This window comes from Geotrypetes seraphini, chromosome 3, assembly GCF_902459505.1.
Source record: "Geotrypetes seraphini chromosome 3, aGeoSer1.1, whole genome shotgun sequence".
Taxonomy (NCBI): domain Eukaryota; kingdom Metazoa; phylum Chordata; class Amphibia; order Gymnophiona; family Dermophiidae; genus Geotrypetes; species Geotrypetes seraphini.
In genome coordinates, this window is record NC_047086.1 from 68,509,307 (window position 1) to 68,915,829 (window position 406,523).

The 406,523-nt window shown below is 43.7% G+C and overlaps 3 protein-coding genes across 6 annotated transcripts in view; 2 read left to right on the forward strand and 1 right to left on the reverse strand.

The window, feature by feature from the left end:
• Positions 1 to 38,786, reverse strand: part of LOC117357656 (elongin-A-like) — a 108,866-nt gene extending 70,080 nt beyond the window's left edge. The window contains 3 exon segments of the mRNA XM_033938539.1: positions 9,251 to 9,363; positions 12,485 to 12,541; positions 38,535 to 38,786. Of these exon segments, the coding sequence (XP_033794430.1) occupies positions 9,251 to 9,363; positions 12,485 to 12,541; positions 38,535 to 38,612 (248 nt within the window). The 5' untranslated portion in view covers positions 38,613 to 38,786.
• A 22,986-nt stretch (positions 38,787 to 61,772) lies between these two features.
• KLHL31 (kelch like family member 31) lies at positions 61,773 to 88,453 on the forward strand. Its single transcript, XM_033939087.1, has 3 exons — positions 61,773 to 61,899; positions 77,464 to 78,667; positions 83,483 to 88,453. Exons 2-3 carry the CDS (start codon positions 77,496 to 77,498, stop codon positions 84,213 to 84,215), a joined length of 1,905 nt encoding a protein of 634 aa, XP_033794978.1. The 5' UTR covers positions 61,773 to 61,899; positions 77,464 to 77,495; the 3' UTR covers positions 84,216 to 88,453.
• Positions 88,454 to 133,069: 44,616 nt separating this feature from the next.
• On the forward strand, positions 133,070 to 384,656 carry GCLC (glutamate-cysteine ligase catalytic subunit). 4 transcript variants are annotated; one of them, XM_033936645.1, is made up of 16 exons: positions 133,075 to 133,735; positions 153,119 to 153,231; positions 187,256 to 187,438; positions 220,477 to 220,590; positions 244,706 to 244,764; positions 245,161 to 245,297; positions 266,329 to 266,403; positions 291,288 to 291,404; positions 310,484 to 310,622; positions 324,721 to 324,833; positions 346,166 to 346,258; positions 362,624 to 362,728; positions 378,839 to 378,920; positions 379,002 to 379,099; positions 379,181 to 379,301; positions 383,983 to 384,656. In XM_033936645.1, exons 1-16 carry the CDS (start codon positions 133,586 to 133,588, stop codon positions 384,189 to 384,191), a joined length of 1,908 nt encoding a protein of 635 aa, XP_033792536.1. In that variant the 5' UTR covers positions 133,075 to 133,585; the 3' UTR covers positions 384,192 to 384,656. The 4 variants fall into 4 exon arrangements, with proteins under 4 accessions (XP_033792539.1, XP_033792538.1, XP_033792537.1 ...); XM_033936648.1 differs by lacking the exon at positions 187,256 to 187,438 and having other exon boundaries at positions 133,070 to 133,735; XM_033936647.1 differs by lacking the exon at positions 220,477 to 220,590 and having other exon boundaries at positions 133,071 to 133,735.
• Positions 384,657 to 406,523: the final 21,867 nt, after the last annotated feature.

Below are 406,523 nucleotides of genomic sequence, written 5' to 3' on the forward strand. Positions count from 1 at the left end.
CTTGTTTACAGATTTAACATAAGGTTGACATAGGGAGAACCTAGAAGAGACTGAACATTCTGAGAATATACGAGTAGGCTGGGGGGCAGAGGGGGGCAGGAAATCAGAGTCAGATTTCTTTTTTTTTTTTAAATAAATTTCTTTGTGGAAACAAATTTCAAAATTACAGATTTATGACAGTGGAAAACAGGACTTGGGGAGAGAACTGAGCGTGGGAGAATCGAAGTTGATGTTTGACAAAAGTGAAAAAAAGCTTCACTATCTGCTCTGTTGAAAGAAAATGCTTATTAAAAAAGGTAGCAATTAGATGGTATTATACTCCAGAGATATTAAAAGCAAGATTTTTAGAATCAGGCCCTAAGTGATTGTGAGATAAGGCTGGCAAGGAGATATGTTTGTAATCGACTTGGCTAAGGTAAGCTACCTTTATTATGATGATTTTATGTGTATTTGGTTCTGGGGGTTTAGCTGGGACCAGACTGACACTGACTAAAGAAAGACTTTGCCTTTTGAACTGAGAAACTCCTTTTCCTTTTTCCTGAACCTGTGAAGTATCAGGGCTCAAGTTTATAAACTAATACAGAGCTTTGTTGCACCTTTTATGTGCATCTGTCTGTGTGTGCACAGGCTTAACTACAAAATCTGCTCAGGCTCTTTCATACTGTGACAGTGGAGAGACATAAGCTTCCACTACAAAACAAAAAAGCTTTATTCATGCACCCCCAGGGCTGGGGCCTCAATACAACAGAGTAGTTTTGTTTTTTTTTCAAAAAGGAATAAGAAGACTAGCTTTGCCTTGATTTAGGAACCTGAAGTTTAGTTAGAGCTGAACAAGCAGGAAGATTAAAAAAAAAAAAAATTATTTCACTGTTATTGTTAAGTAATGAGAATACTACCATGGCAGTAGGGAAAATCTGGCCTAGAGGGAGGAAGAGAAAAAAGTGCATGGTTGGGCTTCAGAGTAAGCTACAGAAAGAAATGTCTTTGATAAGCTGGAAGATTTCCTTAATTAAATAGTAGATACACTTGGTGAGCAAGTATAGCCTGTAGGCAAATGAATAGCGAGAGAAAGAAAAGAGGAAGCTGGAGAGCCTTCCCTATTAAAGAAGTCTTAACAAGGAAAAATAAAAATTCCTGTAGGATGCTGGTACATCCTATAGAGGGGAGCAGGAGCTAAGGGTGTTGATATAAAGCCAGCTCCTGAATGCACAGAAGACAAGAGGGAGTAAGAGACTCCAAGCTGTGTAAGAGAAGGAAGCTGCAACTAGAGCAGCTGGAAATTCTGGAGTGGAATTGCTGTTAAGTCAGTATTCTAGGTGGGAAACCAGGCTACTTGTGAAGCGAAAAGTGAGACTCAAGATAGGAATCTGGGAGCAGGAATGGGAGGATATCTACTGGGCTGAGTACTCTCTTGAGAAAGCGGATGTGCCTGAAAGGGGGGGGGGAAGCCAGGTACTCCATAAAAGTAAGGAAAAGTTAAGGAAGATAAAGGAATCTCCAAGAAGAATCAGGCTAAGTGGGCTTCAGGAGGTTATGTGCCCTGCCAAAAGCAAAAAGATAGGAGCCAGACAATTGGCTGGGCAGCAGAGGAAAATGGTATCTAAACAAAGGAGTGAGTGGCAGCCTAAGTCCAGAAGCCCCAAGAAGAAAAAGAGGACCTGTTATGAACAAGTATAGATCAAGTGCTTGTCTAATGTGCAGCCCAAGAGGTGGAAGTCAACCATTGTAGTCCAGGGGTGATTGAAGACCCAGAGGGGTTAGGCGACATAGTGTCTCAATCATGGAAGAGATATTACTCTTGAAGATTACCTGACAGAGGTTCAGACACACCTCAAGATCTAGAGAGCAAGTTGGTTAAGGCCGAGCACTACATCAAAGTGCTGATAGAGGAATTGGGACTAGCTGCTAAGTGTGTGGCCCAATTTAGGGAGGAAAAGACTACCCTCCAGAGACAACTGGTAGAGGTTAAGGACTAGTTGCAAGGTCAAGATGGAAAGTGAGAGAATATGAGAGCATATTACAGCAGGTGGCAATAAAGAAGGGGGAGCTCAGGAGAGTCCTTGAACTGAAGATTGAGGAGACAAGGCAACTGACTGCTACATAGAAACATAGAAGTTGACAAAAGGGCTATAGCCCATCGAGTCTGCCCATACCAATGACCCACTCCCTGACTTTTACTCCCCTATAGATCCCACGTGAATATCCCATTTTCTCTTAAAATCTGACACGCTGTTGGCCTCAATCACCTGCTGAGGCAGCTCGTTCCAATGATCGACCACCCTTTCGGTGAAGAAGTACTTCCTAGCATCACCTTGAAATTTCCCTCCCCTGATTTTCAGCGAGTGTTCTCTGGTTACCGAGGGCCCTGTAAGACTGAAGATATCATCTTTCACCTCTATACGCCCCGTGATATACTTAAAGGTCTCAATCATGTCCCCCCTCTCTCTTCGCTCCTCCAGTGAGTACATCCGCAGTTTTTTTAGCTTTTCTTCATACGTGAGATCCCTGAGCCCCAAGACCATCCTGGTAGCCATTCACTGAACCGATTCAATTCTCAACACATCTTTCCGGTAGTGTGGTCTCCAGAATTGAACACAATACTCGAGATGAGGTCTCACCATGGATCTGTACAGTGGCATTATGACTTCAGGTTTTCTGCTGACAAAACCCCTACGGATGCAGCCCATCATTTGTCTTGCCCTGGACGAAGCCTTCTCCACCTGATTGGCAGCCTTCATATCATCGCTAATGATCACTCCTAGATCACATTCTATCGTGGTCCTGGACAAGGTTTCACCATTTAGTGTGTAAGTTCTGTGTGGATTATTTTTGCCTAGGTGCATTACTTTACATTTTTTAGCATTGAAGCCTAGCTGCCAAGTTGATGACCACTGTTCCAGCTGCCGTAGGTCCTGCGTCATAAAGTCAGGCACACTGCTTTTGCCTACTATGTTGCATAGTTTGGCGTCGTCGGCAAACAGTGATACTTTTCCTCTAAGCCCTTGGGTCAAATCTCCTATGAATAAATTGAATAGAATCGGCCCTAAGACGGAGCCCTGAGGTACTCCACTCGTCACAGCTGACGTTTTGGAGGTACCGTTAACCATCACCCTTTGAAGCCTACCATCTAGCCAATCCTTTACCCATGTAGTGAATGTATCCCCTAATCCCATCGATTTTAGTTTGTTCAACAGCCTGCGGTGTGGGACGCTATCAAAAGCTTTGCTGAAGTCCAAATATATCACATCCAGGGACTCCTCGGCATCCAGATGACTGGTCACCCAGTCAAAGAAATCAATCAGATTAGATTGGCAGGACCTTCCCCTGGTAAATCCGTGTTGGTGTGGATCACGTAAATTTTCTTCGTCTAGAATTTTGTTGAGTTTCTGTTTGATCAGTGATTCCATGAGTTTGCACACTATGGATGTAAGACTCACCGGTTTGTAATTTTCTGTCTCTGTTCTGCAGCCCTTTTTGTGGGAGGCTACGTCCCTAGGAGGGGGAGACCCTGCAGAAGTAGAACTATAGCCAAGGCTGGAGAAGCTCCAGACCTTGGAAATTTCCCTGGACTAGAGAAAAAAAGTTGCAGGAAAAGGCAGACAACCTATTCAATGAAGTACAAGATGCTAAAGAGTATACTTGGATAATTATATAGAGGTACAATGAAAAAGGTAACTGGTTGAGTCTAGTCAGTCACATGACCAACTCAGACAGCAGAACCTCATAACAGAAGAGCTGCAGAGGGACAAGGGACAGTTCATGAGTAGCTTTCAAGTGCTCACTGAGGAGAAACTAGAAGGTAAGAGAGATGGTGGAGTTGATTCAGGAACTACAGGGCCAGAAAGAAAGATAGCCCATGTCACTGAATGAGTAACTGCTACTATCCTTTAGGACAGGGGTAGGCAATTTCGGTCCTTGAGAGCCGGAGTCAGGTTAGGTTTTCAGGATCTCCACCATGAATATGCATGAGATGGATTTGCATGCACTGCCTCCTTGAGATGCAAATCACTCATATACATATTTATTGTGGATATCCTGAAAACCTGACCTGGCTCCAGCTCTCAAGGACTGGAATTGCCTACCCCTGCTTTAGGAGAAGCAAATAGAAATGAGGCAAGCACTTCAGGAGCTGCAAGAATTGCTGAAGCAGAGCATCTCTGTTGAGCAGGTTGAGTAGATGAGAAGTGCTTTGACTCATGTAGTACAGTAGAAAGTCAAGAGGCTGGGTGCAGTCGAAGAGCAATTGACACAGCAGCTAGACAAGCCCATGGAGCTCCAGTCCTAGGTGCGCCAGCTGACAGGCCAGAATTTGGTATATCAGAACCAAGTAGAAGTGGCTTGCACAGAAAGGGTACACCTACAACAAGAGCTGGCCAGGGCAGTGCCAGTGGAGAAGAATCTCCAATTGTGGAAACAGCTGTTTAACTTCCTGCAGGAGAATCAGGAGAAGCAAGCAATGATCAGAGTACTAGAGAACAGAAACGCTAAGTCAATAGTAAACAGTAAAAACAAAAGATGCACCTCCAGGAGGAGGTGACGACTTAGCGGAATGCAAGAACTAGAGAATGATAGTGACAGAATTTGTCACCATCCCCATGGTTAACCATGAATGGGCACAGCAAATGACCCTTAAGCCTTGCATTGAAGGAGGACTCAATGCTCGCTGGGCCCTCTCCATAGGTATAGCTATCTCACCAAATTCCTGCCACAAAGGTTTTTGGCAGAGCACTTGCACAATAGCCAGCACATTCCTGCTGACCATTTGCCTCCAGTATTCCAAAAGAACACAATGTTTTGTCTGTCCTGATTTTCCATATACTTCCAATTTAAATAATACGTCATCCACCTGGCCACAAATACTCAATCCTCCACATATTTAATCCAGACCAAGATGAATTGTGCTGATTTTTTTCCAGAATTTCAGTTCATGTAGTTTACCTTTTGCCTTAGTTCACTTAAGTGTTTCTTCAACTGCTGAGGAAGAGAAGTCGTTTGTCAGAGGCTGTATGCTCCACCATCCAGGCCTCTGGTTGTTTCAGATAGCAGCTCCTGCTCTGTAGACACATGATGTGAACTGCCCAATGCTCCTGAGGCATGTGGTGATCCTCGATGTCTCTCTCATCAGCATCCTTTTGGACTTGTGAGCAATTGCAGTAAATGAGCAGGTTTTATGCCTCATACAACTCTGATGAATAGGGATTGACAATAATTTACCTGCACTGATTAGAAGCTAAGGAGCTAAGCAGCCATACCAGTCAAAGATCACTTCTCATCAAAAGAAGCCTTGAGGGCCTTCATTTACTTTAATAAATATTGTCTTAGGAATGGAACAAGCACACTATGGTTAACTTCGTTTACCTTTCATATTTTAGAATGGTAAAATGTTTGTACAGTATTACTAAGTTTATAGAAAACTGCACTGGTTGCCAATAGAAGCGAGAGTCATCTTCAAATTCGCCTGCCTATGCTTCAATACCTTAACTGGCTTGTCCCCGATATATCCGTCTCACCACTTTGTGTTCCCCTGGAACCACTCGCACGCGTAATGCCAATCTGTTCACCTACCCTTCCCCAAAGGGATGCACCTACAAAAGATTCCTCATATGCTGAGGAGAGTGAGATCCTGCTTTCATCATTCTCACTTCGCCGTTCTCGTTCAATCTACCATCCTCTCTAGACTGGATTACTGTAATTCCATCTACATAAGCCTAACTAAGAAAAACCTCCATAGACTTCAGCTAATTCAGAACGCCGCGGCCAAGCTTATTTTCGCAAAAGGCAAGTTCGATCACGTCTCCCCACTCCTCTCCAAGCTTCACTGGCTCCCAGTATACTCCAGAGTCCTCTATAAATGTGCCTGCTTAGTCTTCAAGATCCTACATGGCGTCCTCCCTCCCGTTATCCCACTCTTTTGGAACTCCTCAAACCCACACCCCACTAGACCCTCACAAAAACTGAAACTGTCTTTCCCCTCTATAAAAGGTATATCCCGCGCAGGAAAACTTGGAACATCCCTCCTCTTTAGAACCACAGAACTCTGGAACAACCTCACCCCCCCCGCTCAGAAATTCAAGCTCCTTCCAATCCTTCCGCAAACACTTGAAAACTTGGCTCTTTTCAAAAATCTAATTACCTCCCGTTCTCTAGCAACCGGTCCCTCTCTATCTTCTTAGTCCCTCTCCTTTATCCCCTCATTGTAGTTCCTTTCCTCTTAACTTCTGTAAACCGTGCCGAGCTCTGCGCTTGCGGAGATGGCGCGGTATACAAACCTAAGATTTAGTTTAGTTTAGTTTAGAACTCTCTCGTACCAAGCTGGCAGATGGACAAACTGCCTGACCACCTTCATCTCATCTGCCCCATCCTACTCATCCTTCAGGAAATCTCTCAAATCTTTCTTCTACGACAAATTTCTCGAACCCCCCCCCCCCCCCATCACCAAATAATCAAATACTTCCATCCTGTAATTGATACTGGTTGCTTTTCCTGACATTCACCACCCTGCATTGGTTTTGTACACTGCTTTGTTCTCGATTGTAATGAAAGGAACTGTAGGACTTAGGACTGTAAAAACACCTTTACTGAATATGTACAGTCCTCATTGTATCTTCGCTGTATATGTACAGTCTCTTACACTGTAAACCGCTCTGAACTGTTTGTGGTACTGCGGTATATAAAATAAAGTTATTATTATTATTATTATTATATAAGGAATACTGCTGCAAAAGTTGCTACTTCACCCAAAATTCTAGAATTTCAGATGACGGAATATGGGGCAAGAAAAGAAAGTATTTATACTCACTCTTCTGAGCCAATCACTTAATCCCCCATTGCCCCAGGTACATTAGATAAGAGTAAGAGCCTGGGTTGCCTTTGCTATAAGGTTATGTAGGGTACCGCTCTGTTTTATATGGTTAATAGATTCTCTCTAGCATCGTATAAAAATAGTAGAAAATCTCATGCCCTGTTTACCTTCCCATCAGTACAGGGCTGTAAAAGCAAGAAATTTCTGGACCATACTTTAGCATTCCAAGCAACTTCACATGACAGAATTTCGATTGTTATTGCTTGGAGCCTGTTCATGTAAACGTTTCAGAACTCAACTGATAAAAACTTATCTCTTTTCAAAATACCGGTACTTGGTTAAATAAATTTTCTGTCAGTCCTCCATGCATTGGTCAGAGTTTACAAAGCAAACCAAACCAAAAAAGGAAAAACCAAAGGTCCAACTGTCTGCAGTAAAAAACAATACAGAACAAACAAACCAAAAACTGCAGATTTTGTACACGATGCAGGCAGACTTTATTTATAACAAGTAAATCATTGATTAAAAACCTTTTACCAGGCAAGGGACCCAACACGGTCCGTGTTTCGTACAATCTTCATCAGGGGTCCATTTTTGATAAAAGGAAAAGATATCAAAAAAATAGCCTTGGACAGATAGCGGTAGGTGACACGCTGAGAAAACTGAAACGCTGGGAACACGCTGGAAAAGTCGCCAAGATCACCTTGCCTGGTAAAAGGTTTTTAATCAATGATTTACTTGTTATAAATAAAGTCTGCCTGCATCGTGTACAAAATCTGCAGTTTTTGGTTTGTTTGTTCAGAGTTTACAAAGCAACAGAAATGTGGAGGACTAGGTCAATGATTAACACAAAGGGCTGAGAACTGGGGGAACAGGATTCAGGTTAGAATTTTCAAAAACCCGCGTTAAAAAGCAATGGTCTGCTACCACAGCAGTTTTGATACTAAATCTAAAAACCCGAGACATTCTTTAAAAAATCGCGCATGCAAATAAGGTTGGAAAACAGCAGCGAAGATTTCCTACATTTGCATGTTCCCATGGAAAGAAAAGCACCGTTTAAAAAAACCTCTCCTGCTGCACTATTGGACAACATGCCTTTCTCTCCAATAAACTCCTATAATTCAGGAAAATTTTGTAATTTGTTTTTAATGTAAAATTTAATCAAGACCCACAGCCAGAAACGCACAAGACAAGGGTATCATACACACGCTCAAGAAGAAACAATGGCTTTTAACAAGCACACAAGAAACATGCCTGTGTTTCCCAAAAACTCATAAGAAGCATGATTTTACTACCCTCTACTAAAAATATATAGATTCATTTTTTCGTTAGCCACAGTCAAAACACAAGTGCTGGCACTGTAACGGCACCTCCGGACCAGTCACTGCATTTTGTCGTCAAAAACAGATGCCGCTTTTCAAAAATGCCGTGGCGATTTTTAAGAATCCACTGGAGGGCTCATTTCAATGTTAAAGAGCCCATTTGCATACCATTGAGGGAAACCTCGCTAAAGACAGATAATCCATTTTGATAATCTGCCGCTAAAATGCATGCAGGCTAGACCGCCAGAAAACTGCTTAGCGACCACGTTAAAGTTTTGAGAATCTTGCCCTCAGTTCCTACAATGGTTCTTAGCTACTCTAGGCAAGTCATTGTACTCTACATTGCCCCAGATACAAAAACATTAGATTGCGAGCCTACTAGGGATGAAGAAAGCACCTGTACATATGTAATATGTAAACCGCTTTGGATGTACCACAAAAAGGTGATATCACAAATCTAATAAACAGTTTTATGGCACAATTTGTAGCAGACAGAAGATGGCAGCATCTACCTAATTAGGGCACGTACTGTTATTTGCAAAAGCTGAGGAGGAGGGGGTAAAAAAAACAAAAAACAAAACAAAACCCAAGATGCGAGTTTCTCATTGACCTGTTTAATTTTTCTGGGGTTCACTAGAATACACTTCCCCATCCGAATCCACAGTTTCAGCATCCACAGATTCTGTTATTCGTGATTTTTTTTTTTTAGGGGGGGGGACACGACAACAACAACAAAAACCAAACTTTATTTCGGACCTTCCCCGCCTCCCCCCCGGCATCCCAGCCTTACCTAGTGGTCTAGCTGGCTTTCAGGGCAGGAGCGATCTTCCTACGCTCCTGCCCCGTTCAGTTCACCAATAGGAAATGGCTGCTGTGAACTCCCGTCGTAGTCTCGTCCTATTGGCAATCTGCACGGGGCAGGAGCGTAGGAAGATCGCTCCTGACCTGAAAGCCCTCTAGACCACCAGGTAAGGTCTGAGGGTGGGTCAGAGCCGGCACAAAGTTATTCCCGATTTTTCACACTTCGCAGTCCGGCTCTGTCCCTAACCCCAGTGAATACCGATGGAGAAGTGTAGTCCTATGGCTGTAGCAGTGCAAAGGCAATGCCTACCAGGCTTCCGCCTACCTCTCTCTTCTTTCAGGAACAAGCTTCTTCCAATGGTTTACTAAGGACTTTGCCAAATCTCCAACATCAACATGTTTTCGGAATCCATTAACGGTTTTCCCAATGCCAGTTTCCTGTTAGAAAATTGAAGCCAAGTAAAAAAAAAAATAATAATAATAAAAACCAAACATCAACACAACCGACACCTCTTGGCCTGGAAGTTATTTTCCTCTTTGGATTCTAGTTCAAAATTAAACTAAAGTGCAATGAGAATCTTCATTACCCACATCTAGCTTAATCGTTAGTGTTAATCTTTGACCAGAGGCCACAGATCAGTTGCATCTGAAGTCCACATATTCATTCATTGGAATTAACTGTCTTTATAAGAGATTCACCTAAAGCAGTGAACAGCAGTTTGACATAAAATTTAGAAAAATATCATCGTAACAGTAGTGAAATGATAAAAACACAAGCATGAATGCAATCAATGAGAAACTTGGAAATGGCAAATTGAAGAAACTTGGAATAGTGTAGTGGTCAGAGCTGCTGACTCAGCACCCTGAGGTTGCAGGTTCAAGCCCAATGCCGCTCCTTGTGACCCTGGGCAAGTCACTTAAATCTCTATTGCCCCAGGTACCATAATTAGATAGTGAATCCACCAGGACAGGAAATATACTTAGAGTACATGATTAGATTATGCCATGGATGATATATCAAAAAAATAATCCTGGAACTTGGATATATAAATAGGATTAACATACAGAAATGCATACATTTTTTTTTTTTTCCTTCAATTTCTCTTTCCTCTTATCTTTTCTTTTACTATTTTTTCATGAACAGTCCTAGTACTTTAGATCTTTTAAAACGATTCAATTCTACATTGCACAATGTAACTGAATATTTGTTATACTAAATGTTTTGTTTTATATTTTGATACCATGTACTTGAACTGTTTCTTATATTTTTTCAAAAAAATCAATAAAAAATATTGAACTAAAAAAAAAAAGAAATGCATACATGCACCCTTAAGGGTCCTATTTACAAAAGAGTGCTAAGCAATTAGGGGGAGATTCTATAAACGGCGCCTACATTAGGCACCGCTAAACAGCCTAATTACTGATGCCTAGCAACGCCTAACTAAAATTCACATGCATCTTAAATTGGGGTTTATTTAATGGGTTAAATGGAATGGTATTAAAATCCCATTAAAAAAACAATTTAATTGATCATTTAGGTTGCACATGGATATCTGTGTGTCGCCTAGCAATGCCTAAGTCGAGGCATCCTCCAATGTGGTTATGGGCGGAGACTAGGTAAGAAAGACTTAGGCGCTACTAGGCATCTGAAGTAAAACCTGGCCTAATATGCTGAGCATGGCAACAGTTACCACACAACCTTCAAATACATTGTGATAAGCCAGTGTATCACAAACTGTGTGCCACAAGATGTCGAAAAGAGGAGAGGCTCCAGTTGACTGCTTACAGGATGTGTCTTTCGCGGTGAGAGGTACGTCCTGTAATCAAGTCAGCTGGCGCCTCTGCTCTCTCATCTCTCCTGCAGTACACACACCCTCCCCCCCTTCCCGCAATGGTGGTAATAGGAGGCTCAGGACTACGGATGTCGATGTGAAGACATCATGCATGCACATGACTTCGCGTCAACACCAATGCATTTCCGGGTGCCCTCCAGTCACAGCCGCAAGACTAGTGTGCCACACATCAAAAAATTTGTGACACATTGTGATAAACAGTATATAAAGTAAAGCAGTATAAAAATTAATTAATCTAATTCAATCCTTTGCACTTACTGCATTCATTTTTGTTAGTAAAGCTTTTAAGTACAAAAAATGTTTACCATACTTAGGCCTCTGTCACATCAATAGGTGCTATCATTGATTAAGAGTCAAGGCTACCCATCACCTCTATAAACCAGGGCAATGAACACTACTTCCATATTATTCCCAGTCAGTTTTAATTCTTTGGCCCAGCCCTCTATTTGATTCAGTTTTTTGCACAGTACTATGCCGAGTACACCAACATCTAGAATCTACCTTACAAAGGGTACAATCTAAACTGATTGTCATTGAGCTAGGATGACAGTGCATTTAAGGATACTGTCACTATAGCAGAGAAATGGGAAAGCATTCTTTGCATTAAGAAACCATAGATAAATGGAAAAAGAGCCTAAATGAGTAATTAGCCCATTCTTAAAAGCCAGTAGGGCTTAGCTCCAGAATTCACTAAGTAGTTCTTCCAGAAATTAATCAGGCTGAAAACTATTTTAAGAATGCTGAAAAGCCTGGCGTGGTTATTTGAGTACCCATTGAACTTTGTAAATGCTTTTGTTGCTTTCAACAAGTTCACCAAGACTGAATAACAATACAGGTATCTTAACTGATGCAACTTGGGGCTAGATTCACTAAGGGCACAGATCGGATCCGATCCAAGAGGGATCTGATCCATGTCCAGGGGGGGCTGATTCATGAATTGCCCTCATGCAAATGAGGGTGATCGGAATCACGCCCCCAACAGTGATCCTTGCCCATGCGCTGGCCCTCTGTGCTCGGTAGAGCAGGGAAATTTTTTTTCTCCCTTCCCAAGCCCATGGTTTTAACCGCTTTAAGCCCGCTGGTTAAAACTACAGGCTTGCACTGTGGGGAAGGGTGGGAGAGTCGGTGCTGCAGGAGTTCGGAGCAGAGAGCAGAAAAATAGGACAGAAGGCAGGGCAGTTGGAAATGACTGGTCCTCAGCAGTTTCTTGTTTGTGATTGGCCAGCTCAGTCAGTGTTGCAGGGTTTTTGCTAGTGAATGCCGTTCCCCCTCATTTGCATGCGCGGATCGGAGAATGGTCGGGACACAGGTTAGTGAATCAGGTCGGAGGGCAATCGGGTCGCAAACCGATTGGTACACGGTCAGTTTCCTTAGTGAATCTAGCCCTAAGGGTCTTCAAGAGCCACAGATTATAAAAGTGCAATGGGATAAAACGGGACTGTAGTATTTCAAACAGGGGGGGGGGAGAGAAGACAGGGGAAAAAAAAAAAAAAAAGATACCCCCATAATAGTGAAAAATTGAACTAAATTCCATTCTACTTGTTTCATGAAAATGTTTCCTGTGAAGACTGCACTTGTGCCATTACATTTCAATTTCTTTTGCACTTCATTACCAATTATTTGGAAATAAAAAGTTGACTTTTGCAATCTTTCACAAAAAATATTACAAGATATGTTAATGTTTTAACTGTCTTTCTTCCACTTACCCCAAGGACTTCTAATGACATATTCAGATCCTGCAATTCTTTAAGTGCTTTCATAATCTTGAGAAAAACAAATATATGTCAGAAGCAATCTCCGTGTACTTTATACAATACCTAAAAAAAACAGCCAACTATTTACTTTAACAATAGTAAAGTATATGGATGCAGACACATAGGCAGGCACCTACATAATATATCAGGCCTCATACAGCAATGTCCCTGGTCTTTGGCAACAAATTCAAGAGTTTATTTATTCATTCAATTTTCTAGAGTGTTCTCCCAGGGGAGCTCAAAATGGTTTACATGAATTTATTCAGGTACTCAAGCACTTTTCCCTCTGTCTCGGTGGGCTCACAATCTATCTAATGTACCTTGTGTTCTGGGATCCAATTCAGTTGCAACAATTTCTGCTGGCTAAAGAAATGAAATAATTTCTGTTTACCTTAAATAGAGGATTAAATACAATTTTGCCCGTAATATGTTAGATTGAATTTTGGGTTTAAGTTTTAGACCCACATTTCATTCATTAGTTTACCTTTTTACTTTTTCTGGATATTCAATGTGGTACCCCTGTATTATGGGCTTGAAAAGAAATATTGAAATGATGTGTTTTCTTTTATGTATTTTTATATTCTTTTTTTCCTTATTCATTATGTTTGTAATGTAATGATTGAAAATTCATAAATAAATTAAAAAAAAAAACAAAGACATATCTTAGAAAAGGAACGCCATTAAAAAGATAATAAAAGTATCTCCAAATCATTTAAAATTTCACTCATATATTAACCTCCCCCCCCCCCCAACATTCCCTCCTTTACTTGTTAGAAACAAAGGGCTAAATTCACTAACCTGTCTGATCGTGCCCGATCCACAGCAGGCCGACAAATTCAGAGGGTCAGCATGCTAATGGGGGCGATCAGAGGAATGTCCCCCATCGACCACACGGATCGCTAGTGAGTGATCCAGAAGCATGTGCAGACCATCTTCTTTGTCTGTAGATGGTCTGCGCATGCTTACACAGCTGCTTTTTTCTATATTTTTACTTTTTTATACTTCGCGAGACCGTGGTTTTAACCCGCTTTAAACCCATGGGTTAAAACCACGGGCTCACACTGCAGGGGGGGGGGGGATGGCCAGGAGATTCGGGGAGGCAGAGAGCAGGTTTATTTCAGGGCTGCAGGACAATCGGAAAGGACGCGAGTGACTGGTCCTCAGCAGCCGCTTCTTTTTGGATCGGCCAGCCCAGTTGGTGTGTCTGAGTTGTTAGTGAATCATGTCCTCCCTACTTTGCATGCCGTTTCCCCTCATTTGCATGCACAGCTCAGAGGATGATCGGCACAGAGGTTAGTGAATCAGGTAGGAGGGAAAAAAAAATTGGGTGGCAAAGGGGTCACAAATCGATCCGTACACGATCATTTTGCTTAGTGAAGGTAACCCAAAAATCTCTCACAGGCCTGGCTTTAAGCCTGTAGTTGGTCTCTGCAAACAGGACATAAGAACTGCCATCTCCGGATCAGACCCATGGTCCATCGAGTCCGGCTATCCGCACACGCGGAGGCCCAGTCAGGTATACACCTGATGTAGTTTTAGTCACCCATATCCCTCTATGCCTCTCATAAGGAGATGTGCATCTAATTTGCCTTTGAATCCCAGCACAGTGGATTCCTTAATCATCCATAGGACCTTTGTCATCCATAGCTTCAACTATGCTCAACTTTCTATATCCTCTCAGGAACATTTCACTAACAGGCCAATGTTCAGGACCTATCATTGGTGCTAGAGGCAATTTAATGCCAAACTAGCACTGGTGTTAGGCTGCGCACATGTTCAAAGGGCACCAGCACAGGGCACAGCATGAACGCTTAAGATCAGTGTGCAACTAACATTGTATGAGGATGTAATACAATAAGAACACGATTTGCTGTGCCATTTTCAGGGCAACAGATAAAACTGCAGGAACTTCTAGAATAATAATCATTTGCAGTGGGGAGAAAAACAAGTATTTTATAAATATGACTGCATATGGAACCTTGGGAGAAAATATTTGTAAAAGGTCTAAAAAAACAGTGTGGAGTGCCACTAATGACATGGACGATATGCCCAGTTCTCTAGAAAGCATGGGGAAGGTTGAAAGCATGGGGAAGGTGAGATCAGTAACTATGTCTGGGAATAGCCCTGCAGCGATGGCTCCATTTACCCTGCACTATAAATGGACAATGGAAGTGCCAGCAACTACCCAGGCAGTACAAAAAATAAAAAGCTGACCTTACAATCTGTCCCAGGGCCTAAGTAGAGAATCTAGGCAGTACGAGCAGATAGGACAAAAATGGACCTGCTTAAAACGCTCATACCATAAGAATTGGCGAGTTACAGAATTATAGAAAAAGCTAGATAACATATTATATTTAGTATATTTATGAATATTAGACATATGGTGGGGTGAGGGGAGAAAGGAAGGGGGGAAATCTATGAAATGTGATGTTGCCATCAACTTTTCTATCGGAAAGTTTTTCCATTAGAATGAGGCCCAGTACAAAACTTTTGTAATGGAAAAAAATGACGTGTTAGGAATTTAATAAAATTAAGGCACGAGTTTAAATCCATCTAGCTGTAGGCCAAGTAAAAATAGGGCGCTGCCCAACTGCTCTTTATGAAAACATCCTGTTGATACATGCAAGGGCACGAGCTGAAGATGTTTAAAATGCAGGCTGTGGATCCATCATACACAAATAGAAGTTTCAATTACCCACTCATCAAAAGAACGATAGCAATTGACAGGAAAATAACTAAAGTTTTATTTAAATATATAACAGAATTCAGGTAAAATTAGAATGGATAACCTAAAATGCTCCATTAGCATCCATATTACACTGCTTCCTGAAGAAAAAAAACCCCAAAACAAACATACATATATAGCTAGGCTATTGCTCTTCTGTGGTTTCTTTTTAAAGCAATCATTCTTATTGTATATAAGAATGACCCCCTTGTGTGTGTATATATGTGTGTGTGTGTGTATGTATATGTATGTGTGTATATGTATGTGTGTATGTCTGTCTGTCAAACACACACACAAAGGGGTGCTGAAAAGTTCTCAGACCAACCAACCTCCTAAAGTGCCAATTTGCAGCATCATAAGCCTATGTTTGGACATCGTTTCAAATCATTGTCAACAAAAAAAAAAAAAGTGTGGAATTTTCAAGTGTGGAACTTTGAGCAATCATGAAGTTCCTATTCCTGCAGAAGAAAACTCCAAAGGAAATCCATGAATTTATGATGCAAACACCGAGTGACAAATACGCATCTTACTCCACAGTGAAGAAGTGCCTTGCAAATTTTCAGTGTGGAGACTGAGACTGAAGATGCAGTAAGGTCTGGGAGACCTCATACAGTGTCAACTCCTGAAATTGTTGGCCATGTCCATGTCCTGATTTTGACAGCTCGGCAAATATTGGCTAACACAATTGCTGAGGCATTACGGATATCCAGGGATGTGTGAATGATCTATGAGCAGCTGGGTTTGCAGAAGCTGTAAACCAAGTGGGTACCCAAATATTTGACTGCTGACAAAAGCGACATCGATTCGACGCTTCCCAAGTTGATTTTGGAGTTGATTGGGGGGGGGGAGGGGAGTACGTGGTGCAGCAGTTAGAGCTTTAGCTTCAGCACTCTGAGGTTGTAAGATCAAATCCTTCGCTGCTCCTTGTGATCTTTGGCAAGTCACTTAATCCCCCAATTGCTCCAAGTTCACTAAATAGAGTTTGAGGCCACTGGGAAATATAACAAAATACCTGAATGTAAAACCACTTAGGATATAAGTGGTATATAAATAAAATAAGCATTTTCAGCAAACTGGTGCCAACTTTTTGACTAGTTACTGTTGATGAAACATGGTTACACCATTATGATCCTAAGACAAAATAACATTCCATGCAATAGCAGCATTCAGGTTCTCCAAGGCCCAGAAAATTCAAGACCCAACAGTCAGCAGGAAAAAAAAAAAAAAAAAGTCATGGCCACAGTGTTTGGGTCCACCTATTTTCCGTTTCCAAACCTTATAAAGTTTGAAAGTGCAACAATTTGAGTGATTTGGGAGGTGATTGCAGTAGCAGAGCAGTATTTCATCGACCACACAGAGTATTTTTTGGAAGGGTTACAAAAAATCCAGACACAATGTGCCAAGTGTAGTGAACTAGAGGTGAATATGTTTAACAACTATATATACATGAATTATTTATATTATATTATATTAAATACATATATACACACACACAGTGAACTGAAAAAAAACCCCATGGGCTCTTTTTATCAAGGTGCACTACGGGGGTTAGCATGGACATTTCATCACGTGCTAACCCCTGCGGCAAGCCAAAAAACTAACGCCTCATCAATGGAGGCGTTAGCGACTAACGCGGCAGGCGGTATTCCGCGCGTTAACTGCCTACGGCACCTTGATAAAAAGGAGCCCCATGAAAAAAAAATGTTTTTTGTTTCATCTTCCACAGAGCTCTGAAGATTCTTTTGAAATTTAGGGCTCCTTTTACAAAGCCATGTTAGGCTTTAATCGCTGGCCATGGTGGTATTAGCTCTTGACTCATAGAATTCCTTCATAAGAAAGGGGGGGGGAGGGTGTTAGTGTGTCATGTCCTGAACGAAGTTGATGTAAAATGTTGTAAATATTTCACACCGCACCACAACACTACCTTGTGAAGATGAATTGTTGCTATGGAATATGTGCAGAAGCAGACGATTAACTGCCTATCAAAATGGTTTTCACTGCAGAAGACCTATTTCTGACAAAGAACTTGGTACTGCTTAAAAGTTACAACAGTCGACGATTGTTGAAAGAGTTCCCGCAGAAGGGTTGGAACAAAAACGGCCTTGATGTGCCATTTGGGTACCCACTTGGTCGACAGCTTCTGCAACAGGCACGGTGGATCATAAGCCAGGCAGCGGAACACCGTGCTCGATTTGCACACAAGAGCGCATTGATGTTGTATGTGATCTTCTACCAAGCCAGGAAGACACACCGCAAAAACAGCAAACAACAAGAGAGGCAGCCGCTATACTCATTATATTCTATGGACACATTAGCATTTAGCGTGTGCTAAATAAGCTAGCGCACCTTAGTAAAAGACCCTCAAGATGAGCTAAAGTGTTCCACATTAGTCTTTTTATGTGTGTGCTCTAACTGCATGCTAGATATTTTTGTATTTTTGTTTTGAGGTGGCATGTCAGGGACAGAGAGACAGTGGGTGTTCCTTCACATCTACATTACCATGCTTTAACTGGTTAGCACACAGATATGAGAGCACTTTACCTCCTACAAAATAGGTAGAGGTAAGTGCTGCTGCGGTAGCTTTCAAAGATAGCCACATGATAATGGCAACAGAAATGAAAATTTTTATTTTATTTTATTTGCAGTTAAAATGGTCCTTAGCACATGGGGGGGGGGGAAGGACTTGCATAAGGGCGTGCAAGGGCTAGTTTTTAATGCAGCTTAGTAAAAAGCTTATTGAAAGCTTCTATACCACTACTAATGACAGGGGAGTCAATTCAGAGTGGATTACATTGCTTCTATAAGGTATTAAATACATGAGCTTCTGTAAATGGTGTTACAATACTTGTGCTTCTATGAAGGAGTTATATGAGCTTTTGTAATGATGGTAGAAAAACAGCGAGCGTTTAGGGAGCTTTGCCAGTGTGGATACAGCCAGAGGGGATTCTCGCCTGGTTCCTGGTCACCTACAGCAGCGGTTTGCTGCTTTTTTCTTACAGCCGAGCAGGCACTTACAGAGACGGACCCCTTGATGTCACCGGGTCCGTCTCCACAGCTTTAAAATCAAGCCGCCGCCGCGGCTGAATTCGGGAGCCTTGACAGTGTGGATACAGCCAGAGGGGATTCTCGCCTGGTTCCTGGTCACCTGCAGCAGCGGTTTGCTGCTTTTTTCCTACAGCCGAGCAGGCACTTACAGAGACGGACCCCTTGATGTCACCGGGTCCGTCTCCACAGCTTTAAAATCAAGCCGCCGCCGCGGCTGAATTCGGGAGCCTTGACAGTGTGGATACAGCCAGAGGGGATTCTCGCCTGGTTCCTGGTCACCTGCAGCAGCGGTTTGCTGCTTTTTTCCTACAGCCGAGCAGACACTTACAGAGACGGACCCCTTGATGTCACCGGGTCCGTCTCCACAGCTTTAAAATCAAGCCGCCGCTGTGGTTGCGGCCGCGCGGCCGCAAGGCGTGGCTGAAGGGGCGTACCCTAAGGGGCACGCCAGGCCCCTTGGGAGCCACGAGGAGCCCGGGAGCTGGAAGCTGGTCTGGTAATATAAAATCTTTCTATATACTTTTATTTGACTTTAAGAATATGGGGAAAAGAAAGATAAAACCTAAAAGCTCTACACCAGTGGTATCGGGTCCAATGGACAGACATTTATCATTACTTTCGGATAATCCACCAGTGATACCACCAGATGTAGATTCCTCTTTGTCAGGAGCCTCAATGAGTCCTCTCAATTGTACTCCTCCCCTTCATCTGGTACCCAGTGATAGTGGGAATATAACCCCCACTATATCTGATGCTCAAGTGATTTCATCCACCCATTTAAGTAAATTAGTATATGCTGAAATACCTAAATCTTTGACATTTTCTGGTGGAGTGGATGAAACCACACGAACAGAAGAAACACAGGATATTACCTTCAAAGACTTATGGTTAGGTATATCTAGGGTTGAAGGGTTTCTCAGGACAACGATGAAGCAAATGGGAAATTATTCCCAGTCAGTTTCTTCTAAATTAGAAAATGTGGATGCTAACCTAGGTTGTTTGGATAAACGATTAAATGCGGTGGAAAATCAATGTAATAATTTGCAAGCTGTCTCTGTATCAGCTGTTAAAGATTCAACTGTAATCTATATCTATATATATATATATATAAAATCGGAGGTATGTATGTGTGTGTGTGTATGTGCCGCGATCACGCAAAAACGGCTTGACCGATTTGAACAAAACTTGGTATGCAGATCCCTCACTACCTGGGATGATATGTTCTGGGGGTCTCGCGGCCCACCTGCACACATGGGCGGAGCTACAAACAGAAAATCGGATTTCACCCATTCATGTCAATGGAAAAAATGTAAAACGCTGCCATTCTCACAGTAATTCAAAAACGGCTTGACCGATTTGAACGAAACTTGGTATGCAGATCCCTCACTACCTGTGGTGATATGTTCTGGGTGTCTCCCGGCCCCCCTGCACACGTGGGCGGAGCTACAAACAGAAAATCAGATTCCACCCATTCATGTCAATGGAAAAAATGTAAAAAGCTGCCATTCTCACTGTGACCAATTTGGACGAAACTTGGTATGCAGATCCCTCACTACCTGGGGTGATATGTTCTGGGGGTCTCGCGGCCCCCCTGCACATGTGGGCGGAGCTACAAACTGAAAATCAGATTTCACCCATTCATGTCAATGGAAAAAATGTAAAAAGCTGCCATTCTCACTGTGACAAATTTGGATGAAACTTGGTATGCAGATCCCTCACTACCTGGGGTGATATGTTCTGGGGGTCTCGCGGCCCACCTGCACACGTGGGCGGAGCTACAAACTGAAAATCAGATTTCACCCATTCATGTCAATGGAAAAAATGTAAAACGCTGCCATTCTCACAGTAATTCAAAAACGGCTTGACCGATTTGAACGAAACTTGGTATGCAGATCCCTCACTACCTGTGGTGATATGTTCTGGGTGTCTCCCGGCCCCCCTGCACACGTGGGCGGAGCTACAAACAGAAAATCAGATTTCACCCATTCATGTCAATGGAAAAAATGTAAAAAGCTGCCATTCTCACTGTGACCAATTTGGACGAAACTTGGTATGCAGATCCCTCACTACCTGGGGTGATATGTTCTGGGGGTCTCGCGGCCCCCCTGCACATGTGGGCGGAGCTACAAACTGAAAATCAGATTTCACCCATTCATGTCAATGGAAAAAATGTAAAAAGCTGCCATTCTCACTGTGACCAATTTGGACGAAACTTGGTATGCAGATCCCTCACTACCTGGGGTGATATGTTCTGGGGGTCTCACGGCCCACAACTCTATTTTGCTTGCTCAAGGGTGGGTTCACCCAAGAATTTATATGTTCTTGCTCCAGGAGGTGAAACTAAAATTGTTGTTTATAATCACGTTTTGCATTAGTTGTACTGTATTCATTTTGTCAAATATTTCACTTTATAATTTGAATATTGTACTTTTTATTAAGCTGTAAAAAAATACTTTCATTCACCACTATAAAGTATCTTTATTTGAATCCATTTACAGTGTTATTGCTATAATTAAATACCCGTGCAACGCCGGGGCATCAGCTAGTACATTCTAAAATTGAATCTATGGAGAATATGAATAGAGTGAAAAATCTACGCTTGGTCAATTTTCCAGTAACTCACTTACTGTCACCTGAGATTTTATTAAGGAAATTCTTTAAAGAAGTACTGGGATTGGCCAATTCAGAGAATTTTCCAATAAATAATTATTATTATATTCCTTTCAAAAAACTTGAATCTGCCCAGGGGGAGGACCATCTGATCACACCAGAGGTAAATTTGACTGAATTTCTAGAAGACACACAGGATGTGATTCAGACTCGGTCCACCCTGGTAATAACATGCATGAGCAAGATGGATAAAATGTTGATAATGAGACTATTTCAAAAATAGGTTAACAAAATTTTGTGGGGATTTGGTCAGGATCTTTCCGGATGTATCCAGAACTACACAGTTGAGGAGGAAAGAATTTTTGAAATTGAAGGATAGAGTGTTGGCACTGGATGCATCCTTCTACCTGAAATTTCCCTGTAAATGTATGATCAAACTACTAGATATTGAATATTCTTTTTGGGATCCAATACAATTACAACAATTCTTAATTGCAAGAGAAAAGAAATAGAAATGAGATTTGTTTCACCTTTACTGAGAAAAATGAGGAGAATTAATATAATAGTATCCTAGATTAAGGAATGATTCAGGGTTCATAACTATGAACCAAGAATTACCATTCTTTATATTTCCTGAACTTTATTTTATTAGAAATAGCAAGTTATACTCTCCATTAATATGGGCTTGAAAGGAACTTTGTATGTATGATTTGATTATGTATTATTTTATTTTATGTGATATCCTTTTTTCTTTTGAACTGTTGGATATTGTAAAGTATTCAAAATTATAAAAAAAAAAAAAAAACAGCGAGCGTTTCTGTGATGGTTTACATATGGTATTTACATACAGTAAATACTTAGTATTTACATGGAGGGGCATAATTAAAAAGGTACGTCCAAGTCCATTTTGGGCCTAAGTTGCTAGTCAGACAATCGAAAGGTCCATTTTTGAAAAATACATCCAACATATTTTTTTTCCAAAAATCGTCTAACTGTACGGCCAGCCGTCTGATTGTCCATCTTTATACCCCATTTTCATCCAATTCAAAATGCCTAGAAAAAGACCTTTTGGACGTGGGTGGGGTCAGCAAAGTGATGGACTGGACACCCAAACATTGCACCAGAGTGCTGTAAGCTTCACAAAAAGGGTGCCACATACACATCTCACCACAACAACATTATAGGTCATGGCGAGCCCCCCAAAACACCCTCCCATAACTGACTAGACCCACCTGTCTACCACCCCAATAGTCCTTATTGCTGCAGGTACCACTTATGGCAGTACTTAAGGGTTTTGGGGGGGGTGCACATGTTTTACCATGCATACAGTGGTTGAGAATGGCTTATGGGCCTGGGTCCTCCTCTCCATGGTTCACTAGCCCAACCCCCAAACCACTTAAGCCACTTCTATGCAGCTCTACTAGGCTTTCCTATGCCAGGCTGCCAAGTGCTGATGTTCTGGAGGCAGATATGTAAAGTTGTTATTACGATTTTTATGGCAGTGGGGGGGGGGGGGGGGATCAGTGATTACTGGAGGAGTGTGTAGGGGTAAAGTTGTTATTACGATTTTTATGGCAGTGGGGGGGGGGGGGGGATCAGTGATTACTGGAGGAGTGTGTAGGGGTCTGTACTTTTTCCCTACAGTGGTTATCTGGTCACTTTGGATACCTTCTTCTGACTTAAACCTGGTTTTAGATGGCTCAAGTCACAATGTCCAAATTGCATCTAGGCAGTGTTATAAAACTTTCGGTAATACATGCAGTCCCGCCCAAATCCCGCCCTCACCACTCCTCCTAAAATGCCCTGGGTGTACTGCAGCACTGTGAAGGCCTAAGTCATTTATAGATACGTCTAAAACACGGTTCGATTATCGGCACTTGGACGACTTGTCTCACTGATCGTCTAAGTGCCGGTTTAAGATGTATTTCCATTTTGATTATGAGCCTCCTACTCTCTTCACCCTAAATATACACCAAAAAGTACTTTATATACTGTACAGAGTAAACACACACCTCCATCCTACATATTTATACCACAATACCATGTATATATACACTTAGGCCCTCTTCTAGAACTGCAATAGCAGTTTTTCGCGAGGGGAACCACGCTGAATGGCCCGCGCTGCTCCCGATGCTCATAGGAACTCAGTGAGCATAGGGAGCAGCACAGGCCATTTAGCGTGGCTCCCTGCGTGAAAAACTACTATCGCAGTTTGATAGAAGAGGGCCTTAATATTATGTGCTATGTTTGTTCTAAAATCTACTTAACTTACGTGTGAAATAGCGGTATCATGCATTATGTATCCTAGATATGCACACATCTGATTAATTCTAGATTTGTACTTTGATTTATCATATTCTCAACATTCTGGGTACATATCATCTTTCTAGTAGGAAGCTGTTAGTGATTTTTTTCTATGTTTCTACTTCCCCATCTGTTGCGTTATTAGTTAGTCTATGAAAAGTATAGTCTTTATCCCCTTGAATTGTCCAGTGTCCTTTTATAGTTTTTAATTCCTTCAGAAGGGAGTTCCACCACATATGAGCCATCACTGAACATTCTTGTCCTGATGCTTTTGTATTTGATGTCTCTGAAGGAGGGTTTTTCAAGCAGGTATTCTTGGCTTGAGCACAAGGTGCATGCTGGTTTGTTATATAGTCTGGTTACTAGATATTGCAGTTCTGAGAGATATTGCTTTCGATCAGGAGCCAGTGTAGCTCTGGTGGCAGTCATCTTCCTCGATTTTCCTAGCTGCTGTGTTTTGTACTATTTGAATCTGCCTGATCATGTACTTCAGGGTGCCCAGCAAGATTGCATTGCAGTAGTCAAAGATTGAGGCCCAGATGCACTAAAGAGGATTGGTACGACCGGGTGGATCTGCTCCAATCTGATTTTTGACCGATCCAAAGAGAGCTATTCATGCACTAAAAAGTTTGCATACAAACGATTCGCGCAGAGGTTCTTAGTAATATCGGACTCTCCCGTCTTGATTCAAGAGGGGGGGCTAAACTATGGACAGACAGGTAAACGACTGGTCTTGACAGATTGCTTTTTTTTTTTTTTTGGATTGCTAAAAGCGATCACTTTTTTTTGTGCATCAGGAAGCCATGTTAGAGCATCAATCACTCTACTAGCCTACATGGCATTACAATATTAAATTAACTTATTTGCAAGGTCAGATTGGAGAATGAATGATCATACAGAAAACCATGTGGTGAGCCATTTTCTACATCGGCTCGGCAAATGTGATTGTCGCTAAAGCTGTCAAAACAGGTTTAGTGACAATCGCTGGTTTTAGTGCATCTGGGCCCATGACATTACGTTGAACATTGCTTGATGAGTGAGGTGAGGTAGAGTTTACGTCCTCTAACTCTGAGTTTGTCATACGCATTTTTACGATGTGTTGGATCTGTATTGTCATGTCTAGGTTTGGGTTCAGCTCCCAGGTTTCTCACTCGCTCCATAGATGATTTTATGGTCTTTCCATTCAGATTTAGTTGGTATCTTGGGCTATTTCCTCCCATTTGTTAATTAGAAGTTAATTATAAGGCCTTTGCTGATCCAGACTATACTTAAAATTGAGCTACTGAGAAAAGGTACAAGCTAAATCTTAAACCCAGGATCAGATATGCAAGGGCGAAATCTAGCCAGGTGTTCAGTTAGTTGGATTTTAGTGAAAAAAAAAATCCCCCAAAAAACCAACCCTCCTTTGCCTTTCTCCAAGGCTTGACAAAAAACCATTTGTTACAACATGTTCTTGAAATTGTTTCCGATAGATACAATGCCAGATAATTTTCAAAACTCTACATTTGACATCATACAGGTATGTGCTTCCTCCAGGGATAAAAATTCATTTATTGCCCAACAGATTTAGGAAACAAGACTCCAGCAGGATTTGAGAGAATATAAAAAACAGGTGTGGCAACCTGTGCAATGAGAGGGAAGAAAGTTTTGCAATCACCAACTTGAACACAGGCTTCAGGTTTAAATTCAAGTCAGTGACAGCGGAGTGATGGTAAACAAGAATTTGCACAAAAGAATGGCAAGTAGTGGAGTGCCTCCGTGATCAGACCTGGGGCCAATTTTGTTTAATATCTTTGTGAGCAATATTGCTGAGGGATTAGAAGGAAGTGATCCAAAGGCTGTTAACAAGACACCTTGGAAGAAGTGGAAAGCATGAGCATGATCTACAATATTTAGAAGCTTGGGCTAATGCTTGCCTGTTAAATATTAATGTGAATAAATTTAAGATGATGCATTTGGGGTGCAGAAATCCAAAAGGAGCTGGATACAATAGGAGGAAAAAGGCCAATATGTTCACATCAGAAAAGAGACCTTAGGGTAGCAGAGTCACATTGTTTTGCCACCTTGAAATTAGGCAAGGCAAAAGCCAAACGGGCAGAAAGATGTATAGCTGCATTGAGAGGGGCACAACCAGCAGGGGAGGATAAGACCAGTGGTCCATCATGCCCAGCAGTCTGCTCACGCGGCGGTCCCTAGGTCAAAGACCAGTGCCCTAACTGAGACTAGCCCTATCTGCGTACGTTCCAGTTTAGCAGGAAATTGTCTAACTTTGTCTTGAATCCCTGGAGGGTGTTTTCCCCTATAACAGCCTCAGGAAAAGCATTCCAGCTTTCCACCACTCTCTGGGTGAAGAAGAATTTCCTTACGTTTGTATGGAATCTATCCCCTTTTAGCTTCAGAGAGTGTCCTCTCATTCTCTCTACCTTTGAGAGAGAGTGAACAACCTTGCCTTTATCTACCATGTCTATTCCCTTCATTCTTGAATGTTTTGATCATGTCCCCTCTCAGTCACCTCTTTTCAAGGGAGAAGAGGCCCAGTTTCTCTAATCTCTCACTGTACGGCAACTCCTCTAGCCCCTTAACCATTTTAGATGCTGTTCTCTAGACCCTGGATGCAATAATGCAACTATAGAAGTCGCTGGTGAGACCATACTTGAAATACTATGATAAATTTTGGAGGCCACATCTTGCCAAGAATACAAGACAAATAAAAGTAATTCAGAAGTAAGTGAGCAAATGTTAAGGAGATCATCTATCACACTTGAGGGGGAGGGAAGGGCTGATTGGCCCATTTTCTCAGGCCCACACCAAGTTACCTTCTGTAGTGTAAAGCTGATGGCAAGAGTGCTGATAACAAGGGTTTTGCCTGTTGGAACCTATTTTGACCCTGCAGGTCCAGCCTTGCTCTAGAGCTTAAGGGTACAGGGAGTTGACCACACTCAGTTTTGGTTCCGTTACCGAGACCAGAGATTTAAGCCAGATGCACAGGTTTCTTCTGTGCTCAGAGCCCAAGATATATAATTGGAAGTGGCTAATATGTTCTCTGTGCTTTGCTCTAGCTGCTATAACTTATGGTCCATTACTCTCCTACTACCCTGAACTCCTAAAGCCTTAGCTGTTGAAATGCCAATAGGCAGAAAAGCTTTAATCTTTGACAAAGATGAGTATTTTTCTGCATAGTAATGCGGAGTTTCAAAGTCATATCTATGGTTTATAAATTTAAGGTTGTACTGCCTGATGTGGGGTCTGGAGAGGGGGGGCTGGGGGTAGTAGAGTTCTAAAGGGGTATTGTTACATAAACAGTATTGATGTTAAATTCTTATTAACCACATCATCAAAAAGGAGTCTAAGAGGGAGATCATACGACTCGAATCCCTAACGTACGATTCAATTGGTGGTACATATGGCGATAGACAAAAAACAGATAAAGGTTTGAGAGGAGATCTATTAGCTGATAGTATAGGTCTTCCAAGTGGCTTGGTAACAGACTTATGTATCTTCAATAACATGTAGATCATTGGAGTTACTGGATATTGTTTGACAAGGATCTCACTGTATGGAATTCTTCCTTGGAGAAATTGAAATATCTTGGTTTCTTTTTATCTTCAAGGTGTACAATGTCATTTAGAACACATGTGGAAAAAGCTTCAAATGAGATATTTGGTCTGGGCAGAACCCACCCGACAAGATTTTTAACTATGGACCTATCCACGTAGTTGGTAGATGTGTTTGTAAAACAAAATGTATAATTTGTAATTTGCGAGTGAATTGAAATAAACCAACTTTAGTGTGGCGCAATGGTTAAAGCTATAGCTGCAGCACCCTTAGGTTGTGGGTTCAAACCCATGCTACTCCTTGTGACCCTGGGCAAGTCACTTAATCCCCTCATTGCCCCAGGTACATTAGAAAGATTGTGAGCCCACCGGGACAGACAGGGAAAAATGCTCGAGTATCTCAAATTCATTTAAACCGTTCTGAGCTCCCCTGGGAGAATGGTATAGAAAATTGAATAAATAAATAAATAGCATTGTAGTTGCAAGATGGCACAAAGCTCAAGCCTTTTTTAAGAACCTCTATTTTAATTTCTGTTAAAGTGACAGACAAATAGAAAATGGGAATGTCTAATTCTGAGTTTGTTGGCTGTAATTGTATGTTGCTACCTGATTGCAATAAAACGTCTGTCCCTGTTAGTATGGTCTGCCCCTCCCACTGCCCCTGTGGGGGGGGGGGGGCGAGGAGAATGGTTCCAAGGTTTCTGTGCCGATTGATGTCCGCTCTGTAGAGGTTGATGTGGGGGTCTTCTGCTCCAAATCCGGTCTAAAAAAAAAATGGCCCAACGCCTGGTCCATGTTCTTGCCTGAAATTATCAACAGGGCTACTAAATGGGGAGGTATATGAATCATTACTATTGCAAGGCAAGGTCTTCGCTCTGCTTTTTTGAGGGAATGTGGATAAACATACCTTACTGAAATATAAGACACACAAAGAATGCCCCGTCTCCACGGTAAATACCAGGGCAGCACATTACTGGATAGCATGATCACTTTTGAAGCAGAAATCTGGTAGGAGGGAGGGGGGGAAGAGTTCCAGAGACATGTATACATATGCGTGAAGAAAACCAAAATATAACCAGCAGTATCAGCATCTGTTTTCTACATATAAAGCCTTGCAAAAAATTTATGGGCAGGAAAATTTAGGTACAGAACAGGCGCTGATCTGCGCTTTCACTTTTGGTTTTGTTCGAACCTGCATACGTGTCTTATATCCCCCTCCCCCATCTGCCTTTGAAACTTGCAAGCACTTTCTTCTGGTTACAAAAGACAATAGAACTGGCAGTTACATCTCAAGCTAGCATGAAATCCTCTCTGCTAATCTTTCTATGCAGCCTCAAAAGCTGCCAATAAACTTCCTTGTATTCTGCACGCAATAAAAGCCACGATTTCCTTCTCTGTATTCCTGTAGAATACTTAAAATGTTTATTAAAATTTGATATATTGCTGACGCTTACAATAGATCACAGTAGTCTACAATAAAAACACATACATATAAAGCAAACCAGAACTTCAAAATAGAACATACCTCACCCAACGAAGACTACAATCATACATCAAGCATGAACCAGCTGACGTTCAGGCTAGTATCAGAAAAGAGCGAGGAACAAGAGACATTATTGCCAATGCTAGATGGATACTGGAGAAGAGCAAAGAATACCAAAAGCCCCTATATTTTTGCTTCATCAACTACAGCAAAGCTTTAGACTGTGTGGACCATTATATACTATTGGAGAACTCTAGCACAAATGGGGAATACCCAAATACAACTCAAGATGATAAAGAGCCTACACAAATCAAGAGGCTGCAGTGAGAACTGAATATGGAAACACTGATTAGTTTCCAACAAAACACGGTGCCAAGTGAGAATGCATCTTGTCACCTTACCTGTTCAACATTTGCAGCAAAGCCATCTTCAGAAAAGCAAATTTGGAAGAAGAGAGAGTGTTGGTTTTAAAGTTGGTGGCTAAAATATAAAACAACCTGCACTATGCAGATGATACAGTCGGTGCTCATCACCAGGAACAACTGAGAAAAGTCAAAGCCAAAAGATATAACATGGGATTAGAACTAAACATAAAGAAAAGATCATGAACAGGGAAAATGATGAAGATTTTGAGCCTGAAGGTGATAATGATTTTAATCTCCTGGGCTTCTTCATACACAGGAAAGGGAAGAAATACTCTGCAAAATAGCACTGGGTCGCTCTTCAATGAAAGCTCTTAATAAAGTATTCAAAAGCACAGAAATAACACTCCAAACGATGGTCAGACTTGGCCATGCACTCATTTTCTCAGTGGTCAATTACATATGCAAGAGCTGAACACTAGAGATACAAGACAGAAAGAAGATTGACTCATTTGAGCTTTGATGCTGGAGAAGGATTGTGTGTGTGCCGTGGACCACCAGAAGAACTACGAAATCGATTCTAGAAGAGATCAAACTTGCTATGTCACTTGAAGCCCAAATGTTGAAGTTATGACCGTCTTATTTTGGTCACACTGTCTGAAGAAAAAGATCATTGGAGAAGGATATTATGTTTGGGAAGATCGAAGGAACTAGGTGAAGAGGGCAACCTGCAATCAGATGGCTGGACATGTTCAAAACCATGGGGATGACCTTACCGGACAAGCACATAACTGATCTCTTTTTAGATCTATAATTCATCAAATCGCTAAGACTAACATGAGTCAATGGCACCTAACCTCATCAAGAATCATTCAAAAACATGTTGTGTCACTATTATTAGTAGTTATATGCTGTATACTGCCTATCGATGGGAGGATGCCTAAGCGGTTTACATTCATGTACTGAAGCATTTTTCCCTAACTATCCTGGAGGGCTCACAAAATCTACAATATCTATCTAATGTGTCTAGGACAATAGTGAATTGAGTGACTTGCCCAGGGTCATAAGGATCAGCATGGGGATTGAACCCCCAACAACATCAGGGTGATGAGGCTGTAAATCTTCATACCAATCAATATGTATGATCGATCGCTCTGCGAGTTTCCTTCTCCAAAAGCTAGTTTTAAAAAGTGAGTTTTTAATATAGTGTTTTGGCTTTGAAGTTAGGTTCCAGACAAATTTGCCTAACTACCATACATGTATTCTGCATGAGTTAATACCTGCACTCAGTCCGTCTCTGCATTGCTTAGCACATAAAGCTTACATACAACTTGTAGCAACCACAGAGTAGCTTTCTACATTGGCCCCACATGGCCAACTTTTCAGATGCTTAAGTCAGAAAAATTGAAACACACAGCAGTGACACCTATGCCATGAAAACACCAATGCAGACTAAGAGTTCGTGATCTCACAGAATCACTAATTAGTTAGAACACACCTAAGAACAGAAGCCCTAACCATAATTATGACAGAGGGAAAAAAAAAAAAAAAAAGTGTATACAATTAAAAGCCATAAATCTACGACTACCCATAATGTTCATGTCCATATACTTCCTAATTCTATTGCATGAGCACCTCAATTTATGTGCTATTTGCATACTCTGATTATAGAATACTAGCACGCACATACATAGATGTTACAGATTCATATGAGCGACATTGGGTCTGATGGGATCTGATAAACATTTCTGGGGACCTTTTTTGATTCTTTTTTATATTACTACTTGTGTGTATCGTATTTGTTTGAAGTTTTGATTATAGTGACAGCAGATAAAGATCTGAACAGTCTATCCAGTCTGCCTAATATAGTCACATGCATTATACTGTCATGGATAAATTGTCTCTCTCTTTAATATTTCTGGGTCAGACTAAAACATAGAAATATGATGGCAGATACGAGAGGCCAAATGGCCCATCCAGTCTGCCCATCCGCAGCATCCACTATCTCCTCTTCTCCCCTATCCCACGCTTTCTTGAATTCATACACAGTCTTTGTCTCCACCATCTCTACCGGAGACTAATCCGTGCATCTACTACCCTTTCAGTTTAAAAAAAAGTGTTTATTTAGATTATTCCTGAGCCTAATCACCTCTCCTATGTTGTCTCATTCTGGAGCTTCCTTTCAAAATGAAAGGCTCGCCTCAGGCATATTTATGCCATGTATTTAACAGACCTATCCCACTTAATACTTACAATAAATACATACAATAAAAACAATAAGACACACAAAATTACTTATCCTATTTATCTGCCCCATATTGAATAATACTTCACAGCTCTATTTTAAAAAAAGCTTCCACAAATAGAATATTTTAAACAACAACTTTTAAAGCATTGAATGTTCTCCACTATACTTAACTAACTAACCAGGTTGTTTCATAAGATTACCCCAGCTAATGAAGTGACCTTTACTGATAAACATATTTTACGCATTGCAGACCATGCAATGATGAGATGCATTCAGTGGCATAGTAAGGGTGGGACAGACCGCCCTGGGTGCCAAATTGGTGGAGGCACTGGCACCCCTCCTCCTCTCTATCCCCCCAACCCGCCACGTGCGCACTTCCCCTTCCCTTCCCATGCATGGCATCCGGAAGTGACTTCAGCAGGAGAGCCGACGGGGTCATGAGGAACACATTGACTGCCGCGAACTACAATTTCAACTAGAGGTATGGGGGAAGGGAAGGAGCGGGAGGGTGGTGGAGGGGTGCCTCACCCTCACTTTGCCACTGAATGCATTGCCCTTTCAGATCTTAAATGTTCAAACCTACCACCTCCTTAAATAAGTCATGCAGCTGCATTTTGTATCTCCTGTAGTGCTCTACATCTGGAGGATACCATCCCCAGGTAAAGAGCATTGCAATAATCTTACTTCTGTAACATACTCTAAACAATAAAAAAAATCCTATTTTGATAATATTGGTTTCCGATTTACCGTGATCAAGAAGATGATCTCAAATTTCACCAAGTTAAAAAGAGAATCCCTAAGGAGGAAGAGGAGGAGAAATTATCTGCCTAGAAGTGGCAACCAAGGACAAAGAACTGTGCCTTTTACAAAGACACCGAAAGTAATGGCAGATTAAGATCATACAGCCTATCCTAAAGTGCTACTTTGTATCCCTTCCCCCCTCCCCCCTCCCACACACACACACTTGGCAGATTTCCCATTGGTGGGGGTAGGGCAAAGCATAGTTTTGGCATAGGTCTGTGCTTGTAGGGCCCATGTAGTGCCAATGCTTGCTTAGTCTTCAGGCCAGTCTGGGAGGATGTCAGGGTGGTGGGGTGGGTGGGGGGGGACAACAGGAGCAGTAAGATGGCTCAGTGTGCCACAGCCAATGAAGTTCGTGCATTATCCACTCCTGGCGGAATTCATGCAGAATCCTGCATGCTGTGCGGAATACAGTGCAAATAACACAGGCAATCGAGGAGGAAGTGAACCACTACACAATACATTACTTTCTCCTCCTCTGCCAGCGTGCCAACTGTTTATGTGCACCACTCTCTCACATGCACAGAATTCCTCCAGGAGTAATCACCACCTCCAAGGTCACCAAGGTCTGCACAAGAAATTATCCCTAACCCCCACCCTCTCCAAATGAAATCACAACTTGACACTTGCCAACAAGCCTCCTCCAGAGTGGCCCCACACACTGGAACATACGCCCAGAAAACTTTCAGCTTAATACCAAGACTTATCACTACTTGATGAAGCTGGCAAAAACTCGCTTCTTTCATTAGACTGGGAGAAGAGCAAACTAATCACATATTAGACACACTGGCTGCTCTTCCTGTATCAGGACCTGCTTATCTACTTCTCCCTAGTTAGTATCGTATCCATGTAGCTTTTCTGAGTCACTAACCCCTATTATTTTATCTAATCCACCCATATGTTCCCCCCCTCCATTTACACCCTTTGTTTTAAAGCGTTTTAACATAGGGGAAAGAGGAAAAGCGACTGGGACTTGTACACCATCATTTTGTAGTTCCACAACCACACAAAGCAGTTTACATTTATACAGGTTCTTATTTTGTACCCGGGACAATGGAGGATCAAGTGACTTGCCCAAGGTCACAAGGAGCAGCCCTGGGATTCAATCCCACATCTCAGTGTGGAGCAGGGGTGTCAAAAGTCCCTCCTCGAGGGCCGCAATCCAGTTGGGTTTTCAGGATTTCTCCAATGAATATGCATGAGATCTATTAACATACAATGAAAGCAGTGCATGCAAATAGATCTCATGCATATTCAGTGGGGAAATCCTGAAAACCTCGAGAAGGCTCTTTGACACCCCTGGTGTAGAGGCAGCAGTTCTACCACTAAGCCACTCCTTACCTTACATACAGTATATTGTGTTGACATTTAACTAGCATACCATGTGCATAGTTTGAGCTTTTAATTTTTTTTAAATCTAAATTTCCTATATACTGCCTACAAGGAACGAAAGCTATAAAAAAACAAACAAACCAAAAACCAACAATCTACTTCTCTAACTCTGAAGGGCTCACAATCTGAGTTTGTACTCGAAGCGAAAGAGAGTTATTCTAATTGCCCTAGATAACATGGAGCTTCAGTATGATTTTAAACAGACTCCCCTAATTCTCAGTCTCCTGCTCTAGCCATTATTTAATGTTATAATTGTTTAATATCTATGTCTGGCTTATTCTTGCAGTACACCACATCACGTGAATATCTTCAAAAAGGCAGTAAAGAAACCGTTCAGAGAAGTGTTCAAGTTCACGTTTATTTGATTAATCGCCTATATAAGAAATTCTAAGTGATGTACAGTTAAAACAAATTAAGGGAAGACTAACTGTCTAATTATTAAAAAGTTAAAAAGCGTAAAACAAAATTGTTAACAGCTTATATAAAAAGAAACAAGTTTAAATAAAAACATATATCTCATTAAAAATAAATGAAACAATAATAACCTGCAATTTAAGGAAAACACTGTACTTTTAGTTTTATGACAAACATGACTGAGAGGGAAGGAGGGAAAAGTTACAAATTTTGCTCAAATAGAAATGAAAAACATGTAATGGAAAAAACAAAAGGATGGGGGTAAGAAGGAAGAAAAATCAAGAGACTAACTAATGCGTCGTTGAATAAAAAAGTCTTTAATTGTTTTTTTAAAAGAGATAAGATCTTTGTCCTTTCTAAAGTGCTGTATCTATTACCTCTAGAAATCGCCAGAAGAATGCTCTTTGGTATAATGCAGGGTTCTCAAAGTCCCCCCTTGAGGGCCGCAATCCAGTCGGGTTTTCAGGATTTCCCCAATGAATATGCATGAGATCTATGGGCATGCACTGCTTTCAACGCATAGTCACTGGGGAACTCCTGAAAACCCGACTGGATTGCGGCCCTCAAGGAGGGACTTTGAGATCCCTGGTATAATGCAAGCTTTGAGTACTAGAAGTACATCCGACATGATGATCACATTCATTATACCTTGGGTTTAGGAGCAAGGTTCATTCCTCTCATGGTATGTGCAAAGAAAATCATTAGAAACAATCCTGAAAGTCATATGAGCAGGTTTGACTTGGTTCCAGTATGAATAAAAAGAGCTACACAGCATACTTCAAAGACATTTCATGAGCTCAACATCATGCAACAGCCGCATACAAGTTCCATCTACTGCAGAAACTGGTTGCTAGAAGACAGACCTACAGTACATGAGGGGGGGGGGGGAGGGCGAAGAGTCATATCCTGAATTAGAAGCTACTGTTACTATCTGTGCTGGCACTAAAAACAGTTAACACACAATTGGGGGACCTTGGCAGTTACACTAAGTGAGCCATGTTTGAGCCAAATAATTATGCTATCACATCCCACTCTATAGATAGAGACAAGGGGGAAAATCATAAGAACATAAGAATTGTCATAGTGGGACAGACTGAAGGACCATCAAGCCCAGTATCTTGTTTCCACCAGTGGCCAACCCAGGTCCCAGGTACCTAGCTAGATCCCAAGTAGTAAAATAGATTTTATGCTGCTTACCCTAGGAATAAGCAGTTGATTTCACCAAGCCATCTCAATAATGGCTTATGAGCTTTTTTTTTTAGGAAATTATACAAACCTTTTTTTAAACCCCGCTAAGCTAACCGATTTCACGCATTATGAACATAAGAATAACCTTACTGAGTCAGACCAATGGGCCATCAAGCCCAATAGCCCTTTCTCATGGTGGCCAATCCAGGTAACAAGTACCTGGCCAAAATCCAAGGAAAAGCAATATTCCATGCTACCGATTCAGGGCAAGCAGTGGCTTCCCCCATGTCTCTCTCTCTCAATAACAGACTATGGACTTTTTCTCCAGGAAATTGTCCAAACCTTTCTTAAAACCAACTATGTTATTCGCTCTTACCACAACCTCTGGCAACACATTCCAGAGCTTAACTATTCTCCAAGTGAAAATTTTTTTTTCTCCTATTAGTTTTAAAAGTATTTCCCTGCAGTTTTATCGAGTGTTCCCTAGTCTTTGTCATTTTTGATGGAGTGAATAATCGATTCACTTGTACCAGTTTTTCTCCACTCAGGAATTTGCAGACCTCAATCATCTCTCCTCTCAGCCATCTCTTTTCCAAGCTGAAGAGCCCTAACCTTTTTAATCTCCTCATACGGAGGGGAGTTCCATCCCCTTTATCATCTTGGTCACTCTTTTTTGAACCTTTTCTAGCACCGCTATATCTTTCATGAGATAAGGAGACCAGAATTGAATGCAATATTCCAGATGAGGTGGCACCATGGAGCCATACAGGGGCAACAAATCCCAGAGTTTAATTGCACATTATGTGAATAAATATTTCCTCTGGTTTGTTTTTAAATCTACTATTTAATAGCTTCATCACATGTCTCCTAGTCCTAGTATTTTTGGAAAGAACGAACATGCGAATTACATCTACCCTTTCCATGCTACTTGTTATTTTATACACCTCTATCATATCGCCCTTGAGCTTTCTCTTCTCCAAGCTGAATAGCCCTAGCTACTTTAGCCTTTCCTCATAGGGAAGTCATCCCATCCCTTTTATCACCCTTCTCAGTACCTTTTCTAATTCTGCTATATCTTTTTGAGATACGGCAACCGTCTACGAAGTTTTTAATCTCTTTGTGCCTAAAGTGGCATTGTAAGCATACGAGTTCATACTGTGTGGTGTAAACCAACGATGCTACTGTATACTCAGAGCTACCGAAATATCCAGTTCCAGAAGGGACACTTTTTTGGCTAGCCTTGGTTTTAGTCCTTGATTCTACACCTTGAAATCTGCATTGGAGGTCCTACAGTGCATCAGGATGGGGTTGTCAAGCCTAAAATCTCCCTCTTGGAATTAGATCATGTGAAAGCTCTGGTGTACCAATTATATCTTTCTTTGCAGACATCTGTTCAAAACTATCCATAGAGCCATTTACTACAATAAAACCACATACCACACAGGAAAGCTAGGGACCTCCCTCCACTTCAAAATCACTGAGCTCTGGAACAACCTTACCTCCCCTCTTCGGAACTTGAGCTCTCTCCAAGTTTTCCGCAAACATCTGAAAACCTGGCTTTTCTCAAAAAATGTAAGTCTCCATCCAACTTAGGAATCAAGGAAACTTATATCTTGGCATCCCAAGTCCTGTAAATTTTCTTCACACTTCTACCTCTAACCCTCTGTTGTAGTTCCTTCCTATTTCTCCTACTGTAAACCGCGTCGAGCTCTACGAATGTGGAGATGATGCGGTATACAAACCTAAGGATTAGATTATATTAGATACCGATAAATTGTTCAAATCCATAGGAGGAGTGAGCAACCATGATCCTCAAGGACCACAACTCAGTTGAGGGTTTCAAGATTACCATGCTGAATATGCACGAGATCAATTTGCATACAATGATATACATCAGCAGTCTCAAACCATTTGCAGGGCCACATTTTGTATTTGTAGGTACTTACCTCATGCAAAGTTGTCATTTCTTTAATAAGACATTAACTATTTTTTTCTGTGGCCCTCCAAGTACCTTCAAATCCAAAATGTGGATTATCTGAAATTATCAGAAGCAATTAAGAAAATATTTATAACTATAGTAGATATCTTGAAAACCTGACTGGCAAGAGGGTACTCCAGGACACAGTTGAGAAACACTGCAGTAGAGGCAGTGTATGCAAATCAACCAAATGCATATTCATTATGAAAACCTGACTGGCGGCAAGGGGGCACTCCAGGACCAATTTGGGAAACACTGCTTTATAGTACACAGGCCAAGGCATTTGCTCAAGTTGCGCCCCCTAATATTAGCCCTGAAAATATTTCTACAGGTCGTATTACAGTATATATGAATGAGTTATATCAAGACAAATTACGGAAGAAATAAAAAAACACTACAGTGTGTGGTTTTTGGTTTTAGGAGGGGGGTTGAAGGGTTAGAGAAAAAACTAAAGAGTTTCAGTTCTAAAAGCAAAACTAAGAAGAGACCCAGTTTTTGGAACAAGACTTTTACAAAAAAAAAAAAAAATCCCTCACATGCCAATGTATTATTGGTATTTGTTATAGTCCTGCTTCTTCTATTTGCAGTCAACCTAAATAAGCTTAGTCCTGGTTTAACTTACAAAATACTACAGAGCAACCAAGTTATCCAACTCCACTTTGGCTAGTACCGGTTATAAACTTATAACCCAAAAGAATCTACTGTTTGTAGTCCCATTGGAATCAATACTGCAGGCCCATAATGCAACATGATGAGGTGTCTGAAATCTTGCTTCTGGAACCAGGTAACTTGGCAGCTTTGTATTCCGGGGAACCAGAATTACAATTACACATACACAACAGGGCAAAAGAGCACTACAATTATTCACAAATTAACAGCAAGTATAGGATTGTCTTAAGGTCAAGCAAAAAATAACTGCTAAATTATAATTTTAAAACATTTAAACAAATACCCAAATCACTGTTTCAGCTTTATGCCTCTAAATAAAGGCTTAAAAAAAATTATAGACCCCAAAACAGTTAAGGAAAAAAAAGCAAGATACATTTGATTTTCAGCTTTTCTTTTGAATTCTTGTAAGGTTTCCTTTTCAATGTAGGGCCACGCGATATACAAGTACAGCTCTCACATGAAGGACAGAGATGAGCAGCATTATGGGGCTGTGTAAGGTCACATCTGGCAGCCCTAGGCAAAGCAGTTAATTGACTGCAGCTGAAACGGAAGGGTTGCAACCAAAGTGCCAGGATCAAAGGCAATTTACCTGAGAGAGAGAGCTTTTAAAAAATAATTAAGTAAGAGGGCTAAAAAAAAAAAACCAAACAAATTAAAACAGGTATAGGCTTTAAGGGCTTCTTTTACAAAGGTGCGTTAGGGCCTTAACGCGTGCTAAATTGCCGCGCACGCTAGACCTTAACGCCAGCATTGAGCTGGCGTTAGTTCTAGAAGCGTAGCATGAGTTTAGCACACGCTAAAATCCTGCGTGCGCTAAAAAACGCTAGCGCACCTTAGTAAAAGGAGCCCTAAGTGATGCCCAAGTGCTATATTTAAAGCCTATACTGACCACATACTCTATACCCTCCCCTACCCCATAGGGAAACACCAGACTATATAGAGGGGGGGTTTAAAAAGCAAAACTGCTGCACTTCCAGGTGGCAGACAAAAAGGACTGAAGAAAACTTTTAATATATATATTTCAAATCTTTAAGTCATCAGTTGTAAATACTGTTCCTATTATAGTAATCAGTTTGTAATAGTTTAGCACATATTACCCAATAAAAATGAGTAAAGAAACATACTTCCATTATCCTTAAAGTAATAATTGAGCATATAATTAAAACAACAGACAAACCATAAGTTCCTTAATTTAAACCAACCAAACATAAACTGATTTTAAAAAATACCTTCTTAGGATCCTGGTTTCCACTGAGTCTTTCTTTCAGCTGTAAAACCCGCTCTAGAACACTCTTACAGTCAGCCATGCTGGTGAAATCCTAACAAGATCTCCAAGAGCTATAATTTCTCTACCAAACCTGCTAAAGCTCAAATAGCAAACAGGTCCTAATCAGCTCCCAGAAGACAAGCAAGCCTAAGCAACTCCTTTTATAGCTATGTACTCCTTTCCCTTGAAGTCTTTGAATAAGGCACAGAATATTTAAGGGGGGGATTGCATATAATAAAAATAAAAATTCTCTGTGTGTTAGTTTTTCCAGTCTTTTCATAATTTGTTGATGCAAAGCTGGCAAGTTATCCACTTCCAAGTGGGGGGAATTTCTTTCAAATCAAAACTACAGGTCCCACAATGCACCAGGATAGGATTGCCTGAAATTTCCTTCTTGTAACTTGGCAGCTGTAATGTCTCATCAGGGTTTTAAAAGTTATACACCAAAATGAGCCATCCTTTGGGATAAAATGAGGAACATTCTAGATCCCTGCTCCAGAAGAGTTCCCCTTCCTGGATGTTGCTGATGTGATAATCTGATCAAGAGTAAGACTTTATGTGGTGTTGGAGGGAATTATCAGAAGAAGGACAAGATGAGGTTTGTCTCTCTCTAGAGGAGCCCAAAGATTGATTGATTTATAAAATTTATAATCCACATTATCTGAACTTCTAAGTGGCCTATAAAAGTTGCATGCATAAAAACAAACTATAAACATAATATACATGTACAAACAATACAAACTACTAAAGCTACAAAAAAATCACATAAAAAATCAGAACTTGATTTGCCTAAAATCTGTCATATGAGTTCTAAGGACATTGGTAAACAAAAATCAGATTCTTGCCAAAGGCCTGCTGGAATAAAAATGTTTTCAAGGCTTTTTTAAACATATCAAGAGATTTCTTTGAGTGTATATTGTAAGACAGTTCATTCCACAGTTTTGGCCCAGCTAAAGGAGGGTTTCCCAGATAGTGGCCTTGGAAGAAAACAGTGAGGGAAGGAAGATGGGTGTTCTCCCTTCACAGGAGAGGAGAGAGGAACCCTGATTCCTACAGGAACTACAGGAGCAGGAGAGAAGCCAACAGGCCAAGACCCTTGCTACTAATAAGAAAAAGTGGAGTTCCTCAACTGTGGAATAGTTGGAAAGGGAAAATCAGTGGGTGAATCTTCCCAATACTGTAGCGCAACTTAAAACTATGCTGCAGGGACCTGAACACCAGGAGCATGCTATGTAGCCAGCAAAAAGGGAAGAGAAACAGCCGTGTGTTAGGATAAAACTCAATTCACTATCCCTTGGTGTCCCTTGTAGCTTGCCTAAAAATTGGCACTGATTTGAAACTGCACACAGTGGAGATTGGAAGTTTTCCCTTGTACTGACAAACCCTTGCTTAGTTATCTAGCAGGAGAGCTGACAAACTAATAACACATTATCCACCAGATTCTAGCCACAGAGAGAGAATGAAATACCAGAGAGACAGGAGATCCATAAGACATTAGAAGTTTATTTGTTCCTGTGCAAATTTTTTATTTGGGCTGTCTTTTTACTCAGTTTGATTTTGTTACTGATATATATTTTTTTGTTTGATTGGGGAGTGTCCAATAAAGGGAATTGTTTTAGAAAACAGTCCTCCAAGGGCTCCAGGATCATTTTTATCTGTCTTACCTGCTTGGCCCCGAGGGTGTTCTTTCCTTGTCCCACCACACCCTTGAGTTTCCAGTCTGTGTACTAAAGAAAAGGTAGTGCAGAACTGTAGTCTGGGTCACATCAGACAAAAACGTTTTTTATTTTTGTTTGTAGTGCTTCTAGAGTCACCTTCAGCCCCAAACATACTGAGTAAGGTCCCCTAAGTTTCCAATAGTTCCAAAATCCCATGATGCACAGCAGTAAATCCTGTCATGTTTAGCAGAAATGAAAGTGTCACAGGAAGAGACAGCACCACAGCCATCAGGGGCATTGACTTGCTGGGTATTCACCTCTGTTCTCTTTCTATTAAACCTCGATATCCCTTCATTCCTTCTCCTCCTATTCCAAGGCAACAGCTCTAATGATAGTGCTGGCTAGCTTACAGGGCTACCAAAAGGGCACATCACTTCTTGTCCATGCAGAATCCCTCTTCCTCCACTTTAAACAGGAAGATTGATAGTGTAACCCACATGTTATCTAGGCTGCCCTTGCATCACCAGTGCCAAGCCAGGACCACTGGGCACCATCTCTCCCACTGTGCAGAACACGCTAAGCAGCCATCTGGCATGATGATGTCACTTCCTCATCCTTTGAAGTACCGTAATACTTCTTGAACTCTTAAAGCAAATCAAGGGAGAGTGTGGTACAGTGGTTAAAGCTATAGCCTCAGCACCCTAAGGTTGTGGGTTCAAACCCATGTTGATTCTTGTGACCCTAAGCAAGTCACTCAATTTCCCTATTGCCCTAAGTACATCAGATAGACTGTGAGCCCACCAGGACAGATAGAGAAAATGCTTGAAATACCTGTATGTAAACCACTTTGGTTATATTATAACTACAAAAAGGTGGTATAAAAGTCCCAATCCCTTTCTGTGTTTGTGTACTAAAAAAAGAGGTGGTGTAAAAGTCCCAAGGTGGTATTAGATAGATTGTGAGCCCACCAGGACAAATAAGGAAATATGCTTGAGTACCTGAATAAATTCATCTAAACCATTCTGGGAGAAAAATATAGAAAATGAAATAAATTAAAATAAAGCCTAGCCCTCTGGGTTGTGACTAGAAAGGGAAAAAAATTGTATCCCTGACAGTAGGGGGGAAGGGCTGGTGCAGTAAAAGGGAAAATACAAATATTTTCTGACTGAGGGTAGAAAAAGATAAGCAAAAATCAGATTAAGGTAGTATTTCATAGGTTTAATTTAGGTTTATGGAGATAGGGTAATAAAAGGAAATCAAGACACAGCAATGCAAGCCGGTCAAGGCTGTACAACAAGTTCACATTTAAACCTTTGTACTTTCACTTTTGACTTCAAACGGGAATCCTTTTTTCACAATGAGTGTTTATCAGGTTCACTGGCAGTGTCTCTGGCCCAAAGCAGAATCAATCTTGAATGTACTTATACTGTCATCTTTACTGCTGGAATAAAGTTCTGTTAGGGCCCCTAAAGTATATGTGAGTGTTGAATGTCAAAAGTGAGCTCATGTATCCTTGGAGCCCTTCCGTTGAGTGGCTGTAGTGTTGAATGGATTCTTGGCCCTTCTGACTGGGTGCATGGTTAAGGTTACCATATGGCTCCCGAAAAAGGAGGACAGATTGAGACATCTGGGTTTTACTTCCATCGAATGGAAGTAAATTGCCTCTTAAAGTAACCTGTTTCCAGGGCCGGATTAAAGAATAGGCCCAAGAGGCACGTGCCTAGGGCCTGACATTGTCAGGAGGGCCCCGGGGCCGGCATTATAGGGAGCAAACAGGGCAGCTGGCCTGGGCCCCACAGATCCAAGGGCCCCTGCGGTCCAAAGTGCTTTATTAAAATGCTACATTTTCCTTTTCAGAGGGGTCCAACATGGCAGCCATTCTCACAAGCTGCCGGCGGCTGCCCCGAAGCTTTCCCTCTCTGCAGCGATCTGCCGCGGCAGAGAGAAAACTTCAGAGCAGCCACCGGCAGCTTGTGGGAAATGCTGCCATGTTGGACCCATCTGAAAATGAACCTCCCAGCTGACGCTGCCTGCGCTTCCGCTGCACGTGCCTCCGCTCAGATCAGAAAAAACGGTGGGCAGACGAGACCCATCTCCACCGGCTCTCATGGGTTCCAGTCCTCCAGTACACCCGCCTTCCTGCTGCTGCTGGGGCTCCCAGTTCGGATCTGCACAGGGAAAGGATCTTTAACTGACAGATGCGGGAAAATAAAAGATCATGGGGATGGCAGGTATGTTTCCCTTAAAAGCAATCTTCTGCAACTGCCAGCAAATGAAAATGGGCAGGGTTCTGTTTGCCAGTGACAGGAGGCTGTCCAATGATCCACACACCCTAATCCAAGGCCCACCCCGACCATCCTAGGCCCCTTATTCCAGTCCCCCTCCCTCCCTCCCTAAATTCCCGATGATCTAGAATGTGTAATTGGGGCAGGAGTGATGCCCATTCACTCCTGCCTATGGCCACAGTTACATCCAATATGGCAGCTGCAAATCTTATCACAGATTTATGGTACCACTAGGGGTCTTGATAGTAACATGAGAGACTGTTGTGGCCACCCTATTCAGTGTGTCTGCAGCCATAGGTAGGAGCGGATGAGCATTGCTCCTGTCCCAACATCCGACTAGACCATTAGGGATTCAAGTAGGCTTGGGGGACTTATGCGGAGTGTGGAGGGTGCAGGACTTAGGGCCTCCCTCATCCTTTTGTTGCCAAAAATAATTTTCAGGGTTCCCCTTCCAAGAGCAGATAACCTCCACCTTCTCCAAACAAAATGAACATTCCCCTAGAAGACATAGAAAATGATATGAAGTGAAAAAAATTTGGCTACCCATTCTTAATATGTGCCTGTGAGAAAGGGTTTAAGGGTCTGTACTGGAGGACAGTGAGTGTGTGTGCGTGTAACTTTGAATGACAGAGATGTTGTAACCCGTCTTCACTCCAGGCTACAGGACTTGGGGGATATCTGTTGCTGTTCTCACCTGGTTCCACATGGCCTAGTGCCCATTAACTTCCCTCTCTACTACTTGCTGGGCACCACTGGGCTCTATCCTGGAAAGTGTATAGAGTAAGGAAAGAGGTCTGCAGAGAAACTAAACTGATTGGGGATAGCTCAATAGGGAGAGCTGATCCTGAGTTTCAGAAAACAGAAAGTAACCGAGCGAAGCTACTTCTGGCCTATAGTCCTAACAGGAAAAGGACTGGATGCTGCTGAAAGAGAGAGGAGGTGGGGGGTCCAAGTCTTGGGTGCTGCCTGATGTGCATGGTCTAAGTGAAAAGGAGCACTGGGGAATGGGGAAATGAGGAGGAGAAGGAGGAAGAAAGAGAGAGATTGGAGCTTTCGAAATATAGTGAGAGGAGAGTTCAGGTCTTGGCTTATGCCCAGAAGCTAGAATATAACTGAATGATTGATAAAGAGGAGAGAGGCAAAGCATCACATAGAGGATTTTAACAATTGTCTGTCAAGAGTGAAAGATATGTGATCTTGAAAGTTGCTCTGAGGAGATCAAGAGGTACACTCCTAAAACCTTTGAAACCTTTTGATGCTTTTGCAACTTCTTGTTCTTTATCTACATATTTCTATTTTTAGTTTGTGATTACTTATTCCATACTGGGGCGGGGCATGGCCTGGGGGGCCCAGTGTACTTTTGTGCTTAGGGGCCCTCGAAGAATTAATCCTGCCTTGCCTGTTTCCTGACATAAGAAATTCAAAGGGAAAGAAAATTTTAACTACACTCGGCCTAGTTTATTGGAACCTTAATGTACTATGTGACACTACCCACAAAGAAAATGCAATAAGGGGCTCATAATTGAAACTTAAACACGTCTAAAAAACCTCCCAAGTCGTCTAAGTGCCGATAATCGAAACGGCTTTTTGGACGTATCCAGGGGCCTTTTAGGCCTCTGAATCCCACTGTGCATCTAGAACTGAAAGGGGCGTTTCTGAAGGAGTGGTTAGGGTGGGATGTGGGCCGACCTAGACTTCGCCGTCCTGCAGGAATAATCGAAGGTTTGATGAGACTTGCTAGGCGAAATTTATATGTTGTGAGTTAGACAATGTAAAGACAGGTAAAAGTGCCATATGGGTGCCATCTGTAGCCATAAGGGCTATTGGGGTTTTAGACAGGTGGGTATAATAGGGGGGGGAGGGTTTGGGGTGGGGATCACCATAACCTATAAGGAAGTTCTGGTGAGATGTTTATGTAGTACCTTTTTTGTGAAGTTCACATCAGTGCTCTGTAAGGTGCCCCATGGCTCTGTTGCTATGTCTGAGTGGCCAGTCCTTCACAATGCTGGTCCCTCTCATGTCTAAAAAGTCTTGTTCTGGGCATTTGGGACTTGGACGAATTTTTGGTTGAGAATGTGGTATAAAGATAGACATATTGGCGGTCTAGATGATCAAAAGCCTGGATGAACAGAGAGACGATTTTCGGAAAAAAAAAAATAAATTTTACACATACTTATCGAGAATGGACATTTTTCCGCTGCCGACTTTGGGCAACTAGTGCCCTAAGTCCAAATCAGACTTAAATGTTTATATCCCCCCACGTGTTCCTAACTACAACTAAAATGGGTATATGGCAGTGCAGTCTCTCCTTTCTTGCACTCAAGGGGGTAGCTCAAAAGATGTATTTGCTGACTTCTCTTAGCTCTACAGTCTGTGCACAACATCTCTCTCATGCTGCCCCCAGCAGCTGGGCCCATGAATGGGGGACAAAGAGGGCCAAGCCATATGGAAGGGGCACAGAAAGAGGACAGACATTGGAAAGAATAAGAGAGTGAAGAGAAGGTGAGGAAAGCAGAAACCCAGGGGGGATTGCTTGAGGATAAAGTAGTATTATAGCTGTGTTAATACTGAAAATGTTTATAATATGAAAATGGAAATAAGGTGATCTTTTTATCTGACTAATTTTAATACATTTTGACTAGCTTTAAGAGACCAAAAACCCCTTTCTCAGGTCAGGAGGAGTACTGGCCTGAGGAAGGAGGTTTTGGTCTCTGAAAGCTAATTAAAAAATGGATTTGTCCAATAATATCTAATCTAATCTAATCTAATCCTTAGGTTTATATACCGCATCATCTCCACGTTCGTAGAGCTCGACGCGGTTTACAGTAGGAGAAATAGGAAGGAACTACAACAGAGGGTTAGAGGTAGAAGTGTGAAGAAAATTTAGAGGACTTGGGATGCCAAGATATAAGAGTTCCCTTGAATCCTAAATTGGAGGGAGACTTACATTTTTTGAGAAAAGCCAGGTTTTCAGATGTTTGCGGAAAACTTGGAGAGAGCTCAAGTTCCGAAGAGGGGAGGTAAGGTTGTTCCAGAGCTCAGTGATTTTGAAGTGAAGGGAGGTCCCTAGCTTTCCTGTGTGGGAAATGCCTTTTAGCGAGGGGAAGGATAGTTTTAATCTGTGGGAGGATCTGGTGGTATTAGGGTTTGAGGAATTCCAAGAAAGAGGGATAAAGGGAGGGAGGATACCATATAGGATTTTGAAAGTTAAACAGGCACATTTATAGTGGACCCTGGAGATTATCGGAAGCTAGTGGAGCTTGGCCAGGAGCGGGGAGACATGGTCAAATTTACTTTTAGCGAAGATGAGCTTGGCCGCGGCATTCTGAATCCGTTGGAGTCTGTGGAGGTTTTTCTTAGTTAGGCTTAAGTAGATAGAGTTGCAATAGTCCAATCTGGAGAGGATGATGGATAATATGGTATCTTATTTTCCATTTTTGTTTTTTTCTATATGGTGATTGGTATTTGTCAGTCTTTTCAAATTTACATCTGCTGTCTTTATATTTTGCACAGCATTAGGGGACATGCATCACTGTTTATGTAGCGCTGCATTCTATGTAGAATCTGGCTTCTTAGGATGAAGTTTCATTGCTGTCTATATATTCCATTTTTAGTTTGTAGTTACTTATTCTATACTGGGGGAGAGTATATCTGTGGTCTGGGCGTGCAGAAAAAGACATGCCTTTCTGTTGGCACTGGCTGTGCAGGATCAATTAGTAATAATCTGGCTTGTTTAGTTTTACAATGGGTGTATTGATGTTCTAGTGCTCACTTCAAAGTTTAAGATGCTGCCTTTTCTTAGGTATGACTCGTGGATTATTACTAAAAATATTTTTTACATAGAGAGGAGAGGTTGTTTAAAAATGATTGGTCCTGGGTGTCAAATATGCTAGGCCCTATGCTGCAGTAGTTAGCCCGACAGTTATCATAGATGCACAGCATGCACCAGTAGAGGTCAGCTCAGATCACACCAATCAACTTATCATCTGGTGCATACTGTGCGCAGGGCCGGATTTTCCTATAGGCTAACTAGGCTTCAGCCTAAGGCCTCAAGATCAAGAGGGGCCTACATTCAAATTGTTAGCAAAATTAAAATTACACTATTCTAAAAACAGTGAACACTAAAACACTGAACCGAAAATAAGGAGAAATTCTACGCATATGACTAATAAACAAACATAAAAATGTATTGGTTAAGATCAACGCGTTCGGCTCATTGGGTCTGTTTGTTTGTATATACTAGATTGCACCAAAGTATAGTTCATACATTCACTGATTGCTATGGCAAATATTGACGTGCCTTATGCTACTAAGCTCTGGTTTGTTCTTGCATAAATAAAGTGCAGATTGGTGTAGATTGGAACAGACAAACGAACAGACCTATTGATATCCCGATGTTCGGTTATATTCGTGTTACTTCGATAATATGAAACACGTGTTAATGTTATTAGAAAAAATTCTTATTTTAGGATTGCGTACATGATCATTTGATTCTCGCCTTTTGAGTTCAGTAGGTTCAATACTTTAGTGAAGTGTTTATAGACTATTGAAAAATATTTTTGTGACAATATCTTCATTTCGCAGAATTCTAAGTAAGTTCTTAACATATGTTGTAATTTGCATATTTTAAAATGTATATTATGTGCTTTATTTTATATTTTCATGATTATATCATAAATAATAAAATCCTAGAGCGCGCATGCGCTGTTGAAATATCGTGAGTCCTGGTGGCGTGAGGTGTGCTTCTGTGTCACTCCTCACGGTGCCTGCGCCAGCGACTCATCAAAATTCAGCCGGGGGTGAGGAATCCGAATTGCACCTGTGCTCCAGCTCCGGCCCCGCCCCCCCCCCACACACCCCACCCCTTTCCCGGCTCCGGAGAGGAATCAGTCTCAGCCCCGGGTGATGTATTTTATTATCTCTCATGTAATTTACAAACTTAAAAATGGGAGGTGAAAGGGCCTCATAAGTGGAATAGCCTAGGGCCTCTTTTCATCTAAATCTGGCCCTGTCTGTGCGGTAAGCAAAAACAACCTCCTTTCTCCTCCAATCTTTTGCACTGCATGTAGCCGGCAGCCACCAAGGCCCAAGGAGAGAAGGAAAGATTCAAGAGGCTAGCCAGGATAAAGGAGGGACTTACTGCACAGACAGTGCAGGTGCACCAGTGTTCTGCTGCCTAAGTCAGCCTGAAGTTGGGACAAAATAAAATAATGCTTTCTGTCCTAAGATTAGGGACAACCGAAAGAGGATGTATCAGGAAGTTCCTCCCAATTGCCTGTTCCCTGGGAAAGAGAAAAAGAACATAAGAAATGCCTCTACTGGGTCAGACCTGAGGTCCATCGTGCCCAGCAGTCCGCTCACGCGGCGGCCCAACAGGTCCAGGACCTTTGGATTGGCTGCCATGTCCTCAAGAAATAAACGCCAATGGAATGGATGCTATGGATTTAAGATAAGTAGAGAATATTTGGGGGGAAGCGGTGGGTTTGACTTATGCTCTGCATGTTACTGAGACCTCTGGGGCTGTTTGCTATATGTGACCATTTGCTGAATGTTTTAAAAAATTTGGGAGGGAGAGGTATTGAACCTGACTATGGTCAGGAAAGAGAGTCGGCAGCCGTGGGGAGGTGCAGCAAGGTCCAAGATGACTGTGGCTGCCAGTAAGTGACGTCGGAGGAAATGGACCAGCAGCCATGGGGAGGTGCAGCAAGGAGGAGTACAAGTAGGAGGGGGTTGTATTTTTAACACAATCAAAACTATTTTCTCCAGCTGTGGAAATCACGTACTGATGGCCTCTTTCATAAAGCAGCGCTAGCGGCTGCCGCGCGGCAACAGCCCCTTTAAATCTCTATGGGCTTCGGGGCCGTTACGCGCAGCTTTGTATAAGAGGCCATGAATCTTGTTGGGGATAATTATGCTGATTCATCACATTCTTTGGACGTATTTAGCAAATCTATAGTCTTCAGTAGCAGCAGTGCTCCAAGGTGGGAGATTTTGATTAAGTATATCCATGTTTCACTTCAGGGAATGTCAACAACCACATGGTGCTAAACCTGTTGCAGAGCATATAGATTCTTTGAGAATGCTGAACAAGAACCTGAAGATCTCATGTGCACATCTCAAGCCTGTACTGAATTGAAGCCAGAACAGAAGTACAGTCAATATTTGGATGCATCTTATTGTCATTGAAATAGATGAAGTTACTTAAGATGATTCATGAAACTGATCTTGTGATTGAGAATTATATTGTACTTGACATACATTGTGAAGTGAAAAAAAACCACAACAAAATGTTTTTTGGCGTATCTTCCACAGAACTCGGCCAGTTCTTATGAAATTTAGTGTGTCGTGTCCTGAATGAAGTTGATGTACAATGTTGTAAATATTTCCCACCGCACCACAACATTGCCTTGTGACAATGAATTCAAGCCAGAACATAAGTACAATATATGTCAATATTTGGATGCATCTTATTGTCATCCAAATGGATGAAGTTACTTAAGATGATTCATGAAACTTGTCTTATGATCGATATTATACATCACATTCGCTGTGAAGTGAAAAAAACCACACCAAAATATTTTTTGGCGTATCTTCCACAGAACTCGGCCAGTTCTTATGAAATTTAGTGTGTCGTGTCCTGAATGGCATCTCTCTCTCTCCTCTCTCTTCCCTTTCCTGTTCTTCTCTGGTCTTCCTTCTTTATTTTCTGCCTCCATCTAAATTAAATTCTTTCTTATTATGCATTCCTCAGTTTCCCTCTTTCCTCTGTGTCTACCCACAGCATGCCACCCCTTTCCTTCACCCCTCCACTATTTCACTAACTCTATCTTCTTCTTCCATCCAGCGTATGTCCTTTTTCTTTATCCCTCCTTCCATCCAGTATGTGTTCTCTTTCTCCACTTCCATTCAGTATTTCCTCTCCCTTCTCCCCACTTCAATCATCTGCCCTCTTTTCTCTCCCCCTTCTCCCCACTTCCACCATCTGCCCCTTCTCTCTCTTTCCCCCACTTCCATCATCTGCCCTTTTCTCTCTCTCCCTTTTCCCTACTTCCATCATCTGCCCCTTCTCTCTCTTTCCCTCCACTTCCATAATCTGCCTTCTTCTCTCTCTCTCTCTCTCTTCCCTTCCATCATCTGCCCCCTTCTCTTCATCCACCACAGACCCATCTCTCTCCCTTCCTCTCACCTTTCTTTAAGATTTTGGTAACAAGATCGGCAACGGGCCCCCCCACAATGACACTCAAGATAGGTAACGGGCCCCCGCCAGCATGCTCTTTTTTTCAAATTTACATCTGCTATCTTAAGATAATCAAGGACCCTATAAGACCCCTAAGGAAGGCATTTTTGCCAAAACATGGCCCGTGTTGGGTCATTTTTATTGTATGCATTATTTGGTTTCTCTCTTGTGGGTCACTTGTGACTGTATACACCCTTTAAGGATTGTTTTATGATTATGGCTTTTAAGTTATATAGGTGCATATTAAACCACAAACTGGTACATCCAATCTCCTGTTCCACAATCTTTGTTGTTGTTTTGCTGCTTCATTTCCTTTGTGGAACCTTTTGGTGCTATTTGGATTTTGTTGGTTTATATCTGCTCCACAGTGCAACCTTCAAAGTACACCAATGCTGAAGATCTTGCATTGTAATTCATTGAAAAGCATGGGGGGGGGGGAGGGCAGGAGTTAAGGGAAAAGGACAAGAAATCTGTGTTTTAAACATTCTAATAGCACTGCAGTGCCAGAAGCAAGTGGATAAAGTACATAAAGCAAACTGTGTTTTACTGTTATTTGTGCATCATCTTATATTTCTGCTGCATTGAATCTCCTTCATAGCATGCCTTGGAAACAGTGGTATCTTTCTTTGAACCAGCTGTATCACAAACATTAAACTGGTTTTATCAGGAATCAGAATGACAACAGAGTACTTTTATGCCATTACAGTAGCTTGAAAATATTCATTATAGTTCTCCCCTTCCCTAACAAATACGAAACCAATGACTAATTTCTGATCATAATCAAATATCTGCAGGAACCTTGGGCTCCTTTTATCAAGGTGCGCTACAGGGGTTAGCGCGTCGGACATTTCATCACGCGCTAACCCCTGCGGCAAGCCAAAAACCTAACGCCTCGTCAATGGAGGCGTTAGCGACTAGCGCAGCAGGCGGTTGAACGCGCGGTATTCCGCGCGTTAACCGCCTACCGCACCTTAATAAAAGGAGCCCTTTGTGTTGCCCCTGCTTACCAGAATTTCACGTCTCATATGTTATTATATAGTATAATACAGCATAATAGTATACAGTATTATACAGCATAATATTATTTAGTAGTATTCTACTTGTAGGTTACAATGTCTAAAATTTTAATTTGTTTGTGATATGTATGAGTGCTAATATCTTCTCCATTGATCTCTAGTGAGCTGGAGAGAAAAAAATGTATTTCAATGATGATTATATAAATCAAACAATGTTGGGAGAGAGTCATGACAGGTATTTTTGCCTTCTTGCCTTTTAATCAATGTACTGCTATCATCTTTTTCTCTAAGGGATCAATGTCATCAGAGTAACTTTGCATATCTATAATGAGATTTATGGATAGGGGAAGGAGAATCCATCCCAGGACTTGGAGCAGGATAAACCTCTGCCTCTTGAAATACCCTTTTTGCTATATTCAGTTTTATTCCGTTTCCTCATATGTCATTTCAAATGAATGCACATCCTTAGTTCTGGATATGTTTTTCATAAAATCCATTTGGCTAAGTCTTTCACAGCACAGACACGATGGAAAAGTAAGGTAACCACCTGACCCTTAGATTCTACGGCCTACCCAAGATCCACAAACCAGGAGTTCCACTGTAGCCCATTGTAAATGCAGTTAACTCCCTCTAGCACAGTGGTCTCAAACTCAAACCCTTTGCAGGGCCACATTTTGGATTTGTAGCTACTTGGAGGGCCGCAGAAAAAAATAGTTAATGTCTTAGTAAAGAAATGACAATTTTGCATGAGGTTAAACTCTTTATAGTTTATAAAACTTTCCTTTAAAAGTTAAAAGGAAAGATATATAAACTATAAAGAGTTTTACCTCATGCAAAATTGTCATTTCTTTAATAAGACATTAACTATTTTTTTCTGCGGCCCTCCAAGTACTCTATTTTTTCTGCAGCACTCACATTTAAAGTTTAATATCTTTTCTTTCTCAAAACTTGCACATTTCAATCACTAAATTGAAAATAAAATCATTTTCCTACCTTTGGTAATTTCATCAGTCCCTGGTTGCACTTTATTCTTCCGACAGTGCATCCAATATTTCTTCCCTTCTTTCAGCCTCCTGTATGCTTCCTCTCCTCCAGACCTCATTCCCTCCCCCAACTTTTTCTTTCTTTCTCTATGTCTGTCTTTCTCTGATTCTGTGTCCCATTTTTTGCTTTGTTTCTGGCTCCCTGTCCCCCCCTTCTTTCTTTCTTCCTTCCTGCCCTCCCCCATGCCACCACCACCAGGGAATAGGCTGCTGCTGCTGCTGCCGCCATTGGGAACAGGCCAAGATCTCCATGCTTCTCTTCTCCACGGGGCCGACCGCCCGACGTCAATTCTAACGTCGGAAAGGACGTTCCGGGCAGCCAGGCAGCGATTGGCTAGCCAGAACGTCCTTTCGACGTCAGAATTGACGTCAGGTGGCGAGAGAAGCAGGGAGATCAAAGAGCATGGTGCCGGCCTGTTCCCCGATGGCAGCGGTGAGAAGGGAAGGGAAGCAGGTTGGGCACCACTGCTCTAGACGAGCCGCACTCTAGGGAGAACAGTGGAGGGTGGCCAGCTGTGCGGACCGCCGCCCCTTGGTACGCCACTGGAGCAGCAGCCTGTCTGGCCGGCTCGTTCCGTTTAAAGCCGCGGGTGGCGGCTCCTTGTGAGATCCGCGCCTGCGTCTGAAGCCTCTCTGATGTTGTGATGTCAGAGAGGCTTCCGATGCAGGAGTGGATAGCGCAAGGAGCCTCCAACCCGCGGCTTTGAACGGAACGAGCTGGCCAGACACGCTGCTGCTCCAAAAGGAAGAGAATGATCCAGTCCAGACCGCGGGCCGCAAATAAAACCTGGAGAGCTACATGCAGCCCGCGGGCCATGTGTTTGAGACCGCTGCTCTAGCATGCTGTCTTTAAGAACTTTAGCTGATGGCATTGAACATTTGAGATTCTGCCCATTTCATATAGATCATCACTGGCCTGCAACTGACACTGGTCAGTTTTGTCATAGTTTCCCTATTCACCAAAATCCTAGTGGCTGAAGCAATCCAGGTCATAAACCAGAAGCTAGAGACACATGGACTACCAATGGAATGGGCTAACTTAGCAGCATTCTGTTTAAAGACAACTTTCTTTCAATATCCAGAATAGTACTATGTTCAAACAGAAGGGCACAGCGATGGGCTTCCCCCTCTCCTTGGTGGTAGCCAACATATTTATGGAGTTTCCCAAATCTACCCCACTGGAGAGTGCCAAGCTCAAACCTAAACTGTGGATCCACTATGTAGAAAGAGATGAAAGATGACGGCAGAAAAGGGCTATAGCCCATCAAGTCTGCCCACTCTACCGACCAATCCTCAATAAGTCTAAATGCTAATGACCCAGTTCCTTAACTCGATCTTCGTAGGGATCCCACGTAGATGTCCCATTTATTCTTGAAGTCGAGCACGCTGGTGGCCCCGACCACCTGCACCGGAAGCTTGTTCCAGTGATCTACCACTCTTTCCGTGAAGAAATACTTCCTGGTGTCACTACTAAATTTTCCCCCTCTAAGTTTAAGCGGATGCCCTCTTGTGGCCGAGGGTCCCCTGAGACAAAGGATGTCATCTTCCACCTCGACACGTCCTGTGATGTATTTAAATGTCTCAATCATGTCCCCCCTCTCCCTGCGTTCTTCTAGAGTGTAGAGCAGCAATCTGTTCAGTCTCTCTTCGTACGAGAGACCCTTGAGCCCCGAGATCATCCTAGTGGCCATCCGCTGAACTGACTCGACTCTAAGCACGTCTTTACGGTAATGTGGCCTCCAGAAATGCACACAGTACTCCAGATGAGGTCTCACCATGGTCCTGTACAGTGGCATTATGACTTCTGGTTTCCGGCTGACGAAACTTCTATTGATACATCCCATCATCTGTCTTGCCTTGGATGAGGTCTTTTCTACTTGTATGGCAGCCCTCATGTCTGCACTGATGATTACTCCCAAATCTCGTTCTACTGAGGTCTTAGCCAATGTTTCTCCATTCAAGGTGTAAGTTCTGCATGGATTTCCGCTACCGAGGTGCATGACCTTACATTTCTTAGCATTGAAGCCCAGCTGCCATTTGAGGACCAGTTTTCCAACACAAGAAGGTCCTGTGTCATATTATCCTGCAAATAGCCTTCACTTACTATGTTGCATAGTTTGGCGTCATCGGCGAATAATGTTACCTTACCCTGCAGCCCTCGTGTCAAGTCCCTTATGAATATGTTAAAAAGGAGTGGACCCAAGACTGAGCCCTGCGGCACTCCGCTGGTCACTTCCGATGCTTCAGAGAGGGTGCCGTTGACCACCACCCTCTGATGTCTACCACTAAGCCAATCATTGACCCATGCAGTTATTGTCTCGCCCAACCCCATCGATTTCATCTTGTTTAGAAGCCTGTGGTGTCAAAAGCCTCGCTGAAATCCAAGTACACTATGTCCAGAGACTTTCCCGAGTCTAGCTTTCCTGTTACCCAATCAAAGAAGCTGATGAGATTGGATTGGCATGACCTACCCTTAGTGAATCCATGCTGATTTGGATCCTTTAGATTCCCTTCATCCAAGATCGTGTCCAATTTATGTTTAATTAATGTTTCCATGAGTTTACACACTATCGATGTGAGACTCACTGGTCTGTAGTTCGCAGCCTCTGCTCTGCAACCCTTTTTGTGCAGAGGAACGACGTTAGCTTTTTTCCAGTCCAGGGGGACTCTCCCCGTATTTAGAGAAAGATTGAAGAGCATGGCTAATGGTTCCGCCAGGACATCGCACAGCTCTCTGAGCACTCTCGGGTGCAATTCGTCTAGACCCATGGCTTTGCACACCTTGAGTCTTGACAGTTCGCTGTAGACATCAGCTGGTGTGAACTCAAAATTCTGAAATGGGTCTTCCGCGCTTGACATTGTGTCCAGATGTGGCCCGTGCCCTGGTGCCTCGCAAGTAAAGACCGAGCAGAAGTATTCATTCAGTAGTTTGGCTTTTTCGGAATCAGTTTCCGCGTAGTTCCCGTCCGGTGTTCTAAGGCGTACTATCCCGTTTGTGTTTTTTTTCCTGTCACTAATGTACCTGAAGAAGGATTTGTCCCCTTTCTTAATGTTCTTTGCTAGAATTTCTTCCACTGCAAGTTTGGCCTCTCTGACTGCTGTTTTGACTGATGCAGACCTGGTCCTGTATTCAAAGTTAGCTTCTCCTTTCCCCGTACATTTATATGAAAGAAATGCTCTTTTTTTTTCCTTGACGAGGTACGAAACCTCATCAGTGAACCATTGTGGTTTTTTGTTTCTTTGTTGTTTATTTACCGATTTTATGTAGCGGACAGTTGCCTCGTGTAGGGTCAATTTCAGGATTGACCACATTGCTTCCACAACATCAGTTGCTTCTTGATCCTGCAGCGTCTGATGGACGAAATCTCCCATGCATGCAAAGTCAGTGCCCCTGAAATTGAGTACCCTCGTTTTTGTTTGTGATTTAGGGAAGCCTTTCCTAAGGTTGAACCATACCATGTTATGGTCACTTGTGGCTAGCGTTTCACCCACCGAGACCTCCGAGACGCTCTCCCCGTTTGTAAGTACGAGGTCTAGGATGGCCTTGGCCCTAGTGGGCTCTAGCACCATTTGTTTGAGCTGTACTCCCTTCATGGACGTTAATATCCTCCCGCTACCACAAGTTATCGCTGAGAGTGTGTTCCAGTCTACATCAGGCATGTTGAAGTCCCCTAACAGAACAGTGTCCCCCCATAGAGTGATATTCTCAATGTCTTCAATTAATTCTGTGTCCTTGTCCTCCGTTTGTCTTGGAGGTCTGTATACCACACCAAGGTACAGGTATTTTTCTCCGCCTCTGGCCAGGTTTACCCAGATGGATTCCCCGGTGTACTTGACATCTGTGATCCTGGCTATTTTGATGTTCTCTTTGATGTAAAGTGCTATCCCTCCTCCTAACTTACCCTTCCTGTCTTGACGAAGTAGGTTGTATCCTGGTATAGTTATATCCCACCCATGAGAGTCTGTGAACCATGTTTCGGATATTGCCACCACGTCTAGGTCGGCATTCACTATTTCTGTTTCCAGTTCTAGAAATTTGTTCCCTAAACTATGTGCGTTAACATACCTAGCTCTCCACTCTTTGCGCTTGTTAAACCCCTGTAGAGAGTTTCCCATCTGAGACAAAGTGTCTCCTAGCGAACCTTCTGCAGTGAGGGTACTTACCTCGGACTTAGAAGCGGAGTTTTGGATCATCACATCAGGATTGTTACTTACTGCACTGGTATATAAGTGGGTACCCTCCCCCAACTTACCTAGTTTAAAGCCCTTCAAAGCAGGCGGGCTAATCGGTGTCCGAAGACGTTCTTACCTCTGCTGGTCAGGTGAAGTCCGTCTGGTCCCTGAAGTCCCTGTAGTGCCTCACCATGATTCAGGAATCCGAAGTTCATTTCCCGGCACCATCTTTGTAGCCATTCGTTTGTCTTCAGGATACGTTCGTCTCTATCCCTCCCCTTGCCCCTAACAGGAAGAATAGAAGAGAATACTTCTGCTTCAGTTTTTCCCCAGAGCTCCGAAGTCTCTAGCTATGTCCTCCGGGGTGTTCTTGGCAGTGTTGTTTGTTCCGACGTGGATGAGCAGCATGGGAAAGTGGTCCTGGGGCCTGAGAAGTCTATCAAGACAGGTGGTCACATCTCGTAGTCTGGCTCCCGGCAGACAGCAGATCTCTCTCGACTCTGCATATTGGTCCCTCGGTGCCTCTCAGCATGGAGTCCCCAATGACTATTACTCTGCGCTTCTTTTGGGGGGGGTCGATCCGTTGTGCCTGGAGATGGAGACGTGTGTTGAACCGGATCCTGCTTCACGTCGGTAGTCTCTTCTTGCTTCACGTCGGTAGTCTCTTCCTACAAGACCTGGAATCTGTTCCTCAGGTTAAGTTGTGGAGTCGATGTGGAGCTGCCCTGGTAAGAGAAAAAGGATAAGAAGGTGAAGGGATTGTAAATGGGGGGAGGGGTCTCTTACGTTTACCTGTGGAGGAGGTCACTGATGCCAGGAGTCAGTGTCTCCAGCCATCTCTTGGACTCCAACAGTTGGTTTCAGTGTCGACGGCCCTGGTGTCTCAATGAGGGGCCTGTCACGGGCCTGTTCGGTGATTTGGGACAGCTCCTGCACTAGTCCATCGATATAGTCCTCATCCTCTCTAATGCCTTTCAGGCGTTTCACCTCCTCCCTGAGGCTCCTTAGTTCTGCTGGATGACCTCCTCTGTCTGTGTAGAGGCCGTACTGTACTGCTGCGGGATGGCCTCGGTCTGCACGGAGACCTCCTTCCCTGGTGTTGTGTTCTCCTCCGTCTGTGCGTAGGCTGAGGTCACCTCCCGGAGCACCTCCGTGTAGGGAATGCCAATCTTGTTTGTAGACTTCCCACTTCTTGTTCGCCCTGCCATACTCAGGTATTGTATGAGGTCTGTTTGTTAACGAGTAAATGAGAGAGATTAAATGAGAGAGAGTAAATGAGAGAGAGAGATAATATGAGAGTATGTAAAGATAGGGCGTCTGAAGGATAGAGTTGAAAGTTAGGATGTCAGAGAGATCTAAGCAGTAGGGTGCTTAGAGTGAATGATTTGGAGGAACGATTAGAGGGTGAAAGATGTGTGATGTAAGATTGAGATTGAGATTAGGGTGCCTGGAGGACCGCTAGTTGCCCCACTGTGTCCTGTTGTCCTAAATTGGGCTCTTCTTTAAGGCTCTTTGCAAAGGCGCTCTCGCTAAGGCGAGCGCCTTTGCTGCTTGCCTTCGCCGCTCACCGAACGGCTGCGCGCCGTTGGCTCGCCTCCTTTAATGGAGGAGCCCGGTCGCTGCCTACTGACGTGGTGGGGTGGGCGAGCTTACTCTCGCCGCGACCCCACAAGCCCCCTTAGGAATCTGGCGCTGCTAGCGCCTTGCTCTGCCTCCCGCCGCCTTAACAACCTCCTCTCCTCGCCCTCGCTGATCCTTGTGCTCTCCTGCTTGCCGCGATCAGTGCAGCGCCTGTTGGCTCGCCTCCTTTAATGGAGGAGCCCGGTCGCTGCCTGCTGACGCGGTGGGATGGGTGTAGTTTACTCTCGCTGCGACCCCACAAGCCTCCTTAGGAATCTGGCGCTGCTAGCGCCTTGCTCTGCCTCCCGCAGCCTTCACAACCTCCTCTCCTCGCCCTTGCTGATACTTGTGCTCTCCTGCTTGCCACGATCAGTTCAGCGCCCGTTGGCTCGCTTCCTTTAATGGAGGAGCCCGGTCGCTGCCTGCTGATGCGGTGGGGTGGGCGGAGCTTACTCTCGCCGCGACCCCACAAGCCTCCTTAGGAATCTGGCACTGCTAATGCCTTGCTCTGCCTCCCGCCGCCTTAACAACCTCCTCTCCTCGCCCTCGCTGATCCTTGTGCTCTCCTGCTTGCCGCGATCAGTGCAGCGCCCGTTGGCTCGCCTCCTTTAATGGAGGAGCCCGGTCGCTGCCTGCTAACGCGGTGGGATGGGTGGAGCTTACTCTCGCCGCGACCCCACAAGCCTCTTTAGGAATCTGGCGCTGCTAGCGCCTTGCTCTGCCTCCCGCCGCCTTCACAACCTCCTCCTCGCCCTCGCTGATACTTGTGCTCTCCTGCTTGCCGCAATCAGTGCAGCGCCCGTTGGCTCGCCTCCTTTAATGGAGGAGCCCTGTCACTGCCTGCTGACGCGGTGGGTTGGGCGGAGCTTACTCTCGCCGCGACCCCACAAGCCTCCTTAGGAATCTAGCGTTGCTAACGCCTTGCTCTGCCTCCTGCCGCCTTAACAACCTCCTCTCCTCGCCCTCACTGATCCTTGTGCTCTCCTGCTTGCCGCGATCAGTGCAGCGCCCGTTGGCTCGCCTCCTTTAATGGAGGAGCCCAGTCGCTGCCTGCTGACGCAGTGGGGTGGGCGGAGCTTACTTTCGCCGCAACCCCACAAGCCTCTTTAGGAATCTGGCGCTGCTAGCGCCTTGCTCTGCCTCCTGCCACCTTAACAACCTCCTCTCCTCACCCTCACTGATCCTTGTGCTCTCCTGCTTTTGTCATAAGAACATAAGAGCATAAGAACATAAGAGTATAAGAATAGCCTTACTGGATCAGACCAATGGTCCATCAAGCCTAGTAGCCCATTCTCATGGTGGCCAATGCAGGTCACTAGTACCTGGCCAATACCCAAGGTGTAGCAATATTACATGCTACCAATACAGAGCAAGCAATGGCTTCCCCATGTCTTTCTCAATAACAGACCATGGACTTTTCCTCCAGGAACTTGTCTAAACCTTTCTTAAAACTAACTACACAATCCGCTCTTACCACATCCTCTGGCAACGCATTCCAGAGCTTAACTATTCTCTGAGTGAAAAAAATTTCCTCCTATTGGTTTTAAAAGTATTTCCCTGTAACTTCATCGAGTGTTCCCCTAGTCTTTGTAATTTTTGATGGAGTGAAAAATTGATCCACTTATACCTGTTCTACTCCACTCAGGATTTTGTAGACTTCAGTCATATCTCCCCTCAGCCATCTCTTTTCCAAGCTGAAAAGCCCTAACCATTTTAGTCTTTCTTCATACGAGAAGAGTTCCAACCCCTTTACCATCTTGGTCGCTCTTCTTTGAACCTTTTCTAGCGCCACTATATCTTTCTTGAGATAAGGAGATCAGAATTGAATGCAATACTCCAGATGAAGTTACACCATGGAACAATACAGGGGCATTATAACAGTCTTGTTAACCCTCACTTTTTTAATAATTCTTAGCATCCTATTTGCTTTTTTGGCCACCGCTGCACATTGGGCGGAAGATTTCATCATATTGTCTACGATGACACTCAGATCCTTTTCTTTGGCTCTAATCCTCAAGGTGGACCCTAGCATCCGGTAACTGTGATTCAGGTTATTTTTCCCAATGTGCACCACTTTGCATTTGTCCACATTAAATTTCATCTACCATTTGAATGCCCAGTCTTCCAATTTCCTAAGGACCGCCTGCATCTGGCCCCATGGACGGGAAAACCTCTATAAATTTCTAAATCATCTGAATATGGCTGCCCCAACCTAAAATTCACCATGGAGACCAAGACCAACGGATGCTTCCCTTTCTGGACATAATGATCAAAAAGTGGACAGATTGGAAGCCTGGGGCACACCATATACAGAAAACCCACCCATACCAGCCATTATCTGCATGCAAATCCCATCACCACCCAGCCACAAAAATAGGGGTTCTATACACACTAGTGAACAGAGCATTAAGAGTTTGTAACCTGGGCAGTCTTTAGAAAGAAAAGGATACCCTCCAGGACGCATCTCTTGCTAGTAGCTACAGCAGAAGGGTTACTTCTAAAGCCCTAAAACGTCTGGACAACCTGACCCATGAAGTCAACAACCAACAACAACCATTAGAGGACAATGCTGCAACAGGACCAAAAATAGTAGTGCTCCCCTAAGTCCAAGGAGTAACAGATCGCATAGGAAAACTGCTAAAGAAAAATAACATAAAAACAGCCTACAGTGCACCAAAGAAACTTGCATTCACACTCACACATGTGAAAGACTGGCTACCCCTGCTCCAAACCCCTGGAGTGTACAAAATCCCATGCATTTGCAGCTAATCATACATTGGTGAAACTGGACGCAATTTAAAGGAAAGGCTACAAAAGCGCATGAGACACCACAAGCTAAGCAACCCCCCAAAAAATCAGCTGTAGCCCTCCATGCCAAAGCAGTCATACGATTAGATTTGAGGATACAAAAGTTTTGATGAAAGAAGACAGTTGGTGGCTGAGAAGAATGAAAGAGGCAATAGAGATACCAAGACACCCCAATAACGTCAATGGAGATAAAGGGCTCTCCATAAACAAAGCATGGCAACCACTCATCCAAAAGAAATTTAGCACAAAAACATAGAAGCATAGAAACATGACGGCAGATAAAAGTCTAATGGCCCATCCTGCCTGCCCTTCCCCACCATCCATTAATTTCTCTTCTCCCTAAGAGATCTCACATGCTTGTCCCATGCTATCTTGAAGGTTCGGGGCCAAGGATACATGCCTTTTCCTTTCCTCTCAAAGTTTCCAGCCTTTTTCCTGCCACAATTTAAAATTGTGACCAATGGACTTTCCCATCAAAATTCATAGAAACATGATGGTAGATAAAGGCCATAAGGCCCATCCAGCCTGCCCATCCACAGCATTCACTATATCCTCTTCTCCCTAAGAGATCCCACATGCCTGTCCCACACTTTCTTGAATTCAGACACAGTCTTTGTCTCTACCACCTCTACCAGGAATCTATTGCATGCATCTATCACCCTTTTTATACAAAAAAAAAAGTATTTCCTTAGATTAGGTTGTAGTTTGATCTGCACAGCTAGGGTGAGATTTGATTTGGAGGGGCAGGGAGGAGGAGAAGGAGTAAGAGTATGAAGAAAAGTAGGGGAGGTATGACAACAGTAATGAAGATGGAATGGACTCAGACAAAATGGAGATGATTGAATGAAAGGAAGAAAATATTGAAATTTGAGAGCTAAGGAGAAGATAGAAGACAAAGTGGTTGGTGACGTGATGAAAGCAGAAAATGGCAGTGTGGTCTTGAGCTATGTGATGATCTGAAATGGGGAATAAGATAGGGAAGAGAAGTTTAGTGGAATCATAGGAAAAAGAAGGAGAAAGGAAAACACAAACCTGTGTTACAAAGTGATGTGTATGGAAGGAGCACTGGCTTGCAGGAATGGAAGACCAGATGGCTTGGAGTAGTTGAATGATACAACAAATGCATCTTGCAAAGGTACTATGTGGAAAAGTGATATGTGCAAATGCTCACAGTTACTTCTATTAAAGCTGTTAAATGTATTTTGCCTTTACTTTTTGATTTACCTTCATATGTTAACCAGGTCAGAACTTCTGTTTCAGTCCCTACGTCAGGGAGAAGACCCCTCCTTTGAGGTGGTGCTAAGTGAGAGGAGGTACCAGTATTAAGGAACTCTACATGCATATTCTATCCTTTTCTATCAAGGCTGGCAGGAAAGTATCACCAATGAAAACTCAATTTGTCAGTCTTGGCAGGTGGTGAATGCACTCTGTGTGTGGCTCTCCTTCTGTCCTGCTTCCCAGACAAGCTCAGCACTTCACTACAGAGGGTAAGCTTTCAAGCCATTTACCTTTGAAGAAAGGGGGAACTTGCCGTTGCCTTAATGAACTTTATTTGGGCACTGTTAGGTGTATTTCAGAATGCAGGAGGGAAGTAAAGATATTACTTTCCATTTTGAGATCAAAGTTTCCCCTGTTTCTGGCAAGTGAGCCATTGCTGTCAAATTCAGATAACTTGAGGGGAGGGTCGCAAACTGTTTTTTTCCTTACAGGCTTTAATGCAGCTTAACTCTTGTTAAGACAGATGTATTGTGTTTGAAAGTACAATAGCGGTAGGACGCCAATCAAAATATGGCTGTTGGAGAATGTTCAGAAACAAATTTCATTTGTTCAAATTCAAGAAAGAAAGAAAGAAAATTCAGCTGTTTGCGAACAGAAGTGAAATTCCGTTAGCCACATTTTGGTGCAACGATGATGAACTGCAACGTACAGCATCAAGCCAAGATTTACATTTATTGATGTTTGGAACTCATCAGCTTCTTCATAGGTGGTTTTTGAAGTTTTGACAAACTATATACAAAATCTGTTTAAAAAGTATAGATATTGAAACTGAAGCTTATCTTAAAATGGAAAACTGTGCATGTGCATTCAGTGTTGCTATTTCTAGAGCTGACGGTGATTGGTTTCAACAGATGTAGTATTTGGAATGCAGCACAGGGAGAGGAGGGGGAAGCAGCTGATCCCCCTGTTTGGCAGGATGACATTGTGGGAGAATAGTTGATACTGGTATGTAGTTGATACTGATAGCCAAGGTACATATGAAGCAATTCTGAATTCGGCATCTGCACTTTTAGGACAAAAGCAGAACCAACTTGATACAGTTCCTTCCTATAATTTCATCTAGAAATAGCAGTTTCCAAAGGCATTTACCTGAGCAAATTGGTATATAGTCAAGTAAAATGACCTGACTGAAAACCGCTTTCTTTGAATGGAGCTAGAAATGTGTATGGGTTCTATAATGTTTGCACATTTAGCTACATTTTTTAAAAAAGGTAATCCTGTGGACTTGTTAGGCTGGAGGGGGGGAGGAATTATGACATGCATTCATTTGATTTTTGAAATGTATGTGTACTCAGGGCCAGCCCAAGGATATCTGATGCCCTAGATAAGGAGTAGGCATCCTCCATCCTTGAGGGCTATAACCTAGTTGGGTTTGACAGGATTTCCCCAATGAATATGCATGAGATTTATTTCCATGTTCTGTCTCCATTGTATCATACATTCATATTCATTGTAGAAATCCTAAAACTTGACTAAGGTTGCCTACCTCTGCCCTAAGTGGATAGCGTAGCTTGTGTTAAGAAAGGTTTGGACAATTTCCTGGAGGAAAAGTCCATAGTTATAGTTATTGAGAAAGACATAGGGGAAGCCATTGCTTGCCTTGTATCAGTAGCATGGAATGTTGCTACTCCTTGGGTTTTGGCCAGGTACTAGTGACCTGGATTGGCCATTGTGAGAACAGGCTACTGGGCTTGATGGACCATTGGGCTGACCCAGTAAGGCTGTTCTTATGTTCTTCAGTTGTAGCCCCTCACCCCAATAATTCAGCATTTTTCCTTCACCTCCATACCACCCCCCCCCTCAGGTGCCCAGCATCTTATCTCCTCTACCCTATTTCCATGCCATGTCCAGCATCTATCCCTCTTCCCTTCTCCAGTGGTACTTACTGCCACCACTGCCACTCTTTAGTCCATAAAATAGTGAGCGATAAAAAGAAATATGCTAAAATAAACACAGATCAGGCAATTATGGATCGTAATCATTATAATCCATCCAAAAGTGTGCTTCATGTCTCTCTGAGCAAAACAGTAATTTGCTTACAAAGTTAAGAAATGTCCTCTTATTCAGCTTATTCACTCAGAGAATAGTTACCAGTAAGCTCTGGAATGCATTGCCAGAGGCTGTGATAAAAGCGGATAGCATAACTGGTTTTAAGAAAGGTTTTGACAAATTCCTGGAGGAAAAGTCCATAGTCTGTTATTAAGACATAGGGGAAGCCTCTGCTTGCCCTGGATCGGTAGCATGGAATGTTGTTACTCTTTGGGTTTTAGCCAGGTACTAGTGACCTGGATTGGCCACCGTGAGAACGGGCTACTGGGCTTGATGGACCATTGGTCTGACCCAGTAAAGCTATTCTTATGTTCTCCAGAACAGTATTATACAAGAAAAATCTGATTAGCAACAATTTACAAAACTCAGTCAGCAGCTAGCCTAGTTACTGCGACATAGGAAAAGGGGAAAGGGGTGGGACTTGATATACCGCCTTCTTGTGGTTACAATAAAGTGGTTTACATATTAAATATATATACTTATTTTGTACCTAGGGCAGTGGAGGGTTAAGTGACTTACCCAGAGTCACATGGAGCTGCAGTGGAATTAGACCCAGTTACCCAGATTCTCAATAATATTTATTTAGTTATTGAGATTTATTAACTGCCATTTCATGAAGAGGTTCACCAAAAGTGGTTTACAATACATTAAATAGTAATTTAGTAGCCAGATATCTTGGCCACTATGGATAGTTCTGATGTGGTCAGACATGATATTTAGTGGCACTATCAGAATATCATGGCAGGACCTGGTCAGCAGGAATTAACAGGGCAGGACCTGCTCCTGCCCAATTAACTCCCACTCAGTATCGACTCCTTTGAGTCTCTGTACAGTGCAATGTATTCCAGTTATACTTTAATAATAATTATGAAAATAACATTAATTATTATTATTACCAGGCCTGTATTCAAACTGGGTAACATAATAATAATGGGTAATTTCAACTACCTCGATTGCGACTGGGTAAATGTAACATCAGGGCATGCTGGGGAGGTAAAATTCCTTGATGAAATCAAAGACTGCTTTATGGAGCAGCTGGTTCAGGAACCAACAAGAGGTGAAGCAAATCTAGACCCAGTTCTTAGTGGAGCGCTTGAATTGGTGTGAGAGATAATAGTGCTGAGGACGCTTGATAGCAACAAATAGAATGTTATGAATTATCAGGAAAGCAACGGAAAACAAAGATGAAAATGTTATAATGCCTTTGTATCAATCTATGGTACTGCTGCACCTCGAATACTGTGTGCAATTCTGGTTGCCCAGGGGTAGGCAATTCTGGTCCTCGAGAGCTGGAGCCAGGTCAGGTTTTCAGGATATCCACAATGAATATGTAACATAGTAGATGACAGCAGATAAAGACCCGAATTATCCATCCAGTCTGCCCAACCTGATTCAATTTAAATTTTTTAAATTTTTTCTCTTAGCTATTTCTGGGCAAGAATCCAAAGCTCTTCCCGGTACTGTGTTTGGGTTCCAACTGCTGAAATCTCCGTTAAAGCCTACTCCATCCCATCTAAACCCTCCCAGCCATTGAAGCCCTCTCCAGCCCATTCTCCCACAAACGGCCATATACAGACACAGACCGTGCAAGTCTGTCCAGTACTGGCCTTAGTTCAATATTTAATATTATTTTCTGATTCTAGATCCTCTGTATTCATCCCACGCTTCTTTGAACTCAGTCACTGTTTTCCTCTCCACCACCTCTCTCGGGAGCGCATTCCAGGCATCCACCACCCTCTCCGTAAAGTAGAATTTCCTAACATTGCTCTTGAATCTACCACCCCTCAACCTCAAATTATGTCCTCTGAGATGGATTTGCATGCATTGCCTCCTTGAGATGCAAATCTATCTCTGCATATTTATTGTGGATATCCTGAAAACCTGACCTGGCTCCAGCTGTCAAGGACCAGAATTGCCTACCCCTGTGCTTGCCGTATCTTAAAAAAGATATAGCAGAATTAGAATTGGTATGAAGAAGTGCGATGGGAACAAAGAAGGGCCACAAAAGGGATGGGATGACTTCCCTATGAGAAAAGGCTAAAGCAGCTAAGGCTCTTCAGCTTGGAGAAGAGACAGCTCAGGGAAGATACGATAGAGGTCTATAAAATACCAAATGGTGTGGAAAGGGTAGATGTGAATCGGTTGTTTACTCTTTCCAAAAATACTAGAACTAGGGGGCATGTGATGACGCTGCTAAGTAGTTGATTTAAAACAAACCTGAGAAAATATTTCTTCACTCAAGGTGTAATTAAACTCTGGAATTCTTTGCCGGAGAATGTGGTGAAAGCAGTTAGGTTTAACAAAGGTTTGGATAATTGCTAAAACAAAAGTCTTGGGGAAATCCACTGCTTATTCCTAGGATAGGCAACATAAAAGCTGTTTTACTTCTTGGGATCTTGCCAGGTACTTATGACCTGGATTGGCCACTGTTGGAAATAAGGTACTGAGTTTGATGGATTATTCACCCTTGAGAAGAGAAGACTGAGAGGGGATCTGATAGAGACTTTTAAATTGCTAAAAGGAATCGACAAAAGCTCACTCACCAGCAGGGGGAAAGGATGGAGAGCAAGAAATAGCTTTATTCACATTGGCGAATGTGACCCAGACTCGGACCAGAGGTCATGGCCTGAAGCTGAGAGGGGACACGGCCAGGACAAATGTCAGAAGTTCTGCTTCACACATTGAGTGGTGAACGCCTGGAACTCTCTCCCGAAAGAGATGGTGGAGGAAACTACCATTCTAGGATTTAAGGGAAAATTGGATGCACATCTTCTTGCAGGACACATTGAGGGATACGAGTGACTAATGTATGCACCAGGGTACGCCTGGCTGAGCCTCCGCGTGTGCGGATCACCGGACTGGATGGAACCCAGGTCTGATCCGGTGCAGGCATTTCTTATGTTCTTATGTTCGGTCTGTCCCAATATGGCAACTCTTATTTTTTTATGCATGTATTTACTACTGGGAAACCATTCCCATATCTTTGTATTGTATTTTTAATTACTGTGTATAGGGTTCAACATTCATCAGTCATCATTTTGCTAACTGCTGCCGGCTTTATTCCTAGATACTCAATGCCAGGCCATATCTGGGCACCAGCACTGAACATCTGGACATACACGGCTAGCTAAGCTAGTTTAAGTATGATTTTTTTATTCAATTATTTAACCCGTCCTCCCATAGGAGCCCAGAACGGGTTACAAAGTACATCCACAATATAATCGAGACAGGAAAGAGATGACATAATTTACAATATAGGCATGACAATAAAACATACACTGAGCAGCATCTGGTGAGATTAGGTGGCGTAGGTGCGTTGACTCTGAATGGAATTTCTGGGTGCATGTCCTTAAGGCGCTTAACTAGCTACGATGAACCACTTAAAGATAGGACCATGTTTTATGCAGTCCTCTTTATGTGGTTTTCATAGCTAAGGGCAGAATACCAGATCTTAATTAGTTGTGTCAACTTTGCTCACAGAACAACCTCAGAATGGCACTTAGATATTTTGCTGCCACTTAGGTGCGTAAGTGTACACTTATCTGTCAGTGACAATAATGCGTACCCTCGCACACCCACGTGGCATGCAAATGCAAGCATCCACGTACAGAATTAGGGGGGGTTGATTTGGTATCCTTGATTTTCAATCTATAATTCTATACTTTGCCACAAAGGAGTTAGTGTAGACACCGAGATATCTTGGAGTTGATCCCAGGATAGTTAACTAGAAGGGTCATGTACTGAACTATACCATGTTGCCTGCACTGTGTGGAAACTTTGCCTGCTATTTTTTGCCCATGCAACTGAGCAGAGTAGAAAAATAGCATATGAAATTTCATCCCTGAAGCATATTTCCCATATAGTTTATCTGTGCACTAATAGCTAATGAGCTGCTTTGCATAGTTTTGCATTAGAACAGCTTATTAACATAGTAACAGTAATGACGGCAGATAAAGTTCAGCTCGGTCCATCCAGTCATCCCAGCAATCTCACTCTCATCATCTAGTAATTATTCAATTTACTTGATTATTTTTTGGGGGGAGGGGAGGGCATTTTATTGAGGAACTTAGCAAGACCTGCACTTGGATGATATGAATCTATATATATAAAATCGGAGGTATGTATGTGTGTGTGTATGTGCTGCGATCACGCAAAAACGGCTTGACCGATTTGAACAAAACTTGGTATGCAGATCCCTCACTGCCTGGGATGATATGTTCTGGGGGTCTCGCGGCCCACCTGCACACGTGGGTGGAGCTACAAACAGAAAATCAGATTTCACCCATTCATGTCAATGGAAAAAATGTAAAAAGCTGCCATTCTCACAGTAATTCAAAAACGGCTTGACCGCTTTGAACGAAACTTGGTATGCAGATCCCTCACTATCTGGGATGATATGTTCTGGGGGTCTCGCGGCCCACCTGCACACGTGGGTGGAGCTACAAACAGAAAATCTGATTTCACCCATTCATGTCAATGGAAAAAATGTAAAAAGCTGCCATTCTCACTGTGACCAATTTGAACGAAACTTGGTATGCAGATCCTTCACTACCTGGGGTGATATGTTCTGGGTGTCTCCCGGCCCCCCTGCACACGTGGGCGGAGCTACAAACAGAAAATCAGATTTCACCCATTCATGTCAATGGAAAAAATGTAAAAAGCTGCCATTCTCACTGTGACCAATTTGGACGAAACTTGGTATGCAGATCCCTCACTACCTCGGGTGATATGTTCTGGGGGTCTCACGGCCCACAACTCTATTTTGCTTGCTCAAGGGTGGGTTCACCCAAGAATTTATATGTTCTTGCTCCAGGAGGTGAAACTAAAATTGTTGTTTATAATCACGTTTTGCGTTAGTTGTATTGTATTCATTTTGTCAAATATTTCACTTTATAATTTGAATATTGTACTTTTTATTAAGCTGTAAAAAAATACTTTCATTCACCACTATAAAGTATCTTTATTTGAATCCATTTACAGTGTTATTGCTATAATTAAATACCCGTGCAACGCCGAGGCATCAGCTAGTATGGTATAAAATTGGCATTCCTGCTCCTGATCCATCTTTCCATATACGGGACACCAACTGTAGAAGTCCCTCCGGTATCGGCCACATAAAGTTCAATAACCTTACACATGTGAAAAACAGTACAAATTTTTATTCTTTATGAAGGCAAAAAAGTTTGCAAATAGCATGCTAAAATGAAAACAGTGATATAGTATGCACTAATTCAGATTTTAGCATGTAGAATAGTATCATTTGCAGAAGGTTCCCCTCAAAAATACTTTGACTTCTAGGTTACAAACTGAGAAATAGCAAAAGAAAGTAATGAAGGAAAAAAGAGTTATCAGTGAAGTGCATCAGAAAATAAACTCATTATTTTCATGAGACATTAGTAGGAAAGTTTTGTCTATTTGCCGAAGACACTAAGGGCTAGATTCACAAAGCAAACCAATCGTGTACCAATCGGTTTGCGACCCCTTTGCAACCTGATTTCCCTCCGGCCTGATTCACTTACCTCTCTGCCGACCATCCTCCGATCCGTGCATGCAAATGAGGGGCAGGCACGCGATTCTCTAACCAAAACCCTGCAATACCAACTGGGCCGGCCGATCACCAACAAGCGACTGCTGAGGACCAGTCACTCAAGCCCTTTCCGACTGCCTGCCTTTTGCTCCCCTGCTCTCTGCCCTGTCAACCCCAATCTCCTTCCTGCCCCAAACGCCTCCTGCAGCCCCGACTTTCCCACCGCCCCGACTCTCCCGCTGCCCCGGCTCGCCTGCATCCCCTGGCTAATGGAAGGAGCTGTCTTTTCTCCTGCAGCCCCGACTCTCCCGCTGCTCAACTCTCCTGCTGCCCTCATCTCCTGCCTGCCACGACTCTCCCACTCTTCCCCGCAGTGCAAGCCCATGGTTTTAACCCGCAGGCTTAAGCGGGTTTAAACCATGGGCTCCAAAAAAGTTTTTTAAAAAAAAATCTCTGCCGGGCCCGGAGGTCCAGCGCATGCACAGACCATCTACAGATAGTCTTCGCTTGTGTTGGGATCGCTATAGAGCGATCCAGGCAGGCAGTTGGGGGCGTGATTCCAATCGCCCTCATTTGCATGAGGGCGATTCGTGAATCAGCCCCCTGGACTCGGATCAAATCAGATCCCTCACAGATCGGATCCAATCCATGCCCTTAGCGAATCTAGCCCTAAGGCCTTGATTCTATAAAGTCCGTCTAAAGTTAGATGCTGATATTGGCACTAATCTTAATTGAATACCAGACTTAATTTGTGGTGATACTGGCACTCAACACCTTACAACTGGCTTTAATTGGACTTAAATGAAAGTTAGCTGGAAGAGAACTGAGATTCCTAACAGATCAAACAAAGGAGAGAGATCTAGAAATGTATGAAGAGTGGTCAAGTGCTTGGTAGCTAGAATTTATTGCATTAAGGCATCAGTTCTGTAGGTGCTAGAGCACCCCCAATATTTTTTCCAGCACTACCCAGACATTAGAGCTGAAATCTTCCCCATGTAGAACAACAAGGGAAAGCAGGAAGAAAGGCTGTGTCTCTGCATCTACTGTTTCTGCCTCGCCCTGCAACCTATTGGTCGGATATTCCTTAACCAGCCAATAAGCTACAAAGGAGACAGGACCAGTAGCTTAGGAGACACCATTGGTCAGACATTCTTTACCAGCCAATAGGCCGCAGGGGAAAACAGAAAGGAAGTTTGATGTCTCCTAAACAACTGGTCTTGCCTAGGGTTACCAGATGTCTGGGAAAACCCAGACCTATGTCCTCTATGTAGAGGACTGTCCAGTTGCCCGGAGTCTGGAGGGCCTATGCACATGCACGGCGTTGACAAGATGACATCACACGCATACACACATGCATATGACATCATCACGTTGACATCCACGCATGCACAGAAGCCCTTCAGACACAGCACCAAGCTGGTGAAGAATTCATGAGGTTCATCAAGTTTCAAGTTTTTATTAAAATTTGATTGAGTCGCTTATCCAATTTTCTAAGCGAGCTACAAATTAAAATATAATAAGGAAAACAAAAACATGACTAAAATAAAAACAATGCCAATAACAGGATAATTAAAAGAATTTAAATGAAACATCAAATAAATGGCGTACTAGCAGTTGACAGATTGACAGACAAACATGAGACAGAAAGGAAGCTGGGTTGGAACTACAAGTTATATAGGAAAGAAAGACAAATAAGTAACAAACAAAAGGAAGGGGAACATTGCTACTTGTTTCTTTAGAGAAATTTGAAGAATGAAAAGAGTGAAAGAATCAAATGTTGTAAGCTTCTTTAAATAGGTGGCTCTTGAGTAGGTCCTTGAAACGGACAAGGTTATTCTCCTCCCTTACGGGAGCTGGGAGGGTATTCCAAAGTTGTAGGGCCACCACTGAAAAAATGTCATGCGTGGATGGGGCTGGAGCTGGAGTGGGGTAGGTCTGGATCTGTAGCAGGGCAGGGCCAGGTGTCCTCTTTTTTAAAGAGGAAATCTGGTAACCTAGTCCTGCCTCCTCCTTCAGCCTATTGGCTGGCTAAGGAATGTCTGAACAATGGGCTAATAGCAGAAAGCAGAAGAGAGCAGCAGTGTAGGTCAGACAGGCTTCCTTTTGTCTACTATAGAGAGGAGGGAGAAGTACTGAGGAAGACACTAGGAAAGGAATGAGGAATTGATAGAGAAGCAGAGGTTAAGGAAAGAGTAGCACAGGCACTGAAAGGTTGTGGGAGGAAAAGAGGCTGAGGGGAGAGAAATGGATTGTGAAAGGGAGAACAGAGCTGAAGTGAATGCAATCTGAAGGGACATGGGCTGTGATACAAAGTAAAGTGGGTGAGGTATAGTCTGAAGAAAGAAAAGCAGATAAGGACAAGGAGAGGAACTAAAGCATGTGGTATTCAGAGAGTAGGGGCTGATAAGGGAGATAGCCTGAGAAAAGGATTCTGAGAAGAGAGAGGATCAACGTGGGCAGAAGCACTATTCTCTAAATGCAGTTATATGAACTACTCTAACATATGTTGGGTGAAAAATATATTTTTTCCTATGTGTTTTAAAAGTGCTACCATTTAGCATCATGGAGTGTCCCCTAGTTTTTGTACTTATTGAAAAAGCACACAATCGAATTGCATTTAGCCATTCCACTATATTCAGGATTTTATAGACCTCTATCTTATCTCCCCTCAGCGATCTCTTCTCTACGGTAATCTGAAGAAACCCTAACCTCTTTAGCCTTTCCTCATTTGAAAATTGTTCCATCCCCTTAATCATTTCTATCACTCTTCTTTGCACCTTTTCAAGTTCCATTTCATCTTGTTTTTGAGATGCACACAATATTTAATTTGTGGTCTCACCTCAGAGCGATACAGAGGTAGTGTAACGTGCTGTATTTTATTCTCTGTTTCTTTCCTGATAATTCCCAAACATTCTATTTGTTTTATTGATCTCTGCTACAGACTGAGAAGAAGATTTTAAGTTATTATCCAGGATGATACCTAAATCCTTTTCTTAAGCGGCAATGTTCTCTCTAATTTTTGCTGGCACATGAAAAACATTTTGGGCCTGATTCTATAAATGGAGCCTAATTCTGTAGGCACCCTCTGTGTGTCATTCAGAGTTAGGCACTATTTACAGATTAGCACCTGCAGCACTTAACTCAAGTTGGGCACCAGTAGACATAAAAAAAATGTAGGTGCCGGTATATTAGGACAGGGTTTTCTTGGCCTAGAATACTGGTGGCTAACTCATTGCTCACCCAAATTCTGCCCGTAGCCATGCCTACGTTTTGGTAGACGCCTACATCATGCTTACCCCAAAATTGTTTTTTAATTGTTTTTTAATTAACAGCACCGATTGAACCAATTAAAAAATAAAGTTAGGCACCAAACTGTAAGCGTCTTTTATAGAATCAGGGCCTTTGTGTGCAAGCTTCCAGCCTTGACTTGGTATGTGCAGCATAGCCTGTGGTTTACAACCTAGAAAGCCAGCAAAAGTTTTGTGTGCGCAGTTGCTAATCATATGCTCAGGCACATGCGCAAAGCTTAGAGCTGTACTTCTCAAACTTGGTCCTGGAGACACCCCAACCAGTCAGGTTTTAGAGATATTTGCATGCACTGCCTCCACTATATGCAAATCTCTTTCATGAATATTCATTGTGGATATCCGGAAAACCCAACTGATTGGGATGTCTCCAGGACCACATTTGGGAATCATTGGCTTAGAGAGAACCTTGCTCGGTGATAACTCCCAATATGGAACCAAGCTTCATCTAACTATAATTTCGGTTATTTTTCCAAGGTGCATCCCTTTTGCACTTGTCCACATTAAATTCAGATGTCCTGCAATTTCACGCACTCCACATGTGATTTAACAAATATTCCTAGTGGCATCATATCTACAAATCTGATCACTTCTTATCATTTATAGATATCTTAAAAAACAGATCCTTTTAGTATTCTACTATTCACCTTTGTCCACTTAGAGAATTGGCCATTTACCTTATTCTCTGTTTCCTATCTTTTAACCAGTTCCCATGCCACAACAGAATATAACCTAATATCAGTTAGATTTTAAAATTTTGTCAAGAGTCTTCCATGAAGGACTTTGTCAAAAGCCTTTTGAAAATCTGGATACACTACATTAATTGGATGACAAACTCAAGGTGAGCCAATAAAAGATCAAAGTGTTGTTAATTGGGAAGCCTTCTGAGCTGCCCAGTCCTATTATGGTTTTAGAAGGTGTATGAAAGGGCTTGAAAGTCAAATTTAACATAAGAGTCCTTGTGAATTCCAGCTTTATTAGGCATTCTCAAATTCAACCACATAATTCTTGCATTTTTTTATGATCCAGCAGTTGAGTACTTTTGGACAAAGTCTGACAATTTTGCTTCATTAATTTTTTGTCTAATTTATTGTATCAGTTTATATCTGTGGCTTCCTAGATCATATGGAAATTACACATGGCTGCCAGAGTACTATCTGGTTGTATGGGCCACATGAACATCCATTCAGTCCTAAAATGGTTTCATTGGTTGGGGGAACTAATGATTGTTGTGAAAGTATTTATAAATTAGTAACTCACTTAGGTCCTTGAGGCAAACCATGTTTTAGTATTTGAAAATACATTTAAAAATAAAGAGATGTGTTCCTTGTCATGTCTTCAAATCTACTCAGGATACATTTTTTATATCCCCTCTTTAAGGGAAATTAGATTGATTGTAACTAGAAGTGCTTTTCTGTATGCAATCTTGGCTATTTAGAATTGAATCCCAAAATCATTTGTCTTCAGGATGACCTTATGATCTTCTGCCTGATATTAGAATTTATTGTGGTTCTGAATGGTAGGCTTGGATGAACATTTTTGGGACAGAAAGGTATGGATACATTTTTAAATAGTTTCTAAGGAAGGACCAGCAGGTTCTTAGTGGAATTAGTTCTTTATTTTTAATCTATTATGCATATTACAGATAAAGTATGCTACTGATTATTTTATTCTATATTGTCATGATTATACCTGTTGTATGATTCTTTTCACTGTTTGTAATCTTTGATGGCTATAACACAGGTGCAATATCTCCAGATTGGTTTGCTTTGCACATACCATGACAGCAATAAATCTCACTCTTACGCCAGGGTATATGGAGTATGACTCCCAAATGCCGGTCATAAGCCAAAGAGAGCTTCATTCTGGAGTTGATAAGGTATAACATATGCAACCTACCCAGGTGTGCTTGAAAGTTTCTCACCACTTCTCTATTCCCACTTTTATGAAGAGTGACCACATCAGCCTTATTCCAGTCTTACAAACATCCTCTGGAATCTCTTAAACATATCCATTAGATGACTCACCTTTACCTCTTTGAGCTTCCTCAGTATCCTGAGATGTGTCTCAATGGATTCCATGGCATTGTTCACTTTCATAAGCTGTTCATAAAGGCTTCCATTCATGAATGGAGCAGTATGTGTACACCATCACATATGTATCTGCAGACCTTCCCAGGTTTTTTATTCTGTGAACAATGAATAAAAATATTCATTGATGCTACTGTTTCAGAGCCCAGTTTAATCTTAGGGTGAAACATGAAATGATGCAATCTTCCCAAACCATCTTGCTACTGGTAATAAATACAGCATAACAATAACATCTGATATAATGTTGGAAAGCCATCTTGAATATTTGCCCACATTACATCAAATGTTATTATTAGGCTGTGTTTATTACTGGTGATGAGATAATCTGGGAAGACTGTATCCTCACATATCACCCTAAAGCAAGACTAAATTCTGAAACAACTGCTGTTCAGTGCCATGAATTGTGGAGGTGGGGGTTCCTCCTTTTTTGTACAATTTGAATTACCTTTCATAGCAATAAAGGACAGAAGACAGAGCATATGCAGAACCCCTTCCTCCCCTACATCTATACAGTATTATTGCAATTATGTGTGCTTGGTCCTCCTGGGTCAGTGAATTTTAAAACATTTTGGTTAAAAGGTCTATCTATGGACTAGAAGTATTTATACTGTTGTTCCTAAATGCTCTGGCCCATGCATTAACCTAATATGACCTATATGTTTCATACATCAGAGTTTATATTTAAATAGACATAGCATTTATCAGGTCACTTACATGAACAAGAAAGGGTGACTGGCACATCAGTGTTATGTGGCCCTTTAGAAGGATATCCTATTATGGTGTCCAGGTACTCCTCTGGGTAGCTCTGGATCTTTGAGCACTCCAGTGGCTTCAGCATCATGCTGACAGGATAGCTGGCTGTGCGGATGGGTATGTGTGGTTGACTGGAGAGTGTTTGTTGTGACTGGGATGGTGGTTGTATTTAGGTGCGTGACTGAATGGGGGGGTTCTATTAAAAATGTGAATTTCAGCAACATTGTAGATGGTTTATAGACTTTCACTGGATCTTCTGGTTGTTTTCTCTTGCTTGTTGTTCAGTAATGTTGTTATTTGTACTATTCCTGCTTGTACGATCCATGTTGCAATTGTAAATAAAGAGACATATTTTTAAAAATAATAATGGTAACCACAAAATTTAAAAAAAACACAAAGCACACTGTATGCAGAGAAAATCTTAATTATTATTTATATTCATTTGTTTTTCAAAGAGGTTAAGGCAGATGAATTTAAAATATGCAATGTCACCTCAGTAACAACTATAGAAAAATAGGCAAATACAGTATAATATGCAAAATATAGACACGAGATATAAATTCTCAAAACTGACACATTTCAATCACTAAATTGAAAATAAAATCATTTTTCCTACCTTTGTTGTCTGGTGATTTCATGAATCTCTGGTTGCAGTTCCTTCTGATTGTGCATCCAATATTTCTTTTTTTTCTGCCTCCTGCACACTTCCTCTCCTTCAGACCTCATTCCCTTCACCCAACCAACATCTCTTTCTGTCCCTCCATAAGTCTAACTTTATTTCCTCTGTCCTCCACCCCCATTGGTAACATGTCTCCCTCGCTCTCACACTGTCATTCTCTCATTCCCTCCCTTGCTGCAAAGGGAGTGGGGAAAGATCCAGGGTGCATCTCTCCCACTCCCTCTACTGCCATATACGTTTCTCCCTCTCTCATCCCTTAGATCATGTAAAGTATTTTTCACCACTGCCCACCAGCCTCATGCCCATTTCTCCTTCTATCACCCCCTCTCCAGCACAATGCCACAGCTCTCCCTCAATCACTATGTCCAATATTCCTCCCCACGCATCCCCTTCAATCTGTCTCTCTGTTCCCCCTCCACCACCATAACCAACATTTCTCCCTCTCATCCTTCTATTCCCCATGCATCTCTACCTCACTCCTCTCTTTCTATGCCCAATTTTCCTCTTTCTTCCTTTCCCCATGTGTACCATCTCTTTCCCTCTCACTCACACACTCATGCCCAACAACTCTCCTTTTCTATTCTCTCCCTCCTATGTTCCAAATTAGTGCCCCCTTTCTCCCTCCCTTCTGTGTCCTATATTCATGCCCCCTCCCTTCTGTGTCCTGAGTTCATGCCCCCCTCCCTGCCTTCCAGCCTTTGTCCCAAAATCGTGCCCCTCCCATGTCCAAATGCGATCCTTCCCCCTTTCCTTTCTCCCTTTGTCCCAGATCATGTCTCCTCTCTACCTTACTTGCTTGAGCTACACTCACTTCCTTCAGGGCCGTCCAGCTGGGCTGCTCCTTCTGCCTTCAGTGGCACTTGTTGCAGGGACATGCAGGCAGCGGTTCACATGCTGCACGTGACTGACCCACAAGCTTTCCCTCTGACATCAGCTCTGATGTCAGAGAGAAGGTTTCTGAGTCAGCTATGTGTAGCGTGAAAAATCCGCTGACGTGTCCTTCCAACAAGTGCCACTGAAGGCAGGCAGGAAGGAGGTAACTGGAATCCCTCCTGACCCAGAAGGCTTTCCTCTGACGTCAGCTCTGACATCAGAGGGAAGCCTTTGGCAGAGTGGGCAGGCAGGAAGGAAGGATCCCCAGTGGCAGCTTCGGTGGAGGGGGTGGGCAGGAAGGAGGGATCCTCAGCGGTGGCTTCAGTGGAGGGGGTGGGTGGGCAGGCAATATCCTTGGCAGCAGTGGTGGCTAGTGCCACGTACCCCAAAGGCTACACATACCACGTGTTGAGAAACACTGTTCTAGTGGATATTAATACAATATAAACATTCTTATGTTCACTATGCAAAATCATTACTTTGTTTTTATTTTCTAGAAAGGTCTTGGCTGTGATATTCCGTTGCAGTCATGGCACCTAAAAAGAAGACAGTCAAAAAGAACAAAGCGGATATTAATGAAATGACCATAATTGTGGAGGATGGCCCTCTTAGTAAACTCAATGGTTTGAATAGCCTCTTGGATGGTGGTAATGGCTTCAGCTGCATCTCTACTGAAGTCTGTGACTCTTCTTATGGCTCCAATCTCATGGAAGGGCTCAGCAGAATGAGACAAGATGGCTTCCTCTGTGATCTGACCATAGCTACCAAAACCAAGTCCTTTTCTGTTCATAGAGTAATTATGGCTTCTTGCAGTGACTACTTTCATAACATACTTAAAAAAGATCCATCTACTGAAAGAGTTGACCTCAATGATATATCTCCTTTAGGCCTAGCAACAGTTATCACATATGCTTACACGGGAAAGCTTACTCTCTCACTGTATACAATCGGCAGCATCATTTCCTCAGCAATTTATCTTCAGATTCACACTCTTGTAAAGATGTGCTGTGATTTTTTAATGCAAGAAATTAGTGTTGAAAACTGCATGTACATTGCCAACATTGCAGAAACATATAGTCTGAAGAACACCAAAGAATCAGCACAAAAATTTATTAGAGACAATTTCATTGAATTTTCTGAAACGGAGCAGTTCTTAAAACTTACCTTTGATCAGATCAATGAGCTCCTCGTAGAAGATAATTTGCAGCTGCCTTCTGAAATTCTTGCACTACAGATTGCAATTAAATGGCTAGATTTTGATCAAAAAAGAGTGAAGTATGCAGCTGATCTGCTATGCAACATTCGTTTTGGTACCATCTCAGCTCAAGACCTGGTCAATTATGTTCAAACTATACCAAGAATGATGCAAGATCCTGATTGCCACAAACTTCTAGTAGATGCCATGAATTACCACCTACTTCCGTATCATCAGAACACAATGCAGTCTAGAAGAACAAGAATTCGTGGGGGTTCTAGAGTCCTCATTACTGTTGGAGGGCGCCCAGCTCTAACAGAGAAGTCTCTAAGCAGAGAAATCCTCTACCGAAGTCCAGAAAATGGATGGAAAAGGCTTGCTGAAATGCCTGCCAAAAGTTTTAATCAGTGTGTATGTGTAATGGATGGGTTCCTCTATGTGGCTGGTGGTGAAGACCAGAATGATGCCAGAAATCAAGCCAAGCATGCAGTCAGCAACTTCAGCAGGTAATTTTGTTTTACTTTTTATTGGTATCTCAAATACTATAAGACGAGATCCAAGCAAAGCATAATATTAGCTTTTGCAGATTGGATAACAAGTCTCCACAGATGCTAAAATGTCAATAATGCAATATATTAAGGGTTTTCAACTTATAAACAGACTGATCTAGGCCTGGTTTGCCCCACTGCATGCATGAAAATGTAATCCTACTCTTCTTAAGAAAATCAAAACAACCTCATGAATGCAATGGGGCAAAAACCAGGACAGGTTCAGCTGTTCAACATTTATCTGGTTGAGGTACCATCTCTAACTGCAATAGTTTTATTTTACATACAATAGGTTGTCACAAACATGTATTTCAATCTCTTTTATACTATCTATGGCACTCTGGCTATATTCAGTTTTTAGTCTATCCATAGGGCCAGATTTTGGTATGAAGCACAGGAACAGTAACAAAGGCTTCGCAAAGCCTGATAGTCATAAAAAGCCTAATATTGGGTCAGACCAATATTTTATTGCGTCCAGTATCTTTCTTCATAAGGTAGCCATTCAGTCACCATTATTATTTTTGTTAGCTTTCTCAGTACATTTTTTGGGTACAGAGAAGGGCAACATATTACTTGTGCAGTTTTGAAATAGCATATCTTCTCTCTTAGAATTTAAATTTCTGCAACTTCAGGAAGGAAAATAAATATACTAGAGGCCATATCATGAAGTTACTAAGAACTGTAGGTACATTTAAAATAAACTAGAGAAAATATGTTTGCACTCACCCCCAAATTCTATATATGGTGCCTACAAAATCGGCACTGACCAGAATGGTCCTTAGCGTGATTCTATAAAAGACACTCACCATATATAGAATCACGCTTGGTGGCCACACGCGTAAATAACATTTAGGTGCACCCATTTAAGCCAATGAAAATCAGGTTTAAAAGACATAGAGCGGCATAATTAAAAAAAAAAAGTCTAAGTCCATTTTGGGCCTAGAATGCTAGTCACCCAAAGATGGAAACAAAGTTCATTCTCGAAAAATACGTCCAAAATAATTTTTTTTTGAGAATCATCTGTACTTCTACTTCCAGCTATCTGATCATCCAGACCATTAAGTCGTCTATCTTTATACCCCATTCTCGTCCAAAAATTCATCCAAGTCAAAACAAGAACAAGCCTAGAACAAGACCTTTTGGATGTGGGAGGGGTCAGCAAAGTGATGGACTGGCCACCCAGTCATGGCAACAGAGTAGAGGGGTACCTTACAGGGCACTGCTGTGAGCTTCACAGAAAGGGTGCTAGATAAAAATCTCACCCTAACTCTCTTGCAGGTCATGGTGAGCCCCCAAAACACCTCCAAAACCTACTATACCCACCTGCCTACAACCCCAATAGCCCTTATGGCTGCAGGTGCCACCTATATGGTAGTACAGTAGGGTTTTGGTGGGTACACATGTTCCACCATGAATGCAGTGGTTAGAGTGGCTTATGGGCCTGGGTCCTCCTCTCTATGGTTCACTAGCCCACCCCCCAGACTACTTAAGCCACCTCTGTGCAGCTCTACTAGGCTTTCCTATGCCAGGTGCATGTACATTTTAATTCCGATTTTTATGGCCGGGGGGGTGTCAGTGATCACTGGGGGAGTGTGCGGGTGTCTGTACCTTGTCCCTGCGGTGGTTATTTGGTCACTTTGGATACCTTCTGGGCACTTAGACCTGTTTTTAGATCGCCTGATTCACTACATATAAGTTCTGTCTAGGCAGTCTCGTTAAACTAAGTCTAGGTCAGTCCACATTCTACCCAAATCTCGCCATCACCACTCCTTTAAAACGCCCCTTTCAGCTCTGGGCGTACAGCGGCAGTAAAATGGCTTAATCTTCTTTTAGATACGTCTAAAACCCATTTCGATTATCGGCACCTGGTTGACCTGTTTTTTTGATTGTCCAAGTGCCAATTTAGGTGGGTTTTTAGACATATTTCTGTTTCAATTATGTACCTCATAGTAATATAGGCCTAAATGGGTGTGCCTAAATGTTAGTCACACATATGGTCACCAAACGTGATTCTATATGCAGTGCTCCCCCATGAATTCACAGTCCGCGGTTTGCGGTCACGGTTATTCACGGTATTTTCCAACCGCGAAGGGGAGACAGGAGAGGACAGTTGAAGAGGAAGGAGAGGGCAGCCAGAGTGCCAGCGACAGAAGGAAATCACTCGCTGTATGCTTCGACCGCCTCTTCCTGTACTAAAGTCGGGCCTCACCAATCAGAAGATGCTTTGACACGCAGCTCCTGATTGGTGAGGCCCGACTTTAGTACAGTAAGAGGCGGTCGGAGCATACAGCAAGTGATTTCCTCCACTCGCCGGCTCTCCAGCTGCCCTCTCCTGCCTCTCCAGTTGCCCTATCCTGTCTCCCCTGCCTAAAAACCGTATTCACGGTTTTTCGACATTCGCGGGGGTTCCTGGAACAGAACCCCCGCGAATATCAGGGGAGTACTGTATTGCGAATGCCTTTTATAGAATCACACTAAGCACCATTAGATGTATGCTGTAATAGTGTATCTAACTTTCAGGAGTGCCCACAAACTGCCCATGCTCCTCCCCTGGCCACGCCACCTTTTGAGAGTCGCACTGGATTTTCATGCACCACTATTAGAAAGTTGTGTGTGTAACTTCTAATTAGTGCCAATTATGTCTTGTTAATTGCCACTTAACAGCACTGATAGCTTGTTAAACATTTAAGCTGCACATGCAAATAGGCAGGGTGCACAAATTTGCATGCAAAACTTTGGTTGCATTCTACAGGATCTGTACTTCGGTGCACAATTAAGCTCTAGAATACATTGCAGGGGACTATGGTATAAGCAGTTAGCATAGCTGGGTTTAGAGCAGATTTGGGCAAATTCCTGGAAGAAAAGTCCATAAACTGTTATTATTAAGATAGACCTGGGGAAAGCCAGGCCTTATCCCTGGGGGTCAGCAGCAGAAATCTTACTACTTCTGAGGATTCCACCAGGAACTTGTGATCTGGATTAGCTTCCTGCAGGACACTAGAGTAGATGGGCAATTGCCAGTATGACAAATTTTTATATTCCCAGAAAAAGTGTCAGCCAAAAATAATGCAACAAGTGCTGGGAGACTTTTGCCTAAAAGCCTTATATTTAACCAGCCCAAGATCTCTTTTGTACAAGATCATTCGTTGCCCAATGATATTTTTTCCAAAACTAGGCAAACCAACCAATGGGCTTTTTAATATCATTTTGTTCTTCTTTTACTTGAATCATAATGTAGGTTATAAATAAGGCATTCCATATGTAGCATACACTCCTCTTCTCCAAGCATGAGACTAAAACACCAGCTTACTCTACAGCACCTGGCACTCTCCAGGTCATAAAACGTTATCAGCAGAAAAGTGAAGAACACTGTGGACCTCATTATTGTATGGTTGAGTCATTATTATGCATTATCTGCATCAGGATCCACATCCCAAGCATTTGATACATGCAGGCTTCTACTATCTTATTCCCTCCTGCCCTCCCCTCCCTCCTTCTTTATCTTCCCTGATCTATTTGTACTCTGTATAGTATCAAAACATCTTACATAGCAACAAAAACATCCGAACACCTTTATGTGGATAGGTACAGTCACAGGCGAGTAGAAGAGTAGCAAAACATATTCTCAAAATTAATGTAACAGAAACACAAACAGTCTTATCACAAATATCTGAACAAAATTATCATCATAGTTGGTTAGGTCTTCAACTAATCACATTCTAACCCTTGTTTTAGGATGACTGGACAACATCTTGATTCTCTTCTCTATTTATATGCCTTTTAAGTCCCCAGTGCTATACCCAGTATTAACATAAAAGCCAAAATACCATCCATAGACCTTATGTCAAAGGGGACTGGGCCACTGAAGCCTACCCTACTCATATACTCATAGATAGCTTTTACCCCTAGCCATCAAAGTTCAGAGGCACCTCAAGATGTTTTCAAAATGCTCTGTCCAAATCGCTTTATCCTTGCCCAGCTGTTGAAGCTGATCTACTAATTTAAAGCATATGCTGCCTATTTATTGCCAGGCATTTGAAACATCAATGAGCAGTCTCAGAATTATTTTCCAATAGCCAATGTAGGCCTATTTTTGTCTAGCCATCACTACTTCAGCTATGAAAATCTGAAAGCCTCGTCCATGGCTAGGAGGAGAGAGGAGACACATTGGCTGCCAGAAAAAGTGCCATCCTTCACTAAGAGCCTGTCCTCTTTACATGTACCGTACTCCATCCCTCACCCCACCTTGACTATGGGTCCAGTCAATCTGTTGTCTATCCTCTACCCAAATCCCAGCCACTACCTCCTGCAATCTCTTTCCTTCAAACAATCCTCCCCCTTCCCCTTCCAGTCACCCTCATTCCTTCCTTTTACGCTGGTCTCTGCTGTGTTTTAACATTTTCTCCTGAATCGAGTATTGTCAAGTACTTTTATTTCTATGGGTCCTGTTGCAGATAACATATGATGACAGCATTATCATGTGACAACTGTTAATAAATAACCTATGTGTTGCAGAGAAGCACACTCAAATCTTAAAAACAGAACTTGAGAGGCAAAATCATTCTTACAGGCATATTTGAAGGTAAAGCATGCAAGGATACATGTAAAACCTATAGCGTACAGACTCATTACAGAATAAAAAATACAGCTTAATCTTAAGTGGTTAATAGAAAATAATAAGTTTCAAGTAGTACATTATCCTGTGAAAAAGGCATTTATCATTAAGTAATGTTTGAGGATTTTACTTATTCACCATTTTGGGATATTTTCCAGATATGATCCACGTTTCAACACCTGGATTCACCTGGCAAACATGAATCAGAAGCGTACACATTTTAGTCTGAATGCATTTAACGGCCTCCTTTATGCAGTGGGTGGCCGCAACTCTGATGGCTGTCTTTGCTCAATTGAATGCTATGTACCTTCAACTAATCAGTGGCAAACGAAAGCACCACAAGAGGTGGCAAGGTGCTGCCATGCCAGCGCAGTCATAGATGGTAGGATCTTGGTGACAGGGGGTTATATAAATAATGCTTATTCTCGCTCTGTATGTATGTATGACCCCTCTACTGACAGTTGGCATGACAGATCTGGCCTTAGTACCCCAAGAGGATGGCACTGTGCAGTTTCCTATGGTGACAGGGTCTATGTAATGGGTGGGAGCCAGCTTGGTGGCCGAGGTGAAAGGATTGATGTTCTCACTGTTGAGTGTTACAATCCTCAAACTGGGCAATGGAGCTATGTTGCTCCTCTTCCAACTGGAGTAAGTACTTCGGGAGCTTCGATACTTAGTGGTAAGATCTACTTGGTGGGTGGATGGAATGAAATAGAAAAGAAATATAAGAAGTGCATTCAGTGTTACAATCCAGATATTAATGAATGGACTGAAGATGATGAATTGCCTGAAGCCACAGTGGGAGTATCTTGTTGTTCCATTACCATGCCTAATTGTAAAACACAAGAATCCAGGGCCAGTTCAGTGTCTTCTGTGCCTGTTAGTATCTAAAAATAGTGCCATGATTATGTCTAAATAAAACAAGCAAATATATACAGGCTGTTTTACAAAGCCGCACTAGGAGCTGCCGCGCAGCCACAGCCCTAAAGCCCTTTAAATCTCTATGGGCTTTGGGGCCGTTACCACGCAGCAGCGGGAAGTGTGGCTTTGTAAAACAGGCCCATAGTTTATAGATCTATTTAATTGAAATGGCCATCTAACTAGTGATTTTTAAGTCTACCAAAAGAAGGTTTTAGAATTGGTTTACTGGTAGACATACAAACCAAATTGTTTTTGTAACTTTTGATTAGTTGTTTACATTTTCAGAATGTCACTTCATTTTTTCACAAAATTACCCTCAAATGAGTATATTTGCAGTGTTATTCTTTTATTATTTACGGGAGTTACATATACCTGATTTCCCATGCCTTTTACTGAAAATTTACCCCAAGGATAATTTTTGTCAAAATTATATGAAACATTGAAACTGTCTATCAATACAAAAAAAATGGCTAATATTAAAAAATTATAAAAACAAACTTTTTCATAATCATGAAACCTTCATATACAAATTGTACAGATTTAACTACATAGTTTAGGAGTGTAGTCTGAAAATACATTAGTATCAATGTTTACTGATCCATGAGGTGCCGTACACCAGTGGTCCCCAATCCTGTCCTGGAGGACCACAAGCCAGTCGGGTTTTTGGGATAACCCTAATGAATAAGCATGGGGCAGATCTGCACTCCTATCATCTTCATTACATGCAAATCTCTCATTCATTCATTCATTCATCTCATTCATTAGGGCTATCCTGAAAACCTGACTGGCTGGCAGTCCTCCAGGACAGGGTTGGAAACCACTCACTGCCTTACACAATTCTCAGAGAATGAATGCTTTCCATATTGTGCATTGGTGGACATCCTATAACAAGTTTCCCCTCTATGATTTGGTCCATATTATGGACCACTAGGTTGAAAATGACAGCATTAATACAGAAACTTGCAAACAACACGATCTATTTTTCCTGCTGTTTGTTCGCTCACAGTCATCAAGACAGTTTAACTTCTTCTAGAGTCCATCATCGGAAGGTCAAAAGAATCCAGGGACCCCTTCAAAGTCTGAATCTGTAAATATACAAAAAAAACTAACAGGGTCTTTTTGTAATAGTTATGGGACTGCTATGAACTTAATTTCACATTCTCTTAAAGCAGACACAGCCCACTCTCAATGTTAGCTCTTAGTTTTCCTTCTCCCAGATTAGTTGTGCATTCTCCCTCCCTCTCTCTCTCTCACTCACTCTCTCACTGTTTTCCTCCTTAATCAGTACACCAAGAGTTGAAATATGATCTTTCAATAAAGCCTGAAAAAGCCTTAACTGGCCTTTTCCAGACCCACCATATGATGCTATATCTCCTTTAGGGGGGAAAAATCATACCATATGGTATAGTTTCCTATATCCCGCAATTTTCAACAAGGAATCATTGCAGCTTACAATAACATTTGGGATCCGTTATTATATTAACAATTAGATTCTAGAGAGATTAGATTCTAAAGAGCAATATCTGTAAATGGCTAGTTTTACACATACCACGACAGTAATAAACATTATTCCTATGCCTGGGTATATGGCATATGATCTCATTCAAGTTTCAAGTTTATTAGATGACTTGATAAATCGCTTAATCAAATATTCTAAGCGATGTACACTTTAAATTTAACAATTAGTAAATATAAAAAACAAAAACAAACAATACAGTACATACAATTATTAAATAATGGGTAAGAACTCATGATTATTAACATTGATAAACGGGAAAGAAGGGATGAACTACAATTCATAAAGTAAAGAAGAAACATTCTCTCAGATATATGAGTAACACTCACTGGAGTATTTGCTTGGTAGCAATATAACTCCCTGTACGTAGGCAGTTCTGTTGTGTTCTAACCCTCTACTGAAAATCGTATGTGTGAGGCCTGTCAATGCAATCCACAGCGAGGATAGCATGTACATTATACCGACAGCTTTGACTTTTTAAAGTCATTATTATTATATACTTAAATATGGGTCAGTTAAACATACTCTATTCCAAAATAGCAGTATCAGAAGAAAAAACAGCTAGAAGAAAATAAAAAACCCACTTGTCTGAACACAGAAGTCACACATTTCATATGTAACAAGAGGCCAAAGCCATATTATATATGTGCTACAACTGTATTCTACTAAATAAAAACAGGAGATGTTTAGAATACTGTGTTCGGCGATTTGATAACATATCTGTCTAGCTCAAGTGTGCTAGTTGCATTTATTTGTTTTATTTATTTTACTAAAACTCTTTAATCTGGACTCAGTAAAATATAAAATATAGATAAGGCATACAAGCAAATAACTATAGAAGCACATACTACTCATTAAGCACTTAACATACAGTTTACGTATCATGCATTAACTGTTAGCACAAAACTGTGTAAACCCCAGATTCTTTATAGGTCACCCAAATATGGGTGTGGATCCTAGATTAAGCACTAATCAATTATTGAAGATAATAAGCACTTAATTGGCAGTTAGGAGTTACCACAGATATTCCCTGTTCCATACTCTATAACATGGGTAACTAAACTTCATAGTTCTCAATGCCAAAGAGTCATGGCCATGGGTGGGTTGGGGCATTCCAGAAATGAGGAATAACGTTATAGAATATCTACATTTACGTGTCTAACTGCCATCATTTGGGCGCGAGCATTTATACAAGCTTTTGGCATGTGTACGTGCTTCCATCCAAAGTTACTCTCTTCAATCTTGTGCTGAATAGTGTATATTTTACTCTACCGGCCTCAGACCCACCACTCCACCGCCTAGCAAGAGTTTCAAGCAGGAAGAATTACATGGTTCTTCATCATCGGCCCCAACATTTCTTTTTCCATTTAATCCAATACGTTCTCAATAAATTACTTTAAGATTCAATAAATAAATAAATATCTTTCACTGAAACTTTAAATAACTTTTAACTTCAACTTATCATAGTTTGTTTTTTTACTTATCTTATGCGTAACCCAGGAGGGAATGACCCGACATGTTTCGCAAAATGCGCTTTATCAAAGGTTCCCCACGGCCACTATTGCCATCCGACTCCTAGAACTCTTAAACTCCTTGAAACTTCTGCTAGGCAATGAAGTGGTGGGTCTGAGGTCGGTAGAGTAAAATACACACTATTCAGCACAAGATTGAAGAGCGAATTTGAAGGGAAAGTGCTGAATTTATTTGGGTTTAAACATCAAGATTTGGTGTCCACCCAAAGTTAGGCATAAAAAGTACACCACACTAGTATTCTGTAAAGGGCATTATGTGCAAAGCACCCCTTACGTAGAAAATGCTATCTTAGCATGGGTCATAATGGTGCCTGCCTTTGGGTACAGTTTACTGAATCTAGCCCTAAATAGCTTTCCAGTATTCTTGCAGATAGTGACAAACCATACATTAAGTACATTTTCTGTGAGGGTGTATCACGGAAGGAGACTGGGCATGGAAGCTATTTTGCAGTTAGTGCACTGCAAATACTGTACATTAGCTGACTAGTATGCAGTTAAATTTACCGCTCCCAAACAGGAGGCACAAACCCCCAGATTCTTTATAGACCGCCCAAAGTTGGGCATGGATCCCAGACATGTGCCTAATTAGTCAATTAAGCGCTAACAATCAGTTACTAAAGTTAATTGGAGTTGATTGGCAATTAATTAGGAGTCAAACTAGCTTCTAATTGAAGTGCAGATATGACTAGCCTAGAAGGACAAAAAAAAAAGTGGAGAAAAAAGACCTCAGCTATCAGGCACCCTATCTAACAAATACCATATAAACAAGTGGGAGCCATCAAGAAAAACCTTCATCGGTTAGAAAAAAAACTCTACATAAAATATAATACAACTGCCAGACCAGAGAAAATCTACACCTATGAACAGGAAATATCAGTTCGATCACATCAAAAAAAGGCAGATTTACTTATCTCTGTGCTGATCATAATCCATCAGCCCCTGTTGATAATCCAAAAACAACTCTACCTCTGAAGAAATCCGACAAGGAATTCCTGTTTCACTTCCACTGCATCAGGGGAATAACTCCTGTTCCATGGTCACAGCAAGAGCAAAATGGCACTTGGAGGGAAAAAAAAACACCAATATTTATTTATTTATGTTGTCGATTTTCTAGCACATCCTCCTTAAAGAATCCAGAATGGGTTATAAGTTTACATACATAATGAAAGATTAGCAGCAAGGTTACAAGCTGACATATGAGCAGACATACATAACAGCAGTTAGCGACATAGAATAATTAAGCATAACCATAATATGAAGAGGCTAGATGTTTGGTTAGAAGGAAGCCTGTTTGGATAGCGACTAGATGGGTTCAGGCCTCATATAATAGTAAGGCAATTTCTTTATACAGCATGAGAAAACAAATAGGTTTGAAAATGGTGTACAGCAACAGTAAGATAATTCCTATATACTGCATGGAAGACTGAATATATGTTTGGGAACTAAGTACAGTAGTATGACAATTGATAAGACACCCTATGTAAAGCAACAATAAAATACTTTTGATGCACTTGTTAATGTAGAACTTTCGATGCATTTGTTACTGTAGAACAAAATCTTTTCAAGAGAAAGGAAAATGGTAAAACCAGAGGGCATAATCTGAGGCTGAGAAATAAGAGACTCAAGAGCAATGTAAGGAAATTCTTCTTTATGGAGAGGGTGGTAGATGCCTGGAATGTGCTCCCGAGAGAGGTGGTGGAAAGGAAAACGGTGACAGAGTTCAAAAAAGCATGGGATGAACACAGAGGATCTAGAATCAGAAAATAATAGTAAATATTGAAGAACTAAGGCCAGTACGGGCAGACTTGCCCGGTCTGTGTCTGTATATGGTCATTTGATTGAAGATGGGCTGGGGAGGGCTTCAATGGCTGGGAGGGTGTAGATGGACTGGAGTGAGCTTTGACGGAGACTTTAGTAGTTGGAACCTAAGCACAGTACAGGGCAGAGCTTTGGATCCTTGCCCAGAAAAAAAAATAAAAATTTAAATTGAATCAGGTTGGGCAGACTGGATGGACCATTCGTGTCTTTATCTGCCATCATCTACTATGTTATTATGTCACTAAGTATAGTAAAAGACAATTGTTGAGGCACTCTTGATTTGGGTACATGAAGTAGAGAGACATGTCCATGTGTAGTCAAACGAAAAAATGAATTGTAACTTAATTGCAGTTACAGTTCAAGTGGTAGGGCACTTTCAATAGTTGGTTTAGAGTTTGAAGGTTTTTTTATGGGCAGGAGTCAGGTAAAAAGGTAGGTTTTTATCGCTTTCCTGAAGTTTAATAAACCCGCCAATGATCTAATAATTGGCATGATTTTGTTACATAATTTGGGTAGGAAGTGTAAGTAGACACGTTTGCGGGCAATTTCTAGAAGAAGGGTTTGCGATGGTGGGGTAGATAGTTTTCTTTCGCAGAGGTTGGTTGGGGATGTAGGTTGTAAGTTTCTTTGCTATGTAGGATGGGACCATTCTGTCAAGGAATTTGAAAGCTAGTGTCAGGGCTTTAAAGATGCAGCGTTTCCAGATGGGCAGCTATTATGATGTGATTCACCTCACTGACAAAGGGGGAGTGATAGTAATTTGGGATAAGAATGATTATGTTCAGGAAGCCCAATGACAGCTATCTGATTCATAAAGTTATATTGAACTTTCTCAAGATCCTTCTGAACAGATATCTCAGTTGAGCTTTGACTTGACAAGTGAAGGGAAAACTAATGGCTTCCTGACAGATAAGGAATTTAAATATTTGAATTGTGATAGGTTTAAAATCTTGATTTGCTATCCATTACCGATTGTGTTGGCCAGAGACTCGTTGTTAGAGAGGTCATGTAAATTTATTGATAAGTGCATAAAACCATATCTAAGAGAAGTGAAGTCATATGTTACAATACTACACACTTTTTACAGTTATTGGAATTGATGGAGCCTTTTATTTCTTCATGTTTACTGGTGACTCTTGATGTATGTTCATTATATACCAGTATAGCTCAGGAGGAAGCTTTAGACATCTTTTGTGATTGTGCCCCTATCAAATTCCAATTAAATTTTGGGTGTGTCTCAGTAAGATCACTATGAAGTCCCTGTTCATTAAGGTTCTTGGGGGCTAGGGGAGTCTGTACTATCTTTTGTTTTGAAATATACTTTAAGATCAGATACTATGCAAAGTAATTAGGGTACATTTACCAGTGTTGAAAGCTCACCATACATTTGAAAATGTTTTTAGAGTATTGTTTTCTTTTCAATGAAAATCAAGCTTGGGTGATAGTTGAGCAAATCAGATGTTAGGACTATTAGAAAACAATTGACATTTTTTGGACCATGGCCATAGGAACTGTGGTAATTGTACAGTGTGTTCAGTGATTTATTTTATTTTTAGGTATTTATATACTACCTATCAAGGTTATCTAAGCGGTTCACAATCAGGTACTCAAGCATTTTCCCTATCTGTCCTGGCAGGCTCACAATCTATCTAATGTACCTGGGGCAATGGAGGATTTGCCTAGAGTCACAAGGAGCAACATGGGATTTGAACCCACAACCTCAGGGTGCTGAGGCTGTAGCTCTAACCACTAAGCCACTCCTTCCTCCAGTGATGATGGAAGGCTCTGTTTATTGTTCTAAGCGGATGAGTAAAACTTATGAGTTGAAGAGTTGCATTACATGTGAATCATTGGGTGTGATTTATTTAATTCAGTGCCCATATAAATTAAGCTACGTGGGGCAGACTTCATGGGCTCTTAAGACCTGATTGGTTGAACAGGTAGATTGGAGGTACCTTTGGTAGCTCATTGTCTCCAGTACTTTCATACATTTGATACTTTGCATTGTACGGTGCTGGAACAAGCGCAGCCTTCAACACATTGGGGGAACTTTAAAGGATTCCTGAGAACAGAAGTGGATATTTTTTCTGAACTCAGTTGAATCTAATGGTCTTAATTCACACATTGAATGGTCAGCATTTTTTTAAAATCATGTTTCTGATTACGCTGCATGGATTCTTTTTCTCTCTGGCTATAGCTGAGGGAGGTGGTTTATGGGAGACTTTAAACTTTTGGTGTTGTTTTTTTTTCCCCCCCTGAGCACCATTTTGCCCTTGCTGTGACCATAGAATAGGAGTCATTCCCCTGATGCAGTAGAAATGATTCCTTGTTGGGTTTCTTCACAGATCAAGTTTTTTTTGGATATTCAGCAGGGGCTGATAGACTATGATCAACAAGAAGATAAATAAATCTGACACTTTTGATGTGATAGAACTGATATTTCCAGTTTATAGGTATAGATTTTCTCTGGTCTGGATATGTTTTATGTGTGTGTGTGGGGGGGGGGGGAGGAGAGATTCTGTCGGTCCCCGCTTGTTTATATGGTGTTTGCTAGGTGGGGTGCCTGATATCTGAGGTCTTTTTCTCCACTTTTTTGCTGTTTTTTCCTGCCAGGCTAGGCATTTCTACACTTCAATAAGAAGCTAGTTTGGTGTATTTTGATGTATTAAGTTTCACTCTCAAGTGTACTATGGTTAATAGTAATTAGGAGTTACAAATGTATCTTCTCTACACCCTATTCTAAAACATCCCCACCTACATGTCATAGTGTGCAACACAATAGGGGTATAGCTATGGGAGGAATATGGGTGGATCAGGAAGTGTTCCCAGAAGTTAGGTCTGATGTTATAGAATCATATAATTTCTACTCCTAAGTTGGGCACCAGCTTTACATCAGGTTTCAGTAGGCATAAATCCAGTGCCTAAGATTAGTCACAAGTTCTGCCTTTTGGGGCAGCGGTCGAAAGCATGGACTACACAACCCATCTTATGTATTTCCCTGGCCTTCTATCCTATCAAATATTGTAGTTCGCCCTCTTTCCTCACAGTCTGTAGTGTTTTCTTCACACCCTCCCCGTATTAGAAATGTAAGCTGCCCAAACATATATTCGATGGGCTGGATATAAACTCTTAATAAACTTGAAAACTTTTCTACAACTAACTTTGGGTGCAATTTACTGAGTCCAGCTTTAACAGCTTCTGCACAAACTCCAAGCAAAGTGTCCTAATGAACTTTTAATGTGGAACTTGTAAACACAAAAGCTGAGAACACTTCCAATGATTACTGCATCATATTTGCAGCTATTGCATGATAAAGCCCTACGTTAAGCTATGGTAACTGTGAATTTTAGCCCAGTTTATTAAAAGGATCCCTAGGTGTCCCAAGCATAGGTGCCAACATTTCAAAATGATTGGGTTATCAAACACAATACAAATTACCCCTCCCTGGATGCAATGAAAGAGCTTCCTCAATATTAGGGGAGCTCATAGTTGGGTTCGTAAAATGGTCCACTTTGTTGCATAATAAGGTATGCAGATTTGCAAAAGTCTCTTTTTACTAAATTGCTACTGGATGATCTATCTAAAAAGGCTAGAGCAATTCTTTGAAAGTACATTGTTGAATGGCAAATCTTTCTACACACATTAATAGTTTTCAGCATAAAGACACCTTTTCAGAGCAAACCTGTCACAAATGAGAAATGCAGTTTCTGAAACATTACATATTACCATACCATACCATGCAATGCAGTTTCTTATATCCCACAGTTTTCAGCTAGGAATCATTGTGGTTTACAATCTAGTTATAAGGATATACTGATTGGTATTACGGCATCTGAGATAGGTAGGTTTGAAGCAGGTTATAGAGAGAAAAGATATGTCTTTAACATTTTTCTAAAATTGTAGTAGGTGGGGAGCCATCATAGACCCAGATCTCTGGCTATTTCAGACCTTGGGTCTGTGATACTAGAAAGAAGACTCAAACAGTTTTTTTCCATTGAACTAGTTGGAGAGAAGGGAAGGCCAGTTTAATGCACATTGTTCTAGAGTTATGGAAGGAGTGAGAGAGCTTAATATCTGATATTAGTCCAGTGGCGTTCTCGCCATATATTGCCTTGTAAACCATGCAAGCAATCTTAGATTTAACTCTTTTTTTTTCTTGCAAGCTAGTGTTGATCTGCTAGCAATGGGTTGGCTTTTTCAAATCAGCTTACACAAAAGATAATTTTGTAGCAATTGTAGCCTAATGAATTCCTTTTCAGTCTACCATGATATAAGGAGTTGCAATAGTCTAGGTATGGAAGTAACACTGCCTGCCCAACTATTCTGAAGCTGGTCTGAGTTAGGACTGATCTTATTGTTCGTAATTGCCTTAGTCTGAAGAAGAATTTCTTAACCAAGGAGTCGATTTGGGCTCCGAAGGTTAGATTGTAGTCCATGATGACACCTAGTACCTTTGAAGTTTTCTCAATCTCTAGCTTTTCTCCTGTCTCCAGCACCAAAGATCAGTGCTTGGCAACACCAATCACCAAACCAGAGGATTTTTGTTTTCAGTTTGTTGAGCTTGAAGAAGTTATTCGGTGTCCATTTGTCTAGGTCAGGGCTGCCCAAGTCCGGTCCTCGAGATCTACTAGCAGGCCAAGTTTTCTGGATATCCGCAATGAAAATGCATGAGAGAGATTTGCATACCAAGAAGGCAGTGTAGGAAAATCTCTCTCATGCATATTCATTGTGGATATACAGAAAACCTGGCCTGCCAGTAAATCTCGAGGACCGGACTTGGGCAGCCCTGGTCTAGGTCCTCAATAATGCCCTTTAAGTATTGGGGGGTATCATTGAAGGATTCTTTTTTTTCTAGGCAAAGGAGAAAGATATCTGTGTAAGAGAATGTGGGGATGTGGGGAAAGGAGAAACTGCTGAATAAGGTTCTCAAGTTAAGTAAGGAAGGAGAAAGTAGAGAGAAACAAAAGGTATTTTTCTACCTTTGTTGTCTGATTATATTGGTTTGATCCTAGTGTAGCCTGCTTTTCTCTGTTTTTTTTTCTCTTTCCAGGGTTTCCTATACCTTTAACATTTCTTCTCTCAATATGTCCATTATCCATCTCTCTTCTCTGTCTTTTTCCTTTCTATCCAGTATCTTCCTCTATGTCCCTATCCTGCCCCATGTTCACTATCTCTTCTGTGTCCCTATCTTATTCTGTCCAGCATCTCTCGCTCTGTTGCTTTCCTTCCCCTTGTATCCAACATCATCCTTTTGTGTCTCTGTCTCTATGCTCTTTCCATGCCCATCATCTCTTTGCTATCTCTCTGTCCCTCTCCCTGTTTCTCTTCTTTCTCTTCCCTCCTTCCTGCAACTTCCAGCCCTTACCTTCCCTCTCCATAGACCAGCATCTCTTATTTTACTACCTTCTCTTTCTCCTTGGCCAAGGGTCTTACTCTCATTCTCATCCTTCCTTTGTCCAGGATGTCTCTCTCTCCTTAGTCCAGGGTGTCTTGATATGTGTCTCCCTCCTTTTCTTCCTCCTTAGTCCAGGGGTTATGTATGTGTATGTCTCTCTCTCCTTCTCCCTCCTTGTCCCGAGTGTCTCGCTCTATCCCTCCTTCCTTGATTCAGGATATGTTTCTCTCTCCCCTTGGTCCACAGTCTTGGTCTCTCTCTCTCCCCCGCCCTCCCCCCCCCTTGGTCCAAGGTCTCTCCCTCGCTCTCTCCTTGGCTCAGGGTATCTCTTATTGGTCCATGGTTTCTCTCCCTTTCTCACCCTATCTCTCCTTGGTCTAAGGTCTCTCTCTCTTCTTGGTTCTGGGGTTTTTTTCTCTCTTTCCTTATTCCACACCTCGAGTCCAGCATTTGTTCCTTCTCCTCCCCCTTTCCTTTGTTCCAGGGCTCTCTCTCTCTCTTTCTTTTACCTCTGCTACCCTGCTTAGCTTCATTCCAGCTCTATTACTAAAGCTTAATGCTAATGGAAGATGGGTAAAACTTATGAGTTGAAGAGTTGCACAAGGTGGAGAGAAAGGGAGGGGTCGGCTGTAGGCAGCTCTTACCATTAGGCGGCCCTGGGCATTTTGTCGGGCTCGCTCAAAGGTAGCTACGCCCCTGGTTGTAAGAAAGCGAACGGCACACCTTACTCAGAAGCCCTATTACTAAAGCTTAATGCTAATGGACATTAGTGTGCACTAAGTCCTAAGAATCCCATTATATACCCATGGACTTCTTAGAATTTATCACACGCTAAGTCTGTTGGTGCACACTAAGCTTTAGTAAAGGGCCCATCAGTTTTATTCCTTTTTATGTCAACCAGAAAAAAAGTCATTTTGACTTAAGTTCATATGTTCAGTTTTGTTATCATTTATTTTACTCTTCTTACATTTTACAAAACTTTAGTTTAGGGGTCTTTATATGACTACAGTGCCTTACACAAGAACACAACAGCACCTCATACAGGGTCAATAACTACCGGTATTTTACTTGTGGGGAGGTGACAGCTTATCAGACTTTGGGCTTAGAGAGGAGAGGTGGCAGCCACAGCTTTGTCTCAGCATTTTGCTAATACAATAATATTGTAATGAGGGACACTGTATCATGTAAATGAAAATGTTATAACTAATTTCTGATTGCTTCATGTCACTTTAGTATAGTGCCAACTTCCCTGTCCATTACAAACCCTGCTTTCTGATCCTCAGAGGACTCCCATACATGTGTCTTCTTATATAAGATTTTGTACACATTCCACTGAAAACAGAGAAACAGGCTGTTAATAAATATCTTTTACTGTACTACATCCTACATAGTGAATGAGCTTTTTATGGATTAAAAAAAAAAATGTGTGGGAGATATAATTACAGTATGGCTAATTGATATTTATATAAAAAGTGCAAAATGTAAAGCAAATCTTCTTGGTGCTGAAAGTGCTCTTTGTGAATCTGGTGCAAACAGCACCATGGAAAAACATGGTTTTGGTTTTGAGTTTACACCCACAATTTTAGTGTATCAAGTTCTAAATCTTATGCAGAATGAAATAGAATACGGTAATGGATAGATCACATTCATAAATAAGTAGTAATTATAATCAATAACCAAGCTTGACTGCAGGATTCTGCTTACATTTTCAAATGGAATGTTATTTATGGGCCGTGGGTGACGTGCAATGGGAGTTTGGTAGGTTTGAGAGAAGGAATGACTGGGCTATAAATTGCTTGACTATAATATGTATGTTGAAAAGTTGTGAACTTGTATGAAAAAGCATTTGTTTCTTTAGAAATGTGAAAAATTGTATATTAAATGTTATGGAACAATTTTCTATCATTATCCCTTCTGCTATTTATAACACAAAGCTAATGCTTAGACAAATCATAGCTTAAAGTTTTCTTCAATTGTAGTTGAGTTGTGCCATAATAACTATTCAGAAAAACTGGACGACAGAAAACCACACTGAAGATCATTTATTATCGTTTTTACATTAGAGCAGTATAAACTTAATTAAAGATAAGATAGCCATTAGCTTTTTCACTGGATAGAAGGAACAGCACACTGGAGTTTTTCTGTGGCATTACACTGTGTAGTGTATTAGCTGATCTACTTTAGTGAATCTAAAAGCTGAATTATATTCCTCATGTGCAGAAGACTCCCTGTGATACTTGTTAAACATGAATGAACATCCTGTGGAAAGGGGGTGTAGAACAGACAGGAAATGGTTGGTGTCTGCCCTGGAAGTTAATGAAGAAATTGTTTGTTACATAGATTAGCTGTTAACATGGCAGATAATATGGTGTAGTTAGTTACAGGTTCACCTCCAAATGTGTAGCTAACTACAGGGCCTTTATACTAAGCTGTGTTAGGTGCTAAAGCATGGTTAATGCAGCAAAAATGACTTAATGCAGAACAAGCTAAAATGTTCTATGTTAGATTGGCCATTTGTGCATGCTAACAGTGTAATAATTAATTCTGGGGGTTTTCTTTGATTGGGGGCATGTCAGGGGCAGAGAATGGGTGTGGATGAGTTAATCAACTAGCTCGTGCACACTACACCATGCTAACTGGTTAGCACATCCATAACACGGATCCCATAATGCAGGGTTACCAGGTGTCCGGATTTACCCAGACAAGTCCTCCTCTTTTTAGAGGACATGTCCGGGCGTCCGGATGGCTTTTCAAAACTCGGAACTTTGTCCATGTTTTGAAAAGCTTCCATCTCGGGACCGCATCGGGAGGGCATCTGCGCATGTGCGGATGCCACACGGTGATGCCACATGCATGCACATATGCGTGTGACATCGTGTCACACCTGCGCATGTGCAGATGACCTTCCGACGTGGCTCCGAGCGCAAGGAAAGGTTGGGGGGGGTGGGGCTGGGGAGTGAGGTTGGAATGGGGCATGACCTGAGTGGAATGGGGCAGGACTGGGCGGAACTGGGCAGACCTAAGGGCAGAGCTATGGATCTAGATTTTACAATAGTATAATCGGGTAACTATCATAATGCCACCTAAAGAGGAGGCAGTAAGTACTCCAGCAGTAACTCTTTAAAATAAATGAGAGCTAATTCTTACACTAGTGCATGGCCATTAATGAAGCAAAGGGGTTCTTTTTACTAAAACTTAGTATGTGCTAATGGACATTAGCATGTACTAAGGGCTAGATTCACTAAGCAAACCGATCGACCTGATTTCCCTCCAATCTGATTCACTAACCTGTGTCCCGACCATCCTCCGATCCGCGCATGCAAATGAGGGGGAACGGCATTCAAAAGATGGCAGACAGCGATTCACTAACCAAAGCCCTGCAACACTGACTGGGTTGGCCAATCACAGACAAGCGACTGCTGAGGACCAGTCGCTCAGGTCCTTTCTGACTGCTCTGCCTTCTGCCACCCTGCTCTCTTGCCCCAAACTCCTGCTTTACAGCCCTGCTTCCTGCTTTCAGACTCTCCCATCCGCCCCGATCTCCTGCTGCCCTGATCTCCTGCCTGCCCCAAACTCCTGCAGCCCCGATTCTCCCGCTGTCCTGATCGCCTGCCTGCCTGCCCCGAACTCCTGCAGCCCCGACTCTCCCGCTGCCCCGATCTCCTGCCTGCCCCGAACTCCTGCAGCCCCGACTCTCCCGCTGCCCTGATCTCCCACCCTTCCCCGCAGTGCAATCCCATAGTTGTAACCCACAGGCTCAAAGCAGGTTAAAACCACGGGCTCCAAAAAAGTTTAAAAAAGAAATAAATTTTCTGCCGGGCCCGGAGGTCCAGCGCATGTGCAGACCATCTACAGATGGTCTGCGCAAGCGCTAGGATTGCTATAGAGTGATCCGGGCAGGCAGTTGGAGCTGTGATTCTGATCGCCCTCATTTGCATGAGGGTGATTCGTGAATCAACCCCCCGAACACAGATTGGATCCGATCCATGCCCTTAGTGAATCTAGCACTAAGAATGCCCTCAACAATTAATTAACAGGTTTTCTATCAAATGTGCCTTAACTTTGGCTATTAATGAGTGATATGTAGAACAGTGTTCTTCAACCACCGGTCCATGGACCGGCGCCGGTCCACAGAAATTTCCTGTCAGTCCACAGGGCCGGCATGTGCATCAGGCCCAAAACTGTGTTCTTCAACTGCTGGTCTGCGTTGCGATCGATGCATTGTTAATAAGATTATATTGTGTGTATATATTAAAAATGAATGGAAAAAATAGTGCTACAATTAGGACTATGGGGGTAGGGTCTGGGGTGGAGATCGGGTAGAGATGGGCAGGGTCTGGCCCACGACTTAGCCCAGTGTTCTTCAACTGCCGGTCTGCGGACCAATGCTGGTCCACAAAATAATTCTTTTATTTCTGCCGGTCCATAGGTGTAAAAAGGTTGAAGAACACTGATGTAGAAAACCTTAGCACAGGTTAGTAAATTGGCCCCTACGGGTTTATAACCAAACTCACTAAACCAGAATGCTAATTATAGTGAGCATAGAAGTAAAAAAAACCAAACAAACAAGTAAAGTGCAAGTTGATTAAAAGGACTGAGAGAGTATTGGCCACACTATTCAGTGCACATTTGTTGCCATCTATTTGCCAAGAATCAGTGTTTTAGGCTAACCAGCTTCTCTGCTTGTTGGGAGAGTACAGTACCAGAAATTTCAACATAAGAGAAGAAAAATTATTTAACAAGTTCAAAGGCCTACTAAAAAGTTGGCTGTTTAAGGACGCCTTTAACTGACCCAATTAAAATCACATGACCTCACTCTGGAATATATCTGGACAAGGAACACTGTTAAGTAGAAATTAAGTGGGTAACGTTCCCTAACCTTTTGTCTCTTTACCTATCCTTTTTCATTTATTTTGGAATTGTAATTACTCCAATTTTTTTTTTAACCCCCCCTCCTTAACTACATCTTTATGTTATAATTGTTTTTAGTGTCCCGTTTGTTGGAGTTTTTATTTTTATTTTTTAATCTTTGTAAATCGCATTGGATTTGGATATTGCGATCATATCAAATATTTTAAATAAACTTGAAATTAATGTAATTAAAAAAATTGTGGACTTTGGGATTAAAAAGGTACAATTATTGGGATCTCAAAAATTGTGGATAAGCAGAAGATATTTCTTTAATACAGTTTTGTGCCATGGTCCAATATATTCCTTCCAATGGTATTCACTTACATTTTGAGCAGGATTTTGAATCACAATTCAAGATTTTCTGTCCCCACTGAAATATCACTGGTCATTAGGAAGAATAGGTGGCCCAGGTCTAGAATCTGGGAACAAAGCAGTGGTCATGGTAAGAAGAAGCTAAATCTACCTGAAGTAGGATGTCCAGGAATGACATAAGAGACAAATAAGATAATGAACAGTACTAACAGACAGTATAGGTAGTTAATACAGTATGAGGACTCAGGGTTACAGAATGAGATATGTATGGGTGATTGATGAGTGAGATATAGTTTACTTGCCATTGGTTGATCACACAAGGGGAATGCTATATATTTAGGGGAATACTACATGGAAAAATATTCCCAAGGATTTAAATGGGGACATAGTACATTTTTATTTAAAAAAAATACAATCAATCTGCAAATATTGAATAATGTCATGCCAGTTTAGAATTAATGCCCTGAATTTCAGTACAAGGGAACAGAAAATATTGTAAAAATTAGTGTGTGTTTTTTTTAGTTTAAAAATGTTTTTAGCCTGATACATATAATAGTAGTAGCAAAAAGCATGCTGGTCATTTGTACTGTTTTTCTGTAAACACTTTTAAAATATAATTAAAATGAAAACATGCAATAATTGATTTGTTGAGATAGTATTATATCATTGTTGTTGCTATAGTACTGCAGTATATTCAGAAGCCTAAATACTTCAGTTCAATTAACACATAAATTATTGCAACAAGATACTTGGGAGAGTGTAGCGGAGTGGTTAAAGCAACAGCTTCAGCACCCTGAGGATGTGGGTTCAAACCCACGCTGCTCCTTGTGACCCTGGGCAAGTCACTTAATCCCCCCATTGCCCCAGGTACATTAGATAGATTGTGAGCCCACCAGGATAGACAGGGAAAAATGCTTGAGTACCTGAATAAATTCATGTAAACCATTCTGAGCTCCCCTGGGAGAACAATATAGAAAATTGAATAAGTAAATAGTGTGAAAAGCTTCAGCCTCTGATAACCAGAGCTGGTATTGTGACATCATAATGCCTCATTCCACCCATGCCTAAGAGGCAACCTCATCAGTGATGTCACAATGGCTTGATTGTCCTTCTATACTTGGCTCACTTTTACTATATTTTGATTTCTAGAGTGGTGCCGAAGTTAAAGCTACAGCTTCAGCATCCTGGGGTTGTGGGTTCAAACTCACGCTGCTCCTTGTGACTCTGGGCAAGTCACTTAATCCCCCCATTGCCCCAGGTACATTAGATAGATTGTGAGCCCACCAGGATAGACAGGGGAAAATGCTTGAGTACCTGAATAAATTCATGTAAACCATTCTGAGCTCCCCTGGGAGAACAATATAGAAAATTGAATAAGTAAATAGTGTAAAAAGCTTCAGCCTCTGATAACCAGAGCTGGTATTGTGACATCATAATGCCTCATTCCACCCATGCCTAAGAGGCAACCTCATCAGTGATGTCACAATGGCTTGATTGTCCTTCTATACTTGGCTCCCTTTTACTATATTTTGATTTCTAGAGTAGTGCAGTGGTTAAAGGTGCAGTCTCAGCACCCTGGGGTTGTGGGTTCAAACCCACGCTGCTCCTTGTGACCCTGGGCAAGTCACTTAATCCCCCCATTGCCCCAGGTACATTAAATAGATTGTGAGCCCACCAGGATAGACAGGGAAAAATGCTTGAGTACCTGAATAAATTCATGTAAACCTTTCTGAGCTCCCCTGGGAGAACGGTATAGAAAATTGAATAAATAAATACTAACGTGTGCTTACACCAGTAAAATGCATTAGTCAGTATGGCCTGTTGCACTACATAGGACTTGCGTTACATAATATTGCTGATGAGTGTTAACATCCATGCGTTATTAATCGCCAAATTAGATTATTGCAATATCAGTTACATGGGCACAACAAAAAGTAATATTAGGAGATTACAAACTATTCAAAATACTGCTATTAAAATGCTGGGATTTAAAAGAAAATTTGATAGGATCACACCTTTATTCATAAAATTTTATTGGTTGCATATTTACTATAGGATACAATTTAGAACGCTATCTCTGGTTCATCAGGTTCTGTATCATCAACAACCTGAATATTTATACTCGTTAATAAGACCTTATTATCCCAGGAGAACATTAAGATCAATGCAAGATGGCAGACTAGTACTCCTGTCAGCAGAGTGCTAAACGGGAATTTACTAGAAATAAAGCTTTTTATTTCATTGGCCCCCCAATTATGGAATCATTTACCTTTTATTTTGAGGGATCATTTGGGAAGGACAGTTTATCATCAGAAACCCCTCGTATCTATTGAAGAAAATTGGTTCAGCGCAATTATTTTATTTATTTTTTCTCTATCTAGTGCTTTCTAACTATTGCTTTCCTATCTCTAATGGAATTCCTTTCATATATTATTTGTATTATAATGTAAACCGCTTAGGTCTGTAATATGCTGATGCGGTATAACTAATGCTAATAAAACATAAAGAGAGATTGTTCATCCTCTCCAAGGTGAAGAGAACGAGAGGGCACTCGCTAAAGTTAGAAGGGAAAAGATTCCGTACAAACTTAAGGAAGTTCTTCTTTACCCAGAGAGTGGTAGAAATCTGGAACGCTCTTCTGGAGGCTGTTATAGGGGAAAGCACCCTTCAGGGATACAAGACTAGATAAGTTCCTACTGGAACAGAACATACGCAAGTAAAGCTAGACTCAAATAGGGTACTGGTCTTTGACCTATGTGCCGCCGCATGAGCAGACTGCTGGGCACGATGGACCACTGGTCTGACCCAGCAGCGGCAAATCCTATGTTCTTGATTGCTCTGAGTTTGTACTGGGAAGGTAAATTTCATTCTGACTGCAAATTCAAACATGTCAATTAAATTCAACTGTAGAAAAAAGGGGCTGTTTGCTATTTAAAATAGCTGTTTGATTAGCAGCTTGTTCAGTGCATTGAGAGAAATATTGTTTTTTGGGCAGTTAAGGTCTGGAGGTATATTGCTGTGTGTTTCTTACAGTCTTCATCTAGAACAGGGGTGTAAAACTCAATCACATAATCTGAAAAACTCAATCACAAAATCTGAAAAAAAGGCTAAGCTGCGGGCCAAATTTTTAATTAAGATAATTAGGGGCCCTTTAAGGTACGCTAACCGATTTAGCGCGCACTAAATGCGTACCTTAATAAAAGGACCCCTAAGTGACTAAGGCTTAGTCTTAGTAGAAGTATAGGGTCACAATGTCTCCAACCCCACACCAGCTCTGTGGTGTAAACATAATAAATATTGTAATCACAAAACAGAAAATAAAATTATTTTTTCTACCTTTTGTTGGTCCCAGGCTCTGGTTGTCTTCTGATAACTCGCTTGCCAGGGTATCCTGCCCATTTGTCATTTTCTTCTTTCTCTGTGCTAACTATCCATCTTCTATCTCTGTCCTCCCCTTCTGTTTCCCTTCCCTCCCCTGGAGGTCTGGCATCTTTCCTGTTTTTTCATGTCCATATCCGCAACTGCAGCAATGGACCCCACCATCCCCAGATCCACCATCTGTCCTTTTCTCAACTACCCTTTCATCCAGCATTTCTCCCTCTTTCCCCACCACCCCAGGGTCCACCATCTCTCCATTTCTCTCCCCAACTACCCTCCTATCCAGTATTTCTATCCCCCCTCCACACCATCCCTTGTGTCCAACTTCTCTCTGTTTCTGTTCCTTCCCTCTCTCCATCTCTGTTTTATTACTTCCCCACCCCACCCACCACTCAGTCTGGCATATGCACATCTAGACCCCTTCTTTTCTCCCTCCGGGTACTTCTACATCAGGGTCCGCCCCTGTCCCGAAGGCCTGCATGTTTTCCCCCTTCTTCTTCCTGACCTCACCTTCAGATTTGGCCCGCCGTTCCTACCCTCCCTCCATCCCAGCTTCCTGGTCTCTCTGGCCCACCGGCACGAACCGCTGCTGCTCTTCACTCGTGTCAGCCTTCACCTGGCCTCCTCTTCAAAGCAGCCTGCAGAGGATTGCAGGCCGGCTGTAGCGAACCTCGCAGGTTGCTGTCCACCTCGGCAGCACGTTCCCTCCCCTCCTCTGACGTACGGGATCGCGTCAAAGAGAACGTGCTACTGAGGTGGACAGCGGCCTGAGAGATTTGCTACAGCCGGCCGGTGATCCTCAGCAGGCTGCTTTTGAAGAGGAGGCCAGGTGAAGGCAGACATGAGTGAAAAGCAGCAGCGGCAGCAGCGGTTTGTGCCTGCGGGACAGATTTACTATATAATTTTAAATGTCTGGCAGGCTAGGGTTTGACATGTCTGATCTAGAACAAATTTTTGCGAATTTCTTTCAAGTTGATGTCCTCGATGCTTAAGGTCCCATAGTCCTGGGGAAAACCACGGGAAACGTTTGTGCGTAGAGCAGAGGATCTTCTTTAGAGGGACTGTTTTTTCTTCATGCCATTGTTAGGCATGCATTCCAGATATCAACCTGTATTGACACGGTCATCATCTTTTCATCCTTATGGGAGTTGGACAAGGTCTCAAGGAAATTATCAGGAATCAGATTTCTCCTTGAATTTCCTTCCAAACTTTGCTTGAGTCCAACTCTTTTAGGTAGTCCTTAATAGAAAAATTTGATTAGAAAATGATCAGTCCAGGATAGGAGTTTTGTCTTGATGCTGCCAGCTGCAGAACACCAAGCCTAGCATATGACCCTTTTCATAGGCTGGAGATTTGATCACCTAAGTAAAATCCTAGAATTGTATCAGGGAAGGAAGCAGTGGTGGTCTCTCATGATCAATAACCTAGGGTAGCTCAGGGCTACCAGAGTCACCGGATTCAGCAGTTCTTGCACAGATGATGTGTTGTTATGAGAGATTTTATAGATTACAAGCAGGCACATTAGTTCCTTATCTCCCAGCTGGATTAGGAGGCATTTTGATTCATGATAGGTGGGGGATGAAGACTCTGCACAGTTTGATTGTCTCTCAGATTAGGACTGCTATCTCTGTACCCCACTTTCCTTGTCTTAGTTGGTACAGCATAGTAATTCCTGTGTGGCATAAATCAACCAACGGTATTCTTATACTTTCATCAGGTGGTATTCACTGATGACATCATGGATCATAGGGAATTTTTTATTGGTTGGTCTAGCATTTACTAGGCCCAAGTCTGCAACTAGTGGTCAGTTATTTGTGGTGGTTACATGGTATTCATGTGGGTATAGCTAGATAGGGGTTTGTGTCCTCTATGTGGATGGGGGAGTCAATTGTCTCTTCTTCTCCAATATACTGGAATGTATGAAAACCTTTGGTTTACTAGGCCAAAGCACATTTGTGTTTAAAGTAGGCAAGATTACAGAGCTCTCTAGCTATTCAATATAGCAACAGTGCTTGATGAGAGTCTGCTAATGATGAGCATGAGCTAATAAACTATTGTTCATTCAGTGCCATTTATTTAACCAATTTTTTAGCCCATCCTTCCAAAGGAGCTCAGAACGGGTTACAAATCAGGCAGAACTTACAGGAATGGGGAAGGACAGGGATAGCTACAAAACTTTCGTGGATGGGATGGGGAAATTGAGTTCCTGCGGGGATGGGAACAAATTTGTCCCCATGTCATTCTCTATCCCAGCGAACTCACAATCTATCTAATGTACTTGGGGCAGTGGAGGATTCAGTGTCTTGCCCAGTGTCACAGGGTGCCGAGGCTGTAGCTCTAACCACTACATCACACGCTCCTCCATAGGTATATGATGGGCTGTGTGGCGTTTAGCATGTGCTAATCATTAGCACATGCTAACTCCATTAGCACACCTTAGTAAAAAGACCGTAAAGTAAACTTCATGTCTAAAAACAACAAACTACTTTGCCCTAAAATGACGCAAAAGGAAAAAAAGTGTGTCTGATTTTATTTTTTTCATTTATCCATTTTTCCAGACTAAGGTTCAATCAAAGCAGTGAGCAATAAAAGTCAATAAAACAAATGCAAAACATAAAACACACATTAAAATACACAAACATAATAAAACATCGTAAGAACTATCTAGAACAGGGGTGTCCAACCTGCGGCCCAAGGGCCGCATGTGGCCCTGTGAAGTATTTTGTACGGCCCCAATCAAGGGGGATGCGGTGTTTTCCTCTGCTGCCCCCGGGTGTTTACCATCTTGCCAGCTCCCTCCTCTCTCTTGCTGCAGCGTTTGCGCGTTTGTGTGGCCCCAGAAACATTTTTTTCGGCCAATGCTGCCCAGGGAAGCCAAAAGGTTAGACACCCCAGACCTAGAACTTATACGCATACTGTCATCCATTGGTATTGAACACAAAAATGTCTTAGGAGAAAAGCCTATATGAGTCTAAAGTTTTTCTTGATGTAATTCCAGAGAGAGTGAATTTCACAGTTGAAGAACAATGACAGATAAAGCTTTCACCCAATAATGCACTTCCAGTTGAGTTGACAGCTGTGATTAGACCAAAACTACCTTTCTGTGTGTATGACCTTACCCCATGTTTTACTAAGGTGCGCTATGCGTTTTAGAGTGCGCTAAATATATGCACATTAACCGCTAATGCGTCCATAGACTAGCGTTTCACAACTGGTTAGTGTACCCCATTGTAAAAGAAGCCCTTAGTCTGCCTGCTATATCATATTCTGAATTCTGACCCCCTCTTTTACAAAGGCGTGCCAAGCGTTTTAGCGCCCACTAACTAATCGATTTAACGTGTGCTAAACGCTAATGTGTCCATAGGATATAAAGGACGCGTTAGTGTTTAGCACGCACTAAATGGATTAGCGTGTTCTAAATCAATTAGCATGCGCTAAATCGGCTACCATACCTTAGCAAAAGGAACCATGAGTTTAAATATGTTTACTAGCACTAGCAACTAAACTTAATATGCACTATTACTGGCAACCAATGCAACTTTGCCAATAGAGGATCTGAAGTTGCTGACCATATATAGTACTTCCTATTGCAGGGGTAGGGAACTCCAGTCCTCGAGAGCCGTATTCCAGTCGGGTTTTCAGGATTTCCCCAATGAATATGCATTGAAAGCAGTGCATGCAAATAGATCTCATGCATATTCATTGGGGAAATCCTGAAAACCTGACTGGAATACGGCTCTCGAGGACCGGAGTTCCCTACCCCTGTCCTATTGCTTTGAAAACATATTGGCAGCCCAGCATAGAGGGCCATTCCACACAAAGGTATGTAGTACCACCCAGAGAGACACATAATCTAAGAACAGCTTTAACTGCTTCACCAGACACAACTTATATTAGAGGTCGCTGAAAAGTTCTCAGCCCAACCACGAGAATGATGTGGAGCCACGAAACTTACAAGTTATTCCTCACTTTTCTTGACACTTCATTTCAATGAAATGAAACGAAAAAGTGTCAAGAAAAGTGTGGAATAACTTGTACATTTCATGGCTCCACATCATTCTCTTGGTTGAGCCCTCACACAATATGGCCCTGATTCTGTATAGTGCAACCAAAGTTGGACACGCAATTATGCACAATACTGATTTGCACATGCAAATAATTGTTTAACAAGCTAATTGGCATCAATAATTGGCAATTAACAAGGAATAACTGGCACTAATTGGCACTCCGAATTTGGGTTCACAACTTCCTAAATGTATTTTATAAAGTGGTTCATGTAAATTCTAGGGCATGAATCTCAAAAAGCTAGGCTAGGGGAGGCAGGTTGTGGACATTCCTAAAAGATAGACACACCATTATGGAATACACCTGAGCCATGCACAACTTAGGCACCGATATTTAGGCCTGGTTTTCATTGGCTTAAATGGGTGTGCCTAAATGTTAGTCACATGTATAGGTGCTAAGAATGATTTTATAAATGAGCAGAACTTCAGAGGCGTTCTATAGAATCACGCTGAGTCAACCTTTTAGGCACCAATTGTTTAGAACTCATATATAGAATATGGCCCTATGTTAACACCATAATAACAATATATATTTTTGCTCCATTCACTTAGAGAAGTGCATCTAATGTCAATCAATCATATGCGGTGTTATATAATCACTTTACTCTTCAGGAAAAGGCCTCAGAATTGGAGCCTACGCACAGTCATGAAAAATGGTAAATAGTGAAGGAATTCAGTGATAGAAGAGAAAGAAAGTACATAAATAAGAAAGAAAATTTATAACGAGTAAACTGAATTCCGGATCAGTAAATCAGTTAAAAATAGTTTAAAAAATGATAAAAGAAGTGTACAAGTGATCAGGTTTTTGGCCAATGACTGGAGCAAGGAGCATTAAAACTGCGCTGACCACCTCAGTCTATGACATCACGACTGTGCGTAGGCTCCAATTCTGAGGCCTTTTTCTAAAGAGTAAAGAGTATATAACACTGCATATGATTGATAGACATTAGATGCACTTCTCTAAGTAAGTCAGTGGAGTAAAATATATATTGTTATTTTGATTATCTACACCACTTGGTGTTAGTTAATTTAAGTTGTATCCTGTTAACACCCCCAAGATCTGAGGTTCCCAGGTGGCATATGAGTCTAACAATCTTTAACAATCCTCCATTGACAAAAAAATAACCATAGTTTTCATGGCTATTGACTGCCAGTCCAACCTGTCCAAACAGATAATTTATTTTCTGCACATTGAATACCAACCAGCCCATTAATTCTGACTGAGAAAAGATTAACTGCCACAGCCTTAGCAAGACTTTGTTGCCTAAGTGGAACAATACCTGAATGTCTTCAGTATAAATATTCATTCAACAGATGAAATCCTCCTACTAATAAATCAAAAACAAAATTTTGATATATAAAGGAACTTAGTGGCTACTCTCAGAGGATCCAGATTTATCCAAACTGAGTTTTTAGCATGCCATACGTGTTATTAGTCCATAATCAACATCTTCTATATTCAATTTTATTGTTATAAAGTCATGGCAGAATAAAAATCGCTAATGTTATGTAATGTAATACTCATCTTTAGATTCTTCAACCGTTGTTTAGTTAAAGAGGTACTGGGGACTACCGACATGATACCACATATCACCAGAAAATGGCTGTTTCAAGGTATGCCCCCTTAAATTTACATGCTAGTCATCTCAGCATCTTTACTCTCCCAATGGCTGCAGAGCAATAAGAATAGAGCAAAAAAAACAAAACAATGGAGAATAAAGACACTGAGGTGACTAGCATGTAAATTTAAGGAGGCATACCTTGAAATAGCTATTTTCTGGCAAAAAAAAGTGGTATCATGTCAGCACAGCAGTCACCAGTACCTGATTGTACTCATCTTTAGATTCTTCAACTGTTGTTTAGTTAAATTCATGAAATTGTCAAGGATCCAATTTTATCAAACTGAGTTTTAAGTACGCCAAACTCATCATTAATCCATAATCAACATTTTTTATATTCAATTTTATCATTAAAATAATTGCACTGATCTTTAGATTCGTCAACCGTTGTTTAGTTAAATTCATGAAATTGTTAATTTTTTTAATGATAAAATTGAATATAAAAAATGTTGATTATAAACTAATGATGAGCTTGGGGTACTAAAAACTCAGTTTGATAAATCTGGATCCTCTGAGGGTAGCCACTAAACTCCTTTATATATAAAAAAAATTATTTTTATTAGTAGGAGGATTTCATCTGTTGAATAAGTGTTTCCATCCACCCCTTATTATATATTTCATTTAAAAAGTGTGCTTTAGACTAGTGTTTCTGTATAAATATAACATTTACATAGGCATTCATTTGCAACAATATGGAAAAAGTTAATGGCATAACTGCTGTTGTTGCATGTCTCTTTATAAATGAAAATGAGCAGAAACAAACATGAAAATTCATAGTTTATTGATTGCTGATAAATAATAGTGTGCACTGTGCACTCTTTTGAGAGACAGTGCACTAGTTACAAAGAGGGTGCCCATTGTACATGTGTGTATGGTGTGCACTTTTCAGAAAGAGTGCACCCTCTTTGCACAATTGTGCTCCTGTGGCAAAAATAAAAATAAAAAATCAATTCTGGAAACAAACATTTTCTGGCTGCCTAAATAAAACTAACAAATCCCAAAGACCTAATCAGTTGGCCCAGGGACTGCTAAAAATTATTGAATAACAGCAGGGAATGAGCAGATCTCTAAGAAACCCAACATCCTGGCAAATAAACTGCAGGGATTCCGTGCTATTATAGCACTCTCATGTTCTACAGAGGACAGAATGACAATGCGCCTTGTTAAGTTAGATTGTAAGCTCTTCCGAGCAGGGACTGCCTATAAATGTCAGAATGTACAGTGCTGCATATGCCTTTCAGTAGCAGTAGTAGTAGTAGTAATTGACTTTATATCCAATATTAAAAGAAGTCATTCTTATCACACAGGGTTAAGGATTGATATTGTGTCAATTTACCATAGTATATATTGACTGAGTAGGCAATCTCTGACATCTCTCTCCAGTTTTTATACACAAATTATTGCCATTGTGTGTAGATTAAGTATTATTATCGTGTTGGATGCTCTGCTGCCATTTATTACAGTGTGCCTTTGGTCTACTTAATATTAAGTAAAACACCGCAGATAAAAATTTTGAAGCTTTAAAGAGATGATTGAGGACAATCAGAATAAGGTGACAGAGATGCCATGATTTTTAGAAGTTAGGTGTAAATACATGAATGTAAATAGTTGTAAAACTACCTATTTATACCACATTCTCATAAGCTTGCATAGCCAGCTTTCTTTTGCTCTAGAATTTTTATTTCCTTTAACATTTCTTGCAGCTAATATGTTTTAAAGGTTGTAGCATAGTGAATGATGGATGATAAAGGCCAACATGGTCCATCAACAGTAGTCTGCCCAATAGAGTTGTACCTGTTGCTCTGTGCAGGTAACACCTAGATGTGCAGATGTCTGGATTTACCCGGTGTTCTGCCATGTATTTATCTAGCAAGGGTATGTAGAAGTCACCTCCAACAAAGCTTCAGAGTAATATGATTCTTTATTACATAAACATCAGATAATATACAAATAATGCAGTTAGACATTAGATATTATACAAGATATCAGCAGAGAATATCTATATACACCAAATAGAATACTTAACCATGTCTGGCACGCCCCCTTCCAATACTGATCGGGAATCTGATCGATCAAGGGAAAGGACCCAATCCACGGCACTCCCAAGGCTGCAGCAAGATTCAAAGTCCAGTTTGTGACTCTCAGTCTTATATAGCACAGAAAGTGCTAAATCTCTTACACACACAGACACTGCTGTTTCTGCAGTAACAACAGGTGTCTCCCTTATCTCCTAACTTTCACAGAAGGAATGTTAACCGCTGCTCGAATCATCCCTCTTCCTCGGCAAGACATGAAACAGTATAAGATATATGACACAAGCTGATAACAACTTGCTCTCACAAAAAGGCTGCCTAATTGTCTGGCACAGGTGTAAGGCAAGGATTGGAGCTAAAAAGCAAGCAGACATAAAAAGTCACACCTATTAGCCAAAGTAGCCACATATAACTGCCAAAGGCTGCCCTGGCCAGCCATGGCATAACACCCAGACATGTCCTATTTTTAAAGGACATGTCCGGGCATCCATACGGCACTTGTCTGGGTTTTGAAAAGCTTCCACCTTGGGACCACGTCAAGAGGGCATCTGCACATGCACGAATGCAATGTGATGATGTCACATACATGTGCTCATGTGTGTGTTGTCGTCGACGTCCCAAGGATGAGAACAGGTTGAGGGGTCAGGGCTGGAGGGACGAGACTGGGGTGGAATGGGGCGTGACTTGCATGTAATGGGGCGGGGCTGGGAAGAACTGGGAGTACCTGGGGCGGGGCTATGGGTCCGGATTTTATGGGAGAAAAACCTGGTTACCCTAGTTTCACCCCTTCCAAAAGATTATACAGAAGTGCAACCTACAAGGAGTGACAAGTACAGCTCTAGCCACCTTTCTGGGCAGACTAGACAGACCATGCTGTCTTTATCTGCCATCATTTGCTATGTTACTCTTGTTAATATCTTTAAAATATCTTAACTAGAAGAAATGTTAAGGAAATAAAAATCCTAAAACAATGGTAAGCTGAGTGTGCAGGATTAAGAAAATTTAGTATAAATAGCTATCTTTACCTTTAGAGATTAAACCAGAGTAGAGCAAGTAGTTTGAAAAATCCTTTCTTCTGGGTTACATATGAAATGCATGGAGGAAACACAAGGAGCCATATTCTATAAACGGAGCCATAGGTTAGGCAGCAGTAGGAGTGCTATTGCTGCTAATTTAATTGGCTTTAATCAGCGTGGTAATTGACCGTGTCATTTAAAACCAATTAGAAATGCGTCAAAAAAAGTAGCCACCAGGAGGCACTGGAATCGCATCTACAGCAGGATGCCTAACAGCGCCTTAAGCTTAAGTGGAAATGGCTAAGGGCAGAGTGGGGATATAGGCGCAATTCATTAAATAACTTAGACATCTGTAATGTAGGCAATTAAAACCTTGGCCTACGTTGCAGATGCCTAAGGGCCTTTTTGAGAAAGCCGCGCGGCAGCAGCCCCGAAGCCCTTTAAATCTCTATGGGCTTCGGGGCCGTTACCGCAGCGGCCCGCGCTAAACGGCTTCGTAAAAGAGGCCCTGTCTTCTGGTAGGCGATGTTAGCCGCGATCCTTTAAACGGCGCCTAAGCGCGATTGACATGCGGCCGGCACTGTTTTTGCAGGCAGCTGCCGATTTAGGCAACGTTTACAGAATCTGACCCAAGGTATGTGTGGCTTTCTCTGCAGAGATTTAAAATGATTTTTATTACTGTTCATCTCACTATCTATAACAGTAAACATCTTTTTCTCTGTATATTCTAGTAGATGTCCCCAAATGTAAACCAGTTGTTACAAGTACTGTTAAAATTAATTGCCAAGGCAATCCAGATTTGAAAAAAAAAAGTTTATAATTGCTTTGTGAAAATTCCACTACAATCTTTAGGATGTTCTGTGATGTATATTTCTCATATTGCCTTGTTTAAACACTTCTTATTAAAGCTGTATTAAAAGATGAAAATGGTGAATATTTTTTTGTGAATACAAGAACCCCGTCTGCTTTATTCGTGCTTAATCTGGTTTCCATACATGTAGTGTTGACACATTACTGTTACCAATTAATGCACCCTTTTCATACATCCCAGAGAATCTCTATTTCTGGCATGGAGTTTAAATATTGACCTGGAAGCTATTATTCTCTTTCATTCCATTTAAAAAAAAAAAATATCATAGGATCTGATTTGTAACACACAAATTATCTTGGGATGAAAGCATAAATTTATTTGCATTTATAGCCTGTCCTACCAGAAGAGCTCAGAGAACGGGTTACAAGTTTGCACACATAATAAAACATAGCAGGGTTTACAAAATAAAGTAGAACAAGGTATAGTAAGGTAGAGCATGACGGTACATTTTAGGTCATGACATGATCGGACAATACATAGGGGAGCATGAGAGGGGACGATGTGGCTCACTAGTAGAGCTGCTGCCTCTGCACCCAGAGGTTGTGAGATGAAATCCCTGTGCTGCTCCTTGTGACCCTGGGCAAGTCACTCAATCCTCCAGTGCCCACCACTTTGAATTCCAAAGCCACAAAAAGGTAGTATACTGGTCGACAAGTCGATGTAGCTGTCCGCGCAATGCGTGGCGGAGGCGAAAAGGGCAAACAGAATGCTTGGAATGATTAAGAAGGGGGTCACGAACAGATCAGAGAAGGTTATCATGCCACTGTACCAGGCCATAGTACGCCCTCACGTGGAATACTACGTCCAGCACTGGCTGCCGTACTTGAAGAAGGACACAGTACTACTCAAAAGGGTCCAGAGAAGAGCAACTAAAATGGTTAAGGGGCTGGAGGAATTGTCGTATAATGAGAGATTAGAGAAACTGGGCCTCTTCTCCCTTGAAAAGAGGATACTGAGAGGGGACATAATTGAAACCTTCAAGATAATGAAGGGAATAGACTTAGTAGATAAAGACAGATTGTTCACCCTCTCCAAGGTAGAGAGAACGAGAGGACACTTTCTAAAGTTAAAAGGGGATAGATTACGTACAAACGTAAGGAAGTTCTTTTTCACCCAGAGAGTGGTGGAACACTGGAACACTCTTCCGGAGGCTGTCTTAGGGGAAAACACCCTCCAGGGATTCAAGACAAAGTTAGACGAGTTCCTGCGGAACTGGAACGTATGCAGGTAAGAAACATAGAAAGTGACGGCAGATAAGGGCCGCGGCCCATCTAGTCTGCCCACCCCAATGACCCTCCCCTATCTAACTCAGCGTAGAGATCCCACGTGACGATCCCATTTCTTCTTAAAATCAGGCACGCTGCTTGCTTCGATCACCTGAAGTTGAAGTTTATTCCAGCGATCAACTACTCTTTCGGTGAAAAAGTATTTCCTGGTGTCACCGTGCAATTTACCACCCCTGATTCTCCATGGATGTCCTCTTGTCGCCATCGGACCTTTGAAAAAGAAGATATCCTCTTCCACCTCGATACGGCCCGTGAGGTATTTGAACGTCTCGATCATGTCTCCCCTCTCTCTGCGTTCCTCGAGTGAGTATAGGCGTAATTTATCTAGCCGTTCCTCGTACGAGAGATCCTTGAGTCCCGAGACCATCCGGGTGGCCATCCGCTGGACTGACTCAAGTCTCAGTACATCCTTGCGGTAATGAGGCCTCCAGAATTGTACGCAGTACTCCAGATGGGGCCTCACCATGGATCTATACAACGGCATGATGACTTCAGGCTTACGGCTGATGATCTGCCTAGCCTTAGATGAAGCCCGCTCCACTTGATTGGCAGTCTTCATGTCTTCACTGATGATTACCCCTAAATCCCGTTCCGCAACAGTCCTTGCTAGGATCTCGCCATTTAGGGTGTAAGTCTTGCATGGATTTTGATTGCCAAGGTGCATGACTTTGCATTTTTTGGCGTTGAAATTCAGTTGCCAGGTCCTAGACCATTGCTCCAATAGGAGTAGGTCGTGTATCATATTGTCCGTTGTGCTCTTACCTATTATATTACATAGTTTGGCGTCATCGGCGAATAACGTTATTTTACCCCGAAGCCCCTCAGCCAAGTCCCTTATAAAGATATTGAAAAGGATCGGGCCCAAGACCGAGCCCTGCGGTACTCCGCTGATCACTGCAGTCGTTACGGAAGGGGTGCCGTTCACCACCACCCTCTGAAGTCTACCACCAAGCCAGTCTCCAACCCATTTTGTCTCGGTCTGGTCTGGTCTCAGTTAGGGCGCTGGTCATTGACCTAGGGTCCACCACAGGAGCAGACTGCTGGGCACGATGGATCACTGGTCTGACCCAGCAACGGCAATTCTTATGTGGTGGACACCTGGAATGTGCTTCCAGAGGGCGTGATGGTACAGAGTAGGTTATTAGGGTTCAAGAAGGGATTGGACAATTTTCTGAAGGAAAAGGGGATAGAAGGGTATAGATAGAGAACTACTACACAGGTCGTGGACTTGTTGGGCTGCCGCGCGAATGGACTGCTGGACACAATGGAGCTCTGGTCTGACCCAGCAGAGGCACTTCTTATGTTCTTTTAGTATCCAAAAAGCATGGCAATACTTAATAGGAAATGAGAGTGTAGGAAGAAGATTTAGAAAAATTGGTCACCAGCCATGATCTCTGCTCCATCATGACATATACTGTATACTTGAAAAGTGGTTGTGGGAGGGGTTTTTTTTCCCTACCTACTGTTTTGAACAACTGAGAAAGGTGTGAGGTAAATACAAATCAATTTTCTAGACACACATGTCCTTACTCCAACCACTTTAAATCCTAATTTAACTGACACCAATTATTGATTGTTATCACTAATTTAGACAAATAGTTTGCAAAATTAAGTGCCTAACTTTAGGCAACCTACATAGAATCCCACCATAGGCCTAGATTCACTAACCTTCCCGATCCTCAGCAATCCGTGGCAGGCTGACTGATCCACAACGCGTCCTCATGCAAATGGGGGCGATCGGAGGCACGCCCTCCACCGACCATACGGATCACTGGAGAGCAATCCTGATGCATGCGCAGATCATCTTCTTTGCCTGTAGATGGCCTGTGCATGCTCTTCACGCTGGAAACTTTTTTTTTTTTTTTACTCTTAATAGTTCACCCTCTGCTTAAAAGAACTCGGCGTGCCTTTCCAAGTACAATTGGTCGAAAATCATTTTACAACTTTCAAAAGAAGGGATCATCAAAAGGCAGACATCCATTTGCTTTATTGTCAAAGAAAAATTACTGTTATAGGACCGTACATCAACTACACTCGCAAGCCCGTGGTTTTAACCCGCAGGCTTAAAGTGGGGCTACATTGTGGCGTGTTCTGGAACAGAACAGAACACATCGCAGTGCAACCCCACTTTAAATCTGTGGGTTAAAACCATGGGCTCGCACTGCAGGGCGGCAGACAGCAGGAGAGTCGGGGCCCGGAGACCATGGTGAGTGGCAGTGGCTCCAAAAGCCAAGTTCAAGTACAATTTCTCTGGTCAGGAAAATCAGTTTGGGCTCGGGCTCTTTTGAGGACATTTCCATAACCAACGGTGAGGAGGTGGCAGTGAAGCTGGAGGCCAGGCACCCGCAGCTTCAAAGCAAACGCTTATAAGATTCTGAAGGGAAGGGTGGCAGAGAGCAGGCGAGTTGGGGCGGCTTCTTGGGCAGGACAGTCAGCAGGGCCATGAGCGACTGGTCCATAGCAGTCGCTTCTTTATTGATCGGCCAGCCAAGTCGGTGTTCCTGAAAATGTTTAGTGAATCGCTGCCTTCCTACATTTGCATGCCATTTCCCCTCATTTGCATGCGCGAATCAGATCGAATCGGAGGTTGATCGGCACCAAGGTTAGTGAATCAGGTCGGAGGAAAATCGGGTCAGTATATGATCGCATACACGATCAGTGGACTTGGTGAATCTAGCCCATAGTGCCTTAAAGTGCAATTGCAAAAGGGGCATGCACATGGGCAAGTCCAGGGCATGTCTTGTAGTTGCATGCATAGATTAAAGAATAGTATCACTTACATGCACAATTCCCAACAATTAAGCCCAAGCATTCACATTAATCTTTGATAAGGCATAAGTGCTGGCACCTAAAGTTAGGCGTGTGATTGCCGACTTACTCTAGCATTCAGTAATGGCAATTACACACTGTGAAAGACTAAGGTGTTTTATCTCACTAAGGCTGCAGTTGTCCCGCTGGGCATTAGGGGGCAATAGACATGTGTAGGCAGAACTACCTGTGCTAGAATGCACTGAGCTTTAAGTTTACACTGAGCTCAGTGCTGAGACTCTTTAAGGAAATAATTCAACCATGCTGAGTTGGAGGGGTGGGACTCAAGCAGGGAGAAGGATATACTTCAGTAATTCAGAGAGAGGTCCCATGGGAAGAGGGTTCCTCAATAGAGAGAAGCCCCAGAGAGAAAGAGACTTTCTGTTTCCCTAGCCATGGGCTGAAGCAAAGCCCTGGGAAGTAGACTGAAGCAGAGCGAGTGATGTTTGCATGGCTGAGGTAAGCCACTGATATATTGAAGTGTGGACTCTTATTCTAGCTCTGGCTATAGCTAGACCCTGTGCTGGGCGGTCTATATTAAACTTGCATGTGAGGTAAATGTGAATCTGTGAGATAACAGGAAACTGAAAAATAAAACATTTCTTTTGTTCAATTGTAAAGGGTGTCTTGGCTGTGTGTATAGATCTCTCTTTGCAATCTGACCTAGCTTGTCACTCACAGATAATTACCATTATGGAAACTGATGTTTAGGATTAAATTCAGTAAATGGAGCACAAATTTGAACTCTGATAAAATGTGCTCTGAGTTTGAGGGCTATATATAGAATAGTGTGTAACTCCGGGATCCACACCCAACTTTAAGGCACAAGAATTTACAACAACTGAATCTTGGTGTAAATATCCATGCCTAAATTAGGCGTAGATCCCCTGAATTCTATAATAGTGCACACTTTAATGAACATCACTTACCTGCCCATGAACCTACTATGGCTACACCCTCTTCAGTTGTACGCTAAAGTATTTATGTTCATAACTTTATAGAATAGCACTTAGCAAAATGCATACGTAAATCCAAATAATTATTACTGTCCAATTATTTGTGCTAATAGACTCATTATGCAAATTGTGCATGCAAAAATGAGTACATGCCTAAATTTGCATACCAAATTTTTAGTTCTACTTATAGAACTCTCATGCATGTGGCCAAATATTTGGTGCCTAATTTTAGGTGACCGTTCTTGAATTTACCCCTCTATGTATTGTCTCTTCCTAGGTGATATAATATACAAAGCATTATGTTCTATGTGATACACTGAAAGGTTTGATTGAAAAAAATTTATAATCCACACTATCCCAAAGTTCTAGGCAGTTTACATAAGAAAACATGGACTCCTTGTCAGGTACACTAATGGTTCTGTTTAACTGCTCTTTAAACGTGGGAGTGGTTTTGGAGGGCTAGAAAAGGGTAAAAGTTATTATTCTTTGTAAATGGGGAACTAGGAAGCTAAAAAGTACAAGCCATTTAACTCCAACCTTAGTGGTAGTTAAATTAGTGGAAACCTTACAAAAAGAAAAAAAATAGCAAGGTATCTCAAATCCAGTGGGTCACAGGATTTGAGATAACATGGGGCTAGATTCACTAACCCCCCAATTACATGTCCGATCAGTTCCTGGTTGCATGCAGGCCGATGAATTCACAAAAAGCCTGCATGCAAATGGGGATGATCGTTGATACGCCCCCCCACCCACGGCACGGATCGCTAGAGAGCGATCCTTGAGCATGTGCAGACCCTGACAGTAATGACAGGAGAAGCAGCCTGTCAGGGTTTCTGCCGGCTTTTTTTTTTTTTTTTTAAGTCGGGAAGATATTTATGTGTATTACACACTCAAAATAACTGTTCGATTTAAAAAAAAAAAACAAAAGCCCCCGCAAAGTGCTTCCTCCCTCTCCAAACCCCTATAAAATACTCCCCCCCCCAAAAAAAAAACGCAGCCCTGCTAAAGAACAAAAGGCAGGAGGGATTCCAACTCCCTCCTGCCATCTCAAACCCATCCTGGTCGGGCCGGGCCCACCCCCTCCCCATACTTTTAAAATCATTGGGAGCAGGAGGGGTGCTCAGTCCCTCCTGCTCCAGGCCTCCTCTGGCACCAACTGCGGCCTTAGGCAATGGCCTAGTGTATCATGTGATGCACTGATTGGATGCACTGATTGGCTGATGCACTGATGCACTGATGCACTGATGTGATGCACTGATTGGCTGAGGCGCCTCAGGCTCCTCCCTTGGGAGGGGGCTGGAGCGCTTCAGCCAATCAGGGACTTCCCCCTCCCAAGGGAGGAGCCTGAGGCGCCTCAACCAATCAGGGCCTTAGGCCCCTCCCTGTGCATCACATGATGCACCGGGCCATGGATTAAGGCCACAGTTAGTGTCAGAGGAGGCCTGGAGCATGAGAGACTGAGCACCCCTCCTGCTCCCAATGATTTTAAATGTACAGGGAGGGGGTAGGCCCGGCCAGCCGGCTGGCCTAGCTAAAGATATGGGGAGCGAGGTAGGCCAGGCCCGGCCAGGCCAGGTTTGCGATGGCAGGAGGGAGTTGGCATCCCTCCTGCCATATTCATTCATGCGCGGGATGGGTGGGTAGCGATGGCGGGCATCAGTGCAGGGGGGGATTTTTTTTTAGTTTAGGGAGAGGGGCAGTGTCGGGTTAAAACCACAGGCTTCCAAATGCGTTTTGCACAATATATAAAAAAGGAAAAATTATTCTGATAAAAGCATTGCGAGCCTGTGGTTTTAAAGGGCAGGAGAGTCGGCAAGGATAGAAGAGACTGGTCTTCAGCAGTCGCTTCTTTTCTGATCGGCAAGCCCAATCAGTGTTGGGGAAATTGTTTAGTGAATCACTGCCTTCCAAAATTGGCATGCCATTTCCCTCATTTGCATGCGCGGATCGGATCGGCTGCTGAGGGGGAACTGTCATCGGGGACGCAACAGAGGAAATTAGGCCAGTAGAAGACCCGAAGCAGCGTATTTACTGTGCCTGGGACGCTGCTGGAGCTGCGAGGTTTGTCAGCCGTATAGCAGTGGGAGGGTCGGCTGGGATGGTCAACGGTGGTTTCTGGTGTGTCGGTTAGGGTCGGCGGCAGGGGGGAGGAGGGGGGGAGTCACGGCATGTTACCTGGCCAGTCCTTAGACGTGCGCATGCGCACTCTTACCGCCACAGCCCGACAGATCAGGACTCAGGGAACACGGGATAAGAGTGCGCATGCGCGCTTAGCATTTTATTATTATAGATACCGCTGTACCACAAACAGTTCAAAGCGGTTTACAGAGGAAGAGACTGTATACAAACAGCAATATAACAGAAAGCTTTTTGAGTTTACATTAGTGTGTTAAGATACATTAGTATGTTAAGATTGGTCAAATTTATCTGGAAGTGGTCTAAAAGTACATCAAGGCAGGAGTGGGGTCAGAGAAATTTATCAAAGAGATAAATTTTGATTGACTTCCTGAAAGTTTGATAAGAAAGTGCATTTGAGACAAAGTTGGTTAGACAGTTGTTCCATTTGCCTGCTTGGAATGATAATGTTCTTTCAAGGAATCTCTTGTGAGAACATTATCATTCCAAGCAGGCAAATGGAACAGCCCTTCAAGGATGGAAGAGCGAACAAGTAGGTTCCTGGAAATTCAAAATGATGAAACAGATAGATTGGGGATAATCCTGTTATGGTTTTGAGGCAAAGGCAAGCAAACTTAAAGATGACCCTTGCTTCCACAGGCAGCCAGTGTGTTTTTTTGTAATACAGGCTTACATGGTCCAATTTCTTAAGGCAGGGTTGTCCAATGTCGGTCCTTGAGGGCCGCAATCCAGTTGGGTTTTTAGGATTTCCCCAATGAATATGCATGAGATCTATTAGCATATATAGAGATCTCATGCATATTTATTGGGGAAATCCTGAAAACCCGACTGGATTGCGGCCCTCGAGGACCGACATTGGACACCCCTGTCTTAAGGTCATAAATGAGACAAACTGCAGCGTTTTGAATGATTTTCAGTCGTTTGGTTTTCTTGAAAGATCCCAAGTATATAATATATCAAATACTGAGACAAAACTCTTTAGAGTCCCTCCTCAGGAACTTTTGTACACTAAAAAGAGCATTTTGTATAAAATGCAAAAGCGAATAGGCAGCCAATGTTCTGCATATAAAAGGGGAGTGACCCAATCATATCTCTTCCGTCCCAATAGTTATGTTACAGCAACATTCTGAACCAACTGTAGACGACTGAATTCTCTTTTACAAATACCCTGAAACAGTTACAATAATCTACATACTTAAGCACCAATGCATGTAAAATAATTCTAAGGGTTCCTCTATCTAACAAGTACAGAACTGAGTGAATCTGATGCAGTTTGTAAAAACATTCTGAACCACTGTAGTAACATGGACCTGGAAGGTCAACCTACAGTAGAATCTAACTGGACCCCAAGATCTGAAGTTCAGTACTAATTTGAAGTTGTGTCCCACACAGAGTTAAAAATACCAGGTTAGTAGATTGTTTATTTCTACAAAAGAACAACGCCTTCATTTTGGACATGTTAAGTTGAATTCCATTGTTCTGTAACCATTGGACAATTTTCAAAAAGTATGAATTTAAACAAGACAGCGTCTCAGTGTCATTACTATCAAAAGTGGCCAATATCTGAATGTTGCCTGTATAGATATATGGATTAAGTGCCAGTGACTGGATTAAACTCACCAATAGCACCATGAAAATATTAAATAGAGGACAAGCAAACACCATGAGTGACAACATGTGGGTGGCAACCAAGAAGTTCTTCTGCTGAGAGTTGGTCAATGCCAGAATACTATTTTTTATATTTAAATGTAAAGTGGAGACAGTAAGATATGATGTATATTACCACTGCCATTATAGAGATTTTTCTGACTGTTGAAACTAGCACTTTCTTTCAGATATTGTGATCCCTGAACTATGTAGGTGTTTATGCCAAAAATAAGATGTGTTAAGTCCTTGCGTTTGATTTGTTATCATCTGGTGGATATTATAATTGTATTGGCCTTTGGCCTGTCAGTTTGCTCAGTACCATTGATGAACTTTTGCTTTTATTATATTTTGATTTATTAAAGACTTTTTGGATTGTGCCCCCTAATGCCTCATTTTTGGAAACCTTTTGGTCCAAAGATTTTTGAGGCTTTCTGAAATCATCATTTACATGTGTATGCAATCTATACATGTAATTTCTGCCATTTTCACATTCAGATGCTTCAAAAATAACTTCTATATTGTGCAATAATAACAGTCCTAAAAATTTTGTAACATAATTATGTACCCAGAAAAATTTTGTGATTTTTTTAAAACTGTGAATCTTCTTAAGAAATTGGAAAAATTTTAAATCATATATTCACATACAAAGATATACGAGGACACCACAATGGAACACACTTAGGCCCAGATTCTTGAATAGGCGCCGATTTTCTAGGCATTGGTAGGCACCCATACCTCTGATAAAAATGCCATCCAATTGGCATTTATAACCAAGATTTGAGGTGCATACTGAATGCCATAGTAGGCGTGGCCAAAGCCAGATGTAGCTTTAGGCAGCCTAAAGTACCTACGTAGGTGTGATTTTTACAAAGATAGGCACCAGAAATGTAGGCCCAGAAAACCCTGGCCTACATTTCTGGCACCTATCTTTCATGTCGCCATGATTCTGAAACTAGTGCCATTCCGTGATTGATATGCGATCGACAGTCGTTTTTAAGGCGGCTGTCAATATTGGCACTGGTTTGAGAATCTGGGCCTTAGTGCCAATTCTGTAATGGCAACGAGGCATGCCTAAACCATTATAGAATACTAATGCAATGCCACTATGTAGGTGCAACCCTTTATGGCACTGAGGCAGCCTAAACTATTATAGAATACTAATGCAAAGCCACTATGTAGGTGCATCCCCTTATGGCAGCTCAATGGCTAGTGTAAGTTGGTGCACCTAAGTGCACCATAAAATGCACGCAACATATAATAGTTTATAAGTTGCATGCATCACTTGGTGATACCAGTAGCATAGCCAGACCTCAGTTTTGAGGTGGGACTAGACATAGACTGGGTGAGTATGGCTCAAGTATTTCTCCTCTTCCCACTGTACTCCCTCCCCCAAAGCAGTAAAAATGAAATACCTTGGCTACCGGAGATCCCCAAGTCTTCTCCAGAGTCCCCTCAGCTGTCCTGTCACCAGCACCACTGGGCATGCTCAGTTCAATTAGCAAAGCCTCTCCCCACCCTCAAGAACTGAGCACATGCAAGAGCACTGGTTGAACTGAGCATATGCGGGATGGAAGGTTCTGGTGTTGGCAGATTCCAATTTCCTCTGGGTTGAGACAGCTTGGGATGGGGTGGGGGCTCTGGCAAGGACTCTACACCTGGCAGGGTTTGGGGATCCCTGACAATGTGTGTCACTGCATGGTGGGCCTCAACAGAAACTGGGTGGGCCCCTCTTCCCATGTGGCTATACTGGATGACACACCTGTAGCCCATCCATACTCTACACACATGTATGTCCCATCACAGTAAAATGCTAAGTGACTTTGGCATGTACTTTGCAAGGTGCTGTTCTATAATTACACATGTAAGTGTTAGCATTCTGTGAACTACATGTGTACTTGATGACATGTTATAGAATGAGGGGGGTGGAATCATAAAATAGGTCATATATAATAGAAGGTAATACTTCCCAGATGCAGAAAATGAAGAAACCTTTTCTTCCTAGCTATAGAGAAAACAGAAAACCCAACCATATATTGGTTTGGCACTATTGTGAATGCATCTGAGGTCTGATAGGCAGTAAGAGCTTTGTTTTACCAATAAAATGGCTACTTCAGGACAAACATGCAAACAGATAAGCTGTTCCCTGAAAGCTGCAGCTTTTTTATTCTGGTACTGGGAGTGCATTTTCTGATCCTGTTTGACAGACTGGGATTTTAATGAATTCACCACTTAGAGTCAATGAAGCCATTTGGTTCGTGAAACACAGATTTTAGGTACAAAGTCTGTGCCGGGTTAAACTTTGCCTTGGAACTGCTTTTTTCTTGGATTAATTTCAGACTCATCCATTGCTAGTTCTGCTGGAAGCACTCAAGCCAATATTTAAACTCCATGGTTGGCATTTTATTTAAATTCCAGACAGGGTGTTTGAAGTTATACTCAGTCAGCACTGGCTTTTATCTGGATATTGGCATTAAATATCTGGGCATTAAAGGCAAAGGCATGATTATCTAGGAAATGGCAATACACAGTGCTATTGCTGAGCAAACCAGCAGAATAACTTAGGATTGCTCTTTTGTTGTCCTAGGTTATCTAGATACTGGTGCTGAATAACGCTCTTCTCCATGTAACCCCCAGCTCTGTCTTGATTGATTGTCAGCTCATTCAAGCAGGGACTGTATCCTTTGTTACTCTGTACTGCTAGGGTTACCAGATTTTCCAAATAGAAAATCCGGACCCATGGCCTCGCCTGCAGGCCGGCCCTGCCCCATTCCACCCCCAGCCCTGCCTCCCTCGAACTGCACGAGCAACGACTTGTGGCATTCGCACATACGCTAGTGTGATGCAATGACGTGTCACCGCGTTGCATCTGAACATGCGTGAATGCCATCCCGTCGCTCATTGCCAGAAGCTTTTCAAAACACGGACAGTTCCGGGTTTTGAAAAGCTGTCCAGATCCCCGGACATGTCCTCAAAAGGAGGACATGTCTGGGGAAATCCGGATATCTGGTAACCCTATGTACAACACTGCGTATGTCTGGTAGCACTCTAAAAATAATTAATAATAGTAGTAGTAGTAGCTCTGACCCTAGATTCTAGATAGTGCCAAGACAGTTGCAGAGATGCTCAGATGCATGATCTATCAATTGAAAATCTGGGTATGGCACTGATCGGTGGCACTTCTCTGGGTAGTAGCACCAGTGACTTGGATAAGTACTGCTGAATATTGGGCAGAATATTTTTCAAATGGAATAGACATGTTCTATTACTAATCATTTCTGTAATTCTGTAACATATACAGTGCTGTACATATTATGTGCAGGTACTTTTTCTGTCCCTAGTGGGCTCACAATCTAAGTTTCTTTGTACCTTGGGAAATGGAGGGTTGAGTGACTTGCCCAGGGTCACAAGGAGCTGCAGTGGGAATTGAACCAGCTCCTCAGGATCTAAGTCTGCTGCGCTAACTTGCTGGCTCCTCCCCCCAAATTACATCAGCTTGCATGGAGAAATGGCTGATTCCAAGTGTTTACTGAGAAAATCGCTGATTCCCAGCACTTTCTTCACCATGTTTTGCCTCTCCTTCAGGAACAGGCCAGATCTCCCACCATATTCACGATGGTTTTTAATAGAAAACAGCAAATCTATATATATAAAATCGGAGGTATGTATGTGTGTATGTATGTGTGTGTGTATGTGCCGCGATCACGCAAAAACGGCTTGACCGATTTGAACGAAACTTGATATGCAGATCCCTCACTACCTGGGGTGATATGTTCTGGGGGTCTCGCGGCCCACCTGCACACGTGGGCGGAGCTACAAACAGAAAATCGGATTTCACCCATTCATGTCAATGGAAAAAATGTAAAACGCTGCCATTCTCACAGTAATTCAAAAACGGCTTGACCGATTTGAACAAAAATTGGTATGCAGATCCCTCACTACCTGTGGTGATATGTTCTGGGGGTCTCGCGGCCCACCTGCACACGTGGGCGGAGCTACAAACAGAAAATCGGATTTCACCCATTCATGTCAATGGAAAAAATGTAAAACGCTGCCATTCTCACAGTAATTCAAAAATGGCTTGACCGATTTGAACGAAACTTGGTATGCAGATCCCTCACTACCTGGGGTGATATGTTCTGGGGGTCTCACGGCCCACAACTCTATTTTGCTTGCTCAAGGGTGGGTTCACCCGAGAATTTATATGTTCTTGCTCCAGGAGGTGAAACTAAAATTGTTGTTTATAATCACGTTTTGCGTTAGTTGTATTGTATTCATTTTGTCAAATATTTCACTTTATAATTTGAATATTGTACTTTTTATTAAGCTGTAAAAAAATACTTTCATTCACCACTATAAAGTATCTTTATTTGAATCCATTTACAGTGTTATTGCTATAATTAAATACCCGTGCAACGCCGGGGCATCAGCTAGTAACATATAAAAAAGTTATTTGCGATTTTTCTGTATTCGCGGGTCTGTTAATCCCCTATCACAGCGAATACGGAGGGAGAAGTATACATCTGTTGGAGTAGAGCTTCCTGGGCCCTTCCTAATAGTAAGTGTAAATTATTGAACACAGAAGCTGCAGGGGAGGGCTGAGAGTGCTGGGCCATTCAGGGGCCCAGCAGAAGAAAAAGGCAATGCTGAAGGGGGAGCTTGCTAATCAGGGAACAAGGCGGGGCCTGCCATAAGAGGGGGGCCAATGGAAAAGGAGACAGCAGACAGCTAACCACTCAGACCAGTGCAAAATTTGAACAAATTGAAGAAAGAAGGAGAGTCACTGCCAGTAACAAGCTTGCTCCAATCAGACACCAGGGAGGAGAAGATGAAGGCCCAGAGTGGAAGAGAGTGGAGCCATGCTGCAGGAGTGAGCATACAAGGCTGGTACAGTTTTTCAATCAACAAGTCACGGGACTCACAAACCAGAGGTTGATGTGTCAGAAGTCGATCTGTTAGCCTTGACTCAGGCTGAGTGATACACCTTGAGGAAATAGTACAGTACAGTTGTATCTGTGTAAAACTGTTTTTTGTCAAGCAATGTTTCATAATGTTAGTACAGTGCTCCCCCGCAAATTCGTAGTCCCGGTCATTAGCGGTATTTTCTGACCGCGAATGTCCAGGCAGGAGAGGGCAGCCGAAGCGCTGGCGAGTGAAGGAAATCACTTGCGATATGCTCCAACCGCCTCTTCCTGTACTAAAGTCGGGCCTCACCAATCAGGAGCTGCTTTGACACACAGCTCCTGATTGATGAGGCCCAACTTTAGTACAGGAAGAGGCAGTTGGAGCAAACCGCGAGTGATTTCCTTCACTCGCCAGCGCTCCGGCTACCCTCGCCTGTCTCCCCTGCTAAAAACCGTATTCGCGGTTTTTCATCCTGGAAAGGAACCCCCGCAAATTCACGATTCGATTCACCGATTCGAATCAGGTGAATTGATTCGAATCGATTCAATTTTTTAAAAAAAAAATGGCCTCCCAATTCGATGACCGACCCTTCCCCCGTGCCTCTTGCTGGCCGTCTGCTGCCGTTCCTGCTTAAGGGGAGAAGGTCAATCAGAAAGGCCAGTCAGTTCCCCCCAGCAACAGTGCCAGACACAGGGAAGATATTCACCGGAGGCATAGAAGAAAGCCTTGCAACAGTAAATGTGACGTTGGACATGATATACTTTCAGATTGACAAACTGAAAAGCGACAAATCCCCTGGACCGGATGGAATTCACCCGAGAGTATTAAAGGAACTTAAGGTCGAAATTGGTGAATTGCTACAATTCATAGCTAATATGTCAATTAGAACAGGGCAAATACCTGAACACTGGAGGATAGCAAATGTTATCCCAATTTTCAAAAAAGGATGATGATCGGTGATCCAGGAAACTATCGACCTGTGAGCCTCACTTCGGTTCCCGGAAAGATAATTGAAACACTGATTAAAGACAACATTGTACAACATTTGGAGGATCACAACCTAATAAGGGCTAGTCAACACGGCTTCAGGAAAGGGAAGTCATGTTTGACAAATTTACTACAATTCTTTGAGAAAGTGAACAAACAAGTGGATAGTGGAGATTCAGTGGACATAGTTTACTTGGACTTCCAGAAAGCGTTTGACAAGGTTCCACATGCAAGGCTTATGAAGAAACTACTAAGCCATGGAATAGGAGGAGAAGTGAACAGATGGATAGGCAAGTGGTTGGAGAACAGAATGCAGAGGGTTAGCATAAATGGGAAATTCTCGGACTGGGAGAGGGTGACTAGCAGAGTGCCCCAGGGCTCGGTTCTTGGGCCTATCTTGTTCAATATTTTTATAAACGATCTGGAAGAGGAAACAACTTGCAATATAATAAAGTTTGCAGATGATACAAAACTATGTCGGGCGGTTGACTCTCAAAGGGACTGCGAGGAACTCCAGAAGGATCTGAACAAGCTAGAAGCGTGGGCAACAAAGTGGCAGATGAATTTTAACATAAACAAATGCAAGGTGATGCATCTAGGAAAGAAAAACAAAGAACACGAGTATAGGATGTTGGGGGTGACATTAGCAAAATGCGAACAAGAAAGGGATTTGGGGGTACTGATTGACAGAACCCTAAAGCCTTCGGCACAATGCGCGGCAGCGGCGAAGAAAGCAAACAGGATGTTGGGCATGATTAAGAAGGGGATCACGAGTAGATCGGAAGATGTAATAATGCCACTTTATAGAGCAATGGTCAGACCGCAATTGGAATACTGTGTCCAACACTGGTCTCCATACCTCAAGAAAGATATAACTCTGCTGGAGAGGGTACAGAGGCGAGCCATGAAACTTGTCAAGGGATTGGAGAATTTGAGCTACAAAGAACGCCTTAGGAAACTGGGACTGTTTACCCTCGAGCAGAGAAGACTGAGAGGGGATTTAATAGAGACTTTTAAAATAATAAAACGGATTTGATAAAATAGACCAAGAAGCAGCATTACTAACATTTTTGGATGTGACACGGACAAGAGGTCATAGACTGAAACTGAGTGGCAGCAGGTTCAGGACGAATATCAGGAAGTTCTTTTTCACACAGCGCGTGGTGGGAATTTGGAATGCTCTCCCGGAGGATGTTGTGGCAGAGATTACTGTTCTGGGATTCAAGCGCAAGTTGGATGCACACCTTCTTGCAAATCATATTGAGGGCTACGGTATATCTGGGTCTCCAATCAGGAGTACCTAAATGGGCCGCCGCGTGTGCGGATCACCGGACTGGATGGACCTCGGTCTGATCCGGTGAAGGCTTTTCTTATGTTCTTATGTTCCCCGCTCTTACCTTAAGCAGCTAATACGGCAGCCTGCAGGATCGCTGGTGCTATAGCGATCCCTGCAGCTGCCCGTAGTCCTCACCGGCATGTTCTCTCTGCTATGGTCTTGCCCCTGCTCTGTTATTGTCTACTGTAACTTGTAACTGTAACTTCAATACCTTGAACCCCATGATCAGGTTCCCAGTGCAGACATGAATTGGGATCACTTCGAATTCCCAAACTGGCACCAGTTCCTAAGTTTATTCAACAACTACTCCAAATCTAACTGCCTTCTCGACGAATACTCCCCTACAATCATGACAGTTGCCCCCCCTAACTTCAAAATGGAACTATTCACGTGGTTAACAACTGCCCTTACAAATGGAACATTAAACAAGGATATGGGACACATACTAATTACTCCGATACCCAAAGATCAAAAAACCTCAACAGCACTAACATCCAATTACAGACCCATAGCAAGCATTCCCCTTTTCACAAAGCTACAGGAAGGATTAGAACATAAGAATAGCCTTACTGGGTCAAATCAATGGTCCATCAAGCCCAATAGCCCGTTCTCACAGTGGCCAATCCAGGTCATTAGTACCTAGCCAAAACCCAAGGAATAGCAATATTCCAGGGGTGTCAACTAACAGACTACCTAGACAAATTTAACACCCTCAGTGAACACCAATCAGGCTTCAGGAAAGGATACAGCACAGAAACAGTCATAGCTTCCATACTAAACCACCTCTATGATCTTTTCAGCAAAGGCAAAAGCGCATTGATTCTGCAACTTGACCTTAGCAGTGCATTTGACCTAGTAGACCACGAAATCATGCTACTATGCCTTGACGCAATAGGAATCTCAGGAAAGGTAATGAAATGGTTCCAAGAATTCCTAACAAATAGATCCTACCGAGTAACCAGCAACGGAAATTACTCCAACCCATGGAAAAACCCATCAGGGGTGCCCCATCTACCTCGCATCCTTAGGTCACCTACTACAAAAATTAAACTTAAAACACTATATATACGCAGATGATATATCCATCCTAATCCCCTTAAATGACATCACAAATGAAACTATAGATAACCTCTCACACAAAATGATAGAAATCGAAAAATAGACCACCAGCTTCAAACTAAAACTAAACACAGAGAAAACAAAAGTCTTTTTGGCAAGCCCCAACGACAAATAACGAAAACATTGTTAAAAATAAACAGCCATGAATATCCAATCGCCAAAACCATAAAAATACTGGGCATCACTCTAGATACTCATTTAACCATGACTGACCACACAAATCTACTGGCGAAGAAATGCTTTTACATGCTGTGGAAGCTAAGGACTATTAAAAAATACTTTGACACAACATCATTAAAATTACTGGTGCGGTCGCTGATCCTATCTACCCTAGATTACTGCAACATCGCCTACCTGGGTATCCCAAAAAAAACAGTGCAAAAATTAAGATTAGTGCAAAACACTGCAGTTCACTTGATCTTTGGACTGAGAAAAAAAGACCACATTAGCCCCTGTTACAAAAAATTACACTGGCTTCCTGTGGAGGCGCGAATACTGTTCAGATTTGCTTGTATCTGCTTCAAACAAGTCTGGGGCCTAGCTCCTTCCTACCTGCAAACACACTTCACTCTACACAACCCCACACGTACAACCAGAAACAAAAACATCTTTGCATACACAAAGATCACAGGCTGCAAATACAAATCCTTCCTAGACAGAACCTTCATGTTCCAAGCAAACAGACAGCAATCCTGGCTGGGAAACCACATAAATAAAGCCAGACAGACCTACAACACATTCTGAAAATCAATTAAAACCGTTCTATTTGACAAATTCCTTGCTTAATCAGATGACCTCTCTCAGGTATTCTTTTCCCCTTATAACCCCAATGTATTATGTAATATCTTTCTTCTCTCATGTATTCTTTCCCCATGCTTCTCCAATTTATGATGTAACTTCCTTCTTCTTGCATTTTGTAATTCACTGATTGTCCAGCCTTCTTTCTATGTGAACCGCCTAGAAGTCAGTTTGACTATGGCGCTATAGAAAAATAAAATTATTATTATTATTAGTTGTCATGATTAGTCTGTTTTCAAATGATTGTGAATGTCTACTTGTAACCCGTTCTGAGCTTCTGGGAGAACGGGATAGAAATCGAAATAAATAAGTGCCTGACTGTGCAGCCCCAGTCCCAGTGGCGCTCCAAGCACCTGAACGCACTGCTCCACTCCCAGCGGCGCTCCAAGCTCCTCACCGTGCTGCCTCAGTACCCATTTGCAGGCAGAAGGACCCAGTCCCAGTGTAAAAGCTAGGTTGGAGCAGGGCGCTCCACACAGGTGTCTCAGGGTGAGGAAGGATCTATACTTCTACTAAGACTAAGTATCTTAATAAAAAATTTGACCCACAACTTAGCCTGTGTTTCAGAGTTTGGCCCTTATGTGATTGAGTTTGACACCCCTGCTGTACAGTATATTTCTGTACAGCTGGTTTTGTCAAGCAATGTTTTCATAATGGTAGTGTACCATCTCTTTTTCTTAATTATTATTATTTATTTTGGCATTTTTCTTTTATAAACCAAACAAGCATAACCCAGATACAAAAAATAAAAATATTTTGGTAATTTATAGAAAGTAGGGAGACCCCCCAAATAGAAAACTTAACAATTATTTAGTCCACAAAATATATAAAACCAAGAAGGAAAATTTTAAGAGGCAAATCAAAAAATGATATTATCTAAAGGAGACAGCAAAAGCAGAAACAGTCTAAGGAGCACAGCTGGCAGGAGTGGGTCTCTCTGTGTCCCTCCTGCTCTTCAACTTGTAGGTAAGGGGGGGTAGGGGGGTTTACTTGCCAGCAAGAGAGAGTGGGCATCTCTCCCGCTGGAGGGTGGGGATAGTGGCGGGAAGTTTAGTTAGTGCAGCAGGAGAGTGTAGGCAATGGCATCTCTCCCGCTGCAGGGGGTTAGTGTTGGTGAGGTTTCTAGCAGTCTTGACACTGACTGGCATCCCTGGACCAGTTGCTTTTTTTAGCCACCAATAGCTGATGCTGCTTTTAAAAAATGACTCGGCATTTTTAAAAATTCCACCAGAGATCGAAAGTCCTCCCCCTTCCTTCTCCCTTCCCCCAATGCTTAATGCTGTACACCTCTTACGCACTTTATACATATCCAGCTGTAAACAGCATTGATCTCTAGTAACGGTTCATACTGTACCAGCCTATAACTTACTATAACACCCTGTATCCTATCGTAAACATCCTGTAACTGTTCTCTTGTAAATATCTTGTACCTTTTGTAAACACCCCAGTACCTGCTCACTTTGTTTTATCCTGTATCTTTGTAAATAAACATCCTGTAACTGTTCTCTTGTTAATATCTTGTACCTTATTGTAAACATCTTGTAACTGCTTTCTTGTTATTACCTTATTGTAATCACCCAGTTCCTGCTCACTTTGTATTATCCTGTATCCTACTGGTAACACTGTACTCTCTCTAGACACGACTTTCACTGTAAACCGCTTCGAACTTAGGGTATAGCGGTATATAAGAAATAAAATTATTATTATTATTTCAATGTTAAAGAGTTCATTTGCATGTCAGTGTCCGAGACTGCTAGAAACCTTGCTAAAGAGGGAGATAATCCCTTTTGATAATCTGTCGCTAAACTGCATATAGGCTAAACCGCTGGAAAAGTTTAGCGAGAGCGTTAAAGTTTTGAGAATCTAGACTTGAGGCCGTAGTTTAACCACTACGCCTCACTCATGCTGCTAAAGACCTTATGCACTTTTTCTTCAGAAATCACTCTTACAGAAAAAAAATGGCCCAACCGTTAGGCAAGGCTAAGTGATCGTTTATTTAAAAGCATCATTAGCTTTAGTGGGAGTAAAAGCATAATTATCTTTGACGGGATTAACGGTGGGGGTTTATGGGGGCGCGCAAGCTGATGGTTTTGCCTAGGGTGCCGGTTCTGCAAAGAAAGTTGAGCCACGGTGCATATCTCCTATTATGAAATGCATCTATGCGATAAAGCGTGACTACGCTGTCCGAAGAGATTAGGAAGGTCAGGGATCAATGAAATTCTGCGAGTCTCAGCACATCATTATTCAAGCCTGCAGTGTGCTGCGTCATGCACACCGACAGCCACTAGCTCTGCTCGCCTACACAGCGGTGGGGAGTAACTGTGTTCAGATGTAAGTTGTAGAGTTGTGGAAGGACCCAGATACAAGATAAAGTGCTGAGTCACTACAAGGGCGTGACGTCTCCTGATCGGGGGGGTTGGGGTGGAGAATCGCGCGTTGCGCTCGGCTCTCACCGCCCCGCCTTCTATAACAGCGGCAGTTGTAAGAACTAGTCTGTAGCAGAACTTGCCGGTAGAATACCAAAGAGTAGGTAGGGGGAGAAGAAGAGCTATTCCTAGCACATGAGGGCAGCAGGTTGACGGGTATCTTCACTAAAAGATAAAGAAAACCCCAAAAGAAGTAGAGAGCACGAGGAGGACGTGACGGCAAAGCGCTTCCGCCTTTTCATTAAAGTAAGGAAGGTGGGCAACGGGCTGCAGTAGCAACAAGAGCTTGCCGTGCGAAAGACTCCACAGCCCCGAGCAGCCACATTCCTAACCGTGGCACAGAGGAGATTCGCAACCGCCGGCACAGCCTGGTTACAGGAAACGAAAGCTCTGCCGAGGGGCGGGAAAAGTAGGACGTACTACGCTGCCGGCGCGAAGGAGAAGTACAGCCGCAGCGGTTCTCGCGCGCTCACCATGGGCCTCCTGTCTTTGGGGTCGCCGCTGAGTTGGGAAGAGACCAAGAAGTATGCGGACCACGTTCGAAAGCATGGCATCGCACAGTTTCTTAACATCTACCACAAGGTCAAAGAGCGCCAGAAGGACGTGCTGAAGTGGGGTGATGAGGTGAGTTGGTAGTAAGGGGGCTTGTCCTTACACTCGCCAGTATGTCAGTTTAAAGAGGGTAAAGTGTGAACGGCTTTCAGAGGCTGACGACTGTGTAAGGACCCCAGAATTTGCACCTTAGCTAACCGTCTGGGGCAGGGGGCGCGCGTGTGGAGTCGCACGTGCCTGGAGCCGCCACAGCTTAGTGTAAATAAAAGACCTGTGACGTAAATTGGCTGGGGTGGACCGGAGGAGAGGCAGGGCCGCTCACCATTCTTTTTTCCTTTTACCTTGTTTGTTTTATGTTAATCTGGGGTTATGTACTTCTCCCCTATTTAGTACTTTTAAGTTTGACCTTTTGCAATGGATAACCTTATTTAGTGTTACTTTGTGTGTGGAGCGCTTAAATCGAGAGATGAGGATTTCTTAAGTCATTAGTGCAAAAACATTGTAAAGGGGGGGGGGGGGACGGACCATCCTACACATTCAGCTGTTCCTGTTCAGATTTGACAGTTTCTGAACTTTATCTGAACAGTGAGGTTTCAGTCTTACAAAATTTTGAGACCTTTTTGAGTTTTGTTACAATGTGAGGGGAGACAGAAGTGCCAACCTACTTCCCCCTTCAGTGCATATGAGCCAGTATTAAAGCAAACACAGGAGTCCTGAGGAAGAGATGTCACCAGCTCAAGCATGGGTCAATCAGGAGAAGCTTTATTGATAATTCCAATAGTTGATTCTACACTGACAGTGTTTTGGCAGGAATTGCCTTTATCAAGAGTCTAACAAAGCCATAAATAATTATAACAAGTTAAAACCACATATCTGCATATACAAAAGATAAAACCAAAACGCAACAGTTTAAAATTCAGTTCCACAGCATGAAACATCAAAAATACCTGAAGCATTTAGAATACAATAAAACAAAATGATGAAAACATGCAAATTAAAACTATATAATAAAAGGAGAATAAGTTCTTACTTCAGTTTAAAACTTCAATTTAAAACTGTGCAAAGAAAATGAAAAAAAAATTTCATACTTAAAAGCAAGCCCCCAGGAAAAAATGAACCAGAGTGCGTTCTGTTGTAATGTAAAAGAAGATAAACATACCAAATATCAATGGTCTTCTGGTTGGTAAAATGAAAATTAGCTAAAAGGGATAACAAGAACCAATAAAAATAAAAGCTTTGTGTTATAGCCCTATACAATGGCTAATTGGGTCTGCGAACCAAAAGGTAAATCGAAGATAACAGACAGAGTGCAGCCTACATAAAAAGGGCTATACTGGCTAACTAAAACATAGTAAGCCTGAGACAAACAGCACTTTGACAAGGTAAAATGAAACTATAGACAGAGAAGAAAACCGATGCTAGAAAACAAATGCTATCAACAAGAGGCCATATTAGATAATGAAACAAAAAGGCTCAGCCAAATCATAATAAACCTGAGACAAACAGTGCTCTCTTAATCTAAAGATAGCATTGTTTCTGAAGCCGCTTTTTTATGTGCAAAAGACCTGCAGCGCAACAGCACAGCTGCCCAAGTAAGTGCACACTAAAAATAAAGGTAAGAAACTGAACTGTGCAGCTATAGTATAAAAAGGTTGTACATGTGGCAGCAAAATAGAAAACTTACCCAATATGAAGGAGCAAAATTAGTCAACATGGCAGAAAGCTGCTCAATAGTTAAATGAACAGCCTGCTGATGTCATCAAGTGGCTAAAAAGTGACAAGGAAGCATGCTCAATACCGTGTTTCCCTGTCCTGTTGTATTAATTTTGGGCTCCAAAAATGTACTAGGTCTTATTTTTGGGGTAGGTCTTATTTTTTCATGTACAATTATCGTCTCTCCCTTCCTCTCCTCCACCCCAATTCTTTCTCTTTCCTTTCTCTCCCCCACATGTGCAGCTTCTTTTCTCCCCTTTTCCCCTTCCACCTTCCCTCTGCAGCATCTTTCTATCTTTCCTTCCCCCCTCCCTCCCATCCTTTGTGCAGCAAAACCCTTGCACAGCTTCAATCCCTCCCATCCGGGGGTCAGCTGCGCGAGGGGGGGGGGAGAGAAAGTTGCTGCACAGGGGTGCAGCATTTTTCTATCCCCCCTCCCTTGTGCAGCCAAATCCTAGCTGACCCTTCCATCTGAACCCTGCCGACCACTTGACTGATATACCTTGCAAATAGCAGCATCGGCAGCAATCTAATCAGGCTGCTTCGCAGCTTTCTCCCGCCGGGGTGTTCCTCTGCTGCATCACTGATGATGTCATTAGCAACACGGAACACCCTTGCGGGATAAGGCCGCAAAGCAGCCTGGTTAGATTGTTACCGACACTGCCGTTTGCAAGGTATATCGGTCTCACGGTCTGCGGGGTTCTAATGGGAGAGAGAGATGGAAGTGTTAATGGGGGTGGGTGGGGGGGTGAGTGGAAGCACTTCTGCTGGTGACTAGGGCTTATTTTTGGGGTAGGGCTTATATTAAGACATACCCCTAAAATCATGCTAGGTCTTATTTTGGGGGAAACATGTTAGTTGGAAGTTAAGAGCATCCTGCTGAGGTCAGTCAGCATATCAATTCAAACAACTTTTATCAGATAGCTGGAAAGTGTCCAAAAACTATCCAGCTTAAAAAGCATACTTTGCTCTTCAGTCTGACAGAAACTTTCTGGCTTAAGATACAAGTTCTACTTTTATCATCTAATCAAAGACATTTGAGAGTATAAGACCTGTATAAAAATGTAAAAATATATATTAGGCTTTAAACACTTCGGCTATACAAAAGAAGAAGGTAAAATACAATGGGACAATTGTACATCTTTGTATATTATATGTGCAAAGAGAGGACAATATAATAGAGATTAACACATCACATATAATTCTATATATTGTCTGGTCATCAAAACATCAGATACCCCATGTCTGAAACACATAGGATACCCCATGTATAAAACAGACCACACAATAAAATAATAATAAATGCATATATTTATCCCTGGGCATAGAAAAAAAACCTTCCCTATATGCTACCTAACACATATTATGAATTAGAGATCTATCTAAATGCGGAGTAATTTTGCAAACCCCCCCCCAAAAAAAAACAAAAACCTGTGTAATCTGTTTCCAAATTCAAGCCATTAGGAGTGATGGATTGAAGTTCAAAAGATCTTTGTTCCTCCTGTAACAAAATAGAATCAACATCTATCTACTATCTTCTAGGTCTTAATCACTTTAAACACAAAAAGGGGCATAATCGAAAGGGACGTCTAAGTCCGTTTACGTCCATCTCGCAAGTCGTCCAAAGTTAAAAAGAGCCTAAGACATATTTTCAAAAGAGACGTCCAACTTTTTTTTACTTTCGAAAATCGTCTAATTATACGTCCTGCCAATCTGATCGTCCATCTTTATACCATATTTCCATCCAAGTCCAAAACGCCTAGAACAAGCCCTGTTGGACATGGGAGGGGTCTGCAAAGTGATGGATTGAACACCCAGACATACCACCTAAATAGTGGGGTACCTTACAGGGCACTGCTGTGAACTTCACAAAAGGGATGCCATGGCTTCTCCTCCCATATAGGTCATGGTAAGTCCCCCAAACCACCTCCAGAATCGCCTAGACCCACTTACTACCACCCCAATAGCCCTTATGGCTGCAGGAGCCACTTATATGCCAGTAAAAAAGGGTTTTGGGGGTGTATAGGGCAGTGCACATGTTTAAGTATCAATGTAGTGATTACAGGGGGCTTATGGGCATGGGTCCTCCTCTCTATGGGTCCCTAACCCACCTCCAAGACGACTTAAGCTGCCTCTGGGCTGGATGACTAGGCTTTCCTATGCCAGGCGGCTGAAATTTAAAGTTGTGAATAAAATTTTTATAGGGGTGTGGGGGGGTTGGTAATCACTAGGGTAGTGTGTGGGGGTCTGTATTATGTGTTTGCAGTGCTTATCTGGTGAGTTTAGGTGGGTTTTTGTGACTTAGACCATGTGTTACAACGTCCAAGTTCCGTCGATCCTGGGCTGAATAACTTTCGGTTATACATGCTGTACGACTAAGTCTAAGCCAGCCCACGTCCCGCCTAACTCCCGCCCTCGACACGCCTCCTATATATATTCATTGTGGATATCTTGAAAACAGCTGCCTGTGGTTTTTGAGGACCAAAATTGCCTACCCCTGGTCTAGAGTATGCTATTGTTAGGTGTTTGTCCTTAAAACAAGATGATATGCCAATGCCACCTTCATGATTTTTCTTAAATCTCCTGCCAAATGTGAAAACTTCAAAGTAGAAGTTAGATCTGGTAAGGCCTTAGTGTCGTCCTTCAGCAATTTTTCTGTTCTTATACATTGACTTGTTATGATGCTTCTGAATGCAGTCCTTGGGATAGCCTCTAAATGAGAAACATTGTGACATTTCTGGCCTGGAGTTGGAAATCTCTTCCTCACAACTCCTGTGTTTCCTTTGCTGCTTTTGTTGTAGAGGGGTCATCTACAGCAGGAAAAAGAAACCTTGCAGAGAAATTTAGACAATATTTTTCTAGGCATTTAAACTAGAAGGTGGGGGTGGTGTATGTACGAAGGACAATTATAGAGACCATCCCCGGCAAAAGAAAAGATGTGATAGTAGTAAAGACTGCAACATAAGCAATATCAGCAACTCATTTCTTAGTATTGCAACAGAAAGTGAAACGAAACAAAAATCCATACGAAAAAGGAGATTATCGCTGAAAAATAGCTGGAAAGCGATGACCACAAATGCTCGCAGTCTAAGCAACAAAGTTCATGATCTGCAAGTCCTGATGTTAGAGGCAGATCTAGATATTGTCGCTATCACAGAGACATGGTTCAGTGAATCACATGGATGGGATGCAAACATACCGGGATATAATCTTTTTAGGAAGGACAGAGATGGTCAAAAAGATGGAGGAGTAGCTCTCTATGTAAAGATCAATATCCAAGCGACTGAAATGCAAGGGACCTGGGGAGAGGAAGAAGCGATATGGATTGCTCTGAAAAGAGAAGATGGAATTTCTATCTATGTGGGTGTACTCTACAGACCTCTGATTCAATTGCAGCAAATTGATAAGGATCTGATTGTGGATATCCAAAAGTTTGGAAGGAAAGAAGAGGTTCTGCTGTTGGGAGATTTCAACCTGCCGGATGCGGACTGGAATGTTTCGTCTGCAGAATCGGAAAGAAGTAGGGAGATTGTGGATGCCTTTCAAGAGGCTCTGCTCAGACAAATGGTGACGGAACCCACAAGGGAAAAAGCGATATTGGATCTGGTCCTCACAAATGGAGAGAGTATCTCTAATGTTCGAGTGGGTGCTCACCTGGGAAGTAGCGATCATCAAACGGTTTGGTTTGATATAACGGCTAAAGTGGAGAGCAGCCACACGATACTTAAAGTCCTAGATTTCAAACGTACGGACTTTAACGCTATGGGAGAGTACCTGAAGAAAGAGCTGTTAGGATGAGGGCATAAGAGAAGTGGAAAGACAGTGGTCTAAGCTGAAAGGAGCGATAAAAATAGCTACAGACCTTTATGTGAAGAAAATCAATAAAATAAGAGAAAAAGGAAGCCAATATGGTTCTCCAACCTAGTGGCTGAGAAAATAAAGGAGAAAAAGTTGGCATTCGTGAAATATAAAAAAAACCAAGAAGAGGAGAGCAGAAAGGACTACAGGGTGAAACTGAAAGAAGCCAAGAGAGAGATACGTCTGGCGAAAGCACAAGCGGAAGAACAAATGGCTAAAAATGTAAAAAAGGAGACAAATTTTTTCAGATATATTAGTGAAAGGAGTAAGATGAAAAATGGAATTGCTAGGCTAAAAGATGCTGGGAACCAATATGTGGAAAGTGATGAGGAGAAAGCAAATGTGCTAAACAAATACTTCTGTTCTGTGTTCACAGAAGAAAATCCTGGAGAAGGACCGAGATTGTCTAGCAAAGTTACACGAGAAAATGGAGTAGATTCTGCGCCGTTCACGGAGGAGGGTGTTTATGAGCAACTTGAAAAACTGAAGGTGGACAAAGCTATGGGACCAGATGGGATCCATCCCAGGATACTAAGGAAGCTCAGAGAGGTTCTGGCGAGTCCTATTAAAGACTTGTTCAACAAATCTCTGGAGACGGGAATGATTCCTGGGGATTGGAGGAGAGCGGATGTGGTCCCTATTCATAAAAGTGGTCACAGGGATGAAGCAGGAAACTAAAGGCCAGTGAGCCTCACTTCAGTTGTTGGAAAAATAATGGAAGTTTTGCTGAAAGAAAGGATAGTGTACTTCCTTGGATCTAATGGGTTACAGGATCCGAGGCAACATGGCTTACAAAAGGTAAATCGTGCCAAACGAACCTGATTGAATTTTTTGATTGGGTGATCAGAGAGCTGGATCGAGGACATATGCTAGATGTAATTTACTTGGATTTCAGCAAAGCCTTTGATACAGTTCCTCATAGGAGACTGTTGAACAAACTTGAAGGGCTGAAGTTAGGACCCAAAGTGGTGAACTGGGTCAGAAACTGGCTGTCGGATAGACGCCAGAGGCTGGTGGTTAATGGAAGTCGCTCGAAGGAAGGAAAGGTGAGTAGTGGAGTCCCTCAGGGATCAGTGCTGGGGCCAATCCTGTTCAATATGTTTGTGAGTGACATTGCTGAAGGGTTAGAAGGAAAAGTGTGCCTTTTTGCAGATGATACCAAGATTTGTAACAGAGTAGACACTGAAGAGGGAGTGGAAAATATGAAAAAGGATCTGCAAAAGTTAGAGGAATGGTCTAATGCCTGGCAACTAAAATTCAATGCAAAGAAATGCAGAGTAATGCATTTGGGGATTAATAATAGGAAGGAACCGTATATGCTGGGAGGAGAGAAGCTGATATGCACGGATGGGGAGAGGGACCTTGGGGTGATAGTGTCCGAAGATCTAAAGGTGAAAAAACAGTGTGACAAGGCAGTGGCTGCTGCCAGAAGGATGCTGGGCTGTATAAAGAGAGGCGTAGTCAGTAGAAGGAAGAAGGTGTTGACGCCCCTGTACAGGTCATTGGTAAGGCCCCACTTGGAGTATTGTGTTCAATTTTGGAGACCGTATCTGGCGAAGGACGTAAGAAGACTTGAGGCGGTCCAGAGGAGGGCGACGAAAATGATAGGAGGCTTGCGCCAGAAGATGTATGAGGAGAGACTGGAAGCCCTGAATATGTATACCCTAGAGGAAAGGAGAGACAGGGGAGATACGATTCAGACGTTCAAATACTTGAAGGGTATTAACGTAGAACAAAATCTTTTTCAGAGAAAGGAAAATGGTAATACCAGAGGACATAATTTGAGGTTGAGGGGTGGTAGATTCAAAGGCAATGTTAGGAAATTCTACATTACGGAGAGGGTGGTGGATGCCTGGAATGCGCTCCCGAGAGAGTTGGTGGAGAGTAAAACTGTGTCTGAGTTCAAAGAAGCGTGGGATGAACACAAAGGATTTAGAATCAGAAAATAAGATTAAATATTGAACTAAGGCCAGTACTGGGCAGACTTGCACGGTCTATGTCTGTATATGGCCGTTTGGTGGAGGATGGGCTGGGGAGGGCTTCAATGGCTGGGAGGGTATAGATGGGCTGGAGTAAGTCTTAACAGATTTCGGCAGTTGGAACCCAAGCACAGTACAGGGTAAAGCTTTGGATTCTTGCCTAGAAATAGCTAAGAAGAAAAAATGTAAAAATTTAAATTGAATCAGGTTGGGCAGACTGGATGGACCATTTGGGCCTTTATCTGCCGTCATCTACTATGTTAGAGAATGACACAGTGAAAGTTTCCTGTGGTTAGCCATGGGTAACCTGTAGGAACGGGGGAAGAAATTGACTGGTTGCCTCCCCTAGCAATCGTGAGTGCAGCAGCAGCCCCCCTCTCTCCTTCACTCCCTCCCTATTACGGGTCCAACAGCCCTCGCACCCTCCCTCTCTGGCTCCTTAATCGCCGGTGCAATAAAAAACAACAACAAGCCTGCGCCTCCCGGGGCAAACCTACCAGCCTCACCCTCCCTCCAGTGATAGAGGGCTACCTGGGTCTCTCTTTTTTTTCTTTTTTCTCTTCAAAAAAAAATAAAAAAAGAAAGAGACCATTTGCTATTTATGATTGTGCCTTATCAGGGGTGCTCTACCGGCGTCTGCCAGCCCTGTCAGCCAGGTTGTGAGTATTCCTTTTTTACATTGCTTCTGCGGGTTATATATTTTCTAGTGGTGTTGGAGCTGTGTGCTTTCTTTTGACGTTGTCTTAGACCTATGGGTTTTTGTTGTTGGTTTTATGTTTTGTTCTGGGGAACCTGCAGCTGAGCGGTCACGTGGTTCACTACCTAGATAATTTCTTTCTCAACTGCTTAACTTTGTTGGACAGTGAAAAATGAGCAGTATATGGAGAATGCATTTTTTTTTTTTCTTTTTTGAAAGTGCATAGCGTTCTCCGCGGGCTAGGTTTCTAACGACTTTTAGTTGTTTAGATCACCTTTTTGTATTCTTCAAGGGACACCTCAAACTTATGGCAGCTTCCATCGCTCGATGGGTCCAGGAGGACATTATTTCCGCTTGCTTGATGGCAGGGAAGCGGTTGGCATAAGAACTTCTTGTCCATTCCGCCAGAGCGATGGCTACTTCTTGGACTCAGTCCAGAGGTTTTTTCCTTGGAGGAATTTTGTCTCACGGCTACTTGGTCTTCCGAGAGTGCTATATCTCAACATTACCGGTTGGGGGAGCATGCGGTTGTTGCGTTTAGTGCTTCGATTGTTGCGGAGGCGGCGTTTGCTTCCCAGCCAGATTAAGGATTGCTTTGCTACATCCCATTGGTCTCTGGATTCATCTGCTGCTGTTGCTAAGGAAGGAAAAATTTATGTTCTTACCTGTTTAAACCCTGTACCGTTTTGTTGCTTAAACCTCTCCTGCTCTGTCTCTCCTGACTCTACTTCCAGGTCTGCGCAGTAATCAGCTAAATCTAAAGTCGGGGATACTACCTGGTCCGCTCTTTTACATAGGGGTATATTGTACTTCGTACTTCTCCCTGTGGCAAAACCCAGACCGGACTTGGGTTGGACATAGGAAAACCCCAAAACGGGCTCGGGTTTGTCACACCCCTTATGTCTCTGTCTCTATGCCCCCATGCACATAATTCCCCCATGTATCTCACCTTTGTCTCTGTCCCTATGTCCCCATGTGCCCCCCAGGCACATAATTTCCCCTCTTTTTGTTACTTTCCTGTGTCTAGATTTCCCCTCTCTTCTATTCCACATCAATGTGTCTTGCTCCTCTCCAACCCCATCTAGCTTCTTTCCCTCTTTCTTCCCCTCCCCCTCCCCCCCCCGCTTCCAGCAACTGGCTCACCTGCCTGTCCTCCCCTTTCTCAATATTTGTCTCCCTCTTCATCCACTTGGCCCGCATCTCTTTCCCTTTCACTCCCTCCTTCCTGCTGTGAGGGAACAAGTGCGGTCACGGATCGCGCGGTCCAGCAGCCCCCTCTCGCCCGATCGCCGTGTCCCACCATCTCCCTCCCTTTCCCCTCACCTTATGTGGCAAATTTAATTGTTCTTCTCCCAGCAGCACACTTTCAAGAAATCACGCCCGGCTGCTTCAGTTGAATCTTCTCCTCCTACGCAACTTCCTGTTTCCGGTTGTGTCGGAGGAGGATTCAACTGAAGCAGCCGCACCTGTGCGCTACTTGTTGAAAGCATGCCGCTGGGAGAACTATTAAATTTGCCACAAAGTGAGAGGGAGGGAGGGAAATGACAGGATGCAGCGATCGGGCGGGAGGGGGCTCCTGGACCGCACGATCCATAACCGCATGTCGTGTTCCCTTCAATACAGAGACAAAACCATTCACCGCTCCACGGGGCAGTGAATGGCCTTGTCCCCGCGGTGACTACTATTTTCTCGCTTCCCGTTTCGGCGGGGTACCTGCAGCACCCCGCAGCTAGCCGTGGGTATCAGCCCCACAGTGTCATTCTCTAACTGTACACAGGGGAAGGGGACCATAGAATAGAGAGAGGATGGAAGCAGGGAGATGGGCACAGGGGAAATACTAGAAAGGGATTTATAGGAGACATAGAGAAGGGAGAGCTGACATGTGGAACAATATATACACGGATCTAGAAGATAGATGGTGAGCATTGAGAGAGCAGAAATGTCAAATGGTCAGGAGACCCTGGCAAGTGAATTAATAGAAGACAAAACAGAGATTAACATGATTTCAGAATAAAATAAGACAATAAAAGGTAGAAAAAAAAAATTTGTTTTCTATTTTGTGATTAGAATATATTGGATTTGAAATAGTATACTGCTAGAGCCAGACGTAACTGGGGACTGCAAAGCCCAGGCTGTGCTTTAGTTTCCAGCTGGCTTAGAGCTCTCTGAGCAGGGGGTAGTTACCCTAGTTGCACTCCCTTAACACTATTCCTGCCATGTGTGATTGAAGTATTCTGTTAGTTTGATTTTTCTATGTAGCATTCTGTAGTAACTTAATTTTCTTGATAGCGGAGGGGATATTTGTGAGGGGGAGGAGAGGGGAGACAGATTTTGTTGATCCTTGCTCTGTATTTGTGATTTATAAAATGACAATTGTACAGAATGTTTCTTTTTATATTTTAATAAAATAAGTTCAGTATAAAATCATAATTATTCGAAACTTGTGCAGATGGGATCAGATAGTTTGTGGAGACGGGAACAATTTTTTTCCCCGCATCATTCTCTTTCTGCAGTGTCTTCACACCCCATTATTAAGCCAGTTCCTTCATTTGTACCCAGGGAAGGATAACTTTTATTTTCTTCTTGAAAGAATGCCTGTCTTTCTGTATGCTGGCGCAGTGTTCTCCCCAGAAATTTTTTCCAGCCGGGCAGCATGAAAAAGTAGCCGGGTGGGGTGGGATGGGGAAAATTACCCCCCTCTTTTACTAAGGTGCGCTAGCATTTTTAGTGCGCGCAACCCCCCGCGCTAAGTGGGAAAACTAAAGCCAGCTCAATGCTGGCGTTAGCGTCTAGTGCACATGGCGCATGCTAAAACCACTATCGCAACTTAGTAAAAGGAGCCCTAAATGTGTACTATTTTTTTAGTTTATTATTTTCCAATGGTCAATATGACTTCCTTTTTTAAGGGTTGACACTTCTGCCAGAATATTTTTACTAAATTTAAGAAGTATCCAATTCTAGAAGGGAATAATTAGATATTTGCCCTCTTTCAAATGGTATAGAGGTTTAAAAAAGGGAAAGGCGTTAATGAAGTCATTAGGTTCAATCTAGCCATTTATTTCTGCATGAATTTAAACAACTAAAAAAAAAGATAAATATAGCTCATCCAGTCATACAAGAAATGGCTCTACAGCAGGGATGCCCACACTTTTTGGGCTTGCGAGCTACTTCTAAAATGACCAAGTCAAAATGATCTACTAACAATAAAAATTTAAAAAACATTGTACGCAGAGAAAATGTCAGTAAGGAAGTGGGAAGGGGCACAAACTTGGTATACAGAAGGAAGGGGCATGAACTTGGGACAAAGGAAGGAAGGAGGGTGGGAGCATGAACTTAAGACACAGAATGGAGAGAGGGACATGTTGGGACACAGAAGGAAGAGAGGGGACACAAACTTAAGACAAAGTCTGTAAGGAAGGAGGGAGGGCACAAACTTGGGATACAGAAGGAAGGGAGGGAAGGGGCATGAACTTGGGGCATAGGATGGAAGGTTAGAAGGAAAGAGATGCTGAGGTGGAGGAGGGAATAGAAAGGAAAAATTGTTGAGCATGGGTGTGAGGGAAAGAGATGGGAAAGGAAGAAAGAGGAGAATATTGGGCATAGGAAGAGAATTGTTGGACATGTTGGTGGGAGAGGAGTAAGGTAGAGAGAGATGAGAGGGAGAAATGTTGGATGTGGTGGTGGAGAGGGAACAGTGGGCAGATGCAAGAGGGAAGAATGTTGGACCTGGTGGTGGAGGGAATGGAGGAAGAGATGTTGCATGGTTCTGGAGAGGGGTAATAGAAGGAGAAATGTTGGGCATTGGGCTGGTGGGCAGGGGCAAAAGATGCTGCACACAGTCCAGGGGGGATGAGAGAGGGAAAAATGTTGGATGCGGCAGTGGAAGGAGTTGGAGCGATATATCCTGGGTCCCTCTATCTTTCTTTCCTCACTCCCTTTGCAGCAAGGGAAGGAATGAGAGAGAGATGGTGGACGTTGCACATGGGGGTGGAGGAGAGAGGAAGAAATGCTGTGCAAGGTGGCGAGGGGTAAGAGAGTTTGCTTTGTGTAGTTTAATTTTGTGGTTACCATTATGTATTAATTATGTATTAATGTGTGTATGTGAAAAATGAATGGAAGAAATGGCATTTACAATTAATACTATTATTAGTATTGCGGCTGGGTCTGGGGTAGAACCTGGGCAGTACTTTTGGGCCCCCCAAACAAAAAAGCATTCCACTGACTATGGATGTTGGACCTAGTGTGGTAGAAGAGATGGTAGACCTGCTGAGAGAAGGGGGGACGAATGACCACATCCCAGAAATTTTGGCATAATTTTGCATTTTCAATTTAAAAAATCCTTATCTCCAAGATGCAAACCGAGCTATTTTCTACAATAGCTATTTAAATTTTTGCATATAGGCCCCTTATATTAGCTTTTTCACTCCTTTATATTCATATGACACATGTTCACCATTTTTAAAGTTTTCTCTCTTTTTTTTTTTTTTTTTTTGCACTCAGCATCTTGAATGTCCCTGTTTACTGAGTAGACATACAAATTTTGGTAAAAAATGATTCACAATTACTATCCTACCAAGAGCTAAACAAACTTTAAATAACTTTATAGTAACTTCAAATCCTGGGGGGAAAAATACCACAGTACTACTATACCTGCACAGTTGGTTTTTTTTCCAGTGACAAATTGCTGAATATAAAATAATATCAAAACATATCCACAAATGAATTTTGGCCCTTTGTCAACTAGTGATCAATCATATCAATCATGGAGTTATATGTCACTCACACCCCTATAACGTACAAGTCCAGACCAGTCCACCTGACTTCTACTACCGGCAACCCCCTCGCACAATGACGTCACTTACTTGAGCTCCCGGAAAGATTCTTTGTTCGCTACGAGGTTGCGAAGGACAGTGTAGAAGAGAGTGTGAGGTCCGATTTGTTCAGTGTTCTGTGCTGCGGTGAAGTTTTCAAGCGAGCAAAGGGGAGGCTTCCCTTGCGCCGTGACTTTTTTGCCTCATTAGGCATAGGTCAGCGATGGAGGGAAGCTTACAACTTGCTTCGAGCCTTCCTCGTTGCCGGGTCCTTCCTTTGCGTAAACAGAAAGTAGGCAGGACCTGGCAGCGAGGAAGGCCCGAAGCAAGTTGTAAGCTTCTTTCCGTCGTTGACCAGTCTCCTGCCTTAGCCTGCAGCGAACTCATGCTTTGGGGCTCTAAGGTGTGCTTCCCTTTCCTTCTCTTCCCCCCCCCAACCCGGATGTAACTTCCGGTTTTGGAGGGAAGAGAAGGGAAGCCGGCATGGTTTTGGGGGGGGGGGGGGATTTTTTTATGTTGAGCGGTGGCGGCAGCAGGATTCCCGATAGATGACAGCCGGGCGGTCATCTAAATTTGCCGGGTGGACCGCTTGGCTAAAAAGCCCTGGGGAGAACACTGCTGGCGCTCTTCACACATTTCTTCTTGCTTCTTGTTGAACTAAAATCATCCTCTATCCTAACTCTTAAGCCATAGAACCTATTTTATGCCTCTGGTCAAATATTGGGTGGGGCAAAACTTTGTACTTATGGTGCCTTCAGCTGTTTTTCAGGAGGTACCTGGAAATTTTCAGGGTGGGGGTTTTTTTTTGTTGTTTTTTTGTTTATCTATCTGGTGATACTGGAATTTAACTGAATCACCCTGTACATTGTGCACACAATCGTGACTGTTTACAACTGGTTTAGAAACAGCTACCCAAAACACTGCTGTTTAGCTTGTCCTTATTTGAAGCCCTTTCATTGAACACGTGAAAACTGGTTTATTTGTGGTTTTTAAGCTACAGTTGGAGCCATTTGCAATGTAATTTCCTCTTAACAAAAAATAAAATGGGAAGAAAATAGTACTGTAATAGTAAATGATAGACCCACACGGTCTGTTCAGTGTGTCCAGTATTTTTATATCACTTGTTTTGCCTTCCTTACTTCTACTGAACATGAAATATGAATTTGGCTATTAAAAAAAGAAAAAATAACCCACTATTCCACCCCAAAAAACAACAACCCCCAAAATAACAAAAAACATACTTGATCCTGATCCATCCTTGCCATTTTCAAGGTTCAGACTGTTTCTAGCTACTGGACTTACTATCAAAGCTCTGTCAAACCTATCCTGCTCTGTCTTACCATGTATGGGACACAGACTGTAGAAATCTCCTACATTTTCTTCAGTTCCCCACTGTTGGAGATGGGGGGGGTGGAGTTCTAACTATTTGGTCAGAGGCTTAGTGCCTGGAGTTCCCACTTGTGACCTCTTCCTGGGAGTAGACGCAGATTTGCATTGCAGAAGTCTGCTTCTAGCAGGATCAGCCCTCAGGAGCACCTAGCTACTAGCTAGCCTGCTTTTGTAGTTTTTGAGCTCAGGGGCTGCTCCTGCAAAGCTGCTTGCATCCCTGATTTATTGGTTCCTTCCCAGCTTGGCCGGGATTAATAGTGGGCCGACTGTGTGGTCCTTTCTTTGCGGTGCGAGATTTTCCAAGGGTTGAGGCTTAGTCTGACCTCGGTCCAACTGGCAGCCTGAAGACCAATCTCATCCGGTGAACCTGCGAGGCAGAGTTCTTTTTCCCCAGCTGCATTCCTGAACTGAAGCAGACACAGTGAATAAGGCTATTATAGCCTATGGGGAAAATCGGGGGTGGGAAGAGGGTGCATCTTGGATTTTAATCAATCCCCCCCTTTTTTTTTTGAATACTTAAAATTGACAGGGATGTACACCTCGGACCTTCCTACCCCTATATCATGCTAGGTTTGCGCTGTATGGCTGGTCGAGGAGTGTCCATATCCCACGTGTGACAGAGGGGCGGGAGCCTTGGGCTCTGCCTCCTCAGAGTTCTTCAGGATTAGGGATCTGCAGGAGGCACATTCCCAAGGGAAGAAATCTTTTCCAGAGCCCTCTGAAGGTACATTGGTGAAGCGCAGACATGTAGTAGCCCAGGAGAACTGCCGAGGTCCTCGAGACCCCCACCCACCCCCCCCGTACAAGGCTTCACCCAGGATTTTGTTTGAACTGTCTAGGGTCCTCAGCGTCTGCGTTCAGCTCGACCGAAGTGGTGGTGCAGGATAACTCACCTCAGCATGTGCCCCAGCCAGATGAGAACGCAGAGCTGGACCAGGCAGTTCAGTCTGACAGAGGCTGGGAGGATAAAAAGTCTTAATTCCATCACTATTGTCCCAGGATGCAGTTTCTCTGATTCTCTGACAGAGAAACTGCATTCTCTGGTTCTCTGCATGAGAATAGCAGTCAAGAAGCAGTAGTGGCTCTGGACCAGGGGGAAGACACCAAGGTGTGCCAGCTGTTCAAAGCCTCTGGATTCTTGGGCATTATTTCTACCTTGCTATGAGAATTGAAGCTGGAAGTCTCAAGCCCCCTTATTGCAGTGCTCAATTATGAGCAGCTCAGTTGCTCTGACTGCGTTCTTTCCCTTACATCCAGACATTACAAAGCTGGTCACAGACCACTAGGAGTCGCTGGAAGGGTCCCTGTGAATGGCTGAGACTGATCAAGCTTTACCCAATGGCTCGATATTTCCAGCAGCCGTTTGTTCAGCCAAAGATGGATTTGCTAGTGGCGCAGGTCACCAAACGAACCTCCTTTGCCTAGTAAAGGAGGTGTGATGTTAAAAGATCCTCAGGACCATAAAGTGGATGTGGTCCTCAAGTGGCAATTTGAAGCTTTGACCCTAGGAATTAAGGCTGCAGCTGCGGCTTTCTTTGTGGCACGTGCTTGCCACACCCATCTGTCTCAAGTCCCAGATTCTAAAGACAATGAAGATCCCCAAATGCTCCTATCTGGGGTGGATTCTATAGCGAATGCTCCGTATGATATCATCAGCGTTATTGAGCAAGGAGTCAGCCTATGCTATCTCCGTCTGGCAGATTCTCTGGATCAGACAGTGGGCAGGAGATTCAGCCTCTAAAGCCAATCTGAGTAGGCTTCCCTTTGAAGGACAGATGCTATTTGGAAAGGGTCTGGATGACCTGATGGGAATTTTTGAGGCTGTTGACGATTCCGTCCTGTTAATTACAAAGGGAGTCTGACAGTACTGATGGTTCTGAAGAATGATGGGCTATTTCTGCTGAAAACTTAGTAGGGGAAAGAGAAATTTGGGCCTGGAGGGGAGGGAGGGGTGATTGTCAGGACCAGTTCTGCTGCTTGGGGGCTGGAAGGAGGGAGGGGTTTCAAGTTTTTATTAAAATTTGATTTGATTGCTTATCTTGTTTTACTAAGCAAAATACAATTGATAAAAAAAGCATAAAAAAATATACACTTCTTCCTCCGTATTCGCGGTGGATGCGGGCAGCCAATAAGCGAATATGGAAAAACCACAAATAAAAACATAAGCAGTGCCTCTGCTGGGTCAGACCAGAGGTCCATCGTGTCCAGCAGTCTGCTCATGCGGCGGCCCATCAAGTCCAGGACCTGTATAGTAATCCTCTATACCCTTCTATCCCCTTTTCCTTCAGCAAATTATCCAATCCCTTCTTGAATCCCGGAACGGTACTCTGTCCTATCACACCCTCTGGAAGTGCATTCCAGGTGTCCTCCACCATTTGGGTGAAGAAGAACTTCCTAGCATTGGTTCTGAATCTGTCCCCTCCTAATTTTTCTGAATGCCCTCTCATTCTTGTAGATTTTGAACGTTTGAAGAATTTGTCCCTCTCCACTTTCTCCATGCCCTTCATGATCTTGTAGGTCTCTATCATGTCTCCTCTAAGTCTCCATTTTTGTAGGGAAAAGAGCTCCAATTTCTCCAATCTTTCAGCATATGAAAGGTTTTCCATACCTTTTATCAATCGTGTCGCTCTTTTCTGAACCTTATCGAGAATCGCCATATCCTTCTTAAAGTACGGCGACCAATATGGGACACAGTACTCCAGATGTGGGCGCAACATCGCCCGATACAATGGCAGGATAACTTCTTTCGTTCTGGTTGTAATACCTTTCTTGATAGTACCCAGCATTCTATTCGCCTTCTTAGAGGCCGCTGCGCACTGTGCCGTCGGTTTCATTGTGTTGTCCACTATTACCCCCCAAGTCCTTTTCTTGGGTACTTTCACCCATTACCAGCCCTCCCATTGTATAGCTGTACTTCAGGTTTCTTGTTTCCTACATGCAAGACTTTACATTTCTCTACATTAAACTTCATCTGCCATCTCGTCGCCCACTCTCCTAGTTTGTTCAGGTCCCTTTGTAAATCTTCGCAGTCCTCTTTAGTCCTAACTCCACTAAATAGTTTGGTGTTGTCTGCGAATTTTATTACTTCACACTTCGTCCCTGTTTCTAGATCATTTATAAATGCATTGAACAGCAGCGGTCCGAGTACCGACCCCTGCGGAACACCACTCATGACCCTCCTCCAGTCCAAGTAGTGGCCCTTCATTCCTACCCTTTGCTTTCTACCCGCCATGCAATTTTTGATCCATCTATGTACGTCTCCTTCCACCCCATGGTTCTTTAGTTTCCGTAGTAGGCGTTCATGGGTACCTTGCCAAAGGCTTTTTGGAAATCTAAGTATACAATATCTATGGGGTCCCCTTTGTTAATATGTTTGTTAATACGGTTTTGGGAAAGCGCTATCGTTTTTACTATTGAAATCTTGAATAACTTTTCAACTATTATTCGTGGTTTCTGGGCAGCCAACCAGCGATTTCATGCATGCTGGGAAGAAGCCTTTCTTTTTAGGGATGCTGGGAAGCAGTGTTTTTCTCAGTGCACATTGGGAAGCATGGAAGCAGCGATTTTCAGAGTTACAGTAATGGTAAGTGATAAACTTTTTTATCGGTACTGTACAGTAAAAGGAAAAAACTTTAGTGATGACGTTTTTGGGGGGGCGGAGTCAGCAGCCAAAAAATTGCGAATAAGCAAAACCGCAGATACGGAAACTGAGAATACGGAGGGAGAAGTATACAATTTAAGAGCTAAACCTAACGTAAAATAAACCAAATAAACATACAAACTAACTGGTACAAGAGGGTAGAAGGGGTAGAATTACAATTTTTTTTTTAAGAGGAGAATGTAGCGGCATATATGGAAAGCACGAAAAGGTAGTGGTGGGAAAGGGGGGGAGAAAAGTCCCAAAACACGAAAAAACATGATGAGCTATCTATATTTAAATAAAAAAATGAAAGCATTTTTAAATAAAAAAAAGTTTTCAGGTTATTTTTGAAGTGTGTCAGATTATCTAACTCTCTTAAATGTTTTTGCATAGCATTCCAGAGTTGAGGCGCAGACAAGGAGAAGATGTCTATCTTTGAGTCCCTATTATTTTTAGAGAAGGGACTGTTAACAGCTTTTGATCCATAGACTGAAGTGAGGCAAGATAAATTACTTATCATCCCATATACTATCTATAAAATTGTGGTTCTTTTGAGGACAGAGTTTTGAATGTTAGGAAGGGTTGTAGCTGCTACAGTTTTTTGGGGTTTGTTTTTGGAGTTGTGTGGTGTATTTTTTTTTTTTTTTTTTTTTTTACAGTAACTCTCAAGCATCTGGCATCCACCAATCCCCATGGGTGCTGGATAGCTGAGTGTCTACTGTATGTTAAAAGCAAAAGTTTTGCTAATAATACTTAACTTGCTAATTTCAATATTAAAAAGATATTGTTTCTTCCTCTCCACCATGAGATGCATAGCACCGTCACTCGTAGCATACAAGTAATGCACAATACACTCTTGATCATCTGTATCTTGCTATTTGTGGGACCCAGACTGTAGAAGGGTCTATATCAGTAGCCTCAAACTTGCAGCCTGGGGGCCACATACGGCCCACCAGTTACTATTTGAGGCCCTCGGTATCATAATCACAACAGTAAAATAAAACAGTTTCTTGATCATATGTCTCTTTAGCTATAGATTACAATATTATTATTAAGTCTTAGCCAAAAGGAAAGATTTATAAACTATAAAGAGTTTTACCTCGTGCAAAATTGTCATTTCTTTAATAAAGACATTTAACTATTTTTTTCTGAGGCCCTCCAAGTAACTACAAATCCAAAATGTGGCTCTGCAAAGGGTTTGAGTTTGAGACTACTGGTCTATACCCAATTGTGTTGATAATTTATGATGGGAATAATGTGCTTGCTTGCTTTTTTTATTTTAACTGCTCTTATAATTTGGTTAGAAGATGATATAACTCAAAATAAACTTAATACTTCACGCTTAACTAATGTGTAATTTGGTTCTAGGTGGAATATATGTTGGTATGTTTCGATCATGCAAATCAAAAAGTACGTTTGGCGTTGAAAGGAGAAGAGATTCTGGAAATCCTTCAACATAAAGGAGAAAAGGCAAATCCAAAGTATGGTGACTAAATCTTACAACATATGAAGTTTTGTACTAACTTGCTGTTGCATTTTGACCAGACTTTACAGTAAATGTTTTTGATTTTAATTGTTCTAGCTTGTGCAAAAATCCTTCAGGTTTTTTTATTTATTTTATTTGTTCAATTTTCTATATCGTTCTCCCAGGGGAGCTCAGAACGGTTTACATGAGTTTAGGTAATCAAGCATTATCCCAGGACAAGCAGGCATGATATTCTCACATGTGGGTGACGTCATCTACGGAGCCCCGATGCGGAAGCATTTTCAAGCAAACTTGATTGAAGATTTAAGTTTGCTCTGCTGCTCCACGCATGCGTGCCTTCCTGCTCCACTAGGGGGTGCATCCCCTCGTGGTCTCTAGTTCAAAATTTTCCGCTGAGCCTAGAAGTCGTGTTTTTCAGGCTCTGCCCCAACTGCCTTCTAGCACCGCGATTTTTTCTTGTTTTTTCACAATTAAGTCGCTGTGCGCGAATTTTTTACCTTTTAACTTGATTCCTGCTTCGTTTTTTGACGACCCGGAGGCTTCCGGGTCCCCGTGGCCGCGTGGCTAATCGAGCCGCGGCTACTTTCGATTTAATGTCCCGGCCTTTGACCGGCTTTAAAAAGTGCACCCGGTGTGAGCGGCTTCTTTCCCTCACAGATCCGCATCGCCGGTGCATTCTCTGCCTGGGGGCGACTCATCCAACCGACTCCTGCCCCCAGTGCGCTACTTTCCAAAACCGGGCCCTCCGTCAAAGAAAAGCCCGCATGGCTGACCTCTTCACCCCGGATCAACCCTCCACCTCGGCCTCGAGGTCGGCCCCGGCCTTGACCTCGGCCCCGGATACCTCGGCACCACCTCGAGACTCGACCCCAAAGTCCTCGGGACAACAGAAAGCCTCGGCCCCGGGTAAGTCCCCTCTTCCCTCTTCAGGTTCCGTAACATCGAAGAAGCCAGCCTCGGGGACAACGTCGACGCATGGCGGAAGCCCCATGCTTACAGCCCCGGCTAAGCCCTCCAAGCCTTCGGGCCGTGCCTCCACCACACGGGAATACTCTGATACGAGGTCGCCCCCGGTGGAGTGCACCGAGGCAGTGGACATGCCTTCGATGCTGTCCGTGCCCGTCTTCCAGGACCTACTCCGAGCTATGATCACATCGGAGCTGTCCGCGGCAATGGCCCAGTTTCAATCGGCCTCGACCTCGACCCCGAAGGTGCCAGACCAGCCGGAGCCTCGCATCGAACAACCTAGAGGAAAGGTGCGCAATCCTCGCCGCATCCCATCCTCCTCTGACTCCTCGCCGAGGCGCCCGAGACGTTCTCCCTCCGCAGACCGCCGAGGGGCGAAACGTCGGGCTAAAACGACAGAAACCTCGAACCTCCGTACCTCCAAGAAGGCCAGAGGTTCACCAACCCTACGAGGCCGTTCTCCCACACCTCGTACGGGACCACTAAGGGTGGCTGAGTTATCACTCTCCAACCCGCGCATCCTCCGAACTCCCCCTCGGACCGGGACCCCGACCCAAGGTCGCAGGTACTCTCCGAGGGAGTCCGGATCGAGGTCACCGACTCGACATCGATCGGTACCCCGAACCCCGGCATCGTCTCCGAGGGGCTCCTCGAGACGCCGAGGATCGACAACCCCGGAACACAGCGCTTCCCCGGCCTGGGAGCAGGGATCAGAGCAGGAACCCCGATACTCGAGGGAAGCCTCCCCATCCTTCTCCACCCGACGAAGGTCTCGTTCACCGACCCCGCACGGGGCCCCAGGAACATCTCGCCCATCCTTCACTCGCTTTGTCCAGGACATGGGCCACGCCTTGGACTTAGACCTCCAGTCCGACTCCAGATACTCTAAGGAGTACCTAGCGGAGCTGGATATGCCATCACTGCCCAGAGAGTCCCTTCGATTACCACCTAACCCGGTACTCCAACAGGCCTTCTTCAGGAACCTGGAGACCCCCTACATGGTCACGGCCGTACCCTCCAAAATGGAGGCCAAGTACCGCACAGTACCCTACCCGGGATTCGAACAACCACAGCTCTCCCACCAGTCGCTGCTAGTAGAATCCTCTTTAAAAAAGGCTCACCCATCCCGGGTCTCAGCCGCGGTCCCCCCAGGCCGAGAAGGCCGAACCCTGGACAAATTCGGCAGGAGACTATACCAAAATGCAATGATGGCCTCTAGGGTGCAAAGCTACACTTTCACCTTCACATCCTACCTCAAACACCTCATTGGACTATTGAGAGCCTTTGAGACTGATCTACCGACCTCCCGCCAAGGAGCGTTTGGCCTGCTTTTAGAGTCCCTCTCCAACCTGCGCCTCCATCTATTCCACGCGGCATACGATGGCTTCGAACTCTCCTCCAGAGAGGCAGCCTTTGCTATTGCCATGCGCCGACTAGCTTGGCTGCGCCTGGTCGACATGGACCCCAACTTGCAGGACCGGTTGGCTAACCTCCCCTGCGTGGGAAAAGAACTGTTCGATGACACTATCGAGGCGGCTACAAAATGCCTCTCCGAACATGAACGCTCGTTTGCCTCCCTTGTCCGAAAAAAGCCCAAACCGCCCGCGTCCAGGCCGTATAGGGCCCCCCTGCGCCGCTACCCACAAAAGTCCACCCCTGTCTTCTCGCGGCCCCCGCCCAGGCGTCCGCAAGCCCACCACCGGGCCATGCCCAAGTCCCAACCGCCTGCGACCACCAAACCATCCCCGTCCTTTTGACGGGACACGCGGAAGGGGGCGGGCCCCCTCCGCCATAGTCCCAGGCCTCCTTCCCATCGGGGGTCGGCTCAAAGCCTTTTACCCTCGCTGGGAACAAGTCACGTCGGACGCATGGGTCCTTGGCATGATCTCATCAGGGTACTCTCTCAACTTTCGGGCCATTCCCCCGGACAACCCCCCAAGGAATTGCCCTCCCAACCGGACTCAGCTACCCCTACTCCTCTCCGAAGCTCGAGACCTGCTTCGCCTGAGAGCAGTGGAGAAGGTTCCCCCCGACCAACGGGGGAAGGGCTTCTACTTTCGCTACTTCCTGGTACCGAAAAAAACGGGAGACCTACGCCCAATACTAGACTTGAGACGCCTCAACAAATTCCTGGTACGGGAAAAATTTCAGATGCTCTCGCTACCAACACTTTACCCCCTGATCGACGAGGGTGACTGGCTCTGCTCCCTCGATCTCAAGGAGGCGTACACACATGTCCCAGTGCACTCCGCTCACCGTAAGTTCTTGCGTTTTCAGGTAGGGGACTGGCACCTACAATACCGAGTCCTCCCCTTCGGCCTAGCATCATCACCTCGGGTCTTCACCAAGTGCCTCGTGGTGGTAGCAGCAACCTTACGTTCCCAGGGCCTCCAGGTATTCCCCTACCTGGACGACTGGCTAATCAAAGCCCCGTCCAGGGAAGGGGTTATCTCAGCGACCCAACAGACTATTACCTACCTACAAAGTCTGGGGTTCGAAATAAACTTCCCAAAATCCCAACTACGCCCCTCGCAGTCCCTACAGTTCATCGGGGCCACGCTGGACACGGTTCGCCTCCGTTCCTTCCTCCCCCCTCCGCGCCTAGAGGCGTTAGTAAGTCTGAGTCGAAGGATCTCCCTGCTGACCTCGGTATCAGCTCGACAGATGATGACTCTCCTGGGCCACATGGCCTCCACCGTCCATGTCACACCCTTCGCCCGCCTCCATCTGAGAATCCCTCAATGGACCCTGGCGTCTCAATGGCGTCAAGACCGGGACCCGATCGACCGTCCCGTGACAGTGACACCTTCATTGCAACGATCGCTCCGCTGGTGGGCCGACTCTTCAAATCTTTCCAAAGGTTTGCTCTTCCTCACCCCACCCCACAGCAAGGTACTCACCACGGACTCGTCGGAGTACGCTTGGGGAGCCCATCTGGACGGCCTACGTACCCAAGGAATGTGGTCAGCACAAGACCGTCGCTGCCACATCAACGTACTAGAGCTTCGGGCCATCTATCTCGCAGCTGTAGCCTTCCAACATCTGCTCCACGACCGAGTGGTTCTCATCCGAACCGACAACCAGGTAGCAATGTACTACGTAAACAAACAGGGGGGGACAGGGTCTTGGTCCCTTTGTCGGGAAGCCCTGCGCCTCTGGAAATGGGCAATCTCCAACAACACCTTCCTTCGAGCGGTGTACATACAAGGAGAACAAAACTGTCTGGCGGACAGACTCAGCCGCCTCCTCCAGCCACACGAGTGGTCACTACACTCCCAAACCCTACGAGGGGTGTTCGAACGGTGGGGGACGCCTCAAATAGACCTGTTCGCATCCCCTCACAACCACAAGCTGCCTCTCTTCTGCTCCCGGATATACTCCCCGGACCGGCTCGAGGCCGACGCCTTCCTCCTCGACTGGGAGGGAAGGTTCCTGTACGCGTTCCCGCCGTTTCCTCTGATACTGCGGACGCTTGTCCACCTGAAAACAGTACAAGCCACCCTGATCCTGATCGCCCCTTGCTGGTCACGCCAGCCGTGGTTTTCCCTTCTACTTCAACTCAGTGTCAGAGATCCACTGCCTCTGCCTCTGTTTCCCTCTCTACTATCACAGGGTCAGGGTTCACTGTTACATCCCAATCTTCAATCTCTTCATCTGAATGCTTGGTTTCTCTCCCCCTGACTGCTCTCCCCGTGTCTCAATCAGTCAAGGAGATATTGGAGGCCTCCAGAAAAACCTCGACGAGAACCTGCTACTCCCAAAAGTGGACCAGATTCTCAACCTGGTGCTCCTCCCTCAGCCAGGACCTGGTGTCGGTCCCCGTCCCTCTGGTCCTTGACTATTTACTTCAATTATCTCAGTCCGGCCTAAAGACCAACTCCATTCGAGTACACCTCAGTGCAATTGTGGCTTTTCATCAGCTCCTGGAAGGGAAAGCCCTCTCGCTCCATCCCTTAGTCTCTCGCTTCATGAAGGGCCTGCTGAACGTCCACCCCCCTCTCAAACCTCCCCCGGTGGTTTGGGACCTTAACGTGGTTCTGGCTCAACTAATGAAACCTCCATTCGAGCCCCTAGACAAATGCCATCCAAAATTCCTCACTTGGAAGGTAATTTTCCTACTCGTGCTCACGTCCGCCCGGCGGGTTAGTGAGCTACAAGCTCTGGTAGCGGACCCACCCTTCACGGTATTCCATCACGACAAGGTGGTACTCCGCACCCATCCAAAGTTCTTACCTAAAGTAGTGTCTGATTTCCATCTCAATCAGTCCATTGTCTTACCTGTGTTTTTCCCCAAGCCCCACTCTCACCCCGGAGAAGTGGCGCTCCACACTCTCGACTGCAAGAGAGCGTTGGCTTTTTACCTCCAACGCACTCAGTCACACCGGAAAGTCCCACAACTGTTTCTGTCCTTCGACCCAAACCGGTTAGGTCACCCAGTTTCCAAACGCACCTTGTCCAACTGGTTGGCCGATTGCATCTCCTTTTGCTACGCTCAGGCTGGTCTCGCGCTGCATGGTCGAGTAACGGGACACAAAGTCCGAGCGATGGCAGCCTCCGTAGCGTTCCTCAGGTCCACACCTATTGAGGAAATCTGCAAGGCTGCCACGTGGTCTTCGGTTCATACCTTCACCTCCCACTACTGTCTGGACTCACTGTCCAGAAGCGATGGCCGGTTCGGCCAATCGGTATTGCGAAATCTATTTGCTTAAATTGCCAACTTCCCTCCATCCCTTTTCAGTTAGCTTGGAGGTCACCCACATGTGAGAATATCATGCCTGCTTGTCCTGGGATAAAGCACAGTTACTTACCGTAACAGGTGTTATCCAGGAACAGCAGGCATATATTCTCACAACCCGCCCACCTCCCCGAGGTTGGCTTCTTGGCTAGTTAAGTGAACTGGAGACCACGAGGGGATGCACCCCCTAGTGGAGCAGGAAGGCACCCATGCGTGGAGCAGCAGAGCAAACTTAAATCTTCAATCAAGTTTGCTTGAAAATGCTTCCGCATCGGGGCTCCGTAGATGACGTCACCCACATGTGAGAATATATGCCTGCTGTCCCTGGATAACACCTGTTACGGTAAGTAACTGTGCTTTTTTCCCTGTCTGTCTCAGCAGGCTCATAATCTTATCTAATGTACCTGGGGCAATGGAGTATTAAGTGACTTGCCCAGGGTCATAAGGAGCAGTCTGGGTTTGAACCCACAACCTCTATAATAAGTTCTAACTTGCTCCACCTAAAATGTTAGATAGGACACAAAATAGATACAAGATGAACAAATACTGCCTGCATATGGAAAAGGAGAGCAAAGAGTGAAAAACACAGAGGACTTTAATAGATGGCTCAGAGCCTGGTGTCATCAAGAAGGCTTCAGGTACATAGGAGGATGGGGAAATACATGGAAGGACAAGAAGCTATATTGCACTGATGGGCTACATATTACTACAGCATACTACATACATATTACTACAGCAGGAAAAAGAAACCTTGCAGAGAAATTTAGACAATATTTTTCTAGGCATTTAAACTAGAAGGTGGGGGTGGTGTATGTACGAAGGACAATTATAGAGACCACCCCCGGCAAAAGAAAAGATGTGATAGTAGTAAAGGCTGCAACATAATCAATATCAGCAACTCATTTCTTAGTATTGCAACGGAAAGTGAAACGACACAAAAATCCATACAAAAAAGGAGATTATCGCTGAAAAATAGCTGGAAAGCGATGACCACAAATGCTCGCAGTCTAAGCAACAAAGTTCATGATCTGCAAGCCCTGATATTAGAGGCAGATCTAGATATTGTTGCTATCACAGAGACATGGTTCAGTGAATCACATGGATGGGATGCAAACATACCGGGATATAATCTTTTTAGGAAAGACAGAGATGGTCATAAAGGTGGAGGAGTAGCTCTCTATGTAAAGATCAATATCCAAGCGACCGAAATGCAAGGGACCTGGGGAGAGGAAGAAGCGATATGGATTGCTCTGAAAAGAGAAGATGGAACTTCTATCTACGTGGGTGTAGTCTACAGACCTCCAACTCAATCGCAGCAAATTGATAAGGGTCTGATTGTGGATATTCAAAAGTTTGGAAGGAAAGAGGAGGTTCTGCTGTTGGGAGATTTCAACCTGCCGGATGCGGACTGGAATGTTCTGTCTGCGGAATCGGAAAGAAGTAGGGAGATTGTGGATGCCTTTCAAGAGGCTCTGCTCAGACAAATGGTGATGGAACCCACAAGGGAAAAAGCGATATTGGATCTTGTCCTCACAAATGGAGAGAGTATCTCTAATGTTCGAGTGGGTGCTCACCTGGGTAGTAGCGATCATCAAACGGTTTGGTTTGATATAACGGCTAAAGTGGAGAGCGGCCGCACGATACTTAAAGTCCTAGATTTCAAACGTACGGACTTTAATGCAATGGGAAAGTACCTGAAGAAAGAGCTGTTAGGATGGGAGGACATAAGAGAAGTGGAAAGACAGTGGTCTAAGCTGAAAGGAGCGATAAAAATGGCTATGGACCTTTATGTGAAGAAAATCAATAAAAACAAGAGAAAAAGGAAGCCGATATGGTTCTCCAACCTAGTGGCTGAGAAAATAAAGGCGAAAGAGTTGGCGTTCATGAAATATAAAAAAACACCAAGAAGAGGAGAACAGAAAGGACTACAGGGTGAAACTGAAAGAAGCCAAGAGAGAGATACGTTTGGCGAAGGCACAGGCGGAAGAACAAATGGCTAAAAATGTAAAAAAGGGAGATACAATTTTTTTCAGATATATTAGTGAAAGGAGGAAGATAAAAAATGGAATTGCTAGGCTAAAAGATGCTGGGAACAAATATGTGGAGAGTGATGAGGAGAAAGCATATGTGCTAAACAAATACTTCTGTTCTGTGTTCACAGAAGAAAATCCTGGAGAAGAACCGAGATTGTCTGGCAAAGTTACACGAGAAAATGGAGTAGATTCTGCGCCGTTCACGGAGGAGGGTGTTTATGAGCAACTTGAGAAACTGAAGGTGGACAAAGCGATGGGACCAGACAGGATCCATCCCAGGATACTAAGGGAGCTCAGAGAGGTTCTGGCGAGTCCTATTAAAGACTTGTTCAACAAATCTCTGGAGACGGGAGTGATTCCTGGGGATTGGAGGAGAGCGGATGTGGTCCCTATTCATAAAAGTGGTCACAGGGATGAAGCAGGAAACTACAGGCCGGTGAGCCTCACTTCAGTTGTTGGAAAAATAATGGAAGTGTTGCTGAAAGAAAGGATAGTGTATTTCCTTGAATCTAAGGGGTTACAGGATCCGAGGCAACATGGCTTTACAAAAGGTAAATCGTGCCAAACGAACCTGATTGAATTTTTTGATTGGGTAACCAGAGAGCTGGATCGAGGACATATGCTAGATGTAATTTACTTGGATTTAAGCAAAGCCTTTGATACAGTTCCTCATAGGAGGCTGTTGAACAAACTTGAAGGGCTGAAGTTAGGACCCAAAGTGGTGAACTGGGTCAGAAACTGGCTGTCGGACAGACGCCAGAGGGTGGTGGTTAATGGAAGTCGCTCGAAGGAAGGAAAGGTGACTAGTGGAGTCCCTCAGGGTTCGGTGCTGGGGCCAATCCTGTTCAATATGTATGTAAGTGACATTGCTGAAGGATTAGAAGGAAAAGTGTGCCTTTTTGCAGATGATACCAAGATTTGTAACAGAGTAGACACCGAAGAGGGAGTGGAGAATATGAAAAAGGATCTGCAAAAGTTAGAGGAATGGTCTAATGCCTGGCAACTAAAATTCAATGCAAAGAAATGCAGAGTAATGCATTTGGGGATTAATAATAGGAAGGAACTGTATATGCTGGGAGGAGAGAAGCTGATATGCACGGACGGGGAGAGGGACCTTGGAGTGATAGTGTCCGAAGATCTAAAGGCAAAAAAACAGTGTGACAAGGCAATGGCTGCTGCCAGAAGGATGCTGGGCTGTATAAAGAGAGGCGTAGTCAGTAGAAGGAAGAAGGTGTTGATGCCCCTATGGTGAGGCCCCACTTGGAGTATTGTGTTCAGTTTTGGAGACCGTATCTGGCGAAAGACGTAAGAAGACTTGAGGCGGTCCAGAGGAGGGCGACGAAAATGATAGGAGGCTTGCGCCAGAAGACGTATGAGGAGAGACTGGAAGCCCTGAATATGTATACCCTAGAGGAAAGGAGAGACAGGGGAGATATGATTCAGACGTTCAAATACTTAAAGGGTATTAACGTAGAACAAAATCTTTTCTAGAGAAAGGAAAATGATAAAACCAGAGGACATAATTTGAGGTTGAGGGGTGGTAGATTCAGGGGCAATGTTAGGAAATTCTACTTTACGGAGAGGGTAGTGGATGCCTGGAATGCGCTCCCGAGAGAGGTGGTGGAGAGTAAAACTGTGACTGAGTTCAAAGAAGCATGGGATGAACACAGAAGATTTAGAATCAGAAAATAATATTAAATATTGAACTAAGGCCAGTTATTGGGCAGACTTGCACGGTCTGTGTCTGTGTATGGCCGTTTGGTGGAGGATGGGAAGGGGAGGGCTTCAATGGCTGGGAGGGTGTAGATGGGCTGGAGTAAGTCTTAACAGAGATTTCGGCAGGTGAAACCCAAGCATAGTACCAGGTAAAGCTTTGGATTCTTGCCCAGAAATAGCTAAGAAGAAAAAAAAAAAAATTTTAAATTGAATCAGGTTGGGCAGACTGGATGGACCATTCGGGTCTTTATCTGCCGTCATCTACTATGTTACTATGTACTATGTTAAATATGAAATGCAAGTAAAAAAATCAAACAAAACTAAAGCCCCCTTTTACTAAACCGAGCTAGCGTTTTTTTAGCACAGGGAGCTGCTTTGAATGCCTCGCACTGCTCTCGACATTCATAGGAACTCTATGAGTATGGGGAGCAGCGTGGGGCATTCAGTGCGGCTCCCGGTGCTAAAAAACGCTAGCACCGTTTAATAAAAGGGGGCCTAAACCACTAGCAGCAAAACTTAGACACTGATATATGTAATCTTCCCAGGGAATTAAAGATGCAACTTTTTTAGTTATTTTATTCAGTGTTAAAAACAGAAATTAGATTTCTTTTATGAATTACAAGTTCACTGCAAATGATCCAAGATGAAAGAATGCATAATTCAGTAGAAGCAGAAGTGCTTATGTGAGCTAATAATTAAATATTAATCTTTCAAAACCAGTTACATTCTAGCATTTTAATCTAAATATGCATTTATTTATTTTTTTACAATAATTCTGAAGAAACAGCTTGTTTGTATGGTTTAAAATGTACAAAAGCATTGGAAAGAGACCTAATGTTACATTTATATGGATAAGAAAAACGTTGCACCTAAATAAATACCCGGGACTTCAAGATTGCTGTTGGACTGTAACTTCATAAAAAAAACATCAGGGAGAGGAGTGCCACTGTCCCAGGCACTATTCACCCTCGCTACACCACTGCATCCAATTGGTTCATTGTATGCTGCTTCACCTGCCAACTGTGTCCCTTTGATTTACTTGGATTTTACTGATGGCCAGCTAATTTGCAACACTGAACTTTTGGCAAATTGCCATTATATATGCCATAATAGTACAGTGGTACCTTGGATTACGAGCATAATCTGTTCCAGGAGCATGCTCGTAATCCAAAATGCTCGCTTATCAAAGCGAGTTTCCCCATAGGAAATAATGGAAACTCGCTTTGCTAAGCGAGTATTTTGGATTAGGAGCATGCTCCCCCCAAAGGCCCCCCCTGCGACCAGCACCCTCCCCACCGCGATCCGGCACCCCCCTCTGCGATTGGGTACGCCCCCCCCCCCCCCCCACCGCTGCTTACTGTCATCTGGGCACTGGCACCGGCATCGGCATGTCCTGTGCTTTGGTACTGGTGCCCGAAGATCGGCCTCCTCTAATTGCTGGGCCTTGAGCATTTGCGCATGCTCAAGGCCTGTGAGTTCATGTTCTCTCCGTGAACTCGCAGGCCTTGAGCATGCGCAGATGCTCAAGGCCCAGCAAGAAGAGGAGGCCGATCTTCAGGCACCGGCACCAAAGCACAGGACATGCCGGTGCCCAGATGACAGTAAGCAGCGGCGGGGCAGTGCCCGATTGCGGCGGGGGGGGGGAGGGTGCCAGATCATGGGGGCTTGGGGCGCTCGTAAATCGAGCCATGCTCGGTTTCCGAGGCGCCGATTTTGCGAATGTTTTGCTCATCTTGCAAAACACTCGCAAACTGGTGCACTCGTAAACCGAGGTACCACTGTATTATTGTATTTGCATTTGCTTGGGACTATTTGACTGTTTTTTTCATTTTATGTTACAAATAAACCTGCGTGTTTCCATAAAAAAAAAAAAAATCCCCCCCAAAAACATTGGCAAATTCTTAGTTTGTCCTTCAAAACTTTTCTAGCTTGACCAGATTCCAGTAAGGTTTGCAAGAAAGTAGCCACTACCTAATTTTTTTTTTTAAAGTAAATGTTATAAGTCTCCTAAAGAAAAATTGGCCTTTGGGGCTGACTTCCTAGACCAGTGTTCTTCAAAGCAAGTCCTGCGAGCCAGTGGTGGCCCATGCAGTCTTTCAGACCTTTGTCTCTTTTATTTTTTTATTTTTTGCCAAATGTTGAGCATTTCTCTCCTGCCCCTCCTGCAGGCCAGCACCATTCATTCTGGTCATGTCTCCCTGCCTGCCTCCCCACCTGATGATTATGAGCCTGCTGGGACAGACAGGGAAAAATGCTTGAGTACCTAAACTCATGTAAACCGTTCTGAGCTCCCCTGGGAGAACGGTATAGAAAATTGAACCTGATCCTCTTTCTGGCCAACCATAGGGGCCTTCTTTCTGCAGCAACTCCCGCCAATATGGCAACAGGGATATTAGTGGGAGTTGCAGCAGAGAGAAGACCACTGGGGTTGGTCAGAAAGAGCCTGACTGAAATTGGTGTCGGGCAGAGGATCAAGTTTATAAGGCATAGAGTGAGCCAATAGGAAGGATGGAGGGCTAGGGCACGGAAGGAAAAAGATCTGACCACCTTGGACAGAAGTGTGTGTGTGTGTGTGGGGGGGGGGGGGGGGAGTATGCCAGTAAAGGCGAAATGTAGTGAGAGGCAGGAGTCTGCTTACCATGGGATGCAGACGGGAGAACCTGGACATGGAGGAGAGGGGCCTTGTTTGCTTTAGGATGCAGGAGAAAAGGATAGAGCAGCTTTTAAACTGAGATGGGGGGGATGGAAGTCAACAGTCACCCCAGAGTGGATAATTTGTTGTGGCGTGTCCTTGAAGGATACTATCGAAACGATATTTAGGGAGTCCCAATAGAGAGGTTTCAATAATGATGAAAGAAAGCCAGGATTGTTTAATAGGAAGGCAGAGTAAAGGTCTTAAAAGTACAACCTGCTGAGAAGATGATGGAGATAGATATAAGGGAGGAAAACCCCCACAATTTTGAAGTGTCTGTATACAAAAGCTAGAAGCCTAAAAAATAGAGTTAGAGTATATAGCACTTAAATGATGAGGTAGAAATAATAGTGGAAGGGGCACAGTTACCTGTTGGGGCACTGTTACCCGGGTACAAACTATATTGCAAGGATAGAGTAGATCAAATTGGAGGGGGGGGGGTTGTGTAATGTTAGAAGGAATTGTTTATTTTGTTCATTCTGCATGACATAGATAGCAGCAGTGTGGACTCCATATGGATAGAATCTCATGTGTGAAGGGAAGGAATATACAGGTAGAGTTATACTACCATTCCCACAAGACTAATGAGCAGACAGGCTAATGAGGTTAGGGCTCTTCAGCTTGGAAAAGAGATGGCTGGGGGGAAGATAATGACTGAAGTCTACAAAATCCTGAATAGTATAGAACAGGTACAATTCAAAAATGACAAAGACAGACACTTAAAGTTACAGAGAAATAGGAGGAAATATTTTTTTCTCTTGGCATGGAGGAGGGCATTTAGGCTTCGGTGAGGGAGGAAGGACAAAGGCTGGAAGGCAGTAAGGCAGCAGAAAAAAAAAAGGAGAAATGTTGATGCCCCTGTACAAGTTGTTGGCAAGGGCCCACTTGGGAATATTGTGTTCAGTTTTGGAGACCGTTCCTTGCTAAGGATTAAAACGAAAATCTTGAATTTTCTTTATTTTCTTTGTATCACGGCGGGGCCTGCCTCGCGGCCTCAGCCTGCGGGCTTCGATTTCACCGTGTCTGTTTTTCAATCTATGTTCCGGCTGTCACAGGTTCAAGGGTCGTGTGCCTGCAGTGCTACTCTTCACCCTCGACATTAAACGTAGAGTTCAGATGGAGAAATCTTCAGTGGAAATCTAACCCCGACCTCGACCTCAGCTCCGGTCAAGTCTTCTACAGGGCTCTCACCTTCTACCTTGACCTCAACCTTAATCAAACCTTCCTCGTTTGGAAGTCCTCATCCTCGAGCAAATCTGCCAAGTCTTCTCCTGAGGAGCCACTTTCCTCGCTGTCTTCCTCAGGTCAGGTAGCGCAGCAATCTGTTCCAGCAGTGGTTCTGAAGCTGCCCAAGAAGCATGTCTCCAAATCGAAGCGTCATTTTTCCTCCTCTTCCTCGGAGACTACAGCCACACCAAATGTACCAGATCAAGTCTCTGTTTAACATTTGCAGGCTATGATCCAGACCATTATGCCTCAGGAGTTTGGTAATATGCTTGCCAAACATACTCCTGCCTCGACTCTGCTTTCTGCAGTCCAGCCTGAGCACTCGGCTGTATCACAAGGAGTCGAGTCCTTGGCAGTGCCTTGAGCTGAACCTATGCACTCTATGCAAAGAGTCAAGTCTTTGCGAGTGTCTCTTCTGGATCCTACGCTCTCTGTGCAAGGAGCCGAGTCATTGCCAGTGCCTCGAGATACCTTGACACAAGGAGCTCAGTCCTTTTTGGTCTCTCGACCTCTATCTCCAGCCTCCAGCCCTCCTTTCTCACATAAGGCCCTGCCCTTTTCGAGGCATAGGGTGAGGACTCCTCGACGTTCCTCTCAGCGGGGCCTGCTTGGTTTAAGGTACAGTTCTCCACATCAGTCGAGGTACCCATCGAGGCCCAGGTCCTCTTCTCAAGACAGGCCTCGCTCCTCCAGACCTAGAGACTCTTCGAGGCCTCCAACTCCAAAGTTGAGGACACCTCCTGCAGAGCCTTACCACTATGGTTCTTCTCCTGTGAGGGATTCTATCCATTCTCTCAGTGAGTCATCTGTACCTGTATATTCAACCTCAGGTATCAGTACTCCAGAGAGGCTTCACCTTCGTTCTATGCTTTGGGAGGCACCTCAAGGTCACCTTCTTCCCCTCGAGATCAACCTTCCTTGGAGCAGATATTTTTTTCTTCTTTCCTCAATATTACTTTGGACTCTGATTCCAAATACTCTACGAAGTATTTGGAGGAAATGATTATGTCTCGACCTCCTGCGGAGTCTCTTAAATTGCCCACTAATTGCCTTCTTTCTCAAACTTTCAAGCGAAATCTTGAAACACCTTATTATCCCATTTCAAGCAGGCAGCCTATTCTCACATATGGGTGAAGTCATCTACGGAGCCCGGATGCAGACAGCCTTGCAAGCAGGCTTGCTTGTAGAAACGTAGAAGTTTCGAGTCAGCCACACTGCACATGTGAGAGTGCCTTCCCGCCCAGCGCAGGGTGAGTCTCCTCAGTTTTCCACGGAGCCGAGAAGTCCATCTTTGACACTCTGCGCTAAACTTCGTTACTTGCCTTTTCTCACTGCGGTTTGTGTTCTTTTTGTGACTTATTTTATTTCAGTTAAAAATACTTTTTTTTTTTTTCCTTCGTTTGACTGGCGGGGCAGGCCGCTCAGTCGCAGCCTGTGGGCTTTGACTTCGCTGCGGCTATTTTCCCTCCTTTGTCCCGGCCAACATGCAGACTTCAAGAAGTGTAGCCAGAGCCAGCATGCAATTTCCCTCACGGACCCACACTGTTGGTGCCTCAAGTGTCTCGAGCCTGACCATAATCCTAAATCGTGCGAGCGCTATGCTACTCTTCAACTTCAAGCCCTTAAATGTCTTCGGATTTTAGTGGAGAAACTTTTCGGGATGGACTCTTTAGTCACACCCTCGACCTTGAGCGCTACCTCGGTCCCATTTTCCGCTGAGGGTCCTCCTGCTTCCACGACTCCAACCTCGAGCCTCATCAGACCTTCCTCGTTTGGGACATCTCTGACCTCGAGTAAACCTGCTGTCTCTTCCCCTGAGCTTCCCTCAGGTCAGATACCTAAGCAGAAGGTTCCAGCGGTGGTTTTCACCATCACCTTTTCAACCTGCTTGGCCACCTTAAGATCATCGCATACAATCACACCCAAGTCTCGCTCTTCCGTCTTGCACATAAGTTCCTCACCCCCTAAACTGCATTTCTTAGCATTAAATTTTAGCTGCCAAATTTCAGACCATTCTTCAAGCTTTGCCAGGTGTTTCTTCATGTTATTCAAACTATCCAGCGTGTCTAATCTATTGCAGATTTTGGTATCGTCCGCATAGAGGCAAATCTTACCCGACATCCCTTCAGCAATATCATCATTTTCTAAAAATGATAAAGAACAGGCCCAAGAACAGACCCTTGAGGCACACCACTGGTAACATCCCTTTCCTCAAAGTGATCTCCATTGATCACTACTCTCTGTCGCCTTCCACTCAACCAGTTCCTGACCCAGCCCGTCACTTTGAGAGCTATTCCAAGGGCACTCAGTTTGTTTATTAGACGTCTGTGTGGAACACTGTCAATGGCTTTGCTAAAATCTAAATACACAACATCTAGCGCATATCCTCTATCCAATTCTATGGTCACCCAGTCAAAGAAATTGATCATAAGAACATAAAGAGTTGCCGCTGCTGGGTCAGACCAGTGGTCCATCATGCCCAGCAGTCTGCTCACGTGGCGGCCCTTTTGGTCAAAGACCAGTGCCCTAACAGAGACTAGCCCTACCAGCGTACGTCCTTGTTCAGTAAGAACTTGTCTAACTTAGTCTTGAATCCCTGGAGGGTGTTTTCCCCTATGACAGCCTCCAGGAGAGCGTTCCAGTTTTCCACCTCTTTGGGTGAAGAAGAACTTCCTTACGTTTGTATGGAATCTATCCCCTTTCAACTTTAGAGAGTGCCCTCTCATTCTCCCTACCTTGGAGAGGGTGAACAACCTGCCCTTATCTACTAAATCTATTCCCTTCAGTACCTTGAATGTTTCGATCATATCCCCTCTCAATCTCCTCTGTTCGAGGGAGAAGAGGCCCAGTTTCTCTAATCTTTCGCTGTATGGCAGCTCCTCCAATCCCATAACCATCTTAGTCGCCCTTCTCTGGACCCTCTCGAGTAGTACCGTATCTTTCTTCATGTACGGCGACCAGTGCTGTACGCAGTACTCCAGGTGAGGATGCACCATGGCCTGGTACAGCGGCATGATTACCTACCTTCTCCGATCTGTTCATGATCCTCTTATTATTCCTAGCATTCTGTTTGCCCTTTTTGCTGCTGCCACACATTGTGTAGACGGCTTCATCGACTTGTCTATCAGAACTCCCAAGTCCCTTTCCTGGGAGGAATCTCCCAAGTACCGCCCCGGACATCCTGTACATGTGCTTGAGATTTTTGATACCGACATGCATCACTTTACACTTATCCATGTTGAACCTCATCTGCCATGTCGATGCCCATTCCTTGAGCCTGATTACGTCACGTTGTAGATTTTTCACAATCCCCCTGCGGCTTCACTACTCTGAATAACTTTGTGTCGTAAGACCTACCTCTCGTGAGTCCATGTTGCCTCCAGTCCTGTAACCAACAGGATTCCAGAAACTTGACCATTCTCTGTTTTAAAAAGTGTTTCCATTAATTTGCTTACCTCAGAAGTAAGACTTAATGGCCTGTAATTCCCTACTTCTTCCTTACTTCCACTTTTGTGGAGAGAGACCACATCCGCCCTTCGCCAGTCCTCCGGTACCACTCCTGACTCTAGAGATGCGTTGAAAAGGTCAGTCAACGGAGCTACCAGAACTTCCCTAAGTTCTTCAGCACCCTAGGATGTACGCCATCCAGCCCCATTGCTTTGTCTATCTTTATTATAGACAGCTCCTCATGAACACAACCCTCTGAAAATCGATCAGGGTCTATTACTCTTTCATCCCTATTCACGTTTGTCTTCTGCGTCCTGCTCACGGCACTTCAGCCGTGAACACAGAAAAGAAATATCTGTTAAGCAATCAGCCTTTTCTTTATCAGCTTCTACATATTCCTCCCTTTCACCTTTGAGTCTCACAATGCCACTTTTGCACTTCTTCCTATCACTAATATATCTAAGAAACACCTTGTCTCCCCGTTTTACCGTGGCAGCTATTTTTCCCAACTACAAGACCAGCCTCTTAACTTTTCCAGATTTTTGCTGTCTTTCTCTTTCTGCGCTCTTTTGTAGTTTATGAAAGGTAACCTTTTATTCCTTACCTTCTCAGCTACTACTTTTGAGAACCAAAGTGGCCTACTTTTACTTACTTGCCTCACAAAAATGTTTGTCGCCCTTACTATTGCTACTTTCAGTTTTGCCTACCACATTTCCACTCCTTCCAGACGTTCCCATCCAGACTAATTCCTTGACGTAAACCCCCATCCGAACAAAGTTAGTTTTTTTTAAAGTCTAGAACCTTTGCTTTTGAATGAGCCCTCTTTATACCCATCTTAATATTAAACCGTACCATGCAGTGATCACAGGATGCCAGATGATCACCCACTGTAACATCAAAAACACTTTCCCTGTTTGTAAACACATGTGGGTTCCATTACCAACTGCTGGAATAGTTCTCCTTTTAGAGAATCCAGAATCCCCCTACTTCTAGAAGACCGACATGTTAAAATCACCTATTAGCAAGACTTCCCCTTTTTTAGATAAATTCTGAATGTCTGTTATTAAATTTCTAACTACTTCTTCTGTCTGAAGGAGGTCTGTATCACACCAATGTAAATATATTCACCATTCCCTCTTTCCAATTTGATCCACAGTGCCTCTTCCATGCCCTGCAGATTCTGCAGTTGTGTGGCTTTAATATGTTCTTTAACATATAACGCTACTCCTTCTCCTTTTCTTCTTACCCTGTCTTTCCTGAACAGATTATAGCCCGATATAACTACATCCTAGTCATGATACTCTGTGAACCATGTCTCTGTGACCACCACTATATCCAACTCCTCTTCTTCCATCACAGCTTCTAGATCCAGAATCTTGTTTCCCTTACTTCGAGCATTAGAATATACTGCTTTCCAGACATTGCCCCCTTTTCCCATCTGTGTAGAGGTATTAAGTGATTTACTTACCTGAAGGCTTATACTCACCCAGGAGCTTTGATCACCCTGTCCCATCACTTCTAGTTTAAAGCCCTCTATAGTAGATTAGCCAGCCTGCTGGCAAAGACACATCTTCCCTTCTTTAATAGATGCACATCATCCCTGCTCAGCAGCCCTTGGAAGATCATCCCATGGTCTAGGAAGCCAAAGAGGTCCTGTCAAATTGTTCGATAACAGTACTCCTGCCACTGAGATAATAGAAGTCCTAATTTTCTCATAATTTACAGTTATGAATGGATTAATGGAATTCATTTACCAAAAAAATAAACATTGCATAAATATAAAGCCTCATGCTACATAATTAAAACCCCAATCCTTATTTCATGATAACTTTTGGACTTCAATAGAAAACTATCTTTACATTGATTTTTTTTTCCTCAAAGAAGCATTTTATTTAAAAAAAATTTTCTTTTTTTTTTTTTTTAATAGATTTTTATCCACCCTGGACACTACTGCCTGGTCCTGGTCATCCAGTCAAAGAAATTGATCAGATTTGTGTGACAAGAGCTAGTGAAAATATTGCCTTGGGTCCTGTAATCTATTGGATTCCAGAAACTTCAGTATTCTGTTTTTATTATTAAATATATTTTATTGAGCACAACAATCAGAATCAAAAACAGAAAACAACAAGGTAGCTCAAATTTATATACTAAAACCATCAAACCCACCCTACCAACCCAACCCATCCCCCCACCCTCCCCCTCTCACTGATGCCAAACAAAGTGAGGTAAATAAGAGGACCCTAGCAGTTCAGAATGCGGCTACGAGCCACCGGAGATAATGTAGACCAAAAAGGCTCCCAAATTCGTTGAAAGGCCCGTCCAGGCAAGGAAGAAATGTCTTGAACACCTCTCCGTTCCCAAGAAAGCAACATAATCATATGACTACGCTAAAGGGAATAGTCAGGAGCCTCTGCGTCCATCCACTTAAGCAAGATGCACTTGATAGCAATCACAGCCATCCAACGAAGGAATGCAGAGGCTCCAGGCCGACGAGGATGAAAATGCAAAGAGGCTCCAAATAACACCAGGGCTGATCTCCGAACTGTAATGTTCCAGATGTCATCCACAAAAAGAAAGACAGCATCCCAAAAGGTCTGTATGGATGAACAAGACCAAAACATGTGACCAAGACCAGCATCCGGAGCACCACAGCGCCGGCAGTCCGGCGGGGTAGAGCCCCGCCAAAAAAGCTCTCCGAGGAGAAATATATAGGCGGAGAGTCAATTTGTAGTGTTGTTCCCAAAAGATAGCATATTTACTATACAAAGGCAGCTTTTTAATAGCATTCAAAATTACTTCCTCAGAAAATTCCACATTCAAATCTTACCACCCATGCATCCCGCAATTTCAGACAATCAAGCATAGGGAATTCGTCTTTCAGATGTCTATGGTAAAATTTCAGCGGGACAGGCTGTTGAGAACCAAATGTAAAGGCCTCCATCAACAATTCTCGACAAGAAGCCGAAAGATGAATATTCGACAAAGAGGAAATATAATGACGGATCTGAAGGTAGGCATAGACATCTGTACGAGGTAGAGAAAATTCCTCACAAAGCAGGTCAAAGGGTTTGACCAGACCCTCGTCATCAACCAAATGAAACAAAAAACGAATCCCCTTTGCTTCCCAAAGCACAAAGCTAGCATTGTCCACCCCAGGAGGAAAACAGGCATTATAACGTAATGGTAAAAAGGGAGAGACAGTATTCTGTTTTTAAAACATTTCCATTAATTAATTTACCAGCCTGTAGTTCCCTGCCACTTCCTTACTTTCAGTTTTGTGGAAAGGGACCACATCCGCTCTAGTTCTGTTCTTTTTTTTTTTTTTTTTTTTTTGTGACAGCCTGGTAATTACAGATGCCTTTCAGTGTGAATATTACATCCGACCTGTTCTCGAGAAAAACGCCATCATCTTGACACCAGCTACAGTTGTGTAACATCAAGATACATATCCATGTTGTCTCGGCTTGGAATTTAATTCTGTTAGTTACTGTTTCAGCCTGAGCTTGTCCCACAGGCTGACAGTGAGCAAGAAGGTGCACAATAGGCTGCTTCCAAAAGCTTTTTAAAAAGTTAGGCATGCTTGCTGCTCCATACGCCATCAAATATTCATCCTGTTGTCCCCAGAATACCTGCTATAGGTGAGTAAATTTGCTTTATCCATGTATAATGCAAGGTTTTGTATTGTATTCAGGGATATAAAATATAAAAACATAAGGATTGCTACTGCTGGGTCAGACCAGTGGTCCATCGTGCCCAGCAGTCCGCTCACGCGGCGGCCCTTAAGTCAAAGACCAGTGTCCTATTTGAGTCTATCTTTACTTGCATATGTTCTGTTCCAGTAGGAACTTATCAAAACTTGTCTTGAATCCCTGAAGGGTGCTTTCCCCTATAACAGCCTCCGGAAGAGCATTCCAGATTTCTACTACTCTCTGGGTGAAGAAGAACTTCCTTATGTTTGTATGGAATCTTTTCCCTTCTAACTTTAGCAAGTGCCCTCTCATTCTCCTCACCTTGGAGAGGGTGAACAGTCTCTCTTTCTCTACTAAGCCAATTCCCTTCAAAGTCCCCTCTCAGTCCCTTAACCATTTTTGTCGCTCTTCTCTGGACTCTTCCGAGTAGTACTATGTCCTTTTTCATGTACGGCGACCAGTGTTGGATGCAGTATTCCAGGTGGGGGTATACCATGGCCCAGTATAATGGCATGATAATCTTTTTAGATCTATTTGTGATCCCCTTCTTAATCATTCCTAGCATTCTGTTTGCCCTTTCGCTGCTGCCGCACATTGCATGGATGGTTTCATTGACTTGTCTACAAGTACTCCCAAGTCTCTTTCCTGGGGGCTCTCTCCGAGTATAGCTCCGGACATCCTGTATTCGTGCATATGATTTTTGTTACCGACATGCATCACCTTGCACTTATCCATGTTGAACCTCATTTGCCATTTTGCGGCCCATTCCTCAAGCATATTTGTCTCTTTATAGGTCTTCGCAATCCTTCTGTGTCCTCACTATGAATAACTTTGTATCGTCTGCAAATTTAATCACCTCACTCATGCCAATTTCTAGGTCGTTTATAAATATGTTGAAGAGTACAGGCCAGAGCATCGAATCCTGCGGCACTCCACTTGTGACGCTTTTCCAGTCTGAGTATTGTCCATTCACCCCCACTCTGTTTCCTATCCACCAACTAGTTTTTAATCCACGCGAGTATATCACTCTCGATTCCATGGCTCACAATTTTCTGAAGTAGGCGTTCATACGGAACCTTGTCTAACGCCTTCTGGAAATCTAGATATACGACATCGACTGGGTCACCTTTGTCTATTTACTCCTTCGAAGAAGTGCAGTAAGTTCAGTGTTCTCCCCAGAAAATTTTTCCAGCCGGGTGGCACGAAAAAGTAGCCTGGTGGGGTGCGGCGGGGAAATTTGGTGATGGGGAAAATTAAATGTGCACTATTCTTTATTAGTTAGTTATTATTAATTGTTTTCCAATGCTCAATATGACTTCCTGTTTTAAGGTTTGACACTTAAGCAGTGTTCCAGTAGCATTTAAGCCACCCTTGAAAAAAAAAAGTAAAGCAGATCCTCTTATTCCGAATAACTACTGGCCAGTATCAAACCTTCCATTTCTTTCAAAACTACCATACTTGAGAGAGAGGTATTCAACCAACTTCAAACTCATGTTGAATCAGTTAATGCTTTGCATCCTGCGATAGCAATTCTGCCACAGCAAATGCACTGAATTCCATAGGAATTGAATGGACTATATAGTGCATTTGCCATGGGAGAATCACTACTGTGGCTTTGTAAAAGGGCCCTTACTGAGTGAACTCCATAGTCACCTAGACCAGTGTTTCTCAATTTCTTCAAGCCAAGTACACTCTTAAGTCTAACAAATGCCAACCAAGTACTCCAGCCCAAGCTCCGCCCCTGACCCCACCCCCATTATAATAGTACTAATTGTAATACAGTTTCTTCTATTCATTTTTCATGTACAGACAATATAATCTTATTAATTCATAATGGTAACCACAAAATTAAAAAAATAAACCCAAAGCACACAGTAAGCTGAGAAAATGTTAATTTATATTTGGGGGTTTTTTCAAAGAGGTCAAGGCAGATATGCAATCGGTAACAACTATAGAAATAGACAAATTTAGTGCAAAATATAGACAGCAGATTATAAATTTAAAAAACTGACACATTTCGATCACTAAATTGAAAATAAAATAATTTTTCCTATCTTTGTCTGGTGATTTAATTAGCTTCTGGTTGGATTTCCTTCTGACTGTGCATCCAACATTTCTTTCTTTCTGCCTCCTGCATGCTTCCTCTCCTCCAGACCTCATTCCCTTCCCCAACCAACATCTCTCTCTGTCTCTCCATGAGTCCAACTTTTTTTCCTCTCTTCTTCACCCCTATTGGCAACATGTCTGTCTGGCTCTTTATCGCTCTCGCTCTCGATCTCTCTCCTGCCACATCCAACATTTCTCCCCCTCTACTGCCCTGGATCAGGTGCAGCATATTTCACCACTGCACACCAGCCCTATGCCCATTTCTCCTATCATTCCTCCCCCTTTCATCCCTTTCAGTCTGCCCTCTCCACCACCATATCCAACATTTCTCCCTCTCATCCTTCTATTCCCCATGCATCTCTACCTCAGTTCTCTCTCTCTATGCCCAATTTTCCTTTTTTCCTTTCCCCATGTGCACCATCTCTCACTCACACACTCATGCCCATTAATTCTCCCTTCTGTGTCCAATGTTCATGCCCCCTCCCCGCCTTCTGTGTCAAGTTCATGCCCCCTCCCCATCTTCCAGCTTTGTCTCAAAATTAAGATGACGCTGGGGATCCCAGCCTGCCCCACATGCACTCCCCCTCCCCCAAAGCCCCGGAGATCTCTGCCTGCCCTGCCTGAACTACCCCAACCCATCCACAGAAGCCGCAGGCAATGCCTGGGATCCCTGCCTGCCTGCCCCCTGCTGGATCCCTCCCTCTCTCCCTGCCAGCTCGCTACACCATCCCCCACCCCCAAAGCCGACCCTGTTCCTTCATTTGGAGCCGGACTCTCTCCATCCTCCCCCAGCAGCAACTTTGTGCAGGGACGGCGCGTGTAGCAATTCACGTGCTTCACGTGGGTGGCCCTGAGAGAAGGTTCTGGGTCAGCTATGCAGCGTGTGAGTCACTGCTTGTTTTCCTGCACGGAGTGCTGCTGGGGGGAGGAGGGAGCCAGTCCAGATCCAACGAAGTAACAGGGTTGGCTTTGGGGGTGGGGGGTAGTGCTGCAGGCCAGCAGACAGGGAGGGAGGCAGAGTGAGAGTGAGATCCGACAGCAGCTTCAGCAGCCACTTCAGCACCAAGTGGACAGGGAGGGATCCCCAGCGGAGGCCAGGCCAAGTATCCCCAAGGGTATGCATACTGTGTGTTGAGAAACACTGATTTAATCCTATATTACTCCAGGTACATTAGATAGATTATGAGCCCGCCAGGACACAGGGGAAAATGCTTGAGTACCCTGAATAAATTCATGTAAACCATTCTGAGCTCCCCGGGGAGAACAGTATAGAAAATTGAAAAAAAATATATATATTTCCATCAGCTTTGTTGAAATGTTTCTATACTTTATATTGCTGGAGAGTTATTTTGTCACTGTTTTTCTTTATAGTTGTTCCATTAGATTTTTGGGGGGTGATTTTGTATTTTTGTCTGTTATTTTGTTAAGATGTTTTGGAAACTGCCTAGGTATAGGCAGTATATAAGTTTTAAAATAAATTTATAAAATAAAAAAGCTCACCTTTCAAGGTTGTGTTTTGTTGTTTGTTTTTTGTTGTTTTTTTTTTTTTGGGGGGGGCGGTTTACTTCACTTATACCAAATCTTATTCACATCAGCTAATACAGTACATAGCAATGAACATTTAATGCTCCCAATATGTACCAAGGTAGAAATATACTGGCCATTTAAAAAAGAATCATACACATTCCAAGCAAGGCAGCACTCACCGTTTAAACGCTGCTGCACCTCCTCCTCACTCATGTACACACTAAGGCCGGGCCCGGGGACACTGTGGTAGCCACTGCTTTTACTATACGGAGAGTAACTGACACGAGATCTTGCTTGGCCCCGCACCACAGGCAGGAACTGACACAGCCGCAGATCGCACATGAGGAGCCGAGGATGCCCACAGACAACTGCAGTAGGGGAGCCGGCCAGAAAACTACCCGGCGGACGGAGGGAGAGAAGGGAGGTAGAGAAGGAGAAGCTGGGTTGCACAAAACTCCTTGTTGGGCCGCGGGTTGGACAGCCCTGTAAAGATAACACCGTCCGTGTTGGCTTCCTTTCTCTTCCCTTCCCCCCCTCAGGACATTACTTCCAGTTTCGAAGGCATGCACAGTCTTACCCTTAGAACCCTGCCTGATTTTATTTATATATTTATTTTTTAAAGCGCCAACAGAGGCGGGAGTCAAACATTTAACTTCCAGCGGCTCTTCAGGCTGTGACAAGTCAGCCTGGGGAATTGTGTTTTTGTTAAATGTTTGTTTGAGCAGCAGCGGCAGTAGCAGGATTCGCGACTGAGATGACAGCCGGGTGGTCATCTAAATTAGCTAGGCGGAGCGCCCAGCTAAAAGGCTCTGGGGAGAACACTGAAGTTTATCAAACAAGATCTTCCTTTGCTGAAGCCATGCTGGCTGGTCCTCATCAGTTTGTGTCCGTCAAGGTGAAAGCAAGTAAAATGTTTTGCTTTATGAGACATTAATTGACTTCAACATTAAACTGCAATTTTTTTTTTTCTTTATTCATTTTAAAATCTTACAGCAAGTGTACAAGAATATATCATTAATAACTACAATATAACACTTGAAATTCTTTCTCATATAATCCTAAAAACATAAAAATTATAACCCTTCCCACCCTCCCTTCCACAATTCATGCAACAAAACATATCATATATATATTATAAACGCATTATTTAGTAAAATTTCCATAACAACCCCCCACCCCCCCATGTGTACATATATCTATCCAAGGAAAATTATGTTTACTCATTATAATATTTTTCCAACGGCTCTCAGATCTTTATAAAATTATTATAATTCCTTTTCTGCTTAGCAATTGCTCTTTCCATCTTAAAAATATGGCATAGCGAATTCCACCAAAATGTATAATTAATATTAGTATAATTTTTCCAGTTATTGGTAATATGCTGAATGGCAACCCCTGTCATGATTAATAAAAGTTTGTTATTATGTGACGATATTTGACTTTTTTCTTCATAGACATGCCGAACAGAAAAGTATCATAGGATAGTGCAACATGGTTTTCTAATAGACAATTTACTTGAGTCCAAATTGAATTCCAAAATATCCTAATACAGGGACAATAATAAAGTAAATGATCCAGTGTCCCCGCTTCCAGATTAGAATGCCAGCATCTATTAGACTTTTGTAAACGAACAGGGGTCCAAAATGCTCTATACAACAAAAAGAAACAAGTTTGCCTCAGATGCAGACACTATACATCTCATTCTCCAAGACCAAATTTGTGGCCATTGAGATGCAGAAATTTGCTACTTAATCTCAATGCTCCAAATGTCTCTTAGACCATTTTTGGGGTTTTTATTCATATATCCAGATAGTAATTTATACCACAATGCGGCTTGATGTCCCAGGAAGTCTGCTTGGAAGCATAAGAACTCCAAACTACGGTATATTGTTTATTTAGATTTTTCCATTCAGGGAACCCCACCTGAATAGCTTGCTTCAACTGCAACCATTTAAAACTTTGCAATTTATTAAGACCAAATCTATGCTGCAGCTGTGAAAAATCAAGCAGTTTACCATCTGAAATAACACCATTCAGAGTTTGAATACCTGCAATAATCCAGTTCTTCCATAAGATTTTAGATCCGTCAATTTGAATCTTGGAGTTTATCCATAAAGATTGATTCATTGATTTACTTATTGGAATAGGTGTAAGTTACTAATGTATCTCAATGTTTTCCATGTGTCTGATAGAATTCTGTTCTCTTTATACTTTCTAGGCATTTTAATACTAGGAACATGAGCTAAATTTAAAGGAAACAAGAGACGCCACTCCAAATATAACCAATTTGGAGCATTATCCATGAGTTCTGGAAGGATCCAATACATACCCTGACGTAAAATATAGGATTGATGATACTTATAAAAATTAGGAAAATTTACCCCACCCTCCTTAATTGTTTTTTGTAGAGATACTAAAGCAATTCTAGGCATTTTACCCAGCCAAAGAAACTTCGTGAGGATACCATTAAGCATTTTATAAAAGGACCCATGAAAAAAAATTGGTATAATACTCATTTGATAGCAAACCACAGGCAATATCATCATTTTAATAGTTTGAACTCTCCCCCACCAAGAAAGATGTAAAGGATTCCATTGCTCGCAAAACTCTTAACTCTTTTTAATAAAATTTTTCATTCTCTTTTACTGTGTCATCAAGATTATTTTTAATCCATCTTCTTTCCATATGAATGGAAAAGAATAGTCCTTTAGAACAATGCACATTTAACGGAAGAATTTCTGACTTACTCCAATTTATTTTGTATCCTGAAAATTTTCCAAATGTATCAATCGATTCCAACAAACATGGAATGGTAGTTTCTGGATTACTCAAATAAAGTAGAATATTATCTGCATATGCTGAAACTTTATATTCCCAATCAGAATGAGGAATACCCTGTATCCCCTTTGCTTGTTGAATGGCTAACAATAAAGGTTCTAATACAACATCGAACAGCAAAGGAGATAAAGGACAGCCTTGTCTAACTCCCCTCTGCAAATTAAAACGCTCAGATAAATTATTAATATTCAGTCTTGCAAAAGGGGAACTATACAATGTTTTAATCATTTGTATAAATCTAAGACCTACACCAAACCAATCTAATGCTCGGTACATAAAATTCCATTCAACCCTATCAAAAGCTTTCTCTGCATCCAAAGATACAGAAAAAGCCGGATCTTTCATATTTTTGGTTAAATTTAACATATGAAACGCTAATCTTGAATTATTAGAGGAATGTCTTTTAGCAACATATCCTGTTTGGTGCATATCAGTAATAAGGGAGAGCCTTAGCTAAGCGTAAAGCCAATATCTTTGCCAAAAGTTTTCCATCTACATTTATTAATGAGATAGGCCTGTAGTTCAAAACCAAAGTGGGATCTCTATTTGGCTTAGGCAAAACAATTGTTAATGATTCAGCCATAGTACCTGTAATATAACCTTTAGTAAGTTGTGACTGATATAAATTTAACAAATGAGGTAAAAGGAGAATTTGAAATGATTTATAAAATTCTACTGTGAAACCATCACCACCTGGAGCGGATCCAACTCTAAGAGACTTCAACGCTGTTTCTAATTCTTTTAGAGATATCGGCTCTTCCAAACTCCTTTTTATATTATCTGGAACCTTCGGTCCAATAATTAAGTTTAAAAATTCTAATCCATCTTTTTCCCTGTCTTCATAAGGCTCAGAAGAATTTTTTAGTAATCTGCATCATGGTTACAAGACTATGCAAGAAACTTGGCTGTGGTATTTGAATGTACATGCTGTTAGGAGAAATGTTCATACTCGGGTTCTACTTACAGATAGGATGAAAACTGGAATGTAAACACTCCCACCAGACTGCAGTTTAAATCTTTTTAAAGGGATTCTGCATTTCCCCTACATCTGTTCTGGATGTTGCAAATTATATAACCAACTTTTAAAATATTGCTTAATCTAATTTGTTTTTGTCTTTGATAACAGTATTTATCCCAGGACAAGCAGGCAGGTATTCTCACATATGGGTGACGTCATCGACGGAGCCCACATGCGGATGCCTCACAAGCAGACTTGCTTGAAGAAACTCGAAGTTTCGAGTCACCCGCACCGTGCATGCGCGAGTGCCTTCCCGCCCAGCACAGGGCGCGTCTCCTCAGTTTTCCTCGGAGCTGAGAAGTCCGTCTTTGACTCTCTGTGTTTAACTTCGTTACTTTGTGCCTTCTCTGAACCGTGGTTTGTATTTTTTTCCTCACGAATCGCTGTTCTTATTTTATTTCTTTTATTTTCAGTAAAAACAAAAACATTTTTTCTTCTTCCGTCCGTTTCTTGGGACAGGCCGCAGCCCGAGGGCTTTGATCTTGCGGCGGCTATTTTTCCTTCTATGTCACGGCCTGCCACGAGCTTCAGGAAGTGTAGCAAGTGCCAGCGTGTGATCTCTCTTACGGACCCACACCGTTGCTGCCTTAAGTGCCTTGGGCCGAATCATCGTCCTAGGTTGTGCCTGCCTTGCCAAACACTTCAGCCTCGTGCTTTCAATCGTCATTGTATTTTGGTGGACAAGCTCTTTGAGATGGAATCTTCTAATGATCCCTCGACTTCAAAGGCGTCCTCCACCTCGACTCCTACCGAGGTTTCTCCTGCTTCTACTGCTTTCACCTCGAGCCTCATCAGACCTTCGTCGTTTGCAGCGGCTCTTTCTTCGATGACTTCTGTATCTTCCCCTGTTTCCTCAGGTCAGATAGCTCAGCAGTCGTTTCCACCGGTAGTGATTTAAAGTGCCTAAGACTCCCAGGTCGAAGCACACTCGCACTACACTACCTCGAAGGAACCTCCAGCCAAAGCAGGTGGTCCGGTTTCAGATGCGGATCCATCCTTGCCTGCTTCTTTTCAGACCATGTTAGAGAAGCAGTTTATTCAGTTCCTTACAAATATGGGACCAAAACTGCTTCCTCTTATCCAGCCTGGGCATTCAGCAGACTCCCGGGAGGTCGAGCCGCTTCCTTTGTCTCAGTCTGAGCTTACACACTCTTTGCAGGGAGCAGAGTCTCTGCGAGTGTCTGGTCTGGTATCCAAGCACGTGAAGCAAGGAGCAGATTCTTTGCGAGTGCCTCGGCAGGATTCTTCACACTCTATACAAGGAGCAGAGTCTTTGGGAGTGCATCGAGGTTCTTCCCATCAAGCCTCTGGAGCTTCGATCTACAGCCTCCAGTCCTATCCATTCTTTGAAAGCATCGGCTGCTTCCATCTCCGAGGCAAAGTCTCCTCTATCCTCAAGATCTGCTTCCAGGCACAGTTCTCATCGACGATCGAGGCATCCTTCCAGGCATAGTTCTTCTTCTAAAGAACGACCTTCTTCAACTAAGCCTCGATCTACCCCAACTTCGACTGGACCACCGACTCCTCGTTCGAGGTCTCCAATACCGGACCTCGAGGATATCCTGTTTCGATTGCCTCGTCCAAGTCACCATGTTCCTTCAATGCCTTTTTTCCTGCCGAGGCTTCATCTTCGACCCAAGCTGCTTCAATGTCCTTGAGTCCTTCTCGAGGCAAAGCATTGGTGGATCGGCTATCTTTCTCATCTTTCCTTCGTCAGATGGCTGTAGACTTGGATCTTCAATTAGACACTGGCTCTAAATACTCTAAGGAGTATCTCGAAGTCATGCATCTCCCTCAACCTCCAGTGGAGTCACTTAAGCTTCCTCTTCATAAGCTTTTAAGTCAGACTTTTGGTCGATGCATGGAGACACCTTTTTCCATACCAGCTGTTCCAGGCAAACTGTACATCGCAAAGGGTTTGACAACTCACAGTTATCTCATCAATCCCTGCTTGTCAAGTCCTCCTTAAAGAGGTCCCATCCTTCCAAGGTTTATGCCACCGTTCCTCAGGGAAGGGAAAACTATGGACAAATTTGGACGTCGCATCTATTAAAATGCTTTGATGTCCTCTAAAGTCCTCAACTATAATTTTCAATTCATCACTTATTTTGAATTCCTTATTTCTTTACTACCAAAGTTCTTGAATTATTTGGATACTCAAATGCACTTTGAATTTCAAGAAGTCCTTGCTTCTTTGTCTCAACTCCGTTTGCATCTCCTCTAGTCATCTTATAATGCCTTCGAGTTGTTTGCCCGAGCAGCTGCTTGCTCCGTAGCTATGCGTCGTCTTGCCTGGCTTCGTACCATTTACATGGACCCTAATCTTCAAGACCGCTTAGCTAATAGTCCTTGTGAGGGCAATGACCTCTTTGATGAATCTATCGAGGCAGCCACCAAGAAATTGTCTGACCATGAAAAATCCTTTGCTTCTATTGTCAGACCTAAGCCAAAGCCAGCTCCTGCCAAACCTGCACGCCCTGCTCTTATCTATCAACGGCGTTTTACTCCGAAGCTGGCTCCTTATACTCGCCCTCCTCTTAAGAAACAGCAACCTCAGAAGCAACAGAAACCTCAACCTTCTTCTGCACCTAAGGCTTCTCAGCCTTTTTGACTGTTTTCAACAGAGCATAACCTCCACCGTTCTGTCTCTGTCTCATTTTCCCACTATAGGAGGTCGTCCCCATCATTTTTACCACCGATGAACGTCAATTACATCCGACCTCTGGGTCCTTACCATCATCAGGGAAGGATACTCTCTTCACTTCACTGAGGTTCCTCCAAGAGAGTATCCTTCCAATCCTTCCCAGAACGCCCTTCATCTTCAGGAAGCTCAGCTCTGCTTCGTCTCCATGCCATCAAACCAGTTCCCTTGGAACAGCAGAACAGGGGGTTTTACTCCCGTTACTTCCTTGTTCCGAAGAAGACGAGTGATGTGCGACCCATTCTAGATCTCAGGGCTCTCAACAAATTTCTAGTCAAAGAAAAGTTTTGAATGTTGTCCCTGAAATCCCTTTATCCCTTCCTCGAGCAGAACGACTGGTTATGCTCTCTGGATCTCAAGGAAGCCTACACTCATATACCCATTCACCCGGCCTCCCGTCAGTACCTCAGATTTCAGGTGGGGAATCTACATTATCAATACAGAGTACTACCCTTTGGCCTGGCCTCGTCTCCCAGAGTGTTCACCAAGTGCCTGGTAGTGGTAGCAGCAGCTCTAAGGAATCATGGTCTTCAGGTGTTTCCCTACCTCGACGACTAGCTCATCAAAGACTCCATGTCTCAAGGGGTTATTGTAGCGAACCAACAGACTACCTGGTTCCTACAAGATCAATTTTCCCAAATCTCAGCTTCAACCCTCACAGACTCTACAGTTCATTGGAGCTGTTCTGGACACTGTCCAACTCGGGGCATTCCTTCCACAACAACGACTGGAAGCTCTTCTTCAATTCTGTCAATCAGTGTCTTCCTGCTCTTCCGTCTCAGCGAGACACATGATGGTTCTTCTAGGTCACATAGCCTCTTCAGTACACGTGACTCCTTTTGCCAGACTTCACCTCAGAATTCCTCAGTGGACCCTGGCATCTCTATGGATGCAAGTTTGCGACCCTCCCTCTGGACACATTTCAGTCACTCCTTCATTGAAGACGTCTCTCCGTTGGTGGATGCTCTCTTCCAATCTTTCCAGAGGCTTGCTTTTTGAAACGCCCCCTCATCAGAAGGTCCTCACGACAGACTCTTCAACCTACGCTTGGGACGCTCATCTCGATGGTCTCCGTACACAAGGCCACTGGACCAGTACGGATCGTCAATGTCACATCAATCTGTTGGAACTCAGAGTGATTTTCAAGGCTTTTTGACATCTTCTTCATGACCAGGTAGTCTTCATCCGGACGGACAACCAAGTCGCCATGTATTGCGTCAACAAAACAGGGAGGATCGGGATCTGCCTCCCTTTGTCAAGAAGCTCTGAAAGTTTGGGACTGGGCAATCCACCACAACACCTTCCTCAAAGCTGTCTACATTAAAGGGGCAAAGAATTGCTTAGCGGACAACTTGAGTCGTCTCCTGCAGCCTCGTGAATGGACATTCCATTCCGCCCCTCTTCATCACATTTTCTCACAATGGGGAACGCCTCAGATAGACCTCTTTGCAGCTCCCCACAACTACAAACTGCCTCAGTTCTGCTCCAGAATATACTCTCCTCTTCGCCTCAAGGCAGATGCTTTTCTTCTGGAATGGTCGAATCTTTTCCTCTATGCATTCCCTCCATTCCCTCTCATTTTCAAGACTCTGGTCAAGTTGAAGAACGATCATGCCACCATGATTCTAATTGCTCCTCAGTGGTCAAGACAACCTTGGTACTCCCTTCTACTTCAACTCAGCAGCAGGGAGACCAACCTTCTACCAGTTTTTCCTTCTCTGCTTACACAGAGTCAAAGATCTCTGCTTCATCCCAACCTGCAGTCTCTACACCTGACAGCTTGGTACCTTTCAACATAACTCCTCTTCAGTTTTCTCAATCTGTAAGAGATGTTTTAGAAGCTTCTAGGAAGCCTACCACTCGACAATGCTATCACCAAAAGTGGACTAGATTTTCTACGTGGTGTTTTTCTCATCATAAGGAACCTCAGCATTCCTCCTTATCTTCTGTTTTGGACTACCTTTTGCACTTATCCAATTCTGGCCTCAAGTCTACATCTATCCGAGTCCATCTCAGTGCAATTGCAGCTTTCCATCAGCCTATTGAAGGGAAACCCCTCTCTGCTCATCCAGTGGTTTCCAAATTCATGAAAGGACTCTTCAATGTCAAAGCTCCTCTCAAACCACCTCCTGTGGTTTGGGACCTCAATGTTGTCCTTACTCAACTAATGAAGCCTCCATTTGAACCAATTGATAAGGCTCATTTGAAGTATCTCACTTGGAAAGTGGTGTTTCTCATTGCCCTCACTTCTGCTCGAAGAGTCAGTGAGCTGCAAGCTTTAGTTGCTGATCCATCATTCACGGTGTTCCATCATGACAAAGTGGTTCTTCATACTCATCCTAAATTCCTACCTAAAGTGGTCTCCGAATTTCATCTCAACCAATCCATTGTTCTTCCAGTGTTTTTTTCCAAAGCCTCATTCTCACCCTGGAGAATCAGCTCTTCATACTCTGGACTGTAAACGTGCTTTGGCCTTCTACTTGGAACACACCAAACCACACAGAACTGCTCCTCAACTTTTTGTTTTCTTCAATCCAAATAAGTTGGGCCATCCTATTTCTAAGCGTACCATCTCTAACTGGATGGCAGCTTGTATCTCATTCTGCTATGCCCAGGCTGGATTATCCCTTCACAATAAAGTCACAGCCCATAAGGTCAGAGCTATGGCAGCTTCAGTAGCTTTCCTCAGATCTACACCTATTGAGGAAATTTGTAGAGCTGCAACTCGGTCCTCGGTTCATACCTTCACTTCTCACTATTGTCTGGATACTTTCTCCAGACGGGATGGACAGTTTGGCCAAACAGTATTACAAAATTTATTATCCTAAATTGCCAACACTCTCACCATCCCATTCTGGTTAGCTTGGAGGTCACCCATATGTGAGAATACCTGCCTGTTTGTCCTGGGATAAAGCACAGTTACTTACCGTAACAGGTGTTATCCAGGAACAGCAGGCAGCTATTCTCACAATCCACCCACCTCCCCTGGTTGGCTTCTCTGCTAACTATCTGAACTGAGGAGACGCGCCCTGTGCTGGGCGGGAAGGCACTCGCGCATGCGCGGTGTGGGCAACTCGAAACTTCGAGTTTCTTCAAGCAAGTCTGCTTGTGAGGCATCCACATCCGGGCTCCATCGATGAGGTCACCCATATGTGAGTATAGCTGCCTGCTGTCCCTGGATAACACCTGTTACAGTAAGTAACTGTGCTTTCTAGCTGTGCATATGAATTCCATTTATTCCTGTTTAAGTTCATAAGTCTGTTGAAGGTTTGCTGTCTTGATTTGTGAAATTTAACTTATACTAGTCATTCATCATCTTTTAAGCCATCCAACACTCTGGCGACCAGAATATGGCAGCTACATGATTGAAGGAACACCAGGGCAGCCGTATGGAGGGACCATGGCTGATTTCAACACTGTGGAAGATAATATGAAGAAAAGACGACAGGAGGCATCGTCTTTGTTGCAACAAAATGAAGTTATTTGTACAGTGACATCATTTCCAAGGTTAGACCTACCTTTAATATTTTCCTGTAAGAATCTCATTAAAATTTGATGTTCGGTTAATACTCCATTAACACATTTACACGTCAGACTTTTAAATACAATTTCTGAAGACCTGGAACAGTGGCTAACACTTCACTTATATGGAGATCTCCATTATATTTTAAGCCAAGGCAACTGTTTCAGCTCTTGAGTGTTAGGAGACTTTTGCGGTAGTACCTCTTACAGACCCCAGGTGCTCTTAAGATGTAATGGTTGGTTCAGAGATCAATAGTTGCTGGTCTTGAGGGAGCAAATTGTAGAAAACTGTTTAGTACTGTACTGATATTAGAGAATGGAAGTAAAGGTAAAATATTGGAGGGAGTGTTCAGTTCAGAGAGTAACCAGAGCTGCTGTTTTCCCCAGTTTTAGCTAAAACCAAATCTGTGGCCAAAAATGTATCAGCATGCCTTGACCCATAGGCTTCCCCTGACCTACCTTAAGAGTCTGGTGGCCTTAGGGCATGAGTTATCTTCTAGTCATTTCTGCCCCTGACAGCTCTGCAACCAAATTGACTGGTGCAACTTCACCCAGCAGCTGTTTCTTGGAGCCAGCTTAGTCAGGAGAGGCTTGAATCACTCTGCCTATAACAGCTTCAATCTGAACATGTCTGCCTCCCATGGCAATCTCAGCAGTCATTTTTGACTGCAGAGCCAGTATGGGCATGAGTGCATGAGGGATTGCCCTATTGAGGCCACTGATACACCAGGGTATGTAAGGTAGGTCCAAGGTAGAAACCTGTTTTGTTTTAGAGGAGGATGCGGAGTGGGACTAGTGCTGCCCAATTCAGGAAAAACAATTTCGATTCAATTCAGCCTATTGAATTGGTTTTTTGATTCAATTCGGTTTTCCTGCCCAGTTGGGTGTTTTTTTCAAACATCCTGGTGGGTTTATTTTATAGCCTCTTCACCCCCTTTGCCCTCTCCTGCCCACACTGGCGCTGTGGTGTAAACAAAACAAACAAACAAAAAAGACTTTTCCTCTCTCTGTTAAATCCTAGCTCGGGTCAAGATGGCGGCGATGTGAGGAGCTGTGAGAGAAGCGTTGGGATCTCTCCGCGTTTAGCTGTAGCTCTTGCCTGAATTATTTACCTCGTCTTCTTTTTGCCTCCGAAGAGAAAAGGGGTGGTCAGGGGACCTTCCTCGCCGGCCCTGGCGTCTACCCCCCGGCAGCTAACGATGGAAAGCTTCTTTTCGGCTCTTCCGGCACCAGAAATATCCGGAGTGGAGAGCCCGGCGTTGGGCGGCGAAGAGAGGGAGTCGTGTGCCCTTTTGGGCATAGAAACATCGCTGTCTCCTCCGGTTTCCCACACTCCTCCGTGTCCAGCAACTGCCGGAACGATGTGGCGAGAGACACCCGATCCCGGAAGTGGAGGCGTGGGGTCTCCCGACGAGGGCACATCGTCTGGAGACAGTTTGCTGATGGAAGCCAACAAGAGAGAGGGGGATTTGTCCTCTCCGACGGAGGTTTCCCTTCAAAGCATCTGGTCTTTGCTTCAGCGGATGGAGTCAAAAATGGAAAAATCATCTGAAGAGGTAACAAAAATAGTGGAAAACTTGGACTCGCTGACTAAAACTGTGGAAATAATGAAAAGGGATTCTAGTGCTCAAACTAAGCAGATGCAGGAGGATATATTGCACTTACAACAATTCAAGGTGGCTTCAATTAAAGATAGTTTCCTTATAAATAAGAAATTGGAGCAATTTGAAAATTTTAATAGGCGTTTGAACCTCCGTATTTTAAATTTTCCTCAAATTCCGGGTATATTGCCTTTGGACTTATTAAAAAGATACCTGATTGAAAATTTAAAGATTTCGTCAAACTGTATTCCCCCTATAAATAAAGTCTACTATTTACCAAATAATAAGAAGATACCCGGAAGACAAGAAGGAGATAAGGAGGGAAAATAATGAAATAGAATTTACTAATGTGACTGCTCTTCTTGAACAAACAATTACTATTGATACTGTTAGAGCTACGCTCTTAGTATCATTCGTTTTTGAGCAAGACGTGAACATGATTATGAAACTATTCTTTAAAAACTCACAGAAATTATTTGGGGAGCAAAAAGTTTGGATATATCCTGATGTCGCAAAAACTACACAAGAACGGAGGAAAGAATTTCTTTCTATGCGTCAAGATATTATAAAGCTGGGAGCAACTTTCTTGTTAGCATACCCCTGTAAATGCTTAGTTAGGTATTTGGGAGTTAAATATACATTTTTTTCTCCTAATCACCTGAAGGAATTCTTGGATGTAAAGAAAATCATCAAGGACTGAGGGAAAATAGAAATTAATAGCTGATGTTTAGAACATAAAGCCTAATCGTTTAATTAAGTTCCTCGTTAAATTTCTCTCAAAAAGTTTCGATTGACCATCCCCTTATTATGGTGGTCTAAGAAAGGAAAAATTATTTTTTATAAGTATGAATCTGTAATACTTCTGTATTGTTTTTTCTTTCCTGTATTTAATGTAACAAGATGTATTCTTGTAAAATTTTGTTGAATAATAGAAATTAAAAAAAAAAAAATCCTAGCTCACGTTTGCGGTCTAACACCAGCTCTGGCAGGATACACGTTTCAAATCTGACATATTGTAATCACAAAACAGAAAATAAAATTAGTTTTTCTACCTTTTTGTTGTCTGGTCATTATACAAATCTTTTTGGTCCCAGGCTCTAATAACTTGCTTGCCAGGGTCTCCTTCTTTCTTCATGCTAACCATCCATCTGCCTTCTCTGTCCTCCCCTTCCATTTCCCTCCCCTCCCCAGGAGGTCTGGCATCTTTTCCTTTTTTCGTCTCCCTCCACAGATCCACCTTTTCTTAACTACCTTTTCATCCAGCATCTCTCCCTCCTTCCCCAGCACCCCAGGGTCCATCATCTCTCCCTTTCTTTTCCCAACTACCCTCCTATCCAGTATCTCTTTCTCCCCCTCCACACCATCCCTTGTGTCCAACTTCTCTCCCTTTCTGTTCCTTCCCTCCCTAAATCCCATTGTCCATCATCTCTCTCCCTCTTCTCTATTTTCATACCCATTATTTCTTCCCCCCCCAAAGTCTGGCATATGCACGTCATTTTGAACCCCCCTTCCCTCCCACCCTCCGTGTACTTCTACACCAGGGCCTCCTCCCTAAAGGCCTGCCTGTCCCCCCTGAAGGCCTGTTTCCCCCTTGAAGGCTTGTCCCCCCCCTGAAAGCCTGTCCCACCCCCTACCCCGAAGGACTGCTCACACCCCCGGAAGGCCTGCATGTTCCCCCTGGTCTCCCAATGGTGTCCGGCTTCCCCCCCCCCTCCCCTGGCCTCCCCACACTGTTTACCTTTTGAGGAGCTCCTGCAGACAAGATCGCGATGCTAGCGATCTTTGCACTGCTTCGGAACTGTTTCCTCTGCCGCGGTCCCGCCCCCTCCTCTGACATAAGCAGTGCAAAGATCGCTAGCATTGCGATCTTGTCTGCAGGCTGCTTCTCAAAGGTAAACGGTGCAGGGACGATGGGGGGGGAACCGGACACCAGCACTAAATGGCTGACCATCGCCTTCTAAAGTAGGTGCGGCAGCGGCCGGCCAGCAAGAGCAACACTGCCACTCCTGCTTTAGGGGGCGAGGGGGGAGAGTCAGCCGAATCGAGAACCAATTTTTTTGTTTGTTTGTTTGTTTGTTTTGTTTTGGTTTGAATCGATTCACCCGAAGTGAATCGATGAACCGATTCGAATTGGGCAGCATTAATGTTCCCTCTAAGCTGAGCGCATGAGCGATCGCTCACTATTTTCAGTGGTGTCGCTCATACTTTTTCTCGTGTTGCTCAATCGAGCTCGGGTGGAGGTGAGAGGAAGCGGCGGCAATCTGCCCTGCTCGTGCAGGACCGGCGAGATCAACATCAACAATTTCCTGCCAGTCCACGCAGGACCGGCAAGATCAACGAGCTGTAGTTCACGCAGTCCGACAGTGTGCTCTCTCCCCTCCCCTCCCAACGGCTCTCCTTACTTACAAGCCCAGCGATTCAGGAAGGAAGCCTTGGGGCTTTTGCTGAGTCGCGGCTGTCTCTGATGATGCAACTTCCGCTTTCCTCAGAGGCGGTGCGACCCAACAAAGGACCCAAGGCTGCCTTCCTGATCGCTGGACTGGCAAGTAAGGAGAGTTGCTGGGAGGGGAGAAAGCCACTGTTAGAGGCTGGGAAGCTGCTGGGCCTGGTGAGAAAAAAAGGGACAGCTGCTACTGGGCCTGGAGAGGGATAAGGAGAGATACTGCTGGGAGGGGAGGAGGGAAAGGAGTCTGGGAAGCTGCTGGGCAAGGGGAAAAAGGGGACAGCTGCTACTGGACCTGGAGAGAGATAAGGAGAGATGCTGCTGGGAGGGGAGGAGGGAAAGCAGTCTGGGAAGCTGCTGGGCAAGGGGAAAAAGGGACAGCTGCTACTGGGAAAAAACAAGCCAAAACTGCAGATATGTACAACGATGTAGGCAAAATTTATTGTGACAACCAAACTATATATTAAAACCTTTTTACCAAACAGGGGACCCAACACGTGTTTCGGACAAGAGGTAAGGGAGAAGAAAAAAGGAAGGAAACAGCTGGCAGGGAGATTAGAGAAGGGGAGAGACAGGAATGAGATGGGAAGGGGGGTCAGCAGAGAAATTGAAAGGAGCAAAGATGTTAGATCTGGTTTAGGAGAGATATAAATGAAGAGAGCAGTGAATCTGGAATGAATCATGTAAAAATGAGAGAGGGGCATAGGCTGGATGGAAAGGGGAGAGGGGCATAGAAAGAAGACAAATACCATATGAAAGGGGGAGAGGTCAGACAGTAGATGGAAGAGGGAGATGCTGGATTGAAGAGACAGAGAAGGCAGACGCTGGAAGGAAGAGAGTGAAAAGAAGATGAAAGCAGAAACCAGAGACAACAAAAGGTAGAAACAAATAATTTTATTTCTATTTTGTGATTTGAATATATCAGATTTGAAATATATATCCTGCTAGAGCTGGTGTTAGACATAACTGGGGACTGCAAAGTCCAGGCAGTGGCTTAGGGCTCTCTCTGACGAGGGGGCAGTTGCCCTAGTTGCACTCCCCTAACCCTATTCCTGCTATGTGTGACTGCGGTATTCTGTTAGCATGATATTTCTGTGTAGCATTCTGTAATAATTTGGCTTATTCAGTTTTCTTGATAGTAGAGGGGAAACAAGGGTTTTGTTGATCCTTGCTCTGTATTATTTGTATTTATAAAATGACAATTGTACAGAATATTGTTTCTTTTTATACTTTAATAAAATACATTCAGTATAAAATCATAACTGAGGCTTGTGCAGATGGGATCAGATGGTTTGCGAGGACCGAGCTCATGGAGACAGGGCGGAAACGGGTTTTTGGAAAACTGAAAAGAATCGAAGAGAATATTTGTGAAGATTGAAGAACTGATGATATTACGTAATTAAAAAAACTTTAAGTAAATTGTTTTTCTTCTAAGGTTTGAGTATTTAACCCTCCCACAATCTCGCAGGCACTTGTCCTCCGCACCTGCTCATAAATTTGTGGAGTATGTAACTTGTCGCTCATGCATATTTTTTTTAGCACACACCTCATCAATCTTTAGAGGGAACATTGAGTGGGACCCACTTATAGTGGCACTAATGCATTGAAACAAGGCCAGATTTTGGACTGGTTTGGCAGCCTGTGTTTCAGTGATTTGCTTTTTAACTTGAAAAATTTTTAAGATATAACTGACTAGATAGGCTGAAGCTCATTTGTGGGCAAATAGGGAAAATGTACCTTTGTGATTGGGTAACATCATCCTGAGGCTCATTGATCTGAGATACTTTCTCAAATCTCAGGAGAGCAATGTCCTTATGACATCCTGAGCATATACATAACATACCTTTATTCTTCTATACCGCCACAATCAAACGATTTCTAGGCGGTTTACACAGAAGAGAGCTGGCCAATCAGTGAAGTACAAATAGTTAAAAATACATGTTTCCTATGTATACACAAAGTAAAATTTTTGTTATCCATAAGGCTTCAATTAAGAATGAATTTATCAAACAGTACAGTCTTAATTTCTTTTTGAAATGTGCCATAAGACACCATGGCTCTACTAATATGACTTCCCAACCAGGACTACTGCTTACTTGCTTGAAATGCAAGTGTCCTACCCAAAAAAGACCTATAACTGCAACCAGTAATTTTTTGGATAGGCAAATAAATTGCAATTCTTAATTATCCTCGTAGGGCTGTATAGCATGAAATGAGATAGAAGGTAGGTTGGGGCCAGTCCCCAAACCAGCTTAAAGCAAATACAAGAGAATTTAAATATAACTCGTGCTTCCACTGGTAGCCAATGTAACAGTCGATAGTAGGCACTAATATGATCATTTTTCTTCAACCCAAATATCAGTCTGACAGCCGTGTTCTGTACTATTCTCAAATTTCTCAGAATTTTCTTAGGAACTCCTAATTAAACAATGTTGCAATAATCCAGTATAGATAAGACTAATACCTACACCAGGGGTGCCCACACTTTTTGGGCTTGCGAGCTACTTTTAAAATGACCAAGTCAAAATGATCTACCAACAATAAAATTTTTAAAAACACAACGCTGAATGCCCAGTGCTGCTTTCGACGCTCATAGGCTCCCTGCGCTAAAAACCGCCATTGCGGTTTAGTAAAAGGGGACCATATTGTAAAATATAGACAGCAGATATAAATTCAGACACATTTTGATCACTAAATTTAAAATAAAATCATTTTTCCTACCTTGTCTGGGGATTTCATGAGTCTCTGGTTGCACTTTCTTCTTCTGACTGTGCATCCAATCTTTCTTCCCTTCTTTTAGCCTGTATGCTTCCTCTCCTCCTGACCTCATTCCCCCCCCCCAACATTTTCTTCTTCTCTCCCTGCCCTCTCTTTCTTTCTCTCTTCATGCCCCCTTTCTTTTTTTCTGTTTCTCTTCTTTCCTTCTGTCTCCCTGCCTGCCCTCTTTCTCCCTCCCTGCCCTCCCCCAAGCCACTGCCACTGCCATCGGATAACAGGCCCCCAAAGCTGCCCGCCGCCGGCTAAGCTCTTCTTGCTTCGGGCCCACCAGCCTTCCTCTCCCCAACGTCAATTTTGCCGTCAGAGAGGAAGTTCCGCTGGCCAGAACTTCCTCTCCGACGGCAGAATTGACGTCGGGAGAGGAAGGCTGATCGGCCCAAGATCGACCTATTGGGAGAAATGCTGCCGGGTCCTGCCTTTGAGGAAACAGAAAGTAGGCAGGACCTGGCATCAAGAAGAGCAAATCGCAAGCTTCACTGACCTGTCTCCCGCTTTAGCCCGCGAATGGGGCTCTAACATGTGCGTGCCGGCTTCCCTTCTCTCCCCCCCCCCCCCCCCCCGGACATAACTTCCAGTTTCAGAGGGAAGAGAAGGGAAGCTGGTACAAGCACACGTTAGCCCCCGGAGCATAAATTCTCCAAGCCGGGTTTTTTTTGGGTTTTTTTTAAATGTTGAGCAGCGGAGGCAGCAGCAGAATTCAGGAGCAGGCCAGTCAGGAGGGAAAAAGAGAAGGGAAGAAGGGAACCTGCTCTGCGATTGACTGGGGTCGCCTGAGTGAGCGACCTGTCAATCGCGATCGACGTGTTGGGCACCCCTGGCCTACACCAATAATCTAAAAGATAAAGGATCAAAGTATTTTTTTGATGGTCTTTAGTTTCCATAGTGCAAAAAAGCACTTCCCCACTAAATTCGTGTGTTCTACCATAGTTAAATGAGAGTCTAAAGTGCCTCCTAATACAAGCATTCCTGTATGCCCATTCTGTTCAGTGTCCTCAGTCTGTTCAGTTTTTTTTGCTTGATGATAGAATGCACTTTTTCACTTTTTGAAGAATACAATGATGTGAAAGCAATTACCTCCTGATTTCCCCTTTTATGGCATGTCACACTTAATGGCTTCTGATCTTTAAACAAAATGTAATACAGTATGTTTATTCAGGTTACCTTCATCTAATACATTTTAAAATTTGTTAAGGAATGATTCTATTTAGCACCAATATCATCTCTGTTTAAAGTAACTCCCCTTATTCAAGCAATTGACCAAATTTAATTGATTTGACTTTATTAGAGTTCTAGGTGGATTACAAAAGATCATAGAACCATAGCGACAACTTTTAATTTCAAGAAAGGAAATTACAAAGTGATGAGAGTAATGGTAAGGAAGAAACTTAGGAACACCTCAAATAAATGGCAGACTGTAGAGCAAGCCTGGTCTTTATTCAAGGACAATGGTGAATGAGGCGCAAAATCTACATATACCAAGATTCAGAAAAGGGTGCAAAAAGAATCGAACAAAAGACCCGGCATGGTAAACCAAGAAGTGAAGAAAGAGATAGGTGATAAGAAGAATTCATTCAGGAAATAGAAAAAGGGCAAAACTGAGGAGAACTGGAAAGAGCACAGGAAGCATCAAAAAGAATGTCACCGTGTGGTTAGAAAAGCCAAAAGAGAATATGAAGAAAGGCTAGCCAAGGAAACACAAAATTTCAAACCGTTCTTCAGATATGTTAAAGGGAAGCAGCCGCCTAGGGAGGAGGTGGATGACGGAGACAGGAAGGGAGTGGTGAAGGAGGAGAAAGAAGTGGTGGAAAGACTAAACATTTTCTTTTTGTCTGTATTTACAAAAGAGGAAACATCAACATACCGGAACCTGAGCAAATCTTCAAAGGAGCACAAACAGATAAACTAACATCCATGGAAGTAAGCCTTGAAGACGTACGCAGGCAGTTAGAAAAATTAAAAACTGACAAATCACCGGGCCCGGATGGAATCCACCCAAGGGTTCTGAAAGAACTAAAGGAGGAAATAGCGGAACTACTACAGCAAGTTTGCAATCTATCCCTGTAAACAGGCGTGATCCCGGAGGATTGGAAGATAGCCAATGTTACGCCCATCTTTAAGAAGGGATCGAGAGGTGACCCGGGGAACTACAGACCGGTATGTCTGACCTCGGTTCCAGGGAAAATGGCAGAAGCGTTGATAAAAGACAGCATTGATGAGCATTTTGAAAGAAATAAACTTCTAATCACAAGCCAACATTGCTTCTGCAAGGGGAGATCTTGCTTAACGAACTTACTGCACTTCTTTGAAGGAATTAAACGGATGGACAAAGGGGACCCCATAGACATCGTGTATTTAGATTTCCAAACAGCCTTTGACAGGGTACCCCATGAACGCCTACTTCGGAAACTGAAGAACCATGTGGTGGAAGGAGACATATATAGATGGATCAGAAATTGGTTGGCGAGTAGGAAGCAGAGGGTAGGAGTAAAGGGCCACTACTCTGACTGGAGGAGTGTAATGAGTGGTGTTTCTATATCATATATATTTATAAATGATATAGAAACAGGGACGAAGTGCGAAATAATAAAATTTGCAGATGACGCCAAACTATTTAGTGGTGCTCGGACTAAAGAGGATGCGAGGAATTACAAAGGGAACTGAAGTTCAATGTAGAGAAATGTAAAGTATTGCATGTAGGAAGCAGAAACCCAAGGTTCAGCTATACGATGGGAGAGATGTTATTGAGCGAGAGTACTCGGGAAAGGGACTTGGGGGTAATAGTGGACAAGACAATGAAGCCGTCGGCACAGTGCGCAGTGTCTGCTAAGAGAGCAAATAGAATGCTAGGTATAATCAAGAAGGCAACCAGAACGAAAGAAATTATCCTGCCGTTGTATCGGGCGATGGTGCATCCACATCTGGAGTACTGCGTCCAATATTGGTTGCCGTACCTTAAGAAAGATATGGGGATATTTGAGAGGGTCCAGAGGAGAGCGACACGTCTGATAAAGGGTATGGAAAACCTTTCATACACTGAGAGACTGGAGAAACTGGGGCTCTTTTCCCTGGAGGAGAATTAGAGGGGACATGATACAGACTTACAAGATCATGAAGGGCATAGAGAAAGTAGAGAGGGACAGATTCTTCAAACTTTCAAAAACTACAAGAACGAGAGGGCATTCGGGAAAGTTGGAAGGGGACTGATTCAAAACCAATGCTAGGAAGTTTTCTTCACCCAACGAGTGGTAGACACCTAGACAGAGTACAGGATTCAAGAAGGAATTGGACAGTTTTCTGAAGGAAAAGGGTTTAGAGAGGTATAGATAGAGGACTACTACACAGGTCCTGGACGTGTTGGGCTGCCGCGCAAGCAAACTACTGGGCACGATGGACCTCTGGTCTGACCCAGCAGAGGCACTTCTTATGTTCTTATGCATCATTTAAAGCTCCCAAACAGGTGGTGGTTTTTTATTTATGAAATGACATTTTTGTAAGCACTTTTATTTTTTTTTTTAATTTAATATTTATTGAATTTTTCAATATATTCAAGCATATAACTTGTACAGAAAGGAAATTTAGCAAGAAATTAATACAAATGAAAACATATATCAAAGAATATCGAATATAAGCATAAATTTCTACTCAAGTCCTCAAAGATATCCAAGAAGGGAAATAGGCGAATCAAAGAAATTTAAACCAGGTAATAACTAGTCGGATGAGATTAAGGCACCCTTTCTTAAACTAAGCACTTTCTTTCTCCAGAGATGCAGTTGAGAGAAAAGTTGTCAGTTGAGATGGCTCAAAGAAAACATATTTATGAGAATGATAATTAACAACACATTTACATGGGTGTCGCAAGTAAAAAGTTGCCCCCAGAGATAAAACACCAGGTTTCCTTAACAAAAATTCTCGTCTCCTCTGCGTATCTTTGGCCAAATCTGGGAACATCTGAATTTTACAACCTAAAAATTATTTTTGTTTATTTTTAAAGAAAAGTCTCGGCAACCAGTTTTTATCTGGTGCGAGAGCTACTGTCAAAAGTAAAGTGGCCGGGGTCACTAATTCTCTATCAGACATTTCCAAAATATTAAATATGTTCATTAAATCAGGTCCCAATTTCTGTTGTTGTTGCTGTTGTTGGTCTTGCGGCTTACTTGGAAGATAGTAAACCTGCGTAAATGGTGGTAATGACTCTTCAGGAAGCTCCAATACTTCCGTCATGTAACGTTTCAACATTTCCCTTGGGGCTATCACAGAAACCCTAGGGAAATTTATCAATCTGAGGTTATTATTGCGAGAAAAATTTTCCATTGCCTCCATCTTCCTTCTTAAATTAGTATTGTCTTTGATTAATACCTCAGTAATTTGTTGGGACACTTTAAATTCTTGAGCACTTTTATAATACTTCTAAAAGTTAGTTAAAAACAATTTATAATTTAATTTTGTTACATAAAGAAATCAGAAATATTTCCATAATCATTTTTCTAGTGCAGTTTTATGTCCCTTCCAGATTCAGTATATTAGGTGTTCAATTCCTTACCGCATTCAGGAATTGCAGAAATCCAAACACTTTTCTGAGCACATGCTCCTCCCACCTTAGAGAGTGAGAGCCCCCTGCAGTTTCAATTTGTGCAAGAAATCCATGCAGAAGTCTTTTGGATCTGTCCTGCATATTTTTCCTATTTTTTCGGTTAGTTCGTTTTTATGGGTGGGGGGGGGTTTCAGTGGCTTAAGTGCTGCGAGACCCTGTGCAGCGTCCTCTGCTAGATGAAAGGACGCAGTCCTGAGCCGGACTGCTGCTTCACAGAGAAACTTTGGTGGATACAGCCTTCTTGTGCCACTCTTCTCAGACTCTGGGTCCATTCCCCTGGGAGTTCACTTGCCCTCTGACCCTGTTTCAGAGCACAGGCTGTATTTCCCACCCCCGGCCGCATGGAGAGGTATCCATGGAGACAGAATTTAGTCAACTGGCAGTCAATTTCATCCAACTGGCTGTCCGAAGATCTTCAAGTTTGGTCATTTTGGAGCAGTTTGAAGCAGAAAATCCTTTCCCTCCATTCAGTTGCAATATAATAGAGCTGGCAGGCAGGCACTTCAGGCTGTAAGTACACCTTCATTATTTCCTATGGGAGCTTCGGGTTCAGGTCGCTCTCCTCCCCAAACCCCAAATCCCTTTTTTTTTTCTTCTTTTTCTGATTCTCTTTATTTTTTTGCAGTGTTTAGTGTGAAACAAAAACCCTGATCTTCAAAAAATATATAAAATCAATATAACACATGTCCCAAGCTTCACCTGCAATACTATCTACTCCTTAGCAAATTTGAAAATGTTCAGACTATCCTTATGTACTTCTTAATGTCATAACAATTCTTATGTAATCCGCCTTGAACCACAAGGTAATGGCGGACTAGAAATCACTAATGTAATGTAATGAATTTGCTGGTGGCAACCATCTTGGATTTTAATCGATCTTTCTTTCAAAGCTTGATTTCTGCCTCAAAACCCCTCAATTTTGTTGTAGATTGGTTGGTATGGACTTCTCAGTCACTAATCTTGTCTATATTTGTGGATTGCGCTGACTTGGTGCCAGACCAGTGTTTGTGTACCAAGTGCCACAGTGCGTTGGGGGAGATGCGGGAGCTTCAGGCTTTGCCTCCTCTGGGTCCCCCAGGGCTGAGGAGCTGGCCTGGGTCCATGTTTTGGGCAGTCTCTCCCACTGGCCATCCTGCACACTGGTGCCAAATGCTTGCTTTCTGAATCTGGGGACATCTTTTGGCACAGGTGCCTCAGCTTGACATTGTGTAACCCAGTGACTCAGGAAATAACCAAAGCTGCATAAAAAAATTTCTTTCACTCAAAAATTTTAAATAAAACAAATTTAATTTGCATTTAAAATTAACAATATGATACGGTTACAACGCAGTGCAGAAAAAGTTTCTCTAATTGCCTAGTCCGTTCCTGGTCTTCTAGTAGAAATCTTTCAGCACAGATCACTTCAGATAACAGGTATTTCTTTTTCTCCTCTTCTTTCTTTCTTGCGTGGGCTAGCGGTTGATTGGAGTTCTTGATGATCCCTACTACTCTATTAATAAATCAATAAAGGAAAACCCTAACTATTTCCCAAGATTCCACTGTAAACTAGCTATATAAAAGAATAAATAAACTATACCCACCCACAGTTAACTAATATTTTAATAAACCTCTTATAACCCCAAAACACAAGTGCATGTCACCAAGGTTAAAATTTTGGGGAAAAAACAAACATTGAATAAATGTTTCAGAAATACTATTATTACAACACAAATTACTTCAAACATGATACTGTATTTTAAAAATCCTACCTCTTCCTATTGTGGTCAAAGGCTTTGGCTGTATCCTGACGTCACTAAATCTACTCGGGAGCGAAAAAAACAGTTTTTGGTGATGAGAGAGGAAACTAAGAAGCTAGGTGCCAGTTACCTTTTGGCATATCCGTGTAAATATGTAATTAAATATCTGGGCCTGAGATGTATGTTTTCAACCAGAACACCCGAGATCCTTCTTAGATCTCAACAAGATAACTGACACTGTTTAAAAAAAAAGAAAAGAAGAACAATCCGAGTTATCCATTTTTGCTATTTTCTTTTTGCTATTTTCTCCCATAACCTTTCTTAGTCTTCCCCCCACCGGAATTATAGTGGACAACGATTTTAGCAAAGTGCTTAGCGTATTTAAAGTGCAGTCTTATAAATATATTATAAGACTGCACTTTAAATACACTCCTTGAGGGCCGAAATCTGGACGGGGTTTCAGGATTTCCTCAATGAATATGCATTGAAAGCAGTGCATGCACATAGATCTCATGCATATTCATTGGGGAAATCCTGAAAACCCGACTGGATTGTGGCCCTCAAGGAGGGACTTTGAGACCCCTGGTGTATAATATACCGTGTGTGTTGAAATTTATTGTCCACACGGCTACACCACTGAGGTCTATGAACTATCAGAACCGATTATTCTAAGGTTTTATGGATATGACACCTTAAGTATGGACCACACAATGGCTGGAACAAGAGAAAATCACCAATTTAAGCCCATTGACATTGCTACTCTGCATTAGCAAAATTTCAAGTGACACCAGTTCATTCATTGCCATTGTCTTAGAGTCTGATACTGATCCTGAACATGTCCCTACCTTTCAAGCATTCAGCTTTCAACCTGGACAATACTTAGCTTGCATATATGACAATTCTTGGTGGATTGATCATGTATGTGAAATTTCAATGGATGAATGCAACATCCTGGTTAATTTTTTTGCATCCACAAGGTCCTGCACGGTCATTTCACTGGCATCCCCGCGGAGACATATGCTGGATCTCTGAACAGCATATTATTGCAGGCCTTAATGCACCTATGACCACTTCATCAGGCAGACTATTTTGGCAAACATTGACCAGACTTTCAAAACCATGTGCAAGAAACTGAGTTTAAAAGTTGAATTTATGCGATTTCCTGATCTTTGTCAATATGTATGCGCATTTTTAAGTGTGTTTTTTGCACTTTTCTTTTTTGTCTTTAATAAAGCTTAGAAATTTATATGGTATTATCTGACTATTGGGAATGTCTTTCAGATAATGGATCAATAACTGATAAATATGTGGTCTCGGTGTATAATACACTTGTCAAGATCTTCATGACCAGTGGCAGTAGGTATATGAAAATGCATGGATACAGGGAAGGGGATCATAAAACAGTAACAATCTGAACTTAACTGTGAAACTTCATGTACCTTGTTCATTTGCATACAATATGGTTTGTGTTAAACATGCCTCTTTTCAATATTAAATATTATCCCAGGACAAGCAGACAGGTATTCTCACTAGTAGGTGATGTCATCTGACAGAGCCCCGATGCGGACGTCTCACAAGCATACTTGCTTGAAGAAACTTCAGAAGTTTCGAGATGCCCGCACCGCGCATGCGCGAGTGCCTTCCCGCCCGATGCACCGGGCGTGTCTCCTCAGTTCTTTCCTTTCCGCGGAGCTGAGAAGTTTTGCTTCAACTCTGCGCTGAGTGAACCCTTGTTCTTGCCTTCTAGTGCTCGCGGTTTTGAGTTTATTTCTCTTATCGTATGTTCTATTCTGTCGTTTTATTGTGTTTTTAAAAAACAAACAAACAATTTTTTTTCCATAGATTCGACCGGATCGGCCGCGTGGCTGGGGCCCCGCAGCTTCAATCTAGCGGCGGAACTTTTTCGGCCTATGTCCCGGCCTATTACCAGTTTTAAAAAGTGTATCAATTGCCAGCGCGCAATTTCGTTGACGGACCCGCATCAACGCTGTTTACAGTGTCTCGGGCCTCAACATCTTCCGAAATCGTGCCGGCCTTGTTCCACTCTAACAGCATGTGCTTTCAAGCGTCGCTGTTTCCTGTGGGAGTTGATGTTCGCTATGGAGGCTTCCAAGGAACCTTCAGCTTCGACCAGCGCTTCGCCTTCGACGTCGGCATCTGCTCCTGCTGCATCGGGTCTTTTGAAACCGGCTTCCTTCGTTCCGGTTTTGACCCCGCCTCCTGCTCCAGTGCCTTCTTCGGTCTCCTCAGGTCAGGTGACTCCACAGACCATTCCCCCGGTGGTTTTTAAGATGCCTAAGGCTTCTAAGGCCAAGCACTTGGCCGCCCGGGACCGCGAAGACCGTGCAGGGGGTCCCACTTCAAATGCGGCTCCCCCCCTTATCGGCTTCGATGCGGTCGCTCATGGAAGCCCACTTCCTCGAGCTCATGACTACCATGGGGCCCAAGTGGCTTGCCACAATCCAGCATGGGCTTGCGGAACCTCCTCATGGAATCGAGCCGCCTCCTCCTCCTCCGCCTCGCCGCTCGCTCTCACTGCTAGGTGAGGAGGCTCGGCGTTTGGCTGCAAGTTCATCGAGGAGTGCTTCGCTTAGTGAGATGCCGCCTCTGGAACCCATCCCCACCTCGGACAGAGACAATTGGGATTTGCCTCCGAGAAGCTGAAGCCCTGTGCGTCATCAGGAGGATTTCTTCCGGAGCCCCTTGCCTGCCAAGCCGTCTCCCGACCCGTGGCATGCTGCTCGAGAGGCGTCGACCCAACCTCCTCTTCGCTCTACGGCCTCCAGCCCCATCTACTCGTTGGAGGCCTCTGCGGAGCCATCTTCGCATCGTCGTTCCAGATCTCCTTCAAGACGGAGTGCGGGGCGCCGCTCCAGGCATTCTTCGAGGCCTTCGTCCAGGCATTCTACCGTCTCGCCTCAGAAGAAGCTTCCTCGTATGGTGTATTCATCTTCGGATGTCTCGCCTCCTCCGGGCCTGGAGTTCGAGGATACCATCTTCATCTTCATCGTTCTCTCCTTGTAGATCCCATGTCTCCTTGGATCAGGAGGCCTCGACTTCATCGAGTCCGTCTCAGCGTCCTATGTTGGCGGACCAGCTGTCTTTCATCTTTTCTGCGGCAGATGGCAGATGATCTCGACATCACCTTGGATCCCGCTACTCCAAGGAGTACCTGGATACCATGCATCTGCCTCATCCTCCTCCTGAGTCTCTTCGCCTGCCTCTACACAAGCTCCTCGACCAGATGTTCATACGCTGTTTTGAAACACCGTACTCCATTCCTGCCATTCCTGGCAAACTGGATGCCAGGTATCGCACAGTGCACCATAAGGGGTTTGAGGGCTCCCAACTCTCCCATCAATCCCTGTTGGTCAAGTCCTCCCTCAAGCGATCTCATCCGGCCCAGGTATATGCCTCGGTGCCCCCGGGTCGAGAGGGGAGGACCATGGATAAGTTCGGAAGGCACATTTACCAGAACTCGATGATGGCTTCCCAAGTTCTCAATTGCACCTTCCATTTTGCCACCTATTTGGAGTTCTTCCTTCCAGTGCTTCGGAAGTTTATGCCTTACATCGACTCTCAAGCTCATTTTGAATACGAGGAGGTCGTCGCCTCGTTGTCCCAGCTGCGTCTTCAATTGATGCAATCCTCATAAGATGCATTTGAGCTCTCGGCACGGGCTGCCGCCTGTTCCGTGGCCATGCGTCGCTTGGCATGGCTTCGGACCATTGATATGGACCTGAACCTCCAGGACAGGCTTGCCAACGTCCCATGTGCAGGTGCGGATTTGTTTGAGTCCATCGAGACGGTGACGAAGAAGCTGTCGGACCATGAGAAGTCATTCCAGTCCATCCTTCGTCCGAAGCTTAAACCTACTCAGTCTCGACCTTCTCGACCACCCTTGATATACCAACGGCGTTACACTCCCAGGCAGGCTCCTGCTGCGAGGCAACCGGCGAAGAGACATCCTCCGCAGAAGTCTCAACAAAAACCTCAGCCTTCTGCTGTTCCCAAGGCTCCTCAGCCTTTTTGACTCTCTTGTCGGGAGCATAACCAACACCGTTCTGCTATCCCCTGTCTTTCCAATTGGGGGTCGCCTCCATCATTTTTACCATCGATGGATGGCTATAACCACCGACCTTTGGGTCCTTACCATCATCAGGGAAGGATATTCTCTTCAGTTCCATCGGGTCCCCCTGGACCATCTTCAAAGAGAGTATCCTTCCAACTTGACCCAGACTGCCCTTCTTCAGGAAGCTCAGGCTTTGCTCCAGCTTCGGGCCGTCGAGCCGGTCCCTGTGGACCAACACAACCGGGGGTTCTACTCCCGGTACTTCCTTGTTCCGAAGAAGACGGGGGACCTGCGTCCTATTCTGGACCTCAGGGTGCTCAACAAGTTCCTGGTCAAGGAGAGATTTCGCATGCTGACCCTAGCTTCTCTCTACCCCCTCCTCGAGCAGAATGACTGGTTATGCTCTCTGGATCTAAAAGAGGCCTACACTCACATTCCCATTCATCCGGCCTCTCGCAAATTCCTCAGATTTCGGGTGGGACATCTTCATCTGCAGTATCGAGTGCTCCCTTTTGGCCTGTCCTCGTCTCCCAGAGTTTTCACCAAGTGTCTGGTGGTGGTGGCCGCTGCACTCCGGAACCATGGTCTTCAGGTGTTTCCCTACCTTGATGACTGGCTCATCAAAGCTGCCTCGGCTCCAGGGGTCATCTCGGCGACCCAAAGGACTATTTGGTTCCTGCAGAGTCTGGGGTTCGAGATCAACTTCCCAAAATCTCATCTGCAACCTACCCAGTCTCTTCCCTTCATCGGGGCGGTTCTGGATACTATCCAACTCAGAGCATTCCTTCCTCCACAGCGCCTGGAAGCTCTTCTTCATCTGTCAGTCAGTGTCTTCTCGCCAGTCCATCTCAGCGAGACACATGATGGTTCTCCTGGGCCACATGACCTCTACGGTTCATGCGACTCCTTTTGCCAGACTTCACCTTGGAATTACTCAGTGGACCCTGGCTTCTCAATGGACACAGGTGTCAGATCCTTTGACTCGTCACATCCTGGTCACTCCTGCTCTTCAGCAGTCTCTACGTTGGTGGATGATCTCTTCCAATCTATCCAGAGGTTTGCTGTTTCACACTCCTCCCCACCAGAAGGTTCTCACGACCGATTCCTCGACCTATTCTTGGGGGGGGGGGCTCATCTGGACGGTCTTCGCACTCAAGGCTTCTGGACCAGTGCGGACCGGCTGTGCCATATCAATCTTCTGGAACTCAGGGCGATTTTCAATACTCTTCAAGCTTTTCAACATCTGCTTCACGACCTGGTGGTCCTCATTCGCACGGACAATCAGGTCGCCATGTATTATGTCAACATGCAGGGGGGCACGGGATCGGCCTCCCTCTGCCAGGAAGCTCTCAGAGTCTGGGATTAGGCGATTCGCCACAACACCTTCCTCAAAGCTGTCAGGGGGCGGACAATGCCTTGGCGGACAACTTAAGTCGTCTCCTCCAGCCTCACGAATGGACCCTCCATTCCAAGCCCTTCATCAGATCTTCTCTCAGTGGGGGACGCCTCAAATAGACCTTTTTGCGGCTCCCCACAACTTCAAACTGCCTCAATTCTGCTCCAGGATCTACACTCCTCATCACCTCGAGGCAGATGCCTTTCTTCTGGACTGGAGGAATCTTTTTCTATATGCGTTTCCTCCGTTTTTCCTCTCATTCAAAAGACTCTGGTCAAGCTGAAGTCCGACCATGACACCATGATTCTGATAGCTCCTCGGTGGCCCAGACAGCCTTAGTACTCTCTTCTACTTCAACTCAGCAGCAGGGAGCCATTCCTTCTTCCAGTGTTTCCTTCACTGCTTATTCAGCATCCATCCCAACCTGCAGTCTCTCCACCTGACAGCTTGGTTCCTCTTAACGTAACTCCTCTCCAGTTTTCCAAAGCGGTGAGGGATGTGTTGGAGGCTTCCCGGAAGCCTGCTACTAGACAATGCTACTCCCAAAAATGGACTAGATTTTCTACCTGGTGTGTTTCTAATCGTAACGAGCCTCCCTATCTTCTGTGTTGGACTATCTTCTGCACCTTTCTCATTCTGGCCTCAAGTCTACATCGATACGAGTCCATCTGAGTGCAATTGCGGCTTTCCATCAGCCTTTGCAAGGGAAACCTCTCTCTGCTCATCCTGTGGTTTCCAGATTTATGAAAGGACTTTTCCATATCAATCCTCCTCTCAAACCTCCTCCAGTGGTTTGGGACCTCAATGTTGTCCTTTCTCACCTTATGAAGCCTTCTTTTGAGCCTCTTAACAAGGCTCCGCTGAAGTTTCTCACTTGGAAAGTGGTTTTTCTTGTTGCTTTCACTTCTGCTCGCCGAGTCAGTGAGCTTCAGGCCTTAGTGGCGGATCCGCCTTTCACAGTATGCCATCATGACAAGGTGGTCCTCCGCACTCATCCGAAATTCCTGCCTAAAGTGGTCTCTGAATTTCATCTCAACCAATCCATAGTTCTTCCTGTGTTTTTTCCAAAGCCTCAATCTCATCCTGGAGAATCAGCTCTTCACACTCTGGACTGTAAACATGCTTTGGCTTTCTACCTGGATCGCACCAAACCACACAGAACTGCTCCTCAACTTTTCATCTCCTTTGATCCGAACAAGTTGGGACGCCCTGTCTCGAAGCGTACCATCTCCAACTGGATGGCGGCTTGCATCTCTTTCTGCTATGCCCAGGCTGGATTACCCCTTCCCTGTAAAGTCACAGCCCATAAGGTCAGAGCAATGGTGGCCTCTGTAGCCTTCCTCAGATCGACACTGATTGAGAAGATTTGTAAGGCTGCCACTTGGTCCTCGGTTCATACCTTCACTTCTTATTATTATGTGGATACTTTCTCCAGACGGGATGGACAGTTTGGCCAAACAGTATTGCAAAATTTATTCTCCTAAGTTGCCAACTCTCCCACCATCCCATTGGGGTTAGCTTGGAGGTCACCCACTAGTGAGAATACCTGCCTGCTTGTCCTGGGATAAAGCAATGTTACTTACCGTAACAGTTGTTATCCAGGGACAGCAGGCAGCTATTCTCACGTCCCACCCACCTTCCCTGGGTTGGCTTCTCTGCTAGCTATCTGAACTGAACTGAACGCCCGGTGCATCGGGCGGGAAGGCACTCGCGCATGCGCGGTGCGGGCATCTCGAAACTTCTGAAGTTTCTTCAAGCAAGTATGCTTGTGAGACGTCCGCATCGGGGCTCTGTCAGATGACATCACCCACTAGTGAGAATAGCTGCCTGCTGTCCCTGGATAACAACTGTTACGGTAAGTAACATTGCTTTCGTGCGCATATACAACTAATGCTTATTTTTGAAGCTTTAATTCTCACCAAAGAAAGGTTGGGTCCAAGATGAAACAGGATAGTTTCTGTAGCAAAAAACATGCTCTCTCAAGTGATATAAAAACAAAACCAAAAAAACTACACATTAAAGATATTTGAATCTGAAAAAACAGTGAAAATTTGCATAAATGCATAAAGCCATATTTTTTAGATGGTCATATCTTCAGCTTCACTTGACTATAAAAGCTCATATTGCAAATCTTGGAAGTACCTCATGGTACATGTTGCTGGTAAAGTTGTACCCTCAGCTGACTTACCTACCAGAAGCAGTACGGAGCCAAACTGTGCCAAAGATTTTAATTCGTGAACTTTTTTGCCTACTTTGCTGAACTGTAGAAAAGGAAGCACGTTCGCAAAAGATTTCAATCTTGGCACAGAAACTTGCCCCAAGGTATTGTACCAAACTGCAAAATTTCAAACTCATAGGTAGTTTCCTTCTGCCACAATACTTAAGCAAAGTTGGCGTTTTGATAATAATAATAACTTTATTCTTCTATACCGCCATAATCTTGCGATTTCTAGGCGGTTTACAACTGAAGAGAGCTGGATTTACAGTATGCAGATAGAGAAATTACAGTATACAGAATCTTAGAAATGCAGCAATTATAATATACAGTTTGTTTAGAAATTCAGAGAGGTCCTTTTTGATAAAGTAGTGAATTACATAATACTGTTTGTTTAGAATTTTTTCAGGGGGGAACATATTAGGTAAAAGAAAAAGGAAAAAGAGAGAGTTGGAGTTGGAGTTTAGTTGACATATTTGTCGAATAAGGCAGTTTTTATGGTTTTTCTAAAGGCGACGTAGGTCTGTTTAGCTCCATTTATGTAGTTGTCCAGCCAGTGTTGTTTGTTTGCTTGGTACTTAAAAGTTCTGTCCAGGAAGGTTTTGTATTTACAGCCGGTAATGTTTGGATATGCGAATAGATTACAATTTCTGGTTTGTCTCGTGGGACTGTATAGTACAAAGTGTGATAATAGGTATGTGGGGGCTAGTCCCCATACTAGCTTGAAGTATATGCAAGCGAACTTGAATATTGTTCGTGCTTCGAATGGCAACCAGTATAGTAGTCTGTAGTAGGGGCTGATATGGTCACTCTTCTTTAATCCAAATATCAAGCGGACTGCTGTGTTCTGAACTATTCTAAGTTTCCTTACTGTTTTTTGGGGAATGCCCATATAAATAATGTTGCAGTAATCCAGTGTAGAGAGTACTAGTGATTGCACTAGTAGTCTAAATGATAATGGGTCAAAGTATTTTTTGATGGTCTTTAGTTTCCATAATGTTAGGAAACACTTTTTTACCACTGAGTTCGTGTGTTCAACCATTGTCAAATGTGTGTATAATGTGACTCCCAGTATTTTTATTGTTTTGGTAATCGGATAGTCATGATCTTTTATATGCAACGTTGTTTTGGTGATTTTGTCTGTTGGGCTTGCAAGGAAGACTTTAGTTTTTTCTGTGTTTAGTTTCAGCTTGAAATTAATTGTCCAGTGTTCTATTTCGGTCATAATATGAGAAATGTATTCTGAGGTCTCGTTTGTTATGCTGTTCAGTGGGATTAAAATGAAAATGTCATCTGCATATATGTAGTAGTTTAAGTTTAGCTTTTGTAGTAAGTGTCCTAGTGATGAGATGTAAATGTTGAATAGTGTTGGTGATAGTGGTGATCCCTATGGTACTCCCGAGGGGTTTCTCTAGCAGTTCGAGTATGTTCCATCACTCACCATACGGTAAGATCTCTTTGTTAAGAAACCCTGTATCCAGTTTTTTACTCTTCCGGTAAGTCCTATTGCTTCTAGGCAGTGTAGCATTATTTCGTGATCAACTAGATCAAAAGCACTGCTGAAGTCCAGTTGCAAAATCAGAGCACTTGTTCCATTGCTGAAGAAGCTGTATAGATGATTAAGAATTGAAGCTAGGACTGTCTCAGTGCTAAAGCCTTTTCTGAATCCTGATTGGTATTCATTTAGTATGTTAAATTTGTCTAGATAGTTCATTAGCTCCAAGTTGACCAATCATACGAGGCATTTGTTCAACCACCCCTAGCTCCTGACTAAATTGAGATGGATCCCAAAAATTTTTGCAGAGTTTCATTTGAGACCCTAGACAACACCCCTGTAAAATTTGGTTGGATTTCAAGGGGGTCGAGCATTGGCTCCTGATCCGCTTGACATGGAATGACCCCTATGCTATTTAGGATAAAGTAACTCTCATTTTCTTAGGGCAATTGATGACCAAATCAGGATTTGTGTTTATTCTTTTGTATACCATTGGGTGATCTAGTGTTTCAGGAAGGCAGTTGATGATAAATTTAAAATGCAGGTTTGTCCAAGCAGTGGGGCAAAACCACAGCTGAATTGGCCTATTTGAGGGTGTTGGCAATCTATTTTCTATCTACCAGTCTCTCTACAGCTGGTTTGCCCTACTCTGTGTCCTATGGTCTCCCTCCCATAGGTGTCGCAGCAGGGGAAGACATACAGGTCATGGTATCGCCAATATTTTTCTTTCCCACTTTCCCCTGTGACGTGTTCATTTATCCCAGGACAAGCAGGCAGCATATTCTTAACTGATGGGTGACGGCACCGACGGAGCCCAGGTACGGACAATTTTAGAGTGATTGCACTCTAAGAACTTAGAAAGTTCTAGTTAGGCCGCATCGCACATGCACGAGTGCCTTCCCGCCCGATGGAGGCGTGCAGTCCCCAGTTTCTTAGTTTCCGCGGAGCTAAGAAGACGCGTTTTTTTCAACGGCCGTTGAAAGATTTTTCACTTGCCTTCCCGCTCGCATATTTTTCTTCTTGGAAGCTTATCTTCCTTTTTTTATTTTTCTCTATACAAAAAAAAAAAATCAAATTGATAATTTTTCTCTTATTTTCTCGGGTTCGCCCCGGCGGGGCCTGTTGCCACCATCAAAGCCTCCGCTTTCGATTTGGCAGAGGCCGTATTTACCTTCATGCCCCCTCAGCCAGGATTCAAAAAGTGCCAATGGTGTGCGCGCCCCATATCGTTGACCGACCCGCACAATTGATGTCTGCAGTGCTTGGGTCTGGATCATAGGGCTTCCACCTGCACCCATTGTGCTACTCTTAAGCGCACCTTAAACAGGCAGCTTCAACAAAAACTTCTCTTCGGTGCCGCGATGGCTGATCCCTCGGCATCGACACCGGCGTCGACGGCTTCTCAACCGGCGCCCACTTCATCGACGCCGCGTGACATCGTTCCGGCGTTGCACCCTTCAGTTAAGCCGGCTAAGAAGCCTTCCTCCTTGGAGCGTCCTCCGGTCGCTGTGGCAGAGAGTCCAGTCCTGCCGCCCTCTAGGTGCCCACGTAAACGCTCCGCCCCTATTGAGGTGAGTGCATCCTCCTCGGCCTCCTCATCCTCTGGGCGTCGAGCGGCACCGCAGGTACCTCAGAAAAAGAAAGCGATACCGGTGCCTTCCTTGGATGACCGTATTGCGGCTGTCCTTCAAGTCCAACTGAAAGAGCAATTACAGCAGCTCCTTCCTACTCTGTTGACACCAAACCTTCCAGTTCCGGTCCGGTCTGAGTCGCTGGTACCGGCCGTGGAGCAGCTGCTATTGTCGGCTTCCACTCTTTTGGTACCGGTCCATTCTTCCTCCTCGGCTTCCATGCCAGTATTATCTGCGGAACCGAGAGGCCTCCATCGGGATGTTCAAACGACTGAACCTCCACTGCGGTCTGATCACTCCCGGCACCGGCAACCTCTAACTTCTCCAGGTACCACCTCTATGCGATCTGGGAAGTTGGTGCGCAAAACCCGGCATGCTGAACCTTCGACACCGGACTACCGGGGTCGAGGCTCTCGGGTACGGGATCCTGATCAGTGGGATGACTCTGAAGAGCCTTTGCTGTCTGAGGACGAGGTTTCTTCAGCTGAGGAAGACCCCTCTCTGCGGGAACCTTCTTCTAAACCGGAACATTCCTCTACATCCTTTTTAAAGGAGATGTGTGAGTCTCTTTCTATTCCTTTGGAGACTGAATCCAAGAAATCTAAGGCATTCCTTGAAGCTTTGGACTTTGATCAGCCTCCAAAGGAATTTCTTAAATTGCTCCTCCATGACATTTTGAGGGAGACTTTCTATAAAAATCTCGAGACACCTTTAACCATCCCTGGTGCTCCTCGCAAGTTGGATATTTTATACAAAGTCATTCCAATTCCAGGCTTTGACAAACCCCAGCTCCCGCATGAATCTTTGTTGGTTGAGTCCACTCTCAAAAAGTCTGCGGGCACTATTGTCTATGCTTCTGTCCCTCCTGGCAGAGAGGGGAAGGCCATGGATAAGTTTGGCAAGCATTTGTACCAAAATGCTATGCTTGCCAATAGATCAGGTAATTATGCATTCCATTTTTCCTTTTATTTGAAGCACCTCATTCAACAACTGGCTTCCTTTGAAAAGTACTTACCTGAATGGAAACTGACTTCTTTCCACCAGTACACTTCCAGTCTCTTACAGCTTAGAAAATTCATGGTCCGTTCAATTTACGACACCTTCTAACTCACCTCGAGGGCTACTGCGATGGCTGTGGCTATGCGCCGTCTGGCTTGGCTTAGGGTTTCGGAACTTGATATCAACCACCAGGCCCGCCTTGCCAATGCTCCTTGCCTCGGGGACGAGTTATTTGGTGACTCTCTCGATTCCACCACACAGAAATTGTCGGCACATGAGACTCGCTGGGACACTCTTCTAAAGAATAAAAAGAAGCCTCCACCTGCTCTGCCCTTTTGCCAACAATCGTCCTATCAGCACCACTACTCTGCTAGACCCTTACCATCTGCTCCTCAGCAGCCTAGACGCCAGCGTCAGCAGCAACGCCAACAACCTCGTGCTCCACAGCAGCAACAGGTGAAGCCTCCTGCACAACCGAAGTCCACTCAACCCTTTTGACTTCATTCTCCAGGGCCTAGCCAGTCTTCCACCATCGTCCCTTCTGCCTCAACCCATAGGAGGACGTCTTTCTACTTTTCTCAGCCGTTGGGAGATCATCACTTCAGACCAGTGGGTTCTAAACATCATTCGCCACGGCTATTCTCTCAACTTTCAGACTCTTCCCACCCAAAGTCCTCCAAAAGAGTCTACTTTGAACACATCTCAGTCCTCCCTCCTCCTTCAGGAGGTCCAATCCCTTCTTCTTCTGAACGCCATAGAGGAAGTTCCTCTAGATCAGAAGGGGCAGGGATTCTACTCCCGCTATTTTCTGGTTCCCAAAAAAACCGGGGACCTCAGACCCATACTAGATCTCCGAGATCTCAACAAATGCTTGGTCAAGGAAAAGTTCAAAATGCTTTCTCTGGCCACACTTTATCCTCTTCTCACTCAGGGCGACTGGCTATGCTCCCTCAATCTCAAGGAGGCCTACACTCACATCCCGGTCAATCTGGCCTCCAGACAGTATCTCCGCTTCATGATCAATCGCTGTCATTACCAGTACAAAGTGTTACCCTTCGGTCTTGCCTCCTCTCCCAGGGTATTCACAAAGTGTCTCATTGTAGTGGCTGCTTTTCTATGCTCTCACCATCTTCAAGTCTTCCTTACCTGGACGACTGGTTAATCAAGGCTCCTTCATCTCAGGAAGTGCTTCATGCCACCAACCAGACCATCCTATTTCTCCAACTTCTGGGTTTCGAGATCAATCTGCCCAAGTCGCATCTCATCCCCACTCAGCGGCTTCAGTTCATCGGAGCGATCTTGGATACTGTTCTCATGAGGGCGTTTCTTCCATCCAATCGCCTTCAGACTCTTCTTCATCTCTGTCAGCAGGTGCTCTCACAGCTGTCCATCTCTGCAAAACAAATGATGATACTCTTGGGTCACATGGCCTCGACAGTTCCATGTCACCCCCTTCGCACGTCTTCACCTGCACACTCCTTAATGGACCCTAGCTACCCAGTGGTCCCAGGCGACGGATCCTTGTTCGCGACACATATCTGTTACATCGTCTCTTCGACAGTCTCTGCAATGGTGGTTGAAATCTTACAATCTCTCCAGAGGCCTTCTGTTCCATCTGCCTCCTCATCATCTAGTCATCACCACAGATGCATCCCCATATGCCTGGGGAGCTCACTTGAACGATTTCCAAACTCAAGGTCTTTGGACTGCCCAGGAAAAGAAACATCACATCAATTTCCTGGAACTCAGAGCGATGTTTTATGCCCTCAAGGCTTTTCAGCATCTCCTCTTTCCTCAGGTTTTACTACTTTGCACAGACAATCAAGTAGCAATGTACTACATCAACAAACAGGGTGGGACGGGCTCTCGCCTGTTGTGTCAGGAGGCCCAAAAGATTTGGTCTTGGGCGACAGCTCGGCATTTGTTCCTGAAAGATGTCTACATCCAGGGAGAGCAGAATTCCTTAGCAGACAATCTCAGCAGAATTCTACAACCCCACGAATGGACTCTCAATCCCATGACTCTCCAGTCCATTTTCGCTCAGTGGGGCATTCCTCAGGTGGACCTTTTTGCAGCTCCTCACAATCATCAACTGCCCCAATTTTGCTCCAGACTCTACTCCCATTACCGTCTGGCAGCAGATGCGTTTCTCCTGGATTGGACCAATCTATTCCTTTATGCATTTCCTCCTCTGCCTCTCATGTTGCGGACCTTGTTCAAGCTCAAGAGGGAACAAGCCACCATGATTCTCATCGCTCCATGGTGGCCCAGGCAGCATTGGTTCTCCCTTCTACTTCAACTCAGTTCCAGGGAGCCCATACTTCTTCCACTGTTTCCTTCTCTGCTTACTCAGCATCAGCAGTCCCTCCTACATCCCAACCTGCAATCTCTGCATCTGACAGCTTGGTATCTCTCGGGCTGACCTCAGCTCATTCACTTCTTTCTCAGCCTGTCCATTCTATTCTTGATGCTTCCAGGAAGCCAGCCACTCTTCAATGCTATCAACAGAAGTGGACTCGGTTTTCTTTCTGGTGCCTTCTGCATCATCATGATCCAACTTCGCTAGCAGTAGAATTAGTGTTGGATTATCTCCTTTCTTTGCCTAACTCTGGTCTCAAATCTATTTCTATCAGAGTCCACCTCAGTGCCATTACTACTTTTCATGAGCCAGTTCACGGAAAACCTTTTACTGCTCATCCTTTGGTTTCCAGATTCATGCGGGGACTTTTCAATGTGAAACCACCTCTCAAGCCCCCTCCTGTGGTCTTGGATCTTAATGTGGTTCTTTTCGCCTTAATGAAGCCTCCTTGTGAACCACAGCTCATTTCAAATTTCTCACTTGGAAAGTGGTCTTCCTTATTGCTCTTACCTCTGCCAGGAGGGTCAGTGAGTTACATGCACTAGTTGCCGATCCACCTTTCACAGTCTTTCACCATGACAAGGTGGTTCTGCGTACACATCCAAAGTTCCTCCCTAAGGTTGTATCTGACTTTCATCTTAACCAGTCCATTGTCCTGCCTGTATTCTTCCCGAAACTTCATTCTCATCCTGGAGAACAGGCTTTGCATACTTTGGACTGTAAGCGTGCTTTGGCTTACTATTTAGAGCGCACTAAGCCTCACAGATCGTCTCATCAACTTTTCCTGTCCTTTGATCCAAATAAGTTGGGACATCCTGTTTCTAAACGTACGTTATCCAGTTGGCTTGCTGCTTGCATCTCGTTCTGTTATGCTCAAACCGGACTGACACTGGAAGGTTCTGTCACGGCCCATAAGATTAGAGCTATGGCAGGGTCTGTAGCTTTCCTCATATCAACTCCTATTGAGGAAATCTGCAAGGCTGCTACTTGGTCCTCAGTTCATACTTTCACATCTCATTATTGTCTGGATGCATTCTCCAGACGGGATGGACACTTCGGCCAATCTGTTTTACAAAATTTATTTTCCTAATGGCCAACCTTCCCTCCATCCCTCTTTTTGTTAGCTTGGAGGTCACCCATCAGTTAATAATATGCTGCCTGCTTGTCCTGGGATAAAGCACAGTTACTTACCGTAGCAGGTGTTATCAGGGACAGCAGGCAGATATTCTTACATCCCACCCACCTCCCCGGGTTGGCTTCTTAGCTGGCTTATCCTAACTGGGGACCGCGCGCCTCCGTTGGGCGGGAAGGCACTCGCGCATGCGCGGTGCGGCCTAACTAGAACTTTCTAAGTTCTTAGAGTGCAATCACTCTAAAATTGTCCGTACCAGGGATCCGTCGGTGCCGTCACCCATCAGTTAAGAATATCTGCCTGCTGTCCCTGGATAACACCTGTTACGGTAAGTAACTGTGCTTTCCATCCCTTCCACCCCTATGGTCTGTGCAGTAGCTTCCTCCCTATTCTCCCCTCCCCCTTGATCTTGATTTCCTTTATCTCTCGCAACTGTAATAATTTCCCTCCTTTAGGCAGCCAGCCAGCATGGGACCTTGAGCATCTTCTGATGTTTGAAGGCTTACCAGCTTCAACTCTCTGAACTGTTTTAAAGGGGGCAGACGCTGGAGACCATTGGGGTGGGGAGGATAGTGAGGTGGATAGGATGAAAATCAGCAGCTTACAGGGGAGAGGAAGTAAAGAGACAACATACTGCACACCATGGGGGAGATTTTGAAGTAGGGAAGGAGAGAATGCCGGACACAGGTGTTCGTGGGGGGGGGGGGGTTGGTTTTTTTTTTTTGTTTTTTTTTTTTTTTGGGGGGGGGGGGGGGGTTCTGGTGTATGTGATTTTTATGTCATGTAATCTGCTTAGTTGCTGCCTGAGGAAAAGAAGTATACTAAACTTCTACCATAAGCTGGAGAGGTAGAGAAAGTAAAATGGACCCAGGGAAGTAGGCTTGAGAAGAAGAGGATAGGTACTGATATCAAGTTGGGGTTGGCAGCAGAGCTTGTGGACTCCTTAAACCAGGAGTGTCCAATGTCGGTCCTCGAGGGCCGCAGTCCAGTCGGGTTTCAGGATTTCCCCAATGAATATGCATGAGATCTATTTGCATGCACTGCTTTCAATGCATATTCATTGGGAAAATCCTGAAAACCCGACTGGACTGCGGCCCTCGAGGACCGACATTGGACACCCCTGCCTTAAACTAAGAGGCATTCTGCCTTTGCTTCTACTCCTCTAGCTTTCACATAATCTATCAATCTTAATCTTAGCTTTTTCTTTCTCTCCTATCAAGGTCTACTCTGCTTCTTAAATCTGTGCCCAAATAGCTTATATAACTTTTTATCATACATATCACCATTGAAAAGCTTATATATCCAGTAGCACTATAAAAATAGTCCTTCCTCCCACCCCCCATATTTTTGCTGCTTAGATCCTAAACATATAGGGACTGAGGGCCAGATGTACAAAAGCTATCCATGGTAGTAACTCGGAAAGCAGTCTTATTGTCACTGAAAACTTTCCTGATGCACAAAAGGATTCTCCATGGCTACTACTGATGGTCGTAACAGTCATCGAGAACCTTTTGCAAAAGTATTACAAGGAGCTCAGTAGTAGTCTAATTAGCTCTCCTTGTGATGCACTAAAGGGAAGACCCCCCCACCCCCTTCAATGAAGAATTAGGGACATAATTTACCATCAGCACTGGAGCTGCTGTCTGTGTGTTGTGCACACACAACACATGCACAACAGCTGATTACATATAAAAACAAAAAGCTCTTTGCAGCTGAGTTGGGACTTTTTGGTTTTATTTTAATGGGCTCAGCTGTTGTGTGCTCTCACATCTGGGGCAAAAAAGACACACCTCCTGCGAAGTCAGCCCCGGACAAACTTGGTGGTCTAGTGAACAGGGCCAGATCAGATCCTCAGCTAAAAGACACTGCCCTGGTTAGGATCCTTACCCTGAAAATGCACTGGGTTGGTTCTAAGACCCTCCCCTCCCCCCTCAAACGATCAGTAGGAGGGATGCTCACTTCCTCCTGCCAGCAGGCTCGCCTCTTCAGAATGGTGGGCCTTCCCCTTCCCTGTGCATCCTAAGATGCACTGAGAAGGGCCTTTGGCATCTGAGCAAGTGCCAGACATAGTTCCTCCCCCTTTTACCGGTGATGCTTTGTATGATTAGCATGCATTTAGTTTGCATGCTATTGTGCTGAGCATCACCAGTAAACAAAAGATTGCTCCCACCATATATTTTTTACCGTACATCTGGCTCTGTCTTATTGCCTAGTGTCCCTGTCCCATCCCCTGTGCCCAGTATCACTCCTCTTCCTGAGGGTCAGTACCTCTTTGTCTTCCTCTCACCATGCTATCTACCATCTTCAGCTAATCTTCACATGTCTTCTTATGGCCTGTGGGGGATTAGCTGAATAAAGTATGCATCGGAACAGTAAATGTGATTTGATTTGATTTTTTTTTTAACCACACCAGCAGGGTAGTAAAGTTTTCTCTCACTCATAGTTTTTTATTTATTGTGGATACCCAGTTAACCCATCCCCATGTAATGTAATGTAATGTAATTTATTTCTTATATACCGCTACATCCGTTAGGTTCTAAGCAGTTTACAGAAAATATACATTAAGATTAGAAATAGGAAAGGTACTTGAAAAATTCCCTTACTGTCCCATGTCATTCTCTAACTTAGCTGTCTTTCTTATTTGGCAAAGAACTGCTTGCTACTTTGTGCTTTCTTGCCTTTCCCCTCCAAAGCAGATATAGAGAATAGTAAGGGAGACAGCAGCATCTGGAGATTTTTGCTAAGTATCTCCAGAAACTGCCCCTCCCTTCATGATGCATGGGCATTGGGCTAGATTCACTAAGCAAACCGATCAGGTACCGATCAGTTTACGACCCCTTTGCGACTCGATTTCCCTCTGACCCGATTCACTAACCTCTGTGCCGATCCGATTCTGATCCCTGCATGCAAATGAGGGGAAACAGCATGCAAAGTAGGCAGGGATGTGATTCACTAAACAAGAAGGAAGACAGATTGGGCTTGCCGATCCGAAGTGAAGCGACTGCTGAAGACAAGTTGTTTCACTTCTTACCGATGCTCCTGTCCTTTAAAACCACGGGCTGGCAATGCGCTTTTGCAGAATACATAAAGGAATTCTTCCTTTTTTATATATTCTGTAAAACGCATTGCCAGCCCTTGGTTTTAACCCGCGCCGATGCTCTGCCGAAGAACAAAAGGCAGGAGTGATGCCAACTCCCTCCTGCCATCTCAAACCCGTCCTAGCCGGGCCTGGCCCACCTCCCTTCCTATACCTTCAGCTAGGCTGGCTGGCCGGGCCCAGCCCACCCCTCCCCATACCTTTAAAATCATTGGGAGCAGGAGGGGTGCTCAGTCCCTCCTGCTCCAGGCCTCCTCCGACACCAACTGCAACCTTAGGCCAGGCCCCCGGTGCATCATGTGATGCACGAGGAGAGGCCTAAGGCCCTGATTGTCTGAGGCGCCTCGGGTTCCTCCCTTGGGAGGGGCATGGGGCGTTTCAAACAATCAGGGACTTCCTTAGGGAGGAGTTTAAGGAAGTCTGTCCAAAAACAATGGCCAATCAGGGACTTCCTTAGACTCCTCACATGATGCACCGGAGCGTGGCCTAAGGCCGCAGTTGGTGTTGGAGGAGGCCTGGAGCAGGAGGGACTGAGCACCCCTCCTGCTCCCGATTTTAAAGGTACAGGGAAGGGGGTGGGCCCGGCCAGGACAGATTTGAGATGGCAGGAAGGAATTGGCATCCCTCCTGCCTTTTGTTCTTTGACAGGGCTGCATTTGAAGGGGGGGGGGGGCATTTTTTTTAAGGGTTTGGGGAAGGAGGAAGGACTTTGGGGGCTTTTTAAAAAAAAAATTTTTTTTAATCTGAGCAGTTATTTTGGGTGTGTAATACATGCAAAATATCTGCCTGATATTTTTTTTTTTTTTTAAGCCGGCAGAAGTCCTGACAGCAGTGACAAAAAGCTGCTTATCCTGTCACTACTGTCAGGGTCTGCGCATGCTCAAGGATTGCTCTCTAGCGATCCATGCCATGGGTGGGGGTGTGTGACAATGATCGTCCCCATTTGCATGCAAGCCTTTTATAAATTCGTCGGCCTGCATGCGATCAGACACTGAATCGGGGGTTAGTGAATCTAGCCCATTGTTCAGTGGAAAAGCAATATCCACAATCCCCTTTATCTCTGTATCTATTTCTTATGTGTAATTCAGTCTCATTTTCTCCTACCCTATCCTAACATAAACTTTAATGCACAGCACACACTTGTTTTAAACTTAGTTGTGATGGAGGTAGCAGCACAGTGATGCACCACCACCCCTGACAGTGGCATTTTTGTGGTATTGCACTTTGATTTTGCACTTTTATAACATGAAAATTTTTACAAAATAACAATGCCACTCCATTAACATTGCCCTGTCCTTATCTTCAGAATGGAAAGGCACAGACAACACAAAAAGGATTTTAAAAAATTCCATGAACCATGATCTATATGCTATATCTATTTGTTTCCAAAGATATAATCACCTAAAGGTTTAAATTCAGGATAGCTCAGTTCAAAATATGGCAACTCCTATACTTTTTGTTCCTTAATGTTTCTGCAGGTTGGGATGCCCAGGATTCACACTTCCTGAATATCTGCCCACGCCAGTAGAAAAAAGTGCTTCAAAATCTCTGTTTTTTCCAGATGAAGCAATAAATAGACATCCTAGGTTTAGGTAAGTATATCTTATACATTAAAACATCCAAAACCATCCTATATAATAAAACGCTAGCCGCGCATGCGCACTCATACATTCGTGATCCGTGATCTGTAGGTCCGTGGCTAACGCTCCCTCTCTCGCAGACCGTAAGGTGATGTGCGGTCTTGCCGGCTCTGGCTCCCTTATTTTAAAGTTCACAGCGGCGGCGGTGGCTCCTCTCCCGGCTCCCTTACACTTAGAGCGCCTCCTGCCCCCCTTCCTCTCCGGGACGAACCGAGAAATAGACCAGAGGAGTCCGCGTCCTTTGCGCCCCCCCCCCCACTTCCCTTCCCGCGGACCCAACTACGAACCTGGCGATTCAAGCAGTGTGTGCAGCAGTCTTCACACGCTGCTTCGGGCCCTTCTACTGCCCTGATTTGCTCTGCCGCGTCTCTGATGATGTCATCAGGGACGTGCTAGAGTAAATCAGGCCAGGCCAGAAGCGCAGAGATCAGGAGCAAGCTGTCTGCGCTCCCACCTGGGCCCATGCTGATCTTCAAATGGCTGCAGTCAGGTCTCGCAAGAGCTGACTGCAGCCATTCGGAGATCGGGAGCGTGGAGGGATTGTTCCTGATCTCTGCGCTTCTGGCCTGTGGCGCCGCTGGCCGGGAAATATGCTGGACCACCAGGTACGATGGCAGTGGGTGGGTTTTAAAGATGCAGCGGTGGTGGGTTGTGGTTTGTTTTTTGGGGTTTTTTTGGGGTGGGGTTAAATATATGGCGGCAGGAGTGTATGTGTTAAAAATATGCGGCAGCGGGGGGGCATTAAAAAATATGCAGCGAGGGATTAAAATTTACAGTAGTGGGGGGGTTAATAGATGCAGTAGCGTGCTGAATAAATTCGTATCTTTGCTTCATAAGACACACTTACATTTCCACCCCCTTTTGGAGGGTGGAAAAAGTGCGTCTTATGGAGTGAAAAATACAGTATTTTCTCAAATTCTCTTTTAAAAATCAGCTAAAATAACTTTTCTTTAACTCGGTTATCTAAATTATATTTCTATCTTATCTTTTCAGATACTTATAAAATAACTTACCACACATTAAATTATCCTTTAGTATTCAGCTTCTATCCTTTTCTCATACAATCTGATTTTTAAAACAGACATTCACACTTTGAGGATTCACAAACCTCTTTATATTTCTCCAGCCAAAAACATTAACAAACTGTATTCTTTTAACTATTTTCTAAACTGTTTAACACACTCTGATGATTAACAAACCTCTTCAGGCACCCTCATACTTCTCTAGTCAGCTAGCAACAACCTGCTTCAACTAGCTCCAATCTCCAACTTGTTTGCTGCAACTGCCTCTTGACAACTGAACTGACTACTTTTTAAAAAACCAACATTTACTTAGAACTTGTTCAGATAATATTCCATGGATTAGCCATTCATCTCATACACATGCATACGCCGCACTAACTACATGCATACTTATCAAAAATACATGCATTGCCCACATTTTAGTTATTTAAACACCAAAAATGTATTTAATTTTGCAAGTAACTTGAATTTAAGTAATTAAACAACTTTTCACCTGCTTGCTTTCCTGTCTCATGCCAGAAGTAATGGATGGAAACAACCAATCAAAACACTCCATTTTTCCTGCCATGAGCTTCAGAACTCTCTCCTGCTCTTATACAGATTCCATGCACATGCACACTAACGTGCACGTGCCTAACTGGCACTTTCTTGGAATGCTCACATGTACATTATAATAATAATAATAATTTATTTCTTATATACCGCTATACTGTGAAGTTTGAAGCAGTTTATCGCCTGGAATTCTCACAGGCATTCTCTCAATGTTCAAGCCTGAATAAACTTAGTAATCATTTTAGTATGGAGTTCTTATGCTTTCAGGTGGACTTCTTGGGTCACTAGGCCGCCCAGTGGTATAAATTGCTGACTAGATTTATTAAAAAGAAACTAAACACTGGTCTGAGAGACATTTGGAGTATTGAGATTAAGCACCAAATTACTGCGTCTCAATGGCCACGAATTTGGACTTGGAGGATGAAATGTACAGTATCGGCATCTATGAGACAAACTTGGAGACAAATTCGGAGGGCGGTATTGGCTCAGGCAGGCGGGTGGAAAGCTCGCGCCTGCCAGCCGACGCTGAAAACACCATTCAGAGAGCAGCGCAGACACCGCTGGACCACCAGGCAATGGGAGAGGTTTAAGGAGGTGTAGAACAGGATGGGAAGAGGCGGCACTGGTCCAGGCGGGCGGAGGGCTCGCGCCTGCCAGCTGATGCACCACTGGACCACCAGGCAATGGGGGAGATTTGAAGAGGGGCGGTGGGTGTTTTAAAAAGGGACGAGGGTTAAAAAAGGTACTGGGGGTGTTTTTAAAAGGCCCACCCGGGGGGGGGGTGTTAAAAATTTATATCTTCGCTGCACAAGAAGCATTGACATTTCCACTCACTTTTGGGTGGAAAAGTGTGTGTCGTATGGAGCAAAAAATACGGTAACTCGCTCACTCTCTCTACCTCAGTCTGATCTAGTTGAAAATGCACATTATCCATAATAAATGATACAGAAATTTTATTTTTGGGCAACATGATATAAGGAGACATTGCTAGAAAAGGAATAGCTCAACGGACCTATACGACAACTATAATGGCAGGATTCCAAATATTATAGGTAAACCAAAATTAGGATGATACAAAACACCAAGAACAATACAATATATATCAAGATCTATAGAATGAACAATCCTTAGTAAATAAATAAATAAACAAACTATTTAACTCCAGCAAATATTTTTTAGTCAGACATCTGTTCATGTGAACCATACCAAAATTATTAAAAAAAAAAATTACTGGGACTCAAATGTTATATGTAAAGAATAAAAGAGAGAAATAAAAAGGTATAGTATGCTAGATGACAAATAATACAAAAATGAGACTCTTACAGCCTATTTTACAAAGCCGCGCTAGCGGCTGCCACGCGGCAACAGCCCTGAAGCCCTCTAAAGGACGTTTAAAATAAAGTTGTAGGGGGACATCATTAGGCTCATAGTTCTAGTTATAACATAATTACTTGTAGATGAAGGGAAAGACCTTGGATCCAAACCATGGCTACAATGATGTTCATTGGTTATATCTGGATCAAGTTCTGTTTCATTGGTCAAAAACCTTCAATCTTTTTTTTTAGATGTATTTTCTGGTTTGACTTTTTCTTTTTTTTTATCTGTGCTTTTTAACAAAAATATATGTATTGATTTATCAATTTTCAAAAAATTTCCTTCCAGCAAAAAGCACTTGATATAATGAATCCTACCACTACTGACATGAGAGTGCAAAAAAGCTTTTATGGCTGACAAAACAACTGAAAAAAACCCCTCTTATTTTAATTGCTTTCAGCATAGCCCATTTAACTTTTACAATGAGAAACACTTCTTTGTTGCAATATTAACTGAATACACTCTCCGCTGTAATGTTGCGGTCTTTGTAGTGATTGTAGGTGTCCCAAGTACTGTCTAATCCCATTTTGCCTTGTAGGCTTATTTAAGGTAAGTGTCAGTTTCTAAAAATGGCAAGTGTTTAAATCTCCTCAACTATCTGTTATGATTGTTATGTCAAAGATATTACAAAACTTACAGCTTTTTCATTTAGTGCTATCTTCTAAGCTACAATTCTAGTGAAAATGGTGCCTCCTACTCTTCAATATATATTTTACATGAAAATAAATTCACAACCAATGTTAATGTTATTTCTAGATGTGAAAATTTATGTGGTTTTAATTTTAATTTTTTTTTTTTTTCTTTGAGTCAATGGCACCAACGCTTATGCATAAACTACACTGACATCGATGCTTAGGTATTTCATCGACAATGCTCAGTGTGTGCTGGATATAAAGGGGTTGTTTTGTGGTGGGCAGGAGGGAGTGGGCATCCGTCCTGGTGATTTTGACTAGTGCGGAGGAGGTGGGGTTCCGCGGTGGCAGGAGAGAGTGGGCATCCCTTCTGGTTTTGGTTGGTATGGGGGGGTTTGCAGTTCAAACACCCATATCCCCATAGGAAAAAAAAGAAAAAAAATGGTTCTACCAACCTGATTCTGGCATGCAGGTCTAGGGCATCGATCAAATGCCTGGTTTTAATATTAATGATCTCATTTATTTGCCAGAATCGGAGAATGTAGGACTATACAGAAAACTATGTGGTGAGCCTGTTTAGAGCTTTGGGTTTGCAAATTAGACCGGTCGCTAAACCAGTCAAACCAGGATCATTAGATGATCGAAGGCTTTAGTGCATCTAGGCCTCAGTCTCTTGAGGTTGTGAGTTCAATTCCCGCTGCATCTTCTTGTGACTCTTGGCAAGTCACTTAACACTTCATTGCCTCAGGTACAAAATAAGAACCTGTCTAAAATATGTAAACCATATTGATTGTGTAAGCCACACAGATAAAGCAGTTTCCAGTGCAATAGTGGAGACATTCTAGACAGTGAGTAGTATCCCAATGACTGGATTCCTTTTGCATATGGCACGCAATCTGGATTTTTTTTTTCTCTGCGACTGTCCTACTTCAGTGTGCTCTCTAGCTCCTACAGTTTTATCCTTTCTTCAAGCATGCCAGCAGGAGTGTATGTTCTGCTCCTTCCAGGCTAATCCCAGTGGGTACCTGTCAGCCAGCCTGCATCTGCTTCTGAGGAGTTTGGGCCGTTCCAGTTTCTCCTACTGCCAGACGAAGTTCGGTGCAGACTGTTGTGCATACCTAGGAGAATTGGTGGTGTCTCGTAGAGTGCCAGCTGCATTCCATGCCTCTGCCTGTTCCTGAGTGTGCCTATCAGTCTGCAGGGGTGGAGGTGTAGTCAGGCAGGGAGTCTGACTGGAAGCCCGAAGATCAGTATGGAGGCATTCCAAGCATGAGGCAGTGGTTCTCTTGATTCCAGCTACTGTTAAGAGCTGTGGCAGGCTGCAGCACACTTCCAGCATTTCAGCACAGGTTACAGTGAGTAAAGGCTGTCTCTTGGCCTGTGAGGTGAATCGGGAGGGAGAGAGGAATTTCATTGGGAAGGAACTTAAGGCTCTGATTGGCCCAGGGTTTTTAACCTAGGGATGGGGCCTATGGGTGGAGCCTTAGGCTTCTGGGCCAATCAGAGCATCAGGCCCCTCCCCTAGGATGCACCGGGTGGAGGAAGGCCTGCCATTTTGAAGAGGTGAGCCTGCTGGTCGGATGGAGTAGGCATTCTTCCAGCAGCTAACTAAGTAAGGTAAGGGGGGAGAGGGCGTGGATTGTCGGAGGCAAAGGGGGGTTGCATGGTGGCAGGAGAGAGTAGGCATCTTTCCTGCTGCCGAGGGGATGTTGGGGATGTGTTGCTTGGCGGCGGGAGAAAGTGGGCATCTCTCCCCCTGCCAAGGGGATGTTTGTGGGGGGGGGTTGTTGCTTGGTGGCAGGAGGGGAGATATCTGTTTAAGACATGCGCGTTTAAGACATGCCTTTTCTCCCACAAAACTACTATAAATTCATAAGACACTGCTATAATACATGCGCTCAAGAATTGTGCTTTTACCACTCCCTCTAAAAAAGAGCTATAAATTTATATGAAGCATGTAATTTTTATTTTGTTTAATTAGCCACAGTAACACACGCCACGAGATGCACTTTTAACAGTGCTGGCACTGTACCGACATCCCTGGACCAGTCATTGATTTTTTTTGCTTCCAAAAGCTGATGCCAATTTTGGAGAATGACTTGGTGATGTTTAAGAATCCACTGGAGTGCTCATTTCAATATTTAAGAGCCCATTTGCATGGCAGTGTAGAAAACTGCTAGAAAGCTCGCTAAAGACCGCAATAAGTCATTTTGATAATCTGCTGCTAAAATGCGTGCAAGCTAAACCGGCTGGAACCAGTTTAACGACCGCATTAAAAGCAACCTTGTTTTGAGAACCTGGCCCTTAGTTCTTTAACCCATCCTCGAAGGTTTCATTCCTACTACTGCTGTTTCTATAGCGCAACCAGACACATGACAATTCCAGTTAGCAGGTAACACCTAATTATTCAGTCCTGCTTGTCCTGGTACTTATTTCTAACTGATGTTCTCTGAGAATAGGATTAAAATCTTTATGCACCATGCATGGGACTCCCTAGCTATAGGCTGCCTTAAACATAAAAAGGGAAAGAGGAAAATTAGAGTCATAACAGATGCATATCAATATTTTGATACAGACATTTTCTGAGGATTGCAGGACTTGAATCTACACAACCTCCCAATTTCTCAAGGAGTTGAAATCTACTAGCTATTAATGGACTGAAGAGACCCTGTGCAACACTGACAGACAGGAACTGATGTGGAAAAAGTTGCTGGGCTGCAGATGGCAGGTCTTGAATCCTCATGCATGGGTAACATCTTTGGAGAATACCTGCTATGAGATTAACTTTGATTTATGTGAAACTAAACAGAATGAGGCTTCAAACGAATGTGAACACTTCTAGGTGTCCAGATTTGAGACTTTGAATACTTTTACTTCTACTATGGTAATAAAGAGTCACACCATGAAAGAAATTTGCATGGGACATATAAGATGGCCTTAATGGCAAGCAGAGAGAGATCACAGGCGCTTAATGGGCAGTTCAAATGGGCAGTCTGGGTGGATCAGGAAGTCAATTTAACTACTGATATCTGTAGGTCAATTTTATAATGGAACAACAACAAAAAGGAATCCAACAAAGTCTGCAATATAACAAGCAGCAAGCAAAAACAAACCAAGATTGCAGACTATGTACAGGATGCAGGCAATGTTTATTATACCGATAAAAGCAGTAAATATACAACCTTATTACCAACCAAGGGACCGGACACGGACTGTGTTTCAGACAACACGCCTTCCTCAGGGGTCTATGGTAGATAAGGTATAAAACAACTCGCTATAAAAAGGTATAAAACTTCTTATTCCGCCACTGGGAAACATGCACGACCACCTAGTCTCCAGCAGAAATCCAACGCTGGCGGTCATGTGTGTTTCCCAGTGGCAAAATAAGAAGTTTTATACCTTTTTATAGCGGGTTGTTTTATACCTTATCTACCATGGACCCCTGAGGAAAGCGTGTTTTCTGAAACACGGTCCATGTCGGGTCCCTTGGTTGGTAATAAGGTTGTATATTTTCAATTTTATAGTGGGGCATGTGTAGTTACATGCATCTTGCACAAGTAAGTGGCACTTAAGCACTAAAGTGCATTATCCCAGGACAAGCAAGCAGCACATTCTCACTTGTGGATGACATCATCCATGGAGCCCTGGTACGGACAGCTTTAAAAGTGCATCGTCACTTTAAGAACTTAAAGTTTGCGAACTGCTCGCACCAAGCATGTGCAAGTGCCTTCCTGCCCAATGCAGGCTCGCAGCTCCTCAGTTCTTAGTTTTCCGTGGAGCTGAGAAGTCGTGTATCTGAATGTTCAGTTTTTTGCCATTTGCCTTCCAGCTCATGTGTTGTTTTTTTTGTTTGGTTGTTTGGTTTTTTTTTTTTTGTAAACTTATTTTTAAGTTTACTTCTTTTTAAAAAGAAAAGGAGGAACACTTTTTTTCCTCAGGGGCTTTGGCCACCAAGGTCTTCATTTTTCCTCAGGCACGGAAGTCGATTGGCTGACTTGGTCTTTTCGACCATTTCAGGCCATTATCGGGCTTTAAAAAAAAAAAAAAGGTGCTACAGGTGCCCAAGGCCAATATTTGTTCCCGACAGTTGGTGCTTCCAGTCCCTTAGCCCCGGGTAGAACTTGTGCCTGGTGTTCTACCCTGCAGAAATGTTTGATAATCAGCCGGAAACTTCAACAGGAAAGATTGTTTGGGACAGGCATGGGCATTGATCAGACCTCACAACCTTCGTCGTCGAAGACATCAACACTGTCATCAGGAGACATCGCTTCATCTTATAAGCTAGGTCAGAGACTGCCAGCTTCCCAACCAGCATCACAGGTCACTTTTTGCATTGAGTCTCTTGATGCCGACCAAGCAGCAACGACCACCTTCTGGCTTGCCTCAACCTCGAGGTGTGCATCCTCATTGAAGTCGCCCTCTTCGGGGCATGCCATGGCACAAATGGTATCGGCAGATAAGCCAGAGGTACCAGTGCTTTCCTTCTCAGTACAGCTCGATTTGCTGAAGGGATTTGGGTGATGCATGTAAACTGCTTACCCCAGTATCGAATCCCTTGGTACCAGCTCAAGCTAAGTACATGGCTACCAGGTGCTACGGTACCACAACTGGTTCTCCGGAGCGACATCGATGTTCCATGTCTAGGTATCGATCCTCTCGCTACCAGTCCAGTTCTTTAACGACAGTCCAATGAGCATCGTTCCTTGTCGCATGCTTCGAAGAGAAAACATCGCGCGCTCATGTTCTTCGAAGAGAAAAACGGCTTTGCATCATACCTCTTCCTAGTCAGGAGACTGGTACCGGACTCGAAGTAAACATCTATTTTTCTCAACGCATTTCTTCACCAAGGCCTTCATATCCCTCTGACTTAGTCTGATTCAATTGAAGACTTCTCTGAGTCTATAACAGAGCCTTACAACACTTTGGAAAAGTCCACACAAGTGTCCACCAACTGCTAAATATTCTACTGAAAGACTTTCTTTCACTATATTTGTTAGGCAGTTGGGGAAAGAGCTACTACTCGAGCTAGAAGCTGATTCTGCCTGAATCGTTGGAGGACTTAAATTTTGATCAGCCTCTTAAAGAACTTCTCAGAGACGCTTCAAAAGAACTAGGAAACGCCCTTACCATTACAGGCACTTCCAGAAACTTTGACTGTATGTAAATACCAGTCACTAGTGGTAGAATTGACTTTGAAAAAATCTACTCCATTGAGAGTTTATGCCTCAGTGCCACCATTCTGACCACGCAGATCTCCTCGGTTATGGCTCAACTCCCCCCGTCCTCGACCCTGCTTCCTGTGAGCCAGCCTGAGCGGCAGTCTGAGACCCCGGTGGAAGCACCTAGAGGCAAGCCTCGGAAGTCTCGCCGGTTCTCATCCAGTGACTCTTCACCTACTTGTCGGACACAGTCTCCTCCACCTCGACCGAAGCATCGCTCGGGGAATTCGAGGCATCTCACTTCCAAGCTTCTTCAGAAGACATCTCTACAACAGAAACCTTCGTCTTCTCTGGCTACTGAGACTTCTATGCCTCATTTATCCAAGGCTACTGAGACTTCTTCCAAATCTAAATATAAGTCTCACAAAGTTATTACACCGGCTGCTTCTCCTCGAAGTCCATCGAGGTCGAGGACTCCTCCATCGAGACCGCCTCCGAGGCAGCCTTCTCCTCCTGCCTCAACTCAATCTGTTTCTCGAACCCTGGGAATTTCACCATCGAGGGTTTTGAAGCGCAAACATTCACTGACTCCTCCTCACGCAGGTAGTGCAGCTTCCTCAATCACTGTGCGCTTGGACTCTGAGCCTCTGTCTCAGTATTCCAGAGAGGCTTCTCCCTCCTACTCAGTAGTTCCTCGGTCTCGCACTCCTCCTGAAGATGCCTCAACCTCGAAGTCTGCCTCTTTTGCCAGGTTCATCTTCAACATGGGAAAAGCTCTTCAACTGGATCTCCACTCTGATTCCAACTATATACACTTGAATACTTGGCAAACAGAGCCTCATCCACCCAAGGAGACCTTGAGGCTTCCTATGACTCCAGTATTGAAGCAAACTTTCTTAAGGAATATGGAAACTCCTTATTCCATCACAGCTATTCCATCTAAGCTGGAATCCAGGTATCGCACAGTACCTTGCAAAGGCTTTGAGAAATCTCAATTATCTCATCAGTCTTTGGTGGTGGAATATTCTTTAAAGAAAACTCATCCATCTAAGCTTTACACTACGGTCCCTCCAGGCAGGGAGGGCTGTACCATGGACAAGTTTGGCCGCAGATTATACCAGAATTCCATGATGGCTAACAGAATTCTCAATTATAACTACATTTTCATGGCTTATTTTAACCATTTCCTCAAATTACTGCCTAAATTCTACCCGGCTCTTGAAGAACAAAGTCTTCCAGAATTCAAACATATCATCAGAACTCTGTCTCAACTTCGCCTCTTCATGCTGCAAGCCACATACGATGCTTTTGAGTTCTCTTCTAGAGTTTCGGCCTTTGCAGTAGTCATGCGCCGTCTCGCCTGGCTCCGCATTGTTGATATGGATCCCAATCTGCAGGACCATTTAGCGAACTTGCCTTGCCAGGGAAATGAACTCTTTGATGATTTTATTGAAGCTGCTACAAAGCGCCTCTCTGAACATGAGCGCTCTTTTGCTTCCTTGATTTGGCCGAAGCCTAAGACTCCTCCTGCTCGGCCATACAAGCAACCACCGCGTCGTTATCCCCCAAAAAACGACACTAGCTTTCTCCAGGCCTCCACCTAGAAGGCCTCCACAACAACAACGACAGCAGAAGGCCCAGATTCCTGCTGCGACTAAACCAGCTCAGCCTTTTTGACATTCCCAATCTGAGCATGCCAACCTCCCTGCACCAAAATTCTCTTCTGCCCATAGGAGGTCGTCTTCACCAATTTTATCACCAGTGGGAGATGATCACCTCAGATCTCTGGGTTCTCACCATCCTTCGGGAGGGATACTCGCTTCACTTTCTTCAGGGGCCTCCAGATCGCCCTCCAAGAGAGTGTCCTTCCAATTCGTCACAACTTCCCCTTCTTCAGGAATTAGATTACTGCGATTCCCTTTTAATCAACATAACCCAGAAAGAAAAGAGACTACTCCAAATTATCCAAAACACATCAGTTAAACTAATTCACAAAGCAAAAAATTTGAAGACAAAGACCCTTACGGATCAAAATAATAACGCCTCCCTTTCCCCCCACTGCGGGCGCCTCCAAATGGGAACCCACCCACCAGGTACAGAGCTTAGCATGTTCCGCTGAGGATAAACGGGTCTCCTGTAAAAAGGCAATGGAAGTTTTAGAACGATTCAAACGCTGTAAAATTTTTGAACGCTTTATAGGAGAGTGAATCCCCCCAACATTCCAAGAAGTTAAAGTGTATTCCAGAGTAGTCCACTTAGTAGAAAAATAGAACAATGAAAAGAAACCAGTAAAGTACCAGAGAAGCGTCCCAGCCACCACTTCTCCAGCATCAAGCAGTCACCTGCCCCATGAAGCGAGCCATTCCCCTGCCCCCAATCCAGATCCGAACCCCTTAACCCCCCTCCCCACCCCCACAAGATACCACAAGTAACCCAACCGCAAAATCCCCGAGACCCTGCTCAACCTCCCCCCACCCCCCAACCCCTCCCCTCCCCTCCCTCCCATCCCCCCTGCACAACCTACCCTCACCCAACCCACACCCAAGACGCCCTAAAGAGGGCATCACTTCCAGGAAACCATGAACACCCTCCCACGGGATCACTAACCAATAACCCCCGGGCCGCAGACCCCAGATGCAGAAAATACCAAAGAACAATTCCAGCAGCCAAAGCCCCCCAGAGCACTCAAACCACCCATCCCCTCCCCGATCCCCCACAGCCTCATCACCTACATTCATCCACACGCATCCAGCTAAGTCCCCATGGGAAACAGAACAATATGGGCCAGGAACAGGCCAAACACCCCAGGGAAGACCCCACGGAAAGGAGAGATGAGGAACCAAGAAAAACACAATCCAAAAAGCCCCTTTGCCGTCGCCGGCAGGACAAGCATGTCAAACCCCCCCCTCCCGCCACACACACACCAGCCTTGCCCACTCATAGGGGGACCTAAAGTCCCTAGTCAGTGGAATGAAAATATAAAGAAAAAGCCAGTCCACTAGTCCAAACCCGAACTACAGTGCAGTCCTCAGAAATTAAGATATCTCAGTCCCCGTCAGCTCCCTGCGCCGGATCTTCAGGCATCATCTCCGTCACGAACCGCTGGCCGCCTCCACGGTGTCAAAGTGATGAGCTCTTCCTAGATGGGTCACCCGCAAGCGTGCCGGATACTGCAAAGAAAAGGCAATGTGGCGCTGGTTGAGACGGGTGCACAAAGGTGAAAACCGGCGCCGTGCCTGAGAGACCTCCGCAGAGTAGTTCTGAAAGCAAAGAATGGGTCGGTTGTCATACAGGAGCTTCTTGCCTTGCCGCAACGCACGCAGGACCTCCAACTTATGGTGATAGTTCAAAATACGGCATATGACCACTCTGGGCCGGTCAGCATTCTCTTTCCGTTGCCCCAAGCGATGCACCCGCTCCACCCACAAGGGGCCCGAGGAGGAAGGTAAGGATAAGGACTCAGGCAGCCATCGTTCCAACAGCGCCCCCAGCTCCACGTCCCGCACCGACTCGGGCAGACCCACAAAACGGAGGTTATTTCGGCGGGACCGGTTCTCCAGGTCATCCACCTTAGCTCTCAATGCAGCCATGGCAGTAGCATGGGCTGACTGCTCCTGGGTAAGCCTCTGGACTGTATCTTCAGTAACACTCACTCTCTGCTGTGTCTCCTTTACCTCTGATGTAAGGGAGGCAAAACGCTGGTCTAAGGTGTCCAATTTATCCAGGATGCGCTGCAGTTTGTCCCCAAGAGAACTTTCAAGCGCTGCCTGGACCTCCACTGTCACCGCCGACACCCAAGAAGAATGAGGAGCCTCCGGCGAGGGGGGAGCCACGTGGTCCGCCATTTTTTGCTCTGGCGGCTTGCTCTTCTCCCGCTCCTTTCGGACCGTCTTCGTGGCCATCGCGACGCACTTTTCAGCGCAAACAGCCCGCACACCTCTTGGAAACACTCCACAGTCGTGGGGGGACCCAATCCGGGGGTTAAAGTGCGGTGAAAATGCTGAACCGCGATCGGGTGTTACGGAGCTGTAGTCGCACTCTGTCTACAGCTCCATGTTTCCGCCGGAAGTCAACGAATACATTTTAAAATACATTTATATTTATATTTATTTTAAGGAACCAAAGAAAATGACCTGAAAAGATTTTAATTCTTATATATAAATTATCCCAATTACACATCCAATTACCCTCCCTTAAAACCCCTATATACCCTCCCACACCCATCCCCCATAACAAATATAAGTGAATGACAGCACACATAAAGACCAGGAAATCGAAAGAAATCCCCAACCAGCAAACTATCAATTCATACTATAATAAAATCTTAAAATAATGAATTAAATTAAAATCATTACTTAAAATTACCATAAAATGAAATCTTGAAAATAATAAATTATATTATATAACTAATATCATTTTTCATTATAGACATTAAAACTTATTATATAAAATTTCCAACTTATCCAAACAAAACAAAAATCACAAAAATTAATAAATACCAAATATAAAAAACTAAATGAATAAATAAATTAATGTTTATGATTAATAGATACCCAATAAAATATTAAAATAATAAATATTGAAATATGAAATGTTAAAATTAATATATTAAATTATATAATTTATATTATCTAAAATTAGAGACAGTAGAAATTATTATATAAAATTATCATCCTATTCAACCAAAACATGTAACAAATTTAGAAAAATTAATAAATATTAAAAATGAAGACTAAATGATTAAATAAAATGATTATTACTAGATATCCAGAATATAAATGAACATTAAAATAATAAAAATTCCAAATCTTCCCAACCTTTAAAATTCATATCCATTCATTCCCTCATTATAAATTTTATAATAAAATAAAAACCTAAAATCAGCAAACAAAGAACATATAAGAATAAATATATATAAATACTAAATACTTATCACACTAGAAGAAAATCATATCTAAAGATAAAAGTAATCCATTTATCAACTTATAAAAGATTCAAATCATCTTTACTAAACACTAATGTTACAGCTAGAGGATAAAAAAAATAAAAATAAAACTCATATCTCTATATTATTTATGTTCTTATGGAAGTATCTGCCATAATATTAAAAAACATATATAAATTATAATTAATAAATCAAATAAACATATATCATCTGTTAATCCATAACATCAGAAAAAATAGAATTAGATTTCAAAAAATTGATGACCAGAACAAAATTTCCAGGACAAGCTTGTCAAATCAATATTAGGTTTCATAAGAAGTTGCAAAACCACAGAACCAGTCGACCTCAAAGACTTGTTATATCCCCAGGAAAGTCAGTCTTGTTAAAACCACAGGAAAGACAACAGAAAAAATGCTCAAAAAATTAATAGAACTTTGTAAAAAGTATTTCTTCAGGACTCTTCCTTTGAATGTTAAAATGCCTTGTTATATCGCCAGGAAAGTCAGTCTTGTTAAAACCACAGGAAAGACAACAGAAAAAATGCTCAAAAAATTAATAGAACTTTGTAAAAAAAAGTCTTTCTTCAGGACTCTTCCTTTGAATGTTAAAATGCCTTGTTATATCCCCAGGAAAGTCAGTCTTGTTAAAACCACAGGAAAGACAACAGAAAAAATGCTCAAAAAATTAATAGAACTTTGTAAAAAAAAAGTCTTTCTTCAGGACTCTTCCTTTGAATGTTAAAATGCTTCAATGAAATTACAATTCAGGCAAATTAAAAGTCTCGTATTATATGATGAAGTTGTAATAGCAGTTAAAACATTTCTGCTACAAACTAGTTTGGATTCAAACAAATTGAAAAAGTTAGTAACAAATCATAGCAGTTTTTGTTTAAATCTTGGATAGTTTCCTATTCCATACGATTTTCACAGCCTTCAATATATTGTTGAAGTTTAACAGGATCATCATATTTTATAGTATGATTATCATGAGTTACCCTTATGTAAGCAGGATAAGAGACCATATCTTGCCCCTAATTGCTGTAATTGCGGTCTCAATAATAAAAACTGTTTTCTTTTTTCAGCTGTTTTTGGGGCAAAATCAGGAAGAAACATAAGAGCTGAATTTTTATATTCTATTTTCTTTTTTTCTTTGGCAAGCCGCAAAATTTCAATTGCATGCTGAAATCTGAGAAGTTTTAATATTATAGGTCTTGGTCTAGGCTGCCCATTTAACTGCCTCACAGGAATTCTGTGTGCACGTTCTATTTCAAACGGAAACTTCGTTGAAATTGAAAATAAATTTGGCAGCAAATTTTCTAAAAAGGTGACAGTCTTTTCCTTCCGATCCTTCAGTCATCCCAAGGATCCTAACATTACATCTACGAGAGTAATTCTCATAAGCTTCCATACGTTTTTGCAGGTCCTTAAGCTCAGCATGATCTTTTTTGCACTGCCTCTGGTCCACTTCCATTTTCTCAATGCGGGACTCTAACTGATCCACCCTACTGCTTAGTAACAGTAGAAATCTCCTCTCTCATAGCTGCCATATTTTCTGCGTTATCTTTTAACATTGATTTAATCACCCGAAGTTCCTCCAGAATATCCACCGATACAGGATCTGCACTCTCTTTCGGTAAGGGAACTTGAGCAGCTATTACCGACTCAAGCTTCAATCTCTTTGCTTTAACTCCGGTAGAAAAAGAATTTTCTAGTTTTGTTTGTTTTAATGAAGCCATTTCAGCACTTTCTTTAAATTTTTTTTAAAAATAAACTAATAATATATTCAAAAATAACTGCTGAGTATGAGGAGCTCTTCAATCAGCCAGCCATTCTATTGCACTGACATTCCAGAATCAAAATTTTTTGCTTGTCTTGCCAAACACTTGCAAACCAAGTTACTTGCAATCCAAGGTTTTACTGTATATCTATATGGTTAGCAGTTTGTATCGCTTTCTCGTATGCTCAGGCTAGGCTGCAAGTGGGAGTTGCATCATAGCCCACAAAGTCCGAGCTATGGCAGCTTTACCTGCTTTCCTACACTCAACTTCTATTGATGACATCTGTTCAGCTGTTACTTGGTCCTCAATGCATACATTCACATCTTACTCAGGGCAGGATTAATTCTTCGAGGGCCCCTTGGCACACAAGTAAACTGGGCTCTCCGGGCCCTGCCTCGCCCCCATTTATCTGTTTTTTGTTTTTTTTTAATTTACTTCTTTATTTCCACTTGTGTTTCTTTCTTTTCTTTAATTCAAAACAAAGATTAGCATACCAGTGCACTGTTTTTCTTCTATGAAACCCCCAAACATCTCTGAACAATCCTTCCTTCCCTTCCCACCTATTTATCCAGGACTTTAACTCTGAACCCTTTCCATACATATATAAAAGTGTTCAAATATATTGTAAGCTTACTGAAACTTGGCAATTATTAGTGAATAAATGTTCTGTCCAGCCTAGTATGATCCTAGTTAATAATATGAATAGTCTGAACTCTTATGAAATTTACCTTATTTGCCGGCGTATAAGACGACTTTTCAATACCTTAAAATCCTCCCCAAAGTCGGGGGTCGTCTTATACGCCGGGTGCTGTTTACATTCCCTTACTTTACATGCCCTAACATCTCCTTCCTTACCTCCTGTCTGACTTCTCTGACTTCTAATACTGTTAAAGGAAACCTTAATAACTAAAGGTTTAAGCACTGTTACTAGCGATCCAAGCTGGTCTGACATAAACGATGCTAATTCCCCAAATAATGGAAATCATTATTCACCTATAAATATTAGCAAACAGGAGGATCTGGAGCCAGAATCACGTTCTATACGATACGCCCCTGGGTCGGCTCTGCTTACAAAACCCAACTGGTGTGGGAGGGGTACAATTTGCTGCTTCTTCAGACCAGAGCCCGGGGGCCCCGCCTTCTGCACTTTTCCCCCGCCCACCAGCCCGCCTCACCTTTTGCCTCCGCCTACCACGCAGCGGGCCGTCAAAGCGCAACCAATGAGAGGAGACTTAGCTCGCTCGCCCACCAGTGAGCCCGCGCGATGGATTGAAGTCGTGTTGCCGGCCGGGTTAAGCTCGCCCTGGGGTTTGGAGAGCGAGGCGTGCTACGGGGGAGGGGAGCCGGTGCCGGGATGTGGTGGTTAGACAGAGCGCTGTTCCGGCTCGTCCGGTGAGTAGTGGGTCCGCCGGCGGGCTTTATCCTTTCTGCTCCGCTTCCTAACTGTGGGGGGTCTGGTGATAATAAGGTCTTTTCTTAGCCAGTTTATTTAAAAAGATAAATAAACCAGGTTTTGCTATAGGAATGCGTGCACATGTCGGGTCTGTGCAGCTCTGGGGGGAGGGGGTAAGTAAACATTTGAATTAAAATTGTTGAAATAAATTCTGATGTTCTTTTAAGTTTTATTTGTTGTGCAGAAGGTGTGCGGAAGAAGGGGTAGTCTTATACGGCGAGTATATAACAAACTCTATATTTTAACTGTAAAAGTGGGGGGTCGTCTTATACGCCGGCAAATACGGTACTTATTCAAATCATCTCGTGCTCCAAAAAGACGCCTTAGCCCCACCACTCCACCGCTGTGATAGTTTATACTGCGGGAAGCATATTGTGGTGCCTCATCATTGGCTGTCTATTTGTAATCTTGTTTGTTCTTTTTATCTTTTTTTCAATGTTTTATAGAATAAATAGTTTAAATAAATAACTTCATCACTTCAATGCTGTATTATATACTTCAAGTAATAAATACTTATCTCAGCCAACACCTGGGAGTCAGACCCGACATGTTTCACACTAACAAGTGTTTTATCAAGGGTCTCCCTGCAAAATATAGAACAGAAGCTGTCACATCCGATTGTGTCCTGCCCCTCTCCTATCAAAATTCTACATAGTTGTTACAGTTTCAATATGTTGCACTCACCAAGGCTGCCACTGTCATCCGACTCCAATCTTACAATGAGAAAAGATGGCGGCGGCGTCCTTAGCACCAAGTTTAAATCCTCCCTCTCAAACAAACAATGTACCCGCCCCCTGCAGCTCATTGGTCCCAACCAAAGTTACATCATCGATCCCCACTCGATTTCGCTGTTCAACCCGCGGGGTTCAATGGTATCCAACATAAAAATAAATCTTTGTTCGCTCTCTTTGAGCTTAACCTGATAGAACCTGGTAGAACATTGGTTAAGAGTCAATCACACCACAAATGATTTGAGATGGCGTGTCATCAATAAAGTGGTAGGGTGGGATGGAGGGGGCGATCAGGTTAAGCTCAATGAGAGCGAACAAGGATTCCACGTCTCAGGGAGTCCAGGCGACCCAAAGGATGATCTGGTTCCTGCAGAGTCTGGGGTTTGAGATCAACTTTCCAAAATCCCATCTGCAACCTTCCCAGACTCTTCCCTTCATCGGAGCTGTTCTGAATACTTTACAACTCAGAGCGTTCCTCCCTCCACAACGTCTGGAAGCTCTTCTCCATCTTTGTCATTCAGTGTCCTCTCGCCCGTCCATCTCGGCGAGACACATGATGGTTCTTCTGGGCCACATGGCCTCTACAGTACATGTGACTCCTTTTGCCAGACTTCACCTCAGGATTCCTCAGTGGACCCTGGCATCTCAATGGACACAGGTATCCGACCCTCTGACTCGCCACATCCAGGTCACTCCTGCTCTGACACAGTCTCTTCGCTGGTGAATGCTCTCTTCCAATCTCTCCAGAGGTTTGCTGTTTCACACGTCTCCCCATCAGAAGATTCTCACGACCGACTCCTCGACCTATGCTTAGGGGGCTCATCTGGATGGTCTGCGCACTCAAGGCCATTGGACCAGTGCGGACCGCCTGTGTCACATCAATCTCCTGGAACTCAGAACGATTTTCAATGCTCTCAATGCTTTTCAGCATCTCCTACATGACATGGTGGTTCTCATTCGCACAGACAACCAGGTCGCCATGTATTATGTCAACAAATAAGGAGGCACGGGATCGGCCTCCCTCTGTCAGGAAGCTCTGAAAGTTTGGGATTGGGCAATTTGCCACAACACCTTCCTCCAGACAGGATGGACAGTTTTGCCAAACAGTATTACAAAATTTATTCTCCTTAGTTGCCAACACTCCCACCATCCCATTGTCGTTAACTTGGAGGTCACCCACTAGTGAGAATACCTGCCTGCTTGTCCTGGGATAAAGCAATGTTACTTACCGTAACAGTTGTTATTCAGGGACAGCAGGCAGCTATTCTCACGTCCCACCCACCTCCCCTCCCTGGGTTGGCTTCTCTGCTAGCTATCTGAACTGAGGAGACACGCCCGGTGCATCGGGCGGGAAGGCACTCGCGCATGCGCGGTGTTGGCGACTCGAAACTTCTAAAGTTTCTACAAGCAAGTATGCTTGTGAGACGTCCGCATCGGGGCTCCGTCGGATGACGTCGCCTACTAGTGAGAATAGCTGCCTGCTGTCCTTGGATAACAACTGTTAACTGTAAGTAACATTGCTGTTTGGATATCTTATATTCATGGGAACGATTTTCACTTGGCTGATTGCCTCCCTCTCGTTCTCCTTTCCTCTCGTTCTCCTTTCCTCGGACTGGCCTGGCACAGGGATATCATGTCCCAGTCCCTAAGTTTGAATTTTGGCAGCTTTTGTTGTTTTCCTTGTAGTTACATTACTGAGGAACTCTGTACAGCTGCCACCTGGTCCTCAGTTCATTCCTTCACTTCTCACTATTGTCTGTGTTTTTTTCTCCATACGGTATGGGCACTTCGGCCATTATTACTTTACAGATTTCTATTCCGTTCAAAGCGGATTACAAAAAGAGTTGTGGAGGGAGGATTACAAAGTTAGATCAGAGGTTGTTTCCAAGAGAGGGTTAGGTGGGAACAGGGGTAAGGGAGAGGATGGTAAGAGGGAGGTATTCGTGGTCTTAAGCTTCATTCAGGGATTTCTTGAAGAGTATAGTTTTTATTTCCTTTCTGAACATCTTGTAGTCTGGAGTTGATATCAATAGGTTGGAGATTTGGTTATCTAGGAATAGCCCCTACCTATCTCTTACCACATTTCGAGCTACACATTCCCAATAGGACAACCAAAAACTCCAATCTTTTTGCCTATCCAAGGATCACTGATTGCAAATTCAGGTCCTTTATGGACAGAACTTTGAAGTCTCAAGCTAGCAAACAGCAGACCTGGCTAGGCAACTACATCAACAGAGCTAGGCTGACCTACGTCGCATTTCAGAAAGAAATTAAGACAGCACTATTCAACAGATTTATCTCCTAATCAGTTACCGGTTGTAAACGATTAACTCCATGCTGATAACTTGAGAAATACGTGTACTGTACTAACTGTATTGTATCGTATTGTGTTTTACTAATTGTAATCTGTAATTCACTGACTGTACTGTATCATCCTTGCCATTTGTATTCTGTAATTCGCTGACTGTCCAGCTCTCTTCACTGTGAACCGCCCAGAAGTCGTAAGATTATGGTGGTATAGAAGAAATAAAGTTGTTATTATTAGTTTTTCTGTTTTACTTCTTTGATTGGGGGGTATGTGAATGGGGGGGGGGTTTTTCTATGCCTGGTAGAGGTAGTTTGGATAAGGCGGTTGTTTAGATAGATTGGGCTGTCCCCATTTATAGTTTTAAATAGTATACAGTAGAATTTAAATTGTATTCTTTCCTGGATTGGAAGCCAGTGTGAATCGATGTATGCTTCAGTGATGTGGTCATATTTCTTCAATGAGTAGACGAGTCTCAGAGCTGTATTTGAATTGTTTGTAGTTGTTTAATCATTATTGCCGGGCAGGGGAGGTAGAGGATTGTTGCAGTAGTTCAGTATACTAAGGATTAGTGATTGTACTAGGAGCTGAAATTGTGGTCTTTCGAAGAATTTTTGGACTTGTCTAAGGTTTCTCATAACTGCGAAAGATTTCTGTATTTTGTTTATTTGTGGTTGCATAGTGCAGCCTCTTGTCAGTAGTCATACCTAGTAGTTTTAGGTTGGTTTGCATAGGGTAGTTGATAGTTGATTTCTAAGTTGGTTGTGGTTGGGACTTTGTTATTTTCTAGGAGGATGAATTTAGTTTTGTCTCGGTTGAGTTTCAGTTTGTGATCTTCCATCCAAGTCGTAACTAACTAGTGTTCGGTGTAGTGTGTCTGTCATTGCAAGCTTTGTTTGGTCGAAAGGTATAAGGATGGTGATATCATCAGCATAGCTATAAGTGGTTAGGCCTTGTTTGTTCAGGTAAACACCAAGAGAGGCTGTATATAGGTTGAAGAGAGTAGGGGATAGTGGAGATCCTTGCGGTATTCCGCAGGGGTTGGACCAAAGTTTGGATTTTTCTTTGTCTGCTTTTACTTTGTATGTTCTGGATTTTAAGAAACCTTCAAACCATGAGTATACTTTATCTGAGATGCCTATTGAGTCCAAAATTTGCAGTAGGATGTTATGGTCTACCAAGTCAAATGCCACCGTTAGGTCTAGCTGTATGAGCAGCATTTTTTTTCCAATGCTGAGGTATTGTCTTGCTGTGTCAATAAGGGAGCCTAGTAATGACTCAGTGCTGAAGTTAGTTCTGAAGCCAGATTGCATGGGGTGGAGTAAGTTATGGTCTTCGAGATAGTTGGTGAGGAGTTTGGTTACTAGTCCTTCTGTTAGTTTGATGTATAGAGGTATTGAGGCAATTGGTCTGTAGTTGGATGGGTGGTCTGTTGGTCCTTTTGGGTCTTTTAGGATTGGGGTGATGATGATTTCACTGAGGTCAGTTGGGAAAATGCCGTCTGTGAGCATGGTTTGTATCCATTGTAGGAGTAGGGTACGGAACTTAGTGCTCACTGATGTCAGCAGATATGGTAGGCAGTGGTTGAGTTCACAGAATGCATGGCTGTATTTATTGTAGAGTTTGTTGAATTCGGTCCAATGTATCTTAGGGAATTGGGACCAAGTTCTGTCTTCAGCACATGATTCATTTTCTGTGGGAAGTGTTGTGATATAAATTAGGTGGGATGGGTTATTCTCGAGGGTAGCTCTGGTGTTTGTAATTTTATTCTTGAAGTGTTCTGCTAGGAGGGAGGCTGAAGGGGAGGGGTTATTGTCAGAGGTCATATAGGGTTTGATGTTAGTTAGATCTTTTAGTATTTGGAATAATTTTTTGGTGTCTTGGGTTTCCGTTGCGTATTAGGTTGGTGTAATGTTTTTTTCTCTTTTCTTTTAATAGAAGTTTGTATTGTTTATTAATTTTTTTCCAGGTGGTTTTCGTGTGATCTAGGTTGGTTTTTCTCCATTTTCTTTCCAGTCGTCTACATTGTCTCTTGAGTGTGAGTAATTTGTCGTCGAACCATTGGTCTGATGGTCTGCATGTTCTGGTTTTGGTTCGTAGTGGGGCTTGTTCATCAAGGATGTTATTGCTCAATTTGCCCCAGTGTAAAATAAAGTCTTTGGGGTTATCTTCTTGGATTGTTTCATCTACTTTTGACCAGAATAAGGTGGGCTCGATGTGTTTGTGTGATGTGTAGGTTACTAATTTGGATAGTGGTTTGGTTTTGGTTTTGGTCCAGTTAATGTTGAAGGTGTATGCGTAGTGGTCTGACCAGGTTCCAGTAGACATTTGAATTTCTGAAGTAGATGTTGGATGGGTCATGAAGGCTGCAATATCAAGTTGGTGTCCTTTCTCATGAGTAGTTTGTGGGTTTAAAATTTGGAAGGATAAGGCATTGAGGAAAGGAAGGAGGGTTCTCTACTGCCTTGGATGAATGGTCTTCAAGATGAAGGTTTAGATCTCCTAGGATAAGGTTGTGTTCCTTCGTTAGTGAGTTTTGGTATATGAAGTTTTCAAATTCGGGCCCAACCATGGCCCAGTTTCCCGGTGTTATATAACAGAGCATGCAGCTTAGTGAGTTTTTTTGTGTGGTGGCTGAGATTTGACATGCTAGAAGGTCTATGTAAGGGGTGGATGTTTTTTCCAGTATGTTTAGGGTTAGGGAGTCTTTGATTAGGATTGCTAATCCTCCTCTTCTTCTTTTTTTCTCTCTGCAGGTCACTGTAATTTTGTATCCTTGAGGGCAGACTTCCGTAATTTTTGGGTCTGTGTCCGATGTTAGCCAGGTTTCTGTGAGGAAAGGAAGGGAGAAGGCCGTGTTGGGACTCGCGAGGGAGCACAAGCTGAGCCATGGGTTGGGCACTTTATTTACAGGTTTGCTGCTGCTGGTTAAGAAAAGCAGCAGTGGCAGAATAGGGAGGGTAGTTCAGCGGCTGGGCCCCTCCTGACCATTTCGGCCCTAGGCCCATGTCTGCTGGGCCTACCCTTTAATCCGGCCCTGATCTTACTACTGTCTGAATTTAATTCCAAATAGGAGGGTCATTTCAGCCAAGCAATTTTGTAAAATTTATTTTCTTAATGGCCAACACTCCCTCCATCCCATTCTAGTAAGCTAGGGAGTCCCACATGTGAGAATATGCTGTCTGCTTGTCCTGGGATAAAGCACAGTTACTCACAGTAACAGGTGTTATCCAGGGACAGCAGGCAGATATTCTCACACCCCACCCATCTCCCCTTGGTTTGCTTCTTAGTTAGCTTATAGAACTGAGGAGCTGTGAGCCTGCATTGGGTGGGAAGGTACATGTGCGGTGCGGGCAGTTCGTGAACTTAAGTTCTTAAAGTGGTGATGGCACTTTTTAAAGCTGTCCATACCGGGGCTTCATGGATGACGTCGTCCACATGTGAGAATATCTGCCTACTGTCCCTGGATAATACCTGTTAACGGTAAGTAACTGTACTTCATGTGCTGTTCTATAGAATAGCATGTAAGTGGTATTGTAGCAGAAGTGGAGCACGTGTAGGCTCATGGTTGTATCACCGAGCAAAACAGTGTATAGAATGCTATTATTCACATTATATGGTGCACTTAGTTGGATCAACTTACACCAGCCATTGTAAGTGGTCATATTTAATGTTCAAAACAAAACAGAAAATGGAGTTCGAAATATAGTCCAACCATGGGATAAAAATGCTTTAAAAAGTCTTTATTGATCTCAATAGCCCAATGACCCATTGAGACCAATAAAGATTTTCTAAAGCACCTCTTATCCCGTGGTTGGACTATAGTTCGAACTCCATTTTCTGTTTTGGCTATTTATGGAGATCAAATTCATTTTTTCCTTGCATACTTTGTTCCTCATGCTAATGCATCTTTATACTAGTGTTCTATAATGGTTTAGGTACACCTAAATGCTTTTATAGCATTAGTGCTCACTGCACACACATTGTGGCATCTATATCAAGTGTGACGTTATGGAATTGCCCTACCTAGTATTTTGTGCGCCAGAGTCCCATTAACAAAGACTCTGTATACATTAAGAAGAAAATTTTGAGTTGACTAAATTCTGTTTGCTTTTAGTACCTTAACAAGAAATATTCGACACAGAAGAGGAGAGAAAGTAGCAATAAATATACCAAGTGAGTAAAACTATTCTTGAAATGAGGAAGTGGTGGCTGTGCTGATTTGGTAATTTGTTGGATCTGTTTAGGCTTTCACTACAGTGAATGCCTGTTGGGTAGGATGCATCTGTCCGTCCATGTGTTTGAGGTATATGTGGATTATAGCACTGCTGCCTGTGGTAGGAAAAGCAACTTGTCTGTGCCATTAACCTTGTTGGAGACTGAGTGCTGCAGTGGTGGAAATTACTGCTACCAGAGTTTGATCAACTCAGCTGCTGGATTTTTTTCTGTCTGTGCTATTGAGCTTTGAGAGGGGTGGGCACTAGAGAGGTGAGCAAAGAAAAGTTTTGTCTATATACATCCCATCATGTACTTTTTGCTTAACTTGGATGGAACGTTTCCTTTCTCTTGCAGTATTTAAAGACCGGAATACACAAACACCATTTATAGAGAAATTTGCCAGTGATGATGGTGAAGGAGGAAAGGCAGCCAAACCAGATCACATATACATGGATGCCATGGGTTTTGGTATGGGTAACTGCTGTCTTCAGGTAAAACAGATTAGAAGAGCAATGAATTTTGCAGTGGAATTTCTAAGATAGTAGACTCTTAACCAGAGCTCAAGCAACCAAAACTCTCAAACAACCAGCAAAAAAGAAATACTTTAAATAAAAATGAAAATAAAATGTTCTTCTGATTATAGTTTCATAGTTTATTTAAAATTTGATTTCATGCCTATCAAAATTCTAGGTGAGAATGCAATTTTAATAAAAATAAGGAATGCAATAATTTAAAACAAAAACATCTACAGACTAAGGACAAACCATACTGATTATACTGTTTCAGAATAGCAGCGTGGGTTTAGATGGCTAAACTATGGCCCAAGGTTTAACAACTTCACATAGATGTTTTTATTTGGTCCATTTGTTTGTCTACACAGTTACCAACACACTAAAGTTTTGATCCTTTGTGTGCCCTACACACCTGAAAACCTGTCTTTCCTTAGCATCTCTAGACCAGAGGTTCACAATTGTCAGGGAGTACCTGGTGCTGTATATCTCCCACCTTCCTCGTCTTCTATCCCCAGCCTCCGCCCTCCCCCCCCCCCGACCAGCAGCAGCAGCTCACTATGTGCTTTTTAACTTCTTCACACAGCTGCCGCTAGCATTAGTTTAGCCAGTGATTGCATCAGGCAGCCTCAGGCAGCCTCGGCCCGCCTCCGACAAAAGAGGAAGTTGCATTATCAGAGGCGGGCCAGCCTAGAAAAGGCCTCAAAGCTGTCTGATGGAACCACGGCTAAACTAACACTAGAAGCAGCTGTGTGGGGAAGTTAAAAACACACAGTGAGCTGCCTCTGGGGAGAGGAGAGGTCCTGCTGGACAAGGGGGAGGAAAAGAGAAGGAAGAAGAGGTGCCTCTGGACCTGGCGGAAAGGAAAGGTGCTGCACGCTGGAGGGGAGAGTGAGATGGTGCATGGGGAGAGAGCATGCTAGTTGTGAGTGGGTTTAAGGGAAGGAAGGAAAATTGTTGCAGGATGAGTGAGTGATGAAAGAGGGAGAAATGGACATGGTGTGGATGAGAGGGAGAAATGGCATGGGAAGAGAGCATGTTGAGTGGGGTTGGGGCGAAATGGACTGGGGGTGGGAAGGAGGGAAGTCACATGAGGGAAGGGACGAAGAGAGAGAATGTGTAGGAGGCAGAAAGTGTTGGACTTATGGAGAGAGCAAGAGATGGATGGGGAGGGCAGAAAGGAGGGAAGAGAAATGACACTCGGGGAAGGGGGAGGGGGCAGAGAGTAAAAAGTTGAACTCATGGAGGGAGAGAGATGATGGTTGGGGGAGGGAATGAAGACTGGAGAAGAGGAAGCATGCAGGAAGCAGAGAGAAAGTATGTTGGACTGGTGGAAAGGAGGGAGAAATGTTGGTTGTTGAAGTAGAGGGAGTGGGAGAGATGCGCCCTTTGTAGCAAGGGAGGGAATATGAGAAGGACAGAGAGAGAGAGGGAGACATTGTCAATGGGGGAGAAAGGAAGAAAATTTGGACTCATGGAGGGACAGAGAAAGATGTTGGTTGGGGAAGGGGATGAGGAAAGAATGTGTGCAGGAGGAAATAAAAAAATAAATATCGGATGCACAGTCAGAAAGAAGTGCAACCAGAGACTCTTGAAATCACCAGACAGCAAATTGTTTGAAATTTACCAACCTAGAAGAAATCTAAGGTCTGAAAACACTATGAAATTGAGTTTAGAGGGGAGGATGCCTATTCATGTTAGAATTGGAGCATCAATGATGTCAGTGGCGGGTGTCAAAACTTTGAAATGCTCTGCCAGGCATACTGCGATTTTGTGTTGGAAAGATCAATTTTAAGAAAATGTTGAAAACGCAGCTCTTTGTTAATGCTTTCCTATGAAAATGTTGCTATTTCTGTTCTTCATGTAAGATACAGTGGCAACTAGAGAATGAAACAGTGCCTGTTACTCACGGTGTGCCGCGGGTAAGCCGCCGAAACGGTGGGAGGGGGGGAACAGTGTTTACCGTAGCTATGACGACAAGGCCATTCACTGCCCTGTGAAGCAGTTAAGGAAGGGAACACATGTGGTCACTGATCGCGCTCCCTCCCTCCTTACAGATAGACGCCACCCGAGCATCTCCCTCCCTCCTTACGGATTGCTGCTGCCCGATCACTGCCACCGCCAAAGCATCTCCCTCCCTGCTCCTTACCTTCGCGGCAGGCAATTTCTCTAAATGTTTCCTACAAGCAGCTGGAATGTTGAAATCGCGTGTGGCTGTCATAAAGGTCATCTCTGACACAAGCAGAAGTTGCATCAGAGACGACCTTTCCCGCAGCCACATGTGATTTCAACGCTCCAGCTGCTGGTAGGAAGCACATTTAGAGAAATTGCCTGCCGTGAAGGTAAGGGGCAGGAAGGGAGAAAAGGTGGGGTGGGGAAGAACAAACGCTGAAGGGAACTGGGAAAGGTGGGGTGGGGAAGAACAGACACTGGAGGGAACTGGGAAAGGTAGGGTGGGGAAGAACAGGTGCTGGAGGGAACTGGGGGGGGTGGGGAGGAACAGACGCTGGAGGGAACTGGGCAAGGTGGGGAGGAACAGACACTGGAGGGAACTGGGGAAGGTGGGGTGGGGAGGAACAGATGCTGAAGGAAACTGGGGAAGGTGGGGTGGAGAAGAACAGACGCTGAAGGGAACTGGGGAAGGTGAGGTGGGGAAGAATAGACGCTGGAAGGAACTGGGGAAGGTGGGGTGGGGAGGAACAGACGCTGAAGGGAACTGGGGAAGAGAGAGATTCCAGACTATGGGGGGAGTGGAGGAATGAAGATGGAAGTGGAGGGAGAGATGGAAGGGAGAGGCACAGTAACAGAGCATATGGAAGAGACAGAGAAGGCAGACAGTGGATGGAAGGAAATGAATGAGGAGATGAGGAAAGCTGTTATGCATGATATTACAGTGCTTGAGAATACTGATACACGATTTCATCAATAATTTGACACGGACAGAACGTGAAGCATTGGTGAAGTTGAGAACTGAGACTTTGATTGTAATACGTCGTGCGGACAAGGGTGGTGCTATAGTAGTTTGGGGCCGTGAACAATATCTTTTGGAAGCAAATAAGCAACAACAACAGGCTAGCAACTACCTCCTGCTGGATAGGGATCCATCGAATGATGTGTTTGATCATGTATTGAGATTGGTGAATGAGGGTAGGAGGGCTGATTTTCTGCCAATGGCAGAATATAAATTTTTGACTTTTAAGCATTTTAAGGTGCCAGCTTTCTATCTCCTGCCGAAAATCCATAAGAATTTAGAGACCCCTCCGGGTAGGCCTATAGTGTCAGGGAGGGATTCTTTATTAGAGCGTGTATGCCAGTATGTGGACATTCACCTGCAACCTTGTCTTGCATCGGTTAGATCTCTATTGCAGGACACTATACATTTTTTGAATTTGTTGACCAGCTGGGGGCCTAGGATGTCAGAGGTCACGTTTTTAGTGACATTTGATGTGGCCTCTATATATACCTCTATTCCTCAAGATGAGGCTCCCTCCAACTCTTCCGTAAACATCTGAAAACCTGGTTATTCTCAAAAATGTAATTCCTCCTCTCTCTGGTTATTCTAGTCCTCTAAATTTTCTCTTCATTTTGCCTCTTCCCTCCACTAGAGTTCCTTTCTACCCTAACTCTTGTTAACCGTGTCGAGCTTTACAAATGTAGAGATGATGCGGTATACAAACCTAAGGTTTAGATTAGATTAGATTTTATTACATTTTTTGAATTTATTGCCTCGCCCTTGTGTGGTCCCCCCCAGACTTTTTGCTGAGTTTGACCTCTTTAGCTAGGTGCCAGACGAAAGACTGCTAAGGAAGCTATGGAACCACGGGATACAAGGGGAGGTCCACCGATGGATCAAAAACTGGCTGGCAGACAGGAAGCAGAGGGTTGGAGTAAAGGGCCATTACTCAGACTGGCAATGGGTCACGAGCGGAGTTCGGCAGGGTTCGGTACTGGGACCGCTCCTGTTCAATATATTTATTAACGACCTGGAGACAGGAACAAAATGTGAGGTTATTAAATTTGCAGACGACACCAAGCTATATAGCAAGGTCAATAACATGGAGGACTGCGAAGATCTCCAAAAAGATCTGACAACACTGGAAAAATGGGCCAAAAAGTGGCAAATGAGCTTCAACATAGGGAAATGCAAGGTCATGCATATAGGGAAAAAGAACCCGATGTTCACTTACAAAATGGGGGGTTCACCGCTAGGGGTAGGCAACCTTGAAAGAGACCTGGGAGTGATGGTGGACACAACATTAAAGGCGTCGGCGCAGTGCGCCTCAGCCTCAAGGAAAGCAAACAAAATGTTGGGTATCATTAAAAAGGGTATCACGACCAGGACGAAGGAAGTTATCCTGCCACTGTATCGTGCAATGGTGCGACCGCATCTGGAGTACTGTGTTCAGTACTGGTCGCCGCACCTCAAGAAGGACATGGCAGTACTTGAGAAAGTCCAGAGAAGAGCAACTAAACTAATAAAGGCATGGAAGACCTCTCATATACTGACAGACTGAAAAAGTTTATGTCCCTGTTTGAAAGTGTATGTGGGACATAAATATCGTCAGCTGAAGATCAGATTGATACAGCACAGATCTTGCTTAAACACCCGACGCCTGAAGGAACCTTTGCTAGGACATTGCTTAGATGCCCGGCACAATTTTGGGTCTTTGCGATGTGCAGTGATTGAACACATACCGTTTCCTGTTCGTCGGGGTGATTGGAGATGCCTCCTGTGGCAGAAAGAGCCAAGGTGGATTTACTTGTTGGAATCTGTCCAGCCTGAAGGACTGAATGCCTGGATTGAGTGGGTGGCCTTTTTCGGTTCCTGAGGCTATATGATTGGTGGAATACCGGAAGAGGTGGAGTTTTTGTTAGTCTTTTCAGCGGTGGCTACGGGGTTTTTCCAGCCAGAAGTGAATTTTGAAGTGGAGGGTGAGCCAGAGGAGCACTGATGTGTCCGACTATATGTTTATGAAGCTGTGAATTTTGATACCCCTGACGCAGCACGACAACGCGAAACGGGAGGTTCCCCATTGGGTTTCCTAGCTGCTTTGCCCAGGATCATGAATCTAGAAGTGCCTGGAGAACGGCAGCAGCTAAGTGGTTTTTCTTTTCATGGGCCTCTTTGCATGGGTCAGGACTGTTGTGCTTTTGTGCCCCTCATCCACAGTTTCACGTTTGGGGTTGTATACCCCGGGTGCTATTGGACATTTTCTCTGCAGGCTATTATAGTGCTGTTTGCCTTACAGTTTTTTTGTATGGATGCAGGAGTGTTTGGAGAAGTGGAGTTTTTTGCCAAATGAAGCTGAACTGAGGCTTTTTCTCCACTTCTTTTTTCTTTTTCAAATTTTTTTGTTGGGTTTGGCCTCCTGCTGGTTTAACACTTATACTGTATGAGTGTGTGTGAAAGGCCTTGTAGTGTTGCAGTGGGTGTACTTTTGGTCCATATGGGGTTGTGTGATAATTAGAATAGTTGGCCAAGACTTGCCCAGATTCACAAGGAGCAACATGAATTTGAACTCACAAGCTTAGGGTGCTGAGTGGGACCCGATTTTGAAAAAAAAAATTTGATTAGATTCAGCCTATTGAATTGATTTTTTATTCGATTCATTTTCCTGCCCAATTGTGTGGGGGGGTTGTTTTTGTTTTGTTTTTTTCTTTTTCCAAACATCCTGGTGAGTTTATTTTATAATAATATAGACCAGAGGATAGATTCATATCAAGTTGTATTAGACTACTTTATTAAAGCTTGATAGCATAAATATTTAAATTCATTCTCACAGCACAAGCATTTTACCAAGACCAATGATGAATTTACCACCCCAGTAAGGGCACGAAAAACCATTCAAGTAGTGCTTTGGGTATTTGAGGTCTGGTAGTCTAATACAACTTGACATGAATCTGTCCTCTGGTCTATATTAGTTTTTTGTTTTGGACAAATTCTATACTTTTCTTAATTTTTAGTGGGTTTATTTTATAGCCTCTTCACCCCCTTTGCCTTCGCCTACCCACACTGGCGCCATGGTATAAACAAAATAAAGACTTTTTTCCTCTCTCTGTTAAATCCTAGCTCACGTTCGCGGTCTAACACCACCTCTGGCAGGATACACATTTCAAATCTGAAATATTATAATCACAAAATACAAGATGCAATTATTTTTTCTACCTTTTGTTGTCTGGTAATTATTTAAATCATTTTGGTCCCAGGCTCTGGTTGTCTTCTGATAACTTGCTTGCCAGGGTCTCCTGCCCATTTGTCGTTTTCTTCTTTCTCGATGCTAATCATCCATCTTCCATCTCTGTCCTTCCCTTCCATTTCCCTTCCCCAGAGGTCTAGCATCTTTCCTTTTTTTCGTCTCCATCCCCAGATCCACCTTTTCACAACTACCCTTTCTTCCAACATCTCTCCCTCCTTCCCCACCTCCCCAGGGTCCACCATCTCTCCATTTCTCTTCCCAACTATCCTCCTATCCAGTATCTCTATCCTCCCTCCACACCATCTCTTGTGTCCAACTTTTCTCCCTTTCTGTTCCTTCCCTCCCTAAATCCCATTGTCCACCATCTCTCTCCTTCTCCTCTGTTTTTAGACCCATTATTTCTTTGCTCCCCCCAGTCAGGCATATGCACATCTCTTTGACCCCCCTCCTTCTTCCCTCCTTCCGTGTACTTCTACACTAGGGCCCCCTCCCCCCCCCCACCCAGAAAGCCTGCATGTTCCCCTGTGGCCTCCCGGTCTTACTTTTAATTAATTCCAGCAGTGGAACAGCCTTCAGAAAGGATTGCTGGTGTTAGCGATCCTTGCAGGATGCCATTGGCCTCTGGAGCTGTTTTCCCTCTGCCGTGGTCCCGCCCCCTCATCTGTCGGCAGAGGAAACAACAGCTCCTAAGGCCGATGGCAGCCTGCAAGGATTGCTAGCACCGGCAATGCTTTCTGCCGGCTGTTCCGCTGCTGGAATTAGGTAAATGGATGCGCAGGAGACCAGGGGGAAGCCAGACAGCACTTCCTGATTGACCCTCGCCCCCTAAAGCTGGAGCGGCAGTGGCCCTCCAGCAAGAGGTAGCGCTGCTGCTTCTGCTTTAGGGGGTCAGGGGGAGGGTCAGTCACCGAATCGGGAGACCTATTTTTTTGTTTTTAAATAGATTTGAATCGATTCACCCGAGGTGAAACAATTTGAATCGGGCAGCACTAGTGCTGAGGCTGTAGCTCTAACCCCTGCACCAACTGACATAGCATGTAAAACATTGTCATGTTTTACATAGTACGGTAACACAAACAAGAGAAAAAAATCCAACAGGAACTACAGCAAAACCAAGCGAAAAGCAAAAACCAAAAAACAACTGCAGACTATATACAAGATGCAGGCACTGTTTATTTCAAACTCTAATGGTATATACAACCTTATTACCAACCGAGGGACCTGACACGGTCCGTGTTTCGGACAACAAACCTTTAGAGTTTGAAATAGAGAGCTGCACGGGAACGGGGATGACGTTTTTTGCAATTTTTGATGGGAGTAAAAAATTGATCCACTTGTACCCGTTCTACACCAATCATCAATGATTTAGAGATGGGAATAACTAGTGAGACTAAATTTGCTGATGAGCTATTCAAAGTTGTTAAATCACAAGAGGATTGTGAAAAATTGCAGGAGGCTGGAAGAATGCTCCGCTAATGTTGAAAGCTCCTAGTAGATCTAGAGCTGTTTTTGCTCTGACAAAAAACAACTGTTTTCTACTTCACAAGGTTGTTTACAAAGTTTTACTACTGCTTTAAGTTGCAAGATCTTACCTGGTTGTGTTTTTTTAATAAGGTTGAGAAAATTCATCTGTCTTAAGATCATGAGCTGCCATACTGGGACAGACCAAAGGTTCTATCAAGCCCAGTATCCTGTTTCCAACAGTGTCCAACCCAGGTCACAGGTATCTGCCAAGATTCCCAAGGATAAAACAGATTTTATGCTGCTTATTGTAGGAATAAGCAGTAGATTCCCCAAATCCATCTTAATAATGGCTTATAGATTTTTCTTTTAGGAAATGATCAAAAATGTGTTTGTTTTTTTAACCCTGCTAAGCTAACTACTTTCACCATATTCTCTGGCAACAAATTCAAGACATTGAGTTGAGTGAAGAAAATTTTTTTTTCTGGTTTGTTTTAGTAGTTTCATTGCTTATCCTCTAGTCCCTGTATTTTCAGAAAGAGTAAACAAGCAATTCACATCTATCTGTTCCACTCCTGTCAGTATTTTATGGACCTCTATTGCCTTCCCAAGCCATCTCTTCTCCAAACTGAAGAGCTCTACTCAGTGGTCTCAAACTCAAACCCTTTGTGGGGCCACATTTTGGATTTGTAGGTACTTGGAGGGCCGCAGAAAAAATAGTTAATGCCTTATTAAAGAAATTACAATTTTGCATGAGGTAAAACTCTTTATAGTTTATAAAACTTTCCTTTAACAGTTAAAAGGAAAGATATATAAACTATAAAGAGTTTTACCTTATGCAAAATTGTCATTTCTTTAATAAGACATTAACTATTTTTTCTGCGGCCCTCCAAGTACTCTATTTTTTCTGCAGCCCTCACATTTAAAGTTTGATATCTTTTCTTTCTCAAAACTGACACATTTCAATCACTATATTGAAAATAAAATCATTTTCCCTACCTTTGTTGCCTGGTGACTTTATTTTTCTGTGCTTTCAACTATGTTTCCAGGGCCTTCTTGTCCTTTGACTGTTTTTCTCTCCGTTTTCACTTTCTGCCTTGCATTCATCTTTGGCATTAACTTAATGTTCAATTTTTCTGCTTTCTTTTCAAAATCTACGTTTTCATGTCTTATCTTCCCTTCCTATCTCTCTCTTCTTCCGTCCTATTTCCATGGTCTAGCATCTCTTTCCTTCTTTTCTCTCCCTCCTTCCTTCCTTTCCCCTGGTCTGGCATCTGTCTCCTTCCCTTCCCCCATGCCCTGGCATCTCTCCCTCCCCCTCGATGGTCTGATATCTCCTTTCCTTCCCTCCCTCCCATGAACTTGGCTTCTCTTGTTCCTCTCCTCTCCCTTGTCTTCCTTCCCTCTCTTTCCCCAATTGGGTGCAGCAGCAACAGAAGCAGCATTTCCCTGCCCCCTTTCCTGTGCAGCAGAAGCATTTCTCTTCCCCTTTCCCTGTACAGCAGCAGCAGCATTTCCCTAGGATCCCCCTTTCCTATGCAGCAGAAGCATTTCTCTTTCCCTTCCCCTTCCGTTCTCTTCCTTGTCGAGCAGCAGCGTGTCTGGCCGGCTCAGTTGATCATACCGTTCAAAGCCGCGGGTGGCAGCTCCTCGCGAGATCCGCGCCTGCGTCTGAAGCCTCTCTGTTGTTGTGACGTCGGAGAGGCTTCCGATGCAGGAGTGGATAGTGCGAGGAGCCACCAAACGCAGCTTTAAATGGAACAATCGACTGAGCCGGTCAGACACGCTGCTGCTCCAAAAGGAAGGGAAGGGGGAAGAGAAATGCTGTTTTGATCGTGTCCAGACCACGGGCCGCAAAATAGCACCTGGAGAGCCGCATGCGGTCCGCGGGCCGCGTGTTTGAGACCGCTGCTCTAGCTGTTTTAGCTTTTCCCCTTGAGGAAGTCATTCCATCTCTTATGTTTGTTGGCCTTTTCTATACCTTTTCTAAGTCCACTTTTTTTTTTTTTTAGATGTGACCAGAATTGCACACAATATTTGAGGTGTGGCCACATGATGGAGCAATACAAGGCATAACATTCTCATCTTTGTTTTCCATTCCTTTGCTAATAATTCCTAACATTCTATTTGCTTTCTTAACTGCTTCTTCATATTGAACTGAGGGTTTCAACATAATCTTATTGATACCTAGATCCTTTTCCTGGATGTTGACTCCTAATGTGGAATCCTGTATCACATAGCTATAGTTAAGATTCATCTTTCCTACCTGTATCGCTTTGCACTTTCTCACATTAAACATCTACCATTTTGATGCCCAGTCTCACATGGTCCTCTTGTAATTTTTCCAAAATTCTCTTGTAATTTAACAACTTGAACAACTTTGTCATCAACAAATTTAAAATTACCATGAATATTGTTTTCCTCTAATGGGCTTCTGCAACCACTTCTTTAGAGAAGCATCTTACTTGCCATGGATACTCCACTTCTGATAGTTGAAGCTTGGCTTTATGATTGAAGAGATTGTCAACACATTGTAAAGAAGCTTCATGTGCTTTGGAAGCATGTTTTCTAGTTTATTCTTAGCTCTAAGGTCTTCTCCATCTTGTTGACTGATAAACTTTGCAAAATTGTGTAGCTGAGTCTAGGGTAACCTCCATTTACAAGCAGGCAATTTATTTCTTTTTTGGGGGGAGGGGGTTATTTCAATTTGTGGTAAGCTCTACCATACAATAACTGAGTATAAAGTCACATTGTAATTATTCAAACTGGTGGTGCTCTTGTTTCACATCAACATTATAAACAGATCATTTTGAATTTGTTTGAAGTGAGTCTTCCATATACAGCATATTTAAATGAGAGGTTTAATTTAATCCTTTAAAAATCCATATTATATAATTATGTACCATATATGTTCCATATATGTACCATATATGTACCATCCATGAACCATATATGTACCATATATTTGACCCATATATATGTTGTATATATGGGTCAAATATAAACTGACCCAAATATAAAACCAGGTAACCTTTTACCCCAAAAAAGATTGACTCAAATAAAAACTAGGGGGAGAGGTTTCAATTACCCTGCCCTGCCAGGCTCTGTACCCAGCTCTCCTCGCTGCCAGACTCTTCACATGCTGTCCTCCCCCCACCTCCACCTCCCTGTCTTACCAGGCTGTGCACCCTGTCCCCCTCTCTCCTGATGCTTTGCAGGCCTTCACTGGGCTTGCCATAAGCCCTGGTGGTCCAGGGACTGGAGGGATCCCTTCAGTCTCTTGTCCTGGCTGACTCTTAACCACCTCCTCCTCACCTCCTGCTCGCCTCCCTGATTTAGTAAAAAGTGTATCTTTTAAAATCCCTAGTGGTCCAGCATTGAACCGGAGTGGGAGCGATCATCCTATGCTCTTGTCCCGTGCAGAGCCACTATCTGAATGGCTGCCGTAAGTTCTCGCAAGTTCCCATGGTCTCGCAAAGCTGCTGCAAGAACTTGTGGCTCCGAATGGGCAGGAATGTAGTATGATCGCTCCCACCCTGGTTCACTGTTGGATCATGAGCATGATGACTACCCTTCAGCTCAACATAGTTATGCCAATAACTCGCACAGAGATATATATTTTCATAAAAATTATATTCAATTTATATCAAATTAAACCTGAGGTTAAAATTAGAATTAAAATGCCAATATATGCATTACAACAAAATTAATAACATATAACACTTCAGGTGGCTATTTCTTAAATATCAGTTCAATAGAAATAGGAACTTCTTCCTTATTTCAGCTAGCAACCTGTTCAGTCAATTATTAGGCCCTCAGCGTCACCACTCAGAACTCAAACATATCACCGTTCTGAGCTTTACGTGACAAATCGTCACTGGGTCTAGTTTTTCTAATTTTTCACTTTTACAAGAGCTTTATATGTTTAAATACTTATGACTTTCTTATAATTTTCAATGTAATTTAACTTCATTTTACTTAGCTTTAATGTAGTTGTCTCTAGTAGAGATGTTTTTTAATCAAGCAGGGTGACATAGCTATGTTAGTTTGCAGGCTTAGTTTGCAGGCACCTGGGGGGTTTCAGGGGTGGTTTCCCTCTGCACCCCCTGTGGCTTTGCCTCCCTATTTCATTTGGCATCTCCTCCCTCATCCAAGCGCCCACTGGGGGCTTGGATTGCGAATTGGTGGTTGGAGGAGCGTATTGGCGTGGATGAGGACCTGGCCGCTTTGGCGGGCTTCCAGGATCCTATAGAGGGGACAGCCGCTGGCAGCGGGGCGCCAGGTTTCCCATCTTCCGGCGCAGATGCGTCCGTGGTGCGCTTTTTATTCAGAGGGATGCGCTTTTAGACCTGATTTAGCAGGTGGTCTCGGTGCTGCATTTTTGAAGTTGCGCCACCGGAGACCCCGCGTATGGGGGCCCCTCTGCTTCAGGGGGTCTGTCCTGTTTCCCACTCTTTTCCTGTGCGTCGGAATTTTCGGGACTTTGTGCTGGAGCAGTGGAATACGCCGGAGCGCCATTTTGGTTGGTGCGCGCCTTGGTTCATGGGTATCTCATCCCGGAGGGGGATAGGGCTACCTTAATTTTGCCAGTGGTGGACGCGGTGGTTTCGGCGCTTGCTAAGCGACATACTATGCCTGTTACGGGCGGTTCTGCCCTTAGGGTCTCTGAGGAGCATACGTTGGAGACACTTAAGTAGAATTTTGATGTCTCTGCCTTGGGGGTCCAGGTGGCTATTTGTGTGGGGCTGGTGGCTCGCACCGTGTTTCGGTGGTCTGAGCGTGTCCTGGATCGTGAGTCTGATGACTGGTCCTTAGTGGATCAGGAGGTGGCGAAGATTGAGATGACTGCCTCGTTCCTCTCGGATGCTCTTTGACTTGGTGCGGCTAAGTCTGGGGCTTTTGGTGGCCACACGCCGTACCTTGTGGTTTTGCGCTTGGTCGGCAGTTGCCGCATCCAAAACTGAACTTCCCAAAATTTCCCTTTCGGGGGTCGTGTTTGTTTGGAGAGGACTTAGATAAGTTGGTTCAGACTCTGACAGACTTTAAGGTGCCCCATCTGCCTGAGGTCTGTGCCCGCCCGGCATCTCGGGGTGGCACTGCCCGGGGCATCTGGGAATTTCGTAAGTTTTGCCTGGGGCATAGGGCTGCTTCTTTCCAGGCTTCCGGTTTTTCCCCGTGGTCAGTGGCTCAGTGCATGCCAACTGACCACGGCATGCACTGGGAGTCCCCCCCCCTCCCCGGTTCCCCTGCTGCCCGTCCTGCACGATGGCTCTTTGCCGGTTCCCCCTTTGGTTCCCATTGGCGCCCAGCTGCGCAACTTGTTTCCCAAGTGGGCCGAGATCACGTCCAATCGGTGGGTCCTGGTGGTGGTGCAGGAAAGTTATGCTCTGGAAGGTTGCCCGCTCTCTGCCGTATCATATCTAGCCTGTCTGTGTCAGGCAGCATGGGAGATGCTAGCCTTTTGCCAGACCCTTCAGCGCTTGCTAGATCTCAAAGTGGTTGTCCAGTGTCCCCTCAGGAGTGCGGCACCGGCTGATACGCCATTTCCTTTGTGGAGCCCTAAAAGGAGGGGACCTTTTGGGCTCATCCTCAGTTTAAATAGGGGTCAACAGGACTTTTTTGCATGGACACACTGCAGTCTGTCCTTCTGGCGGTTCAGCCGGGGGAGTTCCTGACTTCTCTCGCTCTGGCGGAGGTGTACTTGCCTGTTTCCATTCGGGCCTCTCATCAGCTCTTTCTTCGCTTTGCGATATTGGGTCAGCACTATCAGTTCTGTGCGCTTCTCTTGAGTCTGCCCACAACTCCCCGGACGTTCACCAAGGTGATGGTGGTTGTCGTGGCAGTTGGAGGGCATTCTGGTGCACCCCTACCTGGATGACTGGTTGATTCGGGCGAAGTCATTGCAGGAAAGCACCCGGGTTATGGCTCGGGTGGTGGAGTTTCTCCGGTCGCTGGGCTGGATGGTCAACCTTTCCAAGAGTCGGTTGGTCCTAGCTCAGCGTCTGGAATACCTTGGTGTTCTGTTCGACACTTCCTTGGGGAAGGTCTTCCTTCCAGAGGCCCGGGTAAGCAAATTGCAATCTCAGATTCACCTTTTTTTTTGCGTCCCGGTGTCCTCGGGTGCAGGATTTCCTCCAAGTCTTGGGGTCGATGGCAGTGTCCCTGGACGTGGTGAGGTGGGCGCGGGCACAGTTTGGATGTCCCTGTCCCTCTGCGAGGCTTGGTGCACTTCAGTCTTCGTTGGTGGCTCCAGACCTCTCATCTGGTTCAGGGGATGAGTCTGGATCTACCGCAGTGGACGGTGCTTCTCACAGATGCCAGTCTCCTCGGTTGGGGGGGGGGCTCAGTGTTTAGGTCACTCAGCTCAGGGCACCTGGCTCAAGGAGGAGGAGGAGGCGTTCTGGTCGATCAATGTGTTGGAGATCATAGCCGTCTGTCTGGTGCTATTAGCCTTCCGCTCCCTCTTAATGGACAAGTCGGTCAGAGTCCTGTCGGCAAATGCCACGGCGGTGGCTTATGTTAATCGTTGGGGCACCAAGAGCGCTCAGGTGACGCAGGAGGCGGCTCGGCTCATGCTTTGGACTCTCACATAGCCGGGGTGGAGAATGTTCAGGCGGACTTCCTCAGTCATCACATCTTAGATCCTAGAGAGTGGTGTCTCAGCCCCGTGGTTTTTCAGTTGATAGTGCAGGCTTGGGGTTAGCCCCTGATAGACTTGATGGCCACGAGTGGCAACGCCAAGGTGTCCCGCTTCTTCTGTCGTCGCAGGGACGGACTGGCCGAGGGTCTGGATGCTCTAGTTCAACCATAGCCAACAGAGGGGCTGTTGTGCGTGTTCCTTCCGTGGCCATTAGTGGGCAGAATTCTTCTCCGTATTGTTCACCATCTGGATCTGGTGGTTCCGGATTGGCCTCGACATCCGTGTTACGCGGATCTGGTGGCGGAACCTTTTCCTGTGCCTCTCTTGGACGACCTTCTGATGCAGGGTCCCATTCCCATGTTCGACCCGTCTCCCTTCTGTCTTACGGTTTGGCTCTTGAAAGGGGTCGCCTTGGTAATAAGGGGTATTCAGATAAGTTGATCTCTACACTCTTGGGGTCCCGGAGGCTTATGTGCGGGTTTGATGCCTCTTTGAGGGGTTGTGCCAGGGGTGGGAAGTGGTCTCTTTTCGCGCTTCCCTGCCTAACATTCTAGAGTTCTTGCAAGATGGCCTGGATAGAGGCCTGGCTTGGTGTTCTCTTGCGGCCTTGTCAGCCTTTCGGGGGTTAGTGACAGGTCAGCATTTGACAGCCATTCCTGATGTGATTCGCTTTTTGCGGGCGGCCAAGTTGCTCAGGCCTCCTGTGCGGCCCTCTGTTCCCTCTTGGGATCTCAATCTGGTTCTATCTGTTCTGGTGCACCCGCCCTTTGGGTTGGGCGGCTGCTCTTTGAAGGACGTTACTCTGAAGGTGGTCTTTTTGGTGGACATTTCTTCCGCTAGGCTTGTTTCTGAGCTACAGGTTTTCTCTTGTAGGGCTCCCTTCTTGGAGTTTTCTAGGAAGCAGGTTGTCTTGAGGCTTGTTCTTCTTTTTCTGCCAAAAGTAGTTTCTCCTTTTCATGTCAATCAATCTGTGGTCCTCCCGGTCTTGGATAGTCAGGAGGGCTCTTCTGAGCAAAGACAGCTGCACAACTTGGATGTTGGTCGGGTCCTTCGCTCTTATATGCAGCGGATCCAGGAGATCAGGAAATCAGATCATTTCTTTGTCCTTCTGGCGGGTCCTCGTAGGGGGGCTGGCACTTCTAAGGCTACTATTGCACGCTGGATCAAGGAGACTATTGCTTCTGCTTATCTTCTGAGGCAGAAGCCCGTTCCGGAGTTTCTCAAGGCTCATTCCTCTCGGGGTCAGGCGGTTTCTTGGGCTGAGTCATCGCTCGTGCCTCCAGTGGACATTTGTAAGGCTGCAGTTTCCTTGCATTCCTTTGACAGACACTATCGGGTAGATGTTCAGGCATATCGGGACGCGGTGTTTGGTGTGTGTGTTCTGGTGTCGGCCCTTTAGGGGTCCCGCCCGTGTTAGGGACTGCTTTGGTACGTCCCATTCGTAAAGATTAACCTCTACTGGTCTGGAGAGTGCTAAAGAAGAAGAAATTAGGCTCTTACCTGCAAATTTACTTTCTTTTAGCTTCTCCAGACCAGTAGAGGTCCCCACCCTGTCTGTTATTGTGTTGGGGCTGTTGCGCGGGCAGTTTTGTTTTTTGCTGAGGGTTCTAGTATTTTTCTAGGGCCGGGGAGAATTGATGAACAGCGGCTGTGGCTTGGCTGGCGAGCTGTGGGGACATTTTTCTTCTGGTATTTCTTCTCTGCATTTTCCAACAGCATTTGGGTATGTTAGTTCTTACTCCTGTTCAGAGTATTGTTTATTTCTGTTTCCAGTTCTTAGTTCTGCTTGGCTATTCGGCAGACTGATGAGAATAGAGAAGGGAATATATTATGTACTATTCCATAGTTTTGTTTTCAGTCTCCATCTGCTGGTCATGATTGGATATATACCCATTCTTAAAGATTAACTTCTACTTGTCTGGAGAAGCTAAAAGAAAGTAAAGTAGCAGGTAAGAACCTAATTTCTCCTTTAGGATTAAATAAAATGATATGATAATATACAGTCAAACCTCGGTTTGCAAGTAACGTGGTTTGCGAGTGTTTTGCAAGACGAGCAAAACACTCCTGCAAATTGTAACTCGCAAACTGAGCATTGACTTGATATGCAAGCCCCCACCCCGGGAACCGGCTTCAAACCCGCCCAAACCCTTACCTCAAGTGGACACCAGCATGCACCAACTCACAGGACACATGCGTGCCCGTGCCTGCTACACCTGCTGCTGATCTATGCTGGTCTACTGTGGAGCCTTGAGAGTCTGCGCATGCTCAAGGCTCCCACCCTCTCCGAGAATCTCGTGAGAATATTGGAGAGGGTGGGAGCCAGAAGGCCTTGAGCATGCGCAGATTCTCAAGGCCCCACAGCAGCCCAGCATAGATCAGCGGCAGGCTCTTTCGGCACCGGCACATATATGTCATGTGGGTTGGTGCGTGCCGGTGTCCGCTCGAGGTAAGGGTTTGGCGGTGGGCCGCAGGGAGTGCAAAGTAGAGAATGACACGGTGGCGGTTACCCGCGGCTGGCCGCGTTTAGCCACGGGTAACCCACTGAAATGGGGAAAGAAAAATAGCAGTCGCTGCGGGGACGGGGACAAGGCCATTCACCGCCCTGTAGAGCGGTGAATGGTCTTGTCTCCGCAGTGAAGCATCAAGGTTCGCGCGGTCCCCGCAGCCCCTGCCCGACCGATCGATCTTAGCCAGCACCCTCCTTTCACCTCACCTTAGTTTTCAGGCTTTCTTTTTCGACGACCCGCACGCTATCAAAGAGCCGCACACGCTACTGCTCAGTGTTCAATCTTCTGCTCTGACGCAACCGGAAACAGGAAGTTGCAACAGAGCAGAAGATTGAACACTGAGCAGCCACGCGTGCGCCCCTCTTTGGGAAAGCGTGCAGGTCGCCGAAAGCCTGCAAACTAAGGTGAGGACGGATATAACCATTTTCTGAAGCTGTTAAAAATGCCAAGGAGATTCTCTCCTCAAAATTCCAGGGCCTGCAGGCTGCTTGTCAATTTGTATGCTGTCAAAATCTTTGATTTACCCCAACTCTTGATGTCGGGCTATGAAAAATGCTTAGCTCAATTTAAGCCTCTCGCAAAAAAGGGCTAACAACTGTAATTAAATCATTAAATTCTTGTCTACACTAATATTTACACACAGAACAGCATTCTAGTTCATGTGTAGGTGTGTGCTGGCACTTTTATTATTATTCTGAATTTTTGGACATGAACACAGTTCAGCTGCAATTACTGCAGAACTACTTATCCGTAGATGATAAAAGATTTGGGGCATTAAGACAGCTTAGAGTTATTCAAAATGGGAGTGAAAGGGAAAAGGATTCTGGGCCAAGGGGATGAAGACGGAAAGAAAAACCCACAGCAGGAAAGAAAGGGGAGGACAGGCAGGTGAGCCAGATGCTGGAAGCAGGGGTGGGGGAAGAAAGAGGGAAAAAAGCTAGATGGGGTTGAAAGAAGAGACACACTGGTATGGAAGAGGAAGTTAGGGGAAATCTGGACACAGGAAAGTAACAGAAAGAGGGGAAATTATGTGTATGGGGCATAGGGACAGAGACATAAAGGGGACATGCCATGGGGATGGTAGTTTCAAGTTTATTAAGTTTATTAGGTTTTTATATACCGCCTATCAGGGTTATCTAAGCGGTTTTTACAATCAGGTACTCAAGCATTTTCCCTCCCTCCTGGTATATGGACACAGGGGGGGGGGCAATGGCAGATACATAGGGGAGATATTAGAAATGGGGTAAATAGGAGCACAGAAGCGAGATGGTTTGTGGGGATGGGACAGGGACCGAGCTCGCAGGCTCCAGCGGCTTGCACAAATTACATTGTAACGTGCCACGAAAATAAGAGGGAGGAAGGTAGATAGATAGGCCACGCGAGAGGAGCTGAAGGGTGGTAGAAAGGAACAGATGGTAAAGGAGGGAGGGAAGGGTGGTGGTGGAAAGGAATAGAACAGACATTGAAGGAGGGTGGAGAGGAGCAGACCCTGAAGGGAAATATGGAAGACAGAGTGGGGAGAAAATGCTGGAAGGGAAGAAGACAGATGCCAGACTATGGGGAAGCGGAAGGAAGAAGATGGGTGCTAGACCAATTGGGGGGCGGTGGTGAAGGGAGAGGCACAGTAACAGCAAATGGAAGACGCAGAGAGAAGTCACACAGTGGATGGAAAGAATTGAATGAGATGTGGAAAGCAGAAACCAGACAACAAAGGTAGAAAAAAAAATTCTATTTATTTTTTTATTTTTTGCTTTAGGATAAAGTAGTATATTAGTTGTGTTGATAAAAATGTATAACCAAAGCTCTGCCAGCTGAACATCTCTTTCTCTAGTTCAGCAGCAGGAACTTTGATTTATAAGAAAGGAATAAGCTAAATATTACAGTACTAAGGCTTATATGGATGCTGCGGGGACGGTGACGGGGCGGTGAATGGGATGGCAGTGGCAGTGATGGGGCGGTGAAAGGGATGGCGGTGGCGGTGAAGAGAACGGCGGTTACGGGGCCGTGCAGAGGATGGTGGGCTGGGGACGGGGTGGTGACAGGGACAGATTTTTTCCCCGTGTCATTCTCTAGTGCAAAGCCTGTTGCCTTGATGGGAGCGAGCAGCACCATGTGGCCTGGGGGGGAGTCTTTTTGGGTTGTGGAACGAATCATCCAATTTTCCCTTATTTTCTATGGGGAAACTCGCTTTGATATACGAGCACTTTGGGTTGCAAGCATACTTCTGGAATGAAATATGCCCGCAAAACAAGGTACCATTGTGACTGGAATTGCCTACCCCTGGCTTAGTATAATAAAGCTGACAATTTACCAAAGACCAAGAAATATGCATTATTGTAGATAGACAATAATTTTACCCTTAGACTAAGATATGCAAACTATTTTGCCTTTATCATTCTGCCCATTGTTTACTAAAGTATAAAACATATTCTAAGCAGAAATACTATTAAAGAAAGAAGGAAAAATCCTTAAATGCAAACTAGATAAAATCACAGTTCTTCTCTGCCTCATGGAGAAATTGAGTTTGTCACAAACACAAAATTAACTAATTTCTTCCTCAATACCTTTGCTTTAAGATCACAAGTTTATTCTATACTAATAAGAGAAAAGATCAGTTTGTGAACAGAAAATATTCTTAAATTTAGGAAACCTTATATTTTAAATTTAGTTTTAAGTCATTTTACCTAACCAGGTCATCTCCATAGCAACCTTTCCTGGACTGGCTAAAGGTCAGATTATGTCAAACTCCACATGTTGCATCTGGATTTTCCAAAGTCTAAACCTCATAAAATATCTAAGTTTTTAGGTGAATATTACACATACAGTCATACAATTGGTCATCTTTCATTCTTGGATCCAACACATACATACATACATATTTCACATATTACATAATTATTAAAGCACATAGAAGAGATTTTAACATATAGACTTCTTCCGCTCAGGAATGTGAAGTCATATATCTTCCTTACAACCAGACCAGAAGCCAGAGGCTCTTACCAGTCTCCTGGGCATAGCAGGTTAAACAAAGAACACAGAAAAAAATGGGAACTTGGTTTGTTCTTTTAAATCTTTACCTCTACAAATGTTTTATGCACTTAATTTTTCCCTAAGTCCTGCTTAACCCGCAAGTTACACAATTATATATATTTATTATTTTATTCTTCCCTCTTTCTATATAATTTCTTGGTCTTTTAAATTATCCTTTTAAGTTTAGTCATGTTTGCTTATATGTAAATATACACACTCTGTCTAAAACTTGGAACGGTCTGTTCCATACCCTGCTATTTGTGCTGTTTATACCAGACAACTCCACCTCAACCACTAGGGATTTTAAAGCGTACGCTTTTTACTAAATGGGAGGCAGGAGGGAGAGGTAAGAGGAGTTTGTTGGCCAGGACAGGAGGCAGAAAGGATCTCAACTGTTAGAGCCCACTGTTGGACTCCATCAGGTTTTAAGCCCAGTGGAAGCCTGCAACAGGTCTTGAAAGGGGGGGGGGTTGTGCTGACCCAAACATAAACACACAACCATTTTTGGGCCATTTTTTTTGGTCCACAAATCTGTTTATATTCAAGTATATATGGTAAATATTCCTGAAAATATTTTGAAGAGAATGAAGCTAATAAGAGGTATGGAGAACTTGGAATATGAGGAACGACTCAAGAAACTGGGACTGTTCTCCCTTGAGAAGAGGAGGCTGCGAGGGGACATGATCGAGACGTTCAAAATGCTGAAAGGCATCGATAAAATAGAGCAGGAAAATAAATTATTTACATTGTCCAACGCAACACGGACAAGAGGACATGGTTTGAAGCTAAGGGGGTTCAAGTCCAGGACAAATGCCAGGAAGTTCTGCTTTACACAGCGAGTGGTAGACGCCTGGAATGCTCTCCCAAAGGAAGTTATTAAGGAATCCACTGTGCTAGGATTCAAAGGCAAATTAGACGCACATCTCCTTACGAGAGGCATAGAGGGATATGGGTGACTAAAACTACATCAGGTGTATACCTGACTGGGCCTCCGCGTGTGCGGATCTCCGGACTCGATGGACCATGGGTCTGATCCGGAGATGGCAGTTCTTATGTTCTTATGTTGACACAAATAAAATGGAGGGCATGTAACAACATTAGTTTTAATTTTTCCTCTACCATATAGTATAGTTTAAAATAGACATTCTACTTATGGCTGTTAATGTTTTTTTCAAAAGGTAACATTCCAAGCATGTAGTATTTCTGAAGCCAGATGCCTTTACGACCAGTTAGCAACAATCTGTCCAATTGTGGTAAGTAATAAACATTGAACGTTCATACCCATTAGAAGGAAACATTTTTAATGTGCCACAATCTCCCAAGTAAATTGTGGACATTTATACTGAATTGGGTTTTGTTTCAGTTGTTTGTTGTTTTTTTTAGGGGGGGGCTCTTTAACTTTTACAGTGGAAAGCTTGAATGAAATTAAAGGGTTGAAGATGTCTGGGGGTGAAATAATATTTGGAGAGATAACAGCACAAGTCTAAATTTTGGCATGGTAGATAAACCATGGAAAAAACAGTTTGAAAATTGGGCCAGATCAGACCAGAGTTTCAAGAGTTGCATAAAAAAATGGTCCAGTTCAGTAGCTGCGATATTTAGGTCCCTTTAGCATAGTAGTTGGGGAATTGTGTTTTCTAAAACTATTCTCCTCTAAAAGCAACAATCTTCTTGTACAACCCCATTCTATTCCTGAGCTTTCAGGTAGTCCATCCCTTCACACAAGAAATCTAGTAGGAAGCTTTATTTGCATACTTTTACTCCTCTTCTCTTCTGGTCTGTTCTCCAATTCCTCAGTTGTCTTCCTGCAAGTGAGATAGGAGCTTTATCCCAGGACAAGCAGGCAGCATATTCTCAACATGTGGGTGACGTCACCAATGGAGCCCCCTAGCAGACGTTTTCGCAAGCAGACTTGCTTGAAGACCTTCAAGCTTGCGATTGGCCCATGCATGCGCATGTGCCCCTCCCGCCCGACCTAGAGCATGCGTCTCCTCAGCGTAGCCTCGTTCTATATTTTCCGCGGAGCCAGAAGCACTGCTCCCTTGCTTTGCGCGATCTCGTTGTCCCTCTTGCAACGCGGCTTATTTGGTTAATTTCAGTTAAGTCTCTGTGCCCTCGTCTTTCTTTTTCTTTCTTTCCGTTCATATATTTATGACCAGGTTCACCGGTTTTTTTCTGGCCGCCTGGCCTTGCAGGGCCACGGCTGTCCTTTTTCTTATGTCCTGGCCTCGTTCCAGGTTTAAAAACTGTACTAAGTGCAACCGGGTTATCTTCATCACCGACCTTCATCGTTGGTGTGTGGAGTGCCTGGGTGCGGAACACTGCGCTGAGTCATGTCCACGTTGTGCGACTTTGCAACCGCGGGCTCTTCGTCAGAAGGTGGCCAAGATTCTACAACTATTTGGCCCCATGGATCCTGCGGGACAGACCTCAAGCTCAGCCTCGGCGCCCTCGTTGGGTGCCTCAGCCTTGAAGTCTCCCTAGGCCTCAAAGGCTCCGGCCTCAGCACCTTTTGCTACTCCAGTCTCGGGTAAGTCTCCTCTTGCCTCTGGTGTGCCGGCAAAGAAGCCTGCCTCAGAGTCTCATGTCAGTACCGCCTCGTCGGCGTCTTCGAGACATCATTCTAAGCGTGCCTCCTCACGTAGGGAATACTCTTCCTCGAGGTTGCCCCCGAAGGAGCGCACTGCTGCACCTACGATCCAACAGCCTTTGGTCTCGGTGCCTATGTTCGAGGACATGCTTAAGGCTATACTTACCACGCAGCTTTCCTCGGTGGTGAGCCAACTGGTCCCAACATCGACTCCTCTAAACTATGGTCTTGACCCAGCCTCGGTCTGACCAGTCTGAGCGTCCTTCTCTCATGTCTCGGGACCGTGCCCGCAAGACTCATCGGGTTCCCTCGAGCGATTATTCATCCCCCGAGTCACCTGTGACTTTGAGGGTTCAGGACAGGGGCCCACTTTTCACCCGCTACTATTACATTACATTACATTAGTGATTTCTATTCCGCCTGTGCCTTGCGGTTCTAGGCGGATTACAAATTATAAGAGATCTGGACATTACCGAGAGAATTGCGTAACAAAGATTATCTAGAGAAATTACATAACAGATTATCTAGAGAAATTACATAACAGTGATTCATGTACTTTACATGGCGTGGTAGAGGATTCAATTATAAGAATTACATATCAGAGAATCAAGTGATAACAGGATATAGTGGAGAATATCAGTATATACAGGTTACAGACGAGAAGTTACCTAACAATGACGTAAGACGTTTGTTGGATAGTGAGGTAAATGCTTATTTAGGAATCTGAGTATTTTTGGGAGGAAAGGTTTTAGGAGTTGACTAATGTGATATTCAAGAGAGGGAGAGCTTGTGCGAAAGGGGAGGAGACTAGTTAGTAAGGACGTGTTTTTTGAATAGAAATGTTTTGATTTCTTTTCGAAACACTTTGATGTCTGTTGTGTTGATCATTAGTTTGGTGATGGTGGGGTCAATTTTCGCTGCCTGTGTCGCTAGAAGGCTGTCGTATAGTTTCTTACGTCGGGTACCATTATGAGGGGGGAAGGTGAATAGCTTTTGAGTTCTCCTTGATCTGGATGAGTGGTAGCGGTATAGGCGGTTGTTTAGGTAACAGGGGGCAGTTCCATGGGTTACTTTAAATAGAAGACAATAGAACTTGAATTGAGTTCTTGCTTTTATCGGAAGCCAGTGAGAGTCTACATAGGCGGGGGTGATGTGGTCAAATTTGCTGAGACAGTAGATGAGTCTGATGGCTGTGTTCTGAACGGTCTGTAGTTGTTTTATCATGTTGTTTGGGCATGGTAGGTAGAGGCTATTGCAGTAATCCAAGGTACTGAGTGTGAGGGATTGTACAATGATCTTGTAGTAGTGTTCTTTGGTAAAGAACTTTCTTATTTTTCTTAGGTTTCGCATGGTGAAGAATGCCTTCTGTATGACTTTGTGTATCTGTGTCTGCATAGTGCAGCGTCTGTCTAATTGTATTCCTAGAATTTTAAGAGTGCTCTGTATAGGATATTTGATTGCGTTTACTTCCAGTTCTGTTAGTGATGGTTTTTGTTCCTTCTCTAGTAGTAGGAATTTGGTTTTCTCCGCATTCAGTTTCAGCTTATGGTTCGTCATCCATTTTTCTACAGTTTCCAGTGTTGTTTTCAGGCGTCCATTGGAGATGGGGTCTTGGATGTCAAATGGGAGAATGATGGTTATGTCATCTGCGTAGCTGAAAGAAGTTATATTTAGGGCGTCTAGGGCAGTGCCTAAGGAAGCTATGAAGAGGTTAAATAGTATGGGCGATAGTGGGGATCCTTGTGGTACTCCGCAGGGGTCGGATAAAAGATCTTTTGACTTAACTCTATATGATCTTGTTTGAAGGAATCCTTGGAACCAGTTGTGAACTTTACCAGTTATTCCTATGGCATCTAGTATCTGGAGAAGTATTGGATGATCTACTAAGTCGAATGCTGCTGAAAGGTCGAGTTGGATGATTAGTAACTTGTTTCCTTTGCTGAGGTGATGTCGGGCTATATCTAGTAAAGATACCAGTAATGTTTCTGTGCTGTGATTAGCTCTGAAACCAGATTGAGTTGGATGCAGAATGTGGTGGTCTTCTAGGTAGTTGGATAGATATTGTGCTACTAGACCTCTATGAGTTTGATGTATAGTGGGATAGAAGCGATTGGTCTATAATTTGTTGGGTTGTCTATTGGGCCTTTGGGGTCTTTTAGTATGGGAGTGATTATGATTTCGCCAAGTTCCGGAGGGAACTGACCTTCCCTGAGAGTGGTTTGCAACCATAGCGTGAGACAAGCTATGAATTTGGTGGATGCTGTAGCTAATAGGTAAGGGGGACAGTTGTTCAAATCACAGGAGGATTTGCTGTATTTTTTGTACAGTCGGTCCAGGTCTGACCATTGTGTCGTTGGGAAGTTGGTCCAGGTCCTATCTGCTGAGATGGCTTCGTCATTTGTGGGTTTTATTAGTATCTTTTCTATGATATTTTGAGAATTGTTGAATGTGGCTCTGATTGTGATGATTTTATTTTAGAAGTGGTCCGATAGTTGTGAAGCTGTTGGAGTCTGGGTTCCTTGGGTGGCGAGGAAGGGTTTGGTATCCGTGAGGTTTTTTACAATGCTGAAAAGTTTTTTTGTGTCTGGTTTTTCAGTGCCAATGAGTTTGGAATAGTAGTCTTTTCGTTTTTCCTTCAGTTTGATTTTGTATTGTTTGATTTGGGATCTCCATTCTGTTTTATTGTGGTCTTGTTTCTGTTTTTTCCATGTCCTTTCTAGTTGTCTGCAATGCCTCTTTAGGTGTAGGAGTTCGGCGTCAAACCATTTGTCTGATAGTCTGCATATTTTGTTTTTTTGTTTTTAGTGGTGCTAGTTTGTTTAAAGCGGTCTCACTAATGGAACGCCATGTGTTTATGAATTCCTTGTGGTTGTTTAAGTCTAATGCTGGGTCTACTGTGTCCCAGAAGGTGGTGGGTTCGATTTTCTGTCTGGACTTGAAGCTGGTTGTGCTTGGAATAGGTTTGATGTTATTATGCACCCAGTTGATGGTGAAGGTGTACTTGTAGTGGTCGGACCATAAGGTTGGATTCCAAGAGCCGTTGGTGATGTGGATGTTTTGTGTGTTGAGGTTGGGAGATGTGTAAGCGGCAATGTCAAGTTGATGGCCCTTTTCATGTGTGGGTTCAGGATTGAGTATCTGGTAAGATAGGGTGTTGAGGAATGAAAGAATGTCTGCTACTTGTTTGGAGGTGTGGTCTTCTAGGTGGAGATTGATGTCTCCTAGGATCAGGTTGTGTGGGGAAGATAAGGAATTCTGGAAGATAAATTCTTCTAGTTCTTGTTTAGAGGTGTTCCATTTTCCTGGTGTGACATAGCATAGAAGCAGTTCATAGTTCCTGTGAGAGAATTGTCAGAGAGTTGGCAGGCAAGAAGGTCTAGGTGAGGGGTGGAGTGCTTGATTAGGACTTTAATGTTGAGGTTGTTTTTTACAATGATTGCTAGACCTCCACCTCTTCTGTTTTCTCTGCAAACTAGCTCTAGTTTGTATCCGTTTGGGCAGAATTCAGTAATGCGAGGATCTGAGTCGGAAGTGAGCCAGGTTTCAGCTAGGAAGAGGCAGCCTAAATTATCTTTGATCAGCCAGTCTTTGATTAGTTCTGTCTTTGGGCTTATGGATCGTATATTCAAATATGCGCATGCAATTGATGTGAGTTTAGTGGGAGATTGCATAGTGTGAGTATTGATAAGTGTTCTGGATGGTGATTGAGGTTTTTGAGAGCTGGCCTTAGTTTTTGATGGTGGTCTTTTTCCCCAGGTTGCGGGAATGTTTTCGTGATTGGATGTTGGACAAGGTATCAGGGTTCTGGGGGTTTGCAGTTTCCTAATAGGTTGAAGCAATCTGTGTGTTGTTGTGAGGATGGGTATAGAATGAGTGTGGTATCCATCTGTTTTCCATTTATCTATGAGAAGGGATAGCAGTAGTAGGACTAGGCATAATTTGGTTGTGAGTGTTGCCATAACCTTTTTTTTTTTTTTTTACTTTGTCGAGGGTTGCCCCTCCTAAAAAGCTCCGGTCATCTCTGCCCCTTCGGGGCAGGTCTCCGACCCAAAAGCCTTCCAGGCACACCCTTGTCCTCGAGTTGGACACTAGTTTGCGTTCCCCATCAAGGCAGATGCCAGCCACTAGGGGGGTCTACTTCGAAACTGGTGGAGGAATTTTCCGTTGCCCTCTCTTCTCCGAGGCTCTGCCAGCTGATTCCTCGGACTCTGGAGTCTTCCCTGGTCCACCTTACACGGGGTCGTTCCTCGACGCCCCCCAGACACTTTAGTCAAGCCTCTTCGATCTCCCGTTCGCAGGACTCCGAGGCCCCGGCTCACTATTCGAGGGAAATTTCTCCCTCTTTCTCAGCTGCCCCCAGATCTCGCTCGGGGTGTCCTCAGGAGGATGAGTCTTCTCGAAACTCCTCCTTTACTCGTTTCATCTCTGACATGGGTAGGGCCTTGAACCTGAACCTCCAGTCTGAGTCCCGTTATACTCAGGAATTCCTGGCAGAAATGGGTGTTGATCATCAGCCCTGTGAGGCGCTGCACTTGCCATTCTCCGGCAAACTTGCAGGTTCTCCGGCAAACATTTCTCCGGAACCTGGAGACCCCCTATGCGGTCACGGCCATTCCCTCCAAGTTGGAGTCCTGTTACTGGACAATCCCGGTTAAGGGGTTTGAGAGTTCTCAGCTTTCTCACCAATCATTTGTGATTGAGTCTTCCTTGAAGAAATCCAACCCCTCCGGGCAGGGAGGGCCGTACGATGGACAGTTTTGATCGCCGTCTTTATCAAAACTCAATGATGGTGAACCGTTTCCTCAACTATAACTTTATCTTCACATCCTACCTCCGGTTCTGTGTGGATGCCCTTTGCTCATTCCGGGAGGATGTGCCGGATTCTTGGCATCAGGAGTTTCGTCTCCTTAAGGAGACCCTTTCCCAGCTCTGCCTCTATATGTTTCAGGCGGCCTATGACGCCTTCGAGTTGTCCTCGAGGGTCACAGCGTTTGCGATCGCCATGCGTCGCCTCGCTTGGCTCAGGATTGTGGACATGGATCCAAATCTCCAGGATCGTCTTGCCAATCTCCCTTGCGTGGGTAATGAGCTGTTTGATTCCATAGAAGCAGCCACTAAGCGCCTCTCGGAACCCGAACGGTCCTTCACTTCTCTGGTTAGACTTAAGCCGAAGACCCCTCCGGCTCGGCAATACAAAATTCCTCTCCGGAGGTATCCGCAGAAATCTACTCCTGCGCTCTCTCAGCCTCCATCGAAGCAGCCGCAACTGCAGCAGCAGCGACAAGCTATGGCCCAGCCACCGGCTCCGGCGAAGCGGGCTGTCTTTTTGACAATTCCAGTCTGAGCCTTCAGGCTCCCTTCCTCCTGGAGCCTTCCCCCCTCCCCATCGGGGGTTGTCTCCATCATTTCTATACCCAGTGGGAAAGTCTTACCACCGACAGTTGGGTGCTTTCCATCATTCGGGAGGGGTGCTCCCTTCACTTCAGTCACGTGCCCCCGGACCTTCCTTCAAGAGAGTTTCCTTCTGCCCGGTCTCAGCTGCCTCTCCTTCTACAGGAAGCTCAGTCCCTTCTTCGCCTTCAGGCGGTCGAGGAGGTTCCTGCGGACCAGTGGAACACCGGATTTTATTCCCAGTACTTTCTGGTACCCAAGAAGATGGGGGATCTACGTCCGATCCTGGACCTCCGTGCTCTGAACAAGTTTCTGGTCAGGGAATGGTTCAGAATGCTCACCCTTCCTACCTTGTACCCTCCTCTTGGACGAGGGGGACTGGCTGTGCTCACTGGACCTCAAGGAGGCGTACACGCACATTCCGATACACCCAGCCTCTCGCCGGTATCTGAGATTCCAGGTGGGGGGATCTCAACCTCCAATACCGTGTTCTTCCCTTTGGCTTGGCGGCCTCTCCGAGGGTTTTCATGAAGTGTCTAGTTGTGGTAGCTGCGGCCCTGCGTCTCCGCGGCCTGCAGATGTTTCCCTACCTTGACGACTGGTTGATCAAAGCGTCCTCGCGCCATGAAGTTCTGCGAGTGACGAATCAGACCATCTTGCTCCTTCAGAGTCTCGGCTTCGAGATGAACGTCCCCAAGTCCCACCTCTGTCCGTCCCAGTTTCTGGAATTCATCAGAGCGGTCCTGGACACGGTTCGTCTCCGCTCCTTCTTGCCTCGGCCTTGTCAAGAGGCCCTTGTTCGTTTATGCCAGAGGGTGGCCCATCTGTCTTTGGCCCCGGCTCGGCTCCTGATGGTCCTCCTAGGGCACATGGCCTCCACGGTTCACGTGACTCCTTTTGCCAGACTTCACCTCCGTATTCCTCAATGACTCTAGCATCCCAATGAAACCAGGATCGGGACCCTGTCTCTCGACTCATTGTTGTGATTCCTTTGTTGAAGCAGTCTCTCCATTGGTGGATGCTCTCTTCCAATCTTTCCAGAGGTTTTCTGTTTCATGCTCCTCCTCCGCAGAAGGTCCTGATGACGGACTCGTCGGCCTATGCTTGGGGGGCTCATCTGGACGGTCTTCGCACTCAGGGTCTTTGGTCCAGTGCTGACCGCCTTTGTCACATCAATCTGCTGGAGCTTCGAGCGATTTTCCTCACCCTGAAAGCTTTTTGTCACCTTCTTCATGACCGAGTGGTGCTGGTCCGCACGGACAACCAGGTCGCCATGTATTATATCAACAAACAAGGGGGCACCGGGTCCCTGTCACTGTTCCCTCTAAGCTGTGCGCTTGTGCGCGCGCACACAACTTGCCGAACCTGCACACACAAATTAAAATAGCGCGCACAAAAAAATAAATTTTTGCCTAAAATGATTTTCATTGCTAAAATGAAATGTTGCAGAAGAAAAGCTGTTCCGATTTCCCATTTATCATATTTATTGAAGCACTCTAATATAAATTTTAAGTCATTCACGTGATTCCATTATCTTTGGCAGTTGAACTTGACACGTCACATGCCCCATAGGGCCATAGCCTATGGCCCATAGGATATGAAACACTTCCGATTCTTTGACTTCCTGAAGTTCCGCCATATTGTATATTTCGTGGAATTGTAGTGTGCAGCATGGTACTGCGGTTATATAACTGTATTTGTTTATTAAATTGCAACCAGATATAACTCTTAAAATGTCTAAACCGCGAATGGTGAAAACTGTAAAACGCAAGAGAGCTGCAACAGCTTTTAGGTCTGAATGGCTTGAAGAAATTGTTGAAACGGAGACTCCTGAATCTCAAAATACAATGCGTGTTCGACTGTGTGAAATATTTACCTATGACGGAGACGATGGAGTTGTGTGTTGTTATTGTCAAGATGCCAAAGCAACTGGAAAATTCTCTACTGGAAAAATATGGGATGATGTTTGGAAACTGGACTTTCTGAAACGCCATCTATCAAGAAAATCTCATTCCGACAATATTAGGAAACTCAGAAGTAAAAATCCGAATTTAAGAGGGGTACTGGTTAACATGTTGCTTGAAAGCCCAACCAAAAAAGAAAACAGGCAAATTAGTAATGAACAGAAGCATTCCAGTCCTGATGAAATTAAGGTTCTTGTCGACAGTGTTGTGCTGGCCATTAAGATGAATATCTCAATGCTCTCTGTTCAAGATATCAATGAGCACATGGCGAAGTATGTTAATATAGCTGAAGAAGCAAAAACTATGCGTTTGAATTTCTTGGAATTATCAATGGCATCGTGCAAGATGATCTTATGGCAGACATTAAATTAGCAACGTATCATATGTTAACTGTTGTTGACAGAAATGTCTGTGCTTTCATCAAGTACTTAATACTCTACTTTAAGTATCGGCCAGTCAATTCAAATGAGTATAGGACATCATTTGGTGGGATGCTACAGCTGGAAGCATGTGATGCTACATCAATAGTAACAGCAATTAGGAAATTCTATAGGAAACATGAACTTGACCTAAATAAAATGGTTATATTCACCTCTGATGGTGCAAAATAGATGTGTGCAAAATAGATGGTGTTGCAGCACAGCTGAGAAAAGACATTCCACATTTAGTGCAGCAACATTGGGTTGCACTAAGGGAAGATTTAGGACTTTCTGATTCATGGAAAGAAGTAAAATTGATGAAAGAAGTAGAAACTGTAATGAGAACTGTGTACATGGTGTTCTGTCGATCTTCTAAACAATGCAAATTTCAAGAAATAGCAGATGCATCTGAATGTGAATCAATTGCTTTCAGACCTCTGAATGAAGTGCGCTGGTTATCTAGACACTTTGCACTTAAAGCAATTATTCGAAATTATGATCTCCTTTTAAAATATTTTGAAGAAGACAAAGATAATGATCCTGTTGCAAAGTACTGCTATAAGAAGCTGAACAGTGAACAATTTCATATTACACTTGAAGTTTTGAATGATGTCTTATCAGAGCTGGCTTCCTTAACCATGGCATTTCAAAAATGTGGTTTGACACCATTGTAATGTAATGTAATATAATGTAATTTATTTCTTATATACCGCTACATCCGTTAGGTTCTAAGCGGTTTGAAGAAAATATACATTAAGATTATAAATGAGAAGTAAGAAGGTACTTAAAAAATTCCCTTACTGTCCCGAAGGCTCACAATCTAACTAAAGTACCTGGAAATTAATAAAGAAGAGAAAATAAAGATGGTTGAAAAAAGAAAAATTCTATGTGAACTTATAGGATGGAAATTAAACTGACAGTGAAGAACTGTATGAAAAATACATATGGAATGCAGTTAGAGAGGGTAGGTTACAATCTATTTATGGTATTTGTTTAATTGGAAGGTGTTAAGGTGGGTAATTTGGGGGAAGGTTATCTGAGGGTAGGTGAATCTTCTGGAGGTAAAAGAGGAGGGGTTAAGATATTTGGATGAATTTTTTGAAAAGCAGGGTTTTGATTTCTTTTCTGAATGTTTTGAAGTTGTCTGATATTGTCATAAAATTGGAGATGGAATGGTTGATTTTTGCTGCTTGTGTTGCCAGAAGGTTGTCAAACATTTTCTTGCGTTGTGTGCCTTTGAGTGGGGGGAAGGCGAAAGGGTTCGAGGTTCTTCTGTGTCTTGAGGTGGAGATTTGGTTTAAGCGGTTATTTAGATAGGAGGGGGAAGAGCCGTGTAATGCTTTGAATATCAGGCAGTAGAATTTGAATTGTATTCGTGCTTGTGAGAGTGAGAGTGAGAGTCTAAGAAGGCAGTTGTTATGTGATCATATTTTTTGAGTGAGTAGATCAATCTGAGGGCGGTGTTTTGTATGGTCTGGAGTTGTTTTATCATAGTGGCTGGACAAGGAAGATATAGGGAGTTGCAATAATCCAGCAGACCTAAGACTAGGGATTGGACGATTAGTCTAAATTGTGCTTGGTCAAAGAATTTTCTGATTTTACGGAGATTTCTCATGGTTAGAAAAGCTTTCTGGGTTGTTTTGTTGATCTGGGGCTGCATTGTGCAACATCTATCTATCGTAATTCCTAGGAGTTTTAGTTCGGGTTGTATTGGGTATTTGGTATTTTTGATTTTCAGTTCAGTGATGGTAGGAGTTTGGGCTTTTTCGAGCAAAAGGAATTTTGTTTTTTCAGAATTTAGTTTTAGTTTGTGATCCATCATCCATTTTTCTACTGTGTCTAAGGTTGTTTCTAGCTTTGTTGTGGTGGTGGTCTCTGATGGGTCGAATGGGAGGATTATGGTGATGTCATCAGCATAGCTGAAAGATGTGACATCTAGGGCTTTGCAGACCGGGCCTTTTTCCCTGTTCCAGCACAGTGAAGGGGAAGGGAGATCGAGTCGTCCCCCTTCACTGCACCGGAGGAGCAACGCGTTCGGCGGTTTGCCCCGCCCCCAGCAGCCACTTAGGCACCTGGCCTGCTTTTCCAGCCCTCTTAAGGGCTTTGCAGACCGGGCCTTTTTCCCTGTTCCAGCACAGTGAAGGGGAAGAGAGATCGAGTCGTCCCCCTTCACTGCACCGGAGGAGCAACGCGTTCGGCGGTTTGCCCCGCCCCCAGCAGCCACTTAGGCACCTGGCCTGCTTTTCCAGCCCTCTTAAGGGCTTTGCAGACCGGGCCTTTTTCCCTGTTCCAGCACAGTGAAGGGGAAGGGAGATCGATTCGTCCCCCTTCACTGCACCGGAGGAGCAACGCGTTCGGCGGTTTGCCCCGCCCCCAGCAGCCACTTAGGCACCTGGCCTGCTTTTCCAGCCCTCTTAAGGGCTTTGCAGACCGGGCCTTTTTCCCTGTTCCAGCACAGTGAAGGGGAAGGGAGATCGAGTCGTCCCCCTTCACTGCACCGGAGGAGCAACGCGTTCGGCGGTTTGCCCCGCCCCCAGCAGCCACTTAGGCACCTGGCCTGCTTTTCCAGCCCTCTTAAGGGCTTTGCAGACCGGGCCTTTTTCCCTGTTCCAGCACAGTGAAGGGGAAGGGAGATCGAGTCGTCCCCCTTCACTACACCGGAGGAGCAACGCGTTCGGCGGTTTGCCCCGTCCCCAACAGCCACTTCGGCATCTGGCCTGCCTTTCCAGCCCTCTCAAGGGCTCAGCCGCCAAAGACCGACACCTAACTCAATGTCACTAACTCCCGAGGGCCACGTACTATATTCCTTGACTACCACTTGCGGCCTCCCTGATCTGATCATCTCCTCTCAAGTTCACAGATTTATTCTCTGTATCTACCCACGACTCCTATTTCAAACCTGTTACATATTTTTACCTTTAATTCCATCTTATGACCTGTTCATAGTCTCTTATACCTACACATCGCCCTCACTTAGTACAGATCTGTTCATAGTCCACCTCATCTTAAATGCTTCCAACCTCATTTTGAACTTTGATTCACAGAACTACGCTCTTCTTTCTTCCACTTCCCAGGCCTTCTGCTTCTACCTAGCTACCCCTCTCTAAGCTTCTCCCCTAGCCCTCCTCTTCCCCCAACACCCCTCAATCTCCCCCTTGCGAACCCAGTTTTGGTCTCCCCTTCACACTAGCCTCTCAGAATCTTTCTCCCCCCTCCTGACCAGGCCAACATTTCCAACATGACCAGCATCACTCATAATCTTCCCGCCTTTCTCCTCCTCTATTTGCTTAGCACAAGAGGCTGGACTACAAATGTCCTAGCATTCGAACCTATTTCAACCTACACCACTTGGACTAGAATCCCCGGTCCTGACAAATTCCTCCGCCCTCATCGACTTATACACGATTGCACAGAAGCAGGTCCTTTCCCAATTCCTGTGATCAATACCACCCACCACCCTCCTAGACCAACTCCTAAAAGAAAACGATCTCTAAAATATCTGCAACGTACGATACCCTCCTGCCCCCCACAACAATCCATTCTTCCTTGTGCCTACTTGAACATCCGCTCAGCTAGAAATAAGGCCCAGCTCATCAAAGACTGGCTGGAAGAAACTCGCTTAGACATTGTCCTCCTAACCGAAACATGGCTCATTTCCGACCAGGACCCCATCATAGGGGACATTCTCCCTCCACACTACAAAATTATCACTCTCTCAAGAAATTCAAAAAGAGGAGGTGGCCTCGCTATCATTCTCCATAATCACCTTCACTTCCATGTCCTAGACTCTCTAAATCAACCAAGGACCTAGAAATCCTCACCTGCAAAATTTCCAAAACAGACTGTATAGATAACCTAATCGTCACGCTATTCTATATACCCCCTAATAAATGGAATCAAGCAAAAGATGATTTCTACGAGCACCTTCTTGCGAACTCGTCAGCAGGTACCTACAATCTCTTAGCAGGAGACATCAACCTACATCTAGAACAGAAAGAGAACCCAAATGTCGCAGACCTTTTCTCCTTCCTCACGACACTAGGCTTCTCCAATCCCCCCCAAACCACAACCCATAACAAAGGCCACCACCTCGACCTCATCACCTTTCTCTCCAATACCAACACCACTCCCAATATAAGTCTCTCAGACCAAACCTGGTCAAATACCCCCTGGTCTGACCACCTCCAGTGCAATTTTGAACTAGCCTGGCACAAAAAACAACCTGACAAAAAGCCTAACCCCATCCATACAAAGCAATTCATCTGGACAAGAGAACATCTTAATCCAGCAGACTTCTGGTCACACTACACTCTCATCTCCGACGTAGACCCCAACTTCCACCTAAATTGGGAAAAATTTAGCGACCAGGTTCTTAACACCACTGTCCCTCTTAAACTTCGCTCGAAAACTCTTCGCCCCTCAAACAGCTGGTTTGACGCGGACCTCCTGACCATAAAACGAGAAGTCCGGAAACATGAAAGAATCTGGCGTAAATCAGGGACTGATTTAGACAGACTTACCTGGCGACTGAAAGTCAAAGAATACAAAAAACAGATCATCGATAAGCGCAGTAAACACTACTCCCAACTAATAAACTCCCCTTCTCTAAACAGCAAAGCACTTTTTAGACTAGTTAACTCTCTATTCGACATAGACTCTCACAAACGCCCCACCTCCGACCTCCCTCCCTCCGCAATCACTCTAGCCGACCACTTCGCGAACAAAATCCACACTCTAAAACTGTCTCTTTCAGCTCACAGCCCCGATCCCCCACTCAACCTACGCGCAGCAGACACAGAAGGTTCAATAGCCGACATGTCCTGGACCTCCTTTGTAAATCCTGACTGGAATCTATTCCTCGAACTTTATTCTAAATACGCCAATTCCAACTGCCTATTAGACACTTGTCCTCCCACCATCATGAAATGCGCCCCCCCATCATTCAAAGCAGAACTCTTCAATTGGGTATCTCTATGCCTGTCCACTGGACACTTCCCGTCCGAACTTGGCCACATCCTCATTTCCCCTATCCCTAAACAACCCAAGGAGCCAATCTCTTCCATCACCAACTACAGACCCATCGCCAACATACCACTCTTCCAAAAACTCATGGAAGGTCTTGTCAACAACAACCTTACGAATTACCTCGACAAGTACAATATTCTTCATGACTCCCAGTCCGGTTTCCGCCCAAATCATAGCACCGAAACCGTCCTAGCTGCCCTGACAAATTACCTCCTCCACCTGTTCTCACTGGGTAAAAGCGCCCTGATACTTCAATTCGATTTGAGTAGTGCCTTCGACCTGGTCGACCATGACATTATGCTCAACTGCCTTGACTCCATCGGCATCTCCGGTCAGGTAATAGATTGGTTCACAGGCTTCCTAACCAACCGTACCTACCAGGTCCACAGTAATGGAGCCTTCTCCCACCACTGGCGTAACCCTTGTGGAGTCCCACAAGGCTCTCCCCTATCCCCCTCCCTATTCAATATTTACTTGACCCCTCTGGCACGAAGCCTAGCAAACTCTAACCTAAAATCGTTCATATATGCAGATGACATCACCATCATTGTTCCCATTACCTCACTCACTCTAGAAACGGAAAAACTCATCGCATCTATCCTCACCAAGTTAGAACTGTGGACCTCAAAACTCAAATTAAAATTGAACTCTGAAAAAACCAAAATCTTCCTAGCGAGTCCCAACCACAAATTAACAAACACTTCCCTCAGATTGAATGGGCTAGATTACCCTATCTTACCCACCATAAAAATCCTTGGAGTCATCCTGGACCGCACCCTAACCTTCGATGACCATACCAGTGAAAAAATGTTTCTGTACCCTCTGGAAACTGTGCACCATCAAACGTTACTTCGACCACCAAGCCTTCCGTCTACTCGTCCAATCTCTGGTATTAAGCATATTAGACTACTGCAACATTATTTACCTGGGATCCTATAAAAATACCATCAAACGTCTTAGAACAGTCCAAAATGCGGCCGTCCGCCTCATCTATGATCTCAAAAAATACGACCATGTTAGCCCCTACTACACCAAACTCCATTGGCTCCCAGTAGAGGCAAGGATCATCTTTAAGTTCGCCTGCCTCTGTTTCAAAACTCTAACAGGATCTTCCCCAATCTACTTGTCTGAGCACCTTGAAATAGCAGGCCCCTCTCGCACACGAAACGCCCACCTATTCACCTTTCCCTCCCTAAAAGGCTGCCTCTACAAGAGATTCACTGATAGAACCCTAGCATTCCAAGCGGGCAAATGGAACAATTGCCTTACCGCCCTCATCTCCAACTCTCCACCCTACCACCTGTTCAGGAAGTCACTAAAAACCTACCTCTTCGACAAATTCCGCTAACGCTGCCTTCCCCCCTTCCCTGCACCCTCCTGACCTCGACATGCCTCCATTCCCTCTGACTACGCCCCCCTCCCAAGCCACTATGGCCTCTCTTTCTCAAGCTCTGCTTTATCTAATTGCCCTGCCTTTTCATAGCCTCATATTTAACATCACTGTAAATGTACCACCGCTTTAACATGGAACATCGCTGTATACGTACAGTCTCTTCTTTAGTATATGCCTTTTTATTACTGCTATTTATGTAACATCTTTGTAAATGTAATAACACTGTAATATGTATCATCGCTGTAAATGTACAGTCTCTTCTATTGTTAACCGCATTGAACTTCCATGGTATTGCGGGATACAAGAATAAAGTTATTATTATTATTATTATTATTATCTAAAGTGGCTCCTAGGGAGGAGATAAAGAGGTTGAAGAGTGTAGATGAGAGAGGTGATCCTTGTGGAACTCCGCAGGGATTTGTCCATGGTTCTGATTTGATATCATTGTATTTTACCCTGTAGGTTCTAGATTTGAGGAACCCCTGAAACCATTTGTAGACCTTGCCTGAGATTCCTATGGCGTCGAGAATTTGTAGTAATAAGGTGTGGTCAACTAGGTCAAATGCTGCGGAGAGGTCTAATTGTATTAATATCATTTTTTTTCCTTTACTGATGTGTTGTCGGGCTGTATCTAGTAATGTGACAAGTAGTGTTTCTGTACTATGGTTAGTTCGGAATCCTGATTGTGAGGGGTGGAGTAGATTATGTTTTTCCAGATATTCGGTGAGGTATTGTGCCACTAGGCCTTCTATTATTTTAACGTACAATGGTATTGAAGCGATAGGTCTGTAGTTGGAGGGGCTATCTATTGGGCCTTTGTGATCCTTTATGATTGGAGTGATTAAGATCTCTCCTAGGTCCTGTGGGAATTGGCCTTCTGTCAATGTGGTTTGAATCCATAGCATGAAGTTGGTTTTGAATGTGGTGGAGGCGTTTGATAATATGTAGGTGGGGCAATTATTTAGGTCACTGGAAGCATGGCTGTATTTATTGTAGAGTCGGTTCATATCCGACCAGACTAGAATTGGGAAATCGGACCAGCTTCTGTCTGCTACGATGGCTTCGCTAGTTGATGGGTTTGTTGTTATCTTTTCTAGATGGGTGGGTGTGTTGATGAATGTAGATCTGATATTGGTGATCTTGTTTTTGAAATGGTCTGCTAGGTGGATGGCTGTTGGTGGGTGGATACCTTGGGTGGAGAGGTAAGCTTATCTTGCACAGGGTAAATTGAACAAACTTTGAATGCAATACTTAGGCGACAAGGTTAAGTGGAGTGATAAAGTCAACAGTCTTCTTGACAACAGGATGAGGTCTGGAGAAAAAGTTTCAGTGGATACTAATTCCATATTAACCTTCATCAACATCCTATGTTTGCATCTGGGTGAAAGATTTCCTGAAAATGAAATTGAGGAATGGTCTGCTTTTGACTGTACAGCAATATCACAATGCGACTTTGACTTCGGAAATAGACATATCGGATCTCTTTGTTTAAAGTATTGAAGTAAAGGCTGCTTTGTTTACCTCATTGGAATAACTACGAGAAGGCATTGTATCTTCCAAAACAGATAATATTTGTTTATTGTTAGTATAAAAACTTACAAAATTACAGCAGCAAAGGCATAGCAGAAAAATATATATTGTCAGTTCAGAATATGCAATGGAGAGAAGAACTTACACCCATATGCCTAGCAGGGGGCTTGCATGTCCCTGCTGGCATATCCAAGCAAATTTCTCTCTGGCTCTACCTGTGTTGCATGTGTTTTTTATACAGAGAAATTCTTCCTTTGTTTCAAAAAGCCCATCCCCGAATTCTGTTCATGTGAAACCCTATTGGTACAAAAAATGTATACCTAACTATTCCTCCTCTCAGTCCACGCCTCTCTCACTTCCCCCCCCCCCCCCCAGTAGGGGGGCCCTTGCAGAAACAGAGAATTCTTGGTGAACTTTCTTCCTCCAGCTCTGAGATCCTTATCACCTTGCAGATGCTAATTTGTGGTTTTACAATTCTGTGCATCTTCAGGATGGCATCCTTGTATGCTGAAAGTTGGCAAAGGTGACCTTTCCACAATCCAGCTGCTTGGTTCCCATAACTCGGTTCAGAGACAGGGAGCAAATGTTATGGTACCAAGTTCTCTCATCTCGATACACCCACATCATCCTGCAGGGATCTTTGCTCATTATAAATGTTTTATGGCTTTCCAGGGTGCCTGGCATATGAAGTCATACAGCACTGATAACAGTTCAGCAGAACCTTGGAGAAATATCCTCCCAGCAGGGAATGGAGACAGGAACTTTGCAGCACAAAGGCCAGCTGGGTTAGCATTTCAAAGGATACATGTGTTCACAGACATCTGGTTAGCTTGTAAAGGAAGGCTGTTTTAGGCTGTGGGAAAATGTGTTAAAATGTCTGTAGTGTCCAGCATATACAAGTGAGGCCTGTATGTCCAGTTGATACATCTGTATGTCCAGGTTATTCATTTCAGTATAAACAATTTCTTCCGGAGGAAAGTGTTATTATTCAGCAATACAATGACTTTAAATTCCTTGTTGCAGAAAAAATCAAAAGCAATCTGATAAACAGCTTTCCAGATATGATGAAACTTGCATTTCAGAATGATCAATTTGCAGATTTAGCAAAATTGATGGACATTGGTGCCACATTCTTAGCATCTAGTTCAGATTGTGAGCGTGGTTTTAGTCTAATGAACAATTTGAAGACTAAACAAAGGAATCGTTTACATTTAGAGCATTTGGAAATGCTGATGCATGTTAAGAGTCACCTTCAAAATGGAGGCTCAACAGATCTTGACAGAATTTATTCGGACTGGATAAATATGAAAGATCGCAGGGAAAAACTTTGAAAACTAAATTGCTGTTATTTTCTAAATTTTAAGTATAAAGTACAATGAAACCTTATTTATAGGTAGCGCTCAATGAAACATTTCAATGAAACATAATTTATGTTTATTGAAATGAGACTTTGTTACATAAAGTGTAACTAACATTATATTGTGTTTTCGTTAATTCAGACTAAACTCAAAGACCTGCCCATAAATGCCCATAACTGAACTCCGGGCCCTCTAGCAATCATTTTTATAGCGCACACAAATTTAGTTTTTCTTTAAAATAAGAACATAAGAAGTTGCCTCTGCTGAGTCAGACCAGAGGTCCATCGCGCCCAGCAGTCCGCACCCGCGGTGGCCCATCAGGCCTATGACCTGTACGGTGATCTTTGTCTGAACCCTTAAATCCCCTTGGTCTCTATCTAAACTCTCTCTATATCCCATCTCTACCTCTATCTGTATCCCTCAATCCCCCTATCTTTCAGGAATTTATCTAATCCTTCTTTAAAACCCTGGAGTGTACTCTGTCCTATCACAGCCTCCGGCAGTGTGTTCCATGTGTCCACTACCCTCTGAGTGAAAAAGAACTTCCTAGCATTGGTTCTAAACCTGTCCCCTTTCAGCTTCTCCGAGTGCCCCCTTGTACTTGTGGGCCCCATTAGTCTGAAGAATCTATCTGTCTACCTTCTCGATACCTCTCATGATCTTGAAAGTCACTATCATGTCTCCTCTGAGTCTCCGCTTTTCCAGGGAGAAGAGCCCCAGCCTTTCTAACCTGTCTGCATATGAAAGGTTTTCCATGCCTTTTATCATTTTCGTCGCTCTTCTCTGGACCCTCTCAAGCATCGCCATGTCCTTCTTGAGGTACGGCGACCAATACTGGACACAGTACTCCAGGTGCGGGCGCACCATCGCTCGATACAGCGGCATGATGACTTCCTTCGTCCTGGTTGTGATACCCTTCTTAATAATACCCAACATTCTATTTGCTTTCTTTGAGGCTGCTGCACATTGTGCCGTTGATTTCATTGTTGTATCCACTAGCACACCCAAGTCCTTTTCAAGGTTGCTTTCCCCTAGCACCGATCCCCCCATTTTGTAGCTGAACATCGGGTTCTTTTTCCCTATATGCATGACCTTGCATTTCTCTGTATTAAATCGCATTTGCCATTTGTTTGCCCATTCTTCCAGTTTGTTTAGGTCCCTTTGTAGGTCTTCGCATTCCTCCGCGGTCCTAACCCTGCTGCAGAGTTTGGTGTCATCTGCAAATTTTATAACCTCACACTTCGTCCCCGTTTCCAGGTCGTTTATAAACACATTGAACAGCAGCGGTCCGAGCACTGACCCCTGTGGAACACCGCTCGTGACACTCCGCCAGCCTCAGTATTGTCCCTTCACCCCAACCCTTTGTTTTCTGCCTGCCAACCAGTGTTTAATCCATCTGTATATATCCCCTTCCACCCCGTGGTTTTGCGCACAGATGAAATTTTTTGCGCACACAGCTTATGAAAAATTAGAGGGAACATTGGTCCCTGTGCCAAGAGGCGATGCGGCTCTGGGATTGGGCCATCCGCTGCAACATATTTCTTCAAGCGGTCTACATTCAGGGCCAGCACAATTGTCTGGTGGACAAGTTGAGTCGTCTTCTGCAGCCTCACGAGTGGTTCATCCATTCCTTTACCCTGCATCAGGTGTTTGCTCGTTGGTGGATTCCGGATGTCGATCTGTTCGCGTCCCCTCTCAATCACAAGTTGCCCTGCTTCTGCTTCAGGGTTTACACCCCTCTCAGGCTTGAGGCGGATGCTTTTCTGCTGGATTGGACAAACCTGTTTCTGTATGCGTTGCCTCCATTCCCTCTGATTCTGAAGACTCTCGTCAGGCTCAAGTCCACGCGTGCCACCATGATTCTGATAGCTCCTCGGTGGCCCCGACAGCTGTGGTTCTCCCTTCTGTTGCAACTCAGTTCCAGGGAGTCTCTTCTTCTGCCTGTTTTTCCTTCTCTGCTTACGCAGAGTCGAGGTTCTCTACTTCATCCCAACCTTCAGTTTCTGCACTTGACGGCTTGGTTCCTCGAGACTTAATGCCCTCGTTCCAGTTCTCCCAGCCTGTGCTGGACATCCTGGAGGCATCTCGGAAGGAGTCCACTCGTCAATGTTACCATCAGAAGTGGACCCGCTTTTCTTCCTGTCTGCTGTCCTAGATTATCTGTTACACTTGTCTGGTGCTAGACTCAAGTCCTCTTCGGTTCGATTCCACCTTAGTGCCATTGCTGCTTTTCATCAGCCGATTGACGGGAAGCCTATCTCTGTTCATCCTGTGGTTTCCCGCTTCATGAAAGGCCTTTTCCACGTTCATCCGCCCCTTAAACCTCCTCCTGTGGTTTGGGATCTTAACGTGGTCCTTGCTCGCTTGATGAAACCCCCGTTCAAGCCGCATGCGCAGGTTCACTTGAAGTATCTTACCTGGAAGGTTGTGTTTCTGATTGTCCTCACTTCTGCCCGTCGAGTCAGTGAGCTTCAAGCCTTGGTAGCGGACCCACCTTTCACTGTCTTCCATCATGATAAGGTGGTTCTCCATACCCATCCTAAGTTCTTGCCTAAGGTTGTTTCTGAGTTTCACATCAACCAATCCATTGTTCTTCCTGTGTTTTTTCCGAAGCCCCATTCTCACCCTGGAGAAGTGGCTCTGCATTCTCTTGATTGTAAGCGTGTGCTGGCCTTCTACTTGAAGTGCACCGCACTACTTTCTGGATACTTTCTCCAGGCGTGATGGCCATTTTGGCCAGTCCGTTTTGCAAAATCTATTCTAAATTGCCAACTCTCCCTCCATCCCTTTCTGGTTAGCTTGGAGGTCTCCCACATGTTGAGAATATGCTGCCTGCTTGTCCTGGGATAAAGCACAGTTACTTACCGTTACAGGTGTTATCCAGGGACAGCAGGCAGATATTCTCGCAACCCACCCACCTCCCCATGGTTGGCTTCTTTGCTAGCTATCTGAACTGAGGCCACGCTGAGGATTCGCATGCCCTAGGTCGGGCGGGAGGGGCACGCACGCGTGCGCAGGCTAATCACAAGCTTGAAGGTCTTTAAGCAAGTCTGCTTTAGAGAGTTGCGCGGGGACAGAAATCCCACCCGTCCCCGCCAAAGTCCCACCCGTCCCCGTGAGGAATCCCACCCGTCCCCGTGAGGAATCCCACCCGTCCCCGTGAGGAATCCCACCCGTCCCCGTGAGGAATCCCACCCGTCCCCGTGAGGAATCCCTCCCGTCCCCGTGAGGAATCCCTCCGTCCCCACCCGTCCCCGCGAGGAATCCCCTCCGTCCCCACCCGTCCCCGCGAGGAGTCCCCTCCGTCCCCGCCCGTCCCTATAAACTTCAGAAATAGTTATTTCATTTAATTATGCTACTGAATTAAAGGCTCTGGTAGAAACCCATTTACAAATAAGCAAAAAGACTTTATTAAATTGAAAATATTAATTGGGAAGAATACATACTTTGCAAACGGGTTTCTACCAGAGCCTCTAATGTTTATAAATTTTTATCAACACAACTAATATACTACTTTATCCTGAAGCAAAATTTAAAAAAAGAAATATAATTCTTTTCCTACCTTTGTTGCCTGATTTCTGCTTTCCTCATGTTCTCATTCAATTCCTTCCATCCACTGTCTCTCTTCCTTCTGCATCTTCCATTTGCTCTGTTACTGTGCCTCTCCCTTTCTTCCCCCTTCCAAATTGGTCTGGCACCCATCTTCTTCTCTCCGCTCCCCCCATAGTCTGGCATCTGTCTTCTTCTCTGCCAGCGTCTTCTCCCTACTCTCTCTTCCCCATTTCCTTTCAGCGTCCTTCTCCCCCCATCTTCCCCATGTCCTGTCAGCGTCCTTCTCCCCCCTCTGTCTTCCACATGTGCTTTCAGTGTCCTTCTCCCCCCTCTGCTTTCCCATGTCCTTTCAGCGTCCTTCTCCCTCTCTGTCTTCCCCATGGCCTTTCAACGTCCTTCTCCACCCCCCCGTCTTCCCCATGTCCTTTCAGCGTCCTTCTCCACCCCTTTGTCTTCCCCATGTGCTTTCAGCATCCTTCTCATCCCTCTGTCTTCCACAAGTGCTTTCAGAGTCCTTCCCCCACCCCCCCCCCGCCCTTCCCATGGCCTTTCAGCGTCCTTCTCCACCCCTTTGTATTCCCCATGTGCTTTCAGCGTCCTTCTCCCTCCTCTGTCTTCAAGTGCTTTCAGAGTCCTTCACCCCCCCCTCCCGTCTTCCCCATGGCCTTTCAGCGTCCTTCTCCCCCCTCCTTCTCTACCGCCCCGGGTGCAGCACAGCCGGCCAGGTCCCCTTACTTTTGTGGCACTTCCCTGACCGACTGACAACAGCCCCGGTCCGACAAACCTCCCTGCCCTTAACTGCGAATCTAAATTACCTTATTACAGCTGCTGTAAGAAGATAATTTAGATTCGCGGCTACAGGGCAGGGAGGATTGTCTGACCGGGGCTGTTGTCGGTCGGTCGGGGAAGTGCCACAAAAGTAAGGGGACCTGGCCGGCTGTGCTGCAACCGGGGCGGGGTGTGGTGGGGCGGGGCGGACCGCCCCCCTCCCTTGGTAGCCACTCGAACCGCGAGGCTACTCTCCTCCTTACCTGCACTGCCTGCAGCACAGAGCCAAACGGAAGTCTTCCCGACGTCAGCGCTGACGTCGGAGGGAGGGAGGGCTTTGTTTAAGCCCTTTGTTTAAGCCCTCCCTCCCCTCCGACGTCAGCGCTGACGTCGGGAAGACTTCCGTTCGGCTCTGTGCTGCAAGCAGAGAAGGTAGGGAGAAGAGCTGCGCCACTGAGTACATCCAGCCCCGCAGGAACCCCGCGACCCTCGGAGGCGTCCCCACGGGATCCCCGCGACCCTAGGGGCGTCCCCACGGAATCCCCGTGACCCGAAGGGGGAACCCACGGGATGCCCGCGGGTCCCGCGGGATTCCCGTCGTTCCCGTTCAGCTCTCTAGTCTGCTTTCGAAAACGTCCTCTAAGGGGCTCCGTCGGTGACGTCACCCACATGTTGAGAATATCTGCCTGCTGTCCCTGGATAACATCTGTTACGGTAAGTAACTGTGCTTTTTCTGCTCATGGTTTTTTGGTGGGTTTTTTTTCTTTAAATTCAGTATTTTTACACACTTGCAAGGCTTTTTTTTTTCATGGTGCAGAGGATTCCCTTGAGGGACAGCTCTGGCTGTGGGAGAGCACAGACTCTAGGACAGAGGGTCTGCTTCCAAAGGGTATGCTGCTTTGCAGTGCACCCACTTGGACAGCCTGCATTTATGGTTCAGGAGCTCAGGGTCTGTTCCCTGGGGAACATAACTTGTCCCAGATTCATCCGCTAGTAGATTTGAGTGCAGGTTCCGTAGCAGTTTTTCTCCAGGATACTAATAATAATAATAATAATATTTTATTTTGTATACCGCCATACCCAGGGAGTTCAAGGCGGTTCACAACAGGTAGATGAATTACATACAGTGCGATTCGAAAAAAGAAGAACATAACAAGGCAATCGTGGGGACAAACTCGTTTACATAAACGATTTAGGAGGGGGAAGGGCTAAATACGGGATACATACAGTGTGCTGCAGTAGGATACAATAGAGTTTAAGAGAGGAAATTAGATAAGAGCATATTAGATGGAAAAAGGGGGGGGGCAACCAACTTGGAGGGGGGGTGGGAAAGTAAGGGGGGGGAGAGGGGAGAGGAGGGTTTAGATGGGGGAAGGGGGGGCTAAGGGATAGGTCTGTTGCAAAGGAGGGGTTTCATCAGTTTTCTAAGGTGGAGAGGGGGTAACGTTACGGTGGAAGAGGGGAGCGTTAGGGATTTGGTCCGTTAAAAAGTAGAGTTTTGAGCTTTTTTCTGAAGGGGAGGTATGAATAGCTGTCAAGTATGATTTGGGCGAGCCATGAGTTTAGTTTGGCCGCTTGGAAAGAGAAGGTTCGTTCGAGGAATCTTTTAAGGTGACACGATTTCAGTGAGGGAAAAGCGAATAGAGTTGTTCTGCGGGGGCTCTTCTTATTATAGTTCAGGTTGAAGTGGGGGTAAAGATAGGCTGGTGACATACCAGAGAACTGACAATGGTTGTCCATGAGAAAGAGGTGCTGGACTCAGTGGAAGGCTATGAAAAAGGAGAGGAGCCAGGGCTTCAGCATCCCTGCAAGCTGTTAGGGGTTCTGCAGTGACTAGGCTCAAGGTTCACCTGCCCCTCTTCCCCCACGCCCAAGTTGGTTATTTACTAATACTCCCCCCCACCCCCACAAGATCTCATTATTTAAATGTCAATTTTGTTTCATAAATACTACAAATAATGGACATGAATACTTGATATACCTTATGGGACAACTTGCAGTGATTGTCACGTTTTTTGCACAATTAAATATTTTGTTTTTAACAAATCAATAATTTTATCCAGATTAATAATTTTTGTGTGGTATGCACTGCATGCTGAATCTCACTGCAGTATATAGTGTGTTCCATTTTCCCCTTCATATGTTAGATGGCATTGAGTGCTGCATCTCCATTCTACAGAGGTTATGTATCGGATATTGATTGCCGCTGGGGTGTGATCTCCGCATCTGTAGATGACAGAACACAAGAGGAGAGAGGACTGAAGGTATGACACTTGTATTTCTGAAACTCATAATTTAAAATTTTTTTTTCCCAGTATAATCAACTTATTCTGTTGCAAAGACATAGAATTCTGTACTGAAGCTGTTGTCCTCCTATAGTCATGAACTTTACAGAAGAGTGTTTCTCATATCTTTCAACTCCTCTCCTTCACCAGTGGAGAATAGCTCCCTCTTCAGATGTTCCTTGTGTAAGCAAACTGAAAAGGTGTGTTATAATCTGCTCTGTTTTCTTTTATTATTTGGGGGGGTTGCTATTTGTTTTTGGGTTTTTTCCTTTGTGGCTTTGGTGCTCAGAGATCCCCTTATTGGGCTTACTCCACCGGAGAAAGGATGCAGACCCGTGAGGATGAGCTGCTGCTCACAGGCCAATGTCCTGGAGTACCTGTGGAGCCAGCCTGCTTGTGGTCCATCGAGAGCTCAGGATCCATTCCCCTGGGAGCATGCTGTCCTGATTTATCAGAGGCTTGAGCACAGGATGTGGGGCCCCTATGGATATCAGGGAGCCGGCTGTGAAGTTTCTCCCGCCGATAAGCCACATGAATTTTCGGGGTTTGGAGTTACTACTACTACCATATGCATGCAGCGCTGTTCAGAGTCGCGCCCTGCTCAAGGAGCTTACAATCTAAATAGACAAGACAGACAAACAGGATGCTATGTTTACTGTAAGGCGGAATGGTTAATCTGCTGGCTAGGAAAGTGGGGAGTAGGGTTATGGATTGAAGGCTGCATCAAAAAAATGGGGCTTTTAGTCTGCTTTTTAACAAGGGAAGGGGCGTGGTGGACAAACTCAGGTATTTTATTCCAGGCATAGGGGCAGCTAGATGAAAGGAACGAAGTCTGGAATTGGCAGTGGAGGAGTAGGTAAAAGGATTTAGGTTTTCTGGAGATTGTGCCTTGACGTTGTAACCTGCTGCTTTGAAATACTAGCTATTGATAGGCTGCACAGGATATTTATACATTGTTACTAGTGGTGTTCAGTCTTTTCTCTGCTGGTAGGAGAAGGCAGACCCAAGCGTCTGGACTGGTCTGGAGGTTCTCAAGGAAATAAAAGTAGTAGATAAGGTCATATTAGATTACTCCTAAGTGTATCCCCTTTTCCCCCTCATCCCATGACTGCTAATTTTATGCTAATTTATGTGGGAAATGGGGGACTTGTATACCACTTTTATTCTAAGACAAGTAGGAAGCCTGTTCTCACATATGGGTGATGTCATCGACGGAACCCCAATGTGGAAGCCTCGCAAGCAGACTTGCTTGTAGAAACTAGAAGTTTCGAGTCAGCCGCACCGTGCATGCGTGAGTACCTTCCCGCGCAGCACAAGGCACGTCTCCTCAGTTTTCCATGGAGCCGAGAAGTTCGTCTTTGACTCTCTGCGTTTAACTTTGTTACTTCGTGCCTTCTCTCACCGCGGTTTGTGTTCTTTTTCTTCACGAATCGCTGTGTTTTTCTTTTATTCTTTTATTTCTACTTAAAAAAAAAAAATTGGGGGGCGTGGCTTGGAGTGCGCAAAATGGTCGCATAGCCGCTGAGCTCCCCGAACCCAGACAACTAACGGAAAGGAAACAGCTGATTAGAATCGCTCACCCGTGTTTAAAATAACGAAAAATAACCTCCGAAATGGCTACCACTAGGCAAGGAAAATCTGAGAAGCCGTGCACTTCCGGTGTATCGGCAAAAAGATCTAAAGTGACACCGGTGTCCCCGTCGAGTGTCCCGATCCCGTTGGAAACAGAAGACTTCTCAGATAAAGCTGATATAATGGCTGAGCTATTTAAAATAAAATTAATGCTGACAGACAACGCTGCTAAACTTTCAGAGGTAAAGGAGGAAGTGCTAAGTCTGAAACAAGAGATCCAGACTGAAAGGCAGAGAATGTCTGTGATTGAAGAAAGGGTTGAACTGCTGGAAGCTGTCACACAAAAGTGTGAAAATGAAAGGCAGACTGTGGAAAGCTTAAAAAATCAGCTGATAGATTTGGAGAATCGGGGAAAAAGGAAGAACATCAGAGTGCTTGGACTGGCTGAAAATCTTGAAGGGGGAGACACTGTACAGTTTTTAGAGAACTTACTACCTAAACTGTTACAGTTAAACTCCAAGTGGCCATTGGAGATAGAACGGGCTCATAGAATCCCTTCAAAAAAACCAGTGAATCAGAATAATAATAATAATAATAACAGCTTATATACCGCAATACCGTGAAGTTCTATGCGGTTTACAAAGATTAAGCCATGGCCCCAGACCCTTGATTTTTAAAGTTTTGAGATACCAGCAAGCTTTAGAAATCCTGAAAGTAGCAAAAGCGAACAAAAATTTAAATTATAAAGGGTCTAAACTGATGATGGTCCCAGACTTTGCAAAACACACTGCAAACATCAGAAAGCAGTTTCTAATGCTGAGGCAGCAGTTGAAAGAAAAAGGTTATATGTACGGCTTGTACTATCCATCTACAATGCGAATATCTACTGGAAATAAATCCTGGTATTTTCAAGATCCTGCCAAACTTAAAGAGTTTCTATCAAAAGATGAACCGATGTCTACATAAAGGAAAATTGATTAAAGGAAAAAGAGAAAATGGAAAAGACTTATTTTGAAGAAATGAGAAGAGGAAGAAAAAAGAAGTGGATTGATATTGGAACAAGTTATTTTTACTGCATTTTATTGCATTTGAAGATCTTTTGACTAATTTATCAATATTTTGAATCTACTGATACATTCTTAATTTAATAAGAAATTAATTATCTATGAGTTTTTATAAATATAATATATATATTTACCCAACTACTAATTACTAACCATTTTGAATAACAATAATTGATTAATATAAGGAAATAAATATATGATAATGAATATTTTAAAAAGGGATTATTAATAAAATAGGAAATAATTTTAGACTTTAATAAATACATATGAAAATATATATTTTATTCCAATATTTATTTATTTGGAATATATTATGAATATTTATTTATATTGAATATATTATGAATATATTTTGTATTCAAATATTTATTTATATTGAGTATATTATAAATGATTTTTAAATGAGAAGTTATAAATAAATTGGTTGGATGCTAATATCAATAATTTATTAACGCTATGTATGATTATAATTTAACAATGAATATTTACATACATGGAATTATAATTCAATCTGAAATTGTTAAATATTAAGATGGGATATATACTACTTTGAAAGGTAGATATATTTGTAGTTTATATGATTTAATTAAATAAGAATCTTAATATATTGATATATTTCACAGGGATACTAATTGATATGAAATACAAAATTTATTAAATAAAGGGTTAAGTCTGGAAATTGGGATTTTTTTAAGAAGAGATAATTCATAAGGAGATAAAGAATTTTAAGATACTATTATTTATATGAATAACTTATATGAATGAACATTTAAATAGCTGAATTTTTTGTGATATGTTAATTCAATATGGAGAGGTATTAGTGTCTGGGGGAGGGGGTTTAGGGTCGGCTATACCAATGTGTGTTTCAGGTCAGACAATGATTATGGGGGGAGGGGAGGGAGCATAGAGAGAGGGTGGGGGGTTCAGAGCAATAATATATTGAGGTGGATTGAAAATGGGATAAATTTAAAAATTGAATTTTTCTTTTATAATCTTATTTTTTTGGGGGGAAAGGGATGGGGGGATTGGATGAAGGAAATATATTTACTTAATGTGCTGAGGTCTGGTCATCTTTATTGTTATAGAAGTATTTGCCAAAATTTAATTATAAAATAGATGGATATAAAAATTTATTCTATTAATGTCAATGGTTTAAATCATCCTATTAAGAGAAAGAAAGTACTAACGTTCCTTAAAAAGCAAAATGCGGACATATATTTTATTCAAGAGTCGCACCTTTCTGATATTGAATCTAAAAAGTTATCTGAGGGTTGGATTTCTAAATGCTTCTTTGCACCTGCAATAGGGAAAAAAGCTGGGGTTGCTGTCCTGATAAATAGGAAATGCACTGCTGACTTCAAATTAATAAACCATGATCCTTTAGGAAGATGGGTGCATATCAATATGGTTCTGGGAAATACAACCCTGGATTTATTAAATTTATATGCTCCTAATTCAAATCAAATGGAGTTTTTCAAACAAGTTCAACAATTACTGTTACCACTGGCTGCTTCTAATTTAATAGTAGTGGGGGATTTCAATGCAGTAATGGATCCAATTTTGGATAAGAAACCAAGTAGAATTATGAAATCGTTAGGTTTAGATTTAGGTTTAGGGTTAAAATACCGGGAAGGAAAGGGCCTGAAATAAAGATGGGCCTATTTTATCGCCCACCGGGGCAAACCAGAGATATCGATGAGGAAATGGAAGCCGAGATGAAGCGTGAATGCAAAAGCGGCAACACGGTTATTATGGGAGACTTCAACTACCCTGGGATAGACTGGAGGCTTGGAAGCTCGAAATGCGCTAGGGAGACAAAATTCCTGGAAGCTACACAGGATTGTTTCATGGAACAGCTTGTTAGAGAACCGACGAGAGAAAATGCCACTCTGGATCTAATCCTAAATGGGTTAAGGGGACCTGCAAAGGAAGTAGAAGTAGTGGGACCGTTGGGAAACAGCGATCATAATATGATCAAGTTCAAGGTTGAGGTAGGAGTGTCAAAAGGCAAGAGATCCATTGCGACAACCTTTAACTTCAGGAAAGGAAACTACGAAGCAATGAGGGAATTGGTAAGGAAGAAACTTAGGAACACTTCCAAAACATGGCTAACGGTAAATCATGCCTGGTCCTTCTTCAGGGACATGGTGAGCAAGGCGCAAAATCTGTATATCCCCAGATTCAGGAAGGGGTGTAAAAAGAATCGAACAAAAGACCCGGCGTGGATACCCAAAACAGTGACGGAAGCAATAGGCAATAAGAAAAAATCATTCAAGAAATGGAAAAAGGACAAAACTGAGGGGAACTGGAAAGAGCACAAGAAGCATCAAAAAGAATGTCACCGTGAGGTTCAGAAAGCCAAAAGAGAGTATGAAGAGAGGCTAGCCAGGGAAGCAAGAAATTTCAAACCATTCTTCAGATATGTTAAAGGGAAGCAGCCGGCTAGAGAGGAAGTGGGACCGCTGGACGACGGAGACAGGAAGGGAGTGGTGAAGGAGGAGAAGGTAGTGGCAGAAAGGCTTAACATGTTCTTCTCGTCTGTATTTACAAACGAAAACACATCCAACATACCGGAACCTGAGCAATTCTTCAACGTAAGTCAGGCAGAAAAATTAACATCCATAGAAGTGAGCCTTGAGGACGTTCGTAGGCAGATAGAAAAACTAAAAACTGACAAATCCCCGGGTCCGGATGGCATACATCCAAGGGTTCTGAAGGAATTAAAGGAGGAGATAGCGGAACTACTGCAGCAAATTTGCAATTTATCCCTGAAAACAGGTGAGATCCCGGAAGATTGGAAGATAGCCAACGTTACGCCCATCTTTAAAAAGGGATCAAGAGGTGACCCGGGAAACTACAGGCCGGTTAGCCTGACTTCGGTTCCGGGGAAAATGGCAGAAGCACTGATAAAAGAAAACATCGATCAACATTTTGAAAAACATGAACTTCTGATAACCAGCCAGCATGGTTTCTGCAAGGGAAGATCGTGCCTAACGAACTTATTGCACTTCTTCGAAGGGATCAACAAACGGATGGACAAAGGAGACCCCATAGACATCATATATCTAGATTTCCAAAAAGCCTTTGACAAGGTGCCCCATGAACGTCTACTCCGGAAACTGAAGAACCATGGGGTGGAAGGAGACGTACATAGATGGATCAGAAACTAGTTGGAGGGTAGAAAACAAAGGGTAGGAGTGAAGGGTCACTACTCCGACTGGAGGAGGGTCACGAGTGGTGTCCCGCAGGGCTCGGTGCTCGAGCCGCTGCTATTTAATATCTTCATAAATGATCTAGAAACAGGGACGAAGTGCGAGATAATAAAATTTGCGGACGACACCAAACTATTTAATGGAGCTCGGACTACAGAGGACTGCGAAAAGTTGCAAAGGGACTTGAACAAATTAGAAGAATGGGCGGCGAAATGGCAGATGAAGTTCAACATTGAGAAATGTAAAGTATTACATGTGGGGAGCAGAAACTCGAGGTACAACTATACAATGGGAGGGATGTTATTGAATAAGAGTACCCAGGAAAGGGACTTGGGGGTAATGGTGGACATGACAATGAAGCCATCGGCACAGTGTGCAGCGGCCGCTAAGAGAGCGAATAGAATGCTTGGTATAATCAAAAAGGGTATTACAGCCATAAGAACATAAGCAGTGCCTCCGCCGGGTCAGACCACAGGTCCATCCCGCCCAGCAGTCCGCTCCCGCGGCGGCCCAAAACAGGTCAAGACCTGTCTGAATCATCAGAAGGGGCTCCCTTGCCACCTTGGTTTCCCATTTAAGTCCTGCCTTCCTATCGAAGTCCTAGCCCTCCGGTCTTGCACATGCACGACCAGGTTAGTTTATACTCATTACCTGATTAACTTCCTATACTTGTGTTACATCCCAGCTCCTCTCTCAGTATCCCACGATCCCTTTATCCCTCAGGAATCCATCCAATCCCTGTTTGAATCCTTGTACCGTATTCTGCCTGATCACTTCCTCCGGTAGCGCATTCCAAGTGTCCACGACCCTTTGGGTGAAAAAAAACTTCCTTGCATTTGTTTTGAACCTGTCTCCCTTCAGTTTCTCAGAATGCCCCCTCGTATTTGCTGTCCCCTTCAATCTGAAGAATCTGTCCCTATCCACCTTCTCTATGCCCCTCATGATCTTGAAGGTCTCTATCATATCTCCCCTGAGCCTCCTTTTCTCCAGAGAGAAGAGCCCCAGCCTATCCAGCCAGAACGAAAGAAGTTATCCTGCCGTTGTATCGGGCGATGGTGCGCCCGCATTTGGAGTACTGCGTCCAATATTGGTCGCCGTATCTTAAGAAGGATATGGCGTTAGTTGAGAGGGTTCAAAGGAGAGCAACACGTCTGATAATAGGTATGGAAAACCTGTCATATTCTGAGAGATTGGAGAAGCTGGGTCTCTTTTCCCTGGAGAAGAGGAGACTTAGAGGGGATATGATAGAGACTTACAAGATCATGAAGGGCATAGAGAGAGTAGAGAGGGACAGATTCTTCAAACTTTCGAAAAATAAGAGAACAAGAGGGCATTCGGAAAAGTTGAAAGGGGACAGATTCAAAACAAATGCTAGGAAGTTCTTCTTTACCCAACGTGTGGTGGACACCTGGAATGCGCTTCCAGAGGACGTTATAAGGCAGAGTACGGTACTGGGGTTCAAGAAAGGATTGGACAAATTCCTACTGGAAATGGGGATAGAGGGGTATAAATAGAAGATTACTGCACAGGTCCTGGACCTGTTGGGCCGCCGTGTGAGCGGACTGCTGGGCACGATGGACCTCGGGTCTGACCCAGCAGAGGCATTTCTTATGTTCTTAGAGAATTTGGTTCAATCTTGTAATTTAGTTGATATATGGCGTATTCTTCATTTTAATGATCAGGAATTCTCTTTTTGTTCTCAGGTCCACAAATCTTTCTCACGAATTGATTATATATTCGTGTCTAATAATATAGCGCAGCGAGTGATGAATGCAGTTATTGATCCCATTGTAATTTCAGACCATGCTGGTGTGTGGATTGACTTTCAGAATAATGATGTAGTACATTTCAATCCAATTTGGAGATTTGATAATGCTTTACTTGCGGATTCGAACTTTCTGGAAAATTTTAAATTAAAGATGAATGAATTTTTTCAAATAAATAATTCGGACAATATTAATGCTGAGATTTTATGGGACGCATTTAAAGCAACAATAAGAGGAAATATTATTTCATATTCAGCATTTATCAAAAAACAACTTAAAAAACAATATGTTGATTTGGAAAAACAAATTAAAGTATTAGAAAATAAATTAATTGAGAAATGGGAACATAATACATTACAAAACTTATTAAAAGTAGAAGCGAAATATAATGAGATTTCTTCTCAATTTGTGAGGAAAGATATATTCTATAAGCAAGTTCAGTATTATGGTAATTCAAACAAAGCTGGAAGGTTATTAACTAATTTTCTCAAAGCAAAAAAAAGGAAATCTAAGATTATTGCAATTAAAAACATACAAGGCAACACACACACTAACACCAAAGATATTTTAATACAATTTCTTGATTTTTATAAAGATTTATATTCTTCTGAATCTTATGAAAATAAAGAACAAGAGGGATTAAATTTCTTAAATTAATTTATTGGACCAAATGTTCCGGATCATATAAAATGAAGTTTAGAGGATCCTATATCTTTAAAAGAAATAGAATCAGCATTGAAGTCTCTTAGAGTTGGATCCGCTCCGGGTGGTGATGGTTATACTGTTGAATTCTATAAAACATTTCAAAATATCATCTTACCATATTTATTAAATTTGTATCGATACCAAATAAATAATGGGAATATATCAGGTACTATGGCTGACTCGGTAATTATTGTCTTACCAAAACCAAACAGGGATCCTACCTTGGTTTCAAATTACAGGCCTATATCTTTATTAAATGTAAATGGTAAGTTGCTTGCTAAAGTATTAGCAATAAGATTGGCAAAAGCTCTTCCTTTTATTATTGATGTACACCAAACAGGATTTATTGCTAAAAGACACTTATCAAACAATACTAGATTAGCATTTCACTCTTTAAATTTAGTGAAAAATTTGAATGATCCAGCTTTTATGCTATCTTTAGATGCAGAAAAAGCATTTGATAGAGTGGAATGGAGTTATATGTATCAAGCTCTGGAATGGTTTGGAATAGGCCCCGGTTTTATTAAAATGATTCAGACTTTGTATAGCTCTCCTGGTGCAAGATTATATATTAACTAGTGTTTAAGCCCGTTACATTAACGGGTGCTAGAATATATGGCTGTCTGTCTTTCTTTCTTTATGTCTCTCTCCCTGCTCCTGTTTCTTTCTTCCTTTCTTTCTGTCTTTCTCCCTCCTGCAATTTTTTTCTCTCTCTCCCTGGCACCCTTTGCCTGTCTGTCTTTATTTCTGTGTCTCTCTGGTCCCCTGTCTGTCTTTATTTCTGTCTGTCTCTCTCCCTAGCCTCCTTTGTCTGTCTGTATTTCTTTCTGTGTCTCCCCCCCCCCCCACTTTCCTTTGCAGAAGCAGCAGTGCTATTTCCCTTCCCCTCCAGATCCCTGTGAAGTAGTAGCAGCATTTCCCCCCACCCACCCCCCATTCCCTTCTCTCCCCCCCCCCCACTTTCCTTTGCAGAAGCAGCAGCGGTATTTCTCTTTCCCTCCAGGTCCTTGCTGAAGCAGTAGCAGCATTTTCCCCCACCCCCCATTCCCTTCTCTCCCCCCCACTTTATTTTGCAGAAGCAGCTGTGATATTTCCCTTCCCCTCCAGATCTCTGAGAAGTAGTAGCAGCATTTCCCCCCACCCACCCCCCCATTCCCTTCTCTCCCCCCCACTTTATTTTGCAGAAGCAGCTGTGATATTTCCCTTCCCCTCCAGATCTCTGAGAAGTAGTAGCAGCATTTCCCCCCCCCCCCCCCCCCATTCCCTTCTCTCCCCCCCCCCCATTCCCTTCTCTCCCCCCCCCCCACTTTCCTTTGCAGAAGCAGCAGCGGTATTTCTCTTTCCCTCCAGGTCCTTGCTGAAGCAGTAGCAGCATTTTCCCCCACCCCCCATTCCCTTCTCTCCCCCCCCCCACTTTCCTTTGCAGAAGCAGCAGCGGTATTTCTCTTTCCCTCCAGGTCCTTGCTGAAGCAGTAGCAGCATTTTCCCCCACCCACCCCCCATTCCCTTCTCTCCCCTACCACCACTTTCCTTTGCAGAAGCAGCAGCGGTTTTCCCTTCCCCTCCAGGTCCCTGCTGAGTAGTTGAAACTTTTTCCCCCACCCCCCATTCCCTTCTTACCTTGAGCTGCCCTGCTCCGTTCGGCCCCTCCCCCTTCCCTTCCCGTGTGCTGGCCTGCTGCGGCTGAAGGTTTTTTTCGGCGACTCCTCCTGTTAAAACTCCCCCCCCCCCTCCCGCCACCGCTCCTGTTCAAAGCGGCCTGCTGAGGTTCGCGGCCGCTGTAACGAACCTCGCAGGCCGCTCTCCAACTCGGTAGTATGTTCCCTCTGACGCGATTGCGTCAGAGGGAACGTGCTACCATGTGGAGAGCGGCCTGCGAGGTTCGTTACAGCGGCCGCGAACCTCAGCAGGCCGCTTTGAACAGGAGCGGTTGCGGGAGGGGGGGGGGGAGTTTTAACAGGAGGAGTCGCCGAAAAAAACCTTCAGCCGCAGCAGGCCAGCACACGGGAAGGGAAGGGGGAGGGGCCGAACGGAGCAGGGCAGCTCAAGGTAAGAAGGGAATGGGGGGTGGGGGAAAAAGTTTCAACTACTCAGCAGGGACCTGGAGGGGAAGGGAAAACCGCTGCTGCTTCTGCTGTTGCAGGAGGATTTGGGGGGGGGGATTCTTGAGCGGCGGCAGGACCATGAGGCGAGTTTTTCGGCTTCCCCTATCTGGGGAAACCGCCGTGCCGAACTGAGCTGCGGTGGGGCCGTAGTAAGCGCGGGGCATGCTGCAGTCTTGGCGGCCACGGACATACGGATCATGGAAGCACGCTGATAAGACTGCGCATGCGCCGCCTACGGTTTTATTATATAGATAATAATTTATCAGATAGATTTAACTTGCGAAGGGGAGTTAGACAAGGTTGTCCTTTGTCCCCCTTACTTTTTGATATTGTTTTAGAACCCTTATTAATTGCAATTAATCAAACTAAGGAGATAAAGGGAATCCCATTTTCTTACTGGGAATTTAAACTTTCTGCATATGCAGATGATATATTATTATATTTAAGAGAACCGGGGAATACCATTCCATGTTTACTTAAACTTCTAGAGAAATTTGGAAAATTTTCTGGATATAAAATTAATTGGAGTAAATTGGATATTCTTCCAATTAATGTTCACTGTACCAAAGGATTATTTGATTCATATTCATTTATTTGGAAAGAGGAAGGGTTAAAATATCTAGGAATTATTATCAAAAATACAATAGAAGAGACAATCAAAGAAAATGAAAAACTTTTATTAAAAAAATAACAGAAATGTGTGAGCAATGGAATCCTTTATATCTTTCATGGTGGGGAAGAGTTCAAACAATTAAAATGATGATACTGCCTGTGGTTTGTTATCAAATGAGTATGATACCAATATTTTTTCAGGGGTCCTTCTATAAAAAGTTAAACAATATTATTACAAAATTTGTTTGGTTTGGGAAAAGACCCAGAATTGCTTTAGTATCTTTACAAAGACCAATTGTGGAGGGAGGGGTAAATTTTCCAAATTTTTATAGGTACCATCAAGCCTATATTCTAAGACAGGGTATATATTGGATCCTCCCAGATCTCATGGAGAATATACCAGATTGGCTATATTTAGAATGGCGGCTCCTGTTCCCACTACATCCAGAACATCTAATTAGTATAAACATGCCAAGAAGATATAAGGATAACAGAATTTTATTGGATACTTGGAAGACGTTAAGATATATTAGTAATCTGTCACCAGAACCAATTGCTAAATCATTAAATCAATCAATGTGGGTAAACTCCAGAATCAGGATCGGCGGTTACAAAATCATCTGGAAACAATGGATAATTGCAGGTATACGAACATTGAATGATGTTATTACAGAAGGATCAATGCTTAGTTTTACACAATTGCAACATAAATTTGGATTAAATAAAACACAATATTTTAAATGGTTGCAATTGAAGCAAGCTATTCAGGCAGGGTTCCCTGAATGGAAAACTCTTAATACTCAATATAGTCTGCGGGTTTTATGTTTCCAGGTGGATTTTTTGGGTCACCAAGCCGCAAAATGGTATAAATTGTTAAATGGATTTTTAAATAAAAAAAAGAAAACTGGACTTAGGGATATTTGGAGCATTGAGATTGGTCAGACAATTTCTGAGTCTCAATGGCCACGATTTTGGTCCTGGAGATTAAGATCTACAAAGTCAGCATCTATGAGTCAAACTTGGATGTTTTTGTTACATAGAGCTTTATGGACCCCTACGCGCTTACAAAAGATAGATAGTACTAGATCTAATAGATGCTGGCATTGCAGAATAGGACATTAGACCATTTAATTTTCTTTTGTCCCTGTGTAAATGCATTTTGGAAACTAATTTGGCCCCAAATTAATGAATTACTAGAAAATCATGTAGGACTCTCATATGATACTATACTATTTGGTACAGCAATGAGAACTCAGAGTCCGATTTCAGCAAACAATAACAAACTATTATTAATATTGACAGGGGTTGCCATGCAACAAATAACTCAAAATTGGAAGGATTATACCAAATTAAACTATACATTTTGGTGGAATTCAGTCTGTCATATATACAAAATGGAAAAAAGAATAGCATTACAACAGGGAAATACTCATAATTTTAAGAAAATTTGGGAACCATTGACTCGTTATTCCAATGATCAGATTTCATAGCACATTAATAAGGGTTATATTAAAAATGAGGAGGGGAGGGGAATGTATATTATATGGATTTAAGAAATGATAAAAGGGGAGGGTTATATTGTATATGATAAATTGAATTATTTGTAATCACAATTTTTCATGTATTATTTGAAATTTTATGTACAATTAAAATATTGTAAGAATGAAAAATTTATAAATAAAATATTTAAAATAAAATAAAATTTTTTTCTTCTGTTTGGCTGCTGGGGCAGACCCCTCGTCCGCACCCAGAGGCTTCGACTTTGCGGTGGCTGTTTTCCTCCTATGTCCCGGCCAACAACAGGCTTCAAGAAGTGTAGCCAGTGTCAGCGTGCGATTTCTCTCACGGACCCACACAGTAGGTGCCTCAAGTGCCTTGGGCCATACCATCACCCGAAGTCGTGCGAGCGCTGTGCTACTCTTCAACCCCGAGCTCCTAAACGTCGTCTACTTTCAGTGGAGAAACTATTCGGGATGGATTCGACCTTGTCCTCGACTCCGAAGCTGACCTCGGACTTGCCTTTGACCGAAGGTCCTCCTGCCTCCACTGCTTCGACCTCGAACCTCATCAGACCTTCTTCTTCGTTTGCAGCGGCTCTTTCCTCGACGACGTCTGCTGTATCTTCCCCTGTATCCTCAGGTCAGATAGCTCAGCAGAAAGTTCCAGCGGTGGTGCTTAAGGTGCCTAAGACTTCCAAGTCGAAGCACATTTCCACTGCCTCTCTGGAACCTCCAGCCAAAGCAGATGGTCCAGTTTCAGAAGCGGATCCATCCTTGCCGGCCTCTTTCCAGACCATGTTAGAGAAACAGTTCATTCAGTTCCTTACTAACATGGGACCGAAGCTTGTTACTCTAATCCAGCCTGGGCATTCTGCAGACTTCCGCAAGGTCGAGCCTCTTCCTATGCCTCAGTCTGAGCCTACACACACTATGCAGAGAGCAGAGTCTCTGCGAGTGTCTGGTCTTGCATTTATGCACATAAAGCAAGGAGCAGATTTTTTGCAAGTGCCTCGACAGGAATCTTCACACTCTATACAAGGAGCAGAGTTTTGGGGAGTGCATCGAGGTTCCTCCATCAAGCCTCTGGAGATTCGATCCACAGCTTCCAGCCCTATCCATTCCCTGGTGACATCGACTGCTTCTATCTCCGGGGCGAAGTCTCCTCGATCCCCGAGGTCTGCTTCAAAGCATCATTCTCGCAGACAATCGAGGCCTTCCTCGACGCATACTTCCAGGCATACCTCTTCTTCCAAAGAACGCCCTTCTTCGACTAAGCCTCGATCGACACCTTCCAGTTCTATTAGACCACGACTCCTCGATCGAGGTCCCCACTTCCGCACCTCGAGGACTCTGTGGTTTTGATTGCTTCGCCCAAGTCTCCATGTTCTTTTGATGCCTTTTTTCATGCTGAAGCATCATCTTCAACCAAGGCTGCCTCGACGACCTTGAGTCCTTCTCGAGGCAAGGCATTGACGGATCAGGTATCTTTCTCGTCTTTTCTTCGTCAGATGGCTGTTGACTTGGACCTTTAATTGAATGCTGGTTCCAAATACTCTAAGGAGTATCTCGAAGTCATGTATCTTCCTTAACCTCCGGCATAGCCACTTAAACTTCCTCTTCACAAGCTTCTGTCTCAGATTTTTACCAGATGCCTGGAAACTCCTTATACAATTCCAGCTGTTCCAGGCAAATTGGACTCCAGATATAAAACTCTCCATTGCAAAGGATTTGAGAATTCACAGTTATCTCATCAATCCCTACTTGTGGAGTCCTCCTTGAAAAGGTCCCATCCTTCCAAGGTTTATGCTATCGTTCCTCCTGGAAGGGGAGGGAAAACTATGGACAAGTTTGGACGTCGCATCTATCAAAATGCCATGATGTCCTCTAAAGTCCTTAATTACAGTTTCCATTTTGTCACTTATTTTGAGTTCCTCATTGCTCTTTTGCCTAAATTTCTCAATTATTTAGACACTCAAAAGCACTTTGAATTTCAGAAAGTCATAGCTTCTCTATCACAGCTCAGATTACATCTGCTTCAGTCTTCTTACGATGCCTTTGAGTTGTCTGCCAGGGCGGTTGCTTGTTCTGTAGCAATGCACTGCCTTGCCTGGCTTCGTACCATTGATATGTATCCTAATCTTCAGGACCACTTGGCTAATGTTCCTTGTGCAGGCAATGACCTCTTCGATGAATCTATTGAGGCAGCCACCAAGAAATTGTCTGAACATGAAAAATCTTTTGCTTCTATAGTCAGACCTAAGCCAAAGCCAGCTCCTGCCAAGCCTGCACGCCCTCCTCCTATTTACCAGAGGCGTTTTACTCTGAGAGCAGCTCCTTATACTCGCCCTCCTCCCAAGAAACAGCAGACTCAGAAACAACAGAAACCTCAACCTTCTGCTGCACCTAAAGCTACGCAGCCTTTTTGACTGTTTAAAACAGAGCATAACCTCCACCGTTTTGTCTCTTAATTATCTTCCCCCTATTAGAGGTCGTCTCTATCATTTTTACCACCGATGAGAGACAATAACATCCGACCTCTGGGTGCTGTCAATCATCGGGGAAGGATACTCTCTTCATTTCAATCAGGTTCCACCAGAGCTTCCTCCAAGAGAGTATCCTTCCAGTCCATACCGGACCGCCCTTCTTCTTCAGGAAGCTCAAGCTCTGCTTCGTCTCCATGTCATCGAACTTGTTCCTTTGGAACAGCAGAACAGGGGGTTTTACTCCTGTTACTTCCTTGTTCTGAAGAAGACGGACGATCTGCGGCCCATTCTGGATCTCAGGGCTCTCAACAAATTTTTAGTCAAAGAAAAATTTTGCAAGTTATCCCTGGCGTCCCTTTATCCCCCTCCTAAATCAGAACAACTGGTTATGCTCTCTGGATCTCAAGGAGGCTTATACTCGTATTCCCATTCATGCAGTCTCCTCAGATTTCGGATGGGGAATTTGCATTATCAATTCAGAGTGCTCCCCTTTGGCCTGGCTTCATCTCCCAGTGTTCACTAAGTGTCTGGTAGTGGTAGCCGCAGCTCTCAGAAACCATGGTCCTCGGGTATTTCTCTACCTGGATGACTGGCTCATCAAAGATTCAACATCTCAAGGGGTTATTGTAGCGACCCAACGGACTACGTGGTTCCTACAGGGTTTGGGATTCGAAATCAACTTTCCCAATTCCCAACTTCAACCCTCTCAGAATCTACAATTCATCGGAGCTGTTCTGGATACTATCCAAATCAGAGCATTCCTTCCGCAGCAACGTCTGGAAGCTCTCCTTCAACTCTGTCATACAGTGTCTTCCCGCTCCTCCATATCAGCGAGACACATGATGGTACTTCTGGGTCACATGGCCTCCACAGTACACGTGACTTCTTTTGCCAGATTTCACCTCAGAATTCCTCAGTGGACCCTGGCATCTCAGTGGACGCAGGTTTACGACCCACTTTCTCGACAATTTGCACTCACTCCTTCATTGAGACAGTCTCTCTGCTGGTGGATGCTCTTTTCCAATCTCTCCAGAGGCTTGCTCTTTCAAACACCCCCTCATCAGAAGGTTCTCGCAACAAATTCCTCGACCTACGCTTGGGGTGCTCATCTCGATGGTCTCTGTGCTCAAGACCACTGGAGCAGTACAGATTGTCAGTGTCATATCAATCTGTTAGAACTCAGAGCGATTTTCAAGACTCTCAAAGCTTTTCAACATCTTCTTCAAGACCAAGTAGACTCATTTGAACAGACAGCCAAGTCGCCATGTAAAACTTTCGCCTTCAAGGCTGCCAAACTGAACCCATGGCTAGCCCAAATTGTCCTTGAGGCCCCCACCTACCTCGGGTTTAGAAAATCTCTCAAAACTCACCTATTCCATGGACAAGACACCTAACACCCCTCTCCAATGAACAACAATCTCCTCCTGCCCCCTTCCACCTCTCTTTTCCCAACCTACCCACCTCCAACCCCCCCTGACCTACACTCCCCCCTCTCTCTCTAACTGCAACTACTTCCGTGCTCCTAATATTGTTCAATTGTTTCGAACCACTTGTAATTTATTGCTTGCTTCTAATAGTGTTCAATTGTTTTTAAACCACTTGTAATTTTTTTTGTTAATCAAATGTAAACCGCCTAGAACTCCTTGGGTATGGCGGTATACAAAAATAAAGTTATTATTATTATTATGTACTATGTCAACAAACAGGGAGGGACGGGATCTTCCTCCCTTTGTCAAGAAGCTCTGAAGGTTTGGGACTGGGCAATCCGCCACAACACCTTCCTCAAAGCTGTCTACATCCAAGGGGCAAAAAATTGCTTGGCAGACAACTTGAGTCGTCTTCTGCAACCTCAAGAATGAACACTCCATTCCTCTCCTCTTCAACACATTTTTTTCACAGTGGGGAACACCTCAGATAGATCTCTTTGCAGCTCTCCACAACCACAAACTGCCTCAGTTCTGCTCCAGGATCTATTTTCCTCATCGCCTCGAGGCAGATGCTTTTCTTCTGGAATGGACGAATCTCTTCCTTTATGCATTCCCTCCATTCCCTCTCATTCTGAAGACTTGTCAAGTTGAAGAACGACCATGCCTCCATGATTCTGATTGCTCCTCAGTGGCCGAGGCAACCTTGGTACTCCCTTCTACTTCAACTCAGCAGCAGGGAGCCATCCCTTCTACCAGTTTTTCCATCTCTGCTCACACAGAGTCAAGGATCTCTGCTTCATTCCAATCTGCAGTCTCTGCACCTGACAGCTTGGTACCTCTCAACATAACTCCTCTTCAATTTTCTCAATGTGTAAGACATTTTAGAGGCTTCTAGGAATCCTACCACTAGACAATGCTATCACCAAAAATGGACTAGATTTTCTATGTGGTGTTTTTCTCACGATAAGGAGCCTCAACATTCCTCCTTATCTTCTGTTTTAGACTACCTTTTGCACTTATCCACCTCTGGCTTAAGTCTACATTGATCCGAGTCTATCTCATTGCAATTGCTGCTTTCCATAAGCCTATTGAAGGAAAACCCCTCTCTGCTTATCCAGGGGGTTTCCAGATTCATGAAAGGACTTTTCAATGTCAAACCTCCTCTCGAACCGCCTCCAGTGGTTTGGGACCTCAATGTTGTTCTTACTCAATTGATGAAGCCTCCATTTGAACCAATGTCTACGGCTCATCTGAAGTATCTCACTTGGAAAGTGGTGTTTCTCATTGCCCTCACTTCTGCTCGAAGAATCAGTGAGCTACAAGCTTTAGTTGCTGATCTACCTTTTACTGTGTTCCATCATGACAAGGTGGTTCTCCGTACTCATCCTAAATTCCTATTTAAAGTGGTTTCGGAATTTCATCTCAACCAATCCATTATTCTTCCAGTATTCTTTCCAAAGCCTCATTCTCATCCTGGAGAATCAGCTATTCATACTCTGGACTGTAAATGTGCTTTGGCCTTCTATTTGGAACGCACCAAACCACACAGATCTGCTCCTCAACTTTTTGTCTCCTTCGATCCAGATAAGTTGGGACATCCTATCTCTAAGCGTACCATCTCCAACTGGATGGCTGCTTGCAACTCTTTCTGCTATGCCCAGGCTGGATTACCCCTACAAAGTAGAGTCACAGCCCATAAGGTCAGAGCAATGGCAGCTTCAGTAGCTTTCCTCAGATCTACACCTATTGAGGAAATTTGCAAGGCTTCTACTTAATCCTCGGTTCATATTTTCACTTCTCACTATTGTCTGGATGTTTTCTCCAGATGGGATGGACAGTTTGGCCAAACAGTATTAAAAATTTATTCTCCTAAATTGCCAACACTCCCACCATCCCATTCTGGTTATCTTGGAGGTCACCCATATATGAGAATAGTCTGTCTGCTTGTCCTTGGATAAAGCACAGTTACTTACCATAACAGGTGTTATCCAGGGACAGCAGGCAGCTATTCTTATAATCCACCCACCTCCCCTGGTTGGCTTCTCTGCTAGCTATCTGAACTGAGACGACGCGCCCTGTGCTGGACGGTTAGACACTCGCGCATACGCGGTGCGGCTGACTCGAAACTTCTAGTTTCTACAAGCAAGTCTGGTCTGCTTGCGAGGCTTCCGCATCGGGGCTCCGTCGATAATGTCACCCATATGTGAGAATAGCTGCATGCTGTCCCTGGATAACACCTGTTACGGTAAGTAACTGTGCTTTTTGTGGCCTTGGCTTTCAAAGTGGTGGGCACTACAGGATTGAGTGATTTGCTCAGGGTCACAAGAAACAACCTCTGGGTATAGAAGCAGCAGCTCTACCAGTGAGCCACATCTTCCTAAACTTGGGTATATCAAATTAATCGTTTCCCCTGTTTTACATATGAGGAATTTTTGTCTAAAATTATGCATGAACTACTTCAAATTACATTGCTTTCAGTTTGTTGTTTTGGTTTTTTTTTGGGGGGGGGAGATTTTTGATTATCAGATAAAAGGTATTTTTTTAACTCATTTATTAGCAATGTAGTCTGTACTCATTCTAAACAATGGGATTTTGTTTTCCTTTTCTGTCTAGCCATTGAAGAATAACAAGTACAGAATAAGTAAATCCAGATACGATTCGATAAACAGTTACCTATCTAAATGCGGTGAAAAATACAATGACCTTGATTTGACAATAGATAATGAAATCTATAAGCAACTAGTTAAAGAAGGTATGTATGTGCTATATGGTATCTGTTGTGTATGAAAAAAATTAGTTGTAACTGCAAGCAGAAGAGATGGAAAATGAGTGACAGACTACAGTTGAAAGTAGAATGAAGAATCTAAAGCAGGTGTGGCCAGCTGGTTCTCAAATGCTACAAACAAGTCTGATTTTCAAGATTTGCAATTGAGATTTGCATGCTCTACTTTGACTTCAAATGTGCAGGAAGTATTTGCACAAAATTTAAAATTTCTTTCCATAACATCACCAAAGAATCGGTCCAGACTAATGGGGTATGCTCATCTGTTAGCAGGTGGAACTAGAGAATACTGGCTGAGGTAGGCTATACAGTACTCAGAGAGCACTAATAAGCTGTGCTTTATAATCTCCAGCTGACAGATAGCAGCTCCTGGTGCAGCTCTTTGATTATTCCTTGGTGGTCTCATGTCCTCTTTCTAAAAAGTTTAGTTGAGTCTGGGGTTGAGGTGCTATTAAGCTTAAGGTGTAAATCAGGTGGTGCCAGGTCCCTCCCTCCCTTCCCCACTGCTACTGCTACTACTACTACTACTACTATGTATCTGTCTGTCTTCCCCAAGATTTTTTTTCTCTCCTGCCTCTCTCTCAAAAAAAGAACCCCCCCAAAACAAAAACCAAAATTGACTAGATTTATCTGAGGTTTTGGAGAAGTTTGTCTCTGTACCCTGGGATTAAAGAGACAGGAAATTCCTGCATTTAAATTGAGTACTTCTTTAATTACAGCTGAACTCTAGAAATGCTGTTCCAGTGCAATAGGTGAGATATCCTAGACCATAGGGTTGTTTCCCCATACTCGCATGCTACAAAAGGAATTCACTCCGGAACCTTCACCAAGATGATGGTGATAGTGGTGGCTCATCTGCAGAAGATGGGGTTGCAGGTTCACCCTTATCTAGACGACTATTTTGTATTCTTGTGAATTATGATAGATTGTAATAAAAAATAAATTAAAATAAAGAGCCAGCTGGAGTCAACTCAGGGATTGGAATATCTGGTCATTCTATTTGACAAGACAGAAGGCCACACTTTTCTTCCCGAGCCATGCAAACAGAAGGTCCGGAAACAAGTCTCAGACCTGTTGGCACTTTAGAACTCCACAGCCTGGCACTACCTTCAAGTGTTGGCTCCATAGCAGCCTCACTGGAGGTTGTTCTTGGGCCAGGGTGCACATTCAGCCCCTCCAGGAAACTCCTGTCTCGGTGGTCACCTCAATGTCATTCTCTTCAGATGCAGCTCCCATAGTCCAGAAGAGCAAGGTCTTATGCTAGTGGCTTCAGGATGCTTCTTTGTCGAAGAACATTCCTTTCCGGATCGAAAAGTGGATGACTGTCATGACTGATGCCAGCCTATTCGGTTGGGGATCCCATTGCGGAGACCACTCCATTCAGGGCGAGTGAACTTGCCTTCAAAAGGAGTGGTCCATAAACCATTTAGAGTTCCAAGCCATCAGGTTAGTGTTGCGGTCTCTGGAAAAGACCCTGGAGGGAAAGGCAATAAGTGTTTTCCAACAATGCAACAGATACTCTTCCGGTGGGTGGAAATGCACCTTCATGCTTTCTCTGCTGTGCATGTGGCAAAAGCAGAAAATGTTAAAGCAGACTTTCTCAGTCGACAAGTCCTGGACCCGGGGGAATGGTCTCTCTCTCAAAAGGCATTTTGACTTATTGTGCGTCATTGGGGAAGCCCAACAAAGGATTTGATGGTTTCTGCTAAGAACTTGAAAGTCAAGCGCTGCTTTATTCGAAGAGCCGAACCCAGAAGTTTAGGACTGGATGCATTAGTTCAGCCCTGGCCAAGCCAAGATCTTCTTTACGTCTTCCCACCTTGGTCCATGGTAGACTAGGTCATCCACAGGTTAGCAACTCATCCAGGTCAAGTAATTTTAATGGTCCCGGACTAGCCTTGCCATCCATGGTATGCGGATCTCATTCATCTTCAGCGGGACAGGGACTCGAGCTCCCTCCTCATCATGATCTTCTCAGAAAGGGGCCAGCTCCCGTGGAGATTACCTGACGCTTTCATCTTAAGGCATGGCTCTTGAGCACAAGGCCCTGATTCAAAGAGGCTACTTGGGACGTGGTTGCTGCCACCCTATTGCAGGCAACAAAGCCTTCTATAGTGGCCTATATTACTCTCTAAAAAATTCTGGAATCATGCCATATAGAAATTGGTCAAAATATCAATGGGGAAAAAATTAATCACCTTTGAACTATATATATGAGAAGTCTAATGTTTATGTGCACATGGTTGTTAATCTTTTTAGAGGAGTGACCTATATTCAACCAGTTTGGTACATCCTCATAGAAACATAGAAAGATGACGGCAGAAAAGGGCTATAGCCCATCAAGTCTGGGACAGTAGAGTGGGCAGACTTGATGGGCTATAGCCCTTTTCTGCCGTCATCTTTCTATGTTTCTATGAGGATGTACCAAACTGGTTGAATATAGGTCACTCCTCTAAAAAGATTAACAACCATGTGCACATAAGCATTAGACTTCTCATATATATAATTCAAAGGCTGAATATGCTCAGAGACATAGAGGCAAAAACAAGGAGTATTTACTCCAAGAATATCGCCTGCAGGTTTAAATAATGAAATTGAGTGGAGGTTTGGGGGTTTTTTTTGTAGCTCTTCCTTCTCTTTTTTGCAGTTTTTTGTTTCATTTTTTTTTCTTTAGTTTTCCAATTTTGCAGCCCTCTGATTGGCTGGACTTTGACACTTTAAACTGCAGGTTTAAACAATGAAATCAATTGGAGGCTTTTTGTAGTTCCTTTTCAGTTTTTCTTTTGTAGTTCTTTTTTGCAGTTTTGTTTTCCTTTAGAGTGTTCTGATTGGCTGGATTTTGACATTTCACACGTCATCACGTTGGTTTATGTGGACGTCTGAATCTTTTTATTAAGTTTCATTCATTTTTTAGTATTTTTTAAAGTGTCAGGGGCAGCATTGTTTAAGCTGTTTTTTTGTAGTAATTTCTGCTAATCAGGGATTTAGAGCTATATAGTTTTTGTTGAAGCAATAAACAATCATATTTAACTTCTAATATAACTTAAGCCATTGCGGTAATGGAGAAATATCCAGCTGCTTGATGTAAGAGTCTTATCACTGTAGTTGTATAAGTATTGCTCATGCCTATGCTGTTGGGCACCTTTGATTTATCAAAGCAATTCATTATATAACAAACTAGTCTTTAAGCCCGTTACATTAACGGGTGCTAGAATATATGTCTGTCTGTCTTTCTTTCTTTCTGTCTCACTCCCTGCCCTTGTGTCTTTCTTCTTTTCTTTCTGTCTCCCTCCCTCCTATTATTTGTCTTTCTTTCTATTTGTCTCTCTTTCTGCCCCCTATGCAGCATTTATCTCCCCTTGTCTACTTTCCTGTACAGTAGCCATATCAGCATTCCCTCCTCCTCCATTTCCTTGTGCATCAGCATTTCCCCCCTCCCTACTTCCCTGTGCAGCATTTTCCTCCCTCGGGTGCTAGAATATATGTGTGTGTCTGTCTTTATTTCTTTCTCTCTCTGTCTCCTTAGCCACTTTTTCCTGTCCATTCTCCCTTCTTTTTACCTCCCCTGTGTCCACCACCACCCCTTCACTGCTCCCCTTATCCAGCAGCAGCTCTTCTCCCTTTGTTTTACCTCCCCCCTGTCCATCAGTACCTCTTTCTGATCCCCCCTGTCCAACAATAGGCATCCCTTCCTTTTTTTCCCCCCCCGTCCATCATCACCTCTTCCTGCTCCCTCTGTCCAGCAGTAGGTCTCCCTTCATTTCCACCCCCCGTCCAAAAGCATCTCTTCCTGCTCCCCCTGTCCAGCAGTAGGCCGCCCTTCATTTTTTCCCTCTGTCCATCAGCATCTCTTCCTGCTCTCCCTGTCCAGCAGTAGGCCTCCCTTCATTTTTCCCCCTGTCCATCAGCACCTCTTCCTGCTCCCCCTGTCCAGCATTAGGCCTCCCTTCATTTTCCCCCCTGTCCACCACCACCCATTTATGCTCCCCTTATCCAGCAGCAGTCCTTCTCCCTTTGTTTTACCTCCCCCCCTGTCCATCAGCACCTCTTCCTGCTCCCTCTGTCCAGCAGTAGGCCTCCCTTCATTCCCCCCCCGTCCATCAGCACCTCTTCCTGCTCCCCCTGTCCAACAATAGGCCTCCCTTCCTTTTCCCCACCCTGTCCATCATCACCTCTTCCTGCTCCCATTCAAGCAGCCTGTGCAGCAGTCTTCACACGCTGCTTCGGGTTCTTCTACTGCCCTGATTTACTCTGGCACGTCCCTGATGACATCATCAGAGACGCGGCAGAGCAAATCAGGGCAGTAGAAGTGCCTGAAGCAGCGTGTGAAGACTGCTGCTTAAATCGCCGGGTAGGTAGTCGGGTCAGCGGCAAGGGAAGGGTGGTGAGCGGTAAAGGACTCCTCTGGTCTGTTGCGGAGGGCGGCTCGGCTCCATTTCTTGATTCGTTCTGGAGAGGGGGGGGCAAATGCGCTGTGTTGGGGGGAAGGGTAGGCAGACGAGGGGACCGTGTTGCGCGTTTTCACCGCTTCTGTGGTGCCTGAGCTGCAGGAGAGGGAGCGGGTTGTACGTGACGGGGGAGGCCCCGACTTCTCGAGCTGCAGCTTCTTCGTCGTTGAAAGTCGCCGCCGCCGCAGCTCCTGTCTCGCAGCTGTGTAATTTTTTTTTTTTTAAAATTTGAAAGCCGCCACCGGGGCCGCGCATGCGCAGTTGTATTTTCGCAACAGATCAGGGAACACGTTTTTTTTTAGTGCGAATGCGCGGCCTACCATTTTATTATATTAGATGATCTTACTGTCAGAAAAGCTTCTCGGTGCTCTGGAAACTCCGCACCATAAAAAATACTTCGACGACAACTCATTCCGCCTGCTAGTACAATCCTCCATTCTCAGCATCCTGGACTACTGCAACATCATTTATCTGGGCTCCATGAAGAAAACCACCAGGAAACTAAAACTGATTCAGAACACCGCCTTATATTTGGCCTAAACAAATGGGAACACATCACCCCCTTCTACCATAAACTGCATTGGTTACCATTTGAATCCAGAGTCCTATTCAAATTCGCATGCCTCTGCTACAAAACAGTATTTGGTATATCCCCAATCTACCTCAACCCACACATCAACCTAAATTACAACAATAAGAACCCCCGCAGAATCCATCTGTTCGCCTTCCCCTCCCTAAAACTATGTCATTTCAAAAGGTTCCTTGACAAAACCTTTTCCTTCCAGGCGGCTAAACTGAACGCATGGCTAGCCCAAATTGTGCTCGACGCCCCCACCTACCTTGACTTCAGGAAAAAACTCAAAACACACTTATTCCATTCCCATCAATGCACGTGAATCTCCAACTACTCCTTCTTATTGTCCTCTCCTAACCCGTTAACTTCAAGGACCTGTATTTTTTCCTGTAAATAAATAATACCTTCCTTCTGTACCCCCATGTATATCCCTGCCACTTCAATGACCTGTACACTCCTAAAATGTATATTCCTGCCAAACTCAATGACCTGTACATTCCTAAACTGTTAACTCCAAAGACTTCATTGTTTGTAACCTTAATTAATTGATGTGAACCGCCTAGAACTCCCTGGGTATGGCGGTATACAAAATAAAGTTATTATTATTATTAAATCTTTAGCCCTAATTATGAAGTATTTAGTATATATTTAACATTTTTTCATGTCCAATTTAGTTTTGTAGCCTCCCAATTGGTTCATTTTGTACGTCATCACGTTGGTACGTGATGACGTGTGTATCTACATCTTCCTCTAATATTTAAAGTATAGTGGCGGTGTCTTTCAGCCATTAACGCTTGAAGAAAATGTATGCTTATGAAGCTGTTTTGAATTTCTAGCAGGTACCCTCTGTATTGCCAATTAACTGTTTAGTATTAACCTTAAAAAATGTTTTGTATTTACTATTTTAAAGTGGATTTTGAAATAAAAATGTATGTTTAAAAACTTTGTGTTTATGTATTTCAGAGACTATACCTTTTTTACAATTGATTAAATCACTTTTTGGTTTCCTGACGCAGGAGCAAAACAGGTTTAGCCTGTCGGAACCTCTGACAAAGCTAAGGGCTCCTTTTACAAAGGCACGTTGGCAGTTTAACGCATGTAATACCGCGCGCTAAACCGCTAGCCGCTACCGCCTCCTCTTGAGCAGGCGGTAGTTTTTAGGCCAGTGCGGGGGTTAACGCATGATGAAAAGTCGCTCGCGTTAACCCCACTAGCGTGGCTTGATAAAAGGAGCCCCAAGTGTCTTGTCATTCTAATTGAACATTTTTTTGAAAATGATTAGACTATGATATACAGCACTTAAAGATGTTTGAAGGCACTTTAAGCATATGTGATGATTGGGTGGTAGGCAATATTCTTGGGGTAAATACCCCTTGTTTTTGTCTCTGTCTCTTGAGTATATTCAGCCTTTGAATTATATATATATAATTATATATATATATATATATATATATATATATATTTTTTTATATATATATATATATATATATATATATATAAGAAGTTTAATGCTTATGTGCACAAGGTTGTTAATCTTTTTAGAGGAGTGGCCTTTATTCTTGACAAAACAAACTTCATCCTCCTAGAAAACAGCAAAACTCCAACCTTAACAAACCTAGTAATAAACTCGATCTCATACCCCACTCAACCCACACTAAAACTTCTTGGAGTACTGATTGACAGAGGTTGTACCATGCAACCACAAATCAACAAAGTAATAAAAGCATCATTCGAGACTGAGAAACCTAAGACAAATCCGAAAATTCTTCGACAGGAAACAATTCCAACTTTTGGTACAATCTCTTATCCTTGGACTAATAGACTACTGCAACATACTATACCTCCACTGCCCAACGACCATGATAAAGCAACTTCAAACAATACAAAATACAGCCCTAAGACTCATCTATTCATTGAAAAAAATGACCACATCACAGAAGCATACCACAACTCACACTGGCCTCCCTCCCCCGATCCTGCGGGGAGCCCCTTAAATTCATCTGCGGCAACAGGAAGCCTCCTTCCCACACCGAAACCAGCAGGCCTACCTGACTGCACGAGCCCCGCTCCAGCAAGGCATTTGAGACCAGCTCCGCCCCTCCCCCGATCCTGCGGGGAGCCCCTTAAATTCATTTGCGGCAACGGGAAGCCTCCTTCCCGCACTGAAACCAGCGGGCCGACTTGACTGCACGAACCCCGCTCCAGCAAGGTGTTTGAGACCAGCTCCACCCCTTCCCCAATCCTGCGGGGAACCCCTTAAATTCATCTACGGCAACGGCGCACAGCCGTTTGGCGCGCCAGCTAAGGCACATGGCAAAGGCGCGTGCGCCTTAGCTCGCGCCTTTGCGAAGCATCTGAGCAGAGCCAAACTGATAAGTATTTGCATGACCAGTCAACCTAACTATTTGCACGCTTAGATATCCTAAGTCTGTATTACCTTATAAGCATATAAGTCTGTATATAAGACTGTATTACCAAACTGATAAGAATTTGCATGATCAGTCTTCCTAACTATTTGCTCGTTTAGATAGCCTAAACCTTAAGCAATCGATATTTCCTCCGCCCACTAGGCCTTGTCTCTTCTCCTTTTTTTTCTCCTTATCCTTGCTCCAACATGAACAACCCTACATGAAAGTTCATAGCCTGTCTCCTCCTCTACCTACTAGGCACAAGAGGTTGAATTTCAAAAGCCTTAGCCTTCGAACCGATCCCAACTTACATTACATGGAATAGATTCTCAGGGCCTGAAAAATCTCTCCGTCCCCATCATGATTGCACAGAAACAGGCCCTTTCCCAATCTCTGTAGTCAACGCCTCCCGCCATTTCTCCAGACCAACACCCAGAAGAAAACAATCCCTAAAAAACTTACAACATACTGAACCCCCACCTACTTTGGAATAATCCATTTTCTCTGGAGTGTATCTGAACATCCGCTTGGTCAGGAATAAAGCCCAACTAATCAAAGACTGGCTGGAAGAAACCCACCTAGATTTCTTATTTCTAACCGAAACATGGTTAATTTCCGATCAGGATGCAATCATTGGGGAAATACTACCATCAGACTACAAAATCATCCCCCTATCAAGAAACTCAAAAAGAGGAGGTGGCCTAGCTATAATTCTCAGAGGCCATTTTGAGTTCCAAGTTCTAGACACTAAACTAACCAACGATATGGAAATTCTCACATGCAAAATATCCAAAATGGATTGTAAAGACAACTTGATCATTACAATATTTTATATGCCCCCTAATAAATGGAATCTAGCAAAAGATGACTTCTATGAATTCCTCCTTACAAACTTAGTAGCCGGCACCCATAATCTTTTAGCCGGTGATGTTAACTTACACCTCGAACAGGAAGAGAATTCCAATGCAGCTGACCTACTTTCCTTCCTAACTTCGCTAGGTTTCTCCAAGCCTCCCCCGACTACAACCCACAGGAAAGGTCACCACCTCGACCTGATTACTTTTTTCTCCAATGTCCCTATTACTCCCAGTATATGTCTCATAGGTGAAACCTGGGCTAATACCCCTTGGTCAGACCACCTTCTTTGTAATTTTGAATTAAGTTTGATCAAAAAACAACCTGAAAGGAAAACTAGACCAATCCTAAAAAGATGTTTTGGTCAAGAGGACAGTTAAACCCAATAGAATTCTGGTCGCACTACAGCCTATTTCCAACCCCGGCCTAGAACCTAATTTTGTCCTTGTTTGGAATAATTTCAGCGATCAGGTTCTAAACAAAATCGCAGCACTGAAACTTCGCAATAAAACACTTCGTCCCTCAGACAACTGGTTTGATGCTGACCTTTTAAAACAAGAAGTACGTAAATTGGAAAGAACATGACGTAAATCGGAGACAAGACAATGACAGACTCAACTGGTGACTAAAAGTCAAAGAATAATTAAAGAAAAGCAATGTAAACATTATTCCCAAATAATCAATTCTCCCTCGCTGAATAGTAAAGAACGTTTCAGAATAGTTAACTCTCTGTTCAATATTGATTTACTCAAATGCTCCAACTCTGACCTTCTACCCTCCGCCACAATCCTAGCCGACTATTTTGCCAGTAAAATTCACAATCTCACATCATCTCTTGTAGTTTCCAGCACAGAACCAACAATCAACCAACCTGCCGTAGGAAAAGAAAGTTCAATAGCAGACATGACCTGGAATCGCTTCGAAAGCTCAAACTGGATCCTATTCCTCAAGCTCTACGCTAAATATGCAAAATCCAACTGCCCACTAGACAGCTGTCCTCCCTCTATCATGAAATCGCCCTCCCCCCCATTTAAAGCTGAACTCTTCAACTGGGTTTCCCTATGCTTGTCCACCGGCCTCTTTCCGACAGAACTCGGCCATATCCTTGTATCTCCTATTATTAAAAACCCCAAGGAACCAACCTCTTCGGCTATCAACTACAGACCCATTGCCAATATACCATTCTTCCAAAAAATTATGGAAGATTTAGTTAATCATGACCTCATGAATTACCTAGAGAAGTTCAACATTCTTTACAATTCCCAATCTGGCTTCTGCACAAATCATAGCACAGAAACTATCTTAGCATCTCTGACTAATTACCTCTTCCACTTATTTTCACTGGGAAAAAGTGCCCTGATACTCCAGTTCGACCTCAGCAGTGCCTTTGACCTGGTTGACCATGACATTTTACTCGGATGCCTTGACTCCATTGGCATCACCGGACAGGTACTAAGCTGGTTCACAGGCTTCTTAAAAAAACGCACTTACCAGGTTCACTGTAATGGAACCTTCTCCCAATCCTGGCGCAATCCCTGCGGAGTTCCTCAGGGCTCCCCTCTATCCCCCTCTCTATTCAACGTCTACATGGCTTCATTGGGTCATATGTTATCTGACCTAAAACTGAAATCATATATATACGCAGATGACTTCACTATTATCATTCCCATAACCTCTCTTACACAAGAGACTGAACAATTCACCTCTTCCGTCCTCACCAAGATAGAACAATGGACCCCACATTATTCAAATTAAAACTGAACCCAGAAAGAAACAAAATTTTCCTGGCTAGTCCCACCAACAAGTTAGCAAATACCTCCTTGAAATTAAACGGGTTAGACTACCCAATTAACTCCACTATCAAAATCCTTGGAGTCATCCTGGACCGATGCCTGACTTTCGAAGTCCATACTAATGCTCAGATTAAAAAATGTTTTGGCACCCTCTGGAAACTTCGCACCATCAAACACTATTTCGACTTCTTCTCCTTTAGACTGCTGGTCCAATCACTAATCTTAAGCATCCTAGATTACTGCAATATTATATACCTGGGATCCTTTAAAAAAAAACATCAGACGCCTAAGAATCATTCAGAATGCTGCCGTTCGCCTCATTTACGATCTCAAAAAATCAGATCATGTAAGCCCTTATTACAAAAAACTACACTGGCTACCGATGGAGGCAAGGATCATCTTCAAATTTGCTTGCCTCTGCTTCAAAACCTTAACAGGCTCGTCTCCAATCTACCTGTTGGATCACTTTGAACGTTCAGGCCCCACCTGCACACGTAATGCCCACCTTTTTGCCTTCCCTTCCCTAAAGGGCTGTGTCTACAAGAGATTCCTTGATAGATCTCTGGAATTCCAAGCAGGCAAATGGAATAAATGTCTAACCACTCATTTCTAACTCACCTCCTACCAAACTTTCAGGAAATCAATCAAAACCTATCTCTTTGATAAATTTCTCTGACTCCCTCCCTGCCTTGTAACCCTGCCTTGTATCTCTGATATGCCTTCGGATATCCTGACTACTCCTGACTTGCTAAGTTAAGTTGATTGTCTTGTTTGTAACACGCTGTCTATGTACAGTCTCTTACTCTGTTAACCACTCTGAACTGTTATGGTATTGCGATATTCAAAAATAGTTATTACTATTATTATTATTATTACAAGCAAGAGTACACTTCAAATTCTACTGCCTACTATTCAAAGCTATTAATAGAGAAAGCTCAACCTACTGGAACAACCGACTAACTCAATCCAACTCAACCAGACACAGGAGAACCCACTCCCTATTCAAACACCCGTCAACCAAAAACGTCAAACGAAGAAAACTATATGACAACCCAATGACCACCAAAGCAGCAAAACTAGACAGACAAATCACCAATCTACTGTCTTCGATCACAGACTACAAAACCTTCAAAAAAGAAGCTAAAACCCTAATCTTCAAAAAATACATAAAACCTATTTAACATGACCAGTTCTTTCCCAAACTCCACCTACCAAACTTCTACCCCTATCAAATCAAAAATGTTTCTTATTACCAAACATGTATCACCTTAAGTTCTCAACAATTCTTATGTAATCCACCTAATTATTTTGTAACCTCCTGCCAACTCTTATGTAATCCGCCTTGAACCGCAAGGTAATGGCAGAATAGAAATCATTAATGTAATGTAATGATATATACAGTGGAATCTTGGTTTACGAGCATAATTCATTCCAGAATCATGCTCATAAACCAAATTGCTCGTATATCAAAGCGAGTTTCCCCATAGGAAGTAAAGGAAACTCGCTTTGATTCGTTTCACCTCCTCCTCCCCCCCAGGCTACTGGCGCTGCTCCATCATCTCCCCCCCCCCCCCCCCCCGCTCAAACTGCCATCGCACCCCCTGCCTGCGAATGCCCCCCTTCTCCGAGAATGAGAGCCAGAAGGCCTTGAGCATGCATAGATGCTCAAGGCCCAGCTCAGGCAAGAGGCAGGATCTTTCCTTAAATGGCACCAGCACGCAGCAGATGGGGTAAGGAGCTTGTTTGGGTGGACGGGTGGGCAGATGCCGCTTCCAGCACAGCGGTGCGATGGATTTCTCGCAAGGGGGGGGCATTTGCGGGCGGAGGATGTGATGCTGGTTCGAGCGGGGGGGGGTGCTCATTTAGCAGGACGGTGCTCGTCTTGCGAGTTAAGGTTTGCGGGAGTGTTTTGCTCGTCTTGCAAAACACTTGCAAACCGAGGTTCCACTGTATATATAAATTGTTGACAGACCATAATTGCTTTGTATTGGATTCTAAATACAACTGGCAAACAGTGAAGTTGGCGAAGATATGGCGTCCAGGTGTGGTAAGCCAGCATTCAAGGCCTCTATTGTCAGATGGACTTGCATGGCCATTTCATCATCATATATTGCCTGTGAAAAGCAGCCGTGGTCTCTCTCAAGGCACACTCAACCAGGAATATTGTGGCTTCTTGAGTTGAGTCTCGGGCAGTCCCTCCAATGCAAATTTGTAAGGCAGCAACTTGATCTTCTCTTCATACCTTATACCCAGTTTTACAAAGTGGATGTGGTGGCGCGAGAGGATTCCGCTTTTGGGTCTCAGTTTTGTGGACAGGCTCTGCTGTCCCACTCTAGATGATGCCATTGCTTTGGTACGTCAGCATTCATAGAGAATCCAGAGTGGAAGTAACAGAATGGAAGATTAGGTTCTTACCTTTGATAATTTTTCTTTCAGTCCAGTATGGATTCTGTACGGTCTGTCCTCTTTGTTCTGTACCACCTGCCATTTCTGCCTCAGATGTTTCTCATTTCAGGCTTAAAGTTCTTAGCTAGCCAGATGGCCATGTATAAAATGGTCTTGAATATGTAAGTGCATTATTCAGCCTCTGGCTCCTTATGTTAATGCTTGTTACACACAGCAGGTTGGTTCTTACTGCTGCTATGTTCCTTGAATGTTTTCATGTTTATTACTAATTCTTTATTCTCTTATGAATTGCAGAACAGAACTGTATAATGTTGGTGGGGAAGTTCCCCATACTCTTTCTGTGTTTTGTTCCAGTGATGATTGATTTCTTTGGGACACAACTGAAGAGGGCACTATAATACACTGTAATGTGGGAGGTGCTGAAAGCTGTGAATGTTACTTCTGCAAGACCCGGTTTGTGGGTTGGGATTGAACACTATTCGTACAGAATCTAAGGGGATTAACAGAGAGAAGATTACCAACGGTAAGAACCTAATCTTCCATTGGTGCCTAACTTCAGATATTCATAGGAGATAGCTAGCTATCTCCAGCAGAATATTAGCAATTAACAGTTAACTGCTAATCTATATCGCACAACATAGCTGACTAGGTGCAGATATTCCATGTATAACCTAGCTATATTTAGCAGCCAAAATAGATCTGCTATTTTTGGGACCTATCTTTAGCCGCTAAGCACATATCCAGTTAATGCTGGATATCGGCATAACCAGTTAAGTTTCTGCAGCTAAAAAAACCAGATATTCAGTGCCAGCTGTAGGAAACAGCTTGGCATTGAATACTCAAGTTGAGTAACTGCGTCGGGTAGACAGCATGCTGCCCGATGCCATCTGAATATCAGCCCCTGTGCTTTTCAGATGTAAGCAAGATTCCTTTATCACTCCAATTTGAGTACTGCAGTATTAATTTTCTTTCATGACAAAATATTTTATTGTATTTTCTCTGCTAATCAGGGATTTAGAGCTATATAGTTTTTGTTGAAGCAATATACAATCATATTTAACTTTTAATATAACTTAAGCCGTTGCAGTGCTGGAGAAATATTCAGCTGCTTGATGTAAGAGTCTTATACAACTACAGTGATAAGTATTGCTCATGCCTATGCTGTTGGGCACCTTTGATTTGTCAAAGCAATTCATTATATAACAGATCTTTAGCCCTAATTATAACAGTGATAGAAACATGTTCACTTATGCCTAGGAAGGTAATGGGACTGTTCTAGAGATTTTGCCCTATTTGATCACCACTTAATATTGCTTTTGACTCTTACTCAGTTTGTAGCATTCCATTTTAAGTTTTTGATATACAATATATAGTAAATGTTTGGGGGTTTTTCATTAGGCTTTTCTTTTTGAAAAATCCTGAGAAATGTCTTCTGGAGTATTTCCAGCATGTGGCTGGGGATAACCCTTGGTAGAAGATCAATGTACAACTAACTTGTTACTCCTTTTGCTACTTGAGAAAAATCTTCCTAATATAGCTTCTGTACTGTGTACTTTTAATCTTGCAGTAATTTCTTTGTCATAGGCATTGACCACCTTTTAGCACAGCACATTGCACATCTGTTTATTCGAGATCCACTGACCTTATTTGAAGAAAAAATTCACCTAGATGATGACAAAGAATCTGACCATTTTGAGGTAACTTGTTTTTATGCTTCTTAATAGTACAACTGTAGCCATTACAGTTTATTTCTGAGCATTACGGGTAATTTGGCAGAAGCCTGTTAGAAAATTTTTTTATATATAGGAAATGAGTAAATTGTAGGTCTCTAGGCACTGTTGTGCAAAAAATCATAAGAACATAATAGCCTTACTGGGTCAGACCAAATGTCCATCAAGCCCAGTAGCCCATTATCACGGTGGCCAATCCAGGTCACTAGTACATGACCAAAACCCAAGGAGTAGCAACATTCCATGCTACCGATCCAAGGCAAGCATTGGCTTTCCCCATATCTTTCTCAATGACCCTATGGACTTTTCCTCCAGGAACTTTTCCAAACCTTTCTTAAAACCAGCTATGTTATCTGCTTTTATCACAACCTCTGGCAATGCATTCTAAAGATTAACTAATTCTGAGTGAAAAAAAATTTCCTCCTATTAGTTTTAAAAGAATTTCCCTGTAACTTCAAGTGTCCCCTAGTCTTTGTAATTTTTGACAGAGTGAAAAATCGATCCACTTGTGCCTGTTTTACTCCACTCAGGATTTTGTAAACTTGAGTCGTATCTCCCTTCAGCCATCTTTTCCAAGCTGAAGAGCCTTAACTTTTTTAGTCTTTCCTCATACGAGAGGAGTTCCATCCTCTATTATCTTGGTCGCTCTTCTTTGAACCTAATCTAGTGCCACTATATCTTTCTTGAGATAAGGAGACCAGAATTGAGCTCAATATTCTAGATGAGGTCGCACCATGGCGCGATACAAGGGCATTATATCATTCTTAATCTTGTTAACCATCCCTTTTTTAATAATTCCTAGCATCTTGTTTGCTGTTTTGGCCACTGACACACATTGGGCAGAAGGTTTCATCATATTGTCTATGATGCTACCCAGATCCTTTTCTTGGGCGCTAACCCCCAAAGTGGACCCTAGTATCTGGTAACTGATTCAGGTTATTCTTCTCAATGTGCATTACTTTGCATTTGTCCACATTAAATTTCAAATGCTACTTGGATGCCCAGTCTTCCAATTTCCTAAGGTCCGCCTGCAATTTTTCACAATCCGCATGTGTTTTAACAACTTTGAACAGTTTAGTGTCAACTGCAAATTTAATCACCTCACTCATTGTTCCAATTTCCAGATCATTTATAAATAAGTTAAAAAGCATCAGTCCCAGTACAGATTCCTGCGGCACTCTACTGTTTACTTTCCTCCATTTAGAAAAATGACCATTTAACTCTACCCTCTGTCTTCTATCCGATAACCAATTCCTAATTCACAACTGAACTTTGCCACCTATCCCATGACACTTTAATTTTCTCAGGAGCCTCTCATGAGGAACTTTATCAAAAGCTTTCTGAAAATCTAGATACACTACATCAGTGGTCTCAAACTCAAACCCTTTGCAGGGCCACATTTTGGTTTTGTAGGTACTTGGAGGGCCTTAGAAAATTAGTTAATGTCTTATTAAAGAAATGACAATCTTGCATGAGGTTAAACTCTTTCTAGTTTATAAATCTTTCCTTTTGGCTAAGTCTTAATAATAATATTGTTATTTATAGCTAAAGAGACATATGATCAAAAAACTGTTTTATTTTACTTTTTTTATTATGATAAACATAGCGAGGGCCTCAAAATATAACCTGGCGGGCCGCGAGTTTGAGACCACTGCACTACATCAACCGGCTCACCTTTATCCACATGTTCACACCTTCAAAGAAGTCAAGCAAATTTGTGAGGCAAGATCTCCCTCGGCTGAACCCATGCTGACTCAGTCTCATTAAATCATGTTTGCCTACGTGTTCCACAATTTTATTTTTTATAATTGTTTCCATCTTTTTTTCCCAGCATTGAAGTCAGGCTTACCGGTCTGTAATATCCCAAATCTCCCCTGGAGCCCTTTTTAAAAAGCGGTGTAACATTGGCCTCCCTCCAATTTTCAGGTACTACAGATGATTTTAGTGACAGGTTATAGATCACTAACAGGTCAGCAATTTCATGTTTGAGTTCTTTTAGTACCCTGGGATGTATACCATCCAGTCCAGGCGATTTTTCACTTTTTAACTTGTCAATTTGGCTTAGTACATAATAATAATTTTTATTCTTATATACCGCCAAACCTTCAGTTCAAGGTGATTTACAATAAGAGAAAAAGCTGAACATACAGCAACTTATAAATATCAAATGTTTCTCAGAAGAATATAGATTACAATTGAATCAAAGTGACAAAAGACTGAACATACGATAAATAGGAATCATAAGTATCAAATATTTCTTTAAAAAATAGAAAAATGCAGTTAGGTCAGATATTTTTCAAACATAAGTTTTTTGAATTTTTCAAAATAAATAGTAAGATTGGGTTTGGGGAAAAAGGGCATTCCAATATGAATTCATTGCACTAGCCTGAAATGCCAAGGTTTTCCATAAAAATATCTTATTACGACATGCTTTTGATGAAGGGAACATAAACCAGCAGGATCTTCATGTATTCTTGTTTGAATTATAGAATTCAAAGTGGGTAGAGAGGTAGGTTGGAGATAGTCCAAATAAGACTTAAAAAAAAAACCAGATACAACCAAATTTGAACAGAATTCTGGCCTCAAATGGTAACCAGTGGAGCTTTAAGTAGTAAGGGCTTACGTGATCATATTTTTTAAGGCCAAAGATCAGGCGAACTGCTGTATTCTGTACTATTCTTAGCCTACTAAGGTTTGTTGTTGGTTTTTTGTTGGGGTTTGTTTTTTTTATAAGAACCTAGGTAAACAATATTACAGTAGTCCAATGTAGATAGGATTGATGACTCAACCAATATCCTAAAAGACGTTGAGTCAAAATGTTTTTTGATGGTACAAAGCTTTCATAGAATTGAAAAACATTTTTTAACCAGTAGGTCAGAATGGACATTAAATGATAACTAATAATAACAGTTTACATACAGCAGGACAGTGAAGTTCTATGCGGTTTATAATGATTAAAAGTTACAAATTGAGTAGTACTAATAGAGTTAGGATTTTTATCGTAGCAGCAGTGTGCCGGATTTTAAAAAGAAATGGGATACACACGTGGGTTCTCTAAGGAGGTAAAATCAAGGGGGGTGGGTCAATAGAGTGGGCAGACTTGTTGGGCTATGGCCCTTTTCTACCGTCATCTTCTATGTTTCTATCTATAGAATAATTTTGACCATTTAAATGAAGTCTATTTTCTGTGATTTTTATCATTGGGACTAGCAAGGAAAAACTGTTTTTTCTGGATTGAACTTCAGTTTGAATTTAGTAGTCCATTGTTCTATTTGTGCCTGGATAAAAACAATATCTGATATTTTTACTTCAGTCGTAAAAGATGTTGGAGGAATAAGTATTGTTATATCATCAGCATAGATATAGAATTTAACCTGTAAACTGTTTAATAAATTTCCCAATGATGCTAGATAAATACTAAATATGTAGATAAAAGTGGTGAACCTTGTAGGACACCACACGAGTTTGTCCACAAAGAAGAATATTCACCAGCATTAAATACTTGGTATGACCTGTTTTTCAAGAAACCTTGGAACCAATTCCATACATTTCCCAATATTCCAATTGAATCCATGCAATTTAATAGTATCTCATGGTCTACCAAATCAAAAGCACTGCTTAAATCCTACTGGAGAATCAATGCACTAGTCCCTAACCTAATCAATGTAGCTAATATGGTTTCTGTGCTAAATCCTGAGCGGAATCCAGATTGAAAACTATGGAGAATTTCAAATTTATCTAAATAGTTAACTAGTTCAGCATTTACTAGTCCTTCCATCAACTTAGCAAATAGTGGAATACAATAGTGGCAATAGGTCTAAAGTTAAAATTACAAGTAATAGGCTCTTTAGGATTCTTTACAATAGGGGTAACCAAGATCTGGCCTATTTCCTTCGTAAATAATCCTGCTTTAAAGATGCTTTTGGTAATTAACGAAACTCTCCGCAGCTCAGATTATTTTTATTGTATTATATTATATTGTCTTTCTGTTGCTCATTTTGTATTTTTCCCTTTTTGTTCTACTTTTCTATATTGATTTTGAATTTCATCTCCCCCCCTTCCTTGTGTATATAAGTTTGTAAAGTTAAATTTTTAATTTCAAATGTCATTATGTATTGTTCTGTAATGTATTGTTTCCCATAAATTGTAATTTTAATTTGTTCATCGCTTAGAAATATGATTAAGCGATTACCGGTAATCAAAACAATTATTAAACTTGAAACTTGAGGAAGCAATCCATTTGAAAAGTTTAGATTTCAAAGTGAACAAAGCATTTCTCATTAAATTGGATGGACAGTTATCAAGATGACAATTAGATTTGGCATATTAAGTAAATAGCTTACAAAATATTGTCCAATCTGGGGCATTAAATTGATCCCAAATCATATCAGTCCTTACCTTGTCATATAATTGATTAATAGTTGCATCAAAATCTTTATTTGGTAAAGAGTCAAGTGTTCTCAATTTGCTAAGTTTAGTTTTAAAATACTCAGCAAGTGCCTCCGACGAAGGGCGGACTCTCTAATTTGGCCCTAATTTTAGATTCTATATTAAACAAATAAGAACATAAGCAGTGCCTCCGCCGGGTCAGACCATAGGTCCATCCTGCCCAGCAGTCCGCTCCCGCGGCGGCCCAAACAGGTCACGACCTGTCTGAATCACCAGAAGGGGCCCCCTTGCCACCTTGGTTTCCCATTGAGTCCTATCTTCCTATCGAAGTCCTAACCCTCCGGTCTTGCACATGCACGACCTGGTTGGGTTTCTATAGTACCTGGTTAGCTTTCTATACCTGTGTTACATCCCAGCACCTCTCTCAGTATCCCACGATCCCTTTATCCCTCAGGAATCCGTCTAATCCCTGTTTGAATCCTTGTACCGTACGTACTCTGCCTGATCACTTCCTCCGGTAGCGCATTCCAGGTGTCCATTGACCAGTTTGAATAGTTCCTTACTATTTGTATTTGTCATACCAATTTTTGGAGCATAATGCTTGGTTTGTTTTTCTTTAATCAAATTTTTATAATTTTTTTTTAATTCTAATCGCCATCTAACCCCATCTTCTAATTTTCCTGATTTTAACCAGACTTTTTCCAGATTCACCAAGATTTCTTTCAGTTCCTCCACATCATTGCCCTTGAAAACCATTTCCAGTTCAGGTAGATCTCTTGCATCTTCTGTAAAGACCGCAGCAAAGAATTCACTCAGTCTCTCTTCGCTATGGCCTTATCTTCCATGAGCGCCCCTTTTGCTCCTTGATCATCCAATGGTCCCACAGATTCACACATTCATAACATGCTCATTATAATGTATAGTAAGCTATCTAATACAGAAATGGGGAAGGAATGGCTAAGACACTGCTGCTCTTCACCATTACCCATCTACCACAGCCTATCTGGCAATGGAGAAAGGTGGCTGTGGTTGCTGAGGCAACAGGAGATAGACTAAAACTATAGCTACGGTGAGTGCACCCCCTACATATCTATCCCTAGAAGATGCAGCCTTAGTCTTTCTCTATTGCCTGCCTTTCCTCAGCAGCTGCATGTTTTAACATCTCCTAAGAACATAAGAATTGCCGCTGCTGGGTCAGACCAGTGGTCCATCGTGCCCAGCAGTCTGCTCACGCGACAGCCCTCTGGTCAAAGACCAGCGCCCTAACTGAGACTAGCCCTAACTGCGTACGTTCCGGTTCTGCAGGAAGTTGTCTAACTTTGTCTTGAATCCCTGGAGGGTGTTTTCCCCTATGACAGACTCTGGAAGAGCGTTCCAGTTTTCTACCACTCTCTGGGTGAAGAAGAACTTTCTAATGTTCGTACAGAATCTATCCCCTTTCAACTTTAGAAAGTGCCCTCTCGTTCTCCCTACTTTGGAGAGGGTCATTATCTACTAAGTCTATCCCCTTTAGTACCTTGAATGTTTCTATCATGTCCCCTCTGTCTCCTCTGCTCGAGGGAGAAGAGACCCAGTTTCTCTAATCTTTCGCTCCAGCCCCTTAATCATCTTAGTCGCTCTTCTCTGGACCCTTTCAAGTAGTACCGTGTCCTTCTTCATGTACGGCAATCAGTGCTGGACGCAGTTCTCCATGTGAGGGCGCACTATGGCCCGGTATAGTGGCATGATAACCTTCTCTGATCTGTTCATGATCCCCTTCTTTATCATTCCTAGCATTCTGTTTGCCCTTTTCGCTATCACAGCACATTGTGCGGACGGCTTCATCGACTTGTCAATCAGAACTCCCAAGTCTCTTTCCTGGGAGGTCTCTCCAAGTACCGCCCCGGACATCCTATCAGTATCCCTTCCCTCACCTGCCCCCAATGCTCATCCACCTGCTCCCAGCAGTCATAGTCTAACACCCATCCCAGCAGCCTTGGTGTCACATCTCTGCCTCCAGCAGTATCTTCATTATATTTTGCCTTCCACTCCCCCTCCAGAAGGAGTCTTGCAATCCCTTCCCCCAAATCCAGAGTAGCATCTCAAGTTTTTCCATCATCAAAAAAAAAATCTGGTTTTTAACATTTTAATTGATCCTACCAACAGGACTGCTGGAGAATTTCCTCTTCAACAATAATGCTCCTTATGAGCTGCTTCTGCTCCATGTGAGCTGTTTATCCAAGTTGGACAATCCCTATCCCTCACCCCTCAATTCTCTCCCTGCTCTGGTGCTTCCCCCAACACTCTCCCAGAGTGCTCTTTCAAAACCACCACATCCAGCGCACACAGCTTTCTCTGTCACTACTTACTTCCAAATCACCCAATAACATTTTCTTGGTGATCTCTGTAGCTGTCTCCCTGTGGCTGGCCCAATTACTGAATCCCTTCATTCATCTCTCAATCTTTCTCTATCCCCTATCTGAACATACCTCCCCAGCTCATGTAACAGACGATTGGCTCTATATTTTCCTGCTGCACACACCCCTCCCCTCGCCGCTGCCACCACCACCACAATTTCAAAATTAGATGCCCAGCTTTCTTCCTTTCCTTCCAACTCCTGCAGCATACATACACAGCTTTTTCTCTTTCCCTCCTACCTCCTTGGCATACATATGCCTAGGTCTATCCCACCCTTCTACTCCCACTGCAGATACCCAACTCTCCTCCCTATTGCTTTGGAGGAATTAAAAGCTCAAGGAATTTCAACAATTATCTAAGAATTTGTTCACTACAAGGAAGTTTCTAGCTAGAGGTATATTTGAAGCATGCAATGTTTGTTCCTGTATATCTGCAGTGGCAGTAGGAACATGTTCTTTCTCTTGGCTCAGTTTCTTATCTTGAAACCTCGGTGTAGGACTGCCTTGCTGATGTTCCTCACAAGGGTGATCTGTTTGGAGAAAAAATTGAGGAGGTGGCTGATTTGAATTAAAGAACACAAACAACTTTGTCTAAACCTCAAGCCTCTACATCTTCATCTTATAGATGGTATTCTGCCCCATCCAGATGTTCATAACATTATAATATTAAACATCTAGACCTCAATGCTCTTATGCAAAGCAAAAAAAGCTTCAGAAGTTGCAAGCTGTCTGTCCAAGCAGCAGTCTTCTTTTTGACTCTCTTCTAGAGAGCATTACCACCATTCCCCTGACTCTGCCTCTCAATCTTCTCATTGGAGGCAGAATACTCCTCCCTCCCCCCATTTCCCCCCCCCCACCAATGCTGTACTTTTGTCATAACAGACCAGTGGATACAATGCCCTATGTTGGGTTCACAAACCTCCAAACCACCCACCACAAGAATCTGTTTTCAACTCCCTTCAGAAGATCTTCCATCTAGATCTCAGCCCTTCTCCAGCAGAATGCTTAGAGCCTGTTCCTCTACATCGGTGGTCCCCAACCTTTTGAGACCAAGAACCGATTTTATAGAAGCAAATTTTTTTAGGGACTGGTGGGGGGGATTCGGGGTGAGTTCGTAGGGCAGCTTTATATACAATATACATTATCTCTATCATTATTGAGTTATAATATCATAATAGATATACAACTTACCATAATGCAGAATCAGTGAGAGCCCTAAGCTTGTTTTCCTGCAACCAAATGATCCCATCTGGGGACGATGGATAACAGTGGCACGTTTGCAGCAGAACCTCCGATGACCCAGCCAACCCATCTCCCTGCGCAACACCTTTCCATCTCTCCCTCCCATCCCCCATATGTAGCAGACCCCCGATGACCCCGCCAACCCATCCCTCTGCACACCTTTCCATCTCTCCCTCCCATCCCCCACGTGCAGCAGAACCCTGATTACCCTCTGACTGCGAGGCCCCAACACAACCTATCTGTTGAGCTATGCCATCAATACTTTGTTGGGACTGGGGTAAGTAAACACCACAATTCTGGGACTAGGATGAGTAAACACATTTCTAAGTATGGGGCGAGTACACACATTTCTAAGTCTAAGGTAGGTTTACATTGTAATTCTGGGTCTAGGGAGGGTACACACATTGCAAGCTGTACTGAAAGAGTTAAGGTAGCTCAAACAGGTATTCCACCACAGGGTACAAACACTTTCAAACCTAGGATAGGTATACATTGCAATACTGAGTCTAGGGAAGGTACACAAACTACAAGTAGTACTGAAAAGGTCCACGCAGCTCAAGCAGCAACAGCCCCAGGGAGGCTTAGCAAACATACTACATGGAGGGCTATGTATGTCAACGCCCATAGTTTGGGCAACAAGATCCTGGAACTTGAGACTGAAATGAGAAACGCTGACCTGGATGTGGTGGCGATAACCGAGACCTGGCTTACCGACTCCCACGGGTGGGACATGGTGATACCAGGATACAACCTTCTTCGCCAAGACAGGGAGGGCAGAATGGGGGGAGGTGTAGCGATATACACTAAGGATGATATCAAAGTCACCAGAATCGCAGATATCAGGTACATAGGGGAATCCCTTTGGGTAAATTTGGCCAGGGGGAATGACAAATGCCTATATCTTGGCATAGTATACAGACCCCCAAGGCAACAGGATGACATAGATATAGAATTAATCAGTGACATAGAGAATATCACCTTACGTGGGGATACAGTGTTGTTAGGAGACTTCAATATGCCTGATGTGGATTGGAACACACTTTCCTCTGCATCCAGCAGCAGCAGAAGACTATTGAACTCTATGAAGGGAGCTAAACTGAGGCAACTGGTATTGGAGCCAACAAGGGAACAGGCAATACTGGACCTATTGCTTACCAATGGCGAAAGTGTCACTGAGGTCTCAGTGGGCGACAAGTTGGCCTCCAGCGACCACAACATGATATGGTTCAAACTCAGGAAGGGTTTCGCCAAAACTAACACATTAACCAGGGTCCTTAACTTCAAGAACGCCAACTTTGAGGGTATGGGGGATTTCATCAATCAAGCACTACAAAACCGAGCAGGAACAGATAACGTAGAGGAATTGTGGTCGACTCTGAAAGCTATCATTCAGGAGGCAACCAATCGCTATATAAAATCAGTGAGTAAACGGCGCAGGAACAATAAGCCACAATGGTTCTCTGCGGAGATCTCGGACCTCATAAAAGAGAAGAAAAAAGCGTTCATCTCCTACAAACATACAGGATCTCAGGACTCTAGAGAAGTCTATTTGGCTAGGGCAAGAGCTGTCAAAACAGCGGTTAGAGAGGCCAAATTCCGAATGGAGGAAACTTTAGCAAAGAACATCAAGAAGGGCGATAAATCCTTCTTCAGGTATATTAGGGACAGAAACCGCAGCACAAGCGGGATAGTACGCCTTAGGAAACCAGACGGGAACTATGTAGAAGCAGACTCAGAAAAAGCTGAATTGTTAAACGAATACTTCTGTTCAGTCTTCACCCACGAGGCGCCGGGTTCTGGCCCTCAGCTGCAGAAAAAGAATGACTCAGGAGACCCGTTTAGTAATTTCAAGTTTACAACAAACAGTGTCTACTGTGAGCTGTCTAAACTCAAGGTTAACAAAGCAATGGGGCCAGACAACCTACACCCCAGGGTGCTCAGGGAGTTAAGGGACGTCCTGGCGGAACCACTATCCGCACTCTTCAATCTCTCCCTTAGTACAGGTAGAGTCCCGTTGGACTGGAAAACGGCTAACGTCGTTCCACTCCACAAAAAAGGTTGCAGGACAGAGGCTGAGAACTACAGACCAGTAAGTCTCACATCTATAGTGAGCAAACTAATGGAAACCCTAATCAAACACCAATTAGATAAGATCCTGGATGAAGAGAATCTACGAGATCCCCGTCAACATGGATTTACCAAGGGGAAATCCTGCCAATCCAACTTGATCAGCTTCTTTGACTGGGTAACGGGGAAGCTCGATGTTGGAGAGTCCTTGGACATTGTATACTTGGACTTCAGCAAAGCATTTGATAGTGTCCCACACCGCAGGTTGTTGTGCAAAATGAGTTCTATAGGATTGGGAGACACATTGACAGCATGGGTTGGGGACTGGCTTAGTGGTAGGCTTCAGAGGGTGGTGGTGAACGGCACCCCCTCCGTAACGACGGCAGTGATCAGCGGAGTGCCACAGGGCTCGGTCTTAGGCCCGATCCTTTTCAATATCTTTATAAGGGACTTGGCTGAGGGGCTTCGCGGTAAAATAACGTTATTCGCCGATGACGCCAAACTATGTAATATAACAAGCAAGAGCACAATGAACAATATGAAACACGACCTACTCCTATTGGAGCAATGGTCAAGGACCTGGCAACTGAGTTTCAATGCCAAGAAATGCAAAGTCATGCACCTCGGCAGTCAAAATCCATGCGAGACTTACACCCTAAATGGCGAGATCCTAGCAAGGACTGTTGCAGAACGGGACTTAGGGGTGATCATCAGTGAAGACATGAAGGCTGCCAATCAAGTGGAGCGGGCTTCATCTAAGGCTAGGCAGATCATAGGATGTATACGTAGAAGTTTCGTCAGCCGTAAGCCTGAAGTCATTATGCCGTTGTATAGATCCATGGTGAGGCCCCATCTGGAATATTGCGTGCAATTCTGGAGGCCTCATTACCGCAAGAATGTGCTGAGGCTTGAGTCAGTCCAGCGAATGGCCACCCGGATGGTCTCGGGACTCAGGGATCTCCCGTACGAGGAGGAACGCAGAGAGAGGGGAGATATGATCGAGACGTTCAAGTACCTCACGGGCCGTATCGAGGTAGAAGAGGATTTCTTTTTTTTCAAAGGTCCGACGGCGACAAGAGGACATTCATGGAAAATCAGGGGGGGGGAAGTTACACGGCGACACCAGGAAATACTTTTTCACCGAAAGAGTGGTTGATCGCTGGAATAGACTTCCACTTCAGGTGATCGAGGCAAGCAGCGTGCCTGATTTTAAGAAGAAATGGGATCGTCACGTGGGATCTCTGCACAGAGTTAAATAGGGAAGGGTCATTGGGGTGGGCAGACTAGATGGGCCGCGGCCCTTATCTGCCGTCTTTTTCTATGTTTCTATGTTACTATACCTCCATTCTTAAAAGCAGCAGCAGCACAAAACAGGCTGCTTCGCTGCCTTCTCTCTGCTGCCACATCACTAATGATGTCATCAGTGACGCGGCGGCAGAGGAAAGGCCCTGGCGGGGAAGGCAGCAAAGCAGCCTGTTCAATGTTGCCGCTGCTGTTTTTCAGAATGGCAGTCGGCTGAGGAATGGAAGATCTCTTGCGGCCCGGCTGTCAAACGGCTGCTGCCTGCTAGTGGGCCGCAGACCAGGTGTTGGGGACCCCTGTTTTATAGAAGAGAGACCGGGAGTGCTACTTGAATTTCCTGATACCAAAAAAGACTGGAGACCTTTGATCCATTTTAGACCTCTAAGGCCTAAACAAATACTTAATGAAGGGAAAATTTTGGATGATCTCTCTGGGAACCCTCCTACCCCTACTTGAAAAAGGCAACTTAACTATTCTCTAGATCAGGGGTGGGCAATTCTGGTCCTCAAGGGCTGGAATCTAGTCAGGTTTTCAGGATTTCCCCAATGAAATCCTGAAACCCCGACTAGATTCCAGCCCTCGAGGACCAGAGTTGCCCACCCCTGCTCTAGATCTTAGTCACATACACTAACATTTCCATCCTACATGGACATAGGAATACCTATACTTCTTCATAGGATCTAGACATTTCCAGTACAAGGTCTTGCTATTTGGTCTGGCCTCAGCTGCTCTTGTCTTTACAAAGCGCGTAGTTGTAGTAGTGGTGGCAGCTCTTCACACATGAAGATTTCACATATTTCCCTATTTGGACAACTGGTTAATCAAGGCCTCATTGCAGACAGCTCAGACTGCCGTAAATTCAACTGTTCACCACCTCGAGCTGCTAGGATTTGCTATCAGTCACCAAAAGTTATATCTAAAGCCATTTGAAACTTTAGAATTCATAAATTTCTACCTAAGCAGAGTGTAGTCAGTCTCTACCCTCAAACAAACTTCCGCATGCCAGATGTTATGTCTTCTAGGTCACATGACCCAACTTCACTTCAGGATTCCACATGGCTTGCTTCCTCCTCTTCTAGATCTGCCGCTCAATAACTCCACTCAGATTATATCTACAATTGGAGTCAGATGCCTTCCTCATTCATTGGGGAAACAGATTCTTCTATGCATTTTCTCCAATACCTCTTATCAGGAGGACTCACTTTGCCAGGATTAAGACACCATGATCTTCGTAGTACCTCATTGACCACATCAACCTTATTCCCATTCCTCATACAGCTTTCGATCCAGGAACTGTGCCAGTTGCAACCATTCCCAACGTTGCTAGCACAGAATGACGGATCTCCCATTCATACCAACCCTTGATTAGAACTAACACCATGGTTTCTTTTAATTAGCAAGTAAATGCCTTTTGCCTCTTGGCTATGGTTTCTGCTGTTATTGAAGCATCCATAAAACCTTCTACTTGGCACTGTTACCCCTACACAAAGGCCAGATTTTTCTGCCTATTGTGGCCTACACTCTCTTGAACCTGTCATATGTCCACTCCCCAATGACACCTAGAATCCTTTTCCTGGGCAGTTACTCCTAACATAGAACCCAGCATCACGTAGCTATAATTTGGGTTTCTCTTTCCCACATGCATCACCTTGCACTTGCTCTCATCTGCCATTTTGATACCTAGTCTTCTATTCTCACAAGGTCCTCTTGCAATTCTTCACAATCCTCTTGAGTTTTAACAAATTTGTGTCATCAGCAAATTGAATTATCTCACTATGCTTCTATAACTTTCGTACACAGGGCTTACAATTTTATTCCTCCTTACTACTTTCACTTCTCTAACTCTGACCTAAAGACCAATTTGGTTCGAGTACGTCTCCATACCATTAGTGTGTTCTACTCTCCCTTGGGCAATAAACTTCTTTCTGTTCATCCTTGGTAGCTCGATTTATGGAAAGGGAATAGGGACTTTTATGGCTTTGACATTCATAGTAGTGGGCACTGGAGCATTAAGTGACTTTGCCCAGGGTCACAAGGAAAAGACTATTCCGCATGAAACCATCTATCAAGCCTTCACCGGTTGCTGGTATCTTGATGTGGTTCTATTTTTACTCTTATGAAGTCTCCCTTTGAACTACTTACAACTTGCTCTCTCAAATATCTCACTTGGAAAGTCATTCTTTCTTGCTCTCAACATCTGCACTTTGTGTGAGTGAGTATCAAGCACTTGTGTCCGATCCTCTCAATACAAGATTCTACCACTACAGTGTAGTGCTCCAAACTCATCCAAAATTCTTGTTCAAAATTGTCTCAGAATTTCATATCAACCAATCCATAGTTCTGCCTATTTCCTATTCTGAAGAAGCAGCTCTTCACACCTTGGACTTTCAAGCATGTACTAAGCCTCATTGAAGATCCTCTCAGCAATTTTGTGGCTTTCAACCCTAACAGACTTAGAGTTCCTATTGCCAAGAGAATCATCTCCACTTGGCCGTATCTCCTTTGCTTATACTCAGCTGGGCTGACACTGCAGGGCCATGTAACTCCAGAAGAGACTGGGCAAGTAATTCTGCAAAATGTTTTTAGAGTGCCAGCTTTCTCTCCAACCCTTGTGGGTTTCATCAAGCTAATACTGTATATTCAGTGTACCAGGCTAATATGTATTCAATGTTTAACCTCTTTTAGATAATGATCCTCACATCTTTAGAGTTCCACATTTGAATTTGCCTACTTGTTTTCAGAGAAAGTATAGATACTTAACTTTAGCAAATGCTGTCTGAGGACAGCAGGCATATATTCCCACAAACTACCTACCTCCCCTAGTTGGCTTCTTAGCTTTGTTACTGAACTGCTTGTCCTGAAAGCCGACATCAGGCAGGAAGGTGCCAGCACACATACAGTATGGGCACTGCTTAAAAGATTTATAGTGATAATGCACTTGGTAGTGTCTGGATACAATCACCCATATGTGAGAATATACCTGCTGTCCTCGGAACACCTGCTACAAGTAAGTATCTTCGCTATATCACTTGCAATATTGCATACTGCTTTTTAATCATTGACACCACGTATGTATACAGAACATCCGAGAGTGTAGCATACCTTCACATACTTAGAGTAAGTGTGTTTCTATTTCTTTGATTGATTGGTCAAGAACCCATCTTGAGAACATGACATAAAATCAATGAGCAAAATCATCCATATATTGGTTACTAAAGTTTGTAACTACTCCAGGTTCCACTTGAGCCCATCATCTCAAATGGAATTATAGGAGATATCCTAGGACAAGCAGGCAGGCTATTCTCACATATAGGTGACATCATCAGCGGAGCCCGGATGAGGAAGCTCGCAAGCATACTTGCTTGAAGAAACCAGAAGTTTCGAGTCGACCGCACCACGCATGCGTGAGTGCCTTCCCGGCCAGTGTAGGGCGCGTCTCCTCAGTTCTCAGTTTTCCGCGGAGCCGAGAAGTCCGTCTTTGACTCTCTGCGTTTAACTTCGTTACTTCGTGCCTTCTCTGAACCGCGGTTTGTATTTTTTTCTTCACAAATCGCTGTTCCTACTTTATTTCTTTTATTTCTAGTTTTTTTTTTTTTTTAATTTTCAATCTTGCATCCGACTGCCGGGGCAGGTCACTTGGCTGCAGCCCAAAGGCTTCGATTTTGCGGTGGCCATTTTTCCTTCTGTCCCGGTCTGTAACGGGCTTCAAGAAGTGTAGCCAGTGCCAGCGTGTAATTTCCCTTACGAACCCACACCGGCGAGCGCTATGCTACTCTTCAACCTCGAGCCCTTAAACGTCGTTGTCTTTTGGTGGAGAAGCTCTTTGGGATGGATTCCTCCTCCGATCCCTCGACTTCAAAGGCGACGTCAGCCTCACCTTTGACCAAGACTCCTACTGCTTCCACCTCGAGCCTCATCAGACCTTCTTCGTTTGCAGCGGCTCTCTCCTCGACGACATCTGCTGTATCTTCCCCTGTATCAGATCCGATAGCTCAGCAGAAAGTTTCAGCGGCGGTGCTTAAGGTGCCTAAGACTTCCAAGTCGAAGCACATTACAACTGCCTCGGTGGAACCTCCAGCCAAAGCAGGTGGTCCGTTTTCAGACGCGGATCCATCCTTGCCAGCTTCTTTCCAGACCATGTTGGAGAAGCAATTCATTCAGTTCCTTACTAATATAGGACCGAAGCTTCTTCCTCTCATCCAGCCTGGGCATTCTGCAGACTCCCGCAAGGTCGAGCCGCTTCCTTTGCCTCAGTCTTAGCTTACACACTCTTTGCAGGGACCAGGTTGTATCGTCTTCTGCAACCTCACGAATGGACACTCCATTCCTCCCTTCTTCATCACATCTTTTCACAGTGGGGAACGCCTCAGATAGACCTCTTTGCTGCTCCCCACAACTACAAACTGCCTCAGTTCTGCTCCAGGATATACTCTCCTCATTGCCTCGAGGCAGACGCTTTTCTTCTGGAATGGACGAATCTCTTCCTCTATGCATTTCCTCCATTCCCTCTCATTCTCAAGACTCTGGTCAAGTTGAAGAACGATCATGCCACCATGAATCTGATTGCTCCTCGGTGGCCAAGACAACCTTGGTACTCCCTTCTACTTCAACTCAGCAGCAGGGAGCCCTTCTGATTTTCTCAAATCTGTATGAGACGTTTTAGAGGCTTCTAGGAAACCTATCACTAGACAATGCTATCACCAAAAATGGACTAGATTTTCTACATGGTGTTTTTCTCATGATAAGGAGCCTCAACATTCCTCCTTATCTTCTGTTTTGGATTACCTTTTGCACCTATCCACTTCTGGCCTCAAGTCTACATCTATCTGAGTCCATCTCAGTGCAATTGCGGCTTTCCATCAGCCTATTGAAGGGAAACTGCTCATCTGGTGGTTTCCAGATTCATGAAAGGACTTTTCAATGTAAAACCTCCTCTCAAACAGCCTCCTGTGGTTTGGGACCTCAATGTTGTCCTTGCTCAACTGATGAAGCCTCCATTTGAACCAATTGACAAGGCTCATGTGAAGTATCTCACTTGAAAAGTGGTATTTCTCATTGCCCTCACTTCTGCTCGAAGAGTCAGTGAGCTGCAAGCTTTAGTTGCTGATCCACCACCTTTCACGGTGTTTCATGAAAAAATGGTCCTTCACACTCATCCTAAATCCTTCCTAAAGTGGTATCGGAATTTCATCTCAACCAATCCATTGTTCTTCCAGTGTTCTTTCCAAAGCCTCATTCTCATCCTGGAGAAATAGCTCTTCATACTCTGGACTGTAAACGTGCTTTGGCCTTCTAACCATACCAAACAACACAGAACTGCTCCTCAACTTTTTATCTCCTTTGACCCAAATAAGTTGGGACATCCCATCTCTAAGCCAGGGATCTCAAAGTCCCTCATTGAGGGCCGCAATCCAGTCGGGTTTTCAGGATTTCTCCAATGAACATGCATTGAAAGCAGTGCATGCATATAGATCTCATGCATATTCATTGGGGAAATCCTGAAAACCCGACTGGATTGCAGCCCTCAAGGAGGGACTTTGAGACCCCTGCTCTAAGCGTACCATCTCCAACTTGATGGCTGCTTGTATCTCATTCTGCTATGCCCAAGCTGGATTACCACTACACAGTAGAATCACAGCCCATAAACTTAGAGCAATGGCAGCTTCAGTAGCTTTCCTCAGATCTACATCTATTGAGGAAATTTGCAAGACTGCTACTTGGTCCTCGGTTCATACTTTCACATCTCACTATTGTCTGGATTCTTTCTCCAGACGGGATGGACAGTTTGGCCAGACAGTATTACAAAATTTATTCTCTTAAATTGCCAACACTCCCACCTTCCCATTCTGGTTAGCTTGGAGGTCACCCATATGTGAGAATAGCCTGCCTGCTTGTCCTGGGATAAAGCACAGTTACTTAACCATAACAGGTGTTATCCAGGGACAGCAGGCAGCTATTCTCACAAACCACTCACCTCGCCTGGTTGGCTTCTCTGCTAGCTATCTGAACTGAGGAGACACGCCCTACGCTGGGCGGGAAGGCACTCGCGCATGTGTGGTGCGGTCGACTCTGGTTCTTCTGGTTCTTCAAGCAAGTATGCTTGCGAGCTTCCACATCCGGGCTCCGCTGATGACGTCACCCATATGTTAGAATAGCTGCCTGCTGTCCCTGGATAACACCTGTTACGGTAAGTAACTGTGCTCTCTGTTGCTAGTCATAAGTAATGCCTTTCTTTTACAAGAAAGGATTACAGATTTTGATATTTGTAGTTGAAGTAAGTCAGCGGCAACACCACATTTTGGACCTGATGACCTCAACAGTACATGTTAATTCGGTGGCATATCTTAATATGGCATACCCAATAGATCTACAAGCCACACTGCTCTAGATAGCTCAGGAACCTTGTCTAGAGAGAATTGCCTTTCAAATTTGTTCTATCTTCAGATCTGAGGAGTCATTGTAAAAGGATTTCACACCTGTATGGCCTACTCAAGAAAATCATTATGAAATAAATTTCCTAGAACAAAGAGTGATTTGAAATATGCTAAATGCTTTTTGAAATTGGTATCCAACAATTTTATCCTAATCCAGTTGTGTGTGTTTGGCTATTAAAGATAAATTGTTTTTATAACTGTTCTGTTCACAGAAGTAAGGGGGAATAAAATTAAATCCTGTGTAGGAAAGTCATAGAAACATAATGAGATAATAAATTTGCTGATAGCACAAAATTGTTCAAAGTTGTTAAAATGCAAGAGGATTGTGAAGGATTGCAAGAGGACATTGTGAGACTGGAAGACTGGGCATCAAAATGGCAGATGACATTTAACATGAGCAAGTGTAAGATAATGCATGTGGGAAAGAGGAACCCGTATTACAGCTATGTAATGCTGGGTTCTATGCTAGGAGTCACTGCCCAGAAAAAGAATCTAGGTGTCTGATCAATGCGCAGCGGCTGCTAAGAAAGCAAATAGAATGTTAGAAATTATCAGGAAAGGAATGGAAAACAAAGATGAAAATGTTGTAATGCTATGGCTGCAACTTGGATACTGTGTGCAGTTCTAGTTAATGTATCTCAAAAAAAGATATAGCAGAATTAGAAAAGGTACCGAGAAGGCCAACAAAAATGACAACTTCCCTATGAGGAGAGGCTAAAGTAGCTAGGGCTCTTTATTCAGCTTGGAGAAGAGACTGCTCAGGGGTGATATGTTAGAAGTTTATAAAATACTTAATGGAGTGATTCACTTGTTTTCCAAAAATACTAGGACTAGGGGGAATGCGATAAAGCTAAGAAGTAGATTTAAAACAAACTGGAGAAAATATTTCTTCACACTATGTAATTAAACTCTGGAATTTGTTGTCAGAGAATGTGATGAAATCAGTTAGCTTAGTGGAGTTTTAAAAAGGCTTGGATAATTTCCTAAAAGAGAAGTACATAGGCCATTATTGAGATGGCTTGGGGAAGTCCACTGCTTATTTCTAGGATAAGCAGTATAAAATCTGTTTTACTACTTGGGATCTGGATTGGCTGCTTTTGGAAACAGGATACTGGTTGATGGACCTTCAGTCTGTCCTAGTATGGCAATTCTTATGTTCTTAAGTGAAAGCAGATGGGCAGACTGCATAGGCAGTATGTTTGTCTATATTAACTACTGTATTAAGCAATCCATTCCTCTGAAGCCTGTAAGGCCATTCCCATTCCAATGCCTTTATCTGTCTGTCATCTTTTAAATTATATAAGCTTTCACATGTCTTTGGAAAAGCAGTCTATCAAGAGCTTCCATTCACATTAGTATTCCAAATAGCCTAATATTCAATTGCTTTCCTCCCATTTTATTTCTGCTACAGTTTCATATCTAAATTTTTTTTTCTTTTTAGTGCATCTTCTGCCATCTGGTAGTGCACTAATAAATGATTTATTCTGCCACAAACTATTTTTGAAAAGTTTATAGGGTTTTTTTCTTTGCCTACTTTCTACATTTTACACTGTATGGAAAATATCTTATTTCTGTAACTTTGTACTACTCTTTTATACCAAGGACACAGAGCATGACAGTGATGCTGACTTCAGACCAGTTGGCTTTACTTCTCATTTATACTTGCTGTTCTTTACCTTATTTAGCTGAACTGCTTTTTCTGGATTTCATTGTACCTCTTCGTTAGTAAATAGGAGCACTATATTTCCTCTGTTGCAGGACCAGAAACTTTACTAGTCATTTTTGGTCAGGCCTATAGTTTAAGGAATTTGGTGGTTTGGTGTGGTTTTATTTTTTGATGAATTAAAACTGCTGCCTGGTTTGGTTAATGATGCTAAGAAAACAGTATATAAACTTTAAATAAAATAAGTGAATTAGCATTTGAAAATATAGCTTTAAGGAAGATATACTCTTCTGTAGCACATTGTGTGTGTTGGGGGAAGGGGTTGTTTTTGTTTTACAGAGCTCTAGCTACTGTGTTTCCCCGTAAATAAGACACTGTCATTAATTTTGGGTCCAAATAACACACTAGGGCTTATTTTCGGGGATGCCTTTTTTTGTGTGTGTGTTCAACGACCATATCTCACCCATTCATTTGTGTAGCATCTTTCTATCCCTCCCTCCCATCTTCCCCTCTCCCCCCCCCCTGCTGTGCAGCAGAACCCTGAAAGCAATTTCATTGTGTTGCATTAGATCTAATTTAAGTATTGTTCTTGTATGCCACATCTTCCCTATAAAATAGAGCTTTAAATGGTTAACAAATTACAAATCATCCTTAAACTGAATTTCAGATGTCATAACAATTCTGAAATAAGTCTTGATCTTTGTGGAATAGATAATACATTGGGCTTTTCTGAGGTAACTAAAATACCAAACAGCTCCAAAGGATAAGCCACTTACCTGTTTACTCTAATGGAAGCCTGTGCAGAGTGTGTCTGTCACCATTTAGACAACTTTTAAAAAACTGTTTCACTCAGTGTTAGAGGTGTTGCAGCCCAACTAAAGCTAGCATTTGGGGCTAGAAATCCCAGGACTTCTGCATTGGGTGATCTTCACTAATTTTGGGGTCTGTTCCAAACAGCAGCAGTGGCAGCACTGAACAAGCTGCTTTGCGGCCTTCCCTGCCGGGGCCTTCCGTGAGCCACATCACTGATGGCATCAGTGATGCGGCAAAGGAATGGGAAGGCCCCGGCGGGGAAAACCACAAAAGTGAGGTTCTGCTGCATAGGATGGAAAGCTGCTGCACAAGGGGATGGGTGAAAGGAGAAGAAAGGTGCTGCACGTGTGGGGGGGGGGGTGAGGAGAAATTCCTGTGCTGGTGAATCAGGGAGTGTTAACATTTGGGAGGGGCTTCGTGGGTTGATCCAACTAGGGCTTATTTTTGGGGTAGGGCTTATATTAGAACCTACCCCGAAAATCATGCTAGAGCTTATTTTCAAGGAGGTCTCATTTTAGGGGAAACATGGTAGAAGCTGTATTGATGGCAACCTATTGTGGAAAGTAAATACGCTAATGTAACAAATAGCACTGACTGTGACCCAGGCTTTTTAGTAAAATATCATTTATCGAATATAGGATCAAAGGCTCAATTTGAACAGTTATATGTGAATATTTTTGTAAGTGATATTGCTGAAGGGTTGTCTGGTAAGATTTGCTTGGAACAGTCTTCTGATGCAGGTGATGAAGTGTATCTGAATTCAAGACAGCTTGGGACACATTTATTGGATCTCTAAGGGAGAGGAAGGAATAGTGGATGGTATGGTTGGGCAGACTAGAGGGGGCCATATGTTATCTACCTTCATTTTTCTATGTAATTGGGTATCTATTTTGAATGCTCAATAAAGGGACACCTTGAGTATTGATAGTACATTTAGTTTTGGTAGTCAAAATATAAAGCTTTTTTACTTCATATACATTTGTATTTTTATAGAATATTCAGTCTACAAACTGGCAGACAATGAGATTTAAACCACCGCCTCCAAATTCTGATATTGGCTGGAGAGTAGAATTTCGACCAATGGAGGTAAATCTATATTGTGTTCACTATGGCTTTAACAGCTATTCTTTTAAAAATCATACTTGACTTGCAAGAAAGTTAAACTTTTCTCTCTAAAAGCCATCAATGGCCGTCCTATCCTGCAGTATGCCAGAATTCAAAAATGTATTTTGAAGTATTACCTGCATTTAAAGATATGTGGAGTGAATGTTCAAAGATCTGCTAAGGAAATGTGGTGGGTTGTTTTGTTTTTGGGTGGGGGGGGTGAGGTTGTTACTTTTTAGGAATACTTCAAGCCACAATCTAGCTAGCTAGATTATGAATGAACATTCGTTGTTTTTTTTTATATCATTATTTAGTTCCAGATATACATCAATTCAAAACATAGTAAAGATGTACAAGCAGAAAACAGAAACAAATCCAGTAATTGACAGAACAATGCTAGTTAAAACTCTGAAGGGGTATTGCATTACAAAAGTTTTTCATCTTATAAGAAAACCCCCTCCTTCTCCCATGCCAGGTGAGCTATGGTGTAAAGGGCACAAGGTACCAACTAAATGAAAGCAAGTTACCGTATTTTCACGCATATAACATGCGCGTTATACGTGTTTTTACAAACCGTGCATACCCTTGCGCGGTATACGGGTGAGCGCGTTGTACAAAAATTTTTTCCCCCCCCCCCCCCGACGTCCGATTCACCCCCCGCAGGACCGCTCGCACGCACCCGCACCCCACCCCGAAGGACCGCCGACTCCCCGACACGATCGGGGCAAGAGGGAGCTCAAGCCCTCTTGCCCCCCCCCCGACTCCCCGACACGATCGGAGCAAAAAGGAGCCCAAGCCCTCTTGCCCTGCCGATTCCCCAACTCCCCGACAATATCGGGCCAGGAGGGAGCCCAAGTCCTCCTGGCCCTGGCGACCCCCCCCCCCGCTAGTTTTTTGGGCCAGGAGGGAGCCCAAACCCTCCTGGCCACGGCGACCCCCTAACCCCACCCCGCACTACATTACGGGCAGGAGGGATCCCAGGCCCTCCTGCCCTCGACGCAAACCCCCCCCCCCCCCCCCCCAAAGAACCTCCGACCGCCCCCTCCAGCCGACCCGCGACCCCCCTGGCCGACCCCCATGACACCCCCACCCCCCTTCCCCGTACCTTTCTGTAGTTGGCCGGACAGACGGGAGCCAAACCCGCCTGTCCGGCAGGCAGCCAACGACGGAATGAGGCCGGATTGGCCCATCTGTCCCAAAGCTCCGCCTACTGGTGGGGCCTAAGGTGCCTGGGCCAATCAGAATAGGCCCGGGAGCCTTAGGTCCCACCTGGGGGCGGGGCCTGAAGCACATGGGCCCAACCCGACCATGTGCCCAAGGCCCCGCCCCCAGGAGGGACCTAAGGCTCCCGGGTCTATTCTGATTGGCCCAGGCGCCTTAGGCCCCACCAGTAGGCGGAGCTTTGGGACGGATGGGCCAATCCAGCCTCATTCCGTCGTTGGCTGCCTGCCAGACAGGCGGGTTTGGCTCCCGTCTGTCCGGCCAACTACAGAAAGGTACGGGGAAGGGGGGTGGGGGTGTCGTGGGGGTCGGCCAGGGGGGTCGCGGGTCGGCTGGGGGGGCGGTCGGAGGTTCTTGGGGGGGGCGGTCGTTGGGGGGAGGGGGGTTTGCGTCGAGGGCAGGAGGGCCTGGGATCCCTCCTGCCCGTAATGTAGTGCGGGGTGGGGGTAGGGGGTCGCCATGGCCAGAAGGACTTGGGCTCCCTCCTGGCCCGATATTGTCGGGAAGTTGGGGAGTCGGCGGGGCAAGAGGGCTTGGGCTCCCTTTTGCCCCGATCGTGTCGGGGAGTCGGCGGGGCAAGAGGGGAAGCAGCAGGACACTGGTAGGAGCTTCTACATGATGGGGGGGGTCGGGAGGCTGTGGGGGTGCGAGCGGTCCTTCGGGGTGGGGGTGCGAGCGGTCCTGCGGGGGGGGGATGAATCGGACATCGGGGGGGGCATCAGGCTTTCAGGGTGGGGACAGGACTTCAAGGGGGAGAGGAGAGTCGGGGCGGGCGAAAGAAGAGTTGGAGTGGCCAGAGGAGAGTCGGGGCGGGCGACTGGAGAGTCGGGCAGCATGCGCGGTATACGGGTGTGCGCGGTATACAAAAATTTCTGTACATAAATTTGTGTTTTCCGCGCGCTATGCCAGTGTGCGCGTTTTACACGGGTGCGCGTTATCTACGTGAAAATACGGTAAATGTTCAGTAAGCGACTTTGAGCCACCGATGTTAGTGTAGTTCAAAAAGGTTCCCATGTGGTGGTGAACTGCTGTCCCAATTTGGAGTGCATGTCCTTTATAGCACTTCGTTCCATCGACACTTGCATGATCATCAGGGAATGCCATTGGGCCAGGGTGGGTGCAGTCATCAATATCCAGCACTGTAATATACTCTTTTTGCCAAGAAGGGTTGCACAGTGAAGTCTTATAAACCCCTAGATTTAGGGTGCCCAATATTATAACATCCAAACGGCATCAAAAGAGAAGGGTGCCATGTACAGCGCCAGCAGCACAACAGAGGCAATTATAGCGTCCACAAAGGAACATTTTGGCAAGCCCAAAACGTGTCCAAGAGAAGCATCCGGACATACACATTAAGGGCAATTATCTGATTAACTCAAGGTAGCAAGATAAGCTCTACGTAGTGAAGTATACACAACGAAAGAGAAATTTGTAATGTTGTTCGTTCAGAAGTATGTTCATAAACTTCACTCTTTGGGGACCCATACATTGACAAAATTGATCATCCAACAAAGTAGAAACTAAATCCCTATTCCATTTCCCTACACACTGTTACCATTGGGTCTCAGTTCCACTGAAATGTTATCACAAATATTTGCTGGATAAGCTTTCTAACAATTGGGCATCCAGCCAATATGTGTCTGTAAATGCCTCTTGTATTTCTTTGATCATAGATAAATTCAGAAGGTAAGCTATGTAATGCGACAGTTGTAAATAGCTAAACATATCTTTGCTCTCCGAACCATATTTATGGCATAAAGTATTAAGTCTGAATATACCTTTGTGCCGTTAGTACTTGAGATAAATAGATAGATAGTATCCTTCTCTGGGCCCAGCGTTGGAATGCTTGGTCTATGGAGCCAGGTAGAAAGTGTTTGTTGCCACAAATGAGATGTGGCTGGAGTATAATCAACTAATTTTCCCACTTGATGCCAGACCATATACAACAGAACATAGAAGATAATAATAAATAATAATAACAGTTTATATACCGCAGGACCATGAAGTTCTATGTGGTTTACAATGATTAAGAAATGTTACAGATTGAGTAGTACTAACAGAGTTAAAGTTTAGCGGTCAGTTATTGTGGGGAGAAATTGTGCAGTGCAGCTGCCTTCGGACTTTAGGAACAGATATGTTTTTAGGTATTTCCTAAATTCTCCATAAGTATTTGCAAGCATGAGTAGTTGTTTCAGATCTTTTCCCCATAATGCTGCCTGATATAAGAAGAGATGTTGATGATGTCTTATAAATATGAATCCTCTAACTGGTGAGGAAACAAAATTCAAGTTTGAGCTTCTCTCATATGTTGATTGGTTGAGAAAGAGAAAAGGTCAGTTATATCTGGGGGTAGGCCGAAAAGTACCTTGAAGCAGAAACATCCAAACTTAAACATCACACGTGCCTCCACCAGCAGCCAATGCAGGAGTCAGTAGGAAGGAGCTACATGATCGAACTTCTTCAGCCCATAAATCAGCCTGACTGCCGCATTCTGCACCAGTTGTAATCAGTGGGTCTATCGCAAGTGCCATTGGAGGTATTGTCAAGTGTAAGTAAGAACTAAAATGCAGGGGAGTAGCCATGGTAATTTCAACCAAAACCACTGAAAAATGTTTCTTTAGCAACTCTCCAGACAGGCATAGGTTAATCTTGCAAGCGGGTTATATCTCATCATGGCCAGCATGTGGAGATTGAAACAAAACTCTGGGATAGTACATAATAGGTGCCTATTCCTATCAGTCTTCTTTCAGTCTCCAGCAGGTGTGAGTGAACTGTACCCATCTCCCTTGGTAGGGTTGTTGGAATTTGTTTAGAGATCCTAGTCCCCGTTTTTGTGCCTGATTGAACTTGGATGGGCCCTGTTTTAGGGTCCGTCCGATCTCGGGAATGTTATATCTGGCGGGTCTCTTGTTGGGTCCCTCCCCCCTTTCCTCCACCTCCCCAAAATTTTTGTAGAGGTGCCTCAGCAGTAAGCCTTGTCCCTAGTTCAGACAAGGCATAGTGCTTTGAGAGCCAGTGGAGTCTGTTCTGTAAAAAAAAAAAAAAATCCTGAGGCAGTGCCGGTCTGAAGGATTGCTTTCCCTTTAAATTTAATGTATTTTACTGTATTTTTCAACTAACCGGCACTTTTCTTCTAGCTAGATCGCTTATGGAGTATTGAGCACTTTACAAGGGAAAAGTGCTCGGCCTGTGCAAGCAGTGTATAGGCTGGTGCGGCGGAGGAGCCTCGTCTGCAGCGGGTGCTAGCATCCAGGGCTCCTGCTGCTAATGCCTCGTGAGCCAATAGGGAGCAGTGGGGAAGCCCGGTCTTCCCCCATCGCCCACTGAGGGATTTCCTCAGCCGCCAACGGTAAAGGTAAAAAGGATTCCCTTACTGCCGGTTCAGGTGGGGATTCCCTCACAGCTGATGCCGGCTTGCCTGCTTTAGCGGCTGGGACAGTTCAAGCTTCCCAGCCACTACAGGCCCTGGAGGCGTTATTTTTGGCAGAATCTTTGCCATCTTTGATGGCAGGCCCCTTTATTTTGTCTGCAACCTAGGTGACCCTTCCCCCTGTATTGGAAAAACAGGGGCAGGTTTCTGCTGGGTCCCCTGCTGTGGCAGGGAGTCCCATGGTACCCCTGGGGGGGGGTTTCCCCTGATTTAATTTTTGCTTTGTGCAGAACCTATTTTCAGGCGGCTGGGAGTCCTGTGTGTGCCCAGAGGGTTTCGTGGGGGGTCCCTCCGCACCCCCTGTGGCAGTGCCTCCCTCTACGCCTTTGGCGTCCCCTCTTCTTCCTCCCTCATCCAAGTGCCCGAGGGTGGCTTGGAATGAGGATTTGTGTTTGGAGAAGCATGTTGGCTTGGATGAGGACCTGGACCCTTTTGAGGAATTCTAGGATCCTCTCGAGGGGACTGCCGCTGGTGGCAGGGCGTCTAGTTTCCTGCTGTCTGCAAGGAGGCGTTTAATGTGCACTTTTTTCAGAGGGATGCTCTGGAGTTTGCCCGCTCCTTGCCAGATCATTTTCTAGCTTCTTCATGTCAGGCGGCATGGAAGATGCAGGCTTTTCACCAGACCTTTCAACGCACTGATAAAAGAAAACATCGATCAACATTTTGAAAAACATGAACTTCTGATAACCAGCCAGCATGGTTTCTGCAAGGGAAGATCGTGCCTAACGAACTTATTGCACTTCTTCGAAGGGATCAACAAACGGATGGACAAAGGAGACCCCATAGACATCATATATCTAGATTTCCAAAAAGCCTTTGACAAGGTGCCCCATGAACGTCTACTCCGGAAACTGAAGAACCATGGGGTGGAAGGAGACGTACATAGATGGATCAGAAACTGGTTGGAGGGTAGAAAACAAAGGGTAGGAGTGAAGGGTCACTATTCCGACTGGAGGAGGGTCACGAGTGGTGTCCCGCAGGGCTCGTTGCTCGGGCCGCTGCTATTTAATATCTTCATAAATGATGATCTAGAAACAGGAACAAAGTGCGAGATAATAAAATTTGCGGACGACACCAAACTATTTAATGGAGCTCGGACTACAGAGGACTGCGAAAAGTTGCAAAGGGACTTGAACAAATTAGAAGAATGGGCGGCGAAATGGCAGATGAAGTTCAACATTGAAAAATGTAAAGTATTACATGTGGGGAGCAGAAACTCGAGGTACAACTATACAATGGGAGGGATGTTATTGAATAAGAGTACCCAGGAAAGGGACTTGGGGGTAATCGTGGACATGACAATGAAGCCGTCGGCACAGTGTGCAGCGGCCGCTAAGAGAGCGAATAGAATGCTTGGTATAATCAAAAAGGGTATTACAGCCAGAACGAAAGAAGTTATCCTGCCGTTGTATCGGGCGATGGTGCGCCCGCATTTGGAGTACTGCGTCCAATATTGGTCGCCGTATCTTAAGAAGGATATGGCGTTAGTCGAGAGGGTTCAAAGGAGAGCAACACGTCTGATAATAGGTATGGAAAACCTGTCATATTCTGAGAGATTGGAGAAGCTGGGTCTCTTTTCCCTGGAGAAGAGGAGACTTAGAGGGGATATGATAGAGACTTACAAGATCATGAAGGGCATAGAGAGAGTAGAGAGGGACAGATTCTTCGAACTTTCGGAAAATAAGAGAACAAGAGGGCATTCGGAAAAGTTGAAAGGGGACAGATTCAAAACAAATGCTAGGAAGTTCTTCTTTACCCAACGTGTGGTGGACACCTGGAATGCGCTTCCAGAGGACGTTATAAGGCAGAGTACGGTACTGGGGTTCAAGAAAGGATTGGACAAATTCCTACTGGAAATGGGGATAGAGGGGTATAGATAGAAGATTACTGCACAGGTCCTGGACCTGTTGGGCCGCCGCGTGAGCGGACTGCTGGGCACGATGGACCTCGGGTCTGACCCAGCAGAGGCATTTCTTATGTTCTTATGCTTGCTAGATCTCAGTGGTTGTTCCAATATCCCCTCAGGAGTGTGGCACTGGCAGGTACTCAATTTACTTTGTGGTGCCCAAGAAGGAGGGGACCATTCGGCCCATCTTAGATTTAAAAGGGGTCAACAGGGCTCTCAAAATTCCATCTTTTCGCATGGAGACACTACGGTCTGTCATTCTGGTGGTTCAGCCGGTGGAGTATCTGACTTCTCTCGATCTGACAGAGGCCTACTTGCATGTTACAATTCAGTCTTCCCATCAGCGCTTCCTTCACTTTGCGATTTTGGGTCAACACTATCAGTTCTGTGTGCTTCCTTTTGGTCTGGCTACGGCTCCACGGACTTTTACCGAGGTTATGGTGGTCGTCGCAGCGACCTTGCGGACAGAGGGCATTCTGGTGCATCCCTACCTAGACGACTGGTTGATTTGGACGAAGTTGTCTCAGAAGAGCACCTGGGTCACGGCTCAGGTGGTGGAGTTTCTGCAGTTCCCTGGATGGGTGGTCAACCTTTTCCAAGAGTCTGTTGACCCTATCTCAGGGCCTGGAAGTACCTTGGGGTTCTGTTCGACACCTCCCAGAGGCCCGGGTAAGCAAATTACAATCTCAAATTTGCCCTTCTTATGGCGTCCCGGTGTCCTTGGGTGCAGGATTCCCTCCAAGTCTTGGGGTCGATGGCAGCTTTCCTCGATGTCGTGAGGTAGGCTCTGGTCCACATGCGTCCTCTTCAGTATGCTCTGCTTCAGAGGTGGTCGCCCCAGAAGCACAGTCTGGATCTCCCTGATCCTCTGAGGGGCTTGGCGCGCTGCAGTCTTCATTGGTGGCTCCAGACCTCCCATCTTATTCAAGGGCCGAGTCTGGATCAGGCACAATGGATGGTGCTTCTCACGGATGCCAGTCTTCTCGGTTGGGGAGCTCAGTGTCTAGGTCATTCAGCTCAGGGCACCTAGTCCACGGAGGAGGCGTTCTGGTCGATCAATGTTCTGGAGACCAGAGCTGTCCATCTGGCGTTGTTAGCCTTTCACTCCTTCTTGACGGTCAAGTCAGTCAAGGTTCTGTCGGACAATGCCACGGCGGTGGCCTATGTCAATCGTCAGGGGCATCAAGAGCACTCAGGTGGCACAGGAGGTGGCTCTGCTCATGGTCTGGGCAGAGTCTCATCTTCAGGACATTCGGCCACATACCTGAAGTGGAGAATGTTCAAGCGGACTTCCTCAGTCATCACGTGCTAGATCCAGGAGAGTGGTATCTAAGCCATGTGACCTTTCAGTTGATAGTGCAGTCTTGCGGTCAGTCCCTCATGACCTGATGGTCACGAGTGTCAATGCCAAAACACCCCGCTTCTTCAGTCGTCACAGAAATGGTCAGGCCAATGGGCTGGATGCTCTGGTTCAACCATGGCCAATGGAGGGGCTGTTGTTCCCTCCTTGGCCATTGGTGGGCAGAGTTCTACTCTGCATTGTTCGTCATCTGGGCCTAGTGGCTCCAGATTGGCCCAGACGGCCATGGTTGCCTGTGGAAGCTCGGGTATTGTTTAAGTTGGGCTGGTTTTGTTACAAGGTTTGATATGGTGCAGCCCCTACTTATCTGGCTAATAGTTTTTCCATAGCTATGCACAAATGCAGTAGAAAAACTCATGCTCTGTTCAATTTCCCTTCTGTAAAAGATTGTAAAAGCAAGAAATTCCTAAATCACTCTTTAGCATCTCAGGCAGCTTCTCATGAAAAAGAATTTTGATCATTGTTGCTCACAGCTGTTTCTTACAGACATTTTAGAAAACAGCTAAAAAACTATCTTTTCTCCAAATACCTGACTAGCTGACTCATTCAAATATACAATTGTGTTTAATGTTTATAATTTTTGTAAACCGTGTAGAACTTTTTGGTAACGCAGTCTATAAGTATAATGTTATGTTAACTGGTGCAGCATCTGGTGTTGGATCCTCTGCCTCTTTAGCCCGATCTGCTGACTTGAGGCCTCATTCCCATGTTCGATCCGGGTCCCTTTTGTCTTATGGCTTGGCTCTTGAAAGGGAACGCCTAGGTAAGAAGGGGTACTCAGATAAAGTGATCTCCACCCTCTTGGCGTCCCAGAGACTTTCCACATCTCTGATTTATGTGCGGATTAGGCATGTCTTTGAGAACTGATATGGGGCGTGTGGTGTGGTCTCTCTTCACACTTCCCTGCCTTACATCTTTAGAGTTCTTGCAGGATGGCCTGGACATAGGTCTGGTTTGGTCTTCTCTCCGGGTTCAACTGGTGGCCTTGTCAGCCTTTCGTGGGTTGTTACGGGGGTCAGCGTCTTACTGCCATTCCTGATGTTCGCTTCTTGTGGGCGGCAAATTGCTGAAGGCACCCGTGTGACCGTCTGTTCCTTCTTGGGATTTGAATCTGATCCGGTCTGGTGCGCTCCCTTTTTTAGCCTTTGAGTGCCTGTTCATTGAAGGTCCTTACTCTTAACCCTTTCAGGACCAAGGGACATATTTGTCCCATAACTTTAAAATCCTATAAATTTTGATTGGGATAGTCTACAGTTCTAAATTTGATATGTACGGATTCCATATGATACTGCCTTTATGTAAACAAACTGGTTCCGACATTCATTCATTAGCGTCGTTGCCAGATTGACGAGAAGATTCACTTGCCACACTGTCCATAAGCCAGAAGTTTGATTTTTTTAAAAAAAAATAATGATATTTCACAAAAAAAATCAATTTTTTGGCATCTGCAAGCCCTTTTTACCATAAAAATGTTGTCAAAACCACAAAAATTGGCCTACGATCCTTATGGTCCTGAAAGGGTTAAGGCGGACTTCTTGGTGGCTATTACTTCTGCTAGGTTTGTTTCGGAGCTGCAGTCTCATTCTTGTAGGTCTCCCTTCCTGGAGTTTTCTATGGAGCAGATCGTTTTGCGGCCTGTTCCTTCCTTTCTGCCAAAGATGATTTCTTTTCATGTCAGGCAGTGGTCCTTCCAGTGTTGAGTACTTGGGAGGGATCTTCAGAGCAGAAACAGTTGCGCAAGCTAGATGTCTGTCGGGTTCTTAGTTCTTATGTGCAGAGGACCCAGGAGTTCAGGAAATCAGACCATTTTTTTGTCCTTCTAGCGGGTCCTCATAAGGGGGATGGCACTTCCAAGGCTACCATTGCACACTGGATTAAGGAGATTATTGCTTCCGTATACCTTCTTCAGAAGAAGCTTGTTCCGGTATTTCTCAAGGCTCATTCCACTCGGGGTCAGGCAGCTTCTTGGGCTGAGTCTTCGCTAGTGCCTCCAGTAGATATTTGTAAGGCTGCTGTTTGGTCTTCCTTGTATTCCTTTGTCAGACACTACCATGTGGACATTCAGGCATGTCGGGACGCAGTGTTCGGTGAGCATGTTCTTGTGTTGGTCCTTCGGGGGTTCCACCCATGATGGGGACTGCTTTGGTACGTCCCGCTTGTAAGATTAACCTATGCCAGTCTGGAGAGTTACTAAAGAAGGATAAATTAAGTTCTAACCTGTTAATTTACTTTCTTTTAGCCTCTCCAGACTGGCATAGGACCCCACCCTGTCTATTGTCGTGTTCTTGTGGGTGTTGTGTGTGCAGATTTGGGGTTTTTTTCTGCAGTTCTAATATTTTTCTAGGGTCGGAGAGATTTGAAGAACAGTGGCTGTGGCTCAACTGGCATAGCTGGTGAGCTGTGGGGACATATTTTCTTGCCAGGATCTCTCCTTTGCATTTTACAACAGCATCGCGGTATATTAGTTGTTACTCCTGTTCGGAATCTTGTTTATTTCTGTTTCAAGTTCTTAGTTGTGCTTGGCTATTCTCAGACTGATAGGAATAGGGAAAGGCACCTATTATGTACTATTTTAGTTTTGTTTCAGTCTCCGCTTGCTGGTCATGATGAGATATAACCCGCTTGTAAGATTAACCTATGCCGGTCTGGAGAGGCTAAAAGAAAGTAAATTAGCAGGTAAGAACCTAATTTCTCCTTGCTGCCCCTTAGCCAATATGAAGCATCCCACAAGCCCAAGAGAATCTCTATAAGCTCAACAGCCCCAAGCCACCCTTTATTCTTGGAGAGGTAAAAAGTCCTTAATGGTAAATGGGCACGCTTCCCTCGCCACAAAAATCTAGTAAGCACCTTGTGTGAAGCGTGCAAGTGAGAAGATGAGAGTAGTAGCGGAAAAATTTGCAAAACGTATAACCATCCAGGTATAATTAACATGTTGTTTAATGTGATATGGCCCATTAAAGAGTCAGGAAAATGATGCCAGGCTGCCAGCTGTAAACGGGGAACAATATTGATGTCATATAGCACAGGTGTCAAACACAAGGCCTGTGGACCAAATCTGCCCGTGGTGCGATGCAGTATTTTCATTGCTGCCACCGGGTATTTTATCTTCTGGCCGGCTCCCTCCTCCTGACAGACGCAATGTGCGCAAAGCCGCAGGCAGCAGCTCCTACGCGCGTCCTGCACCTGAACTGGAAGCCTTCTCTCTGACATCGCAATGTCAGAGGGAATGCTGCTGGATGAGGTGCGGGACTCGCGGCTTTGTGCACACTACGGAAATGAGGCGAGAGCCGGCCAGAAGATAAAACCCCCGGGGGCGGCAATGAAAAGCATCACACCATGGGCCGCATAAAATGGCCAGGCAGGCCTTGTGTTTGACACCTGTGTTCTAGCTCATCGAAGTTCTACATTGAAATATCGATACATTATTTCGAAGCATCGACACTTTCTTTTCATCACGGCGTTCGTTGCCAAGACATCATAGGTCATCATCGCATCTATCTCATGCTTCAAAGCGAAAAAGGGATACTCATCGATCCTCGACATCGTCTTCATCGAATCGGTACCGAAGACATCAAAGAACTTCTCTTAGGCATCAATTCTCTCGACGCACAACTTCTCCAAGCTTTCTCTCTGGTTCAGATTTGCAATCTGACTCGGAGGGTGATTTTATTTTATCTGAGATTTACTCTTATGTCACACCTTCAGAACCATCATCATAGAAAATGCCTTCCAGAAAATCTTCTCCAGAAAGACTTTCCTTTACTATTTATTTATTTTGATTGCTATCCCGTCCTCCCAGTAGCTCAGAACAGGTTACAAGTCAACATTCACAGTGGAATACATTTGGACAGTACAACGGAATACATTTGGACAGTACAGTACAGATATTAGGCAGCTGGGCAAAGCCCTGCCTGTCAAATTGGAAGCTGATACTGGACAAAGCACTGAGTACTTGGATGCTTTGAACTTTGAGCCGCCCAAAGAGCTCAAGTTATCATTACATGGCATTCTTAAAAATACGCTTCTCAAAAATTAGGAAACATAGAAAATGACAGCAGAAAAGGGCCACGGCCCATCAAGTCTGCCCACTCTAATGACCCACCCCTCTAACTTCTTCCACTAAGAGATCCCACATGCCTATCTCATTTTTTCTTAAAATCTGGCACGCTGCTGGCCTCAATTACCTGCAGTGGAAGATCATTCCAATGATCTACCACCCTTTTGGTGAAGAAATACTTCCTGGTGTCGTCATGAAATTTCCCGCCCCTGATTTTCAGCGGATGCCCTCTTGTGGCCGTGGGTCCTTTAAGAAAAAAGATATTATCTTCCACCTCGATACGGCCCCTGATATATTTGAACGTCTCAATCATGTTTCCCCTCTCTCTGTGTTCATCGAGTGAGTATAGCTGCAAAAGACCATCCTGGTGGCCATTTGCTGAACCAACTCGGCTCTCAGCACATCTTTTTGGTAATGTGTCCTCCAGAATTGTACACAATATTCCAGATGAGGACTTACCATGGATCTGTAAAACGGCATTATGACTTAGGGCTTTCAGCTGACGAAACTTCTACGGATACAACCCATCATTTGTGTAGCCTTGGATGAAGCTTTTTCCACTTGCTTGACAGTTTTCATGTCTTTACTAATGATCACTCCTAAGTCTCGTTCTGCTGCATTCCTAGCTAAGTCTCATCATTTAGGGTGTAAGTTCTGCATGGATTTCTGCTGCCAAGGTGCATGACCTTACACTTTTTGGCATTGAAGCTTAGTTGCCAAGTCGAGAATCAATGTTCCAGTAAGAGTAGGTCCTGCATCATACTGTCGGGCAATGTGCTTTTGCCTACTATGTTGCATAGTTTGGCGTCATCGGCGAATAATGTAATTTTACCTTGAAGCCCCTAAGCCAGGTCTCTTACGAAAATGTTAAATAGGATCGGGCCCAAGACCGAGCCCTGCAGCACTCCACTGATCACCTCCGACGTTTCGGAAAGGGTACTGTTAACCACCACCCTCTGAAGTCTACCTCCAAGCCAGTCTTTAACCCATGCAGTTAATGTTTCACCTAATCCCATCAAACTCATCTTGCTCAATAACCTGCAGTGTGGGACGTTATCAAAAGCTTTACTGAAGTCCAAGTACACGAAGTCCAGGGACTCCCCCATATCCAACTTTCTTGTTACCCAGTCAACGAAGCTGATTAGATTGGATTGGCAGGACCTTCCCTTTGTAAATCCATATTGATGGGGATCACATAGATTTTCCTCGTTCAGGATCGTATCTAATTTATGTTTGATTAGTGTTTCCATAAGTTTACTCACTATTGATGTGAGACTCACCGGTCTGTAATTCGCAGCCTCCGTCCTGCATCCCTTTTTGTGGTGTGGAATGACGTTAGCTGTTTTCCAGTCCAACGGGACTCTTCCTGTACTTAGGGAAAGTTTGAAGAGCGCGGATAGCGGTTCTGCTAGGACGTCACTCAACTCTCTAAGCACCCTGGGATGTAGTTTGTCTGGTCCCATGGCTTTGTTCACTTTGAGTCTTGATAGTTCATAGTAGACGCTGCTGGGCGTAAACTCGAAATTTTGAAATGGGTCTTCCGAGCTTTCCCTTGTCTGCAATTGTGGACCGGATCCCAACGCCTCGCAGGTAAAGACTGAGCAGAAGTATTCATTTAGTAGTTCGGCTTTATCGGAATCTGATAGCTTCAAGAAAACTAGATTCCATTTACAAAATCATTTCTTGTCCAGGGTTTGATAAGCCATAACTTCAACATCAATCATTACTTGTGGAATCAACCCTTAAAATAATCTTCCAGTACAGGAGTTTATGCCTCAGCACCACCAGGGCGTGAAGGCCGTACTATGGACAAATTTGGAAGTTGCCTTTACCAGAATTCTATGTTGGCAAGCAGAATCCTTAATTACAATTTCAACATGTCCTGTTATCTAAAACATCTGGTAAGGAAATTGTCTGACTTTAAAAAGTATATTACTTCAGAACACCTTACAGAATATTGGCAAACTATTCACACACTTTCACCCACTAGAAAATATATTGCAAGATCAGCTTACAATGCTTTTGAGATGTAATCCAGAGCATCTGCTCTGTCGGTGGCTATAAGACGTCTATCTTGGCTAAGAGTCTCTGATATGGACATCAATCTCCAAGATACAGCGCCAATATTCCATGTTTAGGTGAAAAACATTTTAGTAATTCTATCAAGGCAGCCACGCAAAAATTGACACAACATGAAAAGAATTAGAATTCTTTAGACAGAACAAAGACTAAGCCTCAAACTTCACAACAGTCTGCTAAGCCTTTTTATGCATATCAGAGGCGACTTCTAAACCTTCTTTTTCTAGACCACTGCTGCAAAAGAAACAAACCAGAGGCCTCTGAAAACTCAGGCAGCAGCTCCTCAAAAACCTGCTCAGTCCTTTTTACGTGATTATGGAGTACGTAGCCTCTTCCTCAGCCTATCGGAGGTCGTCTACAATTCTGCCATCAATGTTCGACTATGATAACAACTGACCTATGAGTTCTAAGTCATCAAGGAAGCTTACTCTCTTCACTTTCTCATGATACCTCCAAGAGTCCTCTTTCAACCCTCAGCAAACATCCCTTCTTCTTCAGGAAATAGAGGCTCTGCTTCAGTTAAATGCCATAGAGGTAGTATTCCCTTCTCAGAAAAATCAGAGGTTCTACTCCAGGTATTGTCTTGTTCAATTCTCAACCTCCAAGACTTAAACAAATTCTTAGTCAAAGAAAGGTTTCAAATGCTGTTTCTGGAAACTTTATATCGACTTTAGATCAAAATGACTGGCTATTATCTCTAGATCTAAAAGAGGCTTATAACCATATGCCAATTCATCCTGCTCACAGAAAATTTCTGCTGTTTCAGATAGCCCATCAACATTTTCAGTACAAAGTTCTGCCCTTCGGCCTGGCTTCCTCTCAGAGTGTTCACTAAGTGCCTGGTAGTAGTGGCAGCAGCTCTAAGAGCTCAAGGGTTCCACACAGAAAGTTCTCAACTGTTCATCTCCTTTGATTCTAACAGGTTGGGCCGGCCTGTAACCAAGAGAACTATTTCCACATGGCTAGTGGCCTGTATTTCCTTTTGCTACGCTCAAGCTGGGCTGCAGCTCTGGGGTCGTGTAACAGCATATAAGGACCAAGCTATGGCAGCATCTGTTGTAGTCTTACTTTCCACTCCCATAGATGAAATTTGCAAAGCAGCCACTGGTCTTCAGTTCACACATTCATGTCTCGCTCCTGTCTGGAATCTTTTTCCAGATGGGACGGTCACTTCGGCCAAGCAGTATTACAAAACTTATTCTCTTAATGGCCAACTCTCCCTCCATCCCATTGCAGTAAGCTAGGGAGTCCCACATGTGAGAATATGCTGCCTGCTTGTCCTAGGATAAAGCACAGTTACTTACCGTAACAGGTGTTATTCGGTGATAGGAGGCAGATATTCTTACATCCCACCCACCTCCCCTGGTTGGCTTCTTGGCTTGATTACAGAACTGAGGTGTGCGAGCAAGCATCAGGCGGGAAGGCACTCGCGCATGTGTGCTGCGGGCGGTCATGAAATTTCTTAAAACTTAGTGACAGTACACTTTTTAAGCTGTCCTTACTAGGTTTCCATGGATAATGTCACCCACATGTGAGAATATCTGCCTGCTATCCCCAGATAACACTTGTTATGGTAAGTAACTGTGCTATCTTCAAAGGAAACCAGTGTATGATGCCACCTTAGCAAACTGACTTCAACCTACACAGACTAAAAATGCCCACATTTATTACTAATGACATGGGCTTTCAAAATTGCCCCCTTTGAGTCTCTGGGAATGATGTAGGCTAAAGCAGCCGGTGCAGGCTAAAACAGCATCTGGGAGCTTATGTGCAGAGATTGCATGTTGTGTTGGTGCCTCTGGGCCTGGCATTCCCAGACAGATGTATCTTACCAGGCCAACATCCTTCAACATCTGTACACAGGTTGCTCTTATCTGTATGGATGATCATAGTTAAAGTATTGGCTCTGTACAAAGATGAGGTGGATTTCTCATGATGATAATAATTGATATGAATGCTGCCCAACGGAAGATCTAAACATTAGATAATTCTTATGGTTTAGGGTTGAAAAACAGTTGCTCCATAGAAAATTTACTTGATTTGGGCAAGTATGCACTTTATAGCACATGGAATTGTATATGCAAATCTACATATTTAATTTCTGAATTGTCTTAAATTTTTGCAGTTATATGCACGAACAACCATCTCAACAATTGTACTATATTACTGCATTTTCGTGACTTTGGTGCATTTGTTTGCCATGTTGTACATGTTTATATGTATTTGATCTTAAATGTATGTTTGTTTTTCCACAAGGCATGTTGAGTCCATAACCGTTTTTTTTAATTGCTTAGGTCCAGTTGACAGATTTTGAAAACTCTGCATATGTTGTATTTGTGGTATTACTGACCAGAGTGATTCTGTCATATAAGCTGGATTTCCTTATTCCTCTGTCAAAGGTAAGAATAATCACAAATAATTTTTAGAGTTGATTGTGATCATGTTAGGTTGTACTATTTTTTTTTTTTAACACGTCCCTCCTCCAACTCTCCCTCTGCTGCCTTCTCTCTCTCTGGCTTCATCTTGTTCTTGTTTTATATTGTGGGCTGAAGAAGAGCCTGTCTTGATCTTTTATAAGAACAGTCTTACTGGATCAGACCCGTGGTTCATCTAGACTAGTATCCCGTCTTCACAGTGGCCAATCTAGATCACAAGTACCTTGCAAAAAACCCAAATAGTAGCAGCATTTTATTCTACTGATCCAGGGCATGCAGTGGCTTCCCCCATGTCTGTCTCAATAGCAGACTATGGACTTTTCCTCCAAGAATTTGTCCAAACTTTTTTTTTTTTTTTAAATCAGCTGTATTAACTGCTCTTGCAACATCATCTAGCAGTGTGTTCCAGAGCTTAACTCTTCTCTTGAGTGAAAAAATATTTCCTCTTACTGGTTTTAAAAGTATTTGCCTGTAACTTTGAGTATCCCTTAGTCTTTGTAATTTTTGATTCTTGAGCTAGAGCCAGAGGACCAGTCAGATAAAGACTGGGGGGACTGGAAGTTGGATTCTGTGTCTTTACTGTCCCAGACTGAACTGTGTCTCTTGGGGGATTTGGGGTCTCGCCCAGAGACAGGAAGTCAGGAGACTGATGCCCCTCTTGAGTAGGGAGAGGACCTGACAATATGCTGCCTGTTTAAGGCAACGGCGTTGATGGAGTTTATCTCAGTCACTGTGGGAGTTAAACTTAGAGACGCCATAGGCTGCAGCTGTGCAGTGTTCATTATGAGTGCTTCTCAGGCGGTAGCACCAGGAGAATTTCTGGCTTCCCTGGATTTGAAAGAAACCTACCTCCATATTCCAATTTATCCAGAACATAGAAGATTCTTAAGATTCCATGTTCTGAAGAGATGCTTCCAATTCTTCGCACTTTAAATGGCAACAGCGCCGCATACCTTCACCAAGGTAATGGTGGTAGCAGTGGCCCATCTCAGAAAGATGGGAATTCAAGTGCATCCCTACTTAGATGATTGGCTGATCGGGACCCTGTGCAAAACGGAAGGAGAGAACAGTGACTCAAGTGGTCCAGCTGGAATGGATTGTCAACTTCCGCAAGAGCCGCTTGGCAGTTCAGAACAGGAGTACTTGGGAATATGCTTCAAAATGGCAGCTATGTTTTTCTACCCAAGCCACACAAATAAACTAATGAAACAGATTGCAAACTTCTTGGCAATGTCGGTGCCACATCATAGGAGCTATCTCCAGGTGCTAGGTTCCCTGACAGCCACCATAGCGGTGGTTCCTTGGGCAAGGGCCCATATGCATTCCCTCCAGCATGCATTGTTATTCTGCAGATCTTCTCAGAGGGATATGCTCTGGAAGCCTCTGGCTTGGGCAGTGGAAGCTCAGAAAAACTTATGTTGGTGGCTGCGACCAAATTCCTTAGCGACACTTTGCATCCCCTCTTGAGTCATTCTGACAACCAATGGGGAAGAAATTGCCTTGGGCATTTAATCCAGAGCCAACAGATTCTATCGCAGAGGAAGTGGTCCATAAACTGGAGCTACAGGCCATTCTGCTTACCTTGCAGATGCTGGAGAAACATCTGGAAGGCAAAGCGGTCAGGGTTTTATCCCACGACAAGCAGGCAGCATATTCTCACAGATGGGTGACTTCATCTATGGAGCCCCGGTATGGACAATGCAAAAATGTACTGTCACTTTAACTTCTTCAGCAGTCTCAAGACCGCCCTGCCACACATGGTGAGTGCCTTCCTGCCTGACGTTGGCTCATGGGACCATCCGTTTTTAGTTTTCAGCAGTGCTAAGAAGTCACATTAATTTGGATTCTCTCCAAGTACATGTTTTTTGTTTTTTTCCTGCCTTCCAGTCATTTAAATTTCTTTTCATTGTTTTTTGTTTTACTCTTTGTTTCCCATAAATTTTACATTTTTCATTTTGGGGTGGGGCCTTCCATTCCCCCTCAGCCTGTTTTCAGGCCAGGGCCATTGAGCCCTTTTCAGACTCTTGCCCACTCAACATCCAGTAAAATTCAGTCCTTCGACCTCTCTGCTGCTATTTTTCCTTCAATGTCCAAGCCTCTTCTACTGGTTTCAAGAAGTGTACTTGGTGTTCTTGGTGCAACAGAATCATCTCAATCACCAATCCGCACAACTGGTATCTCCAGCGCCTTGGTCCAAAGCTTCGATGATGTCAACCCCATCTTAAATGGACAAACACCATTCTCTGACTGCATCCACGTCAACGCTGGCGTCTGCTTCTGTGGTACCACCAACTTCATCACCGCCTAAAAAGGCTAAGAAGCATTCTCATGCTAGAAACACATCGGCATCCTCTCAAGCATTGTCAGTCAACGCACTCCAAGCACCAACGTTAACAGCCTTGCTCTTCATCTCATAGGCGTGCCTCTTCGAGGTTCCCAATGCTTCGATGCCCTGCAACAAAGACAGTACCGACACCTGTGGTACCGATGCAGTCCATCCAGTACCAATTTTTTTTAAAAGCTGCTTCAGTCACAAGTGGCCCAAGTTCCTCCCTCGGCTCCATTGGTACCAGCTCAGCCTGAGCATCGCTCTACGAGGCCTTCAGGTACCAGGTCACACACAGCTCATTGCCATCGTACTACTAGGTCCAGCATCTCTTCTACATCTACAACAGATCGGCATAGGGATAGAAGCTCCTCTAACTGCTCACCTTATCATCGGAGTCACCGTTCCTGTCAGCGGTGTCATGCTTCTAGAGATCACTCATCTAGATGTATCCTATCTCTAGAATTCGACTCAGCCCTTACAGATCGGTCCTATTCTGACCCAGGAGTCTTATGGAATGCCATTGTATCCCTCTCCTCTACCACCTAAAAGGAGGTCCACCTGAGAGCCTATCATTTATGAAATTTATTCGTTGGATGGAACAGTCTCTGCCGGTCAGAATGGAATTGGAGTCTGAACTGAGAGCCGAGTTATTTGATGCTCTAGACTTTGAGCAAATCCCCAAAGATTGTTTAAAACTTCTATTCAACAACTTGAGAGATGCCATGTTTTTGATTTTTGTTTTTTTTTTGTTTGACATAGTTTTATTGTGAAGCAAACACACAGACAGTGCAAACACAGTCACAGTTAAAGTCAATTTCCAAAAAGATGGTACAGGGAAGGCAACAAAACAATACACAATGCGAATCTCGAATCACAGCGAATGCAAGAGAGCAAGGACCAGCACATCCAAACGTAGAAGTCCCATCCAGAAAAAGGGGGGGGAAGAGTGAAACCCAACAAAACCCAACTAAGTGCCAGCCGTAAAGCAACTAACTCAAAAAAGAAAAGGCAGAGAGAGATAGGAGATATGTACACAGTCAGCGAGCTCGCTTCTCAATTTTTCATGTAAAACCACCCTTAAAACCCCACTACAGAAAACCAGAACCCCCCCCCCCCCCCCAGAGACTGGAGAAGTGGAAACAGTGCAGTGTCACAAAAGGTTAACCTTAGCTAGGACCTGCTCCCAGAGAAATCCATACAGCTGAGGGGACCCCACCAGGCTTCCCACGCAACTCCCAATGAGCTAATTCTCGAAGGGACCGTTTCCAACTCAAACTCTGAGACCGCCCCATCCATCCACACACGGAGCACTCCCCGCTTGGCCACTAGGATAGCAATATAAAGGAAACGCCGATGGTCCTCTCCCAACCCCTGGTCCCTCAGCTCCGCATCATGACCCAAAACCAGAATCCCATGGAACCACTGGACCGGTACCCCCAGGATCTTTACCAGAAAATCCAGTACCCCATTCCGATAAGTGCCCAGAGCAGGACACTCAGTGAGCATATGCAATAAGGTCCCAGGCAGGCGCCCACATTTTACACAGTCAATGGAGTCCCATAAACCCGCCTGTACCCCCTTCAGCATAGTAAAGTAAGTGCGGTGTAGCAATTTAAATTGAAGCTCTTGCAAAGCGGCATTGCATGCTCCACGGGAAATATTAGAGAAACAAGTTTGGAGCACCCCAGGCGAAATCTTCCCCCAAGTCCAGTGACCAGTTAGAGACCAGAGAGATGAACTGAGTGTCCTCTCTCTCCGTCCTCGCTGTCCCATACCAAAAAGACAGGGAATTGAGCTCAGTGGGTAAGGACAAAAAAATTTGATCCACTTTCAGGAATTGATTGCCCCCGGCCGGCTCCTAAGATTGGCTAGATAATAACGGCGCAACTGTAGGTAGGCAAAGAAAGGCATATGGGGCAGATCCCAGGTGGTGTGGAGCAATTCAAACCGTTCTTCAGATATGTTAAAGTGAAGCAGCCGGCTAGGGAGGAGGTGGGACCGCTGAATGACGGAGACAGGAAGGGAGTGGTGAAGGAGGAGAAAGAAGTGGCGGAAAGACTAAACATGTTCTTTTCGTCTGTATTTACAAAAGAGGAAACATCCAACATACCGGAACCTGAGCAAATCTTCAAAGGAGCCCAAACAGATAAACTAACACCATGGAAGTAAGCCTTGAAGATGTATGCAGGCAGTTAGAAAATTAAAAATTGACAAATTGCCGGGCCCGGACGGAATCCTCCCTAGAGTATTGAAAGAACTAAAGGAGGAAATAGCGGAACTACTACAGCAGGTTTGTAATCTATCCCTGAAAACAGGCGTGATCCCAGAGGATTGGAAGATAGCCAATGTTACGCCCATCTTTAAAAAGGGATCAAGAGTGTGGTATGCAGCCTGTGCCTGCTAGGAGTGTCCCTAGAGCAGTGCACAAGTCTAAACCATATTCCACTCAAAGCACAATTTGAATCTATGGATGAATTACCTTCTTTGTCCTATAGAGGGAGCAGGAGTGCAGGATTCCCATCCCCCACTGAAGCCTAGAATTATTACCCGGAAATCATTTCCTGCTGAGGGTTTGGGGCGGGGCTGCAGACTGCTATCCCTAAGAAACAAGCTACTTGAGAGTCAGAAGCAGCAGGAACAGGGTCAGGACATGCCACAGCGCTCAGGGCTGAGAGCTCTGGATGTCAGCCAAACTCCAGAATCTATGGAACTGATTGAGGCTGGGGAAGAAATGCCTCTGAGTATACTAGAGCTGGAAGTAAACCCTGAGACAAACGCTGAATTGCCTAGTGAAATCCTGCCCATGGAGGTAAGCTGCATGAAAACCAAGTGACTAACTCTGTTGCAGCGAGTACTTTGAATTTGATTTTTCTAACTGCCTGCAAGTGCTGGATATTTCCAAGCCAGCTGAAGAGTAAAGAAGTTTTCTTTTGAACTGTGCAAGAACTGTATTTTTGATACTGGGGGGGGGGGGTGTTTGCCTTTTTGGAAGTTTGTTGTTTTCCCTGGTGGGGGAAGTGAACTGTTTTCAGTCCCAGACAGTGGGGTTAGCCCCGTGTTCATAGTGGTGGGATAGAGGGCCAATTTTATGGCAGATTAACACCACACAGAGCACACTGTCTGACCAGCACTCTGCTGCTGATGAAGCCAGTGCGGGTGCACTGACTTGTGCTGAAGTAGTACAGCCCTGAAGTTTATCTTGTTTTTGAAAGTTTCCTTTCTTTTGCTGTTCATACTTTTTGGACTGTGAATTAATGTGGATTCTACTCTGTTGGGGAAATTTCTTTTTGGATGTTTTGAATTATCCTTATTTTGATACACTCACAGAAATTAGTGGCTTCTTCAGCTTTGCCATATGAACATTTAGCCTATGTTACTAAGCAGAATCATCCTGACAAGCTTTCTGTTTATTTTTACCTGGAAGGAGATGTACACAGATGGATCAGAAATTGGTTGGCGGGGAGGAAGCAGAGGGTAGGAGTGAAAGGCCACTACTCAGACTGGAGGAGAGTCACGAGTGGTGTTCCGCAGGGGTCGGTGCTCGGACCGCTACTATTCAATATATTTATAAATGATATAGAAACAGGGACAAAGTGCGAAATAATAAAATTTGCAGACACCAAACTATTTAGTGCTGCTCAGACTAAAGGGACCTGAACAAGTTAGAGGAGTGGGCAACGAGATGGAAGTTGAAGTTCAATGTCACTCTACTGACCCGCTCATTCAAGTCCTAGTGACCCTATCCCTTGGCATGACCTCGTAGGGATCCCACATAGGTATCCCATTTGTTCTTGAAGTCTGGGATGCTGCGTGCCTCGACCACCTGCACTGGAAGCTTGTTCCAATGCTCAATCACTCTCTCCGTGAAGAAGTACTTCCTGGCGTCTCCACGAAACTTCCCTCCCCTGAGTTTGAGCGGATGTCCTCTTGTGGTCGAGGGTCCCTTGAGAAGAAAGATATCATCTTCCACCTCGACCCTTCCCGTGATGTACTTAAATGTCTCAATCATGTCTCCCCTCTCCCTACGCTCTTCGAGAGTGTAGAGCTGCAATTTGCTCAGTCTTTCTTCGTACGGGAGACCCTTTAGCCCCGAGACCATCCTGGTGGCCATCCGCTGAACCAATTCAATTCTGAGCACATCCTTACGGTAATGTGGCCTCCAGAATTGCACACAGTATTCCAGATGAGGTCTCACCATGGCTCTGTACAATGGCATCATGACTTCAAGTTTCCTGTTGACGAAGCTTCTCTTGATACAACCTATCATCTGCCGTGCTTTAGATGAAGCCTTCTCCACTTGAGTGGCTGCTTTCATGTCAGCACTGATGATTACTCCTAAGTCTCGTTCTGCCGTAGTCCTAGTTAAAGTTTCTCCATTCAGGGTGTAAGTTCTGCAAGGGTTTTCGTTACCGAGATGCATGACCTTACATTTCTTGGCGTTGAAGCCCAGCTGCCAGATCAAGGACCAACTTTCTAAAGTATGCAGGTCTTGCTCCATAGCATCCTGTAGATTATAGCCGTTTACTATATTGCATAGTTTGGCGTCATCAGCGAATAAGGTTACCTTGCCTTGAAGCCCTTGAGTCAGATCCCCAATGAATATGTTGAAGAGGAGTGGGCCCAGGACTGAACCCTGTGGCACTCCGCTAGTCACCTCCGACATTTTAGAGAGGGTACCGTTAACCACCACCCTCTGAAGTCTGTCACTAAGCCAATCTTTAACCCATTCAGTTAGAGTCTCTCCTAATCCCATCGATTTCATCTTGTTCAGCAGCCTGCAGTGTGGGACGCTGTCAAACGCTTTGCTGAAATCCAGGTACATGACGTCCAAGGACTCTCCTGTGTCTTATAAGATCATGACCTGAGACTTATAAGATCATGAAAGGCATAGAGAAAGTGGAGAGGGACAGATTCTTCAAACTTTCGAAAACTACAAGAACGAGAGGGCATTCGGAAAAGCTGAAAGGGGACAAATTCAAAACCAATGCTAGGAAGTTTTTCTTCACCCAACGGGTGGTGGACACCTGGAATGCGCTCCCCGAGGGTGTGATAGGATAGAGTACGGTATTAGGGTTCAAGAAGGGATTGGAGAATCTTCTGAAAGAAAAGGGGATAGAGTGGTAGAGGACTAATACACAGGTCCTGGACCTGTTGGGCCGCCGTATGAGCGGACTGCTGGGCACGATGGACCTCGGGTCTGACCCAGCAGAGGCACTTCTTATGTTAAAATGGGGAGCCGGGGAATCCGAATATGGCACATGACCCAAACAAAGACGCTGGCCAAACCGCTTCTCAACACCCCCTTGAACCCCTACCCCAGGCAGAAAATCAGGGCTCTGACTAAGCTGCTGGAAGGCCCAATTGCCTTGCACCTTTCCAATCTGTAAGCACCACAAGGACATCGCTTTCCTCAAGGGGGTCAGCCACACCGAATGAATCCCAAGATGAATACAGCTCCACCGCGGGCAAGCGAGGCAGGCCAGCGCCGTATAAGGAGCTGTCCAAGAGTCGAAAAGCCCTGCCAGAGCAAAACGAGACCCAGCGGTGAAGAGTTCATGGGCCCAGCGAATGAGAGCAGCGACATTATATAGGCGAAGATCCGGCAAGGCCAACCCACCTCTATCTCGGTGTTGGGTAAGCTTCCACCAGCCGATCGCGCCTGCCTATAGTGCAGGATAAACGATCCAATAAAAGACTGGTAGGAACAGTCATCAGTGCGGCGAATCCAAATAGGGTTCATTTGTAAAGGGTAAAGCAGCTTAGGGAGCAATACCATTTTCACAAGGGCAATTCTACCTGCCAAGGAGAGGAGCAAATCCCCCCAGCGAGCGCAATACTCCTTCAAAAGTTGCAGTTTATCAGAAATATTGCATTTATAAACATGAGACCAGTCCGCGCTAAGGAAGATTCCCAGATATTTGAGTTCCTTTCCTTGAAATGGAAAAGCCCAGATCCTGGCGTGAAGCACGAGGGGAAGAAACAGGCATAGCCTCAGATTACCAAAATTGATACAAAGGCCTGAAAAAGCGCCAAAAGTCTCGAGAGTAGTCAGGCGTGGAATCGTCTCACTGGCATTGCTCACAAATAACATATCAGCAGCAAAGAGCATAATTTTACATCCCTCGGGGCCCACCCGGATTCCTGTAATACCTGAGCTGGTCCTGATTTTATGGGCCAGAGGTTCTAAAGACAAAATAAACAAAAGCGGGGATAGCGGGCAGCCCTGTTGCGTACCCTGATACAGCCGAAACGATTCAGTACGTTGTTTGTTAATAAGCAGTTGGGCCGTAGGGGCTGTATACAGATTAACAATCCATTGATGAAACGGACCCACAATACCAAACTGTTGTACCATCCAGAATAAGTAAGACCAGGTCACCTTGTCGAAGACTTTCTCAGCATCCAAACTGGCTAGTAGGGCATCACCCGCTTTGTTCTTACCCTCCTAAAGCGCTACTAAAGCCCTCAGAATGTTAGAAGAGGCAAAACGCCCAGGCACGAATCCAACCTGATTAACAAGAACCAAGAGAGGGACCACTTGGGCCAACCGGCCCGCCAGGACAGCTGTGAGGATTTTCATATCCTGATTCAGCAAGGATATAGGCCAACAAGATCCCACCAGATCAGGATCTTGGCCCGGTTTCGGTAGGACCAAAACATGGGCATGACTTTGTTCCGGAAATATGTGACCGGTAGATTGCATATCAGCATACATAGCCACCAGTGCCGGCCCTATCTGGGGTTTCAAGATTTTAGAAAACTCAGGGCCCATACCATCAGGTCCAGGGGCCTTTGCCAGTTTTAATCTCCTTACAGCATCCATAAACTCTTTACAGGAAATAGGGGCATTAAGCAACTGTAGGTGAGCGTCCAATATCTGAGGGAGGGCAAGGTCGTGAAAGAAAGAGTCGCATGCTGCCATATCATAAGGACCAGTACTATAAAGCTCCTTATAAAAGCGAACAAATTGATCCTGGATCGCTTTCTCTTCTGTGCGGATAGTTTGAGGGACTTCCCGAATGCAAGAAACGCGTGTCGCCTTATGGAATGGCCACACCAGATTCGCCAGTAATTTTTCAGCCTTGTTACCCCACTGGTATAACCGGAACTTGTAAACATTGATTTGAGTCAAGGCCTTGGCAGTCAGCAAAGCATCAATCCTTTTACGAACGGCCTGATATGTAGCACGGGATTCCTCCGAAGGCTGTGCAAGAAGGTCACCCTTACAAAGACGCAGTTGTTGAGTGAGCGACACCAATTCCGCATCTCGTTGACAGCGCTGAAGGACCGTGTATATGATAATCCTACCCCGTAGGTATGCTTTCGCGGCCTCCCAGAATACAGTGTTGGACACCTCCCCGCTCATATTGGTAGCATAGTATGTTGCCCATATATCAGTGAGGTAAGTGTGAAACTTCTTATCCAGGTAAAGAGTGGGATTGAGGCGCCATATATGGTCAGGAGTGTGGTTGTGCCATTTCAAAGTAAGAGTAACAGCAGCATGATCATTAAACGGGACCTCAACTATGCAAGTTCGTACCATCCGCCCAACTGAATGGGACGAAAGTAAGATATAATCCAGCCGGGAGTGTGAATGGTGCACCCCAGAATAAAAAGTGATGTCCACCTCACCGGGATGGAAAACACATCAGGTATCCACAAGACCCAGTTCTCCTAGCAGGAAGTTCACTCCGATCTTCTCATTATCACTCCGCACCACCCGGGGAGGTTTGCAATCCGTGAATGGATCACTAGTTATATTAAAGTCTCTGGCAACAATGAGTTCGGCAGAGCCAGCAGAAGAGCAAGATAGACAAGGGCAACCCGGTCGACATTATATATCTGGATTTTCGGAAGGCGTTCAATAAGGCTCCACTACTTCGGAAAATTGCAAGCCATGGAATTGAGGGTGAAATATTCACATGGCTTTAAAACTGGCTGGAGCATAGGAAACAGAGAGTGGGAGTAAATGGACAATATTTGGACTGGAAAAGCGTCACTAGTGGGGTGCCGCAGGACTCGGTGCTTGGACCCGTGCCATTCAACATCTTTATAAACAATCTGGAGATAGGTGCGATGAGCAAGGTGATTAAATTTGCGGATGATACAATGCTATTCAGAGTAGTAAAGACGCAGGGGGATTGCAAAGATCTGCAACGTGACATAATCAGGCTCGAGGAATGTGCATCGACATGGCAAATGAGGCTCAACGTGGATAAATGTAAAGTGATGCATGCCGGTAACAAAAATCTCATGCACAAATACACGATATCCGGGGCAGTTCTTGGAGAGACCTCCCAGGAAAGGGACTTGGGAGTCCTGAGCGGCAGCGGCAGCGAAAAGGGCGAACAGAATGCTTGGAATAAGGGGATCACGAATAGATTGGAGAAGATTATCATGCCGCTGTACCGGGCCATGGTACGCCCTCACCTGGAATACTACGTTCAGCACTGGTTGCTGTACATGAAGAAAGACACGGTACTACTCGAAAGGGTCCAGAGAAGAGCGACTAAAATGATTAAGGGGTTGGAGGAGCTGCCGTACAGCAAAAGATTAGAGAAATTGGGCCTCTTCCCTCAAACAGAGGTGATTGAGAGGGGACATGATCGAAACATTCAAGGTACTAAAGGGGATAAACTTAGTAGATAATGACCCTCTCCAAGGTAGGGAGAACGAGAGGGCACTTTCTAAAGTTGAAAGGGGATAGATTCTGTACGAACGTAAGGAAGTTCTTCACCCTTTATGATTTATTGTAAATTGTTTATCGGAAATTGTTCTGATATCTTGTCTGAAGGGTCCATAGGTAATTGAGATGGCTTGAGGAAATCCACTGCATATTCCTAGGATAAGTAGCATAAAATCTGTTTTACTACTTGAGATTTGGATTAGCCACTGTTGGAAACAGGATACTGGGCTTAATGGACCTTTGCTCTGTCCCAGTGTGGCAATTCTTATGATGTTATAGTCATAAATTATCCAACATACCATTTGAACCCATCACCTCTAGACATTACTCTGTTGGTTCTTTCTGGAGAGACAAAGGCTTTCACCTAGTATCCATGGTACAGAACAGTCTCCAAAGTCAGCAAAGAACTTGGGGCATTTGGAGGCTGAGCTCAACAGCCTTAACAATACGTGTAACTCTCGGCACATCTCAGCATGAGGCAAGCCTGATAAACTTTATGCTTACCATGAACTTGGACACACACCCCCATAGCTTAAACATTTGTACCACCATATTTCTAAAGAGAATTTATTCTGATAGACTGATTTAAATTTAGTAAAGTTTTTTTTTTTTTTTCAAATTTTTCCTGTCCTCATATATGTATCCATCATGGGCTGGGAAGCCACAAAAATTGCTTACACACTTGATCTCTAGCCTACCAAAAATGTTTTATCAAATAAATGTTCTGGAATTAAGGGCTATGTAGCTAGTTTTAAAAGCTTTCAGAGATAGATCAGCCAATAAAGTTCTAGTTGGGTAGGCAATAAGGTAACTGTATATTACATATATAAGCAAGGAGAGACAAGTTTGTGCCTTCTGTGTTAGGAAAACTATCAGGATGTGGAGCTAGACCATCTCTCACAGGATGACTTTCGGAGCACCTTATCTGGCAAGAAAAGACAACGTCCTGGTGGGTAAACCAAACTAAGTACTCTAGCTGCATAAGCAGAGAACACACATGGCGAGCCTCTTAATGTCTCCTCAGAACAGATGTCCTAATGTGGGGTCTTTCTTCACAGTAGGCTCAGATGCTGGCCACTTCAGTTGAGAGATGAGTCTTCATATGAATATCCTTCAGTTCCACTCATGCCAAGACTCTCCAAAATATCAGACAGGGCTGCGGGTTAATTATTCTTATATTCCTTTATTGGTTAAGACAATCTGGCTTACCCTCTCTTTAGGGTAATCCATACAGAGAAAAATCAAACTGAGAAATTCTCCTACATGATCATGCAGGCACAGGGGATGTTGCACCCTCATCGGTTTCCTTCCCTCAGTCTGGATGTTGAAAAGGTAGCTATAGCTTCCCTAGACCTGTCTAATGTTTCAGATCCTTCTGGTTCCTAAAATGAATTCCACTGGATATTTGGAAGATAAATGGAAGAGTCTTGTGTGGTGATACCAGTAAGCTCTTAGATGCTTCCTGTCCTACATACACTGCTTGAATACCTTTTGCATCTGAACTGGGTTTGAAAACTGACTCTGTAAAGATTCACCTTAATGCATTTGACATTGATCACCATTACAAGGGCATTTCAAAAAGTAACAGCAAATTTAATATTTTGAGATTATATATAATTCAGTTAGAGATACAAATTGTCATTTTTCTACATAATCACCCTCCTTTTCAACACGCTTCTCACACCGTTACACCAACTTCTCTATTCCATTGGAAAAAAACATTTTTGGTTGTGCCTTCAGTCAGGTATGCTCTGCTTCTTTAACCTTGTCATCTCTTTCAAATCTTCATCCTCTGAAAGCATTTTTCAAGGGTCCAAACACATGATAACCAGAGGGAGCCAAGATCAGGGCTGTGTGGAGGGCTGTGTTGTAAGATCTGAAATCTCAATCTCTGAATGATGTCAAGAGTTGCAGTAGCTGTGTGAGGGCTTGCATTATGAAGGAGAATAATGCCTTTAGACAAAAGTCCTTTGCGATGGCTCTGTATTTTTGGCTTCAGCTCCTTCAGCATTGCTTTGTATTGAGCACTATTCACCGTTTCACCCTTTTCCTGATAGTTCTCCAAAATTGGTCCGTTCGTATTCCAGGAGAGAGTGAACAGGACCTTTCTAGTGGAGGATTGAGACTTGTGCTTCTTCTTGACTGGAGATGATGATGTGTGAGAAGACTTTCTCTAGCTTTCAGGGTCATAATGATGCACCCAAGTTTCGTCCCCTGTAACAATACATGCCAGGAAGCCTTCTCCATGGTTATACCATGCCAAAAAGGTTGTAGAAGTCTGCACACCGAATCATCTTTTGCTCATCAGTCAGCATTCTAGGCACACAACTTGAAATACTTGAGAACCTCCATGACAGTGGTATGTGCGGATCCGATTCTGACATTCAGTTCCCCGGCCAGAACTTCTAAAGAAATGCACCTGTTTTCACAATTGGCTTCGACACAATCCACCTTATTATCAGTGATGGGCTTGCTGGGATGACCAGAGCATTCCTCATCAGAGATTGATGTTCGCTCATTTTTAAATGCATCTACCCACTTGTACATTCTTCTTTCGCCAATGCAGGCATCTCCATGCTGTTGCAGCATTCTTCTATGAATTTTACAAGGTTTCACACTCTAACCACAAAAATCTGATGACTGTCGCTGCTCCTCTACCATGCAAACAACTAAGGGCACCATCATTTTGTACATGGTGCCCTACCGATTACCATATTTCCCCATATATATGCCATATATAGGTCCCATATATAAACCTGTGTATGGGGCGCGGATGGTTAAATGGGGCAGCCTATGCAGCAATTTTTAATCATTCCCACCATCCCGGTACCTTTTTCAATCATCCTTCCTCCCCCGTACCTTTTTCAAAACCCCCTTGCTGAAGGTGGATGGCGCGCAGCTCAGGTCTCCAGCGGTGCAGGGCAGGCACAATCTCGGCATCCAGCCTGCCCAGCACCTCTTGCTGAGTGGCTGACGTTGGTTCTTGTGAGTCCCATGAGAGCTGACGTCAGCCATTCAGCGGGTGGTGCGGGGGCAAGCCGGATGCCGATGAGATTGCGGCTGCTCTACACCACTGGAGACCAGAGTTGCGCGCCATCCGCCTTCAGCAAGGGGATTTTGAAAAAAGTGAGGGGGGATGATTGAAAAAGACAGGGGAGGTAACAGAAAATGAGCAGTGGCTATTACCATGAGGCGGCTTATCTTCCATTTTTTTTAACATAGGCTGCCCTTTTCTGCGGCCTATACATGAAGGCAGCCTATGCAGGGAGGCAGCCTATATGCAGGGAAATACGGTAAGCATGCCATGCCATCTATTGGGCAGTGTCAACACTTCCTCTAAGAATATATCTTCCTTGCATGGGAGTTTGAAATACCAGAAGTGTTCGATTCATGAAATACTGTCAATTTGCTGTTTCTTTTTGAAACACCCTTGTGTATTGAAGAGAAATTACTCTCTTTGCAGCCTTTAGTTTAATGCTGCACTTGCTTCTGTCGCAGTCTCCCAAACTGCCTTGATACATCCCCGGTGTTCTAACCCAGCAGATGAAAACCTCATTTGAACACCAGACTCAAGTATCTCACCTGGAAGCTCTTATTTTTGGTGCTGATCACTTTGGCATGCCAAATTAAAAGTTCTAAGCCTTAGTAACTGATGCACTCTTCCAGGTTTTTCTACAGTGAGGTAGTTGTGTACACCCAAATTCCTTCTAAAGTTGTATCAGATTTACTTAACATGCTTCCCTATTGTCCACTTAACATATTTCCCTAAGCCATCCATCGACCATAGTGAATGTATCTCACATATCTTAGGTTGCAGACAACACTTAGCCACCTACTTGAATTGGACTAAAGCCTTTAGAAAGGCCACCTTTGTTTTTTCTGGTGTTGTCACTGCCAAGCATGCATCATCAGATAGGCTAGCAGAATTTTTCTCTTGCTTATGCTCAAGCAGACCTGACTTTTAGTCATGTGAAGACTCATGATATCTGAGACTTGGCTGTTTCTCTGTGAAGATGTGCAAGGCTGTGACATAGAATTTAGTCCATATATTCATATCTCATTATTATTAGGAAAGAAATTCCTGAGATATGAGTACAAGTAGATTTGTCCTCCAAAATCTATTTTGAGTTTTGATCACCAACACTGTTCCTCTATGAAAATGACCTGATGACGGGGTCCCCCATTTTTCCCTTTTTTTTTTTTTTTTTTTGTTAGTCTGTATAGCTAGGCAGTCATACATATGAGATCTTGTATCTTACTGTCTATGGAAAATACCAACAAACATGTAAGTAACCTGATTTTCTAAGAGATCAAGTAAGATGGCAAATTCTCATGTACTCATCCACCTCCTCCTGGATTTGTACTCTCCAAACGTAATATAAACTGAGAAATTTGTATGTTATCATAATACAAACTGAGAAAGTTGTATGTTATAACAGAGCAGGAAGTGTGGCGTATACATTGTCAGTCAAGTTTCTAGAAATGAGCTTACCTGTGAAAGTTATTTGAGTAAGCTCTATGGAATATTGCTACAATTTGGGGTTTTCCAAATACTTGTGACCTAGGTTGGCTACTGTGAAGATGAGCTAGACCTAGTAAGGCTATTCTTATGTTCTTATAAAATGGTACCACCAAGATGTGAGGGCTTACCTTTCTGTCCATTGGAAAACACCTTCTTAGGGGTAAACTTGATTTTCTAACAGTTAGTTCTACTTATCTAATTGGACAAGATATGGGTGTAAAGTTTTTCACACACTACAAATGTAATAAGGATTTTTTTTATTGTTATTACTGAGACTTTACCCTTTAATTGGCAGATGGTGAAACGGCTGCTTTACGTAACTTGATGTTGAACAAGAGCAACAGTGCCAAGTAAACAGGCATTTGGAGATGCAGATCTCCCATAAGAGCCATAGAATACACATGTTGCTTCTGAGCACAAATAAAGGGTTAAATATTCTGTTTTCATTATACAGATATTTTTTTCCATTAGAATGTGTCAGCTTCCTCCAATTCATCAGCATAAATAATTGTGCATTTTAACGCTTTCTTTTGCTAGGTTGATGAAAATATGAAAGTTGCCCAAAAACGGGATGCTGTTCGGCAAGGAATGTTTTATTTCAGAAAAGACATTAGTAAAGGTACTGTATGTAATACTTTACCATTCTCACAAAGTGGATGCAAACTAAAAATATTAAGGGAAACATTTTTTTTTCCAAAAGCTGGTAACGCGGTGGAGTGTGAAGCCACCCAGAATGGTACTGAGACAGGTACAGAAGAGTGTGCCTTAATGAGCATTGATACAATCATCAATGGAAAGGTAACTTTGGATTTTACATGTTTTATTTAATTATGCATGCCTTTGTAGTAATCTCTTGACAAGAAAATATTTTTGTTCTAGGAAGGCATATTTCCTGGTTTAATCCCAATTCTGAACTCTTACCTTGAAAACATGGAGGTGGATGTGGACACAAGATGTACCATACTGAAATACCTGAAATTAATTAAAAAGCGAGCATCAGGTCTGAATTTTAAGTATTTTGAATTATGCCATCTTAATTTAGAAGCTAGATGTCAAACTGTATCTATTTATAATTTTTCCATTGATAATTTGCTGTAGATCTATAGAGAAATTGGCATTCTTTAGCATCCCTCCAGACCAGCACAGATGGGTTTACGCTCCTCTGCAAGCAGGTAGATACTGAGAACGCACTGAATTCTAACAGTACAAGTGGACTGTGCTGTCCCTCATAGAATCAGTCTGTTCTCAGTCTCCAGCAGTTGGAGTGGTAAGCCTGTGCTGTTCTGGTCTGTTTTTCTATGCCTTTCCTTAGGAACTTTTAGAGAGGATAGGCAGAGGCATTTCCTAGCCTTTTTATTATCCAGACTGAGCTTGGGATCCACAGAGGTCCCGTTAAACCTCGGTGGGTGTCACACTTGGGCGGCCGAGTCCCTCCCCCCATTCCTTCACCTCTCTAATTTTTATTTAGAGGTGCCTCAGCTGTACGCCTTGCGAGGGGGCAAAGACTACAGCTTGGAGAGACATTGAGGTCTGCTCTTTTAAACATTCAAGTTTAAAAAAAAAAAAAAAAACTAAGGCAGAGCTATTGATTTTTCTCTAGTACTGGTCTGAAGGGAAGTGTCATTAATTAATTTTTCTCCCTTCTAGCTAACCGGTGGTTTATTTGATCCTGCCTTGTGGTTCACAATGAGCACTTCTCAGCCTAAGAAGTGCTCAGTGTGTTCCCACTGAGGTCTCAACACAGCCGGCATGTGCTCTTTTTTGCTCACGGATGCACGGAGGGGAACTCGGGTTGGAGTTGGGTGTCGGTGGGGACACCTGGAATTCCCCAACTGCCCACGGCTCTGGGGCTTCCGCAGCAATCGCAACTGCTGCCGGAAGGGAGGCCCAAGGTTCCCTAACCGCCGCTTATACTGGAAAGTCCATTGCCATCATGTTGGGGTGTTCTGGGGATTCTCTTTTCGCAGCTGGTTCATTTCAGGCATCTTCAGTGATTTCGACCTCGGGGGAGCCTTTTTTGGTAGGTCTTTTCTTTGGCAAGAAACTTTGCCATTTTAGCTGAGTCTTCATCTGAACTCCTGCCTAAATTAGAAAGGCAGGAACAGGTCCAGTAGGACTCTTCCTCTGCGGTTGAGTGTGCCTCCTTTCCACTGGGAGGAGGGGGGGGTTCCCTGAATTTTGTGCTGGCTTTGTACAAGGCGTACTGCTTGCATGCGACTGGTCCCTTACACCCCCTGGTGATCTCTGCTTCATCCGGGGATTCTTTTTCTTCTATACCAGCCCTTCTTCTGCCCTCTCCCCACCCACAAGCACCTAAGTGCCAGTTTCTCTTGCTGGAGAACATGGCTTTCCTGGATGACAATTTGTCACCAGACAATTACCTGGGTTTCTCTGGGAACATGCAGGACCCGGGGGGGGGAGGGGATGATGCATGCGGATGGCTGGGTGTCAAAGCCACCAAAGGGGAAGGATAGTTTAGTGGTGCGCAGTTTTCATTGGCAAGAACTGTAGGAGCTCATTCTTCAGGTGTTTTCTGTGATGTTCAAAGTTGTTAAAACTCAAGCAGAGTGTGAAAATTGCAGGCAGACCTTAGGAAATTGGAAGACTGGGTGTCCCAAGTGTCAGATGAAATTTAATGTGGACAAATGCATTTATGCACATTGGGAAGAATAAACCGAATCAGTTACCAGATGCTAGGTTCCATGGGGTTATCGCCCAAGAAAAAGTATCTGGGTGTCATCGTAGACAATGTGATGAAACCTTCCGCCCAATGTGCAGCGGCGGCCAAAAAAGCAAACAGGTCATTGTCTGGTGACAAATTGTCATCCAGGAAAGCCATGTTAACAAGACTAAGAAAGATACAATGCCCCTGTATCGCTCCATGATGTGACCTCATCTGGAGTATTGCACTCAATTCTGGTCTCCTTATCTCAAGAAAAATAGATTAGAAAAGGCTCAAAAAGAGCAACCAAGATGATAAAGGGGATGGAACTCTTCTCGTATGAGGAAAGACTAAAAAGGTTAGGGCTCTTCAGCTTGGAAAAGAGACCGCTGAGGGGAGATTTGATTGAACTCTACAAAATCCTGAGTAGAGTAGAACGGGTACAAGTGAATCCATTTTTCACTCTGTCAAAAATTACAAAGGCACGTACAGTAGCATGGTTTCTGGCCATGGTTGAACCAGGGCACCTAGCCCTGCACTTCCGGGTTTGCATATTTGGCTAAAGAAACAAGTCGCCTTTTTGCTCTTTGCAGTCACATTGGAGGTCGAACTTTGGAAACCCTATCATCTTACAATGGCCTGGAACTCTCACAAATAACTACCACTCTCCCGGATCTAATGTCTGTCTGCTGAGATAATCCACTTGAAGACAGTCTACCCTAGCATCATGCATTGCAGAGATCGCCTGCAGGTGTGTTTCTGCCCAACAGAGCAATGCTTTCGTCTCCTGATGGAGCAGAGTGCTCCTGGAACCTCCCTGCCTGTTGACATAGTCCACTGCAGTGGCATTGGCATTGTCATTGTCGGGGAAGACAGACTACTTTGCTCTCCAGAAAAGATTGCATTTGTTGTAGCGCTAGATGGAACGGCTTGCAGTTCCAGCCTGTTGATAGGCCATTTCTGCTGAGATGGAGTCTACTGTCCTTTAACTGGATGACGGTTGTAATGAGCCCACACACGCAGCCGAATAAGCTGGCATCTGTCATTAAGATGTCTCAGGAATCAATCTGGAGTAGGATTCCCTTAGCTAGAGTCTGTGGGATGAGCCATCAGCTTATGCTGCTTCTAGCTGACACTGTCCAGGGGAGTGTAACTTGCAGGGAGTCTCTCTGAGGTGACCATGCCAACAACAAGGCATCCTGGAGGGGACACATGGGTGCCTTCCCTGAGGGCACCACCTCTTTGTGGCTGCCATTGACCCAAGGACTTTGAAGGTAATGCTACACTGTTGGTGCTGGCTTGGCCAACAGGCTGTAATTTGACAATGAAGCTTCTATTTGCATGCTTCTGGAAGAAAGACTTGGCCTTCTGCCATGTTGAATAACCTCCCCCCCCCCCCCCCCCCCCCGATACTCCCGTGACTGTTTGAACAAGATGGCTCTTTTGAAAGTTCACAATCCATCCCAGATTCTGTAACATCTCCTCAACTTCCACTACTTCCTTTTCTCCTTCCGTTTGGGACGGTGCTCTGATGAGCCAATTGTCCAAGTACGGGTGCATTTGCCATCCCACTCTGTCGAGTTGAGCAGCCACCACCATAATCTTAGTGAAAGTTCAGGGCGCCATTGCCAGCCCAGAGGAATGCACTGAGAATTGATAGTGATTCTCCAACACATGGCATCTCAGGAAGTATGTGTTCTGGGAAGATTGTGATTTGAAGGTAAGCTTCCATCAAATCTATTCTCCTGGCTCCACTGCTGCGATGATGGACCAAAGAGTCTCCATCTGGAACAGAGGAACACTCAGGGCTGCACTGACATTTTTGAGATCCAGAATGGGTCTCCACTCCTCTGAACCTTTTTTAGGCACAACAAAGTTTATGGAGTTTCTATCAGAGCTCAAGTCTCTGGATACCTCAATGGACTCTCGCATCTCGGTGGTCTCAAGCATTCAACCCACTCTCTCAACAAATTACAGTCGCTCCTTCGCTTCAACAGTTGCTGCAGTGGTAGATGAACTCTTCCAATCTGTCCAGAGGATTTTTGTTCCTTATCTCTCCTCATCAGACAGTTCTGACCATGGACTTATCCACTTACGCTAGGGGAGCTCATCTGGCATCCGTCAGTTCTTGCGGGAAGCAGCGCGGGACCAGGCACACAGCCTTGTGTGCCGCAAGAGAAGAGGACTCGGAGGCAGCTGCGTCCAGTGAGGGAGGGTATTGGAATTTTAAAAAGGTACCGGGGGGTGGGGTATTAACTCCATAAGACGCACCCTTATTTCTACCCACTTTGGGGGGGGAGGGGAAGTACGTATTATAGAGTGAAAAATATGGTAAATAAATTCTGCAGCCTTGAAGGATATACTAGAGAATGACATAGGGTCAAATTTTTCCCTGTCCCCACGGAAACTTATTTTCCCGTTCCAGCCTGGCGAGTTCTTTTCCTGTCCCTGCCCCATTCCTGCAAGCTCTGTCCTCATCTGCACAAGCCTTAAACACTTTAAAATCAGAAGTGCAGTTAAGGCAGAGCTTACAGGAATGGAGCAGGGACAATAACAAAACTTGCAGAGACTGGGAAAAATTTGTCCCTAAGTCATTCTCTGGGACATACCAAAGTAGAGCTATGGAAATTCTTTACAGTGATTTTTCTCTTAAAATATTGACTCATTGTTGGAAGAAAATTTGGTATTATTTGTTCATAATATCAGGTCAGGTTTGGTAATTTCTCTCTCCCTCACCCCCCCCCCTCCCTTTATTAGAAGTTTTGATTTGGCTCCCACTTAAATAATTTTTAGTGTGTGCAAGGTGGGAAGGCATTAAAATTAGGCCACAGAATAAAATGTTTCTAAATGCAGTACCCAGAACTGATTTATTTGTAATTATACTATCATAAATTATTCTACTATAATTCCTGATGCTTTGCAGAGTCAGGAGAATCCAAAGTGTGTATTGAAGCAGGAATGCCATATACATTTGAAACTATAACCATTGTTTTTTTTTTGGGGGGGGGGGTTCTTCCAGGAGAATTAATGACGGTTGCTCGATGGATGAGGGAGTTTGTCGCAAATCATCCAAATTACCAGCAAGATAGTGTAATTACAGACAAAATGAACTATGATCTTATTATGAAATGTTACAATATTGCAAATGAATTAACTGAATGCCCAGAGTTACTTGGACCTAGAGGTGATAAAATAAAACTTGGTGACAATCAAATGGCCTCTCTTTAATGGTCCGTTGTCAACAACTAAGCTTAGATGTAACAGATGTAGTAGAATTCAGAATAGCTATTACATAATTACTTTGTGAAGACCAAACAAATGATGCACTACAGATTGAACTAATCAGCCTAAATATGTTTAAAGTATCATTGCCCTCAGCTTGGCTCCATTATTATATTTAAAATAAAATGTGGCTATTGGAACCTGGGGACCACCACTTAACCATGCAATTTATTCCCTGCATGGTCTTCTCCCATTGGTTGACTTGTGTATAGCCGCATACCTTGGTCTCCAGGGCACATCGCCTCTAGAAGAAAACAGGAAGGGGGTCTTATTTCCATTCCTTTTCAAGTGGGCATTCCATGGACCACCAGCCTTGTGTACCAGAGAACTAAAGCTTCATATGTCTGCTGGTGACATGTAAAATCCACTGCTGTGATGTAATCTGATTAAAACTGGCATATTTTAAACACATGTTTGAATGGTTTCTTTTTATAAAAGCAATTTGGACCCAACTAAGTAGGTGCACACTCTAAGGATTTCTGTATGGATATATTTGTGTTGGCTTATACATTGTATATGTAAATAATGAAATATTTAACAATGTATTTTTAATAATATTGTATCTTAAGTTCATTGTATAGCAAGCTTGTAAATTTCTATCCTTTGAAGAAATCACTGCCTCCAACAGTTCTATAAATGTAGAGTTATTTGTATTTGAACTTGAGATGCATTTTAAATATTGAATCTTTATTACATTTTTATTCCTGAATATTTTATGAATGTAACCTGTAAAACTTGGAACCTGATTCACTGTGCAGGACTCTTTCCAGTATTTTTTTTTTACATGTACAGTTTATAAAATAGCTAATTTTGTTTCCTTTGCATAAGTTGCTTATTCACTCACGTGAGTTTTTTCAGTTGAGATGTGATAATTTGGAAAATCTCAGCATCTAGGCAGGGCTAAATAGTGCAATGTGTCTAGTGGTTCTGAACACTAGGGTTTTGCATCTGAGCCTGTAAGTTGCTGGTAGAATTCTGTCAATCCATCTTTTGAACTCTGCCTCCTTCCCAGAGAGCTGCTCCTGCCCCCTCAGTTTTTCTACAAGCAATATGCTCAGAAATGTTTCTGCTCTGTGGTTTAATTACTTTTGGGTATTTTATTTTTCTAAGTGTTCAATCAGAGACTTGATGCCCAGAGATTCCCACGTATTAGGACCTTTTCCAGGGAGAGGAGGTGTGCTGCTAGCAGGATCAGTTCTTGGGAACACCTAGCTAGCCAGTCTGCTTTTGTATTTTTTTTTTGAGTTCAGGGACTATCTCCCCTGCACAACTACTCACATTTCTGATTTATCAGGAGCTTGAACACATCCCGTTTGGCTCCTTCATGGCTTTGCCAGGATTAATAATGGGCCAGCTGCGTGGTCCTCTCCCCCTTCACAGCATGAGATTTTCCAGGGATTGAGGCTCAGTCCAACCTCGGTCTGACTGGCATCCCGAAGATCAAATTTGTCCAGTGAATCTATGAAGCAGAGTTCTCCATTCATCCCAGCTGCGTTCCTAAGCTGAAGCAGGCAGGCACATCAGTGAGTAAGGCTGTTATAGCCTATGGGAAAAATCGGGGAAGGGGGGTCTAAGTAGTATGTCATAGCCAAGGTCTCCCACCTCTAAAGACTCTTTCCCTGCAATTTTTGTACTCCAGGAAGTCCCCACAGGTTGTGTTTTTACATTGTTTTTACTGATGGTGGCTATCCTGGATTTTAAATGATCTTATTTTCTACAGCCACCATCTGCCTCAGAACTCTTCTGTTTTAATTAAAATCAACAGGGATGATCCCCTCAGGCCTTCCTACCCCTATATCATGCCAGCTTTGCACTGGTTGGCCAGCCGAGGAGTGTCCATGTTCTGCATGTGGGAGAGAGGCAGGAGTCTGGGGCTCGGCCTCCTCCATGGCTGGAGGTAATTAGGTGCTTTCCTAAGGGAGTAGACCCTTTCCAGAGCCCTCTTGAGGGTGCATTGGCCAAGCACAGACACGCAGTGGCCACAGAGCCCAAGAGGACAGGAAGGGAGTCCCTACCAGGGTCCTTGAGACCCCCAGTACAAGGCTTCATCCAAATTCTGTGAGCCTTATGTGGAATGCTTATTTGAACTGCCAAGAGTCCTCAGCAGCTTCATTCAGCATGATGGAGGTGGTGGCACAGGGGATATCCCCTCAGCTTGTGCCCTGGCCAGCTGAACCAGGAGGTTCAGTCTAATATAAACTGGGAGAGATGGAAAGTCTTATTCCATGCCACTATTGTCCCAGGATGCAGTTTCTCTAGCAGAGTCAGATTCTCTGCATTAGGGCAGTGGTCAAGAAGTGGTAGTGGCCCTGGAATAGAGGGAGGATGCCCACAGTGTGCCGGCTGATCAAAAGCCTCTGTTCTCGGGCATTATTTTTACCTCACTATGAGAATTAAAGCTGGAAGTTTCTCCTGGCCCCTCTTTGTAGTGCTCAATTATGAGTGGCTCAGTTGCTCTGACTGCATTCTTTCTCTCACATCTGGACATCACAAAGCTGGTCACGGACCACTGGGAGTCATCCAAAGGGTCCCTGCGAGTACCTAAGACTATAGCCAAGCTTTACCCGATGGCTCTGAATTTCCAACAGCTGTTAGTTCAGCCGCAAGTGGATTCATTGGTGATGCAGGTCACCAAGCATACCTCCTTGCCTAGTGAAGGAGGTATGATGTTAAAGGATGCTTGGGACTGTAAAGTTGATGTGGTTATCAAGATGCAAATTTGAAGCTTTGGCCCTAGGGATTAAGGCAGCAGCTGAGGCTTCCTTTTTGGCATATGCTTGCCACATCCATCTGTCTTGAGTTCCAGCCTCAGAGGACAGCGAACATCCAAATACTCCTATCTGGGGTGAATTATATAGTGGACGCTGTGTATGATATCATCAGAGTTATAAGCTAGGTGTCGGCCTATACTAGTGCTGCCCGATTCAGGAAAAATTTTGATTCGATTCAGTCTATTGAATCAATGATTCGATTTTCCTGCCCAATTGGGTGGTTTTTTTTCAAACATCCTGTTGGTTTTATGTTATAGCCTCTTCACCCCCTTTGCCCTCTCCTACCCACACTGGTCCTGTGGTGTAAACAAAATAAACAAACAAAAATTACTTTTCCTCTCTCTATTAAATCCTAGCTCACGTTTGCGGTCCAACACCAGCTCTGGAAGGATACACATTTCAAATCTGACATACTGTAATCACAAAACAGAAAATTAAAACTATTTTTCCTACATTTTCTTGTCTGATGTCAGAGGAGGGGCGGGACCGCGACAAAGGAACCAGCTCCGAAGCAGTACTAAGATCGCTAACACCGCGATCTTGTTTGCAGGTTGTTCCAGCTGGAAGGTAAACAGTGCAGGGAGGCCAGGGGGGAAGCGGAAGGCCAAGGGAATGGAAGCCGGTAGCCGGGGGGGGGAAAGCTGACAGCAGCACTTCCCGACTGACCCTCCCCCCCTCGCCTTCTAAAGCAGGTGTGGCAGCTGCCGCTCCTGCTTTAGGGGGCGAGGGGGGAGGGTCAGGCGAATCGGGAAGCCGTTTTTTGTTGTTGTTATTTTGAATCTATTCGAATCGATTCACCCAAAGTGAATTGGTGAACCGATTTGAATCGTGAATTGGGCAGCACTACTCTCCAGTACTGTCCCCTTGTGTCCCTGTTCCTATGCTCCCTCCATACCCAGCATCTTATCTCTCCCCAAATCCAGCTTCTTCTTTCTCTCTTCCTTACCTCCTGTATTCCCTTCCCCAAGTACAGGCTTTCTCCTATCTCTCCTACCATCCTGCATCCTGCCCACCTACTTTGAAGCAGTATCTGTCCCTCTTGTACCCTTCCTCTTGTGGTCTTGCATTTCTTCTCCCTCTCTCCTTTAGGCCAGCACCTCTCCTTTGCTTTCCTCCCCATCTTTTTGGTTTGGTCTCTCTCTTCCCTTCACCCCAGGTCTGGGATCTCCCCTCCCTTCTCTTACCCCTTTCTCCTCCTCCTCTTCCCTCTGCACAGGCCTGCCTCCCTGCCATGAAGGCCTGCTCTCTGCCGCGAAGAGCTGCTCCCCCCGCAGAGGCCTGCCCTCCTGCAGTGAAAGCACTCTTCGGCCTGCTCCCCCCGCAAAGGCCTGCCCCCCTGCCATGAAGGCACTCTTCGGCCTGATCCCCTCAACGAACACCTGCTCCCCCCACAAGCCTGTATCTCCCCCCCAGCTTCCCCGCTCTTACCTTTAGGCTAACACAGCAGCCTGCAGGCAATTTGCAGGTTCGGTTGCAAAACCCTAGCATTCAGGACCACTAGACACATAAGAAAGATGATCAAGGTAAGAACCTAATCTTTCTTTCCATTCTGTGACGCAAGATTTCATTATACAGTCAGCTCATTGTATTATAGGCACATATCTTCAAACATCATATGCTTCCTGTTAAAAATTGAGAATTCATAGAGCTTTGTTTAAACCTCACAACTTTTGCCCCAGATACAAATAAGTACATGTCTAAAATATGTAAACCACTTTGTAACTACAAGTCCCATTCCCTTTGCCCTTTTAAATTGAAATCGGTATCTTTTTCTAAGGCATATCATTTTTAATAACTTCTTTAATACATATTCTTAAAATGATGTAGAGGAATGCAGGCAATTGAACAGAATATAAGGGATCCTTTTACTAAAGTGTGCTAAATGCCATACAGTTCAAGGGAATACAATGAGCTGTGCAGCATTTTAGTGCTTGCTAATCATTAGTGTGTGCTAAATCTGTTTGCCCGCCTTAGTAAAAGGACCCCAAAGAAAGCTTGACATCTTATTACCTGTGGTGTAGTGCCTGAAGCAGTGGCATCCCCTGCCCTCTTTTCTGCCCCTTCTCTTCCCCATCTTGCACCCTTCTCCAGCGCAAGCAGCATCTCCAACTCTGACATCACTTCCTGGTCCCACAACCAGGAAGTGACATTAGAAGGAGAGATGATGCTAGTGCAAGCAGCAGGTTGGAGCTGCTGGTTGTGCCGGCGAAGAGCTAGAAGTACTGGGTGGGAAGAAGCGGAGAGGTGCCGATGCCCCAACCAAGACGGTGCCTAGGGCAGTCCATCCCCTCACCCCCACCTCCCTTACTATGCCACTGCCTATTACTATTCATAGTATGAAAGGGCTGAAAAGATAAATCACCTGTATAGACCAAACCTAGTATCTTTCCTCTATTTTTGTTTTAAATGTGCACATTAAATTTTGCAAATTTTGGATTTGATTTATAGAAGAATTCATTTCCACAAATCTAATCAAAAGTGCTTATTTTAGACACCTTTAATTAAAGATATAAATACTTTTCATAAAAATAATGCTCATTATGAATTTTTGTACATTGAACATCCTATAAATGTAAAGAATTTAGCTCATATTGTAAAAGTAATATGCAAATTTACCCTATAAATAACTAGCACTCAAACATTAACATAATCCACTTCTTTTTCCACTTGTTAGGAAAGGTTGTGTCTGTCTTTTTGATAAATCAGTGTATTACTGCATGCTACCATGTGTTAATATGCATTATTTTCCACAGATCCCATTTAATGCAGCTGTACTATTAACAGCACATGTAATGGTGTTAGTACACTTTTCAGTAAATCTAGCCCTTAACTTGTTAGATTTGATAAACTCTGTCAGAATCACTTTTTGCTAATCCCCACAACTAAATATCATCAGAATTGAGGTTGCAAAGCCACAAAAGGTGGTGTTATCTCAAAATATCTGTTCTCACTTTCTGTTGCTTAAATAAAAATTGTTTTGTTGATAAAATCATGGAAATTGAAGAGAGAATATTGTGTTAGTGAATCAGGAGCCTAAGTTTGTGTATGTGTTTGTTTTTGCTTTGTCAAATTGCAGTAAGTACTTTAAACCTCCCAAACATTTAAATTTGTGAATTTTAATTTTAAATAGGCTTTCATTTTAGAATGTAAAGTAGAGAATGACACGGTGACAAAATTCATCACCGTCCCCGTGGATAACCGTGGGAAATAATCCCATGTCATTTTTTAGTGTCTATTTCAACCTCAGGTTGTTCTACTCCAGTATTCTTCAAAGCAAAGCTTGAGGGTCAGTGGTTGTGGCCATTCATACTCTGATTCTTCCCTCTCTCCTTAAAGAATAACATGAAGATGGTTTCCCGCGGTTATCCGCGGGGATGGGAACGGTAATGAATTTTGTCACCGTGTCATTCTCTAATGTAAAGCTCATAACTGGATTTTCATGATTTACCAGTTTATTGTAGATCATACAAATTTTAAAGCTAATGGAAATAAATCTAATTTGCTTAAAAGCATTGGCAGAAAACTTTCTGAACAGCACTGAATAAAAGCTTTAATATATAGATATTAAATGTTTTAAAGTGTGCTTCTTTGAGGTGGGGGGAACTTCCTGTTTCTTGAGTATATCCTAATTGGGCTATAAATAATAAAAGATTTACTGGTTTGTAACACAATATACTACAGGGACATAATATAATATACACTAAATAGTTAATTTTGTTCCAGTAAATATAACCCATATTTCTGTAGGAGAATAAACAATGTGGAAGTGAGGGGTGAAACATACCAGATTCTTAAATTTTGACCTAAACATTTTTCTTCAGAAACATGATAGCAAATAAAGGCTAAATAGCCCATCCATAACATTTATCTCCTCCTCTCCTATGAGGTGTTCAATAATTTTATCTACCTCAATAGGAAAGAAAAGTTTTCAATGTTAGGACTAGGGAGCATGCGATGAAGCTACTAGGTAATAGATTTAAAACAAACCAGAGAAAATATTTCTTCACATAAACGTGTAATTAAACTGGAATTTGTTGCCAGAAAATGTGGTAAAATCAGTTAGCTTAATGGGGTTTTAAAAAAGTTAGGATAATTTCCTAATAGCAAAGTCCATAGACAATTATTAAGATGGCTTGAAGAAATCACCAACTTATTAAATCACCAATTTATTCCTAGGATAAGCAGTATAAAATCTGTTTTACTATGTGGGATCTAGCTAGGTACTTGGGACCTGGGTTGACCACTGGTGGAAACAGGATACTGGCTTTAATGAACCTTTGGTCTGTCCATCCAGTACATCCGCTTTCCTGCAATTTTAACATCTTTGAAAAGAATTCTTCTGTTTGACCTTCAAACCAGGATGTCACAGGTTCTTCATCACTTGAAAACAACAGAAAATAATCCAAGGGAGCCAGGTCAGGTGGATGGTTTAGCTCAGGGGTGCCCACACTTTTTTGGCTTGCGAGCTACTTTTAAAATGACCAAGTCAAAATGAACAATACAGTTTTTAAAAACACAAAGCACACTGTATGCAGAGAAAATGTTAATTATCATTTATATTAGGGGAGGGTTTCAAAGAGGGCAAGGCAGATGACTTTAAAATATGCAATGTCACCTCAGTAACAACTATACAAAAATAGACAAATATACTCCCTCCCTTTTTAAACTAAACTAAAGCTTAACTTTGTATACCGAGTCATCATTCAAAGAAAGCTCGACTCGGTTTACAGCAATTAAATAAAAACAGGAAAAGATTTACAATTGAAAAGTTAGAAGGTAATGTGAAAATTACAAGAGAATTAATTTTCAAAATGTTTAACAAATGGAGTAGTGTTTAAAGATTTATGAAAAAATTGAAATGAACTGGAATTCCTTAAAATAAAGGGGAGATCATTCCAAAGTTCAGAGAATTGAGTGAAGATCTTGACTCCTTTAATCCCTTTTTTAGAAGGAAAGGAGAGTTTAAATTGTTGGATACCTCTAGCAAAGGAGAATCTGTAAACATTCCAAAATAAAGGAATAAGAGGGATAAAGATACCATGTAAAATTTTAAAAGAAATACAAGCGCACTTAAATTGAACTCTAAAATAAACCGGGAGCCAATGAAGAACCTGGAGCGAAGGGGTCACATGATCAAATTTATGTTTTCCAAAGATCAGCTTCGCAGCAGTATTCTGAATTAATTGTAATCTATGAAGACAAATTTTTGTAATGCCGAGGTAGATAGAGTTGCAGTAATCAAGGCGAGATAATATAATTGATTGAACTAAGATAGAAAAATGATGGTGATGAAAAAGATGTCTAATCTTCCGCAGCATTCTCAAACTAAAGAAGCATTTCTTAACCAAGGAATTTATTTGGTCCTTAAAGGAGAGAGAGGAATTTTTAGTGCAGGGAGCTGCTCTGAATGCCCCGCGCTGCTGTCGATGCTCATAGGCTCCCTGTGGTAAAATCCGCTACTGCGGTTTAGTAAAGGGGGCCATAGTGCAAAATATAGACAGCAGATATAAATTCTCAAAACGGACACATTTTTTTCACTAAATTGAAAATAAAATCATTTTTCCTACCTTTGTTGTCTGGTGATTTCATTAGTCTCTGGTTGCACTTTCTTCTGACTGTGCATCCAATATTTCTTCCCTTTTTTCTGCCTTCTGCATGCTTCCTCTCCTCCAGACCTCATTCCATTCCCCAACCAACATCACAACTTTTTCTTCCTCTCTCACTGCCTGCCCCCTGCCATCCAACACACTCAATTCCCTCCCCCTTTTCCTTCCTCTCTCGCTGCCCCCTCCCCTTTCTTATTTTCTTTCTCTCTGCTGTCTTTCTGTCTCTCTGACCCCTCTCTTACTTTCTCTCTGCTGTCTTTCTTTCTGTCTCCATGCCTCCCTTTCCTGCTTTCTTTCTTTCTGCTGTCTTTCTTTCTGTCTCCCTGCCCCCCCTTTCTTGCTTTCTTTCTTTCTGCTGTCTTTCTTTCTGTCTCCCTGCCCCCCCTTTCTTGCTTTCTTTCTCTCTGCTGTCTTTCTTTCTGTCTCCATGCCCCCCTTCTTACTTTCTGTCTCCATGCCCCCCTTTCATTGTTTCTGTCTCCCCAAGCCACTCCAGAAGCAAAAGTTAATCATCCCAGAAGACATGCCATGACTTTGCCTGTAGATTTTTCTGTCTTGAACATTTATGGGATTGGGGATGACTTGTGCTTCAGTTGCATTAAATTCTGGTCTCCTAATCTCAAGAAGGATATAGCAGCACTAGCAAAGGTTCAAAGAAGAGTGACCAAGATGATAAAGGGGATGGAACTCTTCTCATATGAGCAAAGACTAAAAAGGTTAGAGCTCTTCATCTTGGAAAAGAGAAGGCTGAGGGGAGATATGATTGAAGTCTACAAAATTCTGAGTGGAGTAGAACAGGTAAAAGTGGATTGATTTTTCACTCTGTCAAAAATTACAAAGACTAGGGGGAGACACTTGATAAAATTGCAGGGACATACTTTTAAAACCAGTAGGAGGAAATATTTTTTCACTCAGAGAATAGTTAAAATCTGGAATGCATTGCCAGAGGTTGTAAAAGCAGATGTGTAGCTGGTTTTAAGAAAGGTTTGGACAAATTCCTGGAGGAAAAGTCCATAGTCTGTTAGGACATGGGGAAAACCTCTGCTTGCCCTGGATTGGTAGCATGCAATGTTGCCCATGGGTTTTGGCCAGGTACTTAGTGACCTGGATTGGCCATCGTGAGAATGGGCTACTGGGCTTGATGGACCATTGGGCTAACCCAGTAAGGCTATTATTATGACTAAAGGAAAAGGAGGGTGATGCTAAAAATGGTGGATCCATGTGGGAGAGTTGTGAAAATGAGTGAGAGGAGAATAAGGAGTACAGAGGGTAGAAATGGAGCAGATAAGAGAATAGGAAGATGGGAAATGTGAAAGCTAGGGGATAAGAGAAGGGGATAGAAAGTTGATTAGTTTAAAAGTGAAAAGGAATAATGCAAGAGTTACATTTGAATAGATGAAAGCATAAAAGAGAAAAATGGAAGAGAGTACTTTAAGAGAAACATAAGAGCATAAGAATTGCCATACTGGGTCAGGCCAACATGTAAGCCACCTAGGCACTGTTAGATTGGATGTTCCTATCTTTGACATGATATTGCCTTAGTTAAATAAAATGTTTAAACTTAAAAAGCTGTCATTGAAAGCAAATCAAATTGAAAAATTGATTCAACAGAGTGAATCGAAGCAAATCGCATACTGTTACCCTGAATTGGACAGCACTAGTACAGAGGATAGAAATGTGGTAAAAGGTGAATGGGAATAAGAGGCTTGTGGAAAGGACAAGATGGGAAATGGGAGAACTAGGAGGTGAGAGAAGGAGATAGAAAGTTGTTATGTAGTTGAAAAGTAGAAAGGAGTAGGGTGAAATTTGAGTGGACAGAGGCAAAAAAAAAAGGAAGGAAAGAGCTAAAAAGTTAAAATCAGTATGTCAGAAACAGATACTATATATTGAGGAAACGAGGCAGGAGGAGAGAGAAGAATTGAGACAACAGCCACTGGAAACAGAAGAGAGACAGGAAAGCAGGCAAATCGGAACCACCATAATAGAACATGAAATCATCCAGAAAAGGTAGAAAAGTGTTTTATTTGGAATTTATTAATTGAAATATGTTAGCTTTGTACTGAATTCAGTACAAAATATGGAGCACCCTTTTCAGGTTTTGTATTTCACAATGTACCCATTAGTGGAGAGCTTTGTGTTGCTATTGCTCATATAACATGGAAACAATTTTTTTGTATGGCGACTTCAGTGGAGAAATGTTCTACTTCTGATCTGCAAGTTGAAAGAGATAGAATATTACCTCCCATATAATTGATTTTATTATGGTGTATTAAACTGAGTTTTTCTCTTGCTTTTTTTCTCATTTTGCTCCTTGTTGTTTGAGCAACATATATCTCCTTTGTGTTTTTGCAGATACGCAGGTTAAATAAAGTATGTGTGGTGAGAAACATGGTTCTTGAGTTTGTCAGGATATTATTGTTTTGCTTTAAACATGGGTGACCTGGGCCTAAAGGAGTGGTACATGAGGCTCTGCTGTCATTTACTGTTACTGAAGCTACTACTCTCTAAGAAGCTGCTGCCATAGGCAGCTGGCCAGTCTTGCCTAATAGTTGGAGAAGCGCTTGCCCCACCCCCATTTTGGATACTCGGGAGGAGTGGGGGGGAGGAAGGTGCCAGCTCATCCCTTGGCCTCAGGCAGCAGATTGCCTTGAGCTGCCCCTGAATCTAGAAAATAGGTTTTGAGCAAAGCAAATTGGATGGGTTTAGTGAGAAAATTGTGCATCTGACCCTTTATGCCCCATTTTGGACATCTTTAGTTTTTGAAAATGAGCCCCATAATCTCAAGGAGTTACTTGAGTCAAAGTCCAAAGTTACAAGAGTTCAAATTGAATTTGGCTTACCTAACTATAGCAGTTTCAGTTCACATGTAGATGGTAGGACTGTAAGTTTTAAGGTGGCTCTGACACTATGAAGGAATGGTATCAAGGAAGAGAAGCAGTGTTTTATAGACTTCCTTTACACACATCCTTATGCTGGCCCTGGCCTGGAAACATATGGCAGAAGAACCAAGGTGTATTTTCAAATGTTTGAAAACTCTCATTCTTAAAGTCCATTATCTCATTGTAAGTAGTAGGTTAATCACAATGATAGAGAACACATTTGGAAAGAAATCTAGCATGTAACTGAACTGTACAGTGAAAATAATCTTTGATTATTTAAAGATCACCATATTAGCCATAAACATTAAAAATATCATTTGTGTAATGTTTGGATAAGTGAACAAAGATATTGTGGAAAGATAAACTGCCTGGATCTTAGAAAGGAGAGAGAGAAATAAGGCATAATACCTATCAAATGCTTCATTCTGGGCTTAAGTCTACTTTCAAATGTTTTGTTATCCATAGATCAAAATGTACATAGTGTTCTTATTGTGACTAGGTGTGTGACAATGTGAACAGAGTACAGGCCCAATCATCATAGTAAATTTTCTCTTTTCGTAGACCTATTTTATGTCATATGCATTTAAGGGCATGAAAGAATACCCGATGAATTTCTGTAGCTAAAGCTGGATGCTGTCCAGTTCTGTTGTAATTACTTTAAAAATGTATAGTTCAAACATGTTTTCCTTTGCAAATATAAGGGTTGCATAGAGGTCATGTCAAAAGAAAATAGTGTGAAATAATTACAAACCTCCAACCTACATTTTAACTGCTAATGGACATTGCAGTTCAGTTATTTTAATGTCTTTATGCAGCAAAACAGACTGCAATCTCTCTGCAATTCAAATAAAATTTAAAAAAAAACCTGAAATATTGACCACATGCTGCTACCCAAATAAAGGGCAATCCAGCATCATTCTTGTTCTAACTCACTAGTCACAAGGATAAAAAGGAACAGTAGGAGGCATGTAATTTGTATACTGTATTTATATGATCTCCTTACAACTGCTCTGAAGTCTGATCTACATCACTTCCTAGAGTCTGACCCACATGTGTTTAACAAAAATTGACTGATTTAATAAAATCACAGGGGAAAATATCAGTACTGAGTTTTTAAATGTGGGGGGGGGTTTTCATTACCTAGTAATTGGTAACTTTGCTTTCAATGTAATAAGTGAAATCTATGCAAACCCTTGTAAACAAACTTTTAGATATTCACTACAAAGGAGATTGTGCTGGGACCAGATTTTCACTGTGCTGGTAACAGCTTTACTGAGCAGTTTTTACCATAGATCTTCACTGAAACATCCTCAGGTTTTTGTTTTATTTTTTTACTGAAAAGCACAGATTCCTCAAGTGGCCAAGCACTGAAGAATTCACTAGATTAGGTTGGCACTTCTCTGAGGCTCCCCTTCAGTTAATTCTTCTATAACCTTAGTGTTATCAACCAGACTCTAATTTTTTTAACAACATTCTTTAATAACTTGAAGTAAAGAATAAAACTCACAATTTGATGATTTTGAGGCAGACCAACTATTATTACAGAATCTTCTTACTCTACCAGCACATCCTATCCAAAGGGAAGCTGGGAGTGTGTCTACACACCTTGTGGGGAATAACACTGTGCTCCAGACTTAGATATCGAACCTAAGCTGTATTAGGCTAGTGGAAAGAAAGGGAGGAAACCTGGTGAGAGGACAATGTTAAACCCGGATTTTCATGCAGCCTACAAAATGGATACTGTTCCCTCCCAAAAGCTAAAGAAGGGTGGGCTTAAGATCTCTGGTTGCAGCCTGGCTCTCTCAGAGAAGCAAAGCTTTCTGGGGATTTGAATCCAAAGAGCACACTTTGCTTACACATCTTAGCATAAACACTCATATACTTGATTTATACAAGAACTTAGAAAATGCCCACATAAAATAGGGGCAGAACAGAGATAAAGTTAACATTGATTTTTAAGTATTTTCTTTTTATCTTCAGTTTAACATGCTGGTGCACAAGGCATATGAGTCCTGACAAGTGGGTTAACTTCCCCCACCTGTGAATTGTGCAGAAGGAATCATCTACAATTTTTTCAGCTCCACCTCCTTCTTCAGCGGGCTGTACTGCATCTGGAAGGTGCCTTTCTGATCTGCTCTGAGAAGTTTTGTTATTTTCGGAGAGGGGGGAATTCTGAGGCTTTTGGTGCTCAAGAGGACCCCAATAGCCCTGGGGCAGCTCTGCCTCGAAGAAGACACACCCTCTGAATAGCTGTCTGTAGCTAACAGGGCAATCCATAAGGGAACCTGTCTAGCTGGCCTGCACTAACACTTAAGGAACTCAGGGACTTCCTCTGGAAGTTAGGCTCGCCCCAGATTTATCAGGTGCTTGAACATAGGCTGTTTAGCCCTGTAGTGGGTCAGGAGGATTTTATTGGGTGCAAGTTGTGTTCTCTCTTCCACCCCCCTGTTCCTCTGCTTGGGTCCATGGGGGTTTGAGGCCCAATTGGGAGCTCAAAAATAGCATTGTCCTAGACTTGGTATATGCTTGTTTGAGGCAGTGGTCTCCAGTATCCAGTTGCAGTGGGAGCTGAAGCAGGCAATATCACCAGTGCAGCACAGCGAATACAGGCTATTATCCCAGGACAAGCAGGCAGCATATTCTTGACTGATGGGTGACGGCACCGACGGAGCCCCGGTACGGACAATTTTAGAGCGATTGCACTCCCGCACCGCGTGTGCGCGAGTGCCTTCCCACCCGACGAAGGCGCGCGGTCCCCAGTTTCTTAGTTTCCGCGGAGCTAAGAAGACGCGTGTTTCCAATGGCTGTTGGAAAACTTTTTCTCGCCTTCCCGCTCACGCGTTTTTTCTTGTCGTGAAGTGTTCACGTTCTTGTTTTCTTTCTTTTCTTAAAAAAAAAATATATATATATATAATTTTTTCTGATTTTTTTCCGGTCGGCCCCGACGGGGCCTGTTGGCACCATCGAAGCCTCGGGTCTTCTCATCAAGATATAGCCAGATTTTTGAAGGGAGCACTCCGAATGCATCCTCCTGTAAGACAACTTTTTGCATCATGGAACCTTAACATTGTTTTGCAGGGTCTCAGCAGGGCCCCATATGAGCCTTTGCAGGAGGCGTCATTGCTGGATCTTATGGTTAAGATGGTCTTTCTGGTGGCTATCACCTTAGCAAAACGAGTCTTGGAGTTGTAGGCACTTTCATGCAGAGAGCTGTTCCTCAAGGTTACAGAAGCTGGGGTCTCTGCGCATGATTCCTTCCTTTTTGCTGAAGTTAGGGTATTTCATATTAATCAAGCGGTCCAACTGCCTGCGTTCTAATCCACAAGTTTGAAGAAACAATGCACAGTGCTGAAGTTGCTCAATGTGTGGATAGTTCTCAGTTATCTTGAAGTCATCTTTTTCATTTACCCCCCACCAAAAGGTGATGACGACGGATGCATCTCCTTATGCCTGGGGGGTACACCTGGAGGGCCTTCAAACACAAGGTCATTGATCTGCCAGGGAGCGGAAATTTCACATCAATTTCCTCGAGCTCAGAGCGATATATTATGCTCTCAAAGCTTTCCAGCACCTCTTGAGTGTTCAAGTCCTCCTCCTTCGCACAGACAATCGAGGGGCAATGTACTACATAAACAAGCAAGGAGGCACGGGCTCTCTTCTGTTATGTCAGGAAGCTCAGAAAATCTGGCTTTGGGCAACGGCTCGCAGCATTTTCTTAAAGGCTGTCTACATTCAAGAGGAGAAGAATTCCCTGGCAGACAACCTCAGCAGAATTCTTCAGCCTCAGGAATGGACTCTCAACTTTGCGACTCTCCACCTCATCTTTACTCAATGGAGCACTCCTCAGGTGGACTTATTTGCAACTCCCCACAATCACAAGTTGCCCCAGTTTTGCTCCAGACTTTACTCTCCTCACTGTCTGGAAGCCGATGCCTTTCTCCTGGATTGAACAGGCCTGTTTTTATATGCATTCTCTCCAACTCTTCTCCTGTTGAAGACTCTGTTCAAACTCAAATGATAGTCAGCCACCATGATTCTCATTGCTCCTTGGTGGCCCCAGCAGCATTGATTCTCCCTTCTACTTCAGCTCATCACCAGGGAGCCAATTTCTCTACCAATCTTTCCTACTCTGCTTACTCAGAATCAAGGATCTCTTCTACATCCCAGCCTGCAGTTGTTACACCTGACAGCTTGGTTTCTCTCGGGCTGAATTCATATGAATAACATCTTTCTCAGCCTGTTCGTGATATTATTGACGCTCCAGGAAGCCAGCCACTCAACAATGTTATCAACAAAAATTGACTCTATTTTCTTCCTGGTGTCTCCATCATCATGATCCAACTTCCTTGTCAGTGGAATTGGTGTTGGATTATGATATGATAGAGACTTACAAGATCATGAAGGGCATAGAGAGAGTAGAGAGGGACAGATTCTTCGAACTTTCGAAAAATAAGAGAACAAGAGGGCATTCGGAAAAGTTGAAAGGGGACAGATTCAAAACAAATGCTAGGAAGTTCTTCTTTACCCAACGTGTGGTGGACACCTGGAATGCGCTTCCAGAGGACGTTATAAGGCAGAGTACGGTACTGGGGTTCAAGAAAGGATTGGACAAATTCCTACTGGAAATGGGGATAGAGGGGTATAGATAGAAGATTACTGCACAGGTCCTGGACCTGTTGGGCCGCCGCGTGAGCGGACTGCTGGGCACGATGGACCTCGGGTCTGACCCAGCAGAGGCATTTCTTATGTTCATCTGTCGGATTCTGGACTTAAATCTATATCCATCTCAGTGCTATTACAACTTTTTACATGCCAATGGGGGAGGACCTTTTACTGCTCATCCTTTGGTCTCCAGATTCATGAAAGGACTTTTCAATGTGAAACCACCTCTCAAACGTCCTCCAGTGGTCTAGGACCTTAATGTGATTCTTTCCAGATTAATGAAGTCTCCACTTGAACCTATGGCCATGGCTCATCTCAAGTTTCTCGCCTGGAAAGTTATCTTTCTCATTTCTCTCACCTCTGCCAGGAGGGTCAGTGAATTGCAAGCTTTGGTGACAGATCCAACCTTCACAATTTTTCACCATGATAAAGTGGTTCTACACATGCATCCTAAGTTTCTACCAAAAATGGTCACGGAGTTTCATCTCAATCAGTCGATTGTTCTTCCAGTTTATTTCCCTAAGCATCATTCTCATGCTGGAGAAACGACGCTGCACACTCTGAACTGTAAACATGCTTTGGCCTATTGCATTAACAGGACAAAGCCACATAGAACATCTCCTCAACTTTTCATCCTAATAAGTTGGGGTATCCTGTTTCCAAGAGAACGATTTCCAACTGGGTAACGGCCTATATATCATTCTATGCTCAGACTGGACTGCGCCTGGAAAGTCTTGTCACAGCTCACAAAGTCCAAGCTATGACAGCTTCTGTAGCTTTCCTTAGATCTACTCCTATTGAGGAAATCTGTAAAGCTGCTACCTGATCCTCAGTTCATACATTCACTTTGCATTATTGTCTGGAGTCTTTCTCCAGATGGGATGGGCACTTCGGCCAGTCAGTATTACAAAATTTATTTTCTTAAAGGCCAACTCTCCCGCTATCCCATTCTAGTTAGCTTGCAGGTCACCCATGTGTGAGAATATGCTGTCTGCTTGTCCTGGGATAAAGCACAGTTACTTACCATAACAGATGTTACCTGGGGACATCAGGTAGATATGCTCACATCCCACCCAACTCCCCTGGTTGGCTTCTTAGTTGGCTTATCTTAACTGAGGGACTGCGCGCCTATGTCGGACAGGCTAATTGAGAACTTTCTAAAGCTTAAAGTTGCAATTCACTTTTCAAGTGTCCGTACCGGGGCTCCGTCGATGATGTCACCCATGTGTGAGAATATCTGCCTGCTGTCCCTGGATAACAAACTGCGTTTTACTCCTTGAGATCTTGCCAGGTACCTGTTACCTGAGATTGGCCACTGTTGGAAACGGGATATTAGGCTTGATGGACCTTCGGTCTATCCCAGTATGACAATTCTAATGTTGTTATTATTATGTTCTTAATGATTTATGGATTTTTTTATTTTTTTTTTAATTCAACCCTTTTTTTTTTTTTTTTAGGTTTATAAACCCAGCTATACTATCTGATTTTGCCATGTCTTCTGGCAAAGGATTCTAGAGCTTACCAATCTGTATAGTGAAAAATATTTTCTTCAATTTGTTTTAAAATTAATGATGCATTCACTACTTTTTCTGTTTTTTCATAATATAAATGTGTATGTGATCCATTCCATTTCACTTATGGTCACATACACATAAATAGGTTATTTCCCTTTATAAATGAATGCATACAGGGTAAAAGCACATACTTTGTAAGTAGGTGGATATGTGCAAAGTTTGGGAGGAGCATAGGTGGAGCACACAATTATTTGCATAGATTATAAAATCTTATAAAGTTCTTTAGATATCTAGGTAGAAACAAAGAAACATGACAGCAGATAAATGCCAAATGGCCCATCCAATCTGCCTATCTGCAGCATCCACTATCTTCTCCTCTCATAAGAGATTCCACATACTGACCCACGCTTTCTTGAATACCAGAGTAGCCCTATCTAATCCCCTCCCCCCTCCCAATCAGAGACTTGATGGGCTGCTAGATAGAGAACAACTAAAACTGCTGTCTCTGGTCAGAGGGAGGGCTAACTCCCTCCAACAGATATTCAGACAGAGTGAGGCAGAGACCACCCCCTCCAGAAACAAAGGCCTCTCTACCTATGGAACCGGTCTCGAGAACAAATCCCTGGCTTGGGGAAGGACTATGGAGAAACAGATTTCCCCCCCCCCCCCCCTTCTCGGCCAACCTGTTACTGTAGGAAGAGACCCTGCTTACATTGAGCCCTAGAACTAGAGAGATGCAAGTCTACTACATAGTGGGGGAATGGGAGACCCTGCATCAGAGGAAAAGAAATTTAGAACCAACTAAACCGACCAGCCATCCTACTGGAGAAGGAGCAAGGGCCATAGCTTCCTAACACCAGTAAGATCACACGCTCAAGTAGAAAGACTCCAGGGCAAGGAGAAAAAGTGTACTAGAAGAATGGGTGCTGCAGGGCAGGACTGAGGTGCATCGGCAAGAGCCCGATGGTAGAGTTGCTGCAGGGCAAGATTGAAGTGCATGGGTAGAGCTATGTGTATGCAGTGGCGTACCTAGGGGGGGGCGGGGGGGGGCGGGCCGCCCCGGGTACCAGCCCTGAGGGGGTGTTCCCGGCCTTGCCGCTCAGTCCCCCCCCACGCCCGAAGGACCGCTCGCCCCACTGACCTTCCAGCACACCTATGAAGCAGCCCGCAGCAGGATCAAGACGTCAGCAATCCCTCAGCTGCTTGGGCGCTGCTTCCTGCGCCGCGGTCCCGTCCCTCCTCTGACGTCAGAGGAGGGGGCGGGACCGCGGCGCAGGAAGCAGCGCCCAAGCAGCTGAGGGATTGCTGACGTCTTGATCCTGCTGCGGGCTGCTTCATAGGTGTGCTGGAAGGTCAGTGGGGCGAGCGGTCCTTCGGGCGTGGGGGGGGGGGCAGTAGCTTAAGGTAGCCCGGCGCAGGAAGCAGCTCCTAAGCAGCGCAAAGATAGCTGACGTCGCGATCTTGCTGCGGCTGCTTCATAGGTAGTGCGGGGAGGCCAGGGGGGCGAATGGTCCTTCGGGGTGGGTCGGGGCATCAGGCCTTCAGGGTGGGGCGGGCGGGCGGGCAGGCAGACTTTCAGGGGGAGGGGGGTGACAGGCAGGCAGGCAGGCCTTCAAGGGGGGGTGCAGGTCTTCGGGGGGGGTGCAGACCTTCAAGGGGGGACAGGCCTTCAGGGGGGGTGCATGCCTTCAGGGGGGGTGCCGACCTTCAAGGGGGTGCAGGCCTTCAAGGGGGGGACAGGCAGGCAGGCCTTCAAGTGGGGGGACAGGCCTTCGGGGGGGTGCAGGCCTTCGGGGGGGGGGTGCAGACCTTCAAGGGGGTGCAGGCCTTCAAGGGGGGGACAGGCAGGCAGGCCTTCAAGGGGGGGACAGGCCTACAAGGGGGTGGGACAGGCCTTCAAGGGGGTGCAGGCCTTTGGGGGGGTGCCATCCTTCAAGGGGGGGTGCAGGCCTTCAAGGGGGGGGACAGGCCTTCAAGGGGGGACAAGCAGGCAGGCCTTCAAGGGGGGGACAGGCCTACAAGGGGGTGGGACAGGCCTTCAAGGGGGTGCAGGCCTTTGGGGGGGACAGGCAGGCAGGCCTTCAAGTGGGGGGGACAGGCCTTCGGGGGGGTGCAGGCCTTCGGGTGGGGGGTACAATCCTTCGGGGAGGGTGCAGGCCTTCAGGGGTGGGGTTTAGGCGTTCAGAGGGGGACAGACCTTCGGGTGGGAGGTAAAGTCCTTCGGGGGGTGCAGGTCTTCAGGGGTGGGGTGTAGCCCTTCTGAGGGGGGACAGACCTTCGGGGGAGGGGGGTCCTGGTGTAAAAGTACACAGAGGGAGAGAGGGAAGGGGGGGTTCAAAGATACGTGCATATGCCAGACTTTGGGGGTTAGAAATAATGGGTCTAAAAACAGAGGAGTGGGAGAGAGATGGTGCATAATGGGATTTAGGGAGGGAAGGAACAGAAAGGGAGAGAACTTGGAAACAGGGGATGGTGTGGAGGGGGGATAGAGATACTGGATAGGAGGATAGTTGGGAACAGAAAGGGAGAGATGGTGGATCCTGGGGTGGTGGGGAGTTGAGAAAAGGTGAATCTGTGGATGGAGACAAAAAAAAGGAAAGATGCCAGATCTCCGGGAGAGGGAAGGGAAACGGAAGGGGAGAACAGAGATGGCAGACGGATGGTTAGCACGGAGAAAGGAGACCCTGGCAAGCAAGACAACAAGAGCCTGGGACCAACAAGATTTGAATATTGATCAGAGAACAAAAGGTAGAAAAAATAATTTTATTTTCTGTTTTGTGATTACAATATGTTAGATTTGAAAAGTGTACATGAGACAGCTTGAAATGGGAACTTTTCTATTTTTGTGAATGGCAAGGCTGAGTTCAGTTAAAATATATGCTTTATAAGAAAATATAATAATGTGTTTTATAAAGTTTATAAGCATTGCTGGCATACTCGGTGAGGTGTTCCTAGTGTTGGTGGTGGTGGTAGCATGTCAGTGTGTTGAGAGGAAGAGGTAGTCTGGGAAATTCTGCTGAGCAAACTCTGGGCCCATTTCCACCCCCAGTTAGTCCACTCCACTCAACTGGTTCACACACTGAGTGGGTCTTTGGGTGTTATTTCTGGGTAGTTGTTTTAGAATCTCTTCCAGTGGTTTGTCAGTATCTCCTTCTGGTCCAAGGAAGGAAACTTTGTCAACCTTAGCATTGACCTTCAGAATATGTTTGTAACAGCGCTGCTTGTGTGGCATTAGGCTATGTAGTGATCGAAAGAAAAAAACAGACCTTTGCACATTTTTGCACTATATGGTGGGTGTATGAGGAGATTCATTTCCTGCACAGTTAAGTCCATGTGAAGTTACCTTGTGCTGTATTTGACATCTAGCAAGGTCTCTGTTTGGAAGGAAAGATCTAAGCTTAAAAATGAAGTGGCCAGAAGTTATGTTAAAAGTAGATAGCGTAGCTGGTTTTAAGAAAGGTTTGGACAAATTCCTGGAGGAAAAGTCCATTGTCTGTTATTAAGACATGGGGGAAGCGTCTGCTTGCCCTGGATTGGTGCACTCAGCAGCAACAATTTTTTCTACTGAATAATAGTCTAGGTACAATGAAAGTAAATAGCAAAAATGTTTGAGTAGATAATTAAGGAAATCTTTTTCATATTGCTTGCTTATGGACTGGGAAAAAAGACTGTTCAAGCAAATGTCTCCAGAACTGCTTTAATGGAAAAATGTGATTTTTTTTTTTTAAGTACTTTGTGAAATTTATTGTTGTTGTGAAATTTATTGTTATACTTTGTTTAAACTTAAAAAGCGGTGTCATTAACAGTGAATCTAATCGAAAACAGGGTGAATCGAATCGAATGAAATATTTTTCTCTGAATCGGGCAGCACTATTGGCTACCATGAGAATGGGCTACTGGGCATGATGGACCATTGGTGTGACCCAGTTAGGCTATTCTTATGTTATGTTCTCATCTGTAGGGGCCTTTGTTTTCACTTCTTATTTTAATGTATTTTTTTCCTGGGAACTTATCAGTGTTTTTTTATAATGGGAACAAAAATGGAAGAGAATTAATGTGTGTGGAATGGGGGGGTAACTAATTTCTTCAGCTAAATAATTCAATCCACTTCAAACAGACATAGGAGAACTCACGCACCATTCACACACCCTCCAACCAAAAACGTCAAAAGAAAAAAACTGTTCGACAACCTCCTAGCCATTCGAGCTGCAACACTTGACCCCCAACTCTACAACCTATTGACCTCGACCACAAACTACAAAACCTTAAAAAAAGAAATAAAAACCCTTCTATTCAAAAAACACATAAAACCAAACTAACATAATCAGAACTGTCCCAAGCATCACCTGCAACTACTCCATATGTACTTCTGATGTCATGACAATTCCGACATAATTTATGTTATGTTATGTTTGGAATAATGGTTACATAAATGAGGTTCAATAAAAGAAAATTTTCACTGCCTGTTTCTTTTTTTTTTTTTGGTGCCGTTTCTATTCTGACCATTTATTCCATTTCATGGTTATTGCAAAAAAAAAAAAAAAATTTTACATGGGGGGGGGGGGGGGGGGTGTCAAAAAATGATGGGCCCCGGGTGCCACATACCCTAGGTACGCCACTGTGTGTATGGACTAAGTACTGAAATAGAGGTTGATACAGGGAAAGTTTGAGGTGTGTTTATTAACAGGATGCTATGTATGCTTTGCTTTCGATTCTTCTGAGCCTCTCCTGCTTTCAGCTTCTAATGTTCAATCTTGACAGATCATTGTTGGAGTCATCCTTGTTTGCATTTCACAGGTTAACGGACAAATACATTTTTATTTTTTTTTTGCATTTTTAAAGTGAG

What these genes read in the sequence shown, in the direction of transcription:
- KLHL31 (XM_033939087.1), top strand. Translation starts at nt 77,496, where the DNA reads ATGGCACCTAAAAAGAAGACAGTCAAAAAGAACAAAGCGGATATTAAT. An exon ending in GCAGTCAGCAACTTCAGCAG is followed by an intron (nt 78,668 to 83,482) that starts GTAATTTTGTTT and finishes GATATTTTCCAG; the next exon opens with ATATGATCCACGTTTCAACA.
- GCLC (XM_033936645.1), top strand. Translation starts at nt 133,586, where the DNA reads ATGGGCCTCCTGTCTTTGGGGTCGCCGCTGAGTTGGGAAGAGACCAAG. An exon ending in TGGGTAACTGCTGTCTTCAG is followed by an intron (nt 245,298 to 266,328) that starts GTAAAACAGATT and finishes TTTTTTCAAAAG; the next exon opens with GTAACATTCCAAGCATGTAG. An exon ending in CAGAAAAGACATTAGTAAAG is followed by an intron (nt 378,921 to 379,001) that starts GTACTGTATGTA and finishes TTTTTCCAAAAG; the next exon opens with CTGGTAACGCGGTGGAGTGT.